Source organism: Heterocephalus glaber, unplaced genomic scaffold (assembly GCF_053883595.1).
Source record: "Heterocephalus glaber isolate CG9 unplaced genomic scaffold, H.glaber_assembly_v1.0 deba00001465, whole genome shotgun sequence".
NCBI classification, from domain to species: Eukaryota; Metazoa; Chordata; class Mammalia; order Rodentia; family Bathyergidae; genus Heterocephalus; species Heterocephalus glaber.
Window position 1 is genome coordinate 3,166,270 of NW_028258312.1, and position 576,716 is coordinate 3,742,985.

A 576,716-nucleotide genomic window follows, 5' to 3' on the forward strand; every position below is an offset into this window, starting at 1 on the left:
GGAGACTAAGAGAATGATACAAAAAAATCAATGAAACCAAGAGTTAGTTCTTCGAAAGAATCAACAAAATTGACAGACCTTTAGCCAACCTTGTCAGAAAAAGGAAAGAAAAGGCCCAAATCCATGCAATTAGGAATGAAAAGGGTGAAATTACAACAGACCCAGCAGAAATCCAGAAGATCATCAACACCTACTTCCAGAACCTATACGCCAATAAGATGGACAACACAGAAGAAATGGACAGATTCCTAGATACATGTGAATTACCAAAGTTGAACAAAGATCTAAAAATTCTGAACAACCCAATATCAAACAATGAAATTGAAAATGTAATTAAAAACTTATCAACTAAGAAAAGCCCAGGCCCTGATGGCTTCACTGCTGAATTCTACAAGACATTTAGAGAGGAACTGCTGCCACTACTCTTTAAACTCTTCAAGGAAATTGAAAGGGAAGCAATACTCCCAAATTCATTCCTGGAAGCAAGCATCACCTTGATCCCCAAAGCAGAGAAAGACCCAACTGAAAAAGAGAACTATAGGCCAATCTCACTAATGAACATAGATGCAAAAGTCCTTAATAAGAAAATGGCAAACAGAATGCAGAAGATCATCAAGAAGATCATGCACCCTGATCAAGTGGGATTCTTCCCAGGGATGCAGGGATGGTTCAATATATGAAAATCAATCAATGTAATACACTATATCAATAGAGCCCAGGACAGAAACCATATGATTATCTCCATAGATGCAGAAAAAGCATTTGACAAAATCCAACATACATTTATGAAAAACACCCTATAAAAATTGGAATAGATGCTCTCTACCTCAATCTGATAAAAGCCATCTATGAAAAACCAACAGCCAATATCATACTAAATGGTCAAAAACTGAAATCCTTCACACTAAAATCAGGAACAAGACAAGGATGTCCACTATCACCACTCTTGTTCAATATAGTTCTGGAAACATTAGCCATGGCAATTATACAAGAGAAAGAAATAAAAGGAATAAAGATAGGAAATGAAGAAGTCAAATTGTCATTATTTGCAGATGACATGATACTCTATATAGAAGACCCCAAGAACTCCACCGAAAGTCTTCTAGACTTAATAACCAAATTCAGTCAAATAGCTGGTTACAAGGTCAACACACAAAAATCAATAGCTTTCCTCTACACCAATGACAGACTCACTGAGAGAGAAATAGGGCAAATAATTCCTTTCACAATAGCATCCAAAAAACTGAAATACCTAGGAATCATCCTAACAAAAGAAATCAAAGACCTCTTCTCTGGAAACTATGGCACTCTGAAAAGAAAGATTGAAGATGATATCAGAAAATGGACAGACATCCCCTGCTCCTGGGTAGGAAGGATTAATAGAGTGAAAATGGCCATACTTCCAAAACTGCTATATTGATTTAATGCAATTCCAATTGAGATCCCAGCAGCATATTTCATGGACCTTGAGAAAACAATCCAAAAATTCATTTGGAACAAGAAGAGACCCAGAATAGCAAAAGCAATTCTAGGTAACAGAGACATGGCAGGGGGTATCACAATTCCCAACTTGCAACTATACTACAAAGCTACTGTGACAAAAACAGCATGGTACTGGCAAAGAAACAGACCTGAGGACCAGTGGAAAAGATTAGAAGATGCAGAAACAACACCAGACACACTCAGGCATCTCATCTTTGATAAAGGAGCCAAACACCCTCACTGGAGGAAAGATAGCCTCTTTAATAAATGGTGCTGGAAAAATGGGGCTTCAACTTGCCAAAGATTAAAACTAGACCTATATCTCTCTCCATGCATTATACTAAAATCAAAATGGATTAAAGATCTAAACATTAAAATAGAAACTCTGAACCAGTTGGAACAGAGGTTAGGTAGAACCCTTGAAGACATCGGTGTAGGAAAAGATTTTATGAACAAAAGCTCAGTTGCCCGTGAACTAGCACAAACAATCAACAAGTGGGATCTCTTCTTATTAAAAAGCTTCTGCACAGCAAGAGAAACCACCAACAGTGTGAAAAGACAACCCACAATGTGGGAAAAAATCTTCATCTGCTCTTCCTCAGACAAAGGTCTACTATCTCAAATCTATAAAGAACTTCAAAAGATCAGAACTCCCAAATTTAAAGACCCAATCCAAAAATGGGCATCTGAAATGAACAGACATTTCTCAGACAAAGAAGTAGAAATAGCAAATAAATACATGAAAAAATGTTCAACATCACTGGTCATTTGAGAGATGCAAATGAAAACAATACTGTGATTCCACTTCACTCCAGAAAGAATGGCTGCTATCATGAAATCAACCAGTAACAAATGCTGGCAGGGCTGTGGGGAAAGAGGAACCCTGTTCCACTGCTGGTGGGAGTGCAGACTGGTGCAACCACTGTGAAAATCAGTATGGAGATACCTCAAAGAACTAGGACTGGAAGTCCCATTTGACCCTGCTATTCCACTGCTGGGGATCTTCCCCAAAGAATTAAAAGAATGATACCACAGTGATATATGTGTTCCTATGTTCATAGCAGCACAGTTTGTGATAGCTAAAACTTGGAAACAGCCCAAATGCCCATCAACTGGAGACTGGATAAAGAAAATGTGGTTTTTTTATAATGTGAAGTACTACTCAGCCATCAAAAATGAGAACTTAGAGACATTTATAGCTAAGTGGATGCACATTGAGGCAATACTCTTAAGTGAAATAAATAGGACACACATGTATAAATACTGAATAGTTTCTCTAGTGTGAGAAACTGAAAGTGTAAATAAGGACTAAAATGTATAATAGGTAATGTGAAATAGGAAGAAAAGGGGCAAAGGGGAAGGAAGTGGGAGGGCTAGGGGAAAGGATAGAAGGGAATGGGATTACTATGAGAAAATGGAAAAATAGGAAAATAATCTTTGTAAATAGGGAGGAATGGAGGGGTTGAAGGGAGGGCTGGGCAAGGGTGAAAAATAAGAACAGAGAGATTATGTAAAGTTGCAAATTTCCAATGATGAATGTCATTATATTGTATACCTAGAATGTACCAATGATTAGAATAAATAATCGATAATGCAAAATAGGAAGAAAAGTTCCAAAGGGGTAGGGGTAGTGGGAGGGGCAGGGGAAAGGAAAGAAGGGAAAGGAAAAATGATGAGAAATGGAAAAAATGGAAATAAAGTCTTTGTAAATAGGGAAGGGTGGAGGGGGTGAAGGGAGGGCTAGGAATGGGGAAAAAATAAGAACCAAGATGCATTATGTAAAGGTACAATTCCCAATGAGAAATGTAATTGTGTTGTATACCTACAATGTACCAATAAAAGAATTTAACAACAACAAAAAAAGGCTAACTGGGCTGGATATAAAGCCAGCACAATTTTTTGGACATAATTAATTAAAATCCCTTCTTTTCATTCATGTTTCTAAAGCTCAATTTAGGGCTATGGGCATTTTATTCTTTTTGTTGTTTGTTATTACTTTTTATTTATTTATTTATTTTGGGGGACTGGGGATCAAACTTGGGATCTTATGCTTGTGAGCCAGGTGGCGGCACTACTGAGCTAAATACCCGGTGCAGTTATTACTTTTTATATCTTTCTAGCATTTAGTTTTTAATGTATATTTGTATTAAATCTTAATGTTTCAATACAATAAGAGTGAAAATACTAATTGGCCCTTAAAATATGTAATGGCCAATGACAAACCCAATAGAAATTCACCTACATTGGGGCTAGCTCTTTGGAAGGCTAAACTAAGGTATGATTAGATGGATATTTATAGATCAAGTATTAAACTTTAATTTAATGACTTTTTAATTTAATGACTAACATTATAGAGCATTAACAGAGATGATTAACACATAATTTCTTTTCTTTGAAGATCTCACACACCGGAAGACAGACATATCAAAACAATTACAATTACAACATCTAATAGATGTGTGTTCATAAGGGTGTGTTCACAGCCTTATGGAAACACAGAGAGAAACTAACTCAACCTGTACATGGTGGTTAGTTTATAAGAGTCATAGGATCCCATTGTTTTCAAAAGATCTGAGTTTTCTCAGCTCCAAAATTGCCTATTTATTTAGCTATGAGAAATTACAGGACACCATGTGATTTCAAACTTTAGCATCTGTGGTTTCCAGGATTTGTGCTATGTCTGACTAACATGCCTGAAGCCCAGCTATTTCCAGATACTTTCCAGAGGACCAGTGGGTGATGTTCAGATCCCAGGCTTTGAAGCCAGAGTTCTTGGGTTCAGAACTCGGATGTGCTACTTATTAATTGTTTGGCCATAGTCAAGTTACTTAACCTCTCTGAACTTCACTTTCTCCAATTGTAAAATAAATAAAATAATAATAATATATCCATGAATTTGAACAGTATATCATTCATCTCATTGCATCCTTATTCTATTACTTGCAAACATTTATATGACCTTTATCTGTATAACAATAACAATAATATTGATAATAATATATTTGGCTGTATGATAATTATAACCCACAAGGGATTTGGTAGTCCATTACAGAATATAAATGTCATTTTTTTCAAACAGTTCATGCAACTTTTCATAACACTGTGTAATTTTACAGAATAAATACATCCATATACTTGCTTACCTAGAAAAAATGGAATTTGTAATAGGTAGAATCTTAGAAGAAAATAGATAGTACCCTGAATTTGGATGATTTTAAAAAGGACTATTGACAAAGACTTGGAAAGGACTGGGGATGTAGCTTATCCTTCCTTGGGTTTAATCTTTAGTACTGCAAGATGAAACAAAACAAAATAAAAACACAAACCACAAAACAACAGCAATAGAAAAAGAAAATAAACAAAAAAGAAAAACAAAGAAACAAAAACCAATTGAATTAGTTTTGTGCAGCATTTCATTTTTTTGGTAAGAATAAAATATATATGTATGTATGAGCTGTGAATTACAAATTGTTTAAGTTCACTGAGTTTACATACAAGTTAGATGTTCATCTATTTGCATTTAAATGGGCATTGCACAATATAGAAACACTGGGCACAGTGGTGGGGTACCTATAGTCCTAGCACTTAGGAGGCTGAGACCAGAAAATCACTTGAGCCCAGGAGTTTGAGACCATCCTGGGCAACTGTATTCATCAGCATTTCATTGCTGGGACACAATACTTGACACTCACAACTCAGAGGAAGAGAGGTTTAATTTGGCTCACAGTTTCAGTGGATTCAGTCCATGGTCAGCTGGTTTCAAGGCAGGAACACCATGGTGGAAGGTTATGAAAGAACAAAGCTAGAGCTGCTCAATGGATTGAGGCCAGGAAGCAGAGCAGCACAAGAGCACCAGAGAGAAGGGACCACCAGTTATAGTCTCCAAGGCCACACCTCCATGGCACCCAGAAGTGTACTTTACTAGTTCTCCAGGCATTTATTAATCCAGTCAAGTTGATAGTCACAATCAATGGTCATAGCAACATAGCAAGACTCCATCACAAAAAATTGTTTATCTTTACCTGAATTAATATTAAGTAGAATATTGAAAACACAGGGCAAATTGAGACAACAGAAAAAGGAAAATAGCTTTATGTTTTAATATCTTTAGCAGAACAATTTCTTTTCTTTGAAAAAGGAGGTCTGCATTGTGTTCTGGGCTCTATAAATTATATAGTTGGCCCTGAACATGAAGTACAGTTAATATAGCACAGAAACTAACTATAATCTAGGTATAATAAATATTAATTAGGCATCCAATTTACAATAGTGTCCTAATAAATGGCCCTTTATTTTATTTATTTTGTTTTGTTTTGTTTTGGTACTGGGGATTGAACTCAGGACCTTGCACTTGTCAGGCAGGTGGCAGAACCACTGAGCTAAATCCCTGGCCCAAAATGGCCCTTTATATCAAGAAGAGATTAAAACACAATTTGCTAAGAGCCTACTCTGGCTATAGTGCATAATTTAGTCCAAATCCAGATTCTGTAATATCTGGAGAAAAAAAATCCTCCCCCTCAATGTAATGTTGGTGCAAGAAAATGCAGAGGCAAGAGCCATGATTGGAGACACTATGGGACCCAGGAGGAACTTAGCTCCTTGAGTTCTCCTCAAGTACCTCCTGTCCTGTCCTTTTCAAGCAATAAGGATAATCAAACTCACTGTGTATGTAGCTTGGATGTGGCTATAGAGAAAGAGTAGATTAATGGTCATTGCCCTACTTCAGTGTATTATTTTGGGGGTATCAGGCAGCCAGACCCAGTGATAAAGAATTTTGAAGGTCAGATTGTGCACAAAGTTTAAAACTCCAATTGGTAAGGTGTCAATTCCCAGCCAATGAAATTGAAGCCCACTAAGTTTGTTCAGGACACACAACCCCTAAGTATGTGTCTCAACAGTCTTCATTGCTCAACCTCATTAAGCCCCTAGAATTTGCATGAGCAGAAAGTAGTCTCAGAAAGACACAGCCATAGAAAAATAGCCCTAATCCCACATTAGCCTTAATCTCTACTGTGGTTCTTAGAAGTCTCAAGGGAGATCTTCAAAAAGCAGAACCAGTGATCATGGAAATCAGTGTGATTTCTCAAAATGGCAAAAGGGCAGAAGCTGGAGCAGCTGGCAGGTAGATCAGGAAATGCCAAAGCATGGAGTTCATGCTATTTCTGTTCAGCGGGAGAGACTACATACTATGGTCCAGGAATATTGTGTTCTCTCTTTTCCCAAACAGGAGTTTTATCGAAGCTTTTCTCTTCTCTGTTTACTATTTTATATAGCATTGCCTGAACTGAGTAAGCACAAAGAGCTACATTTGGAGGGAGACTGGATATCACCCAAAGAACCTTGACTTGGAGCTGGGTGAAGTACATGCAGGATACTTGGATTAACTCTCTTTGTGGCACTTGCCAGGAACTACTTGTTGATAGCCACTGCCACTGTTACAGACAGCCACTAAGAGTCAACTGAAGTTTTGGTTGCAGATGCTGCTCTGTAAGCCTCCAGAGCTGCAATCACCAGCTGTGCTGTTCTTTCCCAAGGTTTCAGAGTACAGAAGGCACACTGTGCCTTGTGCTTAACTGGGGAGAGGTCTCGTCCTTCTTATTTGGGCACAGCAGCAGCACTGCCTACATCCTCATGTCTTACAATGTCACAGAGTCCCTTATGAAGACAGCTTCTCTGGTGCCTGCCTGCAGCCACTCTCACCATAGGACTCAAATCCAAGTCTTGGGACTGGCCAAAGGGAACATCACTGAGATTCTACCATGTTCCTTCCCACATCTCCCCTCCAGGACATGGGCACCTGCTTCTCTTTGTCAACCACCAAAACAAAGCACCCCCCCCCCCCGCCCCGCATCCCGCCCTACCAGTTCAGGAGACAAGCCTGGTCCTGTCTGAATCCCAGTTATGAGTCATTGCAGAAAATAGACTGATGTGAGCATTTCTGTTGTCTGTTTTAAAAGCCTCTATGATCTTGGAGTGATTGAGAAGATCAAAAGTTCTTGAAACCGACCTACCTTTTTTTTTTTAGGGTAATCCATTGGAATTGAACAGAGACAATAAAGGAAAATTATTTGGTAGTAAGAAAAGAATATCACATAAAACAAGATTTTTCTTAATTTCAGTTGAGGTAAAAAACTTGAGAATAAGAGTAAGTTCCCCCATTTCTAAAAAGAGATGATAGGCCACCTCTATAGGACTTACTAAGAAGATAGCTATGCTCCCTCTTCTAGGTTTAATGAAGAGTTGAGCAAGAAGACTTTTCAGAAGTTGAGTGAACACTGATCTCTGCAGTTCAGCCCCTAACCCTCACCAGGAGACAGAGGTGTGTACTGTGCTTTTTTACTCGAAGCCAAGTGCTATGGCTTCTATCTAGATGCCTAATAGGGTCTCAGGCGGGGGTTTTCAGAGGTGGGCAGATTTAGAATATGTGATGCTGGAACTTAGGATGCGATGATGGGATTGATTTACCCTGTGATGCTAGAACTAAGGGTACCCTACACTGGGTGTGAGTGCTACCTCCCCTAAGGGGAAGTAGCCTGTATAGAATATAAGGGACAGAAAGAAGAATGCTATTGTCACTACTTGTCACTTTCTGCTTTGCTGCTTTGCTGCCTTCTATCCATGGTGAACGTTTCTCCTCTGTGATTCTCCTCTGCCGTGCCACCCTGCCTTGGAGCCAGCCAACTACAGGCTGAAACCTCTACAGACTGGGAGCCAAATAAATCTTTCCTCCTTTAGCTTTGAGTGTTGGGTAGTTTGTCTCAGCAACTAGAAAAGTAATTGAGACACCAAGTGTTAGGGCTCTGTAAACACTTAGGAAGCTGTAGTACTGAACTGGAGGTTGGTGAGAGTTCTCAGAAGGTTTTGACCTGAGACTCCCAGAGTTTGCCTAGAAATTTCTAAGCATAGCAAAGTGAGAGACTGCAACTGAGACTATGCTGGATGTATGTCCCTTAAGGGGAGGTCAGTCTCCAGAACCGGAGTGTGCAGGGTGGCCACCCTTGCCCAAAGAGCCTTCATGTGCCTTCCACCAGGAACAAGCTCTGGGATGTGGGAGGAAACCTCTATCTGGGGAACAAATTTCCCACAAAGAGGCACATATGGTCATGCATGTATGTTGAGGGCAGAATCCCCAAAGAACTCCTATAAGAGAAAGCAGTATTCAATGCAACTGCTACACAGGGGTCCATAACATCCACACCCAATTGGTCCTACCTGCCTCCCTTACTTAACTTCTTCCTGCTACTGTCATCAACCATGGAGGAACAAAAGGCACACAGTGAGAGGAGAAGAAAAGTGGAGGAGCTGAGTGAAGGCGGTTTGAAGGTGTAGGGTAGTCAATTTTCCTATCCCTCTGCTGGCTGTGGGTTGTGACAGAGTAACTAGAAAGATCAAAGTTTTCAGTTTTATCACACTGGACTCATTAATATTGTGCCAGAAAATAAAACCTTTTAATATCTGAAAGGGACCAAAAAATCTATGGGATTTGCTTAAGCTATCATCCAGGGGCAGAGAGGGGAGATTTGACAGAAGGTATCTGAAGATCAAAGTGGGAGAGAAAGGAAAGTGCTTCCCACCTGCACACCACAGAGTCCAAATCACTCCACAAAGCTGCTAAATTTGGGATCATGGGGAGAAGCTGGAAGAAGTAGTTAACACATATGGATTTCTTTTTTCTTTTCATTTTGTTTTTCTGCTATAGGGTCTCTCTATATAGTTCAGGCTGGCCTTGAACTCACTATGTAGCCCAGGCTGGCCTTGAACCTGCAGTGATCCTCCTGCCTTGGGCTCCCAAGTGCTGGGATTTCAGGCCTGCACCACCACACCTGGCTTTCACATATGAATTTCAAGTAAATTCCACACTGGAGAAAATTTGGATTGATGTTTACAATGCTATGCTTATTTAACTATTAATATTACATCATTAGACCAGGAGGCAGCAAATGTGTCTTTCTTGAGGTTTCCTGATTATCAGTGAGAATCAAAAGTATTTTCCCACCTCAGTAAAACATTCTTTTGGAGAAAAACAAAAGCTAATGATTTACTTTACACTTCATATTCTATCATAACTGTTTTCCATATTATTTCATATTCTTTTGAGTGTGGTGTTTAATGACTTTATAACATACCGTATAAAAAGATTTATTTAGTTTCCAACAGTTTTTCTCACTTATAAGTAATAAAGAATGTAGAATAGAACATTTTCAACTGTTTTAAAGTTTACTTATTTTAGTTATATCCCAAGAACCAATAGAACTTTTTAAAGTCTCAAGTTTATTTCATTTTCAGTAACTCAAGACATAGTTTATTTTTATTAGTTTTGACCTAAAAGTAATTTTTGTTGATTAACTTCAAGGCTTTGATGATTAGAAAAAGGCAATTTTAGTCCAAAGATGATAACAGTTTTAGAAATCGAGAGCTTATAAATTAATAATTTATTCCATGAAGATCAGTTTCTGATTTTAGCAATAAATTATTTTGCACTTCAATGTTGTGTTAATTGTTCAAACAATGCTATTTCATTTTTTATACTGATTTCTATATTATATATGTCATGAGTATTAAAAGTGAATTGCATTTGAAACTATTTTAAATTCAGAATTTTCATGTAGAATTGCCATTTCATTATTGTTTTCAGTCTGTGAGATTTTATCATAGCATGCTTACATCACCAGACTCAAGAGTTGTTTTAAGAATTCATGCTAAGTTTAATTCACTGGCTAGATAGTTCTGCAGAGCTATACACATATGTTGTATATGAGGTGTGATCAAAATATATGGTCAATGTTAAAATTTTAACTTACAATAAAAGACACATTGCCATTAGTCTCCCTCAAAAGACTTCCCCTTGCTTCAAACATACTTATCCAATCATTCTTGCCACTTTCTGAAGCAGTATAGAAATTTTCTTTAGTGTCTTTAAAAGGTGTGATAAAAAATACAGTGAATGCTGTTGCAGAGAGTATCATCCAAATGGAAAGGCAGGCTTGTAAAAACTTTACACTGTGTCCTCATCCACCTTATTCGGGATCTGGATCAGTGCAACTTCTTGCTCTTCCTCAAAGTCAAAATGTTTTGAATTCATTCAGGACCCTGAGGCAGAGATAGCCACAAACTACAACTAAAGACACTCATGAAAGAGGATTTCTAGAACTGCTTCAGATATAGTGGCAAGAATGACGGGAGAAGTATGTTTGAAGCAAGAGGGAAAAGTTTGAGGGAGATTAATGGCAATGTGTTTTTTATTGCAATAAAAATTTAAAATGTAAACATTCATTGTAATTTTTGATCACACCTAGTGGGTTAAACAGCAGGTAAGAAAGTTTGAAGGGGCGAAATCATCACTTATTTAAATTCTCTAATATTTAATAATAAAATAATATTAAATAAATCGTGTGCAGAATGAAGCATTTTCTAAAATATTTTGCTTACAAATATTTTGCTTTATAGAACAAATAAGTTTTTGATTGTCAGAGAAGAGGAAAGAGAATAGTAGAAATAATAAACAATTCCTTATCTAACTAATGACACATAAATATTAAACAGTAACTCGATGTACAAAAATTAAAGTGTCCGAGCATAAGGCTGGTATTTAAGGACTTGTGTTTGGCTCTATCACTTTAATATGTACAGGATAACATGGGGAAAGGTATCATAATTTTAGAGGTTCATTTGAATTTTTGGCACTATGTCTTTCAGCAAAGAAAGCTGGACTCTTCTCAGTTGCCGTTGGCAATAAACTCCACAGTGACTGAGCCTCATGACCTCATCCTGGAATTTGGCTTGAGTGACCAGTTTTAATCAACCTGAAAATAATGCCTCTTTGTCTATTGGAAAACAAATGGTGACAGATTGGCTCTTTCTGCCATAACTATAGCTAGTCTGACTAGCTTTGCCCGTGAAATTCTTAGAAAAAGTAGGGAACACAATTTGAGGAGTTAGTTGTGTGTGAAATCTTAATGAACTCAGTCACCTTGTAATTTAATGGCCAAGAAGCAGCTGTCTGAACAGATTAGCCATTAAATCTCAGATGTGGGGTTGTTTGACCCTAATTTGCATATTTTAAAAAACAAATTTTTGCAGAATGTAGTCAGCTTTCTACAAGGAGTTGAGCAAGGAGCCTGAGCACTGCCTGGGTTCTGTCAGGTTCCAAGGCTACGAAGCAGGGAGAGCCAGCTGCCAGTACACATGTAAAATGTGTCCCTGCTTTCTTTTGTTGTTTTAAAATAGTTGTATTAAATTAAATTATTTTATTTTATTAAATTAAAACTGCCTCATATAATTGATGTTATCTCACTGGTTACTTTTGTTCTCTGAGATGCTAAAATCAGTATTCAATTATAAACATTGGGAAGACATGTAGTGAAAAGAATCATTTACATTGTCCTTTATTATTATTCCTGAATATAGACATGGGCATGCTGCTGAGATGCTGAAAACTGTAAACAAAAAAAACGACAGCAGTGCTGTCTAAGGAAATGCTGAGAAGAGCCGGGAGGGTAGGCAGCTGGCAGAGATGACTAACAGGCTTTGCTCTTAGTGATAGAATTTCACATAGGCTATACACTATGTTTCCGAGGCTTTTTCAAAACTAAGTGAAGCAATGTTCTGGCCAATGAGAAATTTGCAGAAATTATGTGTATAATTTTTAGGTTGTGTCATTACTGGGAATGGACCTACCTCCTTTCCTCTGTGTTTTTTTCCTCAGCTGCAATCTGCAGGTGGTGGAAGTGAGCTATCCTGGACCACTCAGATGAGGACAATGCCCTAGAGACAGTTGAGTGACAGCATGGAAGGGACCTGAATCCCTCCCTTGAGACTCATTATCCCATCTCTGTAATGCTTATGCTCAACCTGTTACATGACAGAAAAACAAACTCCTGTTTTATTTAAGTCACAGTTATAAGTACTTAAGGTCTTTGTCTTAATAGCAGAATCTACTTCTCAATGAATATAGTGTATAATGACAATTATGAAGGGTGATTAAAGTCCCTAAAGCATTCCAATCCAAACTTTAGAGATTTTTTGCACTTGTGGCCTCCAAATTTTAGGCTTTTTTCTGAAGCTTGGACTCAAGAATCCCAGAAAAGCTGCCACATACTCATTCTTTTCTGTTCCAGTTTGGCAAAGTATCCCTCTCACCTGGCCCAGTAAAGGTGACCCTGCCTATCAGTCCTCAACCAAGCCTAGCCCTGGAAGTGCATAGTTTAGATTCTTCACTATTAAAGAATTAATGGGAAGAATTAATGGGAAGGATGGGTTTATGATGTGCCAAAGAAAACGAATTTAAGGATGGGATGGAGAAAAAGTGTCTTTGGAGTGGGTGGGCACAGAACCATTCCTTGTCGTTGTGTACTTGTACAACTCCAGCAAAACTCATTCTTGAAGGAGTTGGAGATTTGTTATGTTCTGCGGTTCTCCCAGCAGGTGTTAGTGGAGAGTTGTGGGCCTTTTTCCCAATTTTCACACAGTAGCAATATGAACCCAGCATTAGCGTTGGGCAGGTGCAACACTCTGGCTGGGGCTGAAGACCAAGAGTGGGAGATATCCTGAGGGTATATAGAGAGAATGTAGCAATACATGGGGAAGGGAAAAATCATTTTCATTTTGGTAAAACTTAGTGAGGATTTGCCGCGCCAGGAGGGCCTGGGTTTCAGAATAGGCAAAGGGGCAGCATCTAGATCTTAGGACAGCCTTGGGAGAAAGAGGAGGAGGAGGAGGAAGAAGAAAAAGAAGGAGGAGGAGGAGGAGGAGGAGGAGGAGATGTAGGTGCTAAGGACACATGATTTAAAATGTTCTTAAATTTTCAGTCATCACGTAGGAGTTCCTAAACACTCTAAATGGTAGTGGGGGAATGAGGTGGGGAAGGTTTCCAGTGTCAAGTCCCAACCCTAAAAAAAAGTATTTTCATGTCAAATATATTTTAAGAGTAGCTATCCCATATTACAGATATTTCCAAAAATGGAGGGGAGAAGGAAATGGTAACATTTTATAAACTCCATTATCCACGTTTGCAAATACTATGTAGTGTCCTATGCCTGAAATGGTAAACTGGCTGCATAGGTGAAATTTGACCTTGAAGTCATGTTTCATTTTTGCTAATGTGTTATTTTAAAAATTGACATTTGTCATCAATGTTTACAAGGAAGAAATTTCCCAGTTAAGCTGAGTTTTGAGCCTTCATTTTTTGAAAGCTGGAAAATGGCAGAGCTGAGCTTCTGTTCCCTTATGAAAGTACAGTACCACCTTATCTGTGGTTTTGCTTTATGAGGTTTTAGTTACCTATAGTCAACTAAACTCTGAAAATATTTATAAAAACTTTCAAAAGTTGATAATTTGTGTTTTAAATTGCTCAGCATTCTGAGTAGCATGAAGTCTTGCACCGTCTTTTCTGTCCTACCTAGGGTGTGACTCATCTTTTTGTCCAACATATCTGTTCTGTGTGCACTGTGTGCCTGTTAGCCATCTCAGTTATCAATCAGTGGTCACTGTGCCTCAGTGCCTGTGCTCAAGTAACCCTCATTTTGCTGAATGGTGGCCTCAGAGTGCAAGAATAATGATACTGGAAATTCGGCTATGCCAAAGATGCTGTACAGTGCTTTCTTTAAGCGAAAGCACAAAATTTTGAGGAAAAACTACATTCACATAACTTTTATTATAGTATGTTGTTATAATTATTTAATTATTAGTCATTATTGCTGATCCTTTACTGTATCTAACTTATAAATTAAACTTTATCATAGGTATGTATGTACAGTGTGGGTTAAAACAGTGTATATTGAGTTCGATACAATCCTTGGCTTTACGCATTTCCTGGGGGGTCTTAGAACTTACTCCCCTGGATAAAAGGCTCTATTGTAATCATTGATTTTTAATAAAGGGCAGTCTCTTTTAATGGCACGTCTACACTTTATTCAATAATTCCCAGTTCCTACCTGGCCTGCCTGGCTTCTTTAGAGACTTGACTCTACTACCCCAGCTAGATTTGAAGCAGGGACTATTTTTTCCCCCAGAGGAACCTAATGTATTGCCCATAAATTATGTGTTCCATAAATATTCATTGAAGAATGAACGAATGAATAAATGAACCAATCTTGCCTAAGGTTCACCAAGTCTGATGTCAATGATCATCCTCAGGCTAGAATAAGTTATGGACCAGTGTTTTGATCGTCTTGCCTGGATCTCCTCCTCCAGTCAGATGATAGGTGAACTGTCTAAGCCGGATGTCATAACCACATCTCCAGGGAAGCAGCTTTTGTATTAATTCCTGTTGATTTTGCTGAATCTGGCTATCTTCTTTATTTTTATTAAAACCTTTATTTTTCTATTGCCTACAACTTGGTATTTAGGGCCCAAATAAAGTGATTTCTGAGCCCAGGGCCTTCTGCTCATGTTTCTTTGTAAAGCTCCTTTAGATGCTTTGTTCAAGAAAAGATGACTTTTTCCTGGTGGCCCGATTTTGCTTATCTGCTTTTTCAACAATTTTGTGATTTCAGTTATTTCCTCAGGAAACTGTGTTTGATTCCAAATGAAACACTTAAGAGTTTTATCTGCAAATAACACACAGTGTCCCAAATGCACTGACTCTATTTATGAGTCATTTAAGAGAAAAGATTATTAAAGGAAAACTGGGGGTGGGGGTGGAGGGGAGTTAGCAAAAAGGGAGAAGCTGAGAGTGTTTAGTGTCTTCAGTGGAAGGAATGGGGTGGGAATCGAGGGAATAATCTAATCTTGAATTACACTGGCATGGTGGAGTATAAATTAAAATGTAACTCTTCTAAAATTAAAACATCCAAATCCATGCTTTTGAGAAGAAACCTCTCTGACTCTGGTTTAATATTTTCCTGCCATTCTGCTTTACCTAATTGTGATTCTACTCCTTTTCGTGGAAACTGAAGCAGAGAAGAAATCTCCCTAGGGTTCTGGAGGCTGGCTAGTACTTCATAAGTAAGTCAGAAAGGATTTAAAGTCCTCCCAGAAGGATTTAGTATATATTTTTTTAAAAAGAGCATTAAAATTTTAGTTGCCTCATTCCCAATATCTTTATGTCCAGAGGTGCTATACATATCATTTTAAGGTAACAAGTAACTGTTCCCCCAAGACAATTGATGAAACAAGAAGCATTTTCTGCTCTTATCCTGAGTGTGAACCTCTTTCAAAGCCCAACACTTGAAGGGAGAGAGGCATTCTCCTTATCCTGGAATCATTTAGTAAGTGTGCCTGGTGTACTTGCTACCTGGGCAAACAAGAGGCAGAGAGTGGTGGTTGAAAGGAGCATTTGTTCCAAATGCCAAGGAGATAATGAGATGCAAGAGAGGCCACAGAATTCATATGATGAAATAATCCCTGATAAAAAAAGCCAATCACTGGGCAGAGATAATACTTATCTACATCATTTATTCAGTTCATTTCCTCATTCATTTATACATTAGTAATAAGGCATTTATTAATTTACATTTAGAAAAATGACATGAGCAAAGTCAAAGACTGGGGGAGATATTACTCAGTATATAAAAACACTTAATATTTGTTAGCTCTTATTGTTTATCTGAAAATACAGGTGTGGTGGTGCACACCAGTAATCTTAGCACTCTGGGAGGTCTAGGTAGAAGGATGGAAACTTTGAAGCCAGCTAGGGAAACTTAGCAACTTAGTTAGAACTTGTCTCAAAGTAAATAAATTTAAAAAGGGCTGGGGATGTAGCTCAGTGTGAAGGCCTTAGATTCAATCCCCAGTACCCGCCCCAATAGTATCACAAAGTACACCCAAAAATTAATAAGCAAAGGAAAAACTCTGATGGAAAGTTAAGTAAGGAGCATGAACAGGTAACTTTATAGGAGAGATATCCTAATTGTCAGCCTCAGTAGAGGTCAAAAGGGTCATTTAAACAAATATTATGCGTCCCATATCAGGTTAGCAAAATGAAAACAGGCAACTGATAATTGAGAGAAATAGTTGTCATAACTTTGGAAAAAGAAATCTGGTGGCAGCTATTAAAAATAAAGGTGAAATCAGGGATGCACGCCTGTAATCTCAGCATTTGGGAGGCAGAGGCAGGAGGATTGCCATGAGTTCGAGGCCAGCCTGTGGTACATAGTGAATTCAAGGCCAGCCTGAACTACATAGCAAGACCCTGTCTAAAAAAAATTAAATAAATAAATAAATAAGACGCACATACCCTCTTTGGGCTTGTGGTGGATTTTGGTTGGAACTCACAGATGCAGGGAGGATATTGGAAAAGGTATGTTACTGCCCAAAAGCTCTGTCTGCTGGCCATGGGACAGAAGCCAATCAGTTCAGAGGCAAGTGGTGGAGAGAAAGAACTTTATTATGATAAGTCAGCTGATCAGAAGGTGGCTGGAATTCTCATTTTAAAGAGTCATTTTGCTACGAAGCTGGTTTAGAGGCAGTTTTATAGGAAATTGTTGATTGCAGACTGGTGAGAGCCTTCTCACAGGTGGAGGTTTGTGGCTAAATGGTACACATCTGATCCTAATCATCTAGTTGTGAAATGCTTTTCAATTCTGTGAATGTCAGGAGCAAAGTCCATTATTTCCATTTTCTGATATCCTCTTTGATATCCTTTTTCAGAATACTATAGTTTTCAATGTAGAGGTCTTTCATTTCCTTTATTAGATTGTTTCCTAGGTACTTAATTTTTTGGATGCTATTGTGAAAGGGGTTGTTTCTCTAATTTCTCTCTCAGTAAATTTGTTATTCCTGTACAGGAAGGTTATTGATTTTTGAGTGTTGACTTTGTATCCAGCTATGCCACTGAATTTGCTTATCAAATCTAGACATCTTTTAAGAGTTTTGAGGGTCTTCTATGTAGAGTACCATGTCATCTGCAAATAATGATAATTTAACTTCTTCCTTTCCTTGTCATTATTTGCTGATGATGTGATACTCTACATAGAAGACCCAAAAAACTCTGCCAAAAGACTTCTAGACTTAATTGACAGATTCAATAGAGTAGCTGGATACAAGGTCAACACTCAAAAAACAATAGCCTACTTGTACACAAATAGCAGACTCACTGAAAGAGAAATTAGGGAAACAATTCCCTTCACAATAGCATCCCCCCAAAAAAATATCTAGGAATCAATCTAACAAAGGAAGCAAAATACCTCTACATTGAAAACTATAGCACTCTGAAAAAAGAGATCGAAGAGGATATAAGAAAATGGAAAGGCAACCCTTGCTCCTGGGTAGGAAGAGCCAATATAGTGAAAATGGCCATACTTCCAAAACTGCTATATAGATTCAATGCAGTGCCAATTGAAATTCCAACAATATATTTCACAGAACTAGAGAAAACAATCCAAAAATTCACTTGGAACCAGAAGAGACCTAGAATAGCAAAAGCAATTCTAGGCAACAGAGACAGGGCAGGGGTTATCACAATCCCTAACTTGAAACTGTACTACAAAGCCACCGTGATAAAAACAGCATGGTACTGGAAAAGAAACAGAACTGAGGATGAGTGGAATAGATTAGAAGGTGCAGAAACAACTCCAGACATACTCAGCCACCTCATCTTTGACAAAGGAGCCAATCATCCTCACTGGAAGAAAGATAGCCTCTTTAATAAATGGTATTGGAAAAACTGGATTTCAACCTGCCAAAGATTAAAACTAGACCCATGTCTATCACCATGCCCTAAACTAAGATTGAAGTGGATTGAAGATCTAAATATTAAAACAGAAACACCAAACTTGCTGGAAGATAAGGTAGGTAGAACTCTTGAAGATATTGGATTAGGAAAAGACTTTATGAACGAAACCTTCACAGCATGGGAACTAGCACAAAGGATCAACAACTGGGATCTCATCTTATTAAAAAGCTTCTGCACTGCAAGAGAAACCACCAACAGAATTAAGAGACAACCCACAATGTGAGAAAAAATTTTTCGCAGCAGTACCTCACACAAAGGACTACTATCTAGAATACACAAAGAAATTTTAAAAATCAGACCCCCCAAATTTAAAGACCCAATTCAAAAATGGCCATCTGAAATGAACAGACATTTCTCAGACAAAGAAGTAAAAGCAGCAAATAAACATATGAAAAAATGTTCAACATCACTGGATATTCGAGAGATGCAGATGAAAACAACACACATTCCATCTCATCCCAGAAAGAGTGGCTGCTATCAAGAAATCAACCAATAACAAATGTTGGTGGGGTTGTGGAGAGAAAGGAACACTTCTCTATTGTTAGTGGGGGTACAGACTGGTTCAACCACTGTGGAAATCAGTATGGAGATGCTTCAAAGAACTAGGATTAGAGGTCCCATTTGACCCAGCTATTTCTCTGCTGGGTATCTTCCCAAGATAATTAAAAGAATGATACCACAGTGATATATGCACACCCATGTTTATAGCAGCACAGTTTGTAATAGCAAAAGCTCAGAAACAGCCCAAGGGCCCATCAATTGGAAACTGGATAAAGAAGATGTGTTTTTTTAATAAAATGGAGTACTACTCAGCCATAAAGAATGAGAAACTAGAGACACTTATAGCTAAACGGATGCATATTGAGGACATACTCTTAAGTGAAATAAATAGGACACACATATGTGAATACTGAATAGTTTCTCTAGTGTGAGAAACTGAAAGTGTAAATAATGATTTAAATGAATAATTAGCAATGGGAAATAGGAAGAAAAGGTCCAAAGGGGTAGGGAAAGTGGGAGGGGTAGGGAAAAAGAAAGAAGGGAAAGGAAAAATTATGAGAAAAGGAAAAAATGGAAACAAAGTCTTTGTAAATAGGGAGGGGTGGAGGGGGTGAAGGGAGGACAGGAAAGGGGGAAAAAATAAGAACCAAGATACATCATGTAAAGGAAGAAGTACCCAATGATAAATGTAAATGTATTATGTACTTAAAATGTACCAATAAAAGAATCTAAGGAAAAAAATAAAATAAAACAAAAAACTTCTTCCTTCCCTAGCCTTAATCACTTTATTTCTTTTTCTTATCTAATTGCTTTGGCTAGTGTTTCCAGAACTATAAACAAGAGTGGTGAAATTGGACATCCTTGTCTTGTTCCTTATTTTAGAGTGAAAACTTGGATTTTTTGTCCATTTAGTTTGAAATTGGCTGATGGTTTGTCATAGATGGCTTTTATCAGGTTTAGGTAAAGACCATCTATGCCATTTTTTGTAGGTTTTTTATCATGAATATGTGTTGAGAGGATCACGTGGTTTTTGTTCTTGGCTCTGTTAATGTAGTATATTGCATTTATTGATTTGTGTATGTTGAATCATCCCTGCATCCCTCGAATGATGTATAACCTTCTTGATGATTCGCTGCATTCTGTTTGCCAGTATCTTATTGAGAATTTTTGCATCTATGTTCATTAGGGAGATAAGCCTGTAGCTCTCTTCTTTGGTTGGATCCTTCTCTGGTTTTGAAATCGGGGTAATGCTTTCTTCCAGGAATGAATTTGGGAGTATTGTTTCCCTTTCAATTTCATTAAAGAGTTTGAGAAGTAGTGGCATTAGGACTTATGTAAATTTCTTATAGAGTTCAGTAGTGAACCCATCAGGGCCTGGGCTTTTTTTGTTGTTGTTGGTAGGTTTTTAATTACCTCTTCAATTTCATTGGCTGATATTGGTTTATTTAGAATTTTTATATCTTCTTGATTCAGTTCTGGTAATTCATATGTATCTAAGAATCAGTTTCTTCAGTATTTTCCATCTTGTTAGAAAACAGGTTCTCAAAGTAGGCATTGATAATCTTCTGGATTACTACAGGGTCTGTTGTGATTTCACCCTTTTTATTCCTAATTGCATGGATTTGAGTCTTTTCTTTCCTTTTTTGGTAAGGTTGGCTAAGGGTTGTCAATTTTATTTAATCTTTCAAAGAACCAACTCTTTGAGTCATTGATTCTTTGTAGTGTATTTTAGTCTCTCTTGCATTAATTTCTGCTCTGAATTTTAGAATTTCCTACCTCATATGACCTTTGGGCTTGACTTGCTATTCATTTTCTAGAAGCTTGAGGTTCAACATTAGGTTGTTTATGTGAGCCTGCTCTGTTTCCCTGATATGGGTGTTCACTGCTATAAATTTCCCTTGTAGGACTACTTTCATTGTGTCCCATAAATTGCAGTATGTTATATTGTCATTATTGTTTAATTGTAGAAACTGTCTGATTTTTTAAATTTCATCTGTGAAATTTCATCAATTTCATTGGTTGTTCAGGAAGATGTTATTTAATTTTCATATATTTATGAAGTTCTTGTGCTTTCTTGTTTCCTTAGTTTTTAAACACCTTTTAATTTTGGGGAGGTTTTAAGTATAGTTTCAACTCAGAGAATTAGTAGTGTTAATTCTCTTCATGGGGCTGAGGAAAAGTACTACCTGACACATGCAGCTTAAAGGAAGAGAGGTTTTTATTTATTTATTTTTTTGACCATGATTTCAGTCCCTGTCTGATTTTCTCTGAGGCAGAAATGTCATGGTGAAAGGCCCTGGATGGGAAATCTGCTCAACCCATGACAGCCAGAAGCAGAGAGAAAGAGAAGAACCAGGGCAAGAGACACATCTTCCACGGGCTGGCCCCTGTGATCCCTCTCCTAATGGCCCACTTAGCTATGAACTCATCAGTGGATTAACACTGGTGAGTATAGTATATAGCCCCCATGATCCAATCCCCTTCTGAAACCTCCACCTCAGAATACAAGGCTTTTGGAAGATATTTTAGATCTAAATCATAATAAACAGTTTTTATACTTAAGGACTTGTGCATATTTGGCACTTTAAGTATCTGTAATATTTAAGGGAACTGAGCCTATTAGAGTAATCTAGCAGCCTTAAAATTACTTTTTAAAATGGACAAAAGTTACATACATTTATAATATAATAAGGTTTGGTGTATTCTTTAGATAATTTAAATATTTAGGAGGAAATAAAATGTATGAAAGCAATTTAAAATTATTTTATTAACTAAGTTTAATGGAATAATCAAACTTTCTTAAAAGTGATTGTAAAAAATTTGCTAATTTGGTGAAAAATAATTAGAATTGTAAGTAAAAAGCTCCACAAAAACCTGGAATTTTCATTTTGAACTTCAATGAATCACTTACTTAAAAAATCCATAATACAAAAAGCAAAGCTCCTGCATAATTTCTGTTCACAAAAGCCATTCAAAGGCATAAAAATATCACATTGATGTGATATATACTCAAAATAAAAATGTTTCCCAAATAATATATATATTTTAATAATATATCCTCAAATATACATATCATAATTACATGTTATAGAGATCCACAATATATTTTTAATATTTACATGTGTATTTTTCCTTGCTTAAGAGAAGAAACTAGGAAAACACTGCACACTAGGGACTGGGTGGGCTTGTCTGAAAGCTGTTTTCTGCAGCTCTGATATTCAGTGACCCACATAGAGAACAAAGGGATTTTCCTCCATGAAGCCTAGTTGCCTGCTGAATAAGTAAATAAATAGATGAAGCACTGCATGCATTAAATGAAGGTAAATATTGACCCTGACACCATATGTTTTCTGGGTGCCAGCTGAGGTGAGCCCGCAGCTCCCATCCGTCAGGGGCCTCTGTCAGTCAGGAGCACAGTCTGGGAAGGGACTGAAATGTCAGTAAGGTCCCCTGCTTGCGCCTTAGTATCCCCAAACACCCCATGTCTTCCACCAAAGGTAGCTCACAAAATCAAAAATCTAAAAAAAGACTAGGATGGATATTGATTGCCTAGCAAAAGATGGTCCCCTGGGAGCCTTTGTTAAGTCAGACTGGAAAGAGTAAGCCTGTCTTGGTTTTACTTCACTTTTCTTTAACAAAGGCGAAATGAGACCTTGGAGTGTGTGGACCATGGCAGCAGCATGCCCTAGTGGAGGGACAGACCTCTCCATCCACACATCACTAGCTGGGGAAACCTGTCATCTCCCAGAGCCCTCACAATGAGGACGGTAGTACTAGTCCTTCCTTTATCACAGAGCTTAGAAGCTCAAATGAGGTTAATCATATAACAATCTGGAGTAAAGGGCTGTGGATATGAAAAAGTTAACTATGAGTAACATCAAATTGCTCTGGCCTATGCCCTCCTCCCCCTCTACTTTTAGTCTTTTGCAAGGCCAGGGGAGCAAAGGAGGGGCAAGACAGAAGAGTTGGCAACCACAGAGACCTCTGCAGGGAAATTTCCTTCTCTCTTCCTAGTTCAAGTACCCTACACAGCATTTAAAACACTTTTGAAACATCTTGCCCTGACCTTCTTTACTTTTTTTAGGCTTTAAAAAGACTCAGTCCAGAAGGATTGAGAAAGACACAAGTTGTGACCCTGGGCTGTGTTATTAGTATTACTCTGTTTCATTTGATAGTTGCCATGATCTCAGATTTCTTCACTCATTGTTCATTTCTACATTTTTGTGTACTAGGTTTTACTTCTCTTTTCATTGACAAAAGAGAAGTAACTCAGTTTTGTACTTAAATCCACAGTTTCATGCATGCTGGACAACTGCTATATCACTGAACTAAAAACTAGTCCTTTTAATTTTTTTATTTTGAGGCAAGTTCTCACTAGGTTGTCCAGGTGGCCTTGAACTTGTGATCCTCCTGCTTCAGGCTCCCAAGTAGCTGGATCACAGGCATGTGCCACTGTGGCCAGCTTCGGCATTTGTTTTTGATAAGAAATAAAGTACATCTTTTAAAATACTTCATAGTCACTGATTCCTATGGATGTAAAAATAATACAAATCCATAAAAATTTTTCATGGGAAGAAGAGAAAAGCAGATGCAAGACTTCAAAGGCATCACTTATGATGTTACTGTGTGTACTACATTACATGATAATTTATTGAGATGGAATTTACATAACATAAAGCTAATTGTTTTTAAGTGACTGATTCAATATTTCCATTACTCCAATGTAGTCTTACTGTCAAGTAATTTTTCCTCATTCCTCTTTCCTTCACAACTTCTGGTTACTGCTAATATACATCTGTCTCCTTCAATTTATCTACTCAGGATATTTTATATATTTCATTCATTTTATGGGCAAATAATACTTTATTGTATGTACATTCTACAATATGTTATGCATTTATCTATTAATGAGCATTTCAGTGTTTCTACCTTTGTAATATGTGCTATTCTGGGTGCCGTACCAAGGTCGCAAGTTGCCTGGAACACGCCGAATCAGCCCGCGCCCCAGCAGCAATCCACTGGGCAACCCTTGCCCCCTCTGGCCTCTTCTCTGTACAGCCACCTGGTTCCACACTACAAAGACGCAGAGGACACTGGATCACCAGACCTCTCTACTGGGTAAGTTGGAGTCATCTTCACCTCCCATCAGGACTGGGACTATCTTCAGGGGAAGGGCAGCTGGAACTTGCAATACAACTCTGCAGAGTTCAACTCTACAGGAGAACAGGGAGCTCAACTTGGGACTTGCAGCCAGAAATCTGCCTGAATCTCATGGGTCTGCAACTAGCTTGCTGAGACTCATTGACTTATAGCTGCACACTGCAACCCACATTGTCTATTGTGACAGCAGAGACATACCCTGAAAGAGGCCCTTCATCTTCATGGTTATTTTTTATTCCCCAAATTAGTATTATTAGTTTGGGTTTTTTCTCTCTTTTCTTTTGCTCCTCTTATCTTTAATTTTTTTCCTACTCTTTGCAAATATTTTTCTCTCCTTTTTTTCTTTTCTTTTCTTCTTTCTTTTCTCTTTCCTTTCTCTCTCTCTTACACTCACTCTCTTGCTCTCCCACATTGTTCATCTTCCCTTTTTGTCCCTGTTTTGGTTCTCATTCAGAGTTCTTCTTTATTTTCCTGGTATTCTCTTTTTTCTTCTCACCTGTGTCCTCTGGCCTCACTGCTAACCTTCCCCTATCCTTCTTCCCATCTGTCCCTCCCTCCCCAACCCCTTCTAACTCCCCATCCCGAAGGGTAAAATTGTTATATTGAGTTTATTCACTATATGTTGGGTTGATCCTCAATCTTGATTTAATTCACACACCTAAAGGTGATTGATTAATAACTACCACAAAATGTCACTTTCAAAGATGTACTTGATGCAGTGGTGTTGCTGATTGTATCACTTGGGCTAAGGTGTTGGTATGGATCTAGTCAATGAACCTTCCTAGTATAAGGAAAATGAGATAGCCTTAGAGTCATTAGAGACTCAAAACTTAAAGACCAGCTAAATCTGGAAGACACCTCTGAGAAGTAATCATTCCATAAGGGTTCTAATTACAAGCAACAAAGATACCAACAATAAGCAATTTCAAATGATCATCCCAGGAGTTAAACCAAGGACAGTACCAAAAACAAAAATGAGAAGACATTTAAGCAAGGCACAAACTCAGACTTCCACTCCACCAAGGGTAAATCCTGGGGGAAATGAGATGGAAAAGTCCCATAGCCAACCACCTGGATACCCTGAACTGATAGCACAGGAAGTAACAAAACAGATGAATGAGGCTCTAGAAAAATTCAAAGCAGAAATAACCTCCCAGATATCTACAGAGATGGTGAGCAGAGTGAAAGACATGATTAGAGGATCTAGAACAGAAACAGATAAAAAAAATAGATGAGCTCAGAAACATGCTGGAAGCCATGAATACCCAGCATAAGAAAGAAATGGAAACCATGATCGCCCAACATAAGAAAGAAATGGAATCCATGAAACAGATTCAAACAGATATTCAGGAGATCAAAAACTTGATTGAAAGTATCCACAGCAGATTAAGGGTATCTGAAGATAGAATATCAGATATAGAAAACAGGATCGCGGTTAGAGACCATGAAAATAGAGATTTCTGAAAAATAGTAAGGGACCACGAGAAATCAGTCTAATATGTGTTATTCTGAATATGAGTGCAATTGCACCTCTTTGAATACCTGTTTTCAATTCTTTGGATCATACACTTAGGAGTGAAATTGCAAGCTCATATGGTAATTCTAGGTTTAAATTTTTGAGGAGCCGTCAGATGTTTCCCATTGCAGTTGAACAATTTTACATTTTCATCTACAGTGTAGGAAGATTCCAGTTTAACTGATCTTATCAATATATAACATCCTTTTCTGTCTCTTAAAGGAGCTTCTGGTTTCATAGTCTATTTTGTCCAATGTTAGAATAACCACCCTAGCTCTCTTTTGGTTGCCACTTGCATGGAATATGATTTTCCATCATTAAAATTACTTTTGTTTTTGGCTCCAAAGTAAGACCCTTGGAGACAGAATATTTTAGACCATGTTTATCACCCATTTGGCCAACCTCTGCCTTTTGAGGAGAGTTTAATCCATTTTTCATTCATGTAACTACTATCATGAAGGACTTGCTTCTGCCATGTTGCTACTTGTTTTCTGTATGTTTTATACATTTTATGCTCACTTTCTTTATTGCATGATTTTTGTGTTCAGTCGACCCCCCCAACTCATACTGGTTTATTGAACCCATAGAGCACTGAGATACATTCTCAGCCCTTTTTAATTTTTTTATTTTTTGGTATCAGGGATTGAACTCGGGTCCTTGTGCTTGCGCAGTAGGCGGTGAAACCACTGAGCTAAATCCCTGGCCCCTAATTTTTTTTTTTTTTTTTGAGACAGGGTCTCATTAGTTTTTCCAGTCTGGTCTGGAACTTGTGACCCTCCTGCATCCACTTCCTGAGTAGCTAGGATTACAGTCCTGTGCCACCACAACTGGCCTAGTTGATTTTTTAATTATTGTTCTACTTGATTGCCTTCTCATTATAGTTTGTGTGTATATTTCAGACATTTCTCAGTGGCCTCCTTATGGATTATGATTAACATCCTAAATTTATGACAATATAGTTTGAATTGATTACAATTTAGCTTCAGTAGCATATAAAAACTCTGCTCCTATACAGCTCATCCAACCCTTTGCTATTGTCACCAATTATATCTTTATATATTGTATACTTAGTAACAGGTTTTAAATTATTATTATTGCATGTGGCTTTAAAATCATGTAGGGAATAAAATGTGGAATTACAAACAAAATATAGTAATACTTGCTTTTTTGTTTATCCATGCAGTTATTTATTTATTTTTTTGGTACTGGGGATCAAACCTGGGTCCTTGCACTTGCGAGGCAGGTGGCTGAACCACTGAGCTAAATCCCCAGCCTCTATGCAGTTATCTTTATAGAAACCTTTATTTCTCCACTCAGGTTCAAGTTACTGTCTAGTGTCTTTTCATTTCAAACAAAAGGACCCCCTTTTGCATTTCTTGTAGGGGAGGTCTACAAGTAAAAAGCTTAATCAGTTTTGGTTTACCTGGAAATGTTTTAATTTGTCCTTCCTTTTTGAAAGATTGTTCTGTCAGATATGAAATTCTTGTTTGACAGTTTTTTCTTTTGACACTTTCAGTATATTGTCACCCCTATCCTGCCTCCATAGATTCTGAACCCAGCTGTTAATCTTATTGAAGATCACTTGACTGTGACAAGTCAGTTCTTTCTTGATTAAGATTTGCCCTTTGTCTCCTGACAGTTTGATTATAATGTGTCTTGAGGTGGAAGTTTATTATACTTGTAGTTCATTGAGCTTATATTGGATGTGCAAATTCATATCTTTCATCAAATCTGGAAGGTTTGGTTGTTATTTTTTTCAAGTACACTTTTATTTCTTTATTTTCTCTTTCTGAAATGTTAATACTGTTCATATTGGTTTACTTAGAATTGTCCTGCAGGTTCCTCAGGCTCTGTTCATTTTCCTTCTTTCCTTTCACTTTCTGCTTCTCAGACTCAGTAGTGTACATTGTCTTGTCTGAGTTTGCAGATCCTTTTTTCTGCCTGCTTGAGCCTACTGTTCAACCCCTTTAGTGATTTTTCATTTGATATATGCTTTTCAGCTACAGAATTTCCATATGATTCCTTTTAAAAATCCTTTTTGTTGATACCTTTATTTTGTTCATACATAGTTTTCCTAGTTTCTTTTAGTTCTTTGTCCTTTTGCATTTTAAGTATATTTAAGAAATTAATATAAGTTTAAAAAAAACCCAAATATCTGGACTTTCTTGGGGATGGCTTATGACAATCTTCCCTTTAAATAGGCCATATTTTCCCATTTCTTTGTATACTTACTAATTTTTTGACATTTTAATATTATAGTGTGGTAACAGAATTGGATTCTCTCCCTTCTCCCAGAGTTTGTTGTTCTTTATTTTGAAAGGCTACAGGCATTTGGTTTTTTAATGACTTTTCCAAACTTTTTTTTTTTTTTTTGGCAAAGACTGCATGCCTTGTCAGGTGTCATCACTGAAATATCTATTCTTTTGCTTGTATCCAGTGAGAGTTTTGAAAGAGATTTTTTTGAATGCTGGGAACTAAAACGAAAACAAAACACACAAAACAAATAGCACCTCTCAGGGTCTTTGTGGATTGGCTCTCAGCTGAGGCTGAGGCATTCCTTCAGGCACTTTGCCAGGCTATTTACAGCTCTGCTCTAGCCTTCACTTCCAGCTCACAGTGAGAATAGACAGGAGCCAAAGGTGAAAGCTTAGGGTCCTTTCAGGTCTTTTCAGAGTGTGCATCCTGCTCTGCCATGCATATTGCTTTTTAAATTTCCCACTATCCATGGGAGCTTTTGAATTCCCTCATTTCCCAAAGAAATTCTTCCAGTTTTCTCTCTGAGGCTTTAGACTCTCTACTGCATGTCTCAACTACAACCCTTTGTCCCAAAGTGTCTGCAGGCTTTATGTTCACCTTACAATGTTTTCAAACAATACCCGCTGCTTTCCTATCCCAAGTGTGTTCTGAGGCAGATATAACAAGGCAAATGGCTTCCATCAGTCCTTTAGGAGCCTTGACAGGTTAAAACAGAAAAACACAGTCTCCTATGAACAGATCTGCTCTGTTTTCTCTGTACCCAGGGCTCCACAATGAAAACACAGGATACCATCTTTAAGACCACCACCATGCTTCCCTCTCTCCCTGTACCCTTCCTCCATTCCTCTCTTCCCTTCTCAAACATTTTCTGAGGACAACACATGTGTGAGGTCTTGTTCTTAAAATTAGAATATAACTAATGTTCCTAGAATCACTTCCTCTGAACAAGCAGGAAAAACTGACACATAAGGCGAGTTTCAGCAAAGTGAATCAAATGCCATGGTGGTAGTGCCAGTGTGCCATTAGACCCTTTAAGGTTAGGAACTGGACACCAAATAAATGGAACCATTAGAATGATAGAGCCAGAGTTTTCCACTGAAACTAAGATCAATGACAGTTCTTCAGGATTTTTGAAGTTTTTCTACATACATTACATAGATTCTAATAAACTAACCCCCAAGATCACCTCCTGTGTACCAGCTGGAAAATGCTCATGGAATGCAAATATATTATTTTTCGTGAAAGCACAATTAAATATGAAATGACAAATATTTTACACAAATTCATATAATATATTTTAAAGTCAAAGATAATTTTGTAACCTCTTTGCTGTTTTTGTGACTTATTTGTATGCTTGTTTGTTTTTGAGGCAGGGCCTCATATTGCCCAGGCTGGTCTCATACTTGTGGGCTCAAGTGATCCTTCCAAGAGGAGCCACCACCATGCCTAGCTCCTCCTTGCTATTTTGGTTTAGTCACAAATTCTTACATATAATATAGAACTGACTCTGTAAGCACCAAAGCAAGTATCATATTGTCACAATGTGTGGAAAGCAGAGTTCTGACATGTACCGATGTTCATTCCATTGGGCTTTCTTACTTAAAGAAGAGGAACAATGTGGTTTTTTTTGCTGTAGCAGCTTATAAAATAGAAAGAGATCAATAAAAAGAAAAATATTTTGTTTAAATAGTAAGCTGAATTGACAGAATCTAAGTCTGTTGGCTCACTGAATTTTGGCCACAGTGCATAGATTTTGAGATTCTTTAGTTTTAAAAATTAATACGATCATTTTGTTTCTTTCTATTATTCTGATTATATGGAACAAAATGTGGCTTAAGAGAATACATATTAAATGATTGGTTATGTGGAAAACTGGATGACAGAAAGTCAATTAGAATTTATTTCTGGTACTCACTACAAATAATCCCTGTAACTTTCTCTTTTTCCATTGCAAAATAGAATATCCCAAATCTAAAAAAAAAACTTAATTATTTAGAAATATTTTAAGATTATAAAATTATTTCATAGCTCCGGAGTCATAATCTATAAAACATAAGGACAATTGAGAATAGATTCTTTAAAGTGTGAGGGAAAATATAGTAAGATGAATCAATTAAAGGAAAATGTAAAATTTTTTGGAAATTAAATTTTATTCCAGTATTTTTCAACAGCCTTTAGAATCCAATATATTACCAAATCAAGTGAATATAAACCTACATGAATAAAAACATAATTTATAAAATAAAATATATAATAAGTACATCTAAACAGTGGAATATTATTCAGTGCTAAAAAGAAATTAGTTATCAATGGGCATGGTGGCTGAGGCAGGAAGACTGCAAATTTTGACCCAGACTGGGCAACCTAGTGAGATCTTGTCTCAGAATTTTAAAAAATGGCTAGGGATGTAGCTCAGTGTGAAAGCCCTAGATTCAATCTCCAGTGCAGAGAAGAAGGAGGAGGTGGAGGGGAGGGAGAGAAGAAACAGAAATGAGTTACCAAGTCATGAAAACACCTGGAAGAAAGTAAAATATGTGTTACTGAATGAAAGAAGCCAGGCTGAAGAGGCTACATACTGTACGTTTCTAACTATAGAATATGACAGTACTGTGGAGAGAGCAAGAAGATCAGCGATGTCCAGGAGTAAGGATGAAGTGAGGAGTGGGAGTCAGAGCACAGAGGGTTTTAGGGCAGTGAACTCTCTGTAACGGTAGATTCATGTCAACAACCACATGTCCAGACCCATAGAACGTACGACACTAAGAGTGACTCCAATGACAACTGTGGACTCAGGATATAGCTTCCCCGTCTGTAACAAACGTCTCACTCAGGTACAGGATATTGGTAATGGAGAGGCTGTGCATGTGTGGGTACAGGGTGTGGATGGGAAATCTCTGTGGGGTCTGCTCAATTTTGCTGTGAGCCAAAAACTGCTCTGAAAAAGTCTCCTAAAAATAGCACATCTATAATAAGCATTTTAAAATACAACGAGTGCATTTTTATTTATAAATTTAAAATAACAATTTTGAATATGTAAATTTAAATTAATTTTGATTTGATTAAAATAGTGATTAGATTTATTAGATTTTTAAAGTGGAAGTTATTAGTATATAACAGTAAGGTTTACTGTACAACAGTAAATAAATTAGGACCTTGCTTCAACTCAGGTCTTTCCTTTGGTGGGGGTAGTTGAGGTAGGGGACAGGGTCTTGCCCAGGTTGGACTTGAACTCCTGAGATCAAATGCTCCTCCTGCCTTGCTTCCCAAGTAGCTGGCACTACAGCCAACATGTCTGGCTCTAATTCAGTTTTTTTTTTTTTTTTTTTTTTTTACCAGTGACACTACAGCAATTTTAGACCTGTCTGGAGCACTGTGGTATGTTCCGAAACATTCCTGATCTCTGACCATTTGATATGAGTAGCACATGTCTAATTGTGACAAGTCAAAATTTCTCCAGATTTTCAAATGTACTCTGGGCTGGCTGGATGAGAGTCACTGCTTTAATGGAAGCAGCAGAAATACCAAGTTATTGCAGAGATGAAACTTTTTTTAAAAAACTTATTTCATTATCTCTTACCTATTACTCTATTCCAGATAAAATGTGCCATGGACACTTTCCAAAGTGCCCTAGGTTTTGTGGTGGTTAGAAAAACAGCCAAGTCAAAATATAAATATAAATGCATGAAACCAAAATTGAGTGCAGCTCTGAATGAACACCCTTCCTCATTCTACCCACTCCTCTCTCTGCCTCTGGTCAAAGAATGGACCCCTTTCTTGGATGCAGTAGGTTTCTCAACCACATTGACTCTTTGCCAAGTACTGCATAGCCATTTTAATAACACATGAGTGAAGAAATGCAGTGTGGCTAGGGATTCGGCACCGTTTCCATTTCATTGCATACCAGCAGATTACCTGGGTAGAGTAGGTGATGGGGTTGCATCACCTCTTTGCCCATAGCCTTTGTGTGTCTTTGAAGACAGTTTGGCTCTGATGATCTTTGAAGAGAACACAAAAAGCCTCAGAAGAATAGAATTACCCTAGAACACAATTTGTCCAGTCACACAACCAATCCTGTTCTTATGGCTCAGGAAACTGAGAGAAATGGCCAATTAAAAGAAAGTGATTAAATTTACTTGGGAGTAAATTTTCATTAAGAATAAGGTCAGCACCAGGGATTTAGCTCAGTGGTTCAGCCGCCTGCCTCGAAAGCGCAAGGTCCCGAGTTTGATCCCTAGTACCAAAAAAACTCCATGTAACAAAATCTCTCCTACAGAGACACAAGTATGTACATGTAAAATAATAAGTGCTGGCAAGAATGAGGAGGAATTAGAACACTTGCACACTGCTGTGTGGGAATTTTAAATGGTGCAGCCACTGTGGAAAACAGTATGGAGATTCCACACACAAAAAAATCTAGATTTACCATATTACCCAGCAATTCTACTTCTGGATATGTACACAAAAGAAATAAAAACAGAGAGTTGAACAGATATTTGTATACCTGTGTTCACAGCAATATTATTCAGAATGGCCAAAAGTTGGAAATAACTCAAAGGTTCGTTACACATAAATGGATAAACAAAATGGTGCATATGTGTGTGCGTGTGTATATCTCCTGCCCGTGCATATTATTTTTCCCTAACAATTTTAGGTTGGGAATTCTACAGTATGCTGCAACATGGGTGAATGTTGAGGATTATATGTGCTAAGTGAAGTAAGCCAGTCACAAAACAAACATCACATAATTCTTCTTATATGAGGTATGTAGAGTCGTCCAAATCATAGACACAGAAAGGAGAATGGTGGTTGCCAGGGCTGGCAGGAGTGGGAAGGGAAATGACTGTTTTATTAGAGAGAGTTTAGTTCAGGAAGATGAAAAAGTTCTGGGGGTGAATGATGGTGATGGTTGCACAAGGCTACGAGTGTACCAGACCCCACTGAGCTGTCCACTTGAAAATGGTTTGGATGGTACCTTTTATGCCAAGTATATCTTACCATAATTTTTAAAAAGAATTCAGTGCTAAGCCAAAGAGCATCACTTTTGAACAGAACTTGGATCCTCTGAGGATATTTTTCTTCTTACAGCAGGCTCAATACCTATGTATCACAGGAGAATAGAAGGAGTTGAGAACATGGTCTCAAAATAAACAGACTGTTACTGAAAAAAAAAAAAGAATAAGGCCAGTGAATCAGCAATTTGAAAGGACCATCCAGACCCCTATAGGGTCTTCATGGAACACCCAGAGGGCCTTCCAAAAGCTCACCACCCCCAAGGTAGTCACCACGCCAGGCCACATCATTAAGCCCATAAATGCAGAGGATGTGGGTTGTCACCCTTCTTCAAAGTCAGACCTGTCTGTCATACAGAGCATTACAGTACGACCCACTGGAAATCACAAACAACAGCTGAAGAAAAACTTTATAGATTGAGTTGCCAGAGGACTGATATCTTAGTGCCCAGGTTTGGGAGCCCTGACTGGTCATCCTTTGATTGCTCAGTGTGGCAGGATCAATTCCAAAACCAGCTTAGCACATTGTGGGTGTGATTAAGCCACATTTTAGAAATAAAAGCTTTTTTTTTCTAATAAAAGCTTTTTTCATCTATTAAAAAAACAGTAAAATTTCTAAGCACAATCAAGATAAAAATTGAAAAACTACAAACCATTAATGTGATTAAATAAACAGGAACTAGCACTAGGAAAAAAAAAATAAGGCCAGTGAAATTGGCTCAAGAAGACAATAGGACTTTGGTAAGATGCAGCATAGGCAAAAAGTATTACATGGGGTTCTTCCACATTTGATGTTTTGATTGCATCTCCTTGTTCATGTCAAGTTGCTGAATACAAATGCAAGTCTGTACAGGTAAAAAAAGAATGTCCCTGAAATTTTTAAATGGGTTACCAAAGTTGATTCACAGAAAAGACATGACTCTAAACCTACAGTGGCTTGCAATCACCTTCATGTTTATATCTGAAGTATTGAGCTCACTGTTTAAAGAACTGAGCTTTGGCTTAGGCTTCAGTTAGATTTACTAGAGAAATTCTCAAACTTTTTGTTTGAAACAGTCAGCTGTGCCAACTTTGGCTTCCAAAATATGCTTGTTTGTGTGGATCTGATGGTCAAAGATGAAAGTGGCTCCTAGAAGACTCGTTTGTGCCTTCCCAAGTGGCAGTCCCATCCAGGCACTGAGAAAGGAACGATTCTCACAGCAGTAGACCCTCGGAGATGGAAAAGGATGCAATTACCAAAAGTTCTCCTCAACAGAATCTTTCTAAAGGTGTACCTTCTACAATTTTTCCAGCATCTGCCAAGCAGAGTGTGGTTTTGAGATGCATTGCCTCATCTGAGATTGCAAGAGAGTTAAGATGGGTAGGTTGTGATGTCTGTGGAAGGATTTCTTTAAAAGAAAGGAGTCCTTTAAAATCCTGAAACCTTAGTCAACTTATTCACTGTTTTTAAAACCTTATGGTTCAGGAAAGAGATAAAAAAGTTCAATATTTTCATTGAATGGGAAAACTTACTTCCAAAAGGCAGCAGATAGGTCCACATAAACATAAGTCCTTTAAAAAAGACTTGTAGGTGGTTAATTTGGTTTCTTGCTATCTTACACTGTTAATTACATGGTGTAGGTTTCAATCAGGATTGTATTTGGCCATCTATAACAAAACAAAAAAGCTTCTCCCAAACCTCTCAAAAATAAATAGCAGGAGTTTAAACAGTGTGGGAATTTCTTTCTTCCTTCTGCACAAAGAAGCTCAAGACAGGGGTATAGGAACGTTGCTGATTTCTCTGTCACTGTGTTAAGGTAGCTGTTTGCACTCTAGTCATCACATTCAAATTCTAGCTACCAAGCGAGAGGACAGAGATACATGTCTCCTTCCCTCTTTTTAAAGACTTTTGGGAAGGCATTTAAAAGACACTCAGAAGTACTATTTAATATGTGACACTTACATCTCATTGGCACAGTTGAATTGCATGACCGTACTTGCTATGCAAGGGAATATGAGAAATGTGCCCAGCTAAACCCTGGAGCTTTAGTTTCAGAGTTGGATTATTTAGCACAATATCCTTTGATATGCAGATAATGAGAAGATAAACTCATAAATTGCAAAATCAGAAGTGATTTTTGAATAAACATTCAGAAATTTTCTCATCTTACTTATCTTATGTATGCTACTTTTTAGAATTCAGACTAAATTAAATAATTAAAAGCTGTGGATATACAGATTATGGGCCAAATATTATCTTAGGTGTTATAGATAAAAAGCTGAATGGGGGCTGGTTCTGCCCTTGGCATAACAATTATGGCTTTTGTCTAGATGTCCCCCCAAAGCCTCATGCAGTCATAGGTGAAGCTTTTTCAAAGGTGGTTGAATCTAGAGTGTGCGATTACTTCATGGTGAAATACTAGGATTGAAGGTGGGTGATTACTAAATCAATCCATTGATTGGTTTGGCACTGCCCTAATCCTGGTAGCCTGGATACAGTATAAGGGAGAGAAAGAGCCTTATTTTATCTCTTGCTTGCTTTGCTACCTCCTCCCCACCATAAACTGTTTCTCCTCTGCAATGCCTGTCTGCCATGCCAATCTGTCTTAGAGCCAGCTGATTATAGACTGAAACCTCTACAAACTGTGAGCTAAATAAACCTTTCCCCCTTTAACTTTGTGTGTGGAATGTTTTGTCTCAGCAATAAGAGGAAAGTAACTAAGACAATGACAAACACTTAAAATACCTTCAATTCTATATTCAGAAAATAATCTATTCAACAGGAAGAGTAAATTCACATTCTGGTTTTCTAGGGTCCTGTTTGAGCTCTTTTTTATATAACAGTGATCTAGTTAAGAAAAGATTAATACTTGCTAAGGACTATCATTCTGTAAGACTACAGACTTCAAGAGGACAGAGAACAGATTGTCAGTGTTACGCTTGGCACACAGGGAATGGCTAACAAGGACTGACTGAGTAGTAAGATGAAAGGAAATAAGTGAGCAAAAGGAAAATATAAATAGCACTTGTAAAATATATAATTCATATAATATGGAGACATGATGTATGAAAATATACATGTGTGAAAGATAAAAGATATAGGATGACTATTTTCCATGAACACATGGTCTTTATTTTAGACTGATTTGTTAAATAACTGTGTATTTAAACTATGATTTGTGAAATAGATACAGTATTTCTTGGTTGTCCATGCCAGCTTTCTAAGCCTCAATTTCCTAGTTATTCATCTGGCTCTTATTTGTGGACCCATGTGTTTCCAGAGAGGCCAATTTGCCTGTTTCTATGAGAGCATGTTTTGATCTAGGCTAAGCCATTCAGCCATTCTCTCTAGTCATGGTTGATACTTTAGGGATGGGCAACATCATCATCGCCAACACTTTCCTAGCATTTAGGAGGTCCAAGTATTGTTCTAAACAGTGCATTAGTCCATTTAGTCCTTACAACAACTCCAGGAGGCAGGCTCTATTATAGTAGAGATGGTAAACAGTGTGTAGTGAACTGGGGTGGATTCTGAACCCAGGAAGTCTGGCGCTGGACTCTATGCCTCTAATGACTTCACTGAATTGCTTGCAACTGAAGCTGGCCCATTAGGATGAGACTTGGACCTTTCCTAAGAAAGTTAGGATGGGTGGCTTGCTTCACTGTGTGTGGTGTGGTGAGCAGATGTGAGTCCTGGAACTGCTCCAACATCTGGTTTAGCATCTGAGGCTAAACTGAGTCAAGAAGTGAAAGGACACAGATAATTGGAATCAGTGCATAGGTGAGACTGTGAATTTGGTAGTCAGTGAGAGCATAAACTCTATTTTAAAGGTTGCTTTAATTTGGCTTTCCAAAAGCATCTTTATATCACTTAATTTATTAAAAAATGATATACATGTACTCTTTGGTATATATATCAGCTACATGAAAATATTTGTATATTTATCCTTCAGTTATATTTACCAGTGAATATGGTACAACTATGGGGGCATTAATAATATTAAACAAGTTATTTTAGTGAAGAAAAGTAGTATAAACATTATCCTATTTAACACCATATTTCTTCAGTTATCAAGATGATATTTATTTTGACATTTTAATATTGCTGAAATTGAATTGTATGCTATAATTGATGGCATCTTTAATTAATTAACTGTTTTTATTTTTTCTTAGTGGTAAATAAAATAACAGTTACTGATGTAATCAGTGATGTCTTAGATTCAGTGAAATAAAATATCCGATTAAAATTGGATATTTTCCCCTTTATAGGTATTATTTTATCTTATCTATAATCTGGACTCTGCATATTCAGACACAGTAATATATGTGTTTCATATGTATACAAAAAAGCTTAGCAAGGGCGGGGGGTTTAGCTCAGTGACACCACGCCTGCCTCACAAGGACAAGGTCCTGAGTTCGATCCCTGGTACCAGGAAAAAAAAAAGCTTAACATTAATTTCAGACTTTCCTAAGAGTCTTGACAGGATTGTGTTACAAGTATTAGTGAATTAATGGGAGAAATTAATAAAGACTGAAGGGCAGGAGTCCCATGGGTCAAACCCAACTCTGCCAAGTACTAGACACTTTAACTCTTTGTGTCTCAATAACTTCATCCGTAACATCATTATGTGATAGGATAGGTTATCACTTAATTTCCTTCAGGTTTCTCATGCTATGGATCTTCTGTAATTGCATTATTTATCACTTATCACTGTTATCACTACCACCAAGAATAATCATGTATCAATAAAAGTTGTTCTAAATATGGATTATGTAAATTAGTAAAGATCACTTATTTTGGGCAATCTAACCATGCCTTCTAAAGGAATAGTTTACTACAGAGCTTTTATCAGTATTATCTTGGACATCAGCTCAGCTCCCATCTCTAATAGCATTCGGTATTTATTCAGTATGCCTTAAGTGTGAACTCTGGTCTATTAGTTTATATAAGGAAGGTCTGAAGTGTTTACTATTGCCTCGATTTCTCACAGGATTTAACTTTTTAAGGAAAATAAGGGAATATCTCATAAAATTTCTGAAATTTAAGTGCCAGTAACAGAATGTACAAATATACAGAAGAAGCTTTGGGGTAAAGTGCATATTTCAATATATGTTAATGGGCTGTATATTTACCCCAACCCTTCATTATCACATCAAAAAAATTATTTTTAATTAAGAAAATAGCCGGGAAAATAAGCTAGAATGGAATCAGGCTAGAATCCAGTAGAGGATATGCTCAAAGAACCTCTGCATGTGCCATGGTGGAGGTCAGGCTTGTGTAAGTAATCGTATGCATTCGACACGCTTATCAAGTCTACTCTCCTTTGAGCACTTCTCTAGGTGCTTGAATACAACAATGAGCAGACACAACCCTGATTTCATAGAACTACAATTGAGTAGGGTTATGCAACTGATTCCATTTGCAGCCCTACCAAGACTTTGGAGTCAGGAGAGCTTCTTGGAAGAGGGAGAACAAAATAGATACAAGCAGTAAGTGGGACTCACCAAGACGAAATGGGCAGTAGGTGGAGGTTTAGGGAAGAGGAGGAAAAAGATTCTAAGCTGGGAAAATAGCTTACAAAATGAGAGAGGTCGTACGTATTCGGGGGCTAAAGTTAGTGAGCACTAGGTGATATGGTTTCTCTCTCTCTCTCTCTCTCTCTCTCTCTCTCTTTCTCCTCTTGGGGACAAGTTCTTGCATTGTAGTTCAGGATGGAATTGAACTCACTGTGTAGCCCAGGCTGGCTTTGAACTAGTGGTGATCTTCCTGCCTCAGCCTCCCAAATGCTGGGATCATAGGTTTGCGCCACAACATCTGGCTGATATGGCTTCTAGAAGAGATTTTCCTGGCACCTCTGCTCCTCTCCCTTGCATTGATTCTTCATTTGGCCTCTTCATGTTATTTATTTTACATATACTTTATAAGGCTAATGCTTGAAGGTAAAAAGTTTATTCCTCTGGCCACAAGTAATATTCAAGGAAGAAAATTTATAAAAATAAATAAAACAATAGAAAACAGAATTCACTCATGGCTCTGCCAAGAACAGATAAACACTGCTGATAGTTTCACACATATAAATTCAATCTTGAGCCTGTGGATACCATTTATAAAGGATGATTTCATAAACTACACTTTGCCTTTGCGAAGAAGACTTAAAATATGACTTTAGGTTACACATGCACAGAGTAACAGCATGCTAAATTCTAAAAAGGAATATAGTAAAATGTTGTCTCCATCCTACTTTGTCCACCAAAGACTCATATCCCTAAGGAAATGACAGTCTTCAGTTTTTCTTGGCACCTTCTAGATCAGAAGGCTATATATGAGTTCAGAGGTCATCTACTCCAGATGTTTCATTGCTAGATGTTACACTGGGTTTCTCCTTCCCCAGGACACCACTTTTAAAGACGAGCAATGTGTTGTTACCTGAAAAAAGGCAGAGAAAGCACACTAGGGTGATGACCCCAGAGCCCCACAGCATGTATTCCAGGGCTTTTACTGTATAGATGAGCATGTTGCAGTGGAGAGATGAAGACATCTTCAAAGTCACACATTTGACATCAAATGATTGCTGGATAATTAAGAGTTGATTTCCCTATGTTTTTCCTCAAGATGTTTATGGAGGGCCTAATAACTATATCACTAAGCTGGTACTTCATTAAGTTAATATATTTTATCCAAGGAGCAAACCAGAATGTGCTAGCCAATTGAAATAGTCAACCTATTAGAACCTACATTAGAGCCTGGAAAAGATTCCAATCCAGTGCTCTGTGGACAGCAGGGACAGCGACTCATTATCCTTCGTCAGCTATCCAATTTGCCCTCTCCTTGCTCACCATGGTGGACACAGTATGTACTGAATTATAGTAGATGCTGAATAAACAAATGAGTGAAGAGGCACCTGGAAGAAAGGGTTGTTTCAATCAAGAAATGTTGGAGTCTTTCCTTGGAGGAATGTCAGAATCTCTACGAATATCCCAGGATGAGGTGGTGTCTTTTGGATGTCTCCAAGGAGCAGTTTGTGGGAGAAGCACATGGCCCTGGGAAGCCCCACTGTGTGTTAGCCCACTGGGCCCTTTAATGTCAAGACTGCCTGTCCACTCTCACAGGGCTCCTCTTCGCCCCACTCAGATCCTATTACACCAGTGTAAACTGAGTTACAGCATGGGAAGCTCTTTGCTTAGTGAACCAAGCACTTTGCATTAGTTACCACCTCTGTCTTGTTATTTTGCATCATTGTTGTTAGAAGCCTGATGCGTGTTCATGAGGAGGAAGCTGTAAAACTGATTTATGAAAAATAAATAAATAAAGCTAAATTTCAGTAAGTAGTAATTTGACAGCATTCTTTTGCTGAATGTAAGAATCTGTTTTCAGTTTAAATTATTTGATGCTTACTGGAAAAGTTTCACACTTTCTTTGACAAAAGAATAAAAATGGACCTATTTTGCATTACTCACATATATATATTTTTTTGGTACTGGGGATCGAACTTGGGTCTGTGCGCTTGCGAGGCAGGTGGTGGTTCTCGTACTTTTTTAACCTCACTGTTTACCTTGGCTAACTTTCCATGACAATGCATTATACATTCACAATCTTTTCTGGGCATTCTACTATATGCATATACTATAATTCAAAACTCTGTTATTAAATATTTAGACTGTCTAAACAGTTTTAATATTATAAACATGCTGTAGCAAATATCTTTTTACATATATCTGTGCCTATTATTCAATAAGAATAAATTCCTAGATGCTGAGTTTCTGGATCAAAGTGTATGAATATTTAAATTACTGAATTTATGACATGGCCAGGGATTTAGCTCAGTGGTGCCGCCGCCTGCCTTGTAAGTGCAAGGTCCTGAGTTTGATCCCTGTACAAAAAAAAAAAGAATGAATTTATGACAGATTGCATTCCAGAAAAGCTGAATCAAGTCAGGCATGGTGGTGCACACCTGTAATCCTAGCACTTTGAGAGGCTGAGGCAGAACTGCAAGTTCAAGCCCAACCTGGGCAATTTAGCAACTAAGCAAGATACTATCTCATTAAAAAAAAAAAAAAAAGAAAGAAAGAAAAGAAAGAAAGAGCTGGAGATGTAGCTCAGAGAGAAGGCTCTGAGTTCAGTCTCCAGTGCTGGAAAACAAAACACAAAAACCCTGAATCAATGTACAGTCTTATCAGCAATGTATCAAAATATCCATTTTATCCTGCTTGTTAATCTTTAACATCTCTCTCAATTAAGTAAGCAAATGATGAGTCTGTTAAAAAAATTTTTTAAGCCCTTAAGGGAAGAATTAACTAGCTTTTCCCACTCTAAATTTTTGCTAGCTTGCATTTGAACAGTAAGGGAGACTACAGTGTTTCAAAGTGCAGGTTCTACTAATCCCAGCACTCAAGCAGGAGGCTGAGGCAGGTGAATCACAAGTTTGAAGCCAGCCTGGGTGAATTAGGAAGTCTGAGGCCAGCCTAAACTACAGAGGCCTTGTTTAAAAGAAAAAAAAAAAGCAAAGTTCTAAATTATTTATGCTAAATACAGACCATTTTAGTTCATTCACTAACAAATATTAATAACAGTATGGTATGGTTTAGATCTAAAATGTACCCCCAAAGTTTCATTTATTCAGAAGAGGGGCTTTTGGAAGTCTATCAAATTATGGGGGCACTATACTCATTGGTGGATCAATCCATTTAGGAGTTCATAGCTGAATGTGTTGTTAGAAGTAGAGCCTGATTGGAGGAGGTGAATTACTGAGGACTAGGTATATCTTTGGGGGAATCTGTCTCTCTTTCTCCCTTCCTCCCTCCCTCCCTCTCCCTCTCCCTCTCTCTTCCCCTCTCCTTCTCCCTTTCCTTCCCTCTCTCTCCCTGATTCTTCCTGCTCTGTTTTTGGCTGCCATGGGTTGAACAGCTTTTCTCTACCATGCCTTTTCTTCCTTGGAGCCAGCTTGTCATAGGTTGAATCCTCTGAAACTGTGAGCCAAATTGAATCTCTCATCCTTTAAATTATGGATGTCAGGTATTTTGTTCTAGTGACAGAAATGTGACTAACATAATGCGCAAAACAAGAATTCTCAGTAGCCACAGAGAACATTTATTGAAAATCAATGGATGAAGAAAGGGCTTAGATGGCAGGGCAGTCTTGGGAGATGACTTCCCTATGATGCAGCTCACACCCTTGAGGCATTTCAAGAAATGGGATCTAAAGCCCTAGTACTTAAAGGATACCTGGTTAATGACATACATGTGAAGTGAATCAGAAGGCAGAATGGTCTTAAAAACTGGTTATGCCTGGGCACATACAATATTAGAATAAAAGTGAGTATGGGGGCCAAATAGAATAAGCAATAAATAGTATGATGAAACCAAAGGAGGGACATTTCCATTCCTTAAAAACTGTTGTTTCTGGCAGGGTCTTCCATTCTCTTTTCCTTGTAAGGGATTAGTTTGATGGATGAAGTAGAGCAATAAGGAGGCTACTGGTGAAGAAGGAACCCGCTCCCAAGTGATTCCTAAGTAATTAAGAATGATTTTGATCATTTTTTGGAAGGAGATTCTCTAGAGCTTTGTCCTTGCCAGACAGCAGCATAAACACTGCCTGGGAATTTGTTAGAAATGAGAACTGTTAGCACCCACTCCAGACCCAGAGTCAGGGGCTCTTAGGGTGGGGCCAGGAGTCTGGCTTTTAACAAGTCCTCCTGGTGATTCTGCTGCCTCATCCTCAGGCACTTAAGTGACTGGTATTTACTTACTTATTGTTGATATTTTCAAGGGATTTTTTTCTCTTCTTTTTTTCAAGTAACAGTTAACTTTGAGAAGTTTAGAAAATGTAAAACTAGAAAAAGATGACAGAAGACATGACTTGTTTAAATACATCTTCCTAAAGGGAACACTGCTTTAAAAAGAATTCTGCGTCTGGCATTCTGATATACATGTTTCATCCAGGGGTGGGGATGTTTTATGTAAAGTGAAATCTCTTCTTCTAGGATGAGGATTCCTAGAGCCCTTCACAGATGGCAGACATATTTCTGTAGAGTTATATGTATTCTGAATTAGTGTGTCACTTGACTTATTTACTTAGACTTATTATAACAAAATATCATCTTGATGAAAGAAAAAAATTTAAAAATCTCTGAAAAGAGATCAAAGTCTCTGACGCAAAACTTTACATAGAGAATATTATGTTGTAAACATGTTGAAAAACTGATTTTTTTCTGAAGAGTTTGAATAGTATCTTACTATTTTGTTTCTCTGGATTGGCAGAGAAAGCCTTCCTACAAAATCCTGTGAAAGGTGTAAATTCAACTTTTCTTTTTTTTCTTTTTTTTTTTCCAGAACCAGGGATTGAACTCAGGACCTTGTGCTTTCGAGGCAGACATGGTGCCGCTGAGATAAATCCCCGGCCCTGTATGTTCAACTTTTAAGAAATTGCCAAACTGGTATCCAAAGTGGTTGTACCATCTTATATACACACCAGCAGTATATGATACTTCAAATCACTCCACACCCTCACTAACACTGGGAATGGTGGTACAGTAGCTTGGCATAATAGCTGTTCTATTAGGTTTGTAGTTTTTTTTATGGTGATTTTAATTTGCATTTCCCTTATGACTAATGGTGTTGAACATCTTTGCCATTTATTTTAAGTATGTCCCCAACTTATGGACGAGTTCTGCTCCTGGAGAACTGTTTGTAAGTCAGATTTATTCGTAAGCTGAGTGAGTCTTATATAGTGAGTCTTATATAGTACACCTGTGAAAGTTTGCAACTTGAATGTCCGTAAGTTGGGGACTTACTGTATATTCTGATTATATTAAAAAATAAAAGCATGGGGCTGGGGATTTAGCTCAGTGGTTCCACCACCAGTCTCACAAGCGCAAGGTCCTGAGTTCAATCCCCGGAACCAAAAATAAAAGCACATGTCCAGATAAAGACTGAGTTGTGGCTCTTCAACCTTCTATGTTGAAGCTCTAACCCTATGATTGTATTTAGAAATGGGGTCTTGAAAGAGGCAGTTAAGGTTAAATGAGATAAGATGGTACCTTGATACTAAAGGATTAGTGTCCTTTAAACATAGACTCCAGAGTACTTGTTCTTTCTCTTTCTCTTTTACACACACACAGACACACACACTCCCTGTCCTTTCTCTGAACAAAGAGGTCATGTGAGCACATAGCAAGATGGAAGCTGCCTGGAAGATAGGAAGGGTCTCACCAGCAATGAACCACACTGCCACCATGGTTTGGAACTTGCAGCCTCCAGAACTGTGAGAAAATAAATGTCTGTTTTTGGGTCATCCAGTCTATGGTGTTTATTGTGGCTTACTGAGCTGACTAATTGGATATGCACAGCTTTACATGCAATAGTCAAAAACTGGATGCCTACCAAATGAATAGGAAAATATTTATAGTATTTATATGCAATGGAATACTACTAAGTAATAAAATTGAATCAACTACTTATATATGCAATGTGGATAAATCTCTAAATAGTTGTGCCAAGTGAAACAAATCAGACAAAAAAAAGTTGACATGGTGTGATTCCATTTACATAAACTCTAGAGAGTGTGGATGATCTATAGGGACAAAAAGCAGATCTGTGCTTGCCCGGGAGGGAGCTCTGGTGAGGGTTGGGAAGGAGGGGATTGTGAAGGTGCAGGAGGGAATTCTGAGGGGGTGATGGGTATGTTTAGTAGCTTGTTTGGATTGTGCTGATAGTTTTCTGGGTGTATGCATATGTCAAAACCTACTCAACTGTAAATGCAGTTTATGGTTGCTAACATATACTAATAATGCTGCTCAAAAATCTGGAATCTTATCTCTAAAGAGCTCTCATTTTGGTTAAACACATTTAAAATTTTTCTTTTCTCTAGCCCTTGACAAAGAAATGAAAAGAAAATGCCTCAATCAGAATAGGCTGTCATGGTATGGGGCATGTCATTGTACCTTCCCTTTGAGCAGCCTGGGGCAGAATTCCTGGCCCTTCAAACTCCCATCCTTTCCATTACATTGGAGGTAAAAAAGCAAACACAAAAAAACCAAGGCAAAGAACCATAAAACAGGTGGTTGCAAAACTCAAAATTGGGAAGCAAAAGGTTATGCTCGGACCTTTTCTCTTGTTTTTGCAAGCTCAGTTGGCTCTGTTGAACGCGGCAGTAAAGAGTGGGAATTTATTATGACGTCTTTCAATCACATTTGGAAACCGGGGTCGGGAGAATATTACAGAAAAGAAAACCCTCCACAAACAGAGACAGAGACATCAGCTCATAAACTGGACAAAATGTTTTAACAATAAACCCCAAATTGGAAACAGAATTTGATTAGAAATTCAAAATCTACTTCAATTTCCCAGGAAACTTGGAAGAAAAAATAGGGATTTATTCATGGTTTTGGGTAAAGTTAATGCCAAACAGGAGATTTTTGTGGCACTTTGGGGTTGTGCCGATTCACAGTTTAGATGGGCCCGCAATAGCAGAGAAGGATGAGACTTCGGAGCAAGCTCTTGGCAAATCACCATGGAAGGAAACTTTCCACGTTGCCAATTGTTCGTTTTATTTCTACTACTCCGTGGAAGCTAGGTTGTGCGTGCGTGTGTGTGTGTGTGTGTGTGTGTGTGTGTGTGTGTTAGCATTAATGACCTTGGTTTTAGCAAACATTTAGAGTTTTGGCTACCAAAGCTAGCAAGTGGTGGAAGGAACTCAAGATTATCTGATACCAAAGCTCTTACTCTAATACCAATGTAGAGCAAAGAAGTTTTCTGTGAGGCCCACGTTCACCCTGCCCCGTGTCATCCCGTGTCTCCTCTTCATTGTGACTCTGATTAACTCGCTGGTGGTTCCCAGCCGGAGGTCACAGATTGCACCTGCTCCGCAGGCCAGAGGGGCCCTGCCAGGTCCGCAATTCAGCGCCGTTGACTGTGCACGGACTCAAGGACCCACCAGGGGTCACTGCAGCCTCAGAGCTATTGTGTCCTCCTGTCCTGGACACGGCCGGCTGCGCGGAGGGCGTCGGGCTGGGATCGCCGAGGGCCGGGGTCGGAGCCCAGCTGCGCCCTGCCCCGCCTGAGACAGCCTCCCGGTCTCCTAGGGAAACCGACCCAACGCGCTTGGGACAGCGGCTCGGCTCGGGCATAGCGCGCGGCTTCCTCGCGCGGACCTGTGGGCACCTAGCCATTTGTACACCTCTGCTCCGCCCTCAGCCCTCGGTTGAGACCCCGCCCAGAAGGGGCGCCCCTGCGGCGGTGAAGGGGCTCTCGATACGCTCCGGGGCTTTTGGCTGAGGTCTGGATCGGACCCGCTGCACCTGGGCTGCTCCCGCCCGCGGCACTACCCCTCGAGTCGCCGAAAGAACTTTCCCCGGAGCCCTCGCGGCCTGGCGCACCCCGGGCACCCCCTGCCCCCACCTCCCGCCGCGCTCCCTGCCGGGCGCCGGCTTCTCCGCGCCACCGCCTGCAGCTCCTACGACTCCCTGCCTTTCCGAAGTCCTGCAGAAGCGGCAGCACTCCGCCGCGGCGCCAGCACAGTCCAGGAGACAGAGCTTGAACTTGGTCACCCCGGGCTCCGGGGATGAGTTCGGGCTCCCTCGGGCGGGAGCCGCGCCCCACCACTAGCTGACCGCCCCTCGCTGGTCTCGGTAAGGCGCCCGCTGCCCTTTGGAACCCTCTGGGTCTCCGCCGACCGGGGTTTGGAGGGAGTCGCCCGAGTGACCACGCTAGCCACTGCCCTTCCCTGCGCGCCTGGCTGAGGTGGGTACCCCTGACACAAAAGAGCAGCCTGGGGAGAGAGGCCCGCACTCGCCGGCCGGGCGGTGGGGGCTGGATGTGCACGCCCGCTGGGGACCCGAGGCAGAGGGGCGGCGGGTGAGTGGCGGCGCGCTCGCCTGGCGCGGGTGGAGGGAGCTGCGGGACTTCCCGGTTCCTTCCTTTTCTTGTCTCTTGCACCCGTTGCCAAACGATTTGTCTTCCTCAGGTCCGCCGAGGCGCCGCGCGCCCCCCACCTTCGGAAGGGCCGGAGCCTCAGGATGCGCTGGGCCGCGCCGCTGCCCTGGGGGCCCTGTTCCTCGTGCTCTGCCCGGGCGGCGGGGGGGCGCTGACTCCCCGGCCCTCTCCGCCTCCTGGCTGCGGCCCCGGACCCCCGGGAGCAGCTCCTCCCTCCCTCGCTACAGCTCGGACAATAAATTAAAGCTTCGCGCCTGAGGAGAGGGGGCGGCTCGGCGGCTCGGACGCTGCTTTCTCACAGCCTGGCTGGGGACTGTCTCCGCCGACATGGGCTGTTTCTGCGTTGTTCCGGAAGAATTTTACTGTGAAGTTTTGCTCCTGGATGAATCCAAGCTAACCCTCACCACACAGCAGCAAGGCATCAAGGTAGGCGCCGGGGGCGCGTCCCGGGGGTCTGCAGCCCCGGGGGCTCGGGGCCCGCGGCTTTGTCTCGGGGCTGTCACCCACCGAGGCCGGGGCTGCGTCTGTGCGCGCCGGGAAGGAGAGGCAGCTGCCCGCCGCTCCCCGAAAGCGGGGGGGACGTGTCAGGGTGGGTTAACCGAATTCCTTCATAAAGCAAGTTTGACTTCGCAAAGGTGATTCCAGGCACCCACTCTCCGCTGCAGTACGCGGTCCTGCAGCAGAGAGCAAAACTCTACCGGTCCAGGTTTCCTAGCAAAGCCCCTGGGCACCTCGCGGTTCCCACGGAGGCGCAAAATTGAGTATGCAGGATGCACCCCACCCCGGTGTTAAAGACAAGGTTCGACTTGGCTTTGCTGAGGGTATTTTTTTCTTGATAGCTTTCGTGGGAAGTTCACATCTTAAAACACATTAATTGGGCCGTCGTGATTGTGTTCTCTGGGTGTGTCGTTGGGCAGTGTTACGTTTGCACAGAAAATAATTTCCCTTTTCCGAAAGCGAACTGGTTTGAGCCGCACGTTTAAAAGTAAACATCTCTCAAAGCGATTCGGTAATAAGTCTGCTCCTGTTTGTAGTCATTAAAAACGCAATTGCTACGCTTAACCTAGGGAACCCAAACAAAAAGGCTGCGGAGCTTGCAGGATACACTTCCTTAATGTTGATGAGTTCTTACGTTTATTCCTGGCAACCTGAGGATGCGCCTGCGCGCTTGTTTCGCTCTCGGAACAGTTTAACCTCCTACCGGCGATCCAAAACCTGGGCTTGTTTTGTTTCCCTTTCCCCTTTACTTTTAAATCACTGAGGTATTTTCCATAAAGCAGCAGCTGAGTCTGGTGCAAAGAGACCTCCCCCTCCGCCCGTAGAGCTGAACTGGCTGAGAAATCCAGTTCCGGCCGCTAAATGTCCCCTCTTAGTCTTGTAATGTCAAAAGGTAAGCCTGAAGAGTTAGGTCCTGGGCATTTACTTCTGCGAATCATCTTTACACAGCGTTACACACTAGAGTAACTGTTTCTGGCTAGAAGTCTCAGCGTTGATGCCCTATTTGGAGCACAGAGTTCTAATTTCACAGGTGTCTTAGCAGGAGAAAGGGGCAAAAGCGACCAGTTAAAGCTGCAACTTGTTAGAGATCTTTTCTGTAGGAAATTGTTTTGAGTATTGTTTTCTCAGTAGTTACAGTCAGCAGAATTCAGTCAGATTCTTTGTGTTTTCTTTTGTGACTAATAGAACAGTCTTTGGAGGAGAGTGTTCATTTTGTACTTCTAACTTCAGTACTCAAACACCTCACTGGTCCAGAGAAATTAGGAACTTACTTTACAAGATGAGGTAACATTTTGCCTAAGAAATTAGGCAAAAATTGTAAAACTCCCTAAGTTCTCAGTAGTAAAGAGATTCTCTGTGGTGTGGGGAGTGAAAACGATTAGAAAAAGATAAGTGATGATTTGGTACTAAAACAACAAAGAAGTCTTTCTGAAGTGCTGAGTCCAAATTCATCTGGAATCTAGAGTCATCCCCAGTGGAGCTTCTTGTGCAAGCATGAAAGCCATCCCCTGTCTGCAGTGGCCCATGGCTGTTATTCTGCCAAGGGAGCAGCCAGGATTTGGGATCAAATGAAATAATTTTGTCTGAGAAGCATGAATCAAAAATCTGAATTCAAGTTATTTCTAGTAACCTGATGGTGCTTATCTTGTTTTGCAAAGAAGTTGAAAATTGGTGAGTCAAAGGCAACATCAACTTTCTAATACTGTTATTTTGGCTGTATGCCATATAATTAAACAATAATTTAAACAGGCTTTTGTTGGAAGGAATCATTTCACAACAGGCTTGGTCTCTTTCGGTGTCACAAAAGCATGACATGATTATTTTGATGGCCATATGTATAGCACAGATGTCTGCTGAAGTTAACCACATTATCTGCAACTACCATAAAAATGCATGGATTTACTTATGGTATGTACTGAATTAAATATATTTGTATATAAATGGCAAAAGGTACAAAAAATCATGCATGTAAACAATACTACAAAAAATTGAAGGAACATGTATATGTGATTCTGTACATACTTGATTTAAAAATATTTTCCTAACCTTTCTAAATTATGGTGCATAGGTACCGTTACTGAAAATTGCATTAATTAGATAAATTAGCTCTTAGTTTAGTTTGCAAATTAAAAGTAAACAATTACTTGAAAGTTAATAGCCAATAGCTACTGCCATATTATAGTGTTCTCCCCTGGGATAGTACTCTTGATAATTTTGATTATCACTAATTAAAAACAAAGTCAAACAGGCAATATCAATTAACCCATTTCCCCCTGAAATTAAAGCAGAAAAAGTTTTTTTTGTATGTTTCAAGTGTTTACAATACTTATTTTGTGATGACCCTTTCTCGTATTCCATTTTCCTATTCTCAAGTGAAAAGACAGCTAATTTTGCATTAATATTGTTCACGTATTTTATCCTACGTGGTTTCTTAAGCATTTGCTTGTAAAAAACAAAAAAGAATTTTCTTGTATTGCTTGTATAATAATGCATTGAGCTAGCAGATTAATTGCAGTAAATTAAAGTAGAAGAAGCTTGAAGAAAGCTTGGTAAAACATTTTTTTCTGTGTACCATTTTGAAAAACACTCTATGGACTTGTTTAAGTACAATATTACAAATTGAGAAGTTAGTGTGGCATAGTGATGCACACCTGTAATGCCAGCACTAGGAGGGAGGCTGAGGCAGGAGGATTGTTGCAAATCTGAGGCTAACCTGAATTGCATAGCGACACCCTGACTCAAACAACAACAACAACAAAACCAATTGAGAAGTTATAACTAATTTTCTACAACTTAGATTGAACTTTTTCATTGAGCCCAGAAAAAAAATTGATGCATTCCTGCAGAAAACATTGCAGCCTGAAAATAATAGTTCCACATCTTCTGTGTTCAGAAGAGTATCATTTAAATGGGAAATAATTTTCTATTTAAAAGATAATTAGAAAAGTACAATATTTTGGTATCTGTATCAATGCTGCATAGGTATTTGCTTTCTTCACTTGCTTCAGAGGTGACCTCGCTTGACCAGCAGGAGAGTCATTCAGTTCATAGTGTGAGCCTGGGCCAGGATTTGAAAACCCAAGTTTATATAAGCTGAGAGCTATTGGTTATGTATGTTGAGCCACACAGTAGTTTTTAGCTTTGTTCTCTGCTGCTATCTCTGTTGTTTATTCAAGTAAGAATTTCTGCTATAGTTGTTCTCAGTTTTTTGAGTAATGTTTGTTCTGGGAAACTTTTGTTAGGTCCTTTGTAGTTCTCTGCTAGGGAGGGTAAAGACCTGTTTGTTCTTTTAGAAAGCAAAACTTGTCAGTGACTCAGACTACTTTTTTAGGTTGTTATTTGGTTAGTAAAAGATTTCGGTGGTGGGTGGGGGCATCACAAGGCTTGATTATAAGGGTAGCACTTAGGGTTGCTGTTGCAAATATGAATAGTTTAATTTTTTATTTTTTTAGACAGAGTCTCAGTAACTCAGGCTGGCCTCAGCCTGCCTCAGCCTCCCAAATGCCAGGATTCTAGGCGTGTGCCACCATGTCTGGCAAATTGTGGCCTTCCAAGATACTCGCTTTTCCTAGATGTGTTGAGTAAATTAATGAAACCAATAAGCCAGTAAAATGGAAACTCCATTAGCTTTTAAAAGTGGCTTTATTGAGATATGTCATACAATTTATATAGTTATGCTGTTCTTCCATTAACTATCAAATGTTACATCCTAATATCCTGAGATTCCTGAAGGAATACTATAAGTCAGTTTTGATGCTCTGTTCAGAAACTTCCTAATAAACCAGAAAAAGAGTTACAAGGCAGGGATTTAAAGTATATGCATCTCATTTACCAAGAATTATAATTTCCATTGCATTTGGACTGGTGAAGAAAATGTCTCAAAAGATTGAGGGAACAAGTGAAGAGCAATAATTCTTCACAAATTGTATTGAATATATATACAAATACCTCTGTCTTTTGGTATGAGCCACATAACTTATAAACGTAGGTTAAAGCAAGGAACATACCTGTTAATGTATGCTGGCCTTGGGTCTCAGTAGGTAGCACATTAGATGTGGGACTGAGCTACAAAGTGCCCCTCCTCCACACTGAATCTGGCTTTCTAAAACTCAAATGTAGTATCCATGTCGTGGCTGCTTAAGATGAACTAATATATATAGTTTTTTATTTTTTTAAGACAGGGTCTCACTATGTAATTCAGGCTGGCCTTAAACCAACTCTGTACCTGAGGCTGGCCTTGAACTCATGGTGACCCTCCTGCCTCAGCCTCCTGAATTGATATAATTTTAAAACTAAGGGAAAAGCATTGTTACTTCCAGCGGCTGATGGGTGCTCTTCTCTGGGTGCTAATACTGTTCTTGGTTGATGGTGGGCCAGACTTCGTGCAGCCCTGTTACTATGTCTGTTTGTTCTTGAGTTCTACAATGTTAAGTATGAATGTAGGGTTTTGTTGCTTTTGAGCATGAGTGAGTGATAAGGGTTGAATCTAAATTTTAGGGACAAATGTCCAGACTCTACTTCTGATTAGCTGTCTGGACACTGGTTTGTTTTATTAAGACACTCACAAGATGGGAAAGTAGTTTTTGTTTTGTTTTGTTCTGTGCCATGTTTTCCCCCAGATAGTCGGGCTAGACAGTCCTTTGCTGTCCTGTCCATCATAAGATACTTAGTATTATTCCTAGTCACTACCCTTGAGGTGCCAGTCGATCCTCTTCCCAGGCATGACCACCAAAAATATCCCCAGGTGTCACCCAGTGTTCCCTGGCAGGCAGAATCACTTCAGTGGAGGACCAGCGCCATAAAGCACAGCAGCTTCTTTTATTCTTATTTTTGGGCCTTGGTCTTCCACACTGGATGCAGGGGAACCTTTGGATGCTTTCTGTTTTTTCCATTTTTTGTCTGGTTTTGGAGTGGTGAGTTGTTTACCTTCTGTTTCAGCGAAAACAATATGATTATCTGTGTCTTTCACTTGTTGCTTAGTCTTATACTGGGAGCAGTAGGTGTAATGATGTGATTAAAAGCCTGGGCTCTGGAGTCAGGCCATCTGGTTTAAATTTTGGCTCCACTAATTACTTACTAGCTGTAAGGCCTTCAGAAATATCCCATTCAGGTTCTCAACTTCACTATCTATAGAATGGAGGCAAGTAACAGTGCTCACCCCACACATACACAGTTCCTTGCATGTGATGAACACCCAGAAAATGTTGAAAAGACTTTATTTTTCCTTCTTTGCCACCCTCCCCTTCTTACAGTGGATCGTTCCTGTTTAGAGATGAAGTCCAAACTTCACTGTTTGACCCAGCACTCTCCCTGACTGGTCTAGCTCTGATGTCCAAAGACTTACTGTCTGGACCTGCAGAAACATTCCGACTCACTGGAACTTTGTGCATGGGATTCCCGCTGCCTGGTGTACCCTTTTTGTACTCTTTCCTCTTTCTCTGACAACACCCTCAACTAAACCATCCTTGAATCAAGTGTCTCATCTGCTAGGAAGCTTTCATCTGAGGCTGACCAGGCAGGATGACCATCCACACCTCACATACATCCCTGGTACAACATGTGATATCTTGTGAGTGTTAATTTTGGACTCATCTGTCTCCTCTGGAATCCCTATCCATGATCCTGGCAGCTAGAACTGTACACTGCATGTAATAGGTGCTTATTAACTATAATTTGAAGGGAAGAACGAGTGGAGTGTTACAGCTGGACTAGGCCAGTTAAAAATCTTTAATAAGGATAATGAGATCCCTTTGCCAATTTTATTTTTACTAGAAAATATGCCAAAGTAAAATTTTTCACTATGAGAATCTGTTGCCAAGATTCTCTAATTTTTATATTGATAATGAGTAGAAAATGAGATGGTGCAATAGACTGACTTCATGTGCACTCTGAAGAGCTGACGAGAAGCAGTTTCAGTAAACTTGTCACACCATTTTTGTCTTGGAGAGGTAATTCTGTCTTTCTGTCTCCTTTTTTTTTTGGTACTGGGGATCGAACTTGGAACCTTGCGCTTGCGAGGCAGGTGCTGGAACCACTGAGCTAAATCTCCAGCCCCTTCTGTCTCTTAAATACAACTTTTGGGTTCTAGCTTCAAAGTACAGTATTTTGGAAGAAGTGCACATTTCATGAATGAGAGCCTCTCACTTCAGTTATTTTTCTTCCTTGTCTCTTTTTTTCTAACAACCTGAGAACAGTGTTGGTTGGTTTTACAGTGTGAGTTTACATAATCTGGAGCCACCCAATAATTTTTTTTTTTGGTACCTGGGATCAAACTCAGGACCTTGCGCTTCTGAGGCCAGAGGAGGAACCACTAAGCTAAATCCCCAGCCCTGCACCCTATAATTCTAATCTTGCTGTACCACCCATTTTACTCTTAAAGCTTCACAAACCTAATCTGACATGGCTTTGACACTTAATAGAAAAGACAGAGTGAATAAGTTAAATATTGTATTTGTTTTTAAATCAAAAACTGGTTTTCATTCAGATGCAAAGTGTGCTTATCTACAGGCCTGCTACAAAGATGACAAGTCAGAGATTAGGTTGGCTGTGCCCTTCCTGCCTCTCTGAGATTGACTGCTTTGGCCCAGCTTTGTCTTTGATATTTAGCCCCACGTACAGCTTGTGCTTGTCCTCGACCCTGGCCAGCCCGCTTTGGGTTGTGGTGACTAACTAACATTGCTTCTGCACCATGGATCTTGTTTCTGAGTCTCTCCTAAGATTGAATAGGCACCTGTTATCACATGTCATAGGTGTGTTAAATTCGGGAACCAGTCAGTTTACTTTGTGACTCAAAAAGCTTGTAGCTACAATTTGGAGAGTCTGTGCCATTCTCAGAAATGTAGATTGCATTCCTGTGCCCCTTGAGCCATGTATGTATTTCCTGTTTGTTTTCTTTTTTCAGTGAAATAGCCATTCTTCCATAACGCTGCCTATTGTTAATCCCTTATTCTGTAACCAAACACTCTTGTGACGAGATCCCAAAGGGCTGAAATGGCTCCTCCCTCTAGGGGATCTCTGAATAATCTTTGCTGCCAACAGGAAATGGCTGGCTGGGCTCCCAAGGAACCTGTGAGGTTTGTGTCCTGGCAGGGCAGACAGGCCAAGGGGAAGAAGGGATGGAGAGAAAAGTGGGAGTGCCAGAGGTGCAGTGCTGAGTGCTCAGCTGGGAACAGCAGCCTAAGGAAAGGTCGGCGGAGGGAGCAGTGAAAGCAGCTGAAAAGGCAACCAAAGCTGCAGCTGGAGCCTACCTTTTAGGAAGCACGCATTCAGAGCGCTCACAGAAGCACAGTCAGAAGCCCTGAGTTTCCAGCTCTGTGGGCACAGTGTTCCGGAAGGTGGTTAGAAAGGGTTTGGTGTACAGTACAGTTTCCACAGGGATGGTGGCCGGAGTGGCGATCAGGCTCCAAGCCAGCTTGCAGCCTTTGAATTTAGGACCCTTTCTGGCCCCTACCATGTCCTTCATTCACTCAGTTTAAGAAGCAGCCATGAGTCTCTGCTGCCTTAAATGTCTCTTGTTAAAATTGGTTGTCTCCCTCATTCTCACTGCTCCTGACATGGAATGGCCTTTACACTTCACAGCCCAACCTCCTAGCCAGGATCACTTTCATTCGCTCCCCTTCCTTACTCTGCCCTGTAGCCAAGTCCTGATGTGCCACTTAGTTACTGGCTTTGGGACTGGGCTAGTGATTTTTCTTGAGCCAGTCTCAGTTTCCTCTTGTGTAAGTTGAGGTGTGTGATACCTTCCTCACAAGATGTTGTGAGAATGTAAGAAAATAATTTTAGGTAATAGAATAAAAGGTGCTCAATAAATGGTAGCTACTAGTATCTATAATGCATTACATTTGAATACATTTGCTCCTCAATTCCAACTTGTAAATTCTAATCCCCATATTCCTGCCCAAGGTGATTTAGGCTTTCTGAGGGGTGTGAGTAGTTGACAAGTGGGGAAGCAAGAGGGATTAGATACATAGATGCTAATGACTTGTCAGATCTCTGTGTTTGAAGGAGAAATAGTACAGTGGTACCTTGGATCATGAACTCTATTCTTTCCACAATTCTGGTTGCAAACCGGGTTGGACAAGAACTGAATCAAATTCAATGGTTAGGTTTAGTGTTGACTTTAAGGAGAAATTTGATTCTTTTCTCATCCAGTTCAGTATGGGACCAGAATTCTGGAGAGAACTGAGTTCGTGGACCAAGGTACCAGTGTTGTGTTCTAGCTGTACATCTGCTCAGACTGCCTCAGCTACACCTGCAATGCTGAAACTCCACACTTCCTGCTTAGATGTGGACAACACATCTAAATCTCTACCCTTAGTCCCAACTTCCTTATTATCTGGTCGTTATTTCTGATTGCCTAGTGGGTATCACAGTGAATTGCTTCCCTCACCCCAGACCTGCTTCTCTTCTTGTACTCCCTAGTCCACACTATATCAGTTACGAGGCTTTGATCCCCAGTTATGGAGATCTCACTGCAAGCTGCTTCTGTGGAGAAGAAGTTTTATTCACCTCTCGGGGAATCTGGGGATGAGGAGAGAATGCTCTGGGTAGAGTGAGTGACTGCAAGGCCCCTGCTTCTCCCTATCTTTTCCTAGCTCTGCCATCTTGGGAGTCAGTGGCGTCTGCAGGCTGTAGCAGATGGCCAAGAGGTTCTGGAGATGAAGAGATACTACACCTATATGGCATTGTGCTGGACCGGAGTAGAGATGGTGTCACTCTCTCCAGAAGTCCTGCTGCATGCTTTCTCATGTGTCCTTTTGTCAGAATGAGTCTTGAGCCACAGTGGCGATGGAATCACCTTTGGTGCAACAGATTCTCCCTAGAGCTCTGGATAAGGCTGGGATCAGTTTTCTTGAGGCCAGTGGCTGCACTGGAGAGGGCTGAGTGAGCAGGGAATGAGAGGATCTGTGGGTGCCATTGGCCACCATCCAGGATCCTTAAATTTCCACATCTACATCTAGGTTTGTCTTTCTGACCATCTGCCTGCAGTACCTCAATGACTGGTCAACTTCTGTGCTGAGGTTTAAATTCCAAACACGGCAGCAGATCTTGGACTTTTCATGTTTGGGCCTCTCATACCTTTTCTATTCTTTCTCCCACCATTTCTTTTTGCGTGTTTTGCTGTCTGTCCAGACTGAGCTACTTCCAAGTCCTCCATTTCTCCATATTCCCTCACTCAAGTCTTCTCAGCCTGTAAAGCTCCAGTCCACCTGATCTTGTTTGAGCGAAGTTCTAGCCCTCATCAAGCAGGGTTCCGCTCAAGTATTGTCTTTTTTAGAAGACTGATTCTTAGTGGAGAGCTGGAGGGGTTCTCTTCTGACTCTGATCAATCCTGCTTTTCATTCCAGTGGTTTCTGTACTACATTTCATTCCAGTACTTTCCTGCCCACTTTGCCCTGAGAGGAATTTAGTGGGGTGAAAAGGAACTAGGGCCATAGATAAATCTGGCTCCAAATCTTCTTTTGTTAGTGCTGTAAACATGACCAAGTCACCTTCTTTGTGCTTCCTTATCGCTAAAATTAGGGTAGGGCTTTCTGCCTTATCTTGAGATACATGAAACCTTTTACTCTGCTTTGGCAGCTGCTTTTGGTAGGGACAGAAAGCCTTCAGAGAGGGCCATAGGTCTTTTTTATGGGACCCTAGTCAAGCCCAGTTTGGAGTGGTAGGCAACAATGGATTAATGTTGGTGGGATGAATTAATCTGAATAAGAAAATGTACCATAAGGTAATGAATCTAAGAAAGAGAAAAACACATTTTTCCTTTTCCCATTTGAGGTTTTCTAGGTTTAAGTAGTGCACCTGCTTGACTCCTTAATTTCTTACATATTTAGTTTTTGAGAGTAGATTTATTGAGATGTAAATCACATGCCATACACTTAAAATGTACAATCCAGTGGTTCTTCCATATGTTCATAGGTGTGCAACCATTGTCACAATCAATTTTCAAACATTTTCATCATTCCAAAAACAAACCTCATGCCCATTAGCAACCATTTCCTTCCAACTCCCTCCTCCCCTACCCCTAGGCAACTACAAATCTTTGTTTGTCTATAGATTTGCATATTCTGGACACTTCATATAAGTAGATTAATATGGGGTCTCTTGTGATTAGCTTTCATGCAATCTTTTCAGCATTCATTCACAATGTAGCATGTATTGGTACTTCATGTCTTTCTACTTCTGAATAATATTCCATTATATGAATATACTACTATATTTTATTTATCTTTTATTTATCCAGATGATGAACTTTTGGATTGTTTTCACTTTTTTGGCTATTCTCAATACTGTTGCTTCTAGGCATGGTGGAGCATGCCTGTAACCCCAGAATTTGGGAGGCAGGAGGATCACTGGGCTGCATAATGAGTTCAAGGCCAGCCTGAACTACATAGTGAGACCTGTGTCGAAAAAACAAAAAAAAATCTTTTGCTCTAAAGATTCATGTATACAAATCTTTGTGTGGACATATACCTTAGTTTCTGATATATATATATGTATATATATACATACACACATATATACACACTTACGGATGAAGGTTTAATAGTTGAAGGAAGTACCAAACTGCTTCCAATAATGTCAGCATCATTTTACAGTCTCACAGCAATGGAAAATTCCCAGTTTCTTCACATTTTTACCAACCCTCTTTATAATTTGGCTTTTTGATTACAACCTCCTTATTGGAGTATCTTTGTTGTTGTTGTTGTTTTCTGTTTTTTTGAGACAGAGTCTTGCTTCAAACTCACTGTGTAGCCCAGGCTGGCTTTGAACTCATGATGATCCTCCTTCCTCAGTCTCCTGAATGCTGAGATTACAGGTGTGAGCACCACCATGCCTGGCTCTCAGTGTTGTTTTGATTCATTCTCTCCTGATTTCTAGTGAGTTGAGCATCTTTTTATGTACCAGTTGACTGTATATCTTCTTTAGAGAGGTGTCTACTAAGATTCTTTGCTAATCTTTAAAATTAGGCTGACTATATAAGTATATGAATTAAAATATATTCTATGTACAAATCTCTTTATCAGATATTTGATTTATAAATATTTTCTCCTTTCCTGTGGGTTATCTTTTTACTTTCTTGTGATGTTTTTAAACATAAAAATTTTAAGTTTGATGAAGTCTGTTTTTTTCTTTTGTTGCTTGTGCTATTGGTGTTATCTTAGAGAAATTATTTCTTAGTCTAACGTATGAAGATTTATTCTTGTGTTTTAAGTTTTAAAGCCTAAGGTCTTACATTTAGGTCTGTGATCCAGTCTTCATACTTCTGCACAAGATTATCCAAGTGTCCTAGGACCATTTGTTCAAAAGATTGTGTTTCCCACCATTGAATTATTTTGGCACCCTTATTTAAAAAAAAAAAATCAACTGTAGCAGACACCTTTGTCCAGTATTAGCAGGCTGTAAGGGCACAAGCTTTTTGTCCCTCCGTAATTCAGCTGTGTTACATTGGAAGTAGCAGAGTTTGGCTGAGTTCACTCCCAGTCAAGGTCAACTGACTCCAGCTAAATTCTTCCCCTCTGAATTAACCATTTGTTCTCATCAGCAAAGATATGCTTGTGTCCTCATTCTACAGTCCTGCCTGCTTGATACATGTTATCAGCAGGTGTCCCAAGGCCTGCCCAGTTTGCAGTTGTAATTGAATATACACTGGATGTCCTGGGGGTCCTTTGTCTTTGCTGCCTGGAGCAGCTTAGATCAGCCCAAGACACATTTTCTCTCAAGTCTCTGTCTCTGTGTTTCTTTTAATTCCCACTTTTCTATCTTGTGGACATCATACTGGCTTGCAGGAGGCCAGGACCACTGCAGGGGTCTCTGGCAACTCCCATTACCTTTTCCATATAATCAACTGAGGATAAATGTGAGAGTTTATTGCTGGGCTTTCAGTTCTATTCCATTGGTCTACATGATTCATTATATCTTGCTTGTTTTTACCAGTTCCATGCTAAGTTTGGTGTGCAAAATTCAGCAAAGAAAATATTCCTAGTTAAACACATTTAATATTTTGACAAAAGTTTTATGCAAAGTTTCTGAGGGTACTGACATTGTCTGCTTCACCCACTGTTAAATTCTCAAGAACAAACGCCAGGCAAATGGTGGTGCTCCGTAAATATTTTAGGAGGACCAATTTAAGTCATGCTGCTGCTGTTGCTTTTGTAATTTGAAATTGTGCTTGAATACTGTATTTTGATTTCCCAAACTTTTCTGTACAAGCTTTGAGTGTTCCTATTTTTGTTCTGTAAAGGATTTGCCTTTGGTTCTTTGTGTAAATCACTTGGTGGAGTACTGGAAAAAGGATATCTGCATGTGTTTTATGAATAACTTTTTTGGCTAGCTTTGATAGGTGACGATATTAGAAAAGTTAATATTTGCATATGTATGTGGTTTTCATCTATTAGCTTGAAACATGCTGAGAAATTCTTAGATTTATGATGAATAGGGCAGTATATGCCGGGTTTTTTCCTCTAGGAAAATAATAGCAATGACTAGAAGACTACTACTGAACAGACACAACGTCTCCCATCAGTTTTAATCCTGAATTTCAAAGATTCTAGCAGGATTGCAGGGTAAATCCAGGGAACAACCATGGCTTTATAGATTTGGACTAGGATCTGCTATAACTGAGGAAAATTGTAGCAAATCTTAGTGGTATTGAAACTGGCACAACATAAGCTCTACAGTCTTGTCTGGATTGTGCATTTTAAAAGTCTGTGGTCAAACACTTGAAAAATCTCAATAGATATGTGGCCACAACAGTTCCCTTTGTGGAGAGAATCTTGAATGTCTAGAATCTAGGTAATGCCATAGCATCCCCAGATCTTTCACACAACCTTGTTTCTGCTTGTCAGGGCTTTTTCAGCCACTATTTCTTTCTTTTATGCAGTAGATCCTCTGCATCAAACCTGTGATAGTCACATGTGGTCACTGAACTCAGCCCCTTGATACGCCCTGAAGAAGCAGGAGCAGGCAGCCAGAGTGAGAGTGTGGATGAGGTGACATAAATTACAACAGCCTGGATTTCACTTAAAATAGAAAATTAGGCCCTGTGTGGGCATGGAGGTGGGGGGAGAGGGATACAGTGAGGGGCACTGGTCCCTGTGGACCCAGACCCTTGCTCTCCCCAACCCCATCCCCATCCCTACTTTCTGCGCTGCGTGGAAGGAAGGATTGAGAGCTGACTAGAGAGGCAGAGTTCAGAATTGAAAACCACTTCGATTCACGCTAGTAACACTGCCTCCCGTGCTGCCAACCCCAACCTTTATTTTGGTCTCCTCCCAACACCTCTCTAAAATTAAATCTTTCTAGTTCTGTGCTTTGTCCTGATTATCTTCTGCAGTCTCGGCATTTGGATTTGTGGAACTCTTCCTGGTTAGATCATTGTTTTGTTGTTTCTGTTTTTGTATTTTCTTCAGTTTACCTGAGAGATTGCTTATGTGAATTATTTTCAGAATGCTAGTTATTACATTGCATTTTAATTTTTTGGCTATTTTGAAAATTCTTACTTATCTAAAAAGTCTAGAATAATTTATTTAATGGCATGGTTTTAGAGCTTGTGTCCCTTAGATTTTTCCGTCATCTTTATTTTGTAAAGCTTGTTCCCTGAGTTCCTATAGCTCTATTCTGACATCTCTCCAGGAAAAATAATTAAAAACTGATTAGTGACCCTTTTTATTGCCTGGGGGAGGATGCAGAGGGAGAAGGGTAAAGTTGTTCTTTTGTTGAAGGGTTCAGATGTCTTGTCATCAGGAGACTAATAGATCTTTTCCCCCTGATAATGATTACTTCTTCTTCATGCTTTTGCTGCTGTTTACAAGGACAGTTGGAGGATGTGCAAATTTTCTAGAATTCCCCAGAGAGCCTGCTTCTTTTTTGTTTCACTGTTTTTTACATCATGTTCTGGGACAGTTATTTGAGGATAAATAGGTTTTGAATGTGAGGGTGTATTGGGGCCTGGATCAGTGCTATGTGTCCGTAATTATAGGTAGGCATTTGTGAACTCAGTTGTATAAGATTTATTTGGAGCTTATTGTGTACCCAGTAGCATCTGATTCCTGGTGGTGGACAGTGAACCAGAAGGACTTTTATCTGCAAGAAGTTTAACTTCTAGGTGGAAATCCAAACATTTACGTATAAAACAATGGAGTATATTGCAGGACAATATAAAATCAACTGTTGGGTTATGTGGTAGGATTCTAACGGGTACAGAAATTTTTTTTTTTTGAAACAGGGTCTTGCTACATAGTTCAGGTTATCCTTGAACTCACTATGTAGCCCAGGCTGGCCTTGAATTCACAGTGATCCTCCTGCCTCAACCTTCTGAGTGCTGGAATTACAGGAGTGCACCACCATGCCCAGATTCAAGAAATTTTTATAGGAAAGAAATTCTTTTGGATGAAGTTAATCAAGAAAGGTGTCTTAGAAAAGTGAATACAGGCTCACAGTGCTTTATCTGAAACCTGTGCGGCCAAATGTGTTTAAAGATCCAAGATTTTCCAGATTCCAGTAAGGTAATATGGTATATTATGCAGCCTTCCAGGGCAGGTCTAGGGTGGTACCTCATACACACAAGACATCAGTATTTCTGCAATTTAACATTTGGATATTCATGATAAGTGGGGGTTAAAAATAAGAAGCTTTGTAGCAATTTATAACAGCTTTTGTTCCTGTATGAGTTATCTCTTGCTATGTAGCAAATTATGAATAATCGACATTTATCATTTATAGTTTCTGTGGGTTGGGAATCCAGGAGTAGCTTAACTGGTCATTCTGGTTCAAGATCTCTTACGAGGTTCTGCTCAAGATGTGGCTGAGGCATTGGTCATCTGGAGATGGAAGATTTGCTTCCAAGCTCACTCATGTGGCTATTGACAGAAAGCCTCTGTTCCTCCCTATGTGGCCTCTCCATGATTTGGCTATCCTTGCAAAATGGCAGTTAGAGAGGCAGACAAAGAGGGGGAAAAGGAGAGGAGGGCTGGAGGCGGGGTTTCAGGATGGAAGCCACAGTCTTTTATAATATCCCGTTATTTCGGTTGTATTTTGTTGGTCACCCAAACCAGCTTTGGAGTGAGAGGAGACTATACAAGGGTTTGAAGACCAGGAGGTGTGACTCACTGGGTGCCCTTTTGAAGATGGATTACCTTAGTCTTCAGATGAGTTTTGGCATTAAATGTAAGATAAAACTTTAAATTTTAATATCTTTTTGAATTTTAGATTGTGGAGAAGAAATTGTGGATTTCTATAGACTTTGGCCTCCAGAAAGTGGTGACTCATGAGGATAGTCTGTATCTCTCAAGGATGTCCAGGATGGAGATGTGTCAAACAGAGAAATGAACTTAATAATGAATTTAATGGAGGAAGACAAGGAATGTTTGGTGAATGCTCAAACTAGCATTTTCCTGAGTGCTAGGCCCTGTATTTGATGGTAGGAATAGACAATTTTTAATCACCTGGCACTTAAATCTAGAATTCTGATTTTGAGAAATAATAAATGCATGATATGAATATCTTTATTGAAAATATTTTTATTTCTTCAATAGAAAGCGTAAACTGTATAGTGGGAGAAGGAGAAAATCTAGACTCAAAACATCCTGATTCCTCTTCCACTGCATTTTCCACTTCATTTTCTAGCTTGGAAAAGTTTTCAATGTGTTGGAGTCTTAGTTTTTCCATTTGTAAAATTACGTGACTGCCAATATCATCCCATTAATATTCTAAGTATTGGGAGGCTCAAAGGAAATAATAGCTGAAAAGCTCTTGGAAAATGTTAAAGCTCTAAAGTGTTAATAATTATTATCTTGTGGCTTCATCATTTACTTACTAGTAACCTTTGAAAGTTGTTTAACTCACTCTGCTTGAGTTTGATCATCAGTAAAATGAGGATAATATTATCTACTTCACAAGTTATGAGGGTTAAATGAAATACATGTAAGAGCTCAGAGTAATGATAAATGCTAAATACATATAAAAGCTCAGGGTAGTGATAAATACCATGATAAATACCAAATAAAGGTTTGTTGCACTACATAGCCTAAGCCTAAAGAGAGATTTTTTTTTAGAAGTAAAATTCTGACTTAAATGTCCTTAGAAGCTGTAAACAATAAGGCGAAGTACAGTCTTTGTTAAAAGGCATTATTTGCTGATTAGAAAATTGATTCAGTGAGTTTATTTTGAAAGCAACTACCAGCTTCCTCCCTGTCTTATTTGATGTGGACTTTTATGCATAACTTTAAAGAAATTTGAAGGTCATAAGGTAAAGGAAAACTGTTTGTGTTTTTGATAGGATAGTAGTCAATAGTGGACTGGTTGGCTTGGCTGACCAAGCATAAATAGGTCAGTTCAATTTAGATAACTTTGATCACTCGATGAAGATATATTTCAGAAATGATGCTTATATTTGAGAACCGGCAGGGTTTACCAGTTAATATTACTTAAAAGTTATCAGTTGAAAAAAAAGACGCGCAGTTCATTTCTTTTGTTAGTTTCAGTAATGAAGACATTATGAGTTAGCTTTGTAGTAATTTAAATTGCCTTTTTCTTTTTTTGAGACTCTTAAGAACCTTGATAAATCCTTATTTTCTAGAATCTTTGCCTAACAAACCCTGATGAACTTTACTCTAGACTTTCTTGAAGCCATTCCATGCACCCAGGAGAGCAGGTTGTGACAGTGTAATAGAAACATCAGTATTGATGCAGGCATGATTGACTTCCAAGGGACAGCGATAAAGGAAACCAGACCCTAGGCTGAGAGCTGACCAATCCCCTTAGTTCACAGATTTCCTTTGTGAATGGTGGTGAAGAAACTCGCAGCTCCCTACATATTTTCACGTTAAGAAACCTTTTTTTCTTCCTACTTGAAAATGCTGTACTTCATTTATTTTTTCCCTTCTGGTAAGCCAGAGAAAGGTAAATGTCCTGACATTTAAATACCATATTAAATATTTGGATCAACTGTGTTTAAGGGTAAATAGATGGCTGACTGCTCTCTAGGAACACTTTATTTTCCTTTTAAATTTTTTTTTCAAAAGATGAGCAGTATTTATATTCTGAAACAACATTTTCTTAAAGTATGAAAGTCAGAGCCACTGGAAATGTGTGCATATTCAACAGACCATACCTTGCTTTACTTAAAGAAAACCCTGTACTTTTAAAAAGTTTCATTGTAAATTGATTTGGTTTTTAAATGCTTCTGTTCTGGTGTCAGAGATGTTAAAAAGCAGGGATTCTCCCCTAAGAGTGGAGAGGGTTGGTGCTTTTTATATGAAAATTTGCTTATTGTTTGCTGATCCTTCCATGTGCTCTGTCACTTCTGTAGTAATTGCTGCTGCACTGGCCGAAGCTATGATCCTGATAAAGACTGCTATAGTTGTTAGCATGAAGCAGAAAACAAGCACACCTCTGCTTTAGTTTTACTTTTCTACCTTCATCTGCAGTGGTTAGATAAGTTTGTACCTTCTGCTTGAGGTTGAGGCACAGAGTGACAATGATATTCCCCCTAATTTTTTATTCTGCTGCTCTGAAAGGAAGTCATAAGCATGTTATTAAATATGCTGAGTTTCTAGTTTTCTAAGCATAATCAACCAAAAATGATGAGCAAAAATTGCTGGGGCTGCTTGCCTAGGAGCACATGTTTGTCAAAGTTTGGCTGTCATAGTGATGAATCTGTCATCCGTGGAAGATTCACTGGGACTACTTGGGTTGATTCAGTGAGAGTAGGTTAGATTCCTCTTGTAGACAGAGAAAGGAGCAAGAGACAATAAGTACAAAATTATGTAATTTTTGTAATACTAAGGGATTTTGTACTTTCCTATAAATTAAAACTTGGGCAAGAGAAAGGCCTCTACAACCCACGTGTGTATTTGTTACTACGATTCTGAATTTTGGTATTTCTGATTGTGTCAGTGAGTGCAGAGGTAACGTTTTTGTTTTTAATTAAAAATTATTAGTTTCCTCTTCTGTAGGAAGTTTTAGTTTTCAGCTGAGCGAAAGATAACGGAAGGATTCCTCAGAGCCAGGATAGTATGATGAATGCATGTTCAGTGAAAGTATTTAACCAAAGAACCAGTGGCTAGCTTCTGTCCAGTTCCTCAGGCTGCTGTGGGTTCGGAAGGAGGCTGTGGTTGCAGCGCCTGCTTTCTGAGTCTGGAGACAGTGTCTGTGCTTTATCTAGTCTGGAGCCCCAGTGAGCTTTTCATTCCCCAGCTTCCACAGATTGTGGCTTTATCATCCCGGCAGAGAAGAGCGAGGCAGTCTACTTGGAGGATGGTTCAGCAGTCCGAGCCAGGCATCCAGACAGTTTGTGTCTTGTGTAATGTCTGTCACCCAGTGGTGTTCAGTAATTGTGGCTCCTCTTCTGTTCCTGACACTAGGCAGGCTGTTTTGGGGATACAGAATGGGCATGCGTGGAATTTTAAGAGAATAGCTGGATGTAGACCAAGACTGGAAGTGGGATGTTGAATGGGGAAGAGACATGAGGATCTCATGAAGAAGTGTGTCTCAAATCTGACTGTTAAGAATAAATGGGTGTGGGCCAGGGATTTAGCTCAGTGGTTTTGTTGCCCGCTGTGCAAGCGCAAGGACCCGAGTTCAATCCCTGGTACCAAAAAAAAAAAAAAAAAAAGAAAGAATAAATGGGAGTTAGCTACACAAAAGGTGAGGGATGGTCCAGTGGAAGTGCTGAGACAATGAAGAGACTGGCTGAATCTGGAGGGAAAAGGGAAAAATCAGCTTCTTTCCCATTGGGGTGATTAGGTAGGAGGAGGATTTGAAATTCATGAAGGAGATGGAAGAGCTGGCGTGTGACAGGTCAAAGAAGAAGAGAGCCCTGTGGTACTTCTGAACATTCAGCTGGTAGTTGCTGACTCGGCTGGCTAGAGCCAGGGAACCCTGGATCCTGGAAAGCATTACTGTGAGAGGAGAGCTGGGATTCAGCAGTGGCAGACGATAGAGGGAAAAAAATGTAAGGATGCTTGGCACAATCATTTATCAAACAAATATAGTTTGAGAAGCTTCCAGCTGCCAGGCATAGGTCCAGGCCCTGGATGCAGCCATGAAGCAGAATGACACTGTCCCTGCAGGGGTGGAGCTTACCTTAATGGGGGGCCAGGGTGCTAATCACATGGTGTTGCACTGTAGAATAATGGTTAATGGTTAGATTATTGAGGTGTTCCTCTTTTTCCTCCCCTCTCCTGTCTTCTCTTCCCCTTCTTTTCTCCTCCCCTTCTCTTCCCTCCCTATCTCTGTTTCTCTCATCACTTGCTCTGAGGAAAGCCAGCTGACCAGTCCTGAAGCCTGTGAGTTGAGGAACTGAGGCCTCTTGCCAGTAGCCACACAGTGAGCTGCCCAGAAGCTGACCTTTCAGCCCCAGGTGGGCCTTTAGTTCATTGACTGCAGCCCTGGCTGATTGGTTATGGTTCAGATCGAAAATATTCCCCCAGAGTCTCATGTGTTTGGAAAATGATTGGATCAAGTGGGCACTATACCCATCAGTGGATTCATCCGTTGATGAGTTTAGTAGCTAAATGTGCTGTTAGGAGGTGGAGCCTTATTGGAGGTAAGTCACTGGGGGTATGACCTGGAAGGGTGTATTCTTGTCCCCAGCTCTGCTTGCTCTTGTGCTCTTCTCTCTCTCTCCCTCTCTCCCTCCCTCTCCATCTCTCCCTCCCTCTCCATCTCTCCCTCTTTCCCTCTCTTCCTCCCTCTCTCCCTCCCTGCTTGGGGTGAGAAGTGTTCCTTCACCATGCTGTTCTGTTTTGGAGCCAACCAACCATGGACTGAGTCCTGAAAACCGTGAGCCAAAAATCCTTGCTCTTAAGTTGCAGGTGTCAGGTATTTTTTCCCAATGACTGGAAAGTGACTAGTACAGATGTTCTGACTATAACTTCATGAGAGAGCAGGAGTCAGAGGAACTCAGTTTAACTTAGCTTCTCTTGGTTTCCTGACTTTCAGATGCTGTGTGAGATACTATGTTTGGAGTGATTTGTTATACAGCAATAGTACAAATAGTACAAATAGTCCTTTGATGTGCTGTGGGGCCTGATTTTAAGACAAAAATAAAAAACCCAAAATGACATTTTAAAACACTGAGTATGTATCTGGAAGAAACTTCTTATTGAAGCAATATAGACAAAATATGAAATGATTTTCTTACAGTGTTATTATTTCATATCATTTAAGCATTGAGAGATGCAGAATTTATATGTTAGATTTTAGTTATTCATGTTGATCCCAGCCCTTCTTTCTGTGTGAAAATTGGACTGGCTGCTTAGCCTCTGAGTTTTCTTCAGGTGTGGGTAGCAGTCTCTACTACTTTCAGCATAATTTGAGGATCAAATGAGAGATTATATTTTAAGTGCTTATTAGTACAGTGTCAGTATTATAAAAGGTATGCCAATATAACTTTAATATAGGGAAGTAAAAATTTTAAGTGAAATGACTTGAAAGTATTTGAAGATGTTAGAGACTAGCTTTTTAGAACTATGATTGCACTTTATTTATTCCTACTGTTGTCCCCTGAACCTCCTGCTGTGCCCTAGATTTTTTTTTTCCATGCCCGTCAGTTCCTCTCCTGGGATAAGAAATTACTTTAGCATAAGTTCACAGCTCATTAAATTAATTTAAGAACATACTGTTTCAGAGACCCACAAACCAATAATTTACTCTTAAGTATGTGTTTACGTCTGGGAACTCATAGCAGGGGGCTAAGGGGAGAGAAATGGGCTTGCAAACTCCTTGCCAGTGCTGAGACTGCCCCCTGCCCAGCTGGCTCATATGACCAGTTACCCAACCAGGTTGCCAGTTTGAAGATTAAGACAGCTGTTTTGCATACCACATAATGATACAGAGCATGGGGAGAGAGAAAAAGCTCCAGAGCTGCTGGTGCACATAGTAATTGAGCAGGTGGATGAGAAGCTGGGGCCAGATCTTTGAAAGAACCATCTATTGCAGAGGCGGGGCCCAGAGCAGTGTCTTGTGGAGAGGCGGTTTGCGGACTGAAGGTTTTCCTACACAGCCTATCTGTTGCCATCCCTAACTTTCTCCATCGCTCTCCCTCTCAACGCAGTGGTCCTGACCCATGAATGCACATTACATTCTCCTAGGGAAGCTTTAAAAACAACCAGCCAACTGGAGATTCTGATTCAGGTGCTCTGGGTGGTGTCTGATATCGGATAAAATTTTAAAATCTCCCTCAGTTGACTGAAATGCATAGAAGGGCTTGAAGAGCCAGTGCCCTGGGCCAGGTTGATTTGCTGACTTCTGTTCCCAGGCTCCTCCCCCCGCCCACCTTGTGTCCCCCTCCCCCACCTCCGTGTTATTTAAGGCTGACTGGCATCAGCTCTGCGGTGCACTTTTAAGCTGCTATCTTAAATTGCTTTCTCTTTTACCATGGAGGGAAGGAAGATTTATTGTTTTTGTGAAAAATCACAGGCTGCAACCAAATACTGCATGGGTAATGTTAGTTTGCCACCCTGTTGGGGTTTGAATTAATTTAATGATCTGTGAGTTTCTGCTGAAATAAGTTGAATTTCTAAGTCTCCCTTGGTGCCACTACCCCTAGAGAATAATTGTTGGGGTTTGGTGTTTTAAATTTCTCTGTTGGTTCTTGTGTAGTGGTGTAAGATTAAGATGATTTACTTCCTTATTCCTTTATTATTGTTGCTTTAAAAAATCAGGTGGATTAGCTCTGACGTTTCTTAAGTGGGGAAGGTGGAAGACTAGAATGCATGTCATGAGTTCTGAATAAGTCTAGGGCTAATCTGATTTTTTTTCTCTTGTGTAACTGTATAATAATGCCTTAGCATTTTAATAAAATGCAGCGTAATAGGCTGCTTCATATACCATCTCATTCACAGATAATGTATATTTGAAAATGTAGAAACTTTTCCAATCAGTACATCAGAGGTCTTATGATAAATATAAATATTATTTTGCATCTCAAAGGAAAAGTTGCAAATTATTTAATGGAGTTACTCTAAGATATTGCTACCTGGTAAGAAAATCTAATACTGGCCCATTCCCGAGAGTTTTTTAATGGCCGTTCTTACCTTTGAGATACTGAAATCGATGGGAAGGCTTTGGAAGCTGGATGGGAGGGACAGTGAAGTGGGGCTCGTTTGGAGGAGCACCTGTGTTGGCCATGATCTGTCTGGCGTTACCAGTCATTTGTCTGCCTTCATCCTCAGTTGAAGTATCAGGCCAGCTTGGAGCTGGAGGCTGGCACCAGTAGCCATCAGTCAGCCTTGGGACTCTTATGAGCACAGTTGACCAGCAGTGTCCCCAGTGGAAAGGCTGGAGAGATTGCAGGCCCCAGATTCAGAAGTCTCTACCATGAAGCAGTGCAAGTCCTTAAACCAGCCCCTGAAGAGCAGGGCATTTGCAGCCTTTGGGTTTTCCTCCTAGGGCACAGACTGTCCTAATGCCTGCGTGGCTGTGTTTATGTTTGGATTAGTCCAGTGGGAAGGGCTCACCTTATCCTCTGGGCTTTCGGTCTTTGTATCTGATATGAGGCCCATTTCTTGTGGGGCTACTCTGGGCTTCCCAGGTGGCCAGCCTATGCTCAGGTTATCCAGATAGCAGTTTTCTCTTTTTTAGGTTTTTTTCCTTCATTGTCTAAAGCAGGGACCCATTGGTAGGAACCCTGTCAATGTTGAGTTCTATGTAGGGAGATAGCAGAAGGGAAAGGATCAGCTAGCATCTTCTTTTTCCCTTCTCTGGATTTCTTTTGCTTCCTTGAAGGAGAATTACTTTCTTTTCCTTGAACTTCTCCATCTACTCAGTCTCCCAACGTGTCTGGAGTATCTTCCTTGTCTGTTTTACCAAAGTTACCAAATTAATAACCTAAGTTTTGAGATGTATCCTATGTTTATGATCCTTAAATGTAGAATTAAAAAGAAAGTTGACACAAGAAATTGATTAAAAAGTTAATTTCTTCAGCATGTCCTCATATTAAGGTTCCCTAGAAGAACAGAATCAATATAAAATATTTGTACAACTATACAAAGGGATTTTTTAGGTAGGTTACTGGAACAGAGGTGGAAGAAGCTACAATAGCTGTCTGTTTACCAGAGAGCCAGAGCATTCAGACGCTGCTCAGCCCAAGAAGATGGAAGCCACAGAACAAGAGGGATTGAGTCGAAGGTTCAGAAGCTCACTGTAGAGTTGCTAGTGCAACTGTGAGTTGGAAGATTGGAGAAAATGGAGACCAGTGTCGGAAGGCAGTGGTAAAGACTGAAGCTCTTCCCGAATGGGCCCACTTCCTTCTTCTTTCCTTTTTATTTAATCCAGGCTACAGGATTGTGGATGGTGGTTTGATCCCCAGTACCAAAAAAACAAAACAAAACAAAACAAAAACAACAAAAAAAAGATTGTGGATGGTACCGTCCACCTCTAAGGTCCTCCCTCTGCCCCAGTTTGCTGGCTCCAGGTCATTCATGTGCAAATGCACCTGGAACTGTGTGGTACTGATCTGTCTAGTCAGGCTCACCCTGAGACTTTACTATTAATGGTCACAGTCCTGAAGTCAGCACTCATTCCAATCTCTTATGCCTTTGGCAGATCAGAGCCTGACAGTTAAATTCAATCTTGCTGTATTGGATTAGAACAAACAAAAATATTCAATTACTCCCAAAACCCTACTCCCTAAGCATCCTTTTTTAGTCATTATTTGAAATCAGAAGTCTGTGTGTCTTAAAATAATTACTTGTTCAAACTTTTAAAAATCTATCAAAATCAACATTAATTTTTATGCTAATAAAATTTATTGCCAAAGGTTTGATGTCCTATTGGAAATAATTTAGAACCAGAAGAAGTACTTTGCTCTAAGGATGTTTTATGTAAGGTTTGAGTAATTTTACGGGCTAGCTTCACGAGGCGAATACTTTAGACGCTGTTTGTTTCTTCACTGTACGTTTCCGTGATTTAACATGTGTGGCCCCTCGTGGCTGACAGGCCTTGCTTGTGTGAAGCTGCAGACAGCTGCAGAAAGGAGGCAGTGTGTTGTTTCATTCTATTATTCCTTTTAAAAATATAAAACATTAGGGTTGAATTCTTTATTAAAGAAGCTAGAAATGCGTAATTGAGAGGACTAATTAAGCCATATTAAAAAGTCAGTTAATTTGGCTACCAGTAGCAGTGAGCTCACAGCTTTATTTCTGAAATAGGAAAGGTAGAAGGAGAAAGGAGTAATATCCTAGTTTCAAAGAATTTAATACATGTTACCTACATTATGTTCAGAAACACTGTATGAGTTTGAACACCGACCAGGAGCTTGTGAGACTGAACTTCATTATCTTTGAGTGATATGTTTTTGAAGATTTGAGAAATACAGATTTTTACTTAAAAATATACATGAGTGAGATTGTATATGACTGATTTGTTTTTTTCTTTCGAGTGTTCTGTCTTTGGTCTACTGTGATCTCTCTTAAGATGTTCCAGATTTGGGGATGCCTTCCCTCTCTGACTCACTATCATTGTCGTCTCACTTTTTAAAAACTAAAAAAAAATTTAAATTTAATTTTCATTAGTACATGTTTGCAGTAAAGAATGATTACATTTGTTGTGAGGAGTTGGTACACGTAAGGAGATAATTTTAGTGGGCAAAAAGGCAAGGACAGGTTAAAGAATTTTTTATTTCATTGTGCTTTGGTTTTAGGTAGTAGGATTTATTTTTCTCCTAACTTAATGAGTCTGGAGGTTGGCAGTTCAGGATTGGTCAGAGGTTTAACAAAATAGAGCTCTAGTTTGGCTTTTCTGGAAGTTTCTTGGCCTTTTTTTCATGATTGCCTAAAATTGCTAAGAGCTTGTTAACAACTTGGGATTCTGTATTTTCCTGTACTAACTTTCTATATGATGCCCATACTTTCCTTTGTCACTTTCAGGCTTTTGCAAGATTGCCTAAGTGGCCTTTCCTGTCTTTCTTCCAGGGGCCATGATTGATACAGGTATGTCTGTCAGGGGAACATTTTTCCTGGAAGCACCACTTCCCCATCAGACTTCTTTTCCTGTAGGTCACATTGGTCAGGACGTAGGTCATGCATGGTTCAGGCTGTGGGCTGTGGAGGGCGCGTTTGGCAGGAGACATCTGCCAACAGGGGCTTCCACCTGCTCTTTCTAAAAGTAAAACCATATACAAGGATCTTGTGAGCCTCTTTTCCAAGACCGCCTGCAGGGACAGGCACCCAAGCCGGTTCTGCTCCTGCTGTAATCAGAATCTGCCCAGCACATGGATGGGGCTGCTCAACTCTTTATATTATCTTTCTTGGAATATATTTAAGCCCAGGGAGATATTTATTTACTGCTTATGCTGAAATGTCTCCAACCCAAGTCAAAAGTCCATTATTACTTTTTGGTACTGGGGATCAAACTCAGGACCCTGTGCTTGTGAGGCAGGCGGCAGAACCACTGAGCTCAATCCCCAGCCCTCCATTATGATTTTTGGTTTTGGTTAAAAAAATGAACAAATGAGCTTCAAGTAGGGTTTAGACAGGTTACTCCTTTAGTTTGAATATGCAGATAGCATAAACTGTGTTCAGGAAGTTCATATCTTACATGCCTGTCTATTCTCCTGAGAAAGAAAAAATAAATCTCTATTTGGCTACGGTAGAAGGTTCTCAGGCCTCTAAGTGGGGATTTTACTGACAACTGCTCACTACAGAGTCTTTTCGTTATTTCTTTGATAGTAAAGTTAGTCTTGGTCTGTCGTGTTAATTGCAAACATATTTGTCACTTTTTGCTTTTAAACTCAGTTTAAAGAAGCCTTAATTTTTAATTTAATTAAATTTATGATTTTTCTTTATGGATTCTTTGAAAAGTTAAAATCTTTTCCTATTCAGAGTAGTCAACTATATTTTCATTGTTTGGGGAATAGCTTTGAGATATAATTGACTTACTATACAGTTTACCCATTTAAAGCATACAATTCAATGACTTTTTAATATATTTAGAGTTGAGCAACCTTCACCACTGTTAATTTTGAAACATTTTTATCACTTTAAAAGAGAACCTATGTCCTTTAGCTATCAGTTCTCATCTTCCCCTACCCACTGCACCAAACACAACCAACCACGAATCTACTTTCTGTGTCTGTAGATTTGCTTATTTTAGGCATTTCATAGAAGTGGGATTGTATGTCTTCTTCTGTGGTTAGGTTTTTTATTTTTTTGCTTAGCATAATATTTTTAAGGTTCGTTCAAGTAGCATGTATCAGTACTTCATTTTTATGAATATTTTCATCTTTTTTACATTTACCTTTTAATCTGTATAAATTTTATTTTGGTATATATGTATTTATTGGTTGACAGTCTTTTGTTCCAACATAATTTAACCTATTTCAATTATCTTTATTTTTAAATCAAGTTTTAGGATCTTTATATAATAGAATTTATGTTAGGGCCTGCTACCATTTTTCTTTTTCTTTCTTTCTTTTTTTTTTTTTTCCTGAGCTGCACTGTTTATTTTGCTGCTTGAAACCTAAGTGACAGTATGCCACTATAGTTACGGGTTTCATCTAAACCTTTACTACCCTGCAGGTACAGAAATATATGGACACATTTCTGGAGAATTGACATTTTGCAAAATGCAGCAAACATTTTCATTTATACATGAGAAAAGGAAGTGTTCAAAAGGGACATTGTATTTCTTTTAATTTTGGTACCAGGGATCAAACTCGGGACCTTGTACTTGCAAAGCAGGTGACGGAACCACTGAGCTAAATCCCTGGCACTACCCTTTTTCTTGATCAGTCCATTACTGTACCAGTAGTCTGAATACTGTAGGCTTATTATATGTTTTGGTCATTATTTGGCCAGGATACATGCTCCTAACTTTTTTCAATGTTCTTTAATTTTTTTTTAGCAATTCCCTTGTATGTTTTTCTTTAAATTAAGCCTTAAAATAATTAAATGTCATTTTAAAAAAATCTCCAGAATTTCATTTTGGGAAAATCAAAAATTCAGACTTTACATTTAACAACATTCTCTACCTTTCTATTTATTCATATTTTTCTATTCTGTCTTTCAGTAAAATTTTACAGTTTTTTTGTCATGGATATATTACATCTGTCTTTTTAAGGTTATTTCTTAATGTTACATTTTTGGATATATTTTGAATGCAATTTTAATTGCATTAAAAAGACCCAAATTGTTGCTGGTTTAAGGGAAAGCTAAAGAAAATCGTTCCTTGTATTTCTCTACTTAGCTAAACTTGATTATTGGTTACACTTAGTCTTTAGTTGAATCCTTTGGAATTTCTTGAATATTCCATGTTTTCCAGTGTTTGGGAATCATCCTTTTTTACAATATCTAAGTGACATGAAATTGACATTAAATCAAAAGCCTTAAGTATCCCATGTGACTGAGGAGTGTTCACCTACGCTTTCACACGTGTGTAATTCTGAGACCTCCTCTACGGGGGATGTTGACCTGTCTTGATGGCTTTTATTCTAAGTGTGTACCTTAAGTCTTGCTCTACTCCTTGTGTCTAGCCTGAAGACTGCTTGCTGTCTTTTTTTTTTAAAAAAATGTTATGATAGAAAATACTTTTAAAAAGGAAGTTTTATACTTATATATATTAACTATTTATACATTTGATATGTGGCCTGAGACAATTCCTCTTCAGTCAGTGCAGCCGGGATGAGCTGGAAGGTTGGGTATGCCCGTGCAGCTTCTCTGGGCCCTGCCGTCAGGCAGCTGCCATGTTGTGCTTCCACAGGACTTGGCTTTGCCCCAAAGCATTTTCCTTTTTCCACTCAGTTACTTCCAATTCAAGTCTGGGTTGGTGTAATGAGATTTATTTATTTTTCAGGTTTGAGAATAACATGAAGAAATAGAAGTCAGGAAAAGAAACTCAACAGCTGGATTTCAGACACACTTTCTTCCCACACACCTTATCTTTTAGCTACTCCCTCATCTGCTGCTCATCCCCTTAGTAGGCTTTTTCCCTTCAGCCCCATCCCAGGTGAGAGTCCCCTTTCCTGTCTTCTTTCTCCAAACCGCTGGGCACAAACCAAGACTCTTTGACTCCTGTAGAAAAACCGAAACATTTTAAAAAGGTAATAATTTTGCTGGAAGAGATACTCCTGGTTCATGAATAGAATATTTAACATCCCAGTCTGAATATCTGCATTTGGATTATTCCACTGGATCAGAATTTTTCCAAGAATAGCCAGGTTCTTGACTCACAAGTCCAAATTTCACTTAAGGACCACTCCTATGGATAGGTCATAACAACGGCTTTGCTCCCACTTTCTGTCAATTGTGTCTTTCTTTCTTTTCTAATCACTGCTGGGTAAAATTTTCAAATGATGTGAAGAAATGGTGTTGACTAATTGATATGGTTAGATTGAGATGAAGAATATTGAGTTAGAGAGCTTTCTCTTTCTAATTATCGAGAGTTAAAAGAAAACTAGAATTCATCTTAAATTATTTCAAGTACCTTTTAAGGCACTATTTGAATTTTTAAAAGAATTTGACTAATTAATGTGAAATACTGTATTATAAATTTCTTAAAAACTACTTCTTTTCCTGGAAGAAATCCTACTTTCTTGCAGGCTGTTGAATATGATTTGCAAACATGTTGTGTAGAGTGGCAGCAGTAGCTTTCTGTCACCTGTCCCAGTCTCCGTCACTTTGGGAGTAGCCCCTCCTCCGTGTGGAATTGTGAGACATGCTTTCCTTTTTCATGCTATGAACGTACATGGGCATGTGGGTGAGACTTAGCCAGAATGCCTGGGACTTTGAATCTTACAAAGATCGAGGGAGAATTCCAAAAATTTTCAAGCTGTTTGTGTTTGTCAGGAGCTGTAGCAGTGGTGAGATATGTCCTGCCCCTGCAGTGTCAAGGCGGCATCCTAACTTTAGGAATTGACAGTGCTCATTGCTTCTGCAGCTTGGCCTTCCTTGGCTTTTGCTCATTTTACAAACTTCTCCAGATTTCCCATCCATTCTGGAAGCTATCAGTATGCTTCAGAAAATAGTTTGTCACTTAGGTTAGGTAGATTCGCCTGCTGAAGCTTGCAGTCAAGAACCTGACCTGATATAACAGCACAATGGGATGGAAACAAACAGGTCCCGGTTCTGGTATTTTCAATAACTGACTTTGGCAGGCCACAACCTCTCTGAAACTCATTTGTAAGACCTTTTAGAGTAGCATAAAGAGAGATGATGCATGTGAAATACCGCCTCTCTCCGAGCAGGCACTCAATGAATTATCAATAATTACCATAATTATTTATAAACATTCTATAACAAATCAATAATCCCTTATCCTGAAATCCAAAAAGTTTTGAGAATTTAAAAAATATTTTTTATAACTCATTTCATTGTAATATTTAACCTGACCTTTGGTATATTTGAGGGAAAGACCTGATTCTGATGTGAGGCATCATATTTATTGATCATATTTAGTGTAAATTTTCATGCATTTTTACAGCAGAAATATTATAGCTGCCTTAGACTTCCTGAGAGTGTGTGAAATATATTGGAAACGTCTGGAAGATAGCTTTCTTAGATTAAAATTTGCTAAGTCTTGAAACGCATCTGGTTCTGTGAATTTTGGGAAAGCAGTTGGGAAGGATTGATGACATGGACTTTCTTGCAACCAGAGGGAGTGTCAGGATGGTCTGGGGGAGGTTCTCGAACATCTGGGTCTGCTGGGTGAATGAGATGCATGCTTCCCTTTCCTTTCTCTTTGGTTAAGTTGTGTGCACATGTGCTGGGGAGGGGGTGGGTTTTCTGACTGTTTTGGGGCCTTAGTTACGCCAACATCATAAAATTAATTGGGGACATTTCAGTTTTTTTCTCTGTGCTTTGTGATGGATTTTTGTAAGCATGGAGTTTTTGTTCTTTGAAAGTTTGGTAGAATATGTTGAAGCCTATCTGCAGCTAGAGCCTTTTGCTTTTTCTGTCCTTGAAGTTATTGTCTTAGCGCTTAAAAAAAAATCTTCTTTGATTATTGGTGTACTCAAGTATTTTCAGGCAAATTTATCCACTGGATAAATATCACAAATAAAATTTTAACAACTAACAAATAGCTTGTTTTAATGATAACATTTAAATAAAATTTCATTGCACAAGCAGGAAAGGAAGCATTGTATTTAACTATAGATAAGTAGATACTCTTGGGTACTTTTCTCAAAGATCCTTAATTGTTTTCAGTCACTTCTTAATCTAACTCTGGTTTTTCTCAGGATTTGTAGCATTTGCATTTCCTAATTTAGTAGTCACTCTAACCTGTCCTTCACTCTTGTAGCTGTTTTCTTGGACTAGGCTGAGCTCTCCAAGAAGGGGAAGACTTTCCATTACCCTACATTTCTCCCTCAGGTGATTTTGCTTGGAAGAGTAGGTTCAATTTTGACTCTAAATTTCGTATTCCTATGTATGATCTAAAATAGAGACATTGTATGGCTTTGAGTTTCCTTAATGTAGTCTTCTGGTGTTTAGGTAGGTAAGTGCTTGGAGCAGCTTAAATTGCCTTTCTTCTCTTTTATAGAATTGCAATAACGAATCCCATTTGGCCAAAAACTGATTGATTCTAGGGCTGTTTCCATTAAGCAACTGTTCTGGTGACTCTAACGCTAACTGCTGGAGAATGTATTGTGGCTTTGGCTGGCCTGAGATAAAAGGTTTTCTTGTGTGTGGTACCTGCAGGTACAGCTTTTCAGAATGGCTAGGGTTTCATTAAGAGTCAGGCAGCTTTCCCTGCTGTTTGCTACTGGTGAGCTCTTTTCTTCCCTTTATTGGTGAGAGAGCAGGACTGACCAGGCTTGTGAGCGCTTTGGGGCTCCTCCTTCCCTCTGCATTGTGGCCATACTTCCAGGGTGCTCACTGTTGTCCAGGCTCGGTCTCCACCAATAACCCTTTTCCTTTTTCTTGGCATTCTTCAGCCTGGACTTTGTGTTTCTTACTTTTTGTTTCATTAAAGCTAACTTTTATAGAGGATTATTTTATAGTTTCATCCTTTTTACTAAAGTATTTTGATGTTATACTCTCTAGCTTTATTTGTGGGATACAAGGTCTTATTTTGTAATAAAGGGGCAGATGTGGGGCAATTTTAGGGGGGCTACTACTGTTTCATAAACTTACTATGTAAAAGGAAGAATTTAACGGACATCTAATTGATACTCTTAAGATAAAATTCTAAATGTTTGAGGGGAGATGCATATTCTTGTTTGCCTCCATTGATGCCCACTAAAAGCCAGGGGGTTGGCTTAGTTTCCCTGGAGTGCTTGTCACTCAGAAAATAAATATCAAGAGAGAGGAGGAGGAAGTACTGATTTGGTGCTATCCCAGTGTGCTTTGCCGTCTTGTAAAGGCGTCTGTGTATGTTGTACACCTGCGCACTCTTATACATACCTTTACCTACCTGCAAACACGTAATTCGCAGGGACGAGATACAGATTCACGGAGAACACATCACAGTGGAATGAACGGCTTGCAAATTCAGCCCCTGATGCAAAAATACTAATGGTTAAATTAGATTTAAACTGTATAACAGGCCCCACCATAGAACCTGACCTATCAGTTCTTTAAATAGACCGTGTTTCCTGCTACTTTGGAATAATTACTGTATGTTCAACTGAGCACCTGATCAAGGAGGACATATTGTACAAACACTACACTCGAAGTACTGGGAACAGATTCATTGAGCAAACTCTGTTTCAAAAGTGCACCTTGGAGACATGCAGAAACGGAGGCTTAGGGAAGAGGAATGGCCTCTGCAGGTTTCTTGTCTTCTCTCCTAACTCCTTTCTCAAATGGATCTGGTTTAATTTGCATAAGTGAAATGCTGGTGTGATGTAGTTTCTCTCCCTCACCAATTATTTAGTTAATTTACCTAGGAAGCAATATTTAGGAAACTCCCTATAGATTTCTTATTGTTGTTAAATTGCATTGTTAAGGTATAATTTATGCCTTGATGATCTTGGATTTTTTTTTTAACCTTTTGACATTGAATCAGCTGTGGGACTCCTGAATTCTGCTGAATATAAAAGTTTTACAAATAAAAGAGCAGACCGCAGAGGTAGAGAAATTACTCTCTTATCCAGATAAGCAGACATCCTTAGGAGTGACTAAAATTTAGCAAACTATAACTAATCTCTATAATTATGGCAGAAAACAGACACGATTTTTACCAAGATAGGATACAGCCTGACCATGAAGGTTGTGAAATGCCAGAATAATTTTCAGATTAGACTCAGGATTTTTCCCTCTAGAGAATTTTCAATTCTGGCAGATTTTTACCTCCACACATGGTTAATCTGCTTCTTGCAGATGACATACCCTGATCCCTGTGTTTAGGGAAGTTGTAAAGACTTATAGGTAGAAAGTGAAAGATTGTTTTTGGAACTTGATGATTGTGGATTTACAATTTACCAGATATAAATTGAGTCACAGGTGGAGCCTCCTTGCCCGGAATATGCTATAGAATATAGTGTTTGTTATGAGACCTTGGTCTGTTGCAAAATGAAAGATGAAGGCTTAGCAGTAGTGATTCCCCCTTCCATGTTCATAGGGTGATAAGTCTCTGAAAAGTAGTGATAATGGTCAGAAGGACATTTGAACATTTAAGTGTTGTTCCAAGAAGAGGTGCAAGAAAAAGCAGCGGAGAAAGTAGTCCACCCTAGGCTGCAGTGTGCTGTAGGTTTGATAGCTAGTACAGTGTTGAGGGTCACCGTGGAAATAATTGGTCTTGGCAAGGCTACAGGATACCCCCTTTCTATTGAATAAAATTAGTTAGATTTCTGGGACTCATGAATCATGGATAGATTGCTGGAGCCAAGAATGACCAGTAAATAAAACTCTGGAGTGCACATAAAGGTCACTGGCAAGTACTTGCTGGTTGCTGTATGCTTCAGAGTTCAGTGGGTCAGTAACCTTTTTTTTGGTACACTTTTTATTTTGAGATAATTCATATGAAGAATTAATACAGAGATTATAAGAAATAATAAGAAATAATACAGAGATCCTTTGTGATTTTTCCCATATGCCCCCAATGCTAACTTCTTGGCAAAACTAAAGTACAGAATTACAACCAGAAAATTGATGTCTGTGGTCAAGATACAGATCCTTCCTATTGCTCTTTTATAGCCACATCCTCTTCCCTGTGTCTTTCACCTCTTCTTAAACTCTGGAAACCACTACTCTGTTCTCTCTTTCCCTAATTTTATCATTTCAAGAATGTTATATCAATGAAATTTTTCCTTTTTGATTCCTTTTTTTCCACTCTGCACAATTTTCATCCAGGTTTTTGCATGTGTTAGTTTGTATCTTTTTTTTTTATAGCTGAGCAATATTCCATTGTATTGGTATACCAAATTATGTTTAAGCGTTCAGCTAGAAGGACATCTGGTTGTGTAGTTTTTTTGACTTTGTAAATAAAACTGCTGTGAACATTCATGTATAGGTTTATGTATAAAAATAAAATTTTATTTCTCTGGTATGAATGCTGAAGAGTGAAATGTTGGGTCATATGGTAGTTGCATGATAAATATTTAAAGAAACTGCCAGTCTGTTTTCCAAAGTGGCTATACCAGTTACAGACCCACCAGCAGTGTGCTGAGTGACCAAGTTTCCTTGCAACCTTACCAGAATTTTGTGGTGTCATTGTTTTTTTAAAATTCTGTTAGTTGTGCAGTGCTAGCTCACTGTGGTTTTAATTTGTGTTTCCCAAATGGCTAATTGTTTAACACCTTTTTGTGTGCTTGTTTGCTATCTGAATATCGCTTTTGGTGAAGTGTTTCCTTATGTCTTTGCTGATGTTCTATTAGATTGTTTTTCTGCTATTGAGTTTTGCAAGTTCTTTACATATTCTAAGTACTAGTCTTGTTTTGGTATATAATTTACAAATTTTTTTTTGTCTGTAGCTTATCTTTTCATTCTCTTTTCAGGGTATTTAGTATAATAGAAATTACTAATTTTAATGCAGTCCTGTTTATCAGCTTTTACTCTTTTTTGGTACCGGGGATCAAACTCAGGACTTTGAGCTTAGCTTTTACTTTGTTTTAAAAATACATGCAACTTTCATATTCTACTCTGTCAAAGGTCTATTTTTATTTTGCTTTTGGTGTCAAGTAAAAGTTAACTCCTGAGGACAGTGATTTTTGTCCCCTTCCCCTAACCCAATTCATTGGAGACATGGACACTGCCAGTCATTCTGTTCCCCTCTAGGGATTGTCTTTTTCTTTTTAGGGATTGTCTTTTGACTCATTCAATAGTCTCATTCAGAAAGTCAGCTTAGATCCATTAAGCCACCGGAGAATCATAGTGCACAGGTACTAGGAGGCAATAGGACAATGTACAGCTGAATTAGGATCCCAAGGAGTCCTTTCACCAAAATATCCACTCTGCTGACACAAGCCTGGCGGGGCCTGAGGAACATGAGCACAGTTCTCCCAGTTTATTTTTTGCAACTCCTTATTGAAGTATCTTCATTAATTTTTACCATGGCTGCATTAAAATCATTGTCAGACAAGTCTAACATTTCTGTCGTCTTGGTGTTGGAATCTGTCAATTTGCATTCATTCAGGTTGAGCTTTTTCTGGTTCTTGGTATGATGAGTGATCTTTTCATTGACACTGGAGTATTTTTGTATTTAAGACTCTGGACTGCATTTAAAACTTCTGTTTTACACAGTTCTTTCTCTCTCTCTCTCTCTCTCTCTCTCTCTCTCTCTCTCTCTCTTTCTTTCTTTCTTTCTTTCTTTCTTTCTTTCTTTCTTTCTTTTCTTCCTTTCTTTCCTCCTCTGTGGTAGGGGAAAGTTGTATGTGTCATCATCATATTATCTGTGTTTCCAGGAGGGTTGGGTTTAGGAAGAAGGGGTAAGATGATTGTTTTCAAGGTTTGGCTTTGTTGTTCACCCCCCAGCCTTCATATTCCTTTAGAATCTTCTAACTATTGATTCTCAACTCTTTCTGCACTTTAAAGTCACCCAGTGGAGCTAAAAGCAACAACAGCAAAACACAATAGTCTTTTTCTCTATTCTGAGATTCTGATTCAGTTGGTCTGGAGTAGAGGTTGGGCATTGGTATTTTAAAAAATCTTTCCAGATGATGGTAATATGCAGCTAGGGTTGAGAGTCACCACTCTGTAGACAAAGAGAAGTAGAATGTTAAACATCACATTGTGGTTTCCAACATTTTTAAAAGGCCTTGGTCTCAAACTAGAGTTTTCCATATCCGTTCTTGGTAGCAGTGGAAAGATATGAAAGGCTACAAGATAAATTTGGTCCACCCTGCTGGTGTGGCAATTTTGCCTGATAGAAAAATAATTTTTTAAATCACCTTACCTCTCACTTAGGGCAAAAATCAAAACAGGTCTTTTATAGAGTAGGATATGAAATATGCATATGTTTTTAAAAAAGAAAAAGCCAGTTCGGACTCCAGAGAAAGCTCACATTTGTGATGAGCTCCAGTGCTGGGGGTGCAGCAGCGGTGGTGGTGGAGTGAACACTCCTATTGGGATGAGTTTGGAGCTGTTTGGAGATACAGTCTGGAGATCCAGAAACTATTGTTGAGCAATGTTTATAAATCTTGGTATTATGTAACCTCGGTGATGTTACAAAGTATGAATCATTTTTTTTCTTTAGAAGACTTTACCCCTTTTTATTATCTTTAACTGTATTTATCCCCTTTAAATAAAGGTATTTCCTAGCTAATGCTTCTCCAGCTCATTCCCTCTTTTTGGTCCATAGGTTTGGGTGATGACGGTCCAAAGACTCTGAATTTCCTCGGTATTAATCCTGAGGAAATTTGTCTTTTCATTCTTAGGTTAAACCAGGAAGCTTTTGATTAATGAGAATGCTCTCAGCCTTTTTGTTTCTACTTGCAGTCAGTGTCAGCGTAGATGAACTCCTTTCTTCATGGCCACAGTTCGCAGTACCACCTTAATAGTCTACTTGGGGACCTGAGTCATTCCATAGGGAAGCTTTTGACATTTGAAGAATGCTATTTCTTTCTGAATACAGCGCTCATTCCACACCAATACTTCTCTTGGTGGGAAGTTCTACAGAAGGTGGGTGCTTCCTCCCCTGCAGGTTTGCTCTCTGGGAGAACTGACAAGTGTGTACATGAGTTGCTCTCCTTCACCGCATATTGAGTGAAAAGTGAATGTTTTCCCTTCTTCATATATTAATCTCAGTTTTTGGAAGTGATTCAAAATTTGATGAAAACAAACTCATGTAATTTCAGCACTATAGAAACCATACAAACATTCACTTGAACGTTTTACCATTAAAATATAAGTTGGAGACTATCTTTAAATTCAATCTTGGACCTTCCTGTAACTGATGACTGCACTTGTTGCATTCTATTCCTAAAGAGTGTGACTTTGAAGCCAGACTCCAGAGTAGTGTAGCTCAGGCAGTTAAGAATATGAGGCCAGCAGCCAGCCAGGTTGCCTAGGCTCTAAATCTGGCTCTGCAACTTGCCAGCTAGCCAAGCTACTTCTTTGTATCTCAGTTTTCCCTTCCATAAAATGGGGTCAAAATTTTTATGAGGGTGAATGAGTTAATACATTGAAAGCTCTAAAATAGTAAGAACAATAAATGCTCAATAAATTAGCTGTTGTTTTATGGGAATAAAATATAGGTTGCTCTGGATTTCTACACACTTGACGTGTATGTGAGAATGAATTCAGTTCCAGGTTGGGCTGTGGGAGAGGAAACCCTCATCTGAGCACCTGGTGGTGGTAGTGGGAGGGGAAGAGGAGAGGGCTGTCTTGACAGGGAGCTGACCTAGGACCCTGAGAATGCACACTGCAGCAACCCCTGGTCCTGTCAGTGCTCAGCCTTTCTGGTGTCCTGTCCAACCCTCACTGTCCATACCTGCAGAATGTTTGCCCCAGGCTAAGGGAGCTTCAGCTGGAGGACTGGAATGGGGGGACGTTCCTTTCCCTACTGTTGTGGAGCAGGTGAATGGAGTGTGGGGATCTGTGTTCTTAGGCCCTGAGTTTATATCTGTATACATTTTTCAGAAATGACATTGTTATTCCTGGTTGTTAAATTTTTTAGTGGTTGCTCTTGAAAAGAATAGTGTAGAAATGTTATGTTACATCTCAGGTATTTTAAAGGAATATCTGTCCGCTTCCTAGGTTACTTCTGCCCCACCGTCAGGTGCCATCATTTCTCACCTAAGTTGCTGTAACAATCTCCTGTATTTCCTACTTCCTTCCTTCACCATTACAGTTTATTATAGCAACCATAGTGAGTCATTATCTTAATATTCTTCAGTGGTTTCCATTGCATTTTGAATAAAATCCAAGCTCCTTCCCATGATCTACCAAGACCTAGAATACCTGGAAGGTATGGTCTGGCTCTCCTGGCTCTCTGGTCTTGGAACATCCTTTCCTTTGTGGACTATTCTCAGTATTGCAGCTCTTTCATTTCTTAATTGGATACCTGAGGACAGCGATGCAAACTGATTGCAGCCAGTCTGGCCCTTCCGGCATTGTTGGGTTCTTTTGTTCAGTCACAGTTGCTTCCAGAATCTAGAAATAGGAGGGTGCTATCCATCCCTTCCCTCTACAGTCTGTTACTCCCAGCTGGTAAATTATAGTGAAAACAATTTTGGTTTTAATTCTGGCAGATTGACAGCCACAAGCTTACTGCAAGCAGGTGCAGTAAAAAGCCACTCTAGATGAGTCTTTCACTAGCATCTGCATGAATGAGCTCCTCCAGTGCATATAGAGTGAAAGTCTGTGACAGTGAGACCAGCCAGCTGTGGCTCCAGTCAGTGACACTGTCCTCTCAGGAGTGGACAGCAGCAGCAGCAGCAGCAGCATCAACAACAAGTGTCCCTGACCTTGAGAGCTGAGCTGTGGGTATTACTGGGGTTTTAGGTCTTGTTGTAGAGATGGTGGAGCTAGTATAATCTCTTAACCAATGCATGCCTTGGACACTACTAATTTTATAAATGAAAATAATTTCTAAAGGGTCTTTTCTTAAATAATAAACCTTTTGTTGAACTTTTATATAATGACATTTAAAGTGCTAAGCCAGGAATGTTGGCTTCTGATAATAGTACTTGAAATGCCAACTAATGGCTGTGCGGGTGTTGATGTCTTTAAGTGTTAATACCACTATATAAGAGTACACACACAGTGTGCATTGTTTATATCAGTGTTACCTTATATTAAATTACATAATTTGTAGTAGACAGATACCTCATCCTTTTTTGTTTACTGCAGTGTCATCACTTAAAATAGTGTTTAGGGCATGATAAGTGTTACATGAATAAAAATTTTTCATGTTATAAAACAACTAGTGTACAAACTTTTAAAAACTGTATATCCTTTTATTGGTACATTTTAGGTATGCAATATAATGACATTCATCATTGGAAATTTGCACCTTTACAAAATTTCTCTTGGTTCTTATTTTTTCCCCATTCCCCTGCCCTCCCTTCACCCCCTCCATCCCTCCCTATTTACAAAGACTTTGTTTCCTTTTTTTCATTTTCTCATATTAATTCCATTCCTTTCTTTCCTTTCCCCTACCCCTCCCACTTCCCCCTCCTATTTGCCCCTTTTCTTCCTATTTCACATTATATCTATTATACCTTTTAGTCCTTATTTACACTTTCAGTTTCTCACACTAGAGAAACTATTCGGTATTTACACATGTGTGTCCTATTTATTTCACTCAAGAGTATCACCTCAATGTGCATCCATTTAGCTATAAATGTCTCTAATTTCTCATTTTTGATGGCTGAGTAGTACTCCATTTTATTAAAAAAACACATTTTTTTTCTCCAGTCTGCAGTTGATGGGCATTTGGACTGTTTCCAAGTTTTAGCTATTACAAACTGTGCTGCTATGAACATGGGCGCACATATATCACTGTGGTATGATTCTTTTAATTCTTTGGGGAAGATCCCCAGCAGGGGAATAGCTGGGTCAAATGGGATTTCCAGTCCTAGTTCTTTGAGGTATCTCCCTACTGATTTCTACAGTGATTGCACCAGTCTACACTCCCACCAGCAGTGGAGCAGGGTTCCTCTTTCCCCACAGCCCCGCCAGCATTTGTTATTGATTGATTTCATGATAGCAGTCATTTTTTCTGGAGTAAGGTAGAATCTCAGCATTGTTTTCATTTGCATCTCTCAAATGACCAGTGATGTTGAACATCTTTTCATGTATTTATTTGCTATTTCTCCTTCTTTGTCTGAGAAATGTCTGTTCATTTCAGATGTCCATTTTTGGATTGGGTCTTTAAATTTGGGAGGTCTGATTTTTTTAAGTTCTTTATAGATTCAAGGTAGTAGACTTTTGTCTGAGGGACCGCGGTGAAATGTTTTTCCCACATTGTGGATTGTCTCTTCACACTGCTGGTGGTTTCTCTTGCTGTGCAGAAGCTGTTTAGTAAGAAGACATCCCACTTATTGATTGTTTGTGCTAGTTCACAGGCAACTGAGTTTTTCTTCATAGAATCCTTTCGTACATGAATGTCTTTAAGAGTTCTACCTACCCTCTGTTACAGCTGGTTCAGCGTTTCTGTTTTTTTGGGGGTTTTTTCCCCATTAAGTTTATTGGTACATTTTAGGTATAAAATACATTTACATACTTCATTGGGATCTTGTACCATTACACACGTATCTTGGTTCTTATTTTTTCCTCCTTCCCCTGCCCTCCCTTCACCCCTCCGCCCTTCCCTATTTGCAAAGATTTTGTTTCCATTTTTTTCCTTTTCTCATATTTTTTCTTTTCCCTTCTTTCTTTTCCCATACCCCTCCTACTTTCCCTGCTCCTTTAGACCTTTGCATCCTATTACACAGTATCAATTATACATTTTTAAAATTACAATATCAAGATCTAAGAGACATTACCACAGATTTTACAGAATTTAAAAAGATATAGAAAGCATATTACAAAAATATTTTTTGAAATAAATTTGACAACTTCTAAGAAGTAACTTGGAAGACAAATTAATGAAACTAACTCTGGAGGAAATATAAAATTTGAATAGCACCTATTAAAGAAAGTATATTCCTAGCTTGAAAACCTACCTATATGGCAACAACAGGCTCATATACATTTTAACTGATAAATTATATCAAACAAAGCAGAAAAAAAAGGAACACTTCTCCCCTCATTTTAGGAAATCAACATTGTGCTAATCTTAAAACTGGATGAAGATAATAGAAGAAAAAAGTGTGAACATAGATAGAAATTTGTTTAACAAAACAAACTATTAGAAGTCAGATCTGGCAGTATGTAGAAAGTGGTTTTATTACAGGGATGGCAGTGTTGGTTCAGCATTGGAAGATCCACCCCCAAAAGTCATCATTTTAACAGAGAAAAGGAAAAAGCCATATGATCCTGTCACCAGTTGGAGAAAAAGTATTGGACTAAATTCTACAGCTGTTTATGATAAAAGCTATCAGGAGACTAGAAGTAGAACAGAACCTTCTCAACAGATTAATGACATATACTCCATACTTCCAGCGATTATGCCTTATATGAATGGAGAAGATACAATGCTTTCTCCTTAAGGTGGAGAACAAGGGCAGATATGCTTACTCTTCATCTGTCCGTTAAACTTTGAAACATAGGCCCAAGCCAAAATAGTCTGGCAATAAAATGACACAATTAGGATAGAATTGGTAAGGTAGAAGCAAAATCTTTATATGTAGATGCAATGATCAACTACAGAGAAAATACTAAGAAATCTCTAGGGACCCCAAGAGCTTGTATGTGAATTTAGCAGGATTAGAAAACAAAAGGTATATATAAAAATTCAGGTCTGTGTATACTTGCTATAAATGAAGAATTGGATTTTGAAATTTAAAAGTTATGTAGGAGTGCAAAGGACCAAGAAAAGTAAAAAAAAAACAACAAAAAACCCCACAGTGTTGGCAAACATTTATTATCTAATTTTAAGACTTCCTCTAAAGCTACAGTAATCAAGGCAGTGTTGGTGTAAGGAAAGACATATAGATCATTGGAATAAAACAGAGAATCTAGAAATAGAACCACACATATATGGTCCACTGGGATTTGAAAGATTATTTAACATTAACATTTTATAGAATATAAACTCAATTCAAGAGCCAAGGAAAAGATAGTGTTTTCAGCCAGTGGCACTACAACAGCTGGTATCCATATATAAAAAATTAGCCTCAACCCTTTATATGTGTAGCCCTATTTATAAAAATAACTTGAAAGGATCTATGAACCTAAATATGAAAGCCTAAAAGTATAAAACTTTAAGAAGGAATTATAAGGGAAAATGTTTATAAATTTAGGGTAGCCAAGAACTTCCTAGGATACAAAAAACACGATGTATAAAAGAAAACATTGATAAATGAGATTCCATCAAAATTTAGAACTTTCAATGATGTCATGAAAATGAAAAGTAGTCCTTAAACAGACCATATTTACAATGCATACAACCTATGACCAGAATATATAAAGAACTCTTACAGCTCTCTCATTAATAGACAACCCAATTAAAAAGTAGACACAAGAAGATGATAAATAGCCAGTATAGCACAAGGAAAGGTGTGCAACACTGGAATCAGAAAAATACTAATCATGAACAATAACAAGATTGAATTATATACTCATTAGAGGAATGAAGTCAAAGGTTTTGAAAGCCTTGTCATGACTTTTTCTTTTTGTTGGATTCTCCTCCTTTGTGTTTAAATTGTTGTACCCAACAGGTTCATTCTCTGGGGCTTCCTGGGGTTGTGATCCTCATTGTCTTTTCCTAGGATATTGTCTAAAATTTTTTGGAGTACTGGTTTGGTATTCATAAACTTCCTAAGGTGCTCTTTATCATGAAAATATCTTATTTCTCCATCAATTTTGAAAGATAGTTTTGCAGGGTACATCAATGTGGGTTGGAGGCTGTTTTCCTTTAGGGCTTGAAATACATCACTCCAATCTCTTCTTGCCTTGAGCATTTGTGTTGAGAAGTCTGCTGTGATTCTGATGGGCTTTCCTTTGTATGTGAGTTGTTTCTTTTCTCTAACAGCTTGTAGAAATTTGTTCTTCTGTTGGGTTTCTGGAAATCTTAACAGTTATATGCCTATGTGTAAATTTTCTTTGATCAAGGCTAGTTGGAGTCCTACCTGCCTCACTCATCTGTATGTCAAGTCCTTTTTCCCTGCTTGGGAAATTTTCTGCCATCACTTCTGTGAACAGTTTTTTAATGTCATCTGCACTCTCTCCTGTTTCTTCATTGACTCCAATCAATCTTTTGTTATTCTTCTTTACATCCTCTAGCAGCTCCTGGATTGATTTCTCGTGTTCCCTTACAATTTTAAAGCAATTTTTCTTTTCCTGTTCACTAATTGCAATCTTCAATATCTGAAATTCTGTCCTCACATTGACTCATTCAGTTGCGTAGATTTTCGATGGAATTTTTAATCTGGAAATCTATTTGCATCTGTTTTATGGATTCCATTTGTTTCCTATGTTGTGATTCCATCATGTTCCTCACATTGTCTATTTTTTCATGTGTGTCCTCTCTAGATTTATTAATCATGTCTTGCACTATGGGCACAATCTTTCCTGTTATCTGAGAAATTATTTCTGATTTCATTTTTTCCAGATTGGCTTTTGTTGCCAGTTCAGGGAGTCCAGGTGGTTGAGTATCAGATTGTTCCATCTCATTTCCCTTTGGGGTTGCTGTAGGTGACCTGGCAGTCTGTTTTTGAGGCTTGTTTACATGTCTTCTCCTTTACACAGGGCGGGGGGTACTTCTGGCACACGTGGCTCACCTTCTCTATCCTAGGAGCATGGAATGGCAGCGGGGGAGCCTCTTCCTGTGCCCTGGGATTGGCTCACCTTTTCTGCCCTAGGAGCGTGGAATGGCTCCAGGGGAGCCTCTTCCTGGATGCTGGGATTGGCTCACCTTCTCTGTCCTAGGAGTGTGGAATGGCAGCGGGGGAGCCTCTTCCTGGGCCCTGGGATTGGCTCACCTTCTCTGCTTCTGTTTTAGTATTTAGATCTTTAATCCATTTTAATTTTAGTTTAGTGCATGGTGAGAGATGTAGGTCTAGTTTTAGTCTTTGGCAAGTTGAAACCCAATTTCCCCGGCACCATTTATTAAAGAGGCTGTCTTTCCTCCAGTGAGGGTGTTTGGCTCCTTTGTCGAACATGAGGTGGCAGAGTGTGTCTGGAGTTGTTTCTGCATCTTCTATTCTGTTCCACTGGTCTTCACGTCTGTTTATTTGCCAATACCATGCTGTTTTTATCACGGCTTTGTAGTATAGTTTCAAGTTGGGAGTTGTGATACCCCCTGCCACGTCTCTTTTGCCTAGAATTGCCTTTGCTATTCTAGGTCTCTTCTTGTTCCAAATGAATTTTTGGATTGTTTTTTTAAGGTCTGTGAACTATGCTGCTAGGATTTCAATTGGGATTGCATTGAATCTATATAGCAGTTTTGGAAGTATGTCCATTTTTCACTATGTTGATCCTTCCTACCCAGGAGCAAGGGATGTCTTTTCATTTTCTGGTATCATATTCAATCTTTCTTTTCAAAATGCTATAGTTTTCAGAGAAGAGGTCTTTGAATTCTTTTGTTAGGTTGATTCCTAGCTTTTTCAATTTTTTTGGATGCCAGTGTGAAAGGAATTGTTTGCCCTATTTCTCTTTCAGTGAGTCTGTTGTTTGTGTAGAGGAAAGCTATTGATTCTTGTGTCCAGTTACTTTACTGAATTTGGTTATTAAGTCTAGAAGACATTTGGTGTCTTCTATACAGAGTATCATGTTATTTGCAAATAATGACAATTTGAATTCTTCATTTTCTATCTTTATTCTTTTTATTTCTTTCTCTTGTCTAATTGGCGTGGCTAATGTTTCCAAGACTATATTGAATAGGAGTGGTGATCGTGGATATCCTTGTCTTGTTCCTGATTTGAGTGTGAAGGATTTCAGTTTTTGACCATTTAGTATGATATTGGCTGTTGGTGTTTCATAGATGGCTTTTATCAGATTGAGGTAGAGACCATCTATTCCAATTATTTGTAGGGTTTTTATCATAAATGCATGTTGGATTTTGTCAAATACTTTTTCTGTATCTATTGAGATGATCATATGGTTTTTGTCCTTGGCTCTATTGATATAATGTATTATGCTGATTGATTTGCTTAGGTTGAACCATCCCCACATCCCTGGGATGAATCCCACTTGGTCAGGGTGTATGTTCCTCTTGATGATCTTCTGCATTCTATTTGCCAGTATCTTATTAAGGATTTTTGCATCTGTGTTGCTTAGTGAGATTGGCCTATAGTTCTGTTTTTCAGTTGAGTCATTCTCTGCTTTGGGGATCAAGGTGATGCTTGCTTCCAGGAATGAATTTGGGAGTATTACTTCCCTTTCAATTACACTGAAGAGTTTAAAGAGTAGTGGCAGTAGTTCCTCTCTAAATGTCTCATAGAATTCAGCAGTGAAGCCATCAGGACCCAGGCTTTTCTTATTTGGTAAGTTTTTAATTATGTTTTCAATTTCATTGATGGCTATTGGGTTGTTTAGAGTTTTTAGGTCTTTTTTGTTCGACTTTGCTAATTCATACATGTCTAGGAATCTGTCCATTTCTTCTGCGTTTTCCATCTTATTAGCGTATAGGTTCTTGAAGTAGCTATTGATGATCCTCTGGATTTCTCCTGGGTCCATTGTAATTTCATCCTTTTCATTCCTAATTGCATGGATTTGGGCCTTTTCTTTCCTTTTCCTGATAAGGTTGGGTATGGGTTTGTCATTTTTGTTTATTCTTTCGAAGAACCAACTCTTGCCTTCATTGATTTTTTTCTATCATTCTCTTAGTCTCCATTGTATTGATTTCTTCTGCTATGAATTTCTCTGGTAAGACTGCTTTCATTGTGTCCCATAGATTCTGATATGTTGTATTGTCATTTTCATTTAATTGAAGGAACTGTCTCATTTCTTCTTTAATTTCCTCTGTGACCCATTGGTTAATCAGAATTATGTTGTTAAATTTCCATGTGTTTATGAAATTCTTGTGGTTTCTTTTGCTATTGATCCCCAATTTCATCGCACTGTGGTCTGATAATATACAGGGGATAACTTCAGTTCCCTTGAACTTACTTAAATATGTTCTATAAGCAAGTATGTGGTCTATTTTGCAGAACGACCCGTGTGCAGCTGAAAAGAATGTGTATTCTGATTTTGTGGGGTGGAACCCTCTGTAAACATCTGTTAAGTTCATTTGTTCTAGAGTTTGTTTGAGTTCTTGTATTTTGTTGCTTGTTTTTTGTCTAGTTGATCTATTTGTGACAGTAGAGTATTGAGGTGCCCCACTCCTATGGTATTAGTGCTTATATCATTTTTCATGTCCATTTGTATTTGTTTTATATAGTTGGGTGCACTAGTGTTCGGTGCGTAGATATTTATGATTGTCATTTCTTCCTCTTGGACTGTTCCCTTTACAAGGATGTAGTGTCCTTCTTTGTCTCTCTTAATCAGTGTTGGTTTGAAATCCAGTTGGACTGCAAAGAGGATAGCTACTCCTGCTTTTTGTTGGGTTCCTGTTGGATGGAGTATTATTTTCCACCCTTTAACTTTCAATCTATGAGTTTCTTTTTAAATTAAGTATATTTCTTATATACAGTGTATTGTTGGATCTTGCTTCTTGCCCCATTCTGCCAGTCTGTTTCTTTTGGTGAGTTGAGATCATTAACATTGATGGTTATAACTGACATGTATTGAGTTATCATTGTCATTATTTTTTCTTTTTGTTGGATTCTCCCCCTTTGCTTTTAATTTCTTGTCGGCCCAGTGGATTCATTCTGTTGGACTTCCTGAGGTTGTGATCCTTGTTGTGTTTTCCTAGGATTTTGTCTAAAAGTTTTTGGAATCTTGGTTTGGTATTCATGACATTCCTAAGGTGCTCTTTGTCATGAAAGTACCTTATTTCACCATAAATTTTGAAAGATAGTTTTGCAGGGGACATCAGTGTAGGTTGGAGGCTGTTTTCCTTTAGGGCTTGAAATACATCACTCCAACCTCTTCTTGCCTTGAGCGTTTGTGTTGAGAAGTCTGCTGTGATTCTGATGGGATTTCCTTTGTATGTGATTTGTTTCTTTTCTCTAACGGCTTGTAGAAATTTGTTCTTCTGTTGGGTTTCTGGAAATCTTAACAGTTATATGCCTATGTGTAGATTTTCTTTGATCAAGGCTAGTTGGAGTCCTACCTGCCTCACTCATCTGTATGTCAAGTTCTTTTTCCCTGCTTGGGAAATTTTCTGCCATCACTTCTGTGAACAGTTTTTTAATGTCATCTGCACTGTCTCTTGTTTCTTCATTGACTCCAATCAGTCTTATGTTATTCTTCTTTACATCCTCTAGCAGCTCCTGGATTGATTTCTTGTGTTCCCTTACAATTTTAAAGCAATTTTTCTTTTCCTGTTCACTAATTGCAATCTTATCTTCAATATCTGAAATTCTGTCCTCACATTGACTCATTCAGTTGCATAGATTTTCGATGGAATTTTTAATCTGGAAATCTGTTTGCATGTGTTTTATGGATTCCATTTGTTTCCTGTGTTGTGATTCCATCATGTTCCTCACATTGTCTATTTTTTTATCTGTGTCCTCTCTAGATTTATTAATTGTGTCTTGCACTATGGGCACAGTCTTTCCTGTTATCTGAGAAATTATTTCTGATTTCATTTTTTCCAGATTGGCTTTTGTTGCCAGTTTAGGGAGTCCAGGTGTTTGAGTATCAGAGTGTTTTATCTCGTTTCCCTTTGGGGTTGCTGTAGGTGATCTTCAAGTCTGTCTCTGAGGCTTGTTTACATGTCTTCTTATTTCGATGTGGTGGATGTGCTGCTGGCGCCCATGTGGCTCACCTTCTCTGTGCTGGGAGTGGTTGTAGGTTGGCCTGGAAGCCTCCTAGTCTCTGCTGGGAGCTATGGCACCCTGACCTGGAAGCCTTCTATATGCTGGGAGCTGTGGCACGCCTACATAGTTTACAAACTTTTGAAGCAAAACTTACTTAATTTGAAGATATGGAACTTGAGAATTTATCTCTTTGTAAAATTCCATAAGTTATTTAACTGAAATTATGTTGACAACTGAATTATTATCATCAATCAGAAGGTATAATTTGTTTAGGAGCACATGTTATTTGCTTAACTGAGATATTCATTTTCTTAAAAATGTTATCAAGTCAGAACGACAAAATTTTTGTTTTGAGACAGGGTCTCATTATGTAGTTCAGATTGACCTTGAGCTCACTATGTATCCCATACTGGCCTCAAACTTGCAGTAATCTTCCTGCCTCAGCCTCCTGTATGCTGGGATTTCAGGCGAGCACTGCCATGCCTGGTCCAAAAAAAACTTTGTAGTAGATTTTTAACAACCCAGGAAAGAGGTGGAATGCCATCCACAGACTAAAATGGTTGAGTGATTTTTGAAAGAAGGAAAAGTTAACAGTTTTGCAAAAAAAATGAAGGTGAATACAAAGTGGGAGCAGAAGGTTGCTGCAGAGGTGGAAGGAGGTTGTGGGAAACCACACATTGTGGAAGATGCCAGAAGCAAGTGGGGGGCTTGGGGCCCTATCAGAGGTTAATACGGAACTTGCAGGCCAGTGCATCTTCCCCTTGTCCCAGGGGCCTTGGTCCAGGCTGAAGTGGACCAAGAGGACTGTGCTCAAGTGTCGCCTGGTTCCACACAGGCAGGGTGGGGGCTGCCACATGGTGAGCTATCTGCTGCTCTCAAAACATTCCTGCTGCTGCCCAGCAACAGGCTGCTCATTTCTCAGCATATCTTCAGTAATATTATGAAAGTAAAACAACTATCTTAAGAGTTTTGTGGGCTGGGGATTTAGCTCAGTGGTGCCACTACCTGCCTCGCAAGCAGGAGGCCCCGAGTTTGATCCCTGGTACCAAAAAAAAAAGTTTTGTAAGCCTTAGCATGGTGGCACATGCCTGGAATCCTAGCACTTGGGAGGATGAGGCAGGAGGATTGCTGTGAGTTTGCTGGGCTATAGAGACACTGTCTCAAAAAACAAAAAAGGTTCTATAAGTATTAAATAAGCAAGTGAAAAAAGAAAAAAGCCAGCAAGGAGCATGATGCTCATTACTACAAATAAGTGAGAAATTTGGGAAACAATCCCTTTTACAATAGCATCCAAAAAAACGAAATATCTAGGAATCAACCTAACAAAGGAAGCAAAAGACCTCTACATTGAAAACTACAGCACTCTGAAAAAGGAGATCGAGGAGGATATAAGAAAATGGGAAGATATCCCTTGTTCCTGGGTAGGAAGAACCAATATAGTGAAAATGGCCATACTTCCAAAACTACTATATAGATTTAATGCAATGCCAAATGAAATTCCAACAATATACTTCATAGAACTAGAGAAAACAATCGAAAAATTCATTTGGAATCAGAAGAGACCTAGAATAGCAAAAGCAACTCTAGGCAACAGAAACATGGCAGGGGTGTCACAATCCCCAACTTGAAACTATACTACAAAGCTACTGTGATAAAACAGCATGATACTGGCAAAGAAACAGACCCAAAGATCAGTGGAATAGATTAGAAGGTGCAGAAACAACTCCAGACATACTCAGCCACCTCATCTTTGACAAAGGAGCCAAACACCCTCAGTGGAGGAAAGATAGTCTCTTTAATAAATGGTGTTGGAAAAACTGGATTACAACCTGCCAAAGATTAAAACTAGACCCATACCTATCACAATGCACTAAACTAAGATCAAAGTGAATTAAAGATCTAAATATTAAGACAAAAACACTAAATTTGCTGGAAGATAAGGTAGGTAGAACTCTTGAAGACATTGGCTTAGGAAAAGACTTTATGAGCAAAACCTCAGTAGCACAGGAACTAGCACAAAGAATCAACAACTAGGATCTCATTTTATTAAAAAGCTTCTGCACAGCAAGAGAAACCACCAACAGAGCTAAGAGACAACCTACAATTTGGGAAAAAAATTTTAGCAGCTGTACCTCAGACAAAGGTCTACTATCTAGAATATATAAAGAACTGAAAAAAATTAGACCCCCTAAATTCAAAGACCCAATTCAAAAATGGGCATCTGAAATGAACAGACATTTCTCAGACAAAGAAGTAAAAGCACAAATAAATATATGAAAAAATCTTCAGCATCACTCATCATTGGAGAGATGCAAGTGAAAACAACACTGAGATTCCACCTCACCCCAGAAAGAATGGCTGCTATCAAGAAATCAACCAATAACAAATGTTGGCGGGGTTGTGGAGAGAAAGGAACACTTCTCTATTGTTAGTGGGGGTACAGACTGGTTCAACCACTGTGGAAATCAGTATGGAGATACCTCAAAGAACTAGGATTAGAGGTTCCATTTGACTCACCTATTCCCCTGCTGGGTATCTTTCCCAAAGAATTAAAAGAATCATACCACAGCGATATATGTGCACAAATGTTTATAGCGGTACAGTTTGTAATAGCTAAAGCTTGGAAACAGTCCAAGTGCCCATTAACTGGAAACTGGTAAAGACGATGTGGTTGTTTTATAAAGTGGAGTACTACTCAGCCATAAGGAATGAGAAACTAGAGACATTTATAGCTAAATGGATGCATATTGAGGCCATACTCTTAAGTAAAATAAATAAGACACACATGTGCAAATTCCGAATAGTTTCTCTAGTGTGAGAAACTGAAAGTGTAAATAAGGATTAAAATGATTAAAATGAATAATTGATAATTTGAAATAGGAAAAGGTCCAAGGGTGTAGGGGTGGTGGGAGGGGAAGGGGAAAGGGAAGAACAGAAAGGAAAAATTATGAGAAAAGCAAAGAAAAGAAAATGAAATCTGTGTAAATATGGAAGGGTGGAGGGGGTAAAGGGCCCATAGGTAATGGGGAAAAAAATTAAGAACTAAGATACATCATGTACAGTTACAAGCTCCCAATGATAAATGTAAATGTATTGTATACCTAAAATGTACCAATAAAAGAATTAAAACAAACAAACAAATAAGTGATAGTTGAAATGGCCTGTATTTGTAAATGCCATGTAGATGCAAGTAAGTAGCAAGTGGCCTTGGCCTACCTCTAAATAGTGAAACGTGTGAATGAGTGAATTTTAGTCTTTTTGAAAGTCATTTCATGAGGCACATTTCTCACTAGGATCATGTCATCATAAATTATCACTTAGTAGTTTTGAAAAGTCACATGATTAATGGCTATTTAAAATCTTTCCCAAATATTTGCATGAAATTTTCTAATTAATTTGTCTAAATCTGATTGTGCAGCTCTTTCTTCAGGTTCTTTGAAAGGAGAATATTTGTAAGAGAAATAACCTTTCTTTGAAAATCTGTTGTAACAAAAACAATGAGATATGCTAGGTTGATTGTTGTTAGTTTTTTGCTGTCATGATGAAGAATAAGGAAACATTCTCATGGCTTATCAAAGCTTTTGCCTCCTTCAAGAATGTTGCCTTAAGTTCTTCTTTATTACCAGTAATTTGGTTCAAACCAAAGGGTATTCAGAATACTCCTAGAATGCCTTCAATCTTACTATATTTTGCTTTAATAATTCTCATTTACTTGGCCTCTGTGTTGTGCTGTCTGCAGACTGTGACTCAGTGGGACACAGTCCCACCCTCCCTGCATCCTGTTGGCTCCTTGGGAGGCAGCCCACAAGCAGGGGAATCCGTTGCGCGAGGAGGCCACCGCTTCCCGGAGCAGATGTCGCCTGATACCAGATGAGCGAATGGTTACTTTTTCAGAGAAAGAAGGGTACAAGAAGAATTTCAAGATCAAGCAACATGAACAAAAGACATAATAGATACCAGATTAGAGGAATGAAATAGCACGTAGGGGCAAGTGCAGGAGATGGCAGTCAGTTCTGTGTTACTAGAGGGAAGAGCAAGTGCTTGTATTTTTCAGTAGACATTTTGGTTTTTGATAGATCTTGAGGGGCTGTCAGGAGAGTAAAATGAGGGAGATTTGGGCTAGAGCCAGGAAGCTGTTAGGAGACAGTAGTGTCCAGGCTAGGGATACCAAAGATCATCATGTTGAGTGAAGTAAACCAGACCCAGAAAGACAAACACTGTATCACAGAATCTGAAAAGATGACTATTATTAAATGAGAGAAAGGGGAGCGAAGAGGGGGTTTAACAGCAGGTAATGGGGGTATGAATGTAATTAAGATACATTATACACATCAACCCCTTCCAAATGTGAAACTAGAGGGACACATGGGGTAAGGGGCATGGTAGGGGATTGATTAAAGTATGTTATGTACATGTACTAATCTTCCAGAATGAAACCCATTAACCTATAGAACCAAAATGCACTAATAAAAAATGTGAGAAAAAAGAGAACTAGTACTGGGAAAAAATCAGTGTGGAAAAGAAGAGATTGAGTTTTTAAAATACTTAGATGATAAAACTTGCAGAATTTGGTATGGCTGTTGGAAATGAGGAGGAAAAAGATTTTAGGAGAATTGTAGGCTTCTGGCTTGAGAGACTCATGGTGGTGAGGGCACCTTTGGGGCCTTTGTGTTGAGTCAGTTATGACATGTGCTGAAAAAGCACCTAAATACAGTGTCATGGCTAGAGAAGGGACTCCGGAATCTTTAGTGAGAGATGAGAGTGGGAACTGTGGAGCTGGACCAACTGTCTGTTCTAAGGAGAGCGTGGAGGGGCTGAGAACAAGGGCCAAGACAGCTGGGAGGATAGAAGAGAATTGGGGACAAAGGCGTGAGAAAGCAGAGTGGAAGTCAAAGGTAGTAACAAAAAATTTACTCAGGACAGTGATATTTAAAGAATGACCAGAAAACAAAAAGAGAGAAAAGACAGTAAGCAGGAAAAGTCAGAGCCCCAAAAGAGCCAGAAAAGTGAGTACATCACAGTAGCTGCGGGGAGAAGTCACAGTCGCATTATGGCAGAGCTATACAATGAGACACAGCTGAAATGTAATATGAATATGGCAGCTCGAAGAAATTGGCGGTGTTTGTGAGCAGAAGTGCAGCTGAATGGTGGCATCAGGCCCGGGCTCAAAGAAAGAAGAGGTTAGGAATTAGAGATGAAAAAGGCAGGAGTACTCACACTCTTTTTCCACTGAGAAGGTGGTAGTTGGAGGGGCTTATGTGGGAGCCAGGGAGGTTTTTATTTTTTAAAGGATTTGAGTGATTAAGGTATATTGGGGTAAGAAAGTAAGTCAATGGGAACAAGATGATAATGGAGGAAAGAAGCTGGAGCAGATACCAGAGGAGGTGGGAGGGCGTGGCACCACCCATACAGTGGAAAGCATGAACTCAAACAAGAGCATTCATGCTCTAAGATGCAAGGTGCAAAGGGAATAATCAGCACATAGAGCCCAGGGATGGGCTAGGTATGAAAACTTTGCATTAAAAGCAATGTGCTTTCAAGGTGTACTTCTCATATCTTCCAAGATAATAATAAATTGAAAAATAAGGTTAACAAAGGACTTAAAACCTATGAAAAATTCATTGTTTTCTTTCCTGCTTTTATTTTGTCTTGTAAGCTTTGTAAGAGAGTTGCCCTCCCCTCGCCTGCCAGTCATCTCTGTACAAACTGGTTTCACTAAATTAAACACATTGGTTGAACATCTTTTCGAATAAGTGTTAAGTCATCTGCTTTTTATTTCTAGTAAATGCAAGAACTCGTTGCTACACTACTGGGAAGGTCTGATTCTGAGTTATGGGGTTTGGTATTCTTTATTTTCTGGAGCAGACAGTTCACAATTTACTAAGGTAGGTACTTGGAACATTATTGACAGCAAGCTCATAAAGGAATGTAAATGTCATCCCTGTGATCCTTTCATATTTTCATTGTATTTCTGAAGAGAGAAGTGCATGTTTTTATTAAGTGCAAAGGCATCTGCGCACAGCACACTGAATTAGTGAGTTTATGAAGTACTTGTGTTGCTCAGGGTGGTGTTGGTCGGGGGTGGGGGAGTTTCTCTCTGTCCTGGAAGGATTCGGTCAAGGAGGCCAGCTAGAGGGAGAACCTGGGGTGGTGAGTTCGTAGAGAAAGAAGGAGAGGGCATTGAGACAGAAGGAGAGGAGAGGAGAGGGCAGGAGAAGAGGCTCATACAGGGATGCTTAGGGCATTTACCAGGGAGGCTTATGTGAGGGAGGTTGGTAAGGAAAAGCAAGGTGTTTACATGAATGTGGGAGCCCTGTACTTCATTAAAGGTCTTGGACACAAGGGGTTTCACAGTCTCCTGAGCCACTGAAGTTTGAAGAAATGGAGTAAAATATTATTTTATTTTGTTATAAATCTGTTGAGGGTAGATTCGAGGTCCAGCACTGTAGCTAATGGGATTTTGGTGGCATGATTCAGTTGTTAGACCCTACCTTGTTCAAGCATGCTTCTGACTTAAGGCCCTGTGTGCAAATGCTGTCCTGCATTGACAGTGTTGGCCAGAGTTGCATGACTGGTCCTGCTGTCCAGATCTTGAGGCCTCTTTCTAGTTTTGGAGCAAGGGTTCGTTGATTGTTTCTTTAATGAGGGAAGGTCTAGTCCTACCTGCCTCTGTGTTTGGGTGCTTGATCAGGATAAGGGTCAGAAATGTGCCCTGTGTTTGTTGTCCCTGCAGCAGAAGCAGGCTGAGGGACCAAGTCCTGTCTGGACTAATGGCTCAGACACGCCTGCTCAATCTCTTTTTTCAGATATACCATGAGTACCTACCAGGAGATGTGTGTGGGATCTAAGGTTTGTTTTCCTATTAGCCACTATCCTATTTGGAAGGAGTTCATAGTATAGCAGGATAAGACACCCAAACACCAAAATGCGAATCGCCACGTGAAAAGTTCTAAACTGAATCTTTTGTTTGCCCCTCCAGAGCCATTTTCACCCTTATCCACCTGCACTATACCCCGGGATGTCAACTTACATGGAGTGTTACATATTTATTTTACAGTTTATGTTGAATTTGAGAAATGACCCTAGATTTAGGGATTATCCTTAACCATAGAGATTAAAATTTTGAATTGGGAAGTATTTGTGTTAAAAAATTTTTAGATGCAGTAATTAGTGCAAAAAAAGTACTCTCTGAAAGAGGTGTTTCCTGAATCAGAATTTGGAAAGCCTTTTTGAGAAGTCAGATTTTATCAGACACATTATTTTGATGAGTTAAAAAGCTATTCAGCTAAAGTATAATTTTCTTTTGAGTAAGTGCAGCACTCATGAAAAAAGTCCTCCTCCTGTAGACTTTCTCTTGTCTTTAGACTATTTGTTACTTCAGTGAGAATGGTGTCTACCATATATGAATTTGACAAGAATACTTGTGTTACTTGTGAGAAATTGAATGATATTAGCAGTAATTCTAGATCAAGATAGTAAAACTGAAATTTAATCATTGTAACTGTAATGTGAACATGAATACATGTGTAATGATTAATTTTGATTGTCAACTTGATTGGATTGAGAAATGTCTGAGATAGCAGTAAAGCTTAATTCTGAGAGTATCTCCAGAGATGATTGGCATGTGGGACAGCAAACTGAAGGAGGTGACCTGTTCCTGTGAATGGCACCATCCAATGGGCTGGAGGCCTGGAAGGAACAAAAGAAGAGGGAGGAAGCTCCCCAGCAGTGCTCTTGGTTCTCTCTCCCTTTGCTTCTTCACTATCATAGTGTTCCTCTGCCACATCCTTCCTCCATGATGTTTCTGTCTTGCTAATGGCCTAAAAGCAGTGGAGCCAGCTGACCATGGACAAAACCTCTGAAATCATGAGTAAACCTTTCCTCCTTTAAGTTGTTTTTCTCAGGTATTTTGTCACAGCAATGGAAAGCTAACATACATGCTCTATAAATAATAAATATAAATGAAGATATTGGTATAAGCTTGGTATTACCTTTCCTAGAGTACATGCTAAATTTATTACTTTTTTGAGAGTAAACATCATTAATGAATTTTTTGAAAGTTTCACTCTAAAATATGAAAATGTAGAATAAACAGTGTCACTGTTAAAGTGAATGGTTGAAGTAGGAAATAGCAATATGCAGATTTTTTTTTTTTGGTACCGGGGATCAAAATTGGGTCCTTGTGCTTGCGAGGCTGGCAGTGGAACCACTGAGCTAAATCCCTGGCCCCCAATATGCAGTTTTAATGGAAACTGCAGACTGTGCATACAGCCGTGCTGTGTAACTGTTTAATTTTAAACTGCAAAATTAGTACTTAGATTTTTAATCTATAATACTCAAAGATATAGATAAAACCATTTGCTACTTTTAGAAAATATCATAAGCTAATCCAATTTTGAATGAGTTGTCAGACTTGATATAATTTATACTGCATTTATTATTTTAAAAATGTCTTAGGGATGGTAATGTATTTAAGACAAGGTAAGAAACCTTTGTTAATGATTAGGGAACTTAAGTTGAACTGAAGACTTTTATTTGTTGTTCTCTGAGATTTAATTTTTGTGCACTTGACATTAACTTTTATGGAACTGACATTAAAGTAAATTGGGCCGGGGATTTAGCTCAGTGGTTCCACCGCCTGCCTTGCAAGCGGAAGGACCCGAATTCGATCCCCGGTACCAAAAAAAAAAAAGTAAACTGAAGTTACTGTTTTTTAAGAGAATAAACATCCTTATTTCTTTTTTTAAAAAATGATTTTATTGGTACATTTTAGGTATACAATATGATGACATTCATCATTGGAAATTTGTACCTTTACATAATCTCTTGGTTCTTATTTTTTCCCCATTCCACTGCCCTCCCTTCAACCCCTCCCCCCTCCCTATTTACATAGACTTTGTTTCCAGTTTTTCATTTTCTCATATTAATTCCATTCCTTTCTTTCCATTCTTCTACCCCTCCCACTTCCCCTTCTCCTTAGCCCCTTTTATTCCTATTTCACATTATCTATTATACCTTTCAGTCCTTCTTTACACTTTCAGTTTCTCACACTAGAGAAACTACACAGTATTTACACAGGTGTGTCCTATTTATTTCACTTCAGAGTATGGCCTCAATGTGCATCCATTTAGCAATAAATGTCTCTAATTTCTCGTTTTTTATGGCTGAATAGTACTCCATTTTATTTAAAAAAAATTTTTTCTTTCTCCAGTCTGCAGTTGATGGGCATTTGGGCTGTTTCCAAGTTTTAGCTATTACAAACTGTGCTTCTCTGAACATGGGCGCACGTATATCACTGTGGTATGATTCTTTTAATTCTTTGGGGAAGATCCCCAGCAGTGGAATAGCGGGGTCAAATGGGACTTCCAGTCCTAGTTCTTTGAGGTATCTCCATACTGATTTCCACAGTGTTTGCACCAGTCTACTCTCCCACCAGCAGTGGAACAGGGTTCCTCTTTCCCCACAGCCCCAGCAGCATTTGTTATAGGTTGATTTCATGATAGCAGCCATTCTTTCTGGGGTGAGGTGGAATCTCAGCATTGTTTTCATTTGCAACTCTGAAATGAAGAGTGATGTTGAACATTTTTTTATATGTTTATTTTCCATTTCTGCTTCTTTATCTGAGAAATGTCTGCTCATTTCAGATGCTCATTTTTGGATTGGGTCTTTAAATTTGGGAGGTCTGATTTTTTTAAGTTCTTTATAGATTCAAGGTAGTAGACCTTTGTGTGAGGAACAGCAGATGAAAATATTTTCCCACATTGTGGGTTGTCTCTTCACACTGTTGATGGTTTCCCTTGCTGTGCAGAAGCTTTTTAATAAGAAGAGATCCCACTTGTTGACTGTGCTAGTTCACAGGCAACTGAGTTTTTTTTCATAAAATCTTTTCCTACACCAGTGTCTTCAAGAGTTCTACCCAAACTCTCTTCCAGCTGGTTCAGTGCTTTTTTTTTGGAATTAAATTGTTTTATTGGTACATTGTAGGTATACAACACAATTACATTTCTCATTGGGAATTGTACCTTTACATAATGCATCTTGGTTCTTATTTTTTCCCCATTCCTAGCCCTCCCTTCACGCCCTCCACCCTTCCCTATTTACAAAGACTTTATTTCCATTTTTTTCCATTTCTCATCATTTTTCCTTTCCCTTCTTTCCTTTCCCCTGCCCCTCCCACTACCCCTACCCCTTTGGACCTTTTCTTCCTATTTTACATTTTCGATTATTCATTCTAATCATTGGTACATTTTAGGTATACAATATAATGACATTCATCATTGGAAATTTGCACCTTTACATAGTCTCTCTTGGTTCTTGTTTTTCACCCTTGCCCAGCCCTCCCTTCAACCCCTCCATTCCTCCCTATTTACAAAGATTTTGTTCCTATTTTTCCGTTTTCTCATATTAATCCCATTCCCTTCTATCCTTTCCTCTAGCCCTCCCACTTCCTTCCTCTTTGCCCCTTTTCTTCCTATTTCACATTACCTATTATACATTTAGCCCTTATTTACACTTTCAGTTTCTCACACCAGAGAAACTATTCGGTATTTACACATGTGTGTCCTATTTATTTCACTTAAGAGTATCACCTCAATGTGCATCCACTTAGCTATAAATGTCTCTAATTTCTCATTTTTTATGGTTGAGTAGTACTCCATTTTATAAAAAAACCACATTTTCTTTATCCAGTCTCCAGTTGATGGGCATTTGGGCTGTTTCCAAGTTTTAGCTATTACAAACTGCGCTGCTATGAACATGGGTGCACATATATCACTGTGGTATGATTCTTTTAATTCTTTGGGGAAGATCCCTAGCAGTGGAATAGCGGGGTCAAATGGGACTTCCAGTCCTAGTTCTTTGAGGTATCTCCATACTGATTTCCACAGTGGTTGCACCAGTCTACACTCCCATCAGCAGTGGAACAGGGTTCCTCTTTCCCCACAGCCCCACCAGCATTTCTTATTGGTCGATTTCATGATAGCAGCCATTCTTTCTGGAGTGAAGTGGAATCTCAGCATTGTTTTCATTTGCATCTCTCGAATGACCAGTGATGTTGAACATTTTTTCATGTATTTATTTGCTATTTCTACTTCTTTGTCTGAGAAATGTCTGTTCATTTCAGATGTCCATTTTTGGATTGGGTCTTTAAATTTGGGAGTTCTGATCTTTTGAAGTTCTTTATGGATTTGAGATAGTAGACCTTTGTCTGAGGAAGAGCAGGTGAAGATTTTTTCCCACATTGTGGGTTGTCTCTTCACACTGCTGGTGGTTTCTCTTGCTGTGCAGAAGCCTTTTAATAAGAAGAGATCCCATTTGTTGATTGTTTGTGCTAGTTCACGGGCAACTGAGGTTTTGTTCATAAAATCTTTTCCTACACTGATGTCTTCAAGGGTTCTACCTAACCTCTGTTCCAGCTTGTTCAGAGTTTCTATTTTAATATTTAGATCTTTAATCCATTTTGATTTTAGTTTAATGCATAGTGAGAGATACAGGTCTAGTTTTAATCTTTGGCAAGTTGAAGCCCCATTTTTCCAGCACCATTTATTAAAGAGGCTATCTTTCCTCCAGTGAGGGTGTTTGGCTCCTTTGTCAAAGATGAGTTGGCTGAGTGTGTCTGGTGTTGTTTCTGCATCTTCTAATCTATTCCACTGCTCCTCAGGTCTGTTTCTTTGCCAGTACCATGCTGTTTTTATCACAGTAGCTTTGTAGTAGAGTTGCAGGTTGGGGATTGGGATACCCCCTGCCATGTCTCTGTTACCTAGAATTGCTTTTACTATTCTGGGTCTCTTCTTGTTCCAAATGAATTTTTGGATTGTTTTTTCAAGGTCCATGAAGTATGCTGCTGGGAACTCAATTGGAATTGCGTTAAATCTGTATAGCAGTTTTGGAAGTATGGCCATTTTCACTCTATTAATCCTTCCTACCCAGGAGCAGGGGATGTCTGTCCATTTTCTGATATCATCTTCAATCTCTCTTTTCAGAGTGCCATAGTTTTCAGAGAAGAGGTCTTTGATTTCTTTTGTTAGGATGATTCCTAGGTATTTCAGTTTTTTGGATGCTATTGTGAAAGGAATTATTTGCCCTATTTCTCTCTCAGTGAGTCTGCCATTGGTGTAGAGGAAAGCTGTTGATTTTTGTGTGTTGACCTTGAAACCAGCTACTTGACTGAATTTGGTTATTAAGTCTAGAAGACTTTTGGTGGAGTTCTTGGGGTCTTCTATATAGAGTATCATGTCATCTGCAAATAATGACAATTTGACTTCTTCATTTCCTACCTTTATTCCTTTTATTTCTTTCTCTTGTCTAATTGCCATGGCTAATATTTCCAGAACTATATTGAACAAGCATGGTGATAGTGGACATCCTTGTCTTGTTCCTGATTTGGGTGTGAAGGATTTCAGTTTTTGACCATTTAGTATGATATTGGCTGTTGGTTTTTCATAGATGGCTTCTATCAGTTTGAGGTAGAGACCATCTATTCCAATTTTTTGTAGTGTTTTTATCATAAATGCATGTTGGATTTTGTCAAATGCTTTTTCTGCATCTATGGAGATAATCATATGGTTTTTGTCCTTGGCTGTATTGATATAGTGTATTACATTGATTGATTTGTGTATGTTGAACCATCCCTGCACCCCTGGGATGAATCCCACTTGATCAGGGTGTATGCTCATCTTGATGATCTTCAGCATTCTGTTTGCCATTATCTTATTAAGGATTTTTGCATCTATGTTCATTAGTGAGATTGGCCTATAGTTCTCTTTTTCAGTTGGGTCTTTCTCTGCTTTGGGGATCAAGGGATACTTGCTTCCAGGAGTGAATTTGGGAGTATTGCTTCCCTTTCAATTTCACTGAAGAGTTTAAACAGTAGTGGCAGCAGTTCCTCTCTAAATGTCTTGTAGAATTCAGCAGTGAAGCCATCAGGGCCTGGGCTTTTCTTAGTTGATAAGTTTTTAATTACATTTTCAATTTCATTGGTTGATATTGGGTTGTTCAGAATTTTTAGGTCTTCTTCGTTCAACTTTGGTAATTCATATGTATCTAGGAATCTGTCCATTTCTTCTGTGTTGTCCATCTCATTGGCGTATAGGTTCTGGAAGGAGGTATTGATGATCCTGTGAATTTCTGCTGGGTCTGTTGTAATTTCACCCTTTTCATTCCTAATTGCATGGATTTGGGCCTTTTCTTTCCTTTTTCTGACAAGGTTGGCTAAAGGTTTGTCAATTTTGTTGATTCTTTCGAAGAACCAACTCTTGGCTTCATTGATTTTTTGTATCATTCTCTTAGTCTCCATTGCATTGATTTCTCCTCTGATCTTTATAATTTCCTCCCTTGTATGAGCTTTGAGTTTGTCCTGTTCTTCTTTTTCTAGAAGCTTGAGGTTCAGCATCAGGTTTTTTAATTGGGCTCATTCTGTTTTCCTAATATGCATATTCACTGCTATGAATTTCCCTCATAAGACTGCTTTCGTTGTGTCCCATAGATTCCGATATGTTGTATTGTCATTGTCATTTAATTGAAGGAGCTGTCTGATTTCTTCTTTCATTTCCTCTGTGACCCATTGGTTATTCAGAAGTGTCTTGTTCAATTTCCACATGTTTATGAAATTTTTTGTTTCTTTTGCTATGGATCTCCAATTTCATCGCACTATGCTCAGATAATGTACAGGGGATAACTTCAATTCCTTTGCACTTACTTAAACATGTTCTATGTGTTAGGATGTGGTATATTTTTGAGAATGACCCATGTGCAGCTGAGAAGAATGTGTATTCTGATTTTGTGGGGTGTAAGACTCTGTAAACATTTGTTAAGTTCATTTGTTCAAGAGTTCGATTGAGTTCTAGTATTTCATTACTTATTTTTAGTCTAGTTGATCTATCTATTTGTGACAGTGGGGTGTTGAGGTCCCCCACTACAATTGTATTAGTGCATATATGACTTTTCATGTCCGTTAGTATTTGTTTTATATAGTTGGGTGCACTAGTGTTTGGTGCATAGATATTTATGATTGTCATCTCTTCCTCTTGGATTCTTCTCTTTACAAGGATGTAGTGTCCTTCTTCGTCTCTCTTAATCAGTGTTGGTTTGAAATCTACTTGATCTGCAAAGAGGATAGCTACTTCTGCTTTTTTTCGGGTTCCTGTCACATGGAGTATTGTTTTCCACCCTTTAACTTTCAGTCTATGAGTTTCCTTTTGAATTAAGTGTGTTTCTTGTATGCAGCATATTGTTGGATTTTGCTCCTTGACCCATTCTGCCAGTCCGTTTCTTTTGATTGGTGAATTGAGACCATTAACATTGATGGTTATAAATGAAACATATTGACTTGTCATTGCCATAACTTTTTCTTTTTGTTGGGTTCTCCCCCTTTACATTTAATTTCTTGTCATGCCAGATGAGTTCATTCTGCTTTGCTTCCTGGGATTGTGGTCCTCAATGTCTGTTCCTAGGATATTGTGTAAAATTCTTTGGAGTGCTGGTTTTGTATTCACGAAGTTCCTAAGGTGCTCTTTGTCATGAAAGTATTTTATTTCTCCATCAGTTTTGAAAGATAGTTTTGCAGGGTACATCAATCTGGGTTGGAGGCTGTTTTATTTTAGGGCTTGGAATATATCACTCCAAGCTCTTCTTGCCTTGATGGTTTGTGTTGAGAAGTCTGCTGTGATTCTGATGGGCTTTCCTTTGTATGTGATTTGTTTCTTTTCTCTGACTGCTTGTAGAACTTTGTTCTTCTGTTGTTTCTGGAATCTTAACAATTATATGCCTATGTGTAGATTTTTTTTTGATCAAGGCTATTTGGAGTCCTATATGCCTCACTTATCTGTATGTCAAGCTCTTTTCCCCTGCTTGGGAAGTTTTCTGCCATTATTTCTGTGAAGAGATTTTTTATGTCATCTCCACTCTCTCCTGTTTCTTCATTGAGCCCAATCAGTCTTACGTTATTCTTTTTTGCATCATCTAGCAGCTGCTGGATTGATTTCTCATGTTCCCTTATAATTTTGAAGCAATTTTTCTTTTCCTGGTCATTAATTGCAATCTTGTCTTCTGTATCTGAAATTCTGTCCTCACATTGGCTCATTCTGCTGTGTAGACTTTCAATGGAGTTTTTTACATCCTGGAAATCTATTTGCATTTGTTTTATGGATTCCATTTGTTTCTTATGTTGGGATTCCATCATGTTCCTGAGCTCCTCTCTAGATTTATTAATCATGTCTTGCACTAGGGGCACAATTTCTCCTATGATCTGAGAAATTATTTCTGATTTCATTTTTTCCAGATCCCCTTTTGTTGCCAGTTCAGTGTGTCCAGGTGGTTGAGTATCAGAGGGTTCCATCTCATTTCCCTTTGGTGTTGCTGTAGGTGATCTGGAAGTCTGGTTTTGAGACTTATTTACGTGTTTTCTCATTTTAACTGGAGCAGGGGGCTGTTAGCACCTGCACAGATTCCCTCCTCTGAGCTGGGTGAGGTGGGACAGGGGCCGCAAGCAGGTGTAGGGATGGTGACCCCAAAGCCCTTTCCTGTGGGCTGGGAGCAGCTGGAGAGATGGTGGCCAGGAAGCCCCTTCCTCTGGACCAGGAGCAGTGGGATGGTGGCTGAGAATCCCCTCCCTCTGGGCCGGGAGCGGTGGGAGGGATGGTGGCCTGGAAGCCCCTTCCTCTGGGCCAGGAGCAGTGGCACAGAAGGTGCCCCAAAAGCCTTTTCCTCTGGGCTGGGAGCAGCGGGGGGGATGGTGACCAGGAAGCCCTGTCCTCTGGATCAGGAGCAGTGGGATGACGGCTCAGATGCCCCTACTCTGGGCCAGGAACAGTGGGACTCAGTACCTTGGTCTGGTGGTCTGGTGTCCTCTGTGTCTTTGTAGTGTGGAACCAGGTGGCTGCCTGTCTGCAGTGGGGTGATTCGGTGTCTTCTGCGTGACTCAGGACCTCGGTAGGGCATGCACAGACCTGCCTGTCTGCAGCGGGCTGATTTGGCGTGTTCTTTGTGACTCAGGACCTCCTATGATATGTCATTTCATGAGATGAGCTTTTACAAGTGTGGCTTCTGGAGTTAGTTTAGCTTGACCTTTTCATGCATCACATGTTCCCAGGAGCCACCCAAGGAGACTTGCCTTTAGCTGCCATGTGGTTGTGTTGTCCTCAGGGAATCCCAGGTTGGAGAGGAGGATGTTGCACTGGCTTTGGTGTGGTGGTTCCGCCACCATGTTTGAGTTTGGGCAGCACAGGTGAGAGTGTGTTTTTGTTTTAATATGTAGATCTTTAACCCATTTTGATTTTAGTTTAGTGCATGGTGACAGAAATAGGTCTAGTTTTAATTTTTGGCAAATTGAAACCCAATTTTTCCAGCACCGTTTATTAAAGAGGCTGTCTTTCCTCCAGAGAGGGTGCTTGGCTCCTTTTTTGAAGATGAGGTGGCTGAGTGTGTCTGGAGTTGTTTCTGCATCTTCTAATCTGTTCTACTCGTGCTCAGGTCTGATTTTTTGTCAGTACCATGCTGTTCTTATCACAGTAGCTTTGTAGTATGGTTTCAAGTTGGGGGTTGTGATGCCCCCTGCCATGTCTCTGTTGCCTAGAATTGCTTTTGCTATTCTAGGTCTCTTCCTGTTCCAAATGAATTTTTGGATTATTTTCTCAAGGTCCTGGAAGTATGCTGCTGGGATTTCAATTGGGATTGCATTGAATCTATATAGCAGTTTTGGAAGTATGGCCATTTTCACTATGTTGATTCTTCCTATCCAGGAGCAAGGGATGTCTTTCCATTTTCTAATATCATCTTCAATCTCTCTTTTCAGAGTGATGTAGTTTTCCCAGAAGAGGTCTTTAATTTGTTTTGTTAGGTTGATTCCTAGGTATTTCAGTTTTTTGGATGCTATTGCGAAAGGAATTATTTGCCCTATTTCTCTCTCAGTGAGTCTGTTGTTCTTGTAGAGGAAAGCTATTGATTTTTGAGTGTTGACTTTGTATCCAGCTACTTTGCTGAATTTGGTTATTAAGTCTAGAAGACTTTTGGTGGAGTTCTTGGGGTCTTCTATATAGATTATCATGTCATCTGCAAATAATGACAATTTGACTTCTTCATTACCTATCTTTATTCCTTTTATTTCTTTCTCTTGTCTAATTGCCGTGGCTAATATTTCCAGAACTATATTGAACAAGAGTGGTGATAGTGGACATCCTTTTCTTGTTCCTGATTTGAGTGTGAAGGATTTCAGTTTTTGACCATTTAGTATGATATTGGCTGTTGGTTTTTCATAGATGGCTTTTATCAGATTGAGGTAGAGACCATTTATTCCAATTTTTTGTAGGATTTTTTTCATAAATGCGTGTTGGATTTTGTCAAATGCTTTTTCTGCATCTGTTGAGATGATCATACAGTTTTTCTCCTTGGCTCTATTGATATAGTGTATTACATTTACTGATTTGCATATGTTGAATCATCCCCACATCCCTGGGATGAATCCCACTTGATCAGGGTGTTTGATCTTCTTGGTAATATTCTGCATTCTATTTGCCAGTATCTTATTAAGGATTTTTGCATCTATGTCCATTAGTGAGATTGGCCTATAGTTCTCCTTTTTAGTTGGGTCTTTCTCTGCTTTGGGGATCAAGGTGATGCTTGCTTCCTGGAATGAATTTGGGAGTGTTGCTTCCCTTTCAATTTCATGAAAGAGTTTAAACAGTAGTGGAAGCCGCTTCTCTCTGAATGTCTTGTAGAATTCAGCAGTGAAGCCATCAGGACCCAGATATTTCTCATTTGGTAAGTTTTTAATTATGTTTTCACGTTCATTGAGTGATATTCTGTTGTTTAGAATTTTTAGGTCTTCTTCATTCAACTTTGGTAATTCATACTTTTTTTTTTTGGTACCTTAGATCCAACTCAGGTCCTTGCGCTTGTGCAGCAGGTGGCAAAACCACTGAGCTAAATCTCCAGCCCTGGTAATTCATACTTATCTAGGAATCTGTCCATTTCTTCTGTGTTTTCCATCATATTGTTGTATAGGTTCTTGAAGTAGGTATTGATGATCCTTTGAATTTCTGCTGGATCCGTTGTAATTTCATCCTTTTCCTTCCTAATTGCATGGATTTGGGCCTTTTCTTTCCTTTTTCTGATAAGGTTGGGTATGGGTTTGTCAATTTTGTTTATTCTTTCGAAGAACCAACTCTTGGCTTCATTGATTTTTTTGTATCATTCTCTTAGTCTCCTTGCATTTATTACCTCCCTTGTATGAGCTTTGGGTTTGTCCTGCTCTTCTTTTTCTAGACGCTTGAAGTTCAGCATCAGTTTGTTTAATTGGGCTCACTCTGTTTTCCTAATATGAGTATTCACTGCTATGAGTTTCCCTGGTAAGACTGCTTTCATTGTGTCCCATAGATTCTGATATGTTGTATTGTCAATGTCATTTAATTGAAGGAACTGTCTGATTTCTTCTTTAATTTCCTCTGTGAGCCATATTCAGAAGTGTGTTGTTCAATTTCTATGTGTTTATGAAATTCTTGTGGTTTCTTTTGCTATTGATCTCCAATTTAATTGCACTATGGTCTGATAATATATAGGGGATAACTTCAACTCCTTTGTACTTACTTAAACATGTTCTATGAGTGAGGATGTGGTCTATTTTGGAGAATGACCTGTGTGCAGCTGAAAAGAATGTGTATTCTGACTGTTCTGCCAGTCTTTTTCTTTTGATTGTTGAATTGAGACCATTAACATTGATGGTTATAACATACCTATTGACTTACCATGGTCATGACTTTTTTTTGTTGGATTCTCCCCCTTTGCTTTAACTTTTTGTTTTGCCCACTGGATTCATTCTGCTGGGCTTCCTGGGGTTATTATCCTCGTTGTGTTTTCCTAGGATATTGTCTAAAACTTTTTGGAGTGCTGGTTTGGTATTCATGAAGTTCCTAAGGTGCTCTTTGTAATGAAAGTATCTTATTTCTCCATCAATTTTGAAAGATAGTTTTGCAGGGTACATCAATCTGACTTGGAGGCTGTTTTCTTTATGGCAAAGTTCATGTTTTGACAGACTTTGAAAATTAATGCTTGGTTTTGGTTATAGACTTAAAATAGGACCTAATGGTAGAGTAGCCAGTTTCACTGGTATTGCCCATAGTTTCAAGAATTTACAATAGTTTATGTTGATAAGTTGGCTTTTGAAGAAAGAAGAAAAAAATTAACATAGTGAAATTATTTTAAAAATTAATTTCTCTTATTTGGTCTGATAGCTACTTTTATAAATGTATTCATTCTCTATCCTGGATAAAAGAGGTATTTTACTATCATGTTGTTCATGATTAGTTATTATAGATGAATATTTTATATTTTAAAACATGATATTTTGAGATGGAAAGTGAAGGTGCTATATCATGTTAATTAAAGATAACTTTAAAATAATATATAGTTAAATTTAAAATAAATGCCTCAGGGTTTTCAGGAAAATTTTTTCCACTTACTCCTGAATTGGAAACAGGAAATGAGTTGTTTCAAATTCTAAAGTCATTCTACAGTTGTCCTAGTGAATTCCATTGTTAGGCATTTACAATTTAAAGAAGGAGAGATTTAATTAGGCTCATAATTTTCGGGTGTCAGTCCATGGTTTGATGATTCCAAAGCATAAACAGGATGGTAGAGAGGCATAGTGGAGGAGAACTTCTTAATTCATGGAAGCCAGGTAGCAGAGTGTGAAGGGATGAGCCAGGGACAAGAATGTACACTTTCACGATGTTTTAATTTGCGTTTCTGTAATGGCCACAGATGTTGAACATTTTATATTTTTGTACTGGCCATTTGTAGTTCTGAGAAATAGCTGTTCATTCCATCTTACATCAAAAAGAATGGCTGTCATCAAGAAATGAAATAATAAGTGCTGCTGAGGCTGTAGGGAAAAATGAACTCTTCTACATTGTTGGTCAGGAGGTAAACTACAACAGCCCCTATGGAAATCAGTATGGAGATTCTTCAAAAAACTAAAACTAGAAGTTCCATTTGACCCAGTTATTCTACTTGTAGGTATCTTCCTGAAGAATTAAACATCATTTTTCAGTGATACATGCATACCCATGTTTATAGGAGCATGATTCATAACAGCTAAATCTTGGAAATGGCCTATATGTCCATCAACAGATGAATAGATATAGAAAATGTGGTATTCATATACAGTGGAATACTATGCTGCCATAAAAAGGAAAACTTAAGTCATTTGTAGGAAGATGGGTACACCTTGAGACCACAATTCTAAGTGAAATACATTAGACATACAAGCTTAAATATTGCATGATTACTCTTACATGAGAGACCCTAATATAAATAAAATATAGAGTAAATAAAAGGTAATAGGAAACAGGGAGATAGAGAGCTGAGGGAGGGGAGGAGAAGAGGATGAAAAGTTGAAAAGTAAAAGTAAGAATCCCACCTCCAATGATGCCCCACCTCCAACAGCTAATTCATCCATGAACTCGTGGATGGATTAATCCAGTGATGAATATTGCACCTTTGTGATCAGTCACCTATCTCTGAATACATGAGACTTCTAAATCGTAACGGTTGCTCCAACCATAGTAAGATTAGAGAACATGGGATATAAAAGATTTTGAAATGAGCTATATTAGATAGAAGCCTTTGACTTGTTAGAAAAATGGAAGTTTCTCTAAGCAAGCACTCATCTGAGAATTTAAGGACTTGCTTATTGGTTATCTTCGTTGGATCACAGACCTATTAGAGAAGCTGAAGGTGGTGGTGATGGTGTGGAATCTACTTCTGGATTCTCATCTAAGAAATATGTATATACACACAAATCTTCCAAAAGCAATTTTACCGAGTTATACAGTAAAGTACACAAATCTTAAATATGCAGCTCAGTGATCTCTTACCTATAGATATCCTTGTGTTAATCATCCAGATCAAGACACAGAATGTTTTCAGCATCCCAGAGAGCACTCTGTACCTCCCTTCCACTGGTACTCTACTGTCAGATAAGCCACTGTTCCGACTTCTAACACTGCACATTAATTTTCCTGCTTTTGACATTGTGTAGATGAAAGTGTACAATACATGTTCTTTTGTATCTGTTTCTCTTACCTTACATTATGCTGTTATATTATTGCTTATAGCAGGTTCTTTTTTAAAGTTTCTGTGTATTGTATGTACTATATATGGTAAATTTTACCCATTTTACTATTTATGGACAAGGTTTAGCTTTTATAAATAAAGCTGTCCTGAACGTTCTTGTGCACATCTTTTGTTGGACATATGCATTTCTTTTATGTGTAATCCTAGAAGTGGAATTACTAGGTTACAGTATAGATGTATGTTTAACTTGAAAAGACAGTGATAGTTTTCCAAAGTGCATATAATAATTTTCATTCCAACGAACAATCTGTGAGAATTCTAGTCACTCTGTATCCTTGCTAACATTCAGGATTATCAGTCTTTTAAACATCTGCTATTCTGATGGATGATTCATTCTTTCCCTCATATGATTGGAAGAGGATTATAGTTCTAATGATCAATCATGAGCTCAGAATCACAGATTAAGAAATACCTTGTGGGCTGACAGCTATGTTTTCTGTCTCTGGGTGAAATGATTGTCTCTTTTAATTTACTCAGAATATAGGAATATTCTATAACCCAGAAACTAAACTGTAAAGTTGACCACAACTGAACCCTCTTAAAAGAAGAGAGTGAGGAGGAAGGAAGAGTAATCAGTATACTACCAGATAGTTACCTGATCTTCCTGGAGAACACTGATTTCTGCAGGACTAAGACTTGGTTCCTAAGTTGGAAGTCTGGGCAGGCACGCAATCTGGGTAAGGGACAGGTTAGCTTTCGTGAGAAGTCTTTGTTGTTTAGACCCCACAGAGCTTCTGTTTCTGCTACCATGGTCACTTATGATTGGTTCATTGAGGAAGCATTTACATGGCTGGAGAGTGCAGCTAATTGACATCCACCTGATAGCCCTTCAATAATAGTGGATGCCCTTGGTGTACATTCATATGAGAAAAAATATATCTCACATACTGTGCTCATTCTGTCCTCTTCCCTAGACTTCCTCTATCCTTTCTTCCAACATTGCTTTTTTCTCCATGTCTTTGACCATCCAGGTTAACCATTAAACTTTCCCAAGACTCAGTGTAGATGCATATTTGTGTCTATTCTTCAGTCTAGATAGAGTGCTCAAGCAGATATTGATCACAGTTTTGTCTGCTGGGATGATTTTACAGTGTCTTTCAGGAACACTGTTTTTTTGAAATGTAAGGATGCATCAGTCCTGGGTACCAGGTATCATGCCAACCTTCTCCAAATCAGGACCATGTTTTTCTCAGTCAGTAGGTCTTAAGGAAAACTTCATGAATCCGTAAGCATGAGGGTGTTGGATGGATCTGAGTTGTCTCCTCATGTATTTTCTTGTGCCTTGTAGACCTGCTTGAGTCTGATCTCTTTTATACCATTGCCTTTTGATAGATTGCATCTGTATCAGGCCTAACCTGATGCCTTAGTGAGTCAGACAGCATTCAGATTATTATGGGCCACTCACATGGTTACTTGATGTTCTTTAATCAACTTCTGATGCAAGCCAGGGCCCATTTCTCAAAAGAACAGTTATTATCTGCAGAAGAGGTTATGGGTTTATTCTAAAACCTGGGAGGTTTGGGCTCTGATTCCTTAGATACTGTTGGAGTCAATTAATTGGATCCCCCGTGTCACAAGACCCCAGCAGTTTGTGCTGCACTCCAGACTTCCTGCAGCACCATCTCTTGACCTGGGCTCTATTGAAGACTGGCAGTCTTGTAGGTTATCAAATAAAGGAGAGTATCTTATTTAAATCTGGTGTGTATTGCCCTTAAAATGCAGAGCAGGTTGTGAAGCATTGTGTCTTTTGTAGTAGTAGTAGTAGTAGCAGCAGCATAGTGGTAGGCAGATCAGGGTACAGCAACTGTATTTTACTTTGGAGGGGGTATTCCAACTTGTTCCAGACCCCTGGATCCTAGAAACACTTTGAAGTTGCAGTCCTTAAATTTTCACCCACTTGCCCACCATTGAGCTTGCATGTGTCTTGCTAAGACCTTTTAGGGATTTATTACTTGCTATTCATCAGGTCCTACAGGTGTGGTGCTATCAATGCAGGGGATCAGCATGATGATATGTAGGATGCCAGGACTTTTGATAACTCTGTAGAGTAGATTATGGCAAAGAGAAGAGTTGTTATATCCCTAGGGTGAGAATGTAAAAGTATATTCTTGACTATCTTCTTATGTTTCTTGAATATTAGTAAAACACTTTCCATTTTAATATCTTTATATCAGGTTTCATGGGCTAAATTTGCTCCAAGAAAGATACTTTGGTAAATTAGCCAAGTTAGAGTCACTGCCTGATGGATTTATGATAACCCTGTAGTTTGTCTCCAAGATCTGTCTGCTTTCTCCACAGACCATAGAGATTAAGTTAAACAGGGATGTGATAGGATAGATTTCAAGTTTTGATGGTAGTATTAATCTCTGCAGTTCTCCCATAGATATGATATTTCTTTTGTTTTACTATTCTGGTAGGGAGATGGAGTTAGAGATTTGTACTTGGTCATTCCTATCATAATAGCCCATATTCCACTGTCCAAGGAACCATTATAGGAACTCTACCAGTGGTTGAGTGTGTTTGCTCTAACAATGTATTCAAAAACTGCAATATAAGCAGACATGGGTCCATGGATTTATTGAGCTCAGCATTAGGTGGGAGAGGCCAAGACTTCATGGATCACTCGACCACAATAGCCTTTACTTTGACTGGTGGAGAGTGCCATTTTAGTGAAACTCTGGCTTTTCAAAAGTAGAAAGCTAAATATTGCTCTGAGGGAATCAAAGCAAATTGAATGTGTCCTTATTACACTTTTGCTCCCAGCTCCAGGATTGCTCTGTATCGCTAGGGCGTGGTTAAGGGAGAACAGGCGAAGGGATAGAATTCTTCATGGGTGTTGTTCCTTTGCAGAGGTAATTCTTGCAGAGGTTATAGTTGTGTTGGGAGAGGGTTTGGAAGAATATCTCTGTTTTCACACATCCTTATGATCTCCAGTCTGGGAACTAATGAGGAACTAGAAATGAACATCATCATATTGCAAGTTGTGTTTCACCTGTGAAATTCAACTTGAGCTGATACATAAACTCATTTAACACCCCCAGAGCATGTGCAACATCATTTTGAAGTGTGAAATATACTTGGAAGGAGAGGTTGTAGGTGTTCCTATTTCTCATGAGAATAACTTTTGGCCTAAAGAAATTTCAGACTTAATTTTTTTATTATTTAGGTAAAACTTTGAACATAGTAAATTCATCTGAAACACTTCATCTGCATGCACTGTATTATTTTCAAATATGTTAGTTTCATGGAAGGTTTTTTTTTTTGAGACAGGGTCTTATTATGTAGCCCAGGCTGGCCTCGAACTCAAAGCAATCCTCCTGCCTCAGCCTCCCTAGTGCTGGGATTACAGGTGTACACCTCCACGCCCCCAGCACATAGGAGCTATCTTTGAAGTTGTTTTGAGCTGTGTCTTATCTTACTAGATGAAAATAAGCATGAATACTTTACTGCAAATTTTCTTTTGCAACTAATGAAATAGATTATCTGGTAGTGGTAAATGAAATTTGAATATAAATCTGTGTTTATGTCTTTGCATGAAATACTTGAGAAATAGAACAAAAGTACATCCAAAGGCATTTATTTATTGGTAGCCAGATTTCTAGTCCTTTCACCTTTGTCTTGAACTATTTTTATTTTTTCCTTTTCTTTGATTTGATTTGATATACCTATACTTGAATCAAATAAATTTATTTATTTATTTGGTACTGGGAATTAAACTCAGGACTTGTGCTTGCCAGGCAGGTACGGTGTCGCTGAGCTACATCCCTGGCCCTCTTGAATCAAATTTAAAAAAACTTCTTTCCAGAGTCATACTTACTTCAGGTTATAGAGTATGCTGCTGTTACTAAATACATTAATGTTTTCTGAGACTTCTAAGAGATATAGATAAAAAAGAAATGACAAGTTTTCTAGTAGTATCATGGCACATGGTTTGCAAAGACCTCAACATCACTTAAGCCAGGTTTGACCTACATCAGTTATGAACCGTAAAGTATTCTTTGGGGAGATGGTAGCTGCGTATGGGGTCTAATTAGAAAATGTTATTGTCATTCATCAGAAGTCTTTGTGGGTGGTTTTTCTGAATGGGGAGCTATATATGGCAGGGGAAAAACAACACAAATATAATTACTTGGCTGATAATTAGCTTGTGTTAAGCTTGTGGCCTGGAAGAGGAGATTGTATAAAACTGAATTGAATGTTTACGTTCTTCCTTGCCTAACTAAAATTTTACTTTCTCCTGACCACTGGCTCGCCCTCATTCGTCCCTGTCCATTTGAAGTGTACCATTTTGCTGGGCAGGTGGGCATGTATTTTCTTGTTTTATCACTGCTCCTCCTCAAGTTATTTCTCTTCCCTTTATTATTGTCTTTTACTTTCTCTTTATTCTTGGCTTTTCCAGTTCTTGACTTCTAAACCTTGCCTCAACACAGATTTAAGCTTCTGGCAACTCAGAGCCACTGATTCCTCCGTACTTGCAACATCATTTGGGATAATGATGAATAATGTTTAATGAGTTCTCATATGTTGGGCAGTATAGTAAAGCACTTTTATGTACATATTAAGTCATTTAATCTTCAGAATAATCCTATGAGGTAAGTCTGTTACTGTCCCCATTCTGAAGATGAGATTATGTACTCAAAAACATAATTCAAAATCAGATCTGGATTTTGAGCTCACATAATCTGGCCCCAGAGTCCATGTCCTTACTCACCACACTTGTGGTTTTCAAACTTGGTTTCATCTGGGAACTTTGGAAACGCTGATGGCTAGGACACATAGCCAACTAAATCAGAACTGCTGGAGGATGAGTCTCAAGCACTTGTACTTTTTAAACTTTTCCAAGTGATTCCATTGTGCAGTCATGGTTAAGAACTGTTGGTTTACATTTGTAGTATTTCATATACAGCTTTTTAGCTCCATGTGCATGTTTAAACATAAATTAATTCAAATGAGGTAAATTAAAATTTCAGTTCCCCAGTCATACTTGGCACATTTCCAGTGCTCTATAGCTACATTTGGCCAATGGCTACTGTTTTGTACTGCTAGGCACAGAGGATTTCCATCCCATTGAATAGTATTGCCCTATACCATGCTACCACGGGTTGCTCACACCATTTTCTTCCTTGACCCTATGACCTTTATCAGTGTTGTTTATAACACCTGACATGGCTAAACCTTAGGCCTTGTCATCACCTAGAACTTGTCAACTATGCAAAATCTTTTAACTCATCAGTCCTCTTTGGCCAGAGCTTCCTATCCTGTTTTCTCTCTAGCCCATTAATGTAGCCACCCTTTCTGCCTGTTTGTTCACCATCAGCTTCCTCCAGGCTTCTTTGTCTTTTCCATTTAATTTTGGACCCCATGGTGTTTTGAACATCTCCAGCATCATTTTTTTCTCTTTTTCTGCAACACCCACAGTGGACATCTTTCATGCTGGATATGAAGCCATTCACATTCTCTGCTCCTGTTCCACTGCTAGAGAAAATCAACTGTCTAAGAGAATCAGCATAGCTTTTCAGGCTCCCTTGGAAACCCAAATTTGCATGGCAATCCTTTTACTTATTCATACGCACACCCCCATAGCAATTTTTTGCTTCCCAGTATTGTGGCCTGCCTTCCCCTGCTCAGCCTCAGTGAATGACCTAGAGTGAACGCCACATGAACCCACTTGTACTCCATCCACTCTTTCAGGGGAGAAAGCCCTCTCCTTTCCAAGGCTCACCCCTCCAGCTGGTTGTCTAAGCCTCATCTTCCAAGTCTGTGTTATTCAGCTTTTCATTGTTGTGACCAAAATACTTGACCTCAACAAGTTAAAAATTTATTTTAGGCCGGGGATTTAGCTCAGTGGTTTCATTGCCTGCTGCACAAGCGCAAGGACCCGAGTTCAATCCCCGGTACCAAAAAAAAAAAATTTATTTTGGCTCATGCTTTTAGCAGTTTTAGTCCATGGTCAGTTGGCTCCATTGTTTTAAGCCTGAAGTGAGAACAAACATCTTGGTAGAAAGACATGGGAGAGGAAAGCTGCTCACCTCCTGGTGGCTGGGAAGCAGAGAAAGAGGGAAAGAGAATGAGAGGAAGAAGTCAGATAAAACATACACACTTCAAAGCCACAACCCTCAGTAACACACTTTCTCCAACTGCACGCCCCCTACAGTCCATTCTGCTGTGAACTCACACAGCCCTCATGGTCCAGTTGCCTGTCAGCCCTACCTCTGAACTTTGCTGCTTGGGGATGAAGCCCTCAACACAGGAGTCTTTGGGGAGACACTTCATATTTAAACCTTATCAGTCTCTTAAAGATGTGTTTTCTTGACTGTACACCCCCCCAAAATTATGTTCTTATCACTCTTTTTCTGCTTTGACAAACTTCTGTATTTTTTCAACTCTCTTCTGTCTCCTGCACCTGCCAGTTTATATACTGAAACTATTCCTAACCTCTAACGACAGATGTATACTTGGCAGTGATATTGGAAGTTGTTGACACTTAGCCTTTCCTTAAACTGTCTTCCGTTGGGGTCCATGGCTCTGTGCTCTGTGAGTTCTCGTTTTTGCTCTTCAGTTATTTCCCAGAATCTTCTGCACACTCTGTCTGACTTCCATAACCCTTTTCACAGCAAGTTGCACCCATTTGTGAGGATTTAGAACCTGTCTTAGTCATGTCTTCATTTAAATCTCCTTAGTATCAAGCCAAATGTCTGGTGTGACTGCTGTGCTTAGTAACATTATCGAATGTTTTGGGGCACTAGTGAAGTTCTGTCCAGGAATAAATAGCTGGTTTGAGTTTGCCTTGAAACATTTTTAATTTACACACGTGGGTTCTGAATGGACAGATGGAATCCCTCATAGAAGTGTGGGAGTTCCCTGAGGTTTATTTTCTCTCTCCACAAAACACCTGAACACTTCATAAGTATTACTGTCACATTCCCCATTGCAGTGTCTTTATAGATTTGTGTTGAACTTGCCCCCTCCCTGCTCCTCCCACTGACATCCCACTTACCCTGTGGAGTGATGCTTGGGACTTCCCAGCTGCTCCATGTTTTGCCTGCAGCTGAGAAGCACTCAGAATTAACATATTTATAAATCACACTTATTTTTAACAGGATGGCTTTTCATGAAATAGGTTTTGGCCACACTACTTTTCATATCTGAAAATGATTATTTGGAAATTTATGAAGTCTGTGTTCTTGGAGATACAAAGAGAAATAAAATATGAAAACAATCGCTGTTGAGTTTATAGGCCCCACTGGGAGAAGACCAAATATACTTTTAAATGCTAATACAGGCATGATGTGATGATAAACGCACAAAGGTAAGTGGCTTCACAGAGGTTTCATGAGGGAGATAATTTGAGGAGGACCTTGAAAGGTGCCTGAGGATTTCAGCTGGCACAGTTTAGAGTGAGGATAGGCAATTCAGGTGGAGGCAGTGACAGGGATAAAGGTAATACAAAGTGTTCCAATGTTGGCTTTCGTTGAGTATTTGAATTTGATTGGTGTAAGGGATATTGAGAGATAAACATGGAATTGTGAATTTACCGAGATTTGGTGAACTTCAGATGCTGATCTAGACAGTGCAGATAGTGTCAATAGTAGGAAGCCTTTGAAAGATTTGTTAAAGGAGGGGTATGAGGACTGGACCCTGGGAAATAGTATCCAATCCAGCTTGGATAGTGAGCAGTAAGTAGGTTGTCCTTGAGGGTTCAAGGCTTGGTGCCTGTGGCTGGTGGCTAGACAAAAGAGGTAATGATCATGTAGGCTTCTCTTCAGAGTGCTGGGAGACACGGAATTGCCCCTTTGCTGTACCCTACTCAGATCTGAAACAGACTGTAGCCTTTGGCTGCTCAGCTTCTTAGACTTAAGCTTTTTTCCTGAGTTTCTGCTAGTTTAGTCATCCTTTCATCACTCTATTCTGCAAGAATTCACTTATGTTCTAAATGGATGCCCAAAGGCCAGGCATAAAGAGGAGGAAGAAAAGTCAGTCACAAAATGAGTTAATGAAATCTGCATAAAGGTCCAGAAACATGTTTGATACACACACAGCAGTCATGTGTTCTGACGTGATTCCCTAGAATGACTCTGAGAAACTTGGAAGGTCATGGATTTGGTGGGGAGTGACATGAGTACTTGCCTAAATTCTGCATTTTAATAAGAAGATATGAATTATCTACACTGCCTGGAGAATTGCTAGTGTACTCTTCAGTTCTTTAAAATTCAACTTATTCCTTTGCATTTTCCTCATCCTCTTACCACCATTGCTTTTCCATCTTTAGTGCACATGTCAACACAGTGAAAACAGGCAAAGGGCATCTTAGTATGATTGCAAGCACAGTTTTGACCTTATGGGCCTGCTTAGTGGATTGCACTTTGAAAATGGTGTGTGTTTTTTTGTTTGTGTATCCATCTGTTGGTTATTCTAGCTCATTTTGGAGGCCAGATGATACAACTTGCAGTTTTCAGATGTTTGCTGTTTACTGTTTATTCACAGAACTATGTGTAGATCTTTTTTTTTTTTTTTTTTTAGTGCTGGGGATCGAACTCGGGTCCTTGCCCTTTTGCAGCAGGCAGCGAAACCACTAAGCTAAATCCCTGGCCCTCTATGTGTAGATCTTAGCACTGGTGGTTTTATCATACTGTGGCGCAGTTTACAGGGTTTACAGGGATATAAGCCCAACTCTGGTTTGGGGTTAAGGTCAGGTATATAGCTGACTCTTTGGACTGTAACTGTCAAAATGCCAAACATAGAGCACCTACCACAGATCCTCCTCTTTGATGTTCAGAAAGCCGTAAAGAGCACTGAGGATTTAAGAATCCTGTAGATATTCCTCTTCCTTTAAATTCCCAGCCAAAGGAGTCTCAGAGGGGATTTCTGTGGCCAACACTTATGTTGACTGATACAATAGGGAAATGATGATTTGCAAGTTTTGTTTTCCTAAAATTTTAGTTCTGGTTATTTTGGGTAATGGTTGTAAAATTACATAAGAATATTAGAAAGTGTTGATCGTTGTGTACTTTTTTCTGTTTGTGAACTCTTTGTGGTTAACATCCTTCATAAGAACCAGAATCAATTACCTATTTTTACACTTTGACTTTTTCAGCTTCTATTTATAAATCTCTAGGTATTTTATAAATTTTTTTCTTTTGGTTTATTTTGGTAGGTAAGAGTATGCAATTTATATAACTTTAAAGGATATTTCTACCAGATGTGTTTGATGAAAATATGACAAATGGCTATAAATAATATAAATTACTAAATATAAGTGACTAAAAGAATGACTTCTTGTGTGAATAAATGAAGTCGCATCCCCAAAACACTAGCAGTCAAGGAAAGAGAAGCAAAAATAATTGTGGAGTAACTAGCAGTCTTCTTCCTAGTATTTTTAGAAATCTAAGGTTACTAGTTTAATGTATTGTTCTTCCTTGTCCTTAACAATGAAATCAATGGACCAGAGATTTAGCTCAGTGGTTCTGCTGCCTGCCTCGAAAGCGCAAGGTCCTAAGTTCAATCCCTGGTACCAAAAAAAAACCTCCCCCAAAACAATGAAAACAATGAATTCTATACCATTTTAACACTATATATTTCTTAAAAATGAAAATACTTAAGTTACAAAATACATATGTTGTTATACTGGAAAATTTGGAAGATGAAGAAAAGTATAGCAATAAAGTAAAACTTATTTCAGGTTACCTGGTGTCTGTGTGTATGTGTACACACACATATGTGTGTCCATGTCATCCTTAAGGATTTGCTAAGGATTGATTAGTGCTATCCCCCCACCCAAATCTGTAGATGCTCAAGTCCCTTGTACAAAATGATGTAGCATTTGCATATAACCTATGCACTAGGTTTCTTATAATACAATGTGAAATACCATGTAAGTAGTTTTTATACTGTCTGGGGAATAATGACAAGAAAAAAGTCTGTATGTATTTAGTTGAGACTGAGGCTTTTTCCTTGAATATTTATGATCTGCAGTTGGCTGAGTCCATGAATGTGGAACCCCCAGGTAATGGAGGACCAATTGTGTGTGTGTGTGTGTGTGAGTGATTGTGTGTGTGTGTGAGTGTGTATTTATGTGTTAGGTAATATTCTGGGATGATGGAAATTTCTTTTTTTATGGAACTGTGGGTTATGTGAAAATAGTTGTTTTTCAAATCTTACCCAAGTATATTCTTTTTTTTTTTTTTTTTTTTTTGGTACCGGGGATCAAACTCGGGACCTTTCACTTGCAAGGCAGGCAGCAGAACCACTGAGCTAAATCCCCGGCCCTCCAAAGTATATTCTTAAGATTTGTACATTTTATTGTATAAAAATCCTCTTGCAACACAATAACAACAATAAAATTAAAACCACTTTACAATCACAGCACCTAGGAACAACCATGGTTACCATTTTGTACACTCCTGTCTTTTAAAAATATTTTCTTTAAAAAAAATTGAGCTCTTATTTTTAAAAAATTGAGCCTATTAGGGCCGGGGATTTAGCTCAGTGGTTTCACCGCCTGCTGCGCAAGTGCAAATGCAAGGACTCGAGTTCGATCCCCAGTACCAAAAAAAAAAAAACCAACAAAATATTGAGCCTATTTTAAAAAAATTAATATATTATGTGCATTTCTGAGTATGAAACATAGTATTTAATAGTTACTGTATATCTATTATCCAAATGTATCTTTATTTGATATGATCAGTTCCCTACTGTCTGATATTTAGGTTTTTAAAATTCTTCACTTTTGAGAATAAGGTTAAAAGCTTAATTGCACAAAACATTTTTGTCAGTTCTGGATTTTTTTGTAATGTATCATTTACTCTAATTTGGTTTAATTCAGTTGAATTAAAGAGGGACTTTTGGGGATCACTTGGCATGCTGTGAGCCATTCTACTTTAAAGAGCCTGTTGTCAGGCTGGCCAGATACAGTGGAATTGAAATGAAAATAGTAATACAGAGTCATTATAGTATGTAACTACAGGGGGTGATTGGACCATGTGGTGAGTGTTTAAATTAAAAGATTTATTGCAGTAAAAGACACATTGCCCCTAATCCCCTCAAAACTTCCCCCAGCTTGACACACTCTGTCATTCTCACCATTTTCTGAAGTAGTTCTGGAAGCCCTTTTTCATGAGTGTCTTTATGTGGTGTCATCAAAAATACAGTGAATGCTGCTGCTTAGTGCTATCCAACAGAAAGAGAGGCTCATGAAAATCTTACAATGTAACGTTTCTCACATTTTTCACTGATATGGCACCGTGACTTCTTGGCAATACCTAAAGTCAAAATGACCATGAAAGGTAAATGGTTTGAATTGATTCATGATATCCAAGCAGCCATGACAGTGCGACTAAATAAAGACATGAAAGAGGACTTGCAGAACTGCTTCAGAAAGTGGCAAGAATGATGGGATAAGTGTGTTTGGAGTGAAGGGAGTATTTTGAGGGGACTTAATGGTGATATGTCTTTTACAGTAATAAACATTTAAATTTAAATCCTCAGTGCATTTTTTTGGTTGCACCTTGTACTTTTGTTGTAGGAACTGTAAATTTTGGCAATATAAGATTATATTGGTATAAATGGAGTAATGCCCTCATAGTTACCATTTATTGAGTAACCATTTATTATGTTGCAGGCACCATGTAAAGATATTTGTGGTTCTTATTTCACAGTGATTCTGTGACGTACATATCATTTTTAAAAAGTCAGACACTATAGAAGTAGACCGTCAGGATTTCATCAGAGAAGCAGAACCAATAAGAGATACATTGTAAGCAATTTATTGCAAGGACTCGGCTTATGTGAGTATAGAGACTGGCTAGGCAGGACTGAAATCCATCCCGCAGGGTAGAGAGTCAGGAAGGGCAGCCTGGGACTCTCAGACGTGAGCAGGCTGTTGTCCACCGGCAGAATTTCTTTTCCAGGAGTCCTCAGTTCTTATCTGTAGGTCCTGCAACAGATTGAGTCAGATTTGTGCAGATAATCTAGGTAGGATAATCTCTCTCACTCCTAGTAAACTGCTTATAAACCACATCTATAGATACCTTTACAGAAAACCTTACGTTCTTGGAATGTAGCCTAGCCAAGGTGACTCAAAACTGACTACCAGACAGCAGTCCCATGAACCCCCTGCAGCAACCATAAACCAGCCTCTCCGCAGCCATACTTCTGTTGGCTCTTCCTCTTTCTGTTTTAGATTGAAGCACATTCCAGCCATCATGTCTTTTCATCCATAGATGTTTCAGTAACTATTTATCTGTAGCCCAGTATCGTCCAACAGAATTTTCTGTGCTAACAGGGTTATTCTGTATCTGTAGCCACTAGCCACTTGGAATGTGACCAGTGAGACAGAAGGACTAAATTATTACTTTCATTTAATTTTTAGTTAACTTAAATAGCCACAGGTGGTATGATGCTGGAGAATACAGCTTTAGAAGATAAACACTCTTCTCCTCCTCCTCCCCCCTCTCCCCTCCCCTCTCCCCCCTCCCCCTTTCCCCCTCCTCCTCCTCCCCTTGCGCTCCCCCCCCTTTGTTTGGTACCGGGAATTGAACTCAAGGACTCATGCTTGCAGGCAGACACTGTGGCACTAAGCTACACTCCTGGCCCAGCACCCTTCTTCTTAAAGGCACAGCCATAATTATCTAGTTGGAAGTTTAATACTAATTCTTTAATCTTATCAAGTATTCTGTCAGTATTAACATTTCTAATTGTTTCTTAAGTGTAATAAACTGTGTACTTTTAATAGTTTGCATGAATTGGGATATAAATAAGAACCTGACATTGCATTTGGTGGATATGTCTGTCTTAAATAACAGTAGCGCTGTGTTTTACTATTTCTTTATTGAAAAAATTGGGTTATTGATGACTTTTGGTGATTTATTCATTTTGGTAATCTGGGTTCAAACCCAGGTCTGCTTCCAGAACCTAATTTCTTAACCTTTTCTGAAATGAGGACAGTAGTGGTAATGATGGTGACAGTGAGGGGTGGTGACAGTGTATCTAACATGTACTGATAAATGTTTTGCTTCCAAAAAAAAAACCCACTAGTGAATATTATTGCTCAGAGTCTGAACTCTTATTCACAACGTTACATTGTGTCCGTACTCTATTTCCTCCTAAACACAAGGGATGAGAAGTTCGTTTTTAGTTGCCTCTTAGGAGCTGGACATGTTTGAAATTAAGAAGCTAAATTTGACCAAGTGTTTTTCTGGGGCTATTGGGAGAATGGAATCAATTACAGTAATGCTTTAAAGCACTTGAGGGGTCTTAATGTAAAAGACTGTTACGGGAAGTGTTTACTTGTCTGTACAGTCAACTGCCTGCTATTCTCAGATTCTTATTTGTGCTTTGTATGTCAGTTGCTTTCAAATGGAGCCTGTTCCTGTAGGCCACATTCTAAATATGACACTTTATTTAAAGTCACGTATGCATTGTAGAAATCCTCTAAGAAACCCATTTAAAAACTATTCTTCCCAAAGTACTTTTTGTAGTTTCTCGGTTATTTTTCACTGCTGAGTTATAAGAGATTTGTGTTGCTGACAAGATTGACTGCTGGAACGTGCTCTTGGGAGTGACTGCCTCAAAAGTGTAGCAGCCTCCTACAAAGCCTGAGCTATCTGTGCACTGCAGTTTTCCTGTGTACACTGATCTGCTAATAGGAAGCATAAAAGCTTCCCTGCTTGAGTTCTGGTGGCTGCTGTCCCTCCAGGACACCTGTTTGAATCTTACCTCCTCACTGCCTCTGCCCAGGTGGCTATCTCTCCTGCCTGCTGTTTTGGCTCAACACATCCAGGAAGAATAGACACCTCCCGCTCTCCTTTGTTTCACCTGCATTGCATGAAGCTGATAACTAACACTACTATGGGGAAATTGGCTTGGCTAATAAAAGGACCTAGAAAATGAGTCTTGTGCTATTAGAACTCCATGAAATGCACCACCTGTCTTCCCATTCATAAGGACTGGGTGTCACCTCAAACCCACCACACCAATTGTGCTGAGCACAACTTCTATGAATACATAATAGTAAATGCTTTTGAAAAGTTATCAGGAGACACCAATGATAAGGTAAAGTGAAGTTAAAGGAGGAAAGGTTTATTTAGCTCGCAGTTTGTAGAGGTTTCAGTTCATAGTTGGCTGGCTCCAAGGCAGAGGGGCATCACAGAGGAGAAACAGTTCATGGCAGAGCAGGGCAGGCAGAAGGCAGCAAGCAACAAGGGACAAGCAATGACCTTCTTTCTGTCCCTTATATCTTATCCAGCCTACCCACCCTTTAGGGCGGGTAGCACTCACTCTCAGGTGGGGCACCCTTAGTCCTACCCAGAATTGTGCCAAACCAATCAGTGGACTAATTTAGTAATCATACACCCTTGATCCCAGCATCACACCCTCCAGATCAGTCACCTCAGTAAAACCCCACCTTTGATCTCATGAGGCTTTGGGGGGACATCTAGACACAAACCATAACAGATGGGAAAAGAGAAAGAATAGGGAAAAGGAACAAAGAGGACAAAGAAATTGGTGAGCTAGTTAGGCGCAATTTGTCATATTCAGTAATCATGATTATCTTATGGCACACACTATGTGTAATGTTTCTCTTTGTTTTGCAGTTATTCTCTTTGTCTCAGGGTGGTCATTTGTAAATAAAATTCATATCTTAAAATTGACAGAAACACAGTATAGTTACTTTAAAACTAGTAAAAGTAAAAATAAAGCCACAATGTGCTGTTATAATTTGAAAATTGATATTACATTCTACAAAGCAGAGATCTCTTTTCATTACTATTTGATATTTGATAGCTAGAAAATCTTCTTTTTGAAGGACTAAGTAAGACTTCCTATTCTTCTCAGACTAGTGGCCAGAGAGGGAGGTGGGGAGCCAGGTGAGAGGCGTCGTGAAAGCAGCAAAGGAGTCATGGAAACTGCTATAGTGTGGTTCCTAGAGTGTGGCCCCTCAACCTGCAGCCACCACGTCACCAGGAACTTGTTACATGTGCATTCTTGGGTCCCAGGTGAGGCTACCAATCAGGAACTACAGGAGTGAGGTCAGTAATCTGTTTTAAGGAAGACATCAGTTCCTGCTAATGTTTGAGAACCACTGTGCTATGGAGAAGTCAAGTTAGATTAGGGCCAGAAATCCCCACTGGGACTCCTCACTGGGCAGCTCTTTGATCCCGTCCATTTCTCCCTCATCCTGTGTAGTTTCGCTGCTGTCCCCATGCTTTGCTGGTGGTGTCCTTAGTCGGCAGGCTTTCCTGCCTTACTTTGTTCCTGCTGTGTGAGTGTGGGCTTTGTGGGAAGAGCAGCAGGTCCTAATCTGGAGCTGCAGGTTCTGTCCTGCCTCCTCCTCTTGTGCTTCTGGGTAAGGTGATGTGAGGGGTTAACTAGGCCAAGCCCTAGCTTTGTTACAGGTAAACTCAGAGAATGAGTCTTGCTAATCATTAAAGGGTCTCTTCCATCAGGTCTAATGTTACTGTATTTGCTTAAATATTCATGAATTCAAAATTTATAAATTTGCATAAGTGTATTTATTACTCTGTTGTCAGGTACTCATATTTATGCATCTTATCTGTGATTACTAAAACTTGAATCCCCAGTGTATGTTTTTGTCCCATAACAATGAAGCCAATTTATTTACAGCAGGCAGTGTTGTCTGCATTGACTGACCTTGTCAAGGAGAGGGATGCTTTAATTTTGAACCCATCAGTGGTTCAATAGCTAGCCTGATGCACAACTTGTGTTTTTGGTTTGAGGATTAGAATCTCACCTTTTAACCAAGGAACACACCTACATTTGAAACGCTCGTGTTGAACAATTCTTAATCTCTTCACTGGCTTCTAAACTCAGTCACCAGGCCTGCTGATTTATCCCACCACTGTCTCTTGCATCTATTTGCCCCTTCTGTCTCTCCTGTCCCTGTCACTGACTTCTGTGTATTGGCTATCTTTTGAATGCCATCTAAATGCACTAAAATGGTTTGAAGGTGGAGTGTGAGCCCAGTAGCAAAGGTAGGGAGGTAGTGTTGTCATTCTGGTGGGGGGTTGGCAAACCTTCCCCGTAAAGATTAGACAGTAAATATTTTAGGCTTTGTGGCCATGAGGGCTCTGTCACAGCTCTCCCACTCTGCCTCTGTGAGTATGTAAGACAGTGTGTATCTGTGTTCCGGTAAAAGCTTGGTCCTTTACAGTAGTTTCCCAACCCTGTTCTAGAAGGTGAGGCAGACACACACGGGTACTCAGTCCATGTGTACATGTCTGTCAAGTTGTGAAGAAATGAAGCAGTGTGAAGGAGATGAGTCAGGCTAGAGGCGTTTTCTTTTGTTTGTCAGCTGATAGAGGAAGCCTCCTTGACCTGAAGAAAGCTGGGAAAAAGGCATTGGTCACATGGTGCTTTGAAGAGCCTTCCTGGTGAGGTAACACAGGTGCAGTGCCCTGGCATAGCCTCACAGGGCTTATTCAGGGAACATCAGACTGGCTAGAGGGAGCTGGCGGGCAGGCAGTCTGAGGCAGTGCCAAGAGAACTGGTAGGAGCTCATGGGCAGACAGGGAGGAAGTGCTGGTCAGACAGAGGAAGCCACCTGTGTGAAGGTAGGGAGGAACCGGAGAGGTGAGAGCCCGGGGAAGGAAGCAGTTTAGTTTGCCCGGAGAACCAGTGAGAAGGGATCCTCAGGAGTGTGAGGACCTGAAGTCTGTTGGCTTTGAAAATTGCACCAAGGAGTTTTGATTATATTGATTGGCAAATTATTAGGGAAAGGAAATCTGCCTGCTGCATGTGTTTTAGGGAAGGTAACAGAGGGCACGTGGAGGGTGCAGCCATGTAGGTGGGAGGGAGGCTGGACTCAGGAGAGACCTCCCACTCACCCAAGTGGAGTCCTCTTTCATCTTGTCTTATGCCTGTGCCTTCTTGCAGGTAGTTAGATCCTCTTTCTTTAAGGCATGGCCTAGAGGCTTCTTTCTCAGAGAAGCCTGCCTCATTGCTTGGATTAGGAGAGTCCACTTTCTTCTCCCAGTTTTCATAGCTCCTTCTTCCAATATGGGTCACCCAGGGCCATTTGTTTATATGCCCTTAACATTTTCTATGTATTGTAACACTCTTGATGGCAAGGGGTGCTTCACTGACTTTGGGATCTTAGTATTTAGTGCAGTAGAGGATATGAACTCAGCAGTTGGTTGTTCCACCACCTAGTGTGTTACCTTAGGAAAGTGACTTTGCTTCTCTAAGCCTCCACTTCTTACGTGTGGAAGGAGATAGGAGCATTACTAACCTAACAGGACTCTTGTGATGACTGGGATATGCACGGAAGCACTTCAGATAGAGCTTACACATTATGTTTTCAATAAATGTTAGTAGTTATTCCCTGACTGCTGGTTATTCCGTGACTTCAGGTAGTCCATGATGTGCTGGTCCATGAGCATGGTTACAACAGTGCTTGACACAGTGCCTGGTATATAGATGTTCAACAATCATTAGTTGACAGAGCATGTGATGCAGATAGATTTTATGGTAGATGGATGTCGACCAGCCTGAATTGTGGCAATGCCGCCTGTAACAGATGGGTTTCTACTCTCAGAATTGAATTATGGGAATTATGGGATTTCAGAAAACTTTATGGAATTTCAGAAAACTTCATAGGTGGCTAGATATCTTAGAAAGATTTGATTACAGACAAAGCTGAAAAAGTATCATTTATGTATGGGTAGAAAAGCCTCAGTACATGTGTATTATCAGTATAAATGATCAGTGTTGCTGCATCTTACAAAATTTGCTCATGATAGACTAGAAAGACAAATGTCAACAATTGCATCTCAATTCCAGATAACTACATTCCAGGTAGCTACTGTGGCCCTGTGAAATAAATACACACAGGTGGTATTTATTGGTTTTTTCAGTAAGCTATGGAATAGACTCTGAAAGGAAAACCTTTAATGAAAAGATGTTTTTAGAGAGATCAGAAATTGATCAAGGCATGATCTTGAAAAAATTGAAAGGTGCATGATTGATACCTCTAGGACACTACCTACTCATTATTCCTGATAGTAAAGTTTTTTCTAACTTTCTGACCTATGCTTATAGGAAGTAGTGCTCTTGGTATTCTGCGGCTTAACCACCAAGTCTTTGGACATTGTGGTCATCTCCTTTCCATACTTTTGCCTCCCAACCCTGCCTAGCTTTCTAATCTTGTATTGGATCAACTTGGTGGTGAGCCCAACCACATGGCTTCCAGGTGACTTGGAAGTGCCACTGGAGTCTTTGGTGAACACCTTTAATGGCCACCTTAGTGATATCTATGGGATAACAAGCATCACACTACTTGGGAGCTTTTTTGAGGATGGAGGAATGAGAGGAATGAAGAAATTAGTCTTTGTTCTTGGAAAACTATAAGGGACAATGCTATAGGTCTTGTATTTCAAGCCCCACAATTCAATCTACCCACCACATAACATGCAGAGAAACCAAGCAGGCCAGAGGAGAGTGCCTCACTCTACCTGACCCCAGCAGCCTACCTTGAAGCTTTTTAACATGTGATTTCCATACCAACAATCCACACAGTCCCAGTACCCTGGGTAACTGACATCCATGCTTTCAGTTTGTGTTTTGGTTACTTAACTTCTTAGTGCATTACAATTGTTGAAGAAATGAACTCTGCTTTTGCTGGGATTATACAAGGATTTCCATTACTCTGCTGTCATCCATTTAGGTCTTAAAATTTCTGGTGTCTGGATTTGCCATGTTTTCTTGAATTACCAAGGTTTGTTTGCTTTCTGATCCTCCTTGGTATCTCCTTTGTGTTTTCGCTCATGTTTTCCTTTACCTGCAAAGCCCTTCCCTTTTCTTTCCACTAATCTAAACCCTCTTTGTTTACTGAAGACTTATTTCCTCCAGAAAGCCTTTCCTTTCTTGGTATAGGCAATCTTGAACCAAAACTTTAAGAAGATGTAGGGGTGGTACTTGATGGATTAAAAGAAGGCTAGGGGCTGGTGTTGTTTCTAGACAAGGAATAGCAGGTACACAGGGTCTGTGGGGAGAAGTTCATCGTGGCTGGACTCTAGGAGAGAGGGGAGAGAAACACCCGCTGTGACAGCCAGGACTGGAGCGTGAAGGGAGGGCCTGGAGATCAAGGTGTAGACATTTGGTTTCGTCTTCTTATATTGGGATTCCATTGAAGACTTTTAAGCAAGAAGGAGTTAAGTTTGAATCTTAAAAATACACTGGTTGCTGTGTGGAGACAGGAGCAAAAATGTCTGTGTGGACACCATTAGGAAGCAGGTGTGATTATGGAGGTGGTTTGGATAGGGCAATGGCAGTGGAGGCAGACAATTTTGGACAGACTTGTGCCCACAGATCTCACCACAGTAATCAAAAAAAAATGGCAGGTGGAATAGAGTAAGATGAACCATCTGGAAAATGCCAGTTTGTGAGCCTGAATTAATTGGAATTGAGAATCTAGAAGTACTCATACCTGTGGGAGTGCTTCTCGTATTCCTTGTTTCCTTTAATTGTATAGACTGCAAAAAAAGAAGTAGTAACTGATAGTTTCTGGTAATAGATCTACATTTGTTTTACTTTTTTCCCCTTGTTAAAATACTGTGGATTAATTCTTCCTTTTATAAAGCATAAGAGGTTTCTGACCATTTGTGAAGGAGCGTGCTTAACATTGCATCCTTCAATGATTTTGGTGCTTGTGTGGATTCAGACTCTAGCACAGGTGCCCTCAGTTTTATGCTTTTCAGTGATGGAAATCCCTCCCCTGCCCTCCTGTACTCTCTGGAGAGCCTTGCCCAGGTCCTAAGGGAGTTTCCTGTGTCCAGGGTTCCTCCACGCCCAAACAGTGCAAAGCTTCCTATCTCCTTTACTCTACAGTAGTTATTTGTGGGCTATGTTAACGTCATGGAAATGAAAATGATTTAGGGGTTGAGATTTTAGCCCAGTCTAGGCCAGTATTGGCTGAAACATTTCCTAAGGTCGTTTTCTCTGTTTAGCTCTAATGTTTCACTTTGCTCAAAAGGATGTGTGCAAAACATTCACATCTTTTATCTCATTTGTTGTTATTTTGGTTTTTGTCTTTTTGAGGGAGGGCCTTGCTGTGTAGTATGGGTTGGCCTTCCTACTGCCTTAGCCTCCCAAGTGCTGGGATTACAGACGTGTACTGCCATACCCAGCTCTTATTTCATTCCTGTAACTCAGTGATCACAGCCCTTTAGGTGCCTTGCAGTGGATACTGAACAAGCAGTTTCTGTACGTTCACAGGGGAAACTGACGGCAACAACACAGAGTGTGAACAGAGGATAATTCGATGTGTATGTCTCCTGGCTAATCGGAGGCTTGGCAGACAACTGGGTTGCCAGAGAAGCATTTATGCAGAAAAATAAGCTGGTGACATGTGCCTTGGAAAAGTGGTATCAGATCTGCTGGCAGTATGTAGTGGAAGGGGACGGGATCAAGACTCATACAATGTGCAGTAGAAGAGAAAGTGGGGAGAAAGAGGAGCAGAGAAAGTCAAGCAATTTTGGGAAGACATATACTAGCCTACTGGCCAAAACATCCATTTCTGAGAATAGGGGCAGCAAACACAACATCTTGGATTGTCTCTGCTTTGTCTGTCAGTGTGTGTTTGTTTAATATTCATCCATACCCATCTCTTGGGGCTCCGTGTCACAACCATTATCCTTCTGTTGTGGGCTGGCTGCAGCTTCCCGTGGAGACCAGCAGTGTGTCTTCTTAATTGGCTGGCAGGGTCAGCACACACTGACATGCACATTCCTCCCATTTTCCCTTCCCCACTTCTTGACATCTCTCCCTCCCTTTCCCCTACGGCCCCCAAATGTTTTCTTCAAGGTGGTGGTGGTGGGGTCCTGCAGAATCAGGAGGAATTAGGAGTCTTGCTGGGAAAAGAAACCTGTGCAGGGTGCAGCTTCTCAGCGGGAAACTCCTTCCCCAGCTGTGACCCCCTCCAAGCCTTCTGAAGGGGCACCTCTGTTTCAACTGAGAGAGAGAAAAAATAGTCCTGAGGGAGCTACTGGTCAGCATTTACAGTATTAGCATTTACACTGGGGACTCCGTAGTGTCTTTAAAAATCAATAACTCACCATTTCCCTGTTCTCCCTACACCACAGGCTGCATGTGACCTGCGTCTGTGATGACCTTTTCTCCAAATCTGGGCACTGATCTCTTGGTGGGAGGTTGTGTTGCTTTCAAAGCAGTGGAGAAAGGAAGGCTTTTACCATTTACAAATAGCTGCAAAGTATATAAGCAACACTTAAAAAATAGTAATGTGCCTTTTGGAAAATAAGGTAGATTTTTTTAAAAAGCCGTAATTCCCATTGTGTCTGTGCATTCTTTTCTTTGTTAGTTTAAATTATATTATTGGTAACTTCCGTTATTCTGAAAACTATCGTAGGGTGTGTAATATAACTTGTCAGTTTAATATAAGGCTTAGGAAAAGAATGAACAGGGGAAGTAAAAAAAAAAGGAAATCAGGGATGGAAAAAGAAGTGTGTCAAGTGTGTCTAGGTGGGCAGTGGAAGAGTGGCTGCACAGAGGGTATCATGCAGGGGCCTTAGGGCCATACATCTGTCCTTTCTTTCATTCATTCATTTGGTACTGTGGATTGCACCCAGATCCTTAAGGCTGAGCTATGTCACCAGTCTCCTTTAAAAATGTTTTATATTTTGTTTTGTATTAGGAGACAGTGTTTCACTAAATTCCTAAGTTGGCCAGACTGGACTTGAACTCAAAATCGTCCTGCTTCAGCCTCCTACAGTGTTGGCATAATAGGCCTGCACCACTGCACCTCACTACATTTCTCTACCAAGAGTTTTATTATGGTCTTTCAAAAAATCAGAATGGTAAGAACTGACAGTTTTTCTTTCTTTTTTTTGGTACTGGGGATCGAACTCAGGACCTTGTGCTTGCAAGGCAGGTGACGGAACCACCGAACTAAATTCCTGACCCCTTTTCTTTCCCTTCCCTTCCCTCCCCTCCCCTCCCCTTCCCTTCCCTTCCCGGTTTGGTTTTGTTATGTAGTTCAGGCCAACCTCAAACTCAATATGTAGCCCAGGCTGACCTTGAACTCTCAACGATCCTCCTGCATCAGCTTCCTGAGTGCTGGAATTACAGATGTGTGCCACCACATCTGGCACAAATAGTTAATTCATGGCATATCTTTTTGCAGTCTGCAGTGTCAGTAACAGTGACATGGCAGTGGCAGACAAAAGAGTCGGGGCTCTGGGTGGTCCCCAAGCTAGTTACTTCAAACAATGGAAATAATATTAACCCATTTGAGGTTCTGTTTCAGCAAGACTGATCAAGAAAAGGAGAAAGAACAAAGTTATGGGTAGGGGACAAGGTAGTTTGGAATAAAGAACTAAGCACAAAAAGACTGTCTTATGCCTCCTCTTGTCCTTAAGATTCTGGAGTCAGAGGCAGGCTTTGCAGTAGTTTGAAACCATCTCCTTGAAGAGAGAGGCAGCGTGTGAGCCTCACCTTGCCTTCCTTGTTTGTCTCTCTCCCCAGAGCCCTCAGCTCTTTAGTTTCTGTTCCTGGTTCACATGGTGTGAGGGGGGAGTGGCGGTCCTAGTCCTTTTCTTCATAAGACATGGTCTTGTGATTCCAACTCCTGGCTGCTCTTGGCAGTCACCTGGACGGAGAGGGGACAGATGAGTATTTTAAAGAAAATGGCACAGGCAGTTCTTACAGGCTGCAGAAGCGCATAATCCATGGGGCCATTGAGTGTGGGTCGTTCTTTCACTTCTGCTGCCCATGTTGGTTGGGGGGTGGTGTCACTTGCTTCTGGGGCTACTCTCCCATGCTGTGCTGTTAGGACTGCCATCCTGTTGATGATGAGCCAGCGTAGCAGCCGAGAACCTTACTAGGATGCTTACTCTGTGCAGCAGCAGTGCCTGGAAGGTCCCAGTTGGTGGTCCTAGCCTAGTCCTCGGCTTCTTTGGCCTCTAGTATTTCTGTGGTTCAGATGGCAGGAAATGCTATCTAGGGCCCCAGTGAGGAACTGTGCGTGCCAGCCCCCCCCCCCCGAAATCCCAGGACACCCTGGCTTCTCTGGTGCTGGGGAGTGCCAGGGGGTGTATACCCACTGCCACTGTAGGTATGGAACACAGAAAATGGAATTTAACCTCTTGTTCGGGGCCATTCCTCTGGTGAAATAGGGCCAACACTTTTCTGTTGGTTTATCTGTAAGTCTAGCTGATCTGAATAATTTTGTAGGCGGTGTGGGTGAGATATAAGTAATGTTTTTGAGCAATGGCAAGGCACCCATTGGAGACTGGGTTCTTGACCTGCATCAATCTTTACAACCTTATGAGAAAGGTGGGCAGAGAGGGTTAAGGAACATTTCCAAGCTCACATGAGTATTAAGTAGTGGGAACTGGAATTCAAACTCAGGTTTCCTTGACAGAGTTTGTGGCTTCTCTCCTATGTTGGTTTAAGGATTTGTAGGAAGAGACAGGTAGTTCCATAGCATGTTGAAAAGGTAACTTTCCTTCCTTAAAATGGCCTGGTGACCTAAACAAGATGCCAACGGTCAGAAAAAAAAAAATCAGAATACTACAAAATGGTATAGAGTAATGAGTGAAAGTCCCTCCCTTTGTCCACACCCCATCTGCTAACTGCTGCCTTCAAAAGTGATCGTTATTAATCATCTCCCAAATCTGTATAAAATATGCACACCTTACCACAGATATGTATTAATACACAAGCCCCAAAGTATTATCCTTTTTTATTTACACCAAAGAGACTACTCAGCACACTGGAGGCAGGGTAGCATAGTTGCAAGCATGAGCTCATGGGCAGATTGCCTGGATTCAAATTCTTTCTCTTCCACTCATCATGTTTAAGGCATTGAGTTAGTTGCCCTCTGTGCCTCAGTTTCCTCATCTGCAACATGAGCTCTGATTAAATCTGATAATGTTAAAAACTTAGAACAATGCCTACCGCTTAATGAGTATGCAGTGAATGTAGGCTGTAGCTAATAATATTCTGTACCTTGCTATTTTCTTTAATTTAAAAAATGTGAAAGCTACAACCCTTTATTTCCTTAAAAATTAATTTAGGAAGTTATTAAATTGTGCCCTTGTTCTGCAGAGCCTGTTTAGCACAAAATAGAGGCTGTGATTGTGTGCCTCTAACATATTATGGCAGGAATGAGACCGTAACTATCTATGTGGTGCTTTGTGCTTTTAGAGACAGCTTCCAGGTATGTTTTATTTGATCTTCCAAGCTAGCCCATCATGTGGGTTGAGCAGGTGTTATTAACTCATTTTGCAAATAAGGATACTGAGTTTGAAAGTGATTCAGCTGACTTGCCGAAGGTAATGTGGCCTTGCCTCAGCCTGTGAAGATGCCTGGTGTTCTGCCTCCTCCTTGATATGACAGACAATGTCTGGGCACCTGCCTGGGGAAGGTTCTGATACCTTCAGCAGAGGAGAGGGTGGGGGTGTTGAAAGTGTTTCCCTCATGGTGGGATAGGTCTGCTCACATCCATCCATAATGTCCTTTTTCTGGTGAGAATGACCAGATTTCATCTGCAGGGCAGTCGCCAGAATTAGGGGTGTATTATGGGGCCACTGAGCAGATAAAATCAGAAATGAGTACGGCGCAGTTGTGCAGAGAAGCAAGCAATGAACCAGAAAGCAGGAAATGTGGGATCTCAGCTTCTTCATTGTTTATAATGATGACTTATTCTTAGATGCTCTCTAGGATTACAGATGAGGGTTGCAGAGAACAGTGGCAGTTCCATTTTGCCCAGCCAGTTAACAGTAAACCCGGGATTAAATAGGAATGGTTTGTCATAAAGAAATTAATAATCAGGGCTAGCAGCATCCTTTTTTTTTTTTTAGCAAGAAAAATGTACTATAATGTTCAATAAAATATATGAAAAATTTGTTCGGGAATTTAAAAATATGTAGCCACACTAAAGTTTTAAACAGGAAATTAATTTAACCCAGTATGTCTGAAATATTATTTCAAAATGTCATCAATCTAAAATTATTTTATTTTATATGGTCTTCAAAGTCTAGTATGTATTTTATATTTATTGTACATCCTAATTTGGATAGGCCAAGGACTGTACAACACATGAGGCTGCACAGTCCTCGGAGGTTGGGCTGGGTATGCACAGCTCTCATCCTAAAAAGGGTTCAGTCCATGGTTGGCTGGATCCAAGGCAGAAATGGCATGGTAGAAGGGCATGGCAGAGGAAAGCTGCCGCCACATGGGAGCCAGGAAACAGAGAGAAAGGAGAAGCTAAGGACAAGATTATACCCTTCCAGGTCATACCCTCAGTGACTCCTTTCTCATGACCAGGCCCCACCTCTTAACAGCATGATCAGCTATGAACTCATCAATGGATTGACCCATGATCCAGCTATCTTCCAAAGCCCCTACCTATAAAACCATGATCCATAATAGTGGCTTTAGTCATTGGACCAATTCCTAAAAGTAGAAAGAAAAAAATCACCAAAACAATGAAATAAAGGAAGTAGGAATGAAAGCAAAGGAGAATGTGTTCAGAAGATTAGCTTGACCTTTTGCCCCATGCACTGCCACATATGGTATCCTTTTTAGGAGGGATGAAGTAAGGAAATGAAATAGTTGCTCACTGGAACAGGACCTTGTCTTCATCTTCAGAGGCATGATGAGTCGAGAGCTTGCAAAGACAAAAACCCACTTGTAAAACTTGTGCAGTCTCTCCTCTTTTATATCTTTTCAGAAATTTGAGATGAAGGGAGTATTTTCTTCTTAAGATTATTTTGATTTATAGCTTGCCCCATAATTCCACATGGAGTTTACTGCCTTTCCACAAAGCTGGAAAGCCTTGTTTCATGAAGGTACACCAGCAAACAATTTGTGTGTTGTCATTGTGTGTAGGTTCCCAGTTCCCTTGATGGAATCCACGGGTGGAATTTCCTCCTGGATGCAGGATTGGGTGTGCCTTCTTTTTGGATTGGAAGGCACTGCCCAGGTGACCAGGTCCTTGGGGATGTTAATTTTCATAGAGGGAGGCAGTCAATGGAGATTGCCAAACCATTCAGTCTACAGCTTTCTTACATGTTCTTGGAATGTGGGGGCTAAAAAGGACCTTTGTTTAGTTCATTTATCTCATTTCACAAATGAAGAAACTGAGATCCTGAATGGTTAAGCTGTCTGCCTGATTGTATGGTGAGTCAGGTGCAGAGATGGGTGAAATCCAGGCCACCAGCTCACCCTTCATCTGCCTCTGGGGAGCATTCTGTGCTGTACACCTGCTTGAAAGGACCTCCCTACCACCTTCTCATTTCCTTTATCTTTCCATTTTAAAAGATGTTTCTCTGAGGTTATAAAACATGCTGTTGTAAAGAGTTAAAAAACACAGAGATGCATAATGAAACAGTTAATAATTTATCAACCACCCACTTGAAACACTACTTTGCTTTTGTGACTGAAATATATTATGAATATCCCTTGAGCTCAACACATATTTATCCAGCTCGTTTTAGTTTTAAATTTCTCATAGTTTAGATGACTATATTTTATGCAATAATTCTTCAGTTGATAGCCATCCAAGGTGAAGGTTTTTATTTTTGCCACTAATAAATCATGCTGAGACAGGAGATTAGGGTGTGTGGCAAAGCTAGCTGGGGAAGTAGGTGTGACCTATTAATTACAAAATCCCAGAACACATTACAAAATCCCAGTTCCCAAAGCCCTGCAGGTGGACTTCTCATGAGAACTCGAGCAGGTTTTCAATAGGATGGCATAGACCTGATGTCAGCCTGAGAAGTGGGTGATACAAAAAGGATGGTCCACATTGAGTTTTTGCCACTGTGTTTTCTCTTGCATGGTGGCCCCTCACACGTTGTAGGGTGTGTTTCTTTTCCTACTTGGCCCAGACTCGCTTGGTAGCCAGTTTCTTTTCCTACCTTTAATAAAACTTTGTTATCATTTATGCTTGTCTTGACCAATTCTTTGCTCAGGACAGAAAGAACTTAGAAACCACCTCCAGAAGGAGACTGCAGCACTCCTAAACCCAGTAACAATGCTGTGACAGATATCCTTGTGTCTATAACTGGTACTCCTATTTCTATAGAATACAGCTCCCCAAAATAAGATAGCTAGTTAAGAGTATATATGATAGCTGGCGTCTGATAAATTTTCAAAAAGATTGTAGTAGCTCCTCTATCACTTATTTTTCATCATAAAAATACTGCTTGTATTTTTATTCTTTCCATTTATTTTATTCACCGTTTATTATACTTTCTCTTTTCTTTTAGCCCACAGACAAATTTCTCTTTTGAGTTCTCTATCTACCTCCTCATGAACATGGGAGTTCTTTGCTTTACCATCCTATAGTTATTTGTAACTTTCCCATTAGGTAGTTTGAGAACAGCTTTAATTAAAAATATGTAAAATTTAATAAGTATTCTTTCTTTCAATTTTACCGAGATAATTTAGAATTTTTCTTTTCTGTTAAGCGTTTTATTACTATTTTTCTCTTTCCTTAAAAGACAGTTAAATTATATATTATAAATTCATAGTCATACTAACTTCATCCAGTTACATTGTCTCTGTAACTGTCTCTTTGTCTCTCATGTCTTGAGATCTTTGTCCAGTTAGAGTACATCCTCAAAGCTTCCCTTAGAGGGAGTCACTGGTTAGGTAGTTTTTTAGTTCTTACATGTTCAAAATAAGTTATTTGTTTGCTCTGAAGGTGAATAACATCTTGGCTGAGAGTTTTCTCTCAGTAGTCATTGTTAAATTGGGTGCTGATTTTTACCGTTGCAGTTGAGAAATCTGATGGTAATCTGCTTCTTTTTTCCTCTATAAATCGGTTCAATTTGTTTGACTATATGATTTCCTTTTAATCTTCAGTATTCTGACTGCTGACTCCCTGAAGGGACTGCAGGATCAGCTATAGATAAAGCAACACTGGAGGAGGGAGGGCAAAGATGAGGATTTATGGGGATTTTCATGGCCTGGTTTAAGACAGATTGTTCAGTGCAGCGACATGGAATTAGACAACATTTTTGATAAAATAAGACTTGTGAGGCTGAGTAGGGAGTATTTAATAAGGAGCAGATGAGTTGTCTGTTGAGGTAAATGTGTTTTTGGAATGTTCAGAAACAATGTTATTTGTAACTTCATATTTCTTCATAAATTTCTTCAAATAATAAAGTCATTAACATAGACAGCTGAATAGTGAAGTCGTGCTAATGTAGGTAATAAGATGTGTGCTCGCAGGTGATTTGGTTTCTCGCTTTGAATATTTTACCAAATGTATGCATTGTCTTTTTCCTTTTAATGTTCTCTGGGCTTGCTGGGAGGCCTAGAAAATTATCCCTTATTTTAGCTCAGTGATGTTTTCTTCGTTTTATCTTTCTTTGTTTTACTCCCTCCTTACCCCTCTGGTCCAATTAATATGTTTTTCATTTGTTTCTGTTTCTCCTGCAGAAAACCTTGTCATCTGCATGAGCAGTCTTCTGCCTATGTCTTTTATGTCTGATATTTTTACTTATGACATCTGTTTGATCTTTCAGATCTGAATGAGCTCTTAGTGGTGACTATATCCTTTTTCATTTTGTCTATTGAAATTCTAACTTCAGAAATGAAGTTATTTAGTTTTAGAAAACTTGAGTTTGTTCTAATTGTATTTTGCCTATTTTTTAAAATCTTTTTCATAAGCACTATTTATTCTGATTACTTTTCTTGGTCTTTCCCACGGAAGTGCCTGAGACCCCTTACCTGAGTTGTAAGTTTCCTTTGTCTTTTAATGGGTGCCTATTCCTCAGCATCCTAAAAGCACTCTTGGGCAGTGGTAAAGTAATATAATTGTGTGTGTGTGTGTGTGTGTGTGTGTGTGTGTATTTTATAGTGGGTGAATATAATCTGTCACACTGGGACCTATCGGCTGACATATGGGGAGGAGGCCTCTTGATTCTTAAAAGTAGCTTAGTTCATCAGTGCAGTGACCTTTGACATTTGCTGGAGTCCATAGGACCAATCATAGTGTTTTCCTTAGAAGAACCAATTTAGATATCTGGCCAGGTCATGTTAAGGAACTTTAAAATCTGTGGTGGGCCCTTTGCCTCTGACAGTTTTGAGTGCTCTCGCCGGGGGCTTTGAGAGTGCCTAGCCTCAGTTGCTTACTCTAGCTGTCCTGGTACAATGAGAATGTGTTTCAGAACTCAGGTTCTAGAGCCAGGGAATCTGGAGTTTAGTCCTGGCCAACTGAATGTTCTTGGCAAACTCAAGTTAATCCATGTTTTCCAGTGGTCTCCTCTCTGCAATGATGATACCTAACTCCTTGAATTGATAAGAGCATTAAATGAGTTTCCTACTTGTGAAAAGATACAGTGTTCTTAGAGCAGTGTCTGGCACATGGGAAATACTCAGGAATTATTAACCATTATCATTGTCTCCAGCTCATAGGGTTGCTGTGAGAATTAAATGAGTTCATATGTGTAAAGTGCTAATATGTACCCTGAACGTTAGTTAATGTTACTGTTTTTATTTTTTATATGATCGTAATTTATGTGTTTTAACTACTATGAAAATATTAATAAAGCCAAATTATATCTTTTAAATTTGGAATTTTCCACAAATCAAATACATTTTATCAAGAATCACATAATTTTAAAATTGGGAGGTTGAGTTAATTATAAACTGTGTTTATGCTACAGCCACCTCATATTGCTGCTTTAGCAGTCGAAAGGAAATACCATTTGCAGTTAGTGAGGGTTAAACACCCCTGTGTGCTGAACTTTTATAGCAAAATTTAGTAACAAATGTGCTATTATTTTAACATTTTCTGGTAATTTTTTTTTTTTTTTTGGTATCGGAGATCGAACTCAGGACCTTGTGCTTGTGAGGCAGGCAGCAGCACCACTGAGCTAAATCCCTGGCCCTCTGGTAAAATTTTTAAAAGCCTTTTTTATTTGGGAAAAAAATTATCCTCTAGTTGGAGTATATTAGGGCCAGAACAGAAATGCTCTCCAGATCAGTAATTTAAAGTAGAAGTTAGATGTGGTAAACATCAAAATAGCTGAACATTATGGTAAGCTGTGCTGTTAATTTAGGAGAGAGCATTTTGACAAAAATATATGTAATGGCATGGTTGTGTTTTTATAAAACAAAGTGGTGATGCATTTGCATATTTGTGTGTCCTCCTGCTTTTTTATTATTCATTCAGGGAAATGAGTTTTAGATTATAAAATGCCCTATTAATACATCTTTTGCACTAAATACTCATCTCAGTCATTGTGTTACTGGAAGAAGGTGGGAAGAAAAGCAGGTCCTAAATATGCCTTGTAGGCATGGTTTTCTCACAGCCTTTTCACTCCCATCTCTTTCTCAACTACCCAGCTCCCATGTCTTTCTGCCCAAATCCTGGAGCATTTCCTTGTTGGTTCTGATCCCTCATGTCATGTTACCTTCTGTGTGATCCCAAGCTTTTGGAACTGGGTCTCCGTCTAGCACCCTGACATAAACAAGCTCACAATGACATCTGTCCTGCTCCCTGGCAAGACGAGAAACACCCTGGAGTCTCCATGACTGGAAATCCTCATGAGTCTTTCTCTCAAAGCCCTCAGGAGACTCATGGTCACTTTCTCGTAGCTCTTCAGTCAGCATTAATGTGGGTGCCAACTTGGATGCCTATGTGAGACATGTCCCTTGAGTGAGTGAAGTAGCAGGGTGTGGAGAGGATTTATAGAGTGCAAAGCACATTCCTGCCAACAGGGCAGCTGCAGGCAGGTCACAGCTGTTTTTTTGCTGCTGCTGGAGGAGGCAGATTTAACACTGTTTGATTTCCCCATTGCATTGTGGGCCATTGAATGGAACTTGGGATTCTATGGGTGACCTCTGTCTTAAATACACCAGTGCAAGTAAAGATTGAGAAAGCAGCTTGTGTTGTCCATACTCGAAGACCCTGAGTCAGATGTTTCCTGCAGCCTCGTGCCCCGAGGTTCTTCTCTCTCATGCAGGGTAATTTAATTTCCCAGGCAGCCTCAGAGAATTCCTCAGGAGGAGAATGGGCTCTTAACAGGAGGACGTAAGCCAATCCCCATCCCACTACTGTTGCAATTATAAAGAATTACCCTTTTAGAAAGGATATTTTAACAAAAAGAATGCAAATAGTTAATAAATATTGAAATGACTTTAGTGAAATGTATCTTGGGTCACTTTGGGGTGAAAATCCATTAAGAGGAAAAGTTATATTGTGTCATAAAACCTATCATTTTAGTGGAACCCTATATTATGTTGTAGGGTAGAATGTAAATGTGGTGATTTTATGACTGTCTCCTCCCTCATTTCCTACATAGCTTTCTCCCTTCATTGATCCTGAGACAAGGACAGAAGGACTGAGAGTTGGGCAGAGGAAGGGAAGAAGGGGCCATGGAAACAAGATGCAAGGTGTCGGAGAGAGGTCTGTTGAATGAATGGAAGATTGTACAAGGCCTAGAACTTTGTATACCCTTCACCAATGGATATAATTGTTGGTCTACTGCAAAAGCTTTATCATTATCTTTTCATCTCTTTTATTGAAGCGCTTGTAAGTTGAAAACATAAGACTCATTATCCGAGTGTTTTAGAGCAGTGGTGACAAAATATGGCACTTGTGCTGCAACGGGCTGTTTATTGTCATTGAAAGTTTTAAAAGGTTCGCCATCACTGCTTTAGTGCATATTCACCTCAGACAAGGACCTCTGCCTCAGAAGTATGCCACAGCTATCAGTGTCAGGGAATTAGATGCGGCATAGCCATGTAATCCACAGATCAATGCAGATTTTGTCAGTTGCCTCAATATTGTCCTTTAAATCAAAGTAATCTAGGATTATTCATTGGATTTTCTTATTTTTTTTTAAGGACTCCTTGAATCTAGAACAGTGACTTAGTACCCTCACGACTACTCTTTGTAAAGAGACTCAGCCAGGCATTTTGTACAGTGTTCCTGAATTTGGGCTTGTCTGATGTTTCCTCATTGTTAAATTCAGGTTGTGTATTCTCAGCAGGAAAATTTAAAAGTAATGCTGTGTTTTGTTGTTGTTTGCATCCATTTCAGCTGGCTTGTGCTGTTAATGCATCATGCTATTGGTGAAATTTACTTTGAGAATTTAAATTATCCAGTGCTAGGTTTCTCCACTATAGTCTCTCTTATCCTTTGCAATTAATAAGTATTTTGTGTAGAGATATTTTGAGACTTTGCCAATTAATTCCATTCCTCCCCTGATTTTGGCCCACTCATTTTAGGATCTACTGGTGATTCTTTTTGGGACAGGGTCTTGATACGTAGTTCAGGCTGACCTCGAACTCACAACGTAGTCCAGGCTGGCCTCAAACTTACGGTGATCCTCCTACCCTCTGATTGCTAGGATTACAGTCATGTGCCGCTATGCCTGGATTACTGGTGATTCTTGATTGAATCAATTATAACTATGATAGTAGTTTTTAAATTCTGTCATTTTTTCCTAGCTAGATTAGTAGCATTTTACTGTAAGGAGGCACTTTTCCTCTCCTCTCTATTAATGTATGTATTTTTATTCACCTGAATTCATGGATTCCCTTGGTTTGATATCATCATTAATTTTTAGATTCAGATTGTCTCAGACTTGACCAATGGGAATCTTTGCTAGCTCCTGCATTCTTTTGAAATGATCCCATTATTATTTGAGTACTCTTTTCCTTATTGGTACAGTAAGATTTTTCAGGCCTTGTACTTTCCTATCCTGTCCTTGAAATCAGTCTCTTTCCCAAGAAATGAAGAATGGTGTTTGGAAACCAAAGATTTGGGCACTAGGTGTGGCCATCACTTCTGAGGTATTACTGCCTATTCCTTCTGAATGAACAAAGGTAGAGGATTGGTATGTGTGTACACATTTATATTTATGTATTTTTATATGAGCATATCGAGTCATACGTTCACAACTGATTCCTCTATTTCTACAGGGTTCATTTCAATTTTTCCCTCGTCTATATTGTAACTTCTTTCTCACGGGAGAAACCTGGCCTTTTTTTTTCTCGATAGATTTACCATGATGATGAATATTATGTGTCCTCTGGGCCACAGGATGCCCAGATACATGGTCAGACACTGTTCTGGGTGTGTCTGTGAGACTGTTTTTGCATGAGGTTAACGTTTGACTGGGTAAAGTAGACTGGGTAAAGCAGATTTTCCTCCCCAACAAGGGTGGATCTTATCCAGTCTGTTGAGCTTTTGTGTGGATCTCTCTGCTCATCTTCTCCTGTCTTCAGATTTGGCTGAAAACTTATACCATCACTTCTCCTGGTTCTCAGGCTTTTTGACTCAGTCTGACACTTGGGCTCTTGGCTGTCCAGCTTGCCAACTGTGAACCATGGGACTTTTTGGCCTCCATATCCACAAAATTTTTACAATCAGTGTGGTGCTGGGAATTAAATCCAGTGCCTCAAAAAGGTTAGGTATATAATCTACCACTGAGCTACATCCCTAGCCCTCTTTCTTTTATTTTGAGAAGTGGTCTTGCTAAGTTGCCCAGGCTGGTCTCAAAATTGTGATCCTTCTGCCTCAGCTTCTCTAGTGGGTAGGATTAAAGGTATGTGCACCATGCCCAACTGTGAGTCTATTTATGTCTCTTTCTGCACACACATGTCTTTATATCCTATTGGAGATACATAATATGTGTGTATGTGTATGCATGTATGTTTGATTCTATTTCTCTGGAGAACCCACACTAATACATTTACTTGTTGCTTAATTCCTCTTCATGTAGTCAGTCTCCCTGCCCTTTCTGCCTTGTTTAGCTGCACCTGTGCTCAGATGTGTTACCTGTTTGACTTACCTCCTAACCCCACCGTGTAACCACTGTTCTCCCTCTCGATCTTGCTGACCATCTGTTATGAATATTGAGGGAAGGAAAAGGGGTCCTAGTGGCTTTTTAATAGGATTTTTCAGTTATTCAGGAAGGAAGAAGAGGGAGGGACAAATTTCTTTGGCTTATCTAAATATCTGTGAGACATGAAGAGTGAAAGTCATTATTCGTATTGAGGCCATGTTTTTAAAATCTCATAGTGCTCTGTGAATATGCTGCAGAAAAGCACAGCAGGTGTGGCTGGATGTTGTATAAGATTTAAAAAAATACTTCTTCTCCCAATCCTGACAAGAATTGTAGGAAAATAGAGGCTTGATTGTGATACTACATTGAAACAACACAGGAGCCTGGGAATATATGCTATATCTTACCCATGAAGAACACACTCAGGGAAATAAAAGTTTGTCCCAAGGAGAGATGTTTAGGTAATGAAACTAAACATTTACTGTGATAACAGTGGAGACCCCCACCTGCACACAGGAGGTGAGCCATGTGGGCACCAACAGCACCCCACAGCCCTGGTTGAAATGAGAAGGCACATAAACAAGTCTTAAAACCAGACTTCCAGATCACCTGCAGCAACCCCAAAGGGAAATGAGATGGAGCACTCTGATACTCAACCACCTGGGCTCCCTGAACTGGGAACGAAAGAGGATCTGGAAAAAATGAAATCAGAAATAATCTCTCAGATAACAGCAGAGATGATGCTCATAGTGCAAGACATGATTAATCTAGAGAGGACCTCAGGAACACAATGGAATCCCAAAATAGGAAACAAATGGAATCCATAAAAGAGATACTAACAGATTTCCAGGAGATGAAAAACTCCACTGAAAGTCTACGCAGCAGAATGAGCCAATGTGAGGACAGAATTTCAGATATAGAAGATAAGTTTGAAATTAGTGAACAGGAAAAGAAAAATTGCTTTAAAATTGTAAGGGACCATGAGAAATCAATCCAGCAGCAGCTAGAAGATGCAAAGAAGAATAACATAACACTGACTGGAGTCAATGAAGAAACAGGAGAGGGTGCAGATGACATAAAAAAAAAAACAACTGTTCATAGAAGTGATGGCAGAAAACTTCCCAAGCAGAGGAAAAGAACTTGACATACAGATAAGTGAGGCATATAGGATTCCAACTAGCCTTGATCAAAAAAAATCTACACATAGGCATATAATTGTTAGGATTCCAGAAATCCAACAGAAGAACAAAGTTCTACAAGTAGTTAGAGAAAAGAACCAAATCACATACAAAGGAAAGCCCATCAGAATCACAGCAGACTTCTCAACACAAACTCTCAAGGCAAGAAGAGCTTGGAGTGAGGTATTTCAAGCCCAAAAAGAAAACAGCCTCCAACCCAGATTGATGTACCCTGAAAAATTATCTTTCAGAATTGATGGAGAAATAAGATACTTTCATGACAAAGAGCACCTTAGGAATTCCATGAATACCAAACCAACACTCCAAAAATTTTTAGACAATATCCTAGGAAAAGACAACAAGGATCACAACCTCAAGAAGTCCAGCAGAATGAATCTGCCGGGCCCGACAAGAAATTAAATACAAAGGGGGAGAATCCAAAAAACAGAAAAAGTCATGACAATGATAAGTCAACACATATCAGTTATAACCATCAATGTTAATGGTCTCAGTTCACCAATCAAAAGAAATAGACTGGAAGAATGGGTCAAGAAGCAAGATCCAACAATATGCTTCATACAAGAAACACATTTAATTCAAAAAACACATTTAATTTCAAATAGTCTGAAAGTTAAAGGGTGGAAAACAATACTCCATGTGACAGGAACCCCCCCCAAAAAAGCAGGAGTAGCTATCCTCTTTGCAGACCAAGTGGATTTCAAATGAAAATCTGAAACACTCTTGTCCCAAGAATTTCAGAGAAGGGATACTCAACTTGTATGTACAAATCTATTGTGAACATGTGTTTTCATTCCTCCCAAGTAAAAACTTAAGAACAGGACTGTTGGTTCTTAACAGTAATACAAGAAATTTCTATATTGTTTTCCAAAATGATTGTATCATTTTACACTCACATTAGCAGTATTCAAAAGTTCTAACTGGTTCACACCTAAGCTGACATCTGTTCTTTTAAAACTTTTAACTTCATCTCCCTAATGAGTGTATAATTCAATTTTGTTATTGTACTCATTAGTGTTTTTCTGATTCTAGAATTGCACAACTTTCCTTGTGCTGTACTGGCTATTTATCATGTTCTTGTGTCTACTTTTTAATTGGGTTGTCTATTAATGAGCTGTAAGAGTTCTTTATATATTCTGGTCATAGGTTATATGTATTATAAATACGGTCTGTTTAGGGACTACTTTTCATTTTCTTAACGATGTCATTTAAAGTTCAAAATTTTGATGGAATCTCATTTATCAATTTTTTTTATACATCATGTTTTTGATATCCTAGGAAATTCTTGCCTACCCTAAATTCATAAACATTTTACCTTATAATTTCTTCTTAAAGTTTTATAGTTTTAGTCTTTCATATTTAGGTTCATAGATCCTTTCAAATTATTTTTATGTATGGAAATAAAGGGTTGAGGTAAATTTTTTACATATGGATACCAGGTGTTCTAGTGCTATTTACTGAAAACACTATCTTTTCCTCTGCTCTTGAATTGAGTTTATGTTCTATAAAGGGTTAATGGGAGGGGCTCTGAAAAGTTGGGCTCAGAAGAGCTCCACTTCTGTATTCTCCTGGTCTTGCCACATGGTCTGTGTAGTAGGGTAATTAGACTTCTTTATGGTAGCTCAGCTCCACCACACCATTGAGAATTGGGCAGTTTTTTAAAAAGTAGTCTGGAACTTATCGTCACTTCTGCGATACTGTATATGTGAGAGTAATCATCAGCTAACCAAACAGTGAGGAGAGAGGAATTAGGCCCAAACACGTGATGGGGAGAGAGAGAAGTTTTTCAGCAATCTTTATTGTAACCATACCTTAGAAGAATCATGAGAAGATGAAGGGTTTATTATAACATTTTCTCCTTCTATATAAAATAGAGCATTAACTCTTTGTAGTATGACTTTATAATTATAATATTAAATAGTACACTTAAAGATTGTGAAATTAAACCTTTTAATCATTCAAATTTGAGTTGAAGTCACTATATTTTGAGTGAATGTTTATGAAACACAGATCCTCAGTTTAACACATGTTCTGATTTGTAAAGCTTATGAGCTTAGAGAAATAATCATCTGAATAAAAGAGGATTATTAATGAATTTTCAAAGATTTCATCATAAGACTATAGAACCCATTTTCTTTTCCCTTAACAAATGAAAAAAAAAAAGGCTGTGGAGCGAAAATATCTTTTTTGGCTTAATATTGAAGTATTGATTTCACTCTGACCTGTTAAAAATAGAGGGTTTCTGTTACTCTGTTTCTCTTCTCACCTATGAAACATTTTTAGTTCAAAAGTTAATCTCTAAAATCTTCTCATTTTGAAATAACATCAGAGTTATAGAAGAGTTGCAAAGATTAGTTTCCTGAATACAGTTCTCGCTGCTTCCCCAACCTTAACATCTTACAGAGTCATTTTGTGTATGTCAAAACCAGAAAGTTAACATTGATCAATAACTAACCTACAGATTATTTTTGGATTTCAGCAGTTTTCCCATTCATATTCTTTGAAATTCAATCTAGGATACCACAGTGCACTTAGGTGAATTGTTGAGGTTTATAACATTTCCTGAATTTGAAATACTTTGAAGATAGCCGAGACATAGAGAAATGAAAAGCATTGGGGGTTCCGTGGTAGAATCCTCACCTGCCATAGAGAAATGAAAATTCAGGTATTTTTATTTATTGGAATTTAGTTTATTTAATGTAGACTTGACAGTACCAGCGTATGCTTTAAGTTAGTCTTCCCACTTGGGAATTATGATATATATTGTCAAAGAATGGTATTTTTATTTAATCTCTGAGCTTTTTTGGGGATTGCTTAAAATTGTTTTGTTTTAATTTTGTTATTGATGAGATTGTTTTGTAAACTTGTGTTCTAACAAGATTTATAAGAAGCTAGGAGAGGAAAGTACTCTAATGCCAGTGGTGCTGTAATGATTCTATTCAGCTAGCACTGTGACTTATGGGCGACCTATTCATCTCCTGGGTCTCAGTTTCCCATCTCTAAAATTCAGAAAGGCTGGCTTACAAGGCTGTCCAGATATAAAATAATCAAGAACATGACATATTTTGAAATCTGTATCGTCAGTCTCATGCTTCTTATTCTTAGGGTCCCTGTATGCTCTTTAATATTAATGAGGACCTCAAAACACTTGTGTTTATGTGGATTATCTCTCTGTGTATTTTCTGTTATAAATTAAAGCTGAAGAATTTGGGCTGGGGATTTAGCTCAGTGGTTCCGCCACCTGCCTCACAAGCACAAGGTCCTGAGTTCAATCCCTGGTACCCTCCCCCCCCAAAAAAGAATTTAAAGAGTTAGTTCATTAAATAAAACCTCTCAGAAGAATTAAATGTCAACATAAGTAATATTTTTACAAAAATACCTGTATTTTCCAATGTGAAACTATTTTAGTGAGAATGGTAGCACTGTTTTTACATTTTTGTAGATCTCTTTAACATCTCATTTAATAGAAGATTGCTGGATTCTTATTGTTTTATGCTGTGATATCATACCCCATGTAGCTTTTGGAAAACTGTGTACTTTTAAGAGAAGAAGAGTGAAAAATGACAAATAGACTAATCATATCAGGAATATCATTCTGAGTTCACGGACCACTGAAGGTTCTCTAGGTTGTCCATGCTTTGAGACTCACTAGTGTAAAAGAGTAAACTTGGCTTTAAGCCAGATATGTCTGGGTTGGAATCCTGCCTTTACCAAGGCTTCCTTTGTGCAGCAGCCATACTACTTACCCTCCCCCAACACCTACAGAGGCTTACTTGTGAAATGGGAACAAAAGTACCAAATTTGCATTGCTTTTTGTGGAGATGAGATAGAGTATACTGTATAAAAGCATCTAGCATGTTTTGTTAATTATAGATGATCGAAATTATTTGCTTACATTTATTCTTTGTTTTGTTATAATTTTAAATATTACAGACAGGATGAGTTGAATGGTGGAAAACATCATAAAGAATAGAACATGTTTAGAGAGAAAAAAATTGAGCTGAAGTTAACTCTCTACAAAGATGGCCACCTACCATTCTTCCAGCAACTTACTATAGAAGTGCATGTCATTCCTTCTGTCAAGAATGGAAACTCAGGGCCAGGGATTTAGCTCAGTGGTTCCGCCACCTGCCTCACAAGCACAAGGTCCTGAGTTCGATCCCCGGTACCAAAAAAAAAAAAAAGAATGGAAACTCGTTTCCCTCCCTCCCCACCAGAGGCAACCTTATGACTTGCTTTTATCAATAGAGCATATCAAGAGTAATGCTTTGCTGTTTCCACTCTTTCTCTCTTAGCCCTCGGTCACCACAGAATGAGGCTTCTAGGGTGAGAGACTCCAAAGGGAGAGGGGGAGGGCCAGACAGCTTCAACTATTTCACCTGCCCCAGGTGCCATGCTAATATATGAATGAAGTCATGTTGGGTTCTTTAGCTCAGGTGAATCACTCCAGGTGGAGCAAATACCAGCTGTCCTTCTGAGCCCTGGGCAAATTTTAGAATCATGAGAAATTACTGGTTTAAGCCACGAAGTTTTGGAAATGTTTCATAGAAATATATAGCTGAAAGCTTAAATTCTGAGAAAAGCTTATCAAAAGTTTATCGGTAGAAACAAACTTCTATATAAGAAAATATAAATACCTTGAAAGATACACGCTCTTTGTTCATTTTTTTTAATGTCAGAGTGAGGGTCTTTTGCATAGGTGAGGATAACTTAGTTAAAAACCATTAGGAAAAACAAAACAAAACAAAACAAAAACAGAACATGAGATGGGACGTAACAATGCTTGCCTGAGAAGGAATTCCCACTGGTACTTGAGGACTGTCCCCTTCATGACATGTGTTTTTTACTTTATCTTAATGCACCTATGCTAAAAAAAGTTTAATGTGATTTATATTTTCCAAAAGAACTTGGAATTTCTTATGTTCAAAATACTCAATAGGATGGATTTTTAGGAACTTAACATTAAAGGTTTTTTGCCATGTTCATTTCCCCTTGGTGAAGGAGTAAGCCCTTCATACTCAGATGCAGTGGTTATCGTTCTGTGCACCTGGCAAAAACCTGCTGTTCTGGTTTGTAATGTCATGTTAATCTGAAAAGATGTCATTACTCATTTGAAGTATTCTTTGTTCTGGTCAAAAGCCACTGATGGCATTTTCAAATAAACTTGTCCTACTTATGAGTCTTTTTCTGTAAGATTATAAGTCTCTAGTAGCTCTGTTCTTTTTGTTTTGTTTTGTTTTGTTTTTGGTACCGGGGATTGAACTTGGGACCTTGCACTTTCGAGGCAGGTGGCAGAACCACTGAGCTAAATCTCCAGCCCTAGTAGCTCTGTTCTTGCCAGAATGTTGCTAGTGTGAAAGTAATCATATTTGCTGAGTTAAGTGGAATGTAATTCACAATCCAGAAATATGTTACAGGCAGTTACTGACTCTCATTTTAAAAGTAATTTTAATACAGCTGTATCTTGGTTTACAATCTTTATTCATTCTGTGATTCTGGGGAAGATGGCTGGAGGTGGTCCTGCTGCTTACCAGATTCAGAGTTCATGAATGGAAGCAAAATTTTGCCAAATACTTCTGTTCGAAAACTCAATTGTTTGAGAACAGAAGTGTTTGTGAACTGAGGTATTACTGTATGCTCTTAACATTTACATGAAGTTTTTCTAAAAAGAGTTATAAAAGGTCAAGTGGTTTCTTTCCTCTTTCTTTCTTTTCTTTTCTTTAGTTTTCTTCCTTTCTTTGAAATTTTTGCTTTACTAATGATGGTTAACCAAATTCTGGTCAGATTTATTTTATTGTGCAAAGACACTTATAATGTGTAATTATTGCACAATGTAAGTTTTGTACTCTACATAACAATTTAATGTCAGGCTCCTACTTGTTTCTTATACTGTACTACCTTTAGAATGTATTGAGTCTTTTGGTATTATTTCTCACTGAAATAAATGTAAATTTTAAAATTTGTGACTATTAATCCTTGCTTGTCAACTTTATTGGATTAAGAAAGCTTAGTGGGTTAGTAGAGCATGTTCCTGAGTGAGTCTGAGTGGTCACTGAGGCATGAACTTGGGCACTATGTAGAGTCCCTAGCCCTTTTTCTCTGGTACTTTTCTCCTGCTCCACTTCTGGCCACCATGAACTAAGCATCTTTGCTTCAATACAACTTTCCACCATGATGTTCTGCCTTGTAGCCAATTAACCATGGACTGAAACCATGAGCCAATTAAACTCTTTAAGTTGAGGGTGTTGGATTTTATGTCCAGTGAAAAGAAAGCTGACTAATACAAATTACAAGTGAACTTAGCAGCTTTGGGTCAGCTAATATAATAGGATAAATGACTCCATTTCTCTTCACTGTTATAAGTCTGATTGGTCAAGGGCTTGAATGTAGCTTAATGGTAGAGCATTTACCTAGCATGTTATCCAGGATATAAATCTGATTGGTCAAGAAAAATGGAAATGTTCGTAAAAGAAGATTAATACTTTCAGTATTGTATTTCTCTTATTTTTGTCACTCACTGATTTTTAGTATTCAGTGAATTTTGGAGGAGTTCTTACTGGGTATCAGTTACTGGACTGTTTGGAAAGGAAATGGCACTATGTACTCAGAACCTTCTTGCAGAATGTCTAAACATTACTAGAAAAGTTAGAAGTAATAAGTGGCCTTAACGTAGGTTGAATAGATTGCCTCGGACCAAAATAAGAAACTATAGGTTCAATGAATGAAGCAGTGCTAATGAGGTTGAGGATAGGGGGAGGCTTTATGCAGAAGGTGGCTTTCGAACTGGATCTGGAAGGAGAAGAGGGATTTTAATCATGATGGAGAGTAGGGAAGTTATTCTAGGTAAAGGGAACAGTGCCATCAGGTCAGAACCCAGGGAGCTTTCATGAAAACTGAAATGGGAAAAATTCCTGCTATTTTTGGTGTCACTCAACTGATTTTTTCAAACATTTCATTAGTGTGAGTACATTACCCAAGATAGATTTTAATTTGGATATTTCAGAAAGTCAGTAGGCATGTTACTAAGTGCTATGGTTGTAGTTATACTGTATTTTGTGGCCTCTTAATGGTTCCTCATTTTGGCAGAAATTTCTTCGACAAATGGTCAGAAAAAAACTGGATTGGTGCTAAGTACAGTCACACTCATGTCTTTACTTCTTTCAGTCTGTGGCAAAGGAAAGAATTATGCTTTCAGTCAGTTTTCAATGAAACAAACTATCTGACTCAGAAATGAAACCCTTATCTCAGCATGTGAAGGATGGGGGCATGTGGCTGCCACAGTGGTGTAAAATGGGCTGTAAAAGTTAAGTCTGTTTGTTCAAGGGAAGACTTCGGATTAAGAACTCTTTAGGGGGAATGTGTAAATGTGGTCAGTACATTGACAGCTTACTACCATACACACCTGATCTTGTCTCTATGCCTTTTTATTTAATACCTCTTTGTGCATGAACCAAATCCACAAAACAACTGTCTCCGTGAGCCAAACCCGGTAATGACTAATTTCCACCAGCATGCTTTTTCTTTTTAAGAAATATTTTTACACAAGTGATATATGCCCCAGTACTATGTCAAATGTGCAAAGGAAATTCTCGTGAAAATCAAATCTCTCCTTGTCTCACTTTTCAGAGGTGTTATGGCTTGTGTCTAGATGTCCTTATGCAGTCTTTTCCTGAGGTGACTGAATCTGGAATGTGTGATGCTGGGATTAAGGGTTTATGATTACTAAACCACTACATGTGAGTGATTGGTTTGGGACCGCCCTAATCCCGGTAGTCTGGACGGGATAAAAGAGCCAAGAAGATGCTCTTGTTGCCTCTTGTTGCCTTTGCTACTTTATGCATGCCATGTTGTTTCTCCTCTATGATGCCTGTTTGCCATCCCTGTCTTGGAGCCAGCCGACTATGGACTGAAACCTTTACGAATTGTAAGCCAAATAAACCCCTTCCCCTTTAACTTTGGGTGTTGGGTATTTTGTCTCAGCAAAGAGAGAAAACTAACACAAGAGGCTACTTTTAGAAGTTTCTTTGTTACTTCTCTAGGGTTCTGATTGGCCAGTCTAGAGCTCCCTCATCATAGCACTTTGTATTATATTCTACGTGCACCTTCCTTTCCTCTGACATTTATTAATGCACTTTCCCCATCTTCTACAGAGTAAGAATGTGCTGGCATATAATGAGCACTTAGTAAATACTCTAATGAGTAAAGTTCTGTGTTTCCTAGTATCCTTAATGGTACTTACTTGTCCTTACTTTCAGTAATAAATCCTGGAACTGGCCCAATATACTAAGTTCCTACTTTGCCTCTCTTGTTAGTTCTCTATCAATTATTACTATTATTATTAGCTGTGCTGGGGATTGAGTCCAGGAACTCCTTCATGATAGGCAAGTGTTCTACCACTGAGCTATGACTCCAGCTCTCTCAGTCAGTTCTCTTTTTTTGGAGGGGGATTGACCCAGAGCCTTTGCTCAGTTCCCAGAGGAACTGAGGTTCCTCTCCATCCCTTTAAAAAAATTTTTGAGACAGTGTCTTGCTAAGTCATGGAGTTTTCCAGTCTGGGCTCAAATTTGCCTCAGTCCCCTGAAGTGCTGAGATTATAGTCCATCAATTCTTAATTTCTTTTTTAATTTAAAACTGATTTCTTACAGACATGAAGACTTTGTATCTGAACGGCAAAATACAGATCTCTATTAAGAATAGTAGTCTCTATTAAGAATGAAATTATCAGCCGGGGATTTAGCTCAGTGGTTTTCCCGCCTGCTGAGCAAGCGCAAGGACACAAGTTCAATCCCCGGTACCAAAAAAAGAATGAAATTATTGGGCTGGGGATTTAGCTCAGTGGTGCTACTGTCTGCCTCACAAGTTCAAGGTCCTGAGTTCTATCCCCGGTATCAAAAAAAAAAAAAAAAGAATGAAATTATCTACTAGAACAGGAGGCATAACAACAGAATATAAATTGGGAGAAGCCTTATTGGAAGTGGTTGGTCAGAGCAGGGCTGGCAGAAATGTGAGCTGGTGATGTATACCCTACCTCAGTAGCAGAGTCTTTACCAGCATCCATAGTTTCTGAATTTTGTCATATTACAGTATGACAGATGAGAAGTTAAGGAGTTTTCATGTGTTAGAAGTGGTTGTAGAAATACACCATTTCTGTTATTTCCTTGGCTCTGTGCCCAGTGCACATGTAGACACACCCACGATGTGTAGAATGCTGTGGAGGGAATCATGAGACATCACGTTTTGTCTTAGGTCAGGACTGGATTCATCACATAACTTTGGATGCTTTCCTTGTGGTTTCTTTGCGGATGACAAAATATGCTAAAGGATAATATTTGTAAAGTATTTTCAGCACCAGATTCTATATACATGCAAAACCGTCGTAGAGAATTTACAGACCATCTTCTGGTATTTTTGGAATGATTGCTTTAAAATATGGTGATTTCTTTCTGTTCATGATTTTTTTCAATTTCTACATGCTTTCTAAATTACTGAGCTGGTTTTCTAAGCTTGCTTTTATGTATCTTTTTCATGAGTAGACGATTTGATACTTTTCATGTTTTATAAGTGTATGTATAAAAATATCCTAACATTTCTATGGACATAGAAACATAAAAATGATTTTCATAAAGAAGGCGTGACTTGTATACATTTTAAGAATCTGTACCATTTCACTGTCATAATTTCATGCATAGTTTTTTTTCTCTTTTGTTCATAAACCGCTTATTTACTTGTGTGGGGTAGAAGAACTAGGTAGAGCTATGTGGCAGTACCTGCTCTAGTTATTCCACTTGTTCTGTCTGTGCCAGGAGAGGAGAGAGGACTATAGGAGAGATGAGATCAAGATGGAAGATTATATCCTGGCCTTCCAGGAATAGTTTGAAGTAACAGGAAAAATGTTAGTGCATTTTCCACAGCTGCTTAGAAAATAATAAAATTTGCTCTTAGCTGGCCAGAAATTATAAAAGCATCCCCGAAAGTCAATAGGAAATGATTGAGGGTGAAAATCATTGCCCAAAACATGGACAGAAGGACCATGGCAGGAGATAGTGATGGATTACTGAGCATTGGAGGCTTAGTGGCTTTGGATACATGAGATCAGGAAAAGCCCAGGTAGCCATGGTCATGTCTGTAGGGCCTGTGAGACACAGTATCTTTCCAATAAATCATTTTCATAGTGACATTAATCAGAAATCAGCTTTGAAAACCCTGCCTAATTTACTCACATTCCTAGAATAAACTGTTTATACTCATTTTTAATATATCATTGAACCGAATTATTTACATTTTTAGTTAAGACTTTTACTTGGGACACTGGTATGGATGGCTCTTGGGTCAAACATCACTGCTGTTATAGGGCAGAGGAAGGCAGGTATGGATTGTCTGGCTGCTCTTACCGACTTCCTCAAGAATGCTGGAAAATCTTGCTCAGAATCAGATGCCAGTCCTCAGCTGAGTCCACAACTAGGTGACTTTACTATTGGATGCTGCCCTGCCATTGGGAGCCCCTGCCATGAATGACTTCTAAACTCTTCCTGCATCTTTGCATCACTCATTCACAAGTCCAAGTTCTTGGCTGAAACCAATCTTGCGCTGACAGTGTAGCTATTAGGTGTTGGGGAGTCTGGTTCTTTCTTCCCCCAAGAGGGCAATTCTCTCTATGTCAGAAGGAGGTTTGATATTATATTCCCAGAACAAAAGAACCCAGATGGGAGCCCCTTTTAAAAGAGTATTTGAAATTAGAAAGTTTTAATGTAACTCACAGAGGAAAAGACAAAACTCATACTTTTTTCTAAAAGAAAGTTGATGGAATTATCTTGCATTCTTCCTTAAAAACCAAACCAAAGACCAGAAAAATTGGAAATTGATAGAGGGTACGTAATAGGGCTATGTAACAGTTATTATATTAGTTGGTAAAAACTTTAAATATTTATATTAATACATATTTGCAGCACATAATGACCACATTAATCGTGGGGAGTTGGTACTGTGCATAACACATCTTAGTTCTGTCTTCATACCCTGCCCCATCTCTAGGTTTGGTTGCAAAAGAAGAAGCTGTTCCATTAAGGCCAGGAAGAAGAAAAGGATGCACGTTCTCACAACTACCACTGAGCCTTCTTCTCAGGTCTCAGCCAATGCAGTAAGAAGAGAAATAAATACGGGGAGACATTTTGAAAAGGAAGAACTAGAACTTCTATTATTTAAAGAAAATGTGATTAGTTGAAAAGCTTCCATAGACAAACTGTTTTAACTAATAAGAATTTAGCGAGATGGTAGGGAATAAAACCAGTGCCGAAAAAAGTAATTGCTTTTTAATACATTAGCAATAGCCAGTCTGTACAACAGTAAAACTATAACATATCTAAGAATAAGCTTATATGAGCTACATAACAAATTGCCACACACATAGTGGCTTAAACACACCGAATTTGCTATCTCACAGTTCTGTAGGCCAGAAGTCCAGATGGATGTGAGTGGGTTCTCTGCTCAGGGTCTCACAAGGCTGAAGTCAAGGTGTTGGTTTGCTGGTCTCTTATTTGAAGACTCTGGGGAAAAATCTGCTTCCTCAGCAGCCTGTAGCTTCTTTCAGGTAGTTGGCAGAATCTCATTTTTGTGAATGGGGCCACATTTCCCTTTCCCTGCTGGCTGTCAGCTAGGGGCTAGTCCAGCTTTTTGAGGCTGCTCAGACTGCTTCTCAGATGTCCCACTCCGTCTTTCAAGTGGCAAGGACATGTGAAGTCCGTCTCAAACTCTGAACATCCTTGACTTTTCTTCTGCCTTCTCCTTCTGCTGAAGAAAATGTTTGCATTGATTAGGATAAGTGCTCCCTAATAATCTCCCTCTCTGAAGGTCAACTGTATGGAATATAATACACAGTTGCTTGAATGGTAACTTCATATTCACAGGTTCCAAAAATGAGGACAAGACTTCTTTGGTGGGTGTCTTTTTCTCGTTGCTGAGACAAAATATCTGACACCCAAGGTTAAAGAGGAAAGGTTTATTGTAGTTCTTAGTTTGTAGAGATGTCAGTCCATAATCAGCTGGCTCCAAGGCTGTGTGGCATGGCAGAGAGGCATCACAGGAGAAATAGTTTGTGGCAGGCAGATGGTAGCAAAGCAGCAAGCAGCAAGTGACAAGCAATAACAGCAGCCTTCTTTCTGTCCCTTATATTCTATCTAGGGTGCTTGCCCTTAGGGCAGGGAGCACTCACACCCGGTGTGGGCTTCCCATTATCCACACTCAGAACTATGCCAAACCAATCAGTGGACTGATTTAGTAATCACACACTCTTAATCCCAGCATCACACACTTAATCCCAGCATCACACACTCTAGATCCAACCACTTCTGAAAAGCCCCACGTATGACTGACTGCCTGAGGCTTTTGGAGGACATCTAGACACAAACCATAACAGTGGGGGAGGGTATTTTGTAAATTTCACCTGCTACAAAGTAGCAGAATTTTATGAGGCCTATGTAAAAAAAGTATAAATTTTTCTTGAAGTATATAAAAGAAAATCATATATGTTTTACATGATAAATATTGTATCATTCCTCTCTTCACCAATCATCAAGTCTGTCATTTCAGTTCAATTCCAAATTCCCAGCAGAATTGTGATTTAAATTGGCAAGCTGATTCTAAACTTCTAGTAGAAAAACATGCCTAAGAACTGGCAAAAGCAATTTTGAAAAGGAACAATGAATATCAAATTATGTTAAACTCATTAAAATATTGGTATTATTCCTAGACCAATCTATTGGATAGGACTGGGTAGTTAGCAGATGAGAAAGCTTTTTCAAATCAAAATGGAAATGATGACCTTTTTAGTAAATGGTGGTGCAATTATCAGTCCATTTGGAAACTGAGTTAAGCCTTGTCCCAAGCACAAAAATAATTTCCAGATGGAGTGAAGAACTAAATATGCTAAGTAAAATTGGGCAAGTATTAGAAGTTGTAGGAGAATTTGCCGATAAACTTTGGATTAGAGAATGCCTAGCCCAAACACTAGGAAATGTGATTAGCTACCTAGTTAAGTACATAAACAAGAGCTTACTTTTAAGAGAGTCAGGAAAATGTGAACAAAAATCCTTTTCTTACCCCTTAATCAGATTAGAAAAAATTTTCTCAATCTAAGTATTGGCAAGGTGAGAGGGGATATGTATTGTCACTGAGCGAAATGTAATGGTCTTTTTGGCAGTGTGCACTGTAATATTAGGTATTCATATGCTTCAAATGAGTGATTTCACTTCCAGATTTTTACCCAAGGGGAATGTACGGTATATGAGCACAAAGAAGCATTTACTAGATGTGGCATTGTTATTGTAGCAGAAAATCTCCAGCAGTGTAAAGGTCTATCATGGAAGGGTTCTTTGTTTTAAATAAGTTGTTTAATGGATTTTGAAGAAGGAACCAATTAAATGTAACTCACATGAGTTAGAGGTAAACAGAATAACCTATGAGATTTGTAACAAGAAGCATCTTCAAGTGTGTACTTTGACCACTTCACATCAGCCATTTTATAATGCATTTAACCAAAATATTTCCCTTGAATTAGCAAACCATTTTCTAAAAGTCATGTAGTATTGAGTACTCACCTTGTATGCATAAGCACATAATGGTAATTCTCTGAGGGAACATGCAGGTGAACAAAAGCCCAGTTTTATTGCCACCATACATGAACTTGGAGACTTCTTTTTCCACTAGTGATGGGGGCAAAATAAAGGGAGGGTCTAACTGATTGAATAGCAGTTTCATGGAATGGATCATTTTCAAGATCTTGTGGTATGTAGTGTAGTATTCGTTGATTGTTTCTTCAATATGTGAATAATTGTTATTTAATATATCAGATGAAAGAATCTTGTTTGTTATTGTTGTTGTTGTTCTGGGAATTGAACCCAGGACCTTGCTTATGGAAGAATCTTAAAGAATTTAATGTGCATGTAGTGGGAGGGCAAAGAGGAAAGATTAGTATGTTAGGTAGATATCAGGATTTTAAAAGGAGCCAAAAGAAATGTTTTCTTTATGTCTGTGCTTATGTGAAAAAGATTGAGTAAAATATCGTTGCATGAGCTTTTCAGAACATCAACTTTAGCAGCTTTAATCTATGGGTTTATTATTTGAAAATTACAAAAACAAAAGCTTTGGCTATTGTTAATTTTATATTATTATACTTATTATTAGATATTATTAGAGTAATGATATAGGGTGAAAATTGCTTTGTAAAATAAAAGAATTATGGGATTTTTAAACCAGAGTTTTGTTTGATGGATTTATTAGATATTTTTCCTATAAAAGATTATCTTTATTTAAAAGACTTTTGTCCTGAAGATAATTTATAATCCCATAAGAAAAGAAGCTTATATTAGCAATTGCTCCAATTTAAGAATTATTTTCTAAAGCAATTTCTTTAATATACTTAACTTTCAATCACATTTGCCTTTGTAATTGAGGCAAAACCTAAAGAAGCTACTGTGGTCTAACAAAAATGCTGTCATGTTAAGGGAAGCTAATACAAGATGAGAAGCATGATTGTATCCTACTGAGACACAAGACAAGATACTGTGTTTTTAAAAAAATAAAACTGTCGGGAAGGGGATTTAGCTCAGTGGTTTTGCTGCCTGCTGCGCAAATGCTGCAAGGACCCAACTTTGATCCCTGGCACCAAAAAATTTTAAAAAATGAAACTGTGAATTATTTTTTGCAGAAGTCAACAAAAGGTTCCATTGTCCTTGACCATGTATTCCGTCACATAAACCTTGTGGAGATAGATTATTTTGGGCTACGTTTCTGTGACAGAAGCCATCAGACGGTGAGTACAATGACTTCATATTAACTTCTTCTGATTATAAATTTCCCTCTATCTCTGGCCTTTCCAAGTGGTTAGCCTCTTTGCAACTGAAAATGACTTTGAACACCTCAAACATATTTTCCCCTGATAATTTCTTTGCATTTTTCCCTCTTTGGCCAAAAGTTGCTGGGTTCACGCCTTCTTTGGGTGCAGTCCCTCTTTGCAGGTGGCTTATGTTGCTTCCATTTTTGCGACCATGTAATAATGTGTGCTTTCCATTTGTGCTCTTGAGAGGACTGGATAATTGTCTAACGTGTTAGTGTTAGGAGAAAAGTGGCTAGCTCTAGAAGTGACAGACATTATTGATTTTTAAGAAAGAAAATAATTAAGCAGAAAAAACATACAATGTAAAAAAATGCCCCTATTAAGTTTTAAAAGTGGTTTGAACTGTTATAAAATAACACGTAGAGGTTTTTGTTTATGAACTTGGAGATATAAGAGTAGTAAAGGCAAGCTGGCATTTGGTTCTTATGTCTATTATTCACAAGGGTTAACTTGGAAGGGCTTCCTGTGTTTTGGATGGTATAGCTACTAAGAAATTTGCCACAGTGGAAAGACTTTGAAGGTGATGATTTTGAAGGATGAAGAGATATTCATTAATGTGACTTTTGGTTTAGTCTAAGAAAAATATTAAACTCAGATAAACACAGCCTTATGCAAAGTGCTCATATGCTTTCCTTAAGATCACTCTATTTAACTGCCTTTTGTTTTTTAACCTATGAACTTCTGTTGAAATAAATGTTCTTCCTCTTCCTTCATCAGTTCTCCCAGCCTGCACTGGGTTATTTGGGTTGTATTCATCGAGGAAGCTTTCATTTTCTGAATGGTGTCTCTGTACCCTGGCCTCATAATGACCTAGCACGAGAAGAGATAGGCAAGTGGAATGCTGTTGATGGGGGTAACTGGTGATTTCTGTTTAATCTATTTCACAGGAAGATTTCACAAGATAGGAATAACAATTGGGCATGTTGGATAGATTTCTACAGAAAGGAATAGCTTTTCTAAGTCAAGTGGTCATTAATGAACACTTAAAAGAAATGAAACATTTTTAGAAGTTCACTGAATTCTATCCCATACAGCCCACAAGTCACTACAGCAGGACTGTAAAGCTATACTGAAAGATTTGATTGAAGGCTATAGAAGGTACCTTAAATTATATTCATATTTTATAAATAATATTTTCTCCTAGCAGAGAAAAATACAGTTTTTGGATATTATTCAATGTATCAGCCCTTGTCTGCATAGATTGACTGCCTCACTAAAGTAGTCTCTCTCTCTATCTCTCTCTCTCTCTCTCTCTCTCTCTCTCTCACCCCCTCCCCCTTGGAAAGGAAAAAAAAAGTGAAAAGCTATAGAATTTCAAACAGTGGCCCTTCCTGTTGGAAAAGAATTAAAAGTTAGCACTGATAGTTTATAGAAAGTTTTGTAGGGTTTATATTAAGGTCAGTTTTTTTCTGTTGACTTTACTCCTAAGGTTTGATATCTGTGATAGTGTTTATAATACAGATTTTACAAGAAAATAAAGTTGTACACTTAAAAGGAACAAGTGCTTAACATGTTTTGATGTGGTAAGAACATCAGGTATATCAATGATATGTAAAAAGTACTCTTTGCCTTACGAATTTGTGTTATTTTCTTCTAGTGATAAAATAGAGATGGTTTTTTGTAAACATTGCTTAGTCTCTGCATGTTCAAATGTATTGTCTGATTCCCTATAGTTCCTTTTACTTGTAGGAATCTTTGAGTATATGGTCATGAAAATTTGTATTTCTAGTACATTAGTAGGAGCAATCTTGCATATCCCGTAGGTACTTAAGGCAGATGAAAATTTAAACAGTAACCTTATGTTAGAATAGTACAGGATATGGTAAAAAAAAATCTTTGCCTTAAAAATTAGGTAATGGTTTTCATGAATATTGCCTAAGTTACCATCCATTAGATTAGATTTTGTGTATTGCCTTGCCTTTTCTGTACCCAGCAGTTGATTTTTTAATGAGGAATGCCTGTGTAATGATGCCTAATTCATATAATTATGATACACATTAAAATCTACCTAAGAGAGGACTTTGAAGCCCTAAGACAGACCACTAAGGTCAACTCTGGGGATGTATAGAAAGAGAGAAAGTGGGAGCTCTGTGGATGAAAGAGAAGAAAGATAACTAGGGATGAAGAGGTGGCTCACAACAACAAAAAGCCCTAGGCTCTTTCTCCTCTTTTTCTTAGCACATGACTTGGAGCTGTGTGGGAACTCTGGCTGGAACTGGGGACCAATGTAATTAATTACAAATGACCTTTTATAAATTTTAATTTTATTAGCATATGCTTGGAGTGCATGATTACATTCACTTTGGGGTACATGTACATAACACATCTTACTTCTTTCTGTGTCTCCTTCCCTCCCCTCTCTTTTCCCTCTCTCTGCCTCTTGGTCTCCTTCCTATTTGCAAATGATCTGTCTCTCTGCTTCCAGTTATCTGTTATTTTGTAATTCATTCATACTTTGGGTTTCTCATATAAGGGAAACCACGTGATAGAGGAGGGCTGGAGAGTCTGAGAGATGATGTAATAATGGAGGCAGAGGTTGGAGCGGTGGATAGAGGCCTTGAGCCAAGGAATGCAGGCAGCTTTCAGAAACTGGAAAAGGCGAGGAAATGGATTCTTCCCTAGACCTCCTAGAAGAAAGGCAGCCTTGTCTACATTTTGATTTTGGCCTAGTAAGATGCATTTTGAACTCTTGACCACCAGAACTGTAAGATAATATATTTCTATTGGTTTAAGCCATCAAGTTCATAATAATTTGTTATAGTAGTAGAAGGAAACTAATACTCATGGATGCAGTGTAGAAGGATTTTATTCTTGCTTGCTGAGTGAGAATATAAGGCTTTATTGCTTAGGTTCTTCACATTAGACAGAAACCTGAAACACCATTACTTTTCCTCGTGACTGGAACGGTATGTGCTTCCTCAGCTATGTGTGAGCGATATTCATTGTTGCTTCAAAAGTATTTAAGTTCTTTATTATGGGAGAGGGATTGTGAGATCAGCTAATGATAGACCAAAAAACCCCCTGAAATTATAGCACAGACTTTTTCACTTTAAATAATTGGTGATTTGAGATTAATCTGAGGCTGGAAGGAACTTGAGCCACCTTTGGGCTTTCAGACATTTTATAAAAGGAGTGTGACATGATGGAAAGAATAGCTGCCTTTGGAGCCACAAGATAGGGTTATATCCAGTGCATGCTTTTAATGAACGGTCGTCCTTAGTTTTTCTGAATCTTAATATCTTAGTCTGTTTTCTGTTACTATATTGAAATACCTGAAGCTAGGTAATCAATAAAGAAATCAGGCTTGTTTACTCTCTGGTTTGGAGGCTTAAAGGACATCGTGTTGGCATCATGCTCAGCTCAGGTGAGGACCTCATAGCAGACCACTTCATAATGACAGGAGTGTGTGCAGTAGGGAGAGATCACCTGACAGGACAGGGAGTGAGTGAAACTGGAGAGTGTCCAGACTTGCTCTTTTATAGCAACTTTCCCCAGAGGACTAATCGGGCTCCCCAAGAGCTACATCAATTCCTCCTGAGAGTAGCACTCTGATCTTACCTCTGAAAGGTTCTACACCACCTCCAGTCACCACCATACTGAGGACCAGGCTCCCAACACACAAACTCTTGGGCGGACATACCCAGGCCATAGCAGTGCCCTTATCTATAAACTGAAAATAAAATAGCTTCTTTCACCAACTCATAGGATGGTTGTAGGATCTAATAAGAATGCAGGAAAGCTCTGTGTAGTGTTAAATATATAAATCCCTGTCCTGTTGAAACCAGGCTGGGAGAAAATATAGCTGGTGATTTTTTTTATAAAGTAGACTGGGGATAAAAAGGAAACAACCTGGAGGAAAGAAGAGAGAAAATCAGATAAGCTTTCGAGTCTTGAAAATTTTGGGAAATTTTTTTGAAGATGACATTTTTTGATGACATCGAAAGCAATAACAAGGATAAATGTCATATCCCAATACTACATCTGGTTTTAATAGTAGTGGTTATAATCATGTCTAATTTTGTTTGTTTTTTTGTTTTTGGTACCAGGGATCGAACTTGGGACCTTGCGCTTGCGTGGCAGGTGCTGGAACCACTGAGCTAAATCCCTGGCTCTCATGTCTTCTTTGGCATTAGCACTTGAGGATCCTTTAGAAATCACTCCTTGAAAGGCAGTCATTATGTCTAATTAGAGCTTTTTTCAGAAGATGGAACTCAATATGACTTTGAGAATCAGGCTGCTCAATCTGCTGCCCTTTGGCCTCAGAAGTCAAAGAAGCACACACATAAGGTAACATGTAAATAGCCTCTTCCTCCAGTGAACTCTTACTTTGCTTCACAAGACAATAAAAGCAATCAGAAAGAAACTTTCCACCTCCTTGACCATCCTCACTCCCAAGCGCACTTGATTGCTTCTTACCCACCCTTTCCCTTCTTGTCACAGTGGAAGAGTCTCAGAGCTTCTAACCTGAATCTTTCCATTTCTTGCTGCTCTGGTAACTCTAACCTCCTGGGGAAGAAGGCATCAGTGGTCCCTCAGTGTCTAGGTTTATTAAAATTTCTTCTTTTTAGAACCACTCCCACTTCCTCTGGAACTGCCATTTTTGACTCCCTGTGTCATGTCTAAACTCCAGAATGCTTTTTCTAAACTCATTGCTTTCATTTCTTAGATCCCTTTGATTCCAAAACTTCTCACAGTTCAGGTTTGAGTCCTACTGTGCAACTAAAACTACCTCCCTGGTTGCCAGGCATTATTGTACTTGACCTTTCTGTTGTTCTGACACTAACGATTTGCTCTTTCTGGAAGTCTTCTCATTTTGTTCTTATGACATCACATTTTCCTTATTTCCTCTTTTCAAGTTATCTACTGGTTATTCTTGTCTAAGTTTCCTTATGATCACTTTTCTTCTCCCTAGTCTATAAAATGGTGTGCTTCATCAGGATTTTGTCCTTAATATTCCTCTTATGTTCTAACTCTATACAGGTTCACACATTTAATCTTGCCTCTTCTGGTTACTATTTGTTTCTGAAGTAATTTCTTTAAAAATGTTAAACTGTTTATATATTTGCATTCACCCCAGTGTCTCCCAGTGCTCTAGGTATTACTGAACAAAAGTGATCTTCACACACGAGCCACTAGTAGGCAGGCACAGCCCTGTCTGCTCCACCATGAGCAGTGGAGTCCTCTTTGCATCTGGATACTGTGTTTTGCAATGTGTATGAGATTTGACTATCTGTGACTGGATTCTGGCAGACACTCATAATAACTGATAAGCTGCTCGTAAGTGACAGTGTGAGTCCTGTTGCAAAGGAAGAAAGAAAGACTGTCATGATGAATTATGACTGGTTGAAGTTTTCCCTCTGTATGGTGTCTTCAAGCACCTGGTGGAGGAACAGAGGGCATAGATGAAGTGAAAGGATCTTCCTTGTAGCCCTTTAACTTTATGAAGAGCATCATGAGCAGCACAATGGCCTGGGAGCACTGATGACAACATGAAGTGTATCTGGGAAAATACCATGGCCACTGGATGTTCAGGGGCCTGGGAGGAACTACCAGGAGCGTCCTTGTAGAGACCCATAGGGCTGAAGATAGTTATGTGTTGCTATTTCTAGGCATTCACATCTGTTCTATAGTTTAAATTGTTTCTAGAGTCTGGTGACCCTCAAAATTCCCATCTCCAACCCACATATCTCGAGAGGCATTGTACAGTGTATGGAACACAGACTCTGGACCCAGACTCTCTGGGTTGAAAGCACACTCTACTCCTTGAGAACTGTGGCATTGGGTGAGTCTCCTAACATCTCTATGCCACAGTTTTCCCATTGTAAAGTGAGGGTGGTAATAGAGAACCAGTCTCATGGAGCTGTAATGAGAACTGACAGAATATGTGTAAAATACCCACCCTAGGGCTTTGTACTGTGTGATCAAGAGAATGTGCTAGCTTTTTCTTATTTGCTACTTAGTTGCCCTTCATGTTCAAATGCAGTATCTTCAAAACTGAAGCCTTCATCTTCCTCTGCAAATCTTTTTAGAAAAATGTACCTGAGAGTGATTTTTCAGTTATGTTTTTAAAAAGCTATGTGCCTGTGTATCATTTTAGGTTGAGGTTAAAAACTTTCAAGTTTTCATAGATGCAAATCTTTAGTTTATCATAAATATTAAAATTAGAAAATCTGTCATGTACTCTGTACCAAATCAATTTATATATCATATATCATAGCAATTTTGTACTTTATCATCTATCTTTAAAAATAATACATGAACAAGATCTTCATTAAGTGATACATTTTTCTTTATACTTTTTGTCCCTAAACTGGTATCACTATTCCACTTTCTCCATAAAGTTTTATCTTACATATTAATACAATATAGTTACCTACAAAATATCATACATATAAGTGAAAATTTAAAAGTTTACTTCCTGAATCCTTAAAGCTGTAGTTGTGGTTGAGCCTAAGAGACGTTATTACCATGGTTGTCACTATACAATTAATTAGAATAGCAAAATATTATGCATTTTAATAATATTGAGCTAAGAAGTAGGCATTTATTGGAGACACATCTTTTCATGAAAAGAATAGGGCTTTTTCTTCTGAATTAGTCCATGTACTCCTGGATAATAATATATTTCTGGAGTGACATAGGGCTCAGCCATAGTTTTATGCTTGTTTTTTTTAATAGTTATAAGCACTGATTAACCTCACTTATGTAGAAAAGGAAGGAGTTTCAATAAAAGAAGATCACTTAATTCCTTGAAATCCTTTTGTGTTATAGGTAAGAGTCATAGATCTGTCATTAAAATTATTTTTAGTAACTTCTCAGGTACCTCAGCACAATGTAGTTATCATCTTCCTTTTCTTATGGTATTGAGAGCCATGATTTCTCAGACCATTCATTTGGGTTCTCTTTAAATTTAATTGAAAGCGATGAATTCAGAACCACTTGACTTAACAGTTTGGCAATCAGTCATTATAGTAATTCAATCTACAATTTCTGAGAAGTATGTTTTAAAATGTTTTACCAAGAATTATCCAGGTATTATTAATTAGACAGTTTTCTCTTTTTTAGAGGCACTTGATTTAATCCAATATAGTTAGGAAGGATTAGAAAAATATAAAATTATTAGTTTTAGGGCTGGGTATAGAGCTCAGCGGTAGAGACTTTGCCTACAAATTTGTTTCAGCTTATGTTTCTCAATACAAGATTTTTGATAAAATGCATTTATTTAGTTGCATACTTGATATTATCATGAGAATCTTGGAGCTACAGATTTAGTTCATTTGGTTCATGGAAGATGTCCAACATAAAACTCTTTGGCACAGCTAGACATCATTAAACCACTCAGCCAAACCAGCTTGCTTTCTGTCATTTGTCAATTTAAGTAAAAATGTTAACATGTGTTTTTTGGAAAAGTATTGCACTTGGAGTTCCTAAGATGGATAGACAGATAAGGCTTAAATTAACCTTTTGTCACTTAGAAGACATAGGTCTGCCTTCAGTGAAGTCTTCCCAAGACTGGTTTATTTTATTCTTTTGGGACTCTATCTCATGATGCAAATTTGAGCACAGCTGGAGGATGGAAGTTGCAGTATCATAAAATCAGAATCATCTCTCCCTCTGCAGCCCTACTTAATATATTTGATTTCAGAACATTCCAACTATGGGCCAAGATATGGTTCTAGTCAGATGCTAGATAAGATCATTAGGGAGAAAGAGGTGGTGCTGCCATGTGCCAGGACACTAACCATATAACTTGGGCACTCTGGAGTCTGACAGAAGTGAATGTGTGGTGCTGAGCAGGGGTCCAGGCCCGACCTACTCCATAATCCCTAGGGTTGGGCTGGCTCCCCTGTGCTGAATGACTTGGTTAGCAGCAACCACACTTACTTACCTACAGGTATACAACACATAGTTTCATTTCTACAGCTTCAGGATGCATGGACTTCCCATATTATTGCTTGGGTTCCTCATGGCACAGTGATTGGGGTTCAAGGACAAGCATCCAGAGAAAGAGAGGGAAGGAAGGATGGATGGAGGAACAAACATTGTATCACCTTTATGACTTGAAGTGAAGAGAAGGCCAGCTCACGTTTACAGAGAGGAAATACCACAGTATATCTGTTAATAGGAGTGGTGGCAACTGATTTTGAAGACATGTTTTAAAACATGAGAGTCAACAATTCTTTATATTTTTCTGCATGTAAAATGTACTCATCTCTCCCATGGTCTCCTAACATTCTTACTTATTATGACCTTGGACTCAAGCTTGAGGTTCAGAACCTCATCAAATCACAGTCTAGGTACTTGTCTTCAGCTCCTTCAGTACAGTTCCTTTTTAACCTGGAGATCTGTGAATTAAGACAATGAGAAAGATTTATGCTTCTTCCTCTCAACTCAACAGTGCTGATGACATGCAAAGGATAACTGCTACAAACACCTGCACTTAAAAAGGAGGAAAACAGGAGGCGGTTACTACTCTATACAGTTTTTGCTTCTTTTTAATTTTTTAAATTGATAAAATATTTGTATAAACTTATGGTATACATTATTATAATTCAAGTTTTGAATCTAGCCAGACCCGTGTTGTCATCCCTTTGATTAGCTCTTGCTCTCACTGTCCGGAGTTGTTTGTTGCGATGATGCTTGGCCCTACTCTCTGGGGTCTTGGATCTGTTCTCTGGCTCTTCTTTGTTTTTTCCATAACAAGTAGTATGTATTTGTAGCTGAGTGCTCTCACCCTGCATCTTGTCTGATGAAGTTTGGGGGTCCAAAAGTTTTTTTCCCAGTATATAGTGTCTGTTTCTTTCAGCCCATGTTGATTAAATTCTTTAAAATATCTTTGTGGATTCCTTATGAGTCAATTTTTAATTTACTTTTTTAGACAAGGCAACATTCATAAGTTACTTTGAAATAAGTTCTTTTGTACCTTTCACTTCCTGTAAGACTGTTGAGGAACAGTAATACTCTTAGAATACTTAGGAGACCTTTTGTCATTTTGAAAGGGTCTACAAGGCATGGCATTAATTTTTTTGAGGACTTAATAGAGGGTTTTACCTTTGCATCATGTTTTCCTGATAGCATGCTGCATTCAGTCTTTGCCTGAAAGCCATTTCTTAATTGTAGCACTGTTTGCTTTCTGATAAGACAAGGAATGAGGACATTTTATTTCCAAACTCATTAAGTCCAAGCTTCTTTATACGTCTCCTCTCTCTTCCCTCCCTCCCTCCTTCTCTCTCCTTCCCTCCCTCCCTTTTACCCCCTTCCCTCCCCCCCTTCTTATCTCTCTTGCATTTCATTATAGGCAAAATGAAGCCAACTGGCACTTTTATCTGTCTGCTCCTTATCTGGATCATCCAATTCATTAGGTACATTTTTTATTGTCCATGTTGCCACAGGCATCAGCATCGCTAAACTTTCTGCTTCTGTACAATAAGGTCCTCCTTCCTCCTTCTAGTAGATTTCTTTTTGCTTTTCCTTTGGGTCCTGTGGACAAAGGCTCCTTGAGGGTCCTTTGACTTCTACTCATTGTCTCTGCCTCATCCCAAAAACATTGAGTGGAAACTAGAGAGGGTGGGCCTAGAGAATAGAGGGCCTTATAGGCTATCATAAAGACTTTGGCTTTTACTTTTTGGATGAAAGGAAACCACTGGAGGATATTGACCAAAAAGTAAACTGATCTGACTCATGCTTTGAAAGACTTCCTCTAATTGCAAAGGTAGACACAGGGATATCATTATAGGAATTGTTTAAGAAATCTACTTGTGGGTGATGGCCTGGGAGTGGTGAGAATTTGCAGATTCTGTTTCCAACAGAATGCCAGCAGGATTTACAGCTGGATAGAAGACAAATCTAGCCCAGAGCTAACAGAAGAATGTTGTACTGTTTACCAAATGGGAAAGAAAGCAGGAGAAGAAAGTTTAGTTTTAGAGGGAGTGGAATCATCAGTTCCCTTTTGGACATATGAAGTTTGAAATTCTAATAGACATCTAAGTAGAGATGTCAAGTAGGCATTTGGACTTCGGGGAGGATTCTGGCTTGGCAATAAATTTGGCAGTTGTCAGTATGTAGATGGGATTTGTAGCCATGGACTTTGATGTGCTCTGTGAGCCTTGGGGAATCTAGTCTTTCCTGATTAGGGAGATAAAAGAACAACTTCAGAGGATAGTGTGAAAGTGCTGCCAGTGAGATAGCAGGAGAAGCAAGAGGGAAGGCTGCCTTAGGAGCATGTGAAAACATTTCAGGTAATGGGTGGATACTTGCATCTTCCACTGCAGTATTCTGTTGAGGCTGCTGTGTTGCTTGATCATCCTGAACATATTTTTCTTTCACTATATGACTAATATATTTCTTCCTGTCAAGTACTCATGTATAAGTATAAGGAGATGATTGCTTATTGATAGCATATAGAGTCAGAGTGGGGAACGATGCTGATGCCAAACATCCACAGTTTGTCCACAGGGGTGGCTGAGTTAGTGACAGACACTTTTGCTTTCTGCTGATTCAGTGTATACAAACTCAGTTTCATGTGGAGTTACTTAAAAGATTGCATTTAATTACTCTTAGGTTATGTATATTGAAGTGTGTATAAAACATAATTGAGCCCAGGTGTGTTGGTACACACCTGTGATCTCAGCTCTCTAGGAGGCTGAGGCAGGAGGACTGCAAGTTTGAGGCCAGCTAGGCAATGTAGCAACTGAGTGAGACCTTGTCTAAAAAAAGAGGGCAGGAGCCTGGGCATGTATCTCAGTGTAAAGGCCTGAGTTTAATCCCCAGAACTGGGGTGGGGAGCATCTCATGAATGAATTTCATATTTGGACCTAGGTCTCACCTTCACAATGCAAACATTACAAAAAAAATTTGAAATCTGAAGCCCTTCTGGTCTCAAGCATTTTGGAGAAGTGATGTTCAATCTATAATAAAGTGGATTCAAGAGGGGGTGAGAGACAGAATATAAAACAACTTTAGTTTTCCAGAGATGTATTTTCAAATGTGAAATAAAGAGCTATGGGAGTCAAAAAGCTTTTTATTTTAATGTGGGAGAAATGCATGATTCTGCAGAAAGGGAAAGTTCAGTGGTACAGGGAAGAGCCCAGAGTTGTTGTTCCATGGTCCTGAGTAGAGGAGAGGGGTGGGCCTAAGTGGGGAATGGACACTTCTGCACAGTGACGGGCAAGGACAGGACAGAGCACAGAGACAGAGAGGTGGGTAGAAGGTAGATGGGGTGAGAACGCGTGTGCTCTTGTGATTCCTGCAATTTCCTTAGTGACATAGACAGTGTGAAAGGGAGAGGGGATCTTGCAAATTTATGGATGGAGGAGAAAATGTCAGGGAGTTATCAAGGTGAGTGAGAGAATAAAAAGTAGTGGAATTTAGGTGATACTGAGGGTACCCTTGGGTTATCGATAATGGATTTCAAGTGAGCTCACCTAAGGCTGTGTAGTTTGCGTCTTCAGTTGTATGCAGACTTTGGGTGCCTGCATAGAGAAGGCAGGGAGTGGGTTAACCATGGGTGCCCCCCATGTCTAGAAATCACTTCAATGACTAGCCTTTGTTTTTGTCTCCACTGAGAGGTAGCTTTCTTATGGTGGTTTTACCAGAGACCCTAAGGTTTCTGTGATTCATACCAAGGAGCAAATTAAAACCACATCCTATTAGCATTGCTTAGAGGGCCTGAGGTCTGTTCAGGGACAGCGAGGAAAGCCCAAATAGCTGTCACCATAGTCCTGGAATTCTTGGAACATATGTGCAAATTATGTCAAGTCTTAAAACTCCCCAAGAATGGCCCATTTTGTTATTTTTTTTTGAGATCTTTGTGGCTTCCATGTCCCTGGTAAGATGATCAATTGTCTTTTTACTTTGGAGATCAAGAGGTGGTTTTGCTGTATTGACAAAAACCGTGTTTGTGCTTTAAAGCCTTTTCTTTGACTTACAGAAAATGTTAGATGTCAGTGTAGCATTCTTAAATTCTCCAAAGGAGAGTCAGCATTTCACCCAGTGCAAGGTGAGATGCAGCAAAGCTTTTATTATTTCATGCTGTCTGTTCTTTATTTAAAATTTTTGAGGATTTATTCTACTATTAGAACTCTAGGAGACTCCAAAAGAATAGTTGGCAAATGAAAGGTTGGACCCTGAATTTAATATTTATATATATCTTTTGAAGGTTAGGTTATTGATTTACTGGGTAGTAGAAGATTTTAAAAATCTAATTCTGAGATTGTTACCTAGGAAATTGATGAAATTGAGACAGTATCAGCCAGCGTGGATGAAGGAAGCCCAGGGCATTTAGCCAAGACTGTCAAAGAGTCCAACAGGTCTGCCATTTCTTCCTGGGTTACAACAGTGAGGTTATTAAGATTGACAGGTTTGAAGCAGTAATACACCTAACTGCTTGTTTCTCACACTCTGGCAAAGGGTGAGAGCCAGAGAGGACTGTGATCATGGCACCTTAGTGACGGGCTGTTTGGAAGGTGTGCATTAACCTATATAAGAAAGAAAGCAGACCGTACAAAATTGCAAGAGATCACGGTCTGTTTGGGTTTATTGTCTTCGTACAAAATAGGACCTAATCCAGCTTGTGAACATATACAAACAATAGTATGTTTCAAATAGAGAGAAAGGAGTGGCAAGAGGAAAAGTGACTGATTGTTTTTTAGAGAATGAACAGCTTGACTGTCGAGAGAGAATGAAAGAAAGAGAGTGAGTTGTTTCTCCTTGTAATCATCTGGGAAAACAAGACCGTTGTGCATCCTGCTGCCTTTCAGAAAGGCTATTATCTGGTGGCCAACACCATATTTCATGGTGCTGACACTTCTACTTCTCTTTTTTTCACCCTGTGCAGGTGAAAAGACTGGCAGGCTATTTCTGTTTCTGGAAGCTCTTTGTCTTAGTCTGTTTCCTATTGCTAGAACAGAATATCTAAGACTGGGAATTTATAAAGAATAGAAGTTTATTTTAGCTCATGGTCTGGAGGCTGGGAAGTCCAAGATCAGGAAGGTCCATCTAGCAAGGTCCTTGTGCTGTGTCATAATATAGAGGCAAGCAAGTGTGTGAGGAAAGTAGGAGGTCTTGCTTTGTAACAGGTCCTATGGTAGGTAATCCTGTCCCACAAGAGCAGCATTAACCCTTTTATGTGGGCAGCACCCCCATGACCTAATCATCTCTTATAGAGCCCACCCCTTCTCAGTGCTGTTACACTGGAGATCTGATTTCAGTATGAGTTTTGGAAGAGACAAATCATGTCCAAACCATAGCATCCTCCATGAAAATTGATTTTTTTAGTTGAGATTTTGTTAGTTATTTGGGTAGCACTGATTTCAATATCATACTCAATTGTAAAGGACTTGGAATACTACATTCTGTGCTGTCATTTCAAAATGTACCTGTTTGCTTTATGAGCAGGTGAACTGATAGACATATATTTTGTAAAACTAAAAGGCTCTTTTGTTCCTCATTTATTTATTTTGAGGAATTTTTGTGAGCTTATTATTCAATGATTTTTCTCATAGTCACCCTGCAGAATTAATTTTCTTTGTAGATAGTTTTATTATCTTTATTATATGTGTGTACTCATCTTATGTACTTTATCATCTCACTTATTACATTGTATTGTGAGTATTTGTCTGTGTGTCTCTGGTTGTTTAGTGCCTCAAAGGTAGGGAAGAATCTTGCTCATCTTTGTGTTTGTATATGCCCCAGGACAGTGTCTGACATGACATACAGAGAACATGCATGGTCAAAATTCCATATGGGTTAAATGAGTGCATGTGTGAGTGATAGCCCCAGGTAAAGCCTAGTTCCAGAATGTTGGACCTTATGTCCAGTATTCTAGATTTATTTCCCCTAATGCTGGGATATTGTGTTCAGTGAGAAATTCTTGTGCTCCTCCAGTTATGGATCAGCAGTCTGATGTGCTTTATTGTGCTGACGTATGCCATGTTTGATTGCTTGTTGATAATGAGTGGTGACAAGTGTCATCATAGTATGGCTGCTTTGGTTCCAGGGTCATATCATTCCCTTGGTTAAACATACATGGGTTTTGCATTTCAAGATGTTGGCTTATGAAACCTGGTAGATTGTGTTTATTCTTTATGTTCTGGAGCATTTATCATTGTCTGACCTCTCTAACCTCTGGTTTCCATTTTGATCAAATGAGATTTGTGTGCAGCAAGCTTTGCATTGATGCTTAGCATAGCTAATGTGCACTGACTTGATTGAATGGCCTTTGACTGAGTCTTGCCTGGTCTTTATCTTGCTGCAAAATTGTAATTTCTAACTCATTTCAGAATCTTCATTATGCCTTTTCACCTCACAAATTCAATCCCTCAGAGAAGATATTTATTTTTAAATTGTATGAGTTATTAATATGAAAATTTTTGATATATTAACTTATTTTTTTATTCCATTTAGTTATAAGCTTCCCTCTTATTTTCTTTACTGGGCATTTTTAAGGCTGGAAAAAATATTCTAAAGACAGGAAAACAAAAAAATGACTGTGTGTGTGTGTGTGTGTGTGTGTACATATATATATGATGAAACATCACATGATGCCACATTAATGTGTACAGTTTTTATGTACCAGTTAAAATAAATTTAATTTAAAATATTTTTTAAAAAACATTTTATTACCAATGAAAAATGAATTGAATCTATAAAGTCTGTTGTCTTGGAATGATGATGTTAGAAAGAGAAATCAAAAACTTCCTCAATTTGTTCCCTGTTAGTTTCACGACAGACAGAAGCTGGACCATAGGCCCTTCTGTTCCCTTCCTATCTTGCCAAGGCAGCTTGTGTGCAGGTATGGTACTAGGCACTCCCAGCTGTACAGCTCTCTCTAAGACCCTAGCAGCTGGCATTTTTATCTCAATCTTGTGAAACCTGAAACAAAGAAGCCCACTGACCTCCAGAACTCAGATAATAAATGGGTGTTGTTTTAACCCTCAAACTTTGTGGTAGTTTTTTATGCAGCAGTAGAAACTAATGCAAGTGTTAATAGGTATTTGTGTCTGTTTTCTTTGGTTTTCTCCTCTTTGAGAAATATAGGGCCAGGCAATCCTTTTTATTTATCATGGACGGCAAGAAACAGGCCATCCACCTAATGTTTCTATTTTATGGGAAGAATTCATAGTTTTACACACATAGAGGAATGGATCTACTCTGTGTCCAATACACAGTTTAGCATTGGGATTGATTTTGCTTGACTTGGATGAATCAGAGTTTCCCTATGAACTGCTGTTTTTAATACCAAAACCATGTATTTAAGGCATTTGGGACTTCAAAAGCACCTGACTGATTACGGCCTCTGCTTCAGATACCTTTTCTGTTTTAAAAGTCAATAGTTTAAAAGTTCCAGAGCTTTAAAAGAAATGGAAAATGATGAAGTCAGAATAATGAGCAATTTTATGTTGCTACCTTTCCGTATGTTGGTTAATTTACTTTGTAAAAAAGCTGGAAAATTGAAATTGTCATATGGGTGGCAGTGAAGAGTATTGTCCATGAATAGTTTAGTACTATAATGATGACAAGAAATACTTAGTATGGATGTTTGTATACTCTCATCCAAGGGGAAGGAAAAGGGGAACTGGGCAGGTGGGTTCTCTTGGATTTCCCTTTCAGTCCCCCGCATTCCTAACCCAGAGCTGTCAGGGGAGGTGTGAAATCTCATCAGAGCAAGGGTCCCGGGGATAAGGTGGTTCAAGTGAGCCATCTTCTACTTCCCTCCTGTGAGACTTGCTCCTTCTTTATTCAGGACAATGAAGAAATGGAAACCGGGTGGCTTGGCTCTCGGGGCCTTTCAGTTTTATCTAGGACTGTGAGAAAGAAGTTCCATCTCTGCCATTTGTGCAGGGCCCCCTCAGTGCCTTTCACTGTGTGCTTCCAGGGAACTCCTGATGCCTTCTCTCTGCCCTGTGCTTCTCCTGGGTCCTCCTGCAGATGGAGAAACCAGGCTGGAGGCTTCTCTCTTTTTCTTTCAGTGATTTTATTCCACAAAGATGGGATTTAAAGGAAAGCTTCTTCCCAGGGTCTATAGTTCTCCATTCCTGCTTGAAAAACTGTTCATTAAAGATTAATTTGGATTAATAGGCAAGTACCTTGGACTTGACTAAAGGCAGTAATCAAGAATGACCCTCACAACTTAATACTGATCAGCCCTAGCATGTGTTGCATATATTTAGTGTGAGTCTGGGGCTAAACAAAAGACTTTCCATGAATTAACTTATCTCATCTGCACAGAAACCCTGTGCAGAAGGTTCGGGGATGTCCGGGCATTTGTCCTGTGGTGCCTGTTGGTGACAAGGGAAGAGTCAGAATGAAACTCAGAGGGGTGCCCAGGGACTCAGGCCTCCAGCCCCTGTGCTGCGCTGCTGTCCTCCATCCTTAATGCTAGTTTGATGTAATTTGACTGCTTTCTTCCTAACACCTAGAAGTGTTACTTTTACAGGGTGGGACTAGAAGTGAAGAGGTTGAGGATAAAGTAGAGGGAAACATGGCTGTTAGATGATTGTGATGGGGAGTTTGGAAAGACTGGGCAGCGTTCTGTGTGGTGTTGTTTCCTTCCCTACCAGTAGTAGTAAGAAACTCACTTGTAAGCATCTGGATATTACCGACCTTGTAATCAGTATGATAATTCAACCAAGGACCCAGAAAACACTATTTGTTTTTTCTTCTTCTTTATACCATCAGCACTATTTCCCTCCTTCCTTAATGTTCCAGCCACAGAATGCTCTTACATGTTTATGTATGTATGTGTATATATATATTTATATATATATGGTAAATGAAGTGTTTCACTTGTCAAGGATTTAAATATTTAAATAGCATTTTGAAAATATTCTTGAAGTAAAGGCTAATGAAAAGTAACTAATTTCTATAATTATTCTTTTCTGCCTCACACAGTATTGGTTGGATCCTGCAAAGACCCTTGCTGAACACAAAGAACTGATGAACAGTAGGTATTCAGTTTTAACTTTGCTGAAGGGCTGATTAATGGGGTGCAGACCCGGGCTTTAGTTGGGAGAAATGTGTGCACCAGTGCTCAGGGATGATAGCGTGGTCGTGGGTGCTGTGTGCATCATGAGGCTCAGTACTGTATCAAGTTTGTCCTTGATTTTGACTGGGATTTTTTTCTATGCCTGTCTTTAAACTTTGACTTTAATGACAAACATATAGAAAAGGCAGAGAGGCAATGATTTGAAAATGAGGTGATGGGTTATGGGGCGGTTTTATTATTCACACCACTCAGTTTACTGTTCAGTAATTAAGGGATGCCCTTGTGACCTGAAAAATTACTACAGCTCCGGAGAAAGGCCATCCATTTTCAGGGGGTAGTTTTTGGTTTTATCAATATGAATATTACTGGTCCACTCAGTATAATTGTATATTCCTTAATCTTAATTTCTACAACCCACTTTTATTAATAAACACACACACAGAGGAAAATAGTCTTTTAATTTTTTTTTTTTTGGTACCGGGGATCGAACTCAGGACCTTGCGCTTGCGAGGCATGTAGCGGAACCACTGAGCTGAACCCCCGGACCCTGTCTTTTAATTCTTTTGGCTGTATCGGGGAGGCGGTTTAGTGGTAGAGTACTTGCCTAGCTAGCATGCAAAAGGTCCTGGGTTCAATCCTGAGTACTAGGGGAAAAGGAACAAAAGATAATTTTTTTCAAATTCTGCTAAAATATATATAATATAAAATTTATTCATTTGCCCCCTTTTGGGGGGTACTAGGGATCGAACTCGGGACCTTGCGCTTGCGAGGAAGGCGGTGGCACCACTGAGCTAAATCCCCAGCCCTAATTTGGCCTCTTTTGTGTACAATGCAGTGACATTAAGTACATTCACTTTGTTAGCTAGATGCAGTGGTGCACACCTGTAATCTGAGCATTGAGGGAGGCTGAGGCAGGAGGATTGCAAGCTTGAGGCCCATCTAGGCAAACTAGCAGAGATTCTGTCTCAAAATACAAAATTAAAAGAAAAATAAAAAGGGCTGGGGATGTTGCTCAGTGGTAGAGTTCAATCTCTAGTACTAAAAAAATGACAAAATCCCCTGCAGAAAAACCCATTCATATTATCATGCACCCATCACCACTGTCCTCCAAATTTTTTTCATCATCCTAAACTGAAGTTCTACCCATTCAACCAGTTTTGCTGAAGTGTGTGAATCATTCACATCAACACTTAGTGTGTTCTTGATTGCCCCATCTCAAGTGTGTTTGTGCTGTGTATGTCGGCTCCTTCTGGGTGGCAGTCTGGGCTGTGTGGTGCTTTGGGTCCAAGGGCAGGAGTGCCTGGGCCCAGAACTGGAGAGCAGGCACTGCAGCACCACTGGGCACGAGTGCTCTTTCTCCACCATCAGCAGCACTTTGTTTCTCTGCTTTTCCACCACTCTGGTAGAAACCGCTGGAGTTCACAAGTTGCAAGTTGGCTCAGTTGAACCAATTAAAAAACCAGTTGGAAAATTAGAAAAATTTCAGGAAAGATTATTTTAAAATAAACTCACACGCTTTTTTTTTTTATAAGAAAAGAGTTGAAATTTCAATTAAGGTGATAAACATGTAAATATCTTAAGGTGCACTGTTTCTGAATACAAAGTGTCTATTTACATCATATAAGATAATCTACTTAAATATCATTATAAAAGGCAATCACTTTTTTATCCTAAAAATGTAGTACTGTGAAAAATGTAATGAACAGTGAGAATAAAATGCTATTGCAGTTGAACAAATATGTCACCGAAGAACACTTACATTTCATCATGTTCATGAAGTAGTTTGATAATAAGTGAAGGAAAATGGCATCAGATCTCCAGTAGAGAACTCAGAAGGAATATCTAAAATTACAGAACATGTATTAGTCACCAGGGTTCTTCAAGTCTTGGAGTATCTACCCCTAAGCTAATTGGAAATTCCTTATTATCCTTAGAGGCCTTGAAACAAGTCTTCACCAAAGGTAGATTAGGAGAATCCCAGTTTCTGGCTCTTACCTTTTTCTGAAGTAAAATAATCTTAGTTTCACTTTACATAAAGTCTCTCAAATGTTGAATCTGTGGATTAGGATAATAATTTGACAATTTGCTTCATCAGCACTGATTTTTATAATTAGTCTTAGAATGAGAAGCCAAAAGAAAAAAAATCTAGGTAAACATATTCTTGCCTGAAAATGATAATTTCTGTAGCCTTTAATCTCTCTACTAAACAGTAGAGATGTATATGTGAGTATGTGCTCACTCTAAAGGTACTGAAGTTTTGCTTCTCCCTGCGAGGCTGCATAAAATAGTGCCAAGTCAGCAGTGAATACTAGGTATTGGCAAACTTGGTTTTCATCTCTGAGGTTTTAGTAAGTTGCTCCTTGGAGCGCCGCCTGCCTCACTTCTGTTACCAGGTTATTGTGGGACTCGAATGTTTATGTAACATTTTTGTACCTTATCAAGTGCAATCAAATGATAACAATGCCTTATATTTAGAACGCAAGCCACTTTGTATGTGAGTGGGAAATGGCTAAATTGGGCCAAGAGTCCTTAAAGCAAATTAGCCCAATTGAGTGCTTTTCATTGGGTGTTTTTCAAACTTCTGCTTAACTGTTCATCACTAAACACATTTGACATGGGTATGCTTGGTGAATAGGGTGTAATCTGTCATGTTCCAGAAAATAAAAGCAGCTCTGGGGTCTGGAGAAGGCCTCTTCCCTTTGTGCAGTCTCCGTAGCATCTGTGTGCTCCCCGCCCCCTAGGTGCCAACCCTACAGCCCTCAGGCCCAGGAAGACCCATCTGCTGGGGAACACAGAGCTTGACTGACACAGACAGATCAGCAGAGAGAGAACTTCCTGGTTCTTCTAAATATTTAATAGTCTAGCCTGCCTGACACCTATGTTCAGGGGTTAGGGGGTATTTGTCAGGAATACAAGCACAATGGTTAAGGAAACATGAAAATCAAACCGATGGAATTTGTTCTAATGAAAATAAATTAGAGCAAAGTTTTAAAGCGTTTTCTTTTTAAAAGCGGTAGCATAAGAAGGTACTAGATGAGGGAGAGGGATGGGTCCTGGCCTTGATTGTCACTTGTATGTTGGAAATCAGGTGTTGGGGTATTATAAACATAAGTATGTGTAAGTAAGAATAATGACATAGTTTGTAAATTATAAATGCATTATATCTTTATTACTTGCTCTAATTTATTTCATTCTCCCAACTTCTAAATTTATAACATTCTTATTTAGTTAAAAATGGAATAGACTAGGGTTACTTTATGATAGTTACACAGTATCAGAGACTTTTACTGGGTGTGTGCTTCCAATCTTTTCTATTTTATTTCTGTGGGAGAACTTCTGTTAAAAAAATTTGCAAGCATAACTACCATTTGGTGCACCAAGTAAAAAAATCCTGTTTGAAGGAAGCAAGCATATTAGATTTAGTTACTGCACAACTTGGAAGTGTTTAGTTTTGAAAATAGTGCACATCAGATTCATACCCTCTGAAATAGAACTATTTCTAATAAAAGATAATATAGTATGGTTATCACCCAAGGGACTTTTCATTTTTCTGCATAATATGAGTGCTTATTTTATATTTGCCCATGTATGTACAACTCCAGGCTTTGTTTCTAATTTTTTTGGTTTTGTTTTTGTTATTTATAGACTTAGTTTTTCTGTGTGTGGTAAAATGAGATGAGAAATTTCTTCTTACACATGTAAGAATCATTTTTAGATTCAGAAAAGTTTAAGAAATAAACAGATATTGGCCTTAATTCTATGATATAACCTCACTAATGTTTTTTAAAGATATACATAAGAAAATTCTAATTAATCAGTTTAAAGAGAAAATTTCTAATCCCTCTTCTCAAATTTTTCCACCGCATGTAATTTCTTGTTTATTCTTCAAGGGAAAAACATAGCTTGGCTGACATTTTATTTTTTTCACAAAAGAAATGTTTCTTGTACTTTGCAATATAGATTGATGATCCCTTGCACATCAGTACCTACAAATCTTCTCTTTAAGCAATTGCTTAGTGTCATACAGTATATGTCCTATTATTATGGTTGGCTAAGATGGTCCAACTGCTGCTGAGCATTTGTTTCTAGCTTTTTGCAAAGGTTTAATTTTTTTTGTTGTTGAACTCCTACTGTCAACAGTTTCAAACCCTGCTGTTTCCATTTTGTTTTCTTGTGTCTTGTGAAGTTCTTAGTGCAGTTCTTAATATATAATATTCTGATACTACTTTGACTATAATGTAAAATTTAGTTAATGCCTATTTCTTATTTTAGCTGGACCTCCATATACTCTGTATTTTGGTATTAAATTCTATGCTGAAGATCCGTGTAAACTGAAAGAAGAAATAACCAGGTACAGTGTTGACTGTTTTTGAACAGATACATGTATATGTAAAACGCTTTATTGAAAACAAACTAAAATTGAGGTCAACCTTTTAGATGTATGTCTACCTGAATTTTGTGTTTCATCTCCTGTGAGGATTAAATTTATACTAGCATTGTATGAGACAGATCGGTATCTGATGATAGATGTGTTTGAATAATGGCACGAACCTGGATGACATGATGATAGATTTTTGCATCTCTGATGGGCTATTCTGTATCATTATTGTTAAGCATGCATTTTGCTTTTGTAGTCATGTAAAAGTAGTCATTTGAACTGCCTAAAGGAAGAATATTTTGATGCCCAGTTTACATATGTAAATATATATTTGAAGAACCATTTATTTCCTTTTAATTACTTATAGCTAAAAATACCAGCTGTTCAGATGTTTCATTTATCTCTCCAGGAAATGAAAAGATAATTACTTTTAATGTCACCAAATATTTCAGTTAAGGTAAAATATCTAATTGATATTGATCAGGTTGTAAGAACAATTCATGACAACATTTAAAGTGGCTTATAAAGAGCAGACAGTGGTGTGGTGTTTTAACTTATTCATGACCAGTGAACTGGCTGCATGTGGTGGCAAAAGCATTTTCCCTAAATTAAGTGATCAGTTTTTCAGTGAAATTTTATCATGGGCTCAATTAAAGCCTAATGCATTACTTTAAGATTATATCTTTGATATGTAAGGCAGCCTGTGGTTTTGTTTCTATTCCTTCCTCATGTACATATATAATCATACTAGATATAGCATTCCAAAAGGATGTACTTGAGGAAAGACGAGAGATGAACAAGATATACAGGAAGATAAAATTTTAGATTATAAATAATAATATAGAATCATAATGACCTGGAGTACCTGCCATGTGTTTTAAATTTTTTCTGAAATAAATGATGCTGAAGAATTCTAAACTACCTTTGTAGAACATTCCTGACTTATCAGCCAGTTTCTATTTAAACTTTTTTTTTTTGATAGAAAATCTTACAGCCTTGAAAACCGAGAAGACATTCAATTAGAAATAAGTAATGCCTGAAACTTTTATCATTACTACTAGGTTTTCTTTCTAAGTCTATTCAGAATAAATCTATAATCTCTCATTATTAGTCCTTTAAATAATTTGTGTCCTCATGAGATCTGTTTAATTTCTTTTCAATTCTAATTCAAATGTTTTGTTTTGTTTTGTTTTGTTTGGTACCGGGGATTGAACTCAGGACCTTGCACTTTCGAGGGAGGCACCGGAACTACTGTGCTAAATCCCGAGCAAAAATTTCACTCATGATTTTTTTTTTTGTACCGGGGATTGAACTTGGGTCCTGGTGCTTGCGCAGCAGGCGGCAGAACCACTGAGCTAAATCCCCAGCCCTAATTCAAATATTTTGATATCCTTCCATGTATTGTGTTATTTATACGTCTGTGTCCTACACAGATCCAATGTCCTTAACACACACATCAGGTAAGGCGACAGGCTTTGGAGTCAGACAGCTGAGGTTCACATCCTTGCTCTGTCACTCTCCAGCTATGTAATTCTGAGATTACATAACCTTTGAAAAATCTGTTTTCTCATCTGTATAATGGAATTACAGTATATCTTCAAAAACGATGCCTGGAGACATATATAAGAAAATACACCCAAAGTGATTACTGTAATGTGGAATATCTAAGTGTTCCATAGATGGTCAGGAAAGCAAAAATGGAAATAATGAGGGCTATCTTATATTTTTCAAGTTACTGACTTAAAAAATTAGGAAAAGACCAACATGGAGCCCCGAGATGAGTCTTTCAGGTTTAAGTCAGAACTTTCTGGGTGTAGGTGTTCATTTGACTATAAATCATCATAGTACTGCCCTCTAGCCTGCATTTCCGGAATTTACACGTCAAGGCGGCATTCACTCACACACTCCTTTTCATTCTGTAACTATGCAAATCCCTGTGTTCCCGGTGCAGAGTGAAAAAAGACTCAGTCGTGATCAGGGAGAGTCCAGTTACAGTGCATGTGAAGAGAAAATCTGTCAACTGTCCCGCTGTTGTTCCTACCTGTGTTGCCACTGGCATTTTGCTGAACTTTTATGCATCTAACAACTTTCTATAAAAGAAAATGTTATTTCCAAATGACTCATTCATGACTTTTTTAAGCTCAAAAAAAGGACTGTATTTGATGTTTTTAGTTTTTGTAATACGTAACAGCATTTCGTTGGAGAGTGACATCAAGTTCACTTGTTACTGTTACCATTCTTTTTGTAAACCATAATCTTTCCTGTGTGAAGAATGCTTGATTTAGCTTCTTTACTAGCTGAGTGAGGTCCAGTCACCGGAATGGTTGTCCCCTCCTTTCAGTGAAGATAACAGTCCTTATCTGCTTCAGAGCGGAGGTGAGGGTCACATTCCTTTACAGACACAAAAGACATTTGTGAATTTGAAAGGGCTGTTCAAATGTACTGGTCCTCAACAGCTTGTTCATTCTTGGTTTCAGTTCAGCTTCTTTTAACAAACACCAGATAAAGGAAAACTTTGAGGCCAATATTTCAAATCTGTATTTGTGCTGTGCTGATTGTAGTGTTGTTTTAAATTGGAATGGGTGGGAGACCACAAACGTCTCCCCCATTCTCATGATCTACTTTGGGGGACAGTGTGTGTGTGCATCAATATATTAATCTCCTTAAGAAACTAACCAGATATTGCTTTATGAAGCCTCTGCTTTGCACTATAATGTGTTCTGGAAACTTCCTTGTTAAGCAGATCACTTTAATTCAGCAATGTAACTAGAGTCACAGTATAATTTACTGTCCAAATGCTGACATTTTAAAGAATGATGAGAAAAGTTGTTAATAGTCTTACTTTTATAATAGGCTTAAACTAGATGGAACTGTTCTAGGCAAACTGGATATAGGTTAACCCTAATTAAATGAGACATAGACAAAGATGCAGTCTGTCATGGCTTTAATCAGAATGACACAGAAGGAAAGACCCAGCAACTTTAAATCTATTTTGTCCATAAAATAGACAAAATAAGTTATAGATAGCTCAGGAGGGAGAGATGGGAGGATGGTGAATTTGAGGCCAGCCTGGACTATGCAGCAAGACCCGGACTCAAAAAACAGAACAAAATTGTGATCTTTATCATAAATTTATCTTATAGGAATCTAATAAAATAGCACAAATAATCAGATTCTTAATTAACACTAGTGTGCTTGCATTCTTCAGTTTCTTAAGGATCTCTGGTAACTTTAAAAGACAGAATGCTCAAGAAAGTTAGAGAAAGTATCCTTTTTCTCCTTGCATTTCTCAGAAATTGCAAATTAATTTTTTTACTTCCATTTAGCTCTGTTCATCTGTACACCCATCTATCAAATCAACTATTTAATGAGCACTAGTATATGTTGAGGCTCTAGATATGTCAGGGGGATATGGTTACTGTTACTTTGTATCTGGTTGTCTTTGTGTTACAGGTCTGTTTTTGTTGTACTCTCCCTGTTTCTCTTCCCTTTTGTCTTCAGAGCAAGTACATGTGGGATTAGTTCTTTCTGTTTTTGTGCTTTGCAAGGGATTTGACTATCTGGTCAAATATAAAAGTCTTGATAGAGGAAGATAAATAGCACCTGAAAACCCATTTCTTAAGGAACTGAATTTTAGGACAAAATCAAAGGTTTTATAGAGACAGGGGGGTAGGAAACACAAGTTTTCATCAAGTAAAGGTAATTCTAGCCAATGTCTCTAGATTATAAGCTTTGGTACTTGAGTTCTAATATTATTTTACTCTGTTTTTCCATCCAAGAGGAGCACAAACTATTGTTAAAAAGTGGATTTGATATGCTGGGTGAGCAATCAGGGAGTGGAAAGTGTTAATTAGAGTTGTAAAAATGAGTAAAAATTATGGAGAGGAGGTGACCCTTGGTCTGTGGCAAGAGATTTGCAGCATGAAGTAAGTAGAAATCTTACAAGTGATCTTAGGAGCTTTATCCCGAAGGCCCAGGGAAGTCTTTTAAAATATTTTTAATCATAAAGTGACACGCTTCTGTTCACCACTGGAGTCCTGTTTATCTCTTAGGAAGATTGGAAGGGAGGTAAGTATGGATGAAGGCAGGCCAGTTAAGAGGTTTTAGAAGTCTGAGGGACAGTGATCCAAACTAGGGGATGGAGAGAAGTGCATTGCTTTCCAAACATGTGTGTTTGGTGATGGAGGGTAGTTGCCAGGATTGGCCACAGAACCTGCAGGTTTCCCCGACATGGACATTTGAGATAAATACCGTAGTGCTGTTTCCTGAAATAGGCAGTGGGGGATCATAGGGCATTGAGCAGATTTTCACTAAAGCCTGTTGTTGCAATCAAAGTTGATATCCATCTTTTGACAATAATCAGTGTACCATCTAACATTTGTATTCCTTCATTAAGGACTTAGGTTATGGGCAGTTGGAAAAGTGATATTTATCACAGCAGAGTTTTCAAATTCATTTCTTTTGCTTTTCTTCGCCCCTCGCAATGACATCAAGAATCACCTTGCAAAGGAAGTGAAATCACAAAAAGCCTGAAATGTGTTACATCAGTGTGTGTGTGCATGTGTGCGTGAGAGCATGGTGCTGATGGTTCATTGTGTTGGTTCAAACCTCTGTCCCCTCTCAGCCCACTCAAAGAAAGACTGAATAAAAAGAACAAAAAGCTAATCAAAGTTCCATAACATTCTGCTTGAGAGAGTTCTAGGGTCAGAATGCTTGGATTCCAGTTCTGGACCTACTGTTAAACTAGTTATCAGATCTTGGACAAGGTACTTATCTTTCCATGTCTGTCAATTTCCTTATCTGCAGAACAGAGGTAATAGTACCAAACTCATTTTTAAAGTTTTGCCTAAGTTGTTATATGTAAAATACCTAAGATGAGTTATAATATTTACATTGTTTAGAGGTGCTATAATTATAACAGATTTTCTTTTGGTAACATGGAATGAGCAAGGCTGCAGATAATGAGCAGGGTCTTAATAAGTGGGAGGCTTCACAAAATTATACTACAATAACCTTTTTGTTTGTACACGTAATTTGGGGGCTTGGAGATAACTCCTGTAATATAGGTGAGGTCCTTGTGATTTGTTCCTCCCAGCAAGAGTATTCTGTAGTACCAGTAGTGGCAGGGCAGCAGTGAAAATGGCCAGTACTTCATGTTCAGCCATGACATCTCCCTGTAAGGTGGTGCCGTCACCCTGCCAAGCTGGCATGTGATGAGAAGAGCTGTTATTGCGGGTGGGGAGCAGCCCACCATGGTAGTGTAGTGACTAGTAGAGCTGGGATGCAAGCCAGGCTGTCTATCTTGACAGGCTGACCTTTCCAGCTGTAAGTCTGTGCTGTGTCAGTACGGGAATTCAAATGGTCTTGTCCCTCTCCACACAACAGGTTTTCAGGGAAAGGTGGAGGTGGCTTTATTTCCACCCAACATTATTAGTGTTGACCTTGCTGATCAGAGCCTGAAAGTTCAAATTTGAGTAGTGTAAGAGATTGTTAATCTCTTTTCTCCATTTCTCTTTTAGATATCAGTTTTTCTTGCAGGTGAAGCAAGACGTCCTTCAGGGCCGGCTGCCCTGTTCTGTCAATATTGCTGCTCAGCTGGGAGCATCCGCCATCCAATGTAGGTTCTACTGAAGTGTATTTGCTTCAGAAATGTCTGCAGAAAGTGCTTGTGGTTTTCTTTGTATGCATATTTATATTCTAAAATGCTTTTTATCCAATGACATTTTGTAAGGAAAAAAAAATGAATTCTATTACAATTCACATTTTAACCAGTGTCCTAATAGAAGAATTAAAAATAGAGCTGGATACATTTCTCTTGTGGTAGGTTGTATGGAGTTTTAGTTGCAGGCATAGCATTGATTCTTAAGTAAGTGAAGGACCTAAAAATCTCTTCCCCAGAGTTCAGTGATTCTACACCCTGCTGCCACTTCCGGCCAAGTGGTTATGTCTCAGAGATCATGTTGCTTCTGGGCAGCTGTTGTGAAGATTCCACATGGTTCAGTGCCAACTCTGAGTTCAGTGTGACACACGTTGGTTGCTCGTGTACATCATTAGCTCTTTGCATCAATATGGTGGCCAAGTGGGGTGGTTCTGGGTTGTTTTGCCCTTTTGGAGACTCAGGCTGAGATTATTTGTACTAATAATTATTGAGGACCTTTTATAAATCAAGCTAGTTTTGAGGGAAAGGAGACAACATCATCCGTGCCCTTGTGACACCTGTAGAAACAAAATTATATAAGAAAAAAAACCTAGGAAAAATGTCAAATAGATGTACTGGGTTAGAGGTTGGAAGGTAGATTAATATATGGAGGAAAAACTTTATAGGAATAATATAGTGAGCTTTCTGGTTTTGTTTTGATTCTTTTGTAAATGATAATCAGTTATTGCAGTATTGGGTTATTCCCATAACCATTGTTTGGGTCACGGATGTTTTGAATCACACACTCTCTCAATATCATTGTCGGAGAGGAATTATTGGGTCAACTCCAGGATTTCTATTATGTACCCTAACTTCTGTTTACCGTATTTTACTTCATGTAAACTGTTAAGAATGACAGAAATGAAAATGGTGATAATTAGAGTCTTTGGGAAAGCAGAAATGAGGAATTTGCATTGTAAGTCAAGACTTTTGTACCATCCCTGTACATACAAAGTTATAATAGTAAAATTTTTGAGTAATTGTGTATGTTTATTAATAAAGCACTTGAAGAAAAATGCTCAAGTGTGATAGGGATATTTATTCCTGTATTTTATTTCTTAAAATAGAATAAAATCACAATTTCTTTTCTTTTCTTCAGCGGAACTTGGAGACTACGACCCGTATAAGCACACTGCAGGATACGTGTCAGAATACCGGTTTGTTCCTGATCAGAAGGAAGAACTTGAGGAAGCCATAGAAAGGATCCATAAAACTCTAATGTAGGAATCATGTCTGTTAGGGCATCATCAGTCATCATCTTAGGCTCTCGACAATCAAGAAAAGTTTCTAGAACAATAAATTTTTCACCTGTCTTGAATATTCTCTTTTCCCTTCTGTGGTTGTTCACTGTGCATAACACTGAAATGCTTTTTGAAAACTCCAGCAATTTGAAAAAAGTATAAAGGAGAAAAAACTTAAAGCCAACACATTTTTGGTTAATGGTCCCTCTGACCCCTTTCTATGTATAATTTTCCACAGAGAAAATTTGTTTTGCATAGATTTATGTGCTATGATTTCATAAAAGTGGAAGCATTCTATAAGTACTATGTTTTGCAATCTTTTTTTTTAGTCACTAGTATCCTGTGAAAAAACTTTAAAACTATGCATATTATTTTAAACTGAAAAATAACAACAACTGCCTTAATGCATTTTAGATTTGCTCTGTGTTAAGTACATAAATTCTTCACAATTACAAAGTCTGTTCAGGCTGGAAATCCCAGTGACACTGGTGTGGAGGCTCAGAGAGCATTATGTTGCCACCACACACACTTCTGAGAATAGACACGCTCCCCTGGAAGGGTTTTCAACTAATAGCCTGGAACCTTGAAGTTATAATTTAATTATAGTTATTTTGGTTAAATCCTCTATACTGAGTAACTTTGCTTTCTTGCTTCTTATGTAGCAGTCCCCCTTGAATATACTTGGTTTCAGATCTATTACAGTTAAGGGAAAAAAATGTAGAATTAATCTGCTCAACAGAAATGTTTGCCTAAAGGATCTGTTTGAGTGAGTAGATGCAGAAGTCAAGTGCTGAATGGCAATCAGAGAAACCAGGCTCTCCATCTTGTATTAGCATGCAGTAAAATGCTCTCCAGCCTGATTATAGAGTCCTTCATTTTAAGGTTTTGCTGAAGTGGATGCTAAGAGACTGCTGGTTATATTATGAAGGGTAGCATGTTTGGCATATTCTGAGAATGCTAATTCTACTAGGAGTTTCAAAGTACAGTTGTATTTTGAAATTACTATGAAGCTTTAGGTAGAGGCACTCTTATATGTTTTGTGTGATAGTGTGGTTGGTGTGACTGTTTTTACTAGGAATAAAGCATTATCAAAAGTTTGGTACCTTTCTTGTATCTAATTTGTGATGAATATTCCCCATGCATTTTACAAATAGACTCTATGGCTGGCTTTTCAGTATGCCATGACTGAAACAAGGGAATGCCTCAGAGCAGGATTTCTTAAATTTATAAAAGTTTATAGCTCCTTTTGTTAACCATTAAAACCCACCAGTCCGTCAATTGATTTCTGGCAGATGCACCCCATCATTAGGAATGAATACTCTTTTCTGTATATTATGACAAGTGAAGATTTCTATATTATTAAGAAAATAAAAAGTGCTATTACAGATTCTGTATGTTACTGATATATTTCTGAACTATACCTGTGCTCTGGAGATGTTGATGTGACCCTGATTGGGTGCTGGAGGCCTCATTCCCCTCTTCTGGCCACTGTGGTGCTGGCTCCTTTTGCTTCTGATGCAGAGCTGCTGGTGCATGGAGGCATTTTGCTCTTTGCGAAGTGTATGCTTTTTAATTTGAGTGCTTATAACCTCAATAACCTCTTTGGGGGCGTTGAAACTGAAAATTTTTAATATATGCTAGGGCATTGAGGATAGGATATAATGAGCAAGAACAGATTTGGTAACTGAAATTAACTTAATGTAAGCATCACTGTAGAGTACAAGATTTTGTCACCAAAAAGGGAAAGGTCTCCTTGAAATGCAGAGACTTAGTTTTGCATTAGTACAAGGGATTATTTATTGTCCACTGAATCTAATGGAGATAGTTTTCTTTTTAATTTTATTGGTATAATTTAGATATACATATTGATCGCATTCATCATAAGGAATTTGTACCTGTACATGATGTATCTTGATGAAGATAGTTTTCATCCCCCTAAATGCAAAAAGTAAGGCTCTTTGTCTTTATTCTGGGTATAGGGGTCAGGCTCCTTCTGAAGCTGAGCTGAATTACTTGAGGACAGCCAAATCCCTAGAGATGTATGGTGTTGACCTCCATCCTGTCTATGTGAGTAACATTTAATTAACCCAAAATATTTTAAGCTGATGACATTTTTCTTAAAAAGTCACTGAAACTCCCAAAGGAAAGCTGCATTCTCATTTCTTAGCAAGTAGATGGTACTTTTTTTATCTGTGTTTTTTTTTTTTTTGAGCACAAAGCAGCTCTTGCATGGATTAAACCCTAATGAGCTTTGCATAGAAGTCTGTGATTATATTTCCATGTGTAGAAAACAATTAACTGGCCTTGAAAACACAATCTGGATAACAGCTCCAAAGGGCTTAGCTGAATGTCAAAACAATTTAAAATTGGTCTATAATTGATCGCATTAGACAGAAAACAGGAGGATTTTCCAAAAATAGTTTTTATGGCTGAAAAACATAAGTTAACTTGCCAGATAGAGCAGATGTTAGGCAACAGTTCAGGTGCAGTGATAGGTAGTTCTGTGTTGGACTTGCAGGTTTCATTGGGTAGAAGGGTTATTACTGACTACAGGTATCACTGACTAGAAGTATTTTTGCAGATTTCCTTTGGTGACAGATGAAATCTTGCCAGATAAAGTCAGTGAACAGTTACACTGGATCTGCTATTGAGTATTCTGGATCCAGGTCTTACTCTTTGAGTCATTTTTCTTAGACTTCCAATTGATTATTCTGTGTCAGTGCCATTGCAGTGCTGTTGCTTTTGATTTTGTAAGAGTGTAGTTAGCAATGGTCACATTTGATTATTTGAGAAAATGAGCCAAGTAACTTATGCCTTTTAGGAAATGAATTACTAGAGAGTATAGATAGACTTTTTGTCAGTTGAATTAGGAACTCAGTTTTTTTTTTTTGTTTGTTTGTTTTTTTTGGTACTGGGGATCGAACTCAGGTCCTTGTGCTTGTGCAGCAGGCAGTGAAACCACTGAGCTAAATCTCCGGCCCAGGAACTCAGTTTTTAAGGAATGCCGATAAAACTTTCTCTAATGTGAATGACTCACTCATTCATTCATTTTGTAATATGCCTTTTGCTTAGAAGGCTTTTCTGAAAAATAAATGATATGATATTATTTTTGAAAATTAGAAGCATCCCTGTAAATGTGGTAGTAAAAGTTACAGATTTGGGGGAAGTAGTAGTTCCCTAATATATAGATTCCAATCTCATTAAGTCATTAAATGCTTCTTAGTACTGCCCTTTAAGAAACCGCTAAACCTTGGCGGTGTAATTATCTTTTTCCCTCCTAGCCATGATAATCGTGTTAGGTTTTCAGGTTTAAAAAAATATTTATAGGAAATTTATAGAGAGAATCTTCTGCAGAATGCTTTTGCTTCTGTAATGTTTGTTCTATTTCACAATCAATTTTTAGCTGTTGGTGGGAATTTATTAGAAATGAGCTAATTTGTTAGAATCTTCCATATGTTCCTTTAATATTGAGTTTCTATAGCTAAAAATGGGCAGCAATTGCCCTTCCTCCAAAATATATTAGTTGTTCTATGTCCCTGTGAATATAGCTTTGAAGGCTGTTAGATAGTTCTGTGTATGTTCTTGGTACCCACTTCTGTGTCTTTTTCATTTCAGGATCCATTTTCTTAGTTTAGATTTTTTCATTGCCTGGAAATAAGGGTTCTCCAGTCTTTACCATAAGAGGTTGTATTTTTAAATTTTGGAGTGGTCTTAAAGTTACAAGAGGAGGAAGGAAGGAACATGTTAGATCTCAGAAAATTTAAGTGTCTGTCTGCTGGCAGCTATCCAAACCTTCTGAGGAGGGCTGTGGTGGAGGTGACCTGGGCCTTATGATTGTCCACATCAGGGAGTAAAGTCGAGACAAAGCATTTGAAAGCACCTTTGATAGAAACCAGTGGTTCTCAAGTCTTGGCTACACAGGAGGATCACTTGAACATCTTGATGATATTCAGACTCTTTCACCAGATTCTGATTTAACTGGTTTCAGTAGCACTCAAGCATCGGGAATTTTAAGCTGCTTGGGTGATTCCAGTTAATATGCAGCTAGAGTTAAGCTAAGCACTATTGTTTAAGCAACTTTGAGTAAATCAATCAGTAGCCAAATTGATAATCCAGGTACCTTTCAATGCATGTAAGGTACAAGTATGAATTAACATTAGATCGAAAAATTCTCTCAAGAACTTTGGAAAAAGTAACCATGAAGTTAGCTACTACCACGGCTTGGCTAGCTTTTTATGCTCATGTCTTTCAAAAAACTAAATCCCATGTTATTACAACAAATTACTGTATATTTATATGAGCAATTATAGTTTTATAAATAGCTTTTATGTGAATAAATTCATGGATTTAGACATATGTTTGTTTTTGCAGGGAGAAAACAAGTCCGAATATTTCTTAGGATTAACTCCAGTTGGTATTGTTGTCTACAAGAACAAAAAGCAAGTGGGGAAGTATTTCTGGTAGGTATAACTGGGGAACAGAATTGGTATTAAAGTTATACATTATGAGTATTAAATTTATAAAGCTCTTTTGCCAGTGAAAGGGTTAAGGAAAAGAAAACAGATACATTTTCAATAGTTGGCAAATAAGTGAGTGAAATTGGGTGTACATGTTCTCCCAGTGCATCTTGGTATATATTGTCTCTGTAAATTTCAGGTGCTGTGGGTTTGGACTCCCTTGTCCATAGTAAAATTTTCTGCCTACTGCATCATGGGCTCATGGGCTCTGGACTGCTCTATTTTCATTAACTCCAACTGGGGAAGAACTGGAGGATTAGGGAACCTGTGGCCCTGCTTAAGTCTGGGAAGGTGGTACTGTCAGAACTTCAGGATTCCAAGCTTGTTTGTGCACTGAATGAAGAAACAAAAGGACGAGTTGAATTATGTTCAGGGAACTAACTAGTTATTGCAGAAGTATTGAAAACAGCCTATATGAATCAGTCTTTTTTCACTGAGTACTTCTCTGAATTTCTGAAAGATGAATTCTTAAAAACAGCACCATCTGCTTTGTTTTTCAGGCCTCGAATTACAAAGGTTCATTTCAAGGAGACTCAATTTGAACTCAGAGTACTGGGGAAAGATGTAAGTTTTTGTGAGCACTTAGCTTAAGTGCCTTATCTGTTCCATTATAGCTTGAAGACATTGTGATAAAACTATCATATTTTCTTCAGCTGCAGCCTCAGGGAACCAGGGTAATTAATTCAGGTGCACAAATTCTCAAGGAAGGGAAAGGGAAATGAGTAGAAATGAATGAGATGGTAATGGAAAATGTCATTTTGGTTTAAGCAAAGGAGAGAAAAACCTTTCTAGGGCAGAGGAGAGAATAGGAGGTGATTATCATTATTACTGTAATTTGCTTTTCAGCACTGTCTTGTGAAGGTAGGATTCATAGACTCTGAAAGGTGTAGCCTGCGTACTACAAAAACATGTCCTAATTTTGCTCTAAAGTTAATTAAACAACCCATTGGAAGTTATACTTTTGCTGTTTCCTTTTTAAGTCTGATAGGCAGACTGAATGGGAATTCTGGGCACTTTCAAAGGAGAATGGAGGGTGAGGTGCTGAAATGCTGGCCTGCCCCTTGGCAGCAGCTGGGTAACGAGCACAGTATTTGTCGGAGCCTGACTGTGTCTTCATGCCTTGACAGGCAGCTTTAGGAAACTGGTTGAAAAACCTTCCTTTTGATCTACCTGTGAAAGTAATGCTGCCTCGAAGTGCTATTAGTATAATTCTTACGGGATAAATTAGTGAAAATATGACATATGAGAATTTATTCTTTTTCTTTTGATACTGACTTTATGCGGAACAAAAACTAAATGTGAGCAAAATTGAACTGACTTCCTTGGTGTTATAAAGGTTTAAGTATAAATCAGTGCTTGTGTCCACCTGTAAAGATACAGGAACGGTGTAGCTGCCTCTGTGGTTGGAGCATGGTTGTTTGGTAGAGCACATTACACGTGGCAGGTACTCAGTAAATATCCATCAGATAATCAATGAAATGATTGCTGAGAATATGTACTGCCAAATCAGAAGACTGGATACTACTGTTGGTTCTTTTAGGGAAAAAAAAACCCCACTGTGAACTATAAGGCATACTTGCATTTACTGGTAAAGTTAAAATTGTATTTTGAAACGAGTTTGAACTTGGAAGGAAGGGAAATTCCAGATTTTAAAGAAATGATAATCTAAAACGTCTTAGCAGTTCTTAGTGGTATAGTTTGGAGAAAATCTACTGTGTTCTTTAATCCTTTATTAGACTTGTCAATCTTAAAAAGATATGCAAATGTAAGGCTGAATTAAAAATCATTTAAAAAGTAAAGTTTTGTAGTATATTTCCCTATCCTTGAGTTCATATGACTCACATAATAATGCAAGGAATAAAGTCTGTTAAACATATTCAAACTAATGTGTCAAGTATATTTTAGCAGAATATGATAAAATAACACTCTTCATAGAAGCATTACTATTATTCAAAGTATTCTTTATCCTTGTAACTAAGTTGTTTTGGTAAGTGCTGCCCTTTGGTGAAAAACTTTTATGTTATTTGTACAGTGCTCTAAAATGTATTCTGCTGTTTCAGGATAAATATCCGGTAAAGTCACAGCTAACTTGAACTTCTAGCTTCTTAGACTTCTTTATAGCACTAATAAAATTAATAATCATTTTGTTATTTTTCAGTGGCAGTCTCCATGGTACAACCTGGTTTTCTAGGGACTCTGCTCAGTCCCTGTCCTTTCAGCTTTGAGAGGGAATGGATGTTTGGAAAAGTCTGAGGCACGGCACACTCCTAGGTCTTTAAGCTTAGTATCAGTGGTCTTTAGTGAGGTGGCACTTAATGTCGAGGCTTGAATTAAAGGGATTTTTAAAATTGTTATTAATAGCACATTAATTTAACCTGAACATTCTATTTCCTGAGTGTTCTTGCTTGCAGGAATTTTTTTTTTTCTTTCTCCACCAGAGCAACCGTGTAAGGCAGTGATTTACATAATGGTGGAATTAAGTTGATTATTATGGAGGCCCAACTGTAATCACAGATTGAATTAAAAAGCTCCTTAAAACCCATCACCTGCAACAGTAATCACATTCAGCTTGAAAAATGGTTGAAGTGCTTATTGTGCTGGTTTTCTGGTCTGCTGCTCTGGTCAAAGAGACTTAACTTGGTATGTTCAGTGATTTTAGGCCAAACTTAGACTCTCAATAGGTATGGTAGTTTAAATAACACCTCACAGAAAATAAAATCATTGGTATAAAGATTTAGCCTGATGATGGTAGAATATCTGGAAAATACTCTTCTAAGAAGAAAGCTAATTATTTCTTATTATCCTGAAATTCAGAAATAATTATTAGTATTTTGATACAGTTGCTTTCAGATTTTGACTCTTTAATGTGCGTGTATAATACATGCCGATATATAGATCATTTCCTATGTAGTTTTACATGCTTTTATACTTAATATTATATCCTAAGAATTTTTCTTCCTTTATTATATTTATCCGTATGTGGCTCCTTGGTGTTCAAGTTTTGTTTTGGTTGTTTTTATTTTTTTATGCTGTTGTGGATGCAATCTTTTATTCCTATTATATTTTCTAACTCTTGTTTTGCTAGGAGAAGTGAAAGCTACTGAATTTTATATGTTTACCGCAGATCTGGCCACACTATCCAATTCTTTAAAAAAATTTTTTTTATTATTATATGTTTGCCATACACAGTGATTACATTCAGGAATAAGAAGAGTGCAGTTCCTAGCACTAAGCCCCAAATGTGTCATGTATGTAGTAAGCACATTTGTGGAATAAATAAAAGAATGAGTAAGTGATTCTGTGATTACTTTTATGTATCATGAAACTAACCTCAGCTAAACTTCCTCAGTGTGACAGGATAGGTTTCTGGCAACTCTGGTTATGAGTAATTAGACCCCCTTGGCAGGAATTTTGGGCCCGCTTTGGGAGAGTACACGGGAAGTGAAAGTGGCCAGGAATTGTCACTGTTGGTCAACAAGCCCAAGAAGCCTGCTTATATAAGTAGGGCATTCTTTTATATTTTCACTGACACCATAGATTTAAATATATACATTTCATATATATATATATATATATATATATATATGAATGAGAAAATAATTCCAAATTTACAAAGTGGTAAAAATTAAAATATTACAAAGAACATGTTCATCTACTATTACCCAGAGTTAGTTGTATTTTATTCTGCTTCCTTAATAGTTGTGCTTTTCTCTCTTCTCACATGATTCTTTTCTGAAAATGTGAAACTGAGCTACATATGTCACAGACTGAAGATTTCAGTAGATATGCTCCCAAGAATAAGGTTATTTTCTGATGTAGCCACAATGCAGTTATCATCGTAATAAATTTATACCGCTACTCTCCTGTTATCATCCATCTTCTATATAGGAATACCACTTGTGGCATTTTCCCCCAGTAGTATAGAGTAGTTAGACTCCTTTCATCTGGAATGTTTTCATACCCTTTCTTTGTCTTTTATGACATTGGCTTTTTAAAAAACTATAGTTGCACCCTATTGTTTAAAAACAAGAAACTTTTCATTTTGTATTTTTCTGCCATTTCTGTGTAACTGGGCTGACATGCACCCCAGATGTAAAAGTGCATGAGTGAAGTTGTGTTTGTCTCAGGGTCTCATCTGGAGACACATGATGGCTATTTGTCCCTTATTAGTTGTTAAGTTCGATCACCTGGACGTGGTATTACCTGATTGCTTCACTATGTAATTCCTCATTTGGGTCTTTTTTTTCCCCTTGAAGTTAGGATTAACTGAGGCTTTTTGCCTGATCCAGTCTTTTACTGTGATGATTGCAAAATGCTAGTTTTCCAGCTCTCCTACTCCAGCCACATTTATCAGTCTTCAGCTTTAAGAAAGACCCCCTTTTCTCTCCTTTTGATTAATCTATTAGTGGCATGAACTTATTAATCTTTGTTTTTCATTGGTTTATATTACTGTATCTACTATTTTGATGTTTAGGTTTTCCTAGATTTGATTAATAAAAGCCCCTTCACTCTGGTTCCTTGTGCCCTTTGGACCTGCTTCCATCATTCCTTGGGTACTTACTTGTTTTCCTTTTGGGTATAAAATGATGTTTCAGGAGAATTTGATATCTATACCACCACTACCCTAATATCAGCCATTTCTCCAAGGAGTCCTGGTTCCTATTAGTGCGAAAATGGTCAAGATCTGATACTAGGTGTGGTTGTTGGTACTGGGATTGCCTTGCTTTCTGATGTTTTCAGTGGGTAGAACTAGGGACTCTATGCATGCATAATACACCTAATTCATATGCATGTGTATATAAACCTAGACCTATTAGAAACCACACCTTCTTAGACACACAGGGTTCTTCCTAGCCTTGCTCCATTTCAATTTTTATATCCTTTCTTTGTCTATTGGAACCTTGACTCTCAACAGCAGTAGTACATTTATTCTTTTGCTCAGTTTTAAAATACATATAAAATAGTTTCAGAATTACTTTGGCCAAACCACGAAAATTTTTTGCAGTTTTCTCACCCACATACACTGTCTTGCCAAGACAGGGCCTGTGCTGTGCTGTGTTCAAAATTTACTTGGATTGGTCCCCCTCCCTGTCTACATTCCTTTCTTCCTTCCTCATTACTGTGGTTAGGTATTCACTTGAAATCTAATTAGGTTTATTTGTTTCAGTTCATTTTCAGTATGGTTCCTTCTGTTTCACATTCTTACTTGTTTAATTTTATGTTTTGAGTATGAAGAATATTAACATATTTCCCAAAGTCAAAAGCTATACAAAAAGGCATATGCAGAAGTTTCACTAACTCCCATGTTCCTTTACGCCTGTTTCCTCATCCTTCTTTACAAGCATCAAACTTAACTGTTTTCTACTTTGTATTCTTTTTTTCTACTGTTTTTCTTTCTCTTTTTTCCTCCCCAAAATCTTTCCCCCCCACCATACACCGGGCACGCACACTTTGAACACATTTACCCATTGTTGTTGCCACTTTCTGAGCAGTTCTGAAAGTTCCCTTTTGTGTGTAGCTTTTTGAGATATGATCAAAAATACAGTAAATGCTGCTACCAAATGCTATCCAAAAGAAAGGGAGGCTTCACAAGCACAAGGACCCGAGTTCGATCCCTGGTACCAAAAAAAAAAAAAAAAAAGACAGGCTTGTAAAATCATTACTGTGTCCTTATCCTCTTTATTCACCGGATCTGGCACTGTGTGACTTCTGGTTCTTCCCCAAAGTTACAATGACCACAAAAGGTAAATGTTTTAAATTGTTTCAGGACATTAAGGCAGCTATGACAGTGCAACTAGACACTCTTAAAAGAGGACTTCCAGAACTGCTTCAGAAAGTAGGAAGAAGGATGGGACAAGTGTGTTCAAAGTGAGGGAACATATTATGAGGAAGATTAATGGCAATGTGTCTTTTACTGTAATAACTTTTTAAAAACTTAACTGTTCACTATATGGTTTGCTTATACCTCATATCAATTAAGAACTTTTTCATTCTTTTGTACAGAGTACTCTGTTGGGTGTCTATCTCATAGCTTATTCAACCAATTGCTTATGCTTAAATAGGTAGTTTTCATTATTTTGTACTTAAGTATTTTCCTTCATTCAAAATTTGTGCATGTATATTTTTGTATTTTTGGAGTGTTAATCTGTGGGGCAAGTTCCTAGAAGTAGGATCGTTTGGACAAAGGTAAGTACATGTGTAGTTTTGTTTGGTGTTGCTGTGTCCACCTCCCCATCCCCATCTCCTTCCATAGTTGTTGTACCATTTTGCATTTTTACCCACAGTATGTGAGAATATTGGAACTATAGATTTAGTATTTCTGTGTATGGCTTTCTTAATAATATTTGGATCCTGATGCCCACCTGACAGTTTGGTTGGAGTCTTTCAGATTCAGTGAGGAACTACTAGACTTGTGGTCAAATAACATGACTTCAATCCAGGGTTCCCACTCAGCAGTCTAACTTTGGACAAATCATTGGACCATTTCACCTACATTTTCTTATCTGTAGAGTGAGGATGGTAGCATATGTCATGTAGAGTTGTGGGACTGACTACCTAGTCTAAATTTGGACATGTGCTAGGTACCCAGTCCATGTCTCTTAGTCAGCACTGTCTTGATGTTACACCCCCCCAGAGCTAGTGAAGTCTTGCCTAGCAAGGGACTGAAGGATCACCTTGTTCCTGCTGTTTTTGTCTAGTGGATAGCTTGTCCCAGGTCCAGAAGGAAAGCCCATGTCTTCCAGACCCATGGCTTTTCCTTTGCTTCACTTGCTGAAGTATTTTTGTTGAGTTTCTTTGTAATTGAAACAGAGGCCATTTGTTCAGAAGTAATGAAAATTGTATTATAAAAAATTTGAAGAATATCAGATCCTAGCAGATATTCCTTCATTTTAATATGCTAAATAGTATTTGTCATTAGGTTATTTTTAACATTTATAAAATTGAAAATAAAATTGTGATTAAAATAAAAATTTTATCAGTATGCACACATCAGGGAGAAACGACATTTTGGAAATACAGTTTCTCTAAAGAGCAGATGAGGAAAAGATAGAATAAAAGCAGTAACAGAAGTAAACCATCTGGACTTCTGGGTTTGTTTCTATGAGTTCCTTCAACTAGAAAGCAGAATAATTTAATATAATGGTTTTGAAATTATACTGAAGTGAATTATTTGCTCAAACTAACTAGGAAATTAGCCAATACCTTACCAACTAATGGCAAATTCACAGTGCACATTAGCATATCAAAAAATTTCAGTACTTAACGCAGTGCTTCCTCAGGCTTTTTTGACCTTAAAACCCTTTTATACCAATATTATAAGAATGTTGTAAGAACCATTCTTTGAGGAGCATTATGTAAAGATAAAGCTTGAGCAAATAAGATAATATATACTCAGTGTTATAACATTTCCTTCTGACTTTCCTTTCCAAGTAATAACAAGACTGGTATTTTTTTTTAAACCAACGCTAACTCTGTATTTGTTAGCCAGTTTTGATCTCAGGATGCCTAGAAAAAAGAGTAATGAAAATTATGAGGAAAGCCGTAAAACAAACAGCATGCTTACTTGTCTTGTATATAAAAGTAAGTTTCAATTTTTAAAACTGTAATCATTCAACTCACAGTTTAGAAAGAAAATTGTTCAAAATTTTATAATATCTCTTTTGTGTCTATTTCCAGCTGAAGAATATATTTTCTGTTCAGTTTCATCACTTGCCTTCCTTTATTTTAGCAGTAATTAAGAAAAAAGTTAGTCATTTTTATCAGGCCTCTGATATTTTTCTCTTTGTGTATGAAGTAACAGTTGCCAAGTATATGTGTGTCTGTCTATCCATATATCTCCTACAGATTGAATGTAAAAAATGCAAAAAAAAAAAAAAAAAGCAGTCTCACAGTACTTTAGACTTGAAATCTTCATACTTGTAATCCTCCCCCTTGTCTTTAGCCTCTCCTCCATATCCATGGAGGACTAGTAGGAAGCCTCCCCAACTCAGGTCTTTAGGTATTTGTGTAATGATTGCATCTTAGCCAATGTTAGAAGTACTAATCTCTTTTGCTCTTAAGTACTGACTTAACAGTGTACCTTAGGTTATTTGTTGACCTTGGGTGTGATATAAGTGTCTAATAATAGGATTGAGAAGATGTTTGTTGCCATAATTCTCTGGAACCTCAGGAAGACAGACTGTCAAGCTGTGGCTATTTTCCAAAACAGATACACAGAGAAACCAGTACAGGACTGTGTGTGGCAGTAAGGGTCTTTGGTCAAGAACACAGGCTTGGGAGAAGCAGTGAAGCTGGAATAAGTAGTTCTGCTGCTTGGAGTGTGAGCGAGCTCTGTAGTGATCCTATCAGTAACTTCAGTGCATATAGGAGCTAAGCAGAATAGATTTATTTCTTTAAGCTCGCCGGGAGGGATAGAGCCAGGAGAAATGGATAAAGAGCCTGAGAAGAACAGAGGGATTTGGAAATTTGTCAGCATGGGACAGGTCCTGAGTTCTTTCAAATAATGGAATTCAGGCTGTGAGCCTAGTTAGTACAGAGACCCAAAGGACAATTATATCCACATGATGTCTGAGTATACAGTGACTTAAGATTGATTTGTTTATAAAATAAATAATTCAGACAGTTGGTAAAAGAAATAGATTCAGATAATAGCTTTCCTTCTGGCATGAAATGACCAAAGCTATAAAAATGTTTGAGTAGTCTTGCAAAAGCAAGCATTAGCTAAGATATTTTAGCATTAGCTCAGAATGAACTTCTTTTTTTTCAGTGCTGGGGATCGAACTCTGGTCCCTGCACTTGCACAGCAAGCAGTGAAACCACTGAGCTAAATCCCCAGCCCATGAACTTCTTTAATGAAGCAGCTGCTCATCTTTGTATGAATGAGTGGAAATGCACTAATTGGCCATAGCTATTTGGAAAAGGTTTAATAAGTAGGAAAGTGGTAGAAAGAGACGTTTGAAATGCCATCCAACTCATTCCTGCCAGCAGTTACTGTATGTGGTAAAAGTACACAGAATTTATCCAGAATACCTGGCTCCCATTTTAGTTACTTTAACTCTTCTTTTGGTATTTGGATCGTTCTGCCAACAGTGGGATAAAAGATAGACAGCTTGTTTTAAAGCCTTCTGCAAATGAAGAATGAGTTCATACTTTCATGGCAGAAGCAATTAGGAGGCCTGCTGGGGGACTCTTTTGTTCTTTTAATAAACCTGAGAAAAACTCAATTCTGGTTGGATTTAAACAAGCCTTTTATCATTGCATTACATGATGGTATTTAAAAAGTGTATTAAGAGTTAGATACCCTGTGACCAGGTCTCTACTTGAAAAGTAAAAAAATATAGACATTAAGATGAAGGATAAAATGAAAACCAGTCTAAAAAAAGTTGGAGATTTGGAGGAGATAATATTTTATTTAAGTCTGGATACTTTTTAATTTCTTTTCTACTTTGTGGAATTTGGAATATATGTAAATAAAACAGTTTTTGACATTCTGATTTGGATGCTTAAAGTACACCTTACTAAGAGATGTTTCTGCTAAGTTGGGAAAGTGTCGGTGTCACAGGGAGGTTGTCCTCGGCTACCATTTCTTGTAGGCACTAGTGCTCAGTATGTGTGGTGGTGGCAGGGGCAGCCTGGGCTGGCACTTCCTTTATCTTAACAACTTACCTGACAATGCAGTGGCAAACAAACTCATTGTAAAATGAATAACCTGTGTGTTATATTTTAGGATAACCATGTGCCTTTAAAAACACTCACCCCTAATAATAGAAATACTAGTTGCCTCTGGGGAAGGGAATTGGGGACAGTAGTAGGAGTGAGATTGAGTTGTCATTGTGCACCCCCCTAGGTGACTTTTGGCTTTTGTATATGCTCTATATTTTCTAAAAAGAAAACTAGGAGAAAAAAGAAATGCCTGTGTAAGCACTCCCACCTCCTGACAGGAGCCTGGGCTTTCCCATCCTGCCCCCAAGAAACTTCTGTGGTTTCCTCTGGACCCTCACCCCACCACTTCTGCCTCCCCCTGCCTCTTCCCCCAGTTTCTTTTTCAATTAAGGAAAACACTATGTGAATTCATAGAATTTTCTTCCTCATCTCTAATTATGCGATCCCTCCCCTTCTCACAGAAGTCACCAGAGAATTCTTACCGTGAAATGCGGTAACCTCCTTTCAAGCCCAGTTTGACCTTTCTGGGTCACTTGAGACTTGTGGCCCGGCTCCCAGCCTCTGGCACCATGGTCTCCATGTTCATTTGGTTTCCCTTACTGCACCTTCACCAGCATCTTTCGTGTGATTCTACCATTAATATTCTGGACTCTCTTCCTGAGCTGTCTCCTTTACTCTCCCGTGAGGTCGCCAGTGTCCGTAGATGTGACCTCTCTCCTGAGCTTTGATTTGAGCTCACTCTCCTGCTTGGTATTCCATGGGTATCTCAAGTCAGAATATCCTAACCTGAACTTACTGTCCATGTCTTTGCCATCCAAATACCCAATTTTTTTCACTTACTATATTTTAATAGTAGCACCCAAGTCAAAAGCCTGAGAATCCTGAAAAACTTAAATTTCTTATTCCACCGCAGAAGGTTTTAGAATGGTTGCTAGCCTTGCTGTAACACAAATATGTTGGCTTTATTCCCATTACACCCTTTCATTTTACAAATAAACTCCTAAGTTAAGCATCATCATTCCATTTGGTCTTAGAAATTTATTTCATGCATATAAATCTTCTGTCCTTCTTAAAAGTGGGGGACAAATCATTTCAATTATTTCTCTGCACTGACAGTTTTGTGTTTATGAGTCCGTAGGAAGCTCATTCCAGAGGCATTACTTAAGGCTTGAGTTTGGTTTTTTAAATTTGAAACTATATTAGCAATTATATAACTTCACAGAGCTTCTGGTTTATTACTATAGCACTCATATTGTATTTTGCTCATTTTTTTATTGTCACAAATAGTATCTTGTACAAAATTAGGATTATTGTTACTGTGTCCTTATTCTTATATATTCTTATATATTAAATATATTAAAGAATGAAAAGTTACTAGAATGAAATAATACCTAAAATTTATTGTATCCTATAACATGACTTTTTACATCTGTCATATTATGTAGTTTAATTTACCCAATAGTGGTGCAGAAAGGAAAAGGACTCTGAAACAGAGGTCTTGTTACCTAATTTGCCAAGATTATACTGCAGTAGTGGTCACTCCCTGTGGTTTCTCCTGGGATTCTTTAGACATCAGCTTAAATGTGACCTGTACATCCCTGAAAATAATGCACTTAATGACTACATTTATAAGCATCTCCTTTTGTAGGGAGTGATAGTCACAGAGTCAAATATTTATCATGTAACAGTAGCCATTTATGGGAGGTGATTTTTGCCATTTTACTGTATTTCCCATAGTCATGGGGCAAAGTAGATTAAAAAAGTGATTGTATAAAAATTTAAACAGAACTTTTATTTTATGATTTTAATTATTAGAAAGTGATTTTAATGCTACCATCCAAAAAATAGTTACCAAGAAATAATGATTTTTTGTTTTATGTGTTAATAATCTCTCTGCTTTCTTGAATTTCTGTTACCTAACATAGGGCTGTAATCTAAAGAGAGTTAGGATCAATGATTCACCATTCTCTCCTGTCTTTCTCTCTCAGTGCAATGAAACTTCATTCTTTTTTGAAGCTCGGAGTAAAACTGCTTGCAAGCATCTCTGGAAATGCAGTGTGGAACATCATACATTTTTTAGGTATGTTATTGGGAAACTTGTTCTAACACATGAAAAGGGCATTTGTTTTTATAATAAGAATCTGTTCTGTCTATAAACAGGAATTTAGATGTGTTTCCCTTTTATTAATTTGTATTGCCTCAGTTCTCTGGTTGTATTAATACAGACACACACATGTACATACACATACACATACTTACGGATACATCTTTTTTGCTCATGTACAGGAAATGATGGGATAATTATTTTTAGTTTTATATAAAAATGCAGATTTTATATCTGTGTTATTGTTAGAAATTAAGTGTTCTTCTGTGGACGTATTAAATTCAAAACGCCTGTGATCTATCTAAGCCAAGATGTAGTGAGGCAATTGGGTGTATAGGGCTCACTGGAAAGACGAAGGTGGGTGATACAGCTTTAGCAGGTATTTAAGACAGAAGGTCTGGAGGAAGCTATTTGTGGAAAAGAGGAAGAAGTACACAAAGCAGAAAAGCCAAAAACTGCGCTCTGGACCCTCTTTGCATTTGGAAGACAAGAAAATCCAGAGGAGGATCATGAGAGGAATAAGAAGGAGAAGGTGTCACATCCTGAGAAATTAGGAATAGGGTGCCAGAATCTATGCGTGGTGCTCCTGCGAGGCCAAGTAAGGTGAGGATAGAAAATTCACCTTTGGATTGTGGACACAGTTTTCATTGTTTTGTGTCCTTACGTTGTAAAGATAAATCAAAATTTTAGCAGGCAATCCATTAAGCTTTACTGTTTTGTGTTGCTTTTAAATTGAAACAAGGTTGAATATTCCCCCTTATTCCTATTTGATTTCCCTAAATAGTATGGTGTTGGAGAAATAGTCTTAAAAATTGACCAGTGTCCTATATACAGTTTATGTTAGGGCAACAATACAGCCCACAAAGTAAATGATTTTGACTCCAGTTAAATGGGACTGGGCTGCCAGGCTCCCTGTGGTGGTGTCAGTTGAAAGTACCTTGAAATGCAAAGTACTAGAGTGCATTGAACCACCACATCTGATATGAAAACCTTAACATGAGTAAATCAGAATAGTGACAAAATTTCAAAGGTAATTCAAGGGGAGAAAGTAAGTTGATTCACAGTTAAATCTTTGTAAGGCAATGATGTATGTAATACTCTTCAAAAAGTATGAATATTTGATATTATATACATGTAACATCCTAAGGGGTGGTTGAGTTTCCACTGTTACCTTCAAATAACTGACTGCTATTTCCTACCATTATGTAGAATAAATATTTTGAATATCTCTGTTAAATAGTGTTGCATCATTATGTTTTCTATATGACTTTAAGCTCAGATGTTGCACAAGTATCTGTTGATGAGTCTTTGTGTTTGTTTTTAAAATCAATTAGAATGCCAGAAAAGGAATCAAATTCATTGTCAAGGAAACTTAGCAAGTTTGGATCCATAAGTTACAAGCACCGGTACAGGTAAGTGACATGTTTTTCCTTAGGGTGTGTACACGTAAATAAATATTTAATTCAGCTGCACTCATACATGCATAATGAAGTATATGATTTAATATTTTTCTCTTTTTTTCCCTTGGTGTGTATGTGTTTTGTAAGTATAGTGGTTTATTAAAGCTGTCTTTCTCAACAAAAAATGGTTTTCCAGATTTAATCTTAATAATGCCTGTGCTAGCTTTGTTAAGTGTAGGACTTTTAGAAAGTAGTAGGGCTTGTTGCCTTCAGAATTTCATTTGATACAATTATAATTTCTAATTATGTTCTGTGATTATAAACAGTAGATATTCTGAGTAGTAGCTGATTGATTGTATTATTTGGACATTTAGGTGACCTGTGTAACAAAATGTATGCTTTATATTGTACATCAAAGGGTGCTTTTGAGCCACAAAATGACTATACATATTTGTATAAAGCCTTTATATAATAATGTTAATTATATTTTAATTTTATTGAGCAGTTGTAAATGCCATTATTTTGCTGAATATTTTCCATTTTTGTCCTATTTAATCTGCATGGTCTTCTGTTATATTATGCCCATTAATGTGAGGAAATTGAGGCTCAGAGAGCTCAAGTCACTTTTCAAGGTAACCAGCTATGAAGCAGTGAGGTAGAATTGACACTCTTGTGGTCTAATGCGATAGCCTGCATTTTAAACCCTGAGACAATTAGCCTGTTTGGGGAAAAAAAACCCTGGTTATCATGCAGCTGGGCAGATGCTTGTGTCTTTGTCTATTAAAAGTAGGAGTTATATTTTGAGAAAAAGAATTTTTGTTTCAATTCATTCTGTTCAGTGGGAGACATGTGAAGTGCAAGGCATTGTGTTAGGAGCCCAGAGACACAAGAGTGAGCTCTAGCCACCTCCGCCTTCAGAGAGCTACAGTGTCATTCAGACGGTAAGGCAGGCCCTCGGGTCTTGTACAAGCAAGCAAGGTGCAGAAATGCCACCCAAGGGACAGGACGCTGGTTTGTCCATTCCACTGGAGGCATCACTGAATGAAATGCTTCCATTGGAGACTTAAAAATAGAGTCAAGCAATAGAGTGTGGCAGATTTGAATTCCTGTTTTTTAATAACACCCTTTTTGGGTCTTAAATGATACCAAAGACAAATCAGTGAAAGAGTGATTAATATTAAATGCTCATTGTATCCATCTGTACATGTTATTCAGTGGAATGTTTGCTTATTTGGTGATTAAGTGAAAACTTAAGTGTTATTGTGTTATAGATATCCTTGGTTTTTGTATGAAAGTATTTGTTAATGTTTAAATATATAACCTTCACCTTTCCAGGGTTCTTCCTTAGTGATATAATTAAGGAAAGATTATTCACTTTCCTATTAGGAAGCTAATAGTATTTTGGCTGTTCTTTCCCTTGTGGCATAAAACACTGCTGGGGTTATAAAAAAATGTGTAAAGCTATCCCCTTATCATTGAAAGGAGCCAGTGAAAGGCATCTATCTTCGTGTTTATACTATTAAAATTATAATTATGCTATTTAACAGGTACTGTAGTTGAATTCCACAAATTTAACCACACCTGATTTCTCAAATTTATTGAAATGCAAATGTTGTGGCTACTGGGAATTATTATTAGACAGTTATTGGATTTTGCATATTAAATATCAGTTTGTCCAAGAAACTAATTAAAGGTAACCTTTGCAGAATTGAAGGCTCTGCTAGATCTGTTCTAATTTCGTGCCTAATGTTAAAAGCCTAGTAAATCTTAATGAAATCCAAATCTATACATCTGAATGGAGGAAGCACTAACTTTACCCTACCCTTCAAGAAAGGTGTTTTGTCCCCCTGTCCAGAGCTTAGATCTCTGCTTGCTGGATGGTCATTAAAGGTATAAACTGTGTCTTGTCAGAAGATGACAAACAACCATCCTTGAACCAGCATCTTGTACCTGTCTCTTTTTTGAGACAATCTGGAGATATCTTGGAATAAGAGCAGGGCTCTGGAATACAGACAGCCTCTCCTTTACCCTACAGGCTTGCAGAGCATGGGAAAGAGAGAAGAGAAATACCAAGTAGCTGCAATGTGTAAATGTAGCTGTCTGTTTATAAGTGTGTATGTGCTATATGTGAGCACTTTGTGGTTGTGTGTGAACATGTTTACGGTGGAGGAAGACAGCCTTCTACTCTTCATTTTGTCCTGCATTTTAGGGTTTACAAAATACCAAGGAGATTCTGATATCTTTCGGGAAAACATCATTACTTAAGATATTTTTAGTAATGTGGGACAATCATATTTTATGATTAAGTTGGGAAGGAAAGGCTGAGCTAAAATCTGACATTCTAAGTCCCGTGTGTGTGTGTGTGTGTGTGTGTGTGTGTGTGTGTGAATCAGAAACCAATGGTCTGAAAAGGAAATTGATTAAATCTTTGGTTGATTAAATATTTTGTTTTGCATTGCTGTCTCCTTTGAGTCCCTTAAAAATTGACCTTGCCCTTAGCTGTTGTTTGTAAGGGTCTTCTGGTTTGGATGAATGAATGAGTTGTGTGAAATTTATACTCCTGAAATAAGAATAAGGCCTGAGAAACCCACCCCCACTCCTTGGAGCCTAGACGTCTTCCTCCAACTTAAATTGAAGGAACTCTCATGGGATCTTACATTTCATGAAGCACAGAAGAGAGACTGAGTTCTCATGATAATTTCTTTAGTGCCAGGTGCTTTCCCATGTGCTACTTTATTTGATCCTGACAGTGGCCTGCCAGAGGAGGTATCATATCCCCGATTATACAGATGAGAATTTGGAGGCCCCTCAAAAAATAATTTAAAAAAAATGGCAAACCTGGGATTTAAACCTGGTTCTTTATCCTTTTCCTCACTTTAAACCAGAAGGGCTGATGGCATTATCACTGTCATATAAGGGGGCTTTAGAGTTTTAAGGAGGCAGGGAAGTAGGATTAGAGCTTTGTCATTTCACAACATAGAGCCATCAGACGTGTAGGTGAACTCCCGTCAACATTTACTGCTAGCCTCTTATGTGCTTGTTCATTACTTTCTGTTACAAGGAAATAGTCAGAATACTGTGTAAGACTGTTTCTGCTAGGAAACAGAACAAGTAGAAGTATATATAAATGAGGAAACTGAATTTGCAGGTATTTTTAAAAAACAAACTGCTGAAGACCCCATAGCTAGGGAAAGGCAAAGCAATGTTTTCAAAATGGCTTGTTACTTAAACAAATGACTGAGTGTTGTCCGTTCTCCCATGCCGTCAAGCTGTGCCACACAGGCCAGCTGGGGGTCAGAAAGCTTGTTTTAGTCCATGGTCCTGCACAGCCTGTGGCAGATCAGTTTACGTTTCTGGACCTTAGTGTCATTAATCTTGTGTTGTGATTTTTCTCATTTCTCCTTTGTTCCTGAGAGAGAAACCATGAGGGAAAATTGAATAACACTTTACAATCTCATTATAAAATGTTTCAGTGGTTGGTATATTGGCTTATATTTTTAGAGCAAGTATTTCTTCCTTTGTGCAAGGTAGTGCACAGTGCCCAAGTCTTTCTGATAAGAAAGTCTAATGTCAGTAGATCTTATCTTTATACTCCAAACCCTTTATTATAATGGAATTTTGTTCTTTCTATGGAATGTTTTTTAGCTTTTCAGAAATTGTATACCTTTGAAAAAATAATGAAGTTTCAAGTGAAAGAAAGCCTGCCACGGCCTGTTCTTTCCCCTCCAATTCCTGTGAGCTATTGAACATGAATCACTCACAGATGGAACTTGGCATCTCTACTCTTGTAGTGCCTCATATCAAGTAGTGTCCCCCTTAGCCTCCTGAGGAACCCATTTTTTTAGAGAATGTTGCAGGCATCTTTGTTTTTAATAAAAAGTGGATATTGAGAAGTGGGAACATTCACAGAAACATATGAGATTAATTTCATGTTATAGGTCTAATCTTGTTTGGGAGGATCTTCACCAATATTTATTCTGTAAATGTAGGATGAATTAGATTTGAGGCCATTGAAAGGCTTCATTTTCTCCCATAGGTGGTTCTCCTTGTAGTGGAGCAAACTAGACTTAGAGAAATGCATTTTTCCTGTACCTCAGTGAGACCCCTTTCATGAAAGCCAGGTCATTCACTGGCTCAAATTCAGCAGTTGTGAAATAAATTTTTAGTGAGATAAATGTTCACTGAAATCTAACAAGTGATCTATGCAATTTCTTGGGAAAATTACTTGAGAAAATCTATGCAATTTCTTGGGAAAATTACTAGAGAAGTTTAGCTCACTGAGAGAAAGCTGTAGAACTGCTTTTGATCTTCAGGGGTGCATGGCCTGCTAGGTGAGGAGGCCAGAATGAATGGCTGATTGTGCCAAGATGGGGTTTAGGATAAAATCGTACTACTTGGTCCTGCAGGAAATGCTTTACAGTTTACCCTGTAAGTACACTGAGTGGACCATCATGTATAAATGTTGCCTTGTGATTTCTTTATCACCATGATTTCTTTATCATTTAGTTGTAGAGCACAAGACTGTCAGCAAGCTTTATTTCTAGCCCATCATTCTGCTAAAATCATCTAACTCCACTTTTAATGAACCCTTTCTTCCTGTTTCTCCTTCAGAAAGATTTTTCCTTCTAACATAAAACTCCTCCTAGAATTTAATCCTACTTCCTTGCCTAATATTACAGTGAGAATCAGTTAAAAATCTCTGTATGCTTATGGCCAATTGAGTTGTGTATTTTTCTTCTTTGGATATTCTGAATGAGCTGTTGTTTAATTTTGTGTCTGTGTGTTTTTGCCTTTGCTAATCAAAAATGTTCATTTTCAAGTGGCAGGACAGCTTTGCAGATGAGTCGAGATCTTTCTATCCAACTTCCCCGGCCTGATCAGAATGTGGCAAGAAGTCGAAGCAAGACTTACCCTAAGAGAATAGCACAAACACAGCCAGCTGGTAAGGCATGGTATCCCAAGTCCTCCATGTAACCTTGTCTTTTCTTTCAGGTTGATGGTGTGGGATGTGCTCAGGTGGTGAACTGTAATCCTCGAGTCTTTTTATTCTTAATGCTAGAATTTTGAATTGGCCATTGGAAATACCTGAACAATCTATGATTATTAACAATTAGCTACATAGTCACATGAATCACCATGACCTGCTAAATGACTACACTGTCTTTTTGAAAGGGTTTTATTTCAAATAAAATCTCAACTGAATAACTTTTTACTTTGATATACCTGAAATTGAAATCTAAGCAAACTGTTGGTATAAGTCTTTTTTTAAAAAGCAGCACTGTTGACATGACATCATTTATACAGAATCCAGTGGGGTTTTTGTTTTTTTAATCTTTTCTTAGAAAACATAATATAGATACAGAAAGTCATACATATATGTGTGTGTGTGTGCACGTGAGTGTGTGCATACATGTGTGTAAACATGCACAAAAAGTTTAAAATAACCAATACCCATGAATGTCCCTGAATGAATGTCCCCGATCATATTTTTACCACCTCACCCCCCAGTCAGAGAACAGCCCTGTTTAACTTGTGATAATCATTTCTTTATTTTTCATTATAATTTTTCTGTTTATGTAGGTTTTCCCTGAACAAGTTAGTTTGCATGTTTTTAATGCTATATGAATGAGTCATGCTGTATATTCTTTTGTGTCTTGGTTCTCTTTATCTTTATGATGTATAGTATGTACTGAGTACATCCATTTTTCATGCTGTATATATTCTAGTGTGTATCAATTTATTCTGTTGGTGGACATTTGGGTTATTCAGATTTTTTGTTTTTGATGCAGATTATTTCTTTAATAATCTTACCTAATCAATGAGTTTAACCTGTACAATCAAAGCTCAAAGCTAAAAATTCTGTATGGAACAGAATTGTACTGTAAAGCAATGCACTAACTTTGGTCTGTGACTTACTTATAGATCATCCTTGTCTAACACTCCAGAGGCCTTGCATAATAACATCTGGAGATGAACAGTTGTGAAATAAGGCAAGGCAAAGAGTTTGTGCCCATTTTACAGATGAGGAAGACATGTTCCCAGCTGCTACACAGAAGTGGGACTGGGACAGAGGCCCAGGTTTCCCGGGTCTTTCTGTCACATTATGTGAAGTGAATGGAACTTTTAATTACAGTAATTATCATGTGAAAATTGACATTGCTTTATAATATACATAGTTTCATTTATGCAAAGCCTATGAAGAAAATATGTGTGTCTGTCCCACCATTTTTAGTGTGAGAATTACACCTATCATTTCTAAAATCAAATTAAATCTGACGGTAGGTCCCCTCTTGTCATTGGGCTGAGTGAGCAATTCTTTCTGATGGTCTGTGGTGACAAAAATAAAACGTGATCTAAATTTGCAATCGATCTTCTTGTCACACCCGTATTATTATTACCTCCATTTGGTTGGTGAGGAAACTGAGGGCTCAAAGGCCATTTGATCAAGATTACTGTGGAGCAGGTTCAGTGTGCACTGGTTACCGCTGGTCTGAGTGCAGGGAGACTGAAGGCACTCACACACAAAATATGTGAAGATTTATTACTTGCAGTTTGGTGCAAGGGACAGAGGAAGACTAGAATCCATCGACCCCACCCCACCCCTCACCCCTCACCCCTGGGCTTGGTAACGTTGCCTGGGCAGACAGTCAAGACTGAGCATGCCTCTTTTCTACTGTACCTGAGTGACTGGGGTTATAGACCTAAGGGGCCACCTGATTTACTGGGCTATGGCTTTGACAGACCTTGTGCTTCCACGGGAGAGAGGAGCAAAGTCTGGGCTGTCCTGGGGAGTTCCTTCCTATTTCAAGATGTGACATTCCCAAAAGGGGCAGGAATAAGGGCTGCAGCACTTTAGGCAGTTCCTCCTTAACTCAGGATGTGGCATTTCCAGCACATTTTATGGTTATTTGTAAGAACTGCAGACAAGAAGGAAGGAGAACGAGGTCAGTCCAAGGCCACTCAGAGCACTTTCCTGTGATTACATAATAAGTAGGTGTCTTGGGCTAAAAATTCTGTCTTCTAATACCTAGTCTTACGCTTTATCTTAATATTTTGTATTTCTCTTTATATGAGCAGTCTTAAATTACATTTGGTTCAATTGTTCTGTGGTTATAATGAGCAAACTCTTAAATTCTATGGTATTTCTGAAATACCATGTGTGCCTTATAAAATTATTCAGAGACCAGCCGAGAATATCAAATGCATTCACTGCTGCAGGTCAACATTTCATTCCAATGGGTTGCAGGAATCACACATGCTCTCTGTATATCCCCATGCAGATTTTTTTCGCTTTTTTTTCCTCCTCATATGCTCTTATGAAAATATCTTCCGCTGCCCCCCCTTCCTTGCGGGGAGCTCTCTAGAAGTCCAAATACTAGAAGTGTCATTTAGGGACAGATTTTTTTCTAATGGTGTACATAGATCTAGCTAAATGCAGAGTGTCCTGGGACTATATTGCATCCATCCTGACCCCACCTGAGACCAGCCTGCCAGGTTTTATTCTGCCACGCCATAGAGGACATGAAGAGACCCCTTGTAGCATGTTTTCTTGGGTTGAGCATATTAAAAAACATTCCTTCTTCAGTCGAGGATGAGGCTATTATATATTATAGATAGGTCGTGTTATGGTATAGGTGTTCTTCTCTGAGGATAGCCTCCCAGCTTCATGTGGATACTTTATTTTATTCTTTTATTTAGTACTAGAGATTGAACCCAGGGCCTTCTCATTGAGTCACATCTTCAGGCCTCTTTATTTTTTATTTTGAGACAGGATTTTGCTAAGTTGCCCAGAGTAGGCTTGAACTTGTGATCAAGTTGTGATCCTATCTCAGCCTCCTGAGATTACAGGTGTGTGCCACTACACCTGGCTATGTGGTCTTTTAAAAATGTAGCATGTGTTATACATTTATTATTATAAAAATATATGATTGCTTTTATGAAACTTAGAAAACTTAGAGCCTTTCCTCCCAGAAAGAAAAAACCCTTTTTATTCAATATCATCTCCTTGTAGTAGCCTTGTATGATTATAGCCTTTTAAGCATTTGTATATAATTTCTACAAAAGTGGTATACTATTTTATAACCTACTTTTTTATTTAATATGTCATGGATATGTTCTACATCTTTAAATGTTTTCATATAGCACCATTTTAATGCTTGTACGATATTCTGCTGTATAAATATATGTATAGCTATGATGTAATTTATTCAATCAGTTTTCAATTCTTGGGTTTATAAAGTGTTTTACAATTTGAAAATTATAATTAAAGTGAATACCCTGGTAGTAATATCCTTAAGCATTCGTGACTTATTATATACATATATTTTAATACATATGTGTATGTGAGTAGCGATCATTTTTATTCTTAAAAGGAGGATTAAACAATGCTGTGTTGAAATACTAAGACTTTACTATAAGCATGTTTCACTTTGACTTTGGATGCTTTTAGCTTGACTTTTCAAGCCCCTACTCCACAATACTGTGATGTGCTCTGGGGACAAGTAGATGATGACCCTCCAATGACCGAGTGACCATCCTGGGAAACCAAAGAACCATTTAGTAAATGCTAGTGATCCAGGGTTGTGGTTGCTGTTGGGCACAAATAAAGGATGTCATAGGGCAGATATCAGTTTTATTCCATTCCTTTAAACGTCATTATTTCTTATTGTTTTATCTCACATGTACTCTGCTTTGAGCCTCCATTGACCCTGGCTGGTGGAGAGCCAGACTGAGCCAGCCCCCACTTGTAAGGTGGTGGTAGGATGCCAACTCTGAGCAGAATATTTGAAGAAGGCCCTCTGGTCTTCACTTGGTCAGTCATGGCAGCGCTTAGGTCCCCAGGCTACCTGTCCAAGCCCAGTAGGCCCCGTGAAGGGGGGTAGTATGTATGGAGCCACTCTAAGAGTGTGAGAGAGGAGGGGCTGTGATGGTCCGGGGGCCTGGAGAAACCACCCTGCCACCCTGCCTTCCCTCTTCCCACCAAGCCTGCTGCTCCAGAGCAGCCTCTTACAAGCTTCCTGCTCCTGGGACTCATTCATGGGTAGCTGAGTGGGAAAGAAACAACAGCTCCCGTTGAAAAGTTTTCACTGGACATGCCGGGGATTTAGCTTAGTGGTTCCCGCACCTGTCTTGTAAGTGCAAGGTCCCAAGTTTGATCCCTGGTACCAAAAAAAAAAAAAAAAGTTTTCACTGGGCTGGGCATGTAGCTCAGTGGTACAGTGCTCACCTAGCACAAGTGAATCCCTGGGTTTGATCTCCAGCATGTCCTCCCACCCCTGCCCCCCAAAAAGCAAAAACTTTCTTACTGGTCAAAGGAAAACAAAAGTATTGCCTTACCACAGCTACTTAAAATTTTGACAATTGAAATAAACCTGATTTTTAGCTATTTTAAAACACAAGAATTTATTTTATGACTTTATTTTGTATTTGGAAGAATGGAGTTATAGTTTAAATAAGATAGTTTTCTCTTACGGTGATAAAGCTTGCTGTTAATTTTATGGACTAAATTCTGTTTTAAGATTCTTTCTAAAATACAATTTTGGAACTACAGGTTTTGTAATTATCAGCATATTTTCTCATCTCTCATTTAACAGTTAAGTATAATAAAAACAAGTTATAATAGAAAAGAAATTGTTATTTTCTGTTAGTTTGTATCAGTAATTTATATTACATGACTTTACTTTAGAGGACTTTCTTTTATTTTTTCTGAAGTTAAAGTAATTCAGTATACCTAGACTATTCCCCTTAATCTACATCTCAGTTTTGAGTTTAAAAAGCCTTTTATTCACTCTCAGTCAGAAATAATAAATGCCAGGGAGCTTAAAAGCCATTGTGTTTAGGATCTGCCAAGTTTGGGTCTTGGCATCCCTATGAGGAAGTACATTCCAGAGTCAGGAGCCCTGCACCCAGCAGCCTGCTGCCCCACCCTGAGAAGTTCAGCACCAGGGCAGGCAGCCAGAACATTCCTGAAAATCAAAACTGAGTTGGGAGTAAAGTGAGAAGGGAGATGGCAGGTGAAAATAGTATGTATTTGTACAGCCTTTTCTCTGATGAGTTCTTGACAACTCACATAGGTGGGTTGTTAGCCAAAGGGTCTCTACTATAAATAGGCAATAAAGACAAACTATTTAGATATTATCCATAATTAGCAGTAAAGAAGATAATGAGTGGAGCCAATTGCAGCAAATAAACAATGCTGTGATTATCTGATGCATTTTAAGCATTTTAAGTTATTAGAAGTAGTGTACTGATGGACACAGAAGTAAATACTGGAGCAGCATCTCTGAACTACTGAAAAGAAAGACAGGCTGACCTTTTGGCAATGCTATTCTGGATCTGCAGATGAGCCATGAGCTCTATGAGCCATAGACATAAACCTATGTCTAAAGGTTAATGCTCAGCTTGCAAACAGATAGCTGCTGCTTGGACCAGGCCAGTTGTTTCTGTTAAGGAGAGTGAACCCAGTATTGACAAATCTTCCAGTGTTTCAAGAGAAGTACAAAATCTGGATGCTTATGGGAACTTTCTAGAATTTAAAATCATTGGCAGTTAACGTCATTTCAAAAATCTCTGTTCAGTGAAACATTTCTGAGGGATTTGTCTTGACGGCTGCCTCTTGGGAATCCTTGCTTGACAGAGCTGTGCTCAATGGCTGATCCCCTTGTGGCTGAGAGAGGTCTGCCCCTGCCCAGGGCTCAAAGTAGACCTCTGTGGTATCCTCTGTGAGCACCATATTTGCTTCAAACACTCCACAGCTTGTACATGAGCACTTCGTAGTTACTAGATCAGCTGGCCAACCCTAGAGGGTAATGGTGTCAGGTAGCTCTGGATCCCATAGCAAATGATTCACCTGGAGGGTAGCTGACCAGTTTCTCTGTTGGTGACCTGAGGTGGGTGCAACCAATGCAGGAGAGACCGAAATGCTTTGATATAGCAAAGTCCAGTTTCACTTGGTACAGTATAGCTCTGGGCTGCTGAGAAATAGTCATGTCAGGAAAGAAAGTAATACTCATTGATTGGACACTTCCTGTGGTGTCAGATGTGAGTCAGCAGATGCCCAGCTTAGCTGGTAGCAGTAAGATCTTGTTTTGTTAAGGCAGAGGAAAGGCAAGCTGTGTGGTTAGAGACTGGTGTATCTGACCAAGGCAATATGGATCCAGTAACTCTGGAAAGCTGGATTCAGTAAGTCTGGGTTCAGTTTCAGTAGTCCATGGTACTGAATGGATAGTATTTTAAAGGCACTTAGTCAGCCTGAGCCTCAGTTTCTTCTTCGGTCAAATGTGTTATCCCCTGTCTCATGAGTTGTCATGGGAATGAATAGCATCAGAAATGAGCTGAGCATCCTGCTGGGCACTGGTATAAGCTTGGTACATTTTCGTTTTCTTCTCCTAAAATAAAAGGATTTCTTTCTATACATAATGTAAGCCAGTCTGTGAATCCACCTGTCTGTGTCTGAATTATATTTACAGTGATAGTCACCTTTATATAAAAGGACAAGATGATTGTGTTGAGGAGCTATGGGCTGCTGAGAATGAGGGTTAGGAGAGACCACTCGAGTATAGTGAATGGGGCTTGGGAAGGAAATTTGGTACCTCCACTTTCTTCTAGAGGATTCATTGTAAACAGAGTGTGAATGAAGCGGGTGAGTCAAAGCACCCTATGTGTCTAAGTTGCTTTGCCCTGCTTGTCTGCAGATCTGAGCACCTAGGACAGCTGCTGAGAGAGATGTATAATGGCACAGTTAGGGGTTGTCTTCCTCAGTGGGTTCATATTTTTCAGAGTAGCTTTTAGTCTCAGCTATTTTTTTAAATTGTAATAAGAAAAAAAAATACATTAAATTTACTATTTCTACCATCCTAAGTGTAAGTTCAGTAGTGTTAAACATATTCTCATTGTTGTGCAACAAAACTCTAGAATGTTTTCATCTTATAATACTGAAATTCAGTACCATCTAAACATTTATTTGCCTTTCCTCTTGGTATCACCACTCGCTTCTCCTCCACACTCTGAGTACTCCTTGGTTTCCAGGCACTGTGGAATTTTCTGTGACTATGGGTTGAAAGCAACAAGTTTCATACAGTGTATTCATAATAGTGAAGAGAGTGCGCGACAGTCTTAAAGTTCACAGAATTAAACATTCCATCTCTGTGCATCTTCTGGATTTCCCCATTTGCAGTAATTAGCTGCTAGTCCTACCTGAATGCATTTTTCATGTCAAGCAGACAGTAGAAACAAGAGAGGGCAAAGAAAGGGCAAAACCTGAAGGGCTCAGAAAGGAGAAGCAAAGTTGTTGAATTAGGAGCTCACAGAAATCAGGGCTCCAGATCAAGGGTTTCACAAGTAAGTTTCCAACCTCTGAGTTGGTGCAGACACTTATTAGATAAACAGCTTTACTTCTCCCATCTGGGTAGATAATTTGCTGTGTTGTTAGCACAGAGACTTGAAACTACCTAAAATATCCAGCAGTAGGAAACTATAATGAAATAATACACGTGCACCTGCTGCCTGGAATATCATTTCTCTTAAGAGAAATCTGAGAGCAGGATTTCAACTTGTGTCGGTCTGATTCCATAGTCCCCAGATACCTGCCATGAAAGGCCAGGCTCTGGGAAGAGCCCACCAAGGGAGAGGAATGTGAATAAGTAATGATCCTTGAGCATCACCTTGTGTCTGGCTTTGTACCACATATTCTATAGATAGTATCTCACTCATTCATTTTAAAAAAGATGTTGTGGCTCTCAATGCTGTCGTTAGAAAGCAGAAGATGGAACTTGTCAAGACTGCAAAGCTTAGATTTGAACTCAAGTCAATTAAAGTCTGCAATGTAAAGAGGGAAAACTAAAAATAAATATACAAATTTGTATGTGCTGATAAATAGTCTCCAAGATATAGTATACATGGGATGGGAGTTGGGTGGTAGGGGACAATAAAACCATACATCCTGGCAGTATATAATATGCTCCCATTATACAAAAAGACAAAAATCCAGGCCCCATAGCATCCCTAAGTGTACGAAGATCCCAGGGAGCAGCCGTGTGGACCAGAGCAGCTTGGCTCCAGGCAGATCCCAGCCAGGGCTCCACCCCAACCCCAGTGGCTTAGGCACACAGGCCAAAGCCAAGGGCTGTCTAAAAAAGAGCTGCACAGGTGCACAAGCAACAGCCAGAGGCTCAACCCAATACCATCAGTAAGTGTGCAGGACCCTAGCAGAAGCTTGCTCACACAGCAGGAACTGGGGTGCAAAGCCCCAGCCAAAGGCCCTCCCAGACAACAGGTACATAGGGGCCCTAGCCAGAGGCACACCTAGATACCATCTCAAGTGTGCACAGGCCCCAGCCAGAAGCCCGCCGAGACAACAGGTCAGCTCAGGGATCCAGAAGGCCACCACTCTGAACCCAGGATTTTGTGTACTGGTGAGCAGCAGAGTAAAGGCTGGTTGATGGCTTGCTGAGAATTCAAAACCACTGGGTGAGCAAAAAGTCACCTCAACAAAGGCACAACAGGCTGCATCTGTTAAAATGAGAGGACATGTAAAAAAGTCTCAAAACCAGAATTCCAGATCACCTAAGGCAACCCCAAAGGGCAACAAGAGGGAACAATCTGATATTCAACCACCTGGACTCCCTGAACTGGGAACAAAAGAGGATATGGAAAAAATGAAATCAGAAATAATTTCTCAGATAAAAGCAGAGATTGTGCTCATAGTACAAGACATGATTAATAAATCTAGACAGATACAGATAAAAAAATAGAGGAGGTGAGAAACATGATGGAATAACAACATAGGAAAGAAATGGAATCCATAAAACAGATGCAAACAGTTTTCCAGGAGATTAAAAACTCCATTGAAAGTTTATACAGCAGGAGGGGCCAGTGTGAGGACAGAATTTCAGATAGAGAAGATAAGATTGCAATTAGTGACCAGGAAAAGGAAAATTTCTATAAAATACTAAAGGACCAGGAGAAATCAATCAGGCAGGTGCTAGATAGAAGCAAAGAAGAATAACATAACACTGATCAGAGTTAATGAAGAAACAGGAGAGAGTGCAGACAAGATTAAAAAACTGTTCACAGAAGTGATGGCAGAAAACTTCCCAAGCAGGGGAAAAGAACTTGACACACAGATAAGTGAGACATATAGGACTCCAACTAGCCTTGATCAAAGAAAATCTATACCTAGGCATATAATATTTAAGATTCCAGAAAGCCAACAGAAGAACAAAATTCTACAAGCAGAGAAAAGAAACGAATCACATACAAAGGAAAGCCCATCAGAATCACAGCAGGCTTCTCAACACAAACCCTCAAGGCAAGAAGAGCTTGGAGTGATATATTCCAAGCCCTAAAGGAAAACAGCCTCCAACCCAGACTGATGTACCCTGCAAAACTATCTTTCAAAATTGACGGAGAAATATGATACTTTCATGACAAAGAACACCTTAGGAACTTCATGAACACCAAACAAGCACTCCAAAAAATTTTAGAAAATATCCTAAGAAAAGACAATGAGGATCACAACCCCAAGAAGCCCAGCAGAATGAAGCCATCAGGCACGACAAGAAATTAAACTCAAAGGGGGAGAATCCAACAAAAGAAAGTCATGACGATGATAAGTAGTATGTATCAGTTATAACCATCAATGTTAATGGTCTCAATTCACCAATCAAAAGAAATAGACTGGCAGAATGGGTCAAGAACCAAGATCCAACAATATGCTGCATACAAGAAGCACACTTAATTCAAAATGAAACTCATAGACTGAAAAATTAAAGGGTGGAAAACAATACTCCATGTGACAGGAACTGGGAAAAAAGCAGGAGTAGCTATCTGTGCAGATGAAGTGGACTTTAACCCAACACTGATTAAGAGAGACAAAGAAGAACACTACATTCTTGTAAAGGGAACAATCCAAGTGGAAGAGATGACAATCATAAACATATATGCACCAAACACTAGTGCACACAGCTATATAAAATAAATACTAACAGACATGAAAAATCAAATGAGCACTAATATAATAGTAGTAGGGGGACCTCAATACCCCACTGTCACAAATAGATAGATCAACTAGACAAAAAATAAGCAACGAAATACTAGAACTCAAACTCTTGAACAAATGAAATTAACATGTTTACAGAGTGTTCTACCCCACAAAATCAGAATACACATTCTTTTCAGCTGGACTAGGGTCATTCTCCAAAATAGACCACACTCGCTCATAGGACATGTTTTAGTAAGTGAAGGAATTGAAATTATCCCCTGTATATTATCAGAACATAGTGCAATGAAAGTGGAGATCAATAGCAAAAGAAACCAGAAGAATTTCTTTTTTTTTAAACTGTATATCCTTTTATTGGTACATTTTAGGTATATAATATAATAACATTCATCATTGGAAATTTGCACCTTTACACAAACTCTCTTGGTTCGTATTTTTTCCTCATTCCCCTGCCCTCCCTTCAACCCTTCCATCCCTCCCTATTTGCAAAGACTTTGTCTCCATTTTTTCATTTTCTCATATTAATTCCATTCCCTTCTTTCCTTTCCCCTATCCCTCCCACTTCCCCTTCCCCTTTGCCCCTTTTCTTCCTATTTCACATTATCTATTATACTGTTTAGTCCTTCTTTACACTTTCAGTTTCTCACACTAGAGAAACTATTTGGTATTTACACGTGTGTCCTATTTATTTCACTTAATAGTATCACCTCAATGTGCATCCATTTAACTATAAATGTCTCTAAGTTCTCATTTTTTATGGCTGAGTAGTACACTATTTTAGAAAAAAACCCCACACTTTATCCAGACTCCAGGTGATGGGTAATTGGGCTGCTTCCAAGTTTGAGCTATTAAAAATTGTGCTGGTATGAACATGGGTACACGTATATCACTGTGGTATGATTCTTTTAATTCTTTGAGGAAGATACCCAGCAGGGGAATAGCTGGGTCAAATGGGACTTCCAGTCCTAGTTCTTTGAGGTATCTCCGTACTGATTTCCACAGTGGTTGCACCGGTCTACACTCCCACCAGCAGTGGAACAGTGTTCCTCTTTCCCCACAGCCCCGCCAGCATTTGTTACTGGTTGATTTCATGATAGCAGCCATTCTTTCTGGGGTGAGGTAGAATCTCAGCTTTGTTTTCATTTGCATCTCTTGAATGACCAGTGGTGTTGAACATTTTTTCATATGTTTATTTGCTATTCCTATTTCTTTGTCTGAGAAATGTCTGTTCATTTTAGATCCCCTTTTTTGGATTGGGTCTTTAAATTTGGGAGGTCTGATTTTTTTAAGTTGTTTATAGATTCTAGATAGTAGACCTTTGTCTGAGGAAAAGGAGGTGAAAACTTTTTCCCACATTGTGGATTGTCTCTTCACACTGCTGGTGGTTTCTCTTGCTGTGCAGAAGCTTAAGAAGAAGAGATCCCACTTGTTGATTGTTTGTGCTAGTTCACAGGCAACTGAGGCTTTGTTCATAAAATCTTTTCCTAAACCAATGTCTTCAAGAGTTCTACCTAACCTGTTTTCCAGCCGGTTCAGCATTTCTGTTTTAACATTTAGATCTTTAATTAATTTTGATTTTAGTTGAGTGCATGGTGAGAGAAATAGGTCTACTTTTAGTCTTTGGCAAGTTGAAACCCAATTTCTCCAGCACCCTTTATTAAAGAGACTATCTTTCCTCCACTGGGGGTGTTTGGCTCCTTTGTCAAAGATGAGGTGGCTGAGTGTGTCTGGCGTTGTTTCTGCATCTTCTAATCTGTTCCACTGGTCCTCAGGTCTGTTTCTTTGCCAGTAGCATGCTGTTATCATCCCAGTAGCTTTGTAGTATAGTTTCAAGTTGGAGGTTGTAGTACCCCCTGCCGTGTCTCTGTTACCTAGAATTGCTTTTGCTGTTCTTGGTCTCTTCTTATTTCAAATGAAGTTTTGGATTGTTTTCTCAAGATCCATGAAGTATGCTGCTGGGATTTCAATTGGGATTGAATTGAAGATATATAGAAGTTTTGGATAAAGAAAATGTGGTTTTTTTCTAAAATAGTGTACTACTCAGCCATAAAAAATGAGAACTTAGAGACATTTATAGCTAAATGGATGCACATTGAGGTGATACTGTTAAGTGAAATAAATAGGACACACATGTGTAAATACTGAATAGTTTCTGTAGTATGAGAAACTGAAAGTGTAAAGAAGAACTAAAAGGCACAATAGATAATGTGAAATTGGAAGAAAAGGGGCAAAGGGGAGGGGGAAGTGGGTGGGATAGGGGAAAGGAAAGAAGGGAATGGAATTAATATGAGAAAATGAAAAAATGGAGACAAAGTCTTTGTAAATAGGGAGGGATGGAGGGGTTGAAGGGAGGCCAGGGGAATGAGGAAAAAATAAGAACCAAGAGAGATTATGTAAAGGTGCAAATTTCCAATGAATGTCATTATATTATATACCTAAAATACCAATAAAATTAAAAAGACAAAAATCCAGTATGGGGAGTATGCGTACAAACATACTTGCAGCCAAACTGCATTATATTATAAGTAGTAATAGTAGTAGCCTTTGGGAAGGGTTTCTGCAAGAATGGGGATTGGAAGTAGGAGAGAGATTTATTTTTATTTGGCTTTTTTCCATGTTGTAATTTTAAAGAACCCCCATACATAATTGTCAGGAATGCATTTAGTTTGCAAAGTGCTTTCAAAAGTGCACTCAAGTTTTCAGTGGAGATCGTTTTAGAAAACTCAGCTGGTGACATCAGTATTATACTAGAAAGCATGGAATGTGATTTATAGCAAAAGTGATAGAACAATTCCAGGCAGATCACACAGAATTCAAATGTTAGCACTTTCACCTGTGTCGTTGCAGATACAGCCAAAGTCTTCAAGGAGATAGGCATAAGACACATTCATTTTTACATATTAGTATACATATTAATCCAGGGATAAAGTTCAGAAAGTTGCAGGTAGCTTTTCCAGTGAGAACATGCTTTGTTTCAAAGGAGCAAAACTCATGTAGGACTCAAAGTCCTTTTGAAGTAGAGGAAATAGAAGACAGTCACTTTGTGTTACAGGTAAGGACAGTAAGGGCTGAAGAAGTGATGTAGTGAAGAGCTCTGAGAGTGTAACTAGTTCTGTGACTCAGAGGGTGTCTGGATAGAAATCAGTAGGCATTGAGGAATGTTTGGAAACAGAGTAAGGAGCCTGGGAAAAGAAGGTGACGTATGGCTCTCACACCTGTTAGGCCTTTGATGGGTAGTGTAAAGTTTGTGTTTGTTTATTCCCTGTGAGTCAGCTGAGGACAGGGGAGGGACGAACTTAGTATTAATTCTCATCCAAGGGAATTAGAGCAAAGCACTCTGACCATGTAGGTGGTTATGGAGATGATTTCAAGAAAGCTTTGGGGAGATTGTGATACTGGCTTTCCTTTTTAAAGGTGACAGATGAGCATTAGATAATGTACTGAGCTCTGGTCCAAATCTGCACTCCCACTTTCTTGACACTCTGAATGTAAGAATGTCAGTTCTGAGGGTGACTGAGGATACTGCTTCCTGCTTATGTAAGCCTCTGCATTGTGGAGGCTGTGGTGCAGTAGTGAGCAAAGGAAAACAAAGAAGAGCGTAAAGTTGTACTTGACTTGAGTAGACCAGAATTTGTCCTCCAACTTGGCTGTGACCTGTAACATGGCACTCAGCATTCTAAAGTATCATCCCATTAAAAGAAAGGAATTAGGTATGTAAACTTTAAAGATAGTTGTCTTCCGAAAATTCTCTTATTCTCTCTGATTTACCTATCACAAAGTTGGAAGGATTAAATAAGAAAAAAGATACAAGCCGGATGTGGTGGTACATGCTTGTAATACCAGGGCTGTGGGAGACTGAAGCAGGAGTATTACAAATTAGTGCCTGACCTGATCAACTGAGTGACTTAGAGAGACCCTGTCTCAAAAACATAAAAAAGGAGGTGTGTTGGGAATGTTGCCCAGAGAGAGAGAGAGAGAGAGAGAGAGACAGAGAGGCAGACAGAGAGAGAGAGAGAGACAGAGACAGAGAGAGAAAATATTTTGATATATGGTCTTTACCACTTCAGAAGTCACACAGACTTGTGAAAAACATCTTTCAAGATTACAAAATTATTGTCATTGGAAATATGTGTAGCATTTTGCACTTGAAAAGCCTTTCTAGCTGTTTGTTTACTAACAGGCTCTTTACAAATTGAATAAAATTAATTGTAAAAAGCTTTGAGCTAATGACCATTTAAAAATTATTCTTTTAGTCCACATTGACCCAATGAATCTGAGATTTTGCTTAACTCATAGTTAAAAATTAGAGCTACCTTGTTGGATAAAAACCAAAGAAAGACACACATTCCTTTCTAGTAAGTTTCACATGGTTTTGTGCTTGTCTCAGATTGCTGTGTGACTCTAGTCGTTTCTCAAGCCTGCTTGTGCTTTTGGAAGTTAGCTGTGGGGATCACTTCAACTTGGCAGTTGTTTGTTGTCACAATTCTTGTTGCTCTGCCTTGGTTTTACTAACCAGGTAGGCCAATTTCCATGTTTTCTTTCCTCTTTATTCCTCCTAGGAAGGTGTTGGAGGGTGTGTCTTTCAGCCCTTTGAGATTCTGTTTTGGAGATATGACTGAGCAGATGGAGTCTAAGATTCCACACCTTTGGTTTACTCTCAGGTTCATTGTGGAGTTTTTATGTTGGTATTTTCTTTAGACTTTGAGAAATATGGGATAGATTTCCGTGTCTGTACCTGTTTTACCTATTGCTATCAATATGGAAAATGTCTGGGGTTCCCAGAGCTCAGTTATATTTTGGTAGGTGTAGGGAGAGGGTGTGAGTCCAGGAGAGGGAATTACTTATATTGTGGAAGAGGTGTCCACTTAGCACTTTGAACACTGTGCTGGGAATTTAGCTCAATGGTTCCAGCACCTGCCTTGCAAGTGCAAGGTCCTGAGTTCGATCCCTGGTACCAAAAAAAAAAAAAAAGGAATGAACACTGTGCTGTACCAATCTTGGGGCAGAGAGTCCAGAAAGAGCAGAGAGAACAGTCCTCTGTGGCTGTGCCCTCATGTGGGGTCAGAACGGCCATGATCAAGAAATCAAATAATAAAGGCTGGTGAGGCTGGGGGACAAAGGACCTTTCTACATGGTTGGTTGGAATGTAAACTAGCACAGCCACTACAGAAGTCAGTATGGAGACTCCTCAAAAAACTAAAAATAGAAATTCCATTTGATCCAGCTATTTTCTTTCTAAGTATCTTCCTGAAAGAGTTAAAGGCATTCCCAAAGGAATTATGAGAGTTAAAACACATCATATTACAGTGATACAAGTGTACCCGTGTTCGTACAGCAGAATTCCTAATAGCTAAATCTTGGAAGCAGCTTATACCTCCATCCATAGATGAATGGATAAAGAAAATGGGGTATTTATATGCAGTGGTTTACTACTTTGCCATAAAAAGGATAAATTTGAGTCATTTGTGGGAAAATGGATGCACCTTGATACCTTAATGTTAAGTGAAATAAATCAGATTCACAAGTTTAAATATGACATGATTTCTCTTACATGAGAAGTACAAAATGAAAGTGAACTAAAAGGCAATGTAAAAGGTAGGTAATAGCAAACAGGGAGATAGATCTTTTGCAAAAGGAAAGAGGACCAAGAGATGGAGGGAGAAAGGAGAAGGGGATATGAGGGGAAAGTGAAAAAGAATTAAGATATGTTATGTACATGGACCAACTACCGACAATGAATGTAATTGTTATGTACTACAAACATGTACTACTAATAATAAAGCAAATAAATACAATTTTTGAATTGAAAAAAACAATGTGAGGAAACCAGAATCAGATTGTTTCCCTAGAGGAGGTGAGTTGGAACTCAGGGGAGTCCCTGGCTGGGCAGATACAAGTCTTCTGGGGCTGCTGTTATAGCCCAGGTACCACATACAGCTCTGAACAGAGAAGCTGTTTTGCAGAGAAACGAAAATGGAGTTGACTCACTGGAGAAACATAGGGTGACCGTGAATCCCCTAGAGGGCAAGGAGTCTGCTCAGGAATTCCAGCCCCTTAGATCCCATGGTGTCTTTATCATAATCCCTTTCTAGTTTGAGTTGGTTTCATTTGAGGGAATAATCCTTTCAGTAACACTGTAGGAAGGTAGGTGATATGATTTTTGTTGTTTGTTTTTACCAAAGAGGAAACTGAACTTTAGAAACATTAAGTACTTGTTCAAGGTTGTGCAAATAATAAGAGCAGAGTCAGGGTTTGCACCTAGGTCTTTGGAATATTAGGATACATGCTGGAAAATACAAGTAATAATGAAAATAGAAAAATAATTTTAAAATACTGAAATGAAAATAGAAAATTAAAAAGGTGAAAGGTCTAGAGTGATTTGAAAATACACAACCCCATGTGTAATTTCTTCCTCTTGTTTTAGCAAATATTATTGAAGATAGGAAATTCTGCTAACTAATAAAGGAACTTAAAGTAAGTCTGCTTTTACCTCAATTCATTTTTAAAAGAAACTACTTGAGTTCTTTGCGCTATGTTACCTAGCAAAGAGAGGGGAGAGGCAGTAAAAGTGTTAACTGTACAAGTGTTAGGCATATCACATCATCAGGTACATGTGTTGTTCAAGGCTGTTGTCCTTGTTTGACACCTGTTTCTATTCTGCCATGAAGCTGATGCTCATTTTCATTCTGTAAAAGATTTTTTAGATTTTCTCTAAAAAGTTAATGTTTCTACTTTTCTTGGGAATGTTTAGCATTACAAGCATAGCTACCAAAATTAGAAAAGCAAGCAAAACTAAAGGCCTGTTATATATCCAAGTTAAAGTCATAGCTTTAGTGAATTAAAATAAATGATACCTTGTTTTCTATTCCTTTTTATTCAACAAGAATTTATTAAGCATCACCCTGGCATAAGGCCCTATTCTTTGGCTCACAGAAAATTGAATAAAACTTGGTTCATAATCTATAGGAGTTTAGTTATATAAAGGTAACAGCAATTTTTATTTAACACTTATTAATGTTTAACACTGTGCTAAAAACTTCATGTAAATTGCCTAATTTAACCCTCCTATTCACTATCTAAATAGTTGATGGTATCCCCATTTTCCAGATGAGAGAACACAGGCACAGAGTACTTTCATAGCTTATCAGAGATGACAGGATCAGTTGATAGTGGGTACACTGGCAAAGCCTAGAAGTCTAGGTTTGCACGATTCAATTTTGTATACTTAATCACTTTACAAGGCTGGAGAAGCAAAATACCAGTTCACTGTGGCCGTGATATGTCAAGTGTCATGGAGTGGGTACTGAAAGAGTTGTCTAGGAAGGTGATTTGCTTATGGCTAGAGGCAATCTGTACCACTATGGTTAAGAAAGCAGTTTTTTAAGCATAGGTATATTAGGGTAGTAGATTTTAGGCAACTCCTGGGGTATAGAATGTAGGGGGAGAAAAGGTAATACTTTTTCTCACCCACCATTAAGTTCATAAATGAGACCATTATAACAAAGACAGATAGTGAGAAAAGCATACAGATTTGTTTAATAGAAGCTTTATCTGGTGCAGTAGCCTTTAGAAATGAAGACCAAAGAAAAATCTGTGAATGACCAAATCTGTGAAAGATCAAAGAAAAATTCCACAGGGAAATCTGTGTATTATTATGGACAGTCATGCAGAAGTTTGATTAAAAGACAAAGGGTGTGATCAAATGGTAATACACTATTTTGGGGCTTTCAGGGGGAGGGAGGAAGGAGAGAAAAGGTCAGAGAATGACTTTCCTAGGTTTTGTGACTTGCCTCGTAGGGATAAAGGGTATGGGAAAGTGGGAAGAACTTCTGCTATTTTCTCAAATGCCAAAGAGCTGTATTTTGAGGTAGTGTGGCTTCAACCCAGTCAGATATGGAAAGACAGAGAGTCATGGAAGTTTTCTATGGGGTGTGTGGGCACAAGTAGTTGTGACTGAACCAATTCTATATTCTCTTTCCTAAAAGGAAGCTACCTGTAGTACTAGACATGGTGGTTCTCTTCTCCAGTCTTTCTTTTTGTACCAGACCTCCCATTTTAAAAAGAAGGATCTTTCCCTCTCTGAAATTTGTTATACTGCTTTGTTTTTAACTGTTAAGCCTCCTGGGTTAGTGTCAGAAAGGTAAATTATTCTATTTACCAAATAACAAATACTTTTCTAAGTCATTTCCTCATTTTGATTTACAACAAAATTTCAGAAGGACCTAGGATTTGTCACCTGATAGAAAATTCAAAATAATTTTGGATGAAATGTCACTACTAGATATGTAATTCTTAGAAGTCCTTTGGGACATTGGTGGTTTCCCCATAACAGAATACTTTTATGTACCTCCACTTATTTATGTGAATAAGGGTTCTCAGTATTGAAAAATCTATAAAAAGTAAAAATAGGAATACAGTTGTTGCTAAGCTATTTCATTCTAGCAAAAAATAAAATTCTTGAATGGATGTCATACATGTGATTATTAGGAAAGTAAAACCGTCTCATTTATCTAATTAAAAATTACTTGCTAGTAAAAGTTTACTTTTTATGTTTAATAGTTATCAACATTAATATAGCATATTAATAATTTGTTGGTTTGGGTTTTTTTTGGTACTGGGGATCAAACTTGGGACCTTGCATTTGCGAGGCAGGCAGCAGAACCACTGAGCTAAATCCTCGGCCGCATAATAATAATTTGTTACTAAAGCAATGACTTAGTTCAGAAATAATTTTTAACACTTAGAACTTTGTGGAAATGAGGAATAAGAATTTTATAAGTCATTTCTACATTTTGTCACAGAGAGATATGATAATGTGAGAAATAAAAGCTTTCAATATTAGTGAAAAGTCTCCCATCAAAGAAAAGCCCAGGCACAGTCAGCTTCATTGCTGGGTTCTACCAAACATTTAAAGAAGATCTGATACCAGTTATCCTTAAGTTATTCCAAAAATTACGAGAGGAAGGAATTCTTCCAAACGCATTCTGTGAGGCCAGATATCCCGATACCCAAACCACACAAGGATACAACAGAGAAAAAGAGAGAAAAGAAAACTGTAGGTCAGTATCCTTGATGTCCATAGATGCAAAAAACCTCAACAAAATACTAGCAAATGAAATCCAGCAGCACAATAAAAAGAGTATTCACCATGATGAAGTAGGATTCATCCCTGAGATGCAAGATACGTTCATCAGATATGACATACCACATCAACAACATGAAGAATAAAAACCATGTAATCACCTCAATAAGCACAGAAAGAATAGTTGATAAAATTCAACATCCCTTCATGGTGAAAATGATGAAAAAAATTAGGTATAGGAAGAATGTACCTTAATGTAATGAAGTCCCTGTATAATTAGCCAACAGCTCACATTATACTGAGCAAGGGAAAGCTGAAAGCTTGCTGTCTAATATCTGGCACAAGACAAGGGTGCCCACTTTCAGCACATTTATTTAATATAGTGCTAGAAATCCTAGCCAGAGCAATCAACTAAGAAGAAAGAAAGGACATTCAAATTGGAAAGGTCAAATTTTCAGTTTTCAGATGACATGATTTTATATATAGAAAACACCAAAGATTCCACTGAAAGCCTGATACAATTAAGAAATCCAGCAAAGCTGGAGGACACAAAATACAGAAAAATCAGTACCATTGTGGTATATCAATAGTGAATTATCTGAAATAGGAATCAAAGCAATCTCATTTACAATAACTATTTTAAACATATCTAGGAATAAATTCAACCAAAGATATGAAAGATCTTTACAATGAAAATTATTTTTAAATTGATAAAAGAAATAGACATCCCATATTCATGGACCTGAAGGAGTCACTGTTAAAATGTCCATAGTTTACTACCCAAAGCAATTTACAGATTCAATGCAATCTCTATCAAAATACCAATGACATTTTCCATAGAACTAGAAAAAAAATCTTAAGATTTGTATGGAACCACAAAAACCCCTGATTAGCCAAAGCCATCGTGTGCAAAAAGAACAAAGCAAAGAGACATTGCACTACCTGACTTTAAAATATAGAACAGTGTAGCTTGCATAAGTCCCTGGGTTCAGTACCTAGTACAGTAACACACAACACACACACACCCAAAACAAATCATACCAAACCAGATGTGGTGGCATAAGCTTGTAATCCCAGCAATCAGGAGGCTAAGGCAGGAGGAGTGTGAATTTGAAGGCTCCCTGGGGTACATAGCAAGTTCAAGAATGCCCTGGTTATTAAAATCGAACAACAAAAACAAAACAAAAACACTCCAGCATGGTATTTGGCATAAAAACAGACACATAGACCGATGAGATGGAATAAAGAGCCTAGGAATAAACCTATTCCTCTACAGCGAACTGATCTTTGACAGAAGTGCTTTTCAAATACATACATTAATAAGAAAGGCCATTCTTCTCAACAAATAATGCTGGGACATTTGGACGTCCACATGTAAATGAAACTCACCTCTGTCTCTCACCTGTTACAGAAATCAATCCAAACTGGATTAAATCCTAAATTTATAAGACCTGAAACTATGAAACTACTAGAAGAAAACACAGGGAAAACACTTGAGGACATTAAAATGGGCAAAGCTTTTGTTTTTTAGACAAGACCCCAAAACCACAAAAAACAAAGCAAAAATAGACAAGTTAACATCAAACCGAAAAGCTTCTACATAACAAAGGAAAAAACAGTGAAGAAACAACCTACAGTATAAAAGAAAACATTTGGAACTACATTTGACAAGAGGTTGATATCCTGAATATATAAGAAATTCCTAAAACTCCATAGCATAAGGACAATAACCTGATTTGAAAATGAGCAGTAGATCTGAATAGATGTTTCTCAAAAGAAGACATGCAAATGGCCAAAGAAATAAAAAAACTCTTCAACATCACTGATCATTGGGGAAATGCAGTTTAAAACTTCAGTGAGAGGTCACCTTATCCCAGTAAGGGTGGCCATGATCAAAAACACTAAAGTGTTGGTGAGGATGTGGAGCAGAGGGGACCCTTGCAGACTGTTGGTGTAAATGTAAATTGGAACAGTCATTATGACAAACAGAATGGAGGCTCCTCAAAACATTAAAAATGGAAGTTCAGTCTGACCTGTCTGTCTCACTCCTGGTTATAGTGCATATCCAAAGAAAGGAAATCAAAGAGTTATCTGCACTCTGGTGTTCACTGAAGCACTAATCATGAAAGTCAAAGAAATGGAAGCAGTGTAAATGTCCATCAACTGATAAATGTATAAAAAAATGTACCTATACCCCAAGCAATATGATTCAGCCATAATAAAGAAGGAAATTATGTTGTTTGCAGTAACTGGGATGAAACTGGCAATCATTGTGTTAGGTGAAACAAACCAGAGACAGAAAGACAAGTAGTACCACACAGTCTCCCTCATGTAGGATCTAAAAAAGTTGATCTCATTGAAGTTGGATGTGCAGTGATGGCTGCCAGAGGCTGGGGGAAGTAGAAGGCAGGGATGGGGAGAGGTTGATCAGTGGGTACAAAGTGACAGTTAGATAGGAACAGGAAATTCTGGGGTGCTATTGTAAGGGGACTATAGATAACAGTAATATACTGTGCATCTAAAAAAGTGCTTGAAAGCTTAACCGTAAATAATAATTGTTTAAGGAAATAAATATGTTTAACCTGATTAAACATCATATAATACATACATGTATCAAAACATCAAGTGTTACCACATTAGTATGTAAAATTTTTGTTTATGTATCAGTCAAAAAATAAGTTTAATTTAAAAAGTCTTTTGCAGGGAAAGTGGAATTAATTTGAAAATATAAGGAGAAAAGAATGGTATAAAATTTCTCACTGCTAACAAGTTATTTCACATATTTTCAAGTAGGTGATATATTAAATTACCATTGCTGAACATGGTGGTGCACATCTGTAATCCCAGCACTTGGGAGGGTGAAGCAGGAAAATTGCCACAAGTTTGAGGCCAGTTTGGCCTTTTTGGAGACTGTCTCCAAAAACCAATCAATCAGTCAATTTGCTATTGTATTTTATTCCACCTAATACATTTAACAGTAACAAAAGTTTCATTTTAAAATGTCAATATCTACTCTGTTACATATTACATCTACTGATAATATTTAAATGTTTGATGAAAATGTTAGTTATCCTAGATACATGCACTGAGATACATAGTTTTTCAAAATTCTTTTATAGTGACTACATGTGTAAAAAATTTAAAGACCACTGAGTTAAGACCTGCTAGATAAATGAGTTCAAACACAGAAATAGATTAAAGAAAAATTTCTCAATTTCTCTTAAGCCTTCTGAAAGCAATTTTTATATACCATTATATGTGCTTTATATTTGTCTTTTACTTTAAATACTGTTACAGTTGCATCAAGTAAAAACTTGTAAAGCAGTGACTGATCTAGAATTCTCTGAACCAGCTGTAGGTCAGATATGGACTGGTCTGCTCTAGACCAAGAGAGCATAAGATTGCAGGATTTGGGAGAAGCTGGCTTAAGCATCTTCAGTGTGTATTGCCCTGAAGTGTGTGACCCTGATGGAAGGGTGGGAACTGGGGGTTACTGTCAGGATGGGATGGGAGCAGTTATGCAACTCTCTTCCCTCAAGTTGTGTCCTTGTATTACAGGAAGAAAAGTTTGGTGACCAAGTGCCTTGTGACACCTCTTGATTCCAGTGAACCATTCCCAGATAGGTGTTGTCACTGGCCCAAGAGGGCCTGAAGGAAACACAGGTGCCTTCTGCCTTAACACACTGGCAGCCACTCCATCCCTGGTACAGATTCCAGGTTTTCAGGCAGTGGCCTCATGGATTGTTCTCTTCTGAGGGCCCAGGGGAGCGAGCAGATGCCGTCCCAGTCTCACATGTGCCTTTTTCCTTTCTGACCTGGCATTCTGAGCCGTGGGGAAGAGTCCGTGGCTGCTTCTCACATGGTGTGTGAGCTTCTGAAGCTCTGGCCAAAGATGAGGGAGAAATGCCTTTGTGTCCACCCAGCTTACAGCTCCAACGTGAATCATGTTGGTGATGACAAAAGCAGAGGGATCTGGAAGAATGTTGGGTGAGTGAAGAGGAAATTGGGAGCAGGCCAACTGGGGAAAGGATCTTTCATGCTTAGCCATATTTCCTCAGCCTCTTGCCCAACCACTCCCATCTTTATAATCCACTTGCCAGCTTGTTGGCAGAATTCCTTGTTTGATCTTGTAGTTGACATGTAGCACATCAGTGACTTAAATCTGTATGTTCATGTTAAAGAGCTAACTGTGTCTAAATAGCATTCTTGGGACTTTGAAGGGAGAAAAAAGCTAGAGTCTTGCCTCTGGAATGAGTGAGCCAGTGTTAGGGATTTGGACTTTCATTAGCTACTGGACATAGAACACATTTTTATTTTCCAAATTATGGCTTTTAAAATTTGCTTCATTTTATAATTTAATAAGTGTATGTTCTGCCAAATATAAAATCTTAAGGTTTCCTCTTGATCATTTTTCTGTTTGACTATAATTTGTATTGTTAGAAAAATAATGTTTTTTTTGTTTTGTTTTGTTTGGTACTGGGGATCAAACTTGGGTCCTTGCGCTTGTGCAGCAGGTGGTGAAACCACTGAGCTAAATCCCCAGCCCAGAAAAATAATGTTTTATTTTGATAATTTGCTGTACTCTTTTTGTATACTATCAGTCTAAAGTTGGTGAAACTAAGACAAAGTGAGTTTGTTCTGTCAGTGTGAGAAGTAAAGCTAAAATGTATTTTTAATTATTAGCTCATTCCTCACGAAAGTCATATTTCTTTAGATAAGTTGTACTGGGTAAGATAATATAAATCAGATGGCTTTTTACTGAAATATAATAATCTATTATGTTGGAAATAGTTATAATCTATCCTGATCATTTGTCTTAATCATTAGATATATTACTTATTTGAATGGTTAGGGGAAAAATAAAATATGGTAAAGGCAAAATTTAAGCTAATGATTTACACATTTATATTTGAAGCCTTTTAAAAGAAATTAAAGCACAGACCTCCTTTACTCATTAGCTATGTGTCCCTTTGCCATATATCAGAGTTAAGTAGTCACACTTGCCATTTAAGTAATATCAAAGATTTAATTTAGGTTGGCAGATGTCAGATCAAGTTATGAATTTTCTACAACTCATAATATTATGTAGATGCAAAGATTTTTTTAAATTGAAAATGCATGTGTACTTATCACCATATCTTGACAATAAAAGAGTTTTAAGAATTGTCCCCAAATCAACTAAGTAGATCCTGGGGAGGTTGATTCTGTTTCTGACATCCTCTCTTCCTGAAAGGAAGGGTCATAACATGAAGGCACTCAAACGTGAATAGAATCTCATCACAAAAAGCCCATAGTGGTCTGATGCACACAGGTAGGAAGCATTTGGATACAATGTGTTAAAAGCAAACAAATGAGACTTGGGAGTGACGGACAGTGGAGCTACAGTTCTGGGAAAACTACCCGGATGGTAGGGGCCCAGAATTGGCTCTAATGTTTGCCTGTCCAGAAACAGGTATCACAGGCTGTGATTTGATTCATTAATACACTGTATTAATTACACTGTATTTGGTTCATTAATAAACTGTAGCAGGGCCGGGGATTTAGCTCAGTGGTTCTGGCGCCTGTCTTGCAAGCACAAGGTCGCGAGTTCGATCCCTGGTACCAAAAATAATACATAAATAAAATAAACTGTAGCAGTCCCCTGATGAACTTGCTCTTCCAAGTATGACCTGCCTCTTTAAATAAGGCCGTTGTCTCTTTCATGTGAATAATATGTAAAATGAATTGTCACTCTTGACTAAACCTAAGTGGTATCATTACAGTTAATGTTACTTTAGCTAAGGCAGAATACAAATTTACTTAGAAGCTTCAATAATCATATGTCAATAGCTGATCTTTGGCATGGCTGGGCTGAAGGGAGCCAGCGGGGCCAAGTGGGGCCAAGTGGTTGCAGGCTGACTGGGATCTGCTTGCTCAGGCTTGCTCCAACAGCTTTCCACCAGCCAACAGGACAGGGTGAGGAGGACCCCCCAGGGCAGGCCCACCAGCTGACAGCTGGGCCACACGGGCACCTCCAACAATACACCCCACCCTCACACCGGCCTCTGGCCTTTTGGCTGTGCAGCTACTTGTTTACACACTGCAGAGGCACAGGGGGACAAAAGCCATTGTCCTGAGCTCCAGAAGTGAACAACAGAGAGAGCGCCTGTCTCAGGCTCCCTCATGAAAACAAGCCCACTGGAAAAGTGAAGGGAATCTCTGCAATAAAGGCACACCAGACCACCGTGATTGGTAAATTGGAGGGATTATCAGCTCCCATCGGAAACTGGACTTTCTTCAGGGGAAAACCAGCTGAAACCTGCAGTAGAAACTTGTAGAGTGCAACCCTGCAGGAGGACAGGGAGCTCAGCTTGGGACTTGCAACCAGAAATCTGCCTGAATTTCACAGGTCTGGGACTAGATTACTGAGACTCATTGACTAATAACTGCACACTGCTGCCCACGTTGTGTATTGTGACAGCAGAGAAACACCTTGAAGGAAGCCCTTTATTTTTTAAAGGTGATAGATTAATAACTACCACAAATTGTCATTCTTTAAGAGGTATTTGGTACTATGGTGTTGCTGATTGTATGACTTGGGCTAAGGTGTCGTGTTTGATCTAAACAGTTTTCCTTCCTGGTATAATGAAAATGAGATAGCCTCAGAGTCATTAGAGACTCAAAACCTAAAGACCAGCTATATCTGGTAGACACCTCTGAGAAGCAATCATTCCATAAGGGTTTTAAATAGATCAAAAAGATACTTACAATAAACAACTTCATAATATCAACCCAGGAACTAAACCAGGAACAGTACCAAAAACAAAAATGAGAAGGCATTTCAGCAAGTTGCAAACCCAGACTTCCACCCCAAAAAAGGCCATTTCTGGGGGAAATGAGTTGCAAAACTCAATCAACTACCTGGACACCCTGAACTGATAGCACAGGAAGTAACAAAACAGATGAATGAGGCTCTAGAAAAATTCAAAGCAGAAATAATCTCCCAGATAACTACAGAGATGGTGAGCAGAGTGAAAGACATTATTAGAGGCTCTAGAACAGAAACTGATTAAAAAAAAAAATAGATGAGCTCAGAAACATGCTGGAAGCCAGGAATGCCCAGCATAAGAAAGAAATGGAAACCATGATTGCCCAACATAAGAAAGAAATGGAATCCATAAAACAGATTCAAACGGATATTCAGGAGATTAAAAACTCCATTGAAAGAATACAGAGCAGTTTAAGAGAATCTGAAGATAGAATATCAGATATAGAAGACAGGATTGCACTGAAGGACCATGAAAACAGAGATTTCTTAAAAATAGTAAGGGACCATGAGAAATCAGTTCAACAGCTGCTAGATGATGCAAAGAAGAATAACATAAGACTGATAGGAGTCCACGAAAAAACAGGAGAAAGTACAATTGACATAAAAAAAACTGTTCACAGAAGTAATAGTAGAAAACTTCCCAGACAGAGGAGGAGAATTGGACATACAGATAAGCGAGGCATGTAGAACTCCACCTAGCCATGATAAAAAAAAAAATCTATACCTAGACATATAATAGTCAAGATCCCAGAAACCCAACAGAAGAACAAAATCCTACAGGCAGTTAGAAAAAAGAAACAAATCATCTATTAAGGAAAGCCCATCAGAATCACAGCAGACTTCTCAACACAAACCCTCAAATCAAGGAGGGCCTGGAGTGAAGTATTTCAAGCCCTAAAAGAAAATAACTTCCAACCTAGACTGTTGTATCCTGCAAAATTATCTTTCAAAATTGATGGGGAAATTAGATACTTCCATGACAAAGAACACTTGAGAAATTTCATGAACACCAAACCAGCACTCCAAACAATTCTAAGCAATATCCTAGAAGAAGGCAGCGAAGGTCACAACTCTATGAGGCTCAACAGAGGGAAGCCACCAGACAAGGTAAGAAACTAAAGGGAAAGGGAGAAAAAGAAATAAGAGCCAACAACAGTAAAACATCATGACAAGGATGAGTCAATATCTGTCAATTATAACTATCAATGTTAATGGCCTCAATTCACCAATCAAAAGAAGTAGACTGACAGAATGAATTAAGAAGCAAAATCCAGCAATATGCTGTATACAAGAAACACACCTAACTCAAAAAGAAATTCATAGACTGAAAGTAAAAGGATGGAAAACGGCTCTCCACTCTACAGGAACCCAGAAAAGAGCAGGAGTAGCAATCTTATTTGCAGACAAAGTAGATTTCAAACCAAAACTAATTAAGAGAGACAAAGATGGTCATTACATCCTTGTGAAGGGAACAATCCAAGAGGAAGAGATGACAATCCTAAATATATATGCACCAAATACGGATGCCCCCAACTATACAAAACAAATATTAATGGATATGAAAAACAAAATAAGCACTAATACAGTTGTAGTGGGAGACCTCAATACCCCACTATCACAAATAGACAGATCATCTAGATAAAAAATTAACAACGAAATTCTAGAATTGAACCAAACTATTGCACAAATGGACTTAATAGATATTTACAGAGTGTTCCACCCCACAAAATTAGAATACACATTCTTTTCAGCTGCACACGGGTCATTCACCAAAATAGACCACATGCTAGCTCACAGGACATATCTAAGTCAATGTAAAAGAAGTGAAATTACCCCCTGTATATTATCAGACCACAGTGCAGTAATATTGGAGATCAATAACTTGAGAAACTACAAAACTCCCACAAACACCTGGAAATTGAATAACACCCTCCTGAACAATTAATGGGTCACAGAGGAAATTAAAGAAGAAATTAGACAGTTTCTATAAGTAAATGATGATGCCAATACAACATTTAGGAATCTATGGGACACAATGAAAGCAGTTCTACGTGGGAAATTCATAGCAGTGAATGCCCATATAGGAAAACAGAGAGAACTCAGATAAATAATCTAATGCAGAACCTCAAACTCCTAGAAAAAGAAGAGAATAACAAACCCAAATTCCTCACAAGAGAGGAAATTATAAAGATCCAAGCAGAAATCAATGCAATGGAGACTAAGAAAACGATACAAAAAGTTAATGAATCAAAGAGTTGGTTTTTTGAAAGAATAAAATGGATAAATCTTTAGCCAACCTTATCAAAAAAAGGAAAGAAAAGACTCAAATCCATGCAATTAAGAACAAAAAAGGGGAAGTCACAACAGAACCAGCAGAAATCCAGGGGATCGTCAATACCTACTTCGAGAACCTGTACTCTAATAAAATGGAAAACACAGAAGAAATGGACAGATTCCTAGATACATATGAATTGCCAAAGTTAAATGAAGAAGATATAGAAATACTAAACACCCCAATTACAATGAATGAAATTGAAAATGCAATAAAAATTTACCAACAAAGAAAAGCCCAGGTCCTGATGGCTTCACTGCTGAATTCTACAAGACATTTAAAGAAGAACTAATACCATTACTCTTTAAACTCATCAAGGAAATTGAAAGGGAAGCAAGGCTTCCAAACTCATTTCTGGAAGCAAGTGTGACTTTGATTCCAAAACCAGGGAAAGACCCAACCCAAAAAGAGAACTACAGGCCAATCTCCCTAATGAACATAGATGCAAAAATCATCAAGATATTGGCAAACAGAATACAGAGGGTCATCAAGAAGATCATACACGCTGACCAAGTCGGATTTATCCCAGGGATGCAAGGATGGTTTAACATATGTAAATCAATAAATGTAATACACTATATTAACAGAGTCAAGGACAAAAACCATATGATTATCTCAATAGATGCAGAAAAGGCATTCAACAAAATCTAACACCCATTCATGATAAAACCCTACAGAAAATTGGAATAGAAGGTCTTTATCTCAACCTGATTAAGGCTATCTATGAAAAACCAACAGCTACCATCATACTAAATGGTCAAAAACTGAAAACTTTCACGCTAAAATCAGTAACATGACAAGGATGCCCACTATCACCACTCCTGTTCAATATAGTTCTGGAAACATTAGCCACAGCAATTAGAAAAGAGAAAGAAATAAAAGGAATAAAGATAGGAAAGGAAGAAGTGAAACTGTCATTATTTGCTGATGATATGATACTTTACATAGAAGACCCAAAAAACTCTACCAAAAGACTTCTGGACTTAATTGACAGATTCAGTAGAGTAGCTGGATATAAGCTCCACACTCAAAAAACAATAGCCTTCTTATACACAAATAGCAGACTCATTGAGACAGAAATTAGGGAAACAATTCCTTTTACAATAGCATCCAAAAAAATGTAATATCTAGCAATCAATTTAACAAAGGAAGCAAAAGACCTCTACGCTGAAAACTACAGCACCCTGAAAAAGGAGATGGAGGAGGATACAAGGAAATGGAAAGACATCCTTTGTTCCTGGGTAGGAAGAATCAATATAGTGAAAATGGCCATACTTCCAAAACTGCTATATAGATTTAATGCAATGCTGATTGAAATTCCCACAATATACTTCACAGAGCTAGAGAAAACAATCCAAAAATTCATTTGGAACCAGAACAGACCTAGAATAGCAAAAGCAGTTCTGGGCAACAGAGACATGGCTGGGGGTATCACAATACCCAACTTGAAGCTATACTACAAAGCTACTGTGATAAAAACAGCATGGTACTGGCAAAGAAACAGACCCAAGGATCAGTGGAATAGATTAGAAGATGCAGAAACAACTTCAGACATACTCAGCCACCTCATCTTTGACAAAGGAGCCAACCACCCTCACTGGAGGAAAGATAGCCTATTTAATAAATGGTGTTGGAAAAACTGGATTTCAGCCTGTCAGAGATTAGAACTAGACCCATATCTATCACCATGCACTAAACAGAGATCTAAGTGGATTAAAGATCTAAATATTAAGACAGAAACACTAAACTTGCTGGAAGATAAGTTAGGTAGAACTTTTGAATATACTGGCATAGGAAAAGACTTTATGAACAAAACTTCAGTAGCACGGGCACTAGCAGAAAGAATCAACAACTGGGATTTCATCCTATTGAAAAGCTTCTGCACAGCAAGAGAAACCACCAACAGAGGTAACAGACAACCTACAATGTGGGAAAAATTTTTTAGCAGCTTTAACTCAGACAAAGGGCTACTATCTAGAATATATAAAGAAGTGAAAAAAATCGGAACCCCCAAATTCAAAGACCCAATTCAAAAATGGGCATGTGAAATGAACAGACATTTCTCAGACAAAGAAGTAAAAGCAGCAAATAAACATATGAAAAAATGTTCAACATCACTGGTCATTCAAGAGATGCAGATGAAAACAACACTGAGATTCCACCTCACCCCAGAAAGAGTGGCTGCTATCAAGAAATCAGCCAATAACAAATGCTGGTGGGGGTGTGGGGAGAAAGGAACCCTTCTCCATTGTTGGTGGGAGTGCAGACTGGTGCAACCACCGTGGAAATCAGTATGGAGATACCTCAAAGAACTAGGGCTGGAGGTCCCATCTGACCCAGCTATTTCCCTGCTGGGTATTTTCCCAAAAGAATTAAAAGAATCATACCACAGAGATATATGTGTACCCATGTTTATTGTGGCACAGTTTGTAATAGCTAAAGCTTGGAAACAGCCCAAGTGCCCATCAACTGAAGACTGGATAAAGAAGATGTGGGTTTTTTGTAAAATGGAGTACTACTCAGCCATAAAGAATGAGAAACTAGAGTCATTTATAGCTAAATGGATGCATATTGAGGCCATACTCTTAAGTGAAATAAATAGGACACATATGTGTAAATGCTGAATAGTTTCTCTAGTGTGAGAAACAGAGTGTAAATAAGGACTAAAAGGATTAATAACTAATAATTGATGCTTTGAAATAGGAAAAGGTCCAAAGGGGTAGGGGTCGTGGGAGGGGAAGGGGAAAGGAAAAATTACGAGAAAAGAAAAAAAAATGGAAACGAAGTATGTAAATAGGGAAGGGTGGAGGAGTGATGGGCACACAGGAAATGGAGAAAAAATAAGAACCAAGATATACCATGTACAGGTACAAGCACCCAAAGATAAATCTAAATGTATTGTATACTTAAAATGTACCAATAAAAGAATTGAAAAAAATAGCTGATCTTTGTATAGATATTCTGTGGCTATGATTTAAAAGAGCAGTGTGTTATAGCAGAGGGGTGTGTGTGTGTGTGTGTGTGTGTGTGTGCATGCGTGTGCACCCACCTGTGTGGGCTACTAGAAATTGAATCTAGGGCCTCATACTTGCTAAGCAAGTGCTCTATCACTGTGCTACATCTCCAGCCCTTTTTATTTTTTGAGACAAGGTCTTGCTAAATTGTCCAGGCTGACCTTAAACTTGTGATCCTTCTGCCTTAACCTCCTAAGTGGCAGAGATTCCAAGTTTGCACCACTGTGCCCAACCAGAAGGCTGCTAGTAAAGTTCTAAGCCAGGGATGGTGAACCTGTTAGATACCAAGTGCCCACACTGCAACCCAAACCCCACTTATTTATCGCAAAGTTGCCAACACTGCAATTAAACATGAATACTGAGGTTTCAGTTTAGAAAAAACTAACTCATACATTAAAAGAAACACACAGTAACAGACCTTTCAGTGATACAAACAGCCCACTATGGCATGCATGCCATAGGCTCACCACCACTGTTCTAAGCAGTAGCCCCGTCCTGTAGGATAAATGGCTGCCTGTCTCCTTGACATCTCCTGTACTACCATATCCAGGGTTTTTGCTTTATTTATTTACTTGGTCTTACTGTTAACACTTGTTAAACATGATATCATCCTACATATTTCTTTTTAGTGGAAAAACTGATAGAAACAGAAACACATCTTTTCTAATAATAGGGCTTTTCTGACCACCTTCCATGGGCAAAACACTGTACTGGCAGCCATGAAAGGGCACAGTGATGCATCCTTCATTTTTTTTTTTTTTTGCAGTACTGAGGATTTAACTTAGGACCTTGTGCTTGTGAGGCAGGTGCAGTGCCACTGAGCTAAATCCTCAACCCCATCCTTCATTTTATTAAGACTTTAAGGCCTTGTTAATTTTTTACTTTTAAATAAAATTATAATTTAGTTTTTCTCATATATCATTTTTGAAATATATTTGTAATCCATATTTCTGGATATTTTAGGCGAGGAACATCTATTAAGCTTTACCTAAAAGATAAAGAATTGTCCCAAATAGGTTGATTTGTGAAGTGTAGGAAAATTGCACTCGTTTTAATTCTTGAAGTGGGTGGTAAATAGGTTGCTTTGTAATTATTTGTTAAGAAGTTTGTGTATGTGTTATGTTCTTTTCTGTTATGTCTGTTACAATTTACCTTGAAAAAGGCATGTGGGGGGCCAATTTCTCCAACCTCAAAATGTCTCTGGAGCGGTACCTGAAGCTCCATTTTTACTGGTTAATAGTTTTAGTTCGTATTTGGCCTGTCTTCTCCACCACTGTAAAGAGGAACTATTCCATGGCACATGATACATGAAAACATGAGTCTGTTAGTTGGATGGCTTTGTCAGATCACTATTCTCTGAAGCTTAGGAGCCTGAGCTAATATAGAAGGGATGATTCCAGGAGGTGGCATTGTGTGGGAAGAAAAGTTTAAGGAAACAGTTAAACAATGGAAAATCACTAAACCTGAATAAAGTATAACCTAATTTCTCACCTTTCCAGATTTCAGTAATCAAATATCCTAACTTTACTGAATTGATTAGCTTTCTTCTCAGATGGTATGGCAAATATCTCACTAATTTGAGTCAATTAGGAAGGTGGTTAAAATATAGTATTCTAAAAGTGAATTTATTACTTTTAAGGTTTTATTTAGTGACATAAAGAAAGCTCATTAATATTGACAAGTTAAGGATGTTTAAAGTTAGCATATGAAATTATATGAATGGATAGTGTAGAAGCACACCCAAGAAGTTAATGCTTTTTAGTATTTTCCCCCAATGTGGTCCTCTTTTCTTAGTAAAGCTTTTTAAAACCCAGTCTTGTCTAGGTAACATAGTTATGGAGTAGGGGAATGCATATAAAGAGATTTTAAAATCTGTATAAGCAGATTGTATGTATAAATGGTGAGTATAGTTCACAATATTGAATATAGAGGACCAGTAATTAGATTGTGTTACTGACAATACCTCGTCTCACTTATGCTGTATTTGGGAGCTGTATGGCTGTTACATTAGTAGATTAGTCCGACAGTTACAAAGTATATTGTCAGAGTCTGGCCATACTTTTTTTTTTTGTATTAAATTCTTTTATTGGTACATTGTAGGTATACAACACAATTACATTTCTCATTGGGAATTGTACCTTTACATAATGCATCTTGGTTCTTATTTTTTCTCCATTCCTAGCCCTCCCTTCACCCCCTCCACCCTTCCCTATTTACAAAGACTTTATTTCCATTTTTTCCATTTCTCATCATTTTTCCTTTCCCTTCTTTCCTTTCCCCTGCCCCTCCCACTACCCTTACCCCTTTGGACCTTTTCTTCCTATTTTACATTATCGATTATTCATTCTAATCACTGGTACATTTTAGGTATACAATATAATGACATTCATCATTGGAAATTTGCACCTTTACATAATCTCTCTTGGTTCTTATTTTTCACCCTTGCCCAGCCCTCCCTTCAACCCCTCCATTCCTCCCTATTTACAAAGATTTTGTTCCTATTTTTCCATTTTCTCATATTAATCCCATTCTCTTCTATCCTCTCCCCTAGCCATCCCACTTCCTTCCCCTTTGCCCTTTTTCTTCCTGTTTCACATGACCTATTATACATTTAGTCCTTATTTACACTTTCAGTTTCTCACACCAGAGAAACTATTCAGTATTTACACATGTGTGCCCTATTTATTTCACTTAAGAGTATCACCTCAGTGTGCATCCAATTAGCTATAAATGTCTCTAATTTCTCATTTTTTATGGCTGAGTAGTACTTCATTTTATAAAAAAAACACATTTTCTTTATCCAGTTTCCAGTTGATGGGCATTTGGGCTGTTCCCAAGTTTTAGCTATTACAAACTGCGCTGCTATGAACATGCGTGCACATACATCACTGTGGTATGATTCTTTTAATTCTTTGGGGAAGATCCCCAGCAGTGGAATAGCGGGGTCAAATGGGACTTCCAGTCCTAGTTCTTTGAGATATCTCCATACTGATTTCCACAGTGCTTGCACCAGTCTACACTCCCAACAGCAGTGGAGCAGGGTTCCTCTTTCCCCGCAGCCCTGCCAGCATTTTTTATTGGTCAATTTCATGATAGCAGCCATTCTTTCTGGAGTGAAGTGGAATCTCAGCATTGTTTTCATTTGCATCTCTTGAATGACCAGTGATGCTGAACATTTTTTCATGTATTTATTTGCTATTTCTACTTCTTTATCTGAGAAATGTCTGTTCACTTCAGCTGCCCATTTTTCGATTGGGTCTTTAAATTTGGGAGGTCTGATCTTTTTAAGTTCTTTATAGATTCGAGATAATAGACCTTTGTCTGAGGAAGAGCAGGTGAAGATTTTTTCCCACATTGTGGGTTGTCTCTTCACACTGCTGGTGGTTTCTCTTGCTGTGCAGAAGCCTTTTAATAAGAAGAGATCCCATTTGTTGATTGTTTGTGCTAGTTCACAGGCAACTGAGGTTTTGTTCATAAAATCTTTTCCTACACTGATGTCTTCAAGGATTCTACCTAACCTCTGCTCCAACTGGTTCAGAGTTTCTATTTTAATATTTAGATCTTTAATCCATTTTGATTTTAGTTTAGTGCATGGTGAGAGATACAGGTCTAGTTTTAATCTTTGGCAAGTTGAAGCCCCATGTTTCCAGCACCATTTATTAAAGAGGCTATCTTTCCTCCAGTGAGGGTGTTTGGCTCCTTTGTCAAAGATGAGTTGGCTGAGTGTGTCTGGCGTTGTTTCTGCATCTTCTAATCTATTCCACTGGTCCTCAGGTGTGTTTCTTTGCCAGTACCATGCTGTTTTTATCATAGTAGCTTTGTAGTATAGTTGCAGGTTGGGAATTGTGATACCCCCTGCCATGTCTCTGTTACCGAGAATTGCTTTTGCTATTCTGGGTCTCTTCTTGTTCCAAATGAATTTTTGGATTGTTTTCTCGAGGTCTATGAAGTATGCTGCTAGGATCTCAATTGGAATTGCATTAAATCTATATAGCAGTTTTGGAAGTATGGCCATTTTCACTCTATTAATCCTTCCTACCCAGGAGCAGGGGATGTCTGTCCATTTTCTGATATCATCTTCAAGCTCTCTCTTCAGAGTGCCATAGTTTCCAGAGAAGAGGTCTTTGATTTCTTTCGTTAGGATGATTCCTAGGTATTTCAGTTTTTTGGATGCTATTGTGAAAGGAATTATTTGCCCTATTTCTCTCTCAGTGAGTCTGTCATTGGTGTAGAGGAAAGCTATTGATTTTTGTGTGTTGACCTTGTAACCAGCTACTTGACTGAATTTGGTTGTTAAGTCTAGAAGACTTTTGGTGGAGTTCTTGGGGTCTTCTATATAGAGTATCATGTCATCTGCAAATAATGACAATTTGACTTCTTCATTACCTATCTTTATTCCTTTTATTTCTTTCTCTTGTCTAATTGCCGTGGCTAATATTTCCAGAACTATATTGAACAAGAGTGGTGATAGTGGACATCCTTTTCTTGTTCCTGATTTGAGTGTGAAGGATTTCAGTTTTTGACCACTTAGTATGATATTGGCTGTTGGTTTTTCATAGATAGCACCTATCAGTTTGAGGTAGAGACTATCTATTCCAATTTTTTGTAGGGTTTTTATCATAAGTGCATGTTGGATTTTGTCAAATGCTTTTTCTGCATCTATGGAGATAATCATATGTTTTTTGTCCTTGGCTCTATTGATATAGTGTATTCCATTGATTGATTTTTGTATATTGAACCATCCCTGCATCCCTGGGATGAATCCCACTTGATCAGGGTGTATGATCTTCTTGATGATCTTCTGCATTCTGTTTGCCATTATCTTATTAAGTATTTTTGCATCTATGTTCATTAGTGAGATTGGCCTATAGTTCTCTTTTTCAGTTGGGTCTTTCTCTGCTTTGGAGATCAAGGTGATGCTTGCTTCCAGGAATGAATTTGGGAGTATTGCTTCCCTTTCAATTTCACTGAAGAGTTTAAACAGTAGTGGCAGCAGTTCCTCTCTAAATGTCTTGTAGAATTCAGCAGTGAAGCCGTCAGGGCCCGTGGCCATACTGTTTTTGAGTGTCTGTGTGAGAGAGCATACATGTTTCTTTCTTGTTTTTCTTTTCTTCTAAAATTCTTTTGGAAAAAATAAAATAAAATTCTTTTGGAAAACTGTCCATTTGATGTTTCATCTTAAAAATTATAATTTAGATATTATGAGTAACCAGACATAGGTTTTTTTAAATAATAAAAGATGTTACACACTTTGTAATTTTTCTATTTAAAAATATTCTTTAGTTTTATTTTCTACCTATTTATTAATTTTTCTTTGGTGCTACTGGGGTTGAACTCAGGGCCTTTATACTGTTACCTCCCTAGAATATTTTTAATTTTTTATTTTGAGACAGGGTCTCCCTAAGTCACTAAGCACTCCAGGCTGAGATCCAACTTGCAGTCCTTCTGCCTCAGCCTCCTAGAGTTCAGGGATTACAGCAGGCATTATAGGTGTGCACCACCACACCTGGCTCTGTTTGTTAATTTTTAGAAGACTTGTTAGAATGAAACTAGATGAAAGTGGTTAAGCAACCTCACTTTCCCCAAAGTGATTGGTGGTTGGACAAAGACTAGTCAGTCTGAAGAGATAAGGATTGAAGCAAACCAAGATTTATTCTTAAACTGGTTACACAAAACTTGGTTATAACACAATGTTCACCTTTACTCGGTTTTTTTCCATTAATGTTACTGGCACTGGTTATTGGTCCTTCTGATTTGTTCTCCTCTCCTTAGGTTATAAAAATAGAAATATTTCATGAAGGTCCCTTTCATTTATAATATAAATTAGTTATGTATACTTAAAAATACATTTAAATAAATTTTATTAAGAACAATAAAACATATCAATGTTAGGATACACCTACTCTAAATTAATTAATCCTCCTGCCACAGCTCCAGGGCCATGTAGAGTACGTTACGTATGAGAAGCAACTCCATCTCAAATAGGTCCCTGCCGTTTTCAGAGCTTGCCCTTGTGATTCTGTTAATGGTATTGTGGTCATGGCAAAAATGCCTTAGACAATGACACTGCTGATGTTTGAAACACATGGAATTGTTCAAGGGAATGGGTTTTGTCCCATTTATTACACCTAGTGAAAATTTACACGAATGTTACTCTTTTTAATGCCTGTATTCAGGATGTCATGCAATTACTGGTACTGACTCCAGCACAAGCTCACCAGACTCACCTTTCTATAGCAGGATTCCAAAATAGGAGCAAAGTTCAGATATTGATTCCATGTCACATTCCTTGGAATAATGGTTTTGGGAACTCTTATTTGAAAGCATTGTTTTTTCTTTGTGTAAGTTATACTTGCCTTGTTAATGTTTATCTTTCCTAATGGATAGCCCAACATGCCTCTATACTGCTGTGGAAGGAGATTGCCAACTTTGGAGGTGTTCAGATGTTCCTCTTCTCTTTCAGTCTTTTGACCAGGAGAGAAAGAATTCTTCTCTCTGTTGGCTGTCAAATGTTCTCTTCCTTGGATATCCCTTATACTTGTCCCCTGAAGAGTCTGTCTCTCCCAGTTGACCTTAATTTAAACTGACTTCTAATCACAGGCATCCTTGATGGCGGATGGAAAGCAGTGTGTAGGGGTGGCTGACAGTTAAGTCTCTGGAGCCATTTGGCTCAGTTTCAAAGCTGGTCCCAACACTTATGAGCAATGGGGCCTTAGGATAGAGAGCCTGACACTGAAAATGGGATAATATTAATATTTATTTCATGGGATTACTTTGAGGTTTACATGAGTTAATGCCTGTGAAGTGCTTGCAATAGTAACTGACATAGAGTAAATGCTCAATAAATATTAGTGTTTATTAAATGGCCAACATCAGGACTCAAGCCCTCCAAGTTTAATGATGAGCATGTTTTGGACCCACAGACTCTAGCTATGGACCTATTCTTGTAAGGGGAGCTCTGAGGAAGACTTACTTGCATGCCACATAGACTTACCTGAATGAGTCCATGGGTGTTCATTGTGCCTGTTTCCTCTACTTCTGCTCAGAGTAGGGTGGATGCGTGTTGGGGAGGAATTCTCACTACAGCCCACGCATTTCATTCTTGCAGGCTTATCTGCTTCTGCCCCAGAACAGGATCTAAAACCTCCAAGATAGCGTTTCCCTTATTTTTTTATCTCCACCAAGATTTCCAGCATTGCATCTGTGGTGGGCTCCCTCTGCTGGCCCATCTAGCATATGTGCAAGTCTGTAGAATAACATTTTTAAAATGCAGTTTTTAAGTTTTTGGGGATCTTTGTATAAAAACCAAATTTGACAACTTTATTTTGTATGTGAACAATACAGACCCCATGTATATTACTCTCTTTTTGCCATTTGTATCATGAGTTGGGATGATTTCAGGTTTGAATTTTTTGTTTTCGTTTAGTTTTATTTTGTATGGGGTTTGTTGTGATATGCTGAGAAACTTCTTCACAACATGGTTATCAAGAACCGATTGCTATGTTACTATTGTTATAGTATGGTACTAAAACATCCTAAAGGAAAGAATGTCTGTGATGTGGAGATTTAGTTAGCTCTGAAAGTCTCCAAAGGTCATAGCCTAGCTCCCTGGAACATTGTGTTGAGGGCTTAATACATATCAGAAAATAGTAACTTCAGACTTATTGGATGATTAATTATTTATGTAGAGTTATAATCCATTGGTAAAGCATGGCACAGTGTCTCTAATGTTGCATTGAAAAGTAATTTTACTTCTTTGTGTTTTCCCTATTGCCATCTCCTTCTCTCTTCCATCTTTTCTTCCCTGTGTTTCCTACTAGGTTCAAACAGCATAAACCGGGTAACCACAAACATGGAAAATGGAGAAAATGAAGGAACAACTACAATTATTGCACCTTCACCAGTAAAAAGGTCAGTGTAGTTAACTGAAGAAACACACAACTATATACTGTCGTAAAAACAAGTTTTCCTATTGGCAAAGTTAAGAATCTTTTCCCTTAGATAATTGAGTAATATTTTTAATCCATGGGCTCTAATAGATAATCTTGGTCCAAAGAATATTTTAACATGCCAGTGAAATATAAAACATCAGGACTTGCCTCTTATGGAAGAAGGCTCTTGTTGCCACAGCACGATGAACTTACAGATCATCTGTGGTCTGTATTCTCAGGAGCAAAGTGAACATTCCATGTGATTTTTTAAAATGGCATGATGTAATAGACTCAGAGGGACTTGTGAAATAAAGTAGATGATATTTATGTTTAATGTGCTGTGTTCATTACAGGGGTGCACTGAGCTGTGGCCCCGGAAAGAGGATTTATAGCATTTAGAGGTGTCATCGCCTCAGAAGTCAGTGATTGCATATGTATGAAGAGTTGTCATGGTCCTCTGCATCAATTTTCCCAGCGGCATTCCCCAGCGGAGAAACCTCTTAATATATTACATGGATTGTTTCCCTGAAAGACCAGCCTTGTTCCCTGTTAAGACACTGTTTCAGAGTCATTTTTTCTATCTCTCTTTATGTTCACAGAACAGCATTTTAGACATACAATGAGCAGCTTTCATAAGCTCACTTTTTCTACAGAGGTTTCCCAATGTACGTCATAGAGAAATCTAAGTAATTGGAGATATGTGACCTGCAAAGACTTCTTAGATCATCTCCTCTCTTTTGTTAGTAAATAATGCTGTGGTCATGCCACTGGCTTGTGGCTACTTTGAGGACTACAGTTTATCATACCTCAGCAAGATAATTCTAAGATATGAGGATTCTAAGAGTTGTGGTGTTTTCCAAGGGTTTTGCCTACATTCTTTTTTTCTTACATTTCTAATTCGTTTTCTTTACACATTCTCATTTTGGATTGACAGGTTCCTTACCTTTATGTTCATTTTCTGTGTTCCCTAAGTCGATCTCACAGCTGTGGATAGATCCAGCTTCATCTGTGTGTACAGAGTATGCTTATGGTGTATCCAACCTAAGTACAGTAATCTTCCAGGAAATTCGTATCCCAAGCCTTTTAGAATATGCAGGAGCTCCATTCCCTTTGCAACACATTTGTGCTGATGCTACCTGAAGAGTCACTGGATTCCCACTCAGGTTCTAGATGAAAAGTAGCTAAAGGAGAGAAATGCAATTAACCTACTACCTGAGCTTTAAGTATTTTTAACACCCATCTGCTCTCTCAATTCCTCTTTCAATTCCCTGTTTCTTTTCCTAGTTTCCCATTCTTCCCTTTTCTTTCTGATTTATTAAACACACACACTCTACTGTATTATAGCTCCGTCATGTTTATTACTTTTCCTCATTTTAGAAGGTGAGATTTTATTTTGAAAATTTGATCTTCAGAAGTTTTTTTTAAGCCTTTATAAAAATAATATATTTTTATATATAAAACATACCTACTCTCTACTAAGACTGAGATATATGCCTTTGTCAGGTATGTACTTTTATAGTCATAAATGAATGCCTGTATGGATACAGTACTGTACAATACAAATTTATCTTTTGAAATGACCTTGTCATTTTTCCTTTCTCCTCTTTGTGGGCTGTTATTAAGCACTCTGCTGCAGCTGTATTCTTGGACAGTTTATATGGATGATCTCACAAAAGGCCAGGCCTTCTAAGTGGATTAGGAGTTAAATAGCTCTGTCTTTGTCAGCTGCTCAGCCCCCTGAGGAAGTGAGCTGTGCTGCTCCTCTGCCTGCCCCACTGGTGACTGAAGGCCTCTTCTGAGTCCTTTCCTCTGTGTCTCCCCATGTGTTTCTAAAACAATTTGATGCGATTGAGTAACAACTGGTTTATATTTACATTCTTAGGACAGCAAGATGATACTAGATCAGGAAATAACATTTGAAAGTCACTCTGATCTGAAAGGATCAAGCCAAGGTAGAACGGAAGCTGGGGAAAGGTCATGTCGGGAAGCCTGAGCCTGCCCAGAGCTGATTGACTGCCACTGACTCAGATCCAAGTCCATAGCCAAGGAGCCGGTGACCACTGTTGGAAAGAGGAGGGCCTTGTTTCCTCCGCCCCTCCTTGCTTTCCTTCTGGACTCACATTCGCTTTCTATCCTGATGTACACACTTTTGGAAGTTTCTTAAGAATCTACGTATTTGGCTTCTGTTGACTTAGAGCAATAAACCCAGAAGAGGGGGGGAGGCTCGAAGGTATTTGCTAAAAGCCACTTCATGTGGAATGAGTTACAGATAGAAAACACACCCACCCACACATACCTCAGTTGTTAGAGAATTTTACTGAATAAATCAAAATGTGAGTTCACTTCCTTTTATTTTATACTTAATTAATTTATTCTTTTCTTTTTTAATTAAAGCTTAAAAAAAGGAAAGAATGAAAATAGTCCTGATATCCAAAGAAGCAAATCTCATGCACCATGGGAAGAAAATGGCCCCCAGAGGTAAAGGGAATCATTGTATTTATACAGCAGAGAAAGAGCGAAGGGGTTAGCAAGTGTAACCCACTGAATAAAGGAATCCCACAGCTGGTAGTGGTTGAGGGCGAATCCTGAACCAGCTGGACTGGAGGAATTTCTGAAGTGGAAATCAAGCATGTTTCTTAACGTGAGACTTTTTCCTGGAAAGATAGAAAACTTATTACCATCTGAAAGGTCATTATGATGGTTTAGAGTAAGGTATTTCTGCACTCTATCTCAATGATACATTAATGAAAAATTTCCCTTTTCATAGTTATTGTAAAAACTTCCAAGTTGACATGTTGACCATTCCTCTTACACCCCAGCGGACTCTACAACTCTCCCAATGACCGCACTAAATCGCCAAAGTTCCCCTGCTCGCGTCGCCGAAACCCCTCCTATGGAAGCGACAATGACTCAGTGCAGCCAATGAGGAGACGGTAAGCTGAACAGAGCTCTACTGTTTGCAGTTTCCAACAAAAGCTTTGGGTCCCAGGCACACTTTTATAGCAGGTGATTCTCATCATGGCCATATGGTTTGTCTCCTTAATAAAGAGATCCTGAAGCACTTTTCATTGGAAACAGCTAGAATTTTAAAGTCTAATTATAGAAAAGCTTGATTTGAACTTGCTTTCTGTGTCTTGATACAGTAAAAATATATCTTATAGGGGCCGGGGATTTAGCTCAGTGGTTTTGCCGCCTGCTGTGCAAGCGCAAGGACCTGAGTTCGATCCCCAGTACCAAAAAAAAAAAATACATACATATATATATATATATCTTATAAATGATGTATGTTAAGAATATGTATAATATCTCTATTACATAGTATGTATTAAATATTTCTGCCTGGGAAGACAAAACTGTATTTAAAAATAAGTATTCTTAGCTAAGTCTGAGTGCTCTGCCCTCCAGACCAATATTGTTACATAAGCATCAGGGAAACCCCTTTTAAAGCAAGAAACAAGTGAATCCCATTATACTTTACCTAGCAGGTAAGAATGCAATCTGATTTTATTTGTGTGTTGTATGCTTAGTTATTTAAAAAGTCTTTATCTAGAAGTTTTAAACTCTGCAAAGCAGGCTGGGCAATGTGACAGGTACAAGAAAGGAAAATGCAGAAATGGCTTAGGGGTGAAATTCCTCTCACTCCTACATCGTACATACTGGCTTTTACTTTGGCTGCCCATATAATTGGTATTTTAGGAGTGACTTTTATAATTATAATACGTTTAGCTTATAATGTGAGATAACCATTAAGACTTTTTCTGTGTACTGTGAGTTTGGAAGTAAAGCCCTTTTCTCTCTCACTATCCTCTTTATACTCTCATGTTGACCCTTCCTCATTTGACACCTTCTAATTCTGTTGATTTCCCAATTCTTGCTCCCTAACATTTTCAAATTTGAGTCCTAACTTCACTGAAACCCTTTAATGGTTATGAAGAGGCTACATTACCTTCACCTAGTGGGACTGAGAAGAGGAAGCTTAGGTTAGAACCAGTAGTGGTGGATGGAACAATGGGGAGGGGATATAAGTAGTAGAGATGACTACATATATCAAGGACTTGGCTGAGACTCTAGTGGATAGATTTTTATAGCTTTTCATTCTTAATTATTAGTGCAATTTGTCAGCACTCCCTAAATAAATTATTACACCTGTTAAGCAGATAGTCATTTTGATTTTAATACATTTGAAAATGAATTTATCAAGTTGTGCTAAATATGCCAAAATTTACATTATTTTTTCCCAAATGAATTGCTTGAAATTGATTTGAATGTATACATCTCCTATTCTGAACTTAATGAGGTAGATTTTCTGCTGGCTTCCTGTGAAACACAGAGAAATAATTGTGGCGAGTGGATACAGGATCTTTTCACTGCCCTTGTCCAGGGAAAGACTATCTTGATTTACTGGGAAGAGAATCGTTTTGCCTGAGTAGCATAGAGAGTCCTCTCTGTTCTGTGTGTCACTTAATGGTCTCTTGCTGGGCATGCTCATTTTGAGAAAACCAGTCATTGCTGTCTGTTGACATAAGGAACCAATGCACATTATTCTCTCTTTCCACTGCAAATGCCCTATAAATGTCCCTGTCCTTGTCAGTCTTGTTTTATCTCCATCCACATTTACTTTGCCTCTTGGCACAAATCCCTACATAGCTGGATTAACTTTGGCATTTAAAACTGAGATTTGTCATCAGCATGGAAGAATCCCAAGGATTTAAATTTAATAATAGGAAATTCTGGGCCGAGGATTTAGCTCAGTGATACCGTGCCTGCCTTGCAAGCGTAAGGTCCTAAGTTTGATCCCCAGTACTAAAAAAAATAGGAAATTTTGTTTTTCTTTGACTACCAGGATAAACATGTTTTGCAAAATGTATCAAAATTTCTTATTTTGCCAGTTTGTCATGGATGGATATAAGCTATGAAATTCTGGCTGAGTGTAGAACAGTAGTGCCTAATTTTTGGGGGGATGGGGGTAATAGAACCCTCTTGAGAGCCTGACAAAATGTTAGGTTCACCATAACCCAAAAGGGCATAATTAAATACACATAAACATTTTTATATAATTTTCAGAGTTTATCGTACTCCAAAACCTGCTTATTTAAATATTTCTGTTCTAAGAAAAGAACACCATGATGCTTTCTGGCCGTACAATGTATTTATACCTCTCAGCTTCTATCTTTACAATCAAAAATGTTTATTTTGTGCCTCCTATGTGTCAGGTGGTGTACTAAACGAAACTATACAAAGTTCCTGTCCCTTGGGAGCTTACAGGCTATTAGGACAGAATAATATGAATCACATAAATACATGTGCAACTATAACTTTGATATGTTATATAAAAATGATTTATCTGGTCTTAGGGAAATTTTTAAAACTTTTTTATAGAAACCCAGCCTGCATACTGAAAAGTACACATGTCATAAGTGTAACTGGCTGCCTGGTAGACTGTTAGAAACTAGGCATCTGTATAACCTGTATAGTGCTATTAGGGGAAGTTTGTCAAATTGCTGAGTCAAGGGAGTGGGATAGAGTGTTCCTGAGGTTGCGTATGTGGGCTGGGATCTGAGATAAATGCCACCAAAAGAAATGAAAGAGCATTGAAGAAGTGCTAGAAGGGAGTGGGGAACATTCAGGAAAAGAAAAAAACCAGTATTGCTTAACCTCTGAGATGAACTAAAATATGTTAGAAATGAGCCCAGAGAGAAAAATGGAGCCTAACTTTACAGCCTGCCTGGGCCTTGTTCAGGTATTTTTCCTTAGATCAGTAGTTTTTATAGGGGAGTATAACAACTTGATTTCATTCGTGTTTGTAAAGATGACCCTAACTGTCCTGTGGAGAAAAGGTTAAAGAGTGTAATATTGGAAATGGAGAGAGCAGGCAGTAGGTTGTTGCAGGACTCTTGGTCATGGAGAATGGGAACATAGACAAGATGGCTATGTGGAGACAGAAGGAAGTGGGTGATTTTCTGAACCATTAGGAGGAAAAAGAAATCAGTAGGACTGAGAGGATCAGTATGAGGGATGGAGGTCAAACAGATAGCAAGAATGAAACACAGGCTTCTACAATTTCATGAGTTCTTATAAGATGCATGAAGTAAGAATCATCAGGACATTTTATAGGCTTGAAAGGAACAGCTGTGTTAAATTTCTGATATGTTGAATGTGTGGTACTTCAGAAATGTGAGATTCATGTGGGTTGTTGGATTATAAATCAGGAGCTAGATTATTTGGATTGAAATATCAATTATCATCAGTTAGAATTAAAGATGTTAATTGAATTATGAAACAGAGATGAAGCTGTTTAGCCAGATAGTATAGTTAGAATGCAAAGACAAGGCCCATGACAGAACTGTAGGAAACCCCAGCATTTGGTGGCTTAGCTGAAGAGATTAGTTGGTAAAGGAGGCAAAGAAATTGAGGCCTAGGGGCTCCTAGGGCAGAGAAGCTGAGCCGGTCCTAGCACCCAGAAGGAAGCTCCCCCACCACCATCCCACGCTCCTAGGGCAGAGAAGGTGAGCTGTGAAGCACACCCTCCACCCCCACCCCACCCCCCCACCCCTCGTGGAAATGAGAAGGCACATGAACAAGCCTCAAAAACAGACTTTCAGATCGCCTACAGCAACCCCAAAGGGAAATGAGATGGAACAATCTGATACTCAACTACTTGGACTCTCTGAACTGGCAACAAAAGAGGATCTGGGAAAAATGAAATCAGAAATAATTACTCAGATAACAACAAAGATTTTGCTCATGGTGCAAGACATGATTAATAAATCTAGAGAGGACACAGATTAAAAAAATAGAGGATCTGAGGAACATGATGGAATCCGAACATAGGAAACAAATGGAATCCATAAAACATATGCAAACAGATTTCCAGGAGATTCAAAACTCCATTGAAAGTCTGCGCAGCAGAATGGAGCAATGTGAGGATTGAATTTCAGATATAGAAGATAAGATTACAATTAGTGACCAGGAAAAGAAAAATTGCTTTAAAATTGTAAGGGAACATGAGAAATCAATCCAGCAGCTGCTAGACGATGCAAAGAAGAATAACATAAGACTGATTGGAGTCAATGAAGAAAGAGGAGAGAGTGCAGGTGACATAAAAAAACTTCACAGAAGTGATGGCAGAAAAATTCTCAAGTAGGGGAAAAGAACTTGACATACAGATAAGTGAAGCATATAGGACTCCAGCTAGCCTTGATCAAAAAAAAAATCTACACATAGGCATGTACTAGTTAGGATTCCAGAAATCCAATAGAAGAACAAAATTCTACAAGCAGTGAGAGAAAAGAAACAAATCATATACAAAGGAAAGCCCATCAGAATCACAGCAGACTTCTCAATGCAAACCCTCAAGGCAAGAAGAGTTTGGAGTGATGTATTTCAAGCCCTAAAGAAAAACAGCCTCCAACCCAGATTGATGTACCCTGCAAAACTATCTTTCAAAATTGATGGAGAAATAAGATACCTTCATGATAAAGAGCACCTTAGGAACTTCATGAGTACAAAACTGGCACTCCAAAAAATTTTAGACTACCCTAGGAAAAGACAATGAGGATCACAACCCCAGGACACCCAGCAGAATGAATCCATTGGGTGTGACAAATTAAATGTAAAGGGGGAGAATCCAACCAGAAGAAAAGGTCATGACAAGGCTTTTAAAACTTTTAACTTCGTCTCCCTAATGAGTGTAGAATTCAGTCTTGTTATTGTACTGATTAGTATTTTTCTGATTCTAGAGTTGCACACCTTTCCTTGTGCTATACTGGCTATTTATCATCTTCTTGTGTCTACTTTTTAATTGGGTTGTCTATTAATGAGCTGTAAGAGTTCTTTATATATTCTGGTCATGGGTTATATGCACTGTAAATATGGCCTGTTTAAGGACTATTTTTCATTTTAATGATGTCATTTAAAGTTCTAAATTTTGATGGAATCTCATTTATCAATTTTTTTCTTTTATACATCATGTTTTTTGTATCCTAGGAAGTTCTTGCCTACCCTGAATTCATAAACATTTTCCCTTATAATTCCTTCTTAAAGTTTTATACTTTTAGGCTTTCATATTTAGGTTAATAAATCCCTTCAAGTTATTTTCATGTATGGAAATAAAGGGTTGAGGTGTTCTAGTGCCATTTGCTGAAAACACTATCTCTTCCTCGGCTCTTGAATTGAGTTTATATTCTATAAAATGCTAATGTTAAATACTCTTTCAAAACTCAGTGGCCCATATATGTGTAGTTCTATTTCTAGATTCTCTGTTTTATTCCAGTGATCTATATGTCTTTCCTTACACCAACACTGCCTTGATTACTGTAGCTTTAGAAGAAGTCTTAAAATTAGGTACTAAATGTCTTCCAACACTGCTTTTTTTTTAACTTTTCTAGGTCCTTTGTACTCCTACATAACTTTTAAATTTCAAAATCCAATTCTTCATTTATAGCAAGTATACACAGACCTGAATTTTTATATATACCTTTTGTTTTCTAATCCTGCTAAATTCAAATACTAGTTCTAGGGGCTCCTAGAGATTTCTTAGTATTTTCTCTGTAGATGATCATTTCATCTACATATAAACATTTTGCTTCTACCTTGCCAATCCTATCCTAATTGTGTCATTTTATTGCCAGACTATTTTGGTGGGGCCTAGGTTTCAAAGTTTAATGGACAGATGAAGAGTAAGCATATCTGCCCTTGTTCCCCACCTTAAGGAGAAAGCGTTGTATCTTCTCCATTCATATAAGGCGTTCTCGCTGGAAGTATGGAGTACATGTCTTTAATCTGTTGAGAAGGTTCTGTTCTACTTCTAGTCTCCTGATAGCTTTTACCATGAACAGCTGTAGAATTTAGTCCAATACTTTTTCTCCAACTGGTGACAGGATCATATGCCTTTTTCTTTTCCTCTGTTAAAATGATGACTTTTGGAGGTGGATCTTCCAATGCTGAACCAACACTACCATCCCTATAACAAAACCACTTTCTACATACTGCCAGATCTGACTTCTAATAGTTTATTTTGTTAAACAAATTTCTATCTATGTTCATACTTTTTTCTTCTATTATCTTCATCCAGTTTTAGGATTAGCACAATGTTGATTTCCTAAAATGAGGGGAGAAGTGTTCCTTCTTTTTTTCTGCTTTAATTGTTTGATATAATTTATCAGTGTAAATGTATATGAGCCTGCTATTGTCATATAGGTAGGTTTTCAAGCTAGGAATATACTTTCTTTAATAGGTGCTATTCAAATTTTATATTTCCTTCAGACTTAGTTTCATTAATTTGCCTTCCAAGGTACTTCTTAGAAGTTGTCAAATTTATTTCAAAAAAGATTTTTGAAATATGCTTTCTATATCCTTTTAAATTCTGTAAAATCTGTGGTAATGTCTCCTAGATCTTGATATTGTAATTTAAAAAATATATAATTGATATTGTGTAATAGGAAGAAAAGGTCTAAAGGAGCAGGGGAAGTGGGAGGGGTAGGGGAAAGGAAAGAAGGGAAAAGACAAAATATGAGAAAAGGAAAAAAATGGAAACAAAGTCTTTGCAAATAGGGAGGGGTGAAGGGGGTGAAGGGAGGGCAGGGAAATGGGGAAAAATATAAGAACCGAGATACACTGTGTAAAGGTACAAGACCTCAGTGATGAATGTAACTGTATTTTATACCTAAAATGTACCAATAAACTTAATGGGGAAAAAAAAAGAATTTGTGGCCTAGGAAAAATCAAGACAGCAAAGAATCTGCTTATCAAATGGATCCTTTGTGTTATTTTATTTTATTTTTAACCCTCTTTCTTCATTTTCAGAATGCCAGAAACCAGGCTTTTATCTCCCAGTCGTGAGATTATAAAATCCTACTGTAAGAAAAGCACAGATATTTCTACTTCTTTGTCTGAGAAATGTCTGTTCATTTCAGATGCCCATTTTCGGATTGGGTCTTTAAATTTGGGAGGTCTGATCTTTTTAAGTTCTTTATGGATTCGAGATAGTAGACCTTTGTCTGAGGAAGAGCAGGTGAAGGTTTTTTTCCCACATTATGGGTTGTCTTTTCACACTGCTGGTGGTTTCTCTTGCTGTGCAGAAGCCTTTTAATAAGAAGAGATCCCATTTGTTGATTGTTTGTGCTAGTTCACGGGCAACTGAGGTTTTGTTCATAAAATCTTTTCCTACACTGATGTCTTCAAGGGTTCTACCTAACCTTGGTTCCAACTGGTTCAGAGTTTCTATTTTAATATTTAGATCTTTAATCCATTTTGATTTTAGTTTAATGCATAGTGAGAGATACAGGTCTAGTTTTAATCTTTGGCAAGTTGAAGCCCAATTTTTCCAGCACCATTTATTAAAGAGGCTATCTTTCCTCCAGTGAGGGTGTTTGGCTCCTTTGTCAAAGATGAGTTGGCTGAGTGTGTCTGGTGTTGTTTCTGCATCTTCTAATCTATTCCACTGGTCCTCAGGTGTGTTTCTTTGCCAGTACCATGCTGTTTTTATCACAGTAGCTTTGTAGTAGAGTTGCAGGTTGGGGATTGTGATACCCCCTGCAATGTCTCTATTACCGAGAATTGCTTTTGCTATTCTGGGTCTCTTCTTGTTCCAAATGAATTTTTGGATTGTTTTCTCAAGGTCCATGAAGTATGCTGCTGGGATCTCAATTGAAATTGCATTAAATCTATATAGCAGTTTTGGAAGTATGGCCATTTTCACTCTATTAATCCTTCCTACCCAGGAGCAGGGGATGTCTGTCCATTTTCTGATATCATCTTCAATCTCTCTTTTCAGAGTGCCATAGTTTTCAGAGAAGAGGTCTTTGATTTCTTTCATTTGGTTGATTCCTAGGTATTTCCGTTTTTTGGATGCTATTGTGAAAGGAATTATTTGCCCTATTTCTCTCTAGCAAATAAATACATGAAAAAATGTTCAACATCACTGGTCATTCAAGAGATGCAAATGAAAACAATGCTGAGATTCCACTTCACTCCAGAAAGAATGGCTGCTATCATGAAATCAATCAATAACAAATGCTGACGGGGCTGTGGGGAAAGAGGAACCCTGCTCCACTGCTGGTGGGAATGTAGACTGGTGCAAGCACTGTGGAAATCAGTATGGAGATACTTTAAAGAACTAGGACTGGAAGTCCCATTTGACCCCGCTATTCCACTGCTGGGGATCTTCCCCAAAGAATTAAAAGAATCATACCACAGTGATATATGTGTGCCCATGTTCATAGCCGCACAATTTGTTATAGCTAAAACTTGGAAACAGCCCAAATGCCCATCAACTGCAGACTGGATAAAGAAAATGTGGGGTTTTTAAAAAATAAAATGGAGTACTACTCAGTCATAAAAAATGAGTAATTAGAGACATTTATAGCTAAGTGGATGCACACTGAGGCAATACTCTTAAGTGAAATAAATAGGACACACATGTATAAATACCGAATGGTTTCTCTGATGTGAGAAACTGAAAGTGTAAATAAGTACTGAAATGTGTAATAGGTAATGTGAAATAGGAAGAAAAGGGGCAAAGGGGAAGGAAGTGGGAGGGCTAGGGGAAAGGATAGAAGGGAATGGGATTAATATGAGAAAATGGAAAAATAGGAACAAAATCTTTGTAAATAGGGAGGAATGGAGGGGTTGAAGGGAGGGCTGGGCAAGGATGAAAAATAAGAACCAAGAGAGATTATGTAAAGGTGCAAATTTCCAATGATGAATGTCATTATATTGTATACCTAAATTATATCAATGATTAGAATGAATAATCGATAATGCAAAATAGGAAGAAAAGGTCCAAACGGGTAGGGGTAGTGGGAGGGGCAGGGGAAAGGAAAGAAGGGAAAGGAAAAATGCTGAGAAATGGAAAAAATGGAAATAAAGTCTTTGTAAATAGGGAAGGGTGGAGGGTGTGAAGGGAGGGCCAGGAATGGGGAAAAAATGAGAACCAAGATGCATTATGTAAAGGTACAATTCCCAATGAGAAATATAATTGTGTTGTGTACCTAAAATGTACCAATAAAAGAATTTAATAAAAAAAAAAGAAAAGAAAGAAAGAAAAGCACTGATACAGCCTCATGTGGTGGCACATGACTATAATTCTAAGACTGTAGGAGACTGATGCAAGAGGATCAGAAGGTTGAACCCAGCCTGGGCAATTTAGTGAGACCTGTCTTAAAAAGAGAGAGGGGGAGGGGCTGGGGATTTAGCTCAATGGTTTCGCTGCCTGGTGAGCAAGCGCAAGGACCCGAGTTCAATCCCTGGTAATAAAAAAAATGAGAGAGGGGGCTGGAATAGATGTAGCTCACTGAAAAGGCTGTAAGTTCAAGTCCTAGGACTGATAAAAAAAAAGAAAGACAGTGAATAAGAATTCTTAGAGTTTAAAGTACCGTGTCAGAATTTAAATAATCAGTGTACAGTTAGGAAAATAAAATTAAAGAAATATTCTCAAAAGTAGAACACAAACAAAAAAAGATATATGGAAATCAGGATAATAAAATTATTGAACCTAGATATGAAACATTCAGTTAATGAAATTCTGAAGGAAAAAAGAGCAGTGAAAACATAGAAGATATTAATAGCAGTATCAGAGAAAGCAAGAAAGTGTTGTCTTAAAAATATGCAAAAAGGTTTTCAATTTAGGATTCTATGCACAGATTAACTATAATTACATGTGTAGAATAGAGACATTTTCAGAAATTTCAGGTGTCAAAGTATGTATGAGGTATGGTTGAAAAATATAGTAAATATTTAAAATTTTTAAAATTTTATTACCAGAAGACACCTGCGATCAATCCCCCTCATAGTACTCCCTCCTGCTTGATACACCTACCCCATCTTTCTTGCCAGTTTCTGAAGCACTTCTGAAGTCTTTTTTGTGAGTGTCTTTAACTATGCTGTCGATGTCTTGAATTGATTTGAAACATTACCTTTTGTGATCACTTTTCCTTTGGGGAAGAAGCAGAAGTTAAACAGGGCTAGATCTGATGACTAAGGCAGATGAGGACTCACCATAATGCAAGTCTGCCTTTCCATTGGAAGTCACTCAGCAGTAGCGTTCACCGTATTTTTCATCACAATTGGTCCCAAAACTGCTTCAGAAAGTGGCAAGAATGATGGAATAGGTGTGTTCAAAGTGAGGAGGAATATTTTGAGGGAGATTCATGATAATGTGTATTTTACTGCAATAAATTTAGGGCGAGGTTGAGACAGAGTCTCACAATGTAGTTCAGGTTGGCCTCGAACTCACGGCGATCCTCCTGCCTCAGCCTCATGAGTGCTGGGATTACAGGCATGCGCCACATGCCTAGCCTGTAATAAATTTTTAAAAATTTAAACATTACCATATATTTCAACCACACTTTGTACCTGTTATGGAAGTGTTCTGTTTGCAAACAGGAAGATACAGTACACAAAAACCAAAACAAGGACTCCTAAAACCCAGAAATATGGGATCTGTCATACAGAGAAGCCAAAGGAGTTGCCTAGAAGGTGATGAATCATAGCAACCTGTGTGCAGCAAGCTCGGTGCAGTTCTGAGCCTGAGGGCAGAGGGACTGATCAGGGCAGTGGAACTTGTGATTAGCTGGGTATCTATCTGAATTGGGAGGAAATTTGGCAGTTCTCTTGGAAAGTGTGGGCAAAGAATTACTGGTAATCAAAGGAAAACTAAGTAAGTGGTTAATGTACCTATAGAAGAATAGAACTCTATCCCTAGAGTGAAATTTAGATAATCTGTGAACAATATTTATGTAGTTCTGTTTATATTAAATCATTACCCAAAAATTTGATGCAAAGGCAGGGCCACACATATCAATGTTAGATTATTAGATATAAGTATACTGGGGACAAGAGGAGAGGGTAAGCCACAGTAGTGGCATAAAAGAACCATGTCCACCCTGGTAAGAGCAGGATAATAGGCTGGAAATAAATGGAGCAAGGCACTCAGACATTTCTCTTAAGAAGTCTGGCTTTGAATGCAAGAGGACAGAGTGCACAAAAGAGAGGGGGTGTGGAGTCAAAGTAGTTGTATGTTGTTTCAATAAGAGACTTGAGAATGTTAAAATCTAGCTGAAAGTGTTTGTTAGAGGGCAGTTGAATATACAGTGGACCCTCAAGTTAGGACTGACCTGACAGACGAACAATTTGAGTTGATTAGGTTAAGGGAAGATTCAACTGCCTCTTGTTATCTATAGCATGTCAACATCCAGGTCTCTGTATTGACTTAGTTACAACCAGCCTGTGGGAACTGATCGAGTTTGTAAGTCAAGGGTCCACTGCATGTGAGAGGTGGGTGCAGTGTTAATGAAGGTCATTGAGAAGACACAAGGTGACTGGACTCCGTGGCACAGCTGGAGAGACTGACCTTAGTTGTTAAGATAGAGCCATGAAAAACAGGGAGCTGTTGGTGAGTTTTTATTTTTGGTACCAGGAAGATGAAAGAGTTCCATTCTTTTTCCTTTGGAAGGAGAAAGCAAAGTTATATCCTGAAGCAAAGATGTCATGTGCCACAGAGTTGCCAGGGGAAGAGTGAATACTACTTTGCAGAAACAGTAGTTGGTCTAGACAAAGGCGGCGAGATTGTTGAACTGTGTGTGGCCCCTCTTGAGGTTTATGATTGTGGATTGTAGTGAATCTAATGTGCCTTTACATTCCCCCAGGATTGTTTAGCCAGCTATTTGGTGCTGGACCAGAGAACCTAGGTAGCTGGATTCACCTGTGTGTGCTGTTATGCAAAAAAAAAAAAAAAAAAAAAAATGAGGGAAGTGTTTTTTTTGGCATGCATGTAATTGAAATGGTAGACTAGGAAATCTAAGCTGAGTAAGGTGGACAGTGAGGAAAGATGAAGACCTGGTAGAAAGTAGTGAGGTCAAGAGGCAGCCCTATTAGATAGAATGAATAGAATGAGAATAGTTGAGGAGGTAGCAATAGTAACAGCTTTTATTGAGTCAGTGCTGTAGTGGCCCAGGTCCTACTCTGCATTTTAATTATATTCATTCATCTACTTCTCATAACAGCACTTTGTGGGTGATTCTGTTAAAACCAAGGCACTAAGTAGAAAAGCAGTGTGTTTAAATCATACAGCATTTCAGCAGAGGGATGGGGTTCATATTCAGTTAGACCATTGCAGGAACTGACTTGGAGGATTGTAGACTTACAGACTGTGGAGTAACCCATCATTGGATACATGAGTTCAACAGACAAGGCCTATGTTGTATTTATTGTCTGTTTGCAGCCCCTCTCGGTTGCTTGCTGGCTTCTCAAAGCCTTCTCAATACCAGTTGGTGGTGTGCATTTCTGGGGCCTGTCATAGGGCATACATGTATGACTTAACTGTGTGGCTAGTGAACAGATACGTTAACAGGAATTAACTGCAGTGAGATTTGCTGTGGTGTGCTTCTCACGGCCAACTGATAATATTCCATTCTTTCATGTCTTCTTTGTTTTCCACAGGAAAGCCCACAATAGTGGTGAAGACTCAGATCTAAAGCAAAGGAGGAGGTAAGACAAAAACAAAGTGGGAAGAGAGTCATGGAAAGGGAGCAAGGACTAGCAAATTAGCAGTACTCAAAGTTAAGGCAAGAGTGAGGGGTTCTGGGGGGATTTTTATGGCTGCTTAAAGGGTGCTATCTTATCTGTTTTGTGTTTTTTTCCAAAAAAACCAGTTTTGGTTTCAGCTGGTTCTTAGTCTCTCATTCCTTCCATCCTTAGACATTTCTCGTGTTTTTTCCTTCTCCTTTGTATCTCAGAGGAGCTCAATATTACTATATTATAAAATGTTCTAAAACTTGGTGGCTTAAGGCACAATATAGATAGATATAGATATAGATATATACATGGGTGTATACATATGTATAAGCATACACATACAATTCTGTTGGTTGAACAGAAAGTTCTTTTTTTGGTTATTTCTTTTCTTTTCTTTTTTTTTTGGAGGGGGAGAAGATAGAGTCTCACTATGTTGGTTTTGAACTCACTATGTAAGCCCAGGCTGGCTTCAAATTCTCAGTGATCCTCCTACCTCAGCCTCCTGAGTGATTATGAGCATGTACTACCATGCCCAGCTCTTTCTAAAAATTAATTAATTTGTATTAGTACGTGTTTGTGATACATCATGAATATATCCATCGTGGGGAGCTGGTACCTGGTACACGTACATATCGCATTAAAGCACTTCATCTAGTCTTGCTCAGATCTCATGAGGCTGTGGCCAGATGGCAGGTGAGCTTTGCCTTCCTCTCTCGTGTCAGGATCTGTGCAGAATGGCTGACAGTGTGGGACCTCCATGTATGATGTCTCCCTGTCGCTAGCCCAGACATCTTTAGGTGGTGACTGGGAGGAAGCAGAAGCCTCCAGCCCTGGAACTGGCAGAGTATACCATGCACCTCATTCTGTTGGTCAAACCAGTCAGAGGACACGCATAAATACAAGGACAGAGGAAATATATTCTACATCTCTATTTAGGGGAGAAGAAGGGGAGGGAAACAAGACTTTTGTCCATATTTGGTCCACCACAGGGGCTTATAGCTTTGCCATGTGGGAGTTTTGTTGAAAGCAATTGGTTTTTGTGGTTTTTTCTGGGAACATGATGACATTTGCCTTAGTCCGCTTTCATCTTGCCCTGCCTTGCTGTTTCCCTGAGCTGGAGACTTATTCAGGTGTCTGAGTTCAGAAATGCTGCCTGGGAGAGGGATAATGCAGGTCTTTATGTTTGGATTAGTAATTTTACTGCAAAATTAATTCCCAAGAACCAAGTGAACCTTTCTGAAATTTGTTATAAACATGGGTTTTTTGTTTTGATTTTCTTTGTGTCTTTAGGTCACGCTCACGCTGTAACACAAGCAGTGGTAGTGAATCAGAAAATTCTAATAGAGAGCACCGGAAAAAGAGAAACAGGTAATATTGGAATATTATATCTCTGAAATCAGAGACTGCCATTGGTAATAGAAACTGCATGTCCATGTATTCGTAAACTCAGTTTTCTTATCTGGTGCAAAGGAATCTGGCACTATTTTGAAGCACTAGTTTAGGAAACCTCAGCTTCTCTGAGTTTCTTTAGGATAAGATGATTAAACAACTTGACAGGGAGGTCCCTTCTTTTTCTTTCATAGGATTCTATATTTAGATAGAGTGTATAGTGAACTTAAGGCTGGTAGGGAAGTTTATTACTTTGTAGAGAGATTCCTCTTGAAGTATGTTTTAACGTGACGTTACTGTATTTTACCCAAGGCAAAATAACATACACTGTTTTATAGCTTCGTCTCACCTATATCTACATGCTAATATGTTTTTACATTTATGCCATTTATTTTATTATGTCATTTAATTTATATTTGTAAGATTCATTTTTTAAGAGCTTGTTAGTAAATCATTGACATGTAATAAGCGTTAGTGTTGGCTTAATACATTAATCACTTCTCCCTAGTTCCAAAATATTTATTTGAAAACAGGTGTTCATGTGGTTAATTAAAAAAGCACCAAAATGGTAGTCAGAGGGAGTTGGTTGCCTTTCATACCAATTTCAAACCCAGTGGTTCTCAATCGGGAGAGTTTTGTCTTCCCCAGCCCCTCCCTGAGAACATTTCACAATGTCTGTACATGCTTATTTCTGTCATGGCTGAGTGGAGGAGATTGCTACTGACCAGGGATACTGCTGAGCATTCTCCAAAGTAGAGGACAGCCTCGCAACAAAGAAGTCACTAGTACTAAAATATAGTAGTAGTGCCACTGTGGAGAAACTCATTTTCACCTCATGGAGAACTCTGGCCTGCTTGCTTTACTTTTCTAGGTCGCCATTTTTTCCTCTGTGAGGTGAGGAAGTTGGACTAGATAATCTCCAAGGTTCTTCTTCCATGCTTGGAGCCCGTGAGCTTGTCACAGATTGAATTGTCTGCCCTTTAACTACAAAGCCTGTATGATAATAGCTCAGACAGCAGTGTAAGAGTGGACCACTTTCTTAGGAACACTTTCTATGTGGAGCCTTCTTAGGAGCTGGAATTAAGCCAGATAGATGTGAGATCTCAGTGTATATGACACCTTTCTCAAGGAAACCATTTTAGTTTCTTTATCTGTAAAAACCCAGTTGTGAGAGGTAGCTCTCCCTTAGGTACTCTGGTCTTGCTCTACAATTCAGTATTTTTGCACAAAGAACAGAAAACAAAGCCAAAAGTACTTTTTTCCCTATTTAAAACTTGTTCTTTTTTATCACACCAGTATTTTAACAAATATATTTGTTTTGCTTAGTATATTCTAAATTATATTCATAGATGCTCTATTCTCAACTGCTCAGAAGAGAGCCTGTTTAAAACGCAGTGTCTTTTGGGACCAAATGTGCTCACAATGACATTTGTTGTTAAAAATGAAACACTATTGAAAGGTTGCCACTAAATCCTTAAATTGCTCATTACTGATCTGGCTGCACCAGCTTCAATGTTCCTCCTCACTGTTTCCTCCCTTAGGAGTTTTTCCTGCGCCCACGTGGACAGTTTTTTAAATTGGCTTTCTCAGTGCTAGGCAGAAGTGTGTTTTAAAATGGCAGTGGCTCTGAATGTTTAAATGTGAATGCACTTGGTAAGGCCAGTAAGGGGAAATCGCTTTCAAAGCACACTGACACATTTTATGCACAGGACCCCAAAAGCTTTCACAGTCATTTATTTTACCTGTAGACATAGTGCCCTGGGGGTATATAAGTTTCTGTGCCTGTGGAAGACGTGGTGCAGAGTCTGGCTCTCAGGGGTGTAAGAAGGAATGGGCGAAGGAAGAAGTCTGTCTTTCAGTTCTGATCTCCACCTCTGGAGATTCTGGAGCAGCAGGAGACAAGGTAGAGGGAAAGAGTCTGCAAAGCCATTACATTGCCTGTGGGAGCCACTTCCCTCCCTTGCTGTGCTACTGCTAGTCCTTCCATCTGATGTTAGCTCTTTACGTTTTGTCAGAACGTATTCATTCTACACCAGGATGCACAAGTCTGAACATTTAAACTGTAGCGCTGCTCCTGTCTGAAGATGTCTTCTGTCTGTGATGAAGGGTTCTCTCCTGATGTCTGACTTTCTACTTGTGCAGAAGACTTGTCTTTTGGGGAGAGTGAGTCTCTTCAACCTCATCCGCCTTTCCTTTTCTTGGCTGCCAGTGGGGCCAGCAAGCCCTCAGCACTGCCCTTTGTGCTCTTATGGAAGGACTTAGGTGACTCTGGGTTGGGGTGTACAGGATCTGGGACATGCTGAGGTTCTACTTCTTGCCAGCAAGGTTCTGGATTCAGCCTTGGATGTTTCATTGCTTTCCCAGCCAGGTCCATACCCCACACACTCTGTTTTCCCGTCTCCCTTTGGGAAATGGTAGCCTGTGGAAAGGGGTACTTGCTGGGCAAATTTGCTTTTTCAGAAATTCTTTTGAAGTCCGTGATGTGTTCAGTTTTACTTTTGGAGGTTGTGTATAATTTTTGGAGTAGTGTTCCCTGTGGCACTTCTTGGTGGATTTTTGCTTTAAGATAAAGGAAGTCTTTCCTTTTAGGCTTGAGTGCACTCTGTGGGAATGTTTTCATTTGTTTGTTTTGGTTTTTTTGACACAAAATCAACCCTGCGGAGCTTAAGCTGCTTTACAGTTTCCTAGAGTAACAATTTAAACATCTCTTGTTTTATGTGAAGAGAAACAAACATTAATAAAGTCATGTTTGCAAATTAACTTCAACCACAGTAGGTTTTTAACTCCATTAAAAAAAAAAAGTCAAGGGCCAGGGATTTAGCTCAGTGGCACCGCACCTGCCTCGCAAGTGCAAGGTCCTGAGTTCAATTCCTGGTACCCCCCCCCCCAAAAAAAATTGCACCAACAAGGGAAGCCTAGTACTAGAAGCAAGGATTGTTATTTAGTTTAAGTTTTAGAAAACTCCAGTTGTAAGCATCCCTCTCTTACTTTTGGCCCCTGTACTAATGAGGGCAGATATATGAGGTTCATTCCAGTGTTGCCCAGAACACCAGAAAGAGTCACCCTTCTCCTGTAGTTACTGGGGACATCGTGATGTCTTCCCTTGTCTCTTTCCATCTCAGTATTTTCTTTACTGTTTTCACAGTCTGAATGGGTATCTCACTATCTTGTAGATTTTGAGGTTTGAGAGGATAGTTTTCTACTGTCTTTTTATGACCAGCTAGCAGTTGGAGCAGAGTTATTTTTACATCTAGGATGACAGACAGTCCTTTTGTTCCCTTAGGTTCTCTCTGTTACTTTGTTTCTTGTTTTTGTCTTTATATCCTGTTATTTTCCTCACCCAGCTTCCCTCTTTCTCTTTCCTACTTTTGCCTCCTTTCTTCTGTCTTCTCTGAATTCTTTCTCTGTTGAGGAGCCAGTGGTTTGTCATAGAATAACCCAAGGATTTGAATCTGGGTCTCAGTTCTGCCATGTGCTGATATTTGACCCTGGACAACTAATTTAGCTAATACAAACTTTAGAGTTCCTTGTATTTGAAGTGGAGGGGGACACATCTGTAACAACTGTTGTATTTTGTTAAGTGAGTCCTGTAAAGATTTAGGGGGCTCTTTGAAGTGAGAGTGTGTGGGGAGTGGAGCCTCACAGTCCTGCACCCAATTCTGGAATCCCTGGCTCTTGCTCACCTGCTCTCTCCTGTCACGCTCTAGCGGGCTTTTCTGTTCTTCATTTGGTCCCGTCTGCTGCCAGTCTTCCACCTTTCCTAAGTTTACACATTGGGTTATTTTCATACTGTACATTCTTAGTCTTGATTCAAGGGTAGGTTTTAGGGGTCTCACAACTCTATGAAATTGTATATAGAACTGTGTGTACTTCAGATGCACAATTTGACAGAGCCAAAGTCTAGCTTTTATCAGATTCCTAAGCCAGTGTTTATTTGGCATCTACCCCTCAACCCCGGTCAGACTTAGTGTTCATTGTGATCTGAGTAGTAAAGGATAGGTTGATATCGAGGAAGTAACTTGGTGTTTCAATTCACTGATAGAATTAAAAGCAAAAATGTTTAAACTTTAGAGATTACTTTGCTATACTGATTTGTGAAACAATCCATTTGATTAAATTCATCAAGTTGGGAGCCTTCCAGGTACTGGCAGTAAGAAGTTAACGATCCATGTGAATTTTAGATTGTATTAGCTTTTACTAGTTAGAATCCTGAATCTTGTTCCTGAGCTCAAAAGGGCCAGACAGTTCATCGCTATAAGTTTGAGCCAATGGTCCATGCCCTGGGCTTGACAGTACATGTGCTAAAGGAGGGCCAGGAAGCTGACTTATCAGAGTGAAACCTTTCACAAACTAGCTTTCCCTAAAAATACCTTGAGCTTGATAAAATATTCTTCACATTCAGAGAAAGCATTCTGCAAAATATCCTTTGTGCAATTGAAGGAAATCAGAAGTCCTTTGGATATCACTGGGGAGAATCTTTGGATTATTCAGTTGTTCCTTAGCTTTGATGTGCTGCTTGGCTGTTAGCATTTTGAAGCAGGAGCTTTGGAGGGGTGGGTGACACAGAGAAGTAGTCTGATATTTTTGCATAAATATGAAAGTGGGAATAACTTGGGAGCCTGGGGAGGATTAAAAGAATATGAGAAACCGGGGAAGCTTGAGCAAGAGAGGACTAGAGGGAATTGCAACAGGGAACCCTCTGAACCTTTCCCTCATTTTATCCTGGCGTGTTTTTGTCATAAACACACAAGTTACGTACATGTGTGTGCATGCACGTGCACGTGCAAATTAGGGAGCCTTTGTTGTGTGGATCTGACATGGCTTTGAAGAGTCCTGTAGCCATGAGCAGGTTCCTTTGCCCTCTAAATCTTCTTTCTCGGTACAAATTGGAATAATACCTTCCCTGCCTACCTCACAGGAGGCTTGTGAAGATCCAGGAGATAATGGATGTGCTGTAAAAAAGTAGAAAATGCCCCCTGCATAGGCAGGTGTATTAAATTAATGAGAACATCCAGCAGTGCTCGGTGCTATCTGAATTCCCTGCAGTATCTGCATAGTGCGGTGCAACTTCATTGAACAAAAACGGAAGTTAGTATTGTGAACATGAATTCATTCCGGCATGAGTGTTGTTAGTTTCTTTCTACCTTTTAGATGTCTTTTATGATCTATTCGTCTATTAGATGTCTATTAGTATCCGAATAATATATTAAAGTAGTTCTTAAAATGTTCCAGTCTTTTATATTACTTTTCTGAAAAAAGAATTCAGCCCTGTAACAGGGACAATATATCTGAGTAGAACAAATCTAGAAGATCCTGATTTTGTTGTGAGAGTGGTAAAAATGTTACTGTTCTATACCCTAAGGGAAAAGGTCTTTGGGATGTCAGCAAACTCAAACCAATAGGCTTTCTTTGACTTAGCCTAAAAATAGATAACTGCTTCCTTCCAAGAAGCATCTCCTACTGTCTTGCCCCTAATTTACGGGCAGCAAACAAGGTAAAAAGTGTGGTTATGAGGAGGACAGATCATAAGGAGCCAGTGAAAAAGATAATGTTGACCATAACACCGATGCAGGGGATTCTGGCTTATACTCTAATAGGACATATCAAGATTTAGACCTACAACACGGGTGGTCTGAGGCTTCTAGGGCATAATCAGAGTAGACCAAGATGACTGTGAAGGTAGAAGACTGCAGCAGCTGTGGAATGCTGTCAGATTACCGAGTGGGAGCAGGGGCAGAACAGGTTAAAAATTATGAAAACAGGAGAGTTTAAAGAGAGATTACAGAGGTAGCCCATTTTAGTCACAGAAGCATAAGGAGAAAGTGGAAGAGAAGGAAACCCTTTTAAGAGCAAATAAGTATAATTTATTGATAGTAGGGTGGAGGTGGGAAAAGTAAATGAATTTTTTGCTTGCTGGTCTTGGGAAGCATATCCACAGATGCCTGGAACCAACATAAATTTTCCTAGAGAAGAAAAACTACTGGAAAAAAAAAATGAAGATTACTCTGGAGCAGGCAATCCAACAATGAATGCAGTTGATGAGAACACAAGTTCACCATCAGTTGGGACCTGCTGGTTTAATTTTTAGTGGTCACATGAAGCAGTGGTCTGGAATGTTACACTGCAGTTGGAGTACAGGTTTGCTTCAGTGTGTCTGCTTGGCTTGGAAATAAAATACAAGTAGAGAAACGCTGAGTTTTAAAACTAGAAAAGATATTTGCAATAATCTTGTACATGAAGAAACTGAGACCTGACCAAAGGAGACAGCAATTTGCCCAAAGTCTCTGAATCGGATAATGGCACAGCTGGGAATAGATGGAGCTTGAGAACAAAGTGTGCTGCTCACATCAGCTTCAAGCTACCTTGTACATGTGCTCCAAAAAGCCTGCTCAGGGTTAGCATTAATCATGGCCTTTATCTCAGCGAATTTGAAGTAAATTAAGAACTGGTATAAAGAAAGGTCCTATTAGGAACAAAACTGATAAAGAGAGAGGACAAAGTGAAATCCAGGGGATTTGTGTAAGAACTCATTTGGTAATGTGAAGAATTTTACAGAAGAGGCAGAACTATAATTGGGAAGAAAAGAGAGATCAGGAATAGTTATTATCTTTATTATTGTTATCAAACGATTATATGGCATTTCATGTTCAAAACCTTGGCAAACTTTAATTAAGTGTCAGATGCAGTTCAAATCTAAGTTGGATGAATAGTCTAGAGAAGCAGGATGTAAAGGTTTTGTTAGAAAATACAATTGGATTCTTCTATTCTGGAATGTTAGAATTTGCTATATTTGAAATTAACCCTCACCCTATACATTAATTAAAAAACAAAAGCCGTGTTACGTGTACTTCCTACTCTGTTTGCTCTCTATCTTTGTAGATGGGGAAATAGGCAGCATATAGTAAATGTAGACTTACAGGGTCTAAGGGGACAGGGAAGGCATATTTGGTGGTTTTCTGAGGTTCATCTTTTGTAGTGTTTGAAAATAAATAGATCTGCAGTATAAATTACAATAGAATCTTTTTCCCCGTTGAGAATTTTATAATTATGATGTAAAAGCAGATTTTTGACTCTTTAAAAGGTTCACTGTCAACACATGGCTTTGCAGTATTTTTATTCTTCATTATATAAATCCCTACATCAAACATAGCCAAGTGTGATGGTACACACTGGAATCCCTGCACTCTGAGAGGATCTCAAGTTAGCCCAGCAACGTAGCAACTCAGTGGGACCCTGCCTCAAAAAATGAAAACAGAGCTGGGATGTAGCTCTGTGTGAAGGCCCTGGGTTCGGTCCCCAGTGCCAGTGAATAAGTAAATAAGGCAGGAAAGAAGCCTAAAACAAAGCAAAAAAGCCCCACTTGTATATCCCACAACTAGGAATAAGACTTAAAAATTAGAATTATTTTAGGAGACATGTCTTTTTCCTTTAGAGATTTCTTTATTCATTCATACATAAAATAGGTAACTCTTGCCTCATAAGGACTTGAATGCTACAGTAGTCTTCTTCTGAAGGTCAGGAGTTTGTCTTTCCAAGCGGCACCTGTATTTTCTGGAGCAGCTCAGCAATGGAAGATGTGACACTTCCATTCTTGTAATGAGGCACCATTAACCAGGGGCCTTTTGTAAGTGTGTAATTTCAAACTTCATTACAGACTGAGGTAGTGACACCATCATTACTCTGGAAAATGTGCTTCTGTTGTGACTCTCCAAAGGGTCTTACATTTTTAATGGATATTGTTAGAATATTTATGAAATGGCATCGCCAGCAGAGGGCATCTGTCTTTAAAGCTCTTGGGTCACAAGGATAATAGCTGACTGGGTTTCATTGCCCTCAGTTGAGAATTTCAATTAGAAAAGTAAGTTAAAGGTACATGCTATAATCTTAAATTTGTTTTGATTTAGTCTTTATCATAAGCAAGGTAAAAGAAATATGCATGTATATATCTCAGGAGTTTGGTTTTTTTCATCACAGTAAAGCCTTGAGTATTGAGTTAATCTGATAATCCCACAGTAAATGAGAATGAACACACAGTAATTGTGCTTCCCTTTAAATGTCTGCATTCTGATAAAAGTATGTGTTTGCCTAAGTCAGGCTTTTGGTTTGTTAGTTGGTTTGAATTTTCAAAAATATTTAATGATCCCGACTTCCTGATTTAAAACATATATTTCACATTGTAAAATTAATCCTGCCTGTAACCTGTATAGTGATTTCATTCGGAATGGAAGCTACAGTCTAAAAGCCCCGAGGGTTAGGAGTTAGGATACCTGGATTTTGTGTCTGATCTGAGATCCAGCAGTCAAGCTGGGGCTTCCTGTGGAAGGAGAGGTCACTGCTTGCCAGCCTAACACCTTCCCTTTGACTCTTCCAGCCTGATCCGTCAGCCCTGGAAACGTCCAGAACTGCTGTTCCTAGCAGGTCTGGTGGGTTCCTGACTATCATGTGAGACACTGGAAAGGCTTGCAGGTGTAGGTTCTGGCCATGAGAATCTGTGTATTTATTCTCGTGCATGCACATTCATGTAAGGGGGTGCGCATGCACCCATATGGCATTTTAAAATGGGAGTGTTTGTTCCAAAGAATGATGAATAATGACGACTACATGTAGTATACCGTCTCACATTTCTTCAAATATTTCTAATGTTAAGGTCCATAGCAGCATTTGTTCAATTTTAATTTACTCTGTATGTGCAGTGAAAAGAGAGAACTATACTCTTAAATCTGTGAAAAATACCATGACTGTTTCCTGTTACTCTTCAAATAATAGCCTATTAGAAATGAAAACTTTAGTGAAGAAATAGATACACTTCAAAGGCTTGGCATATGTTTCAGATAATTTTTTGTTGAACACAGTTCCCCTTTAACCTACAGATTTAAGTAGTTTCTTCCTCATAAGGTTCTGTTCTTTTCAACTTGAATTTGCTTCACATTATCTTTGTTTAAATTCTATGTGAAATGAGTATTTCTCACCATTCACTGTTTTGCACTTACAAGCAAACCCAGCTGCGCAGCCTATGGGCTATAGTAAGTGCTGGAACAGAGGAGCTGAAAAGACATCGGTTCTTAGAGAAATGACACAAATTTGTCTGTTTCCACACTGTCTTTCCAGAGTAATGACTGTGCCTCTGCCTCCGTCCGTTCGTGGTGCTCAGGCTGTCACAGTACGGGCTGGGATCCTGACAGTTCTGAGCTGCTCTCCACTCAGGGAGATGCCCAGTTAGGGCAGCTTCCTGCTGAGCTTACATAAATTAAAAGTTAATTATTCACTTAAACAGGTGTTTGATTTTTTCAAGGAATATTTACAGATTCACAGCAGCATTGTAGTGCATTGGAGACAGTATTTACACGTTAATTAAGTGCTTACTTCAGTTAAATACTTGCCCCCCCCAACAGCTCACCTCATTATTAGCAAGACTTGATACATCAAAAGTCTAAAACTTCTGCAGGTTGTGGTCCATATAGTGCCTTAAAATTCAGAATTGGTTGCCAGTACCTGAAAATTGGGAAAGTTGACTATAAAAGTCAAGATTTGTGAATTATCTTTTTTTTAAAATGACAGTATTTGATAACACTGTCCTTGGGCTCCCATGCAAGTGCCTGTGCTCCCCAATACCACCTCCCCATTTTCCTTCCCTCATTTACATTCCCTTCCTGGGGACACATCAGGTGTCAGACCCCCATTCCTTCTGCCACATGTGGGCAGCCACAGCAGAATGGTGCAGGCTTATTCAGCTGCTGAGTTAGCCTGAGTTGCCACTGGAGTTAACTTTTGCAGTTTTAATTCTGTCTTACAAAATAGCATCTCTTGTCCATGATAACTTTGACATTACTATGAATTTTTAAAGAGAATTTCAAAGTAAAATTACTTACTGCTGTTTTAACTAGCACATTTGTCTTAGTTGCCTTTTTTTCCTTGCTGAAATGAAATAACCAACACCCAAAGTTAAAGGAGGAAAGGTTTATTTACCTCACAGCTTGTAGAGGTTTCAGTCCATAATCAGCGGGCTCCAAGGCAGGGTGGCATGGGAGAGGGGCAACAGTCCATTGCAAGCAGGCAGGCGAGAACCAGCAAGGGTGGGTGGCACTCACACCCTTCATCCTAGTGCCCTTGGGCCTGGCATTGCACCCTGAATCAATTCTAGTGTCACACATTCTAGATCCAGCCACTTCTGAAAAAGCCCCACCTATGGCCTCATGAGGCTTTGGGGGGGACATCTAGACAGAAGCCATAACAACATTTAAATATGTTTGTTTCATAGTTTAAGATTGGCACTGTAGCAGTATATCACTGTTTCTATTGTGAAAACTTAAATATATTTTAAATGAATTTTTATTGGACTTTTTTTACTTAGAAAAGTTTAAGTCAAAGATTACTGTTGTTATCATCAAAAACTTAAATCTGGTTTTTTGTGGGTTTTTTGGTACCGGGGATCGAACTCAGGACCTTGTGCTTGCAAGGCAGGCAGCGGAACCACTGAGCTAAATCCCTGGCCCTTAAATCTGTTTTTAAGTGAATTGTCATCTGACACTTTTTTCTTAGAAAAGTTTAAGACACATAGAAGTCTTTTCATGACTAGTATATTTTTATATATTTAATTGTGACTATTACGTATTTACATTTGTGTGTATGCAAACATAAATTCAGTTAACACATTCTTAGCTTAGAGTGATTATAATAAAATTGCTCCTGCTTAAATAACTTTAAAAACAACCTTAGGATGAACCAAGAAAGAAGGCACTGAGTATGGATATTAACTTTAGATGAATGATTTTGCTTTTCAGAATACGGCAGGAGAATGATATGGTTGATTCAGCACCTCAGTGGGAAGCTGTATTACGGAGACAAAAGGAAAAAAGCCAGTCGGACCCCAACAGCAGGCGATCCAGACACCGATCTCGCTCGTATGTGGGTTTTTATACCTTGATTCAAACACACTGAGCTTGAAGTAGCATGTGGATGCTTGGTTCTTCTGATGTGGTTTGGTCAACCCTGATTATGCCATTGTTTATTTGTCATATTTACCCTCTTATATTATAAAATTCATTAACTGTTTGAAGCTGTTGAAGTTGGAGCACAGCCAAAACAAAATGTCATGGAAACAAGGCTATCAAAACCATGTTTTTGTTTGGTTTGTGTTATTTTTAAACAAATGCATACATCCAGCTGGCTAAATAGGAATGTCTCCAACTGGCTAAATAGGAATAGTCTCCTTTGTTAGTGAAATACCTGCCGCTTCTCTCAATTTGAGTCTGCAGAATTCTCTGAAGTCTTGTTCCAGATTGAACAAGATGTGAATGTCTTCCCATCAAATTACCATTTGTGATCAGTAGTCAGTGAGTGATTCATTATACCCCAATGTTAGGATTTGCGTGCTCCTCCTGTTGCTAGGCAATGCCATGTGTGAGCACAATTACACAAAATAGTGAGATTGCCAGTCCCCCAAATTAATTTTCTTCAAGCTGATAGTTGCTTTGTGTGTGTGTGTGTGTACACATGTATGTGTGTTTAATCTGTGCTTCAAGATTTAGGCCACCCTCCCTACTCTATTTCCCAAAGTATCCTTTTCCAGTGACCTGGGACTATCTACAGATCCTTTTGTGATCCCAAGTGGTAAGATGTATGGCATTGCTTACTTATGGGAAGAGGGGGACTGGGGATGTAACTTAGCAGCGCCTCACCTACCCAGCAAGCGCAAGGTCCTGAGTTTGATTCCCGGTATCGGAAAAAAACAAAACACCAAAACTTATGGGAGGAGGGATCAAACAGTGGAAGGCTGTTGGGAAGTCGAGCCAGAAACAAACTGGATTAGGTGTATGGGGAGTCCTGAGGGAGACAGGCAAGAGGGTTCAAGATCAGGTTAACAGAGTCCAGGGAAGGAATTCAGAGGATACCCTCATGGGACTCTGCCTTAGATGCTTTTCCCTTTTGATTAGAACTTAACCCAGAATGTTTTTTTTCTTATCAGTAATACAGCATTAATGAGCAATGACTTTTTTGTGATAGAAAACCTGCTACTACCACTAAGCAGTATAATCTCTTATGGATTTATTTATTGGCCCATGTGTCTTTGTGGGGAATCTAATTAAACTGTTGTTCAATTTAAAGCAGAAGTTACTTTTTATGCTATTGGTATTTGTAGGGTTCTTTATATAGTCCAAATGTAAGTCCTTTCAGGTGTATATATTGTGAATACTTTTTGCCAGGTTATGTCTGGCCTTTTCATGTTACTAACATTGTGTTTGGATGACCACACAGTTTACAGTTTGATAAAAATTAGTATATCAGGGGTTTTGTGGTTGTCTTCTTATTTTTTTGTAGTCAAGTCTTTTTTTTCCCTTTTTTTTCCTGTTGATACCGGGGATCGAACTCTGGACCTTGCAGTTTCGAGGCAGGCGGCAGAACCACTGAGCTAAATCCCTGGCCCTCCTCTGTTTTATCTTAAGGAGTATTTGCCTACCCCAAGGTCACAGATATACTTTCAAATCTTTCCCTAGAAGCTTTGTAGATTTTATTCTTATATTCAGGGCTGTGATCCATCTCTAATGAATTGTTCCATATGTGTGAAGTAGAGATTGAGAGATCTTTCCTTGTGCTTACCCAGCTATTTCAGTACCATTTGCTGAAAACACTATTTTCATTGAAATGCCTGAGAGGTTTTCTTCGAAAATCAGTGGACTTCTTACTGTATGTGTGGACCAATTTTGTTTTATTGATCTATTTGATTTTTATTGATCTACCTCTATGCTACCATGTTGTCTTGGTTACTGTAGCTTTTTAGTGCAACTTGAATCAGTGTAGTCTCCACCTTTTGGAGGGGGGAGCTTTTTTGAGACAGAGTCTCAATATGTAGTGCAGGCTGACCTTGAACTCCTGGTGATCCTCTTGCCTCAGCCTCCCAAGTGCTGGAATTACAGGTGTGCGCCATCATACTTGGCTCACCCCCAACTTTTTTGTTCGTTTTTTTTTTTAAGATGGTTTTAGCTAGTTTATGTAAATTTTTGAATCAGCTTGTCAGTTTTTACTACCCACCCCAAAAAGCACTATAGATGTTAGATTAAGATTGTGTTCAATCTACAGATCAGTTTAGAAAAAATTAATATGTTACCCATCCATGTATTTAACTTCTTTTAGCAGCTTTTTATAATTTTCAGTAGTTACTGTATTTACAGTATTTTAATTTAATTCTAAATATCCAAAATTTTTAATGGTATTGAATTGCATGTTCTTAGAATTTGTTTCCAATTGTTTGTCAGTAGAGTATATAGAAAAATGTGATTTTAAAAAGTACTGATAGGATATCTTGCCATCCTTCAATCTTGTTAAATTCATTAATTGGGCCTAGAAGCTTGCCCTCCTTTTGCGGAAATATTTTGTATTTTCTAAGTTACAGTCCATGTTTGTAATTAGAGGTTTTTTTCCTTTATTTCTAATCTTCTGCCCTGTATTTATATTTCTCATGTTATTGTACTGGCCAGCTTCTCCAAAAGTGTTGAATTAGCATGTCGAAGAGAAGTGGTAAGAAAGCAGATGTCCTTGGCTTATTCTTTCTTGGAGGGAAGGACTGAACATGACACATTAAGACTGAGGAAGATGCCTTCTTTTCCTAATTTGCTAAGAGTTAGTGAAATCTTTTTAAAAAATCATCAATGAATTTTCAGTTTTGTTATGAGCTTTTCCTGCATCTGTATACTTTTACATGGGTTAATTTTTCTTTAGTTTGTTAGTGGCAGAGTTACATTGATTCAGTTTTGAATGATGCATCTGTTTATTCGTAGGATAGGCCCCTTGGGGCTGTGATGCTTTATCCTTTTTGCGTATTGCTATATTCTGTTAGTATTTCATTAAGATTTTTTTCTAGTTTATGAGCCCAATATTGATCTGTAATTTTTTTGCAATGTCTGTCAGGTTCTGGTAACAGTTATGATGGTCATTCAAACTAGTTTGGCAAATATTCCTTCTGTTTTCTGAGTTAATGTAAAATCTGCATTATTGTTTCAATATTTGACATAACTCACCAATGAAACTCTCTACTTGGAATTTTCTTTGAGGAAAGTCTAAAATTGTAAATGCAGTTCCTTTAACACAATGGCACTATTCATATTTTCCACTTATTATGTGTAGGTTTTGACAGTTTGTATTCTTGAAGGAATTTGCATACCCACGTGTAGATCTTCTCTAAGTCTGTTGCTACTGACTGTTCTTTTCCCCTCCTTCTAGTTAATGGCTGCATCTCGTTGACTCTTTGCATGTCTAGTAATTTTTTATTATATTCTGGACACTATAGAAGAAATGGTAAAGGAAGTCTAGCTTATGTAATCTTTATTTAAAACTGTCAGATTTTATTTTGGTAGACAGTTGAATTGCTATTGGATCCCCCTTGATCTTATCAGGCTTGTTTTAGGCTTTCACGAAGTGGGACTTTTTAGGTTTTATCATTAGCCTAGATGTGTTTCCTGTCATAGGCTGGTCCTTACTCAAAGTGTAACCTTTCTGGGCTCTTAGTTTAATGCACACGGTGCTCAGCATGGTTTCTCTACAGAACTTCACCTTGCCTGGCGTCTCTGTTCACTCTTGGCTCTGTAGCAGCTGTTCTCAGTTAGGCCTCTCAGAGCCTCACCTGCTCATGTGCGTATTATCTTCTCTAAACATACTTGGCCTGTGTTTTAGGAAAACCCCCATGCAGACTTCCGGAGTCTCCGGAGCACCTCTCTTTATCTTGTATCTGGCACTTGAGTTGCAGCCACCGTCTCATCTCTGCCTCCTCAGCTCTGTGAGAGTGTTGCTTCATGGGCTGTACCTCCCCAGCACGACTGAAAGCTGGAGCAGCTGGGGGCTCACCTTCTGCTTCCCTTCTCTCAGAGATCACAGGCTTGTGCTGCCTAGTGCCTGCCTGCAGAGAGTTGCTTTGTATATTTTGTTTTATTGTATCGTTATTGAGGGTGGAAAGTTTGTCTGATACCAGTTACTCCATTGTGACAAGAAGTAGGAGTTGAGGAATACTCTTCTGAGGTGGAGAAATATCTTTAAATTGGGAATTGCTTCTATCAGATCAGCAAAGATCAGAAAAAAAAAATTGAGACAGAGTCTTACTAAGTCACTAAGTTGCCAAGGCTGGGCTCAAACTTGCAGTCCTCCTGCCTCAGGCTCCCAAGTGCTGGGCTTACAGCTGTGTACCTCCACACCTGGCTTAAAATATTACTTAAACATTCCTGTAATGTTACCTATGTGATAAAATATCAGGTCAGTTAGGGGATTGTCTCATTACAGTTGTATGACATTTCCCCAGTAAGAGTTAGATGTATCTCTTTCTGCAATTTATTTGTCAGCAAACCATAAAAAGATTTAGCAAATGTTTGAAGTAATTTTGTAACTGAGCTTGATGAATTAACTAGATAGCTGATAGCACCAGAGTGCAGGTCATATAGGAAAGAAGTCTGTAAGGAGTGGTTCATTCAGTAGTTGCTCTGACTGGATGGAAAGCAGGCTGAGAAAGAGTGAAGAAGCTGTGTTCCAAGTGAGAAGCGGTTGTAGCTCAGAAAAGATGGTGGTGAGCTGGGCATGGTGGCGCACACCTGTAATCCCAGCACTTGGGAGCCTGAGGCAGGAGGATTGTCGAGAGTTTGAGGCCAGCCTGGGCTACATAGTGAGACCCTGTCAAAAAAAAAAAAAAAAGATGAAAGAAAGAAAAGATAGATAAGTATGCATTTTGGAAGTAGAGCTGCCTGTCCTGTGAGAGGAATTATGGATGACATTTGGTGTTTGAGCTTAGCAGCTGCCGTTTTACTAAGAAATGAAGGAATAGGCTGCAGATATGTAGGGGAAAGAATCAAGATTTCTGTTTGTTAGGTTTGAGATGCAAAGTAGGAAATCAAATGGAGATGTGAAATGTGAAATGGACAGCTGAATAAAAATGTGTCTGCAAAATGATAGATTGCTTTATATGGAACAAAGTGGGACGTCTTTTTTATTCAAGTTTTGATGTCAAAATTTGAAGTTTATTGACAATGGTGGAAAAAATACCCTCTGGAGGGTGTTGTCAGAACTCTGTCCAGGTCCTGAGACTCCCAGTTTTAGCTCATTACCCTATCTCTGTGAGCTTCCAGCTCCTCATCTTTACAACGTGGATAATACCATCCTCATGGATTTTGCTGAACACCAAGTGAGGTCACATATGCAAAGTGCCTGGGACAAATAAATACAATAGCAATTACATTATTAATCACTCTAGGTCTTGGTTAGTTTATCTCTAGAAATACTGCAAGTTATTTAATTTTTTACTTAAGATGAAGAGATAAGTGAAGATACTAGAGCAGGTTAACTTACAAGAAGTCCTTAAAAATGAGAATTTAGGAGCCACTACAGCTTTCTTTAAAAGTGGGAACAAAGCTAGAGAAGTATGTGAGGAAAATCTAAAAATTTTTATATAAATGCATATAAAATATAAGTGTGTATTACATATAGCATATATAAAATATATGTATTTGCCATTTCAAATATATAGTAAACTACTGATCTCTCAATTACTCCCATATTCTTAAGATCCTGCTGCAATTTGTATAAATTGCTCATGTAGAATTACCTCAGAGGGTCAGAAGTGATAATGTACTTTGAGACTGTATTGATGATATATTGATATTATATTGATACTGTTTGTATCGATGTATTGATTCATTCAATGAATGAATGGGTTTTTAAACCCCTAATAAAAGGCTAGGGAATGATATTCACTATTAAATATTAGAGTCACAGAGTACAACAACCCCTGGACCTTGTCTGATAAACTCTTAAGTAGAGGGAGGTCCAGCACAGTTTTTAGTCCATTGCCATACCATTGATGCTTACAGTAGTAAGGTTTTATTTAACCTGCTTTCTGCATGAGTGAACCTTTACTCACTGGAATTTGCAAAAAGGCATTGAAGCTCAAACAATAGTTGTGGTAGGGTGAACTTGTGTGCAGGAGTAGGCTTGGGCTCCCTCTGGTGGCAATAATGTCTTACTGTTTTATGAAAATTATTGAAAATGTAGATGAGGCCAGTTAAACACAAAATAGAAGTCTGGTGTATTAGAAAAGATTTAATGTGAAGTTGCTGGAAATGACGCCTGTGTAATTTTCATCAGTTAGGTTGCTGGGCTCAGGCTTCCTAATGCTTCCTTAATTTGAGGAGGGAAGGAGGGAAAATAAGACATTTATTCTTGACAACTCAGAAATACGAGAATTACCAAAATATTTATTAAGTACTTTGAATGCTCTAAATAAAGATAATTTTGTGAATTTACACGTTTTCAATTCTGAGTTTCCTTTTGAGTCAGTGGTCGGTGTAAAGATCACTAAAATAAGTCAAATGTTGCTATGTTTATTGAGTATAGTATACAAAATATAGTATATTACGTATTATTAGAAAATATATAGAACATGCCGTTCTGTAACATTTCTTAGATAATTGGACACTTTAGAGGATGTACAAAAAAGATTATATGCAATGATGGAGTTTAAATCCTTTGTAAATTTAAGAGTTCTAATTTGGGAGTTTTGGAAGAAAGGAAAGTGATTTGTAAATGAGGTCTCATAAAATAATTTCTGTGATTGATTTAAAGTGGAATATTTGTATGGGTGTATGTGAGGGGTGTTTCTGAAAATAACAGACCAATACTGGATTGCATGTTTATTTTTTACATATGTTATAACTACAGACAACTTAGGGTTCTATTTCTTTAGTGTTTAGGTAAAACATCTGCATTATTAAGGGTCTTTTAATTAAGAAGAATGACTGAAAATTCCACAGGTTTCTAAATCCATAATATGATGTTGAGCTGCAGATCATGAAGTCATCCTTTATTATTGATTAAAGGTGTGCAGATGTAAGCATAGAATAATATTTTCCTCATTAACATGTAGCTTATGTTTCCTATTTTTTCAATTACAGATGATCTAGTTATCAGAGGAAATTAGCTCTTTCTTTTTTCTTGTCCCTGGCTTTAAGCTATTTGAAACTACTGGGCATTTCAGAAGTCAGTATAGTTAAAAATTATGATGCTATATAGACTTAAATATATAGAATAAATTTTTGAATCTTTTAGGACTAATATTTATGGATAAAAGGACTGATGATCTTATTCAAGTTAAGATAACATTTCTGCTAACTCTGGATAGGAATGAAAGATATTTCCTATGGAATTAAAACAATAGCATTTTTTAATATATTGAAAAAAAAGACCCTAATTTTTTCCTAAAAATTTAGGTAAGAAATTCTCCTGGCTTATAAATAGCAGAGAATAGAAAGTCCAAGTAAAAACAATTAGCTGGACACAGTGGCACACATCTATAGTCCCAGCACTCCTAGAGGTTGAGGCAAGATCTCTTGAGCCCAGGAGGTGGAAACCACCAGATCCACCTGAGAGGGAGACAGAAAGAGAGGCTGAGTGGAAACCCCACCAGAATGCCTCAGTGCTGCTCTTACTAACTGAGAAACACGAAAGCATCATCATATGTGGAAAGTGACACTGAGCCCCCAAAATGCAGGTAGAGATTATCTATGTAAAATTCCACCGGGCAGAGTATAGGGTTTGGGACTTTTCTTTGAGTCTTTTATTTAGATCTTTTTCCTCTTGAGGGGAGTGAAGAAAGCTTATCATTTTGTCACTGGGAAAAAAGTTCTGTGGCAACAATTAGAATAATAATAGATTTCTAGTGTTCCTTTCTATAGTTGAGGTTAATAGTTAATACTTTTGAGATTCGGTTTCTTACCCTAGGATGTTAAAGACAGTGGTATAACTTCTATTCAAGTCATTTTTTTTTTGGCACTGGGGATCGAACTCGGGTCCTTGAGCTTGCGCAGCAGGCGGCAAAGCCACTGAGCTAAATCCCCGGCCCTATTCAAGTCATTCTTGAGGAAGAGATTTGTGGGGTCGGTAGTTAAAGAAGGAAACCAGCATAGAGTGGGCGGCAGCTGGAGTGGAAGCCAGAGCAGGTTCTACCCTTGTGGGCCCAGGTTTGGTACAGAAACACGATGTGAGATGTCATGTGAAAGATGAATCAGGTGCATAGTCCGCTGCCTGGGCTGTCTCGCCAGTTGCTTTTTCCTTGAGGATGTTGCTTATACTAGGTGATCACAGATCGTGTTGGGACCTTTATACAATAATAAGTTCAGGACCAGTTCATCTTTTGTTTTTGGTACTTGAGATCGAACTTGGGTCCTTGTGCTTTTGCAGCAGGAAGCAAAACCACTGAGCTAAATCATTGGCCCACGAGTTCATCTTTTGGCTCTACTTATAAATAACTAGCAGGATCAGAAACAAAACCCCGGAAATACTCTCATTGTACAGTCACCAGAGGTTATGTGGACACGGCCCTGCAGTTCTAAGCTCTTTCATTAAATGAAGATCTGCTTCATTTGTGGCTGGATTTTGTGTGGTTTTCCTTCAGTGGCACCAGCAGATAAAATTGCCTGGTGTCTTTATTCTGACCATCACAGTAGCTGTCCCTACCTGATCTTTCCTTGTCTGGTCTCAGCTGGCAAATAAGACTTCACAGTCTAAAAACTATTAAAGTTTGCTGTTAGACTGTAGAGGGAGCATGTATGCAGGGGTGAATATTGTTTTCTTCACTTATAGGAGAAGCCCCGATATCCAAGCAAAAGAAGAATTGTGGAAGCACATTCAGTGAGTATTGGGTTTGGTTTTTCTTTTTTCTTGTACCAGGGATTGAAGTTGGGTCCTTGCGCTTGCGCAGCAGGTGGTGAAACCACAGAGCTAAATCCCCGGCCCTAGTTGTTTTTAAATCCATGTAGTTTTAATGCAGTTACACGAAAGATCTCTGACAGGGAAGGCACCCTCAGTCTGAAGCGTGCCTGCTGGTTTTCAGTCACCACTCTGTGGTAGCTGAGGCACAAAGTGGTGGTGCCTACTGACCTCCCCTAGCTCCCCTGTAGGGGATCTCAGGCCTGCCAATATTTAAAAAAACCAATACCAAGGAAAACAATCCTGAGGGAAAGAGACATCTGCCCCAGGGGAGAGAAGCAGATCTGTCACAGGAAGTGGGGGATGGCTGTAAAGTGTGGATGTAGAAAAACTGAAAGATAGTAAAAGGTTTACCTTCCTGTTTTTCCTTGAGCACATTCTAGTGGTTTTATCTTTGCCCCTAGTTTATATTTATAATATTTTACTAACAGTGCATTTTGGGACAATACTTGAAGGGGAAAACGCACCTGCTGATTGTAAAAGATACTAGTGTGTGTACCAGCATCACAACTTTTACTTTCTTGCTTATTCCCTTCTAGAAAGGAGCTGGTGGACCCATCTGGATTGTCAGAAGAGCAACTGAAAGAGATTCCATACACTAAAATAGAGTATGATTTATTTTGGTTTTTTGTTTGGTTGGGTTTTTTTGGTACCGGAGATTGAACTCGGGTCTTTGCGCTTGCAAGGGAGGCAGCAGAACCACTGAGCTAAATCCCCGGCCCTCTGGTTTGTTTTTTGAGACAGGGTCTGGTACCTAATCCAGTCTGGTCTTAACCTTGCTAGGTAGCCCGTGCTGGTCCCAAACTTGGGATCCTCCTGCCTCAGCTGCCTAAGTGCTGGGATTATAGGCATGTGCCACCATATCCAGCTTAGAGTATGTCTTCGAAAAAAATCTTTTCACAGAAGTTTTATTTGTGCTTCTAAGGAAGCAACTCATTCTTACACTTGTGTTCCTTGCCATGTTCTGTCTGCCCATTTCAATGAAAGTTAAAGTGTGTGTAGGGAAAAAGGCAGAAAAGGGCAGAATAAAATTAATTAGCCTCGTTCTGTACTCTAATTGCTATCATTTCCTTTGTGGTAGGTATAAGGTGGCTTTTGATATTTAACACCCATTTTAAAATAAATTCTTTTTCTGAGATATTCATTGATTGTTACAAAGTTAATTTTTATCCATTATTTTACCATCAGGAGAATTGTTTACCTCAAAACCTTGTCACGTAAGTTCAAGACAGTCCCTGTTATATGTAGCACACTGAACTGAACGGGTTTCATGAAAGCATAACAGAACCCCTTATAACAGGCTGTGCAGGCTGCAGTGGCCCTATTTTCTTTGTTTTCTGTCTTGTTATCATCAATTGAAAGCCAGAGCTTTCTGCAACTCATGTTTCTTTCCCACCCAGAAAAACTGCAGGTTGGTATCCCCGCCCCCACCATCTTTAGGGCAAACAGTGAATTTTTAATGTATAATTATACATGTTTATGGTACACAGTATGACACTTGATTATGTCTACATTGGGAAATAATTAAATGAAGCCAATTCACATATCTACTTCTTTGTATACCCTCTGTGTATGTATGGTGAGAACATGTCTTAGCAGTTTTCTAAGAAGACTGAATTCTGCGTGACAGGATAGTTAGCAGCTAGAACAGTGACCACCTTTTCCTGGTAAGAATGCCACTTTGTCTGCACACTACTGGATTTTTCTTCCACACTACTGGAGATTATTCAACTGCAAAGCAGTTTGGTGGTTAAAAATATACATCGTCACACCCTTTCATACAGATCCTAGTAGAGCTCCGTTTGCATGTATGGTCAAGGGAGCATTTTCTGTTGTTAACATGAGACATTTCAGTGTCTCAAGCTTTCAACTTCTTTTCCAACCCAGTCAAGTTCTTTTAGAAATGTCTGAAAGTTATGATGATGATGATGATGATGTTTGCTCTTTCACTATTAAGGAAAGTCCAGATTATCCTGTTGTGATTTTTGGTATGTTTGTTTCCATTTTTTTGATTTGTTTTTGGTTTCTTGTTCAGGACTCAGGGTGACCCAGTCCGCATCAGGCATTCTCACTCGCCAAGAAGTTACCGCCAGTATCGCAGGTCACAGTGTTCAGATGGAGAGCGCTCTGTCCTCTCGGAAGTGAAGTAAGTATGTGGCCCAGGCACATCACCACCAGCCTCATGCTCAGAATGGCTCAGGCCAATAAAGCTCCCTGCAGTGATGGAAATGTTCCATCTACACCATGCCCTCTTTGAACTTAAGCTCTGACTCTGGGTACCATACTGTCCCATTCCTTAATCCTAAACTTTACTCTCTGCAGTTCAAAAACAGATCTTGTACCACCACTTCCAGTGACTCGTTCTTCAGACGCTCAGGGTTCTGGTGGCTCTACAGTTCATCAGGTGAGTAATAATAAAGTTTTAAGGTGGCATACTGACAATTTTGAGAAGCATTTTATGCTTTGGGGAGTTCCTTTGATGACTCATTTTAACTTCATTCTGAGATTCTATATATTAAAAGAACATACACAAAACAGAAAGAAGAGGCAGTAGGAGACTGACCAAGAACCAAGGCACAGCCTGGGGAGACTCATGTTAGGAATAAGATACAGGTAGAGTGCATTCTAATGACCTGAAGCCTGGGGCAATGCCAAGGATAACAAGATTGTAAGATCTTTTGGAGTTAGAATAAAGAAACAATAGTGTTACTAATTTTTAAAAAGTATTTTTAGTTAGTTTTCAAGCCAGAGAAATAAAAAGGAATAACAAAAAAATGATAAACTCATTGGGTAAGGAAGTGAGGGCAGATTAGTTCTATTGTTAACTAACATACGACAGAATTGCTGGAGTGCTCTTTTAGTTCTGTCCTCCCCATCAGAGACTTACCTTCACCTGGAGATGTTTTACAGATGTGGTTAAAAGGGAACTCAAGGTCACTGAGCACCTACCTGCTCTGAAATCTAATAAGCACTCAGCTGAAGTAGATGGTTGTATCAGGGAGGCACAGTCACAGAGGTGTGTCTGAAGTCTTCAACGCCATCTTTCATGGTATATTTTTTAATAAGATGGATGGAAAAATGTGGGCTGCAAAGACAGTGTGATGGACTTAGGGGTTAAACACCCGTTCCAAAACAAAGTTGATGTTTATGATGGATTAGTGTCACCCTATTGTGTTTTCAATTCTGTGGTTTTCATTCCTGTTTGGATCATGGGTCCCTTAGGAAATCCAATTATAACCACTGTGTCTCCATGAAAAGTATGTGTAAGCACATACAGTTTTGCATATAAACTCATGGAGTTTACAGACCATCTATAAAGCTTGACCCTGGTGATATCCATCACATGCTTTCTTTTTTTTTTTTTTTCAATGACTTGAGCAAAGATCAAAACAACTTTAGCAAATTTAGTTTAGTTTCCATGAAAACAAATTCTGCAATGGAGATTTATACGCGGGAGGTGTACTGGAAAATATCTTAGGATTGACACTTGGGCAGCAAAAGAGGAGATGTTTGGTTGGAGGCAAGAGTTTAACTGTGTAATGCAGTTCCAGTAAAGGCAGTACATGGTCCCAGCAAACTCTGGATCTGAATGGTCCTTCACATTTCTTCTACCTTGGGACAGGGGGATGGGGCTAGGCCTTGACACACTCAAACACCCACCCCATGGCAGTCATCAGAGGGGTGCTCCTGAAGGGCAGGACCTTGGTAAGGTGACTTTCCTCAGCCAAGGGCAGTTCTTGGATAGGGGATTAGATCTGAGCCTTATAACAGCCAATACTCTGGGCACCTGAGGAACGAATGCCCCAGTCTGGAATGGAGCTCTGAGTCTCAATCAAGGCTTTTACAGCAGTCTGCCTACTATCTGATAGGTCACGCTGGGAGAGATGTTATCAAAGCAGACAGTTCATTTCAAACTGATAGCACCTTTTCAATATGATATTCATTAATTTAGGCTTTGCATTGTGACTAACCTGGATTACTTATGTCTCATTTCTACATTCTGTTACTGTAGCTTTGAGCATATTGCATTTTTTTTTTTTTTGAGACAGGGTCTCACTATATAGATAAGTCTGGCCTGTCTCAAAATACAAAACAGATTATTGTGATAACTAATGAGCATGGTTAACTTTCAATTAAATTTAAGTTGGTTTCAGTATATGAATTTTATTGCATTTTGCTTTTCCAACTGCTATAGACCCCCTGACTAATCACCATCCATCACTAAGATATTTCAAAAAAACTATGCATATAAAATGTTGAGTAGCTTTCACTCAGCGCCTTCACTGTGGCTGTAGACTGTGTCCAAGTCCTGCATGTACTCAGGCTCTGCTAACAGTGAGCCTGTCCCCTCACAATGCAGGGCTCAGACTGCAGACCTTGTCGCTCCATCTGACAGGTTGATCCAGCCCCAAGTGATAAGGGCCCCTAAGACACTGTACTGTGCGAAAGCTATTGTTTAATTCACTGACTACCCAAAAGCCCTCCATTCTCATCTCTCTTCCCTTAGGAAAGTGGAAAGACCCTTCTTTAGAAATTATGTCTAGTTTTCATAACTTATGCCTGATTTTTATGCACACCACTGTTAGACTTATTTTCCGTATTCAAGATTAAGCATATGATCTTTGTTGTTTATTTTGCATATTTAGCAGTTGAAGGAGTATGTCAAACAGCTTTTGGTATTAGCAAAGTTTCTGGAATTGCAACTTGATGTCTTAAAAAAAAGCATAGTAGTTTCTGATGTATTTTAAAAACACTGGATTGGTTGTATTTTCTAACTATATTTTTCAATTATTTTTCTTTTAGAGAAGAAATGGCTCTAAAGATAGCCTGATTGAAGAAAAATCTCAGATATCCATAAGCAATCTGGCTGGAAAGCACACAGCAAAAACAGTAAAAACTATCCAAGCTGCACGCCTCAAGATAGAGACATGATCCTGGGAAAGCCAGGGAAGGGAGTGGGAGCCACTGGTACTTGTCAAACTGTGAATTAGATAATTATTCAAGTGTCTTAGACCTGCAAAGTGCTCCTTCAACCTAAACATCTTTTGTTTCTTTTGAAGATCTGACCACAGCATACTTGTGTGGAAGGGCCTTTAACTGGAAGGACAGTAATATTGTAAAAGCTTACTTGATGCCACATCCTCCTTCCTGAAGAGCAGCAGCCAACTCCATGTAGCTTGTCTGTGTCCACCAAAAGTAAGACCAGATGCTTCTGACCAACATTCTGGACCTGCAGGGAATTTGCTCTAACAGTGGGAGGAGTGTTCTCAGCTCTAGGTGGCTTTCAGCCAGTGCTGAGGTGCACAAGGACTGTGCCATCACTCTCAGACCAGATATTTTTATTCATATAAAAGTTCTTTGTAGTATTATTTTGTGGCATTGAGTTCCACTGGTATTTACAAATGTAAAAAGCTTTAAGTGTTGCATTTAATTTTGCAAGTGTCCTTGTCTTGTGTTTTCTGAACAAAAGAAAAGGCTAAGTGTGGATTTCCCCAACCCTGCCTGGCCACCTAACTTGCCTGCTCCCCTAGACCTTTTCCCTCCACAGGGAATCTTTTCGATCTACAGGGAAAATAAAAATATTTATGCAGGACATCTTTTTATCCTTTCCTTACCGGTCCTGTCCTCTCCAGGTAGCATCAACCCTAATCCTCCACCCTTTCTTTCCTGTCTCTCCACCTGTGCTTTGGATTCCCTCTTGGTCTCCCTCAGGATCCTTTTTTTCCTGCTCTATCTTATAGAATGTATTCAGCCTCTTCCTTTCACCAGTTACCTTTACCATTTGGTGTTAAACCTGTGACTGCCACCTAATAATCCAACTTTCACAGCCACAAATCCCTAATTGCAATTTCTTTTTATTCTCAGCTAAATTTTTAGAGAGGATTGCACTTCAGTGTTTTCAACTCTTCTAACCTTTCTCCCCACTACCCAGTTAAAATCTCCCCTAGGCCTGGCAACATCCTCTTCCTTCACTCCACCTTAACTACCTTTCCATTATTGGGAGCTAGGTTTTTACCCAACAGCCTTAAGGTTTATTTTTGTAGCCCAGTGTACAAAGCAGTGTTTGAAGAGTCTGCTTGGATTTTTCAAAGGTTTCACCTAGCTCAAACACTGCTTATAACCATGCAAGCTTAAGTCACAAACACCTCTACTACTATCACTAATTTGTTGGCTCTATTTTCATTTCACCACCACTGATCCCAAACTGGTCTTGCCTAGGTCCAACTGAGGTAGTATCTAATTGGCCTACCTGCTCTCAACTATTTTCCACCAGATTTCCATTCCTTGCTTTTAATAAAGCCCAAGCCTTAACTGGCCTGGCCTCCTCCTGCCTCTTCCAACTCATTTGGTGACACATATCTCTAAACCAGGGCACTGAAGAGGGAAGGCAGCCAGTCTGTCAGCCAAGACTTATAGGCACCCTTTTTCTTATCCAGGGTCTCTGCATATCACCCCCCTAACTTTGCCTTGCAAAAGTGCCACCTACCTTTAGTGTCAACTCTGCTTTCTCAGGTTTCCCTCACTTGGTCAAACCCTATCACTGGATTCATCTGTGATTTCAATTTCCTCTACTCAGCCGTGAACTCCCTGAGGGAGGAACTGTGTTCTGCTTGTGTTTCCAGCCCCTAGCACAGTGCTTTCAATAAATTTTTCTGAATGCCTGAAAACACTATTTATTCTTTCCTGCTATTTAAAGAGAAGAGCCAATCTTTAGTGTACATTCTAGTTTTAAAGAAATATGCAGTGAGTGGAGTAAAGAATACCTGTGACCCAGAAATCAGCTAGTCTAGCCAGCACGTTATCATTCACAGGAATAAGTACTTAAAAAACACACAAACTTCAAGGAAGCACATCAAAATATTTAATCTTAAAATTATATTCCTGGATTATAACAGGCAATTATTTCAGCACTCCTTAGACTCCTGGAAATTTTAAATGGTCAAAGCAATTTGAAGATTAAATTTCCCAAGTCCTCACCAGACATCCTAAAAAAAAAAAATTGAAAAACAAGTGTTTACACGTGTTATGACTTAAGAACTTGCCAGTAATCCTTATTACATGCTTCAGTACTGGAAAAGTTACACTGTTTCTGGATTCAGCCAACATACCACTGCCTGAGATTGGGTAAATTTTTAAAATGTTACTACAAAGAGAAATGTATAAATCTATAAATATCTAAATAAAATGCCAGTACTATGTATATTTACTATTTCAATATTACCTACTCAGAAAAATCAGCAAAACCTCCACGTAAAAGACTGGCCCATTTGCTAACTTTACTTTGTTAACTAAACATAGCATCAATGCTAATGAAACACTAATACTACAGAAGGCACCCCCATTAAAAATACAAAATTTCCATGCTTCAGTGTCACCATACCTTAAGTCACCTTTGTGCTCCCAGGTGGTGATAAGCTAGCAGCAGTTGGCTTCAAGCATGCATCTTCCACCTGAACAAAAATTAGTTAAAACTGGTTAAGAAAAACCATTTCATGTGGGCCGACTTAAGTCATGTGTGCATATTAGCGCATGGACTGTTACTTATGCAGCTCCTACACCAAATATACCAAATATAAGGGCAGGAAAAGGTTGCAAAGCATTTATTTATGCCTTTTTTGACACCACATTCACTAGTTTTCAAAAGTGAACGGGCAACACAAAGGCCAACATGAAAACTGAGGTAGATCCATCTTGGGCATAAGGTTGCTGAGATTAAGTGTTCTAATGACAACTTTAAAGCGAACAATTAACTCATCTCCACTCTTGACCTTCTAGGGTTCAAAATCCAATTTAGTAACGAAAACTGAAAGTGTCTTTAAACAGTTCCTTAGAATTCTTTAATCCCCGAGGCAACTGTCTTCTCTTGTACTGACATGAAAATTTACCTACCGAGTGATACTCAATTTCGGCCAAGTTCTGCACCTGGACACAAATGTTATGATTGGCATCTCAAACTCAAACGGCACTTGGCTCAGTGTTGGCCACGTTTACATTGGACTAGGGCAGGCAGAAGGCCAGTGGCACCGTGAGGCCTTTTCTGCTCACACTGAAAAAAGTAATCTCCGCTTACGTTTAAGACTACCGGCAATCGCAATCACTAAATCTCTCCATTTCCCAGGAAGGGAACGCAGATCGGCCCCTCCCGAGGTCCGGCGAAGAACGAACGCGGCCAGTCAGGCTGCTGCCTTCCGCGGGCATCCCCCGGGCTCAGGGAGCTCGCATTTCTCGGCCCAGGAACCCGGGTGCGGGAGGCCACGTGGCCGAAGCCCCAGCCAAGCCGGAGTCCGTAGCAGAGAACAACACTAATGCCACACCGGAGGCCAGAAAGGCCGCGCCGCTACCCCACAATGCTTTTCTACGGCCGGGAGGACCCACTGTCCGAGCGGTATGGGGGTGGGCGGGAGACGGACTGTACCATCAGCTCCCGGGCTCTAGGGTGCCATCGTGTGGCAGGAGGGAGAAGAGCTTAACCTGGGGCGGTGGGGCGGGTTTCCCAGAAGGGATGTGAGGATTCAGGGTTCACGTCATGATCACCTTTGCAATCAAGGGACCAGTGCTTTCCGCAGGGAAAGATTTTTAAAAAGATCCAGTCTGGATCTCCTACCACCTGTCCTACTTTCTAGTTGGGCGATAAAGACACTAACATGGTGAAAGTATGGATACTACAATTCCAGCGTCCAGAGCCAAGAAAGACGCAAAAGAGGGTAAAATGATAGAGCAGTGCTTTTATTTTTGGTTCTTTGAAACAGGCTGGCCTTGAACTCACTATAGAGTCCAGGCTGGCCTTGAACTCACTATAGAGTCCAGGCTGGCCTCGAACTAGGGGCAATCGTCCTGCCCCAGCCTCCTGAGTGCTGAGATTACAGGTTCGAGCCACCACACCCAGCAATGAATGCAATTTTACATTTTCGAATTATCACATTATAAAAAGTATGAACAGGTTATATTTATTTTAATATTACCCCAACACATGCTAAATATTATTATTTCAACATGCAATAAATGTAAAATTATTGAGATACTTCGCAATTTTTAATCCTAATCCTTATAAATCTTAACAAGCTGGCGTGTATTTTAGACTTCCAGTAGGTTTCCATTCAGACCTGGCACATTTCCAGCGAGTGATGCCGGTAGAAAGTCTGGAGGTGAACAGTGAGTAGAGTGTGTGGCTGGGGACCTTAGGCCAGGGCAGCGGCAGAGACAGACTGTGTAGGTAACTGGGATTTTGTGCTGAAATTTTGGAGTTGATTAGTTATCACCATAGAAACAAAGAGGAAGTTGTTAATTGGTTTGTATTTCTGATCACCATAACTCCTTAAGGGACCGAAGTGGCGCTGAGATAGGCTGCACTATAACAAGGACATCTTCTTTCTTGAAATCCTCACAGGGATTCATTCAAAGTCCACAGTGTCAGCAGGAAGGGAGAGATGGGAGAAAAAAAAGAATGAAAAGGGATTTACCTCTTAATCCATAAAGTTGCATACATTAAATATTTATAGTTTTTATATCTCAATAATATCTCCATAAAGTTGTTTAAAAAAGAAGAAAAATAAAAGCCAACATGGTGGTGCACAGTTGGCCAGTTTAGAGACTTGGTAAGACCCTGTCTCCAAATTAAAAAAATCCAAAAGGTGGGGATATAGCTCAGTGTGAAGGCCCTGGGTTTAATCCCCAATGCTGCAATCCTGTGGTCATCACACCAGAACTAGCTTGAGTGGTAACGAAATCAGCTTGGGAGCAAGGATTATATATAGGAACAGCGAATGTGTAATGACCACAACAAGGTAAATAATTTCAGGCCTGCACTAGGAAATCAGTGGAGTCCTGGGGGAGAGGACGTTTGGAGGAGGAAGACACAGTACCACCAAGACTGTCATTTAAATTCGTTTATTCATTTTGTGGTGCAGGGGACTGAGCCCAGGGCTTTTCCATTGAGCTACATTTTCAGTCTTTTTTTTTTAATTTTAAATTTTTAGACAAGGTTTCTCTAAGTCACTAAGTTGCCTGGGCTGGGCTCACACTTGTTTTCCTCCTGCCTCAGCCTCATAAAGTGCTGGAATTACAGGTGTGAGCCACCAGTGCTGGCCTTAGAGAAGCTACTAACCACTTGCTCATAATATATATCAATACAATTGCTTTTAAATATTGATATTAAATAATTTGTAGATTGCTTTTGGGTTTTCTTCTTAAGCAATCATAGTATCTACAGAAGTGTTAGTATTTTCCAGTTCTCATAACGTTTACTTCTGTGTGTCTGTCTATGAATGCCTTGGCTATGATTTCTAGAACAATGTTGAACAGAGTGAATAGCAGACATCCTTGTCTTTTTATAAAGATTATAAAGGAATATGCTCTTAATATTTCAGCTTATGTGTATGACATTTTCCTGCCTTTCCTAATGTTTAATGTGTTATGGAAGTTTCTGTTTCTAGTTTGCTAATTCTTGTTCTTTTATCATAAATGAATGTTGAATTTTATTCAATTTTTTTCTGACTCTCTGGAGATGAACATGATTTTTCTTGTAATTTATTTAATGTGATGGGCTGCATTAATAATTTTCTAGGGCTGAGGATTTAGCTCAGTGGTTCTGCCACCTGCCTTGCAAGCACAAGATCCTGAGTTTGATCCCCGGTACCAAAAAAAATTTTTCTTCTCTAATGTTTAACTAATCTTGCATTTCTGAAAGAAATCACACCATTTCAAAAAGTATTTTGTTCAGAATTCTTCTAGTGGGCTGGGGATTTAGCTCAGTGGTTCTGCTGCCTGCCTCGAAAGCGTAAGGACCCGAGTTCAATCCCCGGTACCAAAAAGCAAAAAACAAATAAACAAACAGAATTCTTCTAGTTATATTTATGGACAGGATGGGACTATAGTGATCTTATTCATACTGTCTTTACTGTTAGAGTTATACAGATAGCTAGTTAATAATTTGTTTCTGAAAATCAGATGTTCTGTGCGGAAATATTAACTGGGAACCTATTTCCCTTTGATTTAAATGTTAAAATTATATTGGGTTACTTGTTCACTCAAACTAATTTCCCCAAGTATAACTAACAGCAGTAAATAGACCTATATTGAATAAAAACTCCAAGATTAGTATGTACCTTTTCATATTTTTCCTTCCTGGTCACCAAATAATATAGTTGTGGACAGATAATTGCTTTGTTAGCAGTGATATAGTCTCTTTTATTGTAATTGCTTTTCTGGTTGGCTTTGCTTGCTTCTCCATAAAGTGCTGTGACATTTTCTCAATGCTTTTTTTGCCTCTCCTTGTAAAAAACAAGAAAAAAGAAGGTGTGTGGGACAAATATGAAAGCCGTTGTGGGAATTTGCCAGAAAATGTTTCACACCGAAGAAGCTGCTTTAATGCTCGTGGGTCAGCAACAGCCTGTGTGTGGCAGGTGCCCTTCTTGGTATTCAGCGTGTCTTGTGCTGTGCGGACACAGGAAGCTGTCGTTGACCAATTGTGTTTGTAATGTGACTCAAGGCATTTCCTATACTTTTGGGGCAGAGAGAGGTTGAAAATGCTGAATAGAGCTTCAGAGTCCTAAATATAATTTTTTCTACTTAAATATCAGCTGAAATATTGTTAGTGTTACCTCTGTTGTGCAAGGGTAGGACCTTAAATACAAGACAATGCTGGGGGAGAGTATCCTGGGAGGAGCTTTATGGAGTATTCCTGAACCGGCTTTGGAAAGTTAGTTGGACTTTTCTTCTTTTTCTCTTCTCTGAAAACTTGTCAGAATTATTATTATTATTATTATTATTATTATTATTATTATTAGTGCCAGGAATTGAACTAAGGGATTTGCATGTACTAAACATGGACTCTTCTACCACTGAACTATACTCCTAGTTCACATTTTTTTTTAGTCAAAAAGAAAATCTTCGGGGCCGGGCATTTAGCTCAGTGGTTTCGCTGCCTGCTGTGTAAGCGCAAAGACCCGAGTTTGATCCCCGGTACAAAAAAAAAAAAAAAAAGAAAAAAGAAAATCTTTACTTTTCACACTGTCTAGATCTAGTATTTTCTTTGTGAGAAGGTTTTAAACTAATGCTTCAATTTCTTATTAAATTATTCATGTTATTAGCTTATTAACTACTTGATTAACTGTATTTATTCTTATATATCTTATTTTCTTGTTGCTGAAACAAAATACCCAACACCCACATCTTACTGGCTTGGTCTGCTTTATCTAGCAGTTACTCTGTTTTAAAGCCATCCATTATAATTTTCCGATGTATTTCTGTTACTTTTTGCTTTATATATTTTGAAATTATCTTACTAATTGCATCACTATATAATTCATGTATCTTTCCATTTAATTAAATTTCTTCTTAATATATAATCTTTGGATTTAATAGGGGTTTTTGCTTTAAGAATGTTTCATAGTTTCATATGAACTTTTTTTGGTTTGTCTTTATGCAGTTTATCTTTTTCATGCTATTACTTCTACTTTTGTGTTCTTACAGTGGAGCTATCTCACTGTCTTTGTCCACTGCAGATGCTTTAACAAAGTACCTTAGACTGGGTAATTTATAAACAAGAGAAATTTGTTTTTTGTAGTTCTGGAGGCAAAGACGTCCAAGATGAAAGCACTAGTAGATTCCACCTTTGGGAAGGGTATGTTCCTCATATATAGCAACTTCCTGCCACTTCCTCGCATGGCAGAAGGGATAACAGGCGCTCTCTAGCCATTTTACAAGGGTAGTAATCTCACTTATCAGGGCTAATCACCCACCAAAGACCCCACCCCTAAATACCTTCACCTTGGAGTGAAAGTTTCAATATACAAGGGGAGATCAAAACACACGGTGAATGTTTAAATTTTTAAAAAATTATTACAATAAAAGACACATTGCCATTAATCCTCCTCAAATACTCCCCCTCACCTCAAACACACTTATCCCATCATTTTGCCACTTTCTGAAGCAGTTCTGGAGGTCTCTTTTGTAAGTGTTTTCACAAGGTGTGATGAAAAATAAGTGAATAATGCTGAGTGCCATCCAAAGGAAATGTGGGTTTATAGAAACATCATGGTGTGTCCTCATCCACTTTATTCACTAGACCTGGCACCGTATGACCTCTGGCTCTTCCCCAAAATCAAAATGACCATGAAAGGTAAATGTTGTGAATTGGTTTAGGACATGGAGGCAGCCACAACAGCTCAACTAAAGACACCAAAGTGGACTTTGCCAACTGCTTCAGAAAGTGACAAGGATGATAGTATTCAAAGAGAGGTATTCAGAGGGGGGAGTATTTTGAGTGGTATTATTGATATTTTGTCTTTTTTGTAAGAAATTTTAAAAAAATTTTTTAAAAAATTAAACATTCTCTATATTTGGGGGTCATACCTTATATGAATGTTGGAGGGACACGAACATTCAGATCACAGTGGTCATGTAAATAGCATAAAGTTGGATTTTTTATAAAGGCAGTGTTGTAATTTTTGTCTTTTAACTGGAACATTTAGTTCACTTACATTTAATGTAAATATTATACATTTGTACTAATTTATACCATTTTATTCCATGCTTCCTTTTCATCTCTCCTTTAAGTTTCTTTTCTTCTTATTCCTTTTTTATATGTTAGTTTTTGCATTTGTTGAAAATTATTTTCATTTAATATTTCCTTCTATTATAGCTGAAAGTTGTGAAGCCACCTTCATAGTCTTTGCAAGATTTTAACTTCCATATTTAATTTAACAATGATTAAATATAAAAAATAATGTGTCAAAATTTAAAAAATAAAATATATTTATTCTTTTCTGGAACAATGACAACGAAATAACACCGCTCTGGGCTGTAGTCAGTCTGTCACCTGAGTCTGAGGAGGCTCCCAAGGCTGAGAGATAAGGAACCTAACCCACCCAAAACATAGACGGGGCTCGCAGATTTGCTGACTCCTGCCAGGGAAAAAGAATTTTCAGGATGCATCAGTAAGAGGCTTAGGAAGGGTTATTAGCAGTAATTTTGATTCACATGCAAAGAAATAGAGTTCGGGCCCTTGAGAGAGGGGGGGACATTATTTTCAGGAAGGGGGAGCATTTGTGCTTCTGTCCAGGGGGTGGAAACCTCGGGAAAAGGTGGTCGCCCTCCCAGAAGGGTCCTGGCCCATATCACAAGTATGAGCCCAGTTTTAAATTTTTTAATGGATAATTTAAGTGTTCTTTGAATTCTCTCAACCTGTTTCTTTATTTTAAGATCTAGTACCTGCTCTTTACTTTCTCAATTAAACCAATTTATGAACTGTTAATATTTTTGAGGAATTTGGGGTGTGAGGGGTATGAAAGGAAAGGAGCCTAAATTTAACCCAGGAAATGCTGATACGCATTGCAGTGGTCAATTTGACTGGTTCTCAGGAAGTGCAGTCTTCTTAAAAGTACAGTGTTTAGCCGGGTGTGGTGGGGCATGCCTGTAATCCCAGCACTTGGGAGGCTGAGGCAGGAGAATCGCTGTGAGTTTGAGGGCAGCATGGGCTACATAGTGAGTTCAAGACCGGCCTGAAAAAAAAAAGTACAAGTTCCTTATCTCCTTTTTAACTTTTATTTCTTCTCTGTGACTTCAACTTCTTGCTCCTCTTATTTGCTCTTGTCTAGTATTTTAACTCTATTATTGTATATTTTTAAGCTCAAAATTTGACATTAAAGTTTTAATTTTATACAATCATTACATCATTTTATACAATCATTACAGGCTATCATTTCTTTGGTTGTTATTCCCTCGTCCAGTGTAGATAATCCATTCAGTCTTTTCCCCCTAATGTATACACTTTGGAGAATCTTTCTGCTCTTAATTTTAATATTTGGACGATCAGCATCAGCAGCACTTCGGAGCCTGTTGGAAATGCAGACACTCAGATCCCTCCGGGACACAATATATTTCCATAAGCTCTCAGGTGACTCATATATAAATTAAAATTTGAGAAGCATGCTTTTGAGGCTTATGTACTGAGGATGTGGTCATAATAAAACTCATTTCTTTTACTTGTCTGGAAACATTGTTTTACTCTCATTTTTTAAGAGGTTGTGCTGGGCATACAATTATCAATTGGTGGTTATATTCTCTCTGAACTTTGAGGCTTTTATTTCCTGTACTCTGTGTCTTCCACTTTATGGAAAAAGCTAGAGGTCATTGTAGTGATTATTACTTACCAAGTGACCTGTCTTTTCTTCTCTTTTTCTTGGATGATCTGAACTTTTCTTTCTTTTCTTTTCTTTTTTTTTTTTGTTACCAGGGATGAACTCGGGTCCTTGCGCTTGTGCAGCAGGCGATGAAACCACTGAGCTAAATCTCTGGCCCAAGACGATCTGAATTTTATTACAACATGAATCGATTGAAAAAAATAATCTCGGCTGTGGTGAAATTGGATTCATGAATCTGAGACCCGGTCCCTGTTTTCCTCAGTTCTGTTTTCCAACCTACAATTTCACTTTTGAGCTAACACTGAGTTTCTCAGTCACGTATTGTATAGTACTTTTCTAGGAGTTCCCGCTGGTTCTCTTTCAAAAATGCAGGTCCTTTGTGACAGCTCTTGCTTCTTTGCTGTGTACTCTCTTGTATTTCTCAAAATATGTTAAGCCCACTCAGTGGATACCTATCGGACAGGTCAAAACTTGTCAGTCTTACTCTGTTTCAACTACTCTTACTTGTTGCCTATTTCCTCATGGGTTTGTAATTTGTTTTTTTTTTTTTTCATTGTGAGCCTAATTTGTTTGGAAATTATTTGTGGTAACTGCTTGGGTCTGATCCTCTAGAAAGGATTGGTGTTTGTTTTTGGTGGGTGCTCGGGTGCCTCTGACCTGGGAGCTCTCTTAGACCACAGAGTGTGGATTCTTAACCGCTCCTCCCTGGGGAAGGCTGGTGTTCCTAATTATCCTTCTTCACAGAGGTGGGCTAATTACCCTAGCATTTCTATCCACAGGTGGCCGCCCTGCCCATTTACTTCCTGAGGTTGTCACTTCCCGGGACACAATTTAATGCAGGGTCACTAACCGTCCCTCACCTGGTGCAGTCCCCTCGTGTCGCCTCAGCTCTATGCCACTAGGGGCAGGCAAATGTCCCAGGCAAAGGTCAGCTCCAGAACTTCCTTTGGATTCATATTAAACTGTGGCCTTTGAGGGCTTCTCTTATTTTTCAACCAGTTCAGTCATGCATTTAGGACATTTAAAAAATAATTTTAAAAACATTTTTTCAGCATTTTTATTTGTTCTAAAATAAAGGATTTCTCTGTATGTCTCTCCTTCCATATTGCAGGCAGAAAGCTCCTTTTGAGTTTCTTCATCTACGTGTTCTTTGACAAACTACCCAGCTTAGGAACATCAAGAGGTCTTAGCCCTAACTCTGTTTTTAGTAGTAGGATGCTATGTGTAAATGTAATGATTCTTTCCAAACTAATTTAGAGTTTAGAGTAATTTTTACAAAGTCTGTTTCTTAAAATAACTGGATTAAATTCTTTGGGAACCTGACAAAATTATTCTGAAATTTATTTAGGATAATAAACAGATGACAATAACTTAGAAGAAGAGTAATGTAGGAGGACTAACTCCTTTTTGAATACTAAGCATTAACTATATTCTTTTTTTGTTTTGGGGTTTTTTTTTTTTTCATACCAGGGATTGAACTCGGGTCCTTGGGCTTGCACAGCAGGCGGCGAAACCACTGAGCTAAATCCCCGGCTCCGTTAACCATATTCTTATAGCCAATATTAAACGTATTCTGAGACTTACCAGATAATTAGATCGGCATGGTCACGGCACAGGCATTCCCAATGGAATGAAAGCGGTGACTCAGAAGCAGTGCTTAGCATGTGTTGGATCCTGCTATGTCAAAGCCCATAGCCCAAATCACAGGGGAGGCTGATGCGTTCCTATCCTTTTCAGATGGTCAGTGTTTCCTCAAGCGCTTTAATCATGTAAGAAACTTATAAAAGATAGACAGATTCTTAATTTAAAACAGGTCCTTAGCCAAGGCAGGAGGGTCCTACGGAACATTTCCCTTCCTGGCGTCAGGTAGCCAGGAGGAATGCGCGCGACTGTAAGCTTAGGATGTCACTGTGCTCTGTGGGGTCGCTTTGGGTCTGAGACCTAACAAATAGTTGTAAATGTAGTGCATACTGGAGGCTTTCTTTACTTAACTGGCAACACACGCTATTCTGCGATCTGCTTTCGTTCTTCAGGCCTGCTAACATTGAACTATCTGCCTAATATCATGAAAAATATTTTTGTAAATTTGCTCATTTATGGCAATATTATTTAATGCCTAATTTTGCCTTTTCTGCTCTTTATACATTGATTTCTATGTTTGGAAAAGCATTCTTTTTGTTTCATTTTGTTCTTGTTTGGGGGTATAATTGGCCTTAAAAAGGTTTTCTTGTAGATTTTTTCATTGTGAATTTATTAATCATTGTTCTAAATGTGGCTCATCTTACTTTGATTAACAGAGGCTTTATGCAAAATCTCTCTGCACCATCATTTTACAGATCTTGCAGAAAGGACCTGCTTGCAAAGGAACTGCTAAATGAATGCTAATTCAAGAAAATTGCTTTATCAGGCCTGATGGTAGTACAGGCAGCCAACCACCAGGTGACAGTATAAGCCAAGCAGAAAACCCACACTAATTTATTGAGGCACATTCACAGTTACACTTTTATTGGAATGAAATTAGCAACCAAATATCCATATTTGGACATATCCATCCCGTCTTCCAGGAAGTTTTAAAGTATGGTTTTCATATTAGCATAAAAGCTTTTTTATCAGCCCATGTTTGCAGTACGTAAGTTTACATTTGTTGGTAGTTGGTGCATATTCGTAACACACCCTAACTCCTTTTTCACCCCCTTTCCCTCCCCTCTCTCCACCCCCCCATCTCTTGATCCCCTTCTCATTTCAGAAGGGTCTAGCTCCCTATTTTCTATTATCTGTCTTTTAGTTTGCTCTTTATTTATAATTTGGAATTTTCATATAAGAGAAACAATGCAGTGTCTAAGCTTGTGTCTGATTTACTGTATTTCATTAGCATTGTGATCAAGGTGCATCCATTTTTGTATGGATGACTCAAGTTTCTCTTTTTATGGCAGAGTAGTACTCCACTGTATGTAAATACTGCATTTTCTTTATCCATTCATCTGCTGATGGATATATAGGCTGCTTCCAAGAGTTAGCTATTATGATGTGTGCTGCTATAAACATGGGTTATGTATGTATTATGGTAATAGGATGTCTTTAACTGTTTTGGGATAATACCCAGAAGGGCGAATAGCTGGGTAAAATGGAATTTCTAGTTTTAGTTTGTTGAGGAATCTCCATACTGATTTCCATAGTGATTGTACTAGTTTACATTCCCACCAACAATGTACAAGTGTTCCTTTTTCCTTGCAGTCTGGCCAGCATTTATTATTATCTGATTTGTTGGTGATGGCCATGCTTTCTGGGACAAGGCAGACTCTTAGTGTTGTTTTAATTTGCATTTCTCTAACGGCCAGCAATGTTGAGCATTTCTTCATGTATTTATTGGCCATTTGAACTTCTGTGAAGAGTCTGTTCATTTCAATTGCCCCATTTTTTGATTTGGTCTTTTATTTTGGAGGAGTCTGATTATTTTTGAGTTCGTTATATATTCTAGATATTAGTTCTCTGCCTGAAGAATAGCTGGCAATTTTTCCCCCATTCTGTAGATTTTCATTTCACTCTGTTGATTGTTTCTTTTGCTGTGCAGAAGCTTTTTAATTTGATATGATTCCATCTGTTGATTCTCTGTACTATTTTCTATGCAACCAGGGTTTTGTTCAGAAAGTACTTGCCTATGCCTATGACTTCAAGAGTTTTACCTATTTTATCTTCCAGCAGGCTGTGTTTCTAACATTTAGTTCTTTGACCAATTTTGGTTTTAACTTAGTATGTAGTGAGAGATATGAGTCTAGGTTTAATTTTCTGCATGTGGAGAGCCAGTTTTCCCAACACTGTTTATTAAAGAAGTGATCTTTTCTCCAGTGTGTATTTTTGGCCCCTTTGTCAAAGATCGAATAGTTGGATGTACCTAGGGTTATTTTTGCGTTCCCCATAGATCCTCATGTCTGTTTCTGTGCAAGTACTGTGCTATTTTTATCATTATAGCTTTGTAATATAACTTAGAGTCTGGGATTTTGACGCCTCCCACTGTGCTCTTATTACCTAGGATTGCTTTTGTTACTGAGTCTCTTCTGGGGCCAAAAGAATTTTAGAATTGTTTTCTTTAGTTCTGTGAAGAATGCCATTGGTATTGTGATTGAAATGGCATTAATTCTGTGTATCAGTTTTGGAAGAGTGGTTGATTTAACTATATTGGTTCTGCCTACCCGGGAACAGTGGATGTCTTTCTATTTTCTAAAATCCTCTTCAGTTTCTTTCGTCAGCATGCTGTAGCTTTCATTGTAGAAGTCTCTCACTTTCTTCGGTAGGTTAATTCCTAAGTACAGTATTTAATTTTTCTTGGTGCTATTGTGATGGTAATTTTTCCTAATTTCTTTCTCAGTGGGTTCAGTATTAGTGTGCAGGAACACTATTGATTTTTGTGTGTTGATTTTACATCCTGCTGTGTTGCTGAATTTGGTTATTAATTGTATGTTTTTTGGTGGATTTTTTTTTTTTGGTTCTTCTATATAGATGATTGTGTCATCTGCAAATAATGACAATTTGACTTGTTCCTTCCCTGTACATATCCATTTTATTTCTTTTTCTTGCCTAATTTCTCTTGCTAATGTTTGGAGTACTAGTTTTTTCAGAGATAAAGCATTGATTTTCTGTTTTAAAATCTGGTCTAATTCCATAGAAAAGACCTGTTTTAATGCCACTTTGAGTAGCCCTGAGGAATGTCTTATGCATTTCAATCCAGAGAAGAAGGAAACGTCTCTGAGTGGTAGCATTCTGTGTACTTCTGGAAGTGTACGTCCTAAGCTAATGGGAAAATAAACCTGTGCTTTAGTCAGGAGCCAGCTTCCCAGGAAATATGCATAGCAAGGGGGGCTGAGTTACTAATAAACCTTTCTTTTGTAGGCTGAGAAGCTTAGCATGCTGTGTTTTTGTTTTAGTCAAATATGACTTGATTACCACACTTAGTCACACATCTGGAAATAAATAGTTGCTAGATAAAGATATATATTTTTAATTTTTATGACTAAATATATGTGGCATGTGGTGCATGTCCACATGTTGTGAGGATATTTTTAGAAAAATCTGTTTTCATGTGAGTAATTCTGCTTTCTGATGGTGGAAGAATGTTTCTTTGTGGAGAAGACAGCCTGGCAGATGTTCTGTGAGGCAGCGCCCCCTGAGGGCACAGAATAGCTCAAAAAATATAAACCCCAAACCTGGGATTTTATGGAGCGACTTTAATTGTATTAATGTTAACATTTGTTTTCAGTCACTGAGAGAGAATTCCCAGCTGCTTCATTATACTCGGTATCTCTCAAATGAATAAATTATGTCCCTGAAGACTAAGGCAACTGGAAATTGAGAATACAGAACCTCTCTAGAAATCATAGAGCGTATAAGAAGGACCAAAAGATGGGAGAAGTTTGGGGATTCTGATTTTTCCAATTTCTAAAAAAGAAAGTAGCAATTTCAGTGTATAACAATGAGTGTGATCTCATATATGTAACATACTATCAAGCAACTGGTTGGTGACTCCCAAAGGGCAGTATCGCTTATGAGAAGCCAGAATAGATTCGACACCAGCCAGCATGGTTTCCACCTCCAGACCTGGGAAAGGGAGAGAACTTGGAATCCTGAATTTGAGTGAGGCGCTTTGCAGTCTCTCGTGATGCACTTCTGGCTGAAGAGAGGTAGGGGCCTTGATGTAAGTGTGAATATGCCTGTCAATAATCAATTGAATAACTATATATTAGGCTGATATGAAACAGAAAGATATTGTTTTGTTAGAGACATCCTTGGCCTTAGAATATTTTTTTTCTTACTGGTGGTGATTTGGTTGTAGATACCATAAGCACTCATCAAATTTGGGATAATGTGAAATCAAAGAGCATAAAGTGGTCAAATCAGGATCCAAAAGTCTTAGGTTGGTTAAAGTAGGTAAATATCACAAAAGTGATTTTTAAAGAGATTTCATATAAAGGCCATTACTTGTGTTCTGAAATCAGTGTCACTCAGTGTATACAAGAGAAGTCAGTCTTAGCCGGCATGCATCTGGCACAGACTTGGAAAATGGAGTTGTCAGTATAAGTCGGGTGTGTACCGTGGCTGTCAGCAGAGTAAAAGTTCCCTTCAGTTTCACAGATGAAGAAGTGCAGCGGTACAGGTGGAAGGGGCTGTGTCCCCTTCTGCTGGCCAGACCTCTCCTCACTTAAAGTGCTCCACTTCAAGTGGGGCATTGGTGGCTGGCTGCACACTGTGCTAAAAAGAGGCAAGCAAGAAGTGTGTTGTAAAGGGGGTGGCTGAAGAAACTAATCGGGTGTTAGAAATGCACTATCAAAAGATGGAATAGCTGGGGGGTGGGTGGCGCATCCCTGTAATCCCAGCATTCTGGGAGGCTGAGGTAGGAGGATGGCAAATTAGAGCCGAGTTCGGGCAGTTAGCAACGTAGGGAGACTTGCCAAATAAAAAATAAAAGGGGGGGGGCAGAATATAGATTGCTGCAAAGGCCCTGGATCCAATCCCCAGGATTTCCCCCAACAAAAAATGTGGGGTGACACCAGTTTTACAAATTTATAAACCTGTTGTATACCAAAAGCTTACTTGTTTGTGTGTGTGTGATCCCAAAGGACAAAATTAAAATCAAGGGGATGGAAACTGTAAGGAAATAGCTTTGAATTTCATATGACTTTCTGATAACTGGAAGCAATTCCAAACAAGAACAGACTATTTCATAAGATACTGATTTCTCCATTATGAGGGTGTTTAGGCAGAGACTGGTCAGAACTTTGAAGTATTTTAGCAACTGACAAATAGTTGAAAGAATTTAAAGTTTCCTTTCATCTGTGAGAATTTATGATTATTTTTGTGAACCACTATTTTTTTCTTTCTGTCTTAAATTTATTTTTATTGGTACATTGTAGGTATACAACACAATTACATTTCTCATTGGGAATTGTACCTTTACATGATGCATCTTGGTTCTTATTTTTTTCCCCATTCCTAGCCCTCCCTTCACCTCCTCCACCCTTCCCCATTTACAAAGACTTTTTTTCCATTTTTTCCATTTCTCAGTATTTTTCCTTTCCCTTCTTTCCTTTCCCCTGCCCCTCCAACTACCCCTACCCCTTTGGACCTTTTCTTCCTATTTTGCATTATCGATTATTCATTCTAATCATTGGTACATTTTAGGTATGCAATATAATGACATTCATCATTGGAAATTTGCACCTTTACATAATCTCTCTTGGTTCTTATTTTTCACCCTTGCCCAGCCCTCCCTTCAACCCCTCCATTCCTCCCTATTTACAAAGATTTTGTTCCTATTTTTCCATTTTCTCATATTAATCCCATTCCCTTCTATCCTTTTCCCTAGCCCTCCCATTTCCTTCCCCTTTGCCCCTTTTCTTCCTACTTCACATTACCTATTACACATTTCAGTCCTTATTTACACTTTCAGTTTCTCACACCAGAGAAACTATTCGGTATTTATACATATGTGTCCTATTTATTTCACTTAAGAGTATCGCCTCAATGTGCATCCACTTAGCTATGAATGTCTCTAATTTCTCATTTTTTATGGCTGAGTAGTACTCAATTTTATAAAAAAACCCCACATTTTCTTTATCCAGTCTCCAGTTGATGGGCATTTTGGATGTTTCCAAGTTTTAGCGATCACAAACTGTGCTGCTATGAACATGGGTGCACATATATCACTGTGGTATGATTCTTAATTCTTTGGGGAAGATCCCCAGCAGTGGAATAGCGGGGTCAAATGGGACTTCCAGTCCTAGTTCTTTGAGGTATCTCCATACTGATTTCCACAGTTGTTGCACCAGTCTACATTCCCACCAGCAGTGGAGCAGGGTTCCTCTTTCCCCACAGCCCTGCAAGCATTTGTTATTGGTTGATTTCATGATAGCAGCCATTCTTTCTGGAGTGAGGTGGAATCTCAGCGTTTTTTTCATTTGCATCTGTCGAATGACCAGTGATGTTGAACATCTTTTCATGTATTTATTTGCTATTTCTACTTCTTTGTCTGAGAAATGTCTGTTCATTTCAGATGCCTATTTTTGGATTGGGTCTTTAAATTTGGGAGGTCTGCTCTGTTTAAGTTCTTTATAGATTCTAGATAGTAGACCTATGTCTGAGAAAAAGCAGGTGAAGATTTTTTCCCACATTGTGGATTGTCTCTTCACACTGCTGGTGGTTTCTCTTGCTGTGCAGAAGCTTTTTAATAAGAAGAAATCCCACTTGTTGATTGTTTGTACTAGTTCACGGGCAGCTGAGGTTTTGTTCATAAAATCTTTTCCCACACCGCTGTCTTCAAGAGTTCTACCTAACCTCGGTTCCAACTGGTTCAGAGTTTCTATTTTAATATTTAGATCTTTATGGGGCCGGGGATTTAGCTCAGTGGTTCCGCCGCCTGCCTTGCAAGTGGAAGGACCCGAGTTCGATCCCTGGTACTTGATTTTAGTTTAGTGCATGGTGAGAGATATAGGTCTTGTTTTAATCTTTGGCAAGCTGAAACCCAGTTTTTCCAGCACCATTTATTAAAGAGTCTATCTTTCCTCCAGTGAGGGTGTTTGGCTCCTTTATTGAAGATGAGATGGCTGAGTGTGTCTGGCATTGTTTCTGCATTTTCTAATCTGTTCCACTGGTCCTCGGGTCTGTTTCTTTGCCAGTACCTTGCTGTTTTTATCATAGTAGCTTTGTAGCATAGTTTCAGGTTGGGGATTGTGATACCCCCTGCCATATTTCTGTTACCTAGAATTGCTTTTGCTATTCTGGGTCTCTTCTTGTTCCAAATGAATTTTTAGATTGTTTTCTCAAGGTCAATGAAGTATGTTGCTGGGATATCAATTGAAATTGCATTAAATCTATATAGCAGTTTTGGAAGTATGGCTATTTTCACTCTATTAATCCTTCCTACCCAGGAGCAGGGGATGTCTGTCCATTTTCTGATATCATCTTCAATCTCTCTTTTCAGAGTGCTATAGTTTTCAGAGAAGAGGTCTTTGATTTCTTTCATTTGGTTGATTCCTAGGTATTTCAGTTTTTGGGATGCTATTGTGAAAGGAATTGTTTGCTCTGTTTCTCTCTCAGTGAGTCATTCATGTAGAGGAAAGCTATTGATATTTGTGTGTTGATGTTGTAACCAGCTACTTGACTGAATTTAGTTATTAAGTCTAGAAGACTTTTGGTGGAGTTCTTGGGGTTTTCTATATAGAGTATCATGTCATCTGCTAATAATGACAATTTGACTTCTTCATTTCCTATCTTTATTCATTTTATTTCTTTCTCTTGTCTAATTGCCGTGGCTAATGTTTCCAGAACTATATTGAACAAGAGTGGTGATAGTGGACATCCTTGTCTTGTTCCTGATTTTAGTGTGAAGGATTTCAGTTTTTGACCATTTAGTATGATATTGGCTATTGGTTTTTCATAGATGGCTTTTATCAGTTTGAGGTAGAGACCATGTATTCCAATTTTTTGTAGGGTTTTTATCATAAGTGTGGATTTTGTCAAATGCTTTTTCTGCATCTATGGAGATAATCATATGGTTTTTCTCCTTGGTTCTATTGATATAGTGTATTATGTTGATTGATTTGTGTATGTTGAACCATCCCTGCATCCCTGGGATGAATCCCACTTGATCAGGGTGTATGATCTTCCTGATGATCTTCTGCATTCTATTTGCCAGTATCTTATTAAGGATTTTTGCATCTATTTTCATTAGTGAGATTGGCCTACAGTTCTTCTTTTCGGTTCGGTCTTTCTCTGCTTTGGGGATCAAGGTGATGCTTGCTTCCAGGAATGAATTTGGGGGTATTGCTTCCCTTTCAATTTCATTGAAGAGTTTAAACAGTAGTGGCTGTAGTTCCTCTCTAAATGTCTTGTAGAATTCAGCAGTGAAGCCATCAGGGCCCAGGCTTTTCTTAGTTGATAAGGTTTTAATTACATTTTCAATTTCATTGGTTGATATTGGGTTGTTAAGAATTTTTAGGTCTTCTTCGTTCAACTTTGGTAATTCATATGTATCTAGGAATCTGTCCATTTCTTCTGTGTTTTCCATTTTATTGGCATATAGGTTCTGGAAGTAGGTATTGACGATCCTCTGGATTTCTGCTGGGTCTGTTGTAATTTCACCCTTTTCATTCCTAATTGCATGGATTTGGGCCTTTTCTTTCCTTTTTTTGACAAGGTTGGCTAAGGATTTGTCAATTTTGTTATTCTTTCGAAGAACCAACTCTTGGCTTCATTGATTTTTTGTATCGTTCTCTTAGTCTTCATTGCACTGATTTCTCCTCTGATCTTTATAATTTCCTCCCTTATATGAACTCTGGGGTTGTCCTGCTCTTCTTTTTCTAGAAGCTGAGGTTCAGCATCAGGTTGTTTAATTGGGCTCATTCTGTTTTCCTAATATGCGTATTCACTGCTATGAATTTCCCTCAAAGGCTACTTTCGTTGTGTCCCATAGATTCTGATATGTTGTATTGTCATTGTCATTTAATTGAAGGAACTGTCTGATTTCTTCTTTAATTTCCTCTGTGACCCACTGGTTATTCAGAAGTATGTTGTTCAATTTCCACATGTTTATGAAATTTTTCCAGTTTCTTCTGCTATGGATCTCCAATTTCATCCCACTATGGTCTGATAATATACAGGGGATAACTTCAATTCTTTGCACTTACTTAAACATGTTCTATGTGTGAGTATGTGATCTATTTTGGAGAATGACACATGTGCAGCTGAGAAGAATGTGTATTCTGATTTTGTGGGGTGTAAGACTCTGTAAACATCTGTTAAGTTCATTTGTTCAAGAGTTTGATTGAGTTCTAGTATTTCATTACTTACTTTTTGTCTAGTTGATCTATCTATTTGTGACAGTGGGGTGTTGAGGTCCCCCACTACAATTGTATTAGTGCATATATGACTTCTCATGTCCATTAGTATTTGTTTTATATAGTTGGGCACACTAGTGTTTGGTGCGTAGATATTTATGATTGTCATCTCTTCCTGTTGGATTGTTCCCTTCACAAGGATGTAGTGTCCTTCTTCATCTCTCTTAATCAGTGTTGGTTTGAAATCCACTTGATCTGCAAAGAGGATAGCTACTCCTGCTTTTTTTGGGGTTCCCATCACATGGAGTATTGTTTTCCACCCTTTAACTTTCAGTCTATGAGTTTCCTTTTGAATTAAGTGTGTTTCTTGTATGCAGCATATTGTTGGATTTTGCTTCTTGACCCATTCTGCCAGTCTCTTTCTTTTGATTGGTGAATTGAGACCATTAACGTTGATGGTTATAATTGAAATGTATTGTCTTGTCATTGCCATGATTTTTTCTTTTTGTTGGGTTCTCCCCCTTTACATTTAATTTCTTGTCCTGCCAGATGGGTTCATTCTGCTTTGCTTCCTGGGGTTGTGATCCTCAATGTCTGTTCCTAGGCTATTGTGTAAAATTCTTTGGAGTGCTGGTTTGGTATTCATGATGTTCCTAAGGTGCTCTTTGTCATGAAAGTATTTTATTTCTCCATCCATTTTGAAAGATAGTTTTGCAGGTCACATCAATGTGGGTTGGAGGCTGTTTTCTTTGAGGGCTTGGAATATGTCACTCCAAGCTCTTCTTGCCTTGATAGTTTGCATTGAGAAGTCTGCTGTGATTCTGATGGGCTTTCCTTTGTATGTGATTTGTTTCTTTTTTCTAACTGCTTGTAGAACTTTGTTCTTTCTGTTGAGTTTCTGGAATCTTAACAATTATATGCCTATGTGTAGATTTTTTTTGTTCAAGGCTATTTGGAGTCCTATATGCCTCACTTATCTGTATGTCAAGTTCTTTTCCCCTGCTTGGGAAGTTTTCTGCCATTACTTTTGTGAAGAGTTTTTTATGTCATCTTCACTCTCTCCTGTTTCTTCATTGACTCCAATCAGTCTTATGGTATCCTTCTTTGTATCATCTAGTAGCTGCTGGATTGATTTCTCATGTTCCCTTATAATTTTGAAGCAATTTTTCTTTTCCTGGTCATTAATTGCAATCTTGTCTTCTATATCTGAAATTCTGTCCTCACATTGGCTCATTCTGCTGTGTAGACTTTCAATGGAGTTTTTCATGTCCTGGAAATCTATTTGCATCTGTTTTATGGATTCCATTTGTTTCCTATGTTGGGAATCCATCATGTTCCTGAGCTCCTCTCTAGATTTATTAATCATGTCTTGCACTAGGGGCACAATTTCTCCTGTTATCTGGGAAATTATTTCTGATTTCATTTTTTCCAGATCCCCTTTTGTTGCCAGTTCAGTGGGTCCAGGCAGTTGAGTATCAGAGTGTTCCATGTCATTTCCCTTTTGGGTTGCTGAAGGTGATCTGGAAGTCTGGTTTTGAGACTTATTTACATGTTTTCTCATTTCTACTGGGGGAGCGGGGTGGGGGGGATGCTGTTAGCCCCCATGAGGATCACCTCCTCTGAGCTGGGAGAGGTGGGACAGGACCCAGGAGTGGCGTTAGGGATGGTGGCCCCGAAGCTCCTTCCTCTGGGCTGGGACTGGCGGGACAGAAGGTGGCCCAAAAGCCCTTTCCTCTGGGCTGGGGGCAGTGGGAGCGATGGTGGCCAGGAAGCCCCTTCCTCTGGACCAGGAGCAGTAGGACGGTGGCTCAGAAGCCCCTTCCTCTGGGCTGGGAGCGGCAGGACAGAAGGTCGCCCAAAAGCCCTTTCCTCTGGGCTAGGAGCAGCGAGAGGGATGGTGGCTAGGTAGCCCCTTCCTCTGGACTAGGAGCAGTGGGAGGGGTGGCTCAGAAGCCCCTATCTCTGGGCTGGGAGTGGCGGGACCCAGTACCGCGGTCTGGTGGTCTGGTGTCCTCTGCGTCTTTGTAGTGTGGAACCAGGTGGCTGTACAGAGGAGTGTGTGTGTGGGGGGGTGTCCAGTGGATTGCTGCTGGGGTGCGGGTTGATTCAGCATGTTCCTCATGACTCGCGACCTCGGTAGGGCATCTGCGAGCTACTATTAAGGTAACATGATTCTTTGGGAGAAGGCATGTGAGAAAATGACTCAGTATACATTTGTACCCACAATGCTAATAATGTGTTGCTTTTTCTTTTCAGCTTTCTTAGTCAGCAGAGGTAATATTAGAATTTTAAAAAAAGTTAATTTTGTTAGTACATATTTGCGGTACATAATGATTATATTCTTCATAGGGAGTTGGTATGTGTGCGTAACATCTTTTTTCATTCCCTTCCTTTCCCTTCCCCCTTCCTCCATGTCTTGGAGGATTCCTGTTATCTCAGAGATAGGGGCAAAGTCTCAAATGTCAAGATGAACATAGGTGCCAAGTAATTGGAGTTGCCTAAGTTGGTTATGTGGAGGAATCCTGCAACCATTTCTGCCCCATTAGCTCATCACTCACCTCCAGAGTTGAGGCTGAAGAGTTGGCAATGATGACTGTGGGAGAGAAAGTCAGTTATTTGTGTCCACAAGGGACTGCTAGAGAACTTGAAATGTAGCCCTGGAGTTTGAGAGACTCAAGGACAGTTAGATGGACCCACTAGGAAGGATTGTAGCTGGAGCTACCGTGCCTGGTAGTAAGTAATACAATGAGAAAGAAGACTTTGTTGGGAACATTGTCTGTGATCACTAAAGGGGTGTGGTAAATGGGCATGTTTCCCCTAGGTCAGAAAGGGGGTGATTTTAAAGGGGACCTTGCTCAGCAGGTTTCCTGGAGTGGTGGTCTCTCAGCAGTCAGGGTGATGAGGGAGACTACAAGCAGACCATTGACAGTAGACCAATAGGAAGAGATTCAGAGGCCTGACTGTGGACTATCTGGCTCTGCTGCTTATGCAGTGTGTCATTCTGGGCAGAGGGGGAACCAGAATGGTAGAAGAAACTAATGGCATACTCCTCCTGAATCTCAGAAAGGTATCTCAGGGGAGCCTATTTAAAATGGACAAAAGGTACTTAAAATACTTGCAACTTACAGGGACAGAGAGAGCTATGACACTTTCCAACTTTTCATACAAAGGAAAAAAAGAAACCTAGGAACAGTTTGAAGGGACAAGGGAAGAAAGAATGAAGCTGCTTTCTGTTTGCATCTTGTGTAGTCTGGCTCAATACAAAAATAACCTGCATGCAGCTGTGAGTGGGAATGCCAGGAGCTGTGGACAGAGTCTACCAAATAGCAATGTCAGTGGGAAATCATCCTACCTTTTACGGTCTTAAATTTCTTGGCCTATAGAAAACCTCCTGGTTCCTTCTAGTTGTGTAATTCTGTGTTTCCATTTCTCATCAAAACCAGAATTGGTGTGGATATATAATTTCATATTTACAAATTTTTATTTAGAACCAGACTTTTACAGAAAAGATGAAGTGAACCGGACTTCCATGTTTTCATTCTGTTGTGATTTGGATTGTGTTTTGTGCCTAAATATAGTGTTAAGGTTTTCTTCTTTGTTCTCCAGTAGTTTTCCTTTCTGCTAAACTTTATATAGATAAGCTTAGTAAGATATGGCACTCTCAGCACATGTATTTTAAGACTCTTTCCTGTATAAATTTGCTGATTCAGTCTACATGTGTAGATTCATCTGTATCTAATTGACCATTTCTTATACCTTCATGAATTTAGTTTGCTTGTGATTTTTTTTATTAGAAAATGTAAGTACCACATGAAAAATGAAAATGTGCATTTTCTTGGACTCCAAGTCCAAGTGTCAGTCCAGTGACAATTCATATGCATAACAAATTGAATAATTCTGGGAGTATTTTTGGAAATCCAGCACATTTTCTGTGTTTTCCCACTCCTTTAATGCAGACTTTGATTTCTTTTTCCTCATAGAGGGGTCAGCATGTGACCAAATGTCCACAGAGCCCCATCTACCTGGCTGTGCTGGTTGCTTCCGATGTGACTCAGGACCCATGCTGGGCCAACTGGAGCGCTCTTGTCTGGTACTTTTCTATATTGGAGGCAGTAGGGAAAACTGATGTTGCTTTTGAGTTCCTGGGACTAGAAGGATTGCTGAGGTGACTAACTTTGGCATCTGGTGGGGAAAACCTGTCTGCAGTAGTCAGAGCAAGGCCAACACATAGAGAGAAGAGAGGACAACAATGGTGATATTGCTTGAGGTCTAAATCTAGTTCTGTCTATGGGCCGGGGATTTAGCTCAGTGGTTTCGCCACCTGCTGTGCAAGCGCAAGGACCCAAGTTTGATCCCCGGTACCAAAAAAAAAAACTTGGTAAATCTAGTTCTGTCTGATGCCAGCTCTGATAAACCCCTTCTTTTTTTGTTTAATTTTTATTTCTGTTATTTATATCCTGGCAAAGATAGACTTCAAATAGAAATATTAGAAGAATCCCTGTTATAAAATTTTACTTAATAAACATGGAAGTATAGGTTACTTTAGTATGATAATAAAAATAACTACAGTCTATCGAGCATCTGTTGTTTGCTAGATACTGCAAATGATGTTATGTCCTTTTACATCTCACAATAACCTATGTAGTACCCATGTCAGTCAGCTATTACCAGATAACAATCTGCCCCAAAACTTAGTGTCTTAATGCAGTAAGGATTTATTTAATTCAAAAGTCTCTGTTTTGGTCAGTGATTCTTTTGGTCTGGGCCAAGATCAGCTGGTTTTCAGTGGGCTTGCTCATGAGCCTGCAGTGTGTGGGCAGATTCCTGGGAGCTGACTAGGGCAGGCACAGTCATAGGTCTGGAGCTCACTGGTCTCAGAGGGGCCCACGGGAGCGACTGGACATTGTGTCTGCAGCAGGCTAGCCCTGGCTCTCTCACATGGACATTGTGGAGTTCCATGAGAATGAGTAGTGCAGAATGTAAGTTCTTCCAAGGCTTGTACTTGGCCCTGGAATATCAGTCTCTTGGTTCAAACTCAAGTAACGACGAAGTCATTTCTTTCCTTCCTCTCTCTCCCTTCCCTCCTTCCCTCCCCTCTTTCTTTCTCTCTCTTTCTTTCTTCCTTATTTCAATAGATTTTCTCCCTGCAGTTCAGCCTGGCCTTACACTAGTAATCCTCCTACTTTAGCCTCCCTAGTACTGAGATTACAGGTTTATACCCCATGCCTGGCTGGTAATCTCTATTCTTCATAGGAGGAGCAGAAAAGTCAATGGAATGGATATAGAGAGGCGTGGGAAAAATGGGAATATCACTAATGTACTGTAAAAGGTGTTATGTGCACACACTTCAAAAGCTAAAAAAACCATTCCAGGTCATAAAGTTAAACTAGAAAGCAGCAGAGACAAGATTTGAGTCCTAATCTTCTGACTGAAAATCTCTTTTTCAACGTTTCTTTTTAGTCCTGTTGATTGATCTGCGCAGTCTGGATGTCACAAAATAATTAGTTTCTAAAGCGCTATTCTTAGATCACTTTTGAATGACTTCTAAATTATTATGAAGAGTTCTTTGTTGTAATAGGCATTAACTTTCTATGAATAGGTTATTCTTGACCCATACGTATAAGCATTTTTATCATACAAAATGAGGTTCATGTTTTCATCTTGCCTCATAGCTATGATTTAAATATGGGGTGTTATTTTAGAAGAATAAATAAAATACCTCTTAAATGGTACTTATAGGAAGGGAGAAAACAATGAGTTCAGGCAAGCAGGAAGCTGAAGAGTGAGAAGCAAAAGGGCCTGTAGACTAGAAAGCAAGCTGTCAGCAGACAGGAGAGGTGTAGGGCAGTGGACCTCCATCCTGTGGGAGACTAAGGAGAGAAGGGTGGTGAGCTCAGTCTTCCAGCCTTGTGTGGAAGGCTCCATGGGTCCCCTGGAGCTATGCTTCTCCAGGTCACTGCAGAGGACCATGGGAAACAGACAGGGGAAGGGGATGCACAGCCTGTTATTGCATTGCATCTCTGTCAAAAATAATTTAACTTGGACCCTCCTCTACTGCCTTGCTTAAAAGTCTAAGTGTTATGCATGTTCTCCTAGGATGGTCCTCAGTGTGTTTGTGGGAGATGGTAGTGTTCACATAGCTAGCTGTATCCCAGGAAATTTAATAACCAAGAACAAAGCAAACTTCTGGGAAAAAAGGAAAGACGAAGGGTATAGAAAATAACAGTGAAAAACAGAAAGAAGCAACTTCTAGGAATTTTCTTCCTACAAACACAGAAGGGTCTCTAACTCTCTGAAAGTAACACTAGACAAGTAGGACTGAACCCTTGGGAACATCTCAGAGATCATTTGTTTGAAGTGAACTGACTGGAAACTCAGCTTTGGATGTAGGCGTTAGAAAGGGGGTGTTCAAATGGTTCAAGTGAGACAGTAAGATGGAGACAAAGGAGATCAAGTAGGAGGACATCTCTACGGGTTGGTGAGGAAAGCAGATGTTGTATGAGCTTTAAGTTTCCTACTGGTGAAATGGTATGATATGAATATTTTTTGTTTAATTTAAGAAACGTGCATTCTCTGTTCAGAAGCACAAAGAACTTCGGATTTGGAGAATCAGTTTCCCCTCTTTTCTGTTAATCTCCACCTGCATCCTGGCATTGGCTAACTCTGGAAAGTGAGAGTGGTTTTCTAGTCTAGGTCGGAGAAATTTGACCTTCTGTTGAGCCTGTTGTGGTTCCTGACATTCCTACACCCTGTGTCTTTGAAATTGTCTCTGTACCTGGTGGTTGTCTAGATCCTTTCCCTTATAGCAAAAAGGCACAAAATTCCAACTATAACAGAAAAAAATCTAAAATCACATTTCAATATGGACCATTTGAGACTATATTTTATAATATTAAGAAAAACAACTCAAGGAAATTAAAAAACAGATTAGTATCCATTAAATAGAAACATATTTCTTGAAACTGACAACAAAAAGGGGTTCAGGTAGGGCACCCCCACTTAATCAGAGTAAGCTTATAAATCACAGGTTTGAGCTGTAGGAATGTCTTTGTTGATAGATATAGAGGAAGTTCCAGCCCCTGGAACCATGTGACTTACATTTGTCCAAAGCACTAAATAAATTAGAGAAAACTGTGTAATGTTTAGAATTTCACTGTGATGTGACAAGTATTGAAGGAAGTCAGAATTGTTGAATCTGCAAATAATTTTATTTTGCAATGATCGATCAGCCTCTTTGCACATCTGAAATTAAAAAGGGGAAGGAAAAATAGCCAAACATTAAAGTAATTTCACACATTTTATCTTTGAGTTCTGGCTGCATAGTTTTGAAAGGTCAGGATGCTTTTCCATCTTCAGTGGCTGTGTTAGTCAGCTTTCCATTACTATAGAAAATGCATGAGATAATCAGCTTATACAGAGAAAAGGTTTATTTTGGCTTAAAGTTTTGGATGTGTCAGTCTATGACTAATTGGTCCCCTTGCTTTTGGGTCTGTGGGGAAGCAGCACATTACAGTGGCACACAGGGCTTTGGGGGACATTTATCCAAACCATAGCAGGGGCTTAGACATGCTTATGAAAATAATCGTAATCTTTTCTAAAGTATTATTGTTATGAATGCAAATATTATTATTTACAAGTTTACAGCTTCATCAATTTTGCGGTCTACAAAGAGATCTCTAACTTTGGCTGCTTTTTTCATTGTGTGAGTCTGAATTTTTATGTCATAGGCCAACTTTGCTTAAGTATGTTATCTATTTTTAAAACAAACTTTTTGAAAGAATCATTTTAGGTGGACAGAAAAGTTTGAAAGACAGTGTAGCAAATTCTCACATATGCTTCACTTATCTCATGTGAGCATTTGGCGGGGGTGGGGGGCGGAGCTGAGAAATGGCCCCAAACAGATATGTTCACATCCTAATTCCTAGGATCTGCGAATGTGACCTTATTTGGGAAAAAAAAATCTCTGTAGATGTAAATAAGTAAAGAATCTTCAAATGAGATTTGAAATAGATTCCCAAACGTCCTTAAATCAATGAGTATCTATATAGGGGAAATGCAGAGAGAGACCTATGGGAAAAATAGTTTTCCTACTGATGTTCTTTGTCGATTTTAGGACCCAACCCACGAAATGTGCTACATTTGCTTGTCTTGCCTTTATGGTCTCTTTTAGTTGCAGACAATTTCCATTCTTTCCTTCTTTTTCATGACACGGATGGTCTTAAGCAGTGTGGTCAGATATTTTGTAGATTTTCCATCCCTAAGGGTTCATTTTATATTTTTCTTGTGGTTAGTCTGAATCCAAGCTTTGGGGGAAGAATACCACAGAGGGGAAATGCCTTTCTTATCAAATCACCACGTCAGATGAAAGCAGATATGTCCAACCTACAGCCCTCAGGCTGCTTACCTTTTTAAAAAGGTTATAACAAAGAATTAAAAAAGAAAGTTTCATTACTTATATATATTACCTATATTGTATATTTTATATGTGGCCCAAGACAATTCCTCTTTACTCAGAGTGGCCTAGATGAGCCAAAAAATTGAACACCCATACGTTAAACCATATATGTCATGGTTTGGGTCTAGATGTACCCCCAAAGCTTCATGCGGTCATAAGTGCCTTTTTCAGAGGTGGCTGAATCTAGAATGTGTGATGCCCAGATTAAGGGTGGGGGATTACTAAATCACCACACTGATTGGTTTGGCACTGCCCTAATCCCCATAGCCTGGATACAGTATAAGGGACAGAAAGAGGCTTGTCTTGTCCTTTGTTGCCTTGCTACCTTCTGCCTGCCATGAAATTTTTCTGCTCTGCCGTGCCATCCTGCCTTGGAGCCAGCCAATTATGGACTGAAACCTCTACAAACTGTGAGCTACAATAAACCTTTCCCCCTTTAACTTTGGGAGTCAGGTATTTTGTCTCAGAAACCAGAGAAAAGTAACTAAGATAGTCTATGTCCATGTGATTTATCATGTTGATTCTAATCTTGATCCCTTAAATTGGGTAGAATTTTCAAGTCTCTCCACTATAAAGTTACTATTTTTTTCATACTCTATTCTTTGGAAGCAAGCTTTAAATCCAGCACATGTTCTAGAGGATGAGAGCTTAAACTACATGCCCATGTGTGTGTGTATCTGTGTGTATACAGAATACTCTCATATAGTATTTGGAAATATTCTATAAGAAAGATGTTTGCCTTCTTCCCTCCATCCATCCTTTCCTCCCTCCCTTCCTGCTTCCCTCCTTCTCTCCTTCTCCTTCTAGTCCTCCCTCCTTTACTTCCTTCCTAATCCAATTCAACATCATAATCTAACTATATTATTTGTTACCCAAATTTATACAGTTTCTCTCTCCCTCTCCCTCTCCCCCCTGCTCTGTATTACTGAATATTCAACCCAAGGTGCTTTCTATTGAGCTGCAACCCCAGCTCTGCCCTCCTTATTTTTTTTTTTTTATTTCAAGACTGAGACTCACTAAGTTGCCCAGGCTGGTCCCAAACTTGGTGATCCTCCTTCTTCAGCTTCCCTAGGAACTGGGATTACAGGCAAGGACCAGTGTACTCTCCTTGTTCCAAGTTTTTAATGCCACTTTAAAATTACATTGTATTGATTTAAGCTGTGTTTTTGTTCCTTAGTCTATTAGTTATCTACTGCTGTATAACAGATTACCCCCAAATTTAGTGGCTTGTAACAACAAAAGTAATTTCATGGTTTCTGCAGGTCTCAAATCTGGATGTGGCTCACCTAGATACCTCAGATCCCTCATAAAGCTGCAATCAAGGGGCCAGAACCAATTGTTACTTAGCTCAGGCCTCCGCTGAGGAGGACCTGCTTCCAGGTTCACTCATGCCATCGGTGGCCATCCTGGGTCCTCACTGACGTGCGTACTGTCAGCTTGTTGTCACAGGGGCCTCTTCACCAGATGGCTTGGGGAGAGGAGACTGGCTTCTCTCAGAGTGAGCATGAAAGAGGAAGTGCTCCAAATAGAAATCGCAGGTGTTTGTTACCTAATCTTGGAAGTGGCATCTTATCTCTCTCACTGCATTATGCTTGTTATGAATGAGTCACTATTCTGGGGCACACATAGGAAAGGGTCTATGAAGGGGCATGAGTGTGAGGAGGCAGAAATCACCAAGGGCCTTTTTAGAGGCTGTTCACCACATCCAGGATTCTCTAATCATATCTAATCACATCAGTTAGAACAGGCAGAGGGAGAAGAGAAGGGGGAACCTTTGATATGTAAATCTTTAGTGGGCTAAATGTTTTGTTTGCAATAACTTTTGACATGTTGTTACCCCTACATGGTGTCTGCCTCTTACTCTTCTTACTGGTCATTAGTACATTTATTTATTCATTTAGGAGTACATGGCATGTAGCTTCCAAGCCAAATGTAACTCTTCTGACCCAGGGTGTGGTCTACACACTTCTCTGGAAACCATTGTTTTCTTAGTTAGAGAGAACCTGTGCTGTCCTTTAGCCCCTGCCATCTGAGCAGCACTTCCGTTAGGCATGTGGAATTGCAGGGAGTCCTCAGGCAGCATGTTTGTGAGCTGCAGGTCCCTGATACTCTAGGATTGGGGTGCATCATTGGGCCAGGGTTCATGGTTGTGTACAGAGCCAAGGTAAGTGCTCCAAAGGCACTCTTGATTTTAGAAAACCTGTGGACTGCAGAGACACCAGATTGGAAAGAGTTCTACACAAATGCTTTAAGAGTTAGGGATATAGCTTTGTGGTAGAACATTTGCCTGTCATCTGCAAGCCCCTCCCCTCAATCCTCAGCACCACAAAAATAAACCCACCAAACCAAACCCAAACAAAATAGAAGAACCTTTAAGGTTTCTGGGCAGCCTGAGAGGGCTGAGTAGAAGGAAAAGAAGGTAAATGTAATCCGAATAAAGTCCATAGATATGTTTTAGTCCTATGCAAGCCAGGAAAGCAGTTAAAAAAAAAAAGAAGGCAGGCACTTGGGATATTCTTTTAAGGCATCCTTTTCAGACTTGGAATTTAGAGTGGACTTTCCATCTGGAGAGGGAGGAGTGCTCCCAGCAGCAGTTCAGGCCTGTCAGACAACACAGCTGGGCACTCACCGCATCTTTTCAGAGGCCCTGGCTTAGGCTTCTCCCAGGGCAGAAGGGTGCCAGAGCACTGCCTCATGGGTGGCCCCGATCGTGTGCCCCGGGTCAGTGTGGTGGCCTGGGCCGCAGCCAGTCACTCAGAGAAAGTGATGAGACTCCTTGCCGGTCTCCGAGTACCAGTCTGCATCAGAAGGTGATGTGTCTAAGGCTCTAACAAAACACATGCACATCCTAGTTGTTTTGATTGTAGGAAAATAAAGAACATTTAATAATAACTTTGCCCTAAAAGAAGCCCTCAGTCACTAACATTGGAGGAAAGCCTGCTTGGTGAGGGTAGGAGAAAAGTATCTCAGATAACAGAGGATGAGACAGGTAGTCAACGTGAGCCTTTGAGAGTCTGGGCTTGGGGTCTGGGGGTGTAATTCAGTGGTGGAATGTGTGCAGAATGCATAGGCCCTGGAGCCCACGCCCAGCACCAAGACAAAAACAAACAAACAAACAAACAAACAATCAGGAGTTTTAAGAATCTAGGCTCAGTAAACTCCCATTTCTCCTCTTTCTACGTATCTCTAAAACTTGGATACAGTGTATTCGACTTTTGGGAATGAAGAAGACATGGTGGAAATTCAAACTGGGGATCCTGCCCACAGCACCTGCTGCCTTTTTTTAGTCTGCAACAGCTTTTCACCTCAGAGGAAGTGAGTCCTCAAGGCCTCCTCTCAGTTCAGTGAAAGTGACGGGTGAATCTAAGGGGTGAATGGTAAAGGTACTGTCCACAGGTGGTGGAATATTTCATGGGCAACCTGACACGAGGAGCATTCACTATTAACAGGAAGAACTCACCAAGGTCTCTTCTCATCCACCTCATCTTTATAGTACCCAGAGAAAATATCACTTCTGCAGTCAGGGATTGCTTTGTGTAAAGCATCTCTTGTCCTTTCAGGTGTCAGCCTGAGGTGTATACATTTGAGGGCGGGGTATTGGTAAAAGTGAGATGTAACACCTGGTTGTGAAGTAAATTTTCTTTGCAGGGATGTAAATATTTAATTCGGCAGGAGAATATTATAAGAAATATATGTGAGATTTATTTATTTTTGTTTCTTTTGGCAACCTTTCCTTTCCCTATTGGAGCAGATGGGCAGCTCTGAGCTCATCACCTTAGGGAAGGGAAGTGACAGTGTAGAAAGAATCTCTCCAGAATTGTGTTCCAAAATCCTAACTCCTAAGAGGACTGAGAGTATTTTTAGAATGGACAAAATATTTAGAAGAAGCAAGAGGAAGAGGACTCTCCCTAAGATTAGAGAAAAATCCTTAGGTCAGTGGTGACAAACCTATGGCATGCGTGTCATTGAAAGCTCTAAAAGGTTCGCCATTACTTTCCTAGGCTATAGGATATATGTACTGAGGGGAACCAGTTGAGCCACAGGTAGGTCTCAAACAAGGGCTCCAAGTCCTGCTGCCTGAGTGCCATCATGGAGGAGTGGCTTCATAGAATGCCTACCAAGTGAGGCCACAGATGACCTCTCAGATATTTCCAGACGTCAGAGTAGGCAAGTAGGAAATTTCCCACTCTGTGATCTCTAGACCTATACCTTGTTTCCTCTGGTCTGTGGTCCCTGGTACATACGAGTCTTTACCAACACATTCTTTATAGTGAGGGGGTCTGTGTAGGCCCCTCAGGTCAGGTGGTGCTCTTGTTGCTTCAATGCGAGGTTAGAGGAAAGAGGATCCCTTTTATCCCTATGTATCATGCTAGGACACAGACATCTGTGTGAGACTGTCTGTTGTAGGCGACCCTGGGTCCCTGGCCCCAAGCTGGGGCACCACCTGTAGCCTTGCCTTGCTGTGGGACCCAGAGCTGCTACTTTGTTCCTCCCTGACCCGGGCGTGAATGAGGATGAGTAATAGAGATACGGAGTCAGCTCAGCACGTGCGGACAGCCAGAGGGCTTGTACTTCTAATAGGCAGAGGAGCCCTGAGCCTTTGGCTCATCTTGCTTTTATTCACCCAAGCAATCCAGGTAACACAAGATTCATGTGGTTTCCAATATCCATTAGTACATTCTCTGGTAAACAATTTAACCTCAGCTGACTAAAATTTTCCCTGATATACAATATGCAGCCTTTCTCCCTTGTGCTCACAGAGGAGGCCAATCGGGCCTTACTTCTCCTCTGGTCCCGACAGTCTGTGGACCATGTGGCTCAGGGTATTCCAGGTCAGTCTTTCCTAGGCCTTGATGTCAGGAACGGAACCTTCCTGTTCTTGGGTTCTCACTCATCAACTATCTTCAGCAGAAACCATAGTGAGACTAGAGAAGCACAAAGACTTACTTGAAAGGAAAAAAAAGTTTTGTAAGTACATAAAGGTTTACACATTCTCATATTTGTACTGGGAATTTTTTGTTGTTCAACCTATCCCCTTCCAGGGACTCTGACAACGATAGTCAGAGCTCACTCTTTCTGGAGTAAATTGGAATCATTTTTATTGCAACAGCACTGTGGGCATTCCAAGTAAGTTTCTAGAGACAAAGAATTTAAGCTCCAAGAAATGGTTAAATTTCTCCTACAGCAAATATTTTTTTAAAAGAAATGTATATCAAGCTTCTGCTACAGATCCTCAAATCATGTCATTGTTTCCTTCTTCTCATCTTAGTATGGCTGTGGGGTACCCTGGCCCCTCACACAAGGACAGCCACATGTCATTTAAGTGTTAGGTCATGAAATCAATGCTTAAGGCAAAAATTCACAGTGAAAATTACTCAAAAACTTTATTAAATCTTCATTTAAATTTCATAGGAAGTATGTACATTATGCAGGGACAATGTTATGTTAAAAAACAGTTTCTTTAAATTTATAAGCATAGTTTCTTTAAATTTATAATCACAGAGAGGTGTACTGAGGGAAAGGGACTTTATATGGCTCAGATTAGTCTTATTTTGGGGTATGAACAGAATGTGGAGAAAAGATGCACATATTATAGAGTTCTCTGTCTTTTGGTAGTGTAAGTATAGAACTATGTTGGGCACTGTTGAAAATATCAAGAGACATCTAGGGATTGGAACCATCTCTGAGGTTATAGTTGTACTTTGAGGAATAAATAATCTAATTCTTATACTTACTGTGTACCCCTGGAGACAGGAGTGCAGTTAACTTCATTACAACCACTTGGATTGAATGAGGAAGAAGTTAGTTTCCTAGAGGAAAATTGGGGTAATGTGATACTGAAAAAGGCAAGTGGATATTGTGTAGATAAATGACATTCTTGCAAAAGTTAAAGATATTGGAAATTTCTGGATGGAAGAATATATTCTGTAGGGTACACTAGAAATAGCAAAAGGGAGATAGGATGGACAAGTCAGATCAAAGAGGCAAAAGGCTGAACTGGATGGGACTAAACCAAGGAAATTATGGGGTCACACTTGGACCTAGCTTGAAATGATATGAAAAATCCTAGCACTCAGAGGTAGGCAGTGAGGACTTTATCAACTTCAGGGTTCCTACAGTAGTTTGGGTCTGGTATGACTCCAAAGGCTGATGTGTTGAGGACTTGTTCCCCAGCTCATGCTCCTACTGGGAAGTGGTAGAACCTGTACCAGGTGGGGCCAAGTGGAAGGAAGTTAGGCCATTGAGGGTGTGCCCTTGAAGAGGTTATTGGATCCTAGCTCCTCTTCTTTGTCTCTTTGTTCCTGGCCATGAGGTAAACTGGCTTCCTTTGTCACAGACTTCTGCCATGATACTACTTCAGCACAGGCTCCAAAACAATGGGCTAATGGAATACAGACCAAAACCTTTAAATTGTAAGCTAAAACAAACCTTTCCTCTTATAAGTTGATTATCTCAGGTATTTTGTTACATTGATGGAAAACTGGCCAACACAGTCCCTGTTTGTTTTGTTGCGAAGTCATTTCATATTTGTCTATTAGTGCTGGGCACTTCACTTTCCTGGAGTGTTGACAGTGGACCTAAGATTTTAAAAGTAGAGCTGGTGTCTAAATTAAGGCTTTTACCAAAGTATGATAATAAATTTTCAATGATTATTTGCAATAATTACTAGTGATAGTGTGTTGTACCTTGCTCTCTCTTTCTCTTTTTCCTGCTTAGGGTAATTATTTAAAAACCATGTAGAACAAGAGCAAAATTAGATCCCCCAAAACTTCACTGAAGCTTTTGCCTGTGTTTTTTACATCACAAAAATAGGAGTAATTGGAAAAATGATGGAACTGAAGACATGTTTTACTTGCTTTAAGCAAAGGCCAGTTTTAATATAGAGCATTTGTATCCTTCATTCTGAAAATAACTATGAGCTAATTCATATATTACAGAGTTCTGGTACTACCTAAAATCATGAAATTACCTAATCAAGTTCCTACAGAGCTCCCTTGTAAAAGACATGAAACCAAGAATATTTAATACTTTATATATTATTAGATGAAACTATTTTAGCTGTCTACATTATTACATTTAGAAATATATGTTGTTATTGTTGTGTGTGACTTGGCATCAACTTAAACTAAAGTATTTTATTACAAGAATTAAGAATGAGATCTTGAAGAGAGGGCTGGTTAGTCTTACATGGTTTTAGAGATCCAAGTGTTGCCATATGTTAGACCTATCAAAGGAATGATGTAACTCAGGCTGCCTGTTGTCCTGCCAACTGCTCCATGCTGTCTCCTCACTTTTAGCAAGCATTACTCCAGTATGTGCATATATCACCCAGCAGTAGCTTCTTACACAATCCTGCTGGTCCTTGGGCCCTTAACCTTATCTATCACCTCTACAGACTCTACCTCCTTTCCCCTAGAATTTAAACTAATGAAAAATAATTGTTAAACTTGGAAAAGATAGTACCCTGGGGGGATAATAATTAACTGAGTATTCTGGCTCATGGATAGAAAACCAAGAGGAAGGTAGATATTTAAAAGTCATAATGGATGATTAAGAGAACTGAACTTTCTCTACCATGTAGTCACGTGACAGATAAATGGTTCTTATTTTGTGGGACCTTAGATGGCATATTTCACCACTGATGAACACAGTGGTAAAATGAGGATGATCAGAACAAAAATAAAAACCACTTGTATATTTTATGCTTTTTACTTGTGCCACCTCTGGTGATTTCTGTGTAGGATGATATAAAGTTCAATCTGAGTATCTCAGATATTTATGTTACTATAATCCCTATATTTTCTACTTTATAAATGAGCAAACAAAGGACCAGAATTGATCAATGACTTGTTCCAGGTTATTTATGTATCAGTATTTATTAGAATGAAATTGATAGATATTTTATTTTTTAACAATTATATTAGGGAAAAAATCTATTATCAGTGATTCAGTAAGTTTATTTGGGATAGATTTTCTACTAAATTTCTTTCTAAATTGATTTTCTAAATAGATTTCTAAATTTTCTAAATAGATTTCTTTCTAAATTGCACTGTGTCCCAGTTATCTATGGTTTTTACTATAATTTTTCAAAGAGAAGGATGGTGGAAGCTTTTCAGCATTGTAAGGGAACCATGGAATTTGCCACTGTGCAGCTTCAAAGACTTTTAAATGGCATGTATATTCAAATGTTGGAACTGCTTATTTTAATCCAGTATTCTCATGTACTCTCATTATGGCAGGATCCTTTTTTTGTTACTTCATATTTTTGTATATTTTAATGTCTTTTTATGTTTTTTCATTGTACCTAAGAGTGGTGAGATAATTTATTTCATTTACACCTTTTTTATGGTCCAGCAGGACTTAAAATTAATCCTTTCCTTTACAGGGAGGCATAGCAGTTGTTCTCTTACCTAACCTTTTGGCTCCCACATGTCATCTTAATGAACTTCCCCATTTCCTACTGTTTTACAATCTGTATTTTTGGCATCTCAAAGCTTTTTGCACTCTTCTTCTTTTGGTGGGTGTATTAGTTGGCTGGGGCTGCTACAGAAATACTTCAGAGTGAGTAGCTTACACAACAGGTCTGCCTGTTCCCACAGTTGTGGAGGGCAGAAGTCTGGGATTAAGGTATCAGCAAGGTTGGTGCCTTCCGAGAGAGCCATCAGGGAGGACCCTCTCCAGGTCTCTCTGCTGGCTTGTAGATGACATCTTCTTTCTGTTTTTTCATGTCATCTTCCCTCTGTGAAAGTCAGTGTCCACATTTTCTCTCTGAGTAGAGGACACTGATCCTACTGGATTAGTGTCTACCCTAAGGACCTAACTTTTAACTTAGTCGCCTCTAAAAAGAACTTATCTCCTGATAGTCATTTCCTGAAATGCTGTGCGCTAGGGTTCCTGTGTAGAAAGTTTAGGGCATAAGGACACAGCAAATCCTATAACAATAAGAAAGAGTGACACAGAAACATTTAATGTCATCTGGCATTTTTAGAGTTCTGAAAGTCTGTAAAAATATCGATTTAATTACTAGCAATAAATATTTAGTCACTTACATAGTGATAATGGTCTTATAACAGTTGAGGTGCTACATGGGTGGACTTCCCCTTCCCCTTCTCTCGTCCCATGGCAGAAAACAATGCAAGTTGAGTTATCAAGTTTATTGGTCCATTTTCTGTTGCTAATAACACAGTGCTACTGCCACAGACTTTGTAAGTTAAAGAAATAGATTTATTTTGGCTCATGATTCTAGAGGCCCAAGGTAAAAATGCTGCATTTGGTAATGGCCTTGACTTGAGGAGTTGAGCGCTGTGGGTGCAGTTCATCACATGGCAAGAGACAGTGAGTGTGTGTGTGTGTGTACCAAATTTCAGCATGGTATTGTTTTGCATATGCTGTTTCACGAGAAATAGTGATTTCCCTATTGTTTTAAGATCTTTAATGATGAAAAGAGATCATTAAATAATTATTAAAGTTTGAACAGCAATTCCAAAATGGCTACCTGGATCAGAACCTATTTCTTTGTAGTCAATATAAAAACCAGATTTATGTGAAAAATCAGGCATTACTAGAGGGCAGATGTGATCAGAAGCTCTGTAAACAGCTTCTGATTTTTAGTGCCATTGTTTCCTCCTGTGAAGCTGAAGGTGTACTTCTATGGAGATCTGATTATTTTTTCATCATTACCTAGTGACAATGCCTAGGGAGAAGCTGGCAGGTAGTTAAATTCTATTGACCAGGCTCAGTCTGGTGGTCAATTCAGATTTTTACCAGATCAAATCTTTGTCTGCTGCTCAGATCACTGGGCTTCCAGGTTAATTGTGGGGACAGCTTAGGGATAAGGAAGAGTATTGGGGAAGGAGAGAGTGGAAGGGAGATTCCTGAGCCTCTTCTTCCATGGAAATTGACCTGGATTCGTAAAATGTTGCTTTGGATTAAAGATGCCAGACCAGAATCAGTTATGAGCTGGACATCACTTCTCCCATAATGGTCACATTTGGAAAAGGGTACAAGAAAGGAAATGGGTCCACTAAGTAGTTCCTCAAAAAGGTCTCAAAAAAGCTTGTTCAAACCCATTCAAACAAAATGTTCTTGAAAATCAAACATTTCTGCATTGTGCTCATTGTGTTTAAGTTCTGTACATTATATTGGGATGTTATTTTTAGTAGGGTCTTAGAATTTTCTATATTGATCTGCTTGCTGACTTTTAGAAGTCACATTTTCTGAGTCACACTTAAAGTATGGCTAGTTTATCTTAGAACAATGTAGATTATTGTCAATTTTTTTCTAAGCAGAATTTTTTGAGCTATTATAAAGAACAATGGTTACATCTACAAATTAGTGTTTCTTAGTGGAAAAAGCTGGACAGTTTATCCTTTTTCTTAGAAAGTATTACTGATTTCCTGTGGGAGACAATCAGTAGGGGAAAAAACCCCTTCCTACACTCCTCCGCAGTCTCCTATATTATTTTCTGTGGCTTAGAAAATGATGTATCCTATTCCTCTTTTCCAGTTTATGACTTCCTCTATTGTACTCAATCCCAACACACCTGTAGTGACCAATTTTCACCTCTACTCTTTTTGTTGTAAATTTCATTTATTTTTACAGTCCTTCCAAATGACTCAAAAAAGTACATGTATGTGTGTTCTTAGAGTTGCTATCTCATTTATTTTTTAAATTATAGCACAAAATGAATTTTAATCATGTCTCCTAGTCAATTAAGTAAAAAGTTTGGATATAACCTAAGATTATTTCAGTAATGGGGAAACACTACAGTTGTAAATAATAATCCTTCATCCTGCAGGTGAGAGGGTAGGATGATCCAAAGGCTTCTGGTCAGTTTCATCTGTGATGTGAATCAGTGTGTATGTTTCAGATCCTCCGAAGCCTCAGCTCAGGGGAGCAGCTGGGCTCAGTGTGTGTTTGGACTGTCAACCTTTGATTCAGTATCGAAATCCTGGGATCATGTACTGATACTTTTGGGCTTTTCTATTTCTTTTTTTTTTTAAATAAGGAAGTGCTAGAGATAGTGGTGATATTAGACTATGCAGTTTGCAGTTTGAGAGAAAAATTAGTAGATTTGGAAAGGATTTTTAAATGAAACCGTAGGAGAAATGTCTACTTATTTTTTGGAGCAAGGAGTAAATGGATTTGCCAGAAAGTAGCCAGAAAAATAGTCATTTATTTCTCTTGGTGCTTATTTGAGAACAGAGGGCTAAAAACAATTATCTACAAGCAAGTTGATCTAGGAACCAATTTGGAAAGCACCCTAAGGATAGATTGTTCTGAAAATGGTAACTGTCCTCAAAGTGACAAAAAGATGAGAAAAAGAGACCATTCTTTGCATTTTATAGGGCTTATCAATATCATTTTATATTTTAACCAATTAAGCTATATAAGATACTGTAAAGAAAGATAAAAGTTTAAGGTGATGGCTATGCTAATTACTCTGATAATTACCCAATGTATACACGAGCCAAAACAGTATCTCATAAACATGTACAAATGTTATGTGTGAAATAAAATTACTTAAGAAAAACAAAGAGAATTACAAAGAGACATACAAGTATATCTCCAAGAGGAAAGGAACCATCCAGTTTAGAAGCAAAAACTTTTAATATTCTTTCTGGTCAGGTGACAGATATATACTTAAGTCAAGAATATCAATTAGTGTATTAATGTGTATAAAGTGACTTGAGAACTCCAAGGAAGAAAAGGCGGGGAGAACTTGGGTCTGTCCATGGCCACCTGGAGAACTGCTCTGCAAAACCCGCCGGGCATCATGGCCATGCTAATCTCTAGCTGTGTCCAGCAGGACTGTGAAGCAGGAGATGGATGCAAGACTGGTCTCACTGTGTCTTGCACTCTAGCTAAGCAGGATGGGGTGTGGGAACTGCACCCTTCTTCCTTCATCCAGGGAGCATGGCAACTTTGAGCATTCGAAACTGGGATTTTGCCAGGATTACATTTGATAGGCCTTACCAGTTACCTGTAGTGAAAAACTTTTGACGAGAAAAGAAAATTTATTTGCTTTTTACAGAGATAGGCAGTATGAAGGAAGCAGAAGTAGGGGAAGGTATTTATAGAAATATCTATAGCAGGGCCGGAGAGTTAGCTCAGTGGCACTGCACCTGCCTTGCAAGAGCAAGGTCCTGAGTTCGATCCCCGGTACCAAAAACAAACAAACAAAAAGAAATATCTATAGCAGTGACTCTCACTGTAGGGCTGGGATATTTTGCCCTCAAAGGAATGTTTGGTAGTGTCTGCATTTTTGGTTTTTAGGACTGTAGGAGAGCGTGCTATTGTTATCTAGTGAGGAGAGAGTAGGGATGTCACTGAATAGCCTACAATTCTCCGGACAGCCCTCACCTACCTTACCCCCTCCACCAACAAAATATTATTGGGTTCAAAATGACGATAGTGCAGAAGTTGAAGCAAGTCAATAGTTCAGCTGAAAGCAAGGGAAGGAAATAGATCTTCTACCAGGTCTGTTACGGGAGAGGGGTAAACTGGACTCTGTGGGTGCAAACCTGCTAGAAAGCAAATAGTATGCCAAGTTTGGGGGCGGTCAGTGGGGTAGAGTGGAAATGTTTGGAGGAACATCCGGCATTCCTTTCCAAATGTTTATGGAAGAGAAGCCCGTTACTTTCAAGGGGGAATTAATCTTTTCCTAGTTCCTTTTCTGGGCAAAATAATTTTTGTTGTTATGTTTGCTGTTTACCCCTTTAGAGCCAGAAAGTGAAGATAAGATTACCTTTCTCTTGTAGGTCTCCTCTACCTTGAGAAAAACTTTTGATTAATATTGTTTCTTCCTTGAGCTATGATCTGGTTCTGCATTTCGTTTATTTTCCACTGAGTGGTTTCTGCTTACTGGCTCTAGTTTTCTTCTCACCCATAGTCTGTACCTCTTACCATTCCACTGAATGTATGTGTTGAAAGTTCCTCTATTTCCTCAACTTTGTTTTACCCAAGTCATTTTAATAGTCCTCATTTTTCTGGCCTTTCTGGAAGTTGACACTTTTTTCTCCTTGAAGTTCTTTCTTTTCTTAGTCACACCCTTCTACTTCCTCTTTTTCACCTTGAAATCCTTCTCTTGCTTCTTTTCTAGCTCAGTGCTTATTCCTCATCCCCATAACCATAATCCTGTGGCTACTTTACTATATTTTTGTTGTTGTCACCTCTTCATCCTCTTCCATGAACTTATTATGAATGATTCTTTTATCTTAAATCACCAGTTCTCTTTTCTCTGTTATAGACTCTTAGTCCCAACCTACTAAAAACTCTATTCCTATGCCATAATCTCTAAACATTTGAGTATAAAGCTGATCACATTCCTTTTCATCAACCGCTAGGAGTTGCATGATACTCTTAAGATGTCTCAGAGCAAAACTTTTCTGCTTTATTCCCACTTTGCTTCACTGGTACTTGGCTTTCCCTGTATCTCCCTGCACAGATTTGCCTTGAGAATTTGGATTTCTGCTCCAGTGGGTAGATTCATTTTGCCTTATTAATGAACATCCACTACTTTCCATGCTATTTATACATCAAAATCCCAGCTTAGCAACCTTATATCCACCTCATTGTACTCACACACATTTATTGTAGATTTCCTCTTCAGTTAATCTGGATCTTGCAATGTCTCACTAATGTGCCAGGCTCACAACTCCTACAGGTTCATTTTTTTTACCTTTAACTTAACCTTGTTATTCTATATCTCCCAGATAACACTGGGGTTTGGGCCAATGTCTCTACTCTCTTGAGTCAGATAAGAAGCTCTAGAAATTTCTGGTTCTGAGGTACAAACCAGTGAGAAAATATTTAGAGGGTGATCAGGGAGATCATGTGGAACTTTCAAGATCACGTGATGTTGGTAGCTGCCACAGGAAGCTCATACCTTTTCTATGTTTCTCCTACAAAGCAGGGATACTGGAGTCTTCAGAGCAAGTGATAAGAGTGAGCAAAGGGATATAGGATGGACAGAAGTAGAAGGACATTAAGCTGAGTTCCAGGGTTTCTTTGTATTAGTTAAGATGCAAATAATTTAATAAGCTTGATGTGTTTTACTTTAAATATAGTTTTGAAAATTTGGATGACATGAATTTTTGCAAAGCAAGCCCTATTTTAAATATACTATCTAAAATTTTCTCTGATGATTTTCATTAGATTGCAAGGCATGGTTAAAAAATACCATACTTTCCTTTTAGAGAAGCTGTTTCTACCTTTCAATAACAGGTTTGTTTGCATTTATTCCACATTTGATTTCATAATCACATGGCCAGAAAAATAGTTTCTGTTCTGACACTGGTCAGTAGCTATATTAAGCTGCCTGTTTGAAGCTGGCTCAAAAAGAATTAAAAATATGTTTATATTTTCTGCTGACTTTTGTCAGTCTTGAAAGCCAGAATGAACAATTTAGGTTAAAATAATACTCTGCAGCTATACTCTACCAAATCCTTAGAAGATTTTCATTTCTTTTTGTGCCATTATATTTTATTCTTTAATGTCATCCAGTTTCATTTCTATTTAAAAAAAAAAAGTAGATTTCCCCACTTCTTCTCCTTACATTTCTAAAGGTATAGGAAACTATTAAGAGCAATGACAAAGATGTGGTGTTTGTATTTAGGATACATTTGTAAGCATTTACTTCAAGGTGTAATTAATTCACAAGGGTGAATATGAACAAGGTCATAAATGCATATAGTTAAAAAAGACATATAATTTTTGCTTTTCCTAGTGTTTTAACTATATTTTCTGAAATACTGCTTATGGCAGAAAAATGAGTTAAAACATTTTAGCCTGCAACAGGGTTAGGTTTTCCATAGAGTTGGCAGAAAAGTTTAATAAAAATATTTAAAACATCTATAATAATTTAGTTTTATTGAGATTTTTACATTATTGAACTTCAGAATATATCCTGTTCTTTCTCTGGGTGGGTATTTGACAAGAAAAGAACCTACCACATTTCACACAATAATGTAATAAAATTCAAAGTTTTTGTTTGTTTCATTTGTTTTCTATTTTTATAGCATAACACTGTTAGAGATAATATTTTATTCATCTTGAAAAATGCTATTTATAAGACAGGTGATAGTCCATTATTGTCAGTGTATAGAAGTGTGAATTTCATAATGACAAAAGCCAGGCCTAACGCAGCCAGCAAGCACTTCTGTTTCTTGACTGTTTCATCTTGCAGAAAATGTCATGAAACTACAATTTGCTTATAAATTAGGTGATATATCTGGGTAAAGTCCACAGAGTACAGCATCAGGCTTGAGATTAATTATTAAGGGCTACAAAACAGGTGAAAAGAACATTCACCATTGCATGCTGAATTATCAGGATTTGCTTAATCCTATCTTTTAAAGTTGATGTGATAATAGCAATTCTTCAGTTGCATAATAGAGATACATGTTGTTTTCTCATTGTGTTTTTTTTTTTTTTCTATTGTGAAAAGTTCAACCCTCAGTTTCAAAACTACGCTTTTTCAATTCCCATAAAAATCTCGGGTAATTATTAGTTAAGTGCTGATGGACTGCCTGATTCTTTCGCTCCCAGTGCATTTTTCTTTTCTTTTTTTTTTTTTGCACTTTATTAAATTCTTTTATTGGTACATTGTAGGTATACAACACAATTACATTTCTCATTGGGAATTGTACCTTTACATAATGCATCTTGATTCTTATTTTTTCCCCATTCCTAGCCCTCCCTTCACCCCCTCCACCCTTCCCTATTTACAAAGACTTTATTTCCATTTTTTCCATTTCTCATCATTTTTCCTTTCCCTTGTTTCCTTTCCTCTGCCCCTCCAACTACCCCTACCCCTTTGGACCTTTTCTTCCTATTTTACATTTTCGATTATTCATTCTAATCATTGGTACATTTTAGGTATACAATATAATGACATTCACCATTGGAAATTTGCACCTTTACATAGTCTCTCTTGCTTCTTATTTTTCACCCTTGCCCAGCCCACCCTTCAACCCCTCCGTTCCTCCCTATTTACAAAGATTTTGTTCCTATTTTTCCATTTTCTCATATTAATCCCATTCCCTTCTATCCTTTCCCCTAGTCCTCTCACTTCCTTCCCCTTTGCCCCTTTTCTTCCTATTTCACATTTTAGTACTTATTTACACTTTCAGTTTCTCACGCCATAGAAACTATTCGGTATTTATACATGTGTGTCCTATTTATTTCACTTAAGAGTATCACCTCAATGTGCATCCACTTAGCTATAAATGTCTCTAATTTCTCATTTTTTATGGCTGAGTAGTACTCCATTTTATAAAAAAAACACATTTTCTTTATCCAGTCTCCAGTTGATGGGCATTTGGGCTGTTTCCAAGTTTTAGCTATCACAAACTATGCTGCTATTGAACATGGGTGCACATATATCACTGTGGTATGATTCTTTTAATTCTTTGGGGAAGATCCCCAGCAGTGGAATAGCGGGGTCAAATGGGACTTCCAGTCCTAGTTCTTTGAGGTATCTCCATACTGATTTCCACAGTGGTTGCACCAGTCTACACTCCCACCAGCAGTGGAGCAGGGTTCCTCTTTCCCCACAGCCCCACCAGCATTTGTTAATGGTTGATTTCATGATAGCAGCCATTCTTTCTGGAGTGAAGTGGAATCTCAGTGTTGTTTTCATTTGCATATCTCAAATGACCAGCGATGTTGAACATTTTTTCATGTATTTATTTGCTATTTCTACTTCTTTGTCTGAGAAATGTCTGTTCATTTCAGTTGCCCATTTTTGGATTGGGTCTTTAAATTTGGGAGGTCTGATCTTTTTAAGTTATTTATAGATTTGAGATAGTAGACTTTTGTCTGAGGAAGAGCAGGTGAAGATTTTTTCTCACATTGTGGGTTGTCTCTTCACACTGCTGGTGGATTCTCTTGGTGTGCAGAAGCCTTCTAATAAGAAGAGATTCCACTTGTTGATTGTTTGTGCTAGTTCATGGGCAACTGAGGTTTTGTTCATAAAATCTTTTTCTACACCGATGTCTTCAAGGGTTCTACCTAACCTCTGTTCCAACTGGTTCAGAGTTTCTATTTTAATATTTAGATCTTTAATCCATTTTGATTTTAGTTTAGTGCATAGTGAGAGATACAGGTCTAGTTTTAATCTTTAGCAAGTTGAAGCCCAATTTTTCCAGCACCATTTATTAAAGAGGCTATCTTTCCTCCAGTGAGGGTGTTTGGCTCCTTTATCCAAGATGAGATGGCTGAGTGTGTCTGGCGTTGTTTCTGCATCTTCTAATCTGTTCCACTGGTCCTCAGTTCTGTTTCTTTGCCAGTACCATGCTGTTTTTATCACAGTAGCTTTGTAGCATAGTTTCAGGTTGGGGATTGTGATACCCCCTGCCATGTCTCTGCTACCTAGAATTGCTTTTGCTATTCTGGGTCTCTTCTTGTTCCAAATGAATTTTTGGATTGTATTCTCGAGGTCTATGAAGTATGGTGCTGGAATCTTAATTGGAATTGCATTAAATCTATATAGCAGTTTTGGAAGTATGGCCTTTTTCACCATATTAATCCTTCCTACCCAGGAGGAGGGGATGTCTGTCCATTTTATGATATCATTTTCAATCTCTCTTTTCAGAGTGCCATAGTTTTCAGAGAAGAGGTCTTTGATTTCTTTTGTTAGGATGATTCCTAGGTATTTCCGTTTTTTGGATGCTATTGTGAAAGGAATTGTTTGCCCTATTTCTCTTTCAGTGAGTCTGTCATTTGTGTAGAGGAAAGCTATTGATTTTTGTGTGTTGACCTTGTAACCAGCTACTTGACTGAATTTGGTTATTAAGTCTAGAAGACTTTTGGTGGAGTTCTTGGGGTCTTCTATATAGAGTATCATGTCATCTGCAAATAATGACAATTTGACTTCTTCATTTCCTATATTTATTCCTTTTATTTCTTTCTCTTGTCTAATTGCCATGGCTAATGTTTCCAGAACTATATTGAAGAAGAGTGGTGGTAGTGGACATTCTTGTCTTGTTCCTGATTTGAGTGTGAAGGATTTCAGTTTTTGACCATTTAGTGTGATATTGGATGTTGGTTTTTCATAGATGGCTTCTATCAGTTTGAGGTAGAGACCATCTATTCCAATTTTTTTGTAGGGTTTTTATCATAAGTGTGGATTTTGTCAAATTCTTTTTCTGCATCTATGGAGATAATCATATGGTTTTTGTCCTTGGCTGTATTGATATAGTGTATTACATTGATTGATTTGCATATATTGAATGATCCCTGCATCCCTGGGATGAATCTCACTTGATCAGGGTGTATGATCTTCTTGATGATCTTCTGCATTCTATTTGCCAGTATCTTATTAAGGATTTTTGCATCTATGTTCATTAGTGAGATTGGCCTATAGTTCTCTTTTTTGGTTGGGTCTTTCTCTGCTTTGGGGATCAAGGTGATGCTTGCTTCCAGGAATGAATTTGGGAGTATTGCTTCCCTTTCAATTTCATTGAAGAGTTTAAACAGTAGTGGCAGCAGTTCCTCTCTAAATGTCTTGTAGAATTCAGCAGTGAAGCCATCAGGGCCTAGGCTTTTCTTAGTTGATAAGTTTTTAATTACATTATCAATTTCATTGGTTGATATTGGGTTGTTAAGAATTTTTAGGTCTTCTTCGTTCAACTTTGGTAATTCATATGTATCTAGGAATCTGTCCATTTCTTCTGTATTGTCCATCTTATTGGCATATAGGTTCTGGAAGTAGGTATTGATGATTCTCTGGATTTCTGCTGGGTCTGTTGTAATTTCACCCTTTTCATTCCTAATTGCATGGATTTGGACCTTTTCTTTCCTTTTTCTGACAAGGTTGGTTTGTCAATTTTGTTGATTCTTTTGAAGAACCAACTCTTGGCTTCACTGATTTTTTGTATTGTTCTCTTAGTCTCCATTGCATTGATTTCTGCTCTGATCTTTATAATTTCCTCCCTTGTATGAGCTCTGGGGTTGTCCTGCTCTTCTTTTTCTAGAAGCTTGAGGTTCAGCATCAGGTTGTTTAATTGGGCTCATTCTGTTTTCCTAATATGCATATTCACTGCTATGAATTTCCCTGGTAAGACTGCTTTCATTGTGTCCCATAGATTCTGATATGTTGTATTGTCATTGTCATTTAATTGAAGGAACTGTCTGATTTCTTCTTTAATTTCCTCTGTGACCCATTGGTTATTCAGAAGTGTGTTGTTCAATTTCCATGTGTTTATGAAATTTTTCCAGTTTCTATGGATCTCCAATTTCATCTCACTATGGTCTGATAATATACAGGGGATAACTTCAATTCCTTTGCACTTACTTAAACATGTTCTATGTGTGGGTATGTGGTTTATTTTGGAGAATGACCCCAGTACAGCTAAGAAGAATGTGTATTCTGATTTTGTAGGGTGGAAGACTCTGTAAACATCTGTTAAGTTCATTTGCTCAAGAGTTCGATTGAGGTCTCGTATTTCATTACTTATTTTTTGTCTAGTTGATCTATCTATTTGTGACAGTGGGGTGTTGAGGTCCCCCACTACAATTGTGTTAGTGTATATATGACTTTTCATGTCCGTTAGTATTTGTTTTATATAGTTGGGTGCACTAGTGTTTGGTGCATAGATATTTATGATTGTCTTCTCTTCCTCTTGGCTTGTTCCCTTTACAAGGATGTAGTGTCCTTCTTCATCTCTCTTAATCAGTGTTGGTTTGAAATCTACTTGATCTGCAAAGGGGATAGCTACTCCTGCTTTTTCTTTTGGGTTCCTGTCACATGTAGTATTGTTTTCCACCCTTTAACTTTCAGTCTATGAGTTTCCTTTTGAATTAAGTGTGTTTCTTGTATGCAGCATATTATTGGATTTTGCTTCTTGACCCATTCTGTCAGTCTCTTTTGATTGGTGAATCGAGACCATTAACATTGATGGTTATAACTGAAACGTATTGACTTGTCATTGCCATGACTTTTTCTTTTTGTTGGGTTCTCCCCCTTTACATTTAATTTCTTGTCCTGCCAGATGGGTTCATTCTGCTTTGCTTCCTGGGGTTGTGATCCTCAATGTCTGTTCCTAGGCTATTGTGTAAAATTCTTTGGAGTGCTGGTTTGGTATTCATGATGTTCCTAAGGTGCTCTTTGTCATGAAAGTATCTTATTTCTCCATCCATTTTGAAAGATAGTTTTGCAGGGTACATCAATGTGGGTTGGAGGCTGTTTTCTTTTAGGGCTTGGAATATGTCACTCCAAGCTCTTCTTGCCTTGATGGTTTGCATTGAGAAGTCTGCTGTGATTCTGATGGGCTTTCCTTTGTATGTGATTTGTTTCTTTTCTCTGACTGCTTGTAGAACTTTGTTCTTCTGTTGTGTTTCTGGAATCTTAACAATTATATGCCTATGTGTACATGTTTTTTGATCAAGGCTATTTGGAGTCCTATATGCCTCACTTATCTGTATGTCAAGTTCTTTTCCCCTGCTTGGGAAGTTTTCTGACATTACTTTTGTGAAGAGATTTTTTATGTCATCTGGACTCTGTCCTGTTTCTTCATTGAGCCCAATCAGTCTTATGTTATTCTTCTTTGCATCATCTAGCAGCTGCTGGATTGATTTCTCATGTTCCCTTATAATTTTGAAGCAATTTTTCTTTTCCTGGTCACTAATTGCAATCTTATCTTCTATATCTGACATTCTGTCCTCACATTTGCTCATTCTGCTGTGTAGACTTTCAATGGAGTTTTTCATGTCCTGGAAATCTATTTGCATCTGTTTTATGGATTCCATTGGTTTTCTATGTTGGGATTCCATCATGTTTCTGAGCTCCTCTCTAGATTTATTAATCATGTCTTGCACTAGGGGCACAATTTCTCCTGTTATCTGAGAAATTATTTCTGATTTCATTTTTTCCAGATCCCCTTTTGTTGCCAGTTCAGTGGGTCCAGGCAGTTGATTGTCAGAGTGTTCCATGTCATTTCCCTTTTGGGTTGCTGTAGGTGATCTGGAAGTCTGGTTTTGATACTTATTTACGTGTTTTCACATTTCACCTGTTGGGGGAGCTGTTGAGCCCTGCATGGATTACCTCCTCTGAGCTGGGAGAGGTGGGACAGGGGCCGGGAAGAGTGGGAGGAATGGTGGCCGGGAAGCCCCTTCCTCTGTATCAGGAGCAGTGGGATGGCAGCTCAGAAGCCCCTACCTCTGGGTCAGGAGCAGTGGGACTCAGTACCGTGGTCTGGTGGTCCGGTGTCCTCAGCGTCTTTGTAGTGTGGAACCAGGTGGGTGTACAGAGGAGCTGGGTGGTGGGTCCAGTGGATTGTTGTTGGCTGATTCAGCATGTTCTGCATGACTCGCGACCTCGGTAGGGTGTCTACAGACCTCCAGTGCATTTTTCTTATAGAACCCAAGATAATCTTTTAACAGTTTAAAGATCCTTCAATGGGTTTTTGTCCCAGTCAACTCAAAATAGAATTCACCCATATTCTATACCATGTACCACAGTAACCTACAGTAGCAGTTCCCATTCATCTTGGACACAGAACCCCTTTACACTCTTAAACAGTGGAGGTTCCACAGTAGCTTTTGTTTTATGTGAGTTACAACTATCAATACTTCTTACATTTAAATTAAAACAGAAATGTAAAAATATATATTATTTATTAAAAATAAGGTTTAAAATAAGAATACATACAACATATTTAGTGAAAAATAACTATATTTTAAAACAAAAAGTATTGAATAAAATTGCATTTTTTTGCATTTTCCCAAATTTCCTTAGTGTTTGGTTTAGTAGAAGATTGTTGGATTCTCATGACTAGTTTTTCACTTAATTTATTTCAATACCACATGCCCTTTGCGTTGAATGCTCAGGTTTACTTTACTCAGGTCTCTGCAGAGATCTCCCTTTCACATCCATTTATGCAGTGACCTTCTAGTCCATTACCCTGTTTTTACTTTCCCTATAATATTTAAGAATATGTAAAATTTTTTTATCACATTTGTGTTTGTCATCTATTTTTACCCTCTCATTTATAAACTCTACTTTGTGTAGGACTTCATTTATCTTATAAATCATTGTGTGTTAGTTTTCCATGGCTGCATAACAAATTTTCACCAAATTTAACAGCTTAAACCATATTGTCTTACAGTTTCTGTAGGTCAGGAATCTGTGTGTGTGGCTTAGTGAAGTGATCCCTGATGGGGCTGCAGTCAAGCTGGCCCAACGGATTTACTCTCAAGCTCACTCCTGTGGCTTTCAGCAGCCTAGATGATCTACTTTTGAGTTAATTCATGGGAGCCAGGGCTGCCTCCCTATACAGAGCTGGTATTCTCCAAGGCAAGAAAGGGCATCCGACATAGAAGCCACAGAATATTTTAAAATTAATTTTATTGGTAAATTTTAGGAATACAATATAATGACATTCATCATTGGAAATTTGCACCTTTACATAATCTCTCTTGGTTCTTATTTTTTCCCCATTGCCCTGCCCCCCCTTCAACCCCTGCATCCCTTCCTATTTACAAAGACTTTGTTTCCATTTTTTCATTTTCTCATATTAATTCCATTCCCTTCTTTCCTTTCCCCTATCCTTCCCACTTCCCCTTCCCCTTTGCCCCTATTCTTCCTATTGCACATTATTATACCTTTTAGTCTTTCTTTACACTTTCAGTTTCTCACACTAGAGAAACCATTCAGTATTTACACATGTGCCCTATTTATTTCACTTAAGAGTATTGCCTCAATATGCATCCATTTAGCATAAATGTCTCTAATTTCTCATTTTTTTATGGCTGAGTAGTACTACATTTTATAAAAATACTCCACATTTTCTTTATCCAGTCTCCAGTTGATGGGCAATTCAGCTGCTTCCAAGTTTTAGCGGTTACAAATTGTGCTGCTCTGAACATGGGTGCACATAAATGTGGTATGATTCTTTTAATTCTTTGGGGAAGATACCCAACAGAGGAATAACTGGGTCAAATGGGACTTCCAGACCTAGTTCTTTGAGGTATCTCCATACTGATTTCCACAGTGGTCGCACCAGTCTACACTCCCACCAGCAGTGGAGCAGGGTTCCTCTTCCCCACAGCCCTGCCAGCATTTGCTATTGGTTGATTTCCTGATAGCAGCCATTCTTTCTGTAGTGAGGTGGAATCTCAGCGTTGTTTTCATTTGCATCTCTTGAATGCCCAGTAATGGTGAATATGTTTTCATATGTTTGCTATTTCTACTTCTTTCTCTGAGAAATATGTTTTTTTTTCAGATGCCCATTTTGGATTGGGTCTTTAAATTTGGGAAATCTGATTTTTTAAAGTTCTTTATAGATTCAAGATAGTAGACCTTTGTCTGAGGGACAGCTGCTGAAAATTTTTTTCCTACATTGTGGGTTGTCTCTTCACATTGTTGGTAGTTTCTCTTGCTGTGCAGAAGCTTTTTAATAAAAAGAGATCCCACTTATTGATTGTTTGTGCTAGCTCATGGGCAACTGAGGTTTTGTTCATAAACTCTTTTCCTACACCACTGTCCTCAAGAGTTCTATGTAACCTCTATTCCAGCCGGTTCAGCTTTTCTGTTTTAATATTTAGATCTTTAATCCATTTTGATTTTAGTTTAGTGCATGGTGAGAGATATAGGTCTTATTTTAATCTTTGGCAAGTTGAAACCCAGTTTTTCTAGCACCATTTATTAAAGAGGCTATCTTTCCTCCAGTGAGAGTGTTTGACTCCTTTGTCAAAGATGAGGTAGCTAACTGTGTCTGGAGTTGTTTCTGCATCTTCTAATCTGTTCCACTGGTCCTTCCTCTGGTCTCTTTCTTGCCAGTACCATGCTGTTTTTATCACAGTAGCTTTGTAGTATAGTTTCAAGTTGGGGATTGTGATACCCCCTACCATGTCTCTGTTGCCTAGAATTGCTTTTTCTATTCTGGGTCTCTTCTTGTTCCAAATGAATTTTTGGATTGTTTTCTCAAGGTCCATGAAGTATGCTGCTGGGATTGCAATTGGGATTGCCTTGAATCTATATATAGCTGTGTTGGAAGTATGGCCATTTTCACTATGTTGATTCTTTCTACCCAGGAGCAAGGGCTGTCTTTCCATTTTCTGATATCTTCTTCAATCTTTCTTTTCAGAGTGCTATAGTTTTCATAGAAGAGGTCTTTGATTTCTTTTGTTAGGTTGATTCCTGTGTATTTCAGTTTTTTGGAAGCAATTTTGAAAGGATTTTTTTGCCCTATTTCTCTCGCAGTGAGTCTGTTGTTTGTGTAGAGGAAAGCTAGAGATTTTTGTATGTTGACCTTGTATCTAGCTACTGTGTTGAATTTGGTTATTAAGTCTAGAAGAGTTTTGGTGGCATTCTTGGGGTCTTCTATAGAGAGTATCAAGTCATCTGCAAATAATGACAATTTGACTTCTTCATTTCCTATCTTTATTCCTTTTATTTCTTTCTATTGTCTAATTGCTGTGGCTAATGTTTCCAAGATTATATTGTACAGGATTGGTGATAGTGGACATCCTTGTCTTGTTCCTGATTTTAGTGTGAAGGATTTCAGTTTTTGACCATTTAGTATGATATTGGATGTTGGTTTTTCATAGATGGCTTTTATCAGGTTGAGGTAGAGACCATCTATTCCAATTTTTTGTAGGGTTTTTATCATAAATGCATGTTGGATTTTGTCAAATGCTTTTTCTGCATCTATTGAGATGATCGTATCGTTTTGTCCTTGGCTCTATTGATATAGTGTATTACATTGATTGATTTGCATATATTGTACCATCCATGCATCCCTTGGATAAATCTCATGTGGTCAGGGTGCATGATCTTGTTGATGATCTTCTGTATTCTATTTGCCAGTATCTTATTAAGGATTTTTGCATGTATGCTCATTAGTGAGATTGGCCTATAGTGCTCTTTTTCAGTTGGGTCATTTTCTGCTTTGGGGATCAAGGTGATGCTTGCTTCCAGGAATAAATAGAGGAGTATTTCTTCCCTTTCAATTTCATTGAAGAATTTAAACAGTAGTAACAGTAGTTCCTCTCTAAATGTCTTGTAGAATTCAGCAGTGAAGCCATCAGGACCCGGGCTTTGCTTAGTTGGTAAGTTTTAATTATGTTTTCAATTTCATTGATTGATATTGGGTTGTTTAGAATTTTTAGGTCCTCTTTGTTCAACTTTGGTCATTCATACTTATCTAGGAATCTGTCCATTTCTTCTGTGTTTTCCAACTTATTGATGTATAGGTTCTTGAAGTAGGTGTTGATGATCCTCTGGATTTCTGCTGGGTCTGTTGTAATTTCATCTTTTTTATTCCTAATTTCATGGATTTGGGCCTTTTCTTTCCTTTTTCTGATAAGGTTGGCTAAGGGTTTGTCAATTTTGTTTATTCTTTCAAAGAACCAACTCTTAGCTTCATTGATTTTTTTTTTTGTATCATTGTCTTAGTCTCCATTGCATTGATTTGTGCTCTGAACTTTATAATTTCCTCCCCTGTATGAGCTTTGGGGTTGTCCTGCTCTTCTTTTTCTAGAAGCTTGAGTTTCAGCATCAGGTTGTTTAACTAGACTCACTCTGTTTTCGTAATATGAGTATTGACTGCTATGAATTTCCCTGGTAAGACTGCTTTCATTGTGTCCTATAGATTCCGATATGTTGTATTGTCATTGTCATTTATTTGAAGGAACTGTCTGATTTCTTCTTTAATTTCCTCTGTGACCCATTGGTTATTCAAAAGCGTGTTCAATTTCCACGTGTTTATGAAATTCTTGTGTTTTATTTTTTTGCCGTTGATCTCCAATTTCTTTGCACTATGGTCTGATAATATACAGGGGATAACTTCAGTTCCTTTGCACTTATTTAAGCATGTTCTATGAGCGAGTATGTAGTCTGTTTTGGAGAACTAACCATGTGGAGCTGAAAAGAATGTGTATTCTGATTTTGTGGGGTGGAACACTCTGTAAACATCTGTTAAGTTCATTTGCTCAAGAGTTTGATTGAGTTCTAGTATTTCCTTGCTTATTATTATTTTTCTTGGTCTAGTTGATCTATCTATTTGTGACAGTGGGATATTGAGTCCCCCCATTACTATTGTATTAGTGCTTATTTGATTTTTCATGTCCATTAGTATTTTTTTTTTATCTAGTTGAGTGCACTAGTGTTTGGTGCATATATTTTTATGATTGTCATGTCTTCCTCTTGGATTGTTCCCTTTACAAGGATGTAGTGTTATTCTTTGTCTCTTAATCAGTGTTGGTTTGAAATCCACTTGATCTGCAAAGAGCATAGCTACTCCTGCTTTCTTTCATGTTCCTCTTGCATAGAGTCTTGTTTTCCACCCTTTAACTTTCAGTTTATGCATTTCTTCTTGAATTAAGTGTGTTTCTTGTATGTAGCATATTGTGCTATAGCATATTGTAGCATTGATCTTGCTTCTTGACCCATTCTGCCAGTGTATTTCTTTTGATTGGTGAATTGAGACCATTCACATTGATGGTTATAACTGATACCTATTGACTTATCATTGTCATGACTTTTTCTTTTTGTTGGATTCTCCCCCTTTTTGTTTAATTTCTTGTCATGCCTGATAGATTCATTCTGCTAGGCTTCCTGGGGTTGTGATCCTCATTGTCTTTCCCTATGATATTGTCTATAATTTTTGGAGTGGTCATTTGGTATTCATGAAGTTTCGATGGTGCTCTTTGTCATGAATATTTCTCCATCAATTTTGAAAAATAATTTTTCAGGGGACATCAATCTGGGTTGGAGGCTGTTTTCCTTTAGGGCTTGAAATATGTTACTTCAAGTTCTTCTTGCTTTGAGGATTTGCATTGAGAAGTCTTCTGTGAATCTGATGGGTTTTCCTTTGTATGTGATGTTTCTTTTCTCTAACTGCTTGTAGAATTTTGTTCTTCTGTTGGATTTCTGGAATCCTGACTATTATATGCCTATGTGTATTTTTTTTTTTTGATTAAGGCTAGTTGGAGTCCTATATGCCTCACTTATCTGTATGTCAAGTTCTTTCCCCCTACTTGGGAAGTTTTCTGCCATCACTTCTGCCTACAGTTTTTTATGTCATCTGCTTTCTCTCCTGTTTCTTCATTGACTCTGATCAGTCTTATGTTATTCTTCTTTGCATCATCTAGCTGCTGATGGATTGATTTCTCATGGTCCTTTACTATTTTAAAGCAATTTTTCTTTTCCTGGTCACTAATTGCAATCTTATCTTGTACATCTGAAGATATATCTATAATCTATATATCTATAATCTGTATATACATACATACATATATATATATATATATAAAAAATCTGTCTTCACATTGGCTCATTCTGCTGTGTAAACTTTCAGTGGAGTTTTTAATTTCCTGGAAATCTATTTACATCTGTTTTATGGATTCCATTTGTTTCCTATGTTGTGATTTTATCATGTTCCTCAACTCCTCTATTTTTTTTTATCTGTGTCTCTCTAGATTTATTAATCATATCTTGCTCTATGGGCACAATCTCTCTGTTATCTGAAAAATTATTTACGATTTCATTTTTTCCAGATCCTCTTTGGTTGCTAGTTCAAGGAGTCCAGGTGTTTGAGTATCAGATTGTTCCATCTCGTTTCCCTTTGCAGTTGCTTTAGGTGATCTGGGAATCTGGTTTTGAGACTTAAGTGTCTTCTCGTTTCAGCGGGATTGGGGTGGGTGGAGGTGGAGGGATGTTTGTTGCTGGTGCCCGTGGGGCTCACCTCCTAGGCCCTGGTGTCAGTGGTACAGCAGCCGAGGAGGTTCACCTCCTTTGCGCTGGGGGAGGCTCTGGTCCTTGGCACTGGGGTTGGTGGTATGGTGGCCTGGAAAGTTCACCTCCATAGTATTTTTATAATGCAGTCATGGATGTGACATCACATCATCTTTGCCATTCCAGTTGATTAGAAGGAAGTCCTTAGGTAAAGCCCACACTTACAGAGAGAGGATTGCATAATGGTTAATACAAAGGATGGAGGTTGTCTACTATTTGCTTTGTTTGTTGCATTTATCCTATATCCCTAGTATCTAGCATAATGTGTGGTACATAGTAGGTACTTGTTACATACTTCTTGAATGATTACATGCCCCTTTAGTGCTCAGAGGGTTTATTTGCATGAGAGGGATCATTTACTTTAGAAGCCTTTTTAAATCTATGCTACTTTTCATGGCTCCTCTAGTATACTGTATTTTTAGGTAGTTGTTATAATCTTACATTGAAGGGAAATATTAATTTCTTCTATGGGATAAGAATACTTGTTGCTCGTGCCTTCTAGGGATGAAAGTAAGCAATTGGGTGAATATATTAGTCCTGGGCTTGATGTTTTTCTTCAGGGGAAATAAAAAGAACCTTGTATTTTACTCTTCTTCTTCTTACATAAACTTTCATCATCTACAGATTATGCTCTTTTGTGTGCCCATTGCTTTGTTCTGATATGTTTGGCTTCCTTAGGGCAAGGAACATATTGAGTGATCTGTTCTACCATATTTGTTCTAAGATGCAATAATTCCAAATTCATTAGTATTATCTGTAAATAATTGTCAGCATTTTCTGTATTCTATTTTAAGTCATTTGAAGGAAATTATAGCTACTCTACATTGTTAGTCGCTATATATTAACATTGTTTTTACACTTATTTGTGAGGTTGTTAGTGTGAGTCTGTCTTTGAAATTGTTTTTCTCTATGAAACTTAGCTGGAAGTGAGATGACAAGGAGCCTGGCTTTTTCTAGTGGAGAAGAGTATTTGGAAATCAAGATTTCAAGATTTGGGTGACTAGAGGTTGCTATGGTATGTCATTGAATCTTGGCCCTCTCAGAGGCTGAGCCAGGAAACACACACACACACACACACACACACACACACCTTCAAAGATTCAGGATACATTTTTTATTTAATTGTAGTTGCAAATGAAAGGTAATTTGCTGATCTTATGATATTAGTTTGGTAAAATATATATAAAGGGAGTCATTGACTAACCAAGCATAGGATTTGACTCCCTTGAATAATATATCTGTACTTTAATAACTTACAAACATGATATGTTTGTTACCTAGATTGACTAAATAACTAAGGAGAGGACTGGGGCCCTCAGTGTTAACCAATACAGAGCTTTGCATAAATTCATTCATTTATCTATTATCTGTTTTGCTATGTGTCTGTGGAAAAGATTTGGTGTTATTAGGCCCAATTTGCATATAGGACATTCCTCAGACATTTCTTTTGGATCTAGTTCAATTTGTGTGCCACAACCTCCACTGCTTTGTGAATAATGCAACTTCCCAGGACAAACACAACATTGTAATCATTTAGTACCTTTTACTCTCATTTTTGGTGGCTACCATTGTCATGTCAAGGAATATACTTAACTGAGTTTTACAGAGGGCATTTATGATACAAAGTTGTAAAAAAAATCCAAAACTGAAATATATGTGCTTGTGCATTCTCTTGGTGTGCACTCAGCAATGATTGTGAAGCCTAGGGTCTTCTGTATGGAATTTAAGATGTTCCTTTATATTTTTCCTGGGGACAGTCCTTGAACCCTGTAGATAGCACTTAGTACCAAGACACAGGAAATGCTCTGAGGACTTGGAATTTTTAATAAAGTTGGCCTTTTGGTTCTGTATAGTCAGAGATGGCATGGATGGGTGATAATTTGTCCCAGACACCCAGGCTTCCTTGAGGGAACTTAAATATTTTAAATCCACATGTCCTTCTCTTTCAATGAAGGATCAGTTGAGGATAAAAATGTGAGAAAATTCTTTCCCTTCCTCTGGGGTGGGTTTGTAAGGCAGCCTGCAGGAAGCTAGCTTACTGCAGAAAAAGGAACATATTTTTGGAAGTTTGCATTTAGATCTTAAGGTTTACTCAATAAAAATTTTTAAAGTAAAAACAGGAAAATAATAATATACAAAGGGGTGGGAGAGAAATCTGGAAGTGTATTAAAAAAGAGTGGGTATTTACAGCTTTTTTAATAAAAGTAAATGTGCAACTCATTGAACACTTTGACTTCAACATAATATTTCAGTGAGATTTACTTAGGAATCCTTATTCAAAAGGAGGAGGAAAACAAACAGTTGCATCTTGAGTTAACTGAATTCATCTAGGTTCCCCTTGCCCACGCCACCTTCATAAGCAGTACTATTCACAGATGCTATTAGAAGAAGAGATCTGGCAATTTGGGGGGGGGGCATTTTTGTATTTCATTCTTTTTTGGTTTTGTTACATTGTGAGTGAGAATAAGTGATTTTTTAAACTGTGTGACTCAGGGCAATTTATTATACTTTATTTTCTTCATTGGACATACAAGGTATGTTTCTGCTATGGCCATTGAATCAAATATCTTCATGATTCTTCTGATGAGCTTCCTTTATGTTTAAAACATTGATTAGTGGCTTGCAGGAAAGGTAAAGCAAGCATACAGAGAATTTCATTATCAAATATTACTGTAGAAGAGTTCTTATTTATTCTGTTATTATGAGGAAAGAAAAAACTATTGGATCCCCTTTGTTTTTCTAAGTCAGATTTTCTCCAACCTCCCTTTGTGGTGGATTTCTTAGAAATTCAAATAATAAAGAGATAGTAAGAGACAGAGAGGCAGACTTTATGGAGATGGAAAGGTGATTTGGAGATGGAGTGGGTAGAATGAGGGGGCATGAAGGGGAATGAAAATGATCAAGATCTGATACGTATATGTACTAATTCCCCAAAATGAATGTAATTATTATGTGTTGCAAACATATGCTGATAAAATTTCATTCATAATCATTACTAAGCCCCTTTCCTTGCTACACTGATCACCCAAAGTCCTAAGGATTCTCCACAGTCCAAAATATTATGTTTCTCGTCTCTCAGTCTTCACTCATTTCCTAACCCACATGGCAGAACTACCACTTCTATGTCAGAAAAGGGCATAGGATATTTTCCCAAGGCACCCATGGATATATTCTTAGTGTTTCTACAGTTATCTTTCTTCCATAGGTCTCCTTTAAGACATGTCAGAGGGCCAGCCACCTTTTGGGGAGGGGTTCCCTCTTGGAATGAGCCATAGTTCTCCTACTCTTGAAGAGAATCTCTGCTACTCCTCCCACCCACCTCAAGTTCTCACCCCTCTTTCTCTGGGATGACCCAGTGATTGCTTCCATGACTTTAACTTTCTGAACATTATGGCCAGGAGAGGGTGTATCCCAATAGTTTCTGTTTTGTATTTAGACACAAGGGAAATTAAGGGATAAGGTAAGCATAGTCCTTGGGATTGAAGGAGGGGAATACCTATGACCGAGAGACTAAGAAACATACATTGATACTTTCATAAATTATTTAGCCCCACACTATTTCTTATTCTGTGAAAGAATTTTAAAACGGTATATTGATGTTTAGGGTATAATGGTTGGTATCTATTCTCTCAAACTATATTAGGAATCTAAGATAAGTTTTTTCTAATCAACATATAACCAGAAGAAAGCTCTTATTTCTGTAACTTCTTTTGTAAAGAAATTTAGAGAGATTGTGCCAGTAAATCAGTTCAAGGTGGAAATAATGGATTGAGAGGAAAGCCTCTTCTTTGCAATATGCAGTGTGTGGAAGCAAGGACCATCAGAGACAGACCTGCCCTGGTGGAGAGCAATCTGGTGGCCTGGGGGTGGGATTAGACAGACAGCAAAAAATGTTCTGCTCTTTGCCACAGGCCTGGACTACCATGGTTGGCCATCTCTACATCTCTTTGGGTAATTCTTCTGGTTTCCACTAATGTGTATCTGCAGGAAGTGACATCCAAGGAAAACCCAAGAGAATCTACGCTTCAAAGGAATTTAAGGACCTTATGAAACAACTATGTAAAAAGTTGGATGATTTTCAAACTTTCTGTGAAATAGTAGCTAAGGCATGCAGAGTCATGTCATGCCTTAATTTGAGGTGTTTTTTCACACACCTTACTATTGTTTCATTGGCACTCTGGAGAAAGAAAGAAAGCTGGAGTTTAATAATAATTTTCTCTTGATTCTTAATTTCACTTTATACAGAAAAGCTTTGGTTAAAATACAATGCCCAATCATAGTGTAGAGATTGTTTACTTATCTAAGAGAAAAATATTACTACCTGCCTAAGAACAAGAACCCATCTCATACTTCCTCTGTAAGTACCTTAAATAATGTACATTGTTTAAAAAATTCTGGTGAATTATTTTGTGTGTATCCCCTGTCCAGACTTCCAGAGGAACGGGATTCCAGCTTTGGTTACCATATAAAACACAGCTAGATGTTCTGCTTATCACAAGGCAGTCTATTTTTCTTCCAAGGCCTGTGGTCTGATGACTCAACCACCCCAGTACCATTCTTATTTTGCCAATTAGTTGCTTTATGTGGTTATCCTACTTTATCATATAAATGGAACTAGGACTTAAAAAATTCTCCTATATAGCAATTTCTTCAAAATCCTTTTGTACATTTCCCTTACAAATATACAAATATCTCAGCCTGATTGAATCAGAATCTCCATTTAGGGAACCCTGGAGTCCATAAAATAAAATAAAATTAAAAAAAAGAACTGATACTCTCTAAACCATCTACAAACCATTTAGTAAACTGAGAGCTGTGGGCATATTATAGCTTTGTTAAAATAACTGACCTGAGAATTCTGAAAGGGAAAACTGCTTAAAATAAAGTTAGTTGAGTTTTAAAGGTTTTCTATTTGATAATCTATTTCTATTTTGGACAGAAGGTCTTAAAGTATTGCAAACTCTATGAAGCCCTTCTGGCTAATTGGAATAGAGGTGCAGCTTACCTTCAGCTGTTGGCTTTCTTCTCTGCCTCTCTCTACTGTGAGAGAGAATGTGGACTTCCCCTTTGACCACCCTTGTGATATTTGGCAGATGTTTTTTGTCATGTTTAGAATTCATTCATGTGTCTGTATTTGCATGTCAGATGCAAGAAAAATTTGTCTGGAATAAGATTTGGGTAAAATAAAATACAAAATAAAGATGGAAATATCTTTTTTCTGGAATATTCTTTGGATAAAATAAAGTACAGAATAAAGATAGAATGAGGGCCAGGGATTTGGCTCACTGGCACTGCACCTGCCTTGCAAGTGCAAGGTCCTGAGTTCGATCCCTGGTACCAAAAAAAACGATAGAATGAAACATGGATGGCAAATATTTCTAGAGAACAGATAGAACTTTTTCACATCAAAATTCTTTTTAACATTAAAAATTAAAGATTTTATAACATGGGAAAATTGTTAACTATGACATTGATATTTTCCCCCTTTCAATTAGTGATCAAGTTAGAAAAGAATTATTTCACTTAGTTTTACCTCTTTAAATCTATAAATGCTTCTGTAAGCTCCTGCTTCTGTCCAGTGATCTATTTTGTGATGTCTCTCTACTCATACTTAGTAAATAATTTATTCATTTTCATTACAGTGGACATTTCAGAATATAAACATGCAAGTTTATTTGTTCCATTGTTGATAGGTATTTGGGTTATTAGCCTTCTGTTGTTATAAACACAACTGCTGTAAGCATTCTTTTAAAAAAAATCTTTGTTGATATATAATTTACATACCATAAATTCACTCATTTAAAGTATATATAGATTACTATGGTTTTTAGTGTGTTCACAAAGCTATGCAACAATGGCTAAAATCTAATTTTGGAACATCTCTTCACCCTGTAGTTGTTAATAGTTATTCCTTCCCTTGCGTTTGACTTTTTCCTAATGTTTGGAAACTATTGGTATAAATTTGCCTGTTCAGTAAATTTTATACAAATGGAATCATAAAATATGTGGCCTTTGGGATAGGTTTCTTTCACTTGGCATGTTTTCAAGGGCCATTCTTATTGTATGTGTCAGTACTTCCTTTTTATTGACAAATGTTAATCCATTGTATAAATATCCCACATTTGTTTATGTTTAATTAGGTGATGGACATTTGGGTTGTTTTTGCTTTTTAACCCTTTTGAATAACGCTGTTATTCATGAAAAGTTTTTTGTGTGGTCATGTTTTCCTAAGTTTCATACATAGATAACTAGTGGTGAGATTGCTGGGTCTTATGGTTACTTTATATATTAAATTCCAAACAGTTTTCCCAAGAGGCTGTACATTGCTCATAGATTAGGAATGCAAGAGAGCTTCAATTTCATTATAGCCTCATTAACAAGTGTTATTATTTATTGCTTTTGTTTTGATACTAGGCATGTTAATGGTATGAACTGGTACCTCATTGTGATTTTGATTTGAATTTCTTCAGTGACTAATTATGCAGAACATCTTTTCATATTCTTATTTGTCCATTCACATGTTTTCTTTTGACACATATTTAAACCCTTTGCCCACTTAAAAGTTTGACCATTTGTGGTTTTTTATAGAGTTATAAGATTCTTTATATATTTTGAATATGTCCCTTATTGGTTATATGATTTACAAATATTTTCTTCTATTCTGTGGATGATCACTTCACTTCTGTGATGATGTCCTTTGAAGAACAAACATTTTTAATTTTGATAAATTGTAGTGTATTTGTTTTTCTTTTGTTTCTTGTTCTTTTAGTGTCAAATATAAGAAATTGCTGCCTAATGTAAAGTTTCAAAGATTTACACCTAGGTTTTCTCTGACATCACTGTGGTTTTCAGCTTTTACATTTATGTCTTTGAGCCAGTTTTTACATTTGGCAGATGAAAGAGTCCAACTTCACTTTTACACATGGATATTCAGTTTTTCCATTGCTATTTGTTGGAAGCTATTTCTTTTCCTCCTGTATTATATTGGTGCTTTTATTGAAAACCAATTGACTGTGAATTTGAGGGTATATTTTTGGATGTTTGAGTCCATTGACCCATATGTTTGTTCCTGTGCCAGTGCAGCAATATTTTACTATAGGTTTGTAGTGAATTTTAAAATTGCAATATATGTCCTCTATTTTTATGCTAAATATGCTATCATTTATTTAATCTCAAAACTTTAGATGTTGATAGTATAGAATTGTAAAAATATAATAACAAAGAAAAGATGAGTATCACTTATAATACTCTCCAACAGAAGTCATATTCTAGGACACTCATTTGGTTTCTTTTTATGTAGCATTGGGAATTTAATTTTCAGCTGATCTACATGTAATGTGATAAGGAATTCTAGCGATGAGACTAGAATCTTTATGAAGTCCTCATGTAACACTTAACATTTATACTGTAATAACTGTCATCGTTACTTTTCTGGTTGCTGAGACAAAATACCCAACACTTAAAGTTAAAGGAGGACCGGTTTATTTGGCTTACAGTTTGCAGAGGTTTTAGTTCACAGTTGGCTGGCTCCAAGGCAGGATGGCATGGCAGAGGGGCATCGCAAAGACAAGCTGCAGCAACGATAAGCAACAAGCCACAAGTGAAGAGATGCTTTCTGTCCTTTATATCTTATCCAGGCTGCCTACCCAGAGGGCAGGTAGCACATCCATCCTTAACCCTAGCATCACATGCTTGATCCCAGCATCACACACCCTAAATCTGGCCACCTTCGAAAAGTCCCACCTATGACCGCATGAGGCTTTGAGGGGGTATCTATAAACAAGCCATGAAAAAACCTTATCTCTAATGGGACACAAATGGCAATGACATAGTGAGTCTTTTAATTTGCAAGTTTTCATATTCTTCAGTTCTGTTTATAAGGGAAGACAGTATACTTTCCCAAATAAGATAGAGGTTTTATAGAGTTGTAATTAATTTGCATATATCTCTTAATAAGCTTTTATATTTTATTATTTCACAGCATCTACTATATTCATAGCTATTAAAGTTTAACACTGAAAAAGCTTTAAGAAGGTGATCAAAACCAGTAATTGGTTGGTTGAAATAAAGTCAGAAAAATTATAAAATGTAAGCATATTCAAATAGAGTCCAGTAAATTTTTAAAAAATTTTATTGGTATACTTTTAACATACATAATGATCACATTCATTATAGGTAATTTGTACCTGTACCTAATATATCATAATTGTTTTTATTCCCATTCTCTTCACTTCTCTTCAATCCTTCTACCCCTCTCCATTTATAAAACTTTCTTTCTATTGTTGTCCTTCCATTCTTTTTTTTATTCCTATTCCCTTCTTTCCCTCCTCCCTCTCCCTTTTCCCCCTTCCCATTTGAACATTTTCTTCCTACTTCCTAATATCTATCCTCCATTTTAGTCCTGATTTTCCCTTTAGGTTTCTCACACAGAGAGACAATGTGATATTTAAAAATGTGTGTCCTACTTATTGCACTTAAAATTATGTTCTCAGTGTGCATCCATTTACCTAAAAATATCTCAGGTTTATCCTTCTTCATGGCAGAGTAATACTCCATTATGTATAAAACCCACATTTTCATTATTCATTCATCTGTTGATGAGCATAAAGGCTGTTTCCAAGATTTAGCTATTACAAATTGTGCTGCTATACACATGGGTGTGCATATATTGTTGTGGTATGACACTTTTAACTCTTTCAGAAAGATACCTAAAAAGGGAATAGCTGGGTCAAATGGAACCTCTAAGTTTTAGTTTTTTTTCAGGAATCTCCATACTGATTTCCACAGTGGTTGTACTAATTTACACTCCCATCAATAGCAGAGAAGGGTTCCTTTTCCCCCACAGCCTCACCAGCATGTTATTGGTTGATTTCTTGATTATAACCATTCTTTCTGGAGTGAGATGGTATCTCAGTGTTGTTTTAATTTGGATTTCTTGAATGACCAGTGATGTTGAATATTTTTTCATGTATTTGGTGTTTGTACTTCTTCATCTGAGAAGAGTCTGTTCATTTTTAGATGCCCAGTTTTGGATTGAGTCTTTAAAGTTGGGGTATCTGATATTTTGAGTTTGTTATATATGCTAGATATTAGTCTTTTGTTTGAGGACTGAGAAAATTTTTTTCTCATTCTGTGGGTTATCTCTTCACTCTGTTGGTGAGAAGGACTCAACCAAAAAAGAGAACTACAGACCAAATCTCTTTAAAGAAGATAGGTGCAAAAATTCTCAATATGATACTGGCAAACAGAATGCCAGTATTATCAAAAAGATTATAGACCATGACCAAGTAGGATTCATCCCAGGAATGCAGCGATGGTTCAACATATGCAAGTCAATAAATCTAATACACCACATTAACAGAATCAAGGACAAAAACCATATGATCATCTCAATAGATGCAGAAAAAGCATTTGACAAAATTCAAAATCAATTCATTATAAAAACCCTACAGAAAATTGGAATAGAAGGTTTTTATCTCAATCTGATAAAAGCTGTCTATGACAAACCAACAGCCAACATACTAAATGGTCAAAAACTGAAAACTTTCACTCTAAAATCAGGAACAAGACAAGGATTCCCACTATCGCCACTCCTGTTATACGTAGTTCTGTAAACATTAGCCAGATCAATTAGATAAGAGAAAGAAATAAAATGAATAAGGATAGGAAAGGAGGAAATTAAATTATCATTATTTGCAGATGACACAATACTCTACATAGAAGACCCCCAAAACTCCACCAAAAGACTCTTAGATTTAATAACCAAATTTGGTGGCATAGCAGGATACAAAGTCAACACTCAAAAATCAATAACATTCCTGTATACAGATAACCCACTGAGTGAGAAATTAGGGAAACAACAGCTTTCACAATAGCATAAAAAAATGAAATACTTAGGAATCCATCAAATGAAGGAAATAGAATACCTTTACATTGAAAACCACAGTACTCTGAAAAAGGAGATTGAAGAGAATATCAGAAAATGGAAAGATATCCCTTGTTCTTGGGTAGGAAGAACCAATATAGTAAAAATGGACATTCTTCCAAAATTATTATACAGATTTAATGCAATCCTGATCAAAATACCAACTGCTTACAGAATTAGAGAAAACAATCCTAAATTCATTTGCAACCAAAAGAGACCTAGACTAGCAAAAACAATTCTGGGCAATAAAGGTAAGGCAGGGGGCATCACAATCCCTGACTTGAAATTATACTACAAAGCTACTGTGATAAAAACAGCATGGTACTGGCAAAAAACAGACCTGAGAATCAGTGGAACAGAATAGAAGATGCAGAAAATCCAAACACACTCAGCTACCTATCTTTGACAAAGGGCAAAACACCTTCACTGGAAGAAAGAAAGCCTTTTAAAGAAATGGTGCTGGGGAAACTGGCTTTCCACATGCTGAAGATTAAACCTAGACTCATCTCCTACCATGCACTAACCTAAAATTGAAATGGATGAAAGATCTAAATATTAAAACAGAAACACTTAATCTGCTAGAAGATAGAATAAGTAAAACTCTTGAAGACATAGGAGTAGGCAAAGACTTTATGAACAAAACCCTGATCACACAGGAAATATTACAAAGACTCAACAACTGTGATCACATCATATTAAATAGCTTTCGAAAGGCAGTGGATTTTAAATATGGCCAAATATCAGAGAACTCTCCTCAAGGAAAAGTGAAGATAGAACCCTTTTTTAAAATAATTGATTCATTTATTTCAAATTCTAGTGGTGATGTCTTCATCTCTCAGTTGTTACTTTGAGTACTTTGCAACACCAAAGGGTAGAAATTTATATTTCTTTTTAAAATTCTTGAGTTGATATTGCTTGGCATATTCAGCTGTTATTTAAGTTATTAAAGTTATATTTAGATAAAACCTTTTTTTTTGATGTGTGATCTACTCCTTGCTCAAGTCTATGGGATTTTAATTCTTATGTGAGACCTATGCCTTTCCAGGTCTCTGAAAAAGTCTTTGAAAGAGTTCCTTGAGGTATATAGGAGACCCTTCATCAGGAATTGAGGGAGCAAAAACAGTGTGACTAATGATGTGATATCAATTTTACTGAAAGATTGATAAAGTGTGGGAAAACTGTAATCATAGAACAAGTAAAATACACTCTGAATTAATACAATGAAGATCCAGATTCTCCATAGACAAAAAATTACTCAATTTTATCCTTAGGTTTTAAAATTTTAAAACCAAGAATTGATCTTTCTCATCACACATCAAATGTATCACTAAATCTGTGGACTGTAACTTCAGATATACTTGAAATATATGTACTTCTTTCCATGTATAGAGCCCTGCTCTATGGCTAGGTACATAATTGCAATGATGTACATTTCCTTGTATCTTCTCTGAATTCTTTCTGTGTTATTCTTTATAGCATGAGTTGGCTCATGCCATTTCCCCATTTAAAACTCTTCAATGATTTACTGTTGTACTTTTATAAAAATACTGAACCAATAATGAAGAAATATGTATAGTAAGTACAAACTAATAGAGAAATAACATAGAAATATTATTGAGATGAGGCTTCCAACTAAAAAAGTGAAGTGATAGAACCTCAGTTCTGATGTCAAGTACTATACTTATATTGCTCACATGATCTTTTCTAGAGGGACGAAAATAGAGCCTGTTCAATTACAAAATTCTAAGGATTTATGTTCTATTTTTTCTGATACTGAAGAATTAAAGGAGAAAAATATGTCAAGATTTCTATGTCACTAACACCTTTAGTTTGCATAGTGATATGTAGTTTAACAAGTGTTTGTATAGAAAATACCTCAGATGTCTTTAGTTTCTCCCTGCCTTTGCTTTTTTTGGATTAAATAATCAAAATACTTGAATTTCCTACTTCCTGTTCATTATTCTATTTTACCTGTTCATATGATATGTTCATATGTTATAGGATACTACCACCTTTAAAAGTGAAGTTAATTTCCATCTTTAGTTGAATTGGGGAAATAAAAAACAACTTAGAGATACCAATACTTGCTAATCATAGTAAACTTTTGAAGAATTTTTTTATACTGAACATAATCCAATTTGGATAATTCTATGAAAATTTCACAAAAGATAGATTCTTGAACATAGTTGAAAAATTTCAGTTATATAAATTCCTAAATTATGTAGTTATATATAACTTGAAATATACTAATGGCCTGAATAATGATTCTGAAGGTTCTTCTAACTGAATTAACAAATTAAAATTTCTAACTTTCTAATCTCTTTGTAGCATAGTGTGTATAGCAGTTTGCCTAAAAGAAAGTAGAAATCTTGAAGGAAAAAAATTGAGAATGCTCAGTAATAAATTGCCACATGCACATGTAATCTTCTGCTGTTTCTAATAACCTCTAAGCCATAATTTTCTAATGGAATGAAATAACTCTGTCAGGGGCAAAATCAATACCTTGAAAGCACACACTAATGTTCTGTGAAATTAGAAATTGACTTTTTTTTCTTAGTAGAATAAATACAAGTGGGTTTAGATATTTGGACACACAAAGTATTTGAAATACAAATCTCATAAATATCTCTTCTGAAAAATACATTCTGAGTGCTACAAGTTGTCTTCTTCCTTATTCATGATATGTCAAAGTAAACAAATAAATGAAAATGCATCCTATAGAGTTACTAATAAAGAGTTTTGTTTTAATATTTGCAAATCACAACTAGAACAGAAAAATGCTACATTCAAACTTAGACATTTTATGATCAATCAATGAGATGACATTTCTTTTCCCCACAATCCTTATGCTTAAAATTTACACTATGATTATGCATATGTGTTGTATTTTATAAGAATTTTTTCACAAGGAACAGATTGTTGATTATAAGACAAGCTGCTGTATTAATAGATCTATAAACTATGAAAACATTTCAGCTTTTGAGATATTTTTGGAGAGGTGCATTGCTGAGATTGTTGATCGTTGAGTTTGTTAATTCACCCAACTAATATTTATGAAGTTCTTTTATTTTCAAGCCATTTGAGGTTGTTTGAATGGAAAGGTATATACTCAGAATAAATCGTTTAGGTGTTTCTAATTAATGTCTTGGGAACTAGATGCAGACTGGCACATATTTGCTACCGACATTTGCTACTGCTACAATTTCTTTCATTAGTTCTTTTCCATATCTGCTTCCAGGGAGGCAGTATAGTGTTTGGTCAAGAGCATGGGCCCTGGGGTCCACGTGTGTTCAGATCCTAGCTCCGCCAGTTGCTAAGTCCTGTAAACTTAGTCAAAGTATTAACTTTTCTGCTACACAGTTTTTTTCATTGGTAAGCTGGAGATAAGAAACTTCTAATGGGGCTCATGAGAGGTTAAAATGAATGTTGCATGAAAAGTACTTAGAGCTATTTTCAGAGGGTAATAAAGCATAGCTCTCAGAAGGTGTATGCCTACATCTTCTCATCTTCCACTATTCCTGTGTGATGTTTAGCTGTGGGAAAGTAAGATGAAATCTCTTCCAGATTGTGGACATGAGAGTTAAGGAAGGTTTTATGGACACTTGGTGTGGACTGGTATTATGTTAGTGAGCAAAAGTTGTTAGGCTGTACTTCTTGAAAAGAGAGCAGTGGATAGGATCTTTGTGGGAACTTCCTTTGATAGTCTTACACTCTTGTTGGAGTTATTTTGTTGGTGCCTGTAATCTGAGTTTCCTTTTCCTGACTAACTCCCTTACTTGCTGAAGCATATCCTTCAAAATGGTGTATAATGCATGGGACGTTCATTTAAAACACTCCTAATGTGTCTCATCTTTTTGTATTTTATTGTCATACTTGATTGATATTTTGGCTTGAAATAGCATTTTAAGTAGAAAAAAAAATTCTTCTTAGACTTTGGAGCATTGTTCTACTGCCTTCTATCATTCAATATTGCTGTTGTGAATTTCTTATTCTTGTACATTGACAAGCTTTTTCTCTTTGTATGCTTTTAGAATATTCTCATTACCTGTGGCATTCTGAAATTTTGCTTTGATGTATATTCTTTCATTGTTCTTGGTCCTTTATAGATGCATATTTTTCAGTTCTGGAAAAATGTTTTGGATAATTTCTTTGAATTATTTGTATTCACCATCTTCTCTCATTTTTGGAGATAGAACTTGTAGTATTCACTGGCTATCTTGGATCAATTCTAAAGTTTTTTAAAAAATCCTTTTTTCATATTTTCTTTCTTTAGTTTTTGTAGTTCTTTTTTGTGATTTTTTTGTGTTTTAACCTTCAAACATCTGATTGCTTTCTCTATTTTGTATGTTTTATAATGATGGTTAAATTTTCCAGAGCTTTTCTTTATCTTCTGATCATTGTGTAGCCTCCTCAGATTATTATATTAATGCAGTATCTTTTCTTTGCTCAGTGAGGCTGATTATACTTTATTTGAAGTTGACAATTGTTTTGTTTCTGTCTCTTTCAGTTTCTCATTTTTAAAAAATCTTTTTATTTCATGTTGGAGGGCAGTTGAAAGGACATGATTAACTCTGCTGGCCTTGATTTCAAATGTTGCACATTTTAAAGAAAGACCTGCTGTCAGGATTGGCCATTGGCTGCCTCCTGGGGGAGAAACTCTGGTCTCTGGGGATATTCTGCCTAATGAAATTGATCTGGTCTACCTGAGGCCTTGGGTCACACTAGAGCAGTTTGATCAGACAGGTTATGCTGAGGATGTGATTTATAGCAATGCCTGTTTTTGCTGTAGAGAAGGGAGTGAAATGTCACAGCTGAGGTTAGATATGTAAGTGCTGCTTGCCTGCATGACTTCCTCTCCAGTAAGAACTCTGGATCTCAAGGCTCAGGTAAGTGCTTCTGTTGGCAATGATTTCATTTTGTCGCATATCGTTGGTGAGAAAATTAAGTTCATCCCTGTGTGACTGCACAGGGAGGGGACATGGGAAATTTGTGTTTAGTTTTTCTTGGACTTGGTACCATGTGTCTTTTCCCTTTGCTGATTTTAATCTGTATCTTTTTAACCATAACTATAATCTATAATGGTTTGGCTGAGTCCTATGCATCCTTCTAGTGAGTCCTTGTGCCTGAGGGTGGTTTTGGGAACCATCAGTGTAAAAGTGATTCTTAATTGACTTCATATTTTATGTAAAAGACTAAGTGCATATTGGATTTTCAGAATTTGAAGGAAATCTCAACCTGATTAAGGCTATCTATGAAAAACCAACAGCCAACACCATACTAAATGGTTAAAAACAGAATTTGAAGGAAAGATTTGTTCATTTTATAATAGGGCAATGGTTCTCAAAGTGTTGTTTGAGGATCTCTGAAATCTCAAAGAACCTTACAGGGAGTTTATGAAGTCAAAACTATTTTCATATTAGTACTAAGATTCTATTTGCCTTTTTACACTAATAGTGTAAAACAGTGATGGATAAAACTTCTGAATTCTTTTCTGTGAACCAAGGAAATGGCACTAAGCTATACCAGTATTCTTTACCACCACACAATGTTGTAAAGAATGAGTTTCCCTTGAGAATGACCTGGATAAAGCAGTAAAACTTGTGAAATGAGTACATGTCTTTTTAATATTTTATGTGAGAAAATGAGAAATATGCCCACAGTACTTCTGAGTACAGAAATACAATGACTACCTCAAAAAAGTGTTAGTGTAGTTGTTTGAGCTGAAACCATGTTTCTGCTCATGGAAACTATTTTTACTTGAAAGCATGACAAACTCTAGTTCGACACATGTAGGCATGTGGAAGACATTTTCTTGCAAATGAATAAAGTGAACATGTCACTTAAGGAAAACTACTAACAATATTTACTTCCAATGAGAAAACCTAAGCTTTCAAGAAAAATCTCAAGTTTCAAGAACTTGTATTGGCCACGGGGAACTTGATAGTTTCCCAATACTGACAATATTTTCTGGCCAGTTCAGGGGTAATATTAGCAAATTTGATTTTTTGATATTGTGTAATATGATTTTTTAACACTTGGAAGGTCTGTATAATTCAACAAATAAAGGTTTTCCAAATGATAAATGCATGATCTTTCAGAAGTATTAGTGGGTAAAAGATACATTCAAAGTGCAAAATAGCTCAATAGACTTCAATATAACAGAGTAAAAAAGTTCATTGGTATGGTTTTAAGTTCTACCTTGCAATTAACCTTTAATAAGCTACTGCTTTTTAATTTGTGCTATAGTTTCAATCTACAGTTGCCTAACAGGACTATTGAAATAGTGTTCCTTTTTTCAACTGTATATTGCTCAATATACTTCAGCCAAAACAACATGCTGCAAAAGGTTAAATGCAGAAACAGATAAAAGAGTACAGATGTTTTTTAATTAAGCCAGACATTAAGACATTGAATGCCCAAAATACCATTCCTCTACTAAATCTGTGTGTGTTGAAAATATTATTTTTCATAAAAGCATGTTACATACTGAATGCGTTTTTATGTTGAAATGAATTGGTATTTTCAATTCCCAATTTTATTTCTAATATGGGAAAGCTTGATAGATATAGCTTGAATAAAAAAGAGCTCTTTGTGTGTAAAATGTAAAGAGATTCTGACCAAAAAGTCTGAGAATTGCTAGTGTGGGGGGATGGGAGGGAGCTGTCCTTTTACTGGGTATGGTCAATTCCTATTACTTGTTGGTACATTTCTCTTAAGTTGTCAAGCAGGAAAGCCTTCTTTCTTTGGCTTGAGGCTATATGATGGCATTTTGGGAGAGGGTTCCTGGAAGGGTTTTTGCAAGTCCTTTAGTTAACTATTATAGAGTTTGAGTTGATCTTCTAGGTTTTTTTTTTCTTTCTTTCTTTCTTTTTTTTTTTTTTTTGCGGTACTGGTATTAAACTCAGGACCTTGTACTTGAGAGGCAGGCGTGGCGCCACTGAGCTAAATCCCCAGCCCTTGATCTTCTAGTTTTAAGTCCCGTGCCACACTCTTCTCCTTCATTCTACTTGATGAGCATGCCTCATTAGTTTTCCTGGTTTTACTTCTTCTGAGAATAATCTCTGCCCTCCAGTTGGATTGGGGCCAGGAAGGTTGGTATCTGCAGTGGCCCACTCCTGCTGGCACCCTCCCCTTCCCCTGCTCCATTATGGCAGTCCCTACTTCTCCACTGTGCCATCTACTTTAATCTTCTAAAATGTTGTACTGTCTTAAACCCTGGGGATTTCCCTCCTGATGGGCATGTGGTAGGTTATGCCCTGAAGAGATATCCTTGTCCTAATATTGCAGATAGGTAAGTTAATTAGGTATTTTGTAGGCAGTTAGACAGGGCCAGCCCTGAAGGAGCCAACACTGAGGACAATCAAAACACATTCACTGAAGGCCAGAATTGTAGAAGGAGAAAAAACAACCACACCCCTGTAGGATGAATAACAGTAATTGATATTCTAAACAGGTGTCAGTCACCTGGGTGGGGGACAAAGATCTTCCAAGAAAGATCCCTGACCCACCCCTTTTCTATGGAAAATCCTTGCTCATTCCTTCTATGGTTGTTGCTACGTGACTTGTTTCCCCACTGGATTCTCATGTAATCAATATTACCTGGGTGACTGTACTTGTAATCTTATTGGTTGGTCATGGGTTTGTCCCACCTCATGCCCACCTTGTAAATTTCCATTGGATCTTATAGTTTTGTCCCACTTTGTACCCACCTGCCCACATGGCTTTGCTGTATAAAACATTTTCAAATAGTGGGGTGGGCGGGCAACCCACTTTCATGTCCCCCTTCTGTCTCTCTTAGGCAGAAACTTTCAATAAATTTTTCCTACTCTTAACCTCTGTTGTTCCTAGAATTTATTCTTCGATTTCACAGAACACAAACTTGCGTTTCAGAGTAGGTTTGGGAGCTACATCTCTTCCCCCTATATCACTAATTCTTGGAAATCATGAATGTTTCCATATGTGGCAAAGGCATTTGTGGTAAAGGCATTTGTGGTGAAGTTAACCATCTTGAAATGGGAGGTGATGGTGAATATTCAGGTGGGCCCTAAATGCAATGACAGGTAACCATTTAAATGGAAAGCAGGTGAGATTTGCCACAGACAGCAGTGGAGAAGAAACTGTGACTATGGAGGAGGAGCTTAGACTGATGCAGCATAGAGCAAGGAAGCAGAAGCTGGAATTAGCAAGGAAGGGCTTCCTCAGAGGCTTCAGAGAACACAGCATCGCCAGTGCCTTGATCCCTGCCCAGTGACAGTGGTTTCGGACTTCTGACTTCCAGAATTGTGAGGCGATTTATTTCTGTTGTTTTAAACCAAGTTTGAGATAATTTGTACATTAGCTTCAGGAAACTAATCAAGGCATCGTTATTTTTTTTTTTTAAATCCTTCTTTGTTATTTAATGGGAGCACGAGAGACAGACGAAGACTATACATAGTCTATATAGGTCAAGTGTAACAGGAAGTTTTACAGCAAGTTTCTAACTGACATGAACATGCAGGAAGAAGGGGAGAATGGAAAGTATACCAGAATAGAAATTCATCTGATGCTTTAGAGGGATCAGATATCTGATTGCAGAAGGTCCTAGATTTTAATCCCTCCCTTTCCAAATTCTCAAGATAAGAAGCTCATCTGAATGTCTGCAAATTACCTGAGGTTTTTAGAAATAGCTAATGACAAGTATGAATTCTTCTTATTTCTATTAGTATGTGTTTGCAGTACATAATGACTACATCCATCATAGGGTGTTGGTACATACCTTGAGACCAAAATGTTAAATGAAACAAGTCAGACACTCAAACTTAAATATCACATTTATGTATGAGAAACCTAAAATAGAAATAAATTAAAGAACAAAATAAAAGATAGATAGGAAACAGGGAGATCATTTGCAAAAGGAAAGGGACCAAGAGGTGGTGAGAGGAGGGGAGAAAGAGGAGGGGAAGTGGATAAAAACAAGTGGAATTCTTGATCTGGCCCTAGAACTTGGAAGGGCTTTGGACATCAGCCATTAGGAGCAGAGGGGATGAGTTATATTTCACCTTTACACTATTGCTGTGGTGCCCAGGGAATTGTACAGTTGTCTATGAGCTGTATGAGTCTTTTCTCCATGACTGTCTCTTGAGCCTTCTAGAAGTTTAAATAAAGAAAGGAAGAGGGATTGCTGCTTCCCTACCTTTCAACATGTGTGACACACATGATATTTCCCACTTACACTGTCTGCAGCTGAGCCACAGGTCATGGGAAACTGGGCCAGCAGCAACAGAGGGCAGGCAGCGCAAGGCCCGTGGAGAGACTGTGGCTGAGGTGGGCCCTGGGTGGCGAGTCTTCCTTTCACAGACCACAGACGTGTAGGTAGGATCCACTGCTCTAAAACTCAGCTCTGTATGAAGGAAGGACTAACCTTGACCTTGCTCCTACAAGTAAGTCCACTGCACAAGGCACCGTGATGCATTTGGTAAGGTCTGGGACTAAAGGGAAATTTTTTTTGAATTTCTGGAAATAACAAAAATTAATGCACAAAGTTTAACATTTAGAATTTAAGACATTAAATGCATCAAAGGATGAACAGTTTTTCCAATTGTATTGGTGCAGTAAAATAATTAAATCAAAATTTATAACAGTTGGGATTCAGATGTTTTCTACAAACTAGAACTCCTTTTTCTTCACATAAATGGAATTACTTGGGATATTTTAGTGATTTATACAGGTCTTTAAAAATAATGATGAATAAGAGATGACAAAACCTAAATTGACAGGCTAGAGCAAATAAACAGAATTATATTAGACAGAAGCAAGAAAATGACCATTTTAGGCGGCATGCCCACTGGGCTGTAATTAGGTCTAATGCTGTTGTTTATGGTATTTTGTATGCTGCTGGTGGTCAGTGAAAGTTTAAAGCACAATCAGGAACATATTCTGCAGTAATGTATTTTACATTTGATGCACAGAGACTTGAATATACAAATTACTGTCTACTAATTTAAAAAATACTTCCCCAACAAACAACCCCCCTTAATCAGTACCTTCCAGTTTCTTGACAATATTGAAATAACTACTTAATATCAAGAAATATATTTTTTGAAAATTCACTGATAGTGCTCATGATAAAAAAGGGGAAGAAATATTGGGCAAAAAAGGGAAGAATCATAGTTAAATAATACAAGGAATCACAAGTGCGTAAGTTAACACAGGGCTATTGTACTGAGTTCTGGACTTAGAAAATGGACAGTTTCTTTCTTCCGCCTGACTTGTACCAAAAAGTTCTACACACAGGAGTGTGTGTGTGTGTGTGTGTGTGAAAGAGAGTACAGGAGAGAATGAAAGCAAGAGAGAACAGAATAATATAATGTTAAAGGAAAAGAAAGCACAAAGACATGAATATTAAAATGGAGCGAGAAATGGCATCACTTTAAAAAATGCCAACCTGGTGGCCTACGAGTTTAGACCTCAGGTTTGAGCTGGAAATTCTAGCACCCATTCAATAAAAGAGGTATTTGGGGGTAAGGTGTACCTGACATACACATTATTTGTGGTGCTGGAGATGCACAAATGTCCCTGAGGCTGGGCAGCTCTTTCCCGAATCTTGATAGGGATCGTGGAATACAACGAGTGACATTTTCAAAGGAGCTCTTCTGTGGTACAAAGATTCATTTTTTTAAATTTTCATTTTTAACAGTACATGTTTGCAGTACAAAAGATCTAGCTCCCTGTTTCCTATTATCTTTTATTTTTATTTTTTAATTTATTTATATTTGGGTTTCTCAGAAAAGAAATCATGCAGTATTTAAGCTTGTATGTTTGATTTATTTCGCTTAACATTATGGCCTCAAGGTGCATCTAGTTTCTACACATGACTCAAATTTATCCTTCTTTATGGCAGAGTAGTACTCCATTGTGTGTGTAAGCCTCAATGTAAGTCAATAACTTCACACTCAACAACAATTTAGCAACAATCCTAGAGGGGATTGTTACACTATGGACCATGTATATAGCAGAATGGAAGGACCAGAAGTTGCTTCTGAGGCAAAAGTGGTTCGGGAAGGAATGAGTAGAGATAGGTAGACTCGTGTCTTCCCAGCTCTTTCTGCTTTTTCAGTGCTCAAGAGTCAAGAAGTGATTAAATACAGTTACTTAAACAGAGAAGGAAGTGGCTTTATGCATAAATGTAAAAGAAAAGAGAATGACTTAGTCTTATTATATATATAGTTAAGCATCCAATCACTATCCCTTTCTTCATTCATTGTATAGTTGCAGACTTGGACCAGGGGTCAGTTCTTTATCTCCTATATGAGTGGATATACAAGCAAGCACAGACTCAGAGTACGGATGAGATATAAATGTGCTGTAATGTTCCTTTCTGTCCCTCTAAGGCTCAGCTTGCTGACCCAGAGCCACTCACTTCGCACAACTGCAGAAGGCATTTACATGTCATTTTATGGGAACATCTAGAGGTGCCTGAAAATTGTACTACTAGAAATTCTAGGAGGATTATTTTGCCAAAGAGTAGATTTAAGGTTTAATTTTCTCCCATTTTTAAGCAGGGTAAAGTGCAGTTGGGTGTTAATGAAGGGATGATGTTGCTGTCTCCAGTGAGCTGGGTCCATTTGGTCAGGAAAAGAGACAGTTTTCCCACAAGGAGGTGGTAGAGATGCCAGAGCAGCACAGGGGAGCTACAGCTCCCCCCAACCCCCGGCCCTTGCTGTATGCTCTGTTGGAGTGGTGGCTGTTAAACCATCAAGGAAATAGAATTTTCAAAAAGTTAAAAACATAACTCACACAAATGTAAGTGTTCGTCAGTGTTTTAATTTGATTCTTCTATCAATGTAAGATCCACTAAGATGAAAGGCTGATTCTAAGAGCATTTAAGAAACTGAGCATTTATAAGAAAATAAGGAGATTCAGATGAGATTGCTAAATTAGATTGGAGACTGGTTAATGGCCTAAAAGCTAATATAGTATAACATATTGGGTTATTTTTCTAACTGATAGAAATAATTTAGATAAAATTTCTTAATGTTCTTTTTACAGAATTAATTGAGTACAGTCCCGACTCTTAACAGGAAATACTAGAGATCCTGATCGCAGTAAAGGTAATACAGGGTTGCACTGCTGCTGGGTTTTTATTTTTTTGCGGTACCAGGGATTGAATTCAGAACCTTGTGCTTGTAAGGCAGGTGCGTTGCCACTGAGCTAAATCCCTAGCCCTACTGGGTTTTTAATATCACCTTTTTTTTTTTTTTTTTGCAGTTATTTTTTAAAAATTCTTTTATTGGTACATTTTAGGTATACAATACATTTACGTTTCTCATTGGGAATTGTACCTTTACATAATGCATCTTGGTTCTTATTTTTTCCCCATTCCTAGCCCTCCCTTCACCCCCTCCACCCTTCCCTATTTACGAAGACTTTGTTTCCATTTTTTCCATTTCTCATCATTTTTCCTTTCCCTTCTTTCCTTTCCCCTGCCCCTCCCACTTCCCCTACCCCTTTGGACCTTTTCTTCCTATTTTACATTATCGATTATTCATTCTAATCATTGGTACATTTTAGGTATACAATATAATGACATTCATCATTGGAAATTTGCACCTTTACATAGTCTCTCTTGGTTCTCATTTTTCACCCTTGCCCTGCCCTCCCTTCAACCCCTCCATCCCTCCCTATTTACAAAGACTTTGTTTCCATTTTTTCATTTTCTTATATTAATTCCATTCCCTTCTTTCCTTCCCCTCCCCTCCCCCTTCGCCCCTTTTCTTCCTATTTCACATTATTATATGTTTTTATTATATCTATTAATATTAACTTTTATTAATTTATCCCAAAAGCACACACATGGTGCTCTGGATCAAGAAGAGATTTCCTAAGCACATCAACCCGCCTTACCCCAGGTTTTTACCTCTTGATAAAGGTCAGGCCAAATGTTCTACCTAAATGGCTGGATTACTCCATAGGTGAAAACAAGGAAAAAGACTTTTCTCTGCTTATGATGGGGGATAATGAAGCCACCTCGACCTCTTGGAAGCGTCTCATTGAAAATCTCATGGGCCTAAATCCTTACTTCAATACTTTGATTTATAGATGATCTTATGTCCTCAGGCTATTCCTCCTTGAAATTGTAAATAGCCAGGAAACAACGCCCCAGTCAGAGCAGTAACCATTTGACTTTCTTTGTGATCTTTCTGGATGAGAGAATTTAGCTCCATTATTAGGGAAACAAAGAATTACAGATGTAATCTTTGTGGTAAGGGAAACATGTTTCTGGGACAGGTGAATCTTTTTTTCTAAGATTTTTCTATTTCTATATTAGACATACATTTTTCTCTTAGCAAGCTAGGTTTTTTTTTTTTTCAGGAGGAAACACTATAATCTAATTGTTCTTAAATGTGAACCCTGGGCTAACAAGATCAGCATCACTAGGATGTATTCAGAAGCGCAAAGTTGCAGGCATAGAGTCAGATTTACTCAATTATAAACTGGGAATGTGGAGGTGCTTCATGTACTCTGTTCGGGAGCCAGTACTGTGGGGCACGGATTCTTGAGCTAGTCTTGATACTGTATTTCTCTTCACTGTTTACAGCTGTCTGTGTGCTCCCCCCCCACCTATTGCTCTTTACCAACTAACAAAGTCTATCTACTGCCATGCCAAAGCCTGCTCTCACTACAGTGGGTTTGATGGTAACCAGAAAGAGTCAATTTATACAAATGAAGCATTTTAATATAATAAAGAGATGACATATTCCCGTCTCTGAAAGGCTGTAAAAATTAGATGAAGAGCCAACTATTCTGGATGATTTAAATATGGATGAGTGGCAGGAGGCTGGCCTAAATGATTGTGAGCCGCTTCAGTTTCCTCAAGGCAAATAGTAGGGAGGCCAAATAATAAAACTTCCGGAAGAATAACTGAGCATAATCATGCTTATCTGATCCACCTTTTGGAGAGCAGACATTTAGAACATTTTATATTGCATATTGTAGCACCAGTACATTTAGGAAACAATAATGACTATTTTCACATGTTTCATAGAAGTTTTATGTTTTTAATTGGCCTGTATCCTGGTGTCATCTATCTCTCTTCATCCCCAAATTGTTTAAAGTGTTCCATGGTGTCTGCTACTTGCTTTCTGGTGCCTCCACAAGGGGGCCATTAGAATTCCCTTTATCTGTAAACAGTGTATTCTGTACACAAAAATGGGTTCAATCTTATCAGCGAGAACTCTAGGGGCCTAAAAGAAACTACCCATTTGCTCAGGTAATCTGTCCTTCTGGAACATTGGTGAATGATGTCAGAGCATATGAAATTTGATTTCTAAAATCTCACAAGTGAACTCTTGAAATTCTTTTTTGGTTTTATGAATCTAGGCAAAGAGAACATCAGGGATTGCTTACAAACATTTCCAAAATTCTAGTTTTATTTCCATAAACATAAATCTGATTTGCTTGGCTTTCATGACAAAGATCAGAAGAATTAATCCATAACAGAGAAGAAACACATAGTAAGGAAAATATAATTACTAGCATGTTTTTTAGTGCTGTGGCATTGATGTTTGGCCGATATGCAAGTGTGATATAAGGAAAATGAGACAAAGACCTAAATTTAGATAATACAGTATGTTACGTTAAAGAGAGAATAATCCAGGTTAGTATGAATATTTGTGGCTTCAGAAATAGAGTGCTTGTGTATTTCCTATATCACTCATTTTCATAAAGCAGAATTGTTTTTATGGACTGTAGAATTATTCCTTGCAGTACTGTATTCCTTGTTGCTTCTAAGATTGGTTTGGAAGCAGTAGTCATTACTTCCCAAATTGCTAGTATTTATCTCGGATTCTGTGGCCGTTTTGTCATCTCTCTCAAGAGATGACCTAAATATGAATATCCAAATATAAATAAGGTACACAAATCTCTTTATCCTTTTCCCCAGGAGGCCTTACTCTTGAAAGGATTATTTTTTTAAACCTACTTTATAGGAAACTTCTGTATGATTCAATCAAATTGTCATTTTTCTTTCTGTTCATTTTCCAATTCTGAAACCTGTTTTCTTTTGATTTGAGACTGCTAAACACGCCAGGTTGTGGAGAAAATTTGATTCTTCAGTTTAAAGGAACTTTTTTGTAGGAACTAGCCTATGAGGTGAGCTTAGACCTGACCAAGGGTTGGTGAAGATGAAAAATAAAGAGACACAGAAATGAGTTAAAATCTGAGGGGCCAGGGGGCTCATATCTCTCTTCGACATAGAACCCCAAATGCCTGGCACACTCTGGTTTTATTCACTCAGACATGGGCACGAGCCATTAGAGTTCCACAGGATTCATCTGTCTCCCACCCTCCATGGTACTTCTCTGGGCGAACAACTTGACCTCAGGTGTTTTTACTTCTCCCTGCAGCAGGTTAGCATGCTTGCACGCGCTCTTTCTCAGTGCTCACCGAGGAGGCCAATTAGGCCTCATTCTTCCCATCTGATCTCCACACTTTTCAGTTTGGCTTGAGAAGCCTGTAGTACTAGAAAAGAATAAATGCCTGGACATCAAATTTTGAGTAGGGACAAGCTGTCCGGTCAGACCTCCTTCAAGATGGACAAGGTCAGTTACTATCTTGTTTAACAGGACCTTGCTGTTCTGACATATGCTTCTGGTAGCATGGCCCTGTGGCTAGTGTAAGGCAACAGGTATATCTCCAAGGGGAAGGCAGAATTGCTCTGGGTATGGCATGTGCTCTTGTCACCGATGTGATGTGATCTTTCCCTTATATACCCGGTTCTCGAGAGGATCTGTTCCAAGGGCTCCAGCCTTATTCCTTGAATATCTTTCTTTCCGACTGAGCCTGGAGTCTTTTCTCATTTGATGATGTCCTTATCCTCTGTCTGTCTGTCTCTGTTTGCCCCACTCCGTGAATCTGGCTGAGGACTCAGATGCAGGTGCCACCCTTACCTTTTTCTTCAGAGACAGAACACAGATCATCTTATTTTAATATCTTAACAAGTAACCATCAAGAGGCGTATAGGGAGGGAATAAAAAAGATCAGACTCTAAGAAGTCAGAAAGTATGTAAGACATCTGGCAGTGTTTTAGTTCTCCTAGGCCCTTTCCTAATACTCCCTTTCCTTAGTGTCCACCGTAAACACCAATTCCATAGTGGCAAAATTATGACACTATCTCATGTACCATGAACCCAGGAAATTAATCCCAGATCAGCAAAGGGATGAAAGATATTGACTACAGAATATATTTTTTTGAAAAAAGGCTCAGCAAAAGGATGGAGAGGACACAAATTTGATTATGAAATTGATTTCTAAAGATAAATGAAATCTCCATGTAATAGAATTTCTTAATACATAGCCTATGAAATTGAAAATAATTCTATTTCTTTACTAAAATGGAGTAGGCTGTAACCTTGCCTAGCAGATTAAAATAAAGGGCCAAGGTGGTGACTGGTGGTGACTTTGTAGTTTTCAGTGCCATCATAACTAAGCTTTACAAATACTGTATTCTAGGCTGTCCCCCAAATAAAAGGTTGAGCATCTTCCCGATGATTCCCTCTCTTTCTGACTTGTGTAATTTGTATATTTGTGTGCTGTAACTATTCTTCTTGTCCAGCTAGTGTGGTTTCAGTACCTTCTGGAAATAGATTTCCCTGTGGCTTCTTGGCACTGAGCAATATGTCCTAATCCTAACATTGTGCTCTTCCTTGGGAAGGAGACTATTAATGATGTAAAGTTAACTATAGCACAGTAAGCCATCCACATTTATGATTCTAAGTTTTTATTCTTGGCAGTAGAAATGTGCTTGGTGGTTAATTTTATACCATGCTACAACCCAAGAGTTTATGTCTGACAGCCTTACATAGAGAAAATGAGTATTTTTAAAGCAACCTAGTAACTCTTGGTGTGCATCAAATAATTTGGGCTAGGAATGGATAGTGAGTAAAGCCTATTGTATTCTGTAATTTTGTTGCAACTACCTGCTCCTGATATGAAAAGTGGATATTATACCTAGAACTAATTTATTTATTTATTTTCTTTCTTTCTTTCTTTCTTTCTTTCTTTCTTTCTTTCTTTCTTTCTTTCTTTCTTTCTTTCTCTCTCTCTCCCCCCTCTCCTTCCTTCCTACATTCATTCTCTCTCCCTCCTTGTCCCTCTCCCTCTCCCCTCCCTCTCCCTCTCCCCTCCCTCTCCCTCTCCCTCTCCCCTCCCTCCCCCTCTCCCCTCCCTCCCCCTCTCCCTCCTTCCCTCCCCCTCTCCCTCTCCCTCCTTCCCTCCCTCCCTCCCTCCCTCCTGATTCTGGGGATTGAACTCAGGGCCTTTGTACTGAGCTACATCCCTAGCCCTGTATAAAGTTTTTATTTTGAGAGAGGATGCAATCTTCCTGCCTTAGTCTCCCAGAGTGATGAGGTTACAGGCATGTGCCACTGCACCCGGCAGAACACATTTTTTTGAGGGTGCCTATGTCACCTTTTCCCCACCAAAGGACAGATGGAAGGCTGAGAGATTTCTTGTGTCAGCCTTCTCTTTGGCTCTGTGGGGCAGTATACTCCTGAGGATGGTGAAATGGGAAGAGCAGGAAAGATCTGAGTTTGATTTCTTGTGCTAGGGGTAATACTAGAACCGACCTAGGGTTACTGCCAGGACTGAGGGAGAAATGCATGTGAAATGCTCAGCACAGAGCAGACACATGGCTCAGTAACTGTCATAGCCATCATTATTATCAGCTGTGTTCCTGGGTAATCTTTAAAATTTTTATTCTGTTCCCTCCTCTATAAAATAAGGAATATTCAAATCCTTACATGACTGTTGTGAGGTCAAAGAGCACACATTAAGTGTGTGTATAGCCTTACACCTTACCAGGTGTTAACTGGCTTCCCTCAAGAGAGCCAAAGAGTGTAGTTCTTGTGTGCTAATCTTTTTTTTTGGTACCGGGGATCGAACTCCGGTCCTTGTGCTTGTGCAGCAGGTGGCTAAACCACTGAGCTAAATCTCTGGCCCATGTGCTGAATCTTGAAATGTCACTGTGTAACTATTTTATTGATGCCATCAGGAAGGAATTTTATTTTGTTATTATTTTATTTGCCTTGTTCTTGAGTCCTTTCTGTCTGATCTCCTTTTTCCACCTTAAGAAACTATTTTAGAAAGACCCTATAGTTTTGTAATCAAACTCAAGAGTTAGAGACAATCTCAATTTCATTTTTTTTTTTTTTGTACTGGGGATTGAACTCGGGTCCTTGCACTTGCAAGGCAGGCGGTGGAACCACTGAGCTAAATCCCCAGCCCTCAATTTCAGATAAGAAAAACCTCTGTCTTACCTAAGTACAAACCTCCATCTCTTACCCAGTTAAATGGTTTCCCCTTCCCTAGCTCTCTCCTTTCTGTCCTGAGCTTGGAAGGAAACGCACAAGAAAGGGAAGCATGGTTGCCCTTTGGTGACCCCTCCTGGATTTTTCATCTCTTCATTCTTATTCTTGCGGATGTTTCTGATTCTTGCAGGTTGAGGATTGGGAAGAAGGAGGAGGAAGAATGGGACATGAGAGTCTAAACTGATGAGCTGGTGTCATGCCCCCGCGTGGCAGCTACCCAAATACTTCGCCTGTCACAGGCAGCTTTCTAAGGAGCCTCACTGTAGGGAACCTTCCACCGGCAGTTCCTTGATGCAGGAGATGTTTTTCTTGCTGAGATTTTGGACTTCTCTAAGGTCTTCCCTGGTGGTCACTGCTAGCCTTCCTGGTGTAGCTGGTTCTTCTGAAGGCAATGCTCTGGCCTGCCCTTTGTGTCTAGGTGCCTTCTCCCACTCCATCAGGGCCAGGCGACTTCTTCAGGGAAATGAGGTTCAGTGACACCTTAGTTTTAGGGAAAGATGGTGAGGTTCTCCCGAGACCTCCCTGCTCTGTGCTCTACTCTAGGCCTATGGTGGGGCTCAAGTTGCTGTGGGTGCTTCAACATATCCATTCTTCAGGAATATGCACAGTGTCAGTATATCAGGATTACTGAAACAACCTAAGTAGCTCTCAATAGGAGAATAGCTAATTGTAAACCCACTTTATGGTTATAATACAATAGATAAAATATTGACCTAATAGATAAAATATTGGGCCTAACTATTTTTGTGGATTTACAAAATATGTTGTATGTGGGGAAAATAAGCACATACCAGAGTCAGCCAAAAAAATGTATACACACTTCAGCAGTTTGCCCTGCTAGTAAATGTCTGGAAGCTAATGGCCACCACTTTAAGCACCTCTTATAATTGTAGAGGCCAAAGATATCTTGAATTAATTTCATGATGTCTCAATAAATTTAGTATCATAATATACAAGCTTTTCTTTCCCTGATATATACATTTTTTGGCAGACTTTGTATATAATATAGACCCCTCCAAAGCCTTGTGTATTATCACATGTACACACATGTGCACAAAGAAGCATTTAGAAGCCTACCCAGCAAACTTGGAACTAAGGAGAGCCAGTGGAAGCTGGTAGTGAAGAAGGCCTTCCTCATGATTTTAGTTAGAACCAAAATTTGGCTTACTTTTGTGTAGGTTGGGTTCATATACTTACTATATACTTGAAAGAACAAGTTTGATTTTGCTTTATTTTTATGAAGGAGGAGAAAAAACCTCCACCTATACATAACCAATATTTATAAGACACATAGATTAGAAAATGATTATTTTAGTCACAATGGTGTACCCTTAAATCCTTTAAGTTGTAAATTCTGGCTCTTAATTAAGAGCCTGTTTAAGTATCATTAATTATTTGACAGGGACTAGAAAAATAAATTTACAGCTTCTCTTAGGAGCTATTCCTAGGGAAATCAATAAGAAACTTAAGTCTCTGGAGTAGGGTTGAAGCATAAGTCAGTGGAAATATAATCCAATTAATTTTTTAAATGACTCATCTTTTTAGAAAAACCCAATATATCTTATAGAGATGGATTAGAATAGCTTTTCTCTCAGGTATCATGATGTGATTAAAAGACAAACAAATGCTGAGCTATGCACTTTTACCTTTGCTATGCCTTTCCCTGCAGTCTAACATAGCCATCTATTCATTGCACATCATACCAACCATCATGCTTTTAAAAATATTCATGTGGCACTTACCACTCTGATTCAACTAGACAATAAATTTTGTGAGAACAGATTCGCCTTGTTCAACATAGTTTTGCTGAAACCTAGGACAGCCATTGGTGTATTAAAGGTGTTCAATGAGTGTTTGTAAAATGAATGAATGGATTTAACTCTGTCTTTAATTAGACTTTTGTTGATTTAGTCACCAAAACTTGTTATCAGGTGCTCAGTATGTACGTGGTGCTGCACGGTGTACTGAGGTTTCAGATGAATAAAGCACAATCTCTGCAGGGAAGGAAATAAACATTTGAATAATAATAATATGTTGGGATGTGTGGCTTTGGGCAAGTCAGCTTGCCTCTCTTGGGCTTAGTTTGCTTTTGTATAACATAAAAACATCAAATTAAATGAATGATCTGTATAACTTTTTCTATCATAATATATGAATTATGTTCATGATATGTGCATATAAATATTTCTTGTAAATGATAGGTGCATGTAAATATTTAATGTTCACTTGAAACATTCACTGAGAAAAATGGGTACTGGGAACTTACAACAGGTTGGCTGGTGATTTGTGATTAGTATGCAGCCTGTGTCCTGAAAGTGTGTCAGCAGCCAAGTTGTTTCAGTAAAATATCTAGTGTAATCCGATCCAGGTATAAGCCAAATGAAAACAACTTCTATAAATACCCTACAATCCAAATTCTAAATATATATAGGGAAAGAAAGTGAAGTTTCTGGGCCAATACTTAAGTGGTAATTATTATTTGTCTTAAGATTCAAGACTTCAGGGATTTTATTTGATCTCTTCTAGAATACAATGGAATCTTCTGTTTTCCACTCTGAGTTCTCCGTGACTAACTCCAAACTAACACAATGGATGAGAAAATTAGAACATCCCACATTCCATACATAGCAATCTCAGAACAATGGTGCTACCACCATCACCAATGTGACTTCTGAAAACAATAAGCAAGTTACTCAGATACTCTTCGTATTGTCCTTCATTCAAAGAAATAGTTTTGTTATTATATCTACACTGCCAAATCACATAGCCATTACAGTATATACTGTGTTTTCTTTTTAATTCTGATTTAGTCATAATTCTATAAGCAAGTATATATTTAATACCAATAGTTCTTATATAGATGTTTTTCTAAACATTTAGATTATACAAAATTCTCTAAGGCAAGATCATGGAAATAGCAGTCTGAATTCTTGCATGTTGATAATAGTTTCCATATGCCTTTTGTCCTTGAAAGTCAGTTTTACTAGATATATACTAGGCTCACGTCTGCCTTCCCTGACTAAAATACTCTTCTTTCTTCTGATGTAAAGCATTGCTGTTGGAAATTTGTCATCTTATTTTTCCCTTCCAAATTACTTTTTCTTTTCACCTAAATATGCAAATACATTTTTTTAAAAGTCTAATAATCATTTTACAAGACTATGAATTTGAGCTGATCATTTTGGCTTGTCATTCTCATTTAAGTTGTGTTGTTTTTAATGTTCATGGAGTCCTAGTATATCTATGTTGGATCTTTTTTGTTTATCTTCACTATTTGTTACTTTCTAACTTCTGGTTTTCTTTCTTTCTCTTTTTTCTTACTCTTCTTAGGGCATTATAGATTTTGTTTATTTTCTTCTGGCATCTCTTTTGGTTTAGTCATTTCTAAAATGACTTTTGAAAAATGTCTATCTCTTTTCTTAAAAAATGCACTTTATTTTTGAGTTTTTCTAATTTATATATAAATTTATTAATGATTTTTGACTTGATCTGGTAGGTCACAATTAGATCTTTTCTTATTGGTATATGTTTGTGATACATAATGGATTTGTTTCCTGGGCAAATCTTTCTGGCACACATTTATTTTCTAGTGCTTTTTCCTCCTTTTTCCTTCTAACAGCCTTGCTTCAGATATGACCAACAAACTTTTCTATAAAAACTTGGTTTTCTAGAACTTTTGGAAGACTTGCCTCAAGTAGCATTCTTAATTCTTCAATGTTCCCTCATATGTTGTTATCCTGAAGTATTAAAACATACATCCATTTACTTTTTGAGATTTCCTGGCTCTATTTCCTTCTTCTGCTTATTGGGAACCTCTCTTTCATTTGTTTTTATTGTTCAATAATTTGGTGAGTCCAATTTCCCTCCAGGAAGTTTCTCTTTCCTGGAGGCTTTCTCCTGAAAAGGAATTCTGGTTGTATGTTTTTGACAGTACATGTAATTCTGATTGCTTTTGTCTCTTTCAGGATTTACTGTGGGTCCTTTGCAATCATTTACTATCAGATTGGAAAAATATTGTCCCTTTTTTGCTGCTGTTTTGAGTCACTTGGTCTTGCTCTCCAGTGAATACCTATACACCATTTTTTTGGTACTGGGGATCGAACTCAGGACCTTGTGCTTGCAAGGCAGGTGCAGTGCCCCTGAGCTAAATCTCATAACCATTTTGATCTTTCCTTTCCCAGATTCATCAGACACCATCATTTCCTACTGTCTTCTCCTACATGGACACTGATACCAGGTTGATACTTTCTTTGCATGCCATCAGTTTTCCATTGTTTGGCTTTATTGGGGTATTTGTTGGGCTATTTTATCAGATTTTTTTTTTTTTTTGGTAAAATTTTTTTCTCCATCTAATGGATTGCTTTTTAAATGTGGAGATAGAGGGAGAATCTTTACTAACGTATTTTATTATATAAACATGAACTAATAGCCCCAGTGAAATAAAAAATTAAATTATTTTGTAAAAATACTGTTATGCTCCTTTATGATCAAGTATTCTGATTTAATGACAAAAAAATTGATACTTTATTCCTTACCCCAATAATAAATCAAATGTTGTAGGACTCTATAAAATGTCAAAATTAATTTTATGTATTTCAATACATATTCCATTCTGTCCCTTAGAATTCACTGTCCCTAACTGAAGAATCCTAACACAATGAAAGAAATATGAAAACATAATTATGCTAATTATAATTTTCCATTTAAGACAAATGTATAGTGATATATTTACTTATGGTAGTGTTTTCCATATTTACACTGATATATCACTTGCTATATATATATATCAGTGGTATTAGAAAAATAAATAAAAATTAAACAATTTCAAAAGAGATTTAAATGTAAATTTATAAATAGCTTTTTAAAAGTGAGAAATAAGATTTGAAGATATTTCATGATGGAATGGCCCAACCTTAGTCCAACATCTGGAAAAGCTTGTGTACAGTGCTTTCCATTTGCTACAAAGTTGAGCAGTTGATATTTGGCTATTCTAAGAGTGTTCAAGTAAATTTCTTTTTTTTTTTTCCAGTATGGGAAATTGAACTCAGGACCTTGCACATGTGAGGGAGGCAGGCGTGGTTCCACTGAGCCACATTCCCCAGCTCAAATAAATTTCTAAGGATTAAAAAATGTAGAGAAAGCAAACTGTGATAAATTGTGGATTTTTAATCCATTCCCTAACTTTTTAATCCCTAATATCTGAAAAAATTAGGTATTACTTTCCCAAGTAATGTGATATAAATAACACAGATTTATATTTATGCTCTTTAAGGTGGTTCCAGTCCTGAAAAATATGTGTGTTAAAAAGAGTGACACCAAAGGGCCGGGGATTCAGCTCAGTGGTTTCGTCGCCTTCTGCGCAAGTGCAAGGGATTTAGCTCAGTGGTTCCGCTGCCTGCCTTGCAAGTGCAGGGACCTGAGTTCAGTCCCTGGTACCAAAAAAAAAAAGACTGATGCCATGATAAGTATTGCCTTTTGTCCTACATGTGTGATGAAAAACAATAGTTCTTTTGCTTTTAGAGAATTTGTTCTTCCAAAGTTATATTTTCTCTCCTTAGGTTAATTGAAAGAGTTGAAGGTTTAATATGACAAAAAGATAAGATTATGTAATCATTCAAATATGGAAAGTTTTCAGTGTTTAGCAGCCTTCTTTTGAAAGTGTCCTGGCAATGTCATTTCTCAGTGCCCTCTCTGCCAGGAGGAGCTGCTTTCAGCTACGTCATGCCAAACTCAGTGTTTCTGGCCTTTCTAATTACTGACTTTCTAATGTACATAGTAAGAATTGCTGCAGTTTCCAGCCCTGCAGTCTTTCTGGATTATCTCACAGCTCCAGCTGCTGGGAGGATGGTCTCATCAGCAGAACCTCATGTTCAGAGTGGTTTGATCTACATGGCCCGCTTTCTTCCTACACAGGACAGTGGGCTCACACTGCACACTTATTGCCTTAGTTTTCTGTTACATGGCTAAAGTTGACCTGGCATGAGCTTTGTGTGAGCAACTATGTACATGCATATATATATATATATGTGGTTTAAAACATTCATGTGATTTCCTATTATGTAGGGGAAACTTCCCACAACTGGACTGTCAACTATATTACCTAGGCTTTGTTTATTTCAGGCAAAATTATCTACTTTCATTAATCTCTGGTACAGTAAACAACAGGCTAGCTGAACTAGAGTCCCTAACTGAGGAACTCTGAAGGGAATTGATGATCTGTACAAATCAGGAAATTTGTGGGCAGTGAATAGGGGAACTACAAAGGAGTGTGGAAACCTGGAGCCAAGAGGAGTGGTGCTGTCACCACCTTAAGCTGGAAAGGACCTGGGGAGAGAGATGTTTCCGGAAGCCAGACAGTGGAGAGTAGGTCACACAGCTTGAGAGGACTGGTGAGTTTCTCTTGAGGGCACAGGAAGCCTGAAGGGACCTCCCAAGGAGAGAATCAGAGAAATAATACTCTGACTTCATTTTCTTCCTTCTTTGTTTTTGTTTGAGTTTCCCAATTTACTGAAGCCTCTGCATGAAAGCCTGTTGGGTGAAATCAATAGATTTGAAAGGAGCAAACAGAAAAATTCCCTTTCACTATGTGTGATTGTCTAATTAGAATAAAATTTTCAGGGTAAGGATGTATCCTGAGGTTGCATGATAAATTTTGTGGCTATAAACATGGCATATTAACTTCCTATCTCTTTCTTCTAAGATTGAGAGAGAACATTTTTATTCCCTAAAGACATGTTTCTAACTAGATAAGGATGAATTTATATTTTTATCCCCACCTCCTTTCCCTTTTAGAATAAAATAACAAAATGACCACATATTTCACTGGTACATCAATCTAGAAGCAGATTACAGAAAGCAACCAATTAGAAATGTATAGAATCCAAAATCAAATGGAAGACACCCCCAAATATTTGTCTAAATAAATCCTCTATGAAGGATTTATATCTTATCTGCCTATATATTTCTATACTCATGTACATATGAATCTTGTGTCACTTTATCTGGGGGAAGTGTGTTGTCAGGTGATTTCATTGTTTTGAGAACATCACAGAGTGTATTTACACAAACCTAAAGGTTATAGGTCAATCACTTGATGTGGTCTTTTACTGGAGTCAAGACAGACAGTAAACATGAACTGTACTGTACGATGCTGCTGCTGGTGAAACAGGGCATACTCTTTCATAGTAAAATGTTTTTAATCATAGAAGGAGCATACTCTAAAATAATGATAAAATATAGTAAATGCATAAACCAATAATGGCCATTTATGTCATTGTTAAGTACTATCTACTGCACATAGTAGTATGAGTTACACTTTCATGTGACTGGCAGTGTAGTAGGTTTGCTTACACCAGCTTCACCACACACATGTGAATAATGCATTATGCTATGATGTTACAACAGCTACATTACTTGGACATAGGAATTTCTCAACTCTATTAAAAATCTTTCAGGACTACTATCATACACAACATAATCAAAAAGTACAGTGAAAGTTGGAGTTTTTTTTTTTTTAAAGGTATTCCAGTAAAAGACATATTGCCATTAATCCCACTTAAAATATTTCCCCTCACTTCAGACACACTTAACCCATCATTCTTATCACTTTCTGAAGCAGTTCTGAAAGCCCTCTTCCATGAATGCCTTAAGTTGTACTGTCATGGCTGCCTTTATGTCTTGAATTGATTCAAAAATTTACCTTTTAGTTCACTTTGACTCTGGAGAAGAACCAGAAGTTGTGTGGTGTAAAATCCAGTAAATAAGGTGGATGAGGAAAACACTGTAGTGTTTTCATTTGACAGAAACTGCTGTATCAGAATCGATGTGTGACACAGAGGATTGCCATGATGGAGGATGAAGCTGTCTGATTTCCCAGGGCATTTTCTGTGCACATTGTTTCTTAAATGTTGTAATAAGCTCTTATAATATTCAGAGTTCACCATAGTGTTCCTGGGTACAAACTCAGCTCACACAATTCCATCAAGGTAAAAAATCACTCAATATCATTTTGATGTTAGATCTTGTCACAATTTTTTCACATGAGAAGTGGGTGATTTCTATTGTAAACCTTGAATCTTTATTTAGGATCATAACCATATACTCAAGCTTTGTCTCCCATACATGAGTTTTAGCATTTTGTGTGTTTCATTAGCAGGTTTTTTTTGTTTTTGTTTTTGTAGTTTGAAACATAATTTCATGTTAATGGACTATTTGTGATCCATGATTTACAGCACACTTTGAAACACAGTTTCTGTCAAGTGTAACTCACAACTGACTGACTATACCAAACAAGATGAAAGTTATAGCCTCCTGTTACTAAGGCTTGACACACAGCTTCTTGTATTAAAGATCTCCCTCCGCTTTTCCATTGGATGACACTCAGCAGGAGTATTCACCAGAAGCGCTGATTCCACCTTATATGCAGACTGTTGTTGACAAAAACATTATATGGCACGTGACGGTGTACACACACACACACACACACACACACACACAGAGCTCTTCTCAGTCACTCAGGGAACCATGATACAGAATGCACCAGTCTTATGACAGTGCCGTCTTATAATGGGTTTATATGATGAACACAGCAGGCAGTGAGAACTGGAGACTTATCAGGCCAGTAATGAAATGTTTCTGCTAGAAAAGGCACTCAGCACTTTCACTCATCACAGTGACCAGAATAAGTTTCTTGGCCCTGCTTAATCACAAGTGTGCCAGGAAGTACGGTATTCTGTGTCTAGGAGGCAGATTTGCATGTCAGTGAACATGGATAATTTCTACCACAGTTCGAGGCCCCTTATTGTCTTAAGGAGAATGAGATCAAGGCACCTTTGAATTTTCATCCTTCTTGTTTTGTATATTCTGCCTTGGTAACCATAGTCCTCTAGTTTTAACTCTTGAAGACCTGCTACCAGGTCTTCCTTAGGTTGGCTGGGATGGAGTTTTACTCATAAAAGAGTCCTCATTTTGAATTTGTTATATTTTAAGATGACCACATACTTCACTGGAAGATCAGTTTAGAAGCAGACTACAGAAGGTGAAAAGTGTCTCCCTCTAAGCCCACGAATGAGACTTGAATTAAAGTGACTGTGAGGTGCAAGTATCTAGCAGTTCAGAGATGTCTTGTCCAAAAATGAGAAGGGCAGAAGGAAGCAGGCTGTTAATTTTCTTTCAAAGGGTGCTCTGGAAAATATATGGTGTCCATCCCACACACATGCTCCTAATCTGCTTCCACATTACACAAGATAGGTTGGTGTTTACTTCTTTTTCTGTGAGTCATCCCAGAGTTTAGCAGTGGGAAAAAAAAAATTTCCTTGGACCTTTGAGTCTGTCGTAGAAATAATTTATGTATTCACTGGGAAAGCTGGTTACTAAACTATACTTTTTGTGAGCTTCTTTGACTATTTTTTATCGTTGCCCTCTCTGTGGAAATACAAGTATGTAGAAGCATACAGATGAATGTATATAAATCCTTTTAATATATTGTTTATCATGTAGAAGGCAATACTAAAGTCAATTTTTATGCTACTGAACCAGTGTGAAGAAAGATTTAAAGATTTTTAGTTCAAAAGTGAAAATCCTCCTTGTCACTTTGCTGACAAGGCTGACAATTCCTAAGAGACCTTTTGCTCATAAGAGATTTCCAAATGGTTAATGAGGATTAGTCCTATGCAAGTCCATTCTTTGAGTCTTAGTTTTATTGGAAGCATCACAACCTATCTTGATATAAATAACTTTCAGTTGCTTCCCCAACAGAATTCTTAGATTGCTGACTTGGCAAACACCATTATTTCCATTCCTTTCCTATCATTATTTATATAACTTAGCAGTAGCTTTCCAACAGCTCTTGCCTAATGGCTCTTAAAATCAACAATCCCAGCACACGGGGGAGATAGATTATGGTGGAGTTGGGTGTGATGGAGACCATTTCATTCTGTTCTGTCTTTTCAGTCAGTGAGCAGTGGGGATATAGAGTGGCTGCACCTGGGATGGAAATAAGAAATTGTGTAAATGGGGGCTCCAGATTTGAACTTGGCAGGAAAAAAGTAACAAAGAAACCAACGTGAAGGAAATGTTGTCTTTCTAAGCTAGCTTGGTGGGGAATTTAGCTCAGTGGTTCTGCCACCTGCCTCGTAAGCTCAAGGTCCTGAGTTCGATCCCCGGTTCAAAAAAAAAAAAAGTAATACTAATCTCAGATAGCTTGCATTTTCATTTGAGATGTTTATTTCAAAAGTAATATAGGTTTAATATGAAAATTAAATGCTACACGAACAATATTGTGAAATTCCATGCAGTCTCACTCACCAGTTTTATATTCATCCAGAATTTATTTTTAAATTTTTTTTAGTGATTCACCTTTGCTCCTTTTCTTTTTCTCCCTTTGTCCTCCTCCTTCTCTTCCTCCCCTTTTCTTTTTCTTTCCTTCCTCTTTATTCTCCTGCTTTTCCTTCTCTCCTTATTCCTCTTTCCTTTATCCCTTAGTCTCATTTCTCACCTCTTCTTTTTTCTGTTTCTGTACTTTAAATTAGCACATGTATCAAAGATTCAAAGATTCTTATGAAAAATTTGGTGTATTGTCAATAGATATATTGGTAATTACTGTACCATATAAAGTTATAATAAAGTGCATCTCATTGGGCACTCATCAATACTGGCTACCATCAATCTTTAATCTTTTGTAATCTTGTTTTAATTTGTATTTGTTTTTTCACTTCATAAACTTATTTTCATAAGTTTATTGGCTCACAAAATTTCTCCTATGAGTTGCAATGCATGTAGATATTTCCATACGTTGGATTATTTGCCTAAAAATACTGATTTTAATATATATGCAGTAATGTATTACATATTAATGATACATAACATATATCAGGGATATTAGAGTTTTTCTTTTTTATATGATCTATACATTTCCCTTGTTGCTTCTGTTTTGTTTGTGGAATGTTTTATCTTATAGAAATTTTGAAAATGTCATGTGAATTATGGATATCCATAATTTCTCCCAGAATTCATGTCATGCTTAGAAATGCCTCCTCCTTTCCAGTTTGTAACATCCATTTACCATTGTTTCTTTTAGATTCTTTGTGAATTTACTCTTTTAATTTGCTTGGAAGTTTGTCATGCTTCTGGAATTTATTTTGTGGTAGGACATAAAGCATAAATTCAATTTAATTCTTTTCCAAATTGCTATCCTTTTCTAAATAGCTGGCCCATTGTACCACCTTCTTCTCTGAATACTGAATTTCTCCTCTGCTGATTTGCAATACTATCTTTATCAAACACTACTTTTAAGTTTGGGCTATTTCTGTGCTGATACTGTTTTTTTTTTTATCACTGTAGCTTTAATATATTTGAATACTTAAGATGCTTTCCACCTCCCTTTGCTATAATACAGGATCAACTTTAAAAGCTAGAGTATGGATTGTATTTATAACGTTAAATTTATAGAATAATCTGAAGAAAAACACCTTTAAATTGAGTCTTCCTGTTCAAAAATAAAATGAAACTAGTTTTTCAAATCTTCTACCTCTTCTAGTACAATGTCTTCTTATGAAGACTATGCCTTTCTGGTTAAAGCTTTCCTGGAATGTTTGCATATTTTGTTTCAATTATAAGTATATTTTCCCCACTGTTTTCTAAGAAAGATATTAATTTTGTATATTAATTTTAGATTCAGCAAATCCTAGGTACTTTGTTTACTTTCAGTACTTAGTGGCCTAACTTTGGTTTAGAGTAATGATGTTGTGTACAATGACATAGCCTTCTTTTTGTTATTTATAGATATGCTATTATAACTAATACATAACTTTTGCTTCAGGGATTGCAATGTTACTTCATAGTTACTGTGAATATTTATGTTATTTTGGGTTAGCATATACCACAAGTTCTTCCAGATATATGTATTTTCCAAATGTATATATTTGATCCTTTTTACTTCTTCCCTTTCCTGCCTCCTCCCATCTCTAGATCCCCTTCCCATTATTTTCAGCTATCTTTCAATTGGCTGTATTAAGGATTCATGTATATTTCTTTTTCAGGAAGAACTTTTAAACGATGTTTTTTGAAAGGTATTGTAAAATCAGGCTTTTCTCCCTGCTCTGTAAATGACAGCCCACCTGAATGTATACTCCTTGAGTTCCAACTCCTCCTATTCAGTACTCTGTAGATATAGTTCCTTTGTCTTTTGGTATTTAGTGTTGCTGAAGTCTAAAAGTATTCTTTAAAAATTATTTTAGGGGATCTAAATCTTCTCCTTAAGTACTTTTAAGAGTCTTTTTTGTCTTTGATATTCAATAATATTATTGGAAATATAAGACTAATTATTTTTTCATAGAACATAGTAAACCCTTTCATTGTAAGCACATAGGTCTTCTTTAGAAGAGGAGTATTTCAGCTCTCTGTGAGACTGAGGCAGGACAATCTGTTTCAAACCCAGCCTGTTCAACTTAGTGACATAGAGGCCCCATCTCAAAATAAAAATCAATAAATAAAATGTGCTGGAAATAACTTAGTGCAAGGCCCTGGGTTCATTCCCCTGTGTCACAAAAAGGAATGTTTTAGTGGTGAATAGTTGTTCATTTCATTTTCCTATTTGTGTAATGACTGCCTTCCAAATCTATTATCTTCATTTCTGTCATTTTCTTGAGCTTCCTCTCCATGTTACCCCTGTGTGTTCATCAGTGTTGGTTCATCATATTGCTGCTTCCAATTTAGATTTTATGTCTGTATTGGCATTTTCTTTTTAGCTTTCCTGGTTCCTTTTTTAAAAAAATTAATTTTATTTGTACATTTTAGGTATATAGTATAATAGCATTCATCATTAGAAATCTGCACCTTTACATAATCTCTCTTGGTTCTTTCTTTTCCCCCCATTCCCCTGCCCTCCCTTCAACCCCTCCATCCCTCTCTATGAAAAAAAGACTTTGTTTCCATTTTTTCATTTTCTCATATTAATTCTATTTCCTTCTTTCCTTTCCCCTACCCCTCCCAATTTCCCATCCTGTTTGCACCTTTTCTTCCTATTTCACATTATCTATTATATCTTTTAGTCCTTATTTACACTTTCAGTTTCTCACACTAGAGAAACTAGTCAGTATTTATACATGTGTGTCCTATTTATTTCACTTAAGATTATGGCCTCAATGTGCCTCCATTTAGCTATAAAATTCTCTAATTTCTCCATCTTTATGACTGAGTAGTACTCCATTTTATAAAACAACCACATTTTCTTTATCCAGTCTCCAGTTGATGGCCATTTGGGCTGCTTCCAAGTTTTAGCCATCAGGAATTGTGCTCCTATGAACATGTGTGCACATACATCACTGTGGTATGATTCTTTTAATTCTCGGGGAAGATACTGAGCAGGGGAATAGCTGGGTCAAATGGGACTTCCAGCCCTAGTTCTTTGAGGTATCTCAATACTGATTTCCACAGTGGTTGCACGAGTCTACACTCCCATCAGCAGTGGAGCAGTGTTCCTCTTTCCTCACAGCCCCACCAGCATTTGTTACTGGTTGTTTTCTTGATAGCAGCCATTCATTCTGGGATGAGGTGGAATCTCAGTGTTGTTTTATTTGCATCTCTCTAATAACCAGTGGTGTTGAACAATTTTTCATATGTTTATTTGCTGTTTCTACTTCTTTGTCTGAGAAATGTCTGTTCCTTTCAGATGACCATTTTGGATTTGGTCTTTAAATTTGGGGGGGGGCTCTGATTTTTTAAAGTTCTTTATAGATTCGAGAGAGTAGACCTTTGAGGAACAGCTGGTGAAAATATTTTCCCACATTGTGGGTTGTCTTTTCACACTGTTGGTGGTTTCTCTTGCTGTGCGGGAGCTTTTTAATAAGAAGAGATCCCACTTGTTGATTGTTTGTGCTAGTGCATGGGCAACTGAGGTTTTGTTCATAAAATCTTTTCCTACATGAATGGCTTCAACAGTTCTACCTAACCTCAGTTCCAGCTGATTCAGCATTTCTGTTTTAATAATTAGATCTTTAATCCATTTCGATTTTAGTTTAGTGCATGGTGAGAGATACAGCTCTAGTTTTAATCTTTGGCAAGCTGAAACCCAGTTTTTCCAGCACCATTTATTAAAGAGGCTATCTTGCCTCCAATGAGGGTGTTTGGCTCCTTTGTCAAAGATGAGATGGCTGAGTGTGTCTGAGGTCTTTTCTGCATCTTCTAATCTGTTCCACTGGCCCTCCCTCTGATCTGCTTCTTTGCCAGTACCATGTTGTTTTTATCACAGTACCTTTGTAGTATAGTTTCAAGTTGGGGGTTGTAATACTGCCTGCCATGTCTCTGTTGCCCAGAATTGCTTTTGCTATTCTAGGTCTCTTCTTCTTCCACATGAATTTTTGGATTGTTTTCTCAACGTCTGTGAAGTATGCTGCTGGAATTTCAATTGGGATTGCATTGAATCTATATAGCAGTTTTAGAAGTATGTCCATTTTCACTATTTTGATTCTTCCTACCCAGGAGCAAGGGATGTTTTTCCATTTTCTGATATCCTCTTCAATCTGTCTTTTCAGAGTGGTATATTTTTAGAAGTACAGGTCTTTGATTTCTGTTGTTAGGTTGATTCCTAGGTATTTCAGTTTCTTGGATGCTATTGTGAAAGGAATTGTTTGCCCTATTTCTTTCTCAGTGAGTCTGTTGTTCTTGTAGAAGAAAGATATTGATTTTTGTGTGTTGACCTTGTATCGAGCTACTTGACTGAATTTGGTTATTAAGTCTAGAAGAGTTTTGGTGGAGTTCTTGGCGTCTTCTATGGAGAGTATCATGTCATTTGTAAATAATGACAATTTGAATTCTTCATTTCCTATCTTTATTTCTTTCTCTTGTCTAATTGCCATGGCTAATGTTTCCAAGACTATATTGAACAGGAGTGGTGATAGTGCACATCCTTGTCTTGTTCCTGATTTTAGTGTGAAGGATTTCAGTTTTTGACCATTTAGTATGATATTGGCTGTTAGTTTTTCACAGATGACTTTTATTAGATTGAGGTAGAGACCATCTATTCCAATTTTTTGTAGGGTTTTTATCATAAATGTGTGTTGGATTTTGTCAAATGCTTTTTCTGCATCCATTGAGATGATCATATGGTTTTGTCCTTGGCTCTATTGATATAGTGTATTACCTTGATTGATTTGCATATGTTGAACCATCCCTCCATCCCTGGGCTGAATCCCACTTGGTCAGGGTGTATGATATTCTTGATGATCTTCTGCATTCTATTTGCCAGTGTCTTAGTAAGGGTTTTTGCATCTATGTTCATTAGTGAGATGGCCAAAAGTTCTCTTTTTCAGTTGTGTCTTTCTCTGCTTTGGGGATCAAGGTGATGCTTGCTTCCAGGAATGAATTCAGAAGTATTGCTTACCTTTCAATTTCATTGAAGAGTTTAAGGAGTAGTGGAGGTAATTCCTCTCTAAATGTCTTGTAGAATTCAGCAGTGAAGCCATCAGGACTTGGGCTTTTTTTAGTTGGTAAGTTTTAATTGTGTTTTCAATTTCATTAATTGATATTGGGTCATTTAGAATTTTTAGGTCATCTTTGTTCAACTTTGGTAATTTATATTTATCTCGGAATCTGTCCATTTCTTCTATGTTTTCATCTCATTGGCATATAGGTTCTCTAAGTAGGTGTTGATGATCCTCTGGATTTCTGCTGGGTCTGTTGTCATTTCACCCTTTTCATTCCTAATTGCATGGATTTGGGCCTTTTCTTTCCTCTTTCTTATAAGGTTGGCTAAGGGTTTGTCAATTTTGTTTATTCCTTCAAAGAACCAACTCTTGGCTTCATTGATTTTTTTGTGTTGTTGTCTTAGTCTCCATTGCATTGATTTCTCCTCTGAACTTTATAATTTCCTTCCTTGTATGAGCATTGGGTTTGTCCTGCTCTTCTTTTTCTAGAAGCTTGAGGTTCAGCATCAGATTGTTTAATTGGGCTTGCTCTGTTTTCCTAATATGAGTATTCACTGCTATGAATTTCCCTGGTAAGACTGCTTTCATTGTGTCCCATGAATTCCGATATGTTGTATTGTCATTGTCATTTAATTGAAGGAACTGTCTGATTTCTCCTTTAATTTCCTCTGTGACCCATTGGTTATTCAGAAGTGTGTTGTTCAATTTCCATGTGTTTATGAAATTCTTGCAGTTTCTTTTCCTATTGCTTTCCACTTTCTTTGCACTATCTTCTGATATTCTACAGGGGCTAGCTTCAGTTCCTTTGCACTTACTTAAACATGTTCTATGAGTGAGGATGTGATCTATTCTGGAGAATGACCCATGTGCAGCTGAAAGGAATGTGTATTCTGATTTTGTGCGGTGAAACACTCTGTAAACATCTGTTAAGTTCATTTGTTCAAGAGTTTGATTGAGTTCTAGTATTCTGTTTCTTCTTTTTTTTTTGTCTAGTTGATCTCTCTATTTGTGACAGTGGGATATTGAGGTCCCCCACTGTGGGAAATTGTAGAATTTAGTTATCTAGTTGTAAGAATAGATCACAAGAAGTTTGTTAACTAAGAAAATTAAGTCATTTCTGGGATATTCCACAAGTCTGTTTGTTAAAAGAATGCCAGAAAACTTTAAGAGACCTTGTAAAAGTCTCATGGGAGAAAACCAGGTTTTCCTAGTTTTTTTATTTACCATTTTCTGGGATCAGAGGACCGCGACCCAGTGACTCCACAGGTGGTGAGAGAGATACGACTCACTGTGCATATCTGTGATGTTTGTGGTGGGCTGGTGGGCTTGATTTTGGCTAAAGTTGTCCTGCTCTCTTGATACTATCTGATAAGAAGAGGGCTGCGGTATGCTCTTTGATGTACGGGATTGGTGACGGGAAACAGGGGACTTGTGAATTTGCTTGTAGCTTTTATGAGTCACTTAAAGTCATTTGTCACCAGAGGTTAAAATCAGAAAGACGATAGCCAGAATAACTAAGCTGCTGTCCTACACGTATAAAAGCCTTGCTTCTTCCCTTTGTGATTGTCGAATAGTGCCAGAGGAATTAAGCTGCTGTTCGTTCCCCAGGCTGTCTCCTTTTCTTTCTTTAAAAGTCGGTGCTTTCCGGGGTTCCAGGTCTCCCTCTAGAGAGAGCACCAACACCCCACTACTATTGTATTAGTGCTTTTTTGATTTTTCATGTCCATTATTATTTATTTTATACAGTTGGGCATACTAGTGTTTAGTGCATATATGTTTATGATTGTCTTCTCTTCCTCTTGGATTGTTCCCTTTACAAGGGTGTAATGTCCTTCTTCGTCTCTCTTAATCAGTGTGGGTTTGAAATCCACTTGATCTGCAAAGAGAATAGCTACTCCTGCTTTTTTTTGGTTCTTGTCACATGGAGTATTGTTTTCTACCCTTTAACCTTCAGTCTATGAGTTTCTTTTTGAATTAAGTGAGTTGTATGCAGCATATTGTTGGATCTTGCTTCTTGACCCATTCTTCCAGTCTATTTCTGTTGATTGGTGAATTGAGACCATTCACATTGATGGTTATAACTGATACGTATTGACTTATCATTGTCATGACTTTTTCTTTTTGTTGGTTCTCCCCCTTTGCGTTTAATTTCTTGTCATGCTCAATGGATTCATTCTTCTGGACCTCCTGGCATTGTGATCCTTGTAATCTTTTCCTAGGATATTGTCTAAAATATTTTGGAGTGCTGATTTGGTATTTATGAAGTTCCTAAGGTGCTCTTTGTCCCGAAAGTATCTTATTTCTCCATCAATTTGAAAGATAGTTTTGCAAGGTACATCAATCTGGGTTGGAGGCTGTTTTTCTTTAGGGTTTGAAATATGGTACTCCAATCTCTTCTTGCCTTGCCTTGAGGGTTTGTGTTGAGAAGTCTGCTGTGATTCTGATGGGCTTTCCTTTGTATGTGATGTGTTTGTTTTCTCTAACTGCTTGTAGAATTTTTTTCTTCTGTTGGGTTTCTGGAATGTTAGCTATTATATGCATATGTGTAGAGTTTTTTGATCAAGCCTAGTTGGAGTCCTATATGCCTCACTTATCTGTATGTCAAGTTCTTTTCCCCTATTTGGGAAGTTTTCTGCCATCACTTCTGCCAACAGTTTTGTTTTTTTTTAATGTCATCTGCACTCTCTCCTGTTTCTTCATTGACTCTGATCAGTCTTGTTATTCTTCTTTGCATCATCTAGCAGCTGCTGGATTGATTTCTCATGGTCCCTATTTTAAAGAAATTTTTGTTTTCCTGGTCACTAATTGCAATCTTATCTTCTATATCTGAAATTCTGTCCTCAAATTGCTCATTCTGGTGCATAAACTTTCAATGGAGTTTTTAATCTCCTGGAAATCTGTTTGCATCTGTTTTATGGATTCCATCTGTTTCCTATGTTGGGATTCCATCATGTTCTTCAACTCTATTTTTTTAAATCTGTGTCCTCTCTAGTTTTATTAATCATGTCTTGTGCTATGCTTACAATCTCTGGTGTTATCTGAGAAATTATTTCTGTTTTTATTTTTTCCAGATCCTCTTTTATTGCCAGTTCAGGGGCTGCAAGTCATTGAGTATCAGATTGTTCCATCTCAATTCCCTTTGGGTTTTTCTTAGGAGATCTGGGAGTCTGTTTTTGAGACTTCTTTACATGTCTTCTCATTTCAACGGGGCGGGGTGGGGGGGGGGATGTGTGCTGCTGACGCCTGGCCTGCGCAGTTTAGGTGCTGGGGTCTTTGTACAGCAGGCCAAAAGGTTCACCTCCTTTGTGCTGGCGGCAGCTCTGCTCCTTTCTGGTTCCTTTTAACTCTCCCTGAGTTGAAATAGGTATCTTTCATCTCATTCATCTCTTGTCTTTAATCTCATTACTTATTTGAGATATCGTGTCTAAATTATTCTTCAGTTTCCTAGAGCGTCTCTCATTTTAGTCTTCAACTGCTTTTTCGTTGGTCTATCCTATTCTTTCCCTTTTGTTTTTTGTGCTACAAACCTTATTCAAATTTTTTTCTGAATATCAAGTTTTGACCGACATAGTAGACAGGGTTAAGGTACAGATAGAAGAAACTACTGTAGCTATTTTAAACCCATAAAAACTTATAGCTGGAATGTTTGTATTATAGCATGACTGGAAGGACAGGAGGAGTAAATTCCTGGCTGAGCTACCAGGAATCATTTTTACAACAGTATTCTAGAATTGGTACACCATGGTAGCTGCTCCTATGTGACAGACAGGAAGCTACCATGGTAACAGCTGTCAGGGTCAGGCACTAGCAGTTGGGTAGATGTGTGCCTTAATCAGTTCTCTTGTTGCTAAGACACAATACCCAATACCCACAATATAAAGGAAAGCTTTAGTGTGGTGTATGGTTCGGTGGATTCAGTTTACGGTCAGTTAGCTACAAAGCACAACCATCATGGTTGAAGTGCGAGGCAGAGCAAATGTGCTGAGGTCCCGGTGGCTGGGAAGCAGAGCAGGGGAACAGTGCCAGAGAGAAAGAGGTCAAGGACTAAATAGAGCACCCAAGGTCATCTCCACGACCCATTCAGACACACCTAGAAACGTGTGCCGCCAGCTCCTGGGGTGAATCCTAAAGCCACTCAAGTCAAAACTCCCCCTAAACTCCACAATGTGGTAATAGGAGTTGGTGAAAGTTGTTTTTTGATTGATTCAATTTTCATAGTAAAGTTAGAAGCAAGGCCGTTGCCTAAGTGAGGATGCAGATGATAAAAATTTGAGGGAAAGGGAAAAGGTATAGTGGTTGTCTGGGAGAGTAGCAAAGGAGTAAGATAGAGAAATGTGGCCTGAGAGGCAGGGAGCACTGTTGGGTCATCTGAGGTGTGTAACCATAACTTCAAACTGAGATCAGTTAGGGTAGTTTTGTGATTTTTCTCCAGCCATGTCCAGCTGCAGGGGCCCAGGTATGGGGTGGTTGGAACATTGCATTTAACTAGAGTCATAAATTTATCAAGTGTTTACAGTGACGGGGGAGAAGGACAAGGAAGTTAAAGGTATGTAACAGGAAGAATTCTAATGATTGGTCATAGAAGTAATAAAGTTGGGTAAGGGAGAATATCAAGAAAATGGGGGTCAGTGGAAGGTCAACAAGACCAAAAAGCTATAGTCTTTGGGCAGTCAAAGTATGCTTATGCCAGCCTGGTGTCATGGTACCATCTTCTTGTAAATTCTTGCTTATATCTCTGGTATGTAACTAGGTAACTGAGTGTTATGGTTTCAAAGGCTCTCATATATATGTTGCTAGAGTATGCATTCACTGAATTAATTATGTTAATATCAACAAAGAATACAAATAATTAGGTGATATTAATGCCTGCATATACTCATACTAATCAGATTTTTTAATAACTTGAGGATGAAACTCAAAATTCTTAGCATCAAAAACATTGTGATTCATAGGAAGTCTTTTAGGTATGTTCAAAATACTTTGAGGTTAAAATGTTTTATGATTGTATTAATCTTCCATTACTGAGTAAAAAATGGCATAAATTTAGTGGCTTAAAATAATACCCATATTGTTTTACTTAACATCTAATAGCTTAGAAGTCTGGCTGGCATGACTGAGCTCTCTGCTCAGGTTATCATAAGGCTGAACTCAAGACATTGGTTTGGATGAGTTCTTTTTTGAAGATTCTATAAAAACTTGCTTTCAAACTCATTTTTGCTGGCAGATTTCAATTTTTCATAGTTATAGGACTTAGTCTCCTCTTCCTTGTTGGATGTCAGTGGATGATGTTCTCAGAACCTACAGACCACCCACACTCTTTACCATGTGTATTAGGGTCCTTCAGAGAAACAGAACTGATGGGACTTTTGTATTTGATTTATCTAAATATTTATTATGACGATTTGGCTCATGAAATCATGGAAGCTGAGAAGCCCCATAATCTGCCGAGTGTATAGTGGAGGTGGAGGGCCCAGGAGAGCTAGTGATGTAAGTTCTAGTATGTGTGTGGAGAAGCCCAATACTGCAGCTTGCAAAGAGTCAGAGCAAATCCTCCCTTACCCTGCCTTTGCTTCTAGTCAGACCTCCAGTAGATTGAACAAACTCTACTGCAATGAAGAGAACAATCTGCTCACTTGTGTACTGTTAACTTCATACAGAAACACCCTGATAGACACACTCTTAATTATGTTTAAACAGATACCTGGACACACTGTGGCCCTCTCAAGTTGGTACATAAATCTAATCACCATACCATGTTACTCCTTTCATCTTCAAAGTCAATGTGGTAGGACGAATTATGCTCCCTCCTCCAAAGATCTCTATGACCTAATTCTTAAAGGTGTGAATATGTTATTTTCTATGACAAAGGTTGTTTTGCAGATGATTAAATCACAGATCTGAAGTAATCATATGTATGGGGGAGAAAGCAATGGGATGACAGAGGCGGAGACTGGAATGATGCAATGAGGATTCAAGGAATGCCATAGTCTCCTGAAACTATAAGGAAGAGCAAGGAACAGATACATGTACTTTCTGGGAGCCTCCAGAAGGAACCATCACTGCTAGTGCCTTAGTTTTATCCTCTTAAAACTCATTAAGAAAAAATTAGTTTTATCCTCTTAAAACTCATTAAGAAAAGAAAAGAATATGAGAAAAGGCAAAAATGGAAATAAAGTCTTTGTAAATAGAGAAGGGTGGAGGGGGGTGAAGGGAGGGCTAGGAATGGGGAAGAAGTAAGAACCAAGATACATCATGTAAAGGTACAAGATCCCAATGATGAAAGTAACTGCATTGTGTACCTAAAATGTACCAGTAGACTTAATGGGAAAAGAACTCATGGATTTCTGACCTCTAGAACTATAAAAAATAAATTTGCATTGTTTTAATCCACTAAATTTGACATAATTTGTTCAAGCAGCAATAGGAAATGTATACAATACAAAATGAATACATCCTGAAATGGAAAATTTTTCCTTCATCCAGTATTTCTCAAACTTTGAAGTTCTCTAACTGTTCTGAGACTGAAGGGAGAAATCCTGTTTTTTAAGGGCTTATATAGTTAAGTCCAGCTCGCAGTTCGGTCTTAATTTAAAGCAAACTGATTTGAAACCTTAATTACATTGATAAAATCCCTTCACAGAAGCACTTACATTAGTATTTGATTGAAAAGCTGGGAGAAGATATCTGTGTACCTCATGACGTTTTATGGTTTAGTTATGAAACATCCTTCAAAGGCTCTTGTATCGAAAGCTTGACCCCAAGCTTGGCAAAGCTTGGCAAAGCTTGGCAGCCATGTTCAGAAGTGGGGCTTTGGGGAAATGATTGTATCATGAGGGCTCTAATGTCATCAATGGATTAATTCATGGATGGATTTGTAATGGAATGGACTATCCGGAATTGGTGGAAACTGTAGGAGTGGTGCCTGGTTGGAGGATGTGGGTCACTTGAGGAATCCTCTGGAAGTTCATGTCTTGTATGTCTTGTCCCTGGTTCTCCCTCTTGCTGTCTGTCTCTCTCTGTTTGTCTCTGTGCCTTTGTATGTCTCTGTCTCTTTGTCTGCCTCTCTCTCTGTCCTTCCCCCCTGTCTCTGTCCCTCTCTCTCTCTCCCCTTTGTGACCACCATGAGGTGAGCACCTTTGCTCCATTATTTGTTTTCTGCCAAGATGGGCTGCCCATGTGGCCCAGAAACAATGAAGCTGAGTGATCGTGGACTGAAATCTCTGGAACCATGAGCCAAAATAAACCTTTTCCCCTTTAAATAGATTTTGTCACATGTTTTGTCACAGCAACGGAAAGCTAACTAACTCATGCCAAGAATTTTAGGAAACTATTTAGAGGTCTGGTACTACAGAGATTGAAATCTTTTCAAGTGTTTTAGAAGTCATTTAAAATACTTAAAATAATTTAGTTTAGACTTGAAATTTATTTGGTTTTATGGATATTAGAGCTTTATCATTTTTTGAGCTCACTACAATTCTAAATTAGCATAGCAAAATATTGCCTCTATCAATTTTAGGACAGTAAAATTGACAGCCCTTCCCAAATGCTTTCTTCTGTTACCTTCTCTGAGTTTTCTTTCTAATCACAAGGTTTGCTGCTTTACAGAGCATAAACATGCAAGGAAAGGCTTCCATGGCTCTAATTTAGTCAAAGGACACTGTAGTGGATATACTTTGGAGACCTGTCTCTGTACTTTTTCTAGACTGGTATACTTTCCTTTGTGGATAATTAGGGTTTTTTTTTTTTTTTTTTTTTTTTGTCTTTTCATAGTAATATTTTAACTTAGCCATCTTGAGATACTATTTGCATACTTATATCACTTACCTGTCTTTCAGTGTTTTTCCTGTCATAAAGATTAAATTCCTTTTTTGTGTTTCTCTTAATGAATACGGTTTTATTTTATCCTTTGTGAGATATTTTGTGTACTTTCTCTACTCAAATTAACTTTTGTGAGTGGTAGAGTACAGAAGGGAAATTCCCTTCCATGAGATAGTCCATCATAGTTTGTAAACAATGCTTTGATAAATTAGTATTTTATTAGGAAAAGAATGTGGGTGCAGTAAAAAGTTAGAACTGAATTACCTTTCTTTAAGAGACTCAATTATTTTCATAAACTTAAAATATTCCCTGGGAGGATCAAAAATAGTGTTTTAGTTTTCCATCTAGGCCCATGGAGGACACAGGTTAAAACAGTAACATCCTAAGGTCTTTGAATGTATGAAATGCTTTCCATACAAACTTCTCAAATAGTTCATAAGGAATGTGTCACAGAAAAGGTGACATTGCTTTATGATCCCTGCCTGGGTCTGAAACAATGAAATTTGGCAATAAAAATGAATGGAAAGATATAGTGAATATATTTGCTAGAATCACATCTTTTACTAGCACTGACATGCTTACAAGCCTATTTTCATTTAATGCAAAATCTAATTTTGCTAATTTACCAAGAGAAAATGTCAAATTAGTGATTAATTTGCTTTCATCAAGATGTTTATTGAAACCTGATTATATCCACATAAATGTGGCAAACATTATAGTGCCTCTATTTCTAAACATCCAAGTCATATATTTTGCAGGTCTTACCAGTTATATTACTTAAAATAGGTAAAAGTCAGTTACTTATTTAAATGTCTGTTTTACATAGTTAACAATTTTTAATACTAAATAATAACCAAATAGAAAATTATTAAGAGAAAAACTAATTTATTATTGGCAGTTAGTGTACTAAGTATTTAAATTATACACTTTGGGTGAATTCTAGAGTTTATTTCAATATATCTGCTGTATTAATCACCTATTACCACAATAAGACTGCATAACTACTCTAAAGCTTTAGTTTACAGTATGCAAATTTATTTCCATGCTCAGAGATCTACATTTGATTACAGTTTGGTCCAGTTTGGAACAATTGAACAACCTTCTTCAGGCTGCTGGTTGGGGTTGTACCTGCCTCATATATTTTCTACTGTTCAAGAATTAGTGTCTATTAGTATCTTATGGAAAAGAGCAAGAACACAAGAATTAAACTTCACTCTGAAAACATATTTAATGTCTCTATGCCCATAATCCTCTCAGATTTTATAGGCTAAAGTCAGTTATATGGCCAAGCTCAGAATCCACAAGACAGGAAATACATCATGCCCACCGAGGAATGGAGAAAAGTAGAATGAATATATACTAAACAGTAGCCCAATAATCCAAACAATCTTGTATGTTTTATTCTTTATGTATGTTTTATCTTCTGCACTAAATAGTACAGAAGATTGAAAGAATCCTTTTCTGTGAAATATGTGGACAAACTATCTCCCTCCCTTTTTTTCAAGGTTATCTAATAATGATTTTGTGTGAATTTAAATGTCAATTTGGCAATCCTTATTTTAGTTCTCTCTATATTGAGTCTTTATTCTGGTTCTTTAGAAAATACTTACATAATTATGGAGGGGGATTTATTAGGTAGGCTTACAGGATCAGAGCTGAGAGAGTCCACGAGGCTGTCTGCACTGGAGAGCTGGAGGATCTAGTAGCTGCTCAGCCCAGGAAGATATAAGCCTTGGAAAAGAAGGCAAGAATGCAGCACCAGTCCAAGACTAAAGGCTGAGAAGCTCACTGGAGAGTCACTGGTATGAGTCTGTAGTGGAAGGCTGCAAAAACTGGAGACCGATGTCCAAAGATGATCACAGCCAAAGATGAACCTGCTCAGGCAGACTGGGGCTCTTCAAAAATGCATGCAAAATAACTTTCCTCTTCTTTCTCTTTATTCTTCCAAGATACAACCCTATTGGTGTTTCCCCTCCCTGCCTCCACATTGCTGGAGTCATCTCTGAAAACACCCCACAGACATACCCAGAACTGTACTTCGCCAATCTGCTAGGAGTTTCTCAGTCCAATTTCACATGTCATGATTAATGGCCACACATACACATTTGGTGGGTTGATAAAATTCACTCGTAATTTTCTCTAAGGAAAAACATATCTTTGGAAAGAGAAAACAAATAGAAGAATGAATGTCCTGTTAAATTGTCTTCTATGTCTTTTACTGTTATCTCAGCACCCATCCCCACACTTTGATCTCAGTAGATCCTCAATACTGAGCTGGCTGATTACCAACTTGCAAGAGGGTCAGTCCCTCTTAGCTCACATATCTATCTCTGTCTCATTTTGCACTAGTACATACAGAATACAAGTATTTTCTTTGTTTTGGTAAAACACACGTAACTTTTTTTGGTAAAACACACATAGCTTTTATTGTTTTAACAATTTTAAAATGTACATTTCAGTGGCATTAAGTATATTCACAATGTTTTGCAATCATCACAACTCTATAGTACTAGTACTTTAAAACACCACCCTAGGTAAAAATCCTTTCTCTGTTAAACAGTCATTAACTCTTCATCTGTTTTCCTCTGGTAATTTCTCTCTGTGGATTTGCCTATTCTGGACATTTCCTAAAATGCAGTCATATAATATGTTGCATATGGTGTGTGGTTTTCTTCACTTAGCATCATTCTTTCAAGGTTTATCTATGTTTCAGTATGTATCACTCCTTTCTATGGTTGAATGATATTCCATTGTATGGTCACATATATTTATTAGCTGATGAATATTTAGGCAAATGATATTTTATATATGTGCTGATTGATTTGAAATATCATATAAAGTATAAGACATCAGTTGATTTTAGATATCATATAAAGCACAAGATACTTACTAACAATCTGAAGTTTTGTTTCCTTCTATAGAACATAGCAGTGGAGAGGGATTCTTTTGTAGAAGTCGGAAAAGAAATGAGAGAACTGAAAGATTTTTCCAGAAAAATAATATCAACACAGTGGACAGTGAATTTCCACTGCCTGATTAAGCTGTGATAATGTGATTTATTTTTTAAACTCAGTCTAGATTACTGTGATTGGATATCATAATCCCCTGACAGCAACTCGGTAGAAAACCAGGAATCAATAGCTGGTAATTTTAATTGTGATTTTAATCTTGCATCTTTTACTTATTTGCTGTGACACATGCCTTAGTTTTCTCTTTTATAAGACAATAACACCCAAATGGTATTTTCTCATTTCTCCCAATGCTTTCTGTGCCAATTTTATGTGCATTTTCCAGCCTCCTGCTCTGTAGAAATATTTTATGTCCCAGATCATGTGATACTCTGATTTAAGATTTAAAATTACTCCCCTCTCTGAAAGTTTATTACCCTATTAGAATCTGAAAGGGGCTGCATGACTATTTCATTATCCATAGAGTCCAAAACGAGTACAACGGAATTAATCTAAAAGCTTGGAAAATAAGATATATGAGTAAAATGAAAGGAATTGGCATTATATAACCTGGAGAAATGAAGGCTGAAATCTTTAATACATGAAGAACTTTTATATAGAGGAGGATGAATGGCTTTTCTCTCTCTTCTATGAGAATAGAAAAGGAGGAAATAGATTTAAACTATAGCAGGCAGGGTTTAGATTAGAAATAAAAAAGCTCTGTAACTCTAGGGAATGTAAGATGGTTTATCAGTGTCCTTGCTAAGCCCCAAAAGAGAATTAAGGAAAAGAGATTGGAAGTGAAGTATTACTTTTATTGTTAACATTGTTATTAAGAGAGGCTTTAAAATACCCTTCCTTGTGAATGTTCAGGGTAGGATAGATGGCTACTTGTTGCAGATGATCTCAGACCCGGAAAAAAAAATAGGGGACACCAGATTGTCATGTTTCTCCTCTACAGAAATGTCTAGTATGTGCTTTGCAGGCAGGAAATGCTCAATAAAATTTAAATTTTCTTCTTAGAGACCAGAAAACAGAAGTAGTATAATAACTGTTCACCCTAAGATCAAGTAGTGGCTGACAGGGTCAAAGTCAAACAGTAAGTTAAGACAAAAGGCAGAATTGAGGTGGAAAACAGATTTCTACCTTTTGAACCTAGAATACTGGATGACTAAGCCAGAGCTGGAAGTTGGTCACAGCTCCTCCTGCCACATCCTTGATGCCTGGGCCATTTCTGGGTCAACAACTTAACAACTATAGTTAGTTGATTAAGTGTGTCAGCCGCCTTGTTCTGTTGAGAAATATACAACCAATACTGAGCATTTTTGTTTTAAAAAATGATTAAAGTAGGGCTGGGGTTGTAGCTCAGGGGTAGAGCACTTACCTAGCATGTATGAGGTTCTGGGTTCAGTCTCTAACACCCTCCCCACCACCACACTGAAAAATGATTCATTCCAGAACTATTTATTGAGGTCCTACCGTGCATCAGTCATCGTATGCAGGAGTAAGGTAGAAAAGATGTCTGTGAAATAATGTGGAATAAACTGTCCCATCTTTTTAAGGCATCTAGTGACGTTAAGGTTAAATGTCAGGGCAAAACAAGCAAGAAAAAGCCCCAAGGGTCAAACTTTGTGTTTTGCCTGAAGGTGTCTGCATGCAGACTTGTGAACTCCAGACTGCTTTCTCTGGGGTGTCTTCTTCTCCACTTTTTTCCAGCCCATGTTGACTGACTTGCTCTCCTCACCCTTCATGGAATGCTGCATCCTCGCCAACTCCTTTACAGATTTACACCCTATGGTTTTATTTTCCTGACTTTTCAGACATCAGGATTTCTAGGGTCCTGAATGGAGGGAGAGTAGTTGAAATGATATTTGAAGGGCTGCCACGTTGGTGTAGGGTGGGTAAGACATGGGGGCTGTTAGGAGGCACTGACATCTTTGGGGCAAGCCTTGAACCTAACTTTTTTTATTTTTGGTACTGAGGATCGAACTCGGGTCCTTGCGCTTGCACAGCAGGTGGTGAAACCACGGAGCTAAATCCCCGGTCCTCAAGTTAAGAATCTTATTTTAACTTGTATGACAAAATAATGTAATGAGAATTAAAATCTGTCTTGGAGTCAGGAAAACTGTCAAGCAACACTGACAGTAGGTGTTGAGAAATAAAAAATAAAAGAGGAAAATTGTTAAAAATACTAAATACAAAACTATATAAATTGTCAATTATACATAATCACCATATAGCACAACAATGATTCATTATTAAATGTGTCAGATTAATTTAGCATGCAGTTACTTTCACTTCAGTCTACACTATTCATGTAGCTCAGTTTTCAAAATCTTTTGCTTTTGTAGCATAGTTGTTCCTTAAGAGATGTAAAACAATGTGACAGTACCCATCCATAGAATAGAAAACCCATCTATATAATGATTGTTAGTAATGTTTGAGTTGCTATTTCTTTAATAATTCTAATATTTTAAAATAAGATTTTTATGTTGAAGCAGAAATAGAATGTTTCAATGATATTTCTCAACTTCACCAATTGGCATATTCTTCTAATTGCCTTAGCTGCCTTTCCCTAAAGGAAACATACTTGTTTTCGGGCTAGATGGTCTTGGCATAATACTAAATTGTTCCTAATGTTGAGAGGAAATTTAATCAGATTGTTTTAACTTTGGCAGCTTCAAGGTTTCTAGTTTCCATCTCCTGCTTCTCCAGCAAAAACTGAGCAGGTTTTCTGCTCATCAGATACTTCACTCAAGCATTACATAAAAAAAATTTAACCAAAAGAGAATCAAAGGAAGTCTCTCTTAGCTATTCTACATCCTTGGTCAAGTACTGCTTTCGACTTTAATAAAAATAGTATTCAATCTGTATTTTGATTTTGAAGATATAAAAACTAGATAGGCACTAAAGAAATAAAACATAATTTTTGGTACTAGACTTTTACAATTAAAGAAAAGAAAAAAGCAATTCATTGCTTGGATATCAAATAGGCCCTGGGCTGACCCATTTAATGCAATTGCTTTAACTCTCTACTCTAGTGTTTGTTATCCAAGCTGAACTGTAATTCTTTGTCTGTCATCAATTTATGTTTGTTTGTTTGCTCTTTCCTTTCCCTTGAAGGAATTATCCCAGATTCTTGGCAGCCTTGCTGAGCTGCAGTGCAACTAAGGACTTTGTGCATTTGAATTTGTAATTGTAAACATTGTCACAAGCACTGGCAAGCTGGGAATTGGCAGAGTTGGCGTGATGTCATAGAGAGTAATTTCCTTTGCTTTATTTAAAAAAAGGTTTCCAAGTTTCCTCCAAGTAAGTCTGGCTTTTATCTCTAGCTCTAAGAAAGCCTTTTCCCAGATGTCAGGGTCCAGACATTATCTTTGATTTCCAAGGACTTTACCCAGGCTGCCCTGCATTACTCCCTTTGTGAAATGAAGGCAAATCTCTTACATATCACTCCTTTTCTGTAGGTCAATGTCTTGTCTTTTTCTTGCATTTATCCTGCCCTGTTTGTCTTCAACCTTTGTTTTAGGCAGTACTTTCCCTCAATATTTTCAGCATGAAAATGATTCTTCAACACTGTCATCTCCTTCAAATATTTTCAGAGAAAGACATTGATTTCCAACTTGATTCCATCCTCAATGAACATGCAAGTTACAGGTTGATGAGTCTGAAGTCAGGCCAATTCCTAAAACAAAATATTAAACAAGTAGTTTTTTAGCACTTAGGCAAAAAGTTGGTGATTAATTATGAGGACATGACTGAATTTTCTTTCTTTTTTTTTTTTGGTACCGGGGGTCAAACTCGGGACCTTGTGCTTGTGAGGCAGGCAGTGGAACCACTGAGCTAAATGCCTGGCCCTACCTGACTGAATTTTCTAGGAAAAAAATAACAGATGACAAATCAATCTCTTTAGGTAGGTTACCTGGTTGGAAAGTTAGAGAAATTTGCTCAAAGGTGGCTTTGTGTATGAAGTGGAGAAAACAGGTGTGAGTGAAATGGCTATGTCTTCTCATTCTTGCTACCAGGGGATGGATGTTAGAACAGTTGTAGAACTGTTAGAACTCTTGATGAAATTGTATAATTTTGGAGGTAGTCTTTGGGGGCATGTCATAAGCTTAGTGTCCTAGCCCAACCTCAGTCAACAATTTTATTTATAATTTAGAAGAGCCATGGAAAACCCCTATTTTCTTTTGCTAAGTCCTATTTGATCTTTAAAACTCTAATTCCAGAATCCTCTTCCAATGGAAATCATTGGTCAACCCTCAAGGATGATTTAGAAGTGTCTTTGTAATTCTGTGGTACTTACCATATTGTTTGTGATTCCTCTTTTACACATTCGTTTTCTTTGCTAGGCTATGAAACCTTTGTCAAAGAACAATCTTTTTTTTTTTTTTTTTTTTTTTGGTACTGGGGATCAAACTCTAGTCCTTATGTTTGCTCAGCAGGCGGCAAAACCACTGAGCTAAATCCCTGGCCCCTCAAAGAGCAATCTTGTTTAACTTTATATCCTACAGCATCTGGTACTTAGTATTTATCAGTATTTTTTGAATAGGTGAATGAATGAGTGCATTAACACTGTATTTATCATTATTTTCACATGATACAAAAAAGATAAAATACGACAAAATCAAAATTCAGAAAGAAAGAATTGTGGCTGAAAAAATGGGTCCAACTAAAAACATGCAGCCAATATTGCTACTTCAGTGATCCTACTTTCTTTTTTTTTTATTCTTAAATTCTGTTATTGGTACATTTTAGGTATACAATACATTTACATTTGTCATTGGGTGCTTGTACCTGTACATGATGTATCTTGGTTCTTATTTTTTCCCCATTACCTGTCCTCCCTTCATCCCCTCCACCCCTCCATATTTACATAGACTTTGTATCCATTTTTTTTCTTTTCTCATAATTTTTCCTTTCCCTTCTTTCCTTTCCCCTTCCCCTCCCATCATCTCTACCCCTTTGGACTTTTCTTCCTATTTCAAATTATTCATTTAATCATTTTAATCCTTATTTACACTTTCAGTTTCTCACGCTAGAGAAACTATTCGGTATTTACACATGTGTGTCCTATTTATTTCACTTAAGAGTATGGCCTCAATATGCATCCATTTAGCTATAAATGACTCTAGTTTCTTGTTCTTTATGGCTGAGTAGTACTCCATTTTACAAAAAAACCTACATCTTCTTTATCCAGTCTCCAGTCGATGGGCACTCGGGCTGTTTCCAAGCTTTAGCTATCACAAACTGTGCCACTATAAACATGGGTACATATATATCGCTGTGGTATGATTCTTTTAATTCTATTGGGAAAATACCCAGCAGTGGAATAGCTGGGTCAAATGGGACCTCCAGCCCTAGTTCTTTGAGGTATCTCCACACTGATTTCCACAGTGGTTGCACCAGCCTGCACTCCCACCAGCAATGGAGAAGGGTTCCTTTCTCCACAAACCCCTGCCAGCATTTTTTCTTGGTTGATTTCTTGATAGTAGCCATTCTTTCTGGGTTGAGGTGGAATCTCAGTGTTGTTTTCATCTGCACCTCTCGAATGATCAGTGATGTTGAATATTTTTTCATATATTTATTTGCTGCTTTTACTTCTTTGTCTGAGAAATATCTGTTCATTTCAGATGCCCATTTTTGAATTGGGTCTTTGAATTTGGGGGATCTGATTTTTTTCAGTTCTTTATATATTCTAGATAGTAGTCCTTTGTCTGAGGTACAGCTGCTAAAATTTTTTTCCCACATTGTAGGTTTTCTCTTAGCTCTGCTGGTGGTTTCTTTTGCAGTGCAGAAGCTTTTTAATAAGATGAGATCCCAGTTGTTGATACTATCTTCTCATTCCCATGCTACTGAGGTTTTGTTCATAAAGTCTTTTCCTATGCCAATGTCTTCAAGAGTTCTGCATAACTTATCTTCCATCAAGTTTAGTGTTTCTGTTTTAATATTTAGATCTTTAATCCACTTCTATTTTAGTTTAGTGCATGGTGATAGGTATGGGTCTAGTTTAAATCTTTGGCAGGGTGAAATCTAGTTTTTCCAACACCATTTATTAAATAGGCTATCTCTCCTCCAATGATGGTGGTTGGCTCCTTCGTGGAAGATGAGGTGGCTGAGTATGTCTGGAGTTGTTTCTGCATCTTCTAATCTATTCCACTGATCCTCAGATCTGTTTCTTTGCCAGTACCATGCTGTTTTTATCACAGTAGCTTTGTAGTATAGTTTCAAGTTGGGGATTGTGATACCCCCAGCCATGTCTCTGTTGCCTAGAATTGCTTTTGCTATTCTAGGTCTCTTCTGGTTCCAAATGAATTTTTGGATTGTTTTCTTTAGTTCTGTGAAGTATATTGTTGGAATTTCAATCAGGATTGCATTAAATCTATATAGTAGTTTTGGAAGTATGTCCATTTTCACTATATTGGTTCTTCCTACCCAGGAGCAAGGGATGTCTTTCCATTTTCTTATATCCTCTTTGATCTCTTTTTTCAGAGTGCTATAGTTTTCAGCGTAGAGGTCTTTTGCTTCCTTTGTTAGATTGATTCCTAGATATTTCATTTTTTTGGATGCTATTGTAAAAGGAATTGTTTCCCTACTTTCTTTCTCTGTGAGTCTATTATTTGTGTACAAAAAGGCTGTTGTTTTTTGAGTGTTGACCTTATATCCAGCTACTCTACTGAATCACTCAATTAAGTCTAGAAGTGTTTTGGCAGTTTTTTGGATCTTCTATGTAAAGTATCATATCATCAGTAAATGATGACACTTTCGCTTCTTCCTTTCCTATCTTTATTCCTTTTATTTCTTTCTCTTTTCTAATTGCTGTGGCTAATGTTTCCAGAACTATATCGAACAGGAGTGGTGATAGTGGGCATTCTTGTCTTGTTCCTGATTTTAGCATGAAAGTTTTCAGCTTTTGACCATTTAGTATGATATTGGCTGTTGGTTTTTTTATAGATAGCCTTAATCAGGTTGATATAAAGGCCTTCTATTCTAATTTTCTATAGTGTTTTTATCATGAATGGGTGTTGGATTTTGTCAAGTACCTTTTCTGCATCTATTGAGATGATCATATGGTTTTTGTCCTTGACTCTATTAATATATTGTATTACATTTATTGATTTATGAATGTTGGACCATCCTTGCATCCATGGTATGAGTCTGACTTGGTCTGGGTGTATGATCTTTTTTTTTTTTTCTCTTAAATTCTTTTATTGGTACATTTTAGGTATACAACACAATTACATTTCTCATTGGGAACTTGTACCTTTACATGATGCATCTTGGTTCATATTTTTTGTCCATTCCTAGCCCTCCCTTCACCCCCTCCATCCTTCCCTATTTACAAAGGCTTTATTTCCATTTTTTCCATTTCTCATCATTTTTCCTTTCCCTTCTTTCCTTTCCCCTGCCCCTCTCACTACCCCTACCCCTTTGGAACTTTTCTTCCTATTTTACATTATTGATTATTCATTTTAATCATTGGTACATTTTAGGTATACAATATAATGACATTCATCATTGGAAATTTGCACCTTTACGTAATCTCTCTTGGTTCCCATCTTTCACCTTTGCCCAGCCCTCCCTTCAACCCCTTCATCCCTCCCTATTTACAAAGATTTTGTTCCTATTTTTCCATTTTCTCATATTAACTCCATTTCCATCTTTCCTTTCCCCTACTCCTCCCGCCTCCTTCTCCTTTGCCTCTTTTCTTCATATTTCACATTACCTATCATACATTTTAGTCTCCATTTACATTTTCAGTTTCTCACACCAGAGAAACTATTTGGTATTTATACATGTGTGTCCTATTTATTTCAGTTAAGACTATCGGCTCAATGTGCATCCATTTAGCTATAAATGTCTCCAATTTCTCATTTTTTATGGCTGAGTAGTACTCAATTTTATAAAAAACCCCCACATTTTCTTTATCCAGTCTCCAGTTGATGGGCATTTGGGCTGTTTCCAAGTTTTAGCTATCACAAACTGCTGCTATGAACATGGGTGCACATATATCACTGTGGTGTGATTCTTTTAATTCTTTGGGGAAGATCCCCAGCAGTGGAATAGCGGGGTCAAATGGGACTTCCAGTCCTAGTTCTTTGAGATATCTCCATACTGATTTCCACAGTGGTTGCACCAGTCTGCACTCCCACAGCAGTGGACCAGGGTTCCTCTTTCCCTACAGCCCTGCCAGCATTTGTTATAGACTGATTGCATGATAGCAGCCATTTTTTCTGGAGTGAGGTGGAATCTCAGCATTGTTTTCATTTGCATCTCTCCAATGACCAGTGATGTTGAACATTTTTTCATGTATTTATTTGCTATTTCTACTTCTTTGTCTGAGAAATGTCTGTTCATTTCAGATGCCCATTTTCGGATTGGGTCTTTAAATTTCAGAGGTTTGATCTTTTTAAGTTCTTTATAGACCCAAGATAGTAGATCTTTGTCTGAGGAAAAGCAGGTGAAGATTTTTTCCCACATTGTGGGTTGTCTTTTCACACTGCTGGTGGTTTCTCTTGCTGTACAGAAGATTTTTAAGAAGAAGAGATCCCACTTGTTGATTGTTTGTGCTAGTTCATGGGCAACTGAGGTTTTGTTCATAAAATCGTTTCCTAGACCAGTGTCTTCAAGAGTTCTACCTAACTTCTGTTCCAACTGGTTCAGCGTTTCTATTTTAATATTTAGATCTTTAATCCATTTTGGTTTTAGTTTAGTGCATGGTGAGAGATATAGGTCTAGTTTTAATCTTTGGCAAGTTGAAGCCCAATTTTTCCAGCACCATTTATTAAAGAGGTTATCTTTCCTCCAGTGAGGGTGTTTGGCTCCTTTGTCAAAGATGAGATGGCTGACTGTGTCTGAGGTCTTTTCTGCATCTTCTAATCTGTTCCACTGGTCCTCCCTCTGATCTGCTTCTTTGCCAGTACCATGCTGTTTTTATCACAGTAGCATTGTAGTATAGTTGCAGGTTGGTGTTTGTGATATCCCCTGCCACATCTCTGTTACCTAGAATTGCTTTTGCTATTCTGGGTCTCTTCTTGTTCCAAATGAATTTTTGGATTGTTTTCTCAAGGTCCATGAAGTATGCTGCTGGGATCTCAATTGGAATTGCATTGAGTCTATATAGCAGTTTTGGAAGTATGGCCATTTTCACTCTATTAATCCTTCCTATCCAGGAGCAGGGGATGTCTGTCCATTTTCTGATATCATCTTCAATTTCTCTTTTCAGAGTGCCATAGTTTTCAGAGAAGAGGTCTTTGATTTCTTTTGTTAGGTTGATTCCTAGGTATTTCAGTTTTTTGGATGGTATTGTGAAAGGAATTGTTTGCCCTGTTTCTCTCTCAGTGCGTCTTTCATTCGTGTAGAGGAAAGTTATTGACTTTTGTGTGTTGACCTTGTAACCAGCTACTTGACTGAATTTGGTTATTAAGTCTAGAGGACTTTTGGTGGAGTTCTTGGGGTCTTCTATATAGAGTATCATGTCATCTGCAAATAATGACAATTTGACTTCATTTCCTATCTTTATTTTTTTTATTTCTTTCTCTTGTCTAATTGCCATGGCTAATGTTTCCAGGATTATATTGTACAGTAGTGGTGACTGTGGACATCCTTGTCTTCTTCCTGATTTTAGTGTGAAGGATTTCAGTTTTTGACCATTTAGTATGATATTGGCTGTTGAATTTTCATAGATGGCTTTTATCAGGTTGAGGCAGAGACCATCTATTCCAATTTTTTGTAGGGTTTTTAATCATAAATATGTGTTGGATTTTGTCTAATGCTTTTTCTGCATCTATGGAGATAATCATATGGTTTTTGTCCTTGGCTGTATTGATACAGTGTATTACATTGATTGATTTGCATATGCTGAACCATCTCTGCATCCCTGGGATGAATCCCATTTGATCAGGGTGTATGATCTTCTTGACGTTCTTCTGCATTCTATTTGCCAGTATCTTAGTAAGGATTTTTGCATCTATGTTCATTAGTGAGATTGGCCTATAGTTCTCCTTTTCGGTTGGGTCTTTCTCTGCTTTGAGGATCAAGGTGATGCTTGCTTCCAGGAATGAATTTGGGAGTATTGCTTCCCTTTCAATTTCATTGAAGAGTTTAAACAGTAGTGGCAGTAGTTCCTCTCTAAATGTCTTGTAGAATTCAGCAGTGAAGCCATCAGGGCCTGGGCTTTTCTTAGTTGATAAGTTTTCAATTACATTTTCAGTTTCATTGGTTGATATTGGGTTGTTCAGAATTTTTAGGTCTTCTTTGTTCAACTTTGGTATTTCACATGTATCTAGGAATCTGCCTATTTCTTCTGTGTTGTCCATCTTATTGGGGTATAGTTTCTGGAAGTAGGTATTGATGATCCTCTGTATTTCTTCTGGGTCTGTTGTAATTTCACCCTTTTCATTCTTAATTGCATGGATTTGGGCCTTTTCTTTCCTGTTTCTGATAAGGTTGGCTAAGGATTTGTCAATTTTGTTGATTCTTTTGAAGAACCAACTCTTGGCTTCATTGATTTTTTGTATCATTCTCTTAGTCTCCATTGCATTGATTTCTCCTTTGATCTTTATAATGTCCTCCCTTGTATGAGCTTTGGTGTTGTCCTGTTCTTCTTTTTCTAGAAGCTTGAGGTTCAGCATCAGGTTGTTTAATTGGGCTCGCTCTGTTTTCCTAATATGCATATTCACTGCTATGAATTTCCCTGGTAAGACTGCTTTCATTGTGTCCCATAGATTCCGATATGTTGCATCATCATTGTCATTTAATTGAGGGAACTGTCTGATTTCTTTTTTAATTTCCTGTGTGACCCATTAGTTATTCAGAAGTGTGTTGTTCAATTTCCATGTGTTCATAAAATTTTTCCAGCTTTTGTTGCTCTCAATCTCCAGTTTCATCACACTATGGTCTGATAATATATAGGGGATAACTTCAATTCCTTTGCACTTACTTAAACATGTTCTATTTGTGAATATGTGATCTATTTTGGAGAATGACCCATGTGCAGCTGAGAAGAATGTGTATTCTGATTTTGTGAGGTGTTAGACTCTGTAAACATCTGTTAAGTTTATTTGATCAAGAGTTCGATTGAGTTCTAGTATTTCATTACTTACTTTTTGTCTAGTTGATCTATCTATTTGTGACAGTGGAGTTTTGAGGTCCCCCACTACAATTGTGCTAGTGTATGTATGACTTTTCATGTCTGTTAGTATTTGTTTTATATAGTTGGGTGCACTAGTGTTTGGTGCATAGATATTTATGATTGTCATCTGTTCCTGTTGGATTGTTCCGTTTACAAGGATGTAGTGTCCTTCTTTGTCTCTCTTAATCAGTGTTGGTTTGAAATCTACTTGGTCTGCAAGGAGGATTGTTACTCCTGCTTTTTTTCTGGTTCCTTTCACATGGAGTATTGTTTTCCACCCTTTAACTTGAATCCATGAGTTTCATTTTGGATTAAGTGTGTCTTGTGTGCAGCATATTTTTGGATTTTTCTTCTTGACCCATTCTGCCAGTCTATTTCTTTTAATTGGTGAAGTGAGACCATTAACGTTGATGGTTATAACTGAAACTATTGACTTATCATTGTCATGACTTTTTCTTTTTGTTGGGTTCTCCTCCTTTACATTTAATTTCTTGTTGTGCCAGATGGGTTCATTCTGGTTTGCTTCCTGGGGTTGTGATCCTCAATGTCTGTTCCTAGGAAGGATATTGTGTAAAATTCTTTGGAGTGCTGGTTTGGTATTCACGAAGTTTCTAAGGTGCTCTTTGTCACGAAAGTATCTTATTTCTCCATCAACTTTTAAAGACAGTTTTGCAGGGTACATCAATCTGGATTGGAGGCTGTTTTCTTTTAGAGCTTGGAGTATGTCACTCCAGGCTCTTCTTGCCTTGATGGTTTGTGTTGAGAAGTCTGCTGTGATTCTGATGAGCTTTCCTTTGTATCTGATTTGTTTCTTTTCTCTAACTGTTTGTAGAACTTTGTTCTTCTGTTGAGTTTCTGGAATCTTAACAATTATATGCCTATGTGTAGATGTTTTTTGATCAAGGCTATTTGGAGTCCTATATGCCTCACTTATCTGTATGTCAAGTTCTTTTCCCCTGCTTGGGAAGTTTTCTGCCATTACTTTTGTGAAGAGTTTTTTTATGTCATCTCCACTCTCTCCTGTTCCTTCATTGACTCTGATCAGTCTTATGTTATTCTTCTTTGCATGATCTAGCAGCTGCTGAATTGATTTCTTGTGTTCCCTTATAATTTTGAAACAATTTTTCTTTTCCTGGTCATTAATTGCAATCTTATCTTCTATATCTGAAATTCTGTCCTCTCATTGGCTCATTCTGCTGTGTAAACTTTCAATGGAGTTTTTCATCTACTGGAAATGTATTTGTGTCTGTTTTATGGATTCCATTTTTTTTCTTATGTTGGGATTCCGTCATGTTCCTGAGCTTCTCTCTAGATTTATTAATCATGTCTTGCACTAGGAGAACAATTTCTCCTGTGATCTGTGAGATTATTTCTGATTTCATTTTTTCCAGATCCCCTTTTGTTGGCAGTTCAGTGGGTCCAGGTGGTTGGGTATCAGAGTGCTCCATGTCATTTCCCTTTTAGGTTGCTGTAGGTGATCTAGAAGTCTGGTTTTGAGACTTATTTACATGTTTTCTCATTTTGACTGGTGGAGGGGAGAGGGGTGCTGTTGGCATCCATGCGGCTCACCTCCTCTGAGCTGGGTGAGGTGGGTCATGGGCCAGGTGCAGTGGTAGGGATGGTGGCCTGAAAGCCCCTTCCCCTGGACCCAGAGCAGTGGGATGGTGGCTCAGAAGCCCCTACCTCTGGGCAGGAATTCTTTAAATGCTGAGAACTTGATTAGCTCAAGTACAGTGGTCTGGTGGTCTGATTTCCTCTGCGTCTTTGTAGTGTGGAACCAGGTGGCTGTACAGAGAAGAGGTCAAAGGAACGGTGGCGGGGGGGGGCGGTTTCCAGTGGATTGCTGTCAGGGCATGGGCTGATTCGGTGTTTTCAGTGTGACCAGTGACCTTTGGACTGGGTCCGCAGATCTGCCTGTCTGCAGCGGGCTGATTCGGTGTTTTCAGCTTGACCAGTGATCTTGGGACCACGTCCACATTCCTTTCTGCAGGGGGCTGATTCGGTGTTTTCAGCACAACCAACAACCTCGGTACGTGTCTGCAGACCTGCCTCTGTATGATCTTGATGACCTCTGTGTATTCTGTTTGCCAGTATCTTGTTGAGGATTTTTGCGTCTATGTTCATTAGGGAGATTGGCCTGTAGTTCTCTTTTTGGGTTCAGTCTTTCCCAGGTTTTGGAATCAAAGTAACATTTGCTTCCACAAATGAATTTGGAAACCTTGCTTCCCTTTCAATTTCCTTGATGAGTTTAAAGAGTAATGGCAATAGTTCTTCTTTAAATGTCTTGTAGAATTCAGCAGTGAAGCCAACAGGACCTGGGCTTCTCTTTGTTGGTAAATTTTTAATTACATTTTCAATTTCATTCATTGTAATTGGGGTGTTTAGAATTTCTGTATCTTCTTCATTTAACTTTGGCAATTCATATTTATCTAGGAATCTATCCACCTCTTCTGTGTTTTCCATTTTATTAGAGTACAGATTCTCAAAGTAGGTATTGATTCTCAGGATTTCTGTTGGATCTGTTGTGACTTCACATTTTTCATTCTTAATTGCATGGATTTGCACCTTTTCTTTCCTTTTTTGAATAAGGTTGGCTAAAGGTTTATCAATTTTATTTATTCTTTTGAAAAACCACCTCTGATTTATTGATTTTTTTGTATCATTCTCTTAGTCTCCACCCCATCGATTTCTGCTCTGATCTTTATAATTTCTTCTCTTGTATGAGCTTTGGATTAGTTATGCTCTTCTTTTTCTAGGAGCTTGAGGTTCAGCATAAGGTTATTTATTCAAGTTTTTTCTGTTTTCCTAGTATGGGCATTCACTGCTATGAATTTCCCACGTAGAACTGCTTTCATTGTGTCCCTAGATTCCTGCATGTTGTACTGGCATTATCATTTACTTGCAGAAACTGCTTAATTTCTTCTCTAATTTCCTCTATGACCCATTGGTTGTTCAGGAGGGTGTTATTCAGTTTCCATGTGTTTGTAGGGGTTTTGTGGTTTCTTATGTTATTGATCTCCAATTTTATTTCACTATGATCTGATAATATGCAGGGGGCAACTTCAATTCTTTTACATTTACTTAGACATGTCCTATGAGTAGCATGTGGTCTATTCTGCAGAATGACCTGTGTGCAGCCAAAAAGAATGTGTATTCTGATTTTGTGGGGTGGGACACTCTGTAAACATCTATTAAGTCCATTTGTTCAATAGCTTGGTTCAGTTCTAGAATTTCGTTGTTACTTTTTTGTCTAGATGATCTGTGTATTTGTGGTAGTGGTGTACTGAGGTCTCCCACTACAATTGTGTTACTGCTTATTTGCTTTTTCATGTCCATTAATATTTTTTTGTATAGTTGGGGGCATTTGTATTTGGTACATATATATTTAGGATTGTCATCTCTTCCTCTTGGATTGTTCCCTTCACAAGAATGTAGTGACCATCTTTGTCTCTCTTAATTACTTTTGGTTTGAAATCTACTTTGTCTGCAAATAAGATTGCTACCCCTGCTTTTTTCTGGGTTCCTGTGTTGTGCAGAACTGTTTTCCCTGCTTTTACTTTCAGTCTATGAATTTCCTTTTGAGTTAGGTGTGTTTCTTGTATACAGCATATTGCTGGATTTTGCTTCTTAATCCATTCTGCCAGTCTATTTCTTTTGATTGCTGAATTGAGGCCATTAACATTGATGGTTAAAGTTGATAGATATTGATTCATCCTTTTCATGAAGTTTTACTTTTGTTGGTTCTTTTATTTCTTTTTCTCCCTTTCCCTTTAGGTTCTTACCTTGCCTGGTGCCTTCCCTCTGTTGGGCCTTATGGAGTTGTGACCTTCATTGTTTTTTTCTAGGATATTGTTTAAAATTGCTTGTAGTGCTGGTTTGGTGTTTGTGAAATTTCTCAGGTGTTTTTTGTCATGGAAGTATCTAATTTCCCCATCAATTTTGAAAGATAATTTTGCAGGATACAACAGTCTAGATTGGGAGTTATTTTCTTTTAGGGCTTGAAATACTTCACTCCTGGCTCTCCTTGACTTGAGGGTTTGTGTTGAGAAGTCTGCTGTGATTCTAATGGGCTTTCCTTTGTAGGTGATTTGTTTCTTTTCTCTAACTGCTTGTAGGATTTTGTTCTTCTGTTGGGTTTCTGGGATCTTGATTATTATATGTCTAGGTGTAGATATTTTTTGATCATGGCTAGTTGGAGCTCTATATGCCTCACTTATCTGTATGTCCAATTCTCCTCCTCTGTCTGGGAAGTTTTCCACTATTACTTCTGTGAACAGTTTTTTTATGTCAATTGTACTTTCTCCTGTTTTTTCGTGGACTTCTATCAGTTTCATGTTATTCTTCTTTGCATTGTCTAGCAGCTGCTGGATTGATTTCTTGTGGTCCCTTTCTAATTTTAAGAAATCTCTGTTTTCAAGGTCCTTCACCGCAATCCTGTCTTCTATATATTCTATCTTCATATTCCCTTAATCTGTTGTGAATTCTTTCAAAGGAGCTTTTAATCTCCTGAATATCTGTTTCAATCCATTTCATGGATTCCATTTCTTTCTTATTTTGGGTGATCATGGTTTCCATTTCTTTCTTATGGTGGGCATTCCTGGCTTCCAGCATGTTTCTGAGCTCATCTATTTTTTTTTTTTTATCAGTTTCTGTTCTAGAGCCTCTAATAATGTCTTTCACTCTGCTCACCATCTCTGTAGTTATATGGGACATTATTTTTGTTTTGAATTTTTCTAGAGCTTCATTTATCTGTTTTGTTACTTCTTGTGCTATCAGTTCAGGGTATCCAGGTGGTTGATTATTGGACTTTTCCACCTCGTTTCCTCCAGAGTTTACCCTTGGTGCGGTAGAAGTCAAGTTTGTGCCTTGCTTAAATGTCTTCTCATCTTTGTTTCTTTAGTACTGTCCTTGGTATAATTCCTGGGTTGATACTTCAAAATTGCTTATTGTAAGTAGCTTTGTTGCTTGTAATTAGAACCCTTATGGAATGATTGCTTCTCAGAGGTGTCTTCCAGACATAGCTGGTCTTTAGGTTTTGAGACTCTAATGACTCTGAGACTATCTCATTTTCAATATACCAGGAAGGACAACTGATTAGATCAATAACATCACCTTAGCCCAAGTGATACAATCAGTAACACCATAGCATCAAGTACATCTTAGAAAATGACATTTTGTGGTAGTTATTAATCTATCACCTTGAACTTATTGAATTAAATCAAAATTGAGGACTAACCCAACATATGTTTATAATGAATAATCTCTTCAATATAGCAGCTTTACCCTTTGGGGTGGGGAGTTAGAAGGAGTTGGGGAGGGAGGGATAGATAGGTAGAAGGATAGGGGAAGGTTAGCAGTGAAGCCAGAGGACAAGGGCAAGAGAAGGAAAAAGAGGAGAAAAGAAAAAGAAGAAATCTGAATGAGGGCCAGAACAGGAACAAAAAGGGAGATGAAGAACAATGTGGGACAGCAAGAGAGTAAGTGGAATGAGAGAGAGGTAATGGAAAGGGAAAAGCAAGAAGGAAAAAAAAAAGAAGAGAAAAACAAAAAGTTGCAAAGAGTAAGGAAAAAAATTAAAAATAAGAGAACCCCAAACCAATAGTACTAATTTTGGAAATAAAAAATAAAAATGAAAATGAAGGGCCTCCTTCAGGGTATGTCTCTGCTGTCACAATAGACAACGTGGGCAGCAGTGTGCAGATATAAGTCAATGAATCTCAGCAAGCCAGTCACAGACCCTTGCGATTCAGGCAGATTTCTGGCTGCAAGTCCCAAGTTGAGCTCCCTGTCCTCCTATAGGATTGAACTCTGCAAGGTTCTACTGCAGGTTCCAGCTGCCCTTCCTCTGAAGATAGTCCAGGTTCTGATGGGAGGTGATGATCTCTCCAACTTACCCAGTATGGTCGTTTGGTGGTCTGGTGTCCCCTGTGTCTTTGTAGTGTGGAGCCAGGTGGCGGTAGAGCCAAGAGGCCAGAGGAGCACGGCGGGGGTGTGTGTGTATGTGTGTGTCCTGTAGGCACCTGCGTGGCTAAGTGGATCGCTGCCATGGGAGCGAGCTGGATGGGGTGGGTTCCCTGCGACCCGGGACTTCTCTCCTGTGTCCACTGATGTGTCCATCCTACTATCTTTCAGTATCTCTTACTCCCTTGCCATTCTCTGTCACATGCTCACCAAGCCTTGATTTCATGGTCAATCATTATAATTACTCATATGCACCTCTTGGAGTTTGTCCTTGACAAAATCATAGCTCTAGATAAATACAACTCTTTATTTGCATCCATGGATAAGCACAGCTGGAGAAAAGCCTACTGCCATGTTGACTCACCTCACTTTTAATTCATAGCCACCAACCTTAAGTTGTGGTCCTTCTCTCAGTGCCACCACCTATCATTTTATTCATTCCTAATTGATTTTGTTCCTCTCTTAGGTGGCTATTTGATACTTTTGCTCTGTCTCTTCTCAAATATTATTGTTTACTCCTCATTCTTGCTGTCAACTGATGACTTTTCTTCTACTTCACTGAAAAAATGTAAGCAATAAAATATATCCATAATCTCAACATATCTCTTCACCTTCACTATCACTCTCAGCTTTAGTTGGATTACTACAGTCAACTCCTTGTGGTATCTCTGCTTTTACTTTTGGGCTCTGTCAATCTTTGCTCAACACAGCAATCTATACTCAAAACCCTGTACATTTCATTTGGAGGACAAGCCAGAATCCTTATAGTGGACACAAGACCATACACACTTTGTACCTCCTGTCCCATATTTCATCTTTTTCTCTCCCTTGTTCCCCCTTCTTGAGTCCTTGTGGCCTCTTTGCTGTTGCTCAAACACACCAGTCTCATTTAACAACCTCCGAGTTGGTTGTTTCCTCTACCTGTGCAACTAATTTCCTCTAGATACCCGTGTACCTAATTCTGTCACCTTCTGCTCATGTCACTTCCCTAGTGAGGTCTGTTCAGGGATATTATGAAATACTAATAGTTGTAGCTCCCCTCCCCAAGCACTTCTGATCTTCCTCTACTTTTTTTCCTTTTTATGTCACATTTATGTTTGTCTAGTATACTTTGGTATTTACTTACTTATCAAATTTATTGTTCATTGCTGCTCTTCCACTCTAAAATGAAAGTTCCACGAGGGCGAGATTATTTGTTCTTTTCTCTGATGAAATGCAAATATCTAGACTTGACCACATTTTGTGGACACCTAATATTTGCTTGATGAGTAAATAAATACTAGTTTAAAAACACTTCACAATGTTTTTTTCTTGCAGCAGATATCAACAAAATTTTATTTATAAAGTTATTCAAACACAAGAAAATGCTGGTTCCTTTTTTATGAAGTATCAAAAGCTTGGGGACAGAATGCTGTTTCATCTAAAAAAAATCAGGTTTTGGATGACAGCTTTTTAACATAAAATAAAAACACAAAATCAAGTTGAAATACCTGAAACACTTTTCTATTCCATATATACTTTGATAATCTTGTAATGAGTTTCTTCAGCAACTGATAGTGTTGAAAGAAAATCTGTCTTGGTGTAGTGTTCTAAGAAGTCATTAGCAGCAGTGGTAGCAGCATTAGTAGTACTTCCAGAATCTATAAAACCCCAAAGCTTTACTTGCCAAGCAAGTAAACACCGAGGCTGCAAGATAACGAATGTCTCAAGTTTGTTAGACTACATCAGTATTTTTAAGGAAGCAATTTCAGTGTCAATTTTATTACTGGTCTCTAATATAACACTTTTGGTTTGGGTATCCTTTCTGATAAATTCTGTGGTTGCTTTCGTAAGTTGCTTTTCTTCATCTGTAAACATATCTGTTACTCTGCTCCTTTCTAGGTTGATGTCCAGTTTATTATCTGCTCTGAGTCAGCTGGTTTCATGTATCAGTTGTTGTTTAACTTGATCTAATTCAATTTTCATTTTCTCATTTTTGCTCTCAGATTTGCAAATTCACTTTTTTCTAGGATGCCTATATCTTTCCTGATAGAATCCAAATGAGCCATTAGCTGTTGAACTGTTATTTCAAAGGAAGAAATGTGACTTAAAAATTACTTATAAGAATATTAGTCAAATGTAAACATAACAAAAACCACTGTTATCCTCTCATTTCTAAGAAAGTTAAGCATTGGTTTATATAAGTACTAAGTAAAGAGAAGAAATAATCTATTTTCCCATTTGTCTTACATATATATATTATCTCATATGTTATTCATTTTTATAGCTCTAGAACTATAGTGGTGAACAAAATAGATAAAAACCCTTAAACTCATGGATTTATAGTCTAGTATACTTGATTATATACTGAAGCATTTAGTGCAATGCTAAACTGGATTCCATTTGGGTTTTGCCAAATCAGCCATATTGTATCTTATTTGGTCATTATTCTTTGAATAATATATTTTGCTGGTTAAGAAAATGGGCTTTAGAATCAGAGAAAAAATAATTGAATCTTGGCTCAGCTGCCTATTTCCTCTTTGACCTTGAGCAATTGACTTGACCTCTTTGAGTTCTGGTTTCCTCATCTATAAATGGTGGACTAATGCCTGCAGTAAAAGATCATTTCCTTAGAGTGGTAGGCCTTATCCATTCCAGATTAATATTTCTGACTTTATATATCTCAACTCTGAAGAAAGACAATGATTTACAAAAGGCATTTTAGGCTGACAACTTTGGTATATAATTTGAAATGTTAATTATAGCAAGAAATAAACAAATTTAAAATGTATGGATGTGTTACAAAATCTTTTATTCAATTTCAGTGTCAGGAAAGTCACATAAAAATTTATTGAATATATTTTCTATTGAATGAAAATATCTTCTCTGCATGTAACAAGAAAGTATATATTGTATGAAACCTAAATATTTCATGATTATATGTAATATAATGTTATTGGTGCACAATCAGGATTTGTAAACCATACCTATTTCGTAAAGCATAGTTTTATAAGAATTTAGTAACTTTTAGGCACAAAATTCATTTTAAAAATATGAAATTTGTTTCTAACCTGCTCAAAAGGGGTTTGGGAAGATCAATAACTATAAGTATCTGCCTTATCTCTGGTAGCCTCAGGCCAAGATGCTACAATAGATCTTCAGAAAACAGCAGGCAGTGTCCTGTGCTTTTTTTGGCCATCCTTCATCTTTTAGGCACTCTTAACCTATACATCTGGAGTAACTTGTGCTCAGCAGTGCATAAACTGTTCCAGATCATGTATGAAAGTTTCCCAGCATCAAGGACCCTCATCAGGATAATTTTCTAACCATCTTGTGTGATCAGCATCATCTTGCCCATTTTGTTACCACCTGGCTGTTATGTGTAGCCCCAGCTAAGAGATCACACCATCTGTTAGCACCGCGCTTTGTATCAAACTGATCTTTTATTATTATGTAGTGTGATTAAAAACGTTGAGTTGTCTTGAATAAAACAGTCAAATTCTTACAGTATTCCAATTCTCAGGTAAATTGTCTTCTATTGTGTCATTTATGACAATTGTTGTGAGTTCAAGAAAAAGAATAATGTATATAAAGAACTTAGCACAATACATGGCACTGAGTAGTTCCTTCCTAAATAATTTCAGTTATTATTATTTTACAACATTCATACACATCTAGAAGAGAATTCCCAGACCTAAGAGATTCAGTAACATGCGTGATTTTGAAAAAGAAATTCTGCTTAATTTAAGGAAGGTAAGATACATAGACAAATGATTTCTGTGTCATCAGACATGAAAAGGTCTCATATGGGGCTGGGGATGCAGCTCAGTAGTCAAGAACTTGTGTACTATGCATGAGGTCCTGGGTTTGATCCCCATCAGAAAACACACACACACACACACACACACACACACACGCACGCACGCATATACACTACTAAAAGAAGCATTCATATGGAAAGGAACTTATAGTTCATGTGGAGCATCATCATGGCCAAAGAAAACCAGGATTTCAGTTTAAAATATATGGATGACATTTTGGAAATAGACCTTGCTGACAATGGACCAGCCTGACTTTAGTGGAGGTGAGGTTTCTGTGTCTCTATCCAAGTGCAGCAGTGCTCATCTGTCACAGATATTCTCAAAAGATGCTTTCATGGGGTGGGAGGGTGGAAAAGGTGACACTAATGTCTTTTCATATATATATATTCATATATTCTTTAGAGCTACCTCAATTATCCATAGTAGTTATAAGTACCTAGGTGACAAGAGCCACACCAACTTAACTTGTATTTTCTAATCTCTAACAAAGCACTAAGTATATTATAGACATTCTACTTGGATTAGATAGAGTTAATTGAATATGGTCCTTTCCACTGAAATAGGCTGAGGTTCACCACCATTCCTGGAAATCATTAAATTGGAATTAGTGATTATCTATTAAGAGAATCTATACTGTATGGTTTCATGTTAGACAAGGTCAGGGATTTGTTTGCTTATTCAGCCTGTCATTTTGAAACCATTCACTAAACATTTATTGAATCCTTTTTACTCATTAAATGTGCTTGATATTGGGGAATAAAACATTAAAAAGAACTTTGGTTTCACTATTAATGTGATATGTATTTGTTCTGAATCACTATATGTGAAGACTAGATATGAGATATCTGTTGGGGTGCTCAGCCTAGTTGGTCTAAGGATGGGGGTTACATTATACCATAAAGTTTGGTCTTGATTGTACTTAACCTCCAAATGCATGATAATATTAGAGTTTTTGCAGTTTAAGTGATGGAAAATCCAATACAAACTGATTTAAGCAAGAAAGTGAACTCCCCGGATCAGGTCTCTGGAAAGTCCAGCTATTTCTTAAGCACTCTTAGATCCAGTGCATTGGTATAAGAACAAAACTACCTCTCATCTTGGTGCTGCAACCCTACGGAATCAGGTTTCCCTTTCAGATGAACTTTCTCCTTTGGCTGTCCTTTAGAAGGTCAGACTTACATTTTCCCAAGTTCAAATGTAGCAGAAAAGAAAGAATTTCTCACCCAGTGCTCTTAACCAAAGACCTGGAACTATCTCTGCTGTGATTACGGTTCTCTATGCTTAAACAATTGCTGTGCTTAGAGGTTGAGAAAAATGCTTTGATTGGTCTTCAATGATCAGATGTCCACTCCTAGGCCTGGGGATAGAGCTGTTTTCATCTGAAGCACTTAATTTGAGAGTTGGCAAATGCAGCCCAGGGCCTATTTCTGAAGAAACAGGAAGCACACGTGGTGAGCAGTCACACAGATATTCATTGCAAAAATCTCTATGGCAGGCATAGAATTGTTGAGACTGCTGGGGTTGATAACAAGGAGGAGAAAGGACTTCAGACTAATGTTAAACTCATGTCTTTATCATTTGCATTGGTGGTCAGACACCTTAGGTAGAAACAGTCTTGTCTTGCTTATTAAAATTGTATTGTGAAAAATTTCCTTTGGTATAGTATTATAAGGGAATCATGTTTTTAATTCATACCTTAAGGCATTATCTGGTTTACAAATTATATTGATCTGGGATCTTTTTTTGAGAAGTTCCAGATAGAGAGGCTATGATGTATACACCTATAATGAAAAGCATACATCTAAAATTTTTTAGTTTTTTTTGTTTAATGTGTCACTATTCATGAATATATATTACAGACCATGGATTTTCCAGCTTGGGTGGTATCTAGAGTCCTGGCTTGCCTCATAAAACAGCTAAGGCCATAGGCCTTCCTCCTTATTAAAAAATAATTATAACAAGGGTAATAGCAACGAAACCAAGTGCACCACTTACTCTTTAAGGTATATTGTGAAGATAAATATTTGCTTATTTTAAGAGGGAAAGAAATGTACACTTGGATTCTCTGTTTTGTAAGAATCCCATGGATGGATGCATTGTAAACACCTGCACTCTGCCAGTTGCTGTGAATTTATAAACTTGTATAATCATAGTAAAGCCCAGTAAGGCAGGTATTGTCTCCATCTTTCACATTTCTCAAGTGTCTGATTACCTTTGATTGTCTGTTTATATTTAATGGAGAAGCAGAAAAATCTGACTGTAATCACTGTATCTGGATAAGACTCACAGACAGGTGGATATTATCAATTTGGTCAGGAGACTTTTCTCTTCAGTTGCAAGTTCCTGTAGTTTTGCTATTTTCTGGAACAATGGCTATAAAAATATGTTCTAACTTCATCCCTGTGGGATATACTGATGTTTTTTATCATGCTGAATCTAGGCAGGAAGAACGGTTGTGAGGTTTCACTGTTTTTTTGTTTTTAATGCAGATAAAATTTAATTCTCCAATTTTCAGTAAGGCACTACATCCCAGCCTCCTCTGTGCTTGTTTTTTCAGGCTCAAACCCTCTGGCTCAGTACTGGCAGGGATTGGGAGAGGTAGGATTGCCAAACTGTAGGTGTGGGGACATAAAATTCTCATTAGTTCTATGGAGACTTTTAAACTGGCTTCAATAATGATGACACTCTCCATCTACTGAGACTTTTCAGGGTTCTGAGGCTTACAATGGCTTGGTTCTTATTTGTTTCATGCTACTATAGATTTACTCTTCCTGATGCCTGCTAAATCATTTACTATTTTCTCATGTACTCTCTGTGTTCATGTATTTGGTTTATGGTTATATAGATCTCCTAGTTGCACTAAAATGAAAGCTTTTATTACCCAAGGTTTTTAAGAGTGATTTTTAAAAGTGGGAAAAATGTGTTTATTATCTGGAAATCCTAGATTTGTAACTAATTTATAGCTCACTTAATCTCTGTTTTCTCATTTATAAAATGAGCTAAATGTCTTCTAAAGATGTAAATTTACCATAATTTTGTTTTCCTACTTATATAGTGGGACGTGTGTGTGTGTGTGTGTGTGTGTGTGTATGTGTTTGTGAATTCAAGTTACTCATTTTATTGATGTAGGACACATTTTCCCTTTAAAGAAGGACTGAAAAATAAAAACACTCTATATGCCAATTCTTTACTTTAGATGTACAAGCTCAGATGTGTCCACACTGATGTTAGAAGGTATCCCACATAAAAGTGATTAGCATGTATTTTAAATGGGGCATTTCCAAGCAGTCCAAAATATAAAAAGCAAATGTGATTTTTTACTAACTACTGTAGCGTTAAGAACTGTGTACCTTTGAAAAAAGTGGATTTCCAAAATGCAATCAATCTAATATATTCTTAGGTAATATAACTACTTGGTTTTAAAATAGTTTTAAAATACATCTTCTTTTAGGTGATCCATTTATTTTATTAGGATTCAGATGCCAACTCATGCATTGGAAAAACTTAAAAAAAAACTTTATGCTCTTACATCGTGGAAGGTTGATATATATAACAGGTTTCCTTGGGGGAATTTACTCTTAGAAAGGCAATTACAAAAATAATACTACATAATACAAATTTCAACCCATATTTGGGAGTTGGTGATAGCATATTACTCTGACTCATTAGTCCAGAGGAACATATTTCTCATTTATGTGTTTCTATTCTCCTTTCCTCCTCCATCTCACTATTTCTTCCTCTCTCTATTGGATACATTTATTCTTCATCTCAAGGAAAGAATTTCTTTATGTCTGGCCAAAGGCCAAAGGTGAATGCCAAGTAAACTCAGTCACCTCTTTGAGGATTAATGATGAAATTTCTACCCAGCATGCCCTAGGTTTGCTGTGTTCAAGTTTTGCCAAGATAAATCTCTGAGCAGCCCAGTACTTGTTTGGAAGAAGACTTGAGAAAAATTTAATCATTTATGGGGTTGATTTTTGACAGGTCAGCAGAAAACTACTTTATTGAGTCCAGATTAGTGTATTCTAAGATTTGGACAAAAGGGTATTAGTTTTGGCAGCAGGTTTGGGCAACAGGCAAATGCAAGGGGTCCTCGGGAGAGCCACCAATGAGCACACATGTCTCTGGGGAAAATCTCTTCTACCCATAAAGAAGACATTTTCTAGTTAGTTGGACATCACATATGAATTCTTTCTTGACACATTTGGATAGGGAAGAGAAAATTGGGCTCTAACCTTGGTTTATCATATGATCATGATCTCTAATAGCAACAACCACAATAATGGCCAAACCATGGTTTTTCCCAAAACTCTTCTGTAACCAACAGTGAAATCCTTGGAATAGTAGAGTAACTGGGAATCAAATCACCAGGCAATGGAGAATAAGGGATTAGAAATTGGAGCCTTAGGTACAAAATGAGTATTACTGGCAGCAGAGGCGAGAGGAAGGAAATTAATAAGTTTAATCAGTAGGGAGATTTCTCAAAAAAGATTTCTATAAAATTAGGGGGCCAGAGGTTTAGCTCATGGCACCGCACCTACATCGCAAGTGAAAGCTCCTGAGTTCCATCCTTGGTACAAAACAAAAACAAACGAACAAAAAAATACCCTCCAAAAAAACCAAAAACCAACCAACCAAACAACCAACAACAAAAACCCTAAAATTAGAGCTGCCATTTGATCCAGCTGTACCACTCCTCAGTATAGTCATAAAAGAGTTAAAAATCAACATATTCTAGTGATGCCTGTGCACACATGTTTATTTCAGTGAAATTCACAATAGCTAAGCTATGGAAACAGCCTGGGTGCTTATGAGCAGATGAATACATTGAGAAAATGTGATCTATATGCACAGTGGAGCCATAAAAAAGAATGAAATCATGTCACTTGCTGGGACATGAATGAAAGTGGGGATTATACTAAGCAAAACAAGTCAGACTAAGAAAATCAAACATTGCATGTTTCCTCTCTTATGGAGAATCTAAAAACAATTTAAAAATTAAAAAGATGACAAGAAAGTAGAAGGGAGACTATTACATAAGAGAAAGGGAATGAGAGGGGAAAAAAGCTGGCAGGGTAAAAATAATCAAAGTATATTTTATGTATGCATGAATGCCAAAATGAAACCCACTATTTTGTATAACTAATGTGTACTAATAAATAAAGATTCAGGGGCCAGGGATTTAGCTCAGTGGTGCTACTGTCTACCCCGCAAGCACAAGGACTGGAGTTCGATCCCCAGTACCAAAAAAAAAAAAAAGATTCAGAATAGTCAAGTACTCCTGTATTCAAAGTCATCTAAGAGAGATGCCAATTAAATTTGGTCATCTTTTAACCTTCTAAAGACTTAGCATTTCCAAGAATGACCAGGCCTTCAGAACGTGACTCATGTTCACCAAATTGCTTGCATGACTGAGGTAGACACAAGAAAGACTATTTATTAACAAGGGAAAATATAACTACTGTGTGGCCTATGAGTACATGAGAAAGCATGGTCAACACAGTCTCCCTGTGGACAGGCTTCCATGAGAAGCTTCATAGTTACAAACTGTCTGAGTCACTTTCTTATTGCTAGAAAACAATGCTCAACATTCACAGCTTAAAGGAGGAGAGGTTTATTTTGGCTCATGTTTATGATCCTTGGTTGGCTGGTCACAAGGCAGAATATGCATGGCAGAGGGGCATAGCAGAGGAAAGCTGGTCATATCATGGCAGCCGGGAAGCAGAGAGAGAAGGCAGAAACAGAGGACCCTCAAATTACAACCACTCTGAGATATGAACAACTTGGGTTAATTAAGTTAATGGAAGATTCATCTGCCTCTTGTTATTTATAGCATGTACCCAGGTAGACATCCAGATCTCAGCTGTATTGACTTACAACCAACTTGAGTTACAACCAGCCCTTGGGAACCGATTAAGTTTGTAAGTCAAGGGTCCACTGTATGCTCTTCCAGGTCACACCAGCGGTGAACTGCCTCCCCTGACTGGGCTCCACCTCCCAACAGCAGATCAGCCATAACACCTCCATGGTCTAGTTCTCTTCCAAACGCCCTGCCTGTGAATGCATGAGGCTTTTGGAGGACATCTAGATTTAAACCATAGTAGAAACCAAGGACAAAGTACAGTTTGTTCAGGAACAAAATCTGTATCATCAGTCTGTTCTTTCTCTGAAGTTAACAACAAGGTAACCAGAAATTGCTTGGTGATACTGAACTCAGAACAAGGGGGTTTAAAATAAGCTGTGCAGTGGTGCAAGTTTAGGGTGGAAGCTGAGCTGCCTTTGTTTCTCGAAAGGGCGGGTTATACCACATGGGCCAGAGTAGTCACAGTGTGATGGTGGTGGCTTCCAAGATCCAGCTCTGCAGCAGGGCATCTTTGCAATTGAGCCAGAATTAAGTGTAAGCAACCTCCTTTTTTTCAATTACTTGGATTTTTGAAATTGTTCACATTTCTACTTTAAATCCACTTCTATTTGATGATGAAATACTTCTGGGTAAAGTTTTACTTCACAGCTTATGTCTACCCATTGTTCCTGTCCAGGATCCATCTGTTTCCTTCATTAGTCAACCAAGTTGTTGAATTAAATGGAAATGAAATACAAGTCACCACTCATAATTTCAAATCTACACTGTTGCTACTGGATTGATTAGTCTGAGAATTGCAGTTTGGCTTTTGGTTAAGTATTTATTTGTGTGGAAAGAGAAGTTCTAGAGGATTTCATTTGTTACCTACTCCTGTATTCTTTACTCTGAATCGGGAAGACAATATGAGGGGGCACAAAATTGATTAAGGGTCTCAGTTCTTCAGTACCTAAGCATGTACTTACAGATTTATGAGGCTGCTATGATGCCATTTTAAACCAGAATCCTCTATGCCTTCACTCTGAGTAGTAGACTACAGTGATAATTCTGGTTGTCTAAGAATTACTGTTAGTTCACAGTCAGAGTGCAATATAAAAAGTTTGAGCTTCACATTGTTGAATGCAAACTCATCCCAGTTAATGCTATGGGTTCCTATGTAGATGAGAAATAGGAATTGGTAACTTACATTGAGCACTATGTGTCAGACACTATTCTAATACTTGTTTCTAAATGCTAATATCTCTTGGAAAATATCCAAAGGATTTGTTATAAAAATATTTTTCTGGACTTGCCAAGGGATACATTTAAAATATGGGGCAGTTACATATGTTAAATTTACCCAGGCATTCTATGAAGGAAAAATTCTTTTCAGATAAGAAATGAGTCTGTAGGCTAGATATTCAAAAAAAGGACAGGAACCAAGAATATGTCTGCCTCATTTTTTGAGCTGCTGCATAGCAGTCCATAGATTAGATATCCCATAATTTAATTACTTTTCATTAACAGACATTATTGTTTCCCTGTTTGTTGCTACTTCAAACATTATTTCAATAAATATATTTTCTATGTTCCTGACTGTATGTATTAAGATTTTTATGGATTTGTACCAAATAGGAATATTTCATTATCAATTTCATTGTATTTTAGCTCTGTATTGGACAGGCCAGGTGGCCACATCCCTTTACACTTAAAAAGAAGTTCCATGATTACAGCAGCACAATTCATAATAGCTAAATCTTGGAAGTGGCTTATACATCCATCAAGAGATGAATGGAGAAAGAAAATGTGGTATTCACACACAGTGGAGTACTACTCTGACATAAAGATAAACTTGAGTTATTGGTAGGAAAATGGATGCACCTTGAGACAATAATGTTAAGTGAAATAAGTCAGATATACAAGGTTAAATATCACATGGTTTCTCTTATATGAGAAACCCGAATTATAAGTGAAGAGCAAAATTAAAGATAATAGAGTGTAGGGAAATAGATCTTTCTCAAATGGGGGAGGATCATGGGAAGGAGGAGGAAAGGGGATGGAAAAGGAACTAAACCTGTTATGCACAGGTACCAACTCCACACAGGGACATGAACATTATGTCCTGCAAACATGCATAAGGACAAATAAAAAAATTTTTAAAAGACAAGGGTCAAAATAACTATAGTACGAACTTTTCAAAAGCAGAAACAGAGGGATATTCAGGAAAAAAATCAGTGAATGGTAAATGAAAGTCCCCAAATAAACAAATGAACAGATGCATAGGGCAAAACCCCCCTCAAAATCTAAACACCTTAATCAGGAAGCTCATCGTAATAATGAAAGTGAACCTCTATATACCTGTCAGAAATATGGAAAAAGGAAGCAAGATAAATTATGGCTCCTAGATCCAAGGAGGCACAATGAAAACTTGAAAAGAGGATCTAACTTTCAGAAGACAGATTTAAGGACACTTAGCTTTCTAAGTGTTATATATATATTATATATATGTATGTATTATACATATATATTATATATATAAGTATTATATATATATGTATAAGTATTATACATATATATTATATATATATAGCACACGGTTTTATATATCCAATGTTCTCATCCCCCTGCCCCCAAGCTTACAAGAAACACTGTTTATGTCCAATGTTTGGGAAATCTGTTCAGCCTCTGTGTTGATTGACAGTAATAGCTATGAGGACTAATAAAAGAGATATTTAGTGAGTCACCAGCACAGGAGCTAAAACAGGCCACATCCCAAGGTAAATCAAGTGTATCCCAATATTATCCCATAGTGTTCTAAAGCTATGATTAAAAGCCAAAGGGAGGAATACATGTTTGCCAAGAAATATCAATGTTTTTGAATTCTTTCAATGTAGACCGCTTGGTGGTATTTCCAGGGAGCTGGAGGGGAAAGTATAAAGCCAAAGTCAAAAGCCTTATTGAAATGGATTTGCTGTAGCTTTTTATTTTAAATGCATAGATGTTTTATGATGAAAAATTTGAAATGGAAGATGTCAGCATGAAATGATAGGCTAGTCATCACTCAGATCTTGGCAGGCCTAACTGACTCAAAAAGCTAGGAAATTTCATTTTGTTTAATCCTATTAATGGCATTTAAAGAAAAGATAAATATGAAAACCAAACAGAAAAAACAAAATACATGAGTCAACAATCTTATTCTAACAGTGAAAACCAACCTCTGTCTAGATACCAGAAAATTGAAAAAATTATGATCACATCTTAAATAATCCTAGATTATTTGTTCAATTTGTAATCGAAATTGTTTCTCTAATTTGTTGATGAATCTCTACATTTGGATACTGCAGTCATTAGTGTGAAGTAGTAAGTGTCAAATGCAAGTATAATGTCTCCTTTAAGTTATCACTGCCTCTTTTCTAGTCAAGAATACCTAGTTCATCTAGTTTGTGCTCTTGCTTGACATTTAATTCACTTGTGTGGGCTCTGGTGAACTTACTCCAGAATTAAATGGTAAATCTTTCCCTCCCCCCTTCATGATTGAGCTTTGAAAACAAAATAAAAATCCCAAACCAAATACTCAAATATCTTAACATAAAAACATAAAAATATGCCATGTGTTTTAGGCTGAACTGTGTGCCCTCAAAAATTAATCTATGGAAATCATAACCACTAGTATCTCAGAGTGTGACTATAATATGAGATGGAGTCTTAATAAAGGTAATTAAGTTAAAATGAAGTCATTAGGGTGAGCCTAAATAAAATTAGTGTTCTCATAAGAAGAAATTTGGACTTGATAATTACATAGGGAAAGTGATGCAGTAAGACAGGAGGGGAGTGCCATCTACAAGCCCTGGAGTAAGACCTGGAACAGATCCTTCCCTCACAGAGCTCAGGAGGAACTGATCTGTTGACATTAGGATCTTGGACTTCATTAGCCTTCAGAAGTGGGAGAAAAGAAAGGTCTGTTGTTTGAGCTACCCAGGATGTGGTACTTTGCTATAGTAGCCCTGAAAATCTCATACTGGATTTATTTCTGAGCCTTTCTTACCTGCCAGACCTCAAGCCTTTTTAGATTTATTGGTGAAATACATTTCCATACAGTAAATAAAAGATCACAGTATAATTGTTACTTTCCCCAAAACTCAACACGATAGGGCATAAACATAAACTTCACTAGAAAATATTTTAAAATTAGACCATTATGTAGCAAAAGAAACTGCAAGAATTTCATAAACACATGGAAATTGAACAACACACATCTGAGTAACCAATGGATCACACAGGAAATTAAAGAAATCAGACAGTTCCTACAATTAAATGACAATGACAATACAACATATCAGAATCTATGGGACACAATGAAAGCAGTCTTACTAGGGAGATTCATAGCAGTGAATACTCATATTAGGAAAACAGAGCGAGCCCAATTAAACAATCTGATGCTGAACCTCAAGCTTCTAGAAAAAGAAGAGTGGGACAAACCCAAAGCTCATACAAGGGAGGAAATTATAAAGTTCAGAGCAGAAATCAATGCAATGGAGAATAAGACAATGATGCAAAAAAAATCAATGAAGCCAAGAGTTGGTTCTTTGAAAGAATAAACAAAATTGACAAACCCTTAGCCAACCTTATCAGAAAAAGGAAAGAAAAGGCCCAAATCCATGCAAGTAGGAATGAAAAGGATGAAATTAAAACAGATGCAGCAGAAATCCACAGGATCATCAATACCTACTTTGAGAATCTATATGTTAATAAGATGGAAAACACAGAAATGGACAAATTCCTAGATAAGTATAAATTACCAAAGTTGAACAAAGAAGACCTAAAAGTTCTAAACAACCCAATATCAATGAAATTGAAAACATAATTAAAAACTTACGAACTAAGAAAAGCTCGGGTCCTGATGGTTTCACTGCCAAATTCTACAAGACATTTAGAAAGAAACTACTGCCACTACTCTTTAAACTCTTCAATGAAATTGAAAGGGAAGCAATACTCCCAAATTCATTCCTGGAAGCAAGCATCACCTTGATCCCCAAAGCAGAGAAAGACCCAACCAAAAAAGAGAACTATAGGCCAATCTCACTAATGAATATAGATGCAAAAATCCTTAATAAGATACTGGCAAATAGAATGCAGAAGATCACCAAGAAGATCATACACCCTGATCAAGTGGGATTCATCCCAGGGATGCAGGGATGTTTCAACATATGCAAATCAAAAATGTAATACACTATATCAATACAGCCAAGAACAAAAACCATGTGATCATCTCAATAAATACAGAAAAAGCATTTGACAAAATCCAACAGGCATTTATATTAAAAACCCTAAAAATATTGGAATAGATGGTCTCTACCTCAATCTGATAAAAACCATCTATGAAAAACCAACAGCCAGGGCCGGGGATTTAGCTCAGTGGTTTCACCGCCTGCTGCGCAAGCACAAGGACCCAAGTTCGATCCGTGGTACCAAAAAAACACCAAAAAACCCAGCCAATATCATACTTAATAGTCAAAAACTGAAATCCTTCACACTAAAATCAGGAACAAGACAAGGATGTGCACTATCACCACTCCTGTTCAATATAGTCTTGGAAACATTAGCCATGGCAATTAGACAAGAGAAAGAAATAAAAGGAATAAAGATAGGAAATGAAGAAGTCAAATTGTCATTATTTGCAGATGACATCATACTCCATACAGAAGACCCCAAGAACTTCACCAAAAATCTTCTAGACTTAATAACCAAATTCAGTAAAGAAGCTGGATGCAAGGTCAACACAAAAATCAATAGCTTTCCTGTAAAGGAACAACAGACTCACTGAGAGAGAAATAAGACAAACAATTCCTTTCACAATAGCATCCAAGAAACTGAAATACCTAGGAATCAACCTAACAGAAGAAATTAAAGACCTCTTCTCTGAAAATTATAGCACTCTGAAAAGAGAGATTGAAGAGGATATCAGAAAATGGAAAGATATCCCTTGCTCCTGGGTAGAAAGAATCAACGTAGTGAAAATGGCCATATTTCCAAAACTGCTATATATGTTCAGTGCAATCCCAATTGAAATCCCAGCAGCATCCTTCATGGACCTTGAGAAAACAATCCAAAAATTCATTTGGAACAAGAAGAGACCTTAGAATAGCAAAAGCAATTCTAGGCAACAAAGACATGGCAGGGGGTATCACAACCCCCAACTTGAAACTATGCTACAAAGCTACTGTGATAAGAACAGCATGGTACTGGCTGAGAAACCAGAGGGAGGACCAGTGGAAAAGATTAGAAGATGCGGAAACAACTCCAGACACACTCAGGCATCTTATCTTCAACAAAGGAGCCAAACACCCTCACTGGAGGAAAGATAGCCTGTTTAATAAATGGTACTGGAAAAACTGGATTTCAACTTGCCAAAGATTAAAACCAGGCCTATATCTCTCACCATGCACTAACCTACAATCAAAATGGATTGAAGATCTAATTATTAAAACAGAAATGCTGAATTGGCTGGAACAGAGGTTAGGTAGAACTCTTGAAGCCATTCATGTAGGAAAAGATTGTATGAACAAAGCCTCAGTTGCCCGTGAACTAGCACAATCAACAAGTGGGATCTCTTTGTATTAAAAAGCTTCAGCACAGCAAGAGAAACCACCAACAATGTGAAGAGACAATCCACAATGTGGGAAAAAATTGTCACCTGCTGTTCCTCAGATAAAGGTCTACTATCTAGACTATATAAAGAACTTAAAAAATCAGACCTCCCAAATTTAAAAACCCAAACCAAAAATGGACATCTGAAATGAACAGACATTCCTCAGACAAAGAAGTAGAAATAGCAAATAAACATATGAAAAAATGTTCCTCATCACTGGTTATCCGAGAGATGCAGATGAAAACAAAGCTGAGATTCCACCTCATCCCAGAAAGAATGGCTGCTATCATGAAATCAACCAATAACAAATGCTGATGGGGCTTTGGGGAAAGAGACCCTACTCCACTGCTGGTGGGAGTGTAGACTGGTGCAACCACTGTGGAAATCAGTATGGAGATACCTCAAAGAACTAGGACTGGAAGACCCATTTGACCCAGCTATTCCACTGCTGGGAATCTTCCCCAAAGAATTAAAAGAATCATACCACAGAGATATATGTGCACCCATGTTCATAGCAGCACAATTTTTGATGGCTAAAACTTGGAAGCAGCCCAATTGCCCATCAACTGGAGCCTGGATAAAGAAAATGTGTTTTTTTTTTAATAAAATGGAGTACTACTCAAGCATAAATATGAGAAATTAGAGACTTTTATAGCTAAATGGATGCACATTGAAGTGATACTCTTAAGTGAAATAAATAGGACACACTTGTGTAAATACCAAATAGTTTCTCTAGTATGAGAAACTGAAAGTGTAAATAAGGACTAAAAGGTATACTAGATCATGTGAAATAGGAAGAAAAGGTGCAAAGGGTAGGGGAGGTGAGAGGGATAGGGGAAAGGAAAGAAGGGAATGGAATTAATATGAGAAAATGAAAAAATGGAAATAAATAAAATCTTTGTAAATAGTGGAGGGATGGAGGGGTTGAAGGGAGGGCAGGGAAATGTGGAAAAAATACGAACCAAGAGAGGTTATGTAAAGATGCAAATTTCCAATGATGAATATCATTGTATATCTAAAATGTACCAATAAAATTAATTTCAACAAAAACAAAAACAAAGAATTAGACCATTATGATGAAATCTCTTTTATTTGCATATGACTTATGCATCCTTTTAATAGTTTTTCATCCTTGGCTGTCTGTCTGGGACCTTCCATTGCGTATACTGTATTTCATAGGATCTTCCATCAGCAGTTTCATTTACTTTCTTCAGTTTCTGTTTTTATGTTAATAGTGGTTTGCTATTAATTTTTGGGAGAACTGCTGATTTGAAAATGTCTCTAAGCTGACAGAGAAAAGAATAATCACAACTTTTGGCATATAATAATTATTATATTCCAATGTCCTGGTTTTCTGAAATGAATTCAACATGCTTTCATGGTCTTTGGCCTACAGGTTAATTTTATAGTTTGTTATTGGAAGTATCTGGAACCTTACCCTTTGTTATAAATGTTGTTTCTCTTCCTTTGTATTTTTGGATATATAGAATGCTACCTCCCAGGGCCAAATTGAATGTATACTCATACATTTAGAATCAAACATGACAGATAAGTTTTCATCATGGATCAGTCCAAGTTTGTGTCCTATTTACACCTCAGAGGTGAGTTGGAAATAGGATTAGAATAGTCCAGTGCCCTTAGTTTTGAGTGTATATCACGGTTGGGTTTTAACATAGTAATGCTTAATGTTGCAGTAAACACGTGGAATTTCTTTGTGATTTATGAGTGATTTCTCACTGTTCACTATAGAAAGAGGGGAACTCAATGTCAGGATTATCTTGGGCAGTGCTATCAAAATAAATCAGCTTACTTGATAAAGTGAAGGACAACAACCTGACATTAAGATAAAGGAACAGATTGAGAGAGTTCAAAGGAATGTTTTGGAATACAGCATCATAGATCATCTATCTTAAAAAAAAATAGAAAAAAATAGACTGCTTTTCACCTGAAGAATGGACCATTATCTTTCTGTGGATAAAGAGGAAAGGCCATCCTTTCCTCTTGTAAACCAAAATGTAACTTTCTAGATTCACAAATTCCATAAGTTTCCAACCCCTCAAAAAACCCATCAGTATTCCCAGCTCCAGAAAATAATATGCCTCTCTTTTGAGAGCCTGCACTATATTTCTTTTTTTTCTTAAATTCTTTTATTGGTACATTTTAGGCATACAACGCATTTACATTTATCTTTGGGTGCTTATACCTGTACATGATATATCTTAGTTCTCATTTTTTCCCCATTACCTGTGCGCCCTTCACCACTAAACCCTTCCCTATTTACATACTCCATTTCCATTTTTTTTCCTTTCTCATAATTTTTCCTTTCCTTTCTTTCCTTTCCCCTTCCCCTCCTACCACCTCTATCCCTTTGGACCTTTTCCTATTTCAAAGTATCAATTATTAGTTATTAATCCTTTTAGTCCTTATTTACACTCTCAGTTTCTCACACTAGAGAAACTATTCAGTATTTACATGTGTGTCTTATTTATTTCACTTAAGAGTATGGCCTCAATATGCGTCCATTTAGCTATAAATGACTCTAGTTTCTCTTCTTTATGGCTGAGTAGTACTCCATTTTATAAAAAAACCACATCTTCTTTATCCAGTTTCCAGTTGATGGGCACTTGGGCTGCTTCCAAGCTTTAGTTATTACAAACTGTGCCACAATAAACATGGGTACACATATATCTTTGTGGCATGATTCTTTTAATTCTTTTGGGAAAATACCCAGCAGGGAAATAGCTGTGTCAAATGGGACCTCCAGCCCTCGTTCTTTGAGGTATCTCCACACTGATTTCCACAGTGCTTGCACCAGTCTACACTTACACCAACAATGGAGAAGGGTTCCTTTCTCCCCACATCCCCGCCAGCATTTGTTCTTGGTTGATTTCTTGAGAGCAGCCATTCTTTCTGGGTTGAGGTGGAATCTCAGTGTTGTTTTCATCTGCATCTCTCGAATGACCAGTGATGTTGAACATTTTTTCATATATTTATTTGCTGCTTTTACTTCTTTGTCTGAGAAATGTCTGTTCATTTCACATGCCCATTTTTGAATTGGGTCTTTGAATTTGGGGGATCTGATTTTTTTCAGTTCTTTATATATTCTAGATAGTAGCCCTTTGTCTGAGTTACAGCTGCTAAAATTTTTTTCCCACATTGTAGGTTTTCTCTTAGCTCTGTTGGTGGTTTCTCTTGCAGTGCAAAAGCTTTTCAATAAGATGAAATCCCAGTTGTTGATTCTTTCTGCTAGTTCCCTTGCTACTGAGGTTTTGTTCATAGAGTCTTTTCCTATGCCAATATCTTCAAGAGTTCTACCTAAACTTATCTTCCATCAAGTTTAGTGTTTCTGTCTTAATATTTAGATCTTTAATCCACTTAGATCTCAGTTAGGTGCATGGTGATAGATATGGGTCTAGTTTTAATCTCTGACAGGTTGAAATCCAGTTTTTCCAACACCATTTATTAAAGAGGCTATCTTTCCTCCAGTGAGGGTGGTTGGCTCCTTTGTCAAAGATGAGGTGGCTGAATATGTCTGAAGTTGTTTCTGCATCTTCTAATCTATTCCACTGATCCTCAGGTCTGTTTCTTTGCCAGTACCATGCTGTTTTTATCACAGTAGCTTTGCAGTATAGCTTCCAGTTGGGTATTGTGATAGCTCCAGCCATGTCTCTGTTGCCCAGATTTGCTTTTGCTATTCTAGGTTTCTTCTGGCTCCAGATGAATTTTTGGATTGTTTTCTCTAGCTCTGTGAAGCTATTGTTGGAATTTCAATTGGCATTGCATTAAATCTATGTAGCAGTTTTTGAAGTATGGCCATTTTCACTATATTGATTCTTCCTACCCAGGAACAGGGGATGTCTTTCAATTTTTTTATATCCTCCTCGATCTCCTTTTTCAGGATGCTATAGTTTTCAGCATAGAGGTCTTTTGCTTCCTTTGTTAGATTGATTCCTAGATATTTCATTTTTTTTTGGATACTATTGTAAAAGGAATTGTTTCCCTAATTTCTGTTTCAATGAGTCTGCTATTTGTGTATAAGAAGGCTATTGTTTTTTGAGTGTTGGCCTTATATCCAGCTACTCTACTGAATCTGTCAATTAAGTCCATGAGTCTTTTGGTAGAGTTTTTTGGGTCTTCTATGTAAAGTATCATATCATCAGCAAATAATGACAGTTTAACTTCTTCCTTTCCTATCTTTATTCTTTTTATTTCTTTCTCTTTTCTCATTGTTGTGACTAATGTTTTCAGAACTATATTGAACAGGAGTGGTGATAGTGGGCATTCTTGTCTTGTTCCTGATTTTAGTGTGAAAGTTTTCAGCTTTTGACCATTTAGTATGAGGTTAGCTGTTGGTTTTTCATAGATAGCTTTAATCAGGTTGAGATAAAGACCTTCTATTCCAATTTTCTGTAGGGTTTTTATCATGAATGGGTGTTGGATTTTGTCAAGTGCCTTTTCTGCATCTATTGAGATGATTTATTGAGATGATCTATTGAGATGCATCTATTTCTGCATCTATTGAGATGATCATATGGTTTTTGTCCTTGACTCTGTTAATATAGTGTATTACATTTATTGATTTACATATGTAGAACCATCCTTGCATTCCTCAGATAAATCCGACTTGGTCAGGGTGTATGATCTTCTTGATGACCCTCTGTATTCTGTTTGCCAGTATCTTGTTGAGGATTTTTGCATCTATGTTTATTAGGGAGATTGGCCTGTAGTTCTCAGAGTGTTCCATCTCATTTCCCTTTGGGGTTGCTGTAGGTGATCTGGAAGTATGGTTTTGAGACTTATTTACATGTATTTATGTGTTTTCTCATTTCGACTGGGGCGAACGGCTGTTAGCGCCTGTGTGGATTACCTCCTCTGAGCTGGGAGAGGTGGGACAGGGGCCGGGAGCAGCAGTAGGGATGGTGACCCAAAAGCCCTTTCCTGTGGGCTGGGAGCAGCGGGAGGGATGGTGGCTGGGAAGCCCCTTCCTCTGGACCAGGAGAAGTGGGACGGCAGTGGGACGATGGCTCAGAAGCCCTTGCCTCTGGGCCGGGAACAGTGGGACTCAGTACCTTGGTCTGATGGTCTGGTGTCCTCTGCGTCTTTGTAGTGTGGAACCAGGTGGCTGCCTGTCTGCAGCGGGCTAATTCAGCATGTTCTGTGTGACTCAGGACTTCGGTAGGTGGCCTGTAGTTCTCTTTTTGGGTTGGGTCTTTCCCTGGTTTACGAATCAAAGTAACACTTGCTTCCAGGAATGAATTTGGAAGCCTTGCTTCCCTTTCAATTTCCTTGAGGAGTTTAAAGAGTAATGGCATTAGTTCTTCTTTAAATGTCTTGTAGAATTCAGTAGTGAAGCCATCCGAACCTGGGCTTTTCATTGTTGGTAAATTTTTTATTACATTTTCAATTTCATTCATTATAATTGGGGTGTTTAGAATTTCTATATCTTCTTCATTTAACTTTGGCAATTCATATGTATCTAGGAATCTGTCCATTTCTTCTGTGTTTTCCATTTTATTAGAGTACAGGTTCTCAAAGTAGGTATTGATCCTCTGGATTTCTGCTGGTTCTGTTGTGACCTCCCCTTTTTCATTCTTAATTGCATGGGGTTGAGTCTTTTCTTTCCTTTTTTTAATAAGGTTGGCTAAAGGTTTATTGATTTTATTTATTCTTTCAAAAAACCAACTCGTTGACTCATTAACTTTTTGTATCATTCTCTTAGTCTCCATTGCATTGATTTCTGCTCTGATCTTTATAATTTCCTCTCTTGTGTGGGCTTTGGGTTTGTTATTCTCTTCTTTTTCTAGGAGTTTGAGGTTCTGCATTAGATTATTTATCTGAGTCCTCCCTATTTTCCTAATACGGGCATTCACTGCTATGGATTTCCCACGTAGAACTGCATTCATTGTGTCCCATGGATTCCTCAATGTTGTACTGGCATCATCATTTACTTGTAGAAACTGTCTAATTTCTTCTTTAATTTCCTCTGTGACCCATTGGTTGTTCAGGAGGGTGTTATTCAATTTGTAGGTGTTTGTGGGAGTTTTGCAGTTTTTCATGTTATTGATCTCCAATTTTGTTGCACTGTGGTCTGATAATATACCGGGGGTAATTTCACTTCTTTTACATTGACTTAGACATGTCCTGTGAGCTAGCATGTGGTCTATTTTGGAGAACGACCCATGTGCAGCTGAAAAGAATGTGTATTCTGATTGTGTGAGGTGGAACACTCTGTAAATATCTATTAAGTCCATTTGTTCAATAGCTTGGTTCAGTTCTAGAATTTCGTTGTTAATTTTTTATCTAGATGATCTGTCTATTTGTGATAGTGGGGTATTGAGGTCCCCCACTACAGGTATATTAGTGCTTATTTGAGTTTTCATGTCCATTAATATTTGTTTTGTATTTGGTGCATATATATTTAGGATTGTCATCTCTTCCTCTTGGATTGTTCCCTTCACAAGGATGTAATGACCATCTTTGTCTCTCTTAATTAGTTTTAGTTTGAAATCTACTTTGTCTGCAAATAAGATTGCTACCCCTGCTTTTTTCTGGGTTCCTGTAGTGTGGAGAGCTGTTTTCCATCCTTTTACTTTCAGTCTATGAATTTCTTTTTGAGTTAGGTGTGTTTCTTGTATACAGCGTATTGCTGGATTTTGCTTCTTAATCCATTCTGTCAGTCTACTTCTTTTGATTGGTGAATTGAGGCCATTAACATTGATAGTTATAATTGACAGATATTGACTCATCCTTGTCATGATGTTTTACTGTTGTTGGCTCTTATTTCTTTTTCTCCCTTTCCCTTTAGTTCCTTACCTTGTCTGGTGGCTTCCCTCTGTTGAGTCTCATGGAGTTGTGACCTTCATTGTGCTTTCTAGGATATTGCTTAGAATTGTTTGGTGTGCTGGTTTGGTGCTCATGAGATTTCTCAGGTGTTCTTTGTCATGGAAGTATCTAATTTCCCCATCAAGTCTGAAAGATAATTTTGCAGGGTACAACAGTCTAGGTTGGAAGCTTTTTTCTTTTAGGGCTTGAAATACTTCACTCCAGGCTCTCCTTGATTTGAGGGTTTGTGTTGAGAAGTCTGCCGTGATTCTGATGGGCTTTCCTTTATAGGTGATTTGTTTCTCTTCTCTAACTGCCTGTAGGATTTTGTTCTTTTGTTGGGTTTCTGGGGATCTTGACTATTATATGTCTAGGTGTAGATTTTTTTGATCATGGCTGGGTGGAGTTCTATATGCCTCGCTTATCTGTATGTCCAATTCTCCTCCTCTGTCTGGGAAATTTTCTACCATCATTTCTGTGAACAGTTTTTCTACATCAATTGCTCTTTCTCCTGTTTTTCATGGACTCCTGTCTGTCTTATGTTATTCTTCTTTGCATCATCTAGCAGCTGTTGAATTGATTTCTCATGGTCCCTTACTATTTTTAAGAAATCTCTGTTTTCATGGTCCTTCAGTGCAATCCTGTCTTCTATATCTGATATTCTATCTTCAGATTCTCTTAATCTGCTCTGCATGGTTTCAATGGTGTTTTTAATCTCTTGAATATCTGTTTGAATCTGTTTCATGGATTCCATTTCTTTCCTATGTTGGGCAATCATGTTTTCCATTTCTTTTTTATGCTGGGCATTCCTGGCTTCCAGCATGTTTCTGAGCTCATCTATTTTTTTTTTTTTTATCACTTTCTGTTCTAGATCCTCTAATCATGTCTTTCACTCTGCTCACCATCTCTGTAGTTAATCTGGGAGATTATTTCTGCTTTGAATTTTTCTAGAGGCTCATTTATCTGTTTTGTTACTTCCTGTGCTAACAGTTCAGGGAGTCCAGGTTGTTGATTATCAGAGTTTTGCACCTCATTTCCCCTACAAATTGCCTTTTGTGGGGTGGAAGTCTGGGTTTGTGACTTGATTAAATGCCTTCTCATTTTTGTTTTTGATACTGTCCCTGGTTTAGTTCCTGGGTTGATATTATGACGTTGTTTATTGTAAGTATCTTTGTTGGTCTATTTAAAACCCTTAAGGAATGATTGCTTCTCAGTGGTGTCTATAGGTTTTGAGTCTCTAATGACTCTGAGGCTATCTCATTTTCATTATCAGAAAGGAAAACTGTTTAGATCAAACACGACACCTTAGCCCAAGTCATACAATCAGCAATACCATAGCACCAAATATCTCTTAAAGAATGACAATTTGTGGTAGTTATTAAGCTATCACCTTTAAAAAATAAAGGGCCTCCTTCAAGGTGTGTCTGTGCTATCACAATAGACAACGTGGGCAGTAGTGTGCAGTTATAAGTCAATGAGTCTCAGTAAGCTAGTCCCAGACCCATGAGATTCAGGCAGATTTCTGGTTGCAAGTCCCAAGTTGAGCTCCCTGTCCTCTTGCAGGGTTGCACTCTGCAGGTTTCAGCTGCTTTTCCCCTGAAGAAAGCCCAGTTTCCGATGGGAGCGGATAATCCCTTCAATTTAACAATCATAGTGGTCTGGTGTGCCTTTATTACAGAGATTCCCTTCACTTTTCCAGTGGGCTTGTTTTCATGAGGGAGCCTGAGACAGGCACTCTCTCTGTTGTTCACTCCTGGAGCTCAGGACAATGGCTTTTGTCCCCCTGTGCCTCTGCAGTGTGTAACCAAGTAGCTGCACAGCCAAAAGGCCAGAGGCCGGTGTGGGGGGTGGGGTGTATTGTTGGAGGTGCCCATGTGGCCCAGCTGTCAGCTGGTAGGCCTGCCCTGGGGGGGTCCTCCTCACCCTGTCCTGGTGGCTAGTGGAAAGCTGGTGGAGCAAGCTGGAGCAAGCAGGTCCCGGTCAGCCTGCAACTGCTTGGCCCCACTCGGCCCCACTAGGCCCCGCCAGCTCCGTTTGGCCCAGCCGTCAGCTGGTGGGCCTGCCCCTGCACTATATTTCTTTGAGCATGTGCTTTGAAGATTCTGCCTAATAAACCTCTTTACCTTAGAGACCTGAGCAAGAAGAAGAGCATATCATCCAATGACTTGAGGTGCTCATAGGTATGGAGAAAAAAGGGGCAGGCTGTTTAGCCAGTAGGTTAAAATCTGGATATGCTTGTCTGCTGAAGAAAACATCTAGGTTGGCAGGATGGGCAGGAGAAATTGAATTGTATTCATATCCTACTAATAGCTCCTAGTCTGCCATCCAGCCATGCCCCAGGAACTGGAAGGGACACTGTCCATTTGAGCCATTTTAATCATTTGGATAGAACACGAAAGTCTTTTCAGTCAAAGGTGAGACTTGGTGGAACATCAGATCTACACAACTGTAGAGGGAACTCATGCCAGCAATGAATGGAAGTCACATCTCATCAGAGAATTGATGAAAACCAATGGAAGGACCAAGATGAATGAATAGAACCACCAATCTAAGGTTACAAAAGAAATAATTTAACAGAGGAAAACTTAACCAAAGATGTTTGTTAAAAATCTTTAGAGTCTTGTGGCTATTATCCATTAAAAGAAAATGAAAGAAAAAAAGGTAGGAAGAGGAGGAGAAGAGAAGAACAGGAAAAGGTTTCTGTGAAGAAGAGTAATTAGAGAACACAACAACGGTTCTAGAAATTAGAAATATGATTGGCAAAGTAGAAAAAATTAAATACAAGGGAAAAAACATAATGAATATTGCTGAAGTCAGAATTATTAGTCAATAGAATATACTAAAACCCAGAGGAAGAAAGGGAAAGTGATAGTAAGAATTAAAAATTAAAACACAAGCATGCTAATACATGATGTTCAGCATACACTTAATAAGAGTTCCAGAAAAAGAAAACATGAACAGAGGACATGAAACAGATGAAAAGACAGTAACAAGGTGTCTTAGTTACTTTTCTCATTGCTGAGACAATACTTGACATCCAGGGTTAAAGGAGGAAAGGTTTATTTGGCTTATAGTTGGTAGAGGTTTCAGTCCATAATCAGCTGGCTCCAAGGCTGGGTAGCATGGCAGAGGTCAGCAAAGCAGTGAAGTAGTAAAGAAGCAGCAAGCAACAAGTGACAAGCAACAACAGTAGCAGTCCTCTTTCTGTCTCTTATATCCAGGTTACCCGTCCTTAGGCCAGGTAGCACTCACACCCTTAATCCTAGCATCACACCCTGAATCAGTCCCAGCATCACATCCTTGATCTCAGCATCACACACCCTAGATCCAGCAGCCTCCAAAAAACCCCAGCTCTGACTGCCTGAGGCTTTGTGGGACATCTAGACACAAGTCATAACACAGGACACTTTCCCTTGGGCAGAAGATTTCCATCTTCAGATTAACAGGTACTCTTATCTGGCTACATCCTACTGAAATTTCCAGTCTTCAATAATTAAAAGAAAATTGTGAAGCTTCTGGGGGTGGGAGGGAGGATCAATCAATCAATCAATCAAGCAGTCAATAAAAGGTATAGGTGAGAGGAGTAAGAGTCAAATGGTAATTAGGCATTTAACTAAGAACACTAGGTGTTAGAGAAATTTAAAGAAGCTTTTCTGGTCTGAAGTGATAGAAGCATTCCCGATCCTCCCCCTAATACCCACTTAGTATAATTCTAGTTTTGTTCTCAGGCTCAGACTTCAGTGATTATTCTCATCCTCTGTGGGGCTTTAGAAAAGTGCAGATGCATAGGCCCCAGTCCAAGGTATGTGCATATATATTACATCCAGGATGTGTCCTGGGAATCCATTCTACAAAACTCAGTTGGGAAATAATTGTCTTGGTCTGCAGACACTGACCAGCTCCATTAGCTCTGGCCCAGGTGGGCTGCACCCTGGGGACAGTAGCCATGTTCTAAGAGTCATTCCTTCTCATTCTAGACCACAAGGCTGATTCAGTGTGTTCTGTCTGAAGCCATGTGAGTCCCTTGAGGCCAAAATTCAGGCCACAGTGGTAATCATATTCATGACGGGTGCTTCAGTTTAGACTAAACAAGTCTTAGATGACACACTAACAAAAGACGTAAAATGTTTTTGTAAATCCCACTCTACTAATAACTGCTGTCTTTCACTTTGGACTCTCCTGCTTGTTTGAAGGCCTAAATTTGACAAATAGAAGGAAGAAGAACTTGGTAAGAGTTTTTCAGTTAAATTGCATATGTTCCATTCATGTAGATTTAATGAAGGAGACTTCTATGATAACATTTTACAGAATTGTTTTATTCACAAAGAAGCCACCAAGGTTGGCTTTTAACTGGAAGTCACATTAACACACCTATAATCCCAGCAATGTGGGAGGCAGGGAAAGGATCTCAAGTTAAAGTCCAGCCTGGGCAATAATTTAATGAGGCATTGTCTCAAAATACAATTTTTAAAAAAGGGATGAGAATGTAATTCAGTAGTAGAGTGCCGCTAGGTTTGATTCCCAGAAATGAAAAATAAAAGTCACATGAAGTCAAGGAGCAGGCTTCAGAATATAGTGTTTGGCACAAGTATGACCAGGAAGGTCAGCATCTTGTCTGATCTACAAGGTCTTTTCAGACTGAATTCATATTGTGGCATATATATATATATATATATATATATATATATATATATATATATATATATATTATGTATTTGTTCTAAGATTTCTGATTTTTTTCTTGTTGTTAAATGAAAATTATTAAAGAATAATTTGGCCACATCTTAAAAGTAATAAATGATCACTTTGCAGTTCTTGGAAGGCAGACCGGGAGATTGTGAATTTGAGATCAGCCTGAGCACCTTAGCATGATTCTGTCTCAAAAAAAGCGTCATTTTGCAAGTATTGTCATTTGAGACATAACTGGTGACGTTATTGATTACAACTCACTCTCTGCATCTGTATAAATTTATATGAAGTAGATAGCATGTCCTCAGAAATGTTAGGAAGAGTTTTTAAAATTATAGTACTATATCTTTATTTTTCCTTTTATTGTAAAGGTTTTTATTCTGTAGAAACAGTTTTGAATACTTCATCATGTTTAAATATTTATGAGAAAATGAAAGTTTGCACTACAGTTAAATAAAAAGAAGTGAAAACTTAGACTAGACGCCTCATTTTTGACAAACCTGGGCTTTTGCACTTTTTAAAATTACTTTTTTATTGTTGGAAAATGTTTCTAGAGAACCTCAAATAAAATAAAGTTAGATATAGAATTACATTTTAGATATAGAGAAAATATAGCTCTTTATTTATATTCTTAAGAAACAAATCATTTTGTGCCTTGTATTACTTTTAACATATTGTTTGCCCTTTCTAGATTTCACATTCGTTAAGAATTTATATGCCTTCCCTTCCTCAGACTACAGCCAAATCATTGGCTCATATGTGCATGGATATTAAGCAGACAACTGAAGTTTCTACCTTACATTCTTATTACCAAGCTTAGAATCCAATAGTTTGCAGCCTATTTGAGAAGAATTGCTTGTAGCCCAAGTGTAATACAAGGTTGGATGAAACAAATCCTCCACTGGTGTAGTAAACAAAATGATGGCAAAATTTGCAGTAAGAGGAATCAGCATAAATTTGAGGGTGGAAGAAGCAAGATTAGTGTGACCCTCTCAAAAAGAGGTGACATTAGGCCTGAGTCTGTAAGGATCAGGAGCATTTCTGCAGGCTAAGAAGGAGGCACAGGAAACAGTTTCTAATGTAGAAGTTGGAAAAGCACCACCCACCCATATGGGGATAGAAATCAGTGCATGATCTAGGAGTTTATTTTTCTAAAAGCAAGTGGTAGGAGCGCATCATTTCTGTTCTTTAAAGCCCTAGAGTTCAGACTTTGTTCTGCAAAGAGAGGAAGATAGTGAAAAACTAAGGACATACTGCAAACTGTAGGATTTAGGAAAAGATTGACGTCAGTACATAGGGTAGATTGAAGCAGGTTCATCTGGTGAGATGTGGTGAGCCTCTGAGGCCCAAGAATGACAGTGAGAAAGAAAAGGAAGGAACAGATATGGAAGACAATGTGGGGTCTAATTCCCAACACATAAAAACTGACTAGACACAGCCAAATGGTTGTCTTCATCAGCTCTGAGGGTGAACTCGTATCTGCAGTAACCAGGTATGGAACAACTCACCAAGGACTTCTTCCAGCGGCACTGATTCCTTTCTGTTTTCCCTTCACTTTCCCACCCTCCCCCTGCACACACAGCATGCTAAGCTCCTTCCACCCATGGAGGCCTTATCTTCATTCTCATACTCTGGCACATCCCCTGGTTTGAATGTTAGATTTGCTATTTCAGATATATCCTTTCCTTCTCTGTAGTGTCTGAAGACCTCAGGTTTTAAAAACTCAATTCAGATATTACTTACTTAATGGATGTTTTACTAACCTGATCTCTCCTGTCCTCAGCCCTCTCACCTACATTGTTCTCTGGACTTAGTTGCTTTCTCTCCTGCCTCCCAGAGCAATGCATTTAGCATTTTATGTAACTTGTCACTACATACCATTGAGTGGCTAAAATAAAAACTTGTGACAACACCAAATGCTGATGAGAATACTGAGAAACTATCACCTATGCATTGTTGGTGAGAATGAAAAATTGTACCGCAATCTTGAAAAAGGTTTGGTAATTTCTGTTAAAAAATGTAAATATTAAATTATCACATAACTCACCATTTATCCAACAGAAACAAAAATGTGCATTCATACAAAAATGTTCATAGCAGCTTTAATTGTTTTTTAATTAATTAAGTTTATCGGTACATTTTAGTATACATAATGATCACATTTATCATAGGCAATTTGTACCTGTACATGATATATCTTTATTCTTATTTTTTCCCATTCCCTTTCCCTCCCTTCAACCCCTCTTCCCATCCTTATTCACAAAAGCTTTGTTTCCATTTTTCCTTCTTTTCTCATTTTTTTTTTCCTTTCCTGCCCACCTCCCTAGTTCCTCTTCCCATTTAAACATTTTCTTCCTATTTCAAAATATCTATTACACATCTTGGTCCTCATTTACACTTTCAGTTTCTCACACCAGGGAAACAATGTGGTATTGGAATCAATCCAGATATCTTTCAACAGGTGAATGGTTAAGCAGACAGTGGCAAATATATACCATGAGATACTACTCAGCAATAAAAAGGAATAAAATATCAATAAATGCAACATTTGGATGAATTTCTGGAGTATTATGGTGAAAAAAAGCCAATTTCCAAAGGCTTATAAATTGTATGACTCCATTTACATAACATTTTTGAAATGACAAAATTTTAGAAATGGAAGGGTTAGGGGAGGGAGATGGGTGTGGTTATAGGAGGGCATGCACACTATCCTTGTAGTGAAGGCACTGTTCGGGATCTTGGTGGTGGATACTTGAACATACATAGGTGGTAAAACTGTAGAGAACTAAATACATACATATACACACAAATGAGTACAAATAAAACTGGGCAAATCTGAGTAAGATGAGAAGATTATGTTAATGGCAATACCCTGGTTAGAATATACTTAAGTTTTGCAAAATACCACAACTGGGAGAAATAAGGCAATGTGGAAGGTATCTTTCTGTATTATGTCTTACAACTGAATATAAATCTATGATGATTTCAATGAAATTGTAATTAAAAATAATGTAATCCCCTTGGGGGATTAAAACTGATTTAAATGGGCATAAAGCTTTGTACCCCTAAACCCTAGTTTGGTGACAGACATATGATAAGTACACAATAAATTATTTCTTAAGTAAGTTAATTTTGGGACTGACGGAAAGTGAAGAAAAAGATGGCTGACATGTCTGTTTTCAAGGCCTGGGAAGACGATGGTACCTATAGTTAGAGTAGGAATGTTAGTATGAGTTACAGATTTGAGTTAGGGTAAGATAAGCTCCACCAAGCACAATCTTGCTTTCTTGCTGTCTTGCTTATTTTTTTTTTCTTGATAAAATGAATTTGAAATTTCAATGGAATATCCAAATAGAAAATACATAGCATACAACTTCAAATATTTGATTCCCTCTGCATTCTAGTTAAATACCAGATGTTTTAGGGGTGACTATGTTTTACACTTGATCTTAGCCAAAAGGCCATGAAGTGATTGGGGTGACTATACTTTAAACTTATGTGTGCCTCAATATATTTTTTGCAAGGGACTTGATTGAGCTTTTATAGTCCAGTTTCTAGTCATTATTATTGGGCATTCAATCTGGAAACCCAAATTTAAAATTAAAATAAAGTTGGTTATCATATTTTGAATAGTTATCCGATTTCATAACAGATCTGTTGTCAAAAATCTTGAACTGGACATTCAATATTTTCCCAGTGTTTTCTAAACTGGGAGTTGACCCATAGGGTGAGCATGGGCTGTTGCCAGGGAGTCACAGAGACTACAGCCCCTATACTAGGAGTAGCTTTTGGGGAGAAAGCAGTGAACTATGGATGACCTAGCATTGTCCACCTACTGCCTCCCCTTGGGCACTTTCTTCTTTCTGATTTGATATGATAATGAGGGGGAAAACTTAGAGCTACCTTGGAATCCATAAGATGAAATGTGAACTTACTTGTCTGTGGACTGTTGATATGAGTCATGGAAAACCCAGAGGAGTTAACAGGATGAAAAAGTTTAAGAAGTCCTGAGGTGACCCCAGACTGATACTAACCAAATTCCCTTGACAAAGAATCTTAAGTGATGCAGAGCTGTTACTGTTTTGAAATGAACACAGGGAAAAGAATTTGCCCAGGGTGTTTCATTGGAGACCAAAAGGTCACTCAGATTTTTCAGTTATCAGTCATGTGTAAATCCCAGTTTGGAATTAAATGGGCACTCAATCCAAATGATTAGGAATTGGAAGACCTAGGTTTGTCCTGAAAATTTTATTATACTTATTAGGTGAAAGCAGTGAGATCTTACCACCAAAGTGTTAAACGTGTTAAGTAATCATTTAGATTTGTTTTGTCTTAGGCAGAAGAAGTTCAGAATATATCTATATGTCTGTAGTCCACTAATAATTGCTAACAGATTTGTTTGTTATATCCCAGGGTTCCATACTTTACCTTTCTTTGTATTTTACAAGGAATGAATCAAGATCAACCTTGCAAACAATTGTGAAATAGACTATGAATAGTCTATGTCTCTCCCTACCCTCACTAGGCAGATGACGCATACCATTTCCACTAGTTTTGGTTCCACAACCCATTTTTCTTCACCCACATCTTTTTTATTCCAGGGTTGAGCTAGCTACAGAGATCAGACAGGAAATCTAGACTAATGACATAGTAGGGCATAGTACCTGTTACATATGGAACTCATAGGATATTTTTCACTTCCAGAAAAATATATGTATTGTGTTAGTCTAGGTAAGCTAACTGCTGCAACAGACTACTGTCGAATCTCAGTGACTTGACATAATGCATTGTTTACTCATGTTTCAGAGCAGAATGGGTTAAAGGGCTCTGCTTCATGTTGTCATTTAAGAATCCAGTTAGCTTTCAATAGTGGCTCTACTCTCCTTTAGTTCTGCACTCAATCTTTTGCATTTGGATAATGGAGAAAGTATGAAGAAGGTACTGTATATCCATTTTTTTACAAAATTAATTTTATTGGTATATTTAAGTATACAATACAATGACATTCATCATTGGAAATTTGCACCTTTACATAATCCATCTTGGTACTTGTTTTTTCCCCCATTCCCCTGCCCTCCCTTCAACCCCTCCACCTCTCCCTATCTACAAATCTGTATCTGTTTCCATTTTTTTCTTTTTCTCATATTAATACCATTCCTTTCTTTCTTTTCCCCTAACCAGCCCACTTCTCCTTTCCCTTTCCACCTTTTCTTCCTATTTCACATTATCTATTATACCTTTTAGTCCTTATATATACTTTCAGTTTCTCACACCAGAGAAACTATTTGGTATTTACACATATGTGTCCTGTTTATTTGACTTAAGAGTATCTCCTCATTGTGGATCCATTTAGCTATAAATGTCTCGAGTTTCTCATTCTTTATGGCTGAGTAATATTCCATTTTATAAAAAAAGCACATTTCCTTTATCCAGTCTCCAGTTGATGGTCAACTGGGCTGCTTCCAAGTTTTAGCCATCACAAATTGTGGTGTGATGAACATGGGTGCACAAATATCACTGTGGTATGATTCTTTTAATTCTTTGGGGAAGATACCCAGCAGGAGAATAGCTGGGTCTAATGGGACTTCCAGTCCTAGTTCTTTGAGGTATTTCCATACTGATTTCCACAGTGGTTGCACCAGTCTACATTCCCACCAGCAGTGGAGCAGTGTTCCTCTTTCCCAACAGCCCTGCCAGCATTTGTTATTGGTTGATTTTATGATAGCAGCCTTTCTTTCTGGGATGAGGTGAAATCTCAGTGTTGTTTTTATTTGCATCTCTCCAATGAACAGTGGTGTTGAAGATTTTTTTCATATGTTTATTTGCTATTTCTACTTCTTTGAGAAATGTCTGTTCATTTCAGATGTCCATTTTTGGATTGGATCTTTAAATTCAGGAGGTTTGATTTTTTAAAGTTCTTTATAGATTCCAGATAGTAGACCTTTGTCTGAGGGACAGCTTGTGAAAATATTTTCCCACATTGTGGGTTGTCTCTTTACACCGTTAGTTTCTCTTGCTGTGCAGAAGCTTTTTAATAAGAAGAGATCCCACTTGTTGATTGTTTGTACTAGTGCACAGGCAACTGAGGTTTGGTTCATAAAATCTTTTTCTACATGAATAGCTTCAACAATGGCGTCTAACCTCTGTTCCAGCTGATTCAGCATTTCTGTTTTAATAATTAGATCTTTAATCCATTGTCATTTTAGTTTAGTGCATGGTGAGAGATATAGGTCTGGATTTAATCTTTGGTAAGCTGAAACCCAGTTTTTCCAGCACCATTTATTAAAGAGGCTATCTTGTCTCCAGTGAGGGTGTTTGGCTCCTTTGTCGAAGATGAGGTGGCTGAGTGTGTCTGGAGTGTTTCTCCATCTTGTAATCTGCTCCACTAGTCCTCCCTTTGATCTGCTTCCTTGCTAGTACCATGCTGTTTTTATCACAGTAGCTTTGTAGTATAGTTTCAAGTTGGGGGTTATGATACCCTCTGCCATGTGTCTGTTGCCTAGAATTGCTTTTGCTATTCTAGGTCTCTTCTTGTTCCACATGAATTTTTAGATTGTTTTCTCAAGGTTCGTGAAGTATGCTGCTGGAATTTCAATTGGGATTGCATTGAATCTATATAACTGTTTTGGAAGTAGGCCCATTTTCACTATGTTGATTCTTCCTACCCAGGAGCAAGGGATGTCTTTCCATTTTCTGATATCCTCTTCAATCTCTCTTTTCAGAGTGGTATATTTTTCGAAGTAGAGGTCTTTGATTTCTTTCGTTAGGTTGATTCTTAGGTATTTCAGTTTCTTGGATGCTATTGTGAAAGGAATTGTTTGCCCTATTTCTTTCTCAGTGAGTCTGTTTCTCGTGTAGGGGAAAGCTATTGATTTTTGTGTGTTGACCTTGTATCGAGCTAATTTACTGAAATTGGTTATTAAGTCTAGAAGACTTTTGGTGGAGTTCTTAGGGTCTTCTATAGAGAGTATCATGTCATCTGCAAATAATGACAATTTCACTTCTTTGTTTTCTATCTTTATTCCTTTTATTTCGTTCTCTTGTCTAATTGCCATGGCTAATGTTTCCAAGACTATATTGAACAGGAGTGGTGATAGTACACATCCTTGTCTTGTTCTTGATTTTAGTGTGAAGGATTTCAGTTTTTGACCATTTAGTCTGATATTGGCTGTTGGTTTTTCATAGATGGCTTTTATCAGATTGAAGTAGAGACTGTGTATTCCAATTTTTTGTAGGGTTTTATCATAAATGCGTGTTGGATATTGTCAAATGCTTTTTCTGCATCTATTGAGATGATCATATATGTTTTTTGTCCTTGGCTCTATTGATATAGTGTATTACCTTGATTGATTTGCATATGTTGAACCATCCCTGCATCCCTGAGATGGATCCCACTTGGTCAGATCTTCTTGATGATCTTCCGCATTCTATTTGCCAGTATCTTATTAAAGATTTGTACATGTATATTCATTAGTGAGATTGGCCTATAGTTCTCTTTTTTGGTTGGGTCTTTCTCTGCTTTGGGGATCAAGGTGATGCTTGCTTCCAGGAATGAATTTGGGAGTATTGCTTCCCTTTCAATTTCACTGAAGAGTTTAAACAGTAGTGGTAGTAGTTCCTCTCTAAATGTCTTGTAGAATTCAGCAGTGAAGCCATCAGGACCTGAGCTTTTCTTAGTTGGTAAGTTTTTAATTATGTTTTCAATTTCATTGATTTTTATTGTGTTTTTTTAGAATTTTTAGTTCTTCTTTGTTCAACTTTGGTAATTCATACTTACCTAGGAATCTGTCCATTTCTTCTGTGTTTTCCATCTTATTGGCATATAGATTTTGGAAGTAGGTATTGATGATCCTCTGGATTTCTGCTGGGTCTGTTGTAATTTCACCCTTTTCATTCCTAATTGCATGGATTTGGGCCTTTTCTTTCCTTTTTCTAATAAGGTTGGCTAAGGGTTTGTCAATTTTGTTGATTCTTTCAAAGAACCAACTCTTGGCTTCATTGATTTTTTTGTATCATTCTCTTAGTCTCCATTGCATTGACTTCTCCTTTGATCTTTATAATTTCCTCCCTTGTATGAGCTTTGGGGTTGCCTGCTCTTCTTTTTCTAGAAGCTTGAGGTTCAACGTCAGGTTGTTTAATTGGGCTTGTTCTGTTTTCCTAATATGCTTATTCAGTGTTATGAATTTTCCTCGTAAGACTGCTTTTATTGTGTCCCATAGATTCTGGTATATTGTATTGTCATTTTCATTTAATTGAAGGAACTGTCTGATTTCTTCTTTAATTTCCTCTGTGACCCATTGGTTATTCAGATGTGTTTTTTTCAAGTTCCATGTTTTTATGAAATTTTTGGGGTTTCTTTTGCTATGGATCTCCAATTTCATCGTGCTATGGTCTGATAATATACAGAGGATAACTTCAATTCCTTTGCACTTACCTAAATATTTTATATGAGTGAGCATGTGGTCTATTTTGGAGAAGGACCCATGTGCAACTGAAAAATATGTGTATTCTGATTTTGTTGGGTGATAGACTCTGTAAACATCTGTTAAGTTCATTTGTTCAAGAGTTTGATTGAGTTCTAGTATTTCCTTGATTGTTTTTGTCTAGTTCATCTACGTATTAATGACAGTGGTTTATTGAGGTCCCCCATTACTATTTTATTAGTGCTTATTTGATTTTTCATGTCTGTTCGTATTTTTTTTATATAATTGGGTGCACTAGTGTGTGGTGCATAGATATGTATGATTGTCATCTCTTCCTCTTTGATTGTTCCCTTTATAAGGATGTAGTGTCCTTCTTTTGTCTCTCTTAATCAGTGCTGGTTTGAAATTCACTTGATCTGTAAAGAGGATGGGTACTCCTGCTTTTTTTTTGATTCTTGTCACATTGAGTATTGTTTTCCACCCTTTAACTCAATGTATGAGTTTCTTTTTGAATTAAATGTGTTTCTTGTATGTAGCATATTGTTGGATCTTGCTTCTTGAGCCATTCTGCCAGTCTATTTCTTTTTATTGGTGAATTGAGACCATTCAGATTGATGGTTATAACTGATACGTATTGACTTATCATTGTCATGACTTTTTCTTTCTGTTGGATTTCCTCCCTTTGCATTTAACTTCATGTTGTGCCCGATGGATTCATTCTCTAGGGCTTCCAGGGGTTGTTATCCTAGATGTGTTTTCCTAGCATATTGTCTAAAATTTTTTTGGAGTGCTTGTTTGGTATACATGAAGTTCTTAGGGTTCTCTTTTTCATGAAAGTGTCTTATTTCTCCATCAATTTTTTTTTTTTTGGTACCGGGGATCAAACTTGGGTCCTTGCTCTTGTGCAGCAGGCGGTGAAACCACTGAGCTAAATCCCTGGCCCTCTCCATCAATTTTGAAAGATAGTTTTGCAGGGTACATCAGTCTGGGTTGGTGGTTGTTTTCCTTTAGGGCTTGTAATATGTCACTCCATGCTCTTCTTGCCTTATGGGTTTGTGTTGAGAAGTCTGATGTGATTCTGGTGGGCTTTCCTTTGTATGTGATTTGTTTCTTTTCTCTAACTGCTTGTAGAATTTAGTTCTTCTATTTGGTTTCTGGACTCTTAACTATGCCTATGTGTAGATTTTTTTTAGTCACTGCTATTTAGAGTCCTATATACCTCACTTGTCAAGTTCTTTTCCCCTATTTGGGAAGTTTTCTGCCATTACTTCTGTGAACAGTGTTTTTTATGTCATCTGCACTCTCTCCTGTTACTTCATTGACTCTGATCTGTCTGATGTTATTCTTTGCATTGTCTAGCAGCTGCTGGATTGATTTTTCATGGTCCTTTTGTATTTTAAAGAAATTTTTCTTTTCCTGGTCACTAATTTCCATCCTATCTTCTGTATCTGAAATTCTATCCTTGCATTGCCTCCTTCTGCTGTGTAAACTGTCAATGGAGTTTTTAAATATCCTGGAAATCTGTTTGCATCTGTTTTATGGATTCCATTTGTTTCATGTGTTGGGATTCCATCATGTTCCTCAGCTCCTCTATTTTTTTAAATCTGTTTCCTCTCTAGATTTATTAATCATGTCTTGTACTTTGGGCACAATATCTGCTGTTATCTGAGAAATTATTTCTGATTTCATTTTTTTCCAGGTCCTCTTTTGTTGCCAGTTCAGGGAGTCCAGGTGGTTGAGTATCAGATTATTCGATCTTGTTGCCCTTTGGCGTTGCCTTAGGTGATCTGGAAGTCTGGTTTCGAGACTTATTTATGTGTCTTCTCATTTCAGTAGATGCAACCTGCTGTGCCTTTGTTGAGGCGACTTTGCTCACCCAGTGGTCTTGAATTCTGAGCTAGCCAGTGAGCAGCCTTTACTCTGCTCACCAGTACACCAATTCCTGGGTTCAGAGTGGTGGTCTTCTGGATCCCTGAGCTGACCTGTTGTCTGGGTGGGCTTTTGGCTGGGTTCTGTGCACACTTGGAATGGTATCTAGGCATGCCTCTCTCTGGGGCCCCTATGTGGCTGTTGTCAGGGAGGCCCTTTGGCTGGGGGCTGTGTACCCTAGTTCCTGTTGTCTGTGCACCCTAGTTCCTGTTGTCTGTGCAGGCGTCTGGGCTAGTATCTCCAAGCACTTGTCAGTGATGTCAGTGTGGGCCTCTGGCTGAAGCTTGTGCCCCTGTCTAGTTTCTTTCCTTCCTTTTTTTCCTTAAATTCTTTTTTGGTACATTTTAGGTATACAATATGTTTACATTTATCATTGGGTGCTTGTACCTGTACATGATGCATCTTGGTTCTTATTTTTTCCCCAATAACTGTGTGCCCTTCACCCCTCCACCCTTCCCTATTTACATATTTCATTTCCATTTTTTTTTCTTTTCTCATAGTTTTTCCTTTCCATTCTTTCCTTTTCCCATCTCCTCCCACCACCCCTACCCCTTTGGACCTTTTCCTATTTCAAAGTATCAACTATTAGTTATTAATCCTTTTAATCTTTATTTGCACTCTCAGTTTCTCACACTAGAGAAACTATTCAGTATTTACACATGTGTGTCCTATTTATTTCACTTAAGAGTATGGCCTCAATATGCATCCATTTAGGTATAAATGACTCTAGTTTCTCATTCTTTATGGCTGAGTAGTACTCCATTTTATTAAAAAACCCACATCTTCTTTATCCAGTCCCTGTCTAGTTCCTTTCTGGGTGGGCCTTTGGCTTGGTCGGCTGTGCCCAAGCCTCTGGTGTCAGAGCAGATCCCTGGCTGGGATCTGCCTGCAGCCGCACTGGTCCAATCCACACAGCTGCTCCCTGGGATCTGTGCGCACTTACAGATGGAATGGTGAGGCTCTGGCTGAAGCTTGTGCACCTGTGCAGCTCTTTTGTGGGCCATCCTTTGGCTTTAGCAGGTGTGCTTGAGCCTCTGGTGTTGAGGAGGAGCCCTGGCTGGGATTCGCCTGCAGCCATGCTGGTCTGGGCCACACAGGTGCTCCCCTGGATCGGTATGCATTTACTGATGGAATGACAGGCCTCTCCTGTATATCTACTTTAACTCTTTCACATATGTGATCTTGTTACTTGCTCATATTCTGTGGTTAGGTATGAGTGGTCTGACAAATGTAAGGCCAACAGAGAAGAGAACACAGATGGTGGTGAACACCAGAAATCTCTACCATATTTTGGAGGCACCTTATGCATTGGGTATTTTATTTTCTCACTCTTAGGGTCATAATTATAAGAGATATTTCTTGATTAGAAAACTTCTAGTAAAAGCACAATGATAAATGACAGCTCATATTCTTCTCAGTAATAGGCAACATAGGTAGAAGGACTGTGACAGACTTGGAACACATGCTCCATCTAATAGTAGCTGCTACTCAGCTTTGACTAATTGTTATATGAAGAAATTTAAATCCTGTGCTTGCAGATCTTCCAAATTTTCAAATGAAAACAAAAGTGTGAATTTGTATGTCCCACTTCGATATATAACGTAAATTACAGAAATTGCCCATTTTGGTTTTCTCTCATTTATAAAGTGGTTCTCAAGGAGGTAGTATATCAAAATTTGTGTGTGTGTGTGTGTGTGTGTTTACCACCAACTGCATTGTAGGTTTTTATATATGAGGTACAATCAAAATATGCAGTGAATGTTTAAATTAAAAAATTATTGCAATAAAAGAAATATCACCATTAGCTTCTCTCAAAATGTTTCCTTTTGCTTCAAATATACTTATTCAATCATTCTTGCCACTTTCTGAAGCAGTTCTGGAAGTCCTCTTTCGTGTCTTTATGAGGTGTGATAAAATATTTGTTGAATGCTGCTGGTGAGTGTCATCCAGTGGAAAGGCAGGCTTTTAAAAACATTATGATGTTTCCTCATCTGCCCTATTCACATCTGGCACTGCATGGCTTCTTGCTCTTCTCCAAGGTCAAAATGACTGTGAACACTAAATGTTTTGATTCAATTCAGGACATCAAGGTAGTCATGACAGACAACTAAAGACACTCACGAAAGAGGACTTCCAGAACTGCTTTAGAAAGGAGGAATTCTGATGTGATAATTGTGTTTAAAGTAGAGTATTTGGGGGGGAGTAATGGCAATATATCTTTTACTGTAATAATTTTAAGAAAAAATTAAGCATTCATTGCAATTTTTATCACAAAATTATTTTATGCCCACTTCTGTCCACTCATTGCCCTTCACTATTACAAGGCACAGTATTTGCTGACACAAATGTGACTCTACTCACTGATGTTTGCACTCTAACAAAAGACTCTCAAACCACAAAATCAAAACAATCTAATAGAATGAATTTTCAACTACCTAATTTCATATGGGAGTGTTAAAAACACTTTGATAAGGGCAAGTCCTTATAATCTTTCAATCATACCTATTTTACTATGTTGCATGAAGAAAGCTTATAGCTTTGTAAACATGAAGGTGCCAATTCTACATCTTTCTATGAACAGACTGACTTGGTAGTTACAGCCCTCAAATGAGTCAGATTGTCCTGGCCATTGTCTTCTATTCAGTTTTCCCACTAACATCTGGCAGGTTTCAGTTTTCTGAGTCCCTAATGCCATATACTACTTGTGGCCTCAAAGTGCTAATGAGCTTCCATGAACATTTTTAAAGATTTTTATTTTATTTTGTCCCATCCCCCCCAAGTCCCCTCCCCTCCCTACATGCAAAAGCTTTGCTTCCATTTTTTCCTTCTATTTTAACGTTTTTTCTTGTCCCATCCTTCCTGTCTCCCTCTCTCCTTTGTTCCCCTTTCCATTTGAACACTCTCTTTCCATTTCCCAACATCCATTATACATTTCAGTCCTTACTTCCACTTTTGGTTTCTCATACCAATTTATTTCACTTTAGGAGTATGGTCTCAAGGTCCATCCATTTAGGTATAAATGTCTGAAGCTCATCCTTCTTTCTGGCAAAGTAATACTCCATTGTATAAAAAATTCACCTCTTCTTTATTCACTTGTCAGTTGATGGGCATTTGTGTTTTTCCCAAGATTTAGCTGTGATACACTGTGCTGCTATAAACATGGGTGCACATATATTGTGGTAGTATGATGCTTTTAATTCTTTCAGGAAGATATCAAGAAGAGGTATAGCTTGGTCAAAGAAACCTCTAGTTTTAGTTTTTTGAGAAATCTCTACACTGATTTCCACAGTGGTTGCACCAGTCTATACTCCCACCAACAGTGGAGAAGGGTTCCTTTTTCTCTGCAGCCCATCCAGCATTTGTTATTGGTTGATTTCTTGATAGCAGGAATTTTTTCTGGAATGAGATGGAATCTCAATGTCATTTTGATTTGCAGTTTATGAATGACCAGTGATGTTGAACATTTTTTTTTGGTATATTTATTTGCTGTTTCTAATTATTCATCTAAGAAGTATCTTTTTACTTTAGATGCCCATTTTTGGATTGGGTCTTTAAATTTGGGGGGCCTGATGTTTTGAGTTTTTTATATATTCTAGGTAATAGTCCTTTATCTGAATAGCTGGTAAAAAAATTTTTTCCATGCTGTGGATTGTGTCTTCACTCTGTTGATGGTTTCTTTTGCTGTGAAAAAGCTTTTTAGTAAGATGAGGTCCCAATTGTTGATTCTTGGTAATATTTCCCTTGTGGTCTGGCTTTTGTTTATGAAGTCTTTGCCTACTCCGATGTCCTCAAGCTTTCTACCTATTCTCTCTTCCAGCAGATTTAGTGTGTCTGTTTAAATATTTAGATTTTTGATCCTTTTTGATTTTAGGTTAGTGTGTGGTAAAAGATATGGGTCTAGTTTCAATCTTCAGCATGTGGAAAGCCAGTTTTTCCAGCACCATTTATTAAAGAGGCTATCTTTCCTCCAGTGAATGTGTTTGGCTTCTTTGTCAAAGATGAGGTGGCTGAGTGTGTCTGGAGTTGTTTCTGCATCCTCTAGTCTGTCTGAGTCTGTTCTTTTGCCAGTACCATGCTGTTTTTTAATCAGCAGCTTTGTAGTATAATCAAAAGTCAGGGATTGTGATACTCCCTGCCTTGCCTTTGTTGCCCAGAATTGCCTTTGCTATTCTAGGTCTCTTCTGGTTCCAAATGAATTTTAAGATTGTTTTTTTTTTAATTCTGTGAAATATGCTGTTGGGATTTTGATTGGAATTGCATTGAACATGTATAACACTTTTGGAAGTATGGCCATTTTCACTATATTGGTTCTTTATATCCAAGAACACGACAAACTAACAGCCAACATCATACTAAATGGACAAAAACTGAAAGCTTTCATTCCAAAATCAGGAACAAGACAAGGATGTCCACTGTCACCACTCCTGTTTGGTATAATTCTAGAAATACTAACCAGAGCAATTAAACAAGAGAAAGAAACAAAAGGAATAAGGATAGAAAAGGAAGAAGTTAAATTATTATTATTTGTGGATGACATGATACTCTCTATAAAAGACCCCCCGAACTCCTCCAAAAGACTTTTAGATTTGATAACCAAATTTAGTTGCATAGCTGGATACAAAATCAACACTCAAAAATCAATAGCCTTCCTGTTGAATAACAGACTCGTGGAGAGAGAAATTAAGAGAAACAACCCCTCTCACAATAGCATCCAAAAAAAAAAAAAAAAGGAAATACCTAGGAATCAGTCTAATGAAGAAAGTAAAAGACCTCTACATTGAAAACTACAACACTCTGAAAAAGGAGCTTCCATGAACATTTAACTGATTTAGATAAATTAAGGAAGAAATATTACACTTGAAGCACTGGAGATCATTTGAATTTTACAAAGCAAAGGTCTAGAGGCACATTTGGCATACAGATAAGCTTTTCTTATCCCAGGGTTTTTCAAATGTGAATTTGAGTGTTTTTAAATGGAAGTTGAGAAGCAGTGGCTAAAAAAGATAGGAGGCAAAACAGGCAAGATTAAGAAGCTGGAAAGAATGAATTTAAAGAAGTAGTAAATCAGGGAATAATGTCATTCTGGAGAAAAGTCCATTATAGCGGTGCAAAAGGAGGTCCTCTGAATTAGCAGGGAGGTGACAGAGACTTTTAGTTCTTACCCAAAAGTCTCCCTCTTTTTTACTATTGCTGAATCCTAGATCCAGACTTCCACAGCTGAGACTATAAGAATAGACACTTGATTTCTCAGCATCCCTATCAGCAGATAGAAATGGCTCTAAAGCACAATTCTAATTATTTGAAGAAAAATAATCCTTTCATTTAGGCTCCTTTCTATTGGTATTCTGTCACTTACACCCCTAAAATGAGTATACTCTGTAAGAGCAGGACCAAGGGAGTGGGGGGACTAGGAAGTGACAACTATCATTGGACAGCAGTGAAACTAAATTTATAGGAGAGAAACAATGGCCACAAGAAGCTTGACTATGAGAGGAGGCAAAGAAGCAGGAAATTCTGTATACAACTTTGTTCTGTAAGACAAGATATGTGGGTATTAAGGAGTATAGACTTTGGATTCAGAAGGACATTGGCTCATCTTAATTCTGTCATTTGTGAGTTATGAACAAGTTATTTAGTCTCTCTAAGCCTCTCTTTCCTTATGTATAAAATGAAGATTAAAGTAGAACATAGCAGAGGATTGTTGCAAGAGTTAAGTGAGGTCACATAGGTTAAGGTTAAGCTTTTTACCCCATGCCTAGCAAGTGTTTAATACATACAGTATTACCTAAGAATTAAGCCATTACTACCTTTAGCCTTTTTTATCTACTACTGCATATTTCCCCTTGGATTGCCTCATAAGTACCTCATGCTCCTGGTGCCTGTGCTTCCTTCCCTCCTTCCATATGCTCCTAATTTCTACTAATTAGAAAAATATCTTGGGTGTAATAGAAAGACATGTAGTGTATTGTATGAAATTGGATGTTTGGGCTTGGACAGATGTAGCTCTCCAAGTATGCTATGTGCTGTCTGGTTATCCAAGGAACCCAATAGAGGATGATCTCATCCTACTGATTAAGTTTGCTGACACTCTTATCATTTCCTTTGGCAATTTTTATGGTCCAGAATGATTTTGTTGCCAGCATCTTCTGATAGAAGGAATTACTTTTCCAGGCAGTGCAGTCATGCTGTTTATCAAAAGCAACATTTGACAATGAGAACAGACTTCAGAGCTGTGACCTGAGCCATCTGGCTGACTCTCAGAAAACTTCTCTGTCCTTTAGATTCTGAGCTTTATCTATGAGCAGTAACTGAATTGCAATGAAAGGAGTTGGAATTACTCAGCTTGGTATGTGATGAATAATTGAATATGCATATGAAGGGACATTTTTGAAGGAAGGAAGCAATTGTGGGATGCCTTGTCTCTGTTTCACTTATTTCTCTATTTTTTTTTTTTTTGTACCAGAGATCGAACTCGGGACCTTGCACTTGCGAGGCAGGCACCAGAACCACTGAGCTAAATCCCCAGCCCTCATTTCTCTATTTTAACCTTGCTACTTTTTCTTGGAAGAGGTTTGCCTCTGTTTATGAATACAAACATTTTATGTAATTCACTCATTTATTCAACATTTACTGATTACTTAGTATGGCCTCAGATTGCTTAATTCTGGGATTCAGAGCCAAATGAGTTACCTCAGGTTCCTGCTCCTGTGAGGCTAAGCTCTGGCCTTTAGGGTACAGGAAAGATGGACCTGAGTTGAAGTCCTTGGAGTATGGCAAAGAGGACTGTCCCAGGAAACAAATGCCAAAATTGTTCCAAAGGGAGCCCTGGCTGTACAACCTATATTCTTACTGCCATGGATACCATAAATATCAGTTTGTCTGTCATGCTTCTGATTATACTTTTTTTGCTATGTCGTTGAAATATGCAGAGCTTCTATTTAAGTCAGAAACTAATATGCAGTGTTTCTGAATAAAGGCAGTAAGGGCTCCTTATAATATGGTTTATCACATGAAATTGGTAAAATATTAGCCTAATATACATAGATAATCTATGTTTTGGAGGTTAGTGCAGGTCCCATCAATTATCATTATAAAAAGATTTTCTCTAACTAGAAGAATGAGCAGATTAATTTGTAAAAGGATTGTACATGGGTGGCTTAGTTAAACAAAGACAGATAAGCAGCAAGAAGGGATATAGATTTAGTGACATGTTGGCAAAAAATACAAAACAACAATGATCCTTAAGATACATTTCATTCTAGCATATGTGCTGCTGAAGTGAGCACTTGCATTTCATTCTATGAACTGCAGGTGAAATTACAGGTACCTTTGCTTACCATATCATTATGTCCTAAAAGTCTATTGAAAATTGAAAATACTGAAAGTTGAAAATGAATTAAATCCATCTTACCTACCAAACATCATAGCTTAGCCTGTGTACCTTAAACATGCTCATAACACTTAAATTACCTACAGTTGGGCAAAATCGCGAAGCACAAAAATCTATTTTATAACAAAGTTTTGAAAATCTCATGTGATTTAATACTGTACTGAAGGTGAAAAACAGAATGGTTGTTTGAGTACATTTCCATACTACCACAAAGTCAAAAATCATTAAGTCAAACCAGTGTAAGTTCAAGACCATCTGTAGCTATTTGAGAGAAAAAGTAACAGGAACAAATCAATTCATTTTCTGGATAGCATCTTGATATGTGGTTTTAAGCATTGGTAATTCCAAATTTTAAGGTTAAGAACACAAAATGTGGCCTTTAAAATTTTTAGCATGGACATTTATATTTATGAATACTAGTTCTCTATGTACCATGTATTGTTTTTAGTATAACCATCTTCTCAAATCCTTTTCTTAAAACCACACCCTTTCTAAAGTACACTGCATCCCTCAGGTTAATCTTTAGTCTTCCTCAAAGAGGCTCCACATTAACTAACTGACCGGTACTCTCTAGCCAGCTAGTGTCTTTTTCAGGAATTTTAGAAATGGGAACAAAGCCCGTTCTCCCCTCCTCTGAAATGATGAAGCTGCAATGTGTAGGTACCTGGGGCAGGTGATTGGGTCACATGTTTCCTGCCATATCCCTTGGTCTGCAGAATTGAAAAGAAGATGAAGCATGCACCCAGAGAAGCAGGATGGGACACAGAGAAGTCTTTGGTTTTAATTGTTCCCAGATTCAGTGTCAGGTTTCTGTTCTTGAATTATGTAAGTCACACTGCTATCCTGAGTTCCCCTTTTCTGTTAAGCTAGTTCAAGTTGCAATTCTACCACAAGCAGCCAAGTGATTCCTGACTACTGCAAGCGTCCCCACTACTGCCTTTCCATTAATTCATGCTTTTCATTCCACTTCCTGAACCCCTTTTGTGTTCCTTCCTTTACACCACTGCTTTGTGAACACCATTATTCTCTCCCCTGTGGAAGCCCTATCCTTACAGGCATCTGCCCCAATCCTATGTCCGTTGCACATCTTTCCCTGACTTGCTCAGCCCTCAGCATTGCCTTCATCTTTGGAATTGGTGTAGGCTTTGTTGTCAGTATAAATTCCCTGGCACCTTTCTTTTCTTTTCCCCAAACTAGATTGTAAACTCCCTGAGTGCTAAAATAATATATCCCACCTTTAATTCTCTCCAGAGCCTTAAGCATTGTATGTGCTCAGTTTTGAGAAAGATGATGTTTCTAACTATTATTTTATAGCTATATAATAATCTTGAAACATAATGGACAATAACCTTGCATATAATAACTCATTTAGCTGAATAATAATTTTAGATTAGCTTAAATTGAATAGCGATAATTCTTATAGTGATAACTTTTATAGAGAAATATTATTGTATGGTATTTATACCCCTGATGGTGAGAGAGGGTGCATTTTAGAAAATAAGGCTGTTGACTTAATTAATATTAACACAAAATTGCAACACTTCACGACACTTGTGAAGACCATGTGTTCCTGGCATTGTACATTGACTGGTGACTTCTTCAGATGACTTGAAATCATGTCATGCTTTTGGCCCAGTTCCTTTCTGAGTGTTTTTTGAACAATAGCAGGTCAACTGTCCTAGGCCACAGAGAGGTTTATGATGCTATTCTCATGTCACTGTGTTTACATTAATCCCTTAATTGTCTGCTAAGTTTCATCCTGTATTTCCACATGTATTTCTTGAAGGGAATGCCTGGTGCCTTAAATATAGCACCCAGCATTATATTTTCCTTGCTTTCTTTGGGGCAAGGCCAACTTGATCACTTTCAAATGTTTTGGTAGCCATTGGGAGTAAAACTCTTGACTAGACTCAAAACAACGGGTAGAACTTAAAAAACAAAACAAAACAAAACCAGGAACACAGACACCATAAAGAACACCCTTGGTATAGGAGGGGAAAGCTGAGCACAGAGGGTGAGGGTTTTTATATATAGTACAGGTATCAAGTCTTGCTGACCAAGTGCCTGTTGGAGCATGCAGGCCACGGGAGATGTTTAGTGTTAGAGAACTGAAAGAGTACATGTATCTGCATGGATACATGTATGTGTGCATTTGGGGAATATTACAGAAACAGGTGCTTTATAAGAAACTGGGGTGGATAAAATGACAAACTGCATAACTTGGATAGAACAAGGAAAAATTCAACATAACATAATCAGTATTTCTAATTCTTTGATAGACACAAATGAGGAACTCAAGAGGCAGAGCTTCAGTTTAGGGCTTATGTAGATAGGACAGGAGAGATGTCCTTAAAGGTGAAAAAATGGAACACAAAAATATCAGACAATAAGTCAGAATAGCAAGGCAGTTATAAATCTGGGCTGGAATGATCATTATTCCAGTTAATGAAAACAGCAAAGTGGAGATAGACACCATGATAAGTCGCATAGAGGAACATAGAAAAGCCAGAAAAGCTTGGGTTGCAGGGCTTGGTAGACTGGTGAAAGACACAGAATTGCTTTCTCAAGGCATAAGACTTTTGAGGGCAAATAAAATGTGCTTTATTGAAAATCCTGACAGGTTCCTTCCTGGTCAAATGACTGTCATTTGTATTATTTAAAAATAGCTTTTGATAGTTCGGGAAATATGGAAGAAATATTTTTTCCTAAAGAAAAGCTAATACCTGCGTATTACATGTGGAGAAGAGATAGCACAGCACCACAAGTCCTTGGGTTTTATCTTCATAAGAAAAGAAGTCCCAACCATTTAAAAAGAAAGGAAGGTAGCAAATTTGCCATGCAAGGAAAATAATAAATTAAGATTTCAGCTTCTGACACTGCAAAATCAGAAGAAATGCTGAGGACTGTAATTTTGAGGAGTACAGTGAAATGCAGAGGAAAGAAGTCTCTCTTCCTATTGTGATTTTGAGGTGACAGTATGAAATTGTTGCAAGCTAGTTATTTTGTAGTAGCTGCATCACCTCTCGCTCTAGCAGGGCCAGCTTCGTGGATGTGCACCCTGGTGCAGTGGCACATGCACTGTCTTTGGAAGGGGCTCTATGCTTGGTTTCATACTCTGCTGTTGCTGTCTTGAAGTACTTCACAATTTTCTTTGCGCTTGTTCGGTAGTGGAGCCTCTGGGACAAGAAACATGCACATGAGCCAAGGAGAGCGTCTAGGCTTGAGCATTCAGTTTAGACCCGTAGGTATTGTTGACAGCAGGCAGTGTAGGCACCATGCAGCTGGCCTGGCATGCATGCCTCAGGCACTCCCAGATGCATTGTGCCCCAGTGGTGGAGCAGGCAGCTGTGGCCAGGATCTGGATCTAAACTGGTGGTGGTAACATCGGCCATGGCCCTGGGAAAGAGAAGGGTGAGGCAGTGGCAGCTTGAGAGCTGTGACTGCAAGTAGGACTTCTGGCTTGTCTCTGGAGGAGGTCCCTATGGCTTGTGCTCAAATATTAATTCTCCACTCAGAGCATGGATATAAGAACTTCAAACACTAAGGCAGTGAGTTTTGTCAGAGAAAAGGTAAAACATGCAATTATACACATAGACATTGCAGTAAAGCATATTAAGAGGTAATTATAATTCTTCAAAGAATTTAGAATCTATTTGAAAATTGCTACAATTTTCTTGAAAAATAAATATTCACAGACTTAGAAACTAAATTTAAAGACTGTCACATTTAATGGGAAAGAACATTTGTATTTTTGCATGAAGCTTCAGATGAGCCAGTTATTAATGAGGAAGACGATTTCAAAATTATTTTTCCCTATAATTGAGGATACAATGATGGGATACATAAGCAGACTAGGGTTATTTACAAATTCATGACACAATGTTTAACTTTTGTTACAGCTTCCATTTTAGGAAATGTTGGAGGAAATGCTGAAACACCATTTTACGTGTAATTAATTTACATATAAAATTAAATTCAGACTTTCATGAAACTAATTTGTATGAGGAAATAAAACTTTCTACAAAATTTTTCTGTAAGACTCTAGATGTATCAAAATTTACATTTCAAATTAACTTATGTGAAATATATCTCAATGTAGACACAACCTTTCAAATACTCTTAACAGCTCCAATAAGAGTTGCATGAGCAGAAAGACTTTCTTCAAAATTAAATATTACAAAAATAATTTACGGTCTTTTATTTGATAAGAGCAATTTCTGTGACTTTCAGTCAATTCAAATGAAAAGGAAGTGTTTTGTTGACTTAATAAATGAATTTACAGAAAACTGAACCAACAATTCTTATGATCAATCAAGATACGATATTTAAAAATATTCTTATTTATTGGATAATATAAATTTATGCATTGGAATTATATAGTTTTTCAATTTGTAAGTTTATATTGTTGCTCATGCTATTGAACATAAAGGATTAAAGAAACTGTGGCCTGATTTTTTAAGTCAGTATTATATCACCTCATTGCTACTCTGTGATTATTGAGCTTCTTTTTTCTTTTTAACGTTATCTCCTGTGTACCAGGTTTTCAATATTATCTCCTAGGTACCTGCTCTCTGGTGTCTGTAGAATAAAGACAGGAACTTGGAGTACAGACCGACGCTGCTAATGTTGCTGTAGCACACGTGGCAGTTTGAAGTCTAGGCTTTGAACTAGAACCATTTATTTGGGTGAAGCAGTTTAGAGAAGGCACAAATTCAGAATTAATGGCTTCATCCTCAAATACTGAACACCTAATTTTGCCCCATAACTACATTCCATTATGAAAGACATTTTTTTTTTTTTTTGTACCGGGGATTGAACTTGGGTCCTTGTGCTTGCAAGGCAGGCGGTCAAACCACTGAGCTAAATCCCCAGCCGGAGACTTTTGAGCTATTTTTGGGGCATATTGCTTCTGGGAATAAAGGCTATACACGTCCTAGCTTCCTTTGTAGCTAAGTGTGTTGTGGGACTCAGTTTGATCAATGGGCTGTGTGCTGAGACTGGAATTATCAGATCAATTTAGCAACAGCAGAAAGCTGGTGCATATGTTTTGCTCTTTCCTGTGGGATTCTGCTTGAAAATGACTATGAAGTCTAGAAATCAGAAAGTACAAAGGGATAACCAAGTAGAAGGCTAGATTTTGTTCTTCCATGAGCCCATAGAGCTTGCTTTTATGATTTAGGAAAAAAACACTCATTCTGCAAGTCCTTTATTGACAGGTACAGGAAAACGGTAATCATAAATACATAAATATCTGTTGATTATTATGTAAATGGGGTCAGCCTAGAGTTTTACAGCACACATTCTACACATCAAAACAGCCATTTGGTCTAGAAGGATCCTGGATTCCCCCAGGACCCAGTGAAACAAAGTTATATTATCTCCTATAGATTACCTACATCTGGACTTTTATATATGAGAAAAATACACTTTTTTTGTTTAAGTTACAGTTATTTTGAATTTCTATTATTTGAAGCTGAATCTAATTCTGACCTGGAGATCCATTTTGTTTGTTACCTTCTCATAGGATCTAATACAATTGCTTTGCTTCTCCAATTTTAATGTACATATTAATCACCTGGTATCTTGTCAGAATGCAAATTGCTGTTCTGTAGTTGTGAGATGGGATGTTTCTAATAAGCACCACATAGACCACTGTTTGAATAGGAAGAGTTTCATGAACCATATTAGTTGTCATCTTTGTAGGTTGGGAAGACATCTTTATAAAATTAATTAATTTTTAATTGGAAAATAAAATTATATGTATTTATTTTGCACACATGATGGTTAAAATATGTATATATTGTAGAATGGCTAAATCAAGCTAATTAACAGGCATTGCCTTGTATACCTATGGATTTTTTTTGTTGTTGTTGAAATTATTCCCTTTATCTAATTAAAATTTTGTATCATTTGACCAACATCACCCTAACCCCTGCTCTCTAACTGCTCCAGCACTTGGTAACCACCATTCTAGTCTCTAGTTCTGAAATTAAACTTTTTTAGATTGCACATATGAGTGAGTTCAGATGGTGTTTGTCTCTCTGTGCCTGAGTTATTTTATTTAACATAATGCCTCCTGGATTCATCTGTGGTGCAACAAGTGACAGGATTTCCTTCTCTTTGTGGATGAATAGTATTCCATTGTGCATATAAACCTCAGTTTCTTTATCTATTCATCTACTGGTAGACATTTAGGTTGATGTGCTATCTTGGCTATTGTGAATAGTGCTAAAATAAACATGGGAGTGCATTCCATTTCCTTTCATTATGTACTCAGCAATGGGACTGCTGGATCATATATTTGTTCTATCTTTAATTTTTTGAGGAACTTCCACATTATTTTCCATAGTGGTACTAATTTGTATTCCCATAACTGTGTATAAGGGTTATTTGCCAACAATTATTTTTTTGTGTTACAGATAATTGCAGTTCTAACAGGTAAGAGGTAATAATAAGGTCTTGCTCAGTTGCCCAGGCTAGACACAAACTCACAGTCTTCCTGCCTTAGCCACTACAGTAGCGGGATTATATGATTTTAACTTGCATTTCCTTGATGATCAGTGATGCTGAGCATTTTTTCATACTTGTTTCTTGTTTGTGTGTCTTTTTCCCTTTGAAATTTCTATTTAGGACCTTTGTTCATTTTAAAATCAGGTTATTTTTTCTTGCTGTTGAGTTTTTCTTTTCAATTTTTATTCTTAATTTTTAATGCAGGTCCGTGCTTACATTACATAATGATTCCTTGTGGGACGTTGGTCCGTTATCTTAATTCCTTTTTGCATCCCCTTTCCCTCCCATTCTCCCTGCCCCACCTCTTGATCCCCTCCCATTTGAGAAAGATCTGTCTCCTTACTTCCTATTATCTGTCTTTTAATTTACTCTTTATTTATATTTTGGGTCACTCATGTAAGAAAAACCATGTGATAGCTAAGCTTGGTGTCTGATTTATTTCACTTACCATTATTATGGTCCCAAGGTGCATCCATTTTCTTACAGATGACTCAGGTTTATCCTTCTTTATGGCAGAGTAGTACTCCATTGTGTATAAGTAACATATTTTTAATCCATTCATAGATTTAGCCATTACAAATTGTGTTGCTATAAACATGGGTATGCATGTATCAATGTAATATGATATTTTTAACTCTTTCTGGAAGATACCTAAAAGGGGAATAGCTGGGTTGAATGGAATTTCTAGTTTTAGTTTTTAGAGGAGCCTTCATACTGATTTCCATAATGGTTTTACTGATTTACATTCCCACCAACATTGTAGAAGGGTTCCTTTTTCCTCATGGCCTCACCAGCACTTGTTATTTGATTTCTTGATGATAATCACTCTTTCTGGAGTAAGAGGGACTCTCACTGTTGTTTTAATTTGCATTTCTGTAATGGGCAGAAATGTTGAACATTTTTTTCATTTACTTATTGTACTTCTTTTTCTGAGAAGTGTTTATTCATTTCACCTTTTGATTGGGTCTTTTATTTTAGGAGAGCTTATTGTTTTTGGGTTTTTAAAAATATATTCTAGATATTAGTCCTCTGAGGAATAACTGCCAAAATTTGTTCCCATTCTGTAGGTTGTTTCTTCACTCTGTTGATTGTTTCCTTCGCTGTGCAGAAGCTTTTAAATTTGATATCTCATTTGTTGATTCTTTGCACTATTTCTTGTGCCATTGGGATTCTGTTAAAGCCCTTGTCTATGGCTGTATCTTCAAGTGTTTTACCCATTTTATCTTCCAACAGATTAAGTGGTTCTGTTATCATTTAGATGTTTGATCCATTTTGATTTTATTTTAGTGCACAGTGAGAGATATGGGACTACATTCAATCTTCTACATGTGGATAGCTAGTTTTCCCAGCACCATTAAAGAGGCTATCTTCCCTACAGTGTATGCTTTCAGCTTGTCAAAAATTAAGTAGCTGAATGTGCCTTTTGCTTCTGCATCCTCTATTTGGCTCCATTGAGCTACATGTCTGTTTTTGTGCCACAATGCTGTTTTTATCACTGTAGTTTTGTAATATATTTTGAAAGCTGAAATTGTGATGCCTCATGCTTTGTTTTTGTTATGCAGGATTGCTTTTGCTTTCTCTTCTGGGTCCATATAGATTTTAGGGTTGTTTTCGCTAGTTCTGTGAGGAATGTTGTTGGTATTTGATTGGGATTGTGTTAAATCTGTGTATCAATTTTGGAAGTATGGCCATTTTGACAATAGTTGTTCTGTCTATCCAAGAACAAGGGTATCTTTCCATTTTTCTGAAGTCCTCTTTAATCTCCTTGTTCAGAATATTGTAGTTTTCTTTGTAGAAGTCTTTCACCTCCTTGGTTAGGTTAATTCTCAAGTATTTAAATTTTCTTTATGTTAATGTGAATGATGTTTTCCTAATTTCTTTCTCAGTGAATTTATTGTTGTTGTACAGGAATGCTATTGAGTTTTGTTTGTTGATTTTGTATCCTGCTACATTGCTGAATTTGGTTATTCTAGGAATCTTTTGGGGGAATTTTCTATATAGAGAGGATTTCTATATATTTTTTCTATTTTTCTATTTAGAGGATCATATCATCTACAGATAATGATAATTTGACTTCTTCCTTTCCTATACATATCCTTTTTACTACTTTTCCTTGCCTAATTGATCTGGCTAGTGTTTTGGGTTCTGTGCTGTACAGGAATGGCGATAGTGGATATACTTGACTTGTCCTTGATTTTATAGAGAAAGCTTTCAATTTTTTCACATTTAACATGATGTTGGCAGTGTTTGTCATAAATGGCTCTTATCGATTGAGATAAGATCCTTCTATAACTGTTTTCTTCAAGTTTTTTTTTTTTTTTATCATGAATGAGAGTTGGATTTTGTCAAAGCCTTTTTCTGTGCCTATTGAGATGATCATGTAATTTTTGCCCTTGGTTTCTAAGTCTCTTATATGTTCTGGATATTAACCTTTTTTAAGTTGCATAGTTTGCAAATATTTTCTTCTGCTCCACAGGGAGAACTTTTTACTCTGGTGATGATTTTATTATTATTATTGTTGTTTTTATAATTATTGCTGTTTTATTTTCCTATACTCCTAATTGTTTATTTTTGCTTTTGTTGCCTGTTTTTCCCAGTTATTCCCACCAGGAAAATCATCCTCCAGACCAATGTCAAGGACTTCTCTCCTGTTTTCTTCTAGTAATTTTATAGTTTCAGGTCTTATATTTATGTGTTTCATCCATTTTAATTTTATTTTGTGTATGTATGAAATAAGCTTCTAATTTTATTTTTCATGTGGATTTTGTTTTCTCAACATTATTAAAGAGACTGTCCTTTCCCTGTTGCGTGGTTTGATACCTTTGATGAAAATTAATTGGTCATAAATGTATGGATTTATTTTGGGGCTCAGTATTCTGTTCCATTTATCTATGTGTCTTTTTATGGGAGTACAATGCAGTTTTTTAAATTGTAGCTTTATAGTATATTTTGAAGTATGCTAGTTTGATCTTTCTAGCTTTGTTCTTTTTGTTTCAAATTGCTTTGGCTACTTAAGGATTTGTGTACTTCCGTATGAATTTTCTGATCTTTTAAACATTTCTGTGAAGAATTTCATTGGAATTATGTTGGAGATTGCATTGAATGTGTAGATTGAGTAGTATGTATAGGGAGAAACGCTTTTTTTTTTAACCTAATCACTCACTTGTGTAAAGACATAGATAATCAATAAATTTTATCAGATCTGATGGGAAAAATACTATGCTGTATATCTCTCCACACTAACATAGAGTCCATTAGAGACTTTTTTTTTTCTCAAAATAGGAGCTGTTGGCCACTTATGTAAATAAATTAATAAGTAATTAAATACCATGTTTGGAGGAAGAGGAACTTGTTAAAAAAGGTTTCCTCATTAAGGCTGCTATAAAATCAGAACACCTAATGATGGTGTCTTGGAATTAATATTTTTAACAAATTACACAGGCAGTTCTGAAGGACATTAAATTTGGGAACTACTGCCTCTAGAGAAACGAAAGACAGGAAAGTGGAGCTATGAGAGGTCTTGCCAGCAAGACTTCTCAACATATCTACTATCTCAAGGAAATTCTAGGTGAGGTGGTAGGGAATGGAAAGTAAATGCAATCCAGATGGAAGGCCTGGAAGTCCCTAGGAGTCAGTGTGCATATGCATGAATTGTGGATACAGAGCCAACACGGGTGTATCCCAAAGGAGCACTGATCAAACACCCATCAAAAATGTTGGAGACCAGGGCTAGGGATTTAGCTCAGTGGTTCTGCCACCTGCCTCGCAAGCAGAAGGAGCCGAGTTCGATTCCCGGTACAAAAAAAAAAAATGTTAGAGACCAAAACACTTGGACTATATACAGCCTTTGCTTTGACGGGACAGATAGGTTTATTTTACTTAATATCTTTGAAACACAAAATAAATTCAAATAAAAATTAAATTTAGATCCACAAATTTTAGTTCTCAAGAGTATATTCATTTTATAATTTGTAGTTAAGGTTTTACTTAATTACAGTTGGAAAATTACTTCTGGAAAAAATGTGTAGGAAAGCTATATTTTTCCCAATTTAGGAGAAAGAACTTATAGAGTAGATCTAAGATGAGGTAACATTTTAAGTTTTTATAAAGTAAAAAGTGGAAAGAGAAATTTCCCTGTAAATCTATTATTAGATTTTATATGAATCGAGTGTGAAAGTGTAATACATCATCTCTAATAAAACTTTGTTCAGTGACAGAAAGAGTTTTGCTTCATAACTCTTGAGGATGGAGGAACTTTCTGCATTTTATCTATTGGTGTTTCAGTTTTGACCAGTGACACAGCTTTGACCAGTTTTCTGGGTTATTCCAAATTGTAGACTCTCAGAGTTTAAAATACCTAAGAGTCATTCATCCTGGCCACCTCTGCAGGTCATTGGTATACATAAAACTGGTTCAATTTTCTCTCCGATAGTAGTTTATATTGTTAGAAAGAAAGTCTAAATCTATTTGTCTATTTTATCCATTGAACATTGAACTTCTGAGGGATGGTTCTACATGACACCTCTTTAAATATTTAAAGAGACCAATCAATCTACCTTCTTTATTCAGGCCTAACATCACCAATTCCTTTGCCATTTAGATTGTAGGGAACAAAGGAACATTTATCTTCTTTATTATAGGTACTGTATGTCTATTAATAAAACCCAAGATCTTATTAGCTTTTTTTTTGTGAAGGTCACATGTTGACTTGTATGAAGCTTCCAATTGAATACAACTTATGCCTGATTAATAAATGGTTCTGTAGTGTTTCTGTCTCCTTGTATTTATTTTATAGTTTGGCTTTTGAACTGGTTGAATATCATCTGATTTTCTTTCTGTCTGGGGCTCTGGCCTCACTGGTTTTTGTTTCTTATTTCTGCTGTGTATTTGCTTTCTTTCTCAACATCATGGAATCTGCAAATATGATTAACAAAAGTTAAATTCTTTTTTTCTACCAGGGATTGAACTCAGGACCTTGCACTTGCAAGGCAAGTGCAGTGCCACAGAGCTAAATCCATGGTCCTAAGTTAAATATTTTTAACTATACCATTGGACAGGTGATATTCTGTGCTCCATTTATTAGAGATCATGTGTGAGGCTGTCAGTCTTCTATTAATCAGTACTAGACAGTCATTTTCTAGTTACAGAACCTTTCAGATGTCTCAGTATCTGGTTCACATTTCTCTAGACCACAAAGATTTTATAGGATACTTTACCAAGTCCTTTATACCATCTGGATAAGCTGTGTCTATAACATTTCCCCAATCCAGACTTTTATCTATAAAGATCTGACCTGTTTGACATGAGAAGGTTTACTTCTGAACCTGGGAAGGGGCATTAGGTTGAGTGGTGAGGAGTAGATTGTGAAGGGCCTTGAAAATCGTTCTGAGGGTTACAATTTTGCTTTGTAGGCAATGGAGGGCCTCTGTTGCAGTTGAGCAAGGAAATAATATAATTGCATTTAAATGATTTATAATACTGGTGGCTGCACAGAAGTTGAGAGAAGATGAGATCCAGAGTTTCTGAGAAACTGAGGATATGAAGTATTGGGTGTGAGTGTTGACTGGGCATAAAACATTAAGCGGGAACTCTGAAGTGAAGTCCATCCATTTTTGACTAGAGCACATCTTCTTAACAGAAGTGATGGTGTCAAGAAATTACTGAAATGCCTTCAGAAGAAGAGTAGATACACAACTTATTCCTCACACTGAGCCACAATCTCTCGCCTTGAAACTGCCTCCTGTTTCTCTCTTTGTGAGCAACTTTGAAAATGTATTGTCTAGTCTTTCTGTATAACAACTTCTTAAATATTTTAAGACAGTGCCAGTTTTTCTTTTATTCAGACCAAACATTTCCAATTTCTATACCAAGAATGTTATTGACTTAGCATTATCTGAAATATGGGAGTAATTCCTTATGCAGTAGCTTTTACTGGAAAAAATGTAAATCCAATTTTCAAACTTAATCTTATTTTTTGTACCAGTAGGATTTGATATATAAAAATGTGTTAACTTTAAATATGTTTTTAAAGATTTATGGAAAAACTGATTTTTAAAAAGAGGTGAATGATGTCTACTTAATTTACTTTGCTTCCAAACCAAGATTTTCATGACAGAAAACCTTTACTACCTAGGCCTTCTCTAAAATGGAACTGTATGAATAATTGAAAATTTTTAAATTTTTTGCCTTGAATTTTTTTGTTTCAGTATTCAATGTGGAAAATAGTTTCTTCACAATGTATTAGGCGGAACCTGGTTAAATTTTCTAAATTCATTAATTTTGTTATAGATTATTCTGTCATTCTATTTATGCAACAACAACAATAACAACAACAGAGAAAATGAAGAAAGAAGGCAGACAACTTAAATGTTTTATTATTTGAAAAATATTAAATACTGGAGATGGGGGAAGATGGAAGGAAGGAGAGGGGAGGTAAAAAGATCAAGTTGTGGTACTTACATGTACCAATTCCCCACAATGAGTGTACTTATTACATATCACAAACACATAGTAATAAAAACATGTGAAAAAAGATAACTAAAATATAGGATTTTCTTGCTTTCATTTTCTGTTTGAATAATCGTTTCCTTTACCTCATTTTCTGCTTTAATCATTCTCCTTCCTTCTATCATTTCTTAAATTTTGCTTTAATGTTTTTCCAATCTTATTTAATCTATATGTTTTATTTTGTTACCACAAATCACTGTAGAAAGGAAGCTATCTCTCCCAACTAGAGGAAAAGTCTTATTGGCATTAAATTACTGTATTTCTCCTTTTCTCAAGTCCACATGAAAAAAATTACAATACAGATAATTTCAAATATTCACTATCTAATTCACAAAACTAAGCATAGATTAAAAGCAAATTGATTCCAAAAAAGTGGTAAGTTAGAGCCATTATCTTTTAGACTTTCAAATTTTATTTTAATCAATAGATATTATCCTTCAGGGAACTGTAACTGTCTGGGTTTTCACCATCTTTATTAATCTTTTGCTAAAGGCTGATTTCTTAAAGACAAATTCCTACTGAAGTGAAATTAACTTTAACTCCATGCTCTTCTCCACTCAGTTTTTAATGAGCACTCTTTTCCTGTGATATGATTTTCCTGGCAGATCTGAATCTTTAACATTTCTTGCTTTTGCAGAGATGAAGTTCTGCTAGGTAGTAATGTGCCTTGCCCTGATACAGGATTTCTGGGTGTGGCTACTGACTGGCACACCAGGGTCTTGCTGGTTGGCCACCCACATTATGGCCAGACCTGTTAGTCTAGGGGTTCTAAACTTTGGTTCCCTTTTCTCAACTCCCCATTTTTCTCACTTATCAAAATTTGATTTTTTTTGGTCAAGAATAACTAACCTTTCTTAGGAGACATATAAAGCACTTGCAATGTTTGAGCCTTATTTAGATTTGATTCAAATAAACTAGAAACACACACACACACTCACATTTGTGAGATACTAGAAAAATTTGAACACTGACAGAATATTTATTGATGTTAAGGAACTGGTCATTTAAAAATTGTATTGTTCTTATATTTTGAAGATATATAATGATGTATTTTCAGATGAAATGATATGACAGCTGGATTTGTTTCAAAATAATCTAGGAAGCATATGGAGACATAGATGGGATATAAATGAGATGAGATGGAGTATTATTTAATTTTGGAGCTGAGGAATGGGTCATGGGGTGGGATTTATTATTCATTATATTCTTCTACCCATTTATGTATATATTTGAAGTTACATCTTCCATACTAAAAGACACACTATGATATTTAATGACAACGAAAGTTAAGGGAAAGATAAAGGATACAGTCTCTCATAAGGGTTGCTTCCCAGTCTTGGAGGGAGTATATTGAATATATATATTAATTTGCCTACATGAACTTTATTTCCTTTTCCAGTGATTGATTTAGGCAGGGAATGTGATACAGTTCTTACCTCTGAGGTAGGAAAAAGTTTGCTGGGAGTGTCAAGAAAAGGTTTCTTACACTAAAGACAGTAGCATCAGTGAAGAAACCTTACTTCTCTGGATGAGATCACCATTGGTTATGACAGCTGGAGCTATTGCAGCTATCATGTGACTATGGGCAGCCTGGCCTGAGAACAAAGTGAGGGCAGCAATGTGGATGGCAGAGCAGAAGGTGAAAATTGCTTGGATTCTTGAGGTCAATGAGTGCTTGAGCCACTGAAGTAAAGAATACTGGATTTTTCCAATGTACAAGCTTACACTTATGTGAATAGAAACTATTCTTATTATATAAACCATGTTAAGTTAGAACTGCATCTTGCAGCTTCTAAGGTATTCCAAATAGCTTATGTGCATACTGTACAACATAGAAATTATATCCATACAGGTTTCTATCCTACATTACAAGTACATATACATAAAAGCTAGAATATACATTCAACAATATTTTTATAATAGCATCAAACTGGATGCAACCAGTTTTCCACCAACAGAATGGGCTAATAAAATATGGTGCATTCATATAGTGAAGTGTGAGACGGCAATACAATAGGAACTACAGCTCTGCACCTCTAGTTAAATATGAAATATATGTGGAGTGGTAAATATAAGACATAAAAGTTTACATATGATGATGTGATTCTATTAAGCAAAACTAAAAATATATTGTTTGGAGACATGCATAAATAATAAATTATGAAGTAAAGCAATTGAACAGTTGTCATATTCATAATTAGAGTGTGGTTTCCCCTTGAGGAAAAGGAGAAAGGCAAAACCGGGGACATGGAAAAGTTTCTCAAGGATTAGCAATGTTCTAGTGCATTACCTGGATGCTTGCTGTATTATTAATTTAAAAAATGTTTAATTTGAACTTCTATGTACATTTGTTATTACTTCAATAAAATTTAAAAAATCTTTACCAATTTAGGCAATATTTATAGTAGAAAATAACCGAACAGGACTTTAAAAAAATTAAAACCAGGATTACCCCTCACATTTTTCTTGCTTCAAGCATGTCGACACTAAGAGCTCAGTTTTTGTTTTTTAAGTAGAGGAGTTGAACCACCCGAGTTCCTTCTTTCTGTGGCTTTGTATTTTTTCAGTCAGCTATCAATGCACTGTGCCTTTTATTCTCATTTTCAAGCTTATGGCCATGAGTATAAAAAACTGTGAAATTTGTGAATTTGAACCAAGTACCCCAGAAATTTCTGTAATAAATATAACTATGAAAATAGCATGGGTGTTAAAAACCCTGAAATACATCTCTGGGTAGGGTCTCAGGGAAGAAACTCAGTTTCATTTAATTGACTGCCTCAATTCTCAGTTGTTCTCTCCATCTCTCATTCTGAACCTGGGATTGAGGGCCCATTCAAAAACCTGTTTGTGCTTCTTGGTAGAATGATACTGTGCTGGTAGAATGATGCTGTCACTCTCTAGGAGAGTCATTGGGTATTTAGAACATGTGTTTAAGAAGAAAGGAAAAGGTACCAAGCACTTTCTTCTATGATGCTGATTTTTCTCTTCTAATAGGTAAAAATAGTGGGTCTGGGATCAGGGAATGTCAGAAGTGATTGGAAGGCATAAATTTTATTACCTGAATTTGGCTCATCCACCTACAGCAAAAATTTTTTTTGAGTGATACATGTTTTAGGATACTTTCTTCTTAACTAAAGATAATGAATGAAAGAGTTTTCTCAGGAAAAGTAAAGCATAGGGAGATAACTAAGGTGCTTAAAAACAAAGTTTGGTCATTGTTGGTCAAAGCTAAGACAAAACAGCCATAACTCTTCAGTGAAAGGAGCACTGAACTATTGAGGAACTGAACTCAGTTCTTAGGAAGGTTAAATAGTATGACTCAATCTTGCACACTTCTCTGGGATGTTTCCCACAACACTTGACTAGAGCCCTAATTTAAGGAAACAAAGCCTCATGCTCTTCGGTGAAATCAATAGGACGCACATGTGTAAATACCGGATAGTTTCTCTGGTGTGAGAAACTGAAAGTGTAAATAAGGATCAAAATGTGTAATTGGTATTGTGAAATAGGAAGAAAAGGTCTAAAAGAGTAGGGGAAGTGGGAGGGGTGGGGAAAGGAAAGAAGGGAAAAGAAAAAAACATGAGAAAAGGGAAAAATGGAAACAAAGTCTTTGTAAATAGGGAAGGGTGGAGGGGGTGAAGGAAGAAGGGAGAATGGGGAAAAAAATAAGAACCAAGATACATCATGTACAGGTACAAAGATCCCAATGATGACTGTAACTGTATTGTCTACCTAAAAATTTACCAATAAACTTAATGGGAAAAAAAAAGAAACAGAGCCTCACATGTTTTCATTTTCATTTTATATATATTTTAAAAATAACATAATATTGTGTGTATTTATGGCACACAGTGTGATATTTCAGTACATGTGTACATGTATATTGATCCAATCAGAATGACTAGCATTTCAATCTCATTATTTGTTCGTAGCTTTCGGGCTCCTCCCTTCTAGTTCATAAAACATATACTATAAGTAGTTATTGTGAACTATAGTTGCCCTACTGTGATGGAGAACACTAGACTTTATTTCCCCTATTGAACTGTATTTCAGTATCCATTTTCTAATCCACATCTGTCCCTGTAGTCTCGAATAATTATTATTCAACTTTCAGATGAACTTTAGTAGCTTCCACATATGAGCAAGAACATGAGGTATTTGTCTTATTTTGCCTGACATAATGTCTTTCCGTTTCATCCATTTTTGCTACAAATGACAGGTTTTCATTCTTTTTAATGGCTGAATAAAAGTCCATTGTGTATATATACACCACATTTTCTTCATCCATTTATCTGTTGATGGACACTTAAGTTGATCCCAAATCTCAGCTATTGTGAAAAATGCTGCAATAAATATGGATGTACAGGTATTTGGTAAGCTGATTTTACTTCCTTTGGATATATATCCAAAGCAGGGTAACTGGAAAATATGGTAGATAACATTTTAGTTTTTTGAGGAGCCTCTACACTGTTCTCAAAAAACAGCTGTACTAATTTACATTCACTCCAGTAGAGTGTAAGCACTCGTTTCTCTGAATCCTCATCAATATTTGCTACTTTTTTTTGTTAATATCCATTCTGATTGGTCTGAGAGGATAGCTCATTTGTGGTTTTGATTTGCATTTTCCAGATAGTTAATAATGTTAAACATTTCTTTTTCATATACTTGTTGGCCTTTGTATTGGTTCTTTTGAAAAAAATATCTACCCAGCTCATTTGCCTACTTTTAAATAGGACTATTTGTTTTGGTTGAAGGTTTGGAGTTCTTTGTATACTGTGGATATTTACCTTTTGTCAAGTCAATTACTGGCAAATATTTTCTCTCATTCTCTAGGTTGTCTGTTGACTGTTTCTCTTGCTCCTCAGAATTTTCTTAGTCTGAGATAATACCATTGATCTACTTTTGCTTGTATTGCTTGTGTTTTCCAGGTTTATTTTCTCTACTGACCCCTTGAAGCATTGTCCTTACATTTTCTTCTAGTAGTACAATAATTTCTGGTTTTACATTTAGGTAATTGATCCATTTGTGGCTGATTTTTATAGAATGAAAGGAGTTCAGTTTCCTGCTTCTACATACAGATATCTAGTTTGGGAGACTATTTTTTCAAATTACAGTCTCATTTTTTTATTTACTGATCCATTGGAATTTTTAAAATCTCTATGTATCAGTACTGGTCATTTAGTATTTACTAAATATTTCATATTTTGTCAAATCTTAAGATACATTGCCATTAAATTGCCAAAGATTCTTATTTTATTTTTTTAAACCACAATTATGCTTCCCCTTTTCATTCCTCATACGTTTAATTTGTGCACTCTACATTCTCTCTGTTCCTTTTTCCTGTCTCTTGATCTTTATTCATTGGTAACAATCTCTTTTTTTTCTGGGAAAGGGTAAGATTTCTTTATACATTTGATATTTTGCAATATTACTACACAATATGTCAGTATACTTAATTGGCCTTTTAAATATAAAAACTCACTTCTTTTTTCACTTCCAGAAAATTCTCAACAATTTTAAGGATTGCTTCTCCCTAATTTGACTCTTTCTTTCTGGATATCTTTTAGATGTTTGTGGGTCTAATTTTAAAAATTTATCTTATCCTTCATGTTTCTTAATTTTTAGGGAGAGAGGTGCTAGGAATTGAACTCAGGGCTTTGAGTATGAAAAGCATGTGCTGTACCTCTGAGCAATGCTCCATGTTTCTTAATTTTAAAAAAATGAACTCAATTTTTTTCCTCTCTTACATTCTTGAAAATGTTCTTAAATGTCTCTTCAAAATTTTTAATTCTTTTAAAAATTCCTTTAATATTTAATTCTTTGTTGAGCTTTTAACATCGATATACTATTTCATAATTTTGCTTTGTTTCATGAAAAGTATTTCTATGTCTTTGAACACTTTAAATATATATACTTTAAAATGCTTTTTTACTGATTTATTTTGTTTGGTTTGAGTTATGTTGGTTTCTTTATTTATTTGTGAAGACCTTCATATGTTGTGTATTTTTGTCTGTGAGCTCATTGTCCTGGGGAATTATCCTCTCTCAGGGCTCTCTCCTGTGTACCTTGGGTTGAGGAGGATGCCTTTTGCAGATTTATTATGGTTCTATCCACCCAATCTATAGAAGCTCTCACTGTTCCTGGATGAATTCCAGTTTGTGTTTGGGCTCTGGGCTTTTTGAACTCAGTGTAAATGGGCTTCTACAATCATGTGACACAGACCCGAGATTTTGTGCTCACATAGGAAACTATTTTCTTTTTTAAAAATTAATTTTACTGGTGCATTTTAGTATACATAATGGTCTCATTAATCATGGGGAATTTGTACCTCTTCATGATATATTTTGATTCTTCTTTTTTCGCATTCCCCTTCATTCAACCCCTCTTCCCCTCCTTATTTATAGAAGCTTTGAAGAAACTATTTTCAACCAGAGCTTGGGCAAGGGATGATTTCCTTTCCAGTGCCTATTCTTCTTAAATGGGTAGCCTGACTTTGCTTTTTCACCACAAGAGTAGGATTTGTGCCTCTGACTCTCACCTCATGTTAGTGTCAAAATCCTAGACTTTTGATTCTGTCTGACTTCAGGCTGTACCTCTTATATCATGGATTTACACACCTCAACTTAAAATCACCATGTTTCTTACAGTTGGATACTTTTCATTATTATTTTCCTCCTATGTACATAAAGATTAATATAATTCAATATATTTTACTTAATATTTCTACATTGAGTGAAGGTATTTAAATAGATGCCATCTTGACTTGGAAATTTCAGTTCCCCCCTTATATAGCACAGAAAAAATTACTTACAGATTTATATATAAGAAAAAGTAATGCTTCTTATCACAAATCTTTTAACAGAATGTGTTTTCTCAGTATTGGGCTCCTTGTGCATTATGGCCAAATTTGTTCACTTCTAGAGATAAGGGTCCTGGATTGCCTGCACTTATGTGAGATTTTTCTTTTTATTCTGACTTTCTCAACTATTAATGTTGTGTTTATACATTGTATGAAGTTTTGTAAAATTTACCAAAATTTTAAAGAATAATATGGCATATAAGTAAAATACTTAACTATTATTACTATCCTATTAATTTATAGACCTATTAATCATAGTAGATGATGCCCTCAAGGTGTACAAAAATTTTTCTCTTCTTTGAAGGAATACACACTTTGTAAGTGTTCCAAGCATACATCTTGTGCTCAGTGAATGTTGGTTGAGTGCAGCAATGAAGCACTGTGCTCTCACCGGAACCCTTTACTCACTTTTTTCCTTTCCCTTTTGAATGTCAGCCAAGCAGAGCTTAAATTTGTAGAAGAGAATACTGATGAATGTGGAGATACATTCTCCTTTCTGGTGCAAACAAATACCCAGATCACTATAAAATAAATTTCACCTCTTATATCTTTCCATTGGGAAATTGGTTTGTTCTTTGTCATCATTTATTTTAAAAGAACTTCCATGCTGCTCTCCTTCACATCCTGCTTCAGCACCCAGCTATGAGCAAGCACACAAGGATTTTTCATATCTTTTAAGCCGATCTTTCTTGAAGTAGCTATTTTAAATGCTGACTTCTCAATAGAGTTAGATTCTTACTCTCTTGATGAAAAGTTTTCACTTTTAAGTCACTATCCTCACCGTAGCATGATGATAACCTGTTGCTTATCTTTTACATAGTTAATACTTGTTTTGTATCCCTGTTCTCTAACCTTATTTATCCCTTTTTTTCCCTCTCCTTGACATCCTCAGTATTTTTGGCGATTTAAGGAGAAAACATTACTCTCTAATTTATCCATGAATACTTTGGAGTATAGAGAAATTATCATTTATTGGGACAAGCAATCTCAATGATACTAAATGTGTCTACTTGGAATTCTAAAAAAAATAAAACACTCTCTGATAGTTCTGAGAGGTAGAAAAAAAAGTCAAACCAAAGCGTATCACCACAAAACTGATGATAACATTGACAGCTTCTGCCAAACCAAGAACAAGTGTGTAGTGAAACATTTCCTTTTCCCATTAACATAATTATTAGGCACTGCCTAAAATTTTTTTTCTTGTGCAGAGGAGAAACCTGCTTCCCTGTAACTTTCTTTACTGGTTCCAGCTCTTCTGGATATGGCATTCAAATGTGGAATCCTTCTTCCACTTGACAATTCTTCTAGGATATGAAGGTGGACACACAAATAGAACCTGTATTTTCCCATCTTGGCCAAAAAATATCATGAGAGACCTAATCATATGCTTAGTGGAAAGCTAGATGACAATTCACTTTAATTAACTTCAAGTTAGTGAGATGTGTGGGGTCCTAGAGAATAAATTCACAATTCCTTGGCCGGCATATACTCTGGCCCCAACCCAAGCCTATACATGCTGATACTTTTTTCAGGTACATGTGCTGATACCATGAGGACTTGAGGCTGGAATTTACCATTCCTAGGAATAATTATTTCAAAATATTTCCCCTATATATAGCATGTGTTTCTACATTGTTGTGCATTTCTTCAAATATATTGGTCCTTCAACCAAGGCTATCTTTTTTTTTTTTTTTTTTGTACTGGGGATCAAACTCGGGTCCTTGCGCTTGCACAGAAAGTGGCGAAACCACTGAGCTAAATCCCCAGCCCCTAACCAAGGCTATCTTTATTCTTCAAAATCCAGCTTAAGCACCACCTTCAGAAAAAATTTTCCTTGACTGTCCAGGTAGAGCTCATTGTTTCTTGTGCCACAGTTCCTGGATGCTTATTTTCTGTCTTTGTTCTTTCCACTTCATAATATAAATGTATGAGGTTTTAAGGAAAGGGAGTTTATCTTTTAAAGTTTCTGTACTCTCACTACTTAAACTCTCAGATGTGGCTATAGACAAGTATTTGTTATACATATGCCTAAAGATTGAAGGCATCCTCAGATTGAGTAGAAAGGCCAGCAAGTTTTGGAAGCCAACTGATCTGATAGAATGACAATAGAAGAAGAGGTTTCCAATGATGCAGGAAAAATGGGGGTAAAATATATGGCTTTAGATGTTCCCTTGCACAGAGTGTTCAAAAGGAAACTTGCAGAATCAATCCCAAGGTATCTCATGGCCATGGTATGTGTGCTGCTTAGAACACGATGTAGCTTGCTCATTGCTCCTCTGGGAAGTTGATAGTTGACAGGGCTTTGAGACTATGCAGTCCTGAATCATTCACCCTCAGCGTGGGAAGTCCCTGCATCATGTTTTCTAAGTATTAGCACATTTAGCTGTATAGTTGTGATAGCCCAGCTTATACTTGTCTGGGGCTGGAGTTAGGCTAATCATTATTTTATATCTTTTACCGAATAGCTTTCTTTCTTTCATGCTGATTTTCTCTTCTTTGACCCGCCAACCCATTTTCCCTTCTTCTCTGTCATCCTTCATCCCTTGAATTCATGTAGATTAGCAGTTTTTACTGTAAAACAGAGGCATAAGTTAGGATTTTAGCACTTTAGGTATGTTTCACCAACTGTCACATAAAATTTTTATCTTATTTGCACATTTCCAGCTGCCTCCTTGATCCATTTACCTATTCAAGTCACAGAAATATATACGAGGAAGACAATAATATAGCCTGTGAATCAATATTTGCTGTTCCAGAACAATATCATAAGCCCTTGTAAAATAAATTAGAAATGCTAATTTCCTTCCATCCCAGAGTATGGTCAAAACCAAATAGTCCCAATATACCTAGGTATGGATCATCACCTTCAAAGTAGTCAAAGGTACAAATGAATCCTTCTTTCTTTTACTGTGTTTTCACTCTTGCTTATCTGGCTGGTGTTATCTACATGGTAGTAAAATGACCCAAAATGATGCAGTGTGGAGAGTAGGTATTCCATATTGAAAAACTTAAGCATTTTCTCTTCTTTTTTATTCTCTCCACTTGACAAAAACTTCTGGGGATATAATTACTTATATTTATTGTCAAGGGAAAGAGTAGAAAGTTGTATGTGGAAGATAGTTAATAAGAGCTATAGAAGAACTTGGTCTTTATAATTAAGACAAAAAGATCTTTAATATATCTTGAGTGAGGTTTTAGGAAAGAGAATGGGATGTAGAGGTTGTGGAGGAGAATCTTAAGAGGAACCCAATAGAAAGGGATCCACTTTTGTGCCTTTACCAGATCTTGCCAGGGAGGTATACCATTTCTCTACCATTTCTAATATTACCCTAAAACATATGGTAAAACAGAAAAACATGGATATAAACTATTATAAAGATCATATAATAGCTTTGTGGACCATAAATTCTCTTCATACCTATTTAGCTCTGTTATTTTAGTATGAAAGTAGCCATCAACAGTACATGCACAAATAAGGATGGCTGCTGTATTCCAATAAAACTTTTGTAAGAAAAGCTGATGGTTGATCAAATTTCAGTCACATAGTTTGTTAAGCCCTGCCCTAAAGAACCTTTCAATCACATAAAAAGAAATGAACAAAAAGTTCATAATTGTACTGTTAGTAATGGAAAAAGTAGAAACCATCTAAGTGTTCATCATTAGATGAATGGATACATGAATTCACTTATATATATATTTATTCTGTTTTTTTAACATTTTATTTATTTATTTATTTAGGTACCAGGGATCAAACTCCAGACCTTGCATTTTCAAGGCAGGCAGCGGCACCACTAAGCTAAATCCCCGGCCCTATATTTATTCTGTTACAGGAATATATTACATATATATTAATGCTATATGAAATGTTATGCTGTAGCAGAAGAAATTAAAAAATAAGATCTGATATAAGATCCTGAATAAATCTCATAATGTAATTGTATTAGTTAGGGTTCTTTAGAGGAACAGAATTCAATATAAAATATATGTATAATCAAATAAGGGGATTTACTAGGTAGGCTTACAGGATCAGAGCTGGTAGAGTCCACAATGGGCATCTGCACAGTGGAGAGCTAGAAGGTTCAGTAGATGCTCAGCCTAAGAGGATGGAAGCCACAGAACAAGATTGATCATGGATGCAGCACCAGTCCAGTGTTCCAGGGTTGAAGGTCCAGAAGTTCAATGAAGAGTTGCTGGTGCAAATTTCCACTGGAAGCCTGAACAACTGCAGATCGATGTCTAAAAGTAGTAGTGAAAACTGAAGCTCTTCCAAAATGGGCACACTTCCTTCTTTCCCTTTTAAGTCCCTCCAGCTATAAGGTCATTGGTTAGTGCCATCCAATAGGGTATAACATCATGTCAAGGTCACGATGTAGGTCTCTTTCCCTCAGTTTGCTGCCCTACATGTCAATCATCCATAGACACACCCAGAACTGTACTTTACTGATCAACTAGACAGTTCCTACTCAAGTCAACATATCACAAGTAACAGTTATAATAACGTTGAGTAAAACAGTAAGAAGAATGCATACAGTATGATATAATTTATTTAAAGTTTTAGAGTATACTGAACAATTATACATGTTATATATACAATAAGGACATTACAGGAAAGACAAATTAAAAATAGTGTTGGGTAGGCAGAACCAATATTGTCAAAATGACCTTACTTCTAAAACTATTATACAGATTCAAAGTAGTCCCAATCAAAATACCAAAAAGATATTTTAGAGATTGTGGTGGGATTGAATAACAGTTAACTTGTAATGCCCAGCTGAACTAAATCAGTATGGTCTGGTCATAGAGGATCCACCTGAGGACTGTTACCAATACCCATAAAAAGAAAACTGGAGGGGAAGATCATGGGCTGTTGATTTTCTGGGTGAAGCTTGCTGCAGATGGTTTTCCTGATTCAAACTAGGCTGTTCTCATTGGTGGAGAAGCTTGGAGCCTCCATGTCACTGGGAATGGCTCCTGTTTTCATCAGGGGAGCTCTGATCTTCACCATGAGCATCACTTCCTGGATCCAGTGTGGATTCCTCAGCTTGGTAGCACAAATCCTTCTTCTCACCGGCATAGGTTTTCTGGCTTCCACCACTGGCCTTTGGGCCTTCCAGGTGCAGATCCTCAATACAGACAAGCATGAGACATTGCCATGGGCTCTAGGTCACTGGCTGGACTTGTGTGGGAAATTGCTGGAATCCAAGCCCTCAGCTGGATTTTTTGGGCCCCTAGTGTGTAGTTAATCTCTTGCACTTCTTTGCATTTCATTTTTTGGGTAATTATCATAAAATATATAATCTTACAAACTATGTGTCCTGTAATACATGCCAAATCCTGCTGACTACAACACAGGTCTAGAGACAACAATCCTAAAATTCATATGGAGCCAGAAGAGACCCAGAATAGCAAAAGCACAAAAGTAAGTTTGGTTAATAAGCAAAGGAGGAGGAATGGCAATACTTGACTTCAAGCTGTACTACATACCAATAGTGATAAACCAGTATGGTACTGGAACAAAAACAGACATTTGGATTAATGGAACAGAATTGAGGATACAGAAACCTCCCCAGACATATTCAACTATTTGATCTTTTTTTTCCCCCATTAAGTTTATTGGTACATTTTAGGTATAAAATACAGTTACATACATCATTGGGATCTTGTACCATTACATGAGTATCTTGGTTCTTATTTTTTTTCCCCTTCCCCTGCCCTCCTTTCACCCTCTCCACCCTTCCCTATTTTCAAAGATTTTGTTTCCATTTTTTTCCTTTTCTCATATTTTTTCTTTTCCCTTCTTTCCTTTCCCCTACCCCTCCCACTTCCCCTGCTCCTTTAGACCTTTTCTTCCTATTATACAATATCAATTATAAATTTTTAAAATTAAAATATCAAGACCTAGGAGACATTACCACAGATTTTACAGAATTTAAAAGGATATAGAAAGCATATTTCAAAAATCTTTTTTGAAATAAATTTGACAACTTCTAAGAAGTACCTTGGAAGACAAATTAATGAAACTAATTCTGGAGGAAATATAAAATTTGAATAGTACCTATTAAAGAAAGTATATTCCTAGCTTGAAAACATACCTGTATGACAACAACGGGCTCATGTACATTTTAACTGATAAATTATATCAAACATTTAAAGCAGAAAAAAAGGAACACTTCTTCCCTCATTTTAGGAAATCAACGTTGTGCTAATCCTAAAACTGGATCAAGATAATAGAAGAAAAAAGAATGAACATAGATAGAAATTTGTTTAACAAAACAAACTATTAGAAGGCAGATCTTGTAGTATGTAGAAAGTGGTTTTATTATAGGGATGGCAGTGTTGGTTCAGCATTGAAAGATCCACCCCTAAAAGTCATCATTTAAACAGAGGAAAGGAAAAAGCCATATGATCCTGTCACTAGTTGGAGAAAAAGTATTGGACTAAATTCTACAGCTGTTCATGGTAAAAGCTATCAGGAGACTAGAAGTAGAACAGAACCTTCTCAACAGATTAAAGACATGTACTCCATACTTCCAGTGAGAAAGCCTTATATGAATGGAAAAGATACAATGCTTTCTCCTTAAGGTGGAGAACAAGGGCAGATATGCTTACTCTTCATCTGTCCATTAAACTTTGAAACCTAGGCCCAAACCAAAATAGTCTGACAATAAAATGACACAATTAGGATAGGATTGGCAAGGTAGAAACAAAATCTTTCTATGTAGATGAAATGATCATCTACAGAGAAAATACCAAGAAATCTCTAGGAGGCCCTAGAACTTGTATTTGAACTTAGCAGGATTAGAAAATACAAGGTATATATAAAAATTCAGGCCTGTGTATACTTGCTATAAATGAAGAATTGGATATTGAAATTTAAAAGTTATGTAGGGGTACAAGGGACCTAGAAAAGTAAAAAGAAAAACAAAAAACAAACACCAAAAAAACAAAACAGTGTTGGAAGATATTTAGTACCTAATTTTAAGACTTCTTCTAAAGCTACAGTAATCAAGGCAGTGTTGGTGTAAGAAAGGACATATAGATTATTGGAATAAAACAGAGCATCTAGAAATAGAACCACACATATATGGCCCACTTAGTTTTGAAAGATTATTTAACATTAACATTTTATAGAATATAAACTCAATTCAAGAGCTGAGGAAAAGACAGTGTTTTCGGCAAACGGCACTAGAACACCTGGTATCCATATATAAAAAATTAACCTCAACCCTTTATTTCCATACATAAATATAACTTGAAGGGATCTATGAACCTAAATATGAAAGCCTAAAAGTATAAAACTTTAAGAAGAAATTATAAGGGAAAATATTTATGAATTTAGGGTAGGCAAGAGCTACCTAGGATACAAAAAACATGATGTATAAAAGAAAAAAATTGATAAATGAGATTCCATCAAAATTTAGAACTTTAAATGACATCATTAAAATGAAAAGTAGTTCTTAAACAGACCATATTTACAATGCATATAACCTATGACCAGAATATATAAAGAAGTCTTACAGCTCATTAATAGACAACCCAATTGAAAAGTAGACATAAGAAGATGATAAATAGCCAGTATGGCACAAGGAATGGTGTGCAACTCTAGAATCAGAAAAATACTAATTAGTACAATAACAGGATTGAATTATACACTCATTAGAGAGATGAAGTTAAACGTTTTAAAAGCCTTGTCATGACTTTTTCTTTGTGTTGGATTCTCCCCCTTTGAGTTTAATTTGTTATGCCCAATGGATTCATTCTGCTGGTCTTCCTGGGGTTGTGATCCTCATTGTCTTTTCCTAGGATGTTGTCTAAAATTTTTTGGAGTGCTGGTTTGGTATTCATGAAGTTTCTAAGGTGTTCTTTATCATGAAAGTATCTTATTTCTCCATCAATTTTGAAAGATAGTTTTGCAGGGTATATCAGTCTGGGTTGGAGGCTGTTTTCCTTTAGGGCTTAAAATACATCACTCCAAGCTCTTCTTGCCTTGAGGGTTTGAATTGAGAAGTCTGCTGTGGTTCTGATGGGTTTTTCTTTATATGTGATTTGTTTCCGTTTTCTAACTACTTGTAGAATTTTGTTCTTCTGTTGGGTTTCTAGAATCCTAACTATTGGCTAGCTGGAGTCCTATATGCCTCACTGATCTGTATATCAAGTTCTTTTCCCCTGCTTGGGATGTTTTCTGCCATCACTTCTGTGAACAGTTTTTTTATGTCATCTGCACTCTCTCCTCTTTCTTCATTGACTCCAATCAGTCTTATGTTATTCTTCTTTGCATCATCTAGCAGCTGCTGGATTGATTTCTCATGTTCCCTTACAATTTTGAAGCAGTTTTTCTTTTCCTGGTCAATAATTACAATCTTATCTTCTATATGTGAAGTTCTATCCTCACATTGGTTCATTCTGCTGTGCAGACTTTTGTGGAGTTTTTAATCCCCTGGAAATCTGTTGGCATCTGCTTTATGGATTCCATTTGTTTCCTATGTTGGGATTCCATCATGTTCCTCAGATCCTCTATTTTTTTATCTGTGTCTTCTCTAGATTTATTAATCATGTCTTGCACTATGAGCACAATCTTTGCTGTTATCTGAGTAATTATTTCTTATTTCTTTTTTCCCAGATCCTCTTTTGTTGCCAGTTCAGAGAGTCCAGGTTGAATATCAGAGTGTTCCATCTCGTTTCCCTTTGGGGTTGCTGTAGGTGATCTGGAAGTCTGTTTTTGAGGCTTGTTTACATGTCTTCTCATTTCCATGGGGGGTGGGTAATTCTGGCATGTGTGGCTCACCTTCTCTGCCCTAGGAGCGGTGGAATGGCAGTGGGGGAGCCTCCTCCTGGGTGCTGGGATTGGCTCACCTCCTCTGCCCTAGGAATGGTGGACTGGTAGCCTAAATTTGTTTTTAAAAACAGCCTACTTAATGTTTGTGGTGGATTGATTAATGGTCAACTTGTAATGCCCAGCTGAACTGAATCAGAGTGGTCTGGGCATGGAGCATCTACCTGAAGACTGTTACCAGTAGCCATAAAAAGAGAACTGGCAGGAAGATCTTAACCTGTTGATTTGCTAGGAGAAGCTTGCTCTGAATTGTTTTCCTGATGGGAACTAAGCTGTTCTCCTTGGAAGAGGAGCTTGGGACCTCACTGTCATGGTGGTGGGGGAGTCTCCTTCTGGGTGCTGGGACTGGCTCACCTTCTCTGCCCTAGGAGTGTGGAATGGTGACGGGGAGCCTTCTTCCGGGTGCTGGGACTGGCTCACTTTCTCTGCCATGAGGACAGTGGAACAGATTAGAAGATACCAAAACAACTCCAGACACACTCAGCCATCTCATCTTCGATAAAGGAGCCAAACACACTCCCTGGAGACCGCCTGGTCCAGGGAGAAGCTGGACCAAGACCGAGGGCATGTGGAGGGTGGAGACCAACTATTTGATCTTTGACAAAGGGGGCCAAAAGCATATATGTTCAAAGAAAGATAGCCTATTTGACAAGCAATGCTGGGAAAACTGGTTATCTGTTTGCAGAAGATTGAAACTGGACCCTTATCTCTCACAATATACTAAATTAAAATCAAAATGGATCACTAATCTAAACATGAAAACACAAACATTAAACCTAGGAAAACAAAATAGGTGAAACCCTTAAAGACATAGGTGTAAGAAAGAATTTTCTAAACAGAACCTCAATTGCATAAGAAATAGCAGCAAGAATCAAAAAATAAGATTATATCAGACTAAAAATCTTTACAGCAAAAGTATCAATCCATAGAGTGAATAGACAACATACAGAATGGGAAAGAATTTTTGCCAGCTACTGGACTAATATCTAGAATATACAAACATTTCAAAAAAATTAAATCACCTAAATTTAAAAACCCAGTCAAGAAATGGGCAAGAGAAATAAACAGAGAAAGAAATACAAATGGTCAGTAAATATATTAAAAAATGTTCAACATATCTTACCATTAGAGAAATGCAAATTAAAACAACACTAAGTAAAATTCCATCTTACTCCACAAATAATGGCAATCATTAAAAGAAATCAAATAATAATAAATGCTAGCAAGGCTGTGGTGTAAAAGGAAACCTCCTTCATTGTTGATGGGATTCCAATCTAGTACAACCATTATAGAAATCAGTGTGAAGGTTTGTTAAAAATCTGAAATTGGAAAATCCATATGACCCAGTTATCCCCTGCTAGGTATCTTCCCCAAAGAACTTAAGTCATCATACTACAGTGATACATGCATAGCAATGTTTATAGGAGCACAATTTATAATAGCTAAGTCCTGGAAGTAGCCTCTAAACTCATCAACAGACAATTAGATAAAGAAAATGTGGTATCTATATATAATAGAATACTACTTGGCTATAAATAATGACAAATTGGAGACATTTGTAGGAAAATGGATGCTCCTGAAAAATACACTGTTGAGTATTTCACTCAACCAGACACACAAGCTTAAATACCATATGGCACTTCTCATTTGAGGTGAAGTACAAAGAAAATGGAAAGGATAGAAAGTGGTCCAAGGAAACAAGGGTAAGGGATGAGGAAAGGAAGGGAAAATAAGAATAAAGATATGCCATGTAAAGAACCTAATAACCCCAATTAATGTAAACATTATAGGCCATAACATGAGCTAAGACAAATATCAACCAGAATGAAAATCAGAATTGGAAAATTAGAGGAGGTGGGGGGAGGGGAAGGAAAAAGGAAGGGGATTAAGAAAGAAAAGAAAGAAAGGAAGGAAGAAAGAAAGATGCTGTAATATATACACATGTAACCACTCCCCAAGATTATTATGAACTACATTAACTGCAAACATGTACAAATAAAATTTAAAAATTAAAAAAATAAAGATACTGTTAACCTATGTCAGTAAGGATAGTGCTCTCAGGGAAAAACACATGAGAGACTTAGCACAGTTAATGTTTTGTTTCTTGAGCTGAGGGATGAAACATAAGTAGGGGGTAAATGAATACACTACTTCTCAGACCTTTTTATGTTTCAAATATTTTATGACTGAAAAGGAATTCTAGAGTTCTCAACTTTGAATGTCTTTGCTTTTGCATTGGACTAAAGTTTCTGACCCAGTGTTGATGCAAATTATAATCATTTTTAATTTTCCTCTCTCATTCAATAATGTGGGCTACATGTTCCATCCATTGGACCATTTTATAGCATATAACAAGATAGCACTTGAACTGGATAATGAAAATGCTTCCATTGCTTTGTTCAGCCAGTGGCACTTGTATTTTTGATTAGAGTAAGCTGGAATGAAAAGTTGCTGATTGAGGTGGGAGGGGGAGTTCAGGATTTTATTTTGTTTTCTTTTTTATTTATCTTTAAATAATGACTTTAGCTTCCTTGCCTGGGTTCCATGGTTTTGTTATTATTCCCCATGTTTTCTCTTTGTGTTTCCTAGGAAGAGATTCATCAATAGTCTTTTTTCTTTGTGACGTATCTCAGCCAGATGAGTTTGGGTCATTGAGTTTCCAAGTTAGGTGTCTTTCTTGTACTTCAGAGAGGATGAGAAAAATTGGAAGTGTCTTCTACATGAGGAATTGATTAAGTTCAGATTTTTCCCACACTGGAAAGATGCTGATTTGGATTCATAGTCATAAGATGAGTCAGACTCAGCTGGGAACATATTGTCCACTCATACTTAGCTAGCTGTTCCATATTTGGGAAAGGTGACAGACTGATGGAGCAGGAGAGAGAAGTATTAGATTTGTTTTGGTATTTAGGAATTTTTCCATGAAGGCCCACATGGACTACCAACTCACTTTTGTATGGTCCTTAGGCACAATTGTCTGGAAAGGGCTCTTGTTTTAATCCCTGCTGGGCATAAAACACAAATGGTCTTTGAACTTGATAGAAGTGAAATATACAGGATAGGTTCTAGCCTACATACTGTTGATATAGAATTAAAGATCACCAAGGCATCTCTATCCTTTGTACCCTATAAGGTCAGGATTAAGGTACAATGAAGGCTTGAAGTTTATAATTGACGTGCTTGTTGAGTGAAAACAATGGAGATTTATCTCAGTGATAATTTGGCCAGCATTTTTCCAGTACACTGCATTCTATTTTCTCCACAGCTGTTCACTGCCATACATTTCTGATCCAAAATACAAAGTTGTCCAAAAATGTGGAACACATTGACCTGATCTTCCCACCAGGGAAATAGCATTACAGGAAAGATGGAATTATTATAATGAAGCTTTTGTGGAAAATTAAGTATTTCTGGATTAATCAGGAAGATTAATTTCATACTTCTCTTTGTAACACTTTATCTTACATTTAAAATGTAGGCTTAATACATTTATTTCTAATAAATATAAATTTGATACTTAAAGAATTAAAATAGCTCTTGAAAACTGAAGTAGCAGCAAGTATTGTGGAGTACTGGAAGTCATGAGTAAGGTGAGTGAGAGTTGCAGGTATGGAGCTTGGACATAAAATACTAACAAGTAGTAAGTGAAGTAGAGAAGTCCCAGAGACTCATTAACTCATAAGAAGGCATGTTTGTAAAAAAATCAAGAAAGAATGTGTTTAATCACTTTCAAATGTTCATGATAACTAAGATATGCTATCTAATTATTGCTTATTTAGAAGTCCTACTCAAGGTATGTATAAAAATAATGCAATTTATCACAGAGTAGTTAATGTACTACTCTGAAGAGTATTCACCTCTCAGAAGTAGGAAAAGTATAATGTTACAATGTATTAGGATCCAAATTGTCAGTACAGCTTTCCTAGATACTACCTGGGTGATTTCTTTCTGTTTTGGTGTGTTTTGTGTGTAACAGAATACACTAATTGGGCCGGGGATTTAGCTCAGTGGTTCTGCTGTCTGCCTCACAAGCGCAAGGACCTGAGTTTGATCCCCAGTACCAAAAAAACCCAACATAGAATAGACTAATTATCTTATTGGTTTGTGGCAAGGGTTTAATAAGAAAATGTAAAGCAGCACAATTCCTATACTCCTAATCAACATTCAACACATGTCTTTTATAATTACATTATATAATTGATAAGAAAAATGTTGAACCAAGAACTCTTTTAACATCAGTAAATATTCCCCTATAATCTAATTGATTGCTACTCATCACTTACCATATCAAATGTCTAATTGAGTATTAGACAATTTATCTTAGTTCATTGAAAGAGCACAGCATCTGAATTAATGAAATCTGATTTAAAGAGATTTTCTCTAGAAAGTTTGATATTTAGAATCTCTAGAGATAGTGTTTTAATTAATTTAAAGAAATGTATTTTAAGTAACTACTATGTGCAGACAACTATGAAATATAGTATTGTGGAGGAGTGGATATAAAAATAAGGACTTCTATAGTTATGAGTTCTATCTTCTGTCTTTTAAAATGTCAAAGTTATTCTTGTTGAGAACATGTAAAGTGCAAACTGGGCTTCTGAATCTTACAAATAGCCACTGCCATAGAGGAGTTAAAGTTCTTTACCTAAATTATGCTGCAGGAAAAAAAATGGAATAGTAATGAAGAGACTGGCATATCCTTATTTTTCTTATTTAAAAGAATTATATATTTCTTAGTTGGTTTATTGGTGTTGGTTTCTCAATTGGTTGACTTCAAAACTGGAAGGAAACCAATGATATTTTGGGGTGGAGTCAAAAGGAATCTATATTCTGGTGGGGAAGAAGACTAAAATGGAAATAAAATGCCTTTTTCACAACCTCCTAAAGAGTGGGCCTTGGGAGAGGCAGTATTGAGGGAACACCATACGCCTTCTTCACAAGTGATTTTACTAGAAAACGAGAATAAGAAGGGAGAACATTACCAATCCCATAAGACCACTGAGGAGATTGGAGAGGACTATCTTTTACTGTGACTTGAAAAACAAATGCACCATGTGTAAAATGAAAAATTTGTATTTTCTAGTATTGTTATTAAGATCAAATAAAATTGAATGTGAAAATACTTTAAAAGTAAAAGCTTTATACATTTATAAATTAGCACTGTGAAGAACTTCAGTGTAGAGCTCATACTTAATTCCAAACATTTGTCATTTGTGATGTTGGCAGTACTTTATTAAAGTTCATTTGAGGATCTTTTTTTTTTTTGGAGCAGCTGGTGGCATAAATTCTATGCCCATTTTTTTTTTTTAAAGAAAGAAAGTAAAGTAAAATTGAATTGAAGTAACTTAACAAGATCTCACTAATGGATGATTAGTGGAATTGGCAATTCCAGATTAATAAATTCTCCTGCTTACTAACTCATTCAAATTTAGTTCTTTTTACACATATATGTGTGTTGCTTTATTAGAATCTCTTCAGACCATATGTTTCAGCTGAGGCAAAGGACTGTATTCTAAATTATAATAAGTTTGCCAAATGACCTTGGTCACAGTGACAGGTTCAGAGTTGAGACAAGATCCAAAGTGAGCCAATTAGAGTTAATGCTAGAAGTTAGCCAGTGCTATCTTACTGGGCTTGTTAAACTAGTGGTCATACTTTTCGTCTTTTTTCAGGTACTCTGACTGAGAATGAAGCAGACACTGAGGAAAACAGGGCTGTGAAATAGAGACATAATGTACTGATGATATCATTAAGACCCTGGATCAAACAATTCTGAAGCCAGATTCAGCTATTACATTCATAATCATATATGTCAACAATATGTCAACAATTTCATTTTTTTGGTTGATTTATTTTGAGATTGGAGCCTATCACTTTCAATAAAAATATCTTTCTTTTTAAATTGGCTTTTCTCTCTTCTTCCATTTCTTTTTTCTCATTTTCATTTTTTTATCCTTTCTTCTCTTTATTGCCCCTTATTTTAAAGATCTTTAATAAGAAATTCAGCAAACAGGATCAAATCATATAGGGCCTTGAAAACTAGGGTAAAACACTGGATTTTATTATTTATATCCTACAGTTTTATATTTTAGAAACAGCATGAGAATTGTACATTAGTATGATTGTTCTCTTAGATGTGTGTAATAAACACTGAAGGGTGAAGGGAGTGCATGCCTGGAAACAATGTGAATATTGCCCAAAACTACAAGAAAGAGTTCTTGCCTTAAAATGTTAATCTGTTTGGAAACAGATATAGCGGCAGATACAAGTAATAATATTAACATTTAAGAGAACCAATTGTTAATCAAATATGAGGGATAAAGGAGAAGATTATTCTGAAGTTTTGAATATGTATGACTGAGACCCTAGTGGAACAAAAATATTAACAACAGAAAAATGGGAGAGGGATGAACTTGTTGAAGGCTATAGGAGATTGCAGTTTGAGTTTGGTCCTGTTCGAATTTGAGTCAGGCCTGAAGAAGCAGTTTGAAACTCAAAGACATTGCTGAAAATATCAGTTTGGAAGTCACCTTAATCAAAGTGATCTTTGAGGTCTTGTGGAAGAATTTAGTCAAGGCAAGCAGTTAAGAGCAAATATCTAAGAAATAAAAATGAGAAAGACAAATGAGAAAATAAGTGAGAGGTGCCAAGATTCAAAAAGTATAATGAACCCTACAAGTGATATTTCTAAATCAAGGCAGATTTAAATTTCAAGACAGAAAAATCAATGGTCTCAAATATTAAAGCAAGGAAGAATGCTATGCATGGATATCCCATCCAGTATATTAAAAATACTTTTGGAAATCTTCATAAAATTAATTTCACTGGCATTAAAATAAATTCTAGGAAGAACAAAATGAAACAAACAAATTGAAAAACCAAGAGTGACAAAAGTGAATATTCCTTAATTCTCTTGATAGAAGAAAAATTATAAACGGATATGATAAAAAAACCAAGAAAAAAGACTCAGTGTATTTGGCCACATTAAACAAATCACACTTTTTTGAATCCAAAAAACACAAGTTACAGTAGGAAAATATGTGTAGCAAAATATGACAGTTTATCAATTTTATAAAGAGGAAATGGGAGAAACCCAAGGAAAGAATTCACCAAACAGGAAATTAAATGTGGTTTATATGCTAGTCTCCTATACATATGCTCCAGTTAGATTTAACCTCTATGAGGGAGGGGCTTCTGCCTATTTTACTTCTACTTTTAGCACACTGGGGTAGGGGTGAGGATGGTGATGCTGTTTCCTCAGATAAGGATGCAAGAAGAGGAGCTGGTTCTGTGTGAAGATGGATTCAGCCTGGCCCATGCAGGCTTTGCGGTATAGTTCAGATGTTCAGTGCCCACCTGCAATGTAAGGCTCTGGAGCTTGAGAAGTTCAAACTGGAGATTTGGGTTTGAAAGTAATCAGCATTTAGTTGGTGATGAGGTCATGGCCTCATCACCCACTCAGAAGTGTGTAGAATGACAAAGGGCTGGGCAAAAGGTGTCAAGGAAGCCCAGCATTCAAGGATAAGGCAGACCAGGTAGAGAACATCAGGAATTTATGTTAGCATGAGAATTCAGGGAAGAGCATGCTTAGAGAAAGGTGTGTTTCACCAAAGGAACCATGGGAACATGGCGAATAATCAAAAATGTTGGCTATTATCAAAGTGATTAATGGCAGGCAGCTTTTTAAAATATGGTGTCGAATTCACCAAGGGGTGGAGTAGAGATGCAAAAGGCGAACCAATGGTCAAGACTCCTAGAAAGCTAACCATGGAATAAAGGAGTGAGGAGAACATGAGGCAGCCATGAAGAGATGGGTGCCAGATTTGTACAAGAGATCAAAGAGGTGATCTCTTAACATGCAATTATTGACTACTGGCTAGTGCCAAGGTACTGTTCTTGGTTCTTTAACTGATTAAATTTGATGACTCTATAAAGTAAGTACTATGCTCACTGATATTTTACAGTTCAGGAAACTGAGAAATAGATAGTTCCAGGAACTTGCCTAATGTTTATTGCTACTAAGAGGTGGACAAAAGGTGTGCCTTTAGGCATTTTGACTCTGGAGTCCATGTGCTTAATCTCCTCTGTGTATAGTCTTTTAATTGTATGGATAATTATAGTAAAATGTTTCTTTTTATTTTTCCTCAAAAACTGTAGTAGAGAAGTCTATTTTCAATGCTTCTTTTCTATCATAATCTGATCTTTTTAAAAGCTAGAAGTCCTTAAACAAGAATATCAACTACTACATAATGTGAGATTTCTTTTGCAATTAGTTTGTATTCCGTCCCTGATATTCAATCTTGATGCACATTTGCTGTTGTTATTTGAGAGCAAAAACTGCTTTGCAATGAGTAAAAGACACCTGCAGTATTGCAGATGTAGTATGATGCAGCCACAGCACCAGGAAAAGCAACAGAGCCTATTTTAGAGTTGTTTTTAAGCTGCACCAGGGAGCTAAAGCAATGACTGTGTCCCGTGTGACCATGACTCTCACTTATCAGAAGGGAAGGCAAATCTACTGAGGCTTTTTTAAAGTGAGAACACTCAGAATACCCACACTTGAACCAAATGTGAATCATTTTTATTTTAGTGTTATTTGATGTCATTCTCAAGAAAAATATTAAATGATCTTACACATTTTATGTTGAGCATCAGAATCAAAATTTTATTAACAATTAATTACTAAAATCTGGCAAGTTTTCCTAAAATGCTTATCATGAGAGAATAGAAAAAAATGTCTCTTGTAAGGTCAAGTCAGTATAACTATTTTAGGAGAATAAAGCAAGACTATATGAGATATCATAGAGAAAGTGGTCATCTACAAGCCAAGAGCAGCCTTAGAAGAGTCTCACCCTGTTGACACCTCAATCTTGGGCTTCTGGTCTCCAGAATTGTGAGAAATAAATTTCTGCTGTTTAGGCCACCCAGGTTTTGGTACTTTGTTAGGGCATCCCTAGCACACTCATGCAAAAAAGGGATGACACTGGGCTTTCACTCAAGTGTACTCCAGATTAGAACAAGAAAATTAACCAGAAAATATGAATGGTAATTTCCTAGACGGTCTTAAAAACTTTCTTCCTTCACATTTGAATGCCTATTTATAATTCTTTTGAGAAAAAAAAGTTTTAGGTCCATTTATTGATCTATAACTGAGAGGTTTCTGGACCCCACAGGCAATTTGAGGTTTCTCCCAGCAGCAATTTTTTTTTTTTTTCCCACCAGGGATTGAACTCGGGACCTTGCTCTTGCCAGACAGGTGCTGGAATCACTGAGCTAAATCCCCAGCCCATCCCAGCAGCAATCTTGATGTAAGAATCAGTTTGTCCCAAATCCCTCAAAAGAACTCCATTTTATAAAACATAAATGTACATGATAGATTTTACCCACCATTTCATGGAAGACAGGGAGAAGTTTTGTATTTCACACACACTGTGTCCAACATGCCTCTTCCCTTGGTTGATATTTAATCTATATCCTTTGGCTGTCACAAACTTTAACCATAACCATGATGGCCTGGTTGAGTTCTCCAAATCTTTCTAGTGAACCCTTGAGCCTCTGGTTTTCTTTAGGACACTCACACTTGCAATTGGTGCCAGAAGTGAGGATAGTCATGGGCATATCTGAACTTGCATTAAGTCTCAGAAGTAAAGATAGATTTGTGTCCTCCAAGTCTTTGTATTAAGTCACGCACTGCTCCTCTATCCTCATCAGGGCCCATCCTTGTAACTCTGACCTCCTTCAACAAAACTACTGCAAGGAGTATGGTGGGGAAAGCCATACCTGCTTTCACTCTTCTCTCCAGAATTCTGCCAGTTGTCAGGGAAGGAAAACACATGCCTGCTGAATTCTTTCTTCTATGGACCTAAATCATGGGAAATAGACAAATAGAAACCTTAATATCCTTGTCAATATGGCGTCATGGATGCTTAGCCTGTGGCAGCAGAGAGAAGACAGCCACTATCTGGTGGGGTGATGGAGTAGGTGATAGTCGGTAGGTAGAAAGGGTGGGAACAGTACTTTAGGAATGGCTTTTGTTTTATTTTTTCTTTTATTCTTTTTAAACCAAACTTTAGTATTGTTTTCAGTATTACACAGTTCCCTTTCAGTTAAAGGTATATGAGGCATCTTTATCACAAAAGGTGAGATGACTTAAATAAAAGATTCAATTTATGTAATGAGCAAGTTTACCTTGTAAAAGTAATTTCATTTTTAAAAACCTACTACACTGCACTTGGAGAGTGCTAGCAATACAAATTCTTCTTTGAATTCAGTAATTCAGATTTGGATATATGGTTAATTATTATTAGTCACTGTAGAAATAATCTATAAAATGTCCATGTACACCGAGTTAGCAAATAGTGAATTATTGCTCCTAGGAGAAATACAAGGTTAAATTGCTCCAAGCCTCTCATCATAATATTGTCATCAACTGATAAATACATAAGTTTGTTTTATGTGTATTTTGGTCAAAAGGTACCTCATTTCATATAAGTTGTAGACTAATTAACTTTGAACTCATGTCTAACAGCACTGCAACTCATGCCTGAACAAGGCTTATCTAACATGTATATTTGCCTTATTAGGCATATCACAGCTGTCTTTTGCACAGAAATATTACATAGATTTCCAGTACTACTTTAGGAGGCCACTGTAAACAAAAATCACCAATAAAAAACAAAAGATTAAACAATGTGGCACCAAATAGTTTATGAAAAGTACACGTGTTTATAGTATGAGAGCTGAAGCAAGGAGGTAGAACATCATTTTGTTAGACTTCAGATGAGAACTTGCACATAAGGCACCTCAAATTTTTTCTCTCTCAAAACATTCCCACTAATGGCTACTAAAGCAATGAGAGTATTGATTTTAGAGTTATAAATAAATTTAGCAAGTAGGAAAATTCACAAATGTGTAATCCACAAATAGTGAGGATTTTCCAGACTGTATTATCTCAGAAAAATGCTGATTTCCCTAAAAAAATCTTGAAAAGGAAATTTGTGTTTTTGGTTGTTATGAATGTATCTGTAAGAAAAGATAGCTCCTTCTATTTTTCCTACCCTGCTATTCCAAGGGGCATTGGACTAGAATCTATGTCTCTTTGGCCTACCTCATAAATAAAAAGTTTGCTATGAGAAGTAATCAGTCTTGATAAGAAATTTGGTTTATTTTGTAAGGGGTGTTCTATGCTGCAGGGTGTGAGAATCCATGTACTCTTTGCCAGGAATAAAAGTAGAGGAAGAAAAGAAAGGAATACCATGAACAAAGGAAAGGGAAGTTTCTAGGCATTATTGAGGAAAAAAAATTCTATTTGTGAGTCTATCCCAGATGGATAGTACAGAAAACAATAGGTAAGATTGGATCCTGCACTCTTGTGGTACACTTCTCTTCCAGTTATTACCATACATAACTGGATTATGCTCTCTTTGTCCTCCTTTAAAAAAACCTATTTCTTCATATCTGTTATACAGCCCTCATCATCTCTCTTAATTACTTTTCCAAAAGGTTTTGAAAGTATTATCAGAGCTCATGGGTATCTCTGAACTGAAGATTGTTGTACACTAAGCCTTCCAAGAGCAATAATAATGGTAGTGATCACTGAAGGCTTTTTTTTTGTTGTTTAAGTTCTATTCTAAGCACTTTACAGATACGAAGGCATTGAAATCTTACAATTGGCCTCTAAGACTGGAAATAGTATCATACTCAATTTTCAGATGAGAAAACTGAAGTATAGGTTTGGTAACTGTCTCTAGAGGTCATACATATAGTAAATGACAGATTTAAGGCCATATGTCTACAGACTCCATATTCTTTGCATTTAGTTATCACACTATACTGATCTTTCTCAAAGAGGAAGTGAGTCTTGAAATTTAAGTTCAAATTTCAATTGTCTGGATGCAATTATTCAGTTTTTTAAAATGGAGCTAAATGGTGCATAATTGATTATGAAGTAAAATTAAAATAGGATGTGCTTATTGATAATAACTTTTCATAATGTAGTTTGAGGTAGTTTTGACTTCTAAAATGTTTATCCAATAGAGTTTGGTAATGTGATGACCCTTCTGATAGCTTTATTGTAGAGTGGCTGGAGAAGTAGGTGAGGGAGCATGGATCAGGTTTTGAAGGTCACTATATCATATATATACACTTCTGTTGATGGTATCTAGGCTGTTTCCACACCTTAAGTATTGTGAGTTGTGCCATTATATGGATGGGTATGCATATGTCACTATAATATGTTGTCGCTAACTCTTTCAGATATATACCCAGGAGTGGTATAGAGTGATTAAATGGAATTTCTATTTTTAGTTTTTTAAGGTGTTTCCATGCTGATTTCCATAGTGTTGCCCTAGTTTAAATGTAGGAGAGTTTCTTTATCCCAGGCATCCTTGCCAGAATCTTTGCTTTTTAAATTCTTGATGACAACCATTCTTACTTGGGTGAGATGGAATCTTAAATTAATTTTGACTTGCATTCCACTAATAGTTAAAGATGTTGAACTTTTGTCATATCCTTATTGGCCATTTGTACTTATTTTGAGAAGTGTCTATTCAATTCTTTTCCCATTTATTGATTGAGTTATTTGGGGGGAGGATTTTCTTTAGTTCTTTATACATTCTAGACATTAATTGTCTATCAGAAAAGTAGCTAGCATAGTTTTTTTTCTCAGTCTGTTGGTTATCTCTTTACTCTGTTGATTGTTTCATTTTCTGCACAGAAGCTTTTTAATTTGATGTAATCTTATTTGTTAATTATTGTTATTATTTCCTATGATACTGTCATCCTATTTAAGAAGTCTTTGCCTGTGCCTGTGACTTCAAGGTTTTCCCCTATGTTATTTTCCAGCATTGTCAAAATTTCTAGTTTTATATTTTGTCTTTGATCCATTTTGATTTGATTTTAGCACAAGACGAGAAATAGGGATCTATTTTAAATTTTCTACATTTGGATATCCAGTTTTCCCAGCACCACGTGATAAAGACCTGTCCTTTCTCCATCATATATTTTTGGTCCCTCGGTCAAAAATCAGATGGCTGGGCTAGGGATTTAGCTCAGTGGTTTCACCGCCTGCTGCGCAAGCACAAGGACCTGAGTTCGATCCCTGGTACCAAAAAAAAAAAAAAATCAGATGGCTGTAGGTGCATTACTTTGTTTCCATTTCTTGTTCTATCCCATTGTCCTGTATGTCTGTTTTTGTGCCAGTACCATGCTGTTTTTGTTACTATGACTTAGTAGTATAACTAGAAATCAGGTATTGTGATGCCTCCAGCACTACTCTTTTTGATCAGGAATGCTTTGGATATTCTGGGTATTTTCTATTTCCATATAAATTTTAGGAATTGTTTTCTAGTTCTGTGAAGAATATGGTTGGCATTTTAATGGGGATTGCATTTAATCTGTACATCACTTTTGGTAATATGGCAATTTTAACAATATTAAGTTCTTCCAGTCCATGAACATGGGAGGTCTTTTCATTTTTTAATGTTTTCTTTAATTTCTTTCTTCAGTGTTCTGTAATTTTTGTTAGAGAGGTCTTTTATTTCCCTGGTTAGGCTATTTACTAGTATTTTATTTTATTTTTTGAGTCTACTGTGAATGGAATTGTTTTCCTAATTTCTTTTTTCGGTAGGTTAATATCATGTTTAGGAATGCTGTTGATTTTTGTATGTTGATTTTGGATCTTGTGAAATTTAATTTTTAAACCCTAAGGCATGAGCTATTTATTAAGTAAGACTATTCTTCGATGGTAAAAGATGCTGTTCTCTTTCAAGGCATGGCCATTCTTAAGTTGTTTGTCGTATAAGCAAATAGGAAATGAAAACAGGAGATAGACTCTGGACCATCAGTGAGAAGAACATTTATCAGGGGGTTTTCATGAGAGCCTGCCTTCCTGGAGCAGAGCCTAGAACACTCCCATGGGTGAGAATAGTTTGTTTCTTACTCATGGTTAGTCAGAGACACCTGGATGAACCTAGAGCTGCTCACCCAGGAAGTATGGTTAGTAGGGTTGCAATTTACTTTCTTTGTGGCATTTCAATCATTTTACTATGTACCTTTAGCTAAAAAATATTATTATATGTTGAGCCAGGCTTGTTGACTTCTGTCTGTGGTCCCAAAATTCTAGGAGGCTGAGATAGGAGGATCCCAAGTTTAAGTCCAGACTGAGCAATTTAATGACTTAGTGAAACTTTGTTTCAAAATTAAAAAAAAATTTTTTTAAGGGAAAAAGGTCTGAGGGTGTATCTCAGTGCAAAGGCCCTGGATTCAATCTCGTGTACCATGCACATGCAAAAGTTGCCACTTGGTTTCTCTTCTCACTGTAAGAAATTAAAGTGGTTGTAATCTGGCATTTGAGACACAACTATGAGGGCAAAGTGGCAGTGATTTCTCTGCTGGGTTGAATGACGTCTTTCCCAAATTCACATCCTTCCTAGAACCTAAATATGTGAACTCATTTGGAAATAAGGTCATGGCAGATGGAATTCATTAAAATGAGAATATACTGGAGTGGGGTGGGCCTTTAATCCAATATGACTGGATTCTCCTTTTTCTCTTCAAAAAGATGTACACAGAGACAGACAGGGGGTGATATTCCTTTCTACTAAGATCCACATTTTACATTTGGAAAAAGCGATGGACATTACAATTTTAATATTTATTTTAAATATTGTTGTTTTAGGAATACTCTCACCCAAAACCAGATGCTTTTATTTTTTCTCCATATTTAATTTTAATTTTATTCCATTGGTATAGAAGAAACTCAATCCTGATCAGAGTTTTTTTGTTTCCTCTCCCTCCCCCTTGGAGTTACTGCTGAGTTTTAGGATACATGTATATTAAGTACTAGAGTATGGAAAGCAGCAAGGTTGTGATTGCCCTGCTCCTGGGGGCATCTTTCCCTGGTGAAGTCTACTGGGAACCCGTCCTCCCATCTTGTCCTCAGTCCTTGGTCTCTGGCAGTCAGCACTGAGATTTACTTGTTCCTTTGCTTCTGCCTCTTCAAGGCCATTGATCTTCTCTGCCAAGTCCCACTCTGTTGGGGGTAAGGCGATCTCTGGAAGTTGCCTAAGGTCCTCTTTGTCTACACTCAGTAAACAGCGATTCTCATGCTTGGAGACTGGATGGAATAGTTCTTTTTGTCTCTGCTTTCTGCTGTTACCTCCCTCCCGTGTGTCCATGAGTAGAGTCTGGCTACTCTGAATACAACACAGAGAAGAGGAAGGCAGGGAAATAATGGGGGAAATGATCAGTTAGTTAAAAAAATACTGTATATGTTTCTATTCCTGGAAAATAATTACTAAAACTGTATTTTAAAAACCTGTGAAATACTCTTTCTTTTCTAAGTGACCCCTTGTATGTCTCCTACTCATTCACCTCATCCATTCCACTATGATTCAGATCTCTATCCAGATCGTGTTTCCCAAGTACCATAGCACCCACAGAAAATTGCATCTGGCTGGAAGCGCTCTCCAGAATCAAATAGGCAAGTCTGGTGCAGTTACTGCCTTCTCACCTGGAGGCTGCTGCTTGTTCTCTCAGGACAGGCCTATTGTCTTCAGATTGCCCAGCCACCTGTGCTGGCAGAGTATTCCACTGAGATAAACCTGTGTTGGGCTTCACAGATTAGGTACCACACAACTCATTGCTTAAGACAGCAAATAATGTGGGCTGGTTCCCAGCACTGAATGTCAAGGAAAAGTCTCTGAGCAGCTCATATGTTACTTGAGGGAGAAAATAGGCTAAGGGCACTCAAATCTTTCCAGGTCCAATGTGACTCCACTCAATGGACCCCTTCTGGTTTCTGAGACTATCTAATTCATCTGTAGCTTCTGGAGTAGTAACTGAGGGTTCTCTTAAACAATGCGGTTGACCTTGTAGTGTCCATCTTTGGACATTCCATCACAAGCAGAGCAAAGGGAGTGGTTTGGATATTTTTATGCTCTTAGAAATTCTGGGACTCAATGATACCTTTTACAGACCCTTTACAGACCTACTGCACAGTTGGGTGTGGGAAATTAGGAAAGCTACAGACAAAGAATCTCTTATATCGGAAAAACTGGAACTCAGAATGTTAGGAGATGATGGGGGTGGGTGAAAAAGAATGTAGTCATTCTGTACTTGGCCCAGATGGCAGCAGTCTCTGTCAGTAAAGGATAATGGGTAATGGGTTAAGATAGAGCAATCTGGAAGGAGTCCAAACAGATTCACCAGCCACTAGGGCTAAGGTGTAATTTTTTGTCACTTTATGACGTATGAATCCTTCCATACTTGTTCCATCTATTTTTTTTTCAGGGATTCATTTGTTGTTGTTGTTATTTTGTTGATACCAAATACCTAAATGACAGTCTGTCTGTCTTGTACCAAGGCAACTTTGGAAAAGCATCTCTGTCTCCTTGAAGCAGCATTATAAAAGCAGCCTCCGTTCCTGGGTGTTGGAAATGGTGAAAGCAGCAAGAATCGAAGAGAGAGCCATGAAAAGAAATTGAGATTACTTGTATACCCATCTGTATGTTTGTTTCCATAAATCACATTTCTACTGAAGTCTTAAAGCATTGGGTAGTTTGATTTTAAGCCAAAAGAAAAAATTCCTTCAAAGCTATAATACTAAGGAGAAGTTAGAAACCCCATTACTGACAGATCTTTTCATTTGGGGCTGTCAGATTTGGCCCAGCCCTAAGGCAGAATCTTTTACCTTACGGGACCTTGTCTGGTTAGGACAAGTCCTAATCAACTCTTGCAATGATCTTCCTACTCACTCTAAGAGTTTGGGGCCTCATTTACTTGGCTTTTCAAACAAACAGGATAGAAATCAGGGATTGTGTTGCCAAAGCACTATCAGGAAGCAGCCTTTGGCTTCCTTGACAGTGCTGGTTGAATCAGAGGTGAATTAGTTGACCTTTTATTTGGCACAGACATACAAATTCAGTTATATACAAAATAGTGGTATTTCAAAAACTTGTGTAAGACATTTTCTCCCATAACAAATATTTTAGATACAAAATATTAAAATGAGCCTTTAAAATGAAGAGGCAGGCTGTTATTGTTGAAAGGAAATAAAGAAACTACTTAGGAAGTTTTGGGTTTTTTTGGAAAGGGCCTCATATTTCTTAGTGTATATGGGTCCTAATTTGCTCCTAACTAAATGCTGGTAATCCTACCATTTTTTGGCTTGATATTTATGTCTAAACTTAGACACTGGATTACTTAAGGAATGCATGTGACTGTATCACTGTAGGATAACTACGTTATTTTAAATAGAGTGTTTTAGATTATTTTAATCATGCTGATACATTCTATTCAGTATATATTGTGATGAGGTTCTTCTCATACACACCAAAGTTTTTATGTGTTCTGTAGGACATTTGTGCTCCAAGAAATGCTCATAATTATTTTTGTTGTAAAAAAAAGAGAGTGTAGAGTGGAAATCTGCTGTCACCCTGCATTTGTGAAATTCTGGGTTAAACATGAACTGTACAAATCTGTTTGTAGAAAGAATTCTCCAAAGTCTTTAATGTGCTATATGTATATTTTGAATGTCAATGTTTTCTCCTTCCTTTTAAAAATAGAATATCAGTTAATATAATTTATAAGGCTTTTTCTATAAAAAGTTTGATAAACACTATTTTAAGGATACAATGAGATGCAATTGATTTAATCATAACCAAAGTGATTCTAAGCTCTTACCAGATGGTTATGGAAAGTAAAGCCCTGGAGCAACTGTTATCTCCTTTTTTCAGAAGGACTATGAGAAAGCTATGCATGTGTCTCAGATAGCTTTGTATAGTCTTTCAAAAAAGGAGAAAATAAAACAGACAACTCATGGAGGAACCTGCTATTCTCTGATCTTAGGATGCAATCTTTTAGAACATTCTATCAGTGAATATGCCTTTTCTGAAAAGTCAGAGAATCTAATTGCAGAAAATCTGTTAATTATCTAGTGCTCACTAATTAATTTCCCAAAAATTAGTGGGATAGAAAGACAAACATAGATTATTTTCCAGTTTCTATGAATTAGGAATTCAAGAGTGGCTTATGAAGTTACAGCTAGGAGATGGGCAGAGACTGCAGTCACCTGAAGGCTTGACTGAGGGTGGAAGGTATTCCAGCGTGACTTACCTACATGTCTGTTGTCAGGCATCCAGCTCAGTTCCTTATCATGTAGACCTTTCCTCAGGCTGCTTGGACATCCTCCTGACATGATAGCCACCTTCACCTGCCATGGGTGATCAAGAGAGTGAGTGCAGAAGAAGCCACAGTACCTTTTAAGGACTAGTCTTTCAAGTTGCCTACTATTACTTTTGCTTTATTCTGTTTGGTAGGAGTGAGTCACTAAGTCTAATTTATTGTATTCAAGGGAGGGGAAATAGACTTCACTTATAGTAAAAAGCATCCATTTGCCTATTAATGACTCAAGTTTATCTTGTTTTATGGCAGGGTAGTATTCCATTGTGTATATATACTACATTTTCTTTATCCATTCCTGTGTTGATAGACATATATACTGTTTCCAAGATTTAACTATTACAAATTGTGCTGCTGTAAACATGGGTGTGCATGTATCCCTATAATATAATAACTTGGAAACATAATATAAAGTGAAATAAATCAAACAAGCTTAAATATTGCATGATTTCTCTTACATGAGAAACTTAAAATATATACATATACAAATAAAGAGCCAAATAGAAGATAGAAAAATAGAAAGTAGGGAGAAATTCAGATAATTTCCCAAATTCTCTATTCTGTTGTTTCTTTGGCTATGTACTCAGGCTGGTTCCCCACACAGGTGTATAACAATACAAGTACCGGCTATCACATACAGTCACAATAGCCAGTGGGACAAATGGATTGTCATCGTTGTTACATTATTTTTAAGTAAGAAAATCTTTCCCAGAAGTCCTCATTTGTTTTCCTTTCTTGACTCCCTGACCAGAACTGTATCACATGCTTATGATAAAACCAATCAGAGGTAAGAGGGGTGGGATGGCCATGTATGACTAATTCTGATTAAGATGTATTCCTGAGCTAGCCATTCACACGTGTTAAAATGACATGAAAAGAAATTCAAATTCTCTCTCTGAAGAAGAGGAAATGGCTACTGGATTGGTCATTAACAGATAGCCAACTGTGGATCTTTTTCCACAATGGTCTTCCAGTTCACATGTCATGTGCACAGGGCTGGTAACATCATCTCTTGTAAAATATGAAAACTTGCACTGTAGACTAGAGGTCAACTCTAGGGAGCCCTTCAGTAGTTCTTGACATAAAACTCATCCTAAAATATGAAGAAAAAACTCAGAAAATGTAATCACAATAGGTTGTGTTGATAAAAAAAGGTTAGAGACTAAATTTATCACTTATAAAAGAGCTATTATGTCATTAGGAGTTTGAGGGGGGAGACTACATTTCTTCTCATTTGGCGTAACAGAGTGGACTCTGTCCTTTAGGGAGCCTAACATTTAAATAAAGTCTTGAGTTGTGCAAACACTTAAATGGTCTTTCTTATATATTATCTCCTCTGTTTCACCCCCTCTCAAGTAACCCACCCCTTTTCCTCTTGCTAAATTGGAGCATTATATAAGGCAGACTGAAGACCATAGGCCTTGGTGCTCTTGCCTCTCTGTCCTCCAGAGAACTGCAGAGCTACTTGTGGTGATTTCAGCACTGTTTATCCAAAGTCTGTCTCCTAGGCAGTCTGTCATATTTCATCTTTATTCAGCTTTAGTAATTTCAACAAGCTTTACAATGGGTGAACAATCTCCTGAAGACAAATACAGGAGAATAGGAGGGAAAGCAAATGAAAGAATAATCTCTTTCTCTTGAGAAGACTAACCTTGCTTAATATAAAGGAATTTGGTTAGGCGCTTTTCATTTAATAGGCTTTTATGTATTCATTTGTTCATTGCCTTAGTTATTTAGCTTTGAGTCTACCCAAGGGCTTCAGTTTTCCATCATTCAGGGAGCAAGTGAAAGATTAGGAGTGGAAAACATGGTTTGCCACACAAGAATTGCCTTGACAATTGACTAACACAGACATTTCAGTTCACAGAATTAATTCCATAAGGATTTTGCCAGTCCCCCAAATGTGTAAAGATTGGACACTGTTTGGATTTCTCATTTCTTATTGGATATTGTATCTGTCTGTACATGTGAGAGAAAGGAAGATTTTTATTTAATATCAATCTGGCAATAATTAGAGAACCTAGCTTAAAAGTGTCCAAATATCTGTGGCCAGCACAAACTCCAAAGAGAACAGAGTAAGAAAAGCCTTTGTGTTGAGGTCAGAGCTCTGCAGAGGTGGTTTGCTGGGATTGGCTCCCCAGGCCCTGAGAATGATCACAGCAGAGAGGGAAGCTGAGGTCTCAGAACCTCTCCAACCCATTGGTTCTTTATAAAATGCCTATGAAAAATTCCCAAGTGTCTTAAAGTTTGCTTTTTCTCAGATTGTATATTTGCTCTAAGTAGCATAGCACTTTATAAAACATTAACATATCAAAATTAAATGCAATGATTTAACAAGATTAATTTCAAACTAAAGGCATTCAGGGCCCCTTAGAATTTAAGCTACTAGCAAAAAACAGTAGAATTCAATGTGCATCCAAAATCTTAGTTCTGTTTGGTAAATGGTCATTTGCCTTTTGTTGAGGTGGTGAGGAGAAGGAAATTGTTACCCTTGTCACCATTTTAGAGTGGATTAACTCAAACAGTAGGTACAAAATATGCAGAGTTATTATATGGCAATATGTTTTCTATGATAGGAAAATGTGAATATAATATAATGATTGAAAGAGTATCAAATTACATATTTCTGTAGAATAGATTTTTAATTTGAAAATGAAAAACATAGACTCTGGGGGGGACATGAAGATTTTCCAATGGGTGTATAAACTGGGTTCTTTCTAAGGAATAAACTTCTATTTTTTAGCTTCTAAATGTATTTTTTCCCCAACTTGGCCAACTGTGAATATGCCTGTAGTCTAGGAGTTCTCTCTTCCTACCTCTTCTTTTATAGCTTCCTTTCATCTACCCTACCAGTTCTAAATTTGACTCTGGTACATTGCCCAGAAATTACCCATTAAGGTGCCCAAAGGACAACTGGAGACTTCATAACTCATGAAGAAGCATCATGTGGAAGACAAAAAGAGCTTTCAGCAGAAAACTATTAAAAGGAGTATCATGTTAATTCATCAGGCCTCAAATTCATGGCAAGGCTTCATATCTTCTGTATCTCTTTTAAAATTTGAATCCAGAAATCAAATGGTTAACATAGGGACATAGACTATCAAATATAATCACTTCAATTCAAATATAGTCACATCTTTTTTTTCCCCCCTTTCAGAAATCAATCTGCTTTGCCCACTTTGTGACTAGGAACTTTGTTTGCCATTTTCCTTATAAAAGCAATTTCCAAAAGTTAAAAACATAAGAAGCTTCAAGATTTTAAAGAAAATATATTTAAAGCATATATATTATCTGGCAGAAATCACCACCTTTTCAACTATTTAAATTGATGATAAAAATTCTGACTATTAATTTAAAAATCTGTGAGGTAGAAGTAGCTCACTAATATATTTGAGGACGATGCTCTTGAAATCCAGTTATCTGAGGGAGGGAGGAGCAGGAGTTGTTCAGGCATATTTGTCAGGTGGGGAGCCTGTTGGTAACATCCTGTCTCCTCCCTCCACTGTCTTCCTCCTGGTATTTTCTTTACTGGGCCTTTTGGCAGCTACCTTTTCTAGTCTGGGGATCACAAAGTCCCAGGCTGCTTGCAGCCCTGTTCTCCACTACCATTGGGTTTTACTCCCTCAGAGCCTGGGCCCCTGACAGCAGGAATCTCATCATTCAACTGATCTTCTGGCCTAGTCGTCTAGCTTATAGAATGGATACTGGTCATTCTTTTTTTGACTACCCATCAAGTGGTTTAGAAATTTCTCCATCTTTTCAGTTTTGATTGGATGCTGAGCCTACCTTCCATGATGAAATCTAAATATGAACAGTCCCTTTTTAGTTCCTCACAGCAATAGCCATCTTATTCAAGCACCTGACAGTCCCCAAGCAATCCACTAAAGTCAGTGCTGCTATTATGAAACTGGTACAACTGAGGAAGTTGAAGGGTAACTTGGTCATAGTTATACATACAAAAAGTAACTGGAACAGCCAAGATATGAACTTAAGGAATCTGACTCCAGGGCCTAAGATTTTAGTCACCATGCAAGGGTGATGTCTCAAGTTCAAACAGTCACATTCATATTCAAGAACTGGCACTGCGGAGGAGCGGTGTTAGGTGACTCCATCTAGGGCTGGGGAGGGCTGTGGTGGTCACCACAGGGACTTTCCCAAGGCAGCAGTGGCAGTGATGCCAGTAAGAGCAAGTGAGGTCCAGGGCTGGCTGGAGTGTTGGCCGTATGTACAATAGCTTGGAGGACTCAGCAGGGGCAGCAAAAGACCATTTCTAGGAATGAGTGTGATGACGGCTCTGGCTGTGTAATTCTCTACTTGGTTCTCACCCTCTCCTTGTGGTTCTGGGAAATCCTTTCTGTCTCTATTCTGTGTCTGTCTGTCTATCTAATCTATCTACTCTTCATCATCTACTGTATTTAACTAAGATATCTATATCTATATCTAGGCATATAGTTACATTTGCCACTATATAGTATATATCATAAGCAGCTCCTATAATATTAATCAGAAAGGGCTCTTATTGCTTGCAACTAAGGACCCTTTTAAAGATGAGCTTTTCAAGATGGTTTGGAGCATCCTTATGTTTATTTCTTTCTTGGTTCTCAGAAAAATGCCCTGCATGGAAACACGTACTCAAAATACATTTTTTGCATGAATAATGAATGAGCTGCTGCACAAAACGGTGTTAGTAGATGCTAATGACTTATAGGGGCAACTTTCTGGTAATATTAGCATTTAGATGCAAAGCCCCTTAATGTTCCAAGGCAGTGGTTATAACCCACTAATGGGCCTTAAATCAATTTAGTTGGTTGAGATAGCATTTAAAAAAAATGAGTCAATTATAATAGAAAACAATGGAGTTCATTACAATAGGAAGAATAAGTAGTATTTCACATTTTCCTTCTTTTTTTCTTTTCTTTTTAATCCCTCCCTCCCTCCATTCTTCTCTCCCTGTGTTCCTTTCTTTTTTTGTGTGATACTAGGGGAGTGAACAACTCAGGAAGTGCTGAGCTACATTCCCATTCATTTATAATTTTTAAATTTTGAGATAGCATCTCACTAAATTATTTATACTGGCCTCAAACTTGTGGTCCTCTTTCCTCGACTTTTTAAGTAGCTGTGATTACAGGTGTGTGCCCTCATGCTTGGCAGGAAATATTTGTTTTGATTGTGTTATATTGTGTGTGTGTCTGTGTGTGTGTGTCTGTTATGGTATTACTAGATGCCAAGAATGTTTTAAAACCATAGAAAAAGGGTAGATGTAACTAATGATCTGGGTCCCATCTTCTGGGAGAAGAGTGGAGGGAAGTGTTGGGAAGCAGAGCTGTGAATTCTCTCCATAACTGCCTGTGCCACAAACTTAAGCCAAATCAAGAACACAAGAATATTCACTCATACTGTTGTAAGGGGGAAAGAGAAAACTACAATTCGCACACCCCAATTCTTCCTTTACACATACCTATTTTAGGCAAGATGGATTGTAGAATATAGAGTAGTTACTCTTGTATGAAAGACTAGAAATATTTGTGCCTCAATAGGTCTGTTCTCAGGCAAAATTTTTTTTTCAGGCAAAATCTTAATACCAAATAATAACTAGTGTGTTTTAAAATTGAGATAGTCTCTTTAACAGATGGTGCTGGAAAAACTGGCTAGCCACACACAGAAGACTGAATCCAGACCCATAGCTCTCATCAGGTACTAAAGTAAAAACAAAATGGATGGAAGATGCAAATGTTAAAACAGAAACACTTAATCTGCTGAGAGATAAAACAGGTAAAATTCTTGAAGCTACAGGCATGAGCTGTCATGACTGATAGCCTGACCAGTTGTCAGGTTGATAGCCTGACCAGTCACCAGGGGTGCCCAGTCACCTGATGACAGGACAGCTGGGGATGAAAGAATAATATACAAAGAGCAACGAATAACGAATAATGAATGAATGATAGTTTATTACTTCTGAGAGGCCAGGAATTGATCTTTAGCTCTCTCCTGGCTAAAGACCACCTGGTCTTAGCTCTGTCCTGGCTAAGACCAAGAGCTCTGGGTTAGTCGTATTTATGATTATGCAACATAGCAAGGGGGCATGAAGGCAGATGTAGGGAATAGAACTAATGCACTTAATGAGCCAGGCTGTAAAAAGGGGAGTGACTATGTATACTAGTGAAGGCCAGGTCACAGTTAACAAGCCACCTGTGCTATCTTGCAGGTCATAGCTAACAAGTCACCTGCATTATCTAGCTAATGTTTGATCTTGGAGAACAGTTGGACAGAGTTATAATTCCTCAGCTGCAGTGTTTCCTTGCTATAGAGATGTCACAGCCTCCTCCATCATTGAGACCTCAAATGTGACCGATGGCATAGGGAAGTCTATCTCCAAATCCCAGCCGAAAGGTCAACTAGCAATTCCCACTTAGGCTTTGGAGTGACTCATAACCTTAATCAATAGCCAAATTCATAAGCCAAATGGAAATCAATAATATCTAAAGCCTGTTCAGTGCAGTTTCAAGCTGGTTTCCTGCAATAGGCAAGGACTTTCTGAACAGAACCACAATTGTACAAGAAATAATACCACGAATCAACAGCTGGGATCACATCAAATTAAAAAGCTTTTACATAGCAAAGGAACAGAGTGAAAAGACAACCTATAGAATGAACCAAAAAAATTCACCAGTTATTCCTCAGAGGTTTAATATTTATAATATAAAAAGAACTCAAAATAATTAGAGCCCTCAAATAAAAGACTCAGTAAAAAATGGGCAAGTGAAATGAATAGATACTTCTCAGAAGAAGTACAAATGGCCAATAAATGCATGAAGAAATGTTCAACATTTCTGGTCATTAGAGAAGTGCAAATTAAAACAACACTGAAATTGTTATTATTTGATTCTTTGACGATAGAAATAATGGATACCATCAAGAAGTCAAATAATAACAAATTCTGGAAAGGCTCTGGGGAAAAAGGAACTCTTCTACACTGTCAGTGAGAGTGTAAACTAGTACAGCTACTATCAAAATCAGTAGAGAGATTCCTCAAAAAACTAAAACTAGAAAATCACATTTAACCCAGCTATTCCTCTTCTTGGTATCTTCCCAAAAGATAAATACATCATATTATAGGGATACATGCATACCAATATTTTTAACAGCACTACTCATAAGAGCTAAATTGTGGAAGGTGCTTATATGTCCATCAACAGATGAATAGATAAAGAAAACACGGTATTCTCGATGGAGTACTACTTTGCTGTAAAGAAGGATAAACGGGTCATTTGTAGAAAAATGGATACATCTTGAGACTACAGCATTAAGTGAAGTAAATCAGACACACACACTTAAAAATCGAGTTGTTTCTCTTATATAAGAAACCCAAAATAGAAATAAAGAGCAAAATAAAAGATAGATAATAAGAAATAGGGAGCTAGTTCTTTTGCAAAAGGGAAAGGGACCGAAAGATGGAGGAAAGGGGAAGGTAGGGAGGAAAAGAGGATTAAAAAGGTCCTAAGATGTGTTATGTACGTGTACCAACTCTCCATGATGAATGTAACCCTTATGTACAGCAAACATTACTAACACAAACATAAAAATTGAAAAGCAATAGAATAGTTATAATATCCAATACTATACCAATGTCTATATCATACATATGTACCAATTGTAAATAACAAAATAAAGAATATTTACAATATTAATATGATACCAATGCATTTTATTAACTTACTCTCTTTGTTCTACTCTCTCACAGCTTCATTCACTCCGTCACTTTAGGACTTAACCAGGTTTTATGTGTGTGTATGCATGTCTTGCTCACAGCTTTGAGGAAATAGCTGTTTGGTCTCTTCAATTCATTTGTCCATTTATTGATTAGGTGCTTTGGTTTCTGGTTTCTCATATTAAATTTTTTGAGCTCTTCATATTTTTATATATTAATTCTCTGTCAGAAGACTAGTTGGAAAAGATGTTCTCCCATTTTGTAGGTTGTCTTTTTACTCTGATGGTTGTTTTCTTTGCTGTACAGAACATTTTTTAATTTGATGTCGTTTCACTTTTTGATTTTTGTTATTATTTTCTATGCTACTGGAATCCTATCTGGGAAGTCTTTACCTGTGCCTGTAGCTTTCTAATGTTTTCTTTTAGCAGTTTCAAAGTTTCTAGTTTTATATCTATAACTATCCATTTTGATCCATTTTGAATTGATCCATTTTAGATTCATCCAGTTTGAAAGGATGAGAAAGAAGTTTGAAAGGCTGTTTCAATTTCGTAAACTTGTATATTCAACTTCTCCAGCACCATGTGTTAAAGAGGCAGACTTTTCTCTAATGTATATTTTTGGCTCCTTTGTCAATAATTGAATGAGTGTAGTTGTGTTGGCTTGTTTCTGTGTCTCCAAGTTCTAATCCATTGGTCTGTATGTCTGTTTTTGTGGCATGTCTGTTTCTGCTGCTATGACATTATAGTTTAATTTTAAATCAGGTTTTGTGATAACTCCAGCCTTGCTTTCTTTTCCTTAGAATTGTTTTGTATATTCTTGGCATTTTTTGTGTCCATATGAATTTTAGGATTATTTTTCTAGTACTGTGAAGGGTACATCAAAATATTGATGAGAATTGCTTTGACTCTGCAAATCGCTATTGCTAATGTGGCCATTTCAATAAAATTAATTCTACTAATCTATGAACGTTGTGGTGAAGGGGTGTCTTTCCATCTTCTAGTAACTTCTTCAATTTCTTTTTTCAGTGTTCTCTAATTTTTGTTGTACATTTTTTAACCTCCTCGGTTATGTTGATCCCTAGGTATTTTTTTTAAATGTACTGTAAATAAAATTGTTTTTGTAATTTCCCTCCCAGCTAGTTCATTCATGGTACATAGAGAAGCTATAGCTTTTTAAATGTTGATTTATATTCTGCAAGTCTCATACTTCTGATCATCCTTTGAAATAATTGCCTGAATCATAGGAAGGCTGTCTTCAGAAAGGAGAATGGGGCCAATGCCAAAGTAGACACGAGATCCCTAACACTTGCACATAGAGCCACATGATGGTGGAGAGAATCATTGGTCCTACGTATTTTTAAGCTCTACTTTCCAAGAGGATTCTGTGTTCTGTCTCCATGATTGCCTCTCACAGCCTTACCAAAATCACTCTAGCCATTTTTTCTTTAATTTGAGCGTGTGTCCTAGATCAAGTTCTCTAGAGGCTGATGAGATAAGGATTCAGGTAGAAGTAGTTTGATGAGGACATACATCCTTGAGGAGCAGGCAGGAATGAGAGACAGCATTATGGGTGGAAAGAAGAATATGGTGTCATTTTAGGTAAAGCTCATGGAGGATAGCTTCCACCTCAGAACTCTCCTAACCTGAGGCCAGAAAGCTGGACTTTCATTGTCTTGCACTGTCAGTTATGAGTGTACAGCCATCCCGGGAGAATGCAAACTCCCAGACATGCCCAGCAGATAGTATGTAAGGGAAGATGCAATGGTACAATGAAACCAGCACAAAGTCTTGCTGAAATAGTGAAAGGGATTCCAAGGCATTGGGTGAATATCATAGAATCTGTTTTAACTGGTTTGAGTAATTACATGTGCCTGAAAATAACTTTCAAGAGACTATCTAATGAAAGAGAAGAGCAAGATTTTTACAAAAATGGAAAAGTTGCTTCCTAAAAGCAACACTGGAGCACATACCTAAGTTAATATCAAGGACACTTGCATGTTTAAGTGTCTTAAGCTTCTCTAAATGCCTACTATAGAAATATTTAACCTTAAAATGTATTCTGTAAGCAAAGGGAAAGAGGCCAAAAGCTCCCTTTTGCAGTCATTCCACTACAGACCCACCAGAGATGCTTAGATAGTTAGGGTGACCCCATTCTTTTGTATCTGATTGATATTTGTATTGCAAATTTTATTTATCAAATGGAAATCTAAAAGATCTAATTACCTATAAATAATTTTACATTTTGGATGCTTACGGATGATTGCTTTCCCTTTATTTTCTTTCTTTCTTTTTTTTTTTTTTTTGTTTTTTGGTACTGGGGATTGAACTCAGGTCCTTGTGCTTGCAAGACAGGCGGTGGAACCACTGAGCTAAATCCCCAGCCCATCCCTTTATTTTCTAATTCAAGCTTGACATGCTATTTTAGTTTTTAAAAGTGTATCTGTGGTTTGATTTGAATTTAAAATGCCCCCATCTGTCATTGGGCAACTTTAAAAGCTGATGTTACTTTAGAGTGGAATCTCTCCTAGTCTTCTTTTATTCTCCTACCCTGTTAGTTATTTGGAGTAATAGTCTCACCCTCATAAACAGAGCCAGAGATGGGAAAAAGTAGAACTGAGTTACCTCTTCTCCCTGAAAATCTTGGTTGTGCCTCAACAGATTTGTGAAGTAGGAAGGACTGTTTTCAGCACTCATCCCTCTTCCCTAACTTCGTTGTCTTACTAGTTTCTTCTTTTGTCTTCTAGTGTGAAGTCTCATCGGGGTGTTGAGCATTCCCTTCTTATTCTTTGATGACTTAGGATCCTGAACTATGAGTTCACCTGCCTGTTGATCTAGAAAGATGTCTATGATTTGAATCTTTTTCACCATCGTTTTATCATGTTAAAATGTACCTCCCTGAGTTCCATCTATCCACGGTGATTCTTTATGCTGGGAAGTAAAAGACAAGAGGCAAGTTTCCATCTGTTACACCTGAAAATCTTCAGAGATATGTCACTTAATCTTAATTGTCAACTTGAATAGTGTAAGAGATTTCTGGATAGGTGACAGGATCCTAGGGGCAATCTATCTAGCAGTGGATTAGTCCACTGATGTTCATAGTTAAACGTGCTACTAGGAAGTGGAGCCTTGTTAGAGGAGGTGGGTCACTGGGGATGTGCCTTTAAAAGAGAGAGTTTTCACCATTGCCCTTTTGCACCCTCTGCTCCCTGGTTGCCATGAAGTGAGCAGCTTTCGTCTGTCAGGCCTTTCATGAACTGGAGACTCTGAAACCATGAGCCAAATAAACTTCGCCTTTAAGTTGTGGATGTCAGGTATTTAGTCCTAGAGATGAGAAAGCTAATAAAACTAAAGAATATTTATATGAGATTTCTTAAAAATGAGGTAGTATGATATAGAAAGAGTGGAAATGTGCAGAATTTGAATTTAGAGTACTTTGGGATCTAACTCATGATTCTTACTCATTTCGCATGAGATTGCTCATGAATTACTTAACCTGCCTGATCTGCCTTTACTGTAAAAAGAAAAGATTAATATTTCTGTTGTGCTATTTAATTAAAAATTATATAAGTACTTAGGCTGCTGGTTGATCTACAGAAAATGCCATATATTATAGCTAATACGTTAATGCTGTTAATCAAATAAGTGTGACTCAATGTCAATTATAAATTAATGCTGTTAATCTCAATAAACAAATATTTCTTAGACACTGTGCAGAAAGTACTACAAGCGAGATTTTAAAAATCATATCCTATTTCATCTATATATCATACCATCTCTTTATTCATTCACTGCCCAAATATCTATTAATTTACTGATTCAATTATTTATGTACCCATTAAGTGCAAAACTTGGGCTAAGTGCTATGAAGAATATAAAGATATATGGTATGCAATTCCATGTTGTATTACTATTCAATGTAACAAATAAAATCTTTATGTAAATTGGATAGAAAGAAAAGCAGAAATATCTTGATCTTGTTTTTAAAGATTATCTTGCAGAATGGAAACTGCTTGCAGAAATAAGATGCAGAAAGGGTAGAAGCAGGCTGGCCTGGGAGGGTTATTAGCCTAAAGTTGTTCATAAAGGTTCAGAGCCAAAAAAGAGAGGAAAGTCTGTATTCTTCAGTACAGTGGAAGTAGAGATCATTTTTCAGAGGTATAGAGCGAATAGATAGTAAGTCAGACTTCAATAGCTAGGTCAGCATGTAGACACAAAAGAGAGGCAACAGGCCCATAGTTAAGGGCACTAGGAGACAGGGGAAGGAGTGAGGAGCTGGGTGGATGAAGTGAGGAGGGAAAAGATGCAACCTGAGTATATTCTGAACATGACAGGGGAGACCCTAGCCCATCTTTTCAGGCTAGATTCAGGCACTTACAGGGGCCACACCAGACTGGATGAGGGAATGAAGGAAAAGAACATGATGAATACAGAGTGGAAGGAAAATGCTGGAAAGTGTTGCCTAGCAACATCTACTAATTCATAGTTTAGACAGAAAATTTAGAATTGTCAAAAAGTGTAAGTATTGTTCTAGTTCAGATATTGGGTATTCTATCATAAAATTCATAATCCCAGGTGGGCTGACTATACTAGATTTTTATCTTTATAAGGTAGATGGTATAGCACTCACAACCTGAACTATGGAGGCAGACAGACAGGAACTTATATTTTGTTCTTGAAAACTTGAACAAATTATTTAGAGTCCTCAAAACTTACACCCTCTGTAAAATGGAACAGAGACAAGTATTGGCTCATGGAGCGGTGCTGGGAACTACCTGAGAAGCTATAGCTCAGTACAGTGCTTGGAACATAGTAGATAGGCAATGAGTGTAAGCTATTTTGGCTTTGGGTTCTATGTTTATCTAGAGGTCTCCTCAAGGTTATTCAGTTTGTCATGTGGTTGTGTCTATTTTTATGTGTTTAGCTGGTCCTAAAAATAACTTTAAGACCCTATGACTAAAGCCAAAAAGAAGTCAAGCTGGATCTGAAGAAGAGTAGCTAGTTAGAGTCACTTAATCTCTTTGGCATCCCCTTTTCTCTTCTGGTTGTGAATCATTGATGAGATCTGTGTTCTCGGGAAGAAGGCCAAACACATCTCCAGCTCACTAAGGGTTCTCAAAGGTCTCTCGGGGTTTAGAATGGTTTCTCCTACATAGTAGATGTTCATTCAGCATTTGTCTCGATGAGTGACATTGAAAATATGGATCATGCCCGTGCAGGATTAATGGGCCAGATATCATTTCATCATCGAACACAGTTTTGTAGGGTTGAACTAGCAAATAAGTAATCCCTCAGCAAAATGTCTAAGAAATATAAAATAGGTAAGGTTAATGGGTTCGGTATTCATCAATTTATTCAGAAAAACTTACTGAACAACTACTATGTGACAGGCACAGTGTAGGGGAATAGTAATATCTAGAACACTGACTGCAGGGGTGATATCCAAGACCCTGGGAATAGGGGTGATATCTAGAATATTGAGTGCAGGTTAATATCCAGAACACTGGGTCATGGGTATTCCAGAACTCTAGGAGGAAGTCATGATTCTCAGATGGGCCCAGTGTTGTTACCTAGAATACTTGGCAATTGGTGTCACTAGAGTACCAGTCAGAACTGACATTGATGGTGATGGTAATGTCCTGAAGGTGATGTTTTCTGCCAGATGTAAACCTTCTGACACGAGATGCATCTCCAAGGCATACAGGAACAGGGAAGTGCTGGGATAGGAGACAATTTGTAGGACTCACAACAGCAGTATATATTGACTGGTCAGAAATAAATGAATATTTTCAAATTTGTGTTTTAATGAGTGAGGCATGCTAATGTGTTCTGACAGTGAATAAGGTAGACAAGGCCTTCACAGGACTCCTTACAGGTCTTTCTTTTTTGGAGTTACCCCAGTGGCATCAGAGGTCTTATCTCCTGGGAGAGATTTAAGTCCATTCTGGTTACAGAAGCCAAATTCCTCAGCTGCACAGCATGGCGCCTTGATAGTGCCAAGCAGCTTCATGCCTAAATCATACTCAGTGAGCATTTTTAATTGTAACATTTTTCATGTTTTTGAACTTTATTTTTAGATATGTTATAATATTCCATAGATTTACTTTCATGAAGAAAACCAATTTTGAGTATGAGGTTCTATAAGTTGTTTATTTAGTTCTGAAGATCTTTTTGGTTGCAAGAACATTCTGCCAACAGTTAATCTAATAAACATTAACAACCAATTAATCTCCACACATTGACTCTTTGTGATGTTCCCTGTGAGAATATCTAGTCCAGAAAAAAGGATGATTTTTAACTTGCTCTTACAGAGAGGTAAGTGGCAAGTTCTCCATTCAATATATAATTATAAAAATTTAAAATGCTTCTATGTCAGAGAATAAAATGAATGTTATCGTTGTTCAGTATACAGAATGAAAATACAGGGAGGTATATGGGAAATCAGAAGTGCAAATGTTTTAACCAGTATAATCAAGATAAATTTGACTAGCTGAGGATAATTGAATTTAAGGAAATTGAAAATACAACATTGTTCTTGTCTTTTAAAAATTTAATAATGTATATTCTCTAGTAATTGTGCATTATATGATAACAAAAAATTATATTGTGCCCATTGGAAGTAACTAATCAACTTAGTTTTCACATGACAAGAGTGAAATCATAAATAAAACTGTGGCCTAGGCATTTAATCATAACTGCCTACTTAATACACAAAAGGAGGATTTTATGATTAGAATCACAGGGATGATAATGTAGTGATGGTAGAGCAATCTGGATCCAATTGTGCCTCACATGTTCATCATAAAACTGTCAGATGAATTGTTCCTGGTAGATCTGTTCTCTGGCATTGAGAAGAAAGGCTGAAAGAACACAACTTGGCATTGAGGCTTTGAAAGCTTCGACATGTAGGTGGGATACATTTGATGTGCTAGCCATTACAAAACTATAAATGGGGATTCACACAGAAGTATCTTCCTGCTGTACCCTCAGTTCAAGTGTCTCTGTTCTCTCTGGGGTGGTTTTAGATCATAAATACTTAGAAGTCGCCCGGGACTGCTTCATGTGGGTAAAGTATTATCACTCCGGCTCATTTTCCAAAGATGTCTTGAGCTGCCAAATGTATTAACAGAGAAGCTGATTGTATGTTACTTTATAAATGCATAAAATAAGCTCTTTTCAATACTTACTGAGACCTTAATCATCTGTATAAAAATATATTTTGTTTAAAATATTTATTACTAAGCCATCCCCAAATGTACAGATTAGCACTTCATTTTTTATTCTACCTGTCTTTGCCTACTGGTTAAAGTATACTAAGTTCTATGTTAATCTTCTTGAGCTATTTTAGACTTCTTTATACTTTTGTGTGTAGTATTATTCACATTTCTAAACTGGCACTTATCAGTTTTTAATTTACTTATGCTGGGTTAGGACTAGTATTTTGCTAATTTTTTGATTGTTTTGTTAGCATTTCGCACAGAAACCAGCATTATGAACAAACAGTATTTTAAAATTTTATTTATTTTTTGTTTTATTGGTACATAGTGATCACATTCATTGTAGGGAATTTGTACCTTTCATCATGTATCTTGATTCTTCTTTCTGCCCTCCACAATCCCCTCTTCTCCCCTCAACCCCTCTTCTCTGCCTTATTTACAAAAATTTTGTTTCTATTTTTTCCTTTATTCTCTTTTTTTCTTTTCCCTTTCTTCTTTCCCCCTCACCCGTCCTTTGTTCTCCTTCTCATTTGAACATTTTCTTCCCATTTCCCAATATCTAGTTACACTTTTGGTTTCCCACACCAAAGAACACTGTGATATTTAAACATGTGTGTCCAATTTATTTCACTTAATAGTATGGTCTCAATGTGCATCCTTTTACCTATAGAGGCCTCAAGTTTATCCTTCTTTAAATCAGACTAGTACTCCATTGTATAAAAATACCACACCTTCTTCATCCATTAATCTGTTGGCGGACATTTAGGCTGATTCCAAGATTTAGCTATTACAAATTATACTGCTATAAATATAGGTGTGCATATATTGCTGTGGTATGATGCTTTTAATTCTTTTGGGAAGATACCAAGAAGGACAATAGCTGAGTCAAATGGAACCTCTAGTTTTAGTTTTTTGAGGAACGTTGACATTGATTTCCACTGTGGTTGCACCAGTCTATGCTCCCATCAACAGTGGAAAAGGGTTCTTTTTCATCACATGCCTTCTAGTATTTGTTATTGGTTGATTTTTTTTTGTATTAAATTCTTTTATTGGTACATTGTAGGTATAGAACACAATTACATTTCTCATTGGGAATTGTACCTTTACATAATGCATCTTGGTTCTTATTTTTCCCCATTCCTAGCCCTCCCTTCACACCCTCCACCCTTCCCCATTTACAAAGACTTTATTTCCATTTTTTCCATTTCTCATCATTTTTCCTTTCCCTTCTTTCCTTTCCCCTGCCCCTCCCACTACCCCTACCCCTTTGGACCTTTTCTTCCTATTTTACATTATTGATTATTCATTCTAATCATTGGTACATTTTAGGTATACAATATAATGACATTCATCATTGGAAATTTGCATCTTTACATAGTCTCTCTTGGTTCTTATTTTTCAGCCTTGCCCAGCCCTCCCTTCAACCCCTCCAGTCCTCCATATTTACAAAGATTTTGTTCCTGTTTTTCCATTTTCTCATAATAATCCCATTACCTTCTATCCTTTCCCCTAGCCCTCCCACTTCCTTCCCCTTTGCCCCTTTTCTTCCTATTTCACATTACCTATTATACATTTAGTCCTTATTTACACTTTCAGTTTCTCACACCAGAGAAACTACTCAGTATTTACACATGTATGTCCTATTTATTTCACTCAAGAGTATTGCCTCAATGTGCATCCACTTAGCTATAAATGTCTCTAATTTCTCATTTTTTATGGCTGAGTAATATTCCATTTTATTAAAAAAAACATTTTCTTTATCAAGTCTCCAGTTGATGGGCATTTGGGCTGTTTCCAAGTTTTAGCTATTACAAACTGCGCTGCTATGAACATGGGTGCACATATATCACTGTGGTATGATTCTTTTAATTCTTTGGGGAAGATCCCTAGCAGTGGAATAGTGGGGTCAAATGGGACTTCCAGTCCTAGTTCTTTGAGGTATCTCCATACTGATTTCCACAGTGCTTGCACCAGTCTACACTCCCACCAGCAGTGGAGCAGGGTTCCTCTTTGCCCACAGCCCCACCAGCATTTGTTATTGGTTGATTTCATGATAGCAGCCATTCTTTCTGGTGTGAAGAGGAATCTCAGCATTGTTTTCATTTGCATCTCTCCAATGACCAGTGCTGTTGAACATTTTTTCATGTACTTATTTGCTATTTCTACTTCTTTGTCTGAAAAATGTCTGTTCATTTGAGATGTCCATTTTTGGATTGGGTCTTTAAATTTGGGAGGTCTGATCTTTTGAATTTCTTTATAGATTCATGATATTAGACCTTTGTCTGAGGAAGAGCAGGTGAAGATTTTTTCCCACATTGTGGGTTGTCTCTTCACACTTCTGGTGGTTTCTCTTGCTGTGCAGAAGCCTTTTAATAAGAAGAGATCCCATTTGTTGATTGATTGTGCTAGTTCACGGGCAACTGAGGTTTTGTTCATAAAATCTTTTCCTACACTGATGTCTTCAAGAGTTCTACCTAACCTCTGTTCCAACTGGTTCAGAGTTTCTATTTTAATATTTAGATCTTTAATCCATTTCGATTTTAGTTTAGTGCATGGCGAGAGATATAGGTCTTGTTTTAATCTTTGGCAAGTTGAAGCCCAATTTTTCAAGCCCCATTTATTAAAGAGGCTATCTTTCCTCCAGTGAGGGTGTTTGGCTCCTTTGTCGAAGATGAGATGGCTGAGTGTGTCTGGCATTGTTTCTGCATCTTCTAATCTGTTCCACGGGTCCTCAAGTCTGTTTCTTTGCCAGTACCATGCTGTTTTTTATCACAGTAGCTTTGTAGTATAGTTGCAGGTTGGGGATTGGGATACCCCCTGCCATGTCTCTGTTACCTAGAATTGCTTTTGCTATTCTGGGTCTCTTCTTGTTCCAAATGAATTTTTGGATTGTATTCTCGAGGTCTATGAAGTATGGTGCTGGGATCTCAATTGGAATTGCATTAAATCTATATAGCAGTTTTGGAAGTATGGCCTTTTTCACCATATTAATCCTTCCTACCCAGGAGGAGGGGATGTCTGTCCATTTTCTGATATCATCTTCAATCTTTCTTTTCAGAGTGCCATAGTTTTCAGAGAAGAGGTCTTTGATTTCTTTTGTTAGGATGATTCCTAGGTATTTCCGTTTTTTGGATGCTATTGTGAAAGGAATTGTTTGCCCTATTTCTCTTTCAGTGAGTCTGTCATTCGTGTAGAGGAAAGCTATTGATTTTTGTGTGTTGACCTTATAACCAGCTACTTGACTGAATTTGGTTATTAAGTCTAGAAGACTTTTGGTGGAGTTCTTGGGGTCTTCTATATAGAGTATCATGTCATCTGCAAATAATGACAATTTGACTTCTTCATTTCCTATCTTTATTCCTTTTCTTTCTTTCTCTTGTCTAATTGCCATGGCTAGTGTTTCCAGAACTATATTGAAGAAGAGTGATGATAGTGGACATCCTTGTCTTGTTCCTGATTTTAGTGTGAAGGATTTCAGTTTTTGACCATTTAGTACGATATTGGCTGTTGGTTTTTCATAGATGGCTTCTATCAGTTTGAGGTAGAGACCATCTATTCCAATTTTTTGTAGGGTTTTTATCATAAATGCATGTTGGATTTTGTCAAATGCTTTTTCTGCATCTATGGAGATAATCATATGGTTTTTGTCCTTGGCTGTATTGATATAGTGTATTACATTGATTGATTTGTGTATGTTGAACCATCCCTGCATCCCTGGGATGAATCCCACTTGATCAGGGTGTATGATCTTCTTGATGATCTTCTGCATTCTGTTTGCCAGTGTCTTATTAAGGATTTTTGCATCTATGTTCATTAGTGAGATTGGCCTATAGTTCTCTTTTTCAGTTGGGTCTTTCTCTGCTTTGGGGATCAAGGGGATGCTTGCTTCCAGGAATGAATTTGGGAGTATTGCTTCCCTTTCAATTTCTTTGAAGAGTTTAAACAGTAGTGGCAGCAGTTCCTCTCTAAATGTCTTGTAGAATTCAGCAGTGAAGCTATCAGGGCCCGGGCTTTTCTTAATTGATAAGTTTTTAATTACATTTTCAATTTCATTTGTTGATATTGAGTTGTTTAGAATTTTATGTCTTCTTCATTCAACTTTGGTTATTCATATATATCTAGGAATCTGTCCATTTCTTCTGTGTTGTCCATCTCATTGTCGTATAGGTTCTGGAAGTAGGTATTGATGATTCTCTGGATTTCTGCTGGGTCTGTTGTAATTTCACCCTTTTCATTCCTAATTGCATGGATTTGGGCCTTTTCTTTCCTTTTTCTGACAAGGTTGGCTAAAGGTTTGTCAATTTTGTTGATTCTTTCGAAGAACCAACTCTTGGCTTCATTGATTTTTTGTATCATTTTCTTAGTCTCCATTGCATTGATTTCTCCTCTGATTTTTATAATTTCCTCCCTTGTATGAGCTTTGGGGTTGTCCTGCTCTTCTTTTTCTAGAAGCTTGAGGTTCAGCATGAGGTTGTTTAATTGGGCTCATTCTGTTTTCCTAATATGCATATTCACTGCTATGAATTTTCCTCGTAAGACTGCTTTCATTGCGTCCCATAGATTCTGATATGTTGTAGTGTTATTGTCATTTAATTGATGGAACTGTCTGATTTCTTCTTTAATTTCTTCTGTGACCCATTGGTTATTCAGAAGTGTGTTGTTCAATTTCCACATGTTTATGAAATTTTTCGAGTTTCTTTTGCTATGGATCTCCAATTTCATCGCACTATGGTCTGATAATATACAGGGGATAACTTCAATTCCTTTGCGCTTACTTTAACATGTTCTATGTGTGAGGATGTGGTCTATTTTTGAGAATGACCCATGTGCAGCTGAGAAGAATGTGTATTCTGGTTTTGTGGGGTGTAAGACTCTGTAAACATCTGTTAAGTTCATTTGTTCAAGAGTTCGATTGAGTTCTAGTATTTCATTACTTATTTTTAGTCTAGTTGATCTATCTATTTGTGACAGTGGGGTGTTGAGGTCCCCCACTACAATTGCATTAGTGCATATATGACCTTTCATGTCCATTAGTATTTGTTTTACATAGTTGGGTGCACTAGTGTTTGGTGCATAGATATTTATGATTGTCATCTCTTCCTCTTGGCTTGTTCCCTTTACAAGGATGTAGTGTCCTTTTTCATCTCTCTTAATCAGTGTTGGTTTGAAATCTACTTGATCTGCAAAGAGGATAGCTACTCCTGCTTTTTTTGGGGTTCCCATCACATGGAGTATTGTTTTCCCCCCTTTAACTTTCAGTCTATGAGTTTCCTTTTGAATTAAGTGTGTTTCTTGTGTGCAGCATATTGTTGGATTTTGCTTCTTGACCCATTCTGCCAGTCTATTTCTTTTGATTGGTGAATTGAGACCATTAACATTGATGGTTATAACTGAAACGTATTGACTTGTCATTGCCATGACTTTTTCTTTTTGTTGGGTTCTCCCCCTTTACATTTAATTTCTTGTCATGCCAGATGAGTTCATTCTGCTTTGCTTCCTGGGGTTGTGATCCTCAATGTCTGTTCCTAGGATATTGTGTAAAATTCTTTGGAGGGCTGCTTTGGTATTCACGAAGTTCCTAAGGTGCTCTTTGTCATGAAAGTATCTTATTTGTCCATCCATTTTGAAAGATAGTTTTGCAGGGTACATCAATCTGGGTTGAAGGCTGTTTTCTTTTAGGGCTTGGAATATGTCACTCCAAGCTCTTCTTGCCTTGATGGTTTGTGTTGAGAAGTCTGCTGTGATTCTGGTGGGCTTTCCTTTGTATGTAATTTGTTTCTTTTCTCTGACTGCTTGGAGAAGTTTGTTCTTCTGTTGTGTTTCTGGAATCTTAACAATTATATGCCTATGTGTAGATGTTTTTTGATCAAGGCTATTTGGATTCCTATATGCCTCACTTATCTGTATGTCACGCTCTTTTCCCCTGGTTGGGAAGTTTTCTGCCCTTACTTCTGTGAAGAGCTTTTTTATATCATCTCCACTCTCTCCTGTTTCTTCATTCAGACCAATCAGTCTTATGTTATTCTTCTTTGCATCATCTAGCAGCTGCTGGATTGATTTCTCATGTTCCCTTATAATTTTGAAGCAATTTTTCTTTTCCTGGTCACTAATTGCAATCTTATCTTCTATATCTGAAATTCTGTCCTCACATTGGCTCATTCTGCTGTGTAGACTTTCAATGGAGTTTTTCATGTCCTGGAAATCTATTTGCATCTGTTTTATGGATTCCATTTGTTTCTTATGTTGGCATTCCATCATATTCCTGAGCTCCTCTCTAGATTTATTAATCATGTCTTGCACTAGGGGCACAATTTCTCCTGTTATCTGGGAAATTATTTCTGATTTCATTTTTTCCAGATCCCCTTTTGTTGCCAGTTCAGTGGGTCCAGGTGGTTGAGTATCAGAGTGTTCCATCTCATTTCCCTTTTGGGTTGCTGTAGGTGATCTGGAAGTCTGGTTTTGAGACTTATTTACTTGTTTTCTCATTTTGACCAGGGGGTGTGCGGGCAGGGAGGGTGCTGTTGGCACCCATGCGGCTCACCTCCTCTGAGCTGGGAGAGTTGGGACAGGGGCTTGGAGCGATGGTAGGGGTGGTGGCCCAGAAGCCCCTTCCTCTGGGCTGTGAGCGTTGGGAGGGATGGTGGCCAGGAAGCCCCTTCCTCTGGACCAGAAGCAATGGGATAGCGGCTCAGAAGCTCCTACTTCTGGTCCAGGAGTGGTGGGACAGAAGACGGCCCAAAAGCCCTTTCCTCTGTGCTGGGAGCAGTGGGAGGGATGGTTCCTGGGAAGCCCCTTGCTCTGGTCCTATTTAGAACTTTGATATCTTCTTGATTTAGCTTTGGTAATTCATATGTATCTAGGAATCTGTCCATTTCTTTGTTTTCCATCCTATTAGAATATAGGCATTGATAATCTTCTGGATTTCTGCAGAATCTGTTGTGATTTCAACCTTTTCATTCTAATTGGGTGGATTTGAGTATTTCCTTCCCTTTTTTGATTAGCTTGTCTAGGGATTTGTCAATTTTATTTGATCTTTCAATGAATCAACTTTTTGATTCATTGATTCTTTATATTGTTTTGTTAGTCTCAATTGCATGAATTTCTGCTTGGATCTTTGTAGTTTCCTCCCTTGTATGAACTTTATTCTTGACTTGTTCTTCTTTTTCTAGAAGTTTGGGAATTAATATTAGGTTGTTTATTTGAGGTTGCTCTGTCTTCCTGATGTGGGAATTCACAACTGTTAATTTCTCTCATAGGACTGCTTTCATTGCATCATGTAAATTATGGTATATTGTTTTGGCATTATCATTTAATTGTAGCAACTGTCTGATTTCTTTTTTAATTTCATTGGTGACCCATTGGTTGTTTGGGAGGCTGTCACTTAGTTTCCATGGGTTTATATAGTTTTTGTTGTTTCTTTTGCCATTGATATCTAAGTTCTTTGCACTCTGATCTGATAACATGCATGGGATAATTTCCATTCCTTTTCATTTACTTAACCATGGTCTGTGAGCTACTATGTAGTCTATTTTAGAGAATGTCCCATGTGGAGCTGAGAAGAATGTGTATTCTGATGTTGCGGGGTGGAACACTGTAGACATTTACTGTAGACATTTACCATTTGTTCACAGGTTTTTCTCCATTTTGGTATTTCTTTGTTGATGCTTTGTCTAGTTGATCTGTCTGTGACAGTGGGGTATTGAGGTCCCCCATTACAACTGTATTAGTGCTTATTTGATTTTTCGTGTCTGTTAACATTTATTCTATATAGTTGGGTGCACTGGTATTTGGTACATATATATTTAAGATTGTTATCTCTTTGTGTTGGAGTGTTCCCTTAACAAATACTTAGTGACTTTCTTCATCTCTCTTGATCAGTTTTGGCATGAAATCCTCTTTGTTTGCAAATAGAACAGCTACTCCTGCTTTTTACTGGTTTACTGTGGCATGGAGTATTATTTTCTGTCCTTTGAATTACAGGCTGTGATTTTTATTTTTGAGTTAAATGTATTTCTTGCATGCAGCATATAGTTGTATCTTGTCTCTTGATCCATTCTATCAATTTGTTTCTCTTGATTGGTAAATTGAGACCATTTATATTGAAGGTTATTACTGATATGTATTAACTTATCCTTGTCATATTATTTTCCTGTTTTTGGTTCCCTTTCTTTACCTTCTGTTTAATTATTTGACTGGTGGATTCTTTCTTTTGGTGTTCATGGACTTGTAGTCTTCCTTATTTATCTCTTTGTAGAATATCCTTCAGAACATTTTGGAGTGCTGGTTTGGTGATCATGGATTCCTTCAAGTGTTCTTTGTTATGGAAGTATCTCCATTGATTTTGAATGATAGTTTTGTGGGGTACATCAATCTGGGTTGGAGGTTGTTTTCTTTCAGACTTGAAATACTTCAGTCCAAGCTCTCCTTGACTTAAGGGTTTGTGTTGATAAGTCTGCTGTGATTCTGATGGGCTTTCCTTTACAAGTGATTTGTTTCTTTCCTCTAACACCTTTTAACATTGTTATTATTCTGAATTTCTTTAATTCTATTATATGCCTTAGTGTAGTTTTTTTGGGTCATGGTTAGTTAGAGTTCTATATGCCTCCCTTATCTGCATGTCAATTATTTTCCATGCTTCAGAAGTTTTCTGCCATTGCTTCTGTGAAGAGGTTTTTTTATGTGGTTTGCACTGTCTCCTGCTTTTATTGACTCTGATCAATTTTATATTGCTCTTCTTTGCATTATCTAGAAGCTGTTGGATTGATTTTTCATAACCCCTTGTTATTTTTAAGAAATCTTTCTTTTTATGATCAGTAACTGCAATCCTGTCTTCTAGATCTGATATTCTGTCCTCACATTGGTTCATTATGTTGTATATACTTTCAATAGAATTTTTAATCTCCTAGATATCCATTTGAATCTGTAACATGGATCCATTTCTTTCATATGTTGGGCTTTCATGGTTTTCATCATTTTCCTAAGCTCCTCTATTTTTTAAAAATCTGTCTCTACTCTAGATTTACTAGCCAAGTCCTTCATTATGATCGTCTCTTTACCTGAGAAATTATTTCTGATCTTATTTTTTCTATAACCTCATTCATTTGTTTTGTTACTTCTGCTGCTACCATTTCAGATAATTCAGGTTGGGTGGCTTCTGATTTCCTCCACTTTGTTGTCCCTTGGACTTGCCCTGGGTGAGCTGGAGGTCTAAGGTTGCATCTTGCTTCATGTCTTATCATTTCCTTTTTTTAAAATTCATTTTTGTGTTGATACTTGTAAATTGCCTATGGTAGGTAGCTTTATCACTAGTTTTGAGGCCTCCCTAGAAAATGACTATTTTTCAGAGATGTCTTCTAGGTATAGCTGGCTCTCAACCTTTGAGTTTGTCCCAACATTGTACCTTCCCAATTTTCTAGGGAAGATAAATTGCTCTTTGGCCTACCACTCAGTCCTTTTGGTATTAGATTATAATAATCATGACCCCAGACAATTACATTGTTGTCATACAAGGAAGAGCAACTGATCACAGCAGGTATGATACCCTGGCTTAAATAGTACAATTAGCAATAACAATAGCGTCAAGTATAGCCTAGAAACTGACAGACTGTGGTGACTATTAATTTGCTACCATTAATCATAAGAAAAAAAATCTATAGTTACATATTAAAATCCAACACAAACTATGAACTTGTCTGCAATGAATTGTCCCTAAGTAGAGTGATTTTACCTTAGGGGGGATTTAAGAGGGATGGGGGTGGGTAGAGAAATAAATCAAGAGAAAGATATTAGAAGCAAAGCTAAAGGGCTAAGGAAGATTACCCAAGTTTTGGGAAACAGGAGAAGACAGGAGAGAAAGAATGTGTGGGAAAATAAAAGAAAATCAAAGTGAACCAGAAAAGCTGAAGACAATATTCACTCACACGTAAAAATCAAAAAATAAAAAAAGACAGTTGAGAGGAGAGAAAAAAATGACAAAACAAACAACAAAAATAAAAACCCAAACAACTGAAAAAGGAAAAATGAAAAAATTTCTCTGACCCCAAGTCTGTAGCTATTCTCTGGTGTCCACAGATCTATGGTAGTGTCTAAGTCAGAGCTGAAATCTTTGCTGCACTTACTCTACTCTTTCAGCTCCACAAGACTTGCAGGCTGATCTTGGCATCTGGCTGTGGGGGCTGGGGCCTGAGTCTTCAGCCAGCAACTCTCTGGATGTCCCTCAGAGGTCCACCCCAGTCTCCTTACCCTGTATGTCTCCTTGGCTGTTGCCCAGGCCTGCTCTGAGACCTGAGTTGAGTTGGCCCCTCCAGCCCTTGCACAGCCTCCTCTGTTCTACTCCACTGGTGTGCTTCGCTCCTCTGTCACATCTCTGGGTGCCACTGGGGAGAGAGGAATGCTGTGGTGGGACTCCTACCTTCACTGCTGATCTGGTCCCTCTCCATGGTTGCCACTGTCTCTAGAGGTTCTAGTTAGCTGCTATGGTGTGGCATGCAGCATTTGCAGCCCTGGTCCACTGGCATGTTTCTTCTGGAGGACTCTGGGCTCATTCACTCTCAATGTGACCCTCTCATACATGAGCTGGGAACATGAGTTCAAAATTGATGGTTTCCAGCTCAGTTAGAATTTGCATTTTATCTTCTCATAGTCTGAGAACAAACTGGTGAACCATCTGGAAGCAAGCAGCTTCCTGGTCACTCGTCCCTGTGTATTCTAGCAAAATAGGTTGCCAGGCTGCAGTGTCCTCTGTTTGGAGGAAGCCAAATGAGCTGAAGGGCTGTATACCTACCAAGTTTATTCTGTGTGGATTGATTCTGTCCAAGAAAAGTATTACACGAATGAATGAATAACAAACACTAATGACTACTGAAAATAATATGAGTCCAAACATATGATTGACTTTTTCTTTGGAAACATGGCAGTTATTTCCTAAATTTTTCCATCTTCCTACCAGCTAACTGTCATTCATTTCTCCAGATCCATTCCATGGGTACTGTTCTCTTTAGCCTAGTTTTTAGTTAGGATGCATTTATATACATAAAAATATAAATTACTATTTTCTCAACCAACTTTTGAATGTTCATATATACCAGCTTCTATCTTGGTAGTGGGAATACTTAAAATGTGATGATAATTCCTAAATGTATAATAGGTAAAGAATTCTACCAAAGCCCTTGAGAGGACTACCTCACCAACCTGGGCCAGGCTTAGTGGATTTCTCTGAATGGGTGAAGCAAGAATTTTCCAAGTTAAAAAGAAGTAGAGTGAGAGAATAAAAATCCTGGAGGGATAGTCAGTGTAAACAGAATTTTACAAAAGAATTGGTATGTGCCAAGAAATGGAAGTAAATGTTTAATCAAATAGTGATGATTTGTGCTATTATAAGGGCATTTTAAAATTATTGAGGATGTTCTATAAAGTTGTAATAATCAAGACATAATGGTATTGGCAAAGGAATAGACATATAGATCAATGGAACAGAAAAGAGTCCAGAAATAGATTCAATTGATCTTTGGCAAGGAAGCCAATTTAATTCAATGGAGAAAGGATGATTTCTCAAAAACTGGTTCTGAAACAACTAGATGTCCAAAGCAAAAATTTGAATCTGGACAGTGACTTTATACTTTTGCAAATATTATCTCAAAATGGATAATAGATGTAAATGTAAAGTGAAAAACTATGAAATTGCTAGATGATAACAGGAGAAAATTTACATGGCCCTGGGATTGGGAATGAGAGTAAGTGTAATGTTGACTGCATGATCCATGAAAGGAAAAATTGATTAGGTTGAATTTCATTAAAATTATAAAACTCAGCAAAGGACATTGACAAAGACAGTGAGAAGATGAGGCAAAAACTGGGAGAAAATATTTGTGAAATGTGTATCTCATAAAGGACTTGTATCTAAAATATATTAAGACCTCTTAACATTTAACAATAAGTAAAGAAACAATCCAGCTTAAAAATGAGCAAAATATGAACACTTTACTAAAGAATATATGTAGATAACAAGTAAACACGCTCAAAAATATTTGACCTCAGAGGACTGTGAATTAAAATGAGGCCTTTACACACCTAATAGAATGACTAAAATCCAAAATGTCGACAGTACCATCTGTCAGCAAAGATGTGAAGTAAAAGGAACTCTCATTCATTGCTTGTAGGAATGCAAAATTGTACAGCCACTGTGAGGACAGTCTGTCAATTCCTTACTAAGCTAAACACATTCTTACTGGATGATCTTGCAATTGTGCTACTAGGTATTTACTCACATGAGTAGAGAACTTATGTCTAGAGGAACAGTTTATTCTTTCAGCAGTAATTGTCAAACATATGTGTCCCAGCTACTTTACTAGCACTCCCTAGCTGTACGACATTGGGCAAATAATTTAATTTGGTTGAGCAATTGTTTCCCTATTTTAATTGTATAAATATCTACCTTATCCATTATTCTTGCAAAATTGTGGTGAAAATAAAAAGTGTGTCAGTATAGTAAGTGCTTTGAAAAACCAAAATTCATTATTTAAATATAAGATTTCATATATTATTAACAGTAGTATATACAAACATCAAGTAGAATGAGGTTTGAATCTAACGGAATAACATCTGTCCTTCAAAACTGCTAGAGCAGTCAGGAATTAAGAATAGAAAGTGAGGGCTGGGGATTTTAGCTCAGTGGTTCTGCCACCTGCCTCGCAAGCACAAGGTCCCGAGTTTGATCCCTGGTACAAAAAAATAAAAATAAATTGAAAGTGAAATATGACTCAATATTTTGAATATTGAGGAAATAGGTGGTATTTCACCTATTTGAAATTCCAAAACTGTCTGGTACTAAGAGTAAGGAATGATATTGCGACACAGACACCTTATGTACTTTTCTCTCCCTGTTCCTGGCCTCACCCTAGTGTTCAGTAGATTTACACTCAATTTGACATTATCAGGAAATCTCGAAAGGAGCACAAAGATATTTGGTCAAGACTTTTTAGTAGAATGTAAAGGACTGTTATTAAATAGGTATATCTATTTGTTAATTGAGAGTGAAAAGGACTAATCTATATGTAAAATAAGGAAGAATTGGGAATCAATGAGAGGGAAGTCGTCACAAATTTAAATTAGTCTCCACAAGATAATCAGATACTATGGTTTAAATAGTCTCCTCTCCTGTATCAGTTACCTTTGTAAACATAGATTTTTGCATATGAGTTGTTTTCATGTTGCCTATGCTGGTGGTAATCGAACTTGTATGTCAAATTGACTGCTCCACAGAGCTCTAGACTCAAGCATTTAAAAACCTGCTAAACAACTTCAAGTTTTACAGGCATCTAAAACTTAACATGACTAAAAGAGAATTCTTGACTTTTCCTCTAAAATTTGTTTTTTCCTAGGTCTTCCCAATTTTAACAAATGACCATCATTCATTCATTAAGCCACAACTTAGTTATAACATTTTATTCTTCATTTGCCCTCCACCACAAAATTTACTCTGATTTTCTTGATTTACCTCCCCTGCTGTGACACTAGGCCACGTCACCATCATCTCAAATGTAGATTTCTTCCATGGCCTCTTATCAAGAGGTAATGTATTCTCTGCTTAAAGCCAAGGTGATCTTTTTGAAAACATGAAAGAAATGATGCCACTCTCTTTCTGAAAATACTACTATAACTTTCTATGACAATTACAATAAAAGCCAAACTGCATACCATGATCTATAACAGGACTGACATTCATCTAGAACACGCTGGAACAGCCATGGGAATTGTGTACAGACAGCACTAATTGGTTGTTTCCTATGCTACGTGAGTTAAGCATTTTGCTTATCACTCCTGCTTCTAAAGTTGTGCAAACCCTGGTAATTCTCAACCAAAGATCCTCAAATGTCTTAGAGAACATTTGGAGGTTCCTGGAGATATTTTGTGTTATTGAAGCTGTGGAAATGCTTTTGGCATGTATTGAGTAGGGGATAGGAGCAATGCTAAAAATCCTACAGCACCCTGCAACACAGAATTATTTGGTGCCACATGTCAGTAATATCCAAGCTGAGACACCCTGAGACAACCCTTTTAATCTGTACCACTCTCACCTGTATTCATTGTATTCCACTGGCCTTGCTGCACCTGCCAAAATCCCTGCTAGTCTCAGTGGCTCTTTATTATATTGTCTATTTAATATTTTTACCACAGCAATGAAATTATCTACAACTGCTTTGTTTAGTTATTTGCTGCTTCTTGTCTGCCCCTTCCACCTAGCATGGCAGCTGCCTGAAAGAAAGAAGTGTTTCTCTGCCCCAGAATGGTGAGCAGTGCCTCAATATTTGCTGAGTGCTTGTTTGTCCCCTACCTGTCCCTCACCCCTGCTAGGAACCTCATTTATTTCCCTCTACCATCAATCCCTGAGCCCTACTTTATCTCCAGTTTGCAAAGGGTGTGTAGCAAGGGTTAATGGTAAGTTGAGGGCATCTGTTTCACACATCACTCAGTAATAGAAACACTTAAAAAGTATATTGATTTGTTTTTTGGCCCTTGGAAAATTTTCTGTGAATCAGAATGCCAGTGTCATCAATGCCCCCAGCACCACAAACAAAGCAGCTTCAAAGGTCATGGTAGCCGACGCTGTACTTTTCTCCTCAGACAATGCAGGACAGCAAAAGAGCTGATTATATTGACTATTTGCTTTGGCATCTACTGCTTAATTTGACGTATGACTTTTTTGGTGATTGTTGTATAATTGTTATTGTTATAGAAGAGCCAAGTGCAATTTACTGTTATCACTATATAAACACCGTGAAGACTCTTCAGTTTATGAGAACCTCCCCACTTGGCTCTCCTGGTGATTTTAAGGCCCTCCTTCACTGGGCTGGCTCTACTGTACATCAACAATCATGGTATCATTACTTGACAATAAAAATCACTCAGAGACCCTGAATCATGAGTACAGTAAAGAGCTGAGCTAAGGTATAAATTGCTTTGAGTTAGTAGGTGAATTTGTTTTTGGACCTGTTTCAACATAGAAGGTACTGTTCTTCTAAAACTTGTTATCCTGTTTGGTTTGACTCTAAATCAAATATAGTGATGACTCTCGCTTCATGTGAGCCTACCTACCTACCCTGGTTTTAAGATTATCCCTTTCTGGCAATGATCTTAAGGCTCACACCCATGGTCTCACCGCTTGAAAATAAAACTTACTCAGGCATGCTGGATCATCAATACAGTAAAGATCTGGGCCTTTTCTGCTGGCCTTACTTTTCTGTTTTTATATTCTAAAGCATGTATTTAGTTCTCCTATTGTAAATAGTTTTATTTTGCTTTGAGAATATGGATTCGAGTTTCATTAGAAACCTTTCTAATGATATTTGAATGTCACCCCAAAATACTGTACAGTAGTAACTTGGAGAAGAAAGCAAGTGAAAGAGCTTTAAGGATTTACTCATTTTGTCTTTGAATTTTCTTAAAAGTTCCTCATTTTCTTTATTTAACTCAGTGTACATACAATCCATCAACTGTATGAGTATTTTCCAAGCTAATGCTTTTGTGTTATTTCCCTATTCAGCTCCAAACTTCCATATAATTGCAACGAAAGCAAAAAGCCATCCTGATGATTAGAGAGAAATTATTTGTGGCTCCTGGAGCTTTTACCCTCTGTTTTGTTTTTCTAGGATTTGGATGGTGTCTTCATCTAGACAGGAAGATCTGGCTGCAACTGTCATATTACAAAGCAAACTCTTCTCACTGAATTTGACTTCCCGTGTAATATCATGAGACTTGCCCTTGGTATGTCAATGACAAACATGGTGAGTCAATAAAGTTGTTTTCCCACTGGAGTTCTAGATTTTTTTCTAACTCTTGGTTTGGTTAATTAGTATTTTCCTTTCAAATAGTAGAGGTTTCATATTGCTGGTAGGCTTGGCTTTTGTGAATAAAAGATCCAGTAACCCTCAGATCCTAATAAACCCATGTTTTCGAAAGGCTTTGGGAAGCATAAATCGACATCTTGAATAACTGCCCTTTGGCAGAATGTCTCCAGAGCCTCTATTTGTGTTTTCTGAAAGATTTTTGTTAATAAAGACAGAAGAAAAAAATCAAAATTGTAATTATATTAGATTGTAGCCATTCTGTATTTTAAAGTTTTAGCCCACATTTCCTTTAGACATTCTCTCCCTTGTTGTGTTTTTTTTCCCAAAAAGTAAAGCAAGCAGATTGTTTTCAATGAACTACAAGTACCTCTTACTTTCAACTTTATTTTTACATCTAATTAATGTATTAACATGGTGAAAACATAAAATTGTTTAGACGTGCTTATAATGAATAGGATATGTCTTCAGGTAACTTTTTTCGGTACAAATTTGTGGGATCCTACACAGATGGGTTCCTTTCTAATCCAATCTGAGATGTGGCTTTCCTTTCCCTGTTTCACCCAATCCACTTCTATTCAGTGTATTTTCCTATAACATTGCAAGGACCATGTGCAGAACACACAGTTATCAGCTATTTAAATGGGTGCTTTCTTTGTTTTGCTTCCTTTCTTTTATAATCTTACCCTCATTCTTTTCCATCCATCTCTTCTTCAATTACCCACAGTATTGTTTTGATATGTCATATAGATATATAGATATATGCAGTCTTTTAGAATATGTATTTTTGTGTTAATCTTGAATTTATATGAATGGTAATGTACTTTCTTCTACTACTTTTCTCACTAGATTCTCATTTATTTTGGTCCTCACTTTTCCTTATGCTTTCTAATGTCTGGAAGAAGGCATCCACTCCTCTAACTCTCCATTCCTCTCACTTTCTTCCAGTATCTCACTAACATAGTGACCACCTGTGTACATGTCCTCTACAGACCTAGGTGACAGTTTCTCTGACATACATCCCAAGAGAGTGATTGCTGTGTTGCAGGTCATGTACATCATTCCATTTCTGTCTTTCATCTGTCTGCTGAAACTCATCATTCCACTCATAACCATTACCTCTCTCTTGTTCTCTTTGCAATGTATGTTTGGTTATTTTTTATTTCAATGTGATATTGAGAAAGAGGTGAATGTGTGTACTCAACTCAACATTTGAAGTGGAACTCAAACCATCTCTCTTTCAGTGCATTAGTTTATTTGGAGTGTGGCACAGGAGGAAAGAAGAGGCAGAAAGTGTGGAAAAGACTTTGCTATTGATGCTATTACCTAAGAAGAGGGACACAGATAAAATGAAAGATTGTATCTAATTAAAGCTAGGTTTTGGCAATCATCATTACTTCATAATTTAGAGGTCAAAATATGACTTCCCACCAAAAAGCATGGCAGTATTTCTTAACCCACAGGCCTGTTGCCTTAGCTGTTGCTTAGTTGCTTTCCACTCCAAGCCTATAGCCACTGAAGAAAACAGCAATTTCGTACTTCAATACTACAACATACTTGGCCACATAAGTGTTGTAAAGTCAAACAGTTTTAGTAATTCATCTGATAAGACTTGTCCCTCAATTTCAGATGATTGTGTGATTGTTCTAAAGAGACAGTTTTGGGACTACGGCTGTGGAGTAAACAGAATTGTATTTTCTGGACCAGTCGATGAGGTAGCTGTGAGAGAGTGAAATCCAATTTGTACTTGAGTAAAGCCTGAGCAGGATTTTATAAAAATGTGAATGTGTTCCTATCAGATCTACCTGTATCTCAACAACATTTCCATGGCCATTTCAAAACTTTTTAAAATTAGAGTTCACTGTCAAGGATGTCTTCAGCTGGACTTGAACAGTCTTGGTGAAAAATAGCTGAGCAAACCTCAGATGCCAGTATTCAGCTGTTGTTTCAAAGTAGTTAATTTCTTTTCCATTTTTTGCATGCCCACTAAATTGTCCAAAGTACAGGTTACTACTCTACACTGTGTGGGAGCTGTCCCCACAGGCCTGCTCTGCCTTGTCCAGATGGACTTCAGATCCTCATAACTCTCTCACCGAGAGTAGTGATGGATTATGGATTAACTAGTGGTCAACTTGGTTCACTAATGGTCGGCTGAACTGAATCAGTGTAGTTTTAAGCACGGAAGACCAAACTGAGGGGAAAAAAGAGAACTTGGGGGGAAGATCATTTGCTGTTGATTTTCTCAGAGAAGCTTGCAGCGGCTGGTTTTCCTGATATGAACTCGGCTGTTCTCATTGTGGGAGGATCTTGGGTCCTTGCTGTCTCTGGGAATGGCTACTGTTCTCATCAGGGGAGCTCTGGTCTTCACCTTGAGCATCACTTTCTGACTGCAGTGCAGATCCCTCAGCCTGGTGGTACAGATGCTTTACCCCCCTGGAGCAGGCTTTCTAGCTTCCACCACTGACCTTTGGGCCTTCCCAGTGCCAATCCTTGATGCAGACTTGCATGAGACATGGCTGTGAGCTCTAGGCCTCTGGCTGGACACATGGAGGACACTGCCTTGGGCTATAGGTCTTTAGCTGGACTTGTGCAGGCCATTGCTGTGGGATCCAGGCCCTCGGCTAGATTCTCTGGGTCTCTAGTGTGTGGGCAGATCTCTTGTGCTCCTCTACATTTGACTTTTGGGATGAATATTATAAAATAATCCTCTAAATTATGTGTTTGGTGTTAAATTTATTCCCTTGCAAACCCTGGCTACAGTAGCAGAAGTGGAAGAGACCACCTGTGGAAGTATTGTGATCTTGGCTTACAAAATATCTGATTGGGAGTCATGATTTTGCATCATGTTACCTCAGTCTTTTTATCTCTGTGAGTAGTTATTATTGTAATGCAAGTCTCTCTGTCTCTTTAAAAAGCTGCCATGGCAACAGAAAGACTAAATAATATAGCTGGTGGTTAAAATGGTATCTGTTCCCAGTGTTATGGGCTAAATTCTGTGCACTCTCTTATCCAAATCATATGTTGAATCCTCACTACCTCAGGATGTTGCCCATATTGAAAATAAAGCCTTCAGGGTGGGCCCTAATCCAGTGTGCCTGACAGTGTTTTATAGGGAGCTGGTATCTGGACACAGAAGAAGAAAAATCACCAACATCACAGAAAGATGATCACATGAAGGCACAGTGACACCTGCAAGCTATGCCAAGAGAGGCCTTAGTAAAAAGTGAAGCTTACTGACTCACTGCATCTTGGACTTCCAGCCTTGGAATCAAGAGAAAATGCGCTTCTGTTGTTAAGCTACCCAGGCTTTGGTACTTGTTGTAAGAGCTGTGGAACACTAATACATGTGTTCTGCTCACTTAGATAATTTTTATTTGAAACAATGTTATGTGGATCTTTGTGCCTGACTACAAGTATTAATATATTTCATTCTCATAACTTAATGACATAGATGCCCATTTCACAGAGGAGGAAACAGAACCAGAGAGGGATTGAAAAATTTGCCTATTATCTCACTGTAGAGATGAGACACACACACAGGCTTAAGATTCCTTGCTACAAATTTTAAATTCAGTTTTGCTCAGATCCCCCTATTTAAGGGATTGGATATTGACTTAGAGACTATCATAAACTGAGGGCCTATGTGTTGAAGCTGTTTTCACAACTTAAGCTGTCTTTCTAATATCAGTGAAGCTATTGTTTGTGGTAGATGTCTAAGGTGTTATCCTCTCCTCTCGTCCCTCCATCTCACATATCCATTGTTGGGGATGCCATGTGCCAGCATGACTCTGAAATTGCCCCTGATCACACTGGAATAGCCAGAGTAGAACTCCCAACTCAATTTGATCTTTGAATTTCTTCCCAGAGAGTTCATTTAATGTTCCTTTAGCACCTACAACTGTGACATCTGAAAATTAAGTGTTCTATCAACCATCACCCATGCATTTGATTATGAGTAACAAAAGTGATGAACGGGACAAAGCGGAGGAGCAGGGAGATTTTCAGCAGAGTGTTCACATCCCCAGTTCAAATTGTTTCTTGTCTCCAGCTGCATCTTTAAGCCTGAGTTTTATAAAGTACTCTGATATGGTTAAAAATAAGATTTTCCTATCCACTTAGCCAATTTAAGTTAGTTTCAGCATGTGGTTATAAAAGCAGCTTATCTATTACATCTAATTCCCAGTATCCTTGCTTTCAGTTGCTGAGTGCTCCTTTCTAAAGGACGGAATTTCTATTCCAGCCATACAGACTTGTGTCAAATTTGATTTCAATTTCTTTCTGAAAATTTTTAGCACATAGTGGAAAAAAGTGCAATGAATACTGATTTGTCAAGTAATCTCCCCTTGACTGACTCTGAGTGTGGCAGTGGAGAAGGTTTCATTAGCCCCTTTGGCTTTAGGAAGGAAAAGGATGGCCTGGGTGTTCTGTGATGATGTTCCATTTCTTGATACTTACTGTCTTAGTCTACTCAAGTGACATTCTCAAAATATTATAGACTGTGTTGTTTAAACAACAGAAATTTACTTTCTCAGCTTTAGACCTTGGAAATCCAAAATCAAGGTTCGTACGGGATTCAGTTCTGGAGAGTGCTCTCTTCCAGGACTGCAGATGAAGCTTCTTGCTGTGTCTTCACACAGACAAGTGAATAGAATGAGTTGTTTGGTTTACTTTGTATAAGGTCACTGTAATACTGTAATGGTTTATATCTAGATGTCTCCCCAAAGCCTCATGCACTCATAGGTGGGGCTTTTGTAAAGTGACTAGATCATGGGTGTGTGCAACTCATCCCTAGATTAGTCCACTGATATGTTTATAGCTGGGTTTGATGCTGAGAGGTGAGGCCTGGTGGGAAGAGGTGGTTCACTGTAGGCATTGCCTGGAAGGTTATACATCCCTCCTCCTCCCTTGATCCCTCTCTTCTTCCTGACTAGCACACAATAAGCAAGCCTCCTGTGCCATGCCCCTTTGCCATGCTGTCCTGCTTTGGACTGAAACTTTTACAAATGGTGAACCCAAAACACTATTCCTCTTTTAACTTGTGAGTGTTGAATATTTTGTTCCAGCAAGAAGAAAGTGACTAAGATAGTCACTAATTCTTTAGCATCAGGATGTTCTTTTTGTAATTTAACCTTTAATTACTTCCTGGCTCCTAAATACAGCCACACCAGGGATTAAATTTTCAACTCATGAACTTCGCAGATGCTTAATGCCATCCATAGCATTCTCCTAATGTGGAGTTATGTGTTTCATGAAGCTTTGTAAACTATGTGTATCTGTTCAACAAATATTGGTCAGTATCTATGTTTCAGGCTGTGGTAGAAGTGGAAGTAAAATCGGAAAAATATAAGTTTTCCCCCTAAGGAGTTCTCCATGTGGCATGAGAGGCAGATAACTAAGCACATAGCTATTGAACATCTAGAAAGATCTAGAAAGGGTCTCTGTAGGGCAAAGGGATGGTGGAGGAATGCATAGGATGGGGCATTCAAGAAAGATGGCACTGAGAAAGCAATGCAGGGGAAGTTACATGAGCTTCTCAGGAGGCATCCTCAGAAGATGGACAGGAGCTCATAAGATGGAAGATTCAGATAGCAATACACACAAAGGCAGTGCAAATGGGATAGTAGAGTGAATGATACAGCTAAATATTGTTACTCAGCAGAGGGAGAGGTAGCTGATAGGAGAAGATGCTTGAGACTAAGCAAGAATCAAGTCAAGGAAGACCTCTGTAAGTTGCAGTGGAAACGAGTTTATTTAACAGACCTATGATTCTCTAACTTTGGTGCATGTGAAAATATCCTAAGGAGTTTATTAAAATTCTCATCCCTGTGTCTTGTCTCCAGAAATTTTGATTTGATAGGCCTACCATGGAAGCAGAAGAAATCCTCTTTTTATGTATAACTTTATTATCCTTCACTAAACACACATACATATACAAAAATTAAAATTATTCAAAGAAAAGCAATACAAGGGAAAAAACCCTATAATAATATTCAAATATAATCAAACTCAACCAAAGCAAAACTGAAAAGTACTTAAATATTTTTCCATATAATTTTTTAAAAATCTCAAGAATTAACAAGACATCAGATGAGTGATTTGTTTTACAAAGATTTTCAAAACGAATATTGAACAAACAGTGGTTTGGAGAAAAAATTCTAATTAGTAGACTGCACATGGGCCAAATTTTTTAAATTTAAATTTCAATACAGTCATGTGACACATGATGGAAATATAATCTGAGAAATATGTTATTAGGCAATTTCATCCATGTGTATTGCAAAGTACCACACACAGTGCCAACTTGTAAGTGCAAACTGAGAAGGTATACGTCAATCATCTGTGATGGCCTCGATATTATCCACATACGCAGTTAAACACGAGACACATGAGGCTACCACTGGCATAGCAGCACACTGTTTTACAGTAAACTCTTTTATATAAGTAGGATTATGCTCTAAAGGATGAAAAGCACAGCATGTTATGATAAGTACTTAAAACAGTAACAGTCATTTATCACACTATCGAGTACTGTGTAGCGTACATAGTTGTATGTGCTTCTTCTGGAAACACACCCTTCTCTCCTTTGATCTCAGTGACTCTTCCTTCCCACCCACTGATGACCTCCAGCCTAGTCTCTATCTACATCTCTTCCTATAGTTTTAAACACAAGCTATATATGGATGTTTTCCAGATTCCAGCCTGTAACTCTGATCTCTCCCCTTCCCCTCCTGCCACCCCTACCCCTTTGAACCTTTTCTTCATATTTCAAACTATCCATTATTCATTTTATAGCTAAATGGTTGCATATTGAGGCCATCCTCTTAAGTGAAATAAATAGGACACACATGTGTAAATACTGAATAGTTTCTCTAGTGCGAGAAACTGAAAGTGTAAGTAAGGATTAAAATGATTAAAATGAGTAAAAGAAATCCTTTTTTATTGAAGGTCCTTAGAGTGATTCTGAGATCAATGCTCCATGGAGAAACACTGAGAATCACTGGCCTAGAGGATGAGAAGTTTCTTAAGAGTGGAAGTAGTATGACCAGATTGTGTTGACTAGAGAAAGAATGAAAAAAGGAAGTGAAAGAAGTGTCAGAGCAACCATGGGGGCATTTTACTGTGAGGGACAAAGGAGAGATGACAAGGGCATAGCAGAAGCTATTGAGAATGGACAACCTGACAGATAGGTGGGAATAGGGTTGATTATTAGTGACACATTAACTTTAGGGAATGAAAAGCAGATATCTGGCTTAGGTAACAGTATCAGAGTAAAAGCAGATTTTGAAAGCGAGTGAGTTCAGTCCTGAAATTTTGAGATTTTTGAAAGAGAATGAGCTCAGTACAGAAATTTGGAGTTGTATAAATCATGCCATTATTTTATTATTAGAGAATGAGAGTAAGTTAAGTATAGTGGTTAAGAGCATAGACTGCCTTGGTTTACATTCTGCTTCTAATTCTGCTTCTACCACTTACCAGCTTTGCGACTTGGATAGGTTATTTAAGTTTTCTATGCCTCAGTTTCCTCAAATATCAGTCAGATTTAATTGTAATTCTTTCCCCACAGGATCCTTATGAAGATAACTAAGTTATATTTATTTGTAAAACAGTTAGATGAATGCCTGGCGGACAGAAAGTACTAAAAGATAATTAAGAAATAATAACATTTGATTAGTGTTATGGGTATGAACTAAGAGTCTCTATTGTGCTTTGTGTCTCACCCTCACATTGACATAAAGAAATAGTGGTGAGTACAGTAGTTTATTTGACAGATTGTTTGTTCTTTGATTTTATTTTGCAAAGTAGAAGAGTTGGGTATTAACAGCCCAAGATATCCAGAATTCCTTCCCGTGGTCTCTTAAAGGAACCACCAGTCCCCCTCACGCCCCAGGCCCAGAAATGTTCTGGGATTCAAGCTCAAGGAGGGAAATAAGGGTTATAAACCAGTGCTAAGCCTTAACTTTCTTTTGAGCCCCATCATCACTAATGGCCAACGAAATCCAGATGTGAAACCCAGAAAGCAGCACAAGGCAGAGTTTTCTCCACCAAATGCAAATTATGTCTATGGGTAGGAAGGGTACTGAGAGTTAGGCTCAATGACACAGAAGTGGTGAACCACACTAGCTTGATTATTTCTTAAAGGTGTTTATGAATTATAATACTGTTTTATCTATAATGTACAGAGAGGTACAGTGGAAGATAAACTGACAGTGTAAACTTCTGGTCTAAAGAATTTTAACTGGCAGAGTTCTGTGCCCATAAGCCATTATATAAATTGTTGTGTGATATTCTGAGTGGTGGAAACCACAATAAGCTTTCTGTGCTATCCAATTTTATTTTATTTTTTCCTGATATATTTTTGAAAAGTGATTGTCTCAGCAGAAATATGAATTTTTTGTGTGTGACCCCTTTGGATCTGGTGGAAAGCATATTCTATCTGTCCTTCTCTTTATCCAATTGTGTCATAGGGCTATTATTATAATATGATTTTAGGTGAGGTATTTTAAAATTCAATAGTTAAGGGGAAGTTTGGGAAGAGAAAATTGTAAGAGGTTTTGTGCAAAGGAAGTCATAAAATAAAACAAATTATCCCCAAACTTTGGAGTAGGTGCCCTTTACCTTTGTGACATGATTTTACTGCTCACTCCCACTTTTGCTCATTCTCCATGATTCTTAAAAAGAATCTACTATTCGGAAAAATTTTGACAAAATAAATCTCGTATTTAACAGGTGATTAAGTGAATGGGAAAGTTTAATTATTTCCCTTTACCTGTGAATTTGCATTTTAACACTTTGTAATACATTGTATAACTCTTTAAGTGTATGATTCTAGACATGATAGTCAGTGCAAGAGTAGGACAGCATTGTTTTAGATCTAGTGCTCTAAATCCTGCTTAGATCACTTTCCAAGTGGGAGTGTAGAACAGAGCAATCTGTGAGGCACCCTGTCTGTAGCAAGACAGCACTGAGACAGGCCTAAAAATGCATCACAGAGGACGTGTTTCGTTAGTCACTCTCAGAGCAGTGTCTTTAGAGGGAGAAATGGCTCTCTCTCCTACATCCAACACAATCTTCTGAATGCTTCCTCTAAAAGTTTGTGCCTCCAAAAGTCATTTCTGTCTAGAGTCAATGAATTAGGCATAGGAACATGGTTCTTCTGATATCAGCCCCCAACAAGCTAACCTAGAAAAGGTCTGTTAAATTCCTCAACTTCTCCCCAGAGAGGGTTAACCTCACTTGGGCTTATTATGAAAGCTGTGAAACAAGAAGGAATTTTAGCAGGAAAATATGGCTTCTTTGAATAGAGGCAAAGTCATTTAGGAAGCAAAGGCTACTGGTTTTAGTAAGTGAAAGATTTTACATGTTTTTCAACTTAGACGTGATTTTTTTTTTTTTTTTTTTTTAGTTTTTTCCATGTTAAGGTCTCAATCTTACCATAGGGCACACATATAGCGATAATATCAGTGATTTTAGCATGTGGACTGCTAAAAACAATCTATATATGCAGAATTTTAAAACACCTGGTCTATTTTTTAAACCATATCTGGAGGTGAACATACCCCATTATTATGGCTTGTGTCAAGATAGCCCCCCCCGCCAAGCCTAATGCAGTCATTGGTGGGGCTTTTTCAGAAGTAGCTGAATCTTGAGTGTGTGACTGATTCATGCTGCAGTGTTAGGATGAAGGGTGCTAGGATTAAGGGTGGGTGATTACTAAATCAGTCCACTGATTGGTTTGGGACCACCCAAATCCTGGTAGCCTGGATACAGTGTAAGGGACAGAAAGAGGCTTGTCTTCTCTCTTCTGTGCTTTGGTACCTTCTGCCTGTCACAAACTGTTTCTCCTCTGCAATACCTGTCTGCTATGCCAACCTGTCTTGGAGCCAGCTGATTATGGACCGAAACCTCTACCAACTGTGAGCTAAATAAATCTTTCCCCCTTTATCTTTGGGTGTCAGTTGTTTTGTCTCAGCAACAAGAAAGATGTAACTAAGACACCTATCCTGGACTTCATGGTACCTCAAACACCTGCAAAGAACAGGCTCTAGTGTAAGCAGAAAAATTGCCTTACGTATCCAACTCTTCTTTTTAATTTTTTTTATTTTGGTGCTGGGGATTGAACTCTGGACTTTGAGTTTTCGAGGCAGGCGCTGGAACCACTGAGCTACATCCCTTGGCCTTGTAGCCATCTCTTTTCATCAATGTGTTGTGTACTAGTCCTTGAGAACACTTAGAACAACAATCATCCACCCAATGTGAATTGTCCACTTCATCAATGTGCCATCACCCACAAAATGTGATCCCATCTCTAGGTAATGTTTGCATCTGTCACTGCCTGAGACTCTTTGGCTCTCTTGGTTTGTGGAAGGTTGGTGGGGATAGAAAGCGAGGAGATGCCTAGGTCAGGAGAAGACTGAGGTCTGATGAGCTAGTAGGGCTCCACCTATCCTCTCTGTCATCCCTTGTTGTAGGCAAAATAATGCCTTTGCCAAAAGTGTCCACATCAAATCCTGGAATCTGTACATGATAAAGGAATTGTACAGATGTGACGGTGGCTAAGGACCTTGAGAAGGAGGAATTATTTTAGAATATTTGGATAGAATTACTCAAACCACATGAGCTTTTAAAAATGAAAGAAGTTGTAAGAGTGAATCAAAGAGATGAGAAGTGCAAAGGGCTTGTCCACTCATTCCTGGCTTTAAAGATGATGGAAGGGGCCATCAGTCAAGGAAAGCAGGTGACAGATAGAAGCTGGGACAGCCTTCCATCCACAGCCAGCAAGAAATTGAGAATTGCAGTCCCACAATTGACAAGATTTGAATTCTTCTAGCAACTTGGATGAGCAAAAATGGATTGTTTCCTAGAGAGGGACATAGCTTAGGATACCTTGATTTTAAAATGTAAGATAATGAGTTTGTATTAGCTTTAGTCAGTAAGTTTATGGCAGTTTGTTATATTAGTGATAGGAAATGAATACAACTCTTCTGCTGTCTGTCCTTTCTGATGATCACTTCCATTTGCGTCTCCTCAGTTATTCCTCTGGCCTGTTTAAATATAACAGTGGCATCTTTTAATGATTGCTTAAAGTATCCAAGGTGTTATGATAAATATGCTACCTGTGTTATTATTTTTAATTTTCACAACACTTGAAGTGGATACTTTTATTTTACCCAGTTTACAGACATCCAAATGCAGGCTTAGAAAGGGTAACTGCTTAGTCTTACATTTAGTTAAATAAGCGGTATGACCAATATATACATCGGGAATACTTTAACCCTAGGATTCAAATAAAGTTGGCTGGAACTGACAGGTTCCCAGCCTGTGAAAATCCAAAGCCCTTCCCAGAAATTTGGTTATGTATTACTCTTACCTTCTTTTGATAGATAATGTAATACAGAAGATGTTTGAGAAAGGGTAGAGTTAACTACTTTCTTTCAAAACTTGAACTCAGGGCATAAAGCAACTTTCACCTGAAGTTCTGCCACAAATACAAACATTTATTAAACAATCACTCATTAGCATGAAGGCAAAACATAGTTCATAAACTTATAAATTTGTGAGTTATAGTATTTTGCCTTTTGAGGTGCTCCAACCCCATCCTGTACAAAAGGCTCACTAAAGAAGACATCACAATTCCAGGGAGAAGATTCTGTTGCATTTTGAGGGGGCATAGACAACCATAAATTTATCTAAACTAATGGCTATGTTATGATGGTCAATTTGAAGTGTCAAATTGTCTAAACCACAGGGTGTCCAGATGTTTGGTCAAACATCATCCTGAGTTGCTCTGAGAGTTTTTGGATGAGATTAGCATTTAAATTGGTAAACTAGGGCCGGGGATTTAGCTCAGTGGTTCTGCCGCCTGCCTCGCAAGCACAAGGACCCAAGTTCGATCCCCGGTACCAAAAAAACACCAAAAAACAAATAAATTGGTAAACTGAGTGAGGCAATTGCCTTGCCCAATGTGGATGGGTCTCAGCCAGTCACTTTAAGGCCTGAATATAACAAAGAGTTGATCTTCCCTCAAGTAAAGGAGAATTTTTCCTGCCTGATAGTGCTTGAACTGAGAAATTGGCTTTTTCTTGACTTTGGACTGGATCTAAAACACTGCAACTTTCTAAATCTCTAGCCTGCTATACTTTGGACTTGAACTATACCACTGGATGTTTAGCTTGCTGATCACGCCACAGATCTTAGGGTTGTTGGCCTCTATAATAGCATGATCCCATTCTTTATAATAAAAAATCATTTCCCTCTCCTTCTCTTAAATATATGTGAAACAGAAATGTGATACAGCTGCCATCCTCAAGGGTTCAGGCTACTGTCCTCACCAGACTTTTATATATTTCTGTTTCAAAGTAACAAAGTACCACAAACTGGGTGTCTCAAAAACAAGAGAAAGTTATTCTGTCATAGTTCTGAAGAGTAGAGGTCTGAAATCCAGGAGTCAACAGGGCCATGATCCCTGTGGATTTCTAATAGAATCCTTGTTTACCTCCTCCCAGCTTCTGGTAGGGCATCTTATATCCTTACCATTACTTCACTTGTTGCTACACAATTCTAATCCCTGCCTCCACTTCATGTAGTGTTTTTCCTAGATATTTCTCATTGTACTTCTTAAAATGACACAAGTCATATTGAAAATGCTCACTTTACCTCAACTATTACATCTACTCTAAATAAGATACAAATAAGGTATGGGGCAGGGGTAGGATTTCAGCATATCTTTTGAGGGAATCCATAATATTTATTTATGTAGTATTTCAGCCAATTCACATATATTGAAGACACTGTAATTTCACCAGTAAAACACTTCAAATAATTCACCATGCTAATCAACCTATAGATTTCAACAAAAAAATCCACATTTGATGTGGTAATTGTCAGGATCACGCTAAAAAAGCTTCAAGCATTCATGGAGATACAAAAAGCTGTAATTACAAGCTAACTTACTACTCCTGTATTATTAAGAACATGCTTAGGTCAATAGTTCACCTCCAGAGTTGACATTTAAAATAAGCACTATATATACAGTATCACACAAGTTTATGCCAAATTCCTGCAAAGTAAATCATAGACATTGTGACATATTTTCTTTGCCATACATTGACTTGGCAGCAGATACATTTTTCCATCAAGAAATTCACAGACACAAAGCATTTCTTGCACTTGGTCAACACTAAGGCTGCTTTCCTCCTCCTCCTCCTCTTTCTTTATCTATTCTTTTTATCAAGAAAGACTTTCTTCCCCTTGTTCCCTGCTGTATTTTGAACATACTTTTGGGGTCTCATGCTTTACTCCCTAGCATTTCTCAAAGTACATCACTTCCAAACATATTCATTGCTCCACCTATGAATCTTATGATTGGTTTTGGTGTTCCTCTCCACAGAAACATTTTAGACCTGATCTTTCTGAACTCAGAGCCTGAGCTTTCAGTTATGACATTATACTGTATCACCTGTAGTAGACTATTTCACACCAAGTACAGTATGTCTATAAAACAAGTACAGGGGCCGGGGATTTAGCTCAGTGGTTTCGCCGCCTGCCTTGCAAGCACAAGGGCCGGAGTTCGATCCTTGGTACCAAAAAAAAAAAAAAACAAGTACAGTACAGAGTGCAACTGTTGCTAAGACTAGGGGTATTTAGTTAAAACTTGATCAACAGCTATTAATTCAAGAGCAGCTATACTAGTCAGTGGGTATTAGAAAAGAGATGAAATGTAATGCCAAACATTTGACAACACTTTCCAGTGATGATGTTTGTTTGTTTTTTTGGTACAAGGGATCGAACTTGGGTCCTTGTGCTTGCAAGGCAGGTGGCGGAACCACTGAGCTAAATCCCCAGCCCAATGAAATGTAAATACACTAATTTTGGGAAAGTCTTTGCAATTTATTTAAGTGAATTGGTTAGAAATATGTATACAGAATTTGAAATAACCTTAGAATAGTTTAAGCATTATATTGATAAATGGAATTTAAAGAAAGTCTAGGCTATTGTTCTTCCACTGAATAAATGATCACCCCTGCCCCCCCACCCCGGTACTGGGTATTGAACTCAGGGCTTTTGCACTGAGCTAGATCCCTAACTCTTTTTTGTTATCTTTTTTTTTTGGTGCTGGGGATCGAACTCAAAACCATGCGCTTGAGAGGCAGGTGGCAGAACCACTGAGCTAAATCCCCGGCCTTCTCTAACTCTTTTTGAGACAAAGTCCTGCTAAGTCACCCAGGCCGGGTTAGAAACTTTTAATCTTCCTGCCTCAGCCTCCCAGAGTGCTGGGATGAGTAATTTTGAGTAAGCCTCTATACTTACTTCCTCTGATGTTAGTTCATGGTGTCTCCTCCTTAGCAAGTATGAAGATTCTATAGTCATGAAGATTCGATAATTACGTCTGTGAGAGAGAGACACACACATGTATATAGTCTCTTATTTATAAGCTATTTTGCTATTGTTTCAATTATTCCCACCTCATGGCTCCCTAGTTCTTATTAGATTTTAGGCTAGCTTATTTGTACCTATGAGACACCTAGTATGCCACTTGAGCAGAAATATCTAGGTACCTTTCAAACAGTCAGCTTAATCAGTCCACCAGTCAAAAACCTTGTCACTTCCACTCCTGTTGTTGGAAACCTTAGGAATAGGAAATAGCTACCAAAATTTCTTCTGGATACAGAAAATTCAAGTTGTAGTAAAAAAGAAACAAACAAAAAAAACTAGATGCTGCAAATTTGTTTGCCATTCAGAAGATCTTGTGATTGCAATTAAAAGGAAGTGTCTCTGCAGTCTCCTCATTGAATGGTCTCCAATGGGAAAAATGAATTCCAGGGGCACTGAGGGGCAGGCAGCTAACACATGAGGGAAGTGAACCAGCTAAGTTCTGTAGTAAACTCAGCTATGCGTGACCCTCCTAAAACAGCAACGGCCTCTTCTCTCTCCCCAACTGTTGCCAATGATTTAGGTTGCCACTTAACCCAGTATTTTTAAGCAAAGCTAGAATCTATACATTTTGTGGGAAATGGCTCACCTTTCTTTGAAAAATAAAATCCATCTGTGCTTTTGGTCCATTTGTTGTGAAAAACTGCCAGGTTGCAACTGGTATTCTACAGTGATAACTAAAATGAGAAACAAACACCTCCCTGCTGGTGCTGTGCTCATTCTCTTTGTTCAGAAAAATCTGCTTCCTACTTGTATTTCAACATAAAATCTGTTTGCTTTTTTGTATGAGGATGTGGCTGCTATAACATCTTTAGCTAAGTGGTAGAACACATTTGGAGGTACACTGAAAACCAAGAGCCTGTGAATGATCTGAATTCATGTTTCCATGAAATTGTCTTTACCATGATGAAATGAGAGGAAGACACAATGTTAGATTCTCTTTGAGTTAGTGTTTCCTTTAAAAACACTACTTTTTTTTTGCCTCCGTGGAAAGAAGAATGAGAACACATTTATAATTTTGTTTCTTGAACGTTAAAAGATCACTTTCATGGACAGGGGTAAGGGAACAAGTGACGACTTCATAGATTTAGGGTTTCCTTTTTGGCATGATACAAATGTTCTAGAATTTGATAGTGATGGTGATTGTATATCTTTTTGAATGCCCTGGAACTCACTGAATTATATACTTTGAAATAGTTAAAATGGTGAATTTTATGTTATATGAACTTTAACCTCATTTAAACAACAACAAAAAAGATGCTCTCTATAAGGCCAAAATCATGTTTATTGTTAGAGGGGACATGTGGTATCATATGAGGGTGCCACATTTTGTTCTGTTTTCTAAAAAGATGACTATTTCTCAAGCTCATATAATTCCTAATTTCTCTAGTATTCAACCTAAAATTTCTTTACTGATATTTTAAAGTGTTTATTTAAACATTTCTTTGTGCTGTCGATTGATGCACCCTCACCATTCATATATGGAAACCCTAACCACTAATGTGCCACAAAATTTGGAGATAGGACTTTTAGGAGTGGTGTCACTTGTACAGGTAATTTGATTGTGTCTCTCAAGATTCATATTTTAGAAGCTTCATTTTGAGAGAGAGAGAGAGAGAGAGAGAGAGAGAGAGAGAGAGAGAGAGGATATATACAGACATGCACCCAGGAAAGGCTATGTGAACAAATAGTGAGGTTATGTCTCTAAAGCCCTTACCACAACTCTGCTGTGTAAAGACCCTGATCTCAGACTTTCAGCCTCCATAACTCTAAGAAAATAACTCTGTTGGTTAAACCATCAGTTTGTAGTATTTTTAAAATTAATTTTGTTTGTACATTTTAAGTATATGATATAATGACACTCATCATTGGAAATTTGTACCTTTACATAATCTCTCTTGGTTCTTATTTTTTCCCCATTCCCCTGCCCTCCCTTCAAACCCTCCACCCCTCCCTATTTACAAAGACTTTGTTTCCAAAGACATTGTCTTGTATTAATTCCATTCCCTTCTCATGGCACAGTTTGGGAACAGCCCAATTGCCCATCAACTGGAGACTAGATAAAGAAAATGTGTTTTTTTAATAAAATGGAGTACTACTCAGCCATAAAGAATGAGAAATTAGAGACATCTATAGCTAAATGGACTCACATTGAGATGATACTCTTAAGTGAAATAAATGGGACACACATGTGTAAATACTGAATAGTTTCTCTAGTGTGAGAAACTGAAAGTGTAAATAAGGACTAAAAGGCATAATAGATAATGTGAAATAGGAAGAAAAGGGGCAAAAAGGAATGGAATGTAGTATTTTTTTATAGAAGCCCAAGCTAAACTGAAAAGTTAGTTGAGAATTAACCATTATTCTCTTTCTAAAAACTCCTACCTAAGTGTCCATAAAGAAACATACAAAAGAGCTTCATATTTCAAGGCAATGTAGTATATCCAAATTTTGCAGGGAGTAGCTATGTGCTGCATTCTTCTGTAGTATAAGTTGTGCCATTGGTACATGCAAGAAAATTTTTTTGTAAGTCTACATGTTGCTAAGCACTTTTGTTGTTCTCCTTGTACTCTGGTCTCTAGAACTCATTCCTGTCCTGGGGTGTGAGGAAGGGAACACTGTACCATGCAGAGAACTTCAGTGGGCCTTCGTGTAACTGGGAGGACATATTCTCTATTCCTTTACAATGAAGCAGGTACACACATTAATTTGTCTCTTAAAACTACTTCCCTTGAATACATAATAATAACTGACTTATACAATTTCATGTAAAATGTCACTTTACCAGTTTCCCTGTTGAATCATCAAGCTGAGTAAAATTATGAGTTCCTTGCCTAGACTAAGCTTTTAAAAAGATAAGATTTATACACTGTATTTATATACTGTAATATAAGCTGAAACAGTTCCTATTCAGTAATTCATTAAGTAAAATGGAAACAGTCTTTTAAAATTTAAATGGAAAGTCTTTTTAAATTTTATTTTTTAATTTAAATTTTGATAGATACTATATTCCCATGGACCTAATATCAAAAATATGAAGAATACACATTGAATATTCTCATTTTCAACATTCTCTCCTCTTGGGAACACATTTCTGTTCTTTCAGATAATCATTTGGAGTCATTTCTTTGTATCTTTCCAGAGCAGTGTTTCTCAGCCTTTTTTTCATTAATATTTCCTTTGAGTCTTTGAAAATATATTTTCCTTATTATTTCCACTCTCTTCATGTTAATGCACAGATAGACATCTGCTTTGCACTCTAGGTATTCTGTGCTTTATGGACAAAACAGATGAGAGGACCCCCTACCAAAGAGCAGATTTTTACAACCTTAAAGGTTGGGTCACCTCACAGAGCATGTGTGTTTCAGGTACATCTTTGCATATGCATTTATATTCATGCAATATCATTCAGTTAAAAAAAAGAAAAGCACAGAGCACAGGGTGCTTTTTAAATAATAATTTTTGAGTAATATTTCTGTAACTTTACATTAAAAATATCCCCATCTATTTTCATGTATACACAGACTTCTGGGTTACAAATTTAAGTTAATTAACTTATCCAGTATCACAATAATTACATTTAATCCTTTTTTTGTGTATATAACATGTTGCAGTGAATAGAATTGTACATGTCAAATACTGAGGTCTGTGGTAAATCAAAATGCTGTGATTTCTTTCACAGTTCTCCTTCAAGAAGTATAGTCTAATGCCCCTTTCCTTGAATTTTTGTGAACTCTATGACTGTTTGAACAATAGAATACAGTAGAAATAATATTGTACTAGTTTCTGGGCCCAGACCTTGAGACTTCCTATATTTTGAAACACTCACTATTGATAGCTTGCTAGATGTCAAGGTATGAGGATGGCCAAAGAGTCCTGATGAAGAATAGAATCCCAGATGGCAGCCCCAAAAGAAATTCTAGCCAAGAGTGAGCACTAGCTTACTGGTTATGTATATGAGCCATCTTGGAAAGGATAACGGGAATTAAGTCTTATGTTATACAACTGCTCTTCTCTATTTGATATTATTATGACTGACTCTTGAAATACACACTTTCTCTTGATTCAGTGGCATTATATTTTTGTAGTTTTTCTGCCAATTATTTCCCTACAGTCCTTCATCTCCCATCATCTCGAAATTGTTGCCCTAAGTGAAGAGAACACCACTCTGGAATTTTGCTTTGGTGGGGTGGAGTTGCACAGCTGGTCTTCCTGTACCCTCTGTCATACATCAGAGAGGCCCGTGACTTCCTTTTCTTGAACATTGAAGTAGGTGCTCACACTTAGCTGACTTCCCTGATATCAAACTTATATCCTTGGAAATATTTCAGTGACATGCTGTTTTCTGCACCAGTACACACTGTCACCTGTTAATCTACCTACTGTTTCACAGATCTGCACACTTTTTATATGGATAATCACACAGACAATTCCTGGAATCAAATGTCATTGTGACTATGCTCAGGGGGTTTAACCCTTATCCAAAATACAGACATGTCACCAAATATAATTTCTAAGCAAATCCATTCCTAATGATCCTTTTATACAAAATATTGCACTTAGTTATTTGCTTGTATGTGACTTAATTCATTTTCTACTGACAAAAATAAGTATATTCCAAAAATATACTCAGAATTTCTTGAAAATAGGTAGTTTTTTTCTTAGATATAAAAAATAAATTAACTCCTTAGAAAAATATAAAAATATAATAAGAACGCTAAAAAGGCAAATAAGAAAATTATCATGTATAGATGTACCATATCATTTATTTCAATTTTTACATGATATTTGACTGACACAATGACTTGTATATTATGTACTACATATATTAGAACTGTAAAAACTATAGAAAATTTCTGGGCTCTCTTTTGTGAGAAGCTTTTTATAAGACATTGAGAATTTTACTGGGTAACATGATTAGGATTATCTTCAATCAGTTGTTTTCATACCAACTATATATAAGCTACTCTTATTGGCCATGTCCCTCCATCTAAAGAAAATGCTTTCCAGGCACCCAAGAGGAGGCTCCTGGGCCACCATAGCACCACTCCCAGCACAGAGGAGGTAAGCCAATCCTAGCACCCAGGAGGAGGCTCCCAGCCCACCATAGCCGGGCTCCCAGTGCAGAGGAGATAAGCCAATCCCAGTGCCTAGGAGGAGGCTGGAGGAGGCTCCTGGGGCACCACAGCATCTGTCCCAGCACAGAGGAGGTGAGCTGTGTGGGTCCCAGCAGCAACTCCATGCCCCCCACCCCCGGGGGAAAATGAGAAGACAATCAAGCCTCAAAACCAGACTTCCAGATCACCTACAGAAACCCCAAAGAGAAACAAGAGGGAACAATCTGATACTCAACCACCTGGACTCCCTGAACTGGCAACAAAAGAGGATCTGGAAAAAATGAAATCAGAAATAATTTCTCAGATAACAGCAGAGATTGTGCCCATAATGCAAGACATGATTAATAAATCTAGAGAGGACACAGATAAAAAAATTAGAGGACATGAGGAACATGATGGTATTCCAACAGAGGAAACAAGTGGAATCCATAAAACAGATGCAAACAGATTTCCAGGAGATTAAAAACTCCATTGAAAGTTTACACAGCAGAATGAGCCAATGTGAGGACAGAATTTCAGATATAGAAGATAAGATTGCAATTAGTGACCAGGAAAAGAAAAATTGCTTCAAAATTGTAAGGGACCACGAGAAATCAATCCAGCAGCTGCTAGACAATGCAAAGAATAGCATAAGACTGATCAGAGTCAATGAAGAAACAGGAGAGTGCAGATGACATAAAAAAACTGTTCACAGAAGTGATGGCAGAAAACTTCCCAAGAAGGGGTAAAGAACTTGATATACAGATTAGTGAGGCATATAGGACTCCAACTAGCCTTGATCAAAAAAAAAATCTACACATAGACATGTAATAGTTAGGATTCCAGAAACCCAACAGAAGAACAAAATTCTACAAGCAGTTAGAAAACAGAAACAAATCACATATAAAGGAAAGCCCATCAGAACCACAGCAGACTTCTCAATGCAAACCCTCAAGGCAGGAAGAGCTTGGAGTGATATATTTCAAGCCCTAAAGGAAAATAGCCTCCAGCCCAGATTGATGTACCCTACAAAACTATCTTTCAAAATTGATGGAGAAATAAGATACTTTCATGATAAAGAGAACCTTAGGAACTTCATGAGTACCAAACCAGTACTCCAAAAAGTTTTAGACAATATCCTAGGAAAAGACAATGAGGATCACAACTCCAGGAAGCCCAGCAGGATGAATCCATTGAGCCTGACAAATTAAACTCAAAGGAGGAGAATCCAACAAAAAGAAAAAGTCATGACAAGCCTTTTAAAACTTTAAACATCATCTTCCTCATGAGTGTATAATTCAATCTTGTTATTGTACTGATTAGTATTTTTCTGATTCTAGTGTTGCACACATTTCCTTGTGTTCTACTGGCTACTTATCATCTTCTTATGTCTACTTTTCAATTGGGTTGTCTATTAATGAGCTGTAAGAGTTCTTCATATATTCTGGCCATAGGTTATATGTATTACAAATATGGTCTGTTTAAGGACTACTTTTCATTTTCTTAATGATGTCATTTAAAGTTCTAAATTTTGGAGTCGTGCGGAATATGCCAGGTCAGCCCGCTGCAGACAGGCAGGTCTGCGGATGCCCTACTGAGGTCGCGAGTCACACGGAACATGCCGAATCAGCCCGCACCCCAGCAGCAATCCACTGGACACCCCTCCCCCCCACTCCTCTGTACGACCACCATGTTCCACCCTACAAAGACGCAGAGGACACCAGACCACCAAACCATGGTACTGGGTCCTGCCGCTCCTGGCCCAGAGGTAGGGACTTCCGGGCCACCATCCCTACTATCACAACCGGCCCCTGTCCCACATCTCCCAGCTCAGAGGAGGTGATCCTCATGGGTGCCAACAGCACCACTCTGCCCCCCCCCCCCCCAGTTAAAATGAGAAAACACGTAAATAAGTCTGAAAACCAGTCTTCCAAATCACCTACAGCAACCCCAAAGGGAAATGAGATGGAACACTGTGATACTCAGTAAGATGGAAAACACAGAAGAAATGGACAGATTCCTAGATACATATGAATTACCAAAGTTGAACGAGGAAGACCTAAAAATTCTAAACAACCCAATATCAACCAATGAAATTGATAATGTAATTAAAAACTTATCAACTAAGAAAAGCCCGGGCCCTGATAGCTTCACTGCTGAATTCTACAAGACATTTAGAGAGGAACTACTGCCACTACTCTTTAAACTCTTCAAAGAAATTGAAAGGGAAGCAATACTCCCAAATTCATTCCTGGAAGCAAGCATCACCTTGATCCCCAAAGCAGGGAAAGACCCAACTGAAAAGGAGAACTATAGGCCAATCTCACTAATGAACATAGATGCAAAAATCCTTAATAAGATATTGGCAAATAGAATGCAGAAGATCATCAAGAAGATCATACACCCTGATCAAGTGGGATTCATCCCAGGGATGCAGGGATGGTTCAACATATGCAAATCAATCAATGTAATACTCTATATCAATAGAGCCAAGGACAAAATCCATATGATTATCTCCATAGATGCAGAAAAAGCATTTGACAAAATCCAACATGCATTTATGATAAAAACCCTACAAAAAATTGGAATAGATGGTCTCTACCTCAACCTGATAAAAGCCATCTATGAAAAACCAACAGCCAATATCGTACTAAATGGTCAAAAACTGAAATCCTTCACACTCAAATCAGGAACAAGACAAGGATGTTCACTATCACCACTCTTGTTCAATATAGTTTTGGAAACATTAGCCACGGCAATTAGACAATAGAAAGAAAGAAAAGGAATAAAGATAGGAAATGAAGAAGTCAAATTGTCATTATTTGCAGATGACATGATACTGTATATAGAAGACCTCAAGAACTCCACCAAAAGTCTTCTAGACTTAATAACCAAATTCAGTCAAGTAGCTGGTTATAAGGTCAACACACAAAAATCAATAGCTTTCCTCTACACAAATGACAGACTCACTGAGAGAGAAATAAGGCAAATAATTCCTTTCACAATAGCATCCAAAAAACTGAAATACCTAGGAATTGTCCTAACAAAAGAAATCAAAGACCTCTTCTCTGAAAACTATAGCACTCTGAAAAGAGAGATTGAAGATGATATCAGAAAATGGACAGACATCCCCTCCTCCTGGGTAGGAAGGATTAATAGAGTGAAAATGGCCATACTTCCAAAACTGCTATATAGATTTAATGCAATTCCAATTGAGATCCCAGCAGCATACTTCATGGACCTCGAGAAAACAATCCAAAAATTCATTTGGAACAAGAAGAGACCCAGAATAACAAAAGCAATTCTAGGTAACAGAGACATGGCAGGGGGTATCCCAATCCCCAACCTGCAACTATACTACAAAGCTATTGTGATAAAAACAGCATGGTACTGGCAAAGAAACAGACTTGAGGACCAGTGGAACAGATTAGAAGATGCAGAAACAATGCCATACACACGCAGCTATCTCACCTTTGGTAAAGGAGCCAAACACCCTCACTGGAGGAAAGATAGCCTCTTTAATAAATGGGGCTTGAAAAATTGGGTTTCAACTTGCCAAAGATTAAAACAAGACCTATATCTCTCACCATGCACTAAACTAAAATCAAAATGGATTATAGATCTAAATATTAAAATAGAAACTCTGAACCAGTTGGAACAGAGGTTAGGTAGAACCCTTGAAGACATCGGTGTAGGAAAAGATTTTATGAACAAAACCTCAGTTACCCATGAACTAGCACAAACAATCAACAAATGGGATCTCTTCTTATTAAAAGGCTTCTGCACAGCAAGAGAAACCACCAGCAGTGTGAAGAGACAACCCACAATGTGGGAAAAAAAATCTTCATTTGGTTTTCCTTAGACAAAGGTCTACTATCTTGAACCTATAAAGAACTTCAAAACATCAGACCTCCCAAATTTAAAGACCCAATCTGAAAATGGGCATCTGAAATGAACGGACATTTCTCAAAGAAGTAGAAATAGCAAATAAATACATGAAAAAATGTTCAACATTACTGGTCATTCAAGAGATGCAAATGAAAACAATACTGAGATTCCACCTCCAGAAAGAATGGCTGCTATCATGAAATCCACCAATAACAACTGGTGAGGCTGTGGGGAAAGAGGAACCCTGCTCCACTGCTGATGGGAGTGTGGACTAATGCAACCACTGTGGAAATCAGTATGGAGATATCTCAAAGAACTAGGACTGGAAGTCCCATTTGACCCCACTATTCCACTGCTGGGGATCTTTCCCAGAGAATTAAAAGAATCATACCACAGTGATATATGTGCACCCATGTTCATAGCGGCACAGTTTGTGACAGCTAAAACTTGGAAACATCCCAAATGCCCATCAACTGGAGACTGGATAAAGAAAATGTGTTTTTTTATAAAATGGAGTACTACTCAGCCATAAAAAATTTGAAATTAAAGACATTCATAGCTAAGTGGATGCACATTGAGGCGATACTCTTAAGTGAAATAAATAGGACACACGTGTATAAATGCTGAATAGTTTCTCTGGTGTGAGAAACTGAAAGTGTAAATAAGGACTGACATGTATAATAGGTAATGTGAAATAGGAAGAAAAGGGGCAAAGTAGAAGGAAGTGGGAGGGATAGGGGAAGGGATAGAAGGGAATGGAATTAATATGAGAAAATGGAAAAACAGGAACAAAATCTTTGTAAATAGGGAGGAATGGAGGGGTTGAAAGGTGGGTTGGACAAGGGTGAAAAATAAGAACCAAGAGAGATTATGTAAAGGTGCAAATTTCCAATGATGAATGTCATTATATTGTATACCTAAAATGTACCAATGATTAGAATGAATAATCGATAACGCAAAATAGGAAGAAAAGGTCCAAATGGGTAGGGGTAGTGGGAGGGGCAGGGGAAAGGAAAGAAGGGAAAGGAAAAATGCTGAGAAATGGAAAAAATGGAAATAAAATTTTTGTAAATAGGGAAGGGTGGAGGGGGTGAAGGGAGGGCTAGGAATGGAGAAAAAATAAGAACCAAGATGCATTATGAAAAGGTACAATTCCCAATGAGAAATGTAATTGTGTTGTATACCTACAATGTACCAATAAAAGAATTTCAGAAAAAAAATTCTAAATAAAACAATTGAAGAATTTTTAAAATGTACCAAAAAAGAACAGCCCAGGTTCTGATGGATTCATTGCTGGGTTCTACAAGAAATTAGATAAAATCTAATGCCACTACTCCTCAAACTCTTTAATGAAATGGAAATGGAAACAATAATTCTAAAATCATTCCTGGAAGCAAACATTAACCCGATACCAAAATCAGAGAAGGATCCAACGAAAAAAGAGAACTACAGCCCACTCTACCTAATGAACATAAGTGCAGAAATCCTCAATAAGATACTGGCAAACAGAATGGAGCAAGTCAAGAATATTATAGACCATGATCAAGTAGAATTCATCCCAGGGATCCAGGTGTAGTTCAACATATGCAAATTGATGAATGGAATAAACTGTATCAATAGAACTAAGGACAAAAAAAAAAGTTCTAAATTTTGATGGAATCTCATTTATAAATTTTTTTCTTTTATACGTCATGTTTTTTGTATCCTAGGAAATTCTTGCCTGCCCTAAATTCTTGAATATTTCCCCTTATAATTTCTTCTTAAATTTTATAGTTTTAGTCTTTCATATTTAGGTTCATAGATCCTTTCAAGTTATCTTTATGTATGGAAATAAAGGGTTGAGGTTAATTTTTTACATACAGATAACAGGTGTTCTAGTACCATTTGCTGAAAACACTATCTTTTCCTCTGCTCTTGAGTTGAGTTTATGTTCTATAAAATGTTAATGTTAAATAATCTTTCAAAACTCAGTGGACCATGTATGTGTGGTTCTATTTTCAGATTTTCTCTTTTATTCCAATGATCTATATGTTTTTCCTTATGCCAACATTGTCTTGATTGCTGTAGCTTTAGAGGAAGTCTTAAAATTAGGTAATAAGGGCCTGGGATCTAGCTTAGTGGTTCTGCCACCTGCCTCACAAGCACAAGGTCCTGAGTTCGATCCCCTGTACCAAAAAAAAAAAATTAGGTAATAAATGTCTTCCGATGCTGTTTTTTTTCCCTTTTTGTTTTCATTTTACTTTTCTAGGTCCTTTGTACTCCTACGTAAATTTTAAATTTCAATATCAAATTCTTCATTATAGCAAGTATACATAGACCTGAATTTTTGTATATACCTTGTGTTTTCTAATCCTGCTGAATTCAAATACAAGTTCTAGGGGCTCCTAGAGATTTCTTAGTATTTTCTCTGTAGATGATCATTTCATCTACATAGAAAGATTTTACTTATACTTTGCCAATCCTGTACTACTTGTTTCTTTTTATTGCCAGACTATTTTGGTTTGGGTCTGTGTTTCAAAGTTTAATGGACAGATGAAGAGTAGGCATATCTGCCCTTGTTCCTCACCTTAGGGGGAAAGCATTATATCTTTTCCATTCATATAAGGTGTTTTTGCTGGAAGTATGGAGTACATGTCTTATCTGTTGAGAAGGTTCTGTTCTACTTCTAGTCTCCTGATAGCTTTTATCATGAGCAGCTGTAGAATTTAGTCCGATACTTTTTCTGCAACTACTGACAGGATCATATGCCTTTTTCCTTTCCTCTGTTAAAATGATGACTTATGGGGGTGGATCTTCCAATGCTGAACCAACACTGCCATCCCTATAATAAAACCACTTTCTACATACTGCCAGATCTAACTTCTAATAGTTTGTTTTGCTAAACTTTTATCTATGTTCATACTTTTTTCTTCTATTATCTTTATCCAGTTTTAGTATTAGCACAATGTTGATATCCTGAAATGAGGGGAGAAGTGTTCCTTTTTTTTGGTGCTTTAAATGTTTGATATAATTCATCAGTTAAAATGTATATGAGCTTGTTGTTGTCATATGGGTAGGTTTTCAAGCTAGGAAGATACTTTCTTTAATAGGTGCTATTCCAATTTTATATTTCCTCCAGAGTTAGTTTCATTAATATGTCTTCCAAGGTACTTCTTAGAAGTTGTCAAATTTATTTCAAAAAGGATTTGTGTTGTATGCTTTCTATATCCTTTTAAATTCTGTAAAATCTGTGATAATGTCCTCTAAATTTTGATTTGTAATTTTAAAAATGTATAATTGATATTGTCTAATAGAAAAAAAAGGTCTAAAGGAGTAGGGGAAGTGGGAGGGGTAGGGGAAAGGAAAGAAGGGAAAAGAAAAAATATGAGAAACGGAAAAAAATGGAAACAAGGTCTTTGCAATTAGAGAAGGGTGGAGGGGGTGAAGGGAGGTCAGGGGAAGGGGAAAAAAATAACCAAGATACATCATGTAAAGGTACAAGATCCCAATGATAAATGTAACTGTATTTTATATCTAAAATGTATCAATAAACTTAATGAACAACAACAAAAAAAAGAAAATGTTTTCCAGACTAGAGTCTAAGGTAATCTAACAAAAAGCATTTCACGTTGTTCTCTGTGACAATTTCACAGCTGTTGGGTTTTCATAGTTTTAAAATCTAATCATAAAATGATTAGATTAGTTATGTTTTATGGCTGCTTCTGCTATCAAAAAAATAATGCAATATGATAACTGATACAAGAGAAATATATAGAAGATACAATAAGCCCAAGAAAGAATGAAACCTAACTAGCTCTGAGGAAACCAAGGATGCAGTCATTGAGAAGAGGATGCTTGCACCCAGTCTTGTAGGTGGGGATCATCAGTTTCTCTTTGTATCAGCAGCTCCTACTATTATGTATCAGTAGCCATTAGTCACTACCATGCTTTTCTGACCCAAACATCCCATTCGGTAATATGTAAGTAAAGACCTGTGCAGCCACTACTTAGACCAAGAAAATCTGGAAGGACATCACACACCTGTCTGTTCCAAAAGTAGAGCCCAAAGCCACCATCAGGGCATGGGGCCAGAAAGCACTTCCCTATCTTTGTAGCTGATAATTCCAAGCTCAGGTGCTTTCCGTGTTTTCCACTCTCCACACAGTTTACCTCTCAATGCATTCTAGGCTATGGACTTCTTCATTATTTCTTTCCCAGCTATTTTCTTTTAGGAATTCTCCATCATTTTTTGTTTGTTTTTTAAGATTTTAAGTTTTTCCTGTTATTTCTCAGAATTTAGGGCAGAAGTAAAGTCTTCTATTCTCAGAGCAACATTTTGATCTAATCTCCAGAACATTCATTGTTAAAATGTTTTATGATCAATGAACGATAAAATTATGTATAAGACATGTTAACAAGTGTTTCTGAAAGACTTTTTCTTTAATTCTGTGCATTGGTATAATACTTCTAAATATATACAGCATTTTCATATGATTACCCATTATTTTTGAACATAACTAGTTTTCACTTGTTCTTTGAAAATGGTGTCTATTGAATGTGGGGCTGTGTATATGAAATTAAACTCAACATTTGGAGTAGATATCTTGCTAGTGGTTGCCCTGATAAAATAGGCCAAGAGACTTTTCCTTTGGATATCAATTGGAAGCTGAATTTAAGACAAAATGAACAAGGGATTTAAGAACCTGGATTCTGAGAAAGTACCTTGGGCCATTCCTGTGACAATCTAAGAAGTACTTGATGAGGATTGAAGTGTGAATAGTTAGAATGGACAGAGCATAAAGGAAAGAAATATTTCAAAGAAACCAATGGTAGATCTTGGTGTC

General features: G+C 37.9%; 1 protein-coding gene, 2 long non-coding RNA genes, 1 other non-coding gene and 1 pseudogene across 7 annotated transcripts; 2 read left to right on the top strand and 3 right to left on the bottom strand.

Annotated features, from left to right (window-relative positions):
* Nucleotides 1-45,569: 45,569 nt before the first annotated feature.
* Nucleotides 45,570-298,239, top strand: Epb41l4a (erythrocyte membrane protein band 4.1 like 4A). 3 transcript variants are annotated; one of them, XM_004841779.4, is made up of 24 exons: nucleotides 45,571-46,312; nucleotides 46,536-46,930; nucleotides 164,594-164,698; nucleotides 181,673-181,724; nucleotides 186,039-186,117; nucleotides 191,664-191,761; nucleotides 192,942-193,062; nucleotides 195,063-195,150; nucleotides 197,455-197,543; nucleotides 198,101-198,164; nucleotides 209,252-209,343; nucleotides 210,702-210,779; nucleotides 215,588-215,709; nucleotides 254,822-254,912; nucleotides 257,327-257,410; nucleotides 257,752-257,865; nucleotides 270,371-270,418; nucleotides 271,736-271,813; nucleotides 282,616-282,735; nucleotides 291,446-291,493; nucleotides 292,111-292,179; nucleotides 293,607-293,717; nucleotides 293,894-293,975; nucleotides 296,375-298,239. In XM_004841779.4, exons 2-24 carry the CDS (start codon nucleotides 46,832-46,834, stop codon nucleotides 296,501-296,503), a joined length of 2,061 nt encoding a protein of 686 aa, XP_004841836.2. In that variant the 5' UTR covers nucleotides 45,571-46,312; nucleotides 46,536-46,831; the 3' UTR covers nucleotides 296,504-298,239. The 3 variants fall into 3 exon arrangements, with proteins under 3 accessions (XP_021111526.2, XP_004841836.2, XP_021111524.2); XM_021255865.2 differs by having other exon boundaries at nucleotides 45,571-46,200; XM_021255867.2 differs by lacking the exon at nucleotides 257,327-257,410 and having other exon boundaries at nucleotides 45,570-46,312.
* A 171-nt stretch (nucleotides 298,240-298,410) lies between these two features.
* LOC101703099 (uncharacterized) lies at nucleotides 298,411-299,956 on the bottom strand. The gene is made up of 3 exons (XR_205118.4): nucleotides 299,643-299,956; nucleotides 298,953-299,022; nucleotides 298,411-298,557 (listed from the first exon to the last, which is right to left on the bottom strand). It is a non-coding gene; the product is annotated as an uncharacterized LOC101703099 (long non-coding RNA).
* Nucleotides 299,105-299,237, bottom strand: LOC147826548 (small nucleolar RNA SNORA13). The gene has a single exon (XR_015439011.1). It is a non-coding gene; the product is annotated as a small nucleolar RNA SNORA13 (small nucleolar RNA).
* Nucleotides 299,957-368,077: 68,121 nt separating the features above from the next.
* Nucleotides 368,078-556,037, top strand: LOC110348524 (uncharacterized). 2 transcript variants are annotated; one of them, XR_002393842.2, is made up of 4 exons: nucleotides 368,078-371,941; nucleotides 375,687-375,748; nucleotides 548,285-548,419; nucleotides 551,582-556,037. It is a non-coding gene; the product is annotated as an uncharacterized LOC110348524 (long non-coding RNA). The 2 variants fall into 2 exon arrangements; XR_002393843.2 differs by lacking the exons at nucleotides 548,285-548,419; nucleotides 551,582-556,037 and adding an exon at nucleotides 505,209-505,539.
* LOC106009155 (coiled-coil domain-containing protein 90B, mitochondrial pseudogene) lies at nucleotides 426,908-427,349 on the bottom strand (annotated as a pseudogene).
* Nucleotides 556,038-576,716: the final 20,679 nt, after the last annotated feature.

Bases quoted from the DNA above. Each gene is read 5' to 3' on its own strand.
- Epb41l4a (XM_004841779.4), top strand. From the start codon at position 46,832: ATGGGCTGTTTCTGCGTTGTTCCGGAAGAATTTTACTGTGAAGTTTTG. The intron at 193,063-195,062 runs GTAGGAATCATG...TTCTGGGTATAG, and splicing joins AGGATCCATAAAACTCTAAT to GGGTCAGGCTCCTTCTGAAG. The intron at 293,718-293,893 runs GTAAGTATGTGG...TACTCTCTGCAG, and splicing joins TCTGTCCTCTCGGAAGTGAA to TTCAAAAACAGATCTTGTAC.